At 48.0% G+C, this 576,716-nt stretch overlaps 4 protein-coding genes, 1 long non-coding RNA gene and 1 pseudogene across 16 annotated transcripts; 3 read left to right on the top strand and 3 right to left on the bottom strand.

The window, feature by feature from the left end:
• Nucleotides 1-62,809: 62,809 nt before the first annotated feature.
• Nucleotides 62,810-361,576, top strand: RBFOX2 (RNA binding fox-1 homolog 2). 12 transcript variants are annotated; one of them, XM_075550997.1, is made up of 15 exons: nt 62,810-63,372; nt 165,819-165,869; nt 297,802-298,026; nt 323,608-323,751; nt 327,265-327,318; nt 334,889-334,981; nt 337,774-337,834; nt 341,228-341,281; nt 341,620-341,712; nt 342,651-342,795; nt 346,328-346,367; nt 346,673-346,714; nt 354,856-354,944; nt 355,335-355,407; nt 356,673-361,576. In XM_075550997.1, exons 1-15 carry the CDS (start codon nt 63,190-63,192, stop codon nt 356,715-356,717), a joined length of 1,392 nt encoding a protein of 463 aa, XP_075407112.1. In that variant the 5' UTR covers nt 62,810-63,189; the 3' UTR covers nt 356,718-361,576. The 12 variants fall into 12 exon arrangements, with proteins under 12 accessions (XP_075407112.1, XP_075407114.1, XP_075407123.1 ...); XM_075550999.1 differs by having other exon boundaries at nt 342,663-342,795; XM_075551008.1 differs by lacking the exon at nt 346,673-346,714 and adding an exon at nt 351,561-351,592 and having other exon boundaries at nt 342,663-342,795.
• Nucleotides 361,577-386,578: 25,002 nt separating this feature from the next.
• Nucleotides 386,579-388,295, bottom strand: LOC142450665 (apolipoprotein L6-like). Its single transcript, XM_075552637.1, has 2 exons — nt 387,441-388,295; nt 386,579-386,656 (listed from the first exon to the last, which is right to left on the bottom strand). The coding sequence occupies exons 1-2, from the start codon at nt 388,239-388,241 to the stop codon at nt 386,579-386,581; spliced, it is 879 nt and encodes a 292-aa protein (XP_075408752.1). The 5' UTR covers nt 388,242-388,295.
• Nucleotides 388,296-393,058: 4,763 nt separating this feature from the next.
• On the bottom strand, nt 393,059-402,665 carry LOC142450720 (uncharacterized). Its single transcript, XR_012784952.1, has 3 exons — nt 402,530-402,665; nt 400,601-400,709; nt 393,059-395,738 (listed from the first exon to the last, which is right to left on the bottom strand). It is a non-coding gene; the product is annotated as an uncharacterized LOC142450720 (long non-coding RNA).
• On the top strand, nt 397,663-397,779 carry LOC142451979 (U2 spliceosomal RNA; annotated as a pseudogene).
• A 37,790-nt stretch (nt 402,666-440,455) lies between the features above and the next one.
• MB (myoglobin) lies at nt 440,456-448,666 on the top strand. Its single transcript, XM_075552693.1, has 3 exons — nt 440,456-440,553; nt 444,680-444,902; nt 448,199-448,666. Exons 1-3 carry the CDS (start codon nt 440,459-440,461, stop codon nt 448,343-448,345), a joined length of 465 nt encoding a protein of 154 aa, XP_075408808.1. The 5' UTR covers nt 440,456-440,458; the 3' UTR covers nt 448,346-448,666.
• A 58,669-nt stretch (nt 448,667-507,335) lies between these two features.
• Nucleotides 507,336-512,360, bottom strand: RASD2 (RASD family member 2). Its single transcript, XM_075552694.1, has 2 exons — nt 512,075-512,360; nt 507,336-508,094 (listed from the first exon to the last, which is right to left on the bottom strand). The coding sequence occupies exons 1-2, from the start codon at nt 512,343-512,345 to the stop codon at nt 507,565-507,567; spliced, it is 801 nt and encodes a 266-aa protein (XP_075408809.1). The 5' UTR covers nt 512,346-512,360; the 3' UTR covers nt 507,336-507,564.
• Nucleotides 512,361-576,716: the final 64,356 nt, after the last annotated feature.

Genomic DNA, 576,716 nt, shown 5'->3' on the forward strand with positions numbered 1-576,716 from the left:
CAGACAACGGGGTGACCATCCCCAAGAATGTTTGGCAGGGACGCAATTCAACCCGCCAGACCTGCGCTGACAAACGAGCACAAACCCTGGGCCATGAAACGGATCCCATCAGTCACGGCGACCTGCGGCCAGAGGAGAACCACCCTGTGGGCTCACAGACTGTAACCCCTTACACCCCAGAAGGCCAACGTGCACCCCACTACACCACCAGGGCTCTGGTCTGGCCCATGGTAGCCCTCTAGCCGGTTTCTGAGACTATAAATCTCCCAAGGAATAGCAGCTACGTTTGACGGAGGGTTTGAGTCACCAACCAACCTGGCAGCGAGTGGGACAGTGCTTCCCCTCGGTGCTACTAGGACTCCTTTGTAATCTATATTATTGGGGGCTCTTACAGCGCTGAATCATTCCATCCAGCCATTGCCTCGGGCACGTTTGTACACAGGGTGCCATCATCCTTTCTAAGACATTTTCTTTCCACTTGAGCCCTTGGTATCAGCTCCTCCTTTCCCCCTCCCTCTCTCACCCTTCTGCCCTCGTGAACCCTTGATAATTTATAAATTATTTTTATTTTCATATTTGACACCATCCATTGTCTCCCTTCACCCATATTTCTGCTGTTTGTCCTCCTGGTGCCTAGGGGTGGTGGTGGTGGTGGTACATCGATCATTGTGATTGGTTCCCCTTTCCCCTCCCCCCCCCCCCCGTTCTTCCTCCACCTTCCCCCTACCCTCATGGTATGGTTACTCTCATTGTTGGTCCTGAGGGGGTCATCTGTCCTGGATTCCCTGGGTTCCCAGCTCTGATCTGTACCCATGCCCATGTTCTGGTCTAGCCAGATAGAACTGGGTCATCATAGTGGTGGGGAGGAAGCATTAAAGAACTTGAGGAACCTTGTGTGTTCGGTCAGTGCTATAGTGCACCCTGGCTGCCTGGTCCCCGCTTTGCGACCCTTTTCTGAGGGGAGGTCTCCAGCTGGGCTTTGGGTCTCCACCACTAGGACTCCTTGAAGGAGCACAAAATCCCTGCGTCTTCCTTGACACCCATTGACCCAAACCCCAAACTCCCTGGGACTGCATTTTAGCAACCCAGATAGAACTGCCCCTAGGGGCTTCTGAGACGGCAACTCTTCATGGACATAGAAAGCCTCATCTGTCTCCCGGGAAATGGCTGGTGGTTTTGAACTACTAACCTTCAGTTAGCAGCCCGATTGGTAACCTCCGGGGCTCCTCCGGATACTCATGGAAAACTCCAGAGTCCAAACTCACTGCCATCAGGTTGGTTCTGGCTCACAGTGACCCCATGCCCCTGTGGCTTTCTGGGACTGTAACTCTTTATGGGAATAGAAAGCCCCGTCTTTCTCCTGAATACACTGCCAGGGCTCCCAATTCCCATGGGAGACCTGGGGCATTAAGAAGCTGTTGCCTCCGGGAAGGGAAATGGGGCTGGGCCGAAAAGCTGGGAGACATATTGGTCTGGATATTATGCATGTTTGATCTTTGTAACATGGTCTTGAGTCAATTGATCAAAAATAAGTACTGGCCAAGGTCACACAGTCCTACCCAGACAAGACTCAACCTCCTGGTGCTGGAGCACTTTGTCCAACAGCAGAGGTCCTAGAAAGCCAGGCTGAGCCCAGATCTGCCCGCCTGGGCCCTGCGGAGGCCAGGAGGAGAGCTGGAGGGCCTGACAAGGCACAGAGGCCACCTGCAGCCCTGAAGTGACATTCCTGGGCCTGGAGCAAGGGGGCTGGGCAGGGAGAGCGTCTGGGCCCACGTGGAGCAGCCATGTCCTCTGAGGTCATTCGGCCTCTCGGAGTCTGGATTTCAACCTCGGGATCCTCTGTCCTGTTGTCAGCACCGTTGGGCATCCGGGGAGATCTGAGGTCTCCGGGGAGCTCGCTGCGGGGCGGTGGCCAGTGGCTGGCTCCCTGGCTCTGCAGTGAAACACCAGCTCAGGTCAGGACTCTGCGTGTAGACGCCCTGTGGAGGAGGCTGTGCCCTTGGGTTCTCCTTTCTGCTCTATCAAATGAGGGAATCGGGCAGGGGTCCCTCAGACCCTGACGTCCTAGGGTCAGGGGTCGTTTATAGGCTGAGAAGGAGCTCGTGGTGGTGCTGTGGGGAAGCATGGGACAGCAGCTGGATCGAGAGCGAAAAGAGACCATCTGCTCTCATCAAGATTTACAGTCCCGGACACCTGGCTCTGAGTGGGAGTCCATCAATGGCAGTGGGTATATCAGCTGAGAGGCCCCTGGGTGACACAAACAGTTGCCCACAACTGCTAATGTCAAGGTTGATGTTTGCCCCGGTAGCATAGTGAGTGACTCGCTGAACTGCTAACCCCAAAGTCAGCAGTTCAAAACCACCAGCTGCTCTGTGGGACAAAGATGAGGCCTTCTGCTCCCTTACAGAATGATAGCCTCGGGAGCCCACAGGGCAGTTCTGCGCTGCCCTACAGCCTGGCAATGAGTTGGCATTGACCCGATGGCCGTGAGTTGGCTGGGAAGGGTGGCACCGTGGCTTCCATAAGAAATGACAGCCACAAAAACGCCACAGGGATCAGGTCCCTTCCAGACCACACAACCATCAACTCAAGGGTGACATGTTTGAGCTCACATGTTGGAAACCACCAGGTTGTCAATTCGAAACCACCAGCTGCTCCATAGGAGAAAGACTTTCTACTCCCGTAAAAAGTTATAGTCTCAGAAATTCACAGGGGCAGGTCGTCCGTGTCCTCAAGGGTCGTCTCTGTACTGGAGAGTTCTGGAGGGTCGCTGTGAGTCAGCATCAACTCGAGGGCAGTGGATTTGGTGTGGGGGTTATTCACATAGAGCACCCCCACCCCCACAAGAGTTGCCATGTAAGGAGCAAACCAGGCCCTCAGGAGAGGCAGTGGCCGGCCCTGTCCTGGTGATCCCAGAGGAGGGTCCCCGGGGAGGTCACAGAGCTGGGCGAGGGAGTCTGGGCACAACCATCTCCCCCCACCCCTCCTCCATCCCCCATTCCACCAAAGGCTATACCATCCATGCTTCTGGTCCGTTCCAGGAATGTGAAGAACTGGGAATTCTTAATGGGCCTGGTTCCAACCCTCCCCACCTATGCCCCATCCCCACAAGTAAAAGCAATTTCCCAACTTGGGCCACCTGCCTGGGCAGAGGTGGGCCGAGGGTGGGGAGAAGCAGGCAGAGAAGTATCCACAGGCTCTCCATCCTCACCCCTCCCTCAGGGCTGTCTTAGTAGCCTCTCCTCTCCTCTCCTACTTCTTTTCCTGCCTCTTACCCACAGCTCCTTGCTGGCAGCTCTGCCTCACCCCACCCCTACACACACACACACACACACACACACACACACACACACACATTCACACCACACATCTTGTCCGGGTTAGAGGTGTGGTACAAGCGGTTCACACACTCAGCTGCTAACTGAAAGGTTGGAGACCCCTCAGAAGAAAGGCCGGGAGACCTCCTTCCAGGAGATTAGTCATTAAAGACCCCACAGAGCACCGTGCTATTCTGACCCGCACAGGGGCGCCATGTATCAGGGTTGACACAAGGCCTCCTCATCAGATGGTGAGGGTCTCAAGGACTGAGTCTATCCATCTTGGCCTACCTCCACCCCCCAGGGCCAGGTATGGGCTGAATATTTAGGAAACACCAGTTCAAAGCACCTTCTGCAAGGTCAGGGTCAGAAGGAACATGGGGCAGGTACCGGGGAGCTGCTTGGCCGTCCCGGGGCTAGCCCAAGTCTTTGATCACAGTCTGCAGGGACACCAAGGTGTGTGCTGGGTGCTGCTTTCTGATTGCAACCGGTTTCCCGTCACACCGCCTGTCTCTCCAGCAGCCTCGCTGTGCTAGCACAGGCCTGCAGCCCCACAGTTACAGCCATCGGAGTGGGCCCCAGTGTCCTGCTTCAAGCCATTCTGGGAGGACCTCGCAGCCCTCTGTCCGCTCCTGCAGGGTCAGTGAAAGAAGAGCTGGAGCATCTTGACAAATATGCGATGCGATGGGCTGGAAATCGCTTCTGCGTCATGGAAAATCCAAGTTCTCCAAAGACCATTGTCCCGACTCTCCAGTCCCTTCCTTTCCGCCCCTCCCTCCTGCCTGGTCTCTGCTCCAAAGGTGGATTCTTGTGGGGTAAAGACACTCCACGGGACAGCAGTCATTGGACTCGGAGCAGGTGAGGGGAGGAAAGCCTGCCCTGGTGAAACCTTAACCACAAATACGATGGGTCTCCTTCCAGGAGAGAAACAGCAGCTATATGAATAGAAACAGCACGCTTTAGAACCACAGAAAATTGGTTCACAAATACTGGCTCCACACCGACTGGCATTTGGTGTCCCCACTTAGCACAGCACCTTGTGTTCCAGTTATTCATGCCGACGGCTGGGCAGCTCTGTGTTCCTGTGCCCACTCTGCTCTTTCTCAGCTGTGTGACCTTGGGAAGGGCACAGGAGCTCTCTGAGCATCGGGCCCCCATCTGTAAGCTGTCAAAGACTGATTCCAGAAAGACACCAGGCTTGCTGGTCAGATGGACACGGGCCCATCTTTCAGGTCTGCAACTGAACTCCTCTCCGTGTGAGAACCCCCAACTGAGTCCAACCAGAACAGCAGCATTGATCCAAGGACAAAGGACCGAGGGTTCGGAAAGATGGAGGAATGGAAACAGGAAACAGAAGGTGGACCTGAATAAAGCGACGGCAGTACATTGAGAGGGGTTACAATGGATGCAATCAATCAGGACGTGTATAAAATATTGAATGTAAAACTACTGTGTTGGTTTTTTTTTGTACCGACATGGCACCCATAAGAAGATATGGGTGGAGTTTAGCCTGTCATTCAGGTCACAGCTTGATGACCCCCTTTGGAGGTGCCACCGAAATAAATGGCTCATTGGAGATGGGCCGCTCACTCTCTCTGCCTGCACCTTCATGACGGCGAGCCATGCCAAGACCTGCCAGAGCCCTACGATGCTTCCACCGCCCTTGGATCCACAAGACTGTGAAACCACCAGCCTATGATCTTGCATTCTGCATCATTGCATGTGGCTGCGTGAGTCTGAAGAGGGATTTATGGACTCGTATCAGACTTACGGACTTGATCTGGATTGGACTGAGATGTTTGCTTGATATATAATCACTTCTCGATATAAAGCTCTCTCTTACACTTATATGAGTGTCTCTGGATTTGTTTCTCTAGTCAACCCGCCTAACACAACTATGATCTGCTAATTCACAATAAAATGTGGAAAAAAAACAACAACCCAAGGAGAATGATTCCTTTTAATGCGCTCTGAAAGTATTGCCATCAGAATCCAGTGACATCTAGCGTGAGCGTGCAGACATGAGCTCGGTCAACCGCACCCGTGCCACAGATGGTGATGCTGCCTCCCAGACAAACTTTCACGTCTCACCTCCTCTGATTCGGCTCTGTTGTTCTCCTCCCTGTCCAGTGAATACCTCTCCCTCATTGTTCATCTCAGCAGGGATGCTGTGGAAAGGCAGCTCACTGTAGTGGTTAGAAGCAAGAACGCCCCAATTAGAGCTCCAGCTCACTCCCCGCCTGCTGTGAGACCTTGAGAAGGTCGCATGCCTCGCTGCGCCTTGGTTTTCCCATGGGAAAAGTGAAGCTAACCATGACCCTTACCTCGTAGGACTTCTGCGCTGCTGGCCGGTGTGGTTGTAAGGTGTCTTCAAGTCGGTTCTGAGTCTAGTGCAGTGGTTCTCAACCTTCCTCCTCATGTGGCGGTGAACCCCAGCCATAAAATTATTTTTGCTATGGTTATGAATCGTCATGTATTTTCATTGTTACAAAGTGAACATGGTTAAACATAATTGAAGCATAGTGCTTGGTCACAAGACAATATGTAGTTATATATTGTGAAATATTTGTGTTTTTCGATGGTCTTAGGCAAAAAAAAAACAAAAAACTGTGTGTTTTCCGATGGTCACACACCAAAGGGGTGTGAAAGGGTCCTTCCACATCCAGAGGGGTCCCGACCCACAGGTTGAGAACCATTGCTCTAGCGACTGTGTACAAGAGAATGGAACACTGCCCGGCCCTGTGCCATCTGCATAATGATTCTGTGCTTGAGCCCATTGTTGCAGCCATGGTGCCCATCCATCGCCTCAGGGCCTTCTTTTTCACTGCCCCTCTACTTTACCAAGCAGCATGGCCTTCTCTAGAGACTGTCTCTCCTGTCTCTCCTCATGTCCGATGTATGTGAGATGAAGTCTCCCCAGCCTTAGTCTCCCCAGCACTCTGGCTGTCCTTCTCCCAAGGCAGAGCTGTTTGTTCTTTTGGAAGTCCCTGGTACTTTCAATATTCTTCGTCAACACCATAATCCAAATGCATCGATTCTCCTTTGGTCTTCCCTAGTCAATGTCCAACTTTCACATGCATAGGAGGCGAGGGGGAAGACCATGGTTTGGGTTGGGTGCACCTTAGTCCTCAATGGAACACCCTTGTCCTTCAACACTCTGAAGAGGACTTGTCCAGCACATTGACCCAATGCAACACGTCATTTGATCTCTTAACTGGTGCTTTCCCCAGCGGTGATGGTGGATCCAAGCAAGACCAAATTCCCGACAGCTTTGATCTTTTCTCCCTGTATCGAGTTGTTACTGCTGCGCCAATTGTGAGGATGTTGGTTTTCTTTACATTGAGTTGGGATCCACACTGAAGGCTGGGGTCCTTGATCTTCCTTGCCGGTGGGTGTGTACAACGTTGCAGTTTCTTACATTGAAAGACTCTTCTTCAAAAGATTAGACCTAACATCGGCGTATCGTTGTGTAAGCTGCTGCTGGGTCAGTCTCAGATTCATGGCAGCCCTGTGAACAATGGGATCCGATCATTTTGATCCATAGGGCTTTTAATGGCTGGTTTTCACAGAGATTGGCAGGCCTTTCTTCCTAGTCTGCCTTAGTCTGGAAGCTCTGCTGAAACCCATTTGGAGTCCTTGGAACACACTAACCTCCACTGACAGGTGAAAGGTTGCACATGATGTGCTCTGACCAGTCATCCGAGGGTCTTCCACATGGAAGGCAAGAATTCTGCGGCCCACCACTGCCCCCAGAATGACCACATGACTGGGAATTTCACTCGCAGGTGTATTCCCCAAAGCGGTAAAAATATAGGAGAAGGCTTCAGATGAAATTGTGAAATTTCTCCATGAACCTTTTGAAGCTGCCAGGGAGATCCAGACAAAAATGCTCGTAGCAACATGAATCATATTAGCAAAAAAGAAGACAACTCGAGTGCCCACGGACTAATGAATGGACAAACTGACTGCAGTGTATCTGTGGATGCAGAAGAAGGTTCCTTGGCAACATGAAGGAATAAAGCACTGACGCACACATGCTGCACCATGGAGGGTCCTGGAGAGTGCCCAGCCAAGGACAGAAGACAGTCTGTAAAGGCCAGGTATTGTTGGCTTCCATAGATATAGATTTTTTTTTTTACTTTAAAAAAGATACTTTATTTTAGGATATTTATTTTCTAAATCTAGAAAAATGAATTTTAATTCTTTTCTTAGCTATGTACTTTTTAAATTAAAAGATTTATTGGGGGCTCTTTCAGCTCTCATAACAATCCATACATCAATTATATCAAGCATATTCATACATATGTTGCCATCATGATTTTCTAGACATTTACTTTCTATGGAGCCTTGGTATCAGCTCCTCTTTCTGCCCCTCTTTCCTCTCCCCCACCCTCATGACTCCTTGATAAATTATACATTATTATTTTCATATCTTACACCGATCACTGTCTCCCTTCCCCCATGGTTTCTGTTGTTCTCCCCCACAGTTTCTGTTGTTTATCCTCCCCCCAGGGAGGGGAGGGAGTTATGTGTCAATCACGACAATCAGTTCCCCCTGCTTCCCCTCCTCTTCCCAGCTCGGTGGCTGTACTAAACACTACTGAACTGTACGCTGTAAAGGGACACATTTTTGGCTATTTGAAGGATCTGTCCATCAAGCTGTTACTTCTCTGGGTGCATCCTGATTCGGTTTACATGACTCCTGTAACTGTAGCAACCCATCGAAAGGAAATCAGGAATCCAGGAAGCTGAACCATTGACCATGAGCCGGAGAAGACATTCACTGTCCAACAGCTTCAAAATGTAATATCAAGTTACAACAGTCGTTTGTGTTCATTTAGAGTTAAAAATTATTTAGACACATACGTTAGAAGACACCACCGCACCCCTCGATTCTCAGGGGTAATCGGATGATGTCAGTCTTCAAGTCTAGACCGAGATGCTTTGTTTTCAAGCAAAGACACCAGGTCTGGCAAGTGGAAGTAAGGAAGACTGCTCCGTTCTCCCCATGGCTACCTGATCCCCAGGATGGGTTGTGACCAAACCATCATGTTTCCATGGACTGGAGAACAGACCACGGGGTTTCCATTAGCTAATTTTTGAAAGTAGCTCACCAAGCCTTTCTTCCTAGTCTGTCTTAGTCTGGAAGCTCCACTGGAGCCTGTTCAGGATCCTATCAACACACAAGCCTCTATGATGGATAGGTAAGTGGTGGCTGTACCTGAAGTGTATTAGCCAAGAATTCTACTACCACTGAGGCCCCGTGGCCCCCTCAAATCTAACCAGGCTTCCTGTATTTTACCTGACAGCCCCATAAAGCACCTCCTGGTCGTCCACAGGCCACTCAGGGGCCCCTTGGTGGAGATTCACCCCATCAGGATTCTGGGCTGCTTATTCAAAGACAGCTTGGCATCAGGTTCCTAGTCCAGTACCCGTCACATAGAGCAGGGACAGAGTACATTTACGAAGTGACACCAGCCCCAAGGTTACTGGGTACCCGGCCTTTTGGCCAGTAGGACATCAGTGTCTGAAGAGGGCAGAGTCAAGGTCTGTGATCGGGGCCGGCAGAGATGGCAGACCCTACGCTGGCTGTGTTCTGGGTACAAAGGTTGAGAAAGGTTTCTAAAGTAGGTGAGAGCTGACACACGGAATGAAAATGGAGACGCAGTTTAAGCAAAGGCAGGGAGGCCGGAGACAGCAATCACTGAGTCGCATACCGTGCGGGGAGGAGAGCCAGAGTATGGGGCAGGTACAAGAGAGTTGAAGCAGGAGAGCCCAGCAGAGGCCAGTCAGGCCAGGAGCAGGCGGGGAAAGGTATGTCTTTATGAGGTATGGAGCACCGACAGGCCTGGCGCGGCCGGAAAACAGAACGTGGGCCCATAAAAGTTAAAGCAGAAGAGGGAGAACTAACGGTTGTTTAACATAGGTGCTGTGACATTATTGTTTCCATCTTCACCCCTTCCCCCATGGAACTCTCAGAGATGAATGTACACACAGCTTTACTTTGTACCAAGAGGCAAATACCCAGGCTGGTGACCGCTGCCACCTGGTGGTGGTTCTGATAAAGACATTCTCAGGGAAACAACTCGGACCTGCGTTGGAATCACTCATTGTGTTCCTACCATGACCAGGAGCGTGACGGGAAGCAGACGCGGTTCCAGCCACCTTGCCCAGGGTCTCCCTAGTTGTCACTGATGCTTTCCCTCACCAAACACAATGTCCCTTTTAGGAACGGGCAATGGCATGTCCAAAGGATGTCTCACCATCCTGGCTGCTGCTGCTTTTTTTTATATATATATATATATAAGTCCTTTTATTGGGGGCTCGTACAACTCCTATCACAATCCATCCATCCATCCATTGTGTCAAGCACACTTGTTGCCATCATCATTCTTAAGACATTTTCTTTCTACTTGAGCTCTTGGTATCAGCTCCTCATTTTCGCCCTCCCTTCCCCACTCTCCCTCACGAACCCTTGATAATTTATAAATTATAGTTACTTTCTCATGTCTTACACTGCCTGACCTCTCCCTTCACCCACTTTTCTGTTGTCTGTACCCCAGGGAAGGGGTTATATGTAAATCATTGTGATCGGTGCCCCCTTTCTCTCATTATTAGTCCTGAGGGGTGTACCATCCTGGCTTCTAAGGGGCCTCTGACTGTTCCTTTTCTAAGATAGATCTATTCCTTCTGCGTCCCTATAGGACAGACTCTAACTGACCCACTGGGCTTCCAAAGCTGCAAATCTTCTTGGGAGTAGAAAGTCTCACCTTTCCCCCATGGAACAACTGGTGGTTTTGAACTGCAGACCTTGTGGATACCAATTGTTACCAATTGCGCCACGACGCTTCCATTCTTCTGGCCAGTCATGGTCTTTATTCAATATTATTCTCCAGCACCATAATTTTAAGGCACCAATTATTTCCCAAGCTGCACCGAAAGCATAAGTGGAAAACAAGACTCCAGGAATTGATGGAATTCTGATTGAAATGTTTCCTCAAGCTGATGAAGCACTGGGAGCGCTCACTCAGTTACACCAAGACATTTGGCAACCAGCTGTCCATGTGATTGGAAAAGATCCTTATGTACACCCATTCCAGAGGAAACTGACCCCACAAAATGCAGCAGTTAGTGAATAATACCAATAATATCATGTGCAAGTAAAATTTTGCTGAAGATAATTCAAAAAATGGTTGCATCCAGAGGAAGCTACGTGGGAATGGCACAGGACCGGCCGGCACTTCATTCCATCATGTGCAGAGTGTCCATGAGTCTGTGTCCATGTCCACTTCAATAAACACCACGGACCACTGATTACCCTGGCTGTCTATGGGCGGTCCTCAAGAATGATTCTCTGTTGGCTATTGTGCCATTTCCCGATGTTTCTACAGTGGCAAAGTATTTACGTCCATGTTTCCGGAACAAGAAATATTATCTTTAAAATCATGATGCATGTCAAGTAGCTTCTTGAGAAACTTGAACATTCAATGCCCACCTCCCTGTCCATCCTGGCATATCTCATTCCCTGCCCAACATCCTAGGAGAGAGGCATTGTGGTCAACCAGGATCAAACAGACAAGGGAGGGGGTTTGTAGGTCAGGGATGATGACTACCAGTTAAAGGATCAGAGGGGGTGGGGTGACACATAAGGGGTGGTAATTGTAGAGTCCCGGTGCTGAGAACCTCTATTCAGGGAAAGGTTTCTGTCCAAACACATGAAGACCTCCAAAGGATGCTAACACAAGCAAGGACCTTTCCCCAGAGCCAAGAGAGAGAGAGAGAGCCTTCCATTGCAGCCAGCGCTCTGAATTTGGACTTCAAGCTTCCTGAGCTGTGAGAGAATACATTTGTTTGTGAAAGGCATTGATTAGTGGCACTAGGTGACATCGAGTCCATTCTGACTGAAAGCGACCTTCTGTGCAGCAGGAAGAAACACTGCCTGGTCCTTCGCCTTCCCCACAGCTGTTGTGACCACAGCAAAAATCACTAAGCCAATAAACCAGGGAGCTTTTTGCACTTTGAAATGACCAGGTGAGAGAGAGAATCAAATCTGCCCTGTGTAGGACTGATTCTGAACTTCAGGACCCTATTGTAGGACATAGGCATACTCCCAAGCAGAAAGAAGGAGGCCCGCACAGCGGACAGCAAAGCAGATGGCGAGGACCTATTGAAAATGAGATGCTTCAAAAGACTTCATGAAGGAGACCCCACAGACGGAAGAACGATATTCAACAATGACACGACGGGTAAGGGACTCGTCTCCAAAGTCTGTAGTAAACAACACCTCAAGAAGAAGAGGGCAGTGATGATCATCCACTGAAAACTAGGCAAAGGACAGGAACAGACAGTTCATCAGGAACGACATTCAAAGGGCTACAAGCAATTTTCTTCAGAATAGGCATACACATAGATCTTTTTCCCAATCAGTTGGCCAGTTGGTTGCCAAGTGTCTTGGGGTAGCTGAGTGCTCCAAGTGCTTCATCAGCTTGGGGAAACATTTCCATTGGAAACATGAAAAAATGTTCATGATCCTGAGCCGTTCGGGAAATGCAAATCAAAAGAACAATGAGATATCACCTTACACTGACAATGGTAACACGATTCAAAACAGCAATCGCAAATGACAAACGCTGGAGAGGAGGTGAAGGGATTGGAACTCTCATATCTGCGAGTGGGCATGGGAATATATACAACCATGTGGAAAGCTATAAGACACCATTCAAACAACCGGGAATAGAAATCCCACACGGCCCAGCAATGCCTCAGAGGGGTGTGTTCCCCGAGGAAATGAGGCTTAACGTGAACAGACGTATGCACCCCATATTCATGGCAGCGCTGTTCACAATAGCAAGAAATTGGAAAAAGCTGAAAATCCCATCAGGAGAAGAGAGGGTATAGAAACGTGGGTGCATCCGCACGGGAATACGATGCATCGCATGGCATGGAGGGACCTGGAGAACATGGCGCTGAGTGCAGTTAGTCAATCACAAAAGGAGAAACAGTGTATGAGACGAAGGACAAGTCCTGTATACGGATCGGAACCGAGACAAAAACTGGCAACTCCAAAGAGCCAGGTCTGTGGAGGTCCCCAAGGGATGGAGGACAAGGACAGAAAGATGAATGGATAGACTACAAGGCTGACAGGTGTAGACCTGGCTGTAAGGAGAATGGTGGTGCATAAGAGGGAGGTGAGAGGTCGAGGGAAGGGGAGTGGGGTGGAGTACAGGGGTCGGGTGGGGGCTGCTGAGAGCCTTGAACAGTTGAATGCAGAGTTGATAGTCGGAAATGTAAGCCCCTCACCTAATTCCCAATAACAGAATCCATCCATTAAAGGGACAATAAGAGACTAGAGAAAGATCCCCTTGCCTCTCCTCCGAGCAGGAATTTAGGGTTTATCACCTTGACGCCACACAACAAGGACAAGAATAGCATCAAAGACTAGTAGATGGTGTCTTTTCTCTCGCTTGAATGTAGCTTTTTATTCTTCAAGATTGGGTATTACAGGAGCTGTGGAGACCAATGTCTCAAGGCTAGTTCACTGCTTTCTGTCTTTGTGTGCCACAGCACCGTTGGGTCAAAGTCAACTTCAAGGTTGTCTGCCACATTCTCCACATACTTATCACACATCCATGGCTGAGCTCAAACGTTTCTAAAGAGTTTTCTAATGACTTGGACATTTCTGTGACTGATAGTTAAGGTGATAGGACCGCACAAAGGTAGGCATATTCCTCAGTTCATATTTTGAGAGAGATGTATCTTGAAAGCATCCTAGTGATTTTCAGTTACTGCAATCATAGAAACCTGCAGGATAGCCTGAGAGACCACGGAATCCATAGACTGACTGGGGCATTACACCCGTGTTTAGAGCAACTAAGTCACTTGGACATCACTTCGGCCATCCCTCTTGCTTTCCAGATAAGGAAGCCTCAAGGTCATGGTCAAGGTCACCCAACCTAGAGCTGTGGCCAACTCTTGTCACAGCTCCAAGCTGCCTTGTGGTTTGGATACAAAACAACCGTGGATTTGCCCCCAGGGCCTAGAGCTTCCTTCTCCTGACTGAGTTCCTAGGCTCTGATGCACCCAGAGGGAGAGGCAAGGTGGAGTGGAACCTGAGGGAACACCTGTGATCCCTGCTGGAATGGACCTTTCCGTGAGCCCGTGGTGTCCAAGCCTGACATGTGTGGAAACCCTGGTTAGCGAGAGGGCTCATCATCTTTCCACAAGCTTTTGTTTCTCACATAAGGAGCTTAGTAGGTCTTGTCAGAAGTGTCGAAATAGTTACCGTATATACTCGAGTATAAATATCAGCCAAGGCACCTAATTGGACCACAAAAACTGCATTAAAATGTGCTGGAAATGTTTTGAGAATGATGAGGGCAATACATGTACAAATGCGCTTGACCCAATTGATGTATATATGGATTGTGATAAGATTTGTACGAACCCCCAATAAAATAATTTTATAATGTGCTGAAAAACTTGGCTTATACACAAGTATGTACAGTAGATTTCTTGTGCCAACATGGTACCTGTAAGAAAATGGGGTGGAGTTTAGACTGTCAGTCAGGTAGCAGCCAGATGACCTCCCTTGAAGGTGAAATTGAGATATATAGTTCTCTGAAGGCCTCTCTCTCTCTCTCTCTCTCTCTCTCTCTCTCTCTCTCTCTCACACACACACACACACACACACACACACACACACACGTGCATGCACACACATACCCCTTTCCTGCTTGCTGACTCTGAGCTGCTGGAGCCCTGGGATGTTTCCACCACCCTTGGAGCCTCGCGACTCTGTGCCCACCGGACTGTGAGCTTTCTGCATTCTGCATCATTGCATGTGGTTTATGAATCTCAAGAGGGACTTGTGGACTAGTATCGGACTTATGGACCTGAGTTGGAATGGGCTGGGCTGTTTTCTTGATATGTAATTACATCTTGATATAATTGACATATATGAGTGTCACAGGATTTTTTTCTCAACCTGGCCTTAAAGTGTGTAAGCCTTTTTTGGTCAATACTGTCATATTTTAGCTTATTCTTCTCAGAACCTCCCTGCCCTAAGCCCTGGCAGCAACTCCTGATGAAAATAAACCTATAAAGTACCAGTTAGGTCTCCAGAGCCAGACTCACGCTAGGACTAAAGTCAGATAAGCAGAGGGCGTCCTCCTTGGCTCAGCTTCTCCTTGGCTGGTGGCTTACAAGACACTTAAGAGTCTCAAGTCTTCAATGTTTTCACATGTAAAATAATGAATGTTATTGTGTTGGTCTGGGTTCACTAGAGAAACATTCATCGACACACATATATGTGTAAAAGAAAACTTTATATCAAAGATCAATTGTATCAAGTCCATACATCTGATACTAGCCCATATGTCTGACACCAGTCTGCAAATTCTGCTTCAGACTCAGGCAACACATGCAATGACGCTGAATACAGTAAGATTACAGGCCAATGGGTGGCAAGTCCTGTGGATCCAGTGGCGGTGGAAGCATCTCAGCCCTGGCGTGGGTCTCTACATGGCTCCTCCAGCTCCAGGGCTTGGCTCTACCAGTGCAGCTCCATGTGGCTTGTCAACAGGAATATTAAGCAGAGAGTGTCTCCCACCTCCAGGGAGAAAAAAACAGGAGTTCCCAGAATCCTCAGGAGAAAGCCATGCCCACACAGAGGCCTCATTGGCTATGGCCTGATTGACAGGCTAGACTCCACCCCTTTGCAAGTTGACAGGACCTAATGTAACTGCCAGTTATGTATTTACTTGTCCTCCAAAAAGATGCGTTGCCATCCTAACCCCCAGTATGTGTACATGTGATCTTGTGTGGAAATAGGGTAAGTCGACATGAGTTCAGACTGCAGTAGGATGGGTTCTGACCCCAGATGAGCAACATCCTTGTAAAGAAAAAAGGCACAGAGAGACAGAGAAAGGACAATCCTGTGAACACTCATCGACAAGTCAAGCAACCCCTCGAGCTACCAGAATCTGAAGTAACAAGAAAGCATCTTCCCTGGAATCCTCAGAGAGACTGTGGTCCTGCGTGGCCTCCTAGCCTACGGAGCAGTGAGGTTCTCTTAAGCCTCCCAATTTATGGCGTTTTTTTGTGGCAGCCCTAGGAAAATAATACAGTAGATTTACCTACCTCACCTAGCATCCAGGAATACAACTGGATAATATATACCACAAGCTTAACACAGTGTCTCATGTTATAAAGCACACAATAAGGGGTGAGTGGTGTGATGCTGTGGTGGTGATAGTGTGTTAGTGATCTTATCTATCTAGTTATGTCCATGAAAGACTGTGATAATCACCGAATCTGGTGTCAATTTAAGGATTAAGAGTGTAGGGGGTGGAGTCCAAGCTATCAATCTGGAGACAGCCAATACGACTTCTGTGGGCATAGCCTTTCTCTTGAGAATTCTGGGAAATCTGGTTCTCCCTTCTTGGAGGCAGAAGACACCTCTCTCTCTCTGCCACTTCCTGGAAGACATTGCAGAAGACAAGCCACAATGACGCAACCAGACCTCGGAAGCCAGAGAAACCACAGAGAGATCCCTGCCAGTGCTGAGATGCTTACACCACTGGACCCAAAGACTTGTCATCCTGCATTTGGCTTCACTGCATGTGTTTCGTGAGTCTGAAGAGGACTTTATAGATTAGTATTGGGCATATGGGCTAATATCAGACTTACGGCCTTGGACTGGACTGGACTGGGTTGGGATGTTTTCTTAATGTACAATTCCTCTTGCATCTAAAGCTCTCCCTTATATATATATGAATTTGTTTCTCAAGTCTACCCAGACGAACACAAAGACTCATCTCCTCAGTACCTTCCTCAAGTGGCAAGTAACATCCTCTCTCCAAACCCCAACTTCCTCCTCTTGGAAATAAGTCTAGGAATTCCCATCTCCTCGGCCAGATGGAAGGACACCGGGCCTGCAACAACAGGCTAGAAGATAACAACGGGCTCAAAGATAACAACAATCGTGAGAATGGCAAAGGACGGGGCAGTGTTCCATTCTGTTGTACATGGGGATCTCTGTACATCACAGCCTGTTGTGAGAACTGGGGGTTAACGATGTAAAGCAGGGCTTCAAGCTTGTTGAAACTGATTCAGTCATGGTCAGTGTGGAGAGGTCAGAACAGACCCAAATTTGTAAAATGTCAGTACCAAACGTAGGTGTCCCAGAATGGGGATTATCGTGGGTTGGAGCTCTGAAATGGAAGACTCGGGATAGCCAGGGTGGTGAGCCCTTTCTGGGGTCTGATGCAGGAGATTGGATTATTACCAAGACAGTGGAGAGGGAGACACAATCAAAGCATCACGGCCAGCTGCCATCTTTGAGGCAGGCACTGCTGTTATCAATTCTGACAGTCAAGAGGTCTGATTGCTGTGTCATGCGTACACTGGCCTTGTTTTCATGAAGTTTCCAGCAAGGTGTCAATCCATGCTGTCCATGCCGGTGATTAGTCCATGATACCCACGTGTAACAAATCTGAGTCCATCTCAGGGTCACTTCGCTGAGTAGGACTGAACCAGGACATACTGGCTGGAAGCTCTGATGTAAAGGGCCTGGTTTGTAGCCTGTAAGGGCGGTGCTACAGCTCCCTACACTGCACCCAGGGTAGACATGACCAATTGAGCTTAGATGTGGCCTCAGCATTCCAGGGCATGAATGAAGAGAAAATGAAAACACTTTAGCAGAAATAGCCTTGTAAGCTGTGTTAGCAGGAAATGAGAAACCGTTGTGAAAGGCCTGAGTTACCAAGGATTGAGGAGTAGCGGGAGAAAGGTGAGAAATACAATTTATTATGAAAAGAAAACTGGACTATAGATTTCTAGAACAAGGCTTCAGAACTGAGTTCAAATTCAAGCCAGGCCATTAACTGGCTGTGTGACTCATAACACTTTTGAGCCCAATTTCCTTTTCTATAGGCTAAGGCTGGGACTGAGGCTTTGGCTTTGGCTTTGGCTGAGACTGGGGCTGAGACTGGGGCTGGGGCTGGGGCTGGGGCTGGGGCTTTCGGGCTGGGCCCAGGCCTGAGTCTGGAGGGTGGCCTGGAGCTGGGGCTGAGGCTGATTTTCATTATGAAAGTTCCCTCTTCCTTTCAATTCCACTATCAAGTGAGAGAATGGCTAGGAAAGGCTTCTGAATATATTTCCCACCAAGGGAGTGAGTGGCTTATGATGAAGCCTCTTCTGAGCATAGAAATTCGACACGAACTAGCTGAAGCCGAAGCCCGCGTCATTAAAAAGCCAGAGATGACATGCCTTCAGGCTCAGCTGGATTCGGGAGATGAAGTCATCCTTTCCTGCCGTCTCTTTCCTGTCTGCTTCTAGGCCACTCTCGTTTCTCTAACTGCATCTGGCCACCCATCCCCCAGAATAAACATCCAGCCTGCTCCACAACCCCCAGTCCAAAGAGCTGCTTGCTCTTCCCTCCACGCAGGTTATCACCCGGGACCATTGTGATGACACCTTTGTTCAGGGTCCGCCTCTGGATCAGTTGTGGCGAGGAAATAAGGACAAGGTGGTTGGCTCAGTCTGGGTCTCTTGCCCACCCTGTCACTGGGAGGGAGGGGTGCTGCGTGACTGATCACCCCTCGGGTCTCCATAGGGGGTCATGCAGACACTGAGGTTTAGGCCAAGTGTGGGGAAGGTGCTGCCTGGCCCGTAAAAGGCCCTCAAAGCGAGCAACACCAGCGGACATCACCACTCACCAAAGAGAAGCAGGTCCAGCCATCACTTAGGGCAGCGGTTCTCAGCCTCCCTCATGCTGCGGCCCTTTCAGACAGTTCCTCATGTGGTGGTGACTCCCCAACCATAACATTATTTTTCATGGCTACTTCATCACTGTCATTTTGCTACTGTGATGAATCAGGGACCCCTACGAAAGGGTGGTTCAATCCCCCCAAAGTAGTCACAAAACCCACAGGTTAAGAACCGGCCTTAGGGTAAGTGAATGAAATGCTTGGCCAGTCCAGCCGAGAAGGATGTTAAACATATTCAAATCGCCCTTAGCAGGAAAGGGAACCCAGCCCCACCCTCTCACTGCCACCGAGTCAGTGCTGACTCATAGTGACACCCCACCCCCCGTGGGTTTCCAAGAAGCATAACTGTTTACGGGAGTAGAAAGCCCCATTTTTCTCCCGCAGAGCGGCTAGTGGTTTCAAACTGCCGGCCTTGCAGATCGCTGCCCAATGCTTAATTGTTTCACCACTACACCACCGGGGCTCCTGCCCAGGCAGGATTTCTGCTTTCGGAATGTCCAGATGCCTCAGGAGAGAGACAATGTCCAATGCACTAAGGCTTGGTCCTTCGGTTAAGGAATGAAAATGCATATATTTTATCTGTTCTCGGTCATGGTTCTCATGTGCTCAGAACATTTCCAACACCTTTGCGTATTTGAGAAACGCCCACTTTGCCCAGTCTTCAGTGGGTCCCCTGTGATACACAGACAGGTTGACTTCCCAGCATTCCCTGAAGCTAAGGCACAGGCATGTGACCTGGGTTTCACCAATCAGACACACCCAGTGAGACTTGGCAATGGAAGAGAGCGTGTGAGGTAGAGAGGAGTCTTTCTGTTTTCCGGTGACTGTAGTGACGGGATGGAATTCTCGGTGCAGTGATGCCCTAGAAAAGTCACTCTTTGCTCATCTCACTGTGGGACTGTTTGAAGGCAGGGGGTCCTGGAAGGTTTGTCTAGAGCTGGCCCCTCCCACCCATCCCAACAACGCTGTGAGTCAGGAGGCTGTTGAGGTCATTTCTGCTGGAGCAGCCCATGTGTTTCTGTTGCTTGTGATGAAAAGCGCTGATGAATGGTGGCACCTGGGCAGTTTCCAATGGAGCAGTCCCCTGGAGGCACAGTTTCCCCAGATCAGTCGAGAAGAGGGGTTAGCTCAGAGGGGTTTACGTGAGATCAAGAAAATGATGTTAAACTTCCAGGCCAGCTGCAGCCTCAACCGCAGCCGCAGCCTCAGTCCCAGCCCCAGGCCCAGGCCTAGGACTAACCTCAGACTCAGACCCAGACTCTGCCCAGCTCCAGTTCCAGCTCAGACAGCTTCAGCCCCAGCCTCAACCCACCTCCAGCCTCAGGCCCAGGCCCAGTCTCAGCCTCAGCTGCAGCCTCGGCGCCTTTCAAAGGCCCAGCCCCAATCTCAACCTCATCCTCAGCTCCTGCACCAGCCTCAGCCCCAGGCCCAGCCTCAGCCCAAACCCCAGCCTCAGCATCAGCCTCAGCCCAAGCCCAGCATCAGCCTCAGCCTCAGCTCCAACCTCAGCCTCAGCCCCAGGCCCACACCTATACCCACACCCAGCCTGAGTCTCAATTTAGCCTCAACCTCAGTTCCAGCTCCAGCCCCAACCCCAGCACTAGCCTCAGGCCCAGGCCCAGGTCCAGGCCCAACCTCAGCCTCAGCCTCAGCCTCAGTCCAAGCCGTCTCAGTCCAGCCCTAAGCCCAGCCACAGGCCTGCCTTAGCCTCAGCCCAAACTCTAGTTCCAGGTGCAGCCTCACCCCAGTTCCAGCCCAAGCCCTATGTCCAGCCTTGGCCTTAGCCCCAGGCCCACACCCATGCCCATCTTCAGCCTCAAACTTAGCTTCAACCTCAGCCCCAGCTCAAGTTCCAGCCCCAGCCTGAGCCTCAGCCCAACCCCAGGCCTAGCCTCAGCCCACCCCTAAGCCCAGACCTAGGCCCGCCTTACCCTGACCTGAGCCCCAACCCCAGCCAGAGCCAAAGCCTCATCCCAGCCCCAGCCCCAGCACCAGCCCCAGCCCCAGTTCCAGTTCCAGGCCCAGACTCAGACTCAGACTCAGACTCAGCCTCAGCCTCAGTCTCAGCTCCAGCTCCAGCTCCAACCCCAGCCCCAGCCATAGGCATAACCTCAGACTCAGACGCAGACTCTGCCCCAGCTCCAGCCTCAGACTTTGCTTCAACCCCTTCCTCAGCCCCAACTCCTGCCCCAGGCCTGCCTCCATGCCCACACCCAAGCCTAGACCTCAGTCTTAAGCCTAGCCTCAGCCTCAGCCTCAGCTCCAGCACCAGCCCCATGCCCAGCCTCAGCCTCAGCCTCAGCCCCACGCCATGCCCAAGCCCATGGCCAGCTCCAGCCTCAGCCTCAATCTCAGCCCCAGCTTGAGTTCCAGTCCCAACCTAAGCCTTAGCCCCTGCCCTAGCTTCAGCCTCAGCATCAGCCTTAGCCCCAGGCCCAGACCCAGTCTCAGCCCCAGCTCCAGGCCCAGCCTCATCCCAGCTTCAGCCCCAGACCCAGCTCCATCTTCAACCTCAGCCTCAACCCTAGCTCCAGCCCCATGCCCATCTCCAGCTCCAGCCCCATGCCCAGCCCCAGCCCCAGCCTCAGCCCCAGCTCAAGTTCCAGCCCAAGTTCCAGCCCAAGTTCCAGCCCCAGCCCCAGCCCCAGCCCCAGCCCCAGGCCCAGCCCCAGGCCCGCCTAGCCCTAAGTCCAGACCCAGGCCCGCTTTAGCCTCAGTCTCAGGCCCAGCTTCATCCCTAGCCCCAGCCCCAGCCCCAGCCCCTGCTTCAGCCTCTGCTTCAGCCTCAACCTCATTCACAGCCCCAGGCTTAGGCCCAGTCTCAGCCCCAGCTCCAAGCCCAGGCCCAGGCCCAGCTCAGCCCCAGCCCCAGCCACAGCCCAGCTTCAGTCCCAGCCTCAGCCCCAGCTCTATCTTCAACCTCAGCCTCAGCCCCAGCTCTATCTTCAACCTCAGCCTCAGCCCCAGCTCTATCTTCAACCTCAGCCCAGCCTCAGCCTCAGCCTTAGCCCCAGCTCTATCTTGAACCTCAGCCCAGCCTCAGCCTTAGCCCCAGCTCTATCTTCAACCTCAGCCTCAGGCCCAGACCTTGGCCCAGGTCCAGCCCCAAGCCCAGACCTAGACCCAGCCTCAGCCCCAGGCCCAGACCCTAGGTCTTATACCAAGTCCCTGGGGTAGAATGGTTGAAAAGATGAAAACAACTAGATCAGATAAAATGCAGTATTACAAATATTCCACACAGCACTATTATAAAGAAAATGAAAAGTGGTTTTCACACCAAACAACAAGAAGACTTTGGAGACTGTTAGGTGGCAGGGGCTAGGGGGAGGGAGAGACAGGACATTACGGAAGGAGGGAGTGAGGCAAGTGTGACGGGAAAGATAAAAGAACCACATTTAGGAGGGTTTAACAGGATACTGTCTCTGATTTAATGTGGTGAGATGGGCTACGCAACTACATAGAATATGTGTTTCTTTAAGACAGAGAGAAGGCTCACAGCCTTAAAATCCCTCCAGACTCTTCTCCCCTCGGATCTAAACACTGGCCTGAACGGCTGCGAAAGGAGGCAAAGTACAACCGGAGTGGACTGGGCTTCTTTAGAGACAGACAAGTTCTTTTCAGACAGATGCAAACACACACACAAGCAGTAAAGCTGATGTATATGGATGACTTAGCATTTGTTAGCACTACTGAGCCAGTAGGATCCCTGGATGGTACAAACAGTTGAGGTTGGCTATTAACCTAAAGGTTGGCTGTTCGGACCCACCTAGAGGCACTGAGGAGAAAGATCTGACAAACAGTTCTGTAAACAGTACAGCCAAGAATGCCGTATAGAATGGCTCTACTGTGTACGTACAGGGTACCATGAGTCAGAATTGACTTGTCAACAGGATTTTGTTTGGTTTGGTTATGGGGACTGAGTCAGTCACTGGGAGCATGCTTTTGCACTTGATCCTCAGCACAAAGCCATGGAGAAAATCTTGTTTATCCATACAACGAGCCTGAAGCTTCCAGAAGTTAAACTGTTGCTCAAAGTCGTGTGACTATTAAATTGTGGAGGTGGGATTTGAAAACACACTCATATACTCTCCACTCTCCCGTGGGCCCTCAGCTCTGTTTCATGGTCTCATAAAGATACTTTCCCCTGCTGCAGGACCATCAGGTAACAACCAAAAATAAAAATGTTTTTGGCTACAAATAATAGACCATCAAATTGTCTAAGTGGCTTAAGCAATAAAAAAATATTTAATTAGCTCATCTAACAGGAAGGCTTTAAGTAGGCAATGCCAGTCCTAAACTTTACTGGCTCTATTACATCATCAAGGACCCAGGTAATTCTTGTCCTTTCCATGTGACATCAGAACGTACTGCCTTTCCGTCTTCGGGCTTGTCACCTCATAGTGGCAAAGTGGCTGCCACTGCCCCAGGCATCCCACTTTCACCTGCAGTCCGAAAGACTTCAAGAGAGCTCCTCTTTTACTCTCTCCCCTTCTTGCCCCGCTTTCTTCCTCCTCCCCCTCTTCCTCCATCGCTGTTCCTTCCCTCTCCTCCTCGCCCTCTCTCTCCCCAGCTCTATTTAATAAAGAAAAATCCATCTTTCACAGATGTCCGCTAAAAGGACACCCAATTCAGCCACCCACAGCTCGCTGACCAGCACAGAGTCATATGTCCACCTGTAATGAGACAGAACGTCTCAGAGATTGAGGATCGGGTATTTGGACCTCTAGGATTCCAAGTGAAGGTCCCTGGGTGGTGGGAATGGTTTGCATTTGGCTACTAACCCAAAGGTCGGTGGTTCAAGCCCACCCAACAATGCCATGGAGGAAAAGCCCGGTGGTCTGCATCCACCAAGGTGATGACAAGCAGGAACAGCCTGGAACCAGCTCGACAGCAATGACTTTCATTAGTCCGTGCGGTCGTGAAGCAGCCTTTGCCAACAAGAAAGAAGATGGCGATGGCCATCAGGCAGCACTGTTGGACGTGCAGGAGTAAGACAGTGCTACCATTCAAACCATCCATTCTCCTTCCACTTCCCTTAGTCGTGGTCCAGCGTTCCGATGTGCATATGAGGCGATAGGAGATGCTACAGCTTGCATCGGACATGCCTGAGGCTTCAGAGAGGCATCTTGGCTCTTTAACACTTGAACGAGATCTTTAGACCTACCCAAGGCAATTGGGGGGACAGGGGAGTTCTTGACTGGTACTTTCCTGAGTATTGATTGTGGATCCAAGTAAAATGAACTCCTTGCCAATGTCCATCTTTGCTCCATTTGCCAGATTGTCTATGGGTCAAGTTGTGAGGATTTTCCTTTGACTTTATGTTGACAAGCAATCCACCTTGAAGGCTGAAGACTTTGACCTTCATCAGGAAGTGCTTTAGTCTTCCTCACTTTCAGTAAGTAGGGCTGTATCATCTGCACATCACTCACTCACTGCCACCGAGTTGGTGCCGACTCATAGTCACGCTATAGGACAGGGTAGAACTGCCCCTGTGGGTTTCCCAGACTCACCCTTCACTGCTAACAGGAGTAGAAAGCCTTGTCTTTCTCTCGAGGAGCAGCTTGTGGTTTCAAACTGCCGACCCTGTGGATCACAGCCCAACAGGTAACCACTAGACCCCCAGGGCTCCTCATCTGCACATTACAGGTTGCGAATACTCATTCTTCCAGTCCAGATGCCACATTCTTCATTTGGTCCAGCGTCTTGGATCATTTGCTCAGCATACAGATTGGTTAAGTATAATGACAGGGTGCAACCTTGATGCTTTCTTGATTTTAAATCACACAGTATCTATCCCCTCATTCCTTTGCTGTACATGGGGCTAAGGACCGCTCTTCCTCACAAGGTTGCTGGCAGGGTAAGAACAATATCTGCCACCTGATCCTCTCTTGCTGTACAATAGCTATTACTGGTAGTACTGTGACACGCCGATGTTACGTGTCACTCTTCTGCTGTCCCCTGAAGTAGGTGGCTATATTGCTATCATGAGTTGGTTTTGAGTCCGTTCTGACCCCATGGCAACATTGTGTTAACTTGGCTAGGCTATGATTGTCGGTGGGTTAGCTTCCATAAGGATTGTTCTTCCATAATGTAATACAATGTAATCATCCTCTGTTTTATGATCTGATAAGAGCAAGCAATCAGATTAAAAGCCAATCAGTTGAAAATCAATCCATTTCCTAGAGTGTAGCACACTAATATATATATATATATATATATATATATATATATATATATATATATATATATATATATATATATATATATATATATATTCTGGCAAAGCTCTTCTGACCTCTTGTTCTCGGAACACAAGCCAGAAGATCACAATCTGACTTACCAATTTAGGGTCATCGGCTCCTGCAACCACATGAGTCAGGAAAGTCTGACATCTGACCCTTGGGTTGGGGACTTGCCAGCTCCTCAACTACATGAGCTGTTTCCTTGAAATAAATCTCTTATATATAACTTATACAGATCTATCAGGACTGGAGAAAGGCTCATTAACAACCTACCATATGCAAAGGACACAACCTTATTTGCTGAAAGCAACGAGGACCTGACATACTTATTGATGAAGATCAAAGACTGCAGCCTTCAGTACAATTCAATGAAAAGCAAACCCAAATCCTCACGACTGGACCAATAAGCAACATCATGACAAATGGAGAAAAGATTGAAATTGTCAAGGATTTTACTTATGTAGCTCTACCACCGATATTGATGGAGGCAGCAGTCAAGAAATCAGATGTACTGGTTAGAGCCAACCAACTGCACAAGACTGCTCTACAGTGTTAAAGGCAAAGACATCACCTTGAAGACTACAGAATGCCTGCCCCGAGCCATGGAACCTTCAATCACCTCATATGCAGTTGAAAGCTGGACAGTGAATAAGGAAGACCAATGAAGGCAAAGGATATTAAAATTACTATGGACTTCCAAACAAATAAACAGATCAATCTTGGGAGAAGTACAACCAGAATGCTTTGAACATGTGAGCCCAAGGACTGGTCCCTGGAGAAGGCCATCATGCTTGGCAGGGTAGAAGGCCAGGATAAAGGAGGAAGACCCTCACCAAGACGGTTTGGCACAGGGGCTCCAACATAACCCCAGCGATGAGGCGGGCACAGGACCAGACAGTGCTGCATTCTGCTGTACAAAGGCTCCCTCTCAGATTGAGCCAACTTGACACCTATCGACAATAATCAACTTAGCTCTCTATGCTTCCTGGTTTACTCTTGTAGACAAACTAGCCTAAGGCCTCCAGCTTAGGTCACCTGAGCAAAACACTGCCTGTGCTGTACCATCTCCATGGTCAATGATCCGTTTGAGGCTACTGTTGCCCACTGTGCATACTGAGTTCTTTCCAAACTAGGGCCTCATCTTCCAGCATTATATTGCCAAACATTCCACTGCGATCCACGGGGTTTTCAGAAGCAGATCACCAGCCCTTTCTTCCTAGTCTGTTTAGTCTGGAAGTGCCCTGACCAACCTGGCTGACCATGCTGGTATCTAAAATACTGCGGGCACTGGGCCAGTGCCATAGCAAAACCTATCCCACCACAGTATGAAAAGGGAACAGATGGGGGGTGGGGCATATGGAACAAAGAGAGTTGGTGCCAGGAATTTGCTTATGTGATGGTGGGAGCCGATGAGCAAGTCTGACCCCCTTGGGACACATGGTGGTCTTATGTGTACAATGCAGAGCAGACTGGAACTCTGAGGCACATGTCTAAGCTGCAGGATGTCTTGTTTTTCAGGGTAGCCTCAGTTCTGCTTTCAGCTGAGTGAATCTGGTCCACCCAGAGCATCTAGGATGCTCTCTCTTACCTAAAGTACACTGACTGTAGACTTCAATTACACCTACAAAGTGCCTTCGAAGCAACAACACTTAGATTAGTGCTTGATTGAAGACTCGAGGGCTATAACCCCTGTCACCGTGCAGTCCATCTGACTCCTGGCAGCCCACATGTTTCAGAGAAGAACTGTGCCCCATAAGCATGGATTGCGAACTGCAAGGTCAGCAGTTCAAAACCATAAGTCACTCCACAGGAGAAACGTGAGGCTTTCCACTCCCGTCAAGAGTTACAGTCTCAAAAACCCACAGGCACAGCTCTGACCTGTCCTACAGGGTCACTAAGAGTTGGAATTGACTGGAATTGACCATTTGTTTGAGTTTTATCTGCTTTCAGAAGTAGATCACCGGGATTTCTTCTGTGCTGCCCCTGGGTGGATTCAAACCGCTAAACTCTCTATCAGTGTGACGTATGAATCTAGAGAAATTGGAAGTGATCAAAAATGAAATGGAACACATAAAGATCATTAGCCTCCTGTGACAGCAGTTGCTCTAACAGGAGGTTGACCAGTCCGATGCAGGATCCAGATTCAGCAGTAGAAATTACTCACTTCCACACACTGCCAGTCTATGGAGCAGAGCACACCCTGGATTGGAACCTCCCTCAATCTCTGATGGCTGAGACCAGATTAGGAGGGCTACTCCCCCCACCAAGTTGAAGAACATGCTCAGCCTTTCTTAAACTGAAACAACTCCAGAAAAAAATTAAAGCCTCCAATTGCAGGCTTGAAAGAGAGTCGCAGCCTTAGGAAGGTTGAGAACCACTGGTCTGGATGATTCCTTTAGACTTGTCTGTGATGCTGTGAGCCAATACATTTTATCTAATGACCAAAAGAAACAAAGAAAGAAAGAAAACCAAAATCCTGATAACTAGACTAATCGGTAACATGATGATAAAGGTTGAAGTTCTCAAGGATTTTGTCTTGCTTGGATCCACAATCAATGCTCATGGAAGCAGCAGTCAAGAGATCACAAGGTATGTTGCATTGGGAAAATCTGTACAAAACCCCATTATAGTATTGAAAAGCAAGGATATTACTTTGAAGACTAAGGTGCACCTGAGCCAAGCCATGGTATTTTCCATCGTCTCATATGCATGTGACAGTTGGGCATTGAATAAGGAAGACTGAAGAAAAAATCATTGCACTTGAATGTGGTGCTGGAGAAGAATATGGAAGTACCATGGGCTGCTAAAAGGACAAACCAACCTGTGTTGGAAGAAGTAAGGCCAGAGTGCTCCTTAGAGGCAAGGATGGCAGGACTTCATCTTTTATCCTTTGGACATGTTGCCAGGAGAGACTAGTCCCTGGGGGAGCACCTCACGTTTGGTAAAAGGACTGACCAAGAAGAAGGAGATGGATTGACGCAGTGGCTGCAACACTCTGTCCGGCACGGGAACAACGGTGAGGATGGAGGAGGCCCGGCCAGTGTTTGGTTCTGTTAGGTATTAGGTGACGATGGGCCGGAACTGATTGGGTAGCGCCTAACAAAAACATCACCGGAAAGAAGGCGCCCTGGTGGTTACAAGTTGAGCGCCTCGCCTCAAGGTCAGCAGTCTGAACCCACCAGCCACTCCTCAGGAGAAAGACAAGATTGAGTCCTCCTGTCAAGAGTTACAGTCTTAGAAACGCACAGGGGAAGGTCTCCCCTGGCCTGTAGGGTTGACTCGATGGAGGTGAGTTTGGTGTTTGATCACAGGAGGGGGCCTGCAGGCGGGGTGTAGCAGAAGTTCCCCACCCCAGCATCTGTGATTTCAACAAGAGCCACAGTGATGAGTCAAACATACCGATGATTGTGAGCATAGACAAACCAAACTCACTGCCCTCCAATTGCCTCTAGCATGCCCCCTGTGAGTTTCCAAGGTGGTAACACGTTCAGGAGAGTAGAAGGCACCCGCCGCCTTTTTCCTTCAGAGGGGCTGGTGGTTTAGAACTGCTGACTCTGTGGTTAGCAGCCCAGCTGGTAACCACTGCACCACCAGGGCTCCTGAGCCCAGGGTAAGAGCGGCCAATGTCAAGAAGCTAACTAAGCCAACTCCATGGCCGCCGTGATGGAGAAAGGTTAGTATCGTCTCCGCTGTGACTCTGTGAAGGAGAACAGTTTGGGGTCCTGGAAACGGTGCTGTCGTTGCAGGAGATAACACAAAGGGAAGGAGTTGTCTTTCTTTGCAAAAGAGATCCCTGGGCCCTTCCCACTCTCAACAGATGGCCCTGGGCACAGTTTTCCCTCCAGACAAAGGCGCCGGCGCGTACCGGTCGCCAGGGGGCACCGCCGAGCCGCCGCTCCGCTCGCGGGCAGGGAGCCCGCGGGCCACTGGCCAGTGCACACCCCTGGGCGTTCTTGGAAAATCCTAGGCAAACACTGGACTTCCTGTAATGACGTAGGTAGGCGCCACGAGCATTGGTAACTCGGGCTATTCAGGTGGCGAAGATTCCGGCCCCGTGGCCCCGGTCACGTGACCTGGTCTTGTTTCCCACTGGAGGGTGGGGGTGGGGACCGAGTCTTGTGGCGTCTCTTCTCCTGACTTGCACCCCGAACAAGCATGCCTTAGGGTGTGATTTCCGTCGTCTGCCTTCTCCGGGTGCAGCAGCGGGAACCCCTTATGAGCCTCTGACTGAAAAGCAGCCCTGGTTCGGGGTGGAAGGCCCAACCCGGACCAGACTCCCTGCCATCGGGGTCGATTCTGACCCTCGGTGACCTGGTAGCCCAGGAGGCTGCGCACCAGGCTGATGGGAATGGCCAGCTGCTCCGCAGAGAAGGAGGAGGCTTTCTACTCCACGGGGGCAGCTCACTCTGCCTTTGGGGTAGCCATGAGGTTGCAGGACAGCGGACCTAAATGACCGGAGGCTGTGTGTAGCCTTGCCTCTGATTTATGCCACGGTGCGGGCACTGACCAGAGCAGGCTCGAGGGGACAAGGATGATCTGGACACAAGTGATCCCTCCAAGGGCTTTGTTGGGAATTCTTTCTCTTGCCTAATTCCCAGCCTGGGATTTGGAACTTAGACTCTGGACTCCTGTCTGGGATCTCAGTGAGTCCCTTAAGACCTCATGGGGTGGCTCTGACCAACATCCCAGAAGCTGGGACCAGGGAAGATTTGGGAAACAAGCTGACATGTACACAAAACAAAACAACACCCTGCCCTTGAGTCAATGCAGGCTCATAGCAACTGGATAGGACAGGGTAGAAAGAGCCCTTGTAAGTTACTGAGACTTTTTATAGAAAGCCCTGTCTTTCACTTTCTGAGCAGCTGGTGGTTTTGAACATCAGACCTTGAGGTTAGCAGCCGGGCAAGTAACCACTATGGCACCACAAGTAGGGTTCAAATCCTGTTTGGGGCTAACATTCCCGTGACCCTGAGAAAGGTCTTAAATTCTGTGTGCTGCAGTGCTCACATCTATAACCTGGGCATGATGCCAGTGACAACGTAGGGACGAATTCAGTGAAGAGTCCCAGTGGGTACAGTGGGTGCTCACTCTTGAAAGCACACGGGACACTTCTCCGCTGTCCCACAGGGTCAGATGAGTCGGCATAGACTCGATGACAGTGAGTGCGTGAGCTCAGCTGAGCGAAGAATTTGGGTTTTAGGGTGTTCTGGGTTTTTTTTCTTTTTTAGAACTTAGCACATAGCAGATAACCGAAAATATGTCTTGATGAAATGGATTAGCTAACTAGTCAGTTAATGTTCTAGACAGGATCTCAGCGCTTATAGACTCATGGGAGTGCCTTGTTTTGGCCCAATGCCTTCCTAGTAGATGTGTAGCGTACTCCCAGATCCACTGTGCTAAGTGACGAAGGAGGAGGACTCAAGGGCCAACAAGCTGCTTTTGCTGTGCCATGCACGACGTGTCTGGCCTTCGGCAAGTTACTTAACCTCTCACTGCCTCAGTTTTCTCATTATCTACTTCATAGGCTCCCAGGAAGAGTAATACGGACTAATGCCTGGTGTTGGTTCAATGAATAACAACCCTACGTCCAACAGAAGGGGGACCTGATGGGACAGGAGGTTATGCGTTGGTCCTATCAAGATGCAGGGCCTCAGGAACCCACAGGGGCAGCTCCACCAGGCCCTACGGGGTCACTGTGAGTCAGAGGCAACTCGAGGACAGTGAGAGAGCGGCGCCTACAACAAAACGGAATGTAGCGCAGTCCTGGGCCTTCTGCACAATCGTGGCTTTGGTTGGGCCCATGGTTGCAGCCACTGTGTCAACCCATGGCGTTGAGGGTCTTCCCCTATTTTCAGATGCTCCCAAGCAAGCTCCCCTTCTCCACGGATTGACTCTTAGTGATAAATACGAGACACAGCGTGTGCCATTCATCACTTGTATCAAGCCTTCTGGCTGTGCTCTGGCTTCCGAGACAGCCTTGTTTGCTCTTCCGGCAGGCCACAGGCGCTTCAGCCTTCTTTGCCACCACCATAATTCACGGGAATCGAATCTTCTGTTTTCCTGAGTTGCTGTCCAGCTTTCCTGAGCATATGCGGCAAGTGAAAACATAGCTTGGGTCAGGCACACCTTAGTCCTCAAAGGGACGTCTTTGCTTTTGAGCACTTAGCGAGGTCTTGGGCAGCAGATTTGGACAGTGGAATATGTCGTTTGATTTCTTGACTTCAGCTGACATTGTCGATAGCGATTGTGGATCCGAGTAAAATGGAATTCTTAATAACTTCCGTCTTGTGAGTTCCGTCGTGAGGATTTGTGTTGAGGGGTGATGGCGGTGCAGGCTGTCGGCATCGATGTTCATCACTGTGAAGACAGGCAAGGCTGTGCCGTCTGCACAGCACGGTTGCCCACGGGTCTTGCTACAGCCCTGACCTTGCACACTTCTTCACAGAGTCCGGCTGCTTGGATTTGTCGTCAGGTCCCTCCGGTTTTCCCCTACGGTTTTCTAACACACAAAGTCTCTGCCCACGAATTTGTCTTTCCGAGGCACTCTCTGAAAGCTTCTGTTCAGCAATTTTACTTCATCTTTCCTTCCATTTGCTTTAGCCACTCCGCACTCCAGGTCAAGGCTGAGGCTCTTCTAACATCCATCTTTTTGGTCTTCTTTTTTAAATATGTCTTTTCCCTTCTTTTCTTTTTTTCAACAATAACATACTCAGTAACTATATGTGTGAACCTTGCCGGAGGGACTACACGGGGATTAAATCGACTACATCTTCAGGAAGCGGCCATCGGAAGCTCAGCGCCATCAGTCAGAACGAAGCCAGAGGCCAGCTGCAGAACAGACTTGCTCCTGTTCAAGTTCAAGTTGAAGCTGAAGAGCCAAAGTGCAACCGTCAGAACATCACACCTGACGGTAGAGACCATCTTAAGGATTGATTTTACACACTGAGCCCTAAGAACCCAAGGCCAGACACGTTGTGGGATGGCATCAAGAACATCCTACATGAAGAAAGCGAAAGATCGTTAAAAGGAGAGTTTCTAGTACATACTATAAATATGACTATAAAGGTAATATGACGGTGCAAAGGAATTCACCTGGATGGCTCCTAACAAATTATGGATAACGTTGAGAAGACTAAGAACTCCAGAACACCAATCTGTATGCTGAACAAACTATCTGAGACAGCCGGATTATATGAAAAAGAATGTGGCATCAGGATTGGAGGAAGGCTTAGTAACAACCTGTGATAGGCAGAAGACGCAACCTTGTTGGCTGAAAGTGAGGAGGACTGGAAGCACTTGCTGATGGAGCTCAAGGAGTGCAGCCTTCAGTGCGGATGATGTGGTCATTACATAATCTGGTATCAATTTGAGAGGATTACGAGTGAAGGGGTGAAGTCTACTCTGTCAACCAAGATATAACCAATGAGGCCTCCTCTATGTGGGCATGGCCTTCTCCTGAGAATTCTGGGATATTCGGTATTTCCTCCTTGGAGGCAGGAGACACCTCTCTCTCTCTCTGCTGACTCCCTTGGAGACTCTCTACTGACAAGGCTCACTTCCTGCAAGACATCACTGAGGAGAAGCCACATGGACCTACCTTGATGCAGCCCAGGAAACTGGAAGGGCCGCATGAAGACCCCTGCCAGCGCTGAGATGCTTACAACGTCACTGGATCCAAAGACTTTCTACCCACTGGCCTGTGATCATCCTTCACTCAGTGTCATTGCATATGTTTCATGAGTCGGAAGAGGGTTTCATAGATTGGTTTTGGACATGTGAACTAATATCGGACTTATGGGCTTGGACTGGACTAGGCTGGGATACTTTCTTAATGTACAATTACCCTTTATATAAAACTCGTATACACGTGAGTTTCTATGGATTTGGTTCTCTAGTCTACCTAGACGAACACAGATGACAACTCAAAGAAACCCAAAATCCTCACAAGTGGACCAATAGATAACATTACGGTAAATGGAGAAAAGATTGAAGTTGTCCAGGATTTCATCTTGGTTGGATCCACCATCCATGCTCATGGAAGCAGCAGTCAGGAGATCGAAGGAAGCATTGCCTCGGGTCAATCTGCTGCACAAAACCCCTTGAGAGTGTTGAAAAGCAAGGAGGCTACTTTGAAGGCTGAGGCATGCCTGACCCAAGCCTTGGTATTTTCAGTCACCTGATGAGCATGTGAAAGTTGGACATGGAATAAGGAAGAGCGAAGAATGCCAATGCATTTGAAAGGTGGCGCTGGCAAAGACGACTGAGAACACCAGGGCCTTCCAAAAGGACAGGCACATCTGTCTGGGAAGAAGTACAGCTAGGGTGCTCCTTAGAAGCCGGGATGGCGAGACTTCATCTCCTGAACTCTGGACCCGTCGCCAGGAGAGACCCGTCTCTGGTAAAGGGCATCCTGCTTGTAGAGTAGAGGACCAGTGGGAAAGAGAAGGCCCTCGATGAGCTGGCTGGACACAGTGGCTGCAACGATGGAGTCAGACATAAGAACGATTGTGAGGATGGCGCAGGAGGGGACAGTGTTTCATTCTGCTTTACATAGCGTCACAGTGAGTCTGAACCGGCTGGTTTGGTGAAAAGTGGGGATTCACTGTAATAGTTCTCAGGTGGAGCTGACAGATGTGTTCTGGATTTAAGGGCTAGGTCCAAGGTTTGAGGCCCACGCAACTGGGAGAACGGGGAGTTGTGTTTTCAGCTGCGGAAGACGACCCCCAAACTCTACTTCTATTGTTGGCAACAATCAATATTTAATGTTTAATGGTGGTACAGTGGTTACACGTTGGGCTGCTAAGTACAAGGTCAACAGTTTGCAACCACCAGCATTCATTCCATCTGGAGAAACAAAGTTCCGGCTCCCATGAAGAGCCTCCATCTCAGGAACCCAGAGGGGCAGTTCTCCGGTGTCCTCGAGGGTCATGGCACATCACACGCAACTTCAGAAGGGTGTCTTCCTCAAGCAGACCCCTCACCACACCATGTTCAAGACCAGCTCTGACAAATGCACACGCAGGAATATGCTTTTTTCCCGTGGATAAGTAATTCCCAGACCATACTTTTCAATGGTCCCAACAGTAAAAAGTGTCGAACAATCATCGTCACAGTACATTTTAGAATGTTTTCTTAATTCTTGGGCCCCTCATGATTAGCTCCTTGCTTCCCTGAAACTTCCCCCTGCCATAATCCTAAAAACAAAACCCCACCATGAATCCATTTACTGTCTCAGAATGGCCAGATGCTAGTGGTTATGGTTCTTTCAAGTAAAAAAAAAAAAGGTGTTTCCTGAAGAAAAAAATAAATAAATGACTCATTCCACCAGCAACTCAAGCAACCCCAGGAGCGCCTTCCTCTAGACCAGTGTGGGACTTCCGTACGCCGTAGAATCGCTGTATTCCCACAAGAGTATCCCACAAGAGTATTAAAATGGCATGTTCCCCAGGTCAGGGTTCAACGAAATGAACCATTTTACTGTTTCATCAAGGACCTGCTTGAGCAACAGAAGCTTCAAAAACAATGACAACTGTGAGAGACCAGTGGTAACCAATGCAGTGCTGACGAGCTTCGCTTCCTGCGAAGGGGCCCGCCCTTTCCTACACGTTGCTTTGGTGCCGTCATCACAAGAGTCAACACAGTGGGAAAAGAAAACAATGAGCTAGCTGTGTCACAACAGCAGTTTGTGCATTGTGGTAGTTACATCATCTGGTGTCGATTTGGGACTTGAGAGGATTCAGAGTGAAAATCCTGTCTTTCCTCCTTGGAGGCCGGAGACACTTCTCCCTCTTTGCTCACTCCCTGAGAGACACTACTGACAAGACACGTGGCTCTACACACTGGGAGCTGGAGAAGCCACATGGACCTATCCTGATGCAACCAGACCTCTGGAGCCGAAGAAGCCAAGTTGAGACCCCTGCCAGCGCTGAGATGCTTACAACGCCACTGGATCCACAAGACTCCAACCCACTGGCCTGGGATCCTCCTGCATTTGGCATCATTGCATGTGTTTCCTGAGTCTGAAGAGAATTTATAGATGGGTATTGGACAGATGGACTAATATTGGACTTAAGGACTTGATCTGGACTGGGCTGAGATATTTTCTCAATATACAATTGCTCTTGTATATAAAGCTCTTTCTTATACACATATGAGTGTCTATGAATTTGTTTCTCTAGTCTACCTGGCCTCACATAGATATCTTGGCTCCCTGAACAGATTTGGAGACCTCAGGGACTCAGGCTTTGCCCTTGGAGAACTGCCACCTTGCAGGGTGAGGTCTAAATCTCTCAGCGTGGCCCAGACAATCCTCCATGACTGACCCTGCCAATCATCCCTTCCCTGTGGAGCTTTGTGATCCTGCTGGAAAGAATGGGCTCCTCCTCTGGGGAAAGAGACTTGACTCTGGGAAGGAAAGCAAACCGCCTGGTTGCTCATCTTGTCCAGGAGCAGGACAAGAGATGACATTCCCACCTGCCTCGAACCTGTTAGCTTTTGCATGTACTGCTCACTGTGGCCTTGCCGGTGAGCGCCTGTTCATGTTTTTCAAGGTCTAGCTCGATGGTCACCCGCTCTGTGCAGCCTTGCCCTCTCCATCCGGTTGGTCCAAGCCTTCCTTTTAGAACTGAACACACGGTGCAGCTCTGCAGGCCCTCATCAGCGGCTCAGAAATCCGAATGTGAAAAAATGGACTTGGTGGGTGTGTTGATGAGTTTAGTTTGAAAACCTGCCCTGAATGAACATGAATGTGTCGTCGTTTTTCAGCTTATTTTATGTGACGAGTCACGCCTTTCGCGGTACTATCACTCACGATTAGTCATCAGATATTGACAGCCGACCACCCTGAGGTGCCGTGGGAGGGGCAGTAAATGGCCTGCTTGCCTTTCTAAAACCTAATAAATTCTCAAATCCCAAACCCATTCGACCCCAAGGCTTTGGGTAAGTGATGTCTCCATTGAGTATGATCATCTCTTCTGCTGAACCAGCAGCCCTGAGGATAAGCAGCATGGACTAGTCAAATCCGCATTACTAGCTGCCAACAGAATGCTTGGCATATGGTCCTACACCACAAAGTCTACAGAATTCGTTAAACTTAGGAATTCTCCCTATCTCTATGGAGGCCTTCACATTGAATTACAAGGAGCAGGCTGCATCTCAGCATTGTAGGGTAATGCGCAAGTGAGCCTTGGCGGTGCGGTGGTTAAGCAGTTGGCTGCTACCCAAGAGATAAGTGTTGTGAAGTCACCAGCCTCTTTGTGTGTGTGTGTGTGTGTGTGTTGGGACGGGGGGCGTCTGCTTCCATAAAAACTACAGCTTTGACTCTGGTGGTGCGGTGGTTAAGCAGTTGGCTGCTACCCAAGAGATAAGTGTTGTGAAGCCACCAGCCTCTTTGTGTGTGTGTGTGTTGGGGCGGGGGGCGTCTGCTTCCATAAAAATTACAGCTGTGACTCCCCATGGGGAAGTTCTCTGTCCTGTAGCGTCACTGTGGGTTGGAATCAACTCGGAGACAATGGGTTGGGTTCGGATTTTAGTTCCAGTTACAATGACATTGAAAATGTCCATCTCATTTTGCTTGTCTGCAACTCCGCCAAAACACCTGTTGTTGTTGTTGTTAGGTGCCATCAAGCTGGTTCCAGGTCACAGTGGCCCTACATCTAACAGAACGACGCTCTGTTCAGCCCAGCGCCATCTTTACAATGGTCAACTTGGCTTCAAACCACTGTTGCCACAACTGTGTCAGTCCATCTCTTTACTAAACATGATCTCTTTCTCTCTCTGGGGACTAGTCCCTCCCCATAGCATGTCTGTGTACATGAGATGAAGTATTTCTGTTAGAGAGATTTTTTTTTAATCTTCAATAGGTAGGGAATAAAAATAAAGACATAAACCTGCAATGTTGAGTAAAGCAGGGTGAGACACACCCCAGCCACAAGTGAAGCAGGACTGTGGTGAGTGTCCTGGCTGACATGAAAGCACAGAGTCTAAGGCAGCTGTGGGCAGATGAAGTCCCTTGGGATTTACACAACAGACTCTGCAAAAGACCACTGGGTTCCTGAAAAGGAGCAGGATTGGGGGAAGCTATCTGAGTAGCCCTGTATCTCCTCTCCTCCCATATGCCCCTAAACTTCCCTCCAGAAGAAGTCTAGAGGATTGTTCCAAATCAACGGTTCTCAACCTGTGGGTCACGACCCCTTTGGGGTTCGAGGGACCCTTTCACAGGAGTCGCCTAATACATCCTGCATATCAGATATTTACATTGTGATTCATCAGAGTAGCAAAATGACAGTTATAAAGTAGCAACGGAAATAATGTTATGGTTGGGAGTCATCACAACTAAAGGAACTGTATGAAAGGGTCGCGGCACGAGGAAGGTTGAGAACCACGGTTCTAAAGAAAAGATCAAAGAGAGCTTCTCTGACCTGGGGGATGCCAGGCACAGGTGAGGCCATGGGTATTGCACAGAAAACCAGACATGAAGGAGTCATCATATTCTAATGCTAACTGCAGGCATACTCGCGCACACCACCCTCACCTCTCCCTCTGCATGGTTCCTGGAACGCTGGCAAACAAACCCTACTATCCAAGGAGGGCTGACTAGAGAAAGGAATCCAGAAACACATATGTAGAAGAGAGAGCTTTAGATCAAGAAGTCATTGTTGATGGAGGAAAACATCCCAGCCCAGTCCAACTCAAGTCCATATATCCAATCCTAGTCCATCAGTCCCTCTTCGACTCATGCAGCCGCATGCAGTGATGCGGAATGCAGGAGAAATCACAGGCTGGCGAGTGCAAGTTGTGTGGCTCCATTGGCGATGGACGCAGGGTAGCCAGCGGGGTCAGCCAGCAGGAAGGTCAAGGCCCACGGGGAGTCGCCATCGGCCTGTGACCTGATTGACAGGCTAAACTCCACCCCTGTACTTGTATATATTTTCAAATTGGCATGAAATTACGTAACTACTACAGAGGGGCTTACTTGAAAGAGGACTACCGTATGTGGTCGAGTATAAGCCAACCCGAATATCAGCCGAAGCGTCTAACTTTACCGCAAAAACTGCATTAAAAGAATGTGCTGAAACACTCGGCTTATACACGAGTATATACAGTAACTTAAAAGAAAAATACCCCCCTCCCCAGGGGGATGAACAGCAGAAACCATGGGGGAAGGGAGACAGTGGTCAGTATAAGATATAAAAATAATAATTTATCAAGGGGTCACAAGGGGGGGGGGATAAGAGCTGATACCAAGGGCTCAAATAGAAAGTAAATGTTTAGAAAATAATGATGGCAACATATGTACAAATATGCCTGATGCAATTGATGTATGGATTGTGATAAGAGTTGTAAGAGCCCCCAATAAAATGATTTAAAATGCAAAAAATTAAAAAATATCCTGGAGAGTGTGAGAAAAAAATGTGAAACAAAACTCAAAATCATAAAAAAGAGAAAATCCAGGCTCACTTGTCAGACAAAGACTGGCAGAACCCCCAAGACTATGACCCATAGTTAACCGTTTAGGCCTGGAACTGAATTCGCCCCACTGGGGTCAAAAGGGCAGCATTTCCCCAAGGACAAAATTCAAAGGCGTTAAAGAAAAAGCATGAAATGGGAAACATAAGGAGGAAGCGGGAAGTGATGTGACACTGTGGGGATCACAATCAGTGACATGAAAAAAATATGTGCGAATTGTTGGATGGAAAACTGATGTGCTCTGCAAACCTTTTCCCAACTCACAATAAAAAAGGTTTTTCAAATGTACATCCATGTGGAAAGTGATATAGCACCACGTAGACATCTGGAAATGTAAGTTCCATATAAGGCAACAATACCTCTGCTGGGTACAGACCCTCTAGAAGGGTATATATACTGCACTCCCAAGGTCATTGCAGCACCGTGAATATACCAAGACATTGGAAAGAGCCCAAATGCCCATCGGTAGAATGGATAAAGAAGCCTTGGTACATATACACAATATGGAATGCTATGCATCGCTCAAAATACTGATGAACCCACAAAGCACCTATGACATGGCTGGACCTGGAGGACATCATGCTGAGGGAAGTAAGTCAATCACAAAAGGACAAATATTGTATGGACCACTGGTATAAAGATCAAGATCAAGACTCGCATACCAAAAGGAACAGACTTTGGAAGTTCTCCTGGGAGGGAGGACAAGGGGGGAAGATGCAGCCATGGACTAGAAGGTTGGCAGGGACTGACTTGGGTGAAAGAGAAATGGGGTCCCATAGAGGGAGAGGAGAAATAGATGGGGGGTGGGGGAGATAGAGTATGGAAGGAAGGGCTGGATGAGTGGTCTGAACTGTGGAGCGCAGAGGTGATGGTCTCAAATGTAAGCTCAACCTTGCCCCCCACCGACCTAATTCACAATTTAAAAATCCATTCCAAAGCATCTTTTAAAAAGTTGTTTTTCCTGTAAGGGAAACTAAAGGTATTATAGTTGAAAATTTAAAATGATCAATGAATGTTTTAGTAGATCAGGTGGTAGAAAGATCCTGAGAAAGTAGAGCAAAAAGACAAGGGATTGAAAAAAGAAATGAAGGGAGAAAAATGAGAAGACTAGTTGAGGGGATTCACCATTAGAAAAACATAAATTTTAGGAGAAAACAGAAGAGAAGTCATTAATGAAAAACTAAAAAAAAATTCTGCAGCATGCCATCTGCAAACTGCAAGGGTCCAGTGAGTACACAACATACTGGGTAAAAGTAAATCTGGGTTGTGAAGCATCAAGTCCAAAGGAAGAAGCACACTGCGGTGCGCTCATGAGGAGTCATAGGGACCGGGTAATAGGCATCAGCAGACACATAATAAACAAAAACATATTGTTGAGAATGAGGGGGGCTGGAGCAGAGACCCAAAGCCCATCTGTAGACAATGCAACAATCTCTTCACAGAGGGGCCACAGGGAAGGGATGAGTCACCAGGGTGCAGTAAAGCATCGATGAAACACACTGTATTTCTTTGGTTCCTTGAGGCTGCCTCACTCCCCACTACCATGACCCCAGTGCCGTTTCTCAATTCAGACTAGACCGGAACGTGTACACAGGTATAGGTAAGAGATGGGAGCTCACGACACAGTCCAGGAACAGGAGTGGGAATAGTGATACCAGAAGAGTAAGGGGAAGTGGGGGAGAAAGGGAGAACCGATCGCAATGATGGACACATAACCATACACCCTCTCCAGGGGAAAGAACAACGGAAAACATGGGGGAGGGGAGGCAGCAGTCGGTGTGAGAGATGAAAATAATAACAATGTATAATCTATCGGGGTTATGAGGGTGGGGGGCGAGGAAGGGGGAAAATAAAGGAGGAGGTGATCCCAAGGGCTCAATAGAAAGTGAGTGTCTAGAAAAGAATGAAGACAACATATGTACAAACAGCCTGATTCAATCGATGTGTGGGTCGTGAGAAGAGTTGTACGAGCCCCCAACAAAATGATTAAAAGTAAATCTAGATTAAGGTGCATCGCTGTGAAGTGAAAGAACATTGGGAAAACGGAAATACTCTACAAGTGTCCAAGGACAAAACACGGAATCAGAATACTGTAAGACCTTTCATTGCGACGGCGAGGCCTAGTAGAAGGCCCAGTGCCTTCAGACGCAAGAGTGAAAATTGTCTGTATTCTAGAATTCTATCAGCGAGCAACCAACTGAGGATGGAAGTTGGGTGAAAGTATCTTCACACATCCATGATTCCAAAACCATTGTGTAGTCTTTGATGACTGAGGTACACCTAGCTCAAACTATCACTGAAAATGGGAGACTGAAGAATTAGAATCGTGGGATTGTCAAAGACTACTGAATGGATTGTGGGCCGCCAGTAGAGCAAATAGGTCTGTCTTGGAGAAAGTACTGCCATAATGCGCCTTAGAACATCCTCAAGTCATTCTGGAGAAAGACATCAAGCTAAGTCACTGAGAAAGGGAAAGCCCTTCTAGAGAAAGATTGACACGGGGGCTGTGACAATGAGCTCAAACATGGCAACAATTATGAGGATGGCACAGGATCAGGCAATATTTCACACCGTTATCCATAAAGTTGTTCTGAGTTATTACCAACTGGATGGCACTCAACAAAAACCGGAAGCAACCTTTGGAAGGAAGCTCCTGGAAAGTGCGCCCCACCAAAGCCAAGAGCACAAATCAAGAAGGAGGAAGATGTGGGTTTAGTCAACTGGAGATTGGATAGGTGCGGGGGATGGCCGTGTCCCGGACCCAGAGGGCAACCAGTGCCGCTGTCCCAGAGTGAGGTCTTGGGGCGCAGCGTACAGAGATGTGTGTAGGGCATTATCAGAGAGATCGTCCTTAGAAAAGGAGAATGCCCAGGTGAGCAAAGCTCTGATTCTATTCTCGAATTGACCTAGAAGCAGAGCAAAAGAAAGCAAAACTCAGACAATCCACAACCTCCTCTGCCCCGTGAACATATTTCGGCCAGATTGCAGCACATTGCTTATCCTACAGCCGTACCAGGTGTCCTGACCATCACACAGACTGGTCAGCAAGGGACTCTGGGAATAGCTGAAACCAGGCACTATCTTGTTCCTTTTCTCCTGGGAGACTTCATCTATTAGTAGCAATATTGACCCTTCCTCACAATGGTTTGAGTGTGCTTCCCGGTTTTTCCAGAACTTGGTTGTTGTTGTTGTTGTTATGAAATGCCGTCAAGTTGCACCCAATATGCAGCAAAAGTACACGCTGCTCGCCCCTAAGCCATTCCCACAATCCTTGTTGTTTTTGAGCCCATTGATGCAGCCACTGTGTCAATCCATCTCCGGGAGGGACTTCCTCCTTCTTGCTGACCCTCCACTGGACCAAGCATAATGTCCCTTGCCAAAGACTGATCTCTCCAGAAAGCTTTTCCAAAGTCTCACCACCGTCATGTCGAAGGTGAATTCTGGGGGTACTTCTTCCAAGACAGATCTGTTTGCTCTCCTGTCAGTCCATTGCACTTCACTCTTCTTCGCCAACAACACAGTTCAAATGCATCCACTCTCCTCCAGTCTTACTTGATGTCCAACTTTCCCACGCACATGAGACCATTGGAAACACATTGGCTTGGGTTAGGTGCCCCTCCATCCTCAAAGTACCATCGCGACTCTTCAAAATGTGTTGTGCAGCAGATTTGCCCAATGCGACACATCCTTTGATTTCTTGACCGTTCCTTCCATGAGCATTGATGGTCGATCCAGGCAAGATGAAATCCTTGACAACTTCAATCTGTTTCTCTTTTATCACGATGTCACCTATTTGTCCAATATGATTGTTTTCTTTGCATTCAGTAATGTACACCGAAGGCTTCCATTTTTAATCTTCATCAGCAAGTGCTTCAATTCTTCTTCACTTTCAGCAAGCAAGGTTGTGTCCGCTGCATATCACAGGTGTCAATCAGCCTCCCTCCCGGATGCTGGGCTCTTTTTCATATAGTTCAGCTTCTTATATTAGTTACTCAAATTGTAAATATAGCAAAAGGAGACAACCCTCCCTGGATCTTAAACCATGCAGTGTTTCTTCGTTCTGTTCACACAACTGTTTTTTGATCCATGTCCAGGTTCCGCAGAAGCACAATGACTTTGTTCTGGATGCTATCTCAGTGAATTCTTCTCAATGTGATCCATGGTTTGTTACGGTTCGCACAATCAAATATCTTTGCATCATCAATAAAACATACATAAATGGGGGGAGGGGAAAAAAAGAGGACCTGATGCAGAGGGCTTAAGTGGAGAGCAAATGCTTTGAGAGTGATTAGGGCAAAGAATGTACGGATGTGCTTTATACAATTGATGTATGTATATATGTATGGATTGTGAAAAGAGTTGTATGAGCCCCTAATAAAATGTTTTTAAAAAAACATACATAAATATTTTTCTGGTATTCCCTTCTTTCAGTCAAAATCTATCTGATGTCAATGATGATATCCCGTGTTCTACATCCTCTTTCGAATCCAGCCTGAACCTCTGTCAATGTACTGCTGTAACCTTTGTTGGACCATCTTCCACAAAGTACGACTTGCATACGGCATTGTTGGATCATTTCTGCATTCTGTGGGGTTGCCATTTTTTGGAATGGATACAAATATGGATCTCTTTTCATTAGTTGGCCAGGTAGCATTCTTCCAAATGTCTTGGCTTCCTGTGCTTCCACAGCTTGTTGAAGCGTCTGCATTGGCATTCTGTCAGTTCCTGGAGGCTTGGTTTTGTTTTTGGTTTTCTGCTAAAGCCTTCGATGCAGCTTGAACTTGTTCCTTCAGTTGCATCATTCAGTATTTTCCCCGTAGAATCTTTCGAGAGTGTAATTTGTGTACATTTTTTCTTCTGTTCTTCCAGTTTGATATATGCTGAGTGTGTTCTTCCTCTAAAGATCCGTTGAAAGTGTTGATGAGCAAGGATGTCACTTTGAGAAAAGAGGGGTCCCTGACCCAAACAAACCACAGCATTTTCAATGGCCTCATATGCATGTGAAAGGTGGGCCCTCCATCAGGAAGACCACAGAAGAAGAATTGCCTGTGAATTATGGAGCCCGCAAGGAATGTTGAGAGTACTGGGCACTGCCAAAAGAACAAGCAGGTCTGTCTTGGAAGTACAACATGAGTGTTCCTTAGAAGCAAGGATGGCGAGACTCCATCTCACGGACTTTTGACATGTTATCGGGAAGGATGAGTCCCTGGAAAAGGAGGGGGAGCAATAAGGAGGAAGAGCTTTAAGGAGATGGATTGACACAGCGGCTTTCACGGTCGGATCAAGCATCACAACAATCGCGGGGAGGGTGCAGGACCAGGCAGTGCTTTGTTCTATTGTGCACGGGGTCACTATGAGTTGGATCCGACTCCACGGTACTTGATAACAACAACGTTGTTATGAAAATGTTCTTGACCTCAAGGATCCCCTAAAAGGGGTTCAGGTACCCCCAGAACACCTAGACCACACTTTGAGAACTGCTGGTTTAGAAAACAGCATGGCTCATCGTGGGTACTCAATATGTGTTTTCTACTCAACAGATAGGAATTAGGTGTCCACTGCTGTGTCCGTCTGGGTACATTAGAGAAACAAATCCACAGAAGCTCATACATATAAGAGAGAGTTTTATATAAAGGGTAAGTGTGTATCAAAGGGGAAGTGCGCATCAAGAAAACATCCCTACCCAGTGTTGCCCAAGCCCACAAGTCCAACATTAGTCCATATGTCCAATACCAATCCACAGAGGAGTCTTCCTCCATCTCACAAAACACACACAATGATGCTAACTGCAGGAGGAAAGCCAAATCAGTGAATGTGTCAGCACCTCAGTGCTGACAGGCATCTCCACACGGCTGCTCCAGCACCCAGGCCTGCATCGGGGTAGGTCTATGTGGCTTCTCCTCAGGGATGTCGTGCAGGAAGTGAGCCTTGCCAGCTGAAGCAGGGAACTGGCTAAGGCAGCTGCACCCTGGTCTGACCATCAGAAAGTAAGAGGCCCAATAACTAGAAATGTGAGGCTCTCTGAGCCATTCAATTAACCCACATGTGTTTATCAGCCAGGTTGGCACAATAATCTTTAACTATCTCAACTTCCAAGAAATTTAAGTTCTATACTCCAAAACCCCACTGCCATCATGTCGATTCTGATTCGTCAAGTCTGATGCAGGTTTCCTGAGGCTGTAAATCTTGACAGGTGCAGGTAGGGTCATCTTTTTTCTCACAGAACAGCTGCTGGGATTGAACCTTTTGCCTAGAAGTCCAGTGTTTATTCCACAGCAATACAAGGAGATACAAAATAGATGAATCTTGACCTAAAGGAGTGCAATTGTAGGACAGGACTTTAAATTCATATGGAAATCAGATGTACTAAATCCAGTAAAATGGAATCTATTATCTGGAAGTAGTCTTGACACTCTGAACCCAAGCCATCCCAAGAAAACATTATTAAACTAAACAACCGTTTGGTTCAATTTACAAGGAATGTTTGCCTTGAGCGCTGTGCTCCTTGAACCAGTGTCAGTACGAGTTCAAAGGCACCCTGGTGGCACAGTAAAGTGCTTGACTGCTAACCGAAAACTCACAATTTGGGTTCATCAGATCCTCTGTCGGGGAGAGATGGGGAAGTCCACTTCCACAAATATTTATGGCCTTGGTAAAACGAAGACTATTTCTTCGACATCACCATGCCCCTGGAAGGAATCGGTCAGTAGGCCTGGGGGATCGGGACCATATCCTTAGGGTACACCAGGGTCTACTGCAATACCATACTTCACAAAAATGTTCTACAGACCGTAAAAGCTCGTGAATAGTCATTTAGGGTACACCCATTGTCCTCTCCCCATCCAGGGGAACGAAGAGTGATGAAAATGGAAAGCCAGAGGAGACCAATCCCATGGGTCAACGGGCCACGAAAACAGCCGTCTCCCAGAGGGAGGAGAATTAGATGGTGCCCAGCTACCACAACCAATTGCTCCGAAGGGAGCACCTTATGGAGTCCTGGGTAGAGGGGGAGACCAGGGTGGAGCAAAACTCAAACTTTTAAAAGAGACTAGATTTATAGGTTGGGTAGAGACAAGTGCGTCCCCCAAGACCGTGTCCCTTACTCACCCTTCAGATCTGGAATTGAACTCACCCTGTGAGGGACCGATCACCACTTCGGATCAAAGGGGCGGCATTTTCCCAACAACAGGTTCAGGGTTGAGACAGCAGGAGAAATGAACACAGGAAACGGAGGGAAAGCAGACCAGGGGGGGCCACTGCGGGGAGTGCAATGACTGCGGTGAATCCAAATGTGCATGAACGCTTGAATGTCAGGCTGATGGTCCGCTCTGTAAACTTCACCTCATTCCTAATAAAAACAATGTTATTTTTAAAGATGTATGGTCTTGGAAACCCCTAATGAGCAATTCTACTTCCTTTGACGGGATCACTCACTATGAGTTGCAATTAATTGGTTAATAGTTTTAAATGGGAAAAAGGGGGAAGGCACATGAAAAATAATTATTATTTTTAAATTATCAAGGGTTCATGAGGGAGGGAAGGTGAGGAGGGAGTGGGGAAATGAGGAGCTGATACCAAGGGCTCAAATAGAAAAAAAATGTTTTGAAAATGATGATGGCAACAAACATACAAATGTGCTGGATACAATAGATGGATAAATGTATTGTGATAAGAGCTCAATAAAAAAAATTTTTTTTAATGGGAAGGCTCAATCTCTCCCCTTGAAGGAATCCCCGAGATGGCTTCTGAAAACCGGGTGGTAGAAGATTTGTCTCCAACCTAAGTCTGTTTCTGCAGAAATTCTTTCAGGACAGTGGTGCTGTTGGCACTTCAAGAAGGGTTTGCAGTTTGCTCCGTTCACCAATCTGGATGTGTCTCACAAATATTGGTCCCTGCCTTAGGCATGGTGGGGGAGGAGTACCTAGGAGGGGACTTCAAAGTGTTTGTGAAAAATGGAATTTCCCCATGAACTTTTGAAGCCCTCTCTTTGGGCTCCCTGTTGAGCCTGGCCAGAGAAAACAGAGAGAGGAGATTCAGCTCAAGGCTTGAGAACCATACGGCAGTTTGCAACTCGGCTTGCTCCTCTGGAAAATGGAGCCTCGGAACCAGAGTCTAGTTCCTGAGGGGTGCTTGGCATGATTCCAGTGTTAATGTTCCGCAGTTCTACACAGGGCAGTGCGACGCTCCCGGATTCTGAGGACGGAATTGTTTGGCTGATTAGTGTGTGAACCAGCTGAGCCGCCTGTGGAAGGGAGCCTGCTTCCGAAATGTCGAGCCGGCACCTACAATCCCAGGGTCACACGCGTCATTTAGGATGTGTTGTTGCTGTTAGGTATCACTGAATGGATTCTGACGCTAAGTGACCCTGTGTACAACGGACCAAATGTCGATCGACGGAGTACTAAGCCATCTTCACAATCTGCTATGTTTGAGCCCTTTGTTGGAGCCACGGTGTTAATCCATCTCAATCAGACCCTTCTTCTTCTTCCTTTTTCTTGGCTGACCCTTTCCTTCACCAAACACGATGCCCTTCTCGTGAGACCGTTCGATAACATGTCGAAAGCAGGAGACACCAGCTTTCACCATCCTGGTTTTTAAGGAGCATTCTGGCTATGCTTCCTCCGAGTCAGGATCCTTTGTTCCTCTGGTGATCCACGATACTTTTGCTATTCTTCCCCAACACCATAATTCAGAGGCATCGGTTCTTCTGCCATCTTCTTATTCAGTCCGGAGCTTTAGCATGCATATGCGGTGATTGGAAAGACCGCGGCTTGGGCCCGACCCATCTTACTACTCAAAATGACGTCTTTGCTTCTTAACACTTTAAATAGGTCTTGTGCAAGAAGAGAGAGGTGGGGCTCTCTGCTTGTGTAACAATGTGCGCTCTTGGAAACTCATAACGTCACTCTAAGTCGGAGTCATTTAGATGGCGATGAATTTGGCTTGGGGTTGATGTGGTAGGTATATTTTTATCTGTTTTAGGAAGCGTCATACTGTTTCCAGTACTACTTCTACCATCTTGCCTTCCCACCTACCATGAGTAAGGATGCCAATGTATCTACAGTCTTGCCAGCATTTGTTATTTTACAGATTCTAAAAACATGTTCGCCATTATAAATTCACTGCTGTCGAGTCGACCCCAACTCAGAGCAGCAATATAGGACAGGGTAGAACTTGGAACAGGAGAGTTCCAAGTCTGGTAATTCTTTACCACAGTAGAAAGCCAATCTTTTTGTCAAGGAGCAGCTGGTGGTTTTGCACTGCTGACCCTGTGATCTCAGCCCAGTGATTAACACTACACCTCGGGGCCCTATTGAGCCCCTGTGGTTTTGATTCGAAGGCCTCTGGTGGCTAATAGCACGGAGCATACTCCATGGTGGTCGTATGAATGTGCTCTTTGGTGACATCTCCATCCAGTCCTGAGTCCATTTTATGACTGGGTTGTTTGCCTTTTCATTGAACTTAAAACAAAATTACTAATCTTCAATTATCCGGAGAGACCATCTGAAAATCAAAAATGCCAGCATGACATGAAAATTCATTTGCCAACATCTCCCAGTTACCTTTACTTGACACGGTGAGAGGCCTTTCTTGCCTGGGAGGGGTTAAATTTGCTGCCCCTTGGACTTACACTTGGCAAAGAAGGTAGATAGTTCAATAACTAACTCGATTCTACATGTTCGATACTTTGCAGCAGTGGTCCTCAACCGTCCTCATGCCGCAACCCTTTCATACAGTTCCTCATGTGGTGGTGAACCCACCAATCATAAAATTATTTTTGTTGCTACTTCATCACTGTCATTTTGCTACTGTTATGAGTCAGGCGACCCCTGTGAAAGGGTCCTTAGACTCCCCCAAAAGGGGTCACGACCCACAGGTTGAGAACCACTGCTTTACAGTAACTGTTGGGAACTGCTATGGATGGAGGAAGTGGCCATCAGCAAACACGTCACAGAGGAGAAGTCAGGGATGAAACAGGTGCTGAAGGAGGACTTCTCAGCATGCCTTAACACACCTCTTGTAGCCTGCGTCATGCGAAACAACCCGAATCCAAACCCATCGCCATGATGGTGGATCGATGACAGCTCATCCGATGTGAGGTTGGAATCGCTCTCTGAAAGGTTTCTGATGGCGGATTTCAGTGGCAGACGGAGTTCTCCACATCTTTCTTCCAGGGCACCTCTGGGTGGATTTGAGCCCAAAGGCTAGTGCTTAACCCTTTGCATCCCCAGGGACTCCATAATCCCAAAGGCTAAAGATCAAGAAAGACTCCAGCCCCTGAGAACCAACTGTCCAGTGTCTAGTAGGGGAGGCGAAAAGTTAGCAGAGGCTCTCCATGCAATACCAGCTGGTGTGCTACCGAGTTGCCATCGGTCTTAAAGAGAGAGCTCATCTCCCTAAAGTATGAGCTGGGGGCAGATGCCACGAAACAGGAAGGTGGTAGGAAGGGTGGGGCGAGGCAGGTAGGTACCAGACACCAGAAGCGAAGAAGCTCCTGAGTGGGGCAAATGGTTTATGCCCAATGATGAGATACGTGAGAGGTTGGAGGTTTGAACTCACCCAGAGACACCTCGAAAGCAAGACAGATGTGGCGATCGCTTCTGAAGACCATGTGGAAGAGGTCTACTCTGCACACGAGGGATTGCCGTGAGCCGCAATCGACTTGATGGCAACTAACAACCATGTCAAGATCCGTCCTACGCAGGCATTGGAACCTTGCTTTTGTGTTTGTGAGCTCGTGCAGGGGAAACTGAAGGGTGCGCTGGCTGAGAAGCACACTTTTACATGGCAAGCGTAGAGATGGAAAACAGAGCTTCTGAAAAATTATCCCACCTTCCTTTTTCACCATTCTCCGCTACTTTATCTTTTTCTTCTATGCTTTTCTTGATCTCTACCTTGTGTGTTCTTCCCCACAAATGTTTAAATTGTGGATGACCTGTTACTTGAACAGAGTTGATTGGTGAATGGATCCTTCATTCCTGTGTTAGTTGGGTTGACTAGAGAAACAAATTCATAGAGACTCCTATGTGTACAAGAAAGAGCTTTATAGAAAAGAACAATTGCAGATTGAGAAAACATCTCAGCCCAGTCCAGATCAAGTACATAAGTGTGATATTAGCCCATATGTGTGATCTATAAATTCCTCTTCAGACTCATGCAAAACATGCAATGACGCCAACTGCAGGAAGGTCACAGGCCAGTGGGTGGGAAGTCTTGTGGATCCAGTGGCAACGGAGGCATCTCAGCACTGGCAGAGGTCTCCACATGGCCCCTCCAGCTCCAGGGCTCTAGCGTAGCTCCATGTGTCTTGTCAGCAGGAAGACAAAGCAGAGAGAGTGTGTATCTGGCCTCCAGTGAGCTATTTATCTCCGTGGCACCTCCAAATGATGTCATCAAGGTGCAACCGAATTGACATGCTAGACTCCACCCCTTTGCACTAGATTATGTAACTGCCACCCTTCCTTCCTTCCTTCCGTCCTTCCTTCCGTCCGTCCTTCCCACCTTACATTGAGCATCTCCATGTGCCAGCCATTGTGCCAGACTGCTGGAGAGGAGGGATTCGCTCTCGTTCTTTTGACCAGTACTCTCCTTCCAGCTTTGATATTGTCCAAAGAGCGCCTCTTTTCTGTAGAACTGATGTCACTTTATGAGGAAAAACTCCTTTGTGCTTGGAAGCTACTGAGACTTTGGGGCCACTTGTCCCTTCAACTTCCTAGCTTTTAATCAAAAAGATCAAGCTTCTCATTTCCCATCCTCTGACCTTTTATGCATTGATAATGAGGCAGAGCAATAGTTAGGTATTTTATTTGTCAAGGTAAAACAAAAGCAAAAGAATAGCTCACTGCCATCGAGTCAATATTGACTCACTGCAACCCTATAAGACAGGGTAGAACCGCCCTTGTGAGTTTCCAAGACTAACTTTTTATGGGAGTAGAAAGCCCCGTTTTCCAGGTAAGACAGGGCAAAGCTTCCTGGAGAAGCCTTGGATCTGGGATTGAAGAACAACCTAGCTGCCATCTATCTGGTGGATCAATAACTGATGATCAGACAGCATAGCTCAGAGGAGGGCAGCCTGGGCTAATAAATGCAACAGACTTGACTTGGATGGGATCACGATTTGTTTGTATCCCAAGAGGCATGCAGGATGCACGTGGCAGTCCTGTTTCAGAGAACACCAGTTAAAGTTGCTCAGTCCCATTTTTGCTCTGAGATCCGTACCTACTCACACTGAAACACAGTACACAAAGACAGGGCCAGCGAGGCAGTAGACATGGAGTAACGGGAGTTCAGCACCAAGCATCCTGCGTGACTTTGACCTTGTCTTTTCAGCCCTCTGGCTCTGTGTTCTCCCGTGTAAGGTGAGAGGTAATGGCACCTGCCTCCTGGGTGTGCTGTGAAGGCATCTAATGCAGGCCTGGGCCCTGGAGGAGCCCAGCGAATAGCCCTCCCGGCCTTCCTCTCCTGTGGTCATTTTCCATTTCAAAACACCATCCTTCTTTACAGGAAAGATGGGGGCACAGAGTTATATATACCGGTGGCTGGAAAAGAAAAGAAAACCTCCCCCATTGTGCAAGGAAGCAATAAAAACAAAACAGACAATGAAAACGCGCCTTGAGGAGAGGGGAGGGGATGGGTGGGCAGCAGGAGGGCGGGGACGGCACAAACTGAAAAACAACCACTCAATACCCTGCTATCATCCTTCATCAAACTACAGAAATAGAAACCAGACAAACACATTATGTGAAGGGCAAACTGGCTGGCAAGGCTCTGGCCTTATAGGAAAAACCCCAGTTCAATAATGCCAGGAACAGAGGGGGGCAAGGAAGTGAGGTCAAAGCCAATGGCGAGGTGTGTGTCAGCATGGCTGGCTGGACCATCCTAATGAGGCTCACACCTCACACGTTTCTCTTTTGCCCGGCTCTATTTCTCATTAGGCTGTGCGTCTGCCCCCAGATCGGCCAGCCACAGGCAGGAGTCCCTTCCACTTCCTCTTGCTGAGGAATTATCCAGGGTACTCACCACTATGTTTTAAAATAGGGAACTTTGAAGTAGGATATGGTCTCTGTCATTTAGATCGACTTCTCTCTCTGATTAGAGAGACGGTGTGTGTGTGTGTGTGTGTGTGTGTGTGTGTGTGTGTTGGGCAGGGGGGCAGGGGAAGAGGACTCTTGGCTCCGGAGCACTCTCTATTTAGGAGAGGGCATGGTTAAGTGTATGAAAACTCCTCTGGCTCCCACCATGGTCCGGCCAAGTGTTCAAAGACGAGCCCTCTTTCTGCAGCTGGTACAGGACCAGGACATGTTTTCTTCTGCCGTGCTCGGAACATCACGACTCACAGCCGACTGGCTGGGAACTGACCACACCATGATTAAGACAACGCACTGAAGCCATCTACTCTGCTCTGGAGTTTCGCTGTTCTTTCCAGGGGCGTTCGGTGCAGAATTGTGCTTTCTGCGAAGTAGATGTCTTATAACCACACGTGGAGCGTATCGGGTTCTCTATTAGAGGTAGTGGTACCTCGTTGGGCTGCCATCCGCATGGTTGGCAGTTCAAAACCACCAGCACCTCTGAGGGAGAAGGACTGGGCCTCACTGTTTACTGCCGTGAACATTGTTACAGCCTTGGAAACCCACCAGAGGTTGCTTTGAGTCAGTATCCACTCCCCGGCAACACAAAACCCACGGTTGACAAGTGGATTCCAACTCACGGCCGCCCCACATGCTGCCAGGTAGAGTTGCTCTGTGGGATTTTCTGGGCTGTCGTCTTTATGGGAGCCAATGGCCAGGCCTTTCTTTAAAGGCACTGCTGAGTGAGTTCCAACCACCAGCCTTTCAGATGGCAGATGAGGGTAAACCACTTTGGCAATCGATGACCCAGAGGAGAACTGTCCCTGGGGGTTTCTGAAGGCTGCGTGTCTTTCCAGGAGCAGGAAGCTTTGGAGGGCTGGGAAGTTTGAAATGCTGACCTTGAGGTTAGCAGTAAACCCACCAGGGTTCCTGCTTAGTGCTAAGGATGGGGAGAGAGAGAGAGAGAGAGAGCGAGAGAGAGAAATATTGATTCTGGGACCACTTGTGTTCTCAAAAAGCTTACAGATGAAGAGATTTGCACCCCCACTTAGTCCTGGGGCTGCCGGTAACCCAGGTGCTGGGTTCATCCTCCCTGCCATCTAGTCAATGCTGACTTATAGTGACCCCATAGGACAGGGCAAAATAGTCTCTGGGACAGGAATCCTCGTCTGATGGCTGAATGTTTTGAACTACCGACCTTCTAGTTAGCAGACCAACACCAGGACTCTTGCTGGGTTAATAATAACTGGTGTTTAAATAGATCTTTCAATCATCTATTGCAAGGGGCTTCGAACAGCCCCGTGGATAGGTTTTCTGGCCCTCAGTTTACAGACACACATTTCAATGGCAGCCCACTGACCACTCTCAAACTGGGTTTAGTTGAGACCCAGGAGTGGTCCTGTCTCTAGTCCAGCGCAGTCTCCTTTTGATCAGCTTTCTCCCAATAGCAGCCCAGTGGACAGCACTGAACACCTTAAAGCCCCTGCAGGCATTGGGGACGTTTATGGTTGCTGGGTGTCCTTGAATCATTTTGACTCACAGAGTCAAGACTGAGTCAACTGCTCCCTAGGGTCTTGTAGGCAATCAATCATCTGGGAGGAAGCAGAAGAGAGCCTCTCAGTGGGTTGGAACTACCAACCTTTCAGTTATCAGGACACCTTACCCAGGAATCGACTCACATTTTACACAGCCCGATCTTGGGAAGTGCCTCCTTACTCCTGAAGACCCAGCTCAAGTACAGCATTCTTAGTAAAACGTGTTTCTGCTCTCCAAGGCTGGGCGAGTCACATCTTTCCAGGCGGTGTAGCCGCTTTCTAGGTGGTGTACCCGTGTTGGGCTGCTAATCTCCAGGTCAGCGCTTTGAAACCGCAAGCCACTCTGTGGGAGAGACATGAGGCTTTCTACTCCCATGAAGAGTTGCAGTCTTGGAACCCCATCGTGGCAGCCCCCCCCCCCCCCTGCGTCCTGTAGGGTTGATCTGAGTTGGAATGGCCTTTTTGAGTTTTTTGAGGGAAGTGCACCTCTAGCTTTGGGCACATACCAGCTTCATCTTTATCAGGCTAAAGGGAAGAGCAGTGATAGTTAGGGGGGTCAAAGGGACCGTTTATTGAGTGCTTCTCTGAGCCAGGTGTCCTGCATGCATTACTGAGTGCTTAAGGAGGCCTCCGGAGAGGATCCTATTCCTACTCTCTGTTTACAGATTGTATCACTCGGCAGTTGAGTTGGGTGGCAAGTTGAAACATGTTTACAGAGGTTCAAAGCAAATGGTACTGCTGTTTTTTACCCCCCCCCCCCCCCAAGTAACAATCAACTAGAGGTAGGCATCTTAAGGCTGGTACGGTGGCTCCCAGGTACCATTCTTAGCATGTACTTTCAGCCCTGGTGGAAACAAGATATCTGCTGTGTTTCCAATTTGTGCTCTGGCCAGGAGGAAGGGCAGAGGGCAAGGAGTCCTTTCTTCCTGCAGTTTGGGTCTTATTTGTCAGGCGAGGAAGCCACCCCCAGGGAACAGCTACCTTCATCTTGTTGCCCCGGGCTGTGTTCCCTAGCTTCCCTTCGTTGCTAGGGAGCCTGGGCATTCTTTTTCTTCTTTTTTTAAAAAAAGCTGGGCAGATGGATGCTAGCTGGTGCTACTGTAACAGAAATATCACAATTGGGTGGCTTTGAAGATTATAAGTTCACATCTCACAGTTCCAGAGGCTAGAAATCCAAACTCCAGACACTGGCTCTAGCTCACAGATTCCTCTTTCTCCATTGTCATCAGAGAGGGGCTGTTATCCCCTTCTGGGCTGGCCTCTGCTCTTTTTACAGCTCCGAGGCTGTGAGGTTTATGACACATGCTGTACTCCTATCGCCTCCTTAGTCTCACAAAGAAAACTCTGTTCCCCAACACCGAATGACAGCCACAGATGTAGGGGCTAGGATTCCAACACACACACACACACACACACACACTGCCATTCATTAAGTCCATTCTGACTTATAGTGATCCTATGGGACGGAGTAGAATTGCCGCTTTTCGATTTCTGAGGCTAGACCTATTTGAGAGAGTGCAACACCTCATCTTTGTCCTGTGGAGTGGTTGGTAGTTTCAAACTGCTGACCTTTAGGTTGGAAGCCCAACACATAACGCACTATGCCATCAGGGCTTCATATAGATATTTGGTGGGAAACACAATTCAGTTCAGAACAGCACCACGGAACAACTTCCACATGCATACGAGGCCATGACTCGGGCCAGGTGCACTGTAGTCCTCAAAGTAACATCCCCGCTCTTCAACACTCTAAAGAGGTCTTGCGCAGCAGATTTACCTCAACACATGTCTTTTGATCTCTTCACTGTTGCTTCCATGAGCCTTGATTGCGGAGCCAAGCAAGAAACAATCCTGGGCAACTTCAACCTTTTCTCCGTTTATCATGATGTGACCACGCTGTGAGGATTTCGGTCTTCCTTACGTTGATTTGTACTCCACACTGAAGGACACAGCAGCCAGTACTTCAAATTCCTCCCCATTTTCAGCAAGCCAGGTTATGGCATCTGCATATTGTTGGTTGTTAATGAGCCTTCCTCCAATCCTGATGCCACACTCGTCTTCATATAATCCATTGTCTTTGATGATTTGCTCAGCCTACAGATTGAACAAGTATGATGAGAAGATACAACCCTGTCACACACCTTTCCTGATTTTAAACCATGCACTATTAAACATTTAAGAAAAATGCAATATTTTCTTGTTCTGTTCGCACAGCTGCCTTTTGACCCATGTCCACGTTCCTCATAAGCACAATAAAGTGTCTGGAATTCCCATTCTTCTCAAGGTGATCCACGGTTTATTATGGTCCATACAGCCGAATGCCTTTGCATAGCCAATGAAACACAAGCAAATATCTTTCTGATATTCTTTGCTTCGAGCCAAGATCTGTCTGACACCAGCAGTGATATCCCTTATCCCATCCACATCCTCTTCTGAATCTGGCCTGAACTTCTGGCAGTTCCCTGCCAATATACAGCTGCAACTGTGGTTGAATGATTTTAAGCAAAATTTTCCTTGCGTGCGATATCAAGAATATCATTCTATAGTTTGATTATTCATTTGGGTCACCTCTCTTTGGAATGACCACAAATATGGATCTCTGCCAGTCAGTTGGCCAAGTAGCTGTTTTCCAAATTTCCTGGCAGAGACAAGTGAGTGCTTCCAGCGCCTCTTCATCTTTCTGAAACATGTCAATTCCTGGAGCCCTGTTTTAGGCTCATTCATTCAGTGAAGCTTGAACTTCTGTCAGAAAAATAACAGTAGCAACGAAAATAATTGGATGGTTGGGGGCGGTCACCACCACATGAGGAAGTGTATGAAAGGGTCGCGGCCTGAGGAAGGTTGAGAACCGCTGCCCTGGAGGATCACCATGAGTTTAGTTGACTCCCCGGCAGTGGGTTTGGCTGGGTGATTGATTACACAGAAACCAGGAAACATTTTGATGTTTCTTCAGAGCTTGACATTGCTTGGTTGGAGGGTGTCATGGATGGATGTCAGCCCCAAATGCGTGTCAACTTGGTGAGATCATAATTCCTAGTATTGTGTGTTTGCCTTCCATTTTGTGTTGAGTTGTAAATCCTAACTTCATTTTATTATTCATGAGACTGGATTAGGTTATATTGAAGATGATTGGGTTATGTTCATTATGCTAATGGGCAGGATTGGGGTGCAATGTATCACCCTTCAGTGGTCACACAGCAGGTCACAGCCCTAGTCCAATGTTGTTGTTAGGTACCGTCGAGTTGGCTCCGACTCATGGGGACCCTATATACAACAGAGCGAAACACTGCCCAGTCCTGCACCAACCTCATAATTATTCTGATGCAGTTGAGTGTAAAACACTTTTGCCACTTAGGGACCCAGAGGAGAACTGCTGCCCCTGTGGGCTTCCAAGGCTGTAAGTCTTTCCAGGAGTAAAAAGTCTCGTCTTTCTGCTTCAGATCGGTTGGTAGGTTCGAGCTGCTGACCTTGAAATCAGCTCTAAAATAACCTCACTGCTATCCCATAGATTCTGACTCATAGTGACCCCATCAGACAGGGTAGAACTGCCCCTTTGGGTTTCTGAGACTAGAACGCTTTAAGGAAGTAGAAAGCCTTATGTCTCTCCCAAGGTCAAAGGCATTTTGGTACCGTAGTGCCTTGCTAGGTGCTGCTGTAGTTAGGTGCCATCACACTGGTTCCAAAGCATAGCAACCCTGTGTCCGACAGAAGGAAGCACCACCTGGGTCTGCCCCGGCCTCACATTGTTCTTGGGCCTGAGCCCATGGTTGCAGCCACTGTGCCAGTCCATTTTATTGAGGGCCTTGCATCTTCGTCCAATGTAGTGGGCATTTATCTCAGTTTTACCTAGTCTGCATCACTTTTTATTTTACAAGCCATAAAAGGAGAGAGGAGGGAGGGAGGGACTGCAGTACTGCCAAGAAGAACTGGAAGCAGTGTTCATGCTTTGTACCCAAGATCCTTGTACTAAAAACTTCCTGGGTCCAGGAGGAGACTGATAGCGAGACACTGGGAGCTCTCCAAGGACCACCAGGCCCACAGATGTTGAAAGGAGGTAAGGGCCCTCCTTCGGAGTCTACAGAGAGAGAAAGGCTTCTCCCAGAGCTGGTGCCCCAAACTGTGACTTGTAACCGCCTAAGCTGTGAGACACTAAACTTACGTCTGTTAAAGCCATCATTTGGGGCATGTCTGTTACAGTTGCGCTAGATAATGAAGAAGGTGGGCTCAAGCCCCATCTGCAGCGGGATCCTGCCAACAAGAGGCCTCAGACACAGGTTTAGGGGTTGTCTAATTCAGCTCACGAACAAGCGTGCAGACAATTGGGCTTCCAACTTGATGACCTGGATGTCAGTATTAAGAAATGTCCAGGCTTCATTTCCTAGCCTCACGAGCCTCTGCTTAGCAGCTTGCTAACACTAAGTAAGCTCCATAATAAGCAGTTAGCATTATGTGTAGGAGGTAGTTACTAGATGTTAGGGAATGTGATAGGTACTTTGCTTATTTTGTCTCAATGAATTCATAAAACAATACCATGACTATAATTATTGCCATCTTAAGATGAGGAATTTACGGCTTATTGACAACAAATAATTTGCCCAACAGAGTGTGACTTCAAGGTATGAGTTAGTTTCGACTCCAGGCTACCTCATACAGCAATAGTAATAATGATACTCTTTGATCTTGGCAATTGACTTCTTAAGAACTCTCATTTAAAGTGCAAATAAAATAATTGACCCATTTAAATTATGGTGTTGGCAGAGAATAGTGGAAGTACCAGGGACTGTCTTGGAAGAAGTACAGCCGTAGAACTCCTTCGAATCCAGGATGATAAGACTTGGTCTGGTGCACTTTGGACAGGTTTAGACATGTTATCAGGGTAGACCTTTCAGACTCTCTGCCATCAAGTCAATGCTGACTCATAGTGACTCCCTGTGGGTTTCCGAGACTGTAACTGTTTACTGGAGTAGAAGACCCAGGTCTTTCTCCAGAGGAGCTGCCGGTGGTTTTGAACTGCTGATCATGCGGATTGAAGCCCAACGTGTAACCATTACACTACCAGGGCTCCTATCAGGAGAGACCAGTCCCTGGAAAAACACACTATCCTTGCTAAAGTGGAGGCAGACCCTCAACAAGCTGTACTGTCACAGTGGGCTCAAGCATAACAATTATGAGGAAGGCACAGGACGAGGCCATGGTGACTCTGTTGCATCGGGGGTCGTCATGTGGTCGAGCTGATTGGATGGTCCCAAACAAGAATCACAACATGGTGTTAATTGTAAGTGCTCAGCTGCTAGCTTACAGACTGATGGTTTGAGCCCCCGCCCCCCCCCCCAGCTGCTCCACGGGATAATGATGTGACAGTCTGCGTCGTAAATATTTTAACACTAGAAATCCTACAGGTAGTTCTACCCTGTCCTATAGGATTGGTATAAATCAGGGGGAAAAAAGTTTTTTAAACATAGATTGAGTTCTTACCATAGGCCCTGCGCTTTTGTTGTTGTTGTTGTTAGGGGCTATTGAATTGGTTCCAACCCATAGCGATCCTATGTGTGTGTAACAGAATGAAACACCACCGGTCCTGCACCATCCTCAAAATTTTTCTTACGTCTGAGTCCGTTGTGGAAGCCACTGTGCCAATCCATCTCGCCAGGAGTCTTCCTCTTGTCTGAGGGGCCGGCCCCAATTCCAACTACTACATGGACACCTGCCCCTCCCCACAGAAGAATTTATTTCAAATGACAGCACTGAATCTGCTGCTCCGGGAGAGGGACATATCTGATGGGAGCACACGGGAGCAGATGAAGGGGGGAGAGGGGCAAGAGTGGAGCACATCCTGTGCCCCTGGCCTTGAGGACAATGTTTCCGATTAGAGCAGCCAGTCCACAGAAAGGACCACATGGCCGGCCCCACTATAAGACACGGCGTCCCTCACTGACCCATAGCCCTACAGGGGACAACACTGGAGACACAGTGCCCGGGAATTGTGCCCGATCTGATCTCATCACACCAAGGCAAAACACTAAGGGGGTACAAAAGAACAGCAAGGGAACTGAGCAGTGAGGTCCCCAGGGAATGCCAAAGGTGGACTTTGGGGCCAGGGCTTGGTTCCCCAACAGACTAGACTGATAAACACTCCTAAAGGTCAACAAACAGTCCTTGAACTAACTACAAGATTTTCTTTCTTGTTGTGCGTTTTTGTCATTGTTTTGTTGTATATTGTTGCTTGGTTTTTCTCGGTCTTGTTTTTGTACATGCTATTATCTCCTCAGGTCTGTCTAAATAAGACAGACTAGATGAAAATCTGGAGGAGAAAACTACGGGACTGACAGTTCTGGGGGACATGGGAGAGAGGGAGGTGGGGGAAAAGGTAGTGGTGTTAACAAACCCAGGGACAAGGGAACAACAAGTGATCCAAATTGTTGGTGAGGAGGGTGTAGGAGGTCTGGTGGGGCATGATCAAGGGTAATGTAACCAAGAGGAATTATTGAAACCCAAATGAAGACTGAGCATGATAGTGGGACAAGAGGACAGTAAAAAGAAATAGAGGAAAGAGCTAGGAGGCAAAGGGCATTTATAGAGGTCTAAATAAAGGCATATACATATGTAAACATATTTATATATGATGATGGGGAAAAGATATATGTGCATATATTTATAGGTTTAGTATTAAGGTAGAAGGACATTGGGCCTCCACTCAAGTACTCCCTCAATGCAAGAATACTTTCGTCTATTAAATTGGCATTCTATGATGCTCACTTTCCTGACACAACCACTAGAGACAAAGCTGATGGTGCCCGGCTATCAAAAGATATAGCGGTTGGGGTCTTAAAGGTTTGAAGGTAAACAAGCGCCCATCTAGCTCAGAAGCAGCAAAGCTCACATGGAAGAAGCACACCTGCCTGTGTGATCACAAGGTGTTGAAGAGATCAGGTATTAGGCAGCATCAGAACAAAAAATCATATCATTGTGAATGAGGCGGTGAATGCAGAGTGGAAACCCAAAGCCAATTTGCAGGTCCCTGGACATCCCCTTACAGAAGGGTCTCGGGGAGGAGACGAGCCAGTCAGGGTGCGATGTAGCAACGATGAAACCTACAACTTTCCTCTAGTTCCTAAATGCTTCCCCCCCACCAACCCCCTTACTATCAAGATCCCAACTGTACCTTACAAATCTGGCTAGACCAGAGGATGTACACTGGTACAGATTGGAACTGGAAACACAGGGAATCCAGGACAGATGATTCTTTCAGGACCAGTGCTGAGAGTGGTGATACTGGGAGGGTGGAGGGAGGGTGGGGTGAAAGGGGGAACCGATTACAAGGATGGAAATATAACCTCCTCCCTGGGGGATGGACAACAGAAAAGTGGGTGAAGGGAGACGTCGGACAGGGCAAGATATGACAAAATAATAATTTATAAATTATCAAGGGTTCATGAGGGAGGGGGGAGTGGGGAGGGAGGGGAAAAATGAGGAGCTGATGCCAGGGGCTTAGGTGGAGAGCAAATGTTTTGAGAATGATGAGGGCAATGAATGCACAAATGTGCTTTACACAGTTGATGTATGTATGGATTGTAATAAGAGTTGTATGAGCCTCTAAAAAATGCTTTTTTTTAAAAAAGGGTCTTCCTCTTCTGCTACCCCTCAGCACTGAACCGATGGCAGGGAGTTAGGTTTTATTGGTTTTCTACTTTAAATTTTTTTTCTTTTATTAAACCATTTTATTGGGGGCTCATACATCTCTTATCACAATGGTTTTCTACTTTAACAAGCATGATGTCCTTCTCCAGGAACTGGTCTCTCCTGATAATATGTACAAAGTCATCAGCGGAAGTCTCTCCATCTATGCTTCCCAAGTACATTTTGGCTGTACTTTTCCAAGACAGATTTGTTTGTTCTTTGCAGTCCATGGTACTTTTAGAAGTTCATTAATTCCCAATTTTCCTAATAACCCTTTCTGGAAGTTTTATGATTAGCTTAATTTTCAGACAATGGTATTGAAGCACAAAGAGGTAATGTAACCTTCCAGGCTAGTAAGAGCCAGAGCTAAGGCTTGGCTTCCGTTATTTATCTAGTGGACAGATTCACCATGCTGGGGCATGGGACAAAGAGGAAGACTCTCTATGAGATAGGTTGACTCATTGAATGGGGCCCTGGGCTCAAACATAACATTGTGAGGATGGCCTGGAACTAGCGGGTGTTTCGTTGTGTGGTAGGTAAGGTTGCTGCGAGTCACAACTGACTTTACAGTGCCTACCAACAATACAGCACAGGCTGAGTAACAACAATATGGCTTGCTATAAAAATTCAGCTTCAAAACAAATCTTCCATTTCTTCCTAATGAGGGGTCTTAACCCACTTCTATATAGAAGCTCTTACAGTCTGGGAAAACCCATAGGGGCAGTTTTACCATGTCCTTAAGGGTTACTATATGTCAGAATGGACTCAATGGTTGTGAGAAGTTACCTTTATTGCCAAGTCACAGGTGATGGGAAAGCCCGGGTTCAAACCTGGGATGGCCTGACGCTCGAACAGGAGTCTGTACTGTCTGACAACGGCTGGGCTCGGAAGCTCACAGGGATAGTTTACCCTGTGACCAGAAGTCCCGATTTTCAACAAATTTTCCCACGTCCCACAGTGTTTTCAAGAAGTCCCAACTTTTGGAAGAATGCAAGACAAACTAGGGTATATGGTTTTCGGCTGCCATGTGGCTGTTTTGCCAGGATATGAGTTTTATCAATGGTGTCCCGCTTTACCAATCTGGTCACCTTACGAGAGTCTGGGGTCACTATGAGTTGTAAGAGACTCAATGGCAGCAAGTTTGGTTTTGGTTTGTGGGTTAAACTTAGATTCAAAGACCAGATCATAGACTCATTTGGTAATGACCTTAGAAATTACTGAACCCAGTTTCTCAACCTTAGGACTATTGACATTTTGGACCAGTAACGACGCTTTGTTCTAAGGAGCCTTGGTGGCATAGTGCTTAGGCATTTGGCTGCTAACAGCAAGGTCAGCAGTTCGAAACCACCACTGACTAAGGGAGAAAGAAGAGGCTTTCTACTTCTATAAAGAGTTAGTCTTGGAAACCCACAGGGTAGTTCTGTCCTGTCTTATAGAGTTGCTATGAGTCAGAATCATCTTGCTGGCAGTGAGTGAATGCTTTTGGGGGGACTGTCCTGTGGATTGTACCCTATTAAGCTGCTTTCCCGGCCTCTAAGTCTCCAGATATTGACACATGTGGGGGGGGGGAGGTGGAAAATACCTCCTTCCCCCCTCTCCTCGGTTTGAGAACCAGGGACTCACATTATTATTTCATTTTACAATTGAGGGGGCAGGTGTGCTCATCTGGGCTAGTTATCAGGGGTGGGACTAGAATCCATGTGGCTCCTGCAACATCCTTGTACCCGTTAACACACAAGGCACAATATGGAAGGAAGCCTGAGCAAGCAGAAGTCCATTAGGAGAGAGAAACGATCGCAGATGTCGCCAGTGACACTAAGTCGATGAAAGTGCTACTCAGGAAGCCAGGTGTAGGAAATGAGAATAGGATGTTGAGCTCCTGAGGGCTGAATCTGCTACTTTTTAGCTGTAGGATTTGACCGAGCGTCAGGCTCAACGTCACTGGAGACCATGGCAACCACTCTCCCGGTGTCACAGTCTCAAAACAGGTCTGTGAATGCGTTGTGCAAACTGTAAAGGTCTTACGGCTTGTAGTATCTTACTTGCCGGTATTATTGCCAGGTAATGTGATGATTAGGAATGGGATGATAGCTATTAGCTCTCACAACCCATTTGGGGTGGCTTTATTCTTGGACGTGCCTTGAGCTCTCCATTCCCCTGCTGGCGAGGAAGAAAAAGCCCCCTCCCACAGAATGGCCTTCAATCCCGAGAACCAACGCTGCCAGATGGGTAAACTCAGGTCACAATTCCGTGCACAAGGAATCCTGCAAGTGGGCGTCGCTACTCGGGCCTCTCAGGCCACGCCCACCGCAGGCTGTGGGCCCGCCCTTAAGATGCAAGCCCCGCCCCACTCTCCACGCCACCCGGGAGTCCAGCCGCGCGGGACCTCCAGGACAATCCTTCCGTCGGGCCGGAAATTCCCGAACTTTCCCGACCTCTTCCCGACTTCCCTCGAGCGCCGGAGTGGAGGAGGCGGAGATTGCCGAGGGACGCCGGCCCCGCCCCTCGGGGAGCTCGGCCCTCGCCGCCGCCGCCGCCTCCCCCCTCGTCAGAGCCTCCCGCGCGGGCAGGAGTCCCACATCCCGGTCCCTCCCTCCTCCTTTCTCTCTCTCCCCGCCTTCCCGGCGCTGCCACAGTGGCGGGTCGGAGGATCCCGGCCAGTCAGCTCGTTCCTACCTCGAGCCCCTCCTCCCCCCAAATAAACACCCCTCCCCAGGCCTCGGGAGCCGGACCGCCCCCTTCCTCCCTCCGCGCGGCGTGTGAGGGAGCGTGTGAGCCAGCGGCGAGCGCGCCGGGCGGCCAGGTCCGGCAGAGGGAGAGGCGGGGCGCGCGGTCGGCGCTGGGCTGGGTGTGCGAGTCGCGGGACGAGCGAGGGCCCGTGGTGACCCGCCGGCGGCACCCAGCGCGGCGCGAGGAGCGGCGAGGAACCCGCGAGCGACCGGCGGCGACCGCCTAGCCGCCGAGGGGCGCCGGGCCCGCGCGCGCGCACGCACGCACGCACGCGGCGGGCGGGGGCAGGCGCGCGCCCGCCTGTCGCGACAGTCGGGGCCGAGGCCCAGGGGGAGGTGGCCTGTCGCGGGTCGCCCGGCTCCCGGAGGCGAGGGGGGCGCGGGCGGATGGCGGAAGGTGCCCAGCCTCAGCAGCCACCTCAGCTCGGGCCCGGCGCCGCTGCCCGGGGGATGAAGCGGGAGTCGGAGCTGGAGCCGCCGGTGCCCGGAGGGGGAGGAGACGGAGCCGAGCCCGGCCTGAGCAAGCGGCCGCGCACCGACGAGGCGGCGGCCGACGGCGGCGGGATGCAGGTGACCGCGCGGGACGGGCGCCCCGTTACCCGGGGGTGCGGGGTGGGCCGGGCCGGGCGGCCCCGGGCTGCTGGGCTTGGGAGCGGGGGGACGGCCGGGGGTCCCGCATCGGAGGCGGGAGGGGGCTGGTCGGGGCCTGCTTGGGTGGCGAGGCGGGCTCTGACTTGGCGGGCAGGGACGCAGGGGATGGGGGGGTGCCAAAGGGGCCCGATGCCGAGGGGCCAGGAGGCACGACGCGTGGGGAGGTTTATTGGGGGGAGGGGGCGGGTTGAACGTGGTTGAGATGGATTCCATTCCTTCCATCCCATTCTTGGTTCGTAGGGGTGGAGTGGGACCCGGGAAATCCCGGGTCTAGTGCTCCGAGGCGAGTCGCTGCACTGGGTCCAGAATGGGGGCGGCGGCGGTGGGAAAGCGCCCTAGAAGTGGGAGGGGGTGCTTTTCCAGCTGTCCTCGGCACTCGCTGAGATGGGCTAGGGGCGGCGCAATTGAAGGACGGGAGAAGAAGCAGCACAGTCCAGGGAGAGAGTCGAAAGGGGATGTGGCTTAGATTGTGGGTTCAATCAGTTACTCCAGGAGGTGAGGAGTCCAGGGACTTGGGGAGTGCTGACCGAGGTGCTCAGCCTTCTTAACTTTTTGAGGCTGAAGAACGAGACGAGAATTGTCGATGCTCCGCTTTGCCACCTGCGTCCTGCTGAGCCAGGGCACCCAATAGCTTTTTCATGCCCCGGCCGTAGAAGGACCCTTATGTAGGGCTATTGCAAGACCAGATTCACAGCTGGGGACACAAAGATAAGCTGGTTGATTTGGGGAGGGGATGGGAAATGAGGAAAAACGCCGGCCTGTCTGTCTAGTTAGAGGGAGAGTTTGGGTGTAAGATTTGACCTCTGCTCAGGAAACACTAGTTATGAAATAGAGGGACTCACCCACCCGCAGTTGACTGGGCATCTGCCTAATGCTCTGAGAATCAGAGCAGATTTCAAAGATAGAAGCGACCCAGAGGCATCATTGTTTCCAGGGCTCCCGAACATACATTGACTTGGAGGAGTCTTAGGAGAAACCGTTTGCGCTTTTTTTTGAAAAAAGAATTAATAGCTTAAAAAAAATCTTTTCTTTTAAGGAATTAAATTCCCACCATGTTTTAAACCACCTCCTTTTCTAGATGAGGAACCAGAAGTCCAGAGGTGACTACTACTGAGTTTCCTAAGATGGACCAAGGAGCTCTAGTAGTAAAACTTAGAGCGAACTGCCTGGCTTTCAACCCACCTGCCCATCCCCCCACCCTTTTCCCCCTTCCCCCTCCTGTGAGCTCCTCCATTCCACTCCTGGAAATCTGGGCAAAGCCAGAAGACTTCCTGTGTTGCACTCCCTGCTTTTCAGGGCCCTGCCTGACTTCCTGTGTTGGAGACGGGGCTGGGCTTCAGCCTGGCAAGTTTACTATATGCTTCTGGGTCTCCTTTGCAGAGGCCACTGGCTTCTGTTGGTTTGAGTAAAGCGACCCTCTTGTTTAATTTTGAGTCCTTTGGTTTGGTTTTCCTGCTCTGGCTCCCCGTTTGAATGCCAGGCCCCAGCAGGAGGAGTTAAAAGGTCAGGACCATAGGGAGTAGGGGGCCATTTAGAAACTTTCAGAAGTGGATTCACATCGGAAGCTGAATCTAGATGTGGGTGCTAGTGGGCATGTTCTTGCTGTGTGCATCTCTGTACGTATCTGTGTGTTGCTTCTGCCAGTTATAGAAAGACTTCCCTTTCCCTGTTCTCTTGGGGCCTATTATGTGCTGGCTGCCTTCTAATTGACTAAGGACAGTTGTACTTGGAAAGGGAGCCCTGCTGTGGGACTTTGGGGACATGCAGCAGCGGAAGGAGTGCATTAGGTCCTTTGGGTATAAATGGGCAACTTAGATCCATCCCACGAGGAATCCCTACCCCCCCCCCCTCTCCTCATTCAGTGTATTTCTGGTTATTCTTTATTTTTCGCTTTTATGCATTCTCACCCCTTGCACCATGTAATGCAGGTATTCAAAACCCCATTAATTTAGTACCTGGTTGTATGGGAAAATCTCTTCTCTTGGGGCCTCAGTTTCTTTAGTTGTAAAATACTGTATGCAGATAATTTCTTAAGTTACCTACCAGAAAATTTAAATCACTTTTCCTATTCTTACACTGCTTGTAGTCCAGACGGGGTGTGTCCTCTGTGTGTGTGCTTTTATTTAAGGAATTGAGAATACCACCGGGCAGATAGAGCAGCAGCCATCACATAATATCAAGCCAGCGTGGACAGAGGATTTGTGCCACTGGATCCAGAACAAGGAGATGGCCATTTGTGCTGAAAGACTCATAGAAAGCTTTGTGGGAGGGCTGGACGTGAAGGTGTAGCTAAGAGTTAAGAAGAAATCATGTTCATGAACGAGCTGTTATCATTCTGTTAATGCTGATGGGATACTGAAGAGTAATTCAGCTAATGTTTGTTGAGCAGCTGCTGTAGGCCAGGGAGGTGTTAGTCCCAGGGAACATAGCAGTGAACAAAACGACGTCACCGCTCGCTTGACAAATAAAAAAATTTGCTAGAGAGGAAGAAGATGGTTGGGGAAGGCCACTCTGGTAGGTGGCCTTTGGATGAATTCAAGAGAGATACTTGGAGGACTGGGCATTCAGATAGAGGTCCTGTGGCTATAGCAGCCTTGAGAAATAAGTGTGCCTGGTGAATTTGAGCATGAGAAGCCCCTGCAGCTGGAGCAGAAGGAGCAAGACATGGAGTGTTAGATGCTGTCAGTGGTGTAGAGATGCCTGTCAACATGTTATTGAGGCATTGCTTACTGACGGTGACACCCCTCCCTCCCCCCAGTGTATCAGAGTAGAGCTGAGCCCTGTATGCTTGCTCATGACTGTGACTTTAGATTGCCAGGCGTTTCTTCTGAGATGTCCTCTGGGTAGACATGAACTATCACCCTTTCAGTTCTGTAGCCAAGTGTTTAACAGTTGGTGCCGCTCGGGAAGCCTAGAGGTGCCTGTGTTGCAGCTTGTTGCTTTCGAGATGTTTCTGGTTTGTGGCACCCCTCTGTTACAGGGGAGAGTTGCTCCTTGGGGTCTCCTTGGCTGGGATCCCAGTAGAAGCAGATTGCCAGTGTACCACTGAATGTGAACAGTTAACCTACAGCTTAGCAGTTGAGCGCACACCATTTGCACCCTGGGACTTTATAGACACCTATAAAACCTGGGTAGATAGACTGTAAAGACATCTGTAGGACCTGAGTAGACTTTAAAAACCTTTGTGAAGCTAACCTTTTTGGTATATGGATTTGTCTCAGAACACGTGCTTTTGTATTTATATGAGGGGGTTTCAGAAAGTCCATGGAAAAATGGAATTTTTCCATGCATTCTTGGACGCCTCCTTGTACACTAGCATAAGTAGGATGTCTCCTGAGGCTGTAGCTTCTTTTGTAAAGCCTTCCCCAACAGCTTGTTGTTAGGTGCCTCATAGCGAGTCCAGGTGACATAGGTCCGTCCCATAGTGTTCCAAGTGTGTACTCTGTATGGGTGAAGATGGCTAGGTCTTTCTCCTGCAGAGCTGCTGGGTGGGTTTAATTGCCCATCATTCTGTGAGCACCTGGGCTCTAGCCATTGTGCAACAGGGGCCTCCTTCCCTGATGGCTTAGCTCACCTCAGTCAGAGGCTACCCAGCCTCTTGTTAATTGTTGCTTAACCATGCAGTCTTTTGTGTTGCCCCTTCACTGTTTATTATTCTTGTTTCCCTAGTAAGCTGTGAGGGCCAGAAGACAGGAACTTTCTTTCCTTTATACCTCACAATTTTGGGTACCTGGTAAGTTTGTTAGATGGAAGTGGAAGTTCACTTTTTACAAAGCATCGAAGGGATAGAAAAATGAATTTCCCTTTCTTTGAGTGTCCAAGGATTTACAGCAAACACCACCCGCCACTCCTCACCTCCCAGGAGAGCCTTATACTGGATAGTTACCCAAAGCTACTTACTGAATGGAACTCCGCGTCTAAGCCTCAGACTCCACAGCGGAGCCCTTTGGAGCTCCAGCCACTAAGCTTTTGGAGTAAGTCATTGCTTCCCCACGCAAGAAGCATTGGGGGCCAGAGCTTCGGGGCTGCTTTCCAGGGCAGTGTGAGGCTGTGTGCATGGAAGGTACAGTCAGCACAGCCCTGGAAATAGGATACACATAAAGGAACCTGAACCTGCAAAGGGAGGGAAGAGAGATACAATTTGACAGATGGAAATGTGGTTTGAGAAATGTGCTTAAAGGGATAAGCTAACCTGGTGGAAACCTAAATGAGTGAAATGTGTAGATAATTAGATTTAAGCAGAGCTGATAATACATATGAAACTGGGACGTTTGTAATTCTTTTGGCCAGCCTTTCTAGTGAATATAAACAGTTGGCTTAATAACTCAGTTTTGATACAGCTGTCTAGGAACTTAGCTGCTGTGGAAGGCAAGGCAAACATTAATTGTTACTTACAGCTTTCAGCAAAATTCTTGAGGGCATTGGAACGCTGGTATGTGATGCTTCTATGGCCAAGTAACTGCTGCAGCGGTGATTGCAGCAATAGACTTCAACAGAGCAATGAGTGCGCCTCGTCCTGGTGGGTCAGAATCTACATCTAACAACAACTGTGCTCACATATGGTCCTCAATCCTCAGTAGCCCGGTGGGGTAAGCTAGTGTTCCTCCTCCTGGCTGGCTCTAGGGGCCCTGATGACATAGTGGTTATGTGTTAGGTTGCTAACCATAAGGTCAGCAGTTTAAAACCACCAGCCACTCCAAGGGAGAAAGACAGGCTTTCTACTCCCATAAAGAGTTACAGCCTGGGGAACCCACAAGGACAGTTCTACCCATTGCTCTAGGGCAGCGGTTCTCTAACTGTGGGTCGCCTCCCCTTTGGGAGGGGGGTTGTCTGACGACCCTTTCACGGGGGTCGCCTAAGACCATCGAAAAACACATTTCCGATGGTCTTAGGAACTGAAACACCGCACCTCTGTCCGGCTCCAGGCGGGTCCGCCCACATGCAGATATGCCCACATAGGAGTACCTGGCGTGAGGACTGTTACCCATGTTACACCATGCTTCAAGACAAAATTTCATTTCTTTGTAATTAGAAATAAATATTTCACAATATATAATGACATACTGTTTTTGTGATTAATCACTATGCTTTGATTATGTTCAATTTGTCACAATGAAAATACATCCTGCATATCAGATATGTACACAACAGTCGCAAAATTACACTTAGGAGGTAGCAATGAAACTAATTGTATTGGTTGGGGGCTCACCACCACATGAGGAACTATGAAAGGGTCATGGCATTAGGAAGGTTGAGAACCACTGCTGTATGTTCACTATGAGCCAGAATCGACTCGATGACAGTGAGAGATAGTGGTTGGCTCTACTAGTAAGGCAGCTTTCCATGTGGTCTCAGGGTTCAAGGTAGGTTGCTATTGTTAGGCGGATGCTTAGTGGTCTTTGAATTAGTTTATCATCCCGTTTGCCTTTTTTGGGGTTTATTCCTCTTAGGTCAGTGGTTTTCAACCTTACTAATGCCATGATCCTCTCATAGTTCCTTATGTGTGGTGAGCCCCCAACCATAAAATTATTTTCGTTGATACTTCAGAGCTGTAATTTTGCTACTATTATGAATCAGGTGATCCCTGTGAAAGGGTTGTTGGCCCCCCACAGGGGTCAGGACCCACGGGTTGAGAACCGCTGTCTTAGGTGGCTGTCCATTGGACTCACTTGCAGTCTTGGTGCTGAAACTGACCAGGGGTGCGACCTCTTGAGTAGAGTGGCAAAAATGACCCATTTTCCTTTTCCTTCGAGGCAATGTCATGGTCAAATTATTAGAGTTTTTTTTATCCTGTGGAGTCAGTACACTGGGGATGGATAAATACTGTAGCCGAAGCAACTGAGGCCCAGCCCTGTACTTATGACCGATTTTGTTCAACCTCACAAGGAAGCCTGTGGGCGTAAAACAGCATGTCCCTGGGGAGGAGAAAACTTGAATTCAAAGTAGAATTTTCCTTCCAGGCGATTCCAGAGAATAGCAGGGGTTGAATTTGTCCCCCAGCTTGCTCTTCCATCTTCCAGCCCCCTTGGAATTTCTTTTCTTCTTTTTTTTTTTTTCGCTCTCTCCCACTGACATGTGAACCAAACAGAAGCTAACTAGAGATTTAATGTTCACTGTGTTTAAAAGCAGACTAGTGTGGGCAGGCCCCAAGCATCCAGGACTGTGGGGAAGGAGACACTTGCCCTACTCCTTAATGGTAACGGGGTGGGGGGTGGGGTGGGGACGTGTTTGCTAGTGAAACTCCCTTGACATCTCTCAGGCCTTCAGTTTGATGTTGGGCAGGAGTACTTTCTAGAAACAATAAAGACAGTTATCTTAGTGAGCAGGCTTATTTGCATTTTTATTTATGTATTTGGGAAATATCGTGAGCATCTTTATTCTGTGACGGCCATGCACTTCCCTCCAAGTCAGGAGGGAATAGCAGCAGAGATGAGGATGGCTAGGGAATGGCAGTAACTGGAGCTCGAGCAGACAGATGGAGCGAGGGATGGTGGGTGCATTTGGTGTTTTCGGTGGCCCTGGGAGGATTGAGTTTCTTATTCTTCTCCCCGACAGCCCCAGTATAAGCAGGCAGCTTACATGGCTAAGGTTTCAGATCTAATCCATCACAGATCAGCCTGACTAAACCCATTGGCTGCCGTTGATCTAGTTAGGAGGGTGATGCAAAGCGGCTTGAGCCAGGATTGGGACAAATCGCATCAGAACTGCCACGTGACCCTGGGCCATATTCCCCTAAATGAGGTGGGTAAAGTAGATTGGGAAGTCTGTTAAGGGAGGGAGGGAGCAGTCAGTCACATCAACTCCTGCTCTTCCATGTTGTCTTAGGGGATCTGAAGGGAAATATCTGGAGGATTTTGCATATTTCTCTGAAATATAGCTATGTTGCTTTGATTACTAGAGTGAACAATTTTTTGGCCACAGAAGGCCCAGAGAGACCCTTTTTAGCAGCTGCTGTAACAAATACCACAAGTGGATGGCCGTAACAAGCAGGAATTTATCTTCTCACAGTTAAGGCGGCCAGAAGCCCAATTCCGAAGGCAGGCGGAGCCAGTTTCTAGGGGAAGGCTGGTTGTGGCTCCGGGGGAAGGTCCTTGGCTCTCTGAAGTATCTGCTTCTGGGGAGCTTCATATGACTGGGCCTGCCTTCACCCCGTCTGGGCTTTGCTAGCTTGTTCAATCTCTCTCAGGTCTCTGGAGAGATGAACTTAAGGTATACCCTACCCGAATCCTGCCTCAATGATATAAAAGCAACTATCCCAATTGGGATTATGACCCCACACATAGAAGTTCGGTTTTATGATGCACTTTTTTTTTGGTGTGGATTGGTGGGGACCAGGGAACCATTCATTCTGTAACAGGAGCCTGTGGAGAGTCAGTTGTGATAACTTAATTACCGTTTCTGAGGCGATCCCTTAATCATAGGCAGTAAACTATGGGTCCCCATCTCAGTTTTTCCAATGCTTGAAGGGGAGACATTACTTCTTATTACCAACCTTAAATATATAATCATGTTTATTAGCTAGCTGTAGTGAAAGGACACTCCACAATCATTCATGTTTGAATCTGAATTCTGGCTTTTCTGCCTCCCCGCTGAATGAGCTTTCCCATTGCCAATGAGCTGACTTAGACTCAAGGGAGCTTAGGTTGTTGTTAGTTGCCATTGAGTCAGTTCTGACTCATAGCCACCCTGTGTGCAACAGAACGAAACACCATCTAGTCCTACGTCATCCTCACAACTGTTCTTGTGCTTGAGTCCATTGTTGCAGTCACCGTGTCGATCTGTCTTCTGTTCGCTGCCCTCTGCTTTACCAAGGAGATGCCCTTCTCCAGGACATCAGGTCTCTCCTGACAATATGTCCAAAGGATGAAAGATGAAGTCTTGCCATTCTTGCCTCGAAGGAGCAATTTGGCTGTACATTTTCCAAGACACATCTCTTTGTCCTTTTGGCAGTTCATGGCACCTTGAATATTCTTTGCCAGCACCATATCGACTCTTCTTCAGTCTTCCTTATTCGCTGTCCAGCTTTCATATGCATAAGAGGCTATTGAAAATACCATGGCTTGGGCCAGGCACACCTTAGTCCTCAAAGTGACAGCCTTGCAGTTCAACACTTTAAGAGGTCTCGCAGCAGTTGACTGTGCTTCCATGAGCATTGGATGGCGGATCCAAGCACAACAACTCTTGACAGTTTGAGTCTTTTTTCTCTTTATCATGGCGTTACCCATTAGTCCCCTTGTGAGGATTTGGATTTTCTTTACATTGAGTTGTCATCCAAACTGAAGGTTGTAATCCTTGGTCTTCAGCAGCAAGTGCTTAAATCCTCCTCTTTTCAGCAAGCAAGGTTGTGTCAGCTGCATCTTATAGGCTGTTAATAAGCCTTCTCTATGGGTGTGGTATCAGCTCTCCCCCTCGGAGAGGCTGGTGGGCTCAAGCCATTGACTTTAGCCACTGTGTCCCTGGGACTCCTGGAAGGATCTGTAACATTCCCGAGGCCCTGCTCCAACACTGGAGGCCTGGTGGGTCACATATTGGGCTGTTGAACACAAGGTCAGCTGCTCAAACCCACCAGTCGCTTCCATGGAAGACTTTTTTTTTTTCATTTTGCTCTGATAAAGATTTATGGCTTCAAACTCAGAGGGCAGGTCTTCACTGCCCTCCTTGTAGGGTTGCTATGAATCAGAATGAACTCAGTAGCAGTGAAATTCTTTTGTTTTTGTTGAGGGCCTACTGACACATCTGTGAGCCTGAGGAATTAATGCTTTCTCAAATGAGCTGCTCTGCTGAAGTACCAGATCACTTCAAGTCCTGTAAGGGGACCCACCAATGTATTTCTGGCCTTCTTTCCAGGCTGCTGTGCAGCACTCACTCAGTTCCTGATCAGCATGGAGTGGTCAACGGGCTCCCGATAGATTAAGTGCCACAGTGTATGGGGGACGAGCAGTGTGTCTCACTGGGAACTCGATTTGTTTGTCATCCAAGTGGGGAGGCAGGGACGAGCTTTGTAGTCCTAGTGATTGTGTTCCCTTGTTAGAGTAGTTACTTGCTAAGGACTAAAAGCACTACCGCGTGTGTGTGTGTGTGTGTGTGTGTGTCCGTCCCCAAATGGTTAAGCTCTCAACTAGCACAAGGTTGGTGGTTTGACACGCTCCCCCCTGCCCCCCACGGGGCCTCAGTAGGCAGGCTTCTGAAAGCTGTGTGGTGCCGTTCTGCTCTGCACAAACAGGGTTGCCATGGGTTGGAATCCACTTGATGGCTGCTACTGCTACCACCATCTCCACTGTACCTTCACTGGAGTTGCAGACATTGCCTAGCACCCTCAGGGGCTTCGTTGGAAGGATGGGGAGAGGGTTGTTTGCAGGCTCCCGGGGATACAGGTGCAGAGATGTCCTTTGAGTTTCAATTGCTAGAGGCTCCTGGGTAAAACAGAGGTTTGCATCAGGTAGCCGGGCCCCTTGTGTCCTTGGTTTGCTTTGTGGAAATTGAGCTGGGTTTCTCTGTAGTGTCTGTTGTGCTTCCTTCCAGTCTCCTCAAGCCTGCTGTCCAGGAGTCCCATTTGCTCATTTGGCCTGCCAGATCCTCTGGCTGGATGTCTGCCCACTTTGCTACACTGCACCCCTGATCCATGCCCCAGGGGCATGTGGTTCCCTCAATGAACTTAGCTCCTGGGCTAAGTCATACCCTTGTGCATTTGTGAGGGTCCTGGTTGGTGGCACAGTGGGCTAACCCTTGAGCGGCTAACTACAACTAGTGGTTGAAACTCAGCAGCTGCACAGCTGGAGAAAGAGGAGGCTGTGTGTGAGAGGTGATTTACGGTCTTGGGGACCCTCAGGGGCAGTTGGGGCTCTGCCCTGCAGGATGACTCGTTGGCATGGACTCACTGGCACAGGGTGGTTGCTACTGTTTCTGGGTCTTCTCTCGGAGGTTATGGCCTCGCGTGGCTCCCTAACTTCTAAGGCTCTGTGACCAAGCATCAACTCAGACACTGTTCCGTGGAGCCTTCTGTGACTGCTCCCATCCCCTCCTATTTTCCAAAACCTATGTCCATAGCCCTGCTCCAGGGTTTACTCCGTGGATTAAATGCCTGCCCCTCCACCAATACCCACCCTGAGAGTCTCAGGGGACCCACAGGGCGCCACAGGATTTAGCAGTGAGCCTGTCCCAGAGTAGTAGCCCAGAACACATCTTTCTTGTTGAATTGAACCTTGTCTCGCCGCCTGCACTTGGGGCCTGCAGATGCCTTTAATAGTTTCTCCAGATTTTCCCTGAGGGGTCTGGCCCTTGGTCTGCTCAGCAACGCCTGCAGAGACCGGGTCTTGTGTGCTATTTGAATGTTACCTGATCTTTCTATTGACATCAGGGTTAAGGGTGAGCGAGGGGGTCTTTGAAAACAGAAGCTGGCGTGGGGGTGGAGGGCAGATTTGACTGCCGAATGTGTTGGCTGAGCCTGGCAACCTGATATTTAGTTTCCTGTGCTCAGCTTTTAATTGCGTGCACGTGTGTATGTGTAAAAGGCGCCTTTGTGACATGTGGGCAAGGACGGGGCAGCCGTGAAAAAGGGCAATTAGAGCGAACCTGTTTTGCTTCAGTGGAGTTGCTCTTCCTCTAGAGGGGTGCCGAGGGATCTGGGGTGCCGCAGTTCCCATGTTCTGTACCCATTTGGGAGGAGAACCTCGTCTTTCTCTTCTCAACTTATGACTGACAGCTCTTATGGCTTGTTTGGGGGACGCCTCACAACATGTGTGCTGTTGCTCACCCTCTCTTTGCATGTTTGGAAACGAGACTGCTGCGCAGTCTTTCTGATGTGAAGCCGCCCCAACAGATGGACGGAGGAGAGCTGTCTTGTGGGACTTCCGAGGCCCTAAGTCTTTATAGAGGCCGGCGGTTGTTGTGTTAGAGCCACTGACCTTTAACCACCACACAAACAGGCCTCCTGAGCTTGATACTGAAGCCTCAAACCAAGCCCCTGCCCTTGAGTCTGCAAAGCAACCTTACAGGACAGAGCAGAACTGTTCGAGTTTCCGAGGTTGTAAGCCCTTTTTTTGGTAAATCTTTTTTTTAAAATAAATCCTTTTATTGGGGCTCATACAACTCTTATCACAATCCATACATACATCAATTGAGTAAAGCACCCTTATAAATTGGTTGCCCGACATCATTCTCAAAATTCGCCTTCCACTTGGATGGTAAATCTTTATAGAAGCTGATTGCTTTGTCTTTCTCCCCCTGTTGGGTTTGAGCCTTGTGGTCCAGTATTTAAGCCCCTGTGCCACCAGGGCTCCTTAAGCTTGATAGACTGATTTAGTAAATCTCAGCATTGGAGATGGATTCCTGAGCCTATTTCTCAAGAATCATCTCTTTTGGGTCCTTTGTCTCCCTCCCCTCGGTTTCTGGTTTGGGCTTCTCTATAATCCTCCGACAGAGAAAGATGAGTTACGCACGGTCTCAGAAACCCACAGGGCAGTTCTACCTTGTCCTAGTGCCTCTGTGAGTCAGAGTCGACTTGATGGCAGTGAGATCAAATCTCAAGGTGCCCAGGTAGCGTAGTGGTTGTGCATTGGACTGCTAGCCACAAAGTCTGTAGTTCAAAGCCACCAGCCTTTCTGCTGGAGAAAGGTGAGGTTTTCTACTTCTGTAAAGATTTGTAGTCTCTGAGACCCAAAAGGGGGAGGGGGTTCTACCCTTTCCTGTAGGGCAGTGGTTCTCATCCTGTGGGTCGTGACCCCTTTGGAAGTCGAACGACCCTTTCCCAGAGGTCACCCGATTTATAACAGTAGCAAAATTACAGTGATGAAGTAGCAAGGAAAATCATTTTATGGCTGGGGGACGCCAACACGTGAGGGACTGTGTGAAAGGGTCACAGCCAGAATTGCCTTACTGTGAGTGAGAGTCCTCATCACCCCTCCAGCCCGAGACCTCCTTTGCTGATGTAGTGGAGACCGAGTTACAGGTGACTGGGCATGCTTTGCAGTATTTTACCGTTTGGATTCTGAGAGAGTGAGCGAGCTCAAATCACTTCCTCCTGACGTGGCCTACACATAACGTGGCATTGAGTCGCAGCAGCGGAGGAGCCCAGGCCAGGGATACATTGTAAATACCACGTAGGAAGTCGCTGGCCTTCTTGAATTGCTATATGATAAGGGTTGAGTAACTGCTTAAAACCTCATTTCCCAAGGGTGGAAGCGGAGCGTCTGAAGTTAAGGCTTCATCATGGGTGTGTTCCACCACAATGCCTGTTTTCTTAAGGAGTCTGTCTCTCCAGAAAATTCTCTGGTATGTGGATTTCCCCCCTTGCCCAGGAACAGAGATTTCCGTGCTGGGCACTGGCAGTTTACTCCAGCCGTGTGGTTTTTGATGAGGCATGTTCAGTTTTCTTTCTGATGGCGTAGATGGGGTGTGCTCCTAATTGGCAATAGCACACAGAGCATGCTCTCTTGTCAGGGTTGCTGTGGGCTTCTCCCAGCGTGGGGGCCTTGAGGCTGGGATAGAAGCTGGAATCCTAGACCTAGAGGAACTGCAGGTGGGGCCCGGGGCCCTGTGGGGCTTGAGTGTAGGTTCCAGCTAGTGCTTGAGTTGGAACAGAGGCTCATGGGAACTTCTTCCTGTGGCTTTATTTTGAGCAGCTTTTGCTTCTGCAGATTGGCAGCTGTCCAGAGGAGGGCTGGAATGATTTCCTCAGTAGACTGGTGCGGATTCCATTGAGGGATTCATGACGGGTGTGTTGACTCCTCCCTGAGACAGGAGGGCTTTGGTTCCCTTTTCCTGGAAGTTGGTGAGGCATCTGGGTGGCCCTGCTGTGTTTATCTTGGATCATGTGGCAAGTAGAGAAGCAGCTGCAGGGAGGCCTGGCTACAACGAGCTTCGTTTCATAGATTGTTCTCTTGGGATTTTTATGCAGTTACGTTTTTCAGTCTTATATTTTCCTTTTCCATTTTTCTGTTCCCTTCTCCAGGTCAGCGCCTCACAGACATGCTGGGAAGGGTGGGTGATGACTTTGGGTAAGGGGCCAGAATTGCAGCTCTTTCCCTCTGCTCACCCACCCCCACCTTTGTAAATGAGGTCTCCTATCCCTTAATCCAGGCGTCCTCAAACTGCGGCCTGAGGACATTTATCTGGCCTGCCGGGTTTTTAGCCCTGTTTGTTTTTTTTACTTCAAAATAAGATATGTGCAGTGTGCATAGGAATTTGTTCATAGATTTTTTTTAAACTATAGTCTGGCCCTCCCAACGGTTCTGAGGGACAGTGAACTGGCCCCCTGTTTTTAAAAGTTTGAGGACCCCTGTCAATCTGGGTATGTGGCCTCTACAGTTTTTCACCTGCTGCCTCTTGGTTCAGGGGTGGGATAAGAGGGTTGTGGAATTTCAATACCAGAACTGGCAAAAAGGGAGACTTTGGTGGTGGCTCCCAGAGTCCACAAAGCTGAACTCATTGGTTTGCACCTCATACCAGTTTCCAGGAACACTGTCACTGTCTGTGGCTGGCACAATGGGCATGAGGACTTTGTTGGGATGTCAGGAAGTGTCTGCAGTGGCCGCCTCGCACAGTGGGCACATTGGCAGAGCTTACTGGGAGTTGGTAGTGCTTGCTTGTAAAAGTTCCTCCCTGCTCTTCATCTGTCTCTAAGAGAGGCAGCTCGTAAGGATGCAGAGGGCCTACAGCTGTCATTTTGGTGGCCCATTTCATATGTGACTTTTTTTATCCTCAGACATTTTTTCTACTTGTTTTGTTTATGATAGACTTGAAACTGTCATTAGATTTGTGACTTTTAATAATAGACTGGTAGCTTCTAAGGCCCTCAGGTAATGCTGCTCATATTTACAGAGGCAATGTCTATCTTGATGGGGAAATTTATATTTCTGTTGGCGACCTCTCCCCTCCCCAGCTGCTGCTGCTCAAGTATGATAGCCACATCTTTGGCCCCTTCCCTCCCTATGTTGTACGTCTGTAGCTGCCTGTGGTGAGGATGCTCAACATCTTTTGACTGCAACCTTTTGGTTGGGAGCTGGCTGTGTCATATGACGAGGGAGACCTGTCTCAATCTACCTATGAGCGTGTGGGTTTACCAGGTCCTGCTGGTGGTTCTTGTTAGCAGGATAAAACGCGTGACTCATGGAGACAGTTGTGTGTCTGAGTGTTCCTTTCCTTTGTGCTCACTGCAGTATTCTCCCTAGGAGCAGTTGCAGGAAACGCTACCCTGGACATTTTGCTCTTCAATATTGGGAAGCTTGTTTCAAGAACCCTTTTATGCTGGGGCTTCAAAAAGTACTTTGAAAAATTTCATTACTATTTTTTGGTGTTAATTTAAAAAAATTATTTTATGGGGGGGGCTCATACAACTCTTATCACAGTCCTTACATACATCCACGTGTGAAGCACATTTGTACATTTGTTGCCATCATCATTCTGAGAACATTTGCTTTCTACTTGAGCCCTTGGTATCAGCTCATTTTTCCCCTCCCTCCCAGCTCCCCCTCCCTCATGAACCCTTGATAATTTATAAATTATTATTTTGTTAAATCTTAGACTGTCTGACATCTCCCTTCAACCACTTTTCTGTTGTCCATCCCCCAGGGAGGAGGTTATATGTATATCCTTGTAGTCGGTTCCCCCTTTCTACCCCCCCTCCTGATATTGCCACTCTCACCACTGGTACTGAAGAGATCTTCTGTCCTGGATTCTCTGTGTTTCCAGTTGCTATAGGTACTAGTGTACATCCTCTGGTCTAGCCAGATTTGTAAGGTAGAATTGGGATCATGATAGTGGGCTGAGCGGGGGTGGGGGTGGTTGTGGGGGTGGGTGGAAGGAGGGCAGTGGGGAAGCATTTAGGAACTAGAGGAAAGTTGTATGTTTCATCATTGTTACATTGTAGCCTGACTGGCTCATCTCTCCGTTACCCTTCTATAAGGGTCTGTCCAGTTGCCTGTAGATGGGCTTTGGGTCCCCAATCTGCACTCCCCCTCATTCACAATGATATGATTTTTGTTCTTTGTTGCCTGGTACCTGATCCCTTTGACACCTTGTGATCACACAGGCTGGTGTGCTTCCGTGTGGGCTTTGTAGCTTCTGAGCTAGATGGTTGCTTGCTTACCTTCAAGCCGGGCAGCATCAGCTTTCTTCATATTTGCTTATGGAGCCACTTTGTCTTCAGCGATCCTGTCAGGAAGGTGAGCATCATGGAATGCCAGTTTAATAGAACAAAGTATTCTTGCATTGAGGGAGTACTTGAGTGGAGGCCCAATGTCCATCTGAGACCTTAATACTAAACCTATAAATATATGCACATAAATCTATTTCCCCATCCTCATATATCAATATATTTACATATGTACATGCCTGTATTTAGACCTCTATAAATGCCCTTTGCCTCCTAGTTCTTCTGTTTCCTTTTACTTTTCCTCTTGTCCCACTGTCATGCTCAGTCTTCATTTGGGTTTCAGTAATTCCTCTTGGTTACATTGCCCTTGATCAATCCCTACCAGGACTCTTACACTCTCCTCACCACTGATTTTGGATCACTTGTTGTTCCCTTGTCCCTGGGTTGGTTAATACCACTTCCTTTCCTACCCTCCCCTTCTCCCGTGTCCCCCCCAAACATTGGCCCCGTTGTTTTCTCCTCCAGATTGTTTATCCAGCCTATCTTATCTAGATAGACCTGCAGAGTCTATGCACAAAAAACAAGACAGAGCAAGACAAAGTGACAAAATAAAATAAAACTACAACAACAAAAAAACCCAATGACAAAAACAAAAGAAAAGCCTGTAGCTCAAGGTCTGTTTGTTGACCTTTAGGAGTGTTTTCTGGTCTGATGGGGTGCCACGCCCTGGCCCCAAAGCCTATTTTTGGTACTCCGTAGGGACTTCCTTGCTCTGCTCCCCTTGCTGTTCTGTTGCACGCCCTTAGTGTTCTGCCTAGGTGTGGTGGGGTCAGATCGGGTACAATTCCCACACTGTCTCCAGTGTTGTCCCCTGTAGGGCCATGGATCAGTGAGGGATGTCGTGTCTCATAGTGGGGCCGGCCATATGGTCCTCTCTGTCCATTGGCTCCTCGGAGCAAGGATATGGTCCTCAAGGCTTGGTGGGCCAGGATGTGCTCCACTCTTTCTTCCTCCCCCGTCATTTGCTCCCATGTGCTCTGATCAGATATGTCCTTTGCTCTGAGCTGTAGTTTCAGTGCTGTCCTCTGAAGTAAATTCTTCTGGGGGTTCATTTTCTTTTTTTTGGGGGGGGTTCATTTTCTTTTAATTCCATTTTCCCCACAAACTTTATGAAGCTTGGTGTGGGGATCATTTACATTCTCCACATTGTAGCTCAGAAATTCATAATGTATTTTTTTATACCATGTTAGTTTTAGGCTGGTAAATGCATTTTTTGGTTGAATACAATCCCAAGAGCTTGAAGAAAGCTATAAAATCTAATGGGTCCAGCACTTGTTTTAGGCCAAGGAATTGTCTAAATTGGTGTCTCCCTGGCTCTTCACCCTCCCCTTGAGAAATAATACAAGGGGTTCCCCCCCAAAAAAACCTGGATATTTCCCCCCAAAGCTATGTATTTTTTTCTTTTTAATCATATTTAATTTTTTTTACAAAACTTTATCACCTTCAAAGTACTCTCCATTCAAATATCTGATTCCAATTTTGGAAACATTTTTCAAACTCATCTAGTTGGATGGCTGACAGCACTGCCTTGTTTTTTGCTTCACTTCTAAGCCGATAAATCGCTGTCCTTTCATGTCCCTGTTCCTTCTTGGAAATAAATATAAATCACATGGAGTGAGGTCAGGTGAGTCAGGTGCATGAGGCAAGAGAGGCATGTTGTTTTTTTGCCAAAAACTGGTGCACTGAGATGACTGTGAGCAGGTGCATTGTCGTGGTGGCAAAACCAGTCTGACCCTCTCTGCTACAAATCAGGCCTTTTTCTTCACACACTGTTACATAATCTTTTCAGAACCTCTAAATAGAAACCTTGATGAACAGTCTGATCTGGTAGAGTGAAATCCAAATGCGCTATCCCCTTCATGATTCACTTGGCAAGCTTTTTTTGGGGTGAGGTGATGATGGCTCTTCCACTGGCTTGATTCATGTTTGCTTTTGGGTGTCATAAGAGTAGCACCTTGTCTGGACACTAGTAATGGCCTTGTAAAAAAAGTCTGGGTCACTTTGGAGCTGTTCTTTCAAAGCATGGCATGTTTCCATTCGATGCTCTTTTTCCTGGTCAGTAAGAACCGGAGGCGCAAAATTCACAGTGGTCCTTCTCATTCCCCAATCTTCCGTTAAAATTCGCTGAACTGAACTCCAGGATAGTCCAGGTAACTCCCCCTTCTCAATGGTGCGTCGTTGGTCTTCAAGCACAAGTGCATGGATTTTGTCGACATTGTCATTCATTCAGAGAGTTGATGGACATCCAGAATGAGGTTTGTCATCCATCGACATTTCACCTTTTTTGAAATAAGAAAACCAGTGTACACTTGAGTTTTTCCCGTAGTGCTATCCTTGTAAACTTTGTTCAATATCGCAACAGATTCTGTGGCTTTTTTCCCCGAGCAGGAAACAAAATTTCACAGCCATATGCTGTTCTCTTAAATTGGCCATCACAAAAGAAGAGTTTCGAGTGAAACTGTTTTTAAGAAAAAATTCACTGTGACCGGAGAGAATTTTCCCAGGCGATACCTCTGGGTGTTCTAACTCAGAGCGAGTTAGTTGCTTGATGCTCGGCTAGCAGGAAAAATGCGTACTACGAAAGCTCCATCTAGTGGAGGTTTTTTCCCCTTTTTTGGGGGTGGGGGGTGGGGTTATTCCCTTGTAGGTATAATTATATCAGGGGCAAAAGCTAAACTTATAAAGTAGAGTTATACGGAATTATATGCTTTTCTTAATTTTTTTATTGTGAATTGGGTGAAGGTTTATAGAGCAAATCAGTTTTCCATTCAGCAATTCATATACATTTTATATTCTCATTGGTTTCAATCCCCACCCTTAACATCACTTTTCCTACTTCCTCCACGTGTTTCCTACTCCCATTCCTTTGCCTTCCCTAGCCCTTCTAAGTTATGTCCTTGGATAAATGCTGTCCTTTGATCTCAGATGGCTGAATTTTCTAAGGCATGTGTATCTCCTTAGTGTTGCTATTCTTTGTATAGAACTGTCTCTTGTTCGACTGAGAAGGGAACTACCAGGGTGAGTTCGCTTCCAGATCCGCAGGGCGGCTCAAGACCGTCGTCTAAACTAGTGGTTTTCAGCCTTCCTCATGCCACGACCCTTTATTGTAGTTCCTCATGTGACCTCCCAACCATAAAATTATTTTCATTGCTACTTCATAACTGTAATTTTACTACTGTTATAAATCGGCCAACCCCGAAAGGGGCAGCCATTTGACCCCCAAAGGGGTGGGGATCCACAGGTTGAGAACCATTGTTCTAAACAGCAGTGAGCCAGGTCTCTCTTGGTTCTGAGTTTTGTTGCATGTTTTTCTCCCATATCATCCAGACTTTCCGAGCAGGTGGTATTGGTGTGGTAGCTGGTCACCATCTACTTCTAACCTCAGGGTTGTTGAGGTTGATGTTTGAATGGGCCATTAGGCCATTGGACTAATTGTTTCCGTACATCTTTGATTTTCAATATTCTTTTCTTCTGGGTTTTTTCTTAGCTATTACTATATTTCACTTTTAATGTTAGACAGATGGTGTAACTTTAAGAAGCTGTGCAGCATTTTCCAAATTTTCTTAATGAAACCAGTATTTATGCCCCAGTTTCTTACCTGTAAGTTGAGTCCCAACTCTCCATTCATAAAAGATTGTTCGTGAAATGATTTCTGATCTCCCACTAAGCAAACTAGCAACGACTCTGACTAGTTTCTTGTGTTCTTGAACCCTTCACTTTTGTGCTCAGTCACTGGTGTACTTTACATATGAGGTCTTCTATACCTTGCTCGCCCCCCCCTTTTTTTTTACAAGAAAGAAAAGCTTATAGTTAGTTCAAGGATTCTTTGTTGGCCTTTAGGAGTGTTTTCCAGCCCAGTCTGTTGGGGCACAACGCCCTGGTTCCAAAGTTCACCGTCAGCATTCCCTGGGGACCTCGCCACTCCATTCCCTTGCTGTTCTGTTGCACCCCCTTAGTGTTTTGCCTCGGTGTGGTGGAATCTGATCAGATGCAATTCCCACACTGTGTCTCTGGTGTTGTCCCCTGTAGGGCTATGGGTCAGTGAGGGGGCATCATGTCTCATAGTGGGGCTGGCCATGCAGTCCTCTCTGGACTGGCTGCTCTAATTGGGAACGTTGTCCTCACGGCCTGGTGGCCCCCGTTTTTTAATATAATAAGATTAGTATTTTACAGAATGGTTTCTGTTTTTCTGTGTCACGCATAGGAAATCATATTTTTTTGCGCAAGATTATAAAAATATTTGGTGGGTTTACAGAGCGTGTCCTTGAGTTGGAATCTCAGATTGCTCATGTCACAGCTGCTTCCCTAGCTTCAGTTGCTTAACCTTTCTAACCCTCAGCTTTTCCTTTTGTAAAATTGTTACACGGTTAGTGTGGGGATTAGAAAATAGATTGTAGGTGCTGCCTTTAGTTCATAGAACGGCTCATAGTAGGTGCTCAACCAACATAATCACCTGTTTGCAATTGTTGCCCAAACTCATTTTCTTTTACCCCAATGATTTTTGTACTCTTACATGATGGATCAGCCTTTCCTCATTTCCTTGGTGTCAGGGATACATTGTATGATAACACAAATTCAGTCCTTGTTTGTTTAAAAGAATACGTTAACCTTATGCAACCTATTTTTTTTTCTCCTTAAGTTCTTGTTAAGATTTTGTTTTTCTTGCCTTTTCTGTAACCCTCACCTCTGGTTTTGACACATGGTGATTAAAATTGCTCTGACTACTCAAGAATTACATTTATATTATGTTTCACAGTTTGTAAGGTAGAGCCCCCATTGTTTGCTCTCCTCAAGGACCCCACAGGATGAGTGTTATTTTCCAGTTTTCAGACATCTCAGAACCTCTCCGCACTTCATGACCAGGGGCTGGCAGAGATGATCCCTGGCCAGATTCTGTGGCTCTGCCCCATACATCCTCCGTTGCCTCTGGGCCCTCAAACCTAAGAGGTGTGGGGTGAATATGTACTCTTTGTGTTTGCATGCCATATTTTCACTATTGAACACCATTTTCCTATTGCCTGGAAATTTGAAGTCCACGTTGAACCTCAGTTTTTTTCTTCAGTGATTTAGATTTGACCTGTGGTTTGAATTGGGATTTTGCAAAAATTAATTTGCATGTTCATATGCTAAGGATTGTAGGAATATAATAGAGGCCTTCATGTGTCTTACTTTACTGGAGTTTAAATTTAAGGGTGGTTAAGTGAAATCACATGTCATCTCTGGTGGTCTCGTGGTTATGAGTTGAGCTATATCCTCATGATTGGCAGTTTGAAACCACTAGCGACTCTGAGGGAGAAACACTGAGCTTTCTACTCCTGTAAACAGTTACAGCCTTGGAAACCGACAGGGGTCGTTATGAATCAGCTTTGCTTCCATGACAGTGAATGGAATCACTGGTTGCTATTTGCATGATGTTATTATAATGACTATTATTTTTTGCCTTAGCCTTTCTCTGTTATTTTTGATCAAGTAAAGATAAAATGGTAGATAGTAAAATTGTCAGTGGTGAGAACATCTCGAAATTATCGGGACCAAGCCTCTATTCAGTGTGGTAATAAGATATCTTAGACTGGAGATGGGGGAAGGAGGTGAGGGGGAGAGAGAGAATATGAACATACCAAGCAGGGATAAAATTAAACCCCAGTCGGCTCCATCTTTTGGTTTTAGGGCTTAGCCAAGCCCTAAAGCATCAAGAGAAGATGGAAAGAATACATAGAGTCCCTGTACCAGAAAGCAGCAGTTGACAGTCTACCATTTCCGGAGGTAGCATATGAGCAAGAACCAATGGTGCTGAAGGAAGAAGTTCAAGCTGCACAGAATGCTTTAGCAAAAATCAAGACTCCAGGAATTGACAGAATACCCATTGAAATGTTTCAGAAAGCTACAGAAGCACTGGAAGCACTCCCTCATCTATGCCAGGAATTTTGGAAGACAGGTACCTGGCCCACTGACTGGAAGAGATCCATATTTGTGGCCATTCTAAAGACAGGTGATCCAACAAAATGCTCAAACTATAGAATGATACTGATATCGCATGCAAATAAAATTGTACTTAAGATCATCTAACAACTGTTACAGCAGCATTGACAGGGAACTGCCAGAAGTTCAGGCTGGATTCAGAAGAGGACGTGGAACAAGGACTATCCAAAGCAGAGAATACTGGAAAGATGTTTACTTGTGTTTCATTGCCTATGCAAAGGCATTTATGTTCTCACACTGTTCTGATGAGGACCTTTTACATGGATCAAGAGGCATTGTGTGATCAGAACAAAGGAATACTGCGTGGTTTTGAATCAAGAAAGGTGTGCTTCAGGGCTGTATCCTCTCACCGTACTTGTTCAGTCTGTATGCCGAGCAATCATCAGGGAAGCTAGATTATATGAAGAAGAGTGCGGCCTCGGGATTGGAGGAAGATTTATTAACAACCTGCAGTATGCAAATGACGCAACCTTTCTTGCTTAAAGTGAGGAGGAGTTGAAGCACTTGGTGATGAAGAACAAGGATTGTAGCCTTCAGTATGGATTAGAACTCAATGTAAGGAAGACCAAAATCCTCACACCTTGATCACTAGATAAAATCATGATAAATGCAGAAAAAGTTGAAGTTGTCAAAGATTTTGCCTAGCTTGGATCCACAATCGCTGCTCATGGAAGTAGCAGTCAAGAGATCAAAACACATGATGCATGTGGTCAATCTGCTGCTCAAGACCTCTTTAGTAAGTATTGGAGAGCCAGGATGTTACATTGAGGACGTGAGGTGTGCCTGACCCGAGGCTAGCCGAGCTATTCTCATTGCCTCATGTGCATGTGAAAGGAAGACTGGGCCAACTGATGGATTTGAATGTGCTGGAGAAGAACATGAAAGTGCCTTGGACTGCTAAAAGGACAAACACCTGTTTTGGAAGAAGTAAGGCCAGAGTGCTCCTTAGAGGCAAGGATGGGAAGATTTTGTCTTACATACTTTGGACATGTTAGGAGAGACCAGTCCCTAGAGAAGGACATCATGTTTGGTACAGAGGAAGGCCTTCGACAAGATGGACTGACACAGTGGCGCCATCTTTGGACTCTGGCATAGGAACAGTTGTGAGGATGGCTCAGGACTGCAGTGTTTAGTTCTGTTGTGCAGTGGGTTGCTATGGGTCAAAGTGGACTCTTGTGCAGTGGGTTGCTATGGGTCAAAGTGGACTCTTGTACAGTGGGTTGTTATGGGTCAAAGTGGACTCTTGTACAGTGGGTTGTTATGGGTCAAAGTGGACTCTTGTACAGTGGGTTGTTATGGGTCAAAGTGGACTCTTGTACAGTGGGTTGTTATGGGTCAAAGTGGACTCTTGTACAGTGGGTTGTTATGGGTCAAAGTGGACTCTTGTACAGTGGGTTGTTATGGGTCGAAGTGGACTCTTGTACAGTGGGTTGTTATGGGTCGAAGTGGACTCTTGTGCAGTGGGTTGCTATGGGTCGAAGTGGACTCTTGTGCAGTGGGTTGCTGTGGGTTGAAGTCGACTCAATGGTACCTAACAACGACAGAGCCCTTCATAAAGAGCCCTGGTAGTGTAGTGGGTTCCAAGTTGGGCTTGTAATCCTGAGGTCAGCAGTTTGAAAGCACCAGCTATCCATGGGAGAAAGATGAGGCTTTCTGCTCCTGGATAGTTAAAGTTGTGGGAACCAACAGGGGAAGTTCTACCCTGCCCTATAGGGTCACTGAGTCAGAATAGGGGGCAGAGAGTCTGGTTTGGAGAGTCTTTTATTATTTAGTGTGTATTACTGTGATGCCTTATGGATTCCCGAGTCTCTTGTATGGCATTCCCTACCCCTCTCTAAACATGTTTTTTTTTAATTTTTAAAAAACCTTTTTTTTGACATGGTTACACTGAATCAAAATATACAAAACACTTGAAGAATGAAAAGTCAGACTTTTCCCAGCTTCATTGATTTCCTCCATGGAGGGAACTCCCTCAGGAGTTCACCCCCTGTCTGTCAGTTTGTTGTGTTGTGGTGGCTCGAATGCTAATGTGATGTGCTTTGTGCAGAAATGTCGCTGTGAGGACTGAGGTGTGTCTGACCTACGCCAGGGTGTTTTCCGGCACCTCGTGCGTCTGAGAGCTGGACGATAAATAAGGAAGACCACAAGAGAACTGATGCGTTTGAATGGTGGTATTGGTGAGGAATATTGAAAGTGTCGTAGCCTGTCAGAAGATGGATTGCATCTGTCTTAGAAGGAAGAAGTGCAGCCAGAGTACTTCTTAAAAGTGAGGATGATGAGATGTTGTCCCACATACTTCATACCTTGTGACATGTTACCACACGAGGAGCACGTTGCCACTCTTGGTAAAGTAGAAGGTCGAGAGAAAGACCCTTGAAGAAATCGATTGACACAGTGACTGCACCAGTGGGCTCAAGACGTAACAATTGTGAAGCTGGTTGAGGCCCAGGCAGTGTTTTGTTCCACTGTCTGTGGGGGCACGTCGAGTCTGAGCCTGCTCCATGACCCATCGCAACAAGAGGGTTCGTGTGTGTTAATGTGATGCCTTTTGGATTCTCTGAGTCTCTTGCATGGCATTCCCTACCCTTCTTTCAACTTTTTTTCTTTTCCCAAGTCTATTTTGACATGGTTACGGAATTGAAATATACATAAACCTTGGAGTAAAAAGTCAGACTTTTCCCAGATTGCTGAGGATAGTTCATTCCTATGTCAGATTTTCCCTCTACCTGGTTAACATCTCAGATCGTAGTCGTGGAGATACTGTTGTGCACTTGGCTCCCTCCCTCCCCCAATATATTTACAGAGACCATATCAGTTTGTAGCTTTCTCCCCTTTGTTTGTTAGCTTTTTGGTATTCAGCCTATTCTGCTGTGATTAAAAACAAAAAAACCCCAACAAAACAAAAGCCTGTTGCTGTCAGCTTGAAGCCATGCTTATTGTCTCTGTTCTGATTGTGTGTGGTGGGTATCTGAGCTCTTCTGGAATCATGGGGCCACAAGTTCGGCATGTAGAGAGCTACTCTGGGTCTGCCTGTGTTCCCTGTGAATACCAGACCTGTTCTTGATGGGTGCTGCTCTTTTGAGATGTTTGAGTGAAAGATCGGCATCCTCGGTTTGCCACCTGCCCCAGTCAGCTGCCGCTGAGCCTGTTTTGTACTCCTGGGGCCCATTTTGGGTCAGACAGCCTATTTGTCACTGAGTTAGTAACGATCCTCAGCATCTGTCTGGAGTCGTTGCATGGGAGAGTCTGAACTGCAGTGTGATTTTATTCAGTATGACATCTCTTAAAGCAGGAGTACTCCTGATACTGAAGTTCATCTTATTGAATGTCAGTGCTGTCAGGAGGCTGTCCAATGAACCAGATAGCGTTGTTGGCTTGCGAGGAAGGGAGGGTGTAGTTCCTCATAGAAGTTTGCCTCTCGGTGGCCATAGTTGCCTTTGGCCTGTCTTAACGTCTATGCTGGGGAAGGCCCCAGTGGTGGGTGAGTTCTCTCCTTCCTGCACTGTTGCCTCTCTGGTGCTGAGACTTCGTGGGCAGTAAGTAAGTAGCTAGGGTTCAACAATCAGGGATTATTTTACTTGTTAGTAAAGGCTTCTATCTAAAGCATTAGTTGAAGGGTTTCAAGCTCAGCCTTCACTGTGTCCAGTTAACTTTATAGCCACTCACAGTGAAAGGAAAATGGTGCTCTCAAAGTTGGTTTCTGCAGGGGACTTTGCCTTCACAAGAGCAGTGTAGAGGAGCTAGCAGTCCAGCCACTGAGAATGGGCCGGAGGGTGTGTGTGTGTGGGGCTGGATGAATGGTGCCCTTCACTCCATCCTTAACCTCAGCAGACCCTTCATGGCCCCAGGGCTCCGTGTTGGGTGGAGCAGGCCCTCAGTCTCTGTGGCCTGAGTCACACAGCTTAGTGCTCCTTCTCGGAGGAGTGAGAGGGAGCAGGCCACCAGGTGCCGTGTTGTTTCCCCATTGCTGCTTCCTTTACACCCGGTGTAAGGTTTCTAGGCATTTGTGCAACCTGATAACAGAAAGCGCCTGTCGTAGCAGTTGAGAGATGGGCTGGCAGGTGGCTTACGTTACTCCACGATCCTGATAAGAGCCACTGATCCATGCTTGTGACTGCTGTGGTGTAGGAGGCGACCTGCCTTCGCCCTCCCCCATAGGAACTGTGGTCTCTGTGGTGTATCAGGACTCAGCATCTGGATCCAAGGCAATTTGTGAAGCTTGGCGAGGATGTCTCGGGAAACCACACTCTTGAGAGACACAGGTCTTGCCTTAGAGAAGGTAAGGCTTCTGAAATGTTGGCACATGGCTGCAAAAGGAGCACCAGCATACGCAACAGGTAAAGCCTGAAGACTAGACATGATAGTTCCTTATGCCACCTGCTAACCTAAAACCCAGTGAAAGGATTGGTTGAGCCCTTCAGTACTAGATGCTAGACACAGTGATGAGTAAGACTTGAGTTGTATTGGAAAAGTGCATGTGTCTACAGGTAATTCAGTATCCTGTGATAATAGCTTCGCTAATGGTAGGCACAGAGGATGTGTTAGTGTAGTGCTTCTGTAGCATACTTTGTATACTTCAACCTGAACAGCAATCACAAAGTGTTTGAAAATTTCCATTCTGGCTTCAGACTGCCTACATTCAAATTCTCTCTCTAGATATACATAGCTGTGTGTCTCTTGGGCAGGCTACTTCTGTTTCAGTTTTTCATTGGTTAAATAGGAGCCCATTGTTGCAGCTACCTTATCCCCTCTACACGCCTTCAGAAACTCTCACACCTGTGTTTAATGATCTATGCATAAGACTATTTTGCAGTATTATTTGAATTAGCAAAAGGTGGGAAACAAACAAAATGTACTTCAGTCATATCAAGAAGAGTTGTAGTTATTACCACAATCAGTTTTAGAGCATTTTCTTTTATTATTATTTGTATAATTATTTTTTAATTGTGGCAAAAAATATGCACAACAAAACATTATCCAGCTCAGCAACTTCTACATGTGTAACTCAGTGCCATTGATTCTACTCTTTCTGTTGTGCAACCATTATTGATATCCTTTTCTAAATTATTTGACCACCATTAATATAAACTCAATGCCTACTAAGCAAAACCCTTTTCTCCTTCACCCATGGAAGCCATTGGCCAAGTCTGATTTTTTTTAGTTGTTTTCTTGATATAACATTCACATATTATACACTTCTGTAGTTAAATTGCTTTTAAAATAGTTGTTTATTACATCATCACAATCAGTCCTAATGTGCCCCCCCCACCATTGAATCAGTTATTGTCTCTATGTATCCACTCCTTCTGTGCTTCATTCATAAACTGGTAAACCTAACAATAAAAAACAAAAGCAAAATGAAATAGGAAGAGGAAATAATGATTTAAATATTGAAAAAAGTAAGAGAGCAAAGACCACCAACAATGTTTAAAAAGCCAGAGAAGAAATTTATTTTGTGGAACAAGCAAGAAATATTTGAGTCTAGAGCAAATTCAGGTTGGGTCAAGAGGAAAGGCAACTGACCACATGTCTCATACATGGTTCAATCCTTCATAATCAAGTGTAGCGTACAATAATCTGTCTGATTGTAAAGCTGTCTGAGTCCCTCGGTGGCTAGAGGGGAATTGCTAGAGGCTCCATCTGACGAGAGGGTCTGCAGATAGAGTTTGAACTCCCATTGCCTTCCACAGCCTTCACAATGCAAGCTCTGATACTTTTCCTTCATTGTATTTGGATTTTGTTACCATCTTTGGGTCACACAGAATGGTGTGCTTCTTCAATGTGGACTTAGTTGATTCCTCACATAGATGGCTGCTTGTTTGAATACAGGCCTTTAAGAACCCAGACACTAATCCAGTTGATAGCCAGGCGCCATCAGCTTTCTTCACCACACATTGCTGTAGCACCCTTATCTTCAGTGATCTATTCATGAAGGCGCTAGAATGATGTGGAAACCCTGATCTTCTGCTTGTCAACGGGGTTTGAACAACTGTGGTTTACTTTGATGGTCATATTATGACCAAAACAAAACCCCAAACCAACAGAAAAACAGCAACAACAACAACAAAAAAACCAAACTCACAATAAACCAAAGAAACAAAAAAGAAATACATTGTCACCACCCCCACCCCACCACCCCCGGGGTATATAGCAATTGCTTTGATAACATCAATAACTTATCCAATGGCATAGCATTTTACTGTGCCGTTGATAAGAGGAGTTTATGCCAGTATAGCCCAACTGTGAGCTGCAGTCCATGAGTTGTTGTTTTGTACAGATTGATTTCTTTTTTTGAATCATTTTATTGGGGACTCATAAAATGCTTATCGCAATCCATACATAATCAATTGTGTAAAGCACATTTGTACATTTGTTGCCATCACCATTCTCAAAACATTTGCTCTCCACTTAAGCCCTTGGCATCAGCTCATCATTTTCCCCTCCCTCCCCGCTCCCCTCTTCCTCATGAACCCTTGATAATTTATAAACTATTATTTTGACACATCTTACACTTTCTGACATCTCCACCCACTTTTCTGTTGTCCATCCCCCAGGTCGGAGGTTATATGTAGATCCTTGTAATTGGTTCCCCCTTTCCACCCCACCCCACCCCACCCTCCCTCGACCCTCTCTCAGTATTGCCACTCTCAACACTGGTCCTGTCCTGCAGGGATCATCTGTCCTGGATTCCCTGTGTTTCCAGTTTCTAACTGTACCAGTGTACATCCTCTGGTCTAGCCGGATTTATAAGGTAGAATTGGGATCATGATAGTGGGTGCAGGAGGAAGCATTTAGGAAATAGAGTAAAGTTGTATGTTTCATCGTTGTTACACTGCACCCTGACTGGCTGTTCTAGACCTCTATAAATCCCCTTTGCCTCCTAGCTCTTTCTTTTATTTCCTTTTACTTTCTTCTTGTCCCACTCTCACGTTCAGCCTTCATTTGGGTTTCAGTAATTCCTCTTGGTTACATTACCCTTGATCACGCCCTACCAGGCCTCTTACACCCTCCTCACCACTGATTTGGATCACTTGTTGTTCCCTTGTCTCTGGGTTTGTTAACACCACTTCTTTTCCCCCCTCCTCCTCTTCTCCCATGTCCCCCGGAACTGTCGGGCCCCTTGTTTTCTCCTCTAGATTGTTCATCCAGCAGATTGATTTCTCAATAGATTGAGCTCTATTTCATTGAGTATGCTAATGGAAAATTTCCTATATAATTTCTTACAAGGACAGATCCATGCCTCTCAGATTAAAGCCTGACAAACTAATGCAAGCATTGAGGTGCTAACTATATGGTGGCTCTGGGTGCCCTGTCATTGTGTGCCCACTAAGCCAGGGGTCCCACCCAAGGTCCAGCAACCACCATTTCTACAGTCTTGGGGTGGCCGTCTTTTGCCTCCTCTCCCATTAGAGTATTTCAGTCCTAAGTCTAAGGGTGTAGACAATTTTGAGGTAGGGCTCAGTTCCTTCAATCGGGCTTCCATGTTGCATCCTTCTGGTGTGGCCCTTCAAATAGTTCCATAATGCTTTTACACATCTGCTAGGCTACAGTATTGTGCAAACTTAACTTTTTTATATGCTTAGGTACCATGTATCTCTTGTGATACTTGTGTTGTTGCTGTGGTCTGGAACCTAGTCTTTGTGACGTGTGCTTGTCCTTCAGACCCATGAACTGGCTACTTTTCAGGGCAATCAATAAAGGTATGTATGGAGCACAGATGTGCCAGTTTTATGTACTGCCAACAAAGCAGAAATAGTATATTGGCCATTTAAATTTTGCCCATCATGTTGTGGATTGGAATGTAAGATGTTTCTAGTGTTTGTTTAGTCATACTGGTGTCTTTCTCAATGAGCACACACCCTCTCCTGTTTGGGAATTTCAGTCTCAGAAACCCTGTGTTGGCATCGACTTGATGTCAGTGAATTTGTTTTATTTTGGTGAGGGATTGGTTCATTCATTTCAGAGTGAGGACAACTTTACAAAACAGTGGAAGAGGAAGTAAATCCGAAGTTCAGAACCTGGAACTGCCTGCCAGTGCTGCTGTGGGAACATAGTGGGGTGGATTCTGATCCCAGCGGGTGTGGGATGTGCCCCGGGAGAATGTACTGCAGAAGGTACTGCTAGGGATAGAGGGTGTGAACAGGGGCAGGCAATCAGAGAGGATGGAGCAAGCCACTCGGGCAGAAGAACAGTATGTACAAAGGCATGGTATGAAAGGAACGATAGGTGGCCCTTTGGGATTGGGATGGAGGGCATGAGGTAGGAGAATAGTAAGCGAGGACCTGGGGGGGATTATCCAAGTATCTTTGATAGTTTATCCACAGATCTCTATCCCTTTGTCATCGTGTGCCACTGTTAAGTTAATAAAGCCTATTGGGTGGTGGTGGCTGGATCACCCTGCCACTCAAGGCACCTTCCTCATAGTGGTAGGTAGAGTAATGCAGTGTCTTCCTGTAGTTTGTTGTGTTGTACATCCTGCCTTCTTGCCGAATTGCTTCTTTTTCTTTTTCTCAGCTTTCTGTATCCTGGAAGAGGCTTTCCCACAGTCTGAGTGCCTTATGGAAACATTTTTAACCTTATGTTCCCTTTCGTTACTCTTAGATTTATGATCAGCGCTTTCTACCAGACTGGTATACTTTTGCACTCTACTAGACTAGCTTGCACATTACAGCAGGGAATGCAGGCCGGGACAATAATGTTTGGTCCATGCAGCACTTTCCGTGCTTCATCTCCACAGTATGCCTGGGTAGGTGAGACAGGCAAGTGAGGTTCTCACATCTCTAGTGTCTTGGCAGGCCTAGTTGGTCATGCCTCTTAAGGAGAAAGTTTCTCCTCTAAAGCTCAACCGACCATTGCTTTGAATCCACTCAAAAGACTGAACTATTCTGGAAAGCTTGAACTAAACCTGCTCAGATGCTTCTGAGTTATGAGAGAGGGATGGAAATAAACTTTCAGCTAAAAATAATTTTGCTCACAAGTTACCAAAAATGGCTGACTAGAAATGCTTTTAAGAATACACGTCTAAGCTACCATAAGCTAAAGGTCAAGAAAAAGCTTTGAGCCCTTTGGAGAAAGGATTGGCGCAATTTCGCTAAAGCTCTTGGCAGGCTTCTTATTCCACAGTTGTCCTCGGAGACAAGCTGGAGGGGGTGGGAGAATCGTTTGGCCTTGGATTCAGGAGTCCCGACCCTGGGGCTTATGTGCTGCCTATCCCTTCTCACAAGTTTGTAGAAGGCCCGAGGCTAGGTGAAAATTGACCAGTCCATCTAAAGATAATATACCATTTATACCAGTGGATTATTGAAGACTCATCTGTTGCAGGGCAGGTTTTTCTCTGGGAGAGTATTTGTTGGCTGGGGCAGCAGAGTGGCGTGTGGGACTCACCATGCCGCAGTGCCGGCCTCTTGCACCCCATTGAATGGTGGCATCAATCACATTCATGGGCAGGACTTCCCCTTTGCGGCTCAAGCTGTTACTGTTGGGATTTTTGTGTGATGTTTCTGAAACTCGCTATATGTAATGGTCACTCATTGGCTTCCTTTGCAGCAGCATTCTGTGCCATCGGTTGTCCTTGGCGGCCATTGGTTAAAGAAGAAAGAGTTGCTTAGCATTACAGAAGAAAAGCTTGAATTAGAATGAAATTGAGATATGTGTTGTCACCTCATCCCTCCAACCCCCTTTCATAAAACCACTCTTGTAAATACAGGCGATGTTTAACAAGAAAGTTTTTCCTTCCTGAATTTAACAAGTATGTATCAGGCATCCAGTGTGTGGAAGCCTAACGCAGAGGACTCAGACTTCCTTCACTAAAGCGAAGAATGGTAGCTTGTCCTTAAGGGCGGTGTTGATGTCTGGAGGAAAATCAGAGAAGTTTTCCAAGTAGCTCCTATTCCATTGGAATGCACAGTCATCAAGAAGTGGATTAAAAGGACTGCCTCGTTAAGCGCCAGTTGAAATGGCCCTGATCGTCTCTTTACTCTAAGAGTACACAGCAGGCCAGGAGTGTAATGAGGTGCGAGGTGCACATCACCCAGAGCTGTTAACTGTGAGCTATGGTAAACTGGGAAGCACAGCTCAGGAGGACATACACTGTGAAACAAGGTTGAGATGGTGTCTACGGAATGGCTTCCCAGTGTGGGTGGTTGTGGGTGGGGAGAGAGCGCCCTGGAAATAGCAGGCCAGACAACTCGGAGGCTAGACTTTGGAAGGGCTGTCAGTTTGAGTGTTGAAATAATTGAAGCTTAGGCACTGACATTGAGAGAAAGTCATGAGGGTTAAGAAAGTAGGGACATGCACGCAGTGGTTCTTTTGTCCCCCAGGGGACCTGGGCAGTCAATGCCTGAAGACAGTTTTGATTGCTGTAAGTGGAGGTGCTCTTGGCATCGAGTGGGTGGAGGTCAGTGCTGCTAAACAGACAACTGCCCACAGCAAAGGCTTCTCTGGCCCCGAGTGGCAGCCGTGTGTGGTTGAGGAACTCTGCATTCACTTTTGCTGGGACACAATGTGTTCGGCTCTTTCTCCACCACTCTTTTCTGTAGAGCTCTGCCAATCAACTTGTTCTTTTTATTTGGGGGCTTTTGTGGAACTCTATTTATGTGGCAGAGACCATGTTAGGTAGGCATTAGAATATAGAGATGAGTTAGCCATCATCTTTTTAAAAAGTTTACGTTAAATTGCAAATTAGCCTGCAGACCTGTTCCTGCAAATTGAAGCAAAAGTAAACTAAAACAGAGGTAAAGGCACTTTGAGCATCCCACGGAATTGCAGTTCCTTCCCCAGCGGTACCAGGTACTGTCAGTGTGAGGGTTACCTCCCCAACTTTGAGTTTTTTCTTCTCTAGGCTTGGAGGTTTAATTTGTTAAAATTGTCCCAGATTACAGAGGCCAGGTGTTAGGCTTTTCTTTCTGGTTTCTATTATATGTGGGGCACAATTGTCACTTAAATGCTTGCTGAATAATGAATGAATGAGCGGAAAGGCAGTAATAAGGAGCGAAAAGCCTGCCAGCTCCTAGGAATGGCCTTCAGACTGTGGCAGGCTGTGAGGTATGCTTATTGAAAAAATGAATTGATGTCAAGATGTGGAAGAAGTATTGAAAGAAGGGAGGAAAAGGCCAGAGGTCTAGGGGTGCCTGCTCACCGTGGAAGGAGGGCTGCCCGAGAACCCAGCTGCCTGGGCTGGGAGACAACCCAGGAGTGCCGAGCTCCTTCTTGTATGTGACTGGAGAGCTGAAGGGGAGGTGGCGGGGTATGAGTCTTTGGAGAACGTGTTTGCCACTTAGTAATTATAGGAGCCCACTAGTGCAGGAGCTTTTTAGCACTAGCCAAGGACTGATGTTCCTTTGGGAATGTGGGTGTGATAGAAATCTTGCCAGTTTCTTGGATGATCTTGAGAGATTCTTGTCATGTATGAGGGGCTTCAAGAAGTTTAGGCAGTGGTTCTCAACTTTCCTAATGCTGTGACCCTTTAATACAGTTCCTCATGTTGTGGTGACCTCCCCCCCCCCCCAGCCATAAAATTATTTTCCTTGCTACTTCATAACTGTAATTTTGCTACTTTTAAGAATCGGTGACCCCTGTGAAAGGGTCATTTCACCCCCAAAAGCATGACCCCTGTGAAAGGGTCGTTTCACCCCCAAAAGGGTGACCCCTGTGAAAGGGTCGTTTCACCCCCAAAAGGGTGGCAACCCCACAGGTTGAGGCCTGCTGTTGAAGGAGACAACATTGAGCAGGCAGGTGAACAGTCTTGCCCTCTGTGAATGCACTGGAAAGGCCATATTGCCTGTACCCACCTGACCAGCTGTGGGAGGGGCAGTCTCCCTTGGGGGCTTGCCTTAATGGAGATCACTATGGGGGGGTGGGGGCATAGGGAGTGGGGGAGTGGGGTGGGGCCCTAACTGCCTTGGAGAGGCCCTGGGACAATGTAAGCATCTCTGTCTACTGCAGCCTAAGTGTCCCCATCATGACCTGGCTCCCACTCCGGTCTTCCCACCTGTAACTGATGTATTGATTTGCCTCCAATCATGCATTGGTGAAAGTTTTCCTTGACTTCCCATGTTCTTAGTGGTTTGGGTGGGAGTGGGGGTGGGGGAATGTAAAAAAAAATGGTTACCACCATACACACATTGGAGTTCACTGTACTCTGGCTAGCTGCTGGTATTTCCCTCACAAATCCCTACCTTTTCAACCTCCTGGATCTCCAGTGCTGTCCTGCAACATTCTGTTGGCTTCCTTTAAGCTCCCTTTGGAAACAGACAATTTAATAAAATCCTTGCTGGTTCCCATAGTAATAGCTGTCACTGTGGCCTGATTGGCATCAGAAAACATACCAAAGGAGAAGAGGGGACAAAAGGGCAGGTGGCTTGGGCTGCTCACCTTTGTTCCTGATAGATGGGCTGTCATGGGAGACAAAGGTATGATTTGATAAGCAGCTTTCCTCTTTCCCACATTCTGATGGTGGCTCTGTTAGGAAGAATGCCACCTTTGTTATCTCCTCATTTCCCATCCTCCTCCTCCATTCCCTTTATACCACATCAAGGCCCGCGGGAGGGATTGTTTGAAACTGCACTGTGTGAGGTGGGGTAGGTGGGAAGGTTCTGTATGGACTTGGATCTAGGTGGGTAGATGAGGTAGAGACTCAGACTGAGTTCAATACTAGCTGGTAGTGGAAATTATTGCCAAGTTTTAATTTTTTGACGAGAAAGGCCAGTTGTAGTACAAAATTATCACTGCTTTTTCTAGAGTTGCTATATGCTTGCAAGGGAGACCATAAAGAAGAAAAGAGGACTTGGAGACTAAGCTAAGACCACCGAGACCGCTTTCGTGTCTTAAGCATTCTTTTTAATGAAGCTGTTGTTAATTATTTTGACTGTGAAAGCGGTTACCATGGGAAATGTTTCTTGGGCCTTGCAAGTAGGCACAGACTCCCCTCTGCTGCTGCACCATCTCGGGTCCTTTCGCTGTTTACAGGATCTTCAGGGACTCTCTCTTGGAATTAACTGCAAGAATCCTGCATGTGATGTCATATCTTAAATGCTTTATGTTACTTGTGGGGGGGATCGATGAACTTCTGTAGTGAAAAGACAACCACGGGAGAAGGGATGTGGGGAGAGCTGTTGAACACTCAACTTCTTGGAGCAGCGTTGTGGCCGGCAGGCCGGCATCTGGGAGTGTTGACGGAGGCTTTCATGGACTCTTAACGATTTTCTGTGGACCTCTGCTCAAGGCACCGCTCCTTTCTCACTGGAAGAGTTTACACTGCTTCGCTCATCTGAGCGTCGGCCATGAGTGTGCGGATCAGTTACCTCGGAGAGTGGGTGGTAATGAAAACCGTTTGAGCTATAGGCCAGGAGTTTTGAAGAAAGGATGTCTGGATGTAGTTGACTGGGTACAAAAGAATGCTTATTAATTTTCTGTGTCATATAGTAACAGAGCCCATTAAATCCTTATTAGTGTGTTCAGACACCGTACTTCCCTTGCCTTTCCAGTCCTGAGCTGTTCTTGTTGAGGAAGTGTGGTCTCTCAGTTGCATGGTCCTTGTTTTGGTAGTCTGGGCCAGAACTTCAAGGATTGATGTGTGATCTTTTGGGCCAGGAGAAAAATGGAGTTTCCTCTGAGCCTGGAACTTAAACACTCTTCTGCCACTCCTCCCAATTCCTTCACCAGCAAAGTGTTTATAGCATCATTATCTTCTAAGGAACTAGGGGACCCCTCCTACCCAAGGACCATTTCTCTCTAGCACTCCGCAGCCTCATATTGTTCAAGTCAAAAGTGTCTTGCCTTGACAACAATCTTAAAACAATTTGTTCTTGCACCGCGCGGTGTGGGAGACACTTTGTGAGAATGGTGTCCTCCACGTTGGATAATAGTCTCCGGGGATCTTTAGGCTTGGCAGCGAATCTGCTCCTGCTGCTGCCTTCATTAGGAAAAGACTCTTACGTGAGAATGGAGAAGAAACTTTTAGTTTGGGAGAGAAAATGGAAAGCGGCTCTTCTGGGGCCAGAGTGGGCGTGTGTGCGATGGGGTTTGAATCCATCCTCTTCCTTCTTCCCTCCCAGTTGTAGTTGGTCTCACAGCAGCTGTTTCCAGCTGTCCTCGGGATTTTGCCCAGGCCCCTTGGGCTGGCTGCCTGTGGTGACTCACACAGCTGGGCGTTTTTCCATGCTGCTTCTCAAGATGTAGGACTAGGAGGAAAAGGCTGACTTGTTGCGCTGGAGTCCATTTCCTGAAGGCCTCTGGGTGTGATTTTTCTTTGAAAGCCATGGCCCTGGAAGATAACAGTGCTGGGGAAGGGGAGGCCCGCACACTCGCTCACTGCAGCGGAGACAGTGTTTTTCTACTAAGTGGAATGTTCCTTCACTCTGCTCTTTTGAAGAATGCCCCTCCCAAACCTTCCACTCAGAACAGAGGGCAACTTTCCTTTTCAAGCAGATGTAGGGCAGGCCCTGCAGTGGCTGGATGACTGTTGAAACATTAGGTAATGAAAATGTGGATGGCGTTCTCCTCTTAGAAGCCCTGAGGGCGTGGTGCTTAATTAACGCATTGGACTGCAAACAGATGGTTCCGCAGTTTGAAACCACCAGCTGCTCTGCAGGGGAAAGATGAGGCTTTCTACTCCCAGAAAGAGTGACCGTCTGGGAACCCCCCAGGAGCAGTTCTGCCCTGCCCTGTAGGGTCGCTATGAGTCTGTATTGACACTTTGGCAGTGAGTTTGAGTTCTTGGTTTTGGTGCTTTGTGAGAAGATTTAGTTTCTTCTCATTTTTTCAGTGTGGCCCCTCTGCTGCCTCCCAGGAAGCATTCATTGCCCTTGTCTCCTCTTTCCCGTTCAAGAAGGCCACCCATCAATGACCAGTTTGGGGATCTAGATGATTCTATCTTAGCTGACTGACTGGATCGTTTAGGTATTTGGACATTGTTTACTTTTCTCTTGGTAGGCGGGCTCTAGGCTCATGTTTCTAGAATAACAAGCTTCAGAAGATGTCCGCGCGGCCTGCACTTTTAACTGGGAGCCACACGCCGCATGTGACTGCCAAATTCTGGAAATGGCGCTGGTCCGATTAGGATGGGTTCTGTTGAATACCCACCAGATTTTCAAGACACTGTACCAAACAGAACAAAAGACGTTTTGTATGGTCTTGCTGAAATACCAATTTTTGCCTATATTGGATTCAATAAGCTATATTATGACAAGTAATCTCACTTGTTTTTCGTACCTTTTTTTATGTGGCCACTAGAAAAATGTAAAACTATGCACATAGCTCATATTTCTGACTCCTTGAATTTCTGCTGTTACTAGAAGGCACTGCACTATTGGTTTGCTCTTTATTGGTCAGTTCTTCTTCTATAACCTTGGCGCGCCCTTCAATGGTAGTTGGGTATTCACAGCCCTGGATACTGCTGTAGCATACTTTCTATACTAGTTGTCTGCTGCTCTGTGGGTGAGTCTGGGTGGACTAGAGAAACAAATTCATAGACACTCGTGTGTAAGAGAGAACTTTATATACAAGAAGAATTGAACATTGAGAAAACATCCCAGCCCAGTCCAAATCAAATCCCTAAGTCTGGTATTAGCCCATATGTCCGATGTCAATCTATAAATTCCTCTTCAGACTCACGCCGCACATGTAATGAATGATGCCGAATGCAGAATGATCACAGGCTGGTGGGTAGAAAGTCTTGTGGATCCAGTGGTGATAGAAGCATCTCAGTGCTGGCATGGGTGTCCATGTGGCTCTGGCTACACCAACGTAGCTTCATCAGGCTCATCATCAGTAATGTCTCCCCGGGAGCTGTTTATCTCCTTAGCACCTCCAAATAAGGTCATCAAGCTGCGACCTGATTGACAGGCTAACCTCCACCCCTTCACTCTTAAGAGTCTCAAATTGACAAGAGATTATGTAACTACCACACTCTGCAACAAATTAGTTGGAACTTTTGAGGCTTAGAACCACAAATACCCTTCTGATTTTCGAGACTTTAAATCTTAGCTGCTCAATGGGGACACAGTCCACGACACCACCCAGGTTCCTTTACATCAGTCAGGGCCTCTTATATCCTGTACCTTTTCTGCCCATCTCCATTGTTAACATACCTGTATTTTACTGATTGTCTCTGATGATAGTGAGAACATCATAATTTTACAGCAGGAGTATTCTGAAGAACTCTTCATTTCTGAAGGTAAAAACCCTGACGTAGAGCCAAAGTAGTCCCTCTTGTGGGGGCAACGGTGGATTTGGCTTTGCACTGGCATTGAACGCTGATGTACATTATGTTTAGAGCTCTTTTGCTTGTTCCTTCCTCACTTGATTCACAGTGGAAGAAGCCTTTGGGACATTGCATGGTTTACAGTGTATCTCTCTTAAGTACCATGCCAACCCCTTCAGGATCTCTACCTCTGAAAGGCTTAGAGTACAGAAGAGGATCCTGTCTTTTTACAAGTAGGGAAATGGAAGCGAGTTTATTTGCTAATAATAGGGCGCACTTGTTCCATGTGCGGTTGAGTGATGGGGTTAGGGATGTAGGAGCCGATGGGGCACAGAGAGCTAAGACAATATATGAATAAGTGTGTAAATCTGACCACTCAGTTTCCAAAGATGGGTTCACCTGTGAAGTGACTAATAGTCCTCATCACGTAGCGAGTGAGTAAAAGAACAGAAATACCGTAAATAATGCGCTCGGCACAGGCGATAGGTTTGTTAATAGTCTTGTTAAGTTTTAAAATTTATGATTATAGAGACATCAAAATGCTTGTATCTTGAGCCCATCCTTCTTTACTTGACATGCTTGATTGATGGATCGATTGCTTTTACTGGCTCTGGGTGCCTGTTGTCTGCTGGAATTGGTCCAAGTCGATATACTGACTCTACCCAAAGAGTTAGTTTCATGGTGGCTCCGGTAAAGCAGCTAAATGTTGGGCCTGGTTCCATTCTGGGGGAGACACCCCCTACCTCACACTGAACAGAGGCTGAGGTCGTTTTCAATGTGTGGTAGTCTGGGGGGCGGTTCAAATAGTCCTGTTTTGGTGAGCTGCTTGGACTGAGACTCCTCCCAAAGCTCACTCAGCCAGATTGATGCTGACTTCTAGGTTCAAGTCCTTCTGCCTTCCCCCTGCAGTCTTTTATTAGGGATTAATCTCTTTTAGAAACCTTGTAGTAGCCATACCCATCATCCCTTTCACCTCTGCTCCTTGGACAGCATCCAGAAGGCAGCGTCGCTGGCCATCTGTGTACTCTTGAGATCTCAGGTGTGAGTCTGCCTTTTTTCTCCTGACCGGTCCTTCCAGGGGTCCCTTCCCTTCTGGACAATCCCGCTTTGTCCGTTGGAGCCCTTTAGCAGCGTAAACACATTTCCCCAATCTCTGCCTGCCGTCTCTGTGCTTGTCTCCTGACTACATTTGGCTTCTTTCTGAGAGCGTGCCAGCCCATCTCCTAGTCAGCGTTTACTCCTTCTCCAGCGTTAGGAAAGCCAATGCTGTTCTTTTTCGCCCCTCGCCAATATCATGGAATCCACGGCTCCTCCACCCTCGGGTACAATTCCCTCCTCTGCAACGCTGGTGCAATCTGGCTACATTACGCTCTACATTGTTGTCATTTATCCATTGTTTTGTCTCCCCTTCATTAAAAAACTCAGAACTTTTGGCCCTTGGATTATGGACTGTCTCCTTACCCGAAGTACTGCCATTATCTCAGGAGAGTCCCTTGTCTGAGCTCAGTTCTGTAACCAACTCCACTGGCTTCATCTCATTGTCCCATCCTGGATCTCGTCACATTTGTGGCGGCTTCCTAGATGAAGATCTGGGCATCTCATTTTCTCTTGCAGCATTAAGACTCCTGCAGCTCTCACGTTCCGCTGCCCCCCTGCACTTGTCGGCGTGGGATCAGTGCACTGGTCCTCGCTGCCCTCTGCCCGCTCTCCAGTTTTCACAGGTCTTTGCTTCCTTCCCTACCTCATGGAGCTTTCACAGCCTTTTTCTTAAGCCATGCTTTGGTTAAAATTGTTATTTAAAAAAAATTCATTTTGACTTAACAAAAATAAAATTCATTTTATCCACCTGTCAAAAACCATCGGTGTAGATCCGTCCAGCTGCCTGTGTTCATGGTTTTTAACCTTTGCTGGATCCCGCCTGGCAGTCTATCTGCTTTTAAGTGATCCTTCTTGGGGATTTGCAACATCGGCTATTTCAAATGTTCCTCCTTGCCCTACATTCACTTTCTTTGCACTTAGAGTGAGAAATCCTGCCTCCTAATTTATAGATAAAATAGAAAGCATTAAGCTGAGACCTTTAGCTTCAGGCCACCAAATTTACAAACACTCTCTGTTATAGTGAAAGTTGTATGCATCTGCCTGCAATGAAGCCTTCTGGAATCCTTGCCCTAATTTTTTTTCTCTATATATAATTTCTTTCTTTTTTTAAAAATTAAATTCTTTTGCTCTTTAACATTTTTAATGAATCATATCAATCCATAATTCAGTTAGATCAAGCATAATTTTACTTCTTTCCTTTTTTGTTGCTGAAAATACACAATAGAAATTGAAATACACCATAGAAAACATACCAGTTCAACAATTTTTACATGTACAATTCAGAGATACTGATTACATTATTCAAGCTTCTCTTAGGTTTTTTTTTTTTTTTTTTGCTTGTTGTTTCTCCTAGATTTTTAATCTGCTGTTATATTGACTTTTTCCATCAACTTTACACGCACTTGCCTCATTAGAAAGGAACCCTGGGGCACTGTGGTTTAAATGTTGGGCTGCTGGTCTCAAGATCTGCGGTTCAAATCTCTCAGCTGTTCCCCAGAGAGAAGATGATGCCTGCTTTGCTAAGTGTTACGGCCTCAGAAACCCTAGCTACAGGGCACTGCGAGTTGGAATCTACTCAGTGGCAGTGATTAAGAGGGGACAAGGAAAGAGCAGCTTGAGACCTGCTGGTTTTGTGGTACCCCCGAAGGCTGCAGGCGCAGGCGCACACCCAGCAGTTGCAGGTGAAGTGCAGGAGAGACCTCGTGCAGTGAGCTTGGGTTTGTCTCTTTAGAGATGGTAGCTCGAGCACATTTAGTCTTAGTAATCCTCCAACTCCTGGTTACTTTTTCCATCTGCATTCTGAGTTCTCCCTCAACTACAACCTTGCCACAACTCAGTGTCACCTATGGTTAAATCCACTGAATATCTTTTTCGGTCTTCTTTGCCCTCGAAATGCCTCCCTTGCCATGTCTCCTCTGGCACCAACCTTTAAAAACTTTTTTTTCTCTCAGCCCACCACTTAAAAATCGATGCTTCTCAGGGTTGGGCTCTATGCCCTTTTCTCTCATACTATGCACGCGGCTCCTTGGGCAGGTGTGTCGTTCCCAAGGTCTGATTTGTCGCTGATATGCTGACAACTTCCAAATTGCTGTCTGTCGCCGAGGTCTCTGCTGCACTTCGTCTGCAACTGCTTAGTGTGTCCCTGCACCTGCAGTCTTCGTGGGCACCACAACCCAGCATGTCGAAAGCTGACCTTTCCTTGTCCCCTCTTAATGCAAAACTCTGCCATCTGTAACTCCATCGCCTCGGCTCACTTGTTGAAACTCCTGCGGTAGGCTCTTGGTCCTCTCGTTCAATTTCACCAAATCGCAGTGTTCTGTTAGAGCAGTCCTTCTGAAACTACTCTGATCATATCATATGTCATATATCCTATTCTGTCATATGTCATGTCATTCAGCTTTAGTGGCTTCCCATTAGATGATGTTGGTGATCTGGCTCCTGCAATATCTTCCAACCTTGGATCCACTCCTGTGGACACCATGCACCTCTAGCCTGTGTTCCCTTTGTAATGCTCCTCCATCCCTCTCCTACTGCATTCACACTAACCTTGGCCTGGGCCTCAGCCGGTTTACAGATCAGCTTTCTTTGGGAACCTTTCTGAATTTCTATGACTGGGTGAGGAATGCTGAAACGCTATCACTTGGAACCTTGTGTGTTTCCCTACCTATTTTTTCTCACTCCAATGCTAGTGCCTGCTTAATTTGTTTTTCTCCTTCCTAACTTTTAAGTGCCTTGAGGGAGGGACTGTTTTGTAAGCCATTAAAAAAAAATTCCCAACATGTCGCATAGTGTCTGACATATAGTAGTAGGCCTAGTAAATACATTCATTATCTGTAAAGGTTGTATAACATAGGATTTCAGAACAGAAATAACCTGTAGAGAATCTGTGCCCCAGATTTTCAGGATGAGCGGTCACTGCATGGTATTTGGGTCTTTTGCCAGAGGTCAGCATTTCAAACCAAGTCATTTTCAAAAGTTGAAGACTGTGCTGACTATTGTCCCCACTCTGAGTTCACTAGTTGAGCTGGCTGCCCTTGTTTGAAGGTCGGTAGACCATTGTTTCTCAGACCTAGTTATCCACCAGCCTTGTCTGGGGAACTTCAGAAAGAATTATGTTGCCTCAAATGCACCAAAATCACTTTTGTTTGTTCTGTTTTCCCAGCTTGTTAAAACTCTTACTGTTTTTTAAAGAAAGGAGGTGGCAGGTGTCTCATTGCAAGAAGCCCTCGCTTCTAGATAGGGAGAAATAAGGACCCCCTTTCTGTCTGATCCATGTGATGTGCCCCTGTGAGCCCTTTGAACAGAGCTGCACCACAGAATGCAAGCAGAGAGTTCCCAGCTGGTGTGGCTGCTGCCTCCCTCCCACAGGGTCTCTGGTTTGAGTCACTGCTGTCGTGTCACTTGGCTCCTCATGGCAAGCCAGATGAAATCCTCAGGGGCTGACCTGATGTCAATTGGAAAATGGGGCTGTTAGCATCCACAGGAGCAGGTTGTTTGTTATTTAATTACTTTTCAATGTCAGTGCTCGTTCCTCATTTTTTAGGGCTGAACATCTCTTGTTTAGCCATTTGAAAATTGAGAACATGTGTGTTGCTTTTGATAACTTTGAGGAATCGAGTGCGTTTTTAAAATGGTTTTTAAGAAGTGTGAGCTCACTGTGATTGCGTTCGTTTGTGGTACAAGATGTATCAGTCTGCTCAGTTAGTGTGCTGTTTAGAATCTCTTCATGGCACAGCACCCATATTTCGTCACGGCCTCAGGAGTGGGGAGTCGAGGAGCGCCCTTAATTTGTTTTTTCCTTGCTCTTTTGCCAATAGGACTTTTCAGAACCGTGGCTTTCAAAAGGGACTACATTCTTGGCGTGTTATTTACAAGTAACATTTCACAAATGCAAGACGGACAAGTGCTCATCATAGGGTGGAAAGATTTAAATGCTGAATGATTGCAGACTTTTACTCTTGTTAAAAAAACACAAAAATGGAACACAAATCACCAATTAGCATAGAGACACCCCAAAACACACCAAACTGTGTTCCTTTCTTTTTCTCCCTTAGGCTGTTTACGTAGAAAGGTTCTGGTTTGGATTTTTTGGTATTACTCTAGTGTCTAGTTTCCCCATGAACTGAGAATTTATCATGAATTGCTTAAAGTTTTGTCATAAATGACAGATCTGGATGTTTTTAATCAGGATGTATGTGTCTGATGATCACGTGGAGCTTGCTTGACACTGTTGGTGAGCACATCATTATTCGACCTTGGGGATAGGAGGCGGTATCAGTTGTGCATGTACATTGTTGTAAACCCTGGAAAGGTTCCTGGATGGTTGTAGCTGTTCGAGATGCTTCTTTCTTTTGTCTGTGCCATTACTGTGTCTTGCTAGTCCAAGAGAGGTCTTCTTAAAGAGGGTGGGCGTAAATAAAATGTGCTTGTTCTTTTTCCTTTTTTATTTAAATCATTTTTATCAGGGGCTCGTACAACTCTTACCACAATCCATCCATACATCCATGTGTCAAGCACATCTGTTCATTTGTTGCCATCATCATTCTCGAAACATTTGCTTTCTACTTGAGCCCTTGGTATCAGCTCCTCATTTTCCCCCTCCCCCTCCCTCCCCACTCCCCCTCCCATATGAACCTTTGATAATTTATAAATTATTATTAATTTGTCATGTCTTAACACTGTCCAATGTCTTGCTTCACCCACTTTTCTGTTGTCTGTTCCCCAGGGAGGGGGTTATATATAGATCCTTGTAGTCGGTTCCCCCTTTCCACCCCACCTTCCCTCCATCCTCCTGGTATCACCACTCTCACCATTGGGCCTGAAGGGTTCAACTGTCCTAAATTCCCTGTCTTTCCAGTTCCTATCTGTACCAGTGTATATCCCTCTGGTCTAGCTGCATTTGTAAGGTAGAATTGCGATCATGATAGTGGGGGGAGGAAGCATTTAAGACCTAGAGGAAGGTTTTATGTTTTATTATTGCTACACTGCACCCTGGCTGGCTTGTCTCCTCCCTGCTACCCAACTGGGGATGTCCAGTTGTTTATAGGTGGGCTTTGGGTCCCCACTCCACACTGCCCCTCATTCTCAATGATATGATTTTTTTGTTCTGATGATGCATGATCCCTTCAACACCTCGTGATCACACAGACTGGTGTGTTTCTTCCTTTTGGGCTTTGTTGCTTCTGAGCTAGATGACCGCTTGTTTACCTTCAAGCCTTTAAGATCCTAAACTCTTTATCTTTTGATAGCCAGGCACCATCAGCTTTCTTCACCACATTTACTTATGCACCCGTTTTGTCTTCAGTGATTGTGTCAGGAAGGTGAGCATCATCATGGAATGCCAGTTTAATAGAACAAAATATCTTTGCATTGAGGGAGTACTTGAGTAGAGGCCCAATGTCCACCTGCTACCTTAATACTAAACCTATACATACATGCACATAGATCTATTTTCCCATCATCATATATATATTTACATATACACATGCCTTTATTTAGACCTCTATAAATTCCCTTTGCCTCCTAGTTCTTTCCTCTATTTCCTCTTTCCTCTTATCCCACTGTCATGCTCAGCCTTCATTTGGGTTTCAGTAATTCATCTCAGTTCCGTTGCCCTTGATCAAGCCCTACCAGGCCTCTTACACCTTCCTCACCACTGATTTTGGATCACTTGTTGTTCCCTTGTCCCTGGGTTTGTTAACACCACTACCTTTCCCTCACCTCCCCCTCTCCCATGTTCCTCCGAAACTGTAGGTCCCGTTGTTTTCTCCTCTAGATGGTTTATCCAGCCTATCTTATCTAGATAGACCTGCGGAGATAATAACATGCACAAAAACAAGACAGAGCAAAACAAAGCAGTGAAAGAAAAAACAACAAAAAAGCAATGCCAGAAAAAGAGAAAAGCCTGTAAACAGTTCAAGGTCTGTTTGTTGACTTTTATGAGTGTTTTGCTGTCCATTCTGATAGGGTGCCACGCCCTGGCCCCAAAGTCTAATTTTGGTACTCCTTGGGGACTTTCTTGCTCCGCTCCCCTTGCTGTTCTGTTGCACTCCCTTAGTGTTTTGCCCTGGTGTGGTGGGATCAGATCAGGTGCAATTCCCACACTGTGTTTACACTGTTGTCCCCTGTAGGGCTATGAGTCAATGAGGGATGTCTTGTCTCGTAGTGGGGCCAGCCATATGGTCCTTCTGTGCATTGGCTGCTCTGAGCAGAAATATCGTCCTCAAGGCTTGGTGGGCCAGGATGTGCTCCACTCTCTTCCTCCCCCTTCATTTGCTCCTGTGTGCTCTGATCAGACATGGCCCTCTCCCTGAGCTGCAGCTTCAGTGCTGTCCTCTGAAGCAATTTTTTTTCTGGGGGGAGGGGTGCTTGTCCATGTAGTGGTTCTCAACCTTCCTAATGCCTCGACCCTTTCATACAGTTCCTCATGTTGTGGTGACCCCCAACCATAAAATTATTTTCGTTGCTACTTAATAACTGTCATTTTGCTACTGTGATGAATCGGGCAACCTTGCTTTAAAATGTGATCTTTTATGATGAGCTGGTGCCCAGACAAAGAGCTTGAGTTCTTTGTGCAAGGTTTCATTTCTTCCCTGTTCCACCTTCAGAGCCGGCTGGGCCAGCTCTCCATTTAGACAATGTGCTCTAGCTGATTTCCAGTGGAGATGTGCAGCCCACAAGCTGGGCCTCAGCTTGTGCTTGACAGGACTTTGTTAAGTGAGTCAGAGAGGCTGAATTATTCATTCTCCCTCATCATCCTGCTGCTGATATCAAATTCCCGCTGTGTCTTTGGGGCATGGTGCCAGTCTTCACTATAATCGATTTCCTTGCTCTGGGCTGTGCGTGTGCGTGCGCGTGCGTTCACAGGGAAGGAGCATTGTAGGTCTCTGGTTAAGCATTCCTGGTGGTTTAAGACCTCACCTGGAACTCCTTGAGCCTCCACAGGACAGAGTAGGACTGCTTTATTGGATTGCCAAGGCTGTAGTCCTTACAGAGAGATCTTCTCAATAGAGGTACGGTTCTGGAAACTCTCAGGGGCAGTTCACCCTGTCCCACAGGGTCGCATGGACTCGATGGCAGTGAGTTTGGTTTGGGGTTTCATCCTTACAACAGCAGTCTGCCATGTCTTTTTTCTCTAGGAGCCACTGGTGGGTTTGAACAGCCAATCTTCTCGTCAGCCGCAGAGTGCCTCACCACTGTACTACCAGTGCTCTTTCCAATTGTCCAGAGAGGGAAGTGTACTACGCATATGTAGGCACGCACAGACCAGTTAGTGCCAGATCACTGACGGGTAGTGGGTTTGCTGCTCTTATCGTCTGAAGGAAAAGTTGGAATCAGTCCTTTTATTGTCCGGGATACAGAATTTTCTTTCCAGAAACAAGGATTTGCTCCCTGATAAATTATGAGGAAGACTCTGTGATCAATTACTAGCACCCCTGGGGGAAAGAGACTGTGTCTGTCTCTCTTTGTGTTCTCTAATTCTGGTGCCTTCTCATCACTGTTTTTCTTTGAGAGGATAGTTCATTGTAGAGCCATAGATGGTTGGAAACAGGAGGCACTGAGAGACAATCTGGCCTGGAGGTTGCTCACTGTGGCCACTGCAGTGGCGGTGGGCAGGTAAACAGTATTTTCAAGTCATTTAAATCCACTATCTATTGCCATCAAGTTGATTCTGATTCGGAGCGACCCTCTATACGGAGTTTCCCAGACTTTAAATCTTTATGGGAGCTGCCAGCCTTATTTTTCTCCCATGGAGTGGCTGATGAGTTTGAACTGCCAACCTTGAGGCTTCAGCCCAGTGCCTATGCCACAGTACCACCAGGGCTCCTCTTAAAGACATTGGAACTAAGCACTTAGAAACTAGAGTGAGCGTTCACATAAGATCCCGATTTCTGCCTTCGTTTGACAATGCTGGGCCGCATTCCTGGGCGTCAGACTGTGGGAGCTGAAGTGTGGCTGTTCCTTTTAGGAGTGCCCACTTGAACCAGCCCTCTCCAACCTCCGCCCACTCTGGTACTCAGTGCAGCTTGCTTCACCGTCTAACCCACTCCGCTGATTTCATAGGAAAAGGGATTGGCCAGAGATCTTTACGGGAGCCACTTCCAGGCCAGCAAGTTGTCGGTCATAGGAATATCTTACCTGAGGATTCATCTGTGTTCTTTAGATTCTTTATTTATTCAACATACTTACTGTGTGTATATGTTGGGAGTGTTACAAGCAATATAACCAAGCCCCTTGATCTTGATTTGGTGTTGAGAGACCAGATGAACCTGCCTATGCGGCAGTTGCCACCCACCATTACTGTGTCACATCAGCCAAAAAATGATGCTGTCGTTTCTTCATGTCTCTTATACTGCCTGGAAGGGTTTTGTTTCCTTGTGTACTGTTTGGCCTTCTCAACTAGAATATAAGATTAGGGGTTGGATCTTGTTCACCATTTTTTTCTCCAGTGGTTAGAAAAGTCTCTAGCATTTAGTAGAATCACAATATTTTTTGAGTGATTGACTAAAAGAGGATTTCAACTTGACACTGAAAGATAAATAGGAGTTTTCCATATAGCTCTGGAAAGGGTGTTCCAGAAAGAGAGACTGGACTGAGCCAGAGGTATGTTATTTTTGTTGACTCTGAGCTGATTGCAACTCAGGATGCCCCCATGTGTGCAGAGTAGGACTACCCTATAGTGTTTACCTTTGGGAAGTAGATTACCCAGTCTGTCTTCTGAACTGCCGGCACCAGCAACCCACTACCATTGAGGTGATTCCAATTTACAGCTATCCCACGTAGAGTTTCTGAGGTTATAAATCTTTACTGAAGCAGATAACCTCAACTGTCTCCCACGTAGTGGCTGGTGGATTTGAACTGGTGGGGTTAGCAGAGCCACCAGTGCTTTGAGCAGGGGCTGAAGGTGGGAAAAACCATGAATAGTTTTGTGCCTCTTTGTGGTAGGGTTTGTTCAGGTGCTACAAAGACTGATTTGCTTTAGAAAGACCATAGATTAGATGAATTCTGGGTCTCTGGTAAAGAATCAGAAACTAAATGTGTTTGTGGGTTTAAGAAACTCCAGTATAGTTCCCTTCTGCCCCCCAAGTCTTTTAGTAGCATTCTGGCCATCTATTATTATTATTAGTGGTTTATAGAGCTTTACTGAAGTACTTGTCCAGGTATTACCATCCTATGACGGATGAAGCAAGGGTGTGGCTCTCGTGTGCCACAGTCCAGCCGTGCGCAGAGCCTGGGAGCAGAGCCGGCTAATAGTGTAAGGCAGTGCGACTGCCAGTAGTGCTTTTTAGAGTATGTAATGTACTGGTGGAGGCTCTCCAAGGGCAGAGGGCTGATGTTTTCAACCTTGGCCATGCATTATTGTTACCGTGGGGAGCTTTAAAAATGCTCAAAGCTTAGGCCACACCTTATCCAGAACAATTAAATCAGGACCTCTGGAGGTTGGGCCAGGAATCAGTACTTTCTAAAAGTCTCCAAAGTGATTCCAATATACAGTCAAGATGGGGAGCAACCGATGCTTTAGAGACATCAACCAGGGGAAGAAGACAGCCTGGCAGCTTGTTGTAAGTGGCTGATGGAGGGAAGAATTCCCAAGAGGACAGTCATTACGACTGGTTAATTGAAGGGAAGTGTTACTGTATCAGGGTGGAGAGCAGGGCTGGCTTCATGAAATCTGTGGAGCTGAGTGATTTGTAGAGCAGTTAGAACATAACAGAGTTCGAGGCTCTGGAAGATGTGGTAGAGATCAAGGGAGTGTGGTGGGTGTGAATCGGGAGTGCGCCCCAGTTCCATAGAGTCGGCTGTACACTTGAATTCTGCCATTCACGATGAGTACCCTGCCCCCAAGGAAAACACGGTGGGCCATAGTCCTGGGATTCCCCCTGATGAGCCAAGTGTCTTCAGTTCAGGGTAGCAACCATTTCTTGAATGCTGAGCACTGGGCCAGACAATTAGAGACAAGTTCCTTAAGACTTTTGCCATTTAGGAGTTGACAGTCTCGGAATTTCCTCCATGTAGCTGTCCGTTCCTTGGGCCTTTCTCAGGTTATTTCTGAGGTTGCGTTCAGCTTTGACCTCCCGCTACAGCCATTGCAAGTAAGACGGAATCGGAGTCAGCCCCTCTCTAACGTACAGGTGAATAAGAAAGTGTTGCTACGAGATCCTAGAAAGCACTATTACACAAGAACCTCAAGATGAGAAGCTGTTGTTTCTCAACACGCCCTCCACGGTCTGCGCACTCTCAAGTTCATCTCGCTACCCCTTCTCGGAAGAATTGTGCACTCTTTGATGTACCCTTGTAAAAAGGACTGTGTGGGTATTCTTGAGGAATCAAATCGTGTTCTTTTGAAATATTCTTTGAGTTTGGGGAACAGAAAACTCTGAAGGTGCTAGATCAAGGCTGTGGGTGGATGAGTGCGGTTTTCCTGTGCACTTCTGGTAGGATCATCCTTGCTGCTCTCGAACGAGCAGGGCTGTTAAGAGAAAAATGCCTCAGCCCAACTCCCGGGGCCTTTTTTTTATACGAATGAAGTTTTCAGTGTTCTTAAAACTTCTTCAGAGTAAGCCCTCACACTCCTCCACAAATACCTAATAAGATGATCTCTTGGGAATCCCCCAAACGGTTGCCATAATTTTACGGCCTACCTTCTGCCACGAATTGAAGTGGTCCAGCAGATCCTCTTAGGACAGCAGTTCTCAACCTGTGTGTTATGACCCCTCTGGGGGTTGAATGACGCTTTCACAGGGGTCACCTAACACCATCAGAAAATTAGGAACTGAGACACTGCTCCTCTATCTGTCTCTAGGTTGGTCCACCCACATGCAGATACGCCCACATACGAGTATCTGGCATGAAGTCTGTGTTACTCATGCTACACCATGCTTCAAGACAAAATGTCATTTACATGTAATTAGAAATATTTCACAATATATAGTTACATATTGTTTTGTGATTAATCATTATGCTTTAATGATGTTCTGTTTTAACAATTAAAATACATTCTGCATATCAGATATTTACATGACGATTCATAACAGTAGCAAAATAACAGTTCTGAAGTAGCAACGAAAATATTGTTATGGTTGGAGGTCACCACCTGAGGAACTGTATTCAATGGTCGCAGCATGAGGAAGGTTGAGAACCACTGCCTTGGAACCACTGACGTGAACTGACATTGCCCTGTGGTTTGTGTTGGTCAATCCCAAGACTCCTTCAGGATTACGATTTGGTGTCCTCCCTATGGTCCTCCCCCTGATCATGGATGGACCTTTGTATTGGCTGATGTTCCCAGAGCAATTTTTCTTTCTCAGTATCCTGTTTTTGAAGACAAGTGTGTTACTGTGAGAACTAGTACAACCATTCACCGAGCCACATGTATGCATTCAAACACGTGGTTTACTTTGAGATAAATACACGCATGTATAAACTGGAATCCCAGCAGCCATATTTTTTGACTTACATACCTCTAATTAGTGCAAAAAAATCCAAGAAAATGTATAGCCAAAAGGTTTGAAATGGAAAATGCCCCAGGGCTTTTTCAAATGCCCTTCTGTTTTGCCTTTTGAATCACATCATGTTCTTTTACTGACTTGGACAAGGGTCTTTAGTAACGATTCCAGGGGGGATGTCCGTCTGTCAGGGGAGGATGCTGTCAAAGAAGAGCCTGCTCAGAGTGTTCCAGTTGCAAAGCAGGGAAGGCAGGCTTGGAACAAGGTGTCACTAGCCTTGTTGTCTTCATCGTTCATTGTTTTCGGCACCTTGTTGAGGACACGTTGACTACATTCATCACACATGAAGACTACTATCATTGGAAACTAATTGCTTATCATGCCTGCAGCTCCGAGGATGGAGATGAAATATCTTTTTGAGGATTTTTTGGTGTGCATGTTATACTCTTTGTAGTGAATTAGTTTACAGCTGACAATTCATACACGTTTTGTTTCACGGTAGGCCCCTCAACGTACCATTACTTACCACACTGTCTTTCTATGTTGCTTATTCTTATCCCTCCATCTTTCCTAGCTCTACTTTTTTCTTTTTAGCTCTACTTTTTTCTTGGGTAAATTCCGCTCTTTTGATCTTGACTGGCTTGATTCTGTCTTGGTGGTGAATTCCGTTTCAGACCTGAAAGATGACCGAGGACCATATCTATCTGAATAGGAAGCCTGGTGATTTTAAACGGTTTTTGGGTTTGCAGAGACGGTTGTTTGAGTGGTCTGTTGGTCCATTGGAGTCATTGTGGTGGTTACATAATATGGGGCCCACTGGAAGATATTAAGAGTGAAGGGGTGCTGTCTAGCCTGTCAGTCAGCCTCCTTGTGGGCATGGGCTTCTCATAAGGATTCTGGGAACTTCCACTCTTCCTCCCTGGAGGCCAGACGCACTCTTTTTCTGCTACACCATCTGGTTGACAAGCCACATGGACTCAATGCTGGAGATGAATCCACCGCCAATGGATCCACAAGCCTTTTCACTCACCAGCCTGTGATCTTCCTGCATTTGGCATCATTATGAATGGCTGTGTGAGTCTTACGAGGAATTTATGGACTTGTATTGGACATATAGGCTACTATCGGACTTAGGGACTTGATGTGAACTGGACTGGGTTGTTTTCTCAGTATACAATTGCTCTTTGATATAGAGCTCTCTCTTACATATATATGAATATCTCTGGATTTGTTTCTGTAGTCAACCTGCCCTAACACACCCATTGTTTCCATTTGTCTTTAGATCAGTGGTTCTCAACCTTCCTAATGCCATGACCCTTTAATACAGTTCTTCATGTTATAGTGATCCTCCCCAACCATAAAATTATTTTCATTGCTATTTCATAACTGTAATTTTGCTGCTGTTAAATGAATCAGGTGACCCCTGTGTAAAGGGTTGTTTGGCTCTCAAAGGGGTCACGACCCACAGGTTGAGAACCACTGCTTGGATTTTCATCACTCTCTTCTTACATGTGGGTGAGACCAGTGGTTGCCCATTAGGTAGCTGCATTCAAACTTTTAAGACCCCAGTCGCTACTTACCAAAGTAGGACATAGAAAAGCATCTTCATGAATTTCTGTGGAATTTTATGTATTGTGTTCATGGAGGACAGAGAGGATAAAGGGGAGTAGTGGGAAGGGGGTGGGTATCCATGAAAAACTGTGTTGGGAATTTGTAGGGGGGCATCAGGTAGCATTGTAGGCTACATTCTGTTTTACTTTGGGGAGACAGCACTAAGAAATACAGTATTTTTTTGAATAAAGGATTTTGTTAGCTTCATCACTTGTTTTACTAAAACCACAATTCAGATCCACTGGCATTTGTAGCAACCCTTTCTAAGGTTTCTGAGGCTGTAGATCTTTTATTTTTTTATTTCACCACAATCAGTTCTTTTTTATTTTTGGTTCACAATCAATTCTGTTTCTTTTTTTTAAAAATTTTTTTAGGGACTCATACAACTCTTATCACAGTCCACACATACATCAATTGTGTAAAGCACATCTGTACATTCTTTGCCCTCATCATTTTCAAAGCATTTACTCTCAACTTAAGCCCTTTGCATCAGGTCCTTTTCTTTCCCTCTCCCACTCTACTTCCCCCTCCCTCATGAGCCCCTGATAATTTATAAATTATTATTTTGAGGCTGTAGATCTTTATGGGAGCAGACAAGCCTCGTTTTCCTCCAGAGCAGGTGGTGGGCTTGAACCACTGGCCTTGTGGCTAGCAGTCCAATACTTAGCCTGTTTGTTTCATACAAAAGTGACAGTCACTGTGAAGGCCTTAGCACAGTTTTCATTCAGATGTCCTGGAGTTTCAGACCTCACATTGCTGCCCGACCATACTCTTTTCCTTCTACATTTCTGTTTCCCTCACACACTGTGCTGCCTGTCAGTGGTGAGGAAGAAGGCAGACATAGGCCCCAACCTTGTTACCTGACAGCACAGGGTTGGGTTGGGTCGACCAGTACCCAACAGGCACAGTGTGTGAAAAGCCCAGACACAGAGGAACAGCTGGTGAAGTGAGGCAGAGGGCCCCTGGTCAAGCCGGGGAGAAGACCTGCTTGATGCAGCTGGAATGATACTCCTGTGGGCTGGACAGGGGAAGAAACAGAGATGCTAGCTGAATTGCTAGAATGCTGGGTGGGGAGTTAGGACCTGGCCTTTGTGAGGCTTTAGGCACCAAAGTGTACAGCATCTTTCTCTGCTTCCCACTCCTGGCAGCAGATCCTCTTCCTCTGGAATTATGTGGGCTGAAAAAGAATGCAAAGGAATTGGCCCACCTGCATGCGGGGTGGCGGCGGCGGCAGTGGCAGCATTAGGGGTGTGGGTGTTTAAAAGCTCTTGGCAGGACTGACTATTAGTACAGATGGCTATTTGTGTCCCTTTATGCTGCTGTTATGCCCGAGTTCCCTTTGGTGTGCCTCTCTCCAGGGATAATGGTGGGGTCCTAGCTTCGATCTCTCCCCGCTGCTCGATAAAATTATGCATTACAGAGTGTGCCATGGGTTCCGTGTGGGCCGCCTCAGGCATTTGGGGCCTCTGCAGCCCAAGAAAAGGGTTGCACTTTGGGTCTGAAATCCAGATGGTGCGAATATAAAAAGGAGCACACTAGATTTTATGAGGGCTTGAGCCACACACTAGCTGCTGAACGTTGGAATTCTGAAAGTGTGAAGAATGGGGATTGGTGGGAGCAGAGAAAACTGGGTAAAACCTTGGGGGTGGGGCGGAGGGAGACCAAGGGTTACAGCAGCCTGCCATCTTCAGGTGGTGTGACCCGGCTACTGTTCTTCACTTTGCTCCAGCCTCCCTTTCCTCATTGGTAGCATGGTGCTCACAATAACTAGCAAGAGCTGTTGTGAAGATGATTCCTTTGTTATTCCAGTAAGACAAGCCCTTCCTTGGCTCCTCCTCCATTGTTATGGCCTCTCCTCCCCTTTGCACATGTCGCTTCTAGTGTTGGCTTTTGCCCGCCACTCACTGAAGCCCCCACAGGTCAAACCTGCGTACAAACCTGGCCAGCCCCGCGGAGTGCTCTCTGGCTCCTTAGACCCAGGCTACCTGTCTTCCAAGCATGTAACCGGAGCCTTCCTCCTTCACTCAGGCCCGGTGCTCAAGCTGCGGGCAAAAACCCAGGGCAGTACCAGGAGGGCACAGCACCTCCACTGCCCACAGCTGATTTCTAGCCAGAAGAAAACCACGGAACTTGTACAGAATTGCTGGTAAAGTCTGCTTCCTGTAGGGGCGATTTTGGCTTTCAGAGTCACTGAAGCTGGGAGACGTGCATACCTGACTTGGTGCCGGGGCAGGGCTGCTGACTTTCATTCTCTGTGATACATGATGGTTCCCCCTTTGAGTGATTTCTCAGCAGCTGTAATCATTGGGTCAGACAACTGCAATCCTGCTGCAACCAGGACTTTTTAGAAAAGGACTCCTTTAAACAACAAAATACAGAGTGCCTTTGGGGTTGACGAAAACCTGAGAGAAAACTTGGGACCTCTCCATAGACTTACTAGCTCTCCCTCCCCCTTTTGTCCTTCAGGCATTGGAGAAGTGTGGGTGTGCTGATTACACAGGGCGGACCTTTCCCTCTCATGAACTGAGGGCATTCCATTGGCGCCATTGGGCTGCTGTTTGTCCCTCATGGGCCATACTGAATTTGCAGTAGGCTGATAGAACAGTATTCCTTGCTTGCGTAGTGAGTGCAGCGTACATTGACCCTACTTTTCTTTTAAAACAGTTTCAGTGACAGTCTACATATGATACAATTCAATAGTTCAGTCATATCAAGAAGAGTTGTATAGTCATGACCACAATCAATTTTAAAGCACTTTCTTTTTTTCCCCTTCATGGATAAATCACTTTTAAAATGAGTTGTGTAATCACCTTCAGTTCTAGTGCTCCCAACCCCCTCCTTCACTGGATTTCTTCATGCCTCTTTCTGTCCCCTTAGCCTGAATTCCTTCAGGGCAGGGGTGGTCTTAATCATTTAATCCCCAGAGATCCAGCTCGTGCTCCCTGCCAGTATGTCGATTCTGACAAATAGCAAGCCTACAGGATGGAGTAGAACTGCTCCTGTGGGTTTCTGAGACGGTCACTCTTTATGGGAGTAGAAAGCCTTGCCTTTCTCCTTGTGGTGGCTTCAAACTGCTGACCTTGTGGTTAGCAGCCCAGTGCATAGTCCACTCTTCTACCAGCCCTGCTAGATATCAGTATAGATGCTGTGTGCCTCTCAGTACACCGTGCGTGGTTATGTGTTTGTTGAAAGAGGCAGCCTGGTGCAATAGAAGACTGAAGCTTTGGGGTTTGACAGACCTGCGTTAGGGTGGGTCCATGTCCACCACTTGCTAGCTGGACTTGGGATAGTTTTGAACTTTCCTGAACTTTAGGATGAGCTTTTGCTAAGGAGGTGAAAGACACTTGACCTTGTACTCCTGACACTGTTGTTATTTTTAAAAGTTTATCTGGTTTGCCATAATTTCACAATTGGAGAGAACTTGCCAGAACAAGGATAATTCTAAGAAAAGAAGCAAAACAAAATTCCTGTATTGCCTTCACTTGCACTCCCTAGTTGCTGTTTTATTACATTTGCTCTATTGTTTACTTTGTGTGTGTGTACACATACATACCCTTGATCATTATTAGGCTTTCCTGACCTTTTAAGGCAAGGTGCAGGCAGATGCAATATCCCTTCATCACTTAACATTTCAATGTGTAGCCCCCCAAACAGGGGTGTTCCTACACGGCCAGCATATAACGCTTCAAACCGGGAAATCCTTTATTGGTGCAATGTTACCATCCAGCCAAAACGGCTCCCATGAACATTTTGCTTGCTGTCTCAACAGTGTTTTTTTTTTTTTCTTTTTGGTGTAGGAGTGCGAGCTGCATTTAGTTGTCCTCTCTTTTCTGATTCCTTTGTTCTGCAACATTCTTTGGGCTTTGCCTATTTTTTCATGCTCTTGTCCGTTTTTGAAGAGTTTACGTCTGAGTTCATCTGCCTGACAGCAGTCGTGTCTCAGAGACAGTGCTGTGCTTTCCCAGGGCTTCAGAGAAACTCCTGTCTAACCTACCCCACCCCCAGCGAGGTTAACCCTCATCACCTGGTTACGTCGATGTTTGCCAGGTGTCTCCCCATTGCAGAAAGATGTTTTACATCTCCATACATCCTCAACATACCTTTACTCAAACTCAGTTTCCCTTGGACTCCTTTGTGGTAGTTGCCCGGTGGTGATTGTTTATTTCTAGCGTCTGTCATGATCATTTTCTGTGAAGAATTCCTTTCCCTCCCATTTGTTTATTTCTATCAAGACAGACTCGAGTTCATGTAAGGGGTTGTGATAGATTGCTGTAATTACTTTGACTGTCACCGCTGAGTGATCAGCGGAGTCCACTCACGCTGGCTTCTGTGTTCTTTTGGCTGTTCATCATCATTCATTAGGCATTTCCTGACTTTTCTGAAAGTCAAGAAAGATGCTCTTGACTTGTTTTTTGAGCTTGTTCTTTGCCTGCCTCAACCTTGGTTTGATCTCTTGACTCTTGCTTCCATGAGCATTGATTGTGGATCTAAGCAAAACAAAAACCCTGGCGACTTTAGTCATTTCTCTGTGTATTGTGAAGTTGTTACCTCTTGGTCCAGTTGTGAGGATTTTGGTTTTTGTAGATTGAGTTATCCATGGTGAAGGCCACAATCCTTGATGTTCGTCAGCAAGTACTTCCGGATCCTCCTCACTGTCAGCAAGCAAGGGAGGGCCATCTGCATAGTGCCTTGGAATCAGTATTTCCAAGGAGTCCTGGTTCTTAGGGGAAAAAAGAAAAAAAAATTTTTTCCTCCTGGTTCTTTTAAATAGAGGAAGGTAGTTAGAAACCCAAATCAGGGTATTACGGATGCTGTTGGAGTGTCTTTGCCTCAAGACAAGCTCAGCAGGCAAAACCAGAGAATGCATGCAAAAACTATGGGGAAGTGGAATTGAAAGATAATGGAACTTCTCCGTGAACTTTTTTGAGGCCAATCTTACATATGGACACCTATACAAGTAGACACATTTACCACACACGTGTATCTGTAATCATTTCTACCGTGTGTACACGTGTGCATGTATATATGTATGATGTCTACTTGTGTGTTATGTGTTTTATATTGTAAAACTCTGAGCTTGAGTAACACTTCCATCTTCGTTCCAATATCTAGTTTTTGTTTATTGAGTTAGGATTTACATGCAGTAAAGTTTACATTTCCAGAAAGTTTGACAAGCTTAATAGAGTCATGTCACCACCACCAACCACATTGAAGGCAGTTCCACCACCACCCAAGTTCCCTGTGCCCCTTTTTAGTCACTCTCCTCATCCCGCCCTGGCAGCTACTGCTGCAGCATGATCTGTCTGTTGTAAAATGGTCATGTACATGGAATCATACAGTGAGTAGTTTTTTTGAGCTGGGCTTCTTTCCCTTAGCATGATCCTTTTGAGCACCATCCATGCCATTTTATGAATTAGTAATTAGTTATTTTTTAACGTTGAGTTCTTTTTTCATACTTGATTGTGCCAAAATGAATGTATTTACCAGAGGAACATTTCAGTGGTTTCTAGCTTTTGGAAGTTGAATAAATAAGCCTAAATTCTCTTGTAAGTACCTAGGAGTGGATTTAGTGATTGTACTCTAAATGCATCTTAATTTTATAAGAAACTGCCAAACTGTTTTCCAGAGTGTCATTTTAGGTTCCCCATTAGCCTCGTAGGGGAGAGTTCCAGTTGATCTGTGTGTTTGACACTCTGGTATTGCCAATTAAAAAAAAAAAAGTCATGACAGTTGGATCACTTTGTGGCTTCAATTTGTATTTTCTGAATAATGTATGAGGAGTCCTGGTGGCATAGTGGCTGCGTGTTGGGCTTCTAGTTACGCTGTAAACAGTTTGAAACCACTAACCGCTCCTCAGGAGAAAGAAGGGGCTTTCTACTCCTGTAAAGAGTTACAGCCTCAGAAACCCACAGGGACAGTTTCTACCCTGTCTTATAGGGGCGTTATGAGTCAGCTTCGACTGGATAGCAGTGAAGTGAGGGGATACTTTATGATGTTGTTTACAGTTGTGTATTTACTATCCACAGATCTTCAATGATGCTAGGTGCCATAAACTTTGAATTCGACTCCTACTGACTCCACATGGCAGAGGAGAACTACCTCCAAGGGGTGGTGGGCTTTGCGTTGGACTGCTACAGTCAAGGTCAGCAGTTTGAAATCACCAGCTGCTTGGAGGGGAACAAAGGAGAGACTTTTACAGCCCTGGAAACTCTAGAGTGGACATGAGTTGGAATCAACTTGGTGACAGTGAGGGCATGCGTGTGTGTGTCATGGGCTTGAGTACATGAGTGATGCATAATGCGTGTGTGTGTGGTGCACAGTGTGCGTGTGTGCAAGGTGTGTGTGTTCTACCTTACAAATATGGCTAGATATACACTGGTACAGATAGGAACTGGAAACACAGGGAATCCAGGACAGATGATCTCTTTAGGACCAATGCTGAGAGTGGTGATACCGGGAGGGTGGAGGGAAGTTGGGGTGGAAAGGGAGAACTGATTACAAGGATCTACATATAACCTCCCCCCTGGGGTATGGACAACAGAAATGTGGGTGAAGGGAGATGCTGGACAGTGTAAGGTATGACAAATAGTAATAATTTATGAATTATCAAGGGTTCATGAGGGAGGAGGAGGAAAATGAGCCGATACCAGGGGCTCAAATAGAAAGCAAATGTTTTGAGAATGATGAGGGCAACAAATGTACAAATGTGCTTGACACAATGGATGGATGGTTGGATTGTGTTAAGAGTTGTATGAGCCCCCAATAAAATGTTTAAAAGAAAAAAATACCACCTGGTCCTGCGCTAGACTCACAATTACTCACTGTTGTGGCAACTATGCTAATTAATCTGTCTTTCCAAGGATCTTCCTCTTTTTCATTGCCCCTCCACCTTAGCAAGCATGATGTCCTTCTCCAAGGGACTGGTCTCTCCTGACAACATGTCCAAAGTACATGAAATGAAGTTTTTCCAGCTTTGCTTCCAAGGAGCAATCTGGCTGTACGTCCAAAACAGATTTGCTTGTTCTTTAGGCATTCCATAGTTCTTTCCTTTCACCCCCTTCCTTCCTTCCTTTTCCATAGTACTGTCAATATTCTTCACCAGCACCGTAGTTCAAATGCATCAGTTCTTCTTTGGTCTTCATTATTCATTGCCCAACTTTCACATGCATGCGAGGCAACTGAAAATACCATGACTTGGATTGGGGGCACCTTAGTTCTCAAATTACATCCTTGCATTTCAACACTTTAAAGATTTACAGTATGCAATGCTTCATTATCTTTTGACTGGTATTTCTGTGAGGATTGATTGTGGGTCCAAGTAAGACAAGATTCTTGACAACTCCAGTCTTTCCCCCCATTTATCATGTTATCTTTTGGTCCAGTTGGGAGGATTTTGGTTTTCTTAAATTGAGTTGTCATCCATACTGAGGCCACAATCCTTGATCTTCATCAGTAAGTACTTCAAGTCCTCCTCACTTTCTACAAGTCAGGTTGTGTCATCTGCATATTGCAGTCTGTTAATAAGCCTTGCTCCAGACCTGATGTTGCATACTTCTTCATGTAATCTAGCTTTGTTGATTATTTGCTCAGCATGTAGATTGGGTAAGTATGGTGAGAGGCATGGAAGAAGCACACCAGCCTGTGTGATCATGAGGTGTCCATGGGATCAGGTATGAGGCATCAAAGACCCAGAGCAAAAAATCATAGTGTGAATGAGGGGGGCAGGGGGCCGGGGGGAGGGTGGTAGAGTGCGGAGTGGAGGCCCAAAACCAATGTGTAAGCAATTGGACATCCCCTTACAGAAGGGTCGTGGGGAGAAGACAGACCAGTCAGGGTGCGGTACAGCACTGAGGAAACATACAGCTTCCTCTGGTTCTTTAATGCTTCCTCCCCCCACTGTCATATGACCCTAATTCTACCTTAAAAATATGCCTAGACCAGAGCATGGACATGGGTACAGATAAGAGCTGGAAACACAGGGAATACAGGACAGATAAACTCCTCGGAATCAATATTAAGAGTAGCCATACCAGGAGGGTAAGGGGAAGGTAGTAGGAGAAAGGGGGAACCAATCACAATGGCCTATCTATAACCCCCTCCCAGGGGGATGAACAACAGACAAGGGGGTAAAGGGAGAGATCGGACAGTGCAAGACATGAAAAAATAATAATTTATAAATTATCAAGGGTTCATGAGGGAGGGAGGGGGAAGGAAGGGGGAAAAGGAGCTGATACCAAGAGCTCAAGTAGGAAGAAAATGCTTTGAAAATGATGATGACAACATATATACACATGTGCTTGACATAATGGATGTATTTATGGATTGTGATATAAGTTGCATGAACCCCCAATAAAATGATTTTTTTTAAAAAGTATGGTGAGAGGATCCAACCCTGATGCACACCTTTCTTGCTTTTAAACCATATTGTATTCTCATGTTCTGTTGCACAACTGCCTCTTGACCCATGTACAGGTTCTGCATAAGCACAATGAAGTGTTCTGCAGTTCTGTTCTCATCCAGGCTATCTGTAGTGTGTTGTGGTTCACACAGATTATGAAAACATGGAATTAAAGATAATAGAGTGGGGGAGGGTGGGGAGGGAGGGAGGGAAAAAATAAAGATAATAGAGTTTCCCCCAATTTTTTATGTTTGTAAAGGGAGGAATCTAGACTTGAGAGAGATCCTTAAGGATCAGATGGGATTGCTTCTCTCTGTAACTAACTAGTACCGACTGAAGGAAAAATGAGAGAGACTCGGCCAGAGTCAGGAAGCTTTGTTGGCGTAGTGGTTAAAGCCTGTGGCTGCTAACTGAAAGTTTAGTGGTGTGAACCTGTTGATTACTCTGTGAGATAAAGATGTGGCAGTCTGGTCTAAAGATTTACAGCTTGAGAAACCCTCTGGATTTCGTTCTCCGTGCGGTAAGGTCTCCATGAGTCCGGATGGACCCCCATGCCAATGGTGTGGGCCACACACAGTCTTTGGTGGGAGGATGCAGGGTAGAACCTTCCGGGATGGGACAGTGGCTGTTTGACATCCTAAAGTAAGCACAGAGGGGATGTGAGAGGAGTCTCGGGGTTTATTGTGGAACGTGTTGAAAAGCCTGGAGCTAGATCAAACTGGGAGCTGAAAAGAATGTTAAAAATCATGTTCTTCAACTCTTCATTTGGTATGTCAGAAACAGATCTGTAGTGTGGATGGACAGCTCTTCAACTTGTTGATGTTGGCAGTGTCTGAAAGACCAGTGTGAAGAAAGTCACCAGCAACTGATCCAAGAAAGTGTGAGAGTGTGTGGAGATGGAGGGAAAACGCAACCCCTTAGCTGGGGTAACATACACTTTTGTTGTCCTGTACATCCTCATGTAATTAGTAAATGCCCTTCTCATGTTATTTTAGTATTTAATGAAGCAGCAACAAAACATCAGGTGACAACAGAATTAGTGATTGAAGTGGTAGTTTGACTAGAAATCAAATTGGAATGGTTCTTAGGCCAAGCAGAAGGCAGTGGAAGTCAAATGCAATGCATTTTTTGGGCACAAGAAAGGCCCTTCCTGAAAGCAAGGAGAAAGAATGCACAAGACAATGAAGGTGTAGTTTTGCTTGTTAGCAATTACCTATGAAAACACGGTAACTCATGATTAGCACTGAAGGGAATTTGAATAACCTTTGAGTTCAATGAGAATGCCTGCAGAAACTTGATAGTAATAGCTATTTTACTGGGGTTCTAGTCTAACTCAAGCAGTGTGCTAGACTCCTGGCCGTTATATTTCCTCAGCCTTCTGTAAGTCAGCGGCGTCTGTGGTGCCCTGACATTCTCTTTGTCGAGATTCAGAGAAATTAAATGCTGTGTTCAAGGCCATACAACCAGTGAGTGATTGAGCTGCGTGACTCGCCCCTCAGATTGTGCCGCGTCAAAGCTTAATCTTTCTTCACTGTGCCATTGTTAGTCCGAGTCAAGTTTGTAGACTAATGTCAGTCCAGCACTGCTTATTACTGCTTCATTGTTATGGGGTAGCTCCAGGATTTGCTTTTAAGTATTTATAAACTTCCATAACATTTGGCAGAGTAATTAATTGGTTGAGTAATGAATATAAAAATAGAAAAACCTTGGGCTTGTATTTTGTATATCTTGGCTTTCTAAATTTCATTTTTCTCATAATTCATTTCATTGTATGTTACCAAAGTACCAATCCATGATGGATTGGAAAGAGGAAGAATAAAAAGGTTGCTCACTGCCCTTATTTTGAGAAACCCTACATTGCGTTGAGCTCCCTTAAGCACTTTGCTTTGGCATTCCAGCTGACTGAGTTCTGGATGGTGGGAGAGCACCAGGACCAGAGAAAAGGGGGCGTGACAGTAAGGAATGGTCAGGGTCCCCGGGAAGAGGCTTTGTGGCGTTTCTCCCCAGACTTTGCTAAGTGGTCAGACTGGAGGAGGGATGCCGGTGGGTTTATGAAATGAGAGGGATCTCTGCCTCCTTTGGACAGATGTACTGGGAGCACACTCCCTTTCTGTACAGACATCCCCCCCCACTTTATTTCTGCAGGGCTTGCCTTTGTTTGTTTTAAACAAAGCGGAGGGCTGTGGCAATCATGCGACAACGCTATTTTTCCAACAGTATGTGCTCCCTGGCGTCTCTGTGTCATGTATTGGTCAGACTCTTCCATAATATTATAGCATACTTAATAGACTACCAAACAAGAAACCCGAACTCCCTGCCATCAAGTCAATTCCGACTCATGGCGAACTACTGTAGGACACGCCCTCCGGGTGTCCAACTGGTTGCAGAAGTTGAAAGCCCTCTTTCTCGCTCGGAGCAACTGGTGTTTCACACTGCTGCCCTGGCAGAGCAGCGGCCCAGCCTGTAAGCACTCGGGCACCAGTATGTAACTTGTACTGGGAAGGCTGAAGATTTCTGTGACTCACTGGGACGCGGTGTTTATTGGGTGGCCTGGAACTGAACTCACACCTCCCTCAGGTAAGTCTACCTGTACTGCCTCTCCGGCTTGCTGTGACAGTCCACAGCCGGGCTCATGCTCCCACAGAGGGGGACAAACACGGGAAAATGAATGTCCAGGAAAAGAGTTAAGGGAAGGCAGGCATTAGGAACATTTTAAGACTTTCTTTCTCCCACAGATAATACACATGCACGAATATACACCTTGAAGTATTTTCCCTTTAAGGAAAAGGCTGTGATTTTTTGGCAGGTCTGAAAGTTTTCATTGGCCCAGTCTCCTGGTGTTTGCCACGAAGAATCCTGACCATTCCAGTTTTGTGCATAGCTGGTTTGGGAGTTGGCCAAACGGCCAGATTTTCCGTACCTAAGTGGGCCAGATTTTTTGTGTGCATCTCTTATAGCTCGGCTTTCCAGGTTCCATTAGGAAATGTGATCCTGCTATGTCTTAAACCCCCTGTCACAGGTTTTGCTTCTTCTCTGAATATGTTTGAAATCGTTCTTGCCTGTTAGGGAGGGGAGAAATTTAACTCACTGAAGAGAGCATGTTTTTAAGTTGCTATCGAAGGAAATCAGCTCTTAACCATATGCTGCCTCCCAGAATGGCTGAGTGGTCACCACTTCTTTTTGGCACAGTGATTCTGTGTATTTTTTCCATCTGCTTTTGATACTTTTTGTGTTGTTCAGTTTTTTTGCCCATAGGATCCTTCAATATTACAAGTAGAGCCTTGACTTTTTTCTTCACTTCTTTCAGCTTGAGAAATGCTACATGTGTTCCTCCCTTTTGGGTTTCTAATTCCAGTTCCAAAGAACATGAAATATATTGGTGAAAAACAAGGCCCTAGAAGTTAGAATACCAATTGAGATATTTCAACAAACACATGCCTTCTGGAAGCACTCACTCATCTATGCCAAGAGATTTGGAAGACAGGTCCTTGGGAAAGGTCCTCATGCTTTGGCAAAGTAGGTCAGAGAAACAAGAGGAAAAGCTTCAAAGAAATGGGTTGACATTGTGGCTTGTAGCAATGGGCTCAAACATTGGAAGGCAGTGTAGGACCAGGCAGTATTTTGTTCTGTTGTACGTAGGTTTATTGTGCCACTGATTACATGGGAAAGGAGTTACCTTCCTCAACCTTCAGGTTACCTAGGGTATGAACTTAAGGAAAGAGGTCTCAGGCTGTATAGGATTGTTTTTATTTCTTCCAGATTATACGTAGCAAACAGGCCCTCTAAGGGCTAGACCCTTGTTTTTGACCAGCTCTAGAGCTAGAATTTTGTTTGACCAACTTTAGTTGTAAGATAAAGTAGTTGTCACAGGGCTTTGAGATGGGCACTGATAATGACTAGAATGACTTAACTCTTGCCAAAAAACTTTACATGTGGTCTGCAGCAATCCCTGCTAGAGACAAGGCTGCCGGCCAATTCTAATCTCAATCCTTTAATTTACTTGATTGGTTTTTAATCCCTAGAACTGAGGCTAGGGTCAATAATTCATTACCATAGGTGCAATTTGTGTGACTGGATGCCCTTGCCCTGCTGACTAGGCAGTATACAATGCCAGCCTTCAAACATCAGGGTGAAGCATAATTCTCAGATTGGTTTTGTTGTTTGGTGCTATCAAATTGGTTCGGATTCATAGTAAACTGATAGACAATAGAATAAAACACTACCTTGTTTCTGTGTCATCCTCACAACTGTTGATCTGTTGGAGCCCATTATTGCAGCTACCATCAATCCATCTTGTCTTTCCTATTTTTTGCTTACCCTCTACTTTATCAAGCATGATGTCTTTCTTATGGAGTGTTTCTTCCTGATAGCATGTCCAGAGTGCATGAGACGGTCTCACTGTGTTCCCTTTTAAGGAACAATCTGGCTGTACTTCTTTCAAGGCAGTTTTTTTTGTTCTGCAGGCATTCCCTGGTATATGTAATTCTCTTCCCCAACACTAGAATTCAAATGCATCAATTCTTCTTTTGTCTTACTTAGTCTTTGCTTTGCTTTCTTATGAATATATAGCGACCAAAAATACCATGGCCTGGGTCAAGTTTTAGTCATCAAAGAAATAACTTTGCTTTTTATCACCTTAAAGAGGTCTTTGGCAGCAGATTTGCTCAATGCAATACATTGTATGATATCCTGACTGCTGCTACTGGGTGTTGATTGTAGATGCAGTAAAATAAAATTATTTTGTCATGATGCTATATATTGGTCCTGTTAAGAGCATTTTTATTTTCTTTACATTGAGTTGTAACCCATACTGAAAGCGCTAGTCTTTCATCTTCATCAGTGCTTCAAGTTCATGGTTTTATCAAGCAAGGCTGTGCTTGCTACCGGCTTATCCAAGCTTGTTTGTGAACCTTCCTGAAATCCTGACGCAGAGTCTTCTTCCTATAGTCCATAGTCTAGATTATTTGCTTAGCATACATATGGAATACAGATGCTGAAAGGATCCAGCCCTGATGCACCTTTCCTGATTTTAAACCACACAGTGTCCACTTGTTCTGTTTGAACGACTGCCTCTTGGTCTCTACAGGTTCCACATGAGCACCATGAAGTGTTCTGGCATTCCCATTCTCCATAGCGTTAGCCATAATTTATTATAGGCCATGCAGCGAAATGCCTTTGCATAGCCTTAGTGAGACACGGTATCTTTTTGGCATTCTGTATTTTCAGCCAAGTGTTAGCATGACTTCCCATGTTCCATGCCCTCTTCTGAATTCAGCTTAAATTTCTGAAAATTCTTTTGCCACTGCATGTTTACAACTGTGAATTATCTTCAGCAGTATCTTACTTGTTTCTAACAATTGTTGTATTGTTTGATAATTTCTGCAATGTTATGTTACTTTTCTTTGGATCTGGCACAAATACCTGGTTGGTTGACTAGGTAACTTTCTTAACAGTTTAACAGAAGGAAGATGAGAAAAAGCTCTAAAAGAGATTAAAAACAAGCAAACAAACAAACTTAGAAAGCCTTCCTGAACTAAGGGGCACTTAGGAAGCCGAAGTTAGGAGACTCTCCCGACATTTTGTAACTCCCTTGTCATTATTAAGTTTTGAATTAAAATTACCTTTGAATGACTGTGCCACGAAGATGAGTGGACTAACTAGATCAGTGAAACTGGAACAGTCAGGAAGGAAATGAGAGACTGTTCACACGTTCTGAAGGACACAGCCAATAGCATCGAGCACTTTGTGTATAACCGTAGCATGGGAGCATACGCAGCCATGTAAACCTTTACCGAAAACACAATCTAATATTGACTTAAAAAAATGTGTCTGCTCATCTCGGGGCTCTGCTCCTGCAGATCTCAAGCTCCCTGAGGATCGGACAGCTCCTTCTTGTGTTCCCAGCGGCTCTGGCTCTCATGGTAGATCCAGTGAATATTTGTTAAGATCCGTTCAGTTAATAAGTAGCTTGGAAACTGAGTACAAAGGCTGGAGTTCTGTTTCACCAGTTTCTTTGTGAATGTAATTCTCCAGGTCTTTGTGTTCTAGTCTGATGGGGTTGCTGGCCCCAGATGGCTAGCCTGATACTTTCCTTAAACACCCCCCCCCCTGCCCCCCATGTTACAAAGTCTCTTAACCTGAAGACAGAGAATGTGCCTTAAAAACAGTTGTGCAAGCTGCCTGGCTGTGCCCCTCTCCCCCACTTCCTGAAATCTCTCTGTCTCTGTGTCTCTCTCACACACACTTACCCTCCTTTCTGTAGGGTATTTGGGGGCTATAAGGACAGTGTTCAAAAGTGAAGCTCAGCCGGTGGTGAGCTGGGTGTGCCCTTCCGCATTAGGTAGAGTTCGGGTGTACTGGTGAGGTAAAGACTTCGTCTAGATGCTGCCTCACTGCTACATTTTACTGGTGAAAATTTACTGTTGTTGTGGTTGTGTGCTGTTGAGTCAATTCTAGTTTATAAAGACACCACAAGGGCATTTCCAAGACTACTAATCTATATGGGAAACAGGCTGCTCCTAGCCACATGACTAACTTACTGACCTTCCAGAAGGTTCTCCCGGAGTCCTCTGTGCTGTGCTGGTCCTAGGCATTTACCGCTTTACCAGAGAAGTAAATCCTTTTTGGGGTGGTGATTTGTTTTTATACAAAGTGTGTATAAAACTCAAATTTTGCAGAATTGCAGAAATGGCAATTTCACTTAGGAATTTGAGTGATAAGAACTTTGCCAACGTTTTCTTTTTTCCACTTTTTGTATACTTTAGGATCCAGAAGAGTGAACATTTTCATAAAGAATATACTGCCTTTACATCTTTAAAGAAAAAATGTAGGACACTCTGAGCTTCTAAAAATAGCTATTTAAAAGAAAAACCAAACAAGTCCAACTTGCTTAACAAGGGATTTTGGTTCCCTGAATGCTGTACATTTGGGGGCTTCCCAAGCTTTGAGAGATTTGCTCTGTTTTCTTTATGTTCTCATTCCACTCTTTTGTTTGCAGAGACCCCCGCAGGGGAGAGGGTGAAATGTGCCCTAAAGCCTGGGTGATGGGGGCAAGGGGTGGGGGAAGGGGGCTGGCAAGCGGAAAAGGCTCATTTCAGCGGAGTGGTTTGAGAGAGAGGCCTGCTGGAGGAGCCTGGTCCTAACTGACTCCAGATGGGCTTGCAGCAGCACAAAGGTTTGCAGTGTGTTTGGGATGGGGCTGCCCAAGTGGGCCCCTGAGCACTTCCTGTGTAGCCTGGAGTGTAGGCACCTAATCAGAAACAGTCTTTTCTGGGGAGCGGGAGCAGTGCTGGGAGCCTTGTAGGCCTCGCCTCCCCCTTAGCTCTGTGATCGCTCCTCCAGGCGGTCGTTTTCAGGAAACTCCTTAGATGTAGACGTGTGTTTTGTGTGTTCTGTGCTTTGTGGGATGGAGAGCAGAGAAGACGGAGGAAGGAGGGGGGACGGCTGCCAAATTTGAAGCAGATGTTGAATTTTAGGAAGCATTTTTTTATTTCCTTCCCTGGACCTGGGAGCTGATAGCTGGAAGTGGGTATTGCAAACCTGAAAATGTGAAGCGAACTTGGAAACACAACTCGCTGCCATCTAGTCAAGTCCGACTCATAATGACTCGGTAGGACAGGATAGAGCTGCCCCATGAACTTCTACAAGCCCCCATGACTTTCCCCCTCCCCTTTTGCGTTCACATCTGTTAGCTTTTATTTTAAGCTTCACTGAGTCCTGAGCCGTAAGTTTTGCGTCTTCAGCTTCTTCTGGGACATCGTCCTCGGTGCAAGCTCCTCTTCTGGTTTAGGAGCTGTGTGTTCCTCAGCGGAAAGTCAGGGTCATTTTCGTGTGGCCGGGGGAGCTCATGGACACGTTGATCTGACCGTGAGCTCTGCACACACAATGGCACATCGGCACGTGGTGGGGGCTTTTGTTCACCTGGCTGGCTGTGCTCAGTGACCAGAGGATCCGCGTTAAACCCCGAAGTTCCGCTTCGTCACTTTCTGCTGCGTGTGCAGCAAAAACTCAGCACTCTTTGGGGCCACCAACCTTGTGTCCAACCCCACTATTAGGCCCAGACACACCTACCCACTCCACCGTTGTAACATAGTTCCATAGGCGCACCCTGCTTCTGCAGTGGCCGTCGCACAGACCCTGATGGCCTGGGCAGTTTCACGGTGTTCCTGAAATGGGCTCGAAGATCTGACCCTCTTGAGTTGCAGGATTTTCTGGTTTTAGGAGGGCATGGGGGGGTGTGTGTCAAGTGAGTAGGGAACTCTTGGCAGATCGCTTCCTATAGGAGAAGAGAACTCACCTTGGGTTTTTGATTGAGGCAGCCATTCCAAAGGATTCGGGATATTGTGAGGACATGGCGGGTTTACACTGTAAACCAAGTATCCTCGGCCTGGCCGCCCTGCCCGTGGGTGAGTGAGTTGGACCATGACTTTAAAGACCACAGAGGCAGCCAGGGCAGTGTTGTGCACTCAGGCCTTGCTCAGCGTTGGTGCCAGGGGCGCTCAGCTATAGTGCTCCGATGGGGACCGGCATCTCAGCGCCTGCAGCACCTCGGCCACTGTGCGGAGGAAAATCTGATTTTTGTGGTGCACGTCAGCTGCAGGCACTATAAATAGTTCATCTGGGCCCTTGAGACCTCTTGTCACTGAGGGGGGCATCTCTCATATGGATAAACCTCGATTTTCTATTTTGATTCAGATGAAGCCTGTTAGACTGAGGGAATATGTGGTAATCGACTGTTTCTGGATCTCACTGATGATTGCAGCAACTCTGCCATCCGAGGGGTCCAGGTGGGTCTTTGCAACTTCATTCTAATCCATTTGGTTCTTGCGTTGCTGCCATTGCATACATGTGGAATTATTAGTATAGAATATATAACAATACTATGTGAGCATAAATGTATTCACAGCTTTGCCTTATTATCCTGGTTTGCCCATATTTTTCATGTCCCTTTGGTCCTCTTGGATGGAGCCCTAGTGGTTGAGTGTTGGCTGTTGACCACAAGGTTAGCAGTTTGAATCCAGTGGGCAGTTTGAGGTAGAAAGATGAAACTGTCAGTTCTGTAAAGATTTAGGGCCTTAGAAGCGCACTGGGAGCAGTTCTACTTTGTGCCGCAGGGCTGCTGTGAGTCAGGATGGGCTGGAGGTGTGGGGCTGGGGTGTGTTGTCCTTTTGTAGGCGTGACGATGTAAAGTGTTCTTGAAGCAAACATGGAATCTTTTGTTTGATAAAAACACTTTGTGCTGTTACTTGGTGAGATTGGGAGAGAGTTTGGAAGCAGAACGATATGACTTTGTAAAATATTGTGTGGTTAGTGGGAATAATGAGTCGGAGTGTTTGACACAGGCCACATGGTCCCCCTACTGATGCATGAGCGAGTCTCCGAGTAACACAGTGATGGGGCGAGGGGAGAGCAGTAGTGGTTGTTGTTGGCTGCTGTGGAGTTGGCCCTCGACTCCTGGTGGGAGGAAATGCTGCTGGGTCCTGTGCTGCCCTGTGTTGCTTCTGAGAGGGGCCCCATGGGGCAGCGCTGATGAGCCCCGATGGCCACTAGGAGCTGGGATTGCCCGGGCAGCAGCAGAGCTTAGGGCTTTGTTTAAAACAAAACAACAACTTTGGGGAGAATGTAGTGATTAAAAAAATATCGTTATTTTTATTGTCATCTGTTCCCTTTTAGACATGCTGACTCCATGCCTTTGGTACAGAGAAAGCTGATTCTGGAGAGAGGAAGGAGATGAGCCATTTTGTCATTGCAGACAGCCTTTGAGGCTCCAACAGCTGCCTTTCTTTTTAATTGATAATTTTATTGGGGTAATTTTAGATGCACAGGCAGTTTACAAAGGCTGCTTTTGAAATGGCATGGAGACAGCTGTTCTGATTTTGAGACAGATAGACAACCTTGCTGCATCCTCTAGGATAATGTGGGAACCCCACCCCCGCTTCAACACACACACACACACTCTCTCTCTCTCTCTCTCTCTCTCTCTCTCTCTCTCTCTCTCTCTCTCTCTCTTCACTGTATAGCAGCACTTGGCTGTGTATTTCCCATTTAGACTGCATCGTTGTCAGATACTCCAGTGCTGTGTTGCAAGAGACACCGTCCACCACCTGCAACTCCTACAGCTGGCCACCCTGTGACATTGAGCTGAGGTGTGTGAGCGCAGACAGTGTTCACACCGGAAGCGCAGGCCTACGGGGAGAGAGGAACCTTTGGAAGGAAGCAGGAAGGTTGATGAGCCCGAATCAGTGAGCTCTCTCTAGTGGGACTCACACTGAATATGCCTTCATTGTTTTGTTGCTGTTGTGTTGTCATTTTTGTTAACTTAAACCTCATCTTTCTAGAGTGGCTATCTTTTACCTAAAAATGGCCCACCCTGAATATCTTGGACACCTACCATAATAAGTACCTAAGTACTTTGACTTGGTGGAATGAGTTTTTTCCCTCCATTTGACTGAGCTGAGGGACTGTGTCTATTTTCACATTTTATACTTGGTGCCTAGCACCGTGGGAATGTATTGCTTTCTGTCTGCAAGGCTGCTTTCTGTTACTGGTGACTTAGTGCCTACCTAACAGAAGGGAATGCTGACTGGTCCTTTACTGCCCCATGACTGGCTGCAGATCAGACCTCGGCCATCCAAAGGATTTTCACTGGCTGATATTTGGTAGTCAGTCTCTGGGCTTTTCTTCCTAGCCTGTCTTAGTCTGGAAGCTCTGCTGAATGCATCACAGCAAGCACAAGCCTCTTGACAGAGGGTGGTGGCTGCACTTCCTCAGAATTAAACCTGGGTGCGCATTCAACCACCAGACCACCAGTGCCCCAAATAGGAACGTTGGGAACATCGTAACCGCATTATGAAGGTTTTTGGAATGAATGAATATCATGAGGATGTGTGGTTCTTGTTGAAGCGCTTAATCCTTCAGCATGGTCAAGCCCTAGTCTACTGGCTTCTTTTGGGTTAAAGACCAATTACACTAATTTCCTGATGGGAGATTCGTACTAATTTCCTGATGGAAGATTCTTTTTTTTTTTTTTAACATTTTATTGGGGCCTCTTACAACTCTTATCACAATCCAGACATCCATTGTGTCAAGCACATTTGTACATATGTTGCCATCATCCTTTTCAAAACATTTTTTTCTTCTTGAGCCCTTGGTATCAGCTTATTTTTTTTTTTCTCTCCTTCCCCCACCCGGAGAATCTTAATCTCCTGCATTTATATATTTCTTTGTGTTTATTACTTCAGTTGGAAGTTATCCTTTAAGCTCTGATGATGAATTCTTGCTTTACTTCACAAAATGTGCTGAAGGTCAAGCAGCCCGGGCTGTGAAGCATCTGGTCCACCTTGACCTCTAAATTTAGCCGACTGTTCTCTTACTGCTTGTTATGCATGTTTAGAAGAGGAACACGATTCTATTTTGAGCCTGTTAGAAAATAGGAGAATAAAGAAAACTCACTTGATGACTCTGTTTGCTTTAAAAACTCTCTGCTCAACTAAATCACATTTCATAGCTATTCTTTTCCTTTGAAACCCCGCCCCCCTCCATTACTGTTGAGTCAATTCCAACTCATGGTGACCCCATTAAACAGAGTAGCACTTACTCCAAGGGGGCTTGAAGACTGCTGTCATCTTTATGGGAATAGACTGCTACTTTTTCCTATGGAGTAACTAACTGGTGACTTCGAACCAGTGACCCTCTGGTTAGCAGCTGAGTGCTTATTCACTGTGCCATCAGGGAACCTCATTCTTTTCCTCCCTCAGCTCCTTATCCTAGGAATTGACTGTTTCCAAATTTATCTTTTATAAAGGTGATTATATATTTGCTTCCAAACTCATTGGAACCCTTTCTGAAGTATGGCTAGTCATTTTTTTTAAGTAACCTTTCTCCCTAAGGCATGAAAGAGATAGCTAAGCAGGCAGCTGCTGTCAAGTTGACTGACTCATAGCAACCTTATTCATATCAAATGAAATATTGCTCAATCCCATGCCTTCCTCTCAATTGCCAGCATGCTCCAGCCCATTGTTGTGGCTGATGGGCGAATTCATCTCTTCAAGGATCTTCCCACACATTCTCTGCCCCTCTGCCTCACCAAACACAATGTTCTCTAGCAGTTGTGCACACCAGGTGATGTGTCTAAAGCAAGTTTAGCCTGTGTTTTGTGGTGATCCATAGGTTTTTGTTGACCAATTTTTGGAAGTAGCTCATGAGGTTTTTCCTTGCCTGTCTCTGCTGCAACATGTCCGCCGCTATTAACCCAGTGGCGTAGCTTCCAGCATCACAGCAGTCTGCGGGCTGCCAGAGTTCCACACATTGCCAGTGGGACCAGGAAGAAGAGGATAAGCAGTATGGGGAAGAAAGCTGGGAAACATTAAGGGAGAAATTGTTGGGATGTATGAGTGGTGTACACGTGCTATGTGTATGAATGCATTTTCTTTCCTTGTTAAGAGTATTTTTTATTCTGAGAAGTAGTTGGGCCAGCAAGAATTGGATTTGTGTTTGCTGCTTCCTTAAGATGTTTGACATATTCTCATGAAGAGAGTAAAGGGTTTGTGTGTGTTAGAGGTGTATTAAAGAAGCCCCAGTCCTGTTTCTTATTGAAATGAAAATTCCTTGGAGGAACCATGGACAGTGGGAGATTTATTCTTTGTGGGCTCTGTTGTCAGTAAGTTTCATTTAGACACTAAACACAACTAATGCGTAGACACACTTGATGAGTTTGTGTGATCTTAATTCACAGATTGTGTTGGTTCATCTATTTGTCTGAAGAAAACCTCACTTGTGTATTTTATGTATACATACTTAACATTTTTAAGTACTACTTTATTAAAGCTTTTAGAATAAAATATAAAAGACTGTCTATGTGATATCAGAGTAGGACATACACAGTAATCATATAGGAAAGAGATGATAGATTGAGTACCTTAAAATTAGGAATATCTGCTTATAAAAAGACAACATTAAGAAACAGATAAGACAAGCCACAGTGCAGAAAGGATATTTGTGATAATAGATTTCTGGCAGTTATCCAGAATGTATAAATAACTCTTACAAATCAATATATAAAATGATTTCTATAAATCATTCTTTTAAACAACACATTAGGATTTTAAAAAGGCACTAGATTTGAACAAGGTATTCACTCACTCAAAAGAAGATATCCAAATGATCTCGAAATGGGCAACATAATTAGTTATTCGAGAAAAGCAAGTTAAAGCCCCGGTGAGATGCTAACAGACCAGCTCCAGATGATGGAAAGGGGGGAAGAGGCACAAGTGGACAGTAGTGGTTTGGGTGAGCATGGTCAGCATCGGGAACCCCACCATACTGCCAGTGAAAATGTGAATTCGGGCTTCTTTGGAATTGGGCCTCTTTGGGCATAAATCTATTCTGTGTGTATCCTAAGTGTACACCTACCAGAAATGTGTGTACATGTGTACCAAGAGACCTGGTAAGAGTTGCATCATAGCATTTCAGTAATTGCTTCAGTTTGGAAGCGATACAAGTGCCTCTGCACATTATTGAAACGTGGCACATATATTAAAAATACAAATTGGAGTACTTTACGGTAATGACAGTGAATGAAGTATTGCTTAAAAAGAAAGGAATAAAAGAGAACACGGGGTTCCATTGATCGAGAATTCTAAAACAGACAGACAAAAAGGAATCCACGGTCTTCGTGGGACAGGAGTGACTGCAAAGACTTCTAAAGGGGGGTGGACGGCTAGTGTACTAAATTTTTTTTTTATCCTAGGTATTAGGTATGTCGTGTGTTTGCTTAATGAGAATTCATTATATTTGCACACTTACAATTTCTCCTTTGTCAAAATTGGTATGATGTGGACATGCACATGCTTTTATGTTTATGTAAGGGATGGAGGTTGTTTGGGAATGAAAGTTTTTTTTCTTAATTCTACTTTGCTTATTAAATATTCTAGGAGTGGTACGGCCAGTTAATACACTTGATTGCTCACTCCAAAGTTGCTACTTTTGAGTCTGCCCTGAGACCCCTCGGGCAGCCTGGTGAGCACAGCCAAAACATTGCTTATTGATAACTGCGGAGCGCAGTTCCACTCTGGCCCCAGGGACTGTCAGGAGGCTGGGTCGACTCATTAGCAACTAATAATTGAAGTGAGTTCACCTTCATATTAAATTATTGGATTAGGACAAGTGTTCTTCCTAAAATGTTTTTCCTAATGATTGAATTATAAGAGCGATAATGTATGTTGGCCTTTAAAGTTATAAAATATTAGGATTAAAGCTATCCCTAGTGATATTCACCAACCTCATGTTTTAACGTGTGGTCAGTGTGCTTGCCTCACTGCTAGCTAAAAGGCTGGTGTTTTGAGCCTACCCAGAGGTACCGTGGCAGAAATGCCTAGCCACCTGTGTTAAGGAAAATTGGCCCTTGAAAACCAAGTGGAGAACAATTCTACTCTGACATACATGGGTGGTTAGGAGTTAGAGTCTACTTAGTGACACTTGGTTTAGAAGAATGGGAAATGGATTAGTCATTCCACTGACTACTTGTAAAAATCCTATTTGAAAATAATGAATCTTCCACTCTGCCTCTCAATGCAGCAAATGTATTTTAGTCAACGGACAGAAGAAATGAAGCTTGGCCCCTTTGTGGAAGGAGCTCAGCCTCTAAGGCGTAAGTTGTGAAGGATATACCTCATTTTGGCTTTGATTCTTATCACGGAGTCTTCACAGGGTAGAAATCTTCAGAGCGCAGTTCAACAAGTTTTCCCTCTTGGTTTGTGGAACTTTACTTAAAGGAAGGTCTTTCAGAAGACGCTCATCTGGATGTGATAGAAGATCCACCTGGATAGGGCTACCTCGCCTTCGACCAACTGGTTTCTCTCAGCCCTCAGTCTGGCCTTTGTGAAAGACTCTCTAAGTTTGCCATGTGGATTGTGAAATCTTTGCCCTTTCTCTACCGGAATGCTAGCTCCTGTCTCATTTATTGAACAGACACGTTCTCTGGGACATCTTCGGAGCGAGCCATTTTCTTTGTGTACTCTCTGTGACTTGGTGTCGACGTGCGTGTGCTAGCGCTCATCTCACGCCGCTGCACTCACTTGCCCTTCAGTCCCAGCACCTGAGGTCGTCACTTGACACATAGTAGGTGTTGGATAAATATTGAAAGAAACAATGAATGGCTACCCACGTTTTCTGAAAGACCAATAGCCATTTTCTAAAGAATAAAATCCAAATACAATATTTGGCTTCATTAAATAGATTTTAGGGTTTTTTCCCCCCTCCAGAGGAGACGCTGTATATTTGCAATAGAGTATATCTTGTGGCTGTAGCAGAGAGCGATGCTAACTGGTTCAGATGGGTTTCAGACATGTGACCTTGGCCTCTTTAGCATGGTCCTCTAATCAGGTGGTTTAATTTTAGTGGGATCCCGGGAGAAATACTTTGAAACACTCTGCTTCTATATGCAGAATGGAGAAATCTTAAATCTATAGATCCCGATTGCAGTAGGGTTGACAGAGTAGATCCGACCAGCGCAATAAGACTCTGTAGGCTTTGTGACCATGATACTTTTTACATCTCTAAAATTAAATTACAGAATGGTGTCTGAAGTTTTGTCATTTGACTTCAGCATGTAATTTCTCAAGCTGGCTTTAATTTTAAAAGATAGGAGTAGAAACCTTGCCATTTGTCCATAAGTTTTGACTGGTAGGAGTAGAATAATAATGATTGACTGCCTGCGTCAGGTTCACTGTTGCTAGGGATGCAGAAGTATAATATTAACCTTTGTGCCAAGCAACCTGTATATTTGGTGACATGAGAAAACATAGTTACAGAATGATTTCTAGATGCTTCGTTTTAGCCCTGACTGTATATGGAGGACCATAGACTTTGGACCCCAAACATTAGTGGTGTAGTTATACATTGAGCTGCTAACTACAAGGTCAGCAGTTCAAAACCATCAGCAACTTCTCTGGATGAAGATGAAGCTTTCTACTCTGTCCTATAAGGGGGTCACTGTGTGTCAGCATTAGCTCAATAGCATTGAGTATTTTGGGTGTGATAGGGGTGGGGGAGTCCAAACATCTTTGGACTATAGAATTCAGTCTTTTCCCCCCTTGTTTTCAAATGAATGAGTTGGGCAAATTTGGGTCACACTGGCATCTCTGGACTGGTTTCTCCATTTACAAAGTGGAGATAAGAGTAGACACGACATGCTTTTTGTTTTGTTTTGAGAATTATTGACAACACATCTAAAACACATGGTGCTTCCTATGTACAATTGAAGCACACTTGCCTGACAGCAGGCTCTGTGGAACTTGGCTTGAAGCAGTTCACTTAGCCCTTGCCATCACTGGCTCATTTCACAATGGTCAGTAATGGATTTGATGGGCCACCTTGGACACGGTTCCTCAGTTGTGCCTCCCTAGGAGGAGGTCTGTTGTTGGCCAGGGGTGTTTAGAAGCTGCTTTCAGGTAGAGCTCAGACGAAACCCAGCTGCTGAATGGTGTGACAGGAAAGATTTTACACAAGGACAGGTGGATCCAGAGCAAACAGAGTGAGATAAGAGAGCACCTATCTAAGAGATGGACCAAATCACACCAAGTGCCTCTACCCAAGACCCTGTTCCCACTGGACCTAGAGTTTCAGTTGGTTAGCACACAGAGTTGTCAAGTTCATTTTGGATTCCTGTGTGTTAACTAGTGGGTTGTGTTGACTTTGCTAAGTGTTCCCATCCCTTTCAATTCTGTTTGGTGCAGATAACTATTTCTTACTAAACTAAATAGTTTTCCTGTCATGTATCTTTTTCTTTTTCTCTTTGCTGGAGCGTTGGAGGCCTGGAGTTGACTCTGTCCAGCAAACTGAAAAACCACAATTTTCCTGGGTGTGTCGTATTTTAATCTACATCCTCTCATACTACGGGGCTCTGACCTGCTTGGAGGCCTTCCTAATTGGTTACAGTGGCTGCCTTGTCCTTTGAAGTCATAACAGGACACAGCTCGTGGGCCGATTCAGTGTTCAGCTGTCCACTACGGCTCTAAGAAAGAATTAATTTCCTAGAATGAGAAGTGGACCGCTGATCCGGGAAACCAAATCCTGGTCCATAGCTGGTCTTCATTTAGGGAATGTGATGGGCCATTTCAAAATCCGAGTTTAGAGTAAGCAAAGAAACGTGGGGCCAAAGACGATGAAGTGCTAGTCACAGATTGGCTAGTGTGAGGTAAGCATGCCTGGCTTTTACCAGAAGCAAGAAGCTTTTTATGAGCATGGCTGGCTATCGTTGATGCAAGTCTTGCCATGTGTCTATGATCAGAACGGGATAAATTTCTCGAAGTTCATATTAATTCTCTGGGGATTATTAATTTCTGCTAATAGCCAAGGGAATTTCACTAATAACAATGTCAGTTTATGGTCTATTCTCTTAGGCCTTTTGGCTTACTTTACATTGATTTTTTTTTCAAATAATTCTTACATTGCCCTTACGCGAGAACTGCCCTCGATGAGGTGTGTGAGCACTTGCTCCAGCGTATGTGGGAAGGGCAAACTGGACTCATGATTTGGGGTTCCAGGCTTAAAGCATCTGGCCATAGCAAGACGCAATCTCTTGAGCTTGCTTTCCTCCGCACATTTTCTTTTTATGATGGAGGAAATGATGTTGAGCAAATACCAAGGAGAGGGTCTTCTAAGAGGCTGCAGATCATCTTTAGGCCTGGCATTCCCAATTCTTGTCTAGGTATAGATGGAAGCGCTGAAGACTGATGTTTTCAGCACATGGAATGTCCCCGCTGTTTGCTTGACCTGTGTATACTTTTATTTTTTCTCATTGGGAGGGAGCTGCGGTGAGAATTCACTGTGCGCCAGTCTTATAAAGGGGGCCAGCCCGGCTGTGTTGAATGCCTAGCAGATATCACCACTTGCTTTTGCATTGGGGGCCAGAGAGGAGACTGTGAAACAACCACTTGGGGTGGGGTTGAGGAGGAGGGTGGAAGGGAGGAAGGAGGACATTTCTCTGTTTTCTTAGTCATAGGACTCTGAATCCCAAGTCGCTAAATTTAGCTCAGGTTCCTGTTGAAAGCATCTTTTTTTTTTTTTGTCCAGTGGTGGTGGTGGGGAGAACGGAAAACCTTTTTGTGTATCCTGCTCCATGAAGCCAATAGGGAAGCAGGAGGAGGTGAGGTTGCCATGGAGATGGTAGCTGTGTGCAAGGGGAGAGCAGCAGGGTTTAGAATTCCAGGAAGGAAGAGAGAGTGATGTCATCAGATTCCATGGACCAGCCCAGGAACCCCTGTGAGGTTGGTGGGGAGTTGGGTGTGCTGGGGGTGGTGGAGTGGGAGTTGGTGCAGGGGGCTGTGGCTTCAGGAAGGTGTGGGAGTCCAGTTCAAGCAGAGAGCTTGCTTGTGTGTAATTGTGCCGATCCGCGTTCTGATTTTTTTTATTAATCTATAAATCGTTCTGGATTTGCAGAATATTTTCTTTGTTGATAAAGGACATATTCATCTAACAAAGAAGCTCATCTCTTTGTAGAATTTGGGTACCTTTGTGTAGCCATCCCTGTAGTATTTGTGTGTGCCTTTATCCCCTGGATGTGAGGTTATTTGTGTGCATATTTTGGATATACAGTTGCCTTTGTACAGTACCTTTTATGGTGCTGCATGCAAATGCTTCTTTAATGCCTGAGGATGGTATTTATTTTGATATGAGGAGGGTGCATAATAAATAAAACCCACTTCTTATAACAAAACCATCTGAAAAGCAAATCACAGTAGTTGTGTTCGCAGCAGAAATCTAACCGAAAGGAAACCGCATGCTTCAAGACAGTCTCTGAATATATGCACGCTTCTATTGATAGCCAAGGGCAGATGCGCTTCTTTCTGGTATGTCTAAAAGGCTAATCTTTGTTAAAAGCAAAACAGCAAAACAAATCTAACAGAACCTCTGCATCCAAATGAGAATTGCCCTTCAAAGTAGTCACCTTGGGGAAAGCTATAGAACTGGCGATGGCTGATCCAGCCATTGCGCAAAACATAAAGAACTCTCGTTTGGAATCAGCTTCTGAGATGAAATACGAGGAAAATATTTTCGGTACTTAACATTGCATTTTTTTATTTGAAAACTATAATACCTAGCTTGATCGAACACTCTGGTTTTAGCATTTATATATGTATTTATGTATTTATTTATTTTTGAATGGGCTTTTCCTGGTTGTGCATTGTTGTCAACAATAAAATCTATATACTAAAAATGGGAAGTTTTCCTTTTTAATCGCAGTTAAAGATTGTTAAAGCTGTAAATTTCAGTTCTGTAGGTAATTTTGGAGGAGGAGCACCAAGATGATTTATTTTTAACAGCGACCATGTTTTTAATGATGGTAGCATCTGAGGAATAAGAGCAGAGTTTTCCCAGGGTGACAGCTTCTGAGGTGACCCATTTGGAATGATTTGTTCCAGTGTGACTGTTAAAATCAGTGCGAACAGACAGCACTGGTAGGTTGTGTATCTGACAATGCAAACTCCCAGGAATAATCAGGTGCGATGAGGTCTGAGCCCATAGTCCATGACTCACTGACTGGACTAACGGCCCCTTGGTTCATTGGTTTCCTCCTCTGTAAAATGGCACAGTGCTGAGTCCCAGATGCATTGTGTGGCTGTGAGGGTAGGTAGGTGAAAGTGTAAAGCATTTAGACTGCATCTGACAGGCAGAGACAGTAGCTTCTCCATCCTTCCGGTGGTCATTGTCATTAGTAATTGCATTCGTCACTGCTTTGAATGGCAGAATATGAGGTAGAGAGATCATGATCAGCCAGGGATGGGAGCCACAAAGTCGAATCTCTTTGACCCAAGAACCAGAAGCTTTGTGGTCTCCTGGAAGCTTGTTCGAAATGCATAATCTCAGATGCCTCTCCAGGCCCACTGAGTCAGAATTTCTGGTTTTACCAAGATGCCCAGTGACCTGTATGCACACTGAAGCTTAAGAAATGCTGCTTTTCTTCCATCAGTGGCAATTGTTTGGGCAGTGACTGCAGAAGAGACAGTCTGCTAAAGCTGGTATGTAGATGAGCGTGTGCATCTTTTCCCTATTGCTTGGCCTGCGGAGAAATGTTTTTCTGGCTAAGCTCTGGGTACCATGTAGTGAGAAGAGCAGAGCTATAATGATAGCTTAGACTGTACCATTTATACCATTTATTAGCTACTTGGTTGGGTCTGGTCATTTAACTTCTCCGAGTCTCAGTCCCCTCTACAAATGGAAATAATACCTTTTGGCTGTTTCTGCAGCCCAGTCGTCTCTAGTCTCACCTGTGTAACCAAAGGAAACACTGCCAGATCCTCTGCCATGTCTATGACTTTTAATGTTGGAGGCCCTGGCTGAGGCCCCTGTGCCAGCCCATCTCATTGCGGGCTTTCCTTGTTTTGCTGAAGCTTAACTTTATCAAATATGATTCTCTTCCCCCGCAATTGGTCTTTTCTGATGATGTGTTTAAAGTAAGTGAGGTGAAGTTTGAAGTTTTTTTGGGGGCGTTGGGAATGTTTTTATTGTTGCTATTGTTAGGTACCAGTGCATTTGTTCAGATTCATAACAGTTCGATGTAAAGTTTGAAGTTTTGCTGTCCTTTATTCAAAGGATCATTCTGACTGTGTTTTTGAAGACTGATTTTTATGTTCTGGCAAGCCCTGGGTACATAAACCAACACACCACAATTCAGCCGTACCATTTCATCTGTTTTCTTGTTCAGCTGTCCAGCTTTGGCGGGCACAGGAGGTATTTGACAATGAATTCTCCATCACTATACGCGCATACATTTGATGACTATAAGTAATTGAGTACATTGCAATACTTGTGTTGTTAATGTCTTTTCCTTTCTCCCCTCCAATTTGTAGAGTAGTTCTGGCTCCTGGAAAAGGATCACCAGTTAAATCGCAATTTTCTCCCATCTGGGTTAAGTTTCTGGCCTCTTGATTTTCTCTGAGCTTTCCCGAGCATCTGACTGTTCTTAAGGAAAACTGTATGTAGCACTTTCTCTGCCTCCTCCTTGCTACAAATTCTCTGTTTCTTGATGGAAACTATTGTCTATTCAAAGGAACCCTTGTGGTGCTGTGGGTTAGGTGGTAGGCTACTAACTGCAAGGTCAGTGGTTCAAACCACTAGCCACTCTGAGGGAGAAAGATGAGGCTATCTGCTTGTCTAAAGATTGTGCAGACTTGGAAATCCTTCGAAGTCAGAATGAACCCTATGGCAGTGGTGTAGGTTTTTAGTTTTTGTAATTAGCTATCCAAGAGACTGGAAGACTTCCTCCATATTGTAGCATGTTCTAGGACTTCATTTCTCTTTCTGGCTAAGTAATATTCTATTGTATGTAAGTACCCCATTTAGAAATGTGTTCATGGTGACCAGTTAGGCTGTTTCTTCCCTTTGACTCTTTGTGATTGAGTACAGTGACCAATGGTATTCCAATATCTTTTTAAGTATCTGCTTCCAAGTCTTTTGGGCATATACCTAGGAGTATGATTGTGGTAGGTCTATATTTAATTTTTTGAAGAATTGGCGTACCACTTTCTGCAAAGGCCGTATTTTCTTTCCTACCAGCAATGAGTATAGGTTCCAGTTTCCTCTGCCAACCTTTGTTATTTTGTTTTTCTTTTTCAACCTTAAGCTATCCTAGTGGAAGTAAAACAGTGTCTCATTGTGGTTTTGATTTTCACCTCACTCATGGTTAATGTTACCGAGCATCTTTTTGTATGTTTGGTGACCATTTTAATGTACCCTCTATGGAGCCCTGGTGATATAGTGATGATTACGCAATTGGGCTGCTAACTGCAAGGTCGGCGGTTTGAAACAACTAGCCAGCTCCTGGGGAAAAAGATTAGGCTTTCTACACCTGTAAGAAGTTACAGTTTTGGAAACCCACAGAGACAGTTCTACCCTGTCCTATAAAGTCACTATGAGACAGAAATTGACTTGAGGGCAGTGAGTTTTTCCATGGTAAAATATTTGTTCAAATCATTTTGTGATTGAGTTACTTGTTGAATTCTGTTTGCTTGTTATTTGATTTTTATTGGATATATGATTTCTGGAGATATTCTCCCAGTTGGTAGTTTAGCTTTTCACTTTCCTGGTAGTCTTTTGTTGAAAAATGGTTTTCAGTGTTTGAAGTCCCATTTACTTATTTTGTTGTTGTTTGTGCTTTTAAAAAATGGGATAATCTGTTAAAAGCTAGGGCTATCAGGATTGCCCTTTGAGGTCTTTTAAGGATTGTATGGTTTTTGCTCATTTAGTTTATACACAATCTATTTTCATTTGTGTGTGTGTGTACACATGATGGTAAGTATGGATATTATTTAATTTTCCTGAATGTGGAAATAAAATCTTTCCAACATCATTATTGTAAAGAATCTTCTCTCCCCATTGTATGGACTTGGCACCTTGGTGAAAAATCAATTGACAGTAAATGTATTGCTTTCTTTCTGGACTTTGAATTCTTTTGCAGGATGTTTTGATTTCTGTAGCTATATAGTATGCTTTAAGATCAGGAAATGTGATTCTCTCTACTTGGTTATTTTCTTTCAAAATTGCTTTAGCCATTTTGTGCCTCTTGCCATTCCATATGCAGTTGAGGATCGTGTTTCTCGCCAACACCCCCCCCCCCCAATTTTTTTGTCAAGAAGGCTGTTGAAATTTTGATTGGGAGTTTGGGATTACATTGCATCTATAGATAATTTTTAATAGTATTCACATTGTTAACAGTTATTTTTGGTTTGATATAGAAACAATCCAGGAGCATGGGCCATCTTTCCACTTCTTTATGACTTCTTTAAACTCTTCCCACAGTGTTTTACAGATGTTGTTTTATAAATCCTTCATGTTCCGTGGTTTGATATATTCCTAGGTATTTTATTCTTTTAGATGTTATTGTAAATGGATTTATCTCCCTAATTTCCTTTCAGATTTCTCATTGCTAGTGTATAGAAACCCGACTGATTTTTGTTTGTTGACCTTGTATTCTGCAACTTTGCTAAATTCTTCTCTAACTGTAGACATTTTCTTATGGACTCTATGGGATTTTCTATATAAATAATTAAAATTGTTATATCTATATTAATAAAGCTATTCAATAAAACTTTATTTTGAGGGTTTGTACTATAGCTAGTATCATTGTGGGAGGTACAAAGCTGTATATGATACTGTTTGAGAGAGCTTAGGCTATATTTGGAAATGAAAAGCATATAAGTCATATATTTATAAATAATTTTTGGTTTACAATTCAGTGGTTTAAATATATTTAAAGTATTTGTGACAATTTCAGAACATTTTCTTCATTCTTGTACCCATATAAATCATTGTCTTAAGGGAGAATAGACTTGAGTGCTTCAGTAAATGTTACAAGAGGTTTTAGAAAGGAGAGGTTGGTTGGGGCTAGAGGGTTGGTCTGCAAACTTTTGACCATAACACATGATAAGAGATTGATTTTATGTGACAACCAAGCATATAGTGAAGTACTTACTTGTATGTATTGACTAAAACAAAAGCTTCATGAACTATTTAAGTACACTAAAGATCATGCCTGTAATTTTCTTTTCTCTTAAAAAAATTCTTTTGTGTTCTAGAGAGGTGCCTTGGTGGCATAGTGTTTACATATTGGGCTGCTGCTATCTGTGAGGTTAGCAGTTCAAAACCACCAGCTCCTCTGAAGGAGAAAGATGAGGTATTCTACTCCTGTAATGAGTTACAAACTCAGAAACCCAAAGGACAGTTCTCCCATGTTCTATAGGGTTGCTATGAAACAGAAGTGATTAATTGGCAGTGAGAGAGATTTTAGTCTAGTGTGGCCATGGACCTGTGGCAGGGGGTCTGTGAGACACTGTTATAGTGTCTGCCAGGTTGAAAGCAAATCTGCTGGCACTCCAAAATGACTTAGGGTATTGACACCAAAATGTACTAAAACGAAAATAATAAACAAAACTTCAATGCCACCGAGTCAATGCTGACTCATTGGTATTCTATAGGACAATACAGAACTGCCCCTTTCAATTTCTGAAGCTGTAACTCTTTATGGAAGTAAAAGGCCCTACCTTCCTCCCACGGAGTATCTGGTGGTTTTAAACTGCTGACTTTGCAGTTAGCAGCCCAATGCAGGGCAATCATTATTTTCATTATTAGTACATAATTGCAGTTAGAGTAAGAAAAGACCAGTTTCATTCAGTAGTAATGCCTTTAATGAAGCAGCCAAAATTACTATTAAATTTGCATAGTTGGTTATTCCCTTTTAGTGTTCTGTGGGATAAAATGGATACTACGCACAAGACACCAGTGTGGCGTGCTCAATAAGGCTTTTAATGTCAAGGAAAAGCACTTGTGTGTTTCGTTGAGTTGCCAGCTAAACTAGCCACTTTGTCTTTTTTAAAAATGGAATACCGTTTTTGCCTGAAAGATCAACTGAGAAACAAACTGTAGCTATCCAGCCTTTGGTATTTGGCAGATGTTCTTAAAAATGAATGAGGTAACCTGCCATTTGAGGAAAACAATGGCAGCTTTTCCTGACAATGGTTAGACTTGATCTTTTGAACAGAAAGTAGAATTTTAGAAAATGCATATCCTGAACTATGAATTTGACAACTCTATAACATTTACAGGCTTTTCTGATCAGATCGATGGTGATATTAAGAGCGTGATTTGGCTATGCCTTGCCTGGCTTAGTGAACCAGTATTTTTTTTAATAGATATACAATGTATAATGTACAGAGGTGTGCATAGGTTAAAAAATAAAATCCATTCAAACCATAAGGGATACCAATGGATTTTAATAAAACAGTATGAAGAACATATTGATAAGTTTTCAGATGCCACTTTACAATTAACCTTTAAGAAACTTCCCCTTGACAAATACAGTATCAAAGAATAATATTCATGGATACCTGAAAAGACTAAAAAATAACTCCTACCTTTTCTAAATAGGTACCTGTGGGAACTCAGTGTTTCTTTGCGTACTTCTTCAGTAAGGGTCATGGTAGTGGACATAGCTGACCTCCTGGCTTCATTATTGCCATGAGCCCAGGGTCAGAAAAGCCTCTATGGTCCGTCCTTCTTTACGTACTCTGACACTTCACTGGTCCTTCCACACCACTCTTCATCTGTGCTGCGTTGGATAATTCATTGCAATGGCCACACAACTCACAAGCAATGCTCACAATTAAGGGGGTTTATTAGGGAAGTTTACTAGGTCAAGATCCGCAAACAGTGAGGATGCAGTCATTGGATTCCTTAGCCAACAGCCAAGTCTCTCTCCAGTTCTCAGTCTCTCAGCCCATGGCCCCTTGACCTTTGCCTCCATGGGCCAAGAAGGAAGGCAGCCCTTCTGTCATTCTGTCCACAGTTCCATAGCCTCAGGCTAGATGAGGAGAAGGTACCCCATTGTTTCAGTGCTGCTCCTCTGAGTCTCTGTGCCAGTCTCTGATGTGTCTAGTCTCTGTGGCCTCTGCCACTTCAGACAGAGATCTTGAATGTGCTCTTCCAAGGCCCTTGGAAGTTCAAGGTAGCTCAGTCTTATATTCAGGGAGGGTAGTAATGAAAACTGACCAATTGGGACAAACAAAAGAAATGTGGGTGAAGGGAGACAGAGGATGGTGAAAGATATGAAAAGGACTAATTTATAATTTATCAAAGCTTCACAAGGGTGGGAGGGTGGGAGAGGGAAGGAAAAAGGAGGAGCTGATATCAAGGGCTCAAGTAGAAAGAAAAGGCTTTGTAAATGATGATGGCAACATAAACACAAATTGATTGTTATAAGAGCTGTAGGAGCCCCAAATATAATTATATATTTAATTGACAAAAGAAAAAGAAAACGGATCAGTCTCCTTGATTAGTGCTACACATGATGTTTCCTTTTTTTAATCACTTTGTTGGGGGTTTGTACAGCTCTTATCACAATCCATACAAACATCCCTTGTGTCAAGCACATTTGTACACCTGTCCTGAGGCACAATTATAAAACCATTAGCATAATGGTGCCCACACTGTCTAACATTTAAGAAGCCTTAGTAGCATAGTGGATTATCAGTTGGGCTCTTAACCCCAAGGTCAGCAGTTTGAAACCACCAGCTGCTCTTCAGAAGAAAGATGAAGGTTTCTGCTCTTAAAAAAGATTTACAGTAAGTAAATAGTAGAAATAATAAGTATTTACAAATTAGAAAATGTAAGTAGGCAAAAGAAAGAAAATATATCACTCAAATATAAAACCTAACACCAAGACTTGTAATCACTATAAGTCTTTTGGGATACACCTTTCCAGATGTAAATATTGTTATTATATACCTGATCATAAGACTTTATGGTGGTTTTTGTGTTTTGGTTTTTTTTTTTTCACTGAAAGGCTAAATTAAATAGAACAACTTTAAGGATATGGAAACATTGACAAATGTCTATTTAAAACATATTTATATATATTTACTTTGGGAAAAGTAGGTTTTCTTAATTTGTATTAGAGTTTTTGTTTGGCTGTCGTTTCTGTTGAGGTGAAGTTTGCATAATGTAAATGTCAGCATTTTAAAGCAAACTATTCGGTGACACTAGATTCACAGTGTTCTCCAACCCCTACCTTTTCCTGGGCCTCACACAGTTTCATGTCCCCACCCCCCACACCCCTCATGCGCCTCAGGAAGCCCCTGTGCCCATCAAGCCTTTACTCTCCTTACCTAACTCTGTTTCTTGGAACCATCAAGCTACCCTTTCTCTCTCTGGATTGAGTTCCTATGGCTATTTCAGATATGTGGGATCACCTAGTAGGTAACCTTTCCGGTCCAGTTTCTTTTGCTCAGCCCAGTGTTTCCGAGGTTCTTCCTTACTGTGGCATGGCTCAGCCCTTCTTCCTTTTTATGGCTGAGCAGTACTCCATCGTGTGGATAACTCATATTTTTCTCATCATTTTATCCTTTGGCAGGCAGTTGAGTTCTCAGAACACAAGTGCACCTGTACTTGTTTGGGTCCCAGGGTTCAGTTATTTTGGTTATATGCAATCGGGGTCATAGGTAATGCTCACATCATTGAGGAACCGCCACCCCGTTCCCACAGCAGCTGCACGGTTTCCACATTCCCACCAGCAGTGTATGAGGGCGTGCCGATCTATTTTTCATGAGGAGAACACAATCAAGAAGGAAAAGTAAAGAGAAAATACGTGTAGCCTCTGAGTTTATTAGAGCTCTGTATGTCAGTCTTTGTCTGATGGACTTATTAAATATTTATTTAGTATCACCTCAGCACTGAGAATGAAATTTAACTCAGAAAATATATCACTACTTCATCAGCTGAACTGGCGAGCAGACTAAGTGAAGACCAGGGATTTGTATTGCAGTGGGTGGCAAGATGCATAGTATTTCAAGCACCAAGTTTCTGTACAATTGAATGAAATACTCTATCACTGGCTTTATTTCGGGAATAAAAGGCAATAATGTATATAAAACACGAAGTATAACCTCTGCCCCGTCTGTGGCAATTGATTGTTAAATTTTGTTTGAACTGCCTGTATAAGTCTAGGGTCCTCAAACTACGGCCTGCCGGCCACGTGTGGCCTGCCGAGGACATTTATTCGGCCCGCCGGGTGTTTTTGCCCCATTTGTTTTTTTAACTTCAAAATAAGATATGTGCAGTGTGCATAGAAATTTGTTCATAGGTTCTTTTAAACTGTAGTCTGGCCCTCCAACGGGTCTGAGGGTCAGTGAGCTGGCCCCTTGTTTGAAAAGTTTGAGGACCCCTGGTCTAGGCCTAAGCTGGAGAGGCAAAATATGAAGACTGACATAGGATATAGAATAATGAGGAATCGGTATGTAAGAAGTAAAGAGAAGAATATAGAAATAACAGATACACTAATATCATTGTATAGTTGCCTATAAAATAATTTAGTTACTGCATTTAACGTATATAAGCGCAACTACTCCCAGCACTGAGGCAAGTTGTCTCCCCGAGCCCTTGCAGGGCTGAGATCCAGACCTGGTTGGAGCTGAGAAGTCAGTCCATGGGGTGCTATGCTTGCAGAGTTTCCTGGAAACCTGCCCTTTTCAAATGACCAGAAACCCATCTTTAGAGGTGGCACGAAGAGTCAAGCGCTCAACTGCTGATGAAAGATTGGCCGTTTGAACCCAGTCAGAAGTACCTCAGAAGAGCCCTAGCCATCTGCTTCTGACAAATCTCAGCCTTGACATCCCTACTATGCACACATGGGGTTCCCCAGATGCTGGAATCAGCTCCACATCGCAGAACTGCACCAAGGTGGTGGGAACCAGAAGCACTCTGCTTTCGAACGCCGGAAGGTCGTCAGAGTGGACTGCTGGCTGCTCCTGGCACTCTGAGTGCTAAGGAAATGGCTAGTCCAGCAGGAGTCCATGAGAAAGCCCTATTGTCCAGCAGTATCTCTCCTGTGGCCCCCCCCACCCCCCACTGACAAAGTGCATACTGGCAAAGGAGAAACATTTAAAAGTCCCAGACCCATTTTTACAGAGCAGGCAAATAGGGTGCATGTAGAATAAAAGCAGTCAGTTGATAACCAAACACATGGGTGGAGTAGCTATATTTACTTTTTAACTCCTCAAATGGTCAGAAATCTAACCTCAAACCACACCCACTGCCCCGGAGTCCATCACACCTCATTGCGATCCATAGGGCAGAGTAGACGTGTCCCAGGGGGTTTCTAAGGCTGTCGTTTTCATTGAAAGGGTTTTCTCCTGTGGAGGAGTTGAGGGGCTGCAACAGCCTACCTGTTGCTTAGCAGCCAAGCGCAACACCACAGTCCCTGTAACCCCCCAAATAAGAGCAGAATCCACTGCTAAAGGAAATGGAAAGCACTAAGGTGGATAGGCAGCAGTGATTGATGTTGGCAGAGTGGGCTCCCTCGGGTGAAGCAGATGCTTGACGAGGCAAAGTGGCTTTGCTCACCTAAGGGGGGCACTCTTCATGGAAACGACTCAATTGGAAACAACACCGTTAGTTCTTACTGAGTGATTGGAGAGCAGCATGCTAGACATGAAGCATTCCAGGGTGGTTCTTTGGAAATGTGCTACTGCGTGGGACCTACTCCTGGACTGAAACAGCACAACCTGTGTGAGGCGGAAACCCTGTCAGGGAAGGAAGACTGGTGACTTCCGACTAACAGTCACAGAAAAGTGGTGAAACTGCACTATGTCAAAGACAGGATGCTGGGGGGACACCTGGTAGACCCAACAAGACAAGACCACCTGGCAAGTCCGGCTTCACAGGATACTTTCAAGTCTTTTTCAGCTGACAGGCAGCAAGTGGGACAGTCAGAGGAGCCGCCACTTACTGAACTGCTGTGTGCTAACTACTGTGCCATTGAAGCATCACCTGAGTGTTCCTGTGTCATCCCTACAACTTTAGGAGGGCAACACGATCTGTGACACATTTGGGAAAATTGAGGCACAGGGAGCTTGAGCTGACCCAGAGCCCTGTGGTTAAACGCGGCGCAGGCACTTTTTGAATGGGAACTCTGACTCCCAGAATTCACACTTTGCCACCGCTTCATGGCAGGAGTGAGTTAGATCCGCACTTTGCAGTGTCAGGAGTGATTCGTTTATGTTAGCCAGAGGGCCAGCAGTTGTAAGGTGTAGGTCCACTTCCATGTCTGTGGAGATCAGGGCTTGGTAAGCTGCGGCTTGCAAGCCATATGCGACTCATTCAGGATGCACGTGTGGTTTTGAACGGTGATTTCGTTTGTAAAAACACATTAGGGCTCATGGATAATTTTTGTTTTGTTGTGAGGGACAGGATTGGCTCTTCCATCTTAAGTCTGCATTTTCTCACATGTAAAGAAAAGGGGCTGATTCAGTGATATCTCTCAGGCATCTGTCATTATTGCTGAAAAGAGGAAATTTTGATGTATTCCAAATGTGGGTATGAGTATCCAGTTATTTCTTGTGTCAGATTTTAACACAATACATACTGCTTATACTAAGGTATTTTAAATTAGAAAAAAATTAAGACTATGTTTTGGGTAGATATGGTGGGGAAGTGGAATGAGCTTTATTTTGTTGACACCTGAAAGTTTAGTGTACCAGTTATTAATTGGATCTTATATTTCACGGTTAAATGATACCAATTCATATCCTTTCAGATCCATTGTCTTATCTCTGGGTACTTTGAACTCTGTGGTTGGAGGCAGAATGATGTTCTTTGGTTGCTTAGCAGTCTCCCTTGTTGCTAGGATTGGCATGAGTGGAATAGAATACCCTTTGTTTCTATGGTGTCCCTACCAACCAGAGAGAAAGTCAAGGAAAAAGACAGGCTTGTGCTAATTGCTTAAGTTGGGTGTGTAGAGGACAGGCTCATCTGTTTAGCTCCTTCTGCTTCCCGTTCTTGCCTTTCCAATATTGCAAGGTGGAAAGCATTTCTTTTTCCCAGTTTCAGTACCTTGCTCCCCTTCCAGTCTGTGGCACGGTCATGCTTTTCTTAGACAAGAAAGGTGACGGTGTTTGTGGACTTCATCGTGCATTTCCAGTTTTATGTGCCCTGCTACTAGCCCGACCCTTGGTGGTAGAAACCACTAAGAGATTATTTTGTCATAAGTCTCAAATAATACATGAGCCGGTGGGCAGGTGAACCTGGGACGGATGTCAGAGTGGTGTCTTATAGGCTCCATTTCAGGCCAGCTTCATCTTAGTTTATGTTTCACTGTCTCATTGCTGGGGTGTGACTGATCTTTTATTTCACAATGATAGTTCTGTCCTGGAAAGCTAATTGTGTTTTTTATTTTTTTTGAAACCTTCAGTGTTAAGTTGTCTCAGCACCTCTCTCTTAGCTATTTCAAGCATGTTTCAGAAAATAGTACCCTCCTTTTCCTCCTCAGGTGCAGTATTCTGGGTAATTTTAATTTGGGATGGATATACTAGGTAACTAGTCAGAATGAAAGTGACGATTTTTAGAATGCAGTTAAGAAATTGGCTTTAAAAAATGGCATTGTGTCTTTCAGCATTCTACAATCCCTCAGGCACTATGTCTCTGGAAGTACTAAGAGGCTGTATTTCCCATCTGTCCTCCCCATTCACCTTTAAAAAGAAAAAAAACCTTTCAGTAAGGTCTTCTGGAGCCCTGGACGTTCTTTTGCTAGACTGAACTTATGGTGTTCTCACCCTCTGCTGTGCATTAGGCCCGAGCTCCTCACGGCAAGGCCCAGGGCTGGGGGTGAATTGCTCATTCCACTCTGCCTAGAGTGTTCAGGCCCAGATGCTTAGGGGAGGGTGTCCCAGCAGTCAGCTGAGTGGTCAGAAGTCAGGTGATGTGCTGCTACTCCATTGCTGGGTGTTTAAGGGTTCTTCTGGTGCATGTTCATGTGCCCCCTGACTAGAAGCTTCTAAGTAGAAGGCTTAATTGCTGACCTCTGTAGTTCATACGGATTCTATGATTGACATTTTATTTCTGCAGTTTCTTTCAGCAGTTTCTGTGCTCAGGCCAAGTCAGTTGCTGCCTTTTAGTCTTACTAGGAAAATAACTTGCTTATAGGTGCATATCTACTAGGCCTTTGCACCTCAGAGTTTAACAAGTCTTATCTGCAGCCCATCTGTTCCATTAGCACTCCATGTAATTCCATCTCTGCTTTAAATGTCAGTTATGAATTTTACCCTGATTAAAAACACCAAGCTGCAGATCGTTAGACAATCATAATTGCCCTTGCTTAGACCAGGGGAGGTTTGTGGGCTTTTTCCTTTTAAATTAGGTAATTGCCGTGAAGTGGCAGAAATAGTGGGTAGAGTCTAGACCTAAGTCTGAAAGCAGTTTAGCCATTATCATTAGCTGTTTGGCTTGGAGCAAATCCTTAATCTTTATGAAATTTTGTTTTGCTGTCTATAAAATAGGGTAATAAAACTTTTTCATTTTCTTTTTTTATTCGGATGACTAAGTAAGATTGCTTGAAGGCATTTTCTGTAAGTTATAAGGCATGAAGACTAATATTAGTGACGTTTTGGTTGTGATACTCTAAGTTCTGTGAAATTTACAACCAATTCTGATCAAACAAAAGGCCCCTCATCCTTCCACAAATCTTACTTTCCTCCCCATGTCAACCATGTCAGACCCTTCTGAAAGCGTGGGTCTAGGCTATTGAAACAATACACTAATTGATAGCATTATTTCCCTATTTCCAACAGCACTACACTGAAAAAGTTACATCTGTTTCTGTGAGCACACACACAAGTAGTTCTCTAGAGCAGCCACAGAGATGTGAAAATACAAGACCCGCTTCATGGGGACCCTACTCCCTAATAGTGACCCATAGGGTTTCCCTTCACTGGATTTTGGAAGTCCATCGTCTGCCTTTCCTTTACAGCCTGTCTTAGTCTCTAAGCTCTGCTGAAACCTGTTTACCATCGTAGCAACACCTGGGCCTCCCGACAGATGTCTGCACTTTGCTGAGAGTGGAACTTGGGTCTACTGAAACATCACTGTCTCCATTATTGTAACATCAGAAACTAAAAAACTCACTGCCACAGAGATTCTGACTCTTGACAACCCTATGTGACAGTTGCAACTGTAAATTAAAAAATGTTTTTGTGTTTTTTTTAAAAAGAGGACATTTACTAGGTCTTAAAAGACACAAAGACCAGACCCATCGTTCGGATGAAGGAGACCACTAACATGTGGTTTAAATGGCGACTGAGACTGTAACTCTTTACAGGAGTAGAAAGTCCTTCTTCTGAGGAGGGCCCGGTGACTTCAACCTGCTAACCTTGCAGCTAACAGCCCAATATGTTACTATTAAATCCTTACTGGAAGCTTCCCAGATCGCTACTCCAAGTGCTTTCTAAAGCTGTGGGACTGAGTTACTTACACTCCTGGCCATGAGATGACCAACTCTAGATTCTCATGTTCATTTTTACCAGTCTGGAAATTAAAAAGCATATATTATGTAGGTCTGAAGAATATGGGAGCATAGTTTGGGAGTTCAAACAAGCAAAATGTATAATTGGAACAAATATCCATTAACAGGAAAATAGGATTGATAAATTGTCACATAAGGGGGTACCTCCCCCCAGCAGAACTTTTATAATACACATTTTTCCTGCTAGGTGAGCATCAAACAACTCGCTCTGAGATGGTGCACCGAGTGGCATCACCTGGAAAGGTTCTCTCTGGTCACAGTGACTTTTTGGTGAAAGCACTTGCACTTGAACCTTGTTTTTTGTGGTGACCGATTTAAGAGAACAGTGTATGGCTGTGAAATTTTGTAAGTCACTTGCCAGTCTCAGGTAGACAAGGAGTGAACTTGAGGATGGAGGAGAGAAGTCCGGAGAGGAATTAGTCTTGTCTCTTTTACCCATCTTGGCTATTTGCGTTTTTCTTTTTTTTTCTCTTAAATAACACTGGCTTGTAGTCACATTTTTTTCCTTAGAAAAAGTTGTCTGCATTGTTGAACTTCAGAATCTCATAGAATATACTCTATGCAGAATAGTCTCTGGAAATTGCTGCTCATATGCTTCTGGGACTTTTCTGTTATTTCTTAATCATACAGTCACTTTCTCAGGTGGTCGTAACATACTTACTGGTCATAGGGAATGCTTACTAGAGAAAGAACTTGGCGAAATGGAAAGAGCCAGGAACTCTGAATTAATTTGAAGTTTGCTTGTTTATGTAGGGAATTCAGAATAAACAAGGCACAAGAGACTATTCCTTTACCCCTCTTTCTGTTTTTAGTAGGGTGGTGGCTCGTTCGCTGCTCTAATTCTGGAGGGTGTCAACAGCATTTCACAGTACCAGCAGGTCATTCATGGTGACCAGGTTTCAGCAGAAATTCCATATTAAAACAGACTAGGCAAGAAAGACCTAGTGATGCACTTTTAAGAACAAGCCAAGAAAATCCTTATAATAACAGAACAGTATTAAATATGATACTGGAAGGTGCCCTCCTCGGGTTAAATCAACCCCACTCCTCACTACAAGTGGGGAAGTGCTAGCACCTCAGAGAACTGGCTGTGACGATACAGATGGAGTCAATCTTTGGGACCACCAGTTACGGTAGCACCATCGTCCAAAATGAAAACCGTTGCAACATCCATTAGTAACTGGAACATGAAGGAAGTATGAGTCAAGGGAAGCTAGAAGTCATCAAAGCGAAGGGGAATGCTTGAAATCTATGTCCTAGGTAGTTCACTAAAATGGACTGGTGTCAGTCATTTTCAACACAACAATTACGTATTCTCTTATGTAGGAACAACAAATTGAAGAGGAATGACATTGCATTCATTGTTCAGAAGACTGTATTGAGCTCTAGCCTGAAGAACAGTACAATCAAAAGACACCAGTTAATACTATTCAAATTTATATTAAAAATGGAAGATATTTATGACCTGCTGTGGCCTGAAATTAAATGAATGTGCAGCCAAGATACATTGATAATTCCCATTTGTTGGAATGCAAACATTGGAACCAAAGTAGGATTAGTAGTTAGAAAATGCAAACCTAGAGATAGAATCAGTGATAGAATTCTGCAAGACTAACGACTTATTCAGCAACATAATGGGTATACATGTCTAGACATCCTTATCAGGTGAATCACACAGTAATCAAATCTACCAGGTTTGTGGAAAGAGTAGATGGAGAAGCTGAAGATCATCACTCAAGACAAAGCTAGGAACCAACTGTGGATTACACCCAAAATTGCTTGTTTGCAAGTTCAAATTGAAGCTATAAAACCAAACCAGAACACCCCCACCCCCCAAACAAAACAAAACAAAGCCCACAGAAGCTATAGCATTACCTCGAGTACACCCCACCGGAATTTGGGTTCTCAACTCAAGAATAGATCGATGTACTGAACACTAAGGACTGCAGACTGGAGGAAATGTGGGAAGATGTCAGAGACATCAGACATGAAGGAAGTAAAAGGTCCTTAGAAAGACAGGAAAGAAGGGGGTGATCAAGATAAAATGTCAGAAGAGATTCTGAAACTTGCTGCTGGGAAGCAGAGAGTAGTTGAAGTGAATGGCAAGAATAGTAGGATAAAGGAACCAACCAGGCGTTCAAGAAGACAAGGTAAAATGTGACGATGAATGGGCAAAGGCCTAGAGTGAGAAAACCCAAACAAGAACATGCTTGGTATTCCTCAAACAGAAGAACTAAGGAAAAAATCCAAAGTCCTCAAGTTGTCTTACTAAAAATTTCTCTAGACAAAAAAAGTGAATGGTGCAGAAAGGATCCAAAGATACTGGAAGGCATATGCAGTCACTGTACCAGAAAGAATTGTTAATGTTTACCACCACTTCCGAGGTAGCATATGATCAAGAACCATTGGCATTTAAGAGAGAAGTCCAAGCTGCACTGACAGCATTGGCAGAAGTAGAAGTGGTGGAATACCAACTGAGATGTTTGAACAAGTGAATATAATGCAGAATGTTTACCCTGTTATAACAAAATACAGCGACCTGGTCACGTAGCTGGACGAGATCCATGTTTGTGCCTATTCCAAAGAAAAATGATCAAACCAAACGCATAAGTTATCAAGCAATGTCATTCATATCACTTGCTAGCAAAACTCTGCCGAAGATAATTTTTAAAAGGACCCCAGCTATCCATCAATAGGAAAATATGTGGAACCAGGGCTATAATTTGCTAAAGTCAGATGGATCTTGACTGAAAGTCATGAATACCAGAAAGAGTATGTGCTTTGTCAACTATGCAAGCCATTTTACCGTGGATCATAATAAATTCAAGAAATTCAAAGCCAGACTCACTGCCACTGAGTTGATTCCTTACCTGCCTAAGATGGTATTTGTACATATATACTCATAGGTACTATAAGTAGATCCATGTATATGAAAGGAAAAAGCGGGGTAAAGTTATGTAAACTTATTAGCCATAACCAAACACGTTGAAGGAATGAGTCTAGGCCGGGGGGCGCAGGACCATAGTCCCCAGGTCCATCCACGTCAGTTGGCATAATGTATTCTATGAAAACAGTGCTCTGCTCCTACTTTGATGAGTAGCAACTGGGCTCTTAACAGCTTGTGAGTGGCTCTTGAAGGGGTAACCGTCAATCTTCCCCCATCTGGAGCCAAGAGGAGTGAGGAAAATCAAAGACACTAGGAAACAACTCACCTGAAAGACTAACGGACTACAGGAGCCCAGTCACCATGATCGTAAAGCCTGACGGACTAGCGAGTGCCCAGCAGCCACCATGAAGAGCCTGGGTAGAGTGGGCAAAAACTGTTAAAACCATGGAAAAGACCAAGCTAGTGGTCAGAGATATGAAGAACCCCCGAAACTGGCCCTTAGTCCACACATCAAGCCTGGAGCTTGGTTAATCTTTTAGCCAAACAACAGACAAGCCTATCAGGTGAACAAGATGACACTAGAAAGATACACACACTTTTGAACAACCAACTATTAGAGATCAAAAGAGCATTTGCCCAGAGATAAAGTTCAGAAGGCAAGAAGGCATGCGGTGAATCGAAACGGTAAACAAAGAGAGTAAACGGGAGGAGAGCTGCTACATTTGGGAAACAGCAATAGTGGTTACAAGTCAGTCTGCTAACTAAAGTCCACAGTTTGAAACCACCAGCTACTCTGAGGGCTTTCTTCATTTTTTAAGTTAAAATCCCTTTTAATTACTCGTTCAATATATGGTAAAGTATACATTAAGACTATTTATATATGTTAATCTTCCAATATTTAGCTATGAATTTAGCAATAGAATCATTTATCATTCAACATTTTGTAGAAAAGGTATTTTCTTAATCCGCATTAGTCTTTTTTATTATTAAATACTTTTATTGGGGGCTCTTGCATCTCTTATCACAATCCCATCCATCCATTGTGTTAAGTACATTTGTATACGTATGTTGCCATCATCATTTTCAAACCATTTTCTTTCTACTTGAGCCCTTCCTATCAGCTCCTCATTTTGTCCCCTCTATCCCCCCTTCCCTCTCTCCTTTACCTTAGGAACCTTTGATAAATTACAGGTTATTATTTTCATATCTTACATCGTCTTCTGTCTCCCTTTACCCACTTTTCTGTTGCTTCTCCCCTTGGGAGGGGGTTATATGTAGATCCTTGTGGTCGATACTCCCTTTCTCTCCCCACCTTCCCTTTAATCTCCTGGTATTTCTATTCTCATTGTTGGTCCCTAGGGGTTTATCTATCCTGGATTCCCTGTGTTTTGGGGCTCTTATCTGTATCAGTGTACATGTTCTGGTTTAGTCCGATTTGTAAGGTAGAATCGAGGTCATGATGTTGGGGGTGGGTGGGAGAGGAAGCATTAAAGAAATAGAGGAAAGTTGGGTTTTTTTTAAAAAAACTTGTATGTTTTATTGGTGCTATACTACACCCTGGCTCCTCTCTTGTGGCCCTTCTGTCTGTAAGGGGATGTTCAGTTGTCTACAGATGGGCTTTGGACCTCTACTCCGCGCCTACTCTCCCCTTCCCCCATTCACATTAGTATGATTTTGTTCTGGGTCTTAGATGACTGATACCTGATCCATTCGACACCTCATGATCACACAGGCTGGTGTGCTTCTTCCATGTGGGCTTTGTTGCTTTTCAGCTAGATGGCTGCTTGTTTATCTTCAAGCCTTTAAGACCCCAGATGCTATATCTTTTGATAGCTGGGCACCATCAGCTTTCTTTACCATTTTTACTTATGTACCCATTTTGTCTTCAGTGATTGTGTCAGGAAGGTGAGCATCACAGAATGCCGGATTATTAGAGCATAGTGTTCTTGTGTTGAGGGAGTACTTGAGTCAAGGCTCAATGTCCATCTGCTACCTTAATTCTTAACATATAGATATAAGTACATAGATCTATTTCCCTATTGTTATATATAAATATATATACATGCCTGTATTTAGACCTCTATAAATGTCCTTTGCCTCCTAGTTCCTTCTTCTATTTCCTCGTCTCACTTTCATGTTCAGACTTTATTTGGATTTAGTAATTCCTTGCTGTTACATTGCCCTTGATTAAGCCCCACTAGGCATCTTAAACTCTTCTCTCCATTGATTTTAGTTCACTTGTTATTCCCTTGTATCTGGGTTGGTTGACCCCCCCTCCCTGCTTCTTTTCTCCTACCTCCCCTTCTCCTCTGTCCCCCTGGAACCGTTGGTCCGGTTGTTTTCATCTCTGAATTGTTTATCCTGCCTATCTTAACTAGATAGACTTGCAGAGACATTAATAAGTACAAAAATCAGGCAAATCTAAACAAAACAACAACAACAAGAAACAAAATAAGAACAACAAAAAGAAAACTCATGACAAAAAAAGGAAAAGCCTATAAATAGTTCCAGGTCTGTTTTTTGACCTTTAGAAGTGTTTTCCAGTTGAGTCTGATGGTGTGCCACACTCTGCCCCCAAAATCTATTTTTGGTATTCCTCGGGATTTCATCACTTGCTGCTCTGTTGCATGCCCTTAGTGTTTTGCCCCAGTGTGATAGGGTCAGCTTGGGCACAGTTCCTGCCCTGTGTCTCTAGTGCCGTCCCTCATAGTGCTGTGGTTTTGTGAGGGATGCTGTTTCGTGGTGGGGCTGGCCCGATGGTCCTCTCTGTGCATTGTCTGTTCTGAGCATGAATATCCTCCTCGGGGCTTGGTGGGCCAGGCTGTGTTCCCTAGGCTTTCTTCTATCAAAAAGAGTTACAGTCTTGGAAACTCACAGGGGCAGCTCTACCCCATCTTATAGAGTCACTGTGAGTCAGTGTCCACTTGATGGGGTTTTGGGGATGGCTTGGTTTTTTTAAAAAATCAGTGTCGCAAACTAAATTGTGTATGATTCGTTGATTAAAACCAGCTTGCTATTACAAAGTTTTAAAACCGTAAAAAGTAAAAACAAAACAAAATAACCCCACTCCTTTGCCTGCTTAAACTGACCACCTGAACCCCATACTGATGAAGATCCTAGACCTTCAGTATAAATTACTAAACATATCTAAACATGAAGACAAAAATCCTCACAGCTGATAAATGGCCAAAAAAAAAAATAGCTTGTCAATGATACCTCCTTGGAATCTCAACCAACTGCCTTCAAAGTAGCAATCAAGAAACCAAAGGACCATATTAGGAAAGTCTGTAAAATACCTCTTTAAAGTTTCAAAAAAAAGGAAGTCACTTTGATGACTAAAGTGCTTCTGACACGATGTATGATATTTTCATTCACCTCATGCATTTGAAAGCTGAGAAAGGAAGACAGAGTGCCTTTGAATTGTGGTATTGGTGAGGAATATAGAATATCCCATGGACTACCAGCAGAACAAATACACCAGTCTTAGAAGAAAGAGAGCCAGAATCCTTCTTAGATGCCAGGGTGGTATGTCATTTTCTCAGGAATTGTGACAGTGACTTACTTGGGACATGGCTCGGGAAAGAGCAGTTTCTGGAAGAGGAGACTGTGTATGGTAGTCTCTCTAGAAACGAGGGATGGAATAGCCCAGCAGTCACACCAGTAGACGCAGCGTTTCAGCAATCATGACCATGGCTCGGGACCTGGCAGTGTTTTGTTCTGATCAGCATAAGACCACCATGAGTCGGAGTCCCCTCGATGGCAACAGATTGTCTTATGGTTGTAATCTAAGCTGCATTATGTCTCTTTTGTAAAAATCACTGAGAAAAACAGCCATCATTACACACAGTTTGTAATTTTTAAAACAACAGGTATGTCATTGGGGTTTTGATTTGCGTTTCCTTAAGGAGCCCTGGTGGCGTGGCGAGTACTTATGCATTAGACTGCTAACCACAGACTGGCACTTTGAAATCACCAGCCACTCTGTGGGAGAAAAACTTATCTTTCTCCGTTGTGTCAGCTTCGACTCAATGGCAGTGAGTGAGTGTGTGAGTGAATGACTAATGAAAAGAGCCCTCACGGAGAAGTGAGTTACCCATTGGGCTGCTAACCACACCACAGTCACCAGTTCAAATCCACCACTTGCTTCTCAGGAGAAAGAGGAGGCTTTCTTTCTAGTCCCATAAAGATTTATAGTCTTAGAAACCCACAGGGGCAACTTTGCTCTCTCCTGTAGGTTTCTATGAGTCAGAACTCCATGCCAGCGAGTTTGTTTTTGGAAAGGACTAATCTGGGGGCCCTGGTGGCACAAGGGGTTAGGCATTGGACCGGTTACCAGCGGCTCACTGGGAAAAAGATGAAGCTGATTCCTTCTGTAGAGGTCATGACCTTGAACATCATGTGGAGAAGTTCTAGTGTGCCCTATTGGTTTGCCCTGAGTTAGAATCGACAACATGGTTTGCTAGTGACTAAGGAGTGGAGCCCTGGTGGCTTGGGTTGCAATAGAAGATGAGGCCATCTGCTTCCATAAGGATCATAAGCCTGGGAAACACCGGAGCAGTTCTACTCTGTCCCATGACATGCCTCTGAGTCTGGGTTGGCTCAGTGGCATTTACCTGTCACCCCCTGTCCCCTTTCCCCTTAATGCGGTACAGCACCTTTTTAGGCGCATAGTGACCATTTGTGTTTTTCCTTTGGAGAAATGTTCAAATCCTTTGCTAATTTAAAAACCAGGGTTGTTTGCCAAGAGTTCTTTAAAGATTTTGGGTATGGGTCCCTTAGAAGGTACCTGATTTAAAAAATAATGTCCCCATTGTATGGGTTGTCTTTTCATGTAGTTGATGGTGGCCTTTGAAGCATAAACATTGTTAGTTTTTATGAAGCCCAAGTTAACTGATTCGTTCTCCTTTTCTCCTTGTGCTTTTGGTGTTCAGACTAAAGAAATGAACCCCAAATCATGAAGATCTATACCACTGCTTTCTCCTAAGAGTTTTAGTTTTTGTGTATTTTATGAAGCAGGAATTGAACATCTTAATTGTATGTGGCTCTAGCACCAGTTATTGAAAAGAGCAGTTTTCCCAATTGATTTGTCTTGATATCCTTGTCAAAAACCGATTGACTGTAACTATAAAGACTTATTTCTAGACTGTCCATTCCCTCTGTATGTCTGTCCTTATGTCACTTCCACACTACCAAAGCTATTGTAGCTTTGGAGTAAAGTTGAAACTGAGATGTGGGAATCCTATAGTCATTCTCAAGATTGTTTTGGCATTTGATTTTTAAGGCAAAAAATTCAGTGTCTGAGTGTGCTTTCTTTGGGGAGACTAATATATAAATATTAAAATATTCAAAATAGGACTTGGTATTTGAAGAAAGGAACTTAGATGGTCTAGGAATGAATAGGTGACCAAATTCCTAAATTGTTGTGTGTGTGTGTGTGTGTGTGTGTGTGTGTGTTTAAAATTCCATTTATGTATTAATACCTTCCTTTGGGTGCTCAGCATGTATTAGACTTTGTGCTAGTTCTCCAGAAACTAATACAGTGCAGCGAGTTTTCATGTTTTTGAAAGAAATGTGGACGCTTGATCATCAAAGATATGGAAGTAATCAGAGTAAACATATGAATAGGGGAAAGTTTACTCTTGTCAGAGTTGAAAGCCCCGGCCCATCAGTGAAAATTCCTCAGCATACGATTTTGCTAGGAGGCGTGAAAGTACAAAAAGAGGAGCGTGGCTGTCTACAAGGTGGCTGTGTGGAGCACTTTGAGAAGGCCCAAAGAACCGTGTTCTCACTCAGCCTGCTGTGCACGCCCCTCCTCCTAGCGGACATCTCCATGAAGGCAAGGGCCCTGTTGCAATTGCCGTTTTTCTTCCTGTCCTTCCACGGCATTCTGAAAATACCAGTCAGTACGATGACGGAATGACTGGTGGGTTCAGCCATCGATGTGCGCTCATGTCATATGGCCTTATGTTAAATGAGGATTTGCTTACACTTTGTGCTCAAGGATCTTGTGGTTTAATGTGAATAAGAAGCAGTTCAATGTAATACACTTTGACAGAAGTAAGGTTAACTGAATAATAAATAATATGCAAAGCAAATGCATGATAAGTAACATTGGACATCCGTAAACATCTTGGAAGGAGTCACTCGAGACCATTGGATGTTCTTGGTTGGTAAGGGGAAGCCTTGAATGGAGGTAGGATTTTACCAAGGTTGAAAAGAACTGAAGGAAAAAGGAATTGAAAGACTGGATGAACCCTGTAGATTGATAGTGAGGCGAGAGGTTAAGTCCTTTACAGGTCAAGAGGTCATTCTCAACTGGACGGTAGTTCCTCTGTCCAGCAGTGGCTGTTGGAAATGTGCCGGAGGGAGGTTTTGGTTGCCCTTCTGTTTGAAAGTGCTGCGGGCTTCTTGTGGGCTGTGGCTGGGCATGCTTAAGTCCTGCCGTGTGAAGTTAGCAACCGCTCTGCCCCAGTAACCAGGGCCCAGCAGCCCACAGGTAAGCCAGAACTCCAAGGAAATAGATGGGGCTGCACAGGGGAGAAATTTTTAAGAGTAGTTCTAAACAGACACTTTTTTTTATTTGTTTGCTTTTGTTTTTGTCAGTGGAGAAGCTGAACTGGGAGATGTATGTAGTTAGAGAGGAATACAGCGGTGGGAGAAATTGGAACCAGGGCAAGAATCTAAGCTTGAGAATTGGATGCGTTACACTGTCTTTGCTCTTGTAGTTACAGTCTTTTGTTCTTTATTTTAGAACGAGCCTCTGACTCCAGGTTATCATGGATTCCCAGCACGGGATAGCCAGGTTGGTACCTGTATTTGTCATCCGTGTGTGTGTGTGTGTGTGTGTGTGTGTGTGTGTTTTAGCTAACGGTATTGTAACGGATAGCATTTTGAAGTTACTTATTTTAGAGAGCAATGTGACTTTTTCAGCGATAATATTGACTTCTAGAGATAAAAGTAAATATAATTTTCAGTTTAAAAAGTATTGCAATCATGCTGTTGAAATTGGGGATTGTAGGGAGGACGGCCGTGCTGTCACAGTCGGGATAACTTCTGTGTCTTCTTCCCCCAGGCTGCACAGTAATTTTAAAATAAGTTGTCTCAGTGCCGAAATTCTAAATGCCAAACTTGTCTCCCTATTCCCTGCTACATAGCCTTTGACTGTACAAGATTTTTGAGACCTGGCAATAATCTTCAACCAGAAAATTCCATTCTATTCCTTGGAGAAATTGAGCCTTATGGCTTTCATTAGGGAAGGCTGCCGTTCTTTGGTAGATGGCGGGAAGGGGGATGGTTGGAACAAGCCCAGGTGAGAGCAGAACTGCTTCCTGTAAGACACTCTCTGCCTGGTTTAGGTGCACGTAAAATGCCTTTTTTGTCTTTCTGCTGGTTGAAGCTCTGGACAGGTGAGGCTGTGGCAGCAGAGTTAGGGTAGAAGAGCAGGTAAGTTTGCATAAGCCTTGTCCAGGAGATTTGAAGGGTAGCCTTTGGGGCTGTCTGGGAGTCTTCACCATTCTTAGGTTTGTCGAAGGACTACAGGTCATGAGAATTTCAAACCCAAAGGGTCCACAGAGTTCCTCTTCTCGAGAAGCCACTTTAATCTCGCAAAAGCTCTTGACCCTGATCGAAAAGGTAAGGTCCCCACAGCCAGTCGTCTGTTTGTGAGCCTTCCAGTGTTGAGCTCATTTGCTCGGTCTTCTGGTGGTCTCAGGTGGGACAAGGAAAGGAAGGGATGGCCATAGTGTTCAGCTGGGGTGATCTTCACCCTTGGAATGTGTAATTGCAGATGAGTGTTTTTGAGAACGATGGGCACTTATGCCACATGTAAAGCGAATATAGACTTAGTTCTTTGTGGACTCTCCGCGTCTTCTGCCAGCTGTGCGATCAGGCACTCTGCAAGGCTAGGGGTTCCATGTGCTAGTCACATAGCACACAAGCCAAACCAAATGGCCCCTGGCTGACGAGCCGCCCTTGGAGCTTCTGACGGAGGGTAGGGTGCACCACTCAGTGCTGGCATCCCTTAGTGATGGCTGTGTCACCGTGAGAGCTGCAGCCCTGTGTTTGCCTTTGACAGGGGTGCCATTTTCTGTGTGGCAGCTGTGCTTTTCACTGAGGCTGCTTACGAGAACAGGCGCCATTGTTAATCTGGGCTTGCACACATGCGTGCAAGTGTTGGCTGACTTCCAGAATGGCGCTTCTTTTGAACGTGGGCAGGTGAAGCTCCCTGGAGCAAGACAAGGAACAGACTCGCTGCGTTTAAGAGGCTCTGAAAGGGTGCTGTGGGAAGCACAGCTGTAGCTCTGGGATTACAGATCAGTAAAGAGAACAGTGAAAGTCGTTGAGAGGAACCTGTGAAAGCGCAGCCCTAGACTCTGGGCCTGGAACCCCTGTATTTTCCCTTCCATTTGCTACAGGACCCACGCCTGTGACCTGCCCCTTCATTGACTCGTGCCATCTCTGCTGTAGGCCTGGCCGGCCCTTTGCTGCGGCCTCAAGCAGCTCATTTACTTTGAGGCCCATTCTAATGGTGGCAGGTTTACTTCAGTTTATTTTCTCGGGCTGTTTTTGTTCTCTGGCTGGTCTTTGAACGAGAGATCTTAGAATTGTGCAAATAGGCAAATATTGAATAGCTGCTTGTTGTATTTGATGACTACAGAATCCAAATGAGTCTGACTAATTAATGTGCCTAACCTTGTGAACTCGCCCTTGGTGCTTGGAGATTTGGGAGGCATTTATCAGTGGGAAACACTGGTCTCAACAGCTGGAGCTGGCTCTACAGTGTGGAGTCCAGGAGCCAGGGGGAGGGAGTCAAGGTGAATTTTAATTCAGTGTCTTTATTGCCCTGCCTTCTTCTTCTGCTGTTCCTTACTAAACAGATAGGTACTTTTTTGGGAGGGGTTGAGGGGGACACCTGATGGTAACTAAGAGCTAAGAATCAATCTTTTTTATGGTTAGGCATGATCTCATCTCACAACCACCTTTTGAAGTAGATGAGGCAAACACCTTTGAAAAGATATGGAAACTAAGGTACGCCCAGGTGAGGTCACTTGCCACAGTTGGCAATGCAAGGTAGTAGCTGAATGACAGCTGACATGCACCTTCTGTTTAGTCGTGGGTTCTTCCCTCTACTGGGACTTACTGAGTTCCTCAAGAATGAGGGCCCATGAGAGGGGTGGGGTGTGTGTGTGTGCTATGGAACATGTCTACTCACCCACATGATTTGTTTACAATTGGGGCACTTTCTATACTCCTCAAGGCTCAGGCATCAGTCTGGAAGTCTGGGTCTCCTCGTTAAAAAGGACTACAATCAAGTTTGTTAGCCTCAAAAGGACCAGGATTTCTTAGTTTTAGTCACTCTTTTTATCATGTCATATAAGTACCAGAAACTCATCTGAATTCAAAATCTGAAGGAAGGGAGGGAAGAAACAAAACACAGCACCATCACTTTGGAGAGGGCTGGCTTTCTTCCCTAGGGTCTCCTCAGCCTCCTCCCGCAATGCATTAGCAAGTGGTGTGGAGTGGCACGCCATCTGGCTAAGAGCCGACAAATGAGAGGCGATTTGTTTTTGGCATTGAGGCAGCTCCGACTGAGTTGAATGGTAAGGGATGTTGTTACTTGCTGCTGAGTTGATGCCAGCTCATGGCGACCCCACGTGTGCAGAGTAGAACTGCTTCATCATTTTCAAGGCTCTGCTTTTCAGAAGCAGGTCACTAGGCCTGACTTTTCAGGCATCTCTGAGCAGGCATAGATCTTTTTGGAAAATAGTTGAAGACTTCACTGTTTGGCAGTGGGATATTTTAAAAATAGGTATTAAAGGCATTGCTGATAGCAGTACGCTCACTGTACTCCATTTTTTTTATTGCTATGGAGTCTGTTCCAACTCATAGCGACCACATAGCCACAGAACAAAACACCACCTGATCTTGTGCCTTCCACACGATAATTGCCATGTGCCAAGCCATTGTTGCAGCCAATGGGCCAGTCTGCCTCATTGAGGGCCTTCCTCTTTTCAGCTAACCCTCCGTTTTACCAAGCATGATGCCTTTGTCCAGGGACTGTCCTTTTCTGATAACCTATCCTAAATGTGTACGGTGAAATCTCACCATCCTTGTTTCGAAGGAGCATTCCGGCAGTGCTTCCAGGACAGGTTTGTGTGTTCTTTGGGGCGCATCCAATATTCCTTACAAGCACCATAATTCAAAGGCATCAGTTCTTTTTCAATCTTTCTGAAATGCATTGTTCACCTTTCACATGCGTATTAGGTGATGCAAATAAAAATGTGCCATCTTCGCTTTTGAACGCTTACATTGTTTGAGAGCTGTGGACAGTAGCAAATGCATTTTCTGTCAGTAGCAAATGCATTTTCTGCCAAAGTAGTAATGATGGGGCTCTTCTTCTCTTGGGGAGAGTTGGTGGAGTGGAGGCCATGGTAAAGATGGTCAAGTGCTTTCAAGCTTCAAAGACTGCAGCTCCTCATAGGCAATGCCTTTCACATCATGCTCCAGTGCACATACATGACTGACGGAGACTTGATCTTACTCTGACCTTGCCCCATGTGCTGTCTGTTCATTTTCACCTCAGTTTAAAAATGGTTGGTTATGACCAACAGGTACTTGAGCAAAATAGATTTTTCTGGATTCACCAATAGATTGCAATTGTAGTTTGAAAAATACTATTCTAATAAGTAAGTATCATCTTTTTTTCTCAAAATTATTTTATTGGGAGCTAATACAGATATACCATTCCATAGTTCAAGCTCAGTGGAAAAGCTCTGTAGAAAGCAGAGCTTTTAAAAATGCCACTTTCGATTCTTTGGGTAGCAATGTTATTGTTTGCTAATATTAGAACTTAATTGCTGAATGTGAAAATTTAATCCTACTTGGAAACTAGGATGATGCAGAAGTAAAATGTTTAATCCCCCATCTATATTTCAGTCATAATTTTCTTTCTAGATCCTCCCCTCCCCCCCCCCCCCCGCCACAATATTTAAGTCTAGGAAGTTTAGAATCAATCCCCCTTTCCCTTATAAGCTTGTCCTGAAGGAGGCCTGTTGGTGTGAACCCACCAGTCCCTTCAGAAGAGAAAGACAAAGCTTTCTGCTCCTGTAAAAGTAGCCTCAGAAGGTCACCGGCAGTGTACTCTGTTCTGTAGGGGTCATTGTGGGGGAGAACTGCCTCTGGTAGGGAGAGGCCGTCCAGAACATCACTTTCAGCTTTTTGCAAGGTTTTCCAAATAGTTGCTTCCCCTCCAGTATGTGGACTTCAGGTCACGCCTCAATGGCTTAGGGCCTGTGGTGGTCCCCTTACACCCTCTAGTGGATGAAGGACCAGCGGATGCTTCTCAGCCTCGTGCTTTCTTTGTGGTTTAGAGAGTCTTAGGATGTCCTTCAGCGTCACCGCTGCGTTTTGGACCGTTTAGTTCTGCACATCATTCAGATGCTTCCCCTCGAGGGAAAAGCCGCTTAGTTCTTACCCCGTTTCCTCCTATGGATCTAGAAGTGATGCTTGTTATCATCTATTTTAGGCCTTATCCCTTGGCCTCTTGCTGGGTAAGACATGAACGTTTTTATGGGCCTTTAGTCTCCTTCCTTGAAATAGCTTTTTGTTGTTATTATTAAGTCAGTACTACTGATTTATGATTTCAAGTTACATCATTACGACTATGGAAACATTTCTTCCAGCTGAGTCGTAAAATACTGATCACATTCCTTTTCTTACGTACTTTTGCTCTGGAATGAATATGTGTGTGTGTGTTTGGTCACTGCTTTGGGGGCCAAAAAGCTCTACTGAGACGTAATTAACACACCATAAAATTTGCCCTCTGCAAGTGTACTATTCAATGATTTCAAGTTAATTTGTAAAGTTACACCACCATCACCACAACCCTGTTTTATGCTTTCATCATCCGCCTTTAAGTTTTCTTAAATCCGCTTTTGGTTTTCCTTCTTGTTCCCATTCCAAGCTGTCACTGATCTGCTTTCTGACTCTGTAACCTTATCTTTTCTTTGATATAGCGTATGAAAAGAATCATAGGACACGTAGGTCATCCAACTTGATTTTTTGAGGTTCACCCATGCTCTGGCATCTGTTGCTTAATAGTCTTCCCTTTGTATGGGGGTACTACATCCTTGTTTATGCATTCACCAACTGATGAGGGAATTGTTTCCAGTTATTGCCTATTATGAGCTGCTATGAATATTTGCATAACACACTTTTGTGGGGCTATACAAGTAAGCTTTAATTTCTCTTGGATAGATTTCTAGCTGTGCAATTGCTGCATTTATGGGAAATTCATACTTTTTAAGGAACTGCCAAATGTCCATAGTGATTGGTTTTAGCTGTCTTTGTAGTCAGTTTAGTGGATGTCTAGTGGTTTGAGTGTCTCTTGTGCTTTTAACTTTCATTTCCTTCAGGGTTAAAGATGTGGACCACCCTTTTCACGTGTTTATTAGCTGTTCACATTTTTCTTTGGTGAAATAGCTGTTGATCTTTTGCTCATGTTTTAAAATTTGGGTCATTTGTGGACTTATGCTAGATTGAGTTATAGGAATTCTTTATATATTCTGTATATAAGTTCTTTATCAGATTTACAATTTATAGGTATTTTCTCAGGAGATTTTGCAAAGCAAATATTTCCCCCTTCTTAAACCAATTCAAACCAGTGTTTTTATCTCCTATTTGCGAGGCTTGGATCAGACTGCATCACGACCTTAGTTAGGTGAGAGACTAAGACACAGGCATTTGACAACCGATGCTCAGGGCGATTGCTTCATGGAAAATGGGCAGCTTTACAGTGGTTTTATGCTTGGCTGATCTAGTCTTCTCCTTGTCCATCAGTGGCAGGTACGTTTGGCAAGAAAGCTTTTATCATAATGTAAAGAAAAACGATTCTGTTTTTTGTATGTCCTAGGGGATGTGGGCTCATAGAGGATCAGCCGGGCCCGTCGGCTTCTCTCCCAGACAGGGCAGCCTCTGTGTTAGGTGGTTTCCTCGACACTCATCTGCATACAAGCTTATGCACTCATACATTCTGACTGTGGTTTTAAATATCAACTTTGCCACCAGAGGCTCTATGACTTTGGGCCAAGTCTTTTCTTCCCCAGCCTCAATTTCTTCATCTGTGGGGTTGTTCTAAGTAGTAGATAACATTTGCAAATTTCCTGGAATCTGAGAGGGCTCTTAAATCACTTTTTCTTATTTATTTTAAGAAAAAGAGACCAGGAAAGGATGATTAGTTCTCATTCTTTCTGATTTAAGTCTCTTTTTGCATTTTCTTTTGATTTTTGGTTATTCACTGTGAAATGAATTATATCTGCAGATTTGAAATGGCTAGGTCAGGAACATAGCTTTGCCCTATCTTTACAAAAATCATTTTTCCGGAGAAAAATGAAATCTGTATAAGTTAATTTTCCCCTCTCAGATGCGAGTTTTGACCACATCAATAGGAAGTTTTCCAGACCTTTATAATTTGAATCTTCCATGACTTTTTATAGCAATCTAGTCCAAATTGAGCCAGGCATTGGAGGCTCTCTGCGGTTGGGTCCCAGTGTACCTCTTCAGCCCTATTGATCATGGTTACAGTGCGCATAGAAGGCATTGTGCTCTCCAGCCCTTCAGAGATGTCTGTTCTGGGCATTTACTTTATTTCTTGAGATGCTTCTTTTCCCACCAGAAACCTTCAAGATCCCTCCCTGGTCACATGGAATCTTTCCTACTTATCCAGGGTCTGTGTGAGCGTGGGAAACATTGTGAGACTGTGGGAATATTATTTGACTTCTCTAAGGCTCAGATTTCTCATCTGTGAAAGTTGGGCTGATGGTTCTCTTTTTGTAGAGTGGTTGTAAGAATTAAGGAGTCACCTATGGATTAATGTCATGAGTGGAATTTAGCATGAAACTCAGTATTTAGCTATTTATGCGATCTGGAAAGTCTCCTCTCTGCTCATGGCCTAAGTGTCTTCTCAGTTATCCTTTGTGCTTTTGATTGACCTTAACACTAAGATAACCCCCCCCTGGGGTTTTTAATCCCCTAACTTCTTCTTATCTCCTGAATCCAGCAGTGGATCTGCAGAGAGATGAGTAACTGGGGCCAAAAACATGGACAACAGACCTGGCTTTTATTCATATTTCTCTGTATCTGGTTTCTTGGGCAGATCCCCTTTGTTTTGCTGTGGGTGGCATACTTCCCCCCTACTCCCATTATGTTTTGCTGCTTTTTGTTCATTTTAAAGTTGCTGTAATTGTTGATTTTCAGAACAGTTTTACTGGACTCTGTTGACTCAGCTACTCCGTGTTTTGTGAATGGATGGATGGGTCATAATCTCATCACTTGGCTCTTTAAAGTAGCTTGATGCCTTCCTCTTTCTAGGCTGTTGATTTATATTTTAGTGGGGTCTAATATGACTATTAAAAGTGACTATGAAGTCCCAGTTACCAGAAAGGTAGTTGTTCAGACCCAGCAGTTTCTCCTTGGGAGCGAGATGTGGCAGTCTGAGTCGGTGAGACGTTCTGGGTCTTCCATTAGAATCCTTTGGGGACCGTCCTACTCGGCTTCGGAGGATCGCTGCGCCTTGCAGTGGACTTGATGGCAGTGGGTAATATGACTGTCAGAAATTTCCTGATTAAAGATTTATCACGAGTTATTTTTAGGCGCCCCGATGGCCTTCAGAACTGCCCCTATGAGGAGTTTCTGAGCCTGTTTAACCTTTGAAGGGGGTGGTTTCACAATGCTGACTTTGCAGGTCACAGCCCATCTTAACCACCAGCGGTCCTCCTCCGGCTTTACAAAGTCCGCGAAATAGTAGCTAACTTCACTCACCTCACCAAAGAGAAGCAGTTTCAGCCACCCCCGTAGGGATGAGTTAATTCAGTGTTTGACCAGTGTGACCTGAGCATGATGTTATCAACATCCAAATGGCCCTTGACAGAAAAAAAAAAGTGCCCTACTCCTGGTCTCAGCCTTCTCCGGTCTGTCCTGTATGGCACTGTGTGCTGTAGCCCCACTATGGGAAGGGCCAATATAACTTTGGAATCCACTGGAGCAGTCTTGCTCGGTCATATAGTGTCACTGTGAGTTGGAATCTACTCAGTGGCAGTGGGTTTGGGTTTTGGTGGACACTGTGTTATGGCGAATAGGTTGATGGCCCAGTTGAAACAAGTTATGCCTGGGCCAGGACCCTGCCATACACCTTGTTCTTGAATAACTTTAGCCAAGTAAGTGCACTTTGAATTTGGCAAAGGGGTGCATTGAGAAGTAAACTCAATTTCAACCTTGTTTTCAGATTTTTGCTAGGCTTTTATTGTCGTCCCAGAGCAATATGAAAAATTAATACTTAAGAAGCTAGATATCTGATCTTCAGCAAGAGAGTGCCTCTTACAAGTTTAATGGGTTTGGTCAAGTGGATATTAAACATCACCCTGTCATTTTATGGAGCCATAGCAGGCCCTTTAAACACTCAATGGATATCCTTATTGAATTAGTAGGACTTTTCTTTGCCAGGGGCCTGCTTGTGTATCTCCTATTATTAGAGTTTTTCTTTGTTCCTTAAGAGCACCTGTCATCTGTTCCTCGTAAGCTCTGTGGTGTAATGGCGCAGGGTTCCACCTAAAATGCAGGTACTCCCAACTTGATTTCAGTATTTCACCATCAGTACAGGAACCTATATACATTCATTCTAGCACACGTGTCTCAATTTCATAGTAATAGGAAAATAGGTGAGGTTTCCCATGAAAAGCTACCATGTATTGAGCACTACAATGAGCCAAACCTTGCTTAAAAACTCACTACCTTTGAGTCCATTCTGACTTCCTAGTGACCCTTTTAAGAGTTTCCAAGGCTGTAAGTCTTTACAGGAAGGAGCTGGCTGTCTCCTCTTTCGCCCGAAGGAAAGCAGGTGGGTTTGAAGTACTGATCTTATGGCTATAGTCCAGTGCTTGTGGGTGGGATGGCTTCCGCAGGACTCCTTACCTGGTTAAAACCATTGTTGTTTTTGTCGTTAGGCACCCTCCAGTTGGTCCTGACTCAGATAACAACTGTAGGACAGCATGAAAGGTGAAACCCCGCTCCCCGGCCCTCCTCAGCAAGTGTTATTTAATCCCACTTGCATTTGAAGAAACCTAGGCCACTGCTCAAAGAGATGAAATCATTGCCCAAGGCCATGCAGCTATTAATTAGTGAAGCTGAGTTTTATATCTAAATGTGTGAGGCTTCAAAGCCATGGAATTCCTACTGGGCACATGCCTTTTATTAATTTATTTTGACTGGAACGCTTATTTTTTTTTTTTTACATTTAACTTCCGTGTGTGATTTTCTCTAGTCACCAGCTGACATCGCTGTTTCCCTATTTGCTTTCCTCCCAGGCCCTTTACTAACCCTAAACCACTTGTGATTGAGTAGGTTCTGACTCATAGCAACCACATACATGGGCACTAGAATGTACTCTGTATGGTTTTCAAAGCTGTGGTTTCTTCTGGGGAACCTCTGGGTGCACTGGAACTGCCAGTCTTTTGGTTAGTAGTTAAGTTTGGTTGCTACTTAACCGTTAACTCCTGAGAGTCTTCGCTAAACCATCAAACAAAACAAAAACAAAACCACCAATCTTTTGCTAATCAATTCCACCCTAGAGTGACTTTGTCTGGTAGAGGACAGTAGATCTGCCCTGTAGGATGTCCGGGACTTGATGTGGTACTGTGGGTTAGACAGGGATTTGCTAGCAGTCAAACCCACCAGTTGCACTGAGGGAGAAAGAGGACGCTCTCTGCTCCCATAAAAGATTTTCAGCCTCGGAAACCCTGAGTAGGTTTGTTGTGAGCCGGAACCTCTATTGGAACAGATCTCTAGGGCTTTCTCTCATAAAGCAGGTTTGAACTGCCAGCCTTTTGGTAAGCTGCCAAGTGCTTAACCACTGAGCCCCCAGGGCTCCTCAACCCTTCTTCAGAGACTCATAAGTTTGCCCTCCCTGTCAGCAGACCTGTGTCATTTACATATTGCTTTCATATCCGGTGTCATTTGATCTTGATGAGATCCTTGAGTTCTGTGTGTGCAAGGGGCAGGGCTTTCATCTGCACGGCCAGGTAAGGAAATTGCAATTCCCAGTTTTGTGCAGGGTGTGCTTGCGGTGGTAATAAGTGGCATAGAATATTAAATTTGGTGAGTTGCAGTTGCCTTAAGATTCAACAAAAAAATACTTAAAAGTTTTGAGCAGTATGTTATCTTTTTTCAAACTAATGACACAGACCCAATTTATATATATATAAAAAAGCCCCCTCCCCTTTTTATATAGTGGTTATGAGTTGAGCTGTCCACCAGTTGCTCCCTGGGAGGAAGACAAGGCTTTGTACGTCCTTCAAGAGGTACAGTATCTTGAACTCACACACGCTGTCCTAGAGGACCTCTGTGAGTCGGCGTCATCTTGATGGTAGTGAGTTTGGTTTGGTTTGAGTTTTGTAGAAAAGAGGTGGGAAGCCTGTCACCTATGCCATTGGCCTTCCTTTTACCCATGAGGCCCAGGGCTGACGGGAACAGGGTTTGCAGACACTTCGGAGTCATCAGAGATCCTTGGTATCAGGCAGACCTGGGGTCAAATTCTCTACTTGTGAAGTGGGTCTACTTTTATAGGGATGTTGGTCTTAGCCAATGATTCCAATTCATGTAGCCCAGACCAGCTAGATTTCCCAGGCGAGATTGGTCAGGGTGGGTGGGGTGTGTGTGCGCGCCTCTCCTCCAGGGTAGGAGCTCCATGCTGAGGCCCAGGCCCCCAAAAGGACATCTAGCCCAGTCTATTTTGGACTTGACCAAAGGTTCAAAGGACCTCACTTTTATCAGTAGTTTAGAACATCAGGCAACTCTTCTGTAAAGGGTCAGAAAAACCTATTTTCAGTTTGGTACTGTATTGTCTGTTGCAGTGAGTCCACTTAGCCATGGTAGCAGAAAAGCAGCTACAGATGATGAACATTTAATTTGAGGTTGATTCTAATGGTGACAGGTTATTTTCTTGCGTTGCTTTTGTTCTCTGACTGATTCAGTCAAAAAGTTCTGCTATGGAAGAAAAACCCGAAACATCTTTATTCAACAGAATTCTGAAGCCTGGAGCTGTTGTTTCTTGACACTTCGGAAATGTTCTTTGGGATTTGGGGATCAAAAAGAAGATGGCCTGGGAAGATCAGGGCTGCAGGTGGATGAGGCCTGGTTTCCCAATGGAATCCCAGAGGACAGTCCTTACTGTTACACACTTGAGAGAGCAGGTGGGAAAAATAGTCCACTGCACAATTTACTTGGCTTTTTGCACCAACAAGGGCCCTGGTGGCATGTGGTGGGTTATGAGCTGGACTGGCAACCACAGGGTCAGCAGTTTGAACCCACTAGTCACTCCACAGGAGAAAGATGAGAGTCCACTCCCATGCGATCTCAGAAACCTACAGGGACAGCTCCACTCTTCTCTGTAGGGTCACTGTTAGTCAGAATTGACTTGATGCCAGTGATTTTTTTTAGTTCCTCACCAACGCAATATTCGCCTTCTTAAAATGTTTTCCTAATCAGCCTCTGTGTTTCTCTTGTGTTCCTCGAGAAGGTGTAGCAAGATTACCCCTCAGAATCCCCGGAACAACAGTCACTAACCTGCTGGGCCCATCTCTCTGCTCTACTCATCTTTGAGGTCTTGCTTGACAGTCCTTAAAATGCTGGGTCCACCCAAAAGCTGTTTTTTTACTAGAAGCAGCACTACTGTAAACTTGTTGCAAGGCTTCAATGATTTGAGAAGATGTCCACTTGAGGTTTGTTAAAAATTTGGTCTTAGCCCTGACCTCAAAAGGTTTGTTTTTCATGGCATAAAAAGCACCGCCTCCCCTCTCGGTGTAAGGCACTGTAATGAAACGAAAGCAGCTGTTTCACTAAGAGAATTTGCTTTTGGTCATCCAGTGACCGTGGAGACATGCTTAAACAAGTTTGCTTGGTATAAACCTGCACATGTGTGAACTGGAACCTCAATAGCAATGTTTTTTTGTTCACCTTTGTATAAATAATGTGGCCGTGTTCTGATAAGATTGTATTTGTGGGCCTGGTGTTTTAATTTCATGCAATTTTTGCATGCCACACTATTATTCCTTTGATATTTTTTCAACCATTAACATTTTTTACAAAATCTGTTGCCTTTGAGTTGCTTCCAACTAGAAACCCTACAGGACAGACTAGAACAAACCCATCGGGTTTTCAAGGTTGAGATCTTTACAGAAGCAGACTGCCACATCTTCCTTCCTCAGAGTGACTGGTACGTTTGAACTACTGACTGTCGGGTTCTCATTCAAACCCTTCACCACTGCACCACGAGGAGCCCTGACAAATAGAAAACTGGAATGCAGCTAACTGCTCTTGAGTCAATTCCAGCTCATACTGGTGGCCCCGTAGGATAGAGTAGAGCTGCACCTGTGGGTTTCTGAGACTGCAACTCTTTATGGACGTAGAAAGCCCCATATTACCACCCCACCCCCAATATATGTAAAAAGACCATGCCATTTTTAGCAACAGTTAGGACTGGGCCCACAGACCAGAAATTACTAACCCCTGGTGTAGATGTTTTGGTTGATGGTCAGTGTAGTTTTTGACTCTGAAAAGTAATTTAATTTAAAAAATGATTGCTGTTAGCAAAGTATTGGCATTCGGGAAGGTGTCATTTTCATGATAGGGATAGGTAGGGTTTTCCCCGTCCCCTGTCAGGAATGGGTCCCAGTCACCAGTGTCTTTACCCATCTCCAAAGTGGTCAAAATGAAGCTATCCTTGTCTTGATCACGGAGTAATTAAAAAGGTTCCCAAAGAATGGGTGGTACGTGGAAAGACTGATTCTTGGTTACACATCCGGTGACTTTGCATGTCCCGAATACACATGAAGATGTTGGAGAAGATCGTACTGGGGTCTTCTCCAGCTCTAACCTCACTCCTCATAGTGTCTGGATGGCTCTCGTCAACACTTGCTGTCGGTAGCAATGCCAAGTGCTTTGTAGTGTGTTACAGGGTTTCACCTTGGGCAGGGAGATGGTCTAAGAGAGCAGTCGCTTCCCCCTGAGCTGATGCGGAAGAGAAAGGGGATTTTGGGTTGAATTCCACACACTAGTAAGGTATCTACTGTTTGTTTCTTCTGCAACCCTGAAGCTGCTCCTCCGGTTGAAGTCAAGAGAGTGGACAGGTCTGGACAAGCTGGAGGAACAAGAGGTCTCTCCCGCCTGCAGATGGGTTTCAGAAACTGCCACCACCAGAGAGACCTTTCTTCAAGCCCAAGCCCCACTGGAAGGACTCTTGGCCCCCTTGGAGTGGGGGAGAAAAGGGAGGGAGCAATGCAGAAAGCTGCTATGTCAGATTTTGTCAACAGAGGGCACCCAGAGCAAACCTTGGCCTTGATGACACAGCAGTCCTCAATGGATGGCTTACCAGAGAGGCCTGCAGCAGCTGGCAGCACCTTGACAGGGTGCTGCCTCCGGCATGTTCTCTAATTGTGTCAGGGGTGTTAGAAGTTTTTATCCATGCTGAAGTCAGAAAAGTCTGGGGCTGTATTCCCCTGAGTTGTACAGTCTGGGGTTTGGGTGAAGTCGGCTCTATTTTCATGAAGCACTTAGTGAGCAAGTTCCTGATATGCTGACATGAAGGAGCACTTCATATCTGTGTAGCATATCGTAAGGAGATTTGTTCTGAGTACAGAGAACAGTGGTCCTCAAATTTGAGTCCCTGGGTCAAGAGTGTCAGCACTACCTGGGAACTTGAGCAAATTCAGTGGGTCCTAGCAGTCTGTGTCAGCAAGCTCTGCACTTCATGTTGATGTATGTTAAAGTTGAGGAGCACTGCCACAGAGGAAGGGCGTGGGGACTCAAGGACACACATCTTTACTGAAGACCACAGGCCACGCACTCTGGCAGGAGTTTCATCTCCATCTTCCATCTAGATGAGAACACCAAGGCTAGAAGGATGAAGTGATGTGCCCAAAGTCCTGTGTATACTAAGTGGCAGAGTAAGGGTTTGAACTCTTTCAGATCCATAGCACCTGCATACACAGGAATACCTAGGTATGTGCATATGGGTGTGTGTATATATATATATACATATGTATATATATACATATACATATATATATATATACACACACATACAAGTAAGACCAAACTCACTGCCATTGAGTCAATTCTGATAAATGGTGACCCCATAGGACAGGATAGAACTGACCCTGTTGGAAGCCTTATCGCTACCCTGTAGAGTGGTCGATAGTTTTGAACTGCTAACCCAGGGTGTAATCACTACATCATCAGGGATAGATATGTGTGTACATGCACGCATCCACGCACATTTGTGATGAAAATGCTCAGAAAGAAACACAGTTAAAATAAGAGCAGTGAGAGACCCAATGCCAACCTTTATAACCTAGTTGTTGTCTTGAGAGAGGTATCTGAGCTGGATACTGAAGTAGACAGGGATGTATAACAAAATGAGTAGTAGAGAGGAAAGAGCAAGGGCAGACATTTGGAGACAAGGGATGGCTAGTCAAATCTTGTTAAGCCAAACCCACTGCTATTGAGGACAGAATAGAACCACACATTAAGATAGTCATCCGTGCAGCCTAGTAGTCCTAGACTGTAAATCTTCAGGGCAGACAGCATCATCTTTTTCTTGCCGAGCAGCTGATGAATTTGAACTGCTGACCTTGCAGTTAGCAGCCCAGTGCTTATCCCACAGGGTGCGAGGGCTTCCCTCTCATCCCAAAGGAGGATGTAGTTCACTCATATTTTTAAACAGCTTTATTGTGATAGAATCCATATGCAATATGACTCACCCATTATACAGTGGCTTTTAATATAGTCATAGAACTGAGTAACCATCACCACAATCTATTTTAGAACATTTTCATTGTCTCAAAAAGAAACCCTTCCTTGCCAATCCGAATTCACCATCACTTCCTAATTCATCCATACGCCCCACCCCCAAGCTCCAGGCAATCACTAATCTACTTTCTTTCTCTACCGATTTGCTTCTAATTTCATATAAATGAACTCATACAATATTGTGGATCCTTGTGATTGACTTTTTTCACTTCCCACATAGTATTTTCCAAGGTCTAGCCATGTGGTAACATGAACCAACATTTTATCTTTTTACAAAGTTGCCAAATGGTATTCCATATTATAGATAGAATGTATTTTGTCCACTAAGGTATATTATATTGGTAGGAAAGAAAGTTGTAGGGAATGGGACAATAATAGAATTGTTCTTTCTACTGTAAAGTAGGGGGACTGGAAGACCACCGTGAAAGACACACCATGGGTCCTCCTGAGGCCTTGCAACTGAATGCCTAGGCAGATAGGCTGGGTGGCACCCGCTACTTCCTGTGTAGTTCGCGGAGGGCAGCGTCTCTTCTGACCTGGCACATGCACCATTCAGGGACTCATTGTGTAAATCTTGAGTGGTGGCCAGCACCCTTGCCCCCAACAGAACTCCTCCTGGAACCCGAGAGGCCTTTGCTGATCGAATCTGGATACACTTCCCTGTCTGCCATGGTTCTGAGTCCCCAGAGAGGCCCGTTTAAAGAGCCGCCAGTGTGTTCTGTGCTGGCTGTTGCAGGTTATTTCTGACCATACCATTTGTCCTGCGAAGATTACACTCATCTCTCAGGTCCTAATTGTTTGGCCAAAGATAACAGCTGCCATTTCCCTGCTTTTGGAAGAAATGTTAACTCTCAGGCTCCTGCTGCCGTATCTTTCTCCGCTGTCAGGAGGGCTGGAGGGCTCCTTCAGAAAGCAAACGCAGGGCCCTTCCATGTGCCAGGTGACGGACAGGGGTCCCGTTGCTTCCCTTGGCTTCCTTATTTCCTATCCAGGGAACAGAGAGTTCTGGCCTTCATACTAGGAAGACCCCAAACCTTTTTGATTGTACCCTGGGAATGTGGCTGCCTTTCTACTGTGCCTGAACCTGCCAAGTTTAGAGAGTGAATTGTAATCACTTGTCCTAATCACCTAACTGCCTTGTGACACCTCTGCCCTAACATGGAGACAAACAGCCTCTGTAGAGAGCACCAGTATGGCCCGCGGGTCCTCAATCATTGACTTTCAGAGCTGGGGTTATTCACATTGGGGGAAACTGAGTCCTAGAGTGCTTCCATGACCAGCTCACTCTGAAAGGCTTGCAGACTGTTTGTGTGAGAAATTGACAGGTGAGGTGCTGGTGATGAACATTTGTTCGGTGGGAGCAGAGCAAGGGCATCAGCTGGTGAGTTGAGTGCTGCTATTAGAACCCAGCTCACTCTGCCATCCACCCCCCTCCGAGGAGCCATTTCCAGTGAGGTGATAAGTTTTTGACGAGATGATTATCACTCCCTGGGAGCCCATGTGTGGCTGGACTAATCTACTGAGCCGAAATGTTAGAGTGCCTCTCTGAAAATTCTTGCTCACTGCTGCCTCAATGCCTGGTGTAATTTTTTCCTTATAATTATGAGAGAAGAGACTAAAATCCTTCTCCCTACCTCAGTGTATCCCATTCTCTCAATTTGTACCCGACTCACAATGACTCCATATAAGGTTTCTGAGACTGTAAATCTGGGAGAGCACACAGCCTCATCTTTCTCCTCTGGAGCATCTGGGGGTTTGAACTGCTTGTCTTGTGATTAGCAGTCTGATCCTTAATGTTACAGCTTCTTCTTAGTGAATAAAACCCCAGAACAGGGCTCTTTTCTTGAAAGCCCCCAACGGTGGTCACATAGTAAGTCTGCTCAATGTCCACCTTACTGCAGTGTTTGATCTGTACCTTCCTAGTGGAAAACAAATGGTGGCATAGTAGCTCCATCCAGAGATTTCTTTCTCTGCCCCCTCAGTGCTTCCTGCTCATGGCGTCCTCCCTGCCAGTTAGTGAGCTCCTTAAAGGCAGGGGTCCTTCTGTCACTCTTCTCCCCGGCATCTGGCGTGGTGGTCACAACATAGTCCTTAAACGACCATCGTGGGCATTTTCATGCTCTTCCCCACCCAGTGATGTGCTGGGGAAAGTACAGGAATGCTAGTCTAGCAGTTGGTATTTGAATAGTTTGCACCTGGCTCTGTTGGTCTTTTATAGGAGGTATTTTATAGTTCTTCATAAAAATTTGTGTAGTAATCGCTCCTGTTTATTGAATGCTTACAAAATACTAAGTATTTAGCACACACCCTCATTTCCGTATGATTTTTAACAGCAGCTCTCCATAAGGCAGGTGTGGAAACCAGGTATTACAGATGAAGGGACTTGAGCTTTAAAAAAATAGGTTAGGCTACCTAGCTCGAAAGCTGTGGTACAGGTATTGAAACCTAGACCTGCCTACCACTGATGCTGCTGGCCTCACCCCCAGGAGGAGCCTCCCTGAATGGTGGCTTTGTGGAACATTCCTGTGAGTCACTGATGTTCCCTGGGATTTAGAAATGAGATGTCTGTGTCAGCTCATGGCATTGGCAGCGTAGTTTGGATTGCATGGCGTTGGGATTAGAGAACTGAGACAGAAGGGAGGAGGCACAAGGTGCCCTGGCCACTGACTCTCTGAAGTGGGTTTGCTGTGACTCGGTGTTGAGCAGTCTTTGCTCTTTGGGTCCAGTGTGGTTTCAAGCCATTGCTAGTTCACAGTTCCTGAGCGATGGTTCTGCCTGCAAGTCCAGATTGTTGGGGAGAGGGGATGGTTTATATTAGATTAAGGAGCCCTGCTAATGTGTAAGAAACCCTGGTGGGTTATGCATGACGCTGCTAATCACGAGATCAACGGTTTGAAACCACCAGCTGCCTGCCCCAGAAGAGAAAGATGAGGTAGTTCTATTCTGTCCCATAGGGCCACCACCTGTTGGAATGGACTTGATGGCATTGAGGTTAGACGTTGCTATTTGGTAATGTAGTAGGCATTATGTTGGGCTGCTAATCACAAGGGCAGCAGTTCGAACCTATCAGCCACGCCACAGGAACAAGATGAGGCTGTCTGTGCCCATAAAGATTTTCAGGCTTAGAAACCCCAGGGAGTTCTTCTCTGCCCTCATGAGTCACCTCGGTGCCAGAGGGTTGGTTTTTTTGGTTAATAGTTAGGTCTGGTTCCTGGTTTGTCTACTCTGGTCCCAACCCAAACTCATCTCTCCACTGGCTTAGAGGCCTTCAGGCTATCGTGACTAAGCAGAGGTTCACTGGGCAGTTTCCCTGTAGTTCTTGACCCTGACTCTGGATGTAAACGACTGGGGCTGGTGGATTTCCTTGTGGCTGAACATAAGAACAAAGAGAACTCAGCGTTTCGGCAGCTTTTTTGGTGATCAGACATACGGTGTCCCTGGAGTGTATCCGAGGGAGGGCTGCCTCGCCAAGTCTCAGCTCCAAACTGAAATATTTTGGAGACACATTACTGTCTTTGGAATAGATGAGAGAAACCGCCGAGGGGGGTGGGGGGAGGAGCGGGAAGAGTCGCTGGAGGAGACAGACCCCTTCCTGCATCCTCCCGAGGGAGGAGTCTGGCGGGGCTGAAGGGCTAAGCGCTGTCAGTTAAGTGGCCCCAGGCTGGAGTCAAGCCTTGGGCAGACTGCCCATTGGATTTGGCAACAGATTGGGTTTCTCTCCCCACCCCCACCCTCCTAGCTGCTCGGCACATGTGTGCTAATACAATTACGGAGAGGTTGCATTTTGTAATGAGATAGCCTTGTAAATGCGGGATGGGGGTGGGGTTGGGGGAGCAGCCAGCGGCAGGGATGGTCTCCTTTCAGAGGATGGAGATGTGACCAGAGGAAAGGGGCTGTGCTGTCACCTCATGGTTTCCAAATGACAGTGTGAGACAAGAAGACTTCTGCCGCTGGGTTGGCAAGCGGAAGAACCATGGTGGCCTGGTGTCTCCTTTGCCCTGAATCTCGTCGCAGTACCCGCACTGCCTACTCGGATTGAACCACTCCTGTGCATTGTTTACCCAAGTAGTCTGACCAAGAATCATGAAAGAGCTGGCCAAAGGTTACAGTCTTCCCAGTGAAGGGTCAAGTGCTCAGAAATACCTTACAGAATTTTGTTAAAAACCTGAGCAAATGCCGCTGCTGTTGTTTACCGCGGGGAGGGGGGGCGGCCCTCGGGATCGGATGACATTCTTCTCCCTTCCCTTTGCCTCGTCCCCACCCCTTTGGCACCACCCAATCACACTGAGGGACGGATTTCCATGCCTCTGCAGCCTCCTCCCTGAAGGCCACTGCCCAACCACTGCTCTCTCAACAGTTTAACTCCTGGGGGCCCGGATCGCCGGAACCGCTGACCGTGCAGCTGTCTGATTTGCATCATCTCTTGCTCCCAGTGAGGCAAGTGGCGGCACATCGGCCTTGGAACGATAGTTTTAAAGCCCTAATTCTGCCCGCATTAGTGTAACCTTGAGAAAGTTAACGTTTCCTACCTGAATCCTTTCTGCAAAATGAGGAGGAAAGGAAAGGGCGAGAATGCATGTATGTGGTGCATCTATAGATGGCAGCCACCCGGCTGTTCTGCAGGGCTAGCCTGAGGTGTGGGGGATGGGCACTTATGCTGCATTGAGTGTCTCTTCTCAAGCAGTTGCTTTTTATCTGCTACCTCCGTTAAATGTTCACCGTCTGTATGGCAAATGCTGTTCTCTCAGTTTTATAGAGGAGAATAAAGGTCAGAGAGTCTATCTCACTTGCCCAAGGTCACCTAGCTAGCTAGGTCACACCCCTCTGGCTCTGTCCAGCTCATCTTCCAGTCCGGGCCTTCTTGCCTTTGCAGCTAAAACACGCTCTGGAAGCCTTAATTCCCCAACAGTGCTAGTCCTGCCCTATGGAAAGAGCGCATGTTGGGACCCTGATGATGGAGTAGGGGAGGACTTGGGCATTTCCCGCCTCCTGAAAGGAGCAAATTGACAATGGTGCAGCAATCTGTCTTCTCCCTGGGCAGAGAAGTTCTTTCCTTCATCACCACCACCCCTTCCTCTGGGGTGCCTCCCTCGCCCACGCCCAGATCTCTTTTTCTCTTTGCTTGTTTGTGATTCCTGGGCAACTGATGGGAAGGGTAGATTTTGAGGGGTGTTTACGTTAAATTCCTTTTTCAATCGATTTATGTGATACAGATATACCAACATTGAGTTGACCTCTACTGAGAAGTCTTGCTGATATATAGCTATATCTATACACACACATACACATATATACATTCTCTGTTATAAGCTCCCCCTTTTTAGGTAAACAGGTTTTATAAAAACCCCTTTTAGGGGCTTTTTTCTTTTCACGACAATCTCTTTCAGTTAGCCTAGCCATCTAGTTTAATAGGGCCACCTGCCCAGTGAAACACTTCGTGTTTTTCTTCTGCAGCTGTTGCTTAAGGGGGGGGGGGAGCTTTTTTGTTGCTTGAGAATATACACAGTAAAAACGTACGCCATTTCAGCTTGTTCTATATGCATAGTTCAGTCACTTTATATTTGAGTTCTGTAACATTCCCACCCTTGTTGTGAATCATTCTTCCTTCATTAACATGAACTCACTGTCCCTCTGAGGTTCCTATATCATCTCTGACTTGCTGTTGTCACTTTAATCTCATCTAAATAGTTCCTAAAAAAGCATAATGCTCAAGACAAGCTGCCCTCTCTCTCTTTTTTTTCTAATTAAGCTAAAGTATTGTTTAGTTTTTAGGAGATTTTGGGGAAGATGATACTACTTTTAAATAACTTTCAAACATGACAGTAGTAACCCTAAAGTATCAGATGCCAAGGAATCATTTTCTCTGTTGTGTGAACTGAGAAAGATCAGAGTGGCCAAATGCCTCATCATTGTCATTGATTGAGTCAGACAAGGGCCTCAGTGCTTTATGTTCATAACAGTCCTACATGCATTAATAGAGAGACAAAGGCTTGCTCAAGGTGACAGCTGGTGAGCAGTGAGTCAGCAATTTGAATCCAGATCTATTTCACCCCAAGCCCATGTTCTTCCTAAAGTACCTGTGCTGCCTCTGGACTATCATCTTGAGAGCCCCTTTAATCCCCATGCCCATGCAGGGCTCCTATCCCCCCCCCCCCCCCGAAACCTTTGTAGCTTGTTTTTAAAGGGGAAATCATGTCTTACATGATAAGCTTAAAGAGCTTTATATTTAAAAAACAACTGGGTGCTAACTTTTATAGTCAGATTCCTTAACTGATGTTTGATTTTAATTATTTGTTACTGGAATTTAGATCTGCCTCCTGTTCAAAGTAAAAATACTAAAGGGTTAATCACTCATCCTCTGGTACCTGGAGAGTTAACTAGTTCACAGGGGAGTGCGCAGTGCAGGAAGAGGTAGGCTTGGCAAGGGAATGTCACCGTATTTTGCCTCATTACTTGGTACCTTCTGTGCTCACCGTCTTTGAGCTCAGGAGAAGAGTGAGGAGGATCGGGTGATAGCCTTGCCATGTCCTCCTTTCAGGGACTGCTTACAGTTCAGCTCTGCGACTCTGCAGCCTTTCCCAGTCCTGCGCTCTTGAGAGAGGTCGGTAATATCCTGACCACAGTGCCTGCCATTCAGGTCAGAGCAGCAAGCACTTCAACACTGCTTACTCGTGTGCTTGTGATATGCCAGCCGTTAGGTTTGATACTGATGACACTGAGATCTATCAGGTGTGCTCATTGTCCTCCTGCCGTTTACAGTTGAGCGGGACCAAAGATATCGTGAACAAGCCAAGCTTAGATACTCAAGGGCGTAAAAAACAACACCCACCCCCCAACCCCTAAGTGGCCCAGGAACACCAAGTACCCCTGCATTTCCTGCCAGAGTGATACAGATGGGGTACTGCAAACCCCACGGTGGCCAGGCGAGGCAGGGCTGGGGTGAGGGAATGCCACTGCGAGTGAGGAGGCCGTGGAAAATGGCTCTCGGGTTTGGGGCCAGGAACGCATTGTTTAGAAGTGGGAGGAAGATTCCAGGATGAGCATTGTAAGTGGGGAGTGTAAAGATGGCAGCAGCTGGGGTGTCCAAACATAACCTCCGAGGAGATCATGGTTTCAGGGATTCAGTCCCCAGATTAGCTTTTGAGCGCAGTGTTCTATTTATTAGCAATGCTGTGAGTTTTTCTCATTGGGCTTTTGAAAGCTAGAGAGCCCTTCACCTAAGTTACACACACACGAAGACATTCATCGGCCTCCTTGTCATTCCCTTCTGCCATGAGCATCACTTGTATCGTCCCCGCCAGTCCAACCGTACGAACACCCATCACTTCCTAGTTTCCTGAGGTTTACACAAAATTCTCAGTTCTCCTGTGAGAGACATAGAGAAAGTTCTCCTGCAAGAGACATAGAGAAAGTTCTCCTGGGAGAGACATAGAGAAAGGCCCTTCTTTCCTTCTCTCTTCCCTTAGTCCCTTTAGTAGCTTAAGTACCCCATGGAGATAAAGACAAATGTGGGAAACCTCAGGATGAAAGGAGCAATAGAGCCCTGAGAAGTCAGGGGAGGTCATATCAGGCTTAAAGTGGAAACTATGTTACAACCTAAGCTAGGAGCAACTGATAGGACTATAAATAGGATTTTATCTCCTCACAGAAAATATTTGGCATGGTTGTAGCTTCCCATGTGGGAGGACTATTAGATTTACTAAAAATATACTGTGTTTCAGGAATAATGAAAGTAAATCCCATGAAATGAGTTTATTTTATCAAAAGTATAGTCATAGCCTGAAAATTAGTGTCTAGAATTTGGCTTGAGCTAACTAAGGGAAGTTTGATATTGGATCATTGGTTAGATCTGGCCAGGCCAAATCTAGTTTGAATTAGATAGATCATTTTCTCTGAAGATAATGTTATTTCAGTTGTTCTGCGAGTTCACAAACTCCTCCATGTGAACCTTGCCTTTTTCTGTTCAGGTCAGGCTCAAAAATCAGTACTACAAATATCAGGCGCCCTGTTGGTGCTGTGAATTAAGCATTGGACTGTTTAACAGTCGGCGGTTCAAACCTGCCAGCTGCTCTGAGGGAGAAAGCCTGGGCCAGGGGTCCTCAACTTTTTAAACAGGGGGCCAGTTCACTGTCCCTGAGACCCGTTGGAGGGCTGGACTATAGTTTTAAAAAAAACAACTATAAACAAATTCCTATGCAATGAACACTGCACATATCTTATTTTGAAGTAAAAAAAACAAAGGGGCAAAAACACCCTGCGGGCCGGATAAATGTCCTCCGTGGGCCCCATGTGGCCTGCGGGCTGTAGTTTGAGGACCCCCTGGACTAGGCTCTCTGCTCCTGTAACGATTTACAACCTCAGAAACCCTGTGGAGGATCCCTGTGGAGCTGGAATGGACTGGATGGTGGTAGGTTTTGTAAATCAAGGGTTGTTGTTAGCCCCTGCCCTGTTGGCTCAGTGATCCCATGCACAACAGAAAAAAATGCTGCCTGGTCTTGTGCCGTCCTTCCAACGGGTGGCTGACTGCACCATTGTGTTCGATAGGGTTTCCATGGCCTGAGTTTTAGCAGCAAATTGCCAGGTCTTTCTTCCTTGTCTTCTCATTGCCCAGAATTGCTGTTGGTACCTGTTCAGCATCAAAGGAACACACATGCCTCCACCGGCAGGAAGGTCGGCTAGTTGATTTTACCAGAAACCTCCCACATTCGAGCTGGTTTTTTAATTTGGCCATTTGGAGCTAAGGGTGTATATAAGCCAACAATATCTGTAGTTAACCTTTGGGGGAACAAAAGCCCTTATTCTGAGTGTCTCACACTCCCTTTATCCTGACTGTAGCTCTTTAAATTGTGCAGCACATTCTTGGCATCTCTTTGCCCGCCAGCTAATCGCTGACACCCTAGAAGAGCTTGTTGTCTTCCTATGAGTCTATGTGAAATTTTACAAAGTATCTATTAATTTTAGTGTCCCATTAGAAGACTATGAAAACCTGAAACTGGGTAAATAGCATTGCTAAAAGCATCTTTCTCTAAGAACAAGATTAAAGGGATTAATTTTTTTTAACAATTTATTGGGGCTGATACAATTCTTTTCACAGTTCGTACATATACATACATCAATTGTATAAAGCACATCTGTACAGTCTTTGCCCTAATCATTTTTTTCTCTTTTCTTCTTTTACATTTTATTAGGGACTCAAACAACTCTTACCACAATCCATACATATACATACATCAATTGTATAAAGCACATCCATACATTCCCTGCCCCAATCATTCTCAAGGCATTTGCTCTCCACTTAAGCCCCTTGCATCAGGTCCTCTTTCCACCCCCCCCCTCCCTCCCCATTACCCCCTCCCTCATATGCCCTTGGTAATTTATACCTCGTTATTTTGTCATATCTCGCCCTATCCAGAGTCTCCCTTCCCCCCTTCTCTGCTGTCCCTCTCCCAGGGAAGAGGTCACATGTGGATCCTTGTAATCAGTTCCCCCTTTCCAACCCACTCACCCTCCACTCTCCCAGCATCGTCCCTCACACCCTTGGTCCTGAAGGTATCATCCACCCTGGATTCCCTGTACCTCCAACCCTCATATGTACCAGTGTACAGCCTCTGTCCTATCCAGCCCTGCAAGGTAGAATTCGGATCATGGTAGTTGTGGGGAGGAAGCATCCAGGATCTGGGGGAAAGCTGTGTTCTTCATCGATACTACCTCACACCCTAATTAACCCATTCCTCTCCTAAACCCCTCTATGAGGGGATCTCCATTGGCCGACACTTGGGCCTTGGGTCTCCACTCTGCACTTCCCCCTTCATTTAATATGATATATATATACATATATACACATACATACACACACTTATATCTTTTTTTTTTGCATGATGCCTTATACCTGGTCCCTTGGGCACCTCGTGATCGCACTGGCCGGTGTGCTTCTTCCATGTGGGCTTATTTGCTTCTGAGCTAGATGGCCGCTTGTTCACCTTCAAGCCTTTAAGACCCCAGACACTATCTCTTTTGATAGCCGGGCACCATCAGCTTTCTTCACCACATTTGCTTATGCACCCATTTGTCTTCAGCGATCCTATCATGGAGGTGTGCAGTCAATGATATGATTTTTTGTTCTTTGATGCCTGGTAACTGATCCCTTTGGGACCACTCGATCACACAGGCTGGTGTGTTCTTCCATGTGGACTTTGTTGCTTCTGAGCTAGATGGCCGCTTGTTTATCTTCAAGCCTTTAAGACCCCAGTCACTATCTCTTTTGATAGCCGGGCACCATCAGCTTTCTTCACCACATTTACTTGTTCACCCACTTTGGCTCCAGCCGTTGTGTTGGGAGAGTGAGCATCATAGAGTTCCAATTTAATAAAAGAAGGTATTCATGCATTGAGGGAGTGTTTGAGTAGAGGCCCAAGGTCCTTCCACCACCTTAATACTTGACCTATAAATATAGACACATAGATCTATTTCCCCATCCTCCTATATATATTTGCATGTACATGTCTTTGTCTAGACCTCCATGAATGCCCTTTGACTCCTAGCTCTTTCCTCCATCTCAAAGGGATTAATTTTTAAGGTAAATTTTTAAATCAGATTACATTGTTGAAATGAAATAATCATAACATAGTTGCCAGTCATCAACCTAGACTACATAAGCACTGGCTGTGCTGTAGTGTGCGGAGTAAGCCTCGCCCTCCTGTATCAAGCACCTCACACAGTACATCGCCCTTGTTTCTCAAAGACGGCACCCTGCTTATTGATGGTACAGTGTATGGGCTTAGTATTTCTCTTGTGATAAATAGATTTTAGAAGAACAATACTCTGGGTTTCCCATTCTCCACTGACAATCATGGATTGTTACGATAGTTAATGCATTTCAAATCCATCATTTACTGCTTTAAATCTCTTACTCCTATTTTTCTTCTCTTTAAGCTACTCCACTCTCTTCTCCCCAGTGCTTTAGAGAAGGACACACACCTTCCTAGTGTAATCTTTTTCTGAGAGATAAAGAGTTGGGGGATTTGGTGAACAAGGTTTGACAAGCTTATAGAGTACCTCAGGCCTAACTTTCTGCCAATTTGCTGTTTAATTGTTTTTATTAGGATATTTTGTTTTCTGACTCATATGTACCCTTGAGTGCTCTAGTGGGTACTGTACTAGTGAGGATAGAATACAAGACTCGGTTTACAGAATGGTTTAACAGACTCTAAAACATCCTTGTAAGAAGCCCATCGTGCAGCCTTTCTCAATCTGTGGGTCATGACCCCGTTGGCAGTAGCAAATTTACAGTTAGGAAGTAGCAACAAAAATAATTTTATGGTTGCGGGTGGGGGCACCACAACATGAGGAACTGTATTAAAGGGTGACAGCATTCGGAAGGTTGAGAACCACTGGTCTAGTGGATTACCTGTTGGGCTGCTAACTGGAAGGTCAGCAGTTTGAAACCACCAGCAGTTCCATAGGAGCAAGATAGGGCTTTCTACACCCATAAAGACTCCCAGTCATGGAAGCCCACAGGGGCAGGCCTACCTGTCTTGTTGGCTTGCTAAGAGTCGGCATTGACTCGGGTGGCAGTGAGTGAGAAAGCTTCTCTGTATGTAGGCATTATTACTCCCATTGTGTAGGTGAATAAAATGAGACAATATTTTCTCATTAAAAAAAAGATAAAGAATAAACTGAAACCAGTGCCCATTGTGTCTCTTTAAATTCAGATTGACCCCGTAGGGCAGAGTAGCACTGCTCCCTGGGGCTTCCACAGCTGTCAGTCTTTACAGGAGGAGAGAGCTTCATTTTCTCCCAGGTGGTGAGTTTGAACTGCCGATCTCATGGTTGGCAGCACACACAGAACTCCTTATGCCACCACACTCCTCTAATTGTTAGACAGAAATGGTTGAGTTAAAATTGTCTTTGTCATTTTGGTGTGGGATGTTTAGATACAGCAGCAACAGGGAGAGTACCATATACACTCGAGTATAAGCCGACTGGGATATCAGCTGAGGTACCCAATTTTATCACAAGACTGCATTAAAAATGTGCCAAGAAACTCAGCTTATACACGAGTATATATGGTAGTTGATTTCTGGACTTTGAAGTATACTCCGATAATTTCAGACCCTCTGACAGCCTCTGAGCTATTTTTTAGACCTGCTCATCAATCATGTGTTTAGGACTCTCTCTTACTTTCAGATGCCATTGCATTTTGATTAGTGAATTATGGTAAAATAATTTGTTGTTGAAAGCATCCTTTAGGGTTAAGTTTAGTTTCATTTAGCACAGTAGCTCTCAACCTGTGTGTTGCGACCCCTTTGGGAGTCAAATTACCCTTTCACAGGGGTTGCCTAAGATCACGGGCCCACCCAGATACAGATACACCTTCGTCTGAGTACCCGGCATGATGACATTATTGCACCAACCCCGTCACATACAGCCCATACAAATACAGGTGTATGTGACAGGGTTGGTGCCATAATGTACTTATGCAGATCAGTCACACATGTAGAGAGCAGCTGTTGTGTAGAAAGCAGCTGCTGTCTGGAAAGCAACAATACTGGAGGTAAAACAACACTTCATGAATTATAATTACTGGGTAAATGTAAAATAATTACTGTAAAATCATCAACTACTGCCCCCCAAAATTATATATATGTATATATACATACATACCATGGGAACTTAGTTTGGATGCTGATTGGTCTTTTTATATTCAGCTGTGGTTATGTTCAATTTGTAACAATGAAAATATATCCTGCATGTTAGATATTTACATTTTGGTTCATAACAGCAACAAAATTACAGTTCTGAAGTAGCAAGGAAAATAATTTTATGGTTAGTGGGGGGAGTCACCACAACATGAGGAGCTGTATTAAAGGGTAACAGCAGTAAGAAGGTTGAGAACCATTGATTTAGTAGAAACACCCCAAAATGTGGCTTAAACGAGAGGTTTGCACAGGAAGGCCGTCTGCAAGCTCGGAACCCATGGCTGAGGTGGCTGATGCTCTGCAGTCACCAGAGATCCACAGTCCTCACTGCTCTTGGCTTCTCTCTCCCTAGCACGTGGCCCATATGAGTGTTGGCTCTCCGGCCATCTTTTTTGCACTTCCACAAATCAGGATGGAGGAAGAAGAAGAGAGGGATGCCTTTCCTCAACTTCAAGGGACAGGGCCTTGCCTCCCACGTGGTGCAGAAAATCATTCTTAGGCTTCCCTGTGAGGTTTTCAACCAATCTCTTCCTTACTGCCCAATACAAAGATTGCTTCCTGAAATGAATATACATATCTGTGCAGTGTTTTTTCAAAAAGTAATACCAGATAATGATAATGACCATTGCAGTTAACATTGTAAGTCTTAACTTTTGAGTTTTGGGGAATTATTTTGTGTATTGGGAGCTCAGAAAGCTTGGAACATGAAATTGACTCGATGGCAGAGAGCTCTGAAATCCATTGACAAGGGAAAAGGTGAAATTTTCAGCCTTTAATTTTTTTTGAAGCCTGGATGAACCTTTAGGTTACTTCTGAGGATGAGTCAAAAAGTATAGTTAATGGAATCAAATCTCAAAATGTGAAGCTCTTGTTTCTGCACGTACCATCATGTAGATCTGTACACCGAGGGCGTAGACATTCTCTAACCTCCTAAAGGCTTCCATGCATTTCAATTTGGGTCACATAAGAATGGCAGTTTGGGCCTCCTTAAGGGTGAAGCTCAAATTGTGTTCCTTGGATTTGGGGAAGAGAAGTCTGAGGGGAAAGGTTAGGGTTATAAGGAGATGGGCTAAGATTTCTCATGAAATCTCCTAGGACAACCTTGCTACCCTCGAAGAATGAGCAGGTGTGTTGTCATGATGGAAAAATACTTTGCTGGCCTGTTCTCGCCAGTGTCGTTTTCCATTTTCTTAAAACTTTCTCCTAAGCCCTCCTGATCATCCTGTGATCAAGGAAATCTATCAAGATTACGCCTTTTGTACCTTCTGAACTGTAGTTATTGTACCTTCTGAACTGACTGCTCTGTCTTGAATTGAACTGCCTCGGCAGATTCCTGTGGAGGCCACTATTGTGGTTGGACCTTCACTTGAAGGCACCGTAACAAGACTAAAACACACGAATCACCCAGCGAGCTTGCCTTCAGCCATCCACTGAAAGCAGGGACGTGGTTGACATATATTATTTGGAATAGGAGTATGTGTGCTCTGGGACCCTAGTAGCAGTAATTTTTTACTCATCCTTGAAGTTTTGGAGGCTGTAGATTTTGCATTCTTACATTAAAAATAATAAACTTAAGATTATTGTTGTGTGAATAAATAACACATTTATATGACTCAATTTGCAAAAGGGGTGTCATACAGTCAGAAGTTGCTCCTCCTCCAGTCCTGTCTCCCAATGTCTCTCTGAGAAGTGGTGGGCCTTTTTATCTTTGGGTTTATGAGGGGGCTTCCATTTAAAAAAAATCATTTTACTGGGGGATCTTATAGCTCTTATAATCCACACATCCATTGTGTCAAGCACATTTGTACATTTGTTGCCATCATCCCTTCCAAAACATTTTCTTTCTACTTGAGCCCTTGACATCAGCTCCTCATTTTCTTCCTCCCTTCCCCATGAACTTCCACCCTCATGAACCCTTGATAAATTATGTTATTATTATTTTCATATCTCACACTGTCCACTGTCTCCCTTCACCCATGTTTCTGTTGTTCGTCACCCTGGGTGCGGGTGGGGGTGGAGTGGAGGGTTTATATATCAATCATTGTGATCTGGTCCCCCTTCCGCATGGTATCATCACTCCCCCACCTCATGGTATCATCACTCCCATTATTGTACCTGACAGGTTTATCTGTCCTGGATTCTGTGTGTAGAGAGCTCTTATCTGTACCAGTGTACATGCTTAGGTCTAGCTGGATTTGTAAGGTAGAACTGGGGTCATGATAGTGGTGGGTGGGGAGGAAGCATTAAAGAACTAGAGGAATGTTGTATGTTTCATTGGTGCTATACTGCACCCTGTCTGGTTTGTCCTTCCTTGTGACCCTCTGTGAGGGGATATCCAATTGTCTACAGATGGGCTTTGGATTTCCTCTCTGCACCCCACCCCCCTTGTTTGCATCCATATGATTGTTTGTTTTGGGTCTTCTGATGCTTGATAGCTGATCCTGTCGATACCTCATGATCATACAGGCTGTTGTGTTTCTTCCATGTGGGCTTTGTTGCTTCTCAGCTAGATGACCACTTGTTTATCTTCAGATTCCAGAAGCTGTATCTTTTGATAGCTGGGTACCATCAGCTTCCTTAACCACTTTAGCTCATGCCCCCATTTTTTGTCTTTAGCATCATATTGGGAAGGTGAGCATCACAGAATGCTGGGTTATGAGGACAAAGTGTTCTTGCGTTGAGGGAATACTTGAGTACCGTCCCAATGTCCATCTGCTACCTTAATATTTAACATATAATTAAATATATGTACATAGACTTTTTCCAACAACATAAATTGTGACTACACATGTGAATTGCTTCCGATGGAATGCACAGAAATCAAACTGACTACATTTGTGGGGAGACACTACAGAGAAGCTCAATAACAGCAACTAAAACCAGGTCAGGAGTCAGCTGTGGAGCATACCATCAACTGGCTCATATGCAAGTGAAGATTGCAGTCGAAGAAGATGAGAACAAGTCCCAGAGAACCCAGATTCCTCAAGAGTGAAGGAAGACTTACTGATAGCCTGCAATATGCAGGTGACAAGCTTGCTTACTGAAGAAAGAGGACTTAAAACACTTCCCGATGCAGATTAAGGGTTGTAGCCTCGGATATTGCTTTACAAAGCCCAAGTCTTCACAACTGGACCAATAGGTAGCACCATGAGAAACAGAAAAGAGTGCAGTTGTTAAGGATCTCATCTTGTTTGGGTCCACAACCAACGCTCATAGAAGCAGCAGTCAACAGACGATATGACACATTGCATTGGGTGAATCTGCTGCATTCTTTATTGTGTTCTTTAAAGTGTTGGAAAGCAAGGATGTTAACTTTGAGGACTAAGGTGCACCTCACCCAAGCCATGGTACTTTTAATTGCCTGACATGAGTGTGAAAGTTGAACACTGAATAAGGAAGACTTAAGAAGAATTATGGTACTGACAATGAATACTGGAAGTACCATGTACCGCCAAAAGAACCAACAAATCTGTCTTGGAAGAAGTACAGGCAGAATGCACCTTGGAGATAAGGTTGGCCTCACGTACTTTGGACATGCTTTCCAAAAGACAAATTAATAGTGGATGCAGCAATGGGCTCAAACAGAACATGACCGGGCAGTGTTTCATTCTGTTGTATACAAGGTTGCTGATATAGGACCTAATTGTGGACACCTAACAACAGCATCTTCAGACAGAGTAGAACTGCCTCTTTGAGTTTCTAAGACTTTAAATCATTATGAGAGTAGACAGCCTTGTCTTTCTCCTGTGTAGTAGCTGGTGGTTTTGAACAACTGACCACAATCGTAACCTACCACACCTCACAAACTCCTTAATATCCTTAAGAGGTGGCTGTAATAAATGATTAACTTCTTAACATCCTTAATAAAAGGTGCTGCAATAAAAGCATGGTTTAAAACCCTGTCCCACTCATCTCCCTCATGGCTTCTTTAAAACTTTTTCCATTCATACCCCTTTTTGCCTAAGAAATTTGCCACATGGGCAAGTTTAGCCATAAACCTGTCACGTGTATCACATGCTTGGTTTTGAATTAATTTTTGGTCACTGCACATTCAGAAACCCTTCATTGTTTCCAAAGTGTTCTGGACCCCCACAATCCACAGATGTAGAAGCTCTGCTTAGATACCTACCAGTTCCTTGCTCACAGTTAAATTTCCTCAAACTAAAACCTGTCCCCCCCCCAAAAAAAGTTGTCTATATCTGTCTCCACTTTTTCACCTCTCACTTTGTCAATCTCAAAATACAGTTTCCAAGTCCTTTACATTAAGGCCCAATGCCTCCACGTTGTTTAACTCAATGGACCTCCACTGACCTGACTTCTTAGCAGGATTCAACAAAGTTAACAACCTTGTTAACACAGCCTTTTCTCCTACGTTCTAAGAAGCCATGACCCAGTTTATTCTCATGCATCACTGGTTACTCCTTCTCAATATCTTTTTCTTCCTTCTTCTTTAACAGATCTCTAAAACACAAGTATTTTCTGGGGCTCAAGCCTGGAACATCCTCTTCTCCGAATGCTTCATCTATTCCAACTGCTTCAAATACCATCAGCATGTCCATAATGACCACAGGTCTTTCTCTAGCATACAGCTATCTCCATGCTCCAGGATAATTACTCAGCTGTCTCACAAGCATGCCAAACGCAATATGCCCTTAACTGGGATCTTACCACTCCACCCCCACCACCCTTAGGTTCTGGTGTGCCTTAGGGTGCTCTACCACACGAAGTTGCCCACCTGGCAGTGAGAGGCTCCCCCTTCCCCCCACAACCTATGAACAAGTCCTGTGTGTCTGACTTCTCTCAATCTCCACTGCTGCCATCTTAACCCAAACAACTGTTCTTTCGTGGACCTCACAATCACCTCTCTACTTCTGTTCTTGCTCCCCTTTAATAAATCTATTGCATAGCAGTCAGAAGGGTTTCAGGGACTCCTCCTCCCTTGTATCACCTCCATTCTTTGGAAGGCTGACTCCTTGTTAACCACCACATCCCAGCTTAAACTCTGATTTACTTTATTCAAACAAAACTCTCCAGACCACAGTATAGCTCGAGCACTTCCTCCATGCCATAATCTTGATAGCTGTGACCTGTTTTTCTTCCTGGCAGTTAGCATAATTTATTGCTGAGTTATTTACAAATTTTCTTGTCTGTTACATATTCCCCCTTTAGAAAGTAATATTTTCTGTATATCAGATATTAGTGAGATCTTCCACTATGGAACATTTCATCTCTTGACTTTTTGTTAGGGAAGGTCAAAGTTATTTGTAGGCGTTCTTGTCACTCAGGCAACTGTCTAACCACGTCCTATAAATAAAGAGGGCTACTAATTTCACCCTAGTTACCAAAAGAACTCAAACCACAAATACACACTACCGTACATGACTGAAGATGCTACACTCTCAAATAATAATATTATTTTTAATCCAATTTAATAATTTATGCTAATTGGAGAATCACACTCCCACCACCTCCCTTCCAAAGATTTATTCTTCTAACCAGAATAAAATAAGAATCTCTCACTCCAGGTTCCAATATTATCAAGCTTAGTGGGTCTAAAACAATTATCTGGAGTCTGGAACTGAACCTCCAATCCTAGCAACCACTAGTCTTATATGTGGGGGCTTCCAAACGCTCAAGAAAAAAATGGAATTGGAAGATAACGGGAGTTTCCCATTGAATGTTCTTTAAGGTCAAATTCAAGAGTCCAAGTCAACAACCAGTGTAGACACGCTCTTACAAAGCAGGGAAAGAAAGAAAAGGAAAGTCTTCTGTTTAATGAATTGTGATTCATCCATCTAATGGCACACCATATAAAAGTGGTGCAAGAAGACTATTAAAACCCTGTATGAACTATTGTTATGGAACACCCTACGACAAGTGAGAATAGAAAGGAGAGTGAAGAACAATGTTCTGCACTATGCCATTTGTATTTTTAGTTTGGTTTGTTTTAAATAACGAACACTGGCAGGGGCTTAATAAAAATTAATAGGAAATCTCCGTTATCTTGTAAGCCCACTTGTCCACTTCCACCTTGTTCTGTTCAGAACACAAGGGAACAAACTAAGGGGGAAGGAAAGAACGAGGCAGTGGACCACGACCTGGACCACCAAGCCCCGAGAGGACTGTAGGGCCAGCTCCACCATAAGACACGGCATCCCCTCACTGACCCATAGTGTTATAGGGGACACCACTGGAGACACAGTGCGGGAATTGTGCATGCTCTGACCCCCCCCCCCCCCTCACCCTCACACCAGGTCAAAACATGAAGGGAGTGAAACAGCAACAAGGGGAGCAAAGCAATGAAGTCCCCGAGAAATCCCCAAAATAGACTTTGGGTGTAGGGTTTGTCACCTCATCTGACTCATTCGGAAAACATTCATAAAGGTCAACAGACAGACCTGGAACTATTTATAGGATTTTGTTTTCTTATATAGATAGACATGATAAACAATCCCAAGGAGAAAACAATGGAACTGACGGTTCCGGGGGACACAGGGGAGGGGAAGTTGTGGGAAAGGAAGCGGGGAACCAACAAATTACTCAGGGGCAAGGGAACAACAACTGATCTAAAATTGATGGCAAGTCAGATGTAGAATGCCGGGTGGGGTTTGATTAAGTGAAATGTAGCTGAGAGGAATTACTGAAAGCCGAATGAAGGTCGAATATGATAGTGGGGCAAGAGAAAAATAAAAGAAAATAGAGAAAAGAACTAGGAAGCTTAAAGTTAAATAATCGTATTTACTGGATTTTTTTGTATGCGGGTAGATATTCTATCACAGAAGACATTATATTTCAAGATAAATCTTTAAGTGCTCTTTATGACGATCAGTATGACTACATTTCCCTTGAATCTGTTATTTCCGGTATAGTAAACCAGATCCATTTCATGTTTGACAACTTTCATTTTACCTAGATTCCTACTTCATACGCTCCAAGTTCCAATGCTCATAGCAATTTCATTTTGAGTTATGCCCCATTAGCAAATGAAGGTCCCCAAAGCTTGATTCCATCCACATCATTGTCATTGACTCTACTTTGGGAAGGCAGCTCTTACTCAGTCTTATTTTGAGTGCCTTCTGACCCGAGGGGCTCATCTTCTAGCCCTGTGTCTAACAAGTTTCTACTGCCGTTCATGAGATTTTCAATAACTGACAATGTTTCGCTGCTATCCATCAAGTTTTCAGCGGCTAATTCCTCCATTGTGAGCAGCCTATTCCTTCTTTGCAGTCTATTCTTAATCTGGAAGCTCTGCTGAAACCTGTTCACTTTGGGTGACCTTGCTGGTTTTTGAAATGCCAGTGGCATAGCTTACAACATTCCAGCAACAGGAAAGTTTCCACAGTAGGACAACCTGACAGACAAGTGGGACTCCTAAAGGCCAACAAACAATCCTTGAACTAACTACAAGCTTTTCTTTCTTGTTGTGTTTTGTTTTTGTCATTGGTATATTGTTGTTGTTGTTTTGTTGTATATTGTTGCTTGGTTTTGCTGTCTTGTTTTTTGTACATGTTATTATCTCTGCAGGTCTGTCTAAATAAGATAAGTGGGATGAACAGTCTGGAGGAGAAAACAACAGGACTGACAGTTCTGGGGGACCTGAGAGAGGGGGGTGTGGGGAAAGAGGTAACGGTGTTAACAAACCCAGGGACAAGGGAACAACAATTGATCCAAATCAGTGGTTGAGAAGGGTGTGGGAGGCCTGGTACAGCATGATCAAGCGCAATGTAACCACGAGGAATTGCTGAAACCCTGGTGGGGACTGAGCATGATAGTGGCACAGGAGGAAAGTCAAGGGAAATTGAGGAAAGAGCTGGGAGGCAAAGGGCATTTATAGAGGTCTAGATAAAGACATGTACATATGCAAATATATTTATATATGAGGATGGGAAAATAGATCTGTTTGCATGTGTGTATAGATTTAGTATTAAGATAGCAGAAGGACATTGGGCCTCCACTCAAGTACTCCCTCAATGCAAGAATACTTTCTTCTATTAAGTTGGCATTCTATGATGCTCGCCTTCCTGACAACTGCTGAAGACAGCGTATGAATAAGCAAATGTGGTGAAGAATGCTGATGGTGCCCGGCTATCAAAAGATATAGCATCTGGGGTCTTAAAGGCTTGAAGGTAAACAAGCAGCCACCCAGCTCAGAAACAACAAAGCCCACATGGAAGAAGGACACCAGCCTGTGTGATCACGAGGTGCTGAAGGGATCACTTATCAGGCATCAAAGAACAAAAAATCATATCATTGTGTGCTCATCTCCATGATACAATTGCTGAAGACAAACGGGTACATAAGCAAATGTGAAGAAAGCTGATGGTGCCCGGCAATCAAAAGATATAGCATTTGGGGTCTTAAAGACTTGAAGTTAAACAAGCGGCCATCTAGCTCAGAAACAACAAAGCCCACATGGAAGAAACATACCAGCCTGTGCAATCACGAGGTGTCGAAGGATTCAGGTATCAGGCATCATCAGAACAAAAAAATCTTAACCATAGTGAATGGGGGGGGGGGGCGCGAAGTAGATACCCAAAGCCCATTTGGAGGCCACTGGATATCCCCTTACAGAAGGGTCTTGGAGAGGAGATGAGCCAGTCAGGATGTGATGTAGCAACAATGGAAAAGACATCTTTCCTCTAGTTCCTAAATGCTTCTCTTCTGCCCGCCCCCACCCCACCCTCACTATCATGATCCCAATTCTGCCTTGCAAGTATGGCTAGAACAGAGGATGTACAGTGGTACAGATAGGAACTGAAAACACAAGGAATCCAGGGCAGATGATCCCTTCAGGACCAGTGGTGTGAGTGGCGATACTGGGAGGGTAGAGGGAGGGTGGGTTGGAAAGGGGGAACTGATTACAAGGATCTACATGTGACCTCCTCCTTGGGGGACGGACAACAGAAAAGTGGGTGAAGGGAGACATCGGACAGGGCAAGATACGACAAAATAATAATTTATAAATGATCAAGTGTTCATGAGGGAGGGGGAGCGGGGCGGGAGGGGAAAAGTGAGGAGCTGATGCCAGGGGCTTAAGTGGAGACCAAATGTTTTTAGAATGATGAGGGTAATGTACAAATGTGCTTTACGCAATTGATGTATGTATGGATTGTGTTAAGAGTTGTATGAGCCCTAATAAAACTATTTTAAAAATAACTAAATAAAAGCTAAAACAAAGCAAAAAAGAGAGGTAGATAATTGCATTTAACCATGATTGGAGTTTTGGCACCGGGTATTTGGAGGGGAGGTATTACAATTATGGCTTGTAGAATCAAAAGATGGAGTACAAACCAGAATTGGAGTGGATGGTAACGGAACAGTGATTTGGCTAGGAGGATGTCAGGAGGTCTGAAACTTGTAGAGGAGGCCAGAAGAATGGGAGGAGAGCATGATGGAAGCAGTCGCTGCATTTCCCTGTTTAGAGAGGTGGCACCTCTCCAAAGAATTGATCACGCATGCGTCAGTTCTGTCTCACACGCCCCTCCCTATCCCTGTTTTAAGTCTTGATAAAGGGCAGAAGTAAGAGTGCAGGGCTGTATCCACAGTCACATTTCCACATTTGATTTTGATTTTTGAGTAAATGTGGAATAGAGACTTTGGAGTCTCACTACCTTTTGTTCAACTCTTGGCTCCCTTGTTCACTGGCTCTATGCCCATGGACGGATTACTTCACCACGTTGTGCCTTGGTGTCCTTGTATGTGCAAAAGCGGTAATAAAGAGGGCTGCCTCCCGGAGATGTGTGACTAGGCAGTGAGAGGGTCTGAGCATGTGCAGCCGGCACATGCTAAACTCTGAGTCAACATCCAAGTTGTTGTCAAAATTGGAATCAGCCGGCAGTGGGACACACACTAGCTAGCTTTCCCGAGTGGTTCAAATCTTGGAACTAGAAAGTGCGGGCCGTGCCTCCCTCTTCCTCCCCCGAGTCTTAGTTGATTCTTGTGCTCTCTCCAGATCACTTTCTCAGATTTTAATGTGCATGGGAATCATCTGGGGATTCCATTAAAAGTGATTGTTTTGATTCTGTAAGTCTAGGGCGGAGCCTGAGATGATTTATTTCTAAGAAGCTATTACTGATTCATGGACCACATGTTAGCTTACAAAGTTTTCTTAGAGAACTGTCCCTTAGGAATCCTGGCTATTTTTAAGCAGAGGAAAGGAGGCAAAAAGAGCTCCATCTTGTATTCCCCCCCCCCCCCCCGTTCCACCGACCCATGTGGCTGTTTATACTGCAGCCTCAACCCTGACCTGAAAGCCGGAGGGACAGCAGGACCTACACATAGAGGGTTGCCTGGGAGTGCTTTTGAAAATGTTTCACTGTCTGGGTTCTCAGGTACATTTTGCAGAAATGTGCTAGCTCCCAATATGGACAAGCCCACTGGCTTCTTCACCCACAGAGAAACTTGTATAAAACCCTCTCCTCTGTTAGTCTGTGAGGCAGAGACTCTTCGGATTACACAACTCAGCGCTTTCAGCACAGAAACTCTGGATGCATTATATCATAGCACGGTCTCAAACAACCTGGTTTTTCTTCCTTAGAAGCCAGCTTGCCAGAGACGTCCTCTCTGGGCCATCGCTGGAGAGCCCTTCTCTTCTGCTCAGTTGCACATGGCTTTCCCCCTAGCCCCTGTGGAGGCTGAGAAGCATCCGCGTCAAGTCAGGATGTCTGAGAAATGCTATCCTGACAGAACGGAGTGTGTGCACATCTTTGTCTCGGTGCTTTTAAGACCGTGAACGGCGGCTGCGTCGTGTGGTCACAGCGCGGCTTGCTTTCTGGGTCTCCAGAGCTGGAGAGCACAGGTTTCCTTATTTGACTTTGGTGGTTTGAAAGAGAAATTATGTTCTCCTAGCTCTTTGTTTCTTTGTTTCTCTCTTTCTCTTTTTTAAGGCGTGCAGGAGCATGAGTGAGAAAGGTCCACTTCACTTATGTGTGCTTAGTGGTTGTTCGTTCCTTTGTTTTTTCTCCTTTCTCCCTTTTTATGTGACCGAGTCACACAGACGAGTTTGACCACACACCCTGTTTAGCAAATGATGGTGAGCAAAAGGCAGTGACTTCAGACTCGTTTTCACAAACCCATCCAGTGGCTCTCAAGGCAGTTGTACGGACTCTTCTCCCCCGGGACATTGCCGAGGTGATGGCCAGAGCTTTTGTGGCCGGTTTAAACCCTTCGGCTTTTATTCCGAACATCACTTTTCTCTTGTCTAGCTTTATCACCTTAGTTGTTTTAGATGTGTTTTTAAGTTAATCTCACCCTATAATCGTTAGATAATTTTATGTCAACTTGAAGATGTATAGAAGTGTAGGGGTGGAGTCCACCCTGTCAATCAGATCCAAGTTTGATGCTGCTTCCTTGGAGGGATGACCTTCTTATAAGGCGGACTCTAGGGACACCCCCCCAACCCGCCCCCAACCCTGAAGCTGCTGGAGCCCCGCCATGTTTCCACAGACCTTTGGCCCACAGGACTCTGTGACCTTCCTGCATTCTGCTTTATTGCATGCCAATATCAGATTTGTGGACTTGAGTTGGACTGGGCTGGGATGCTTTCTTGACACATGACTACTTCTTCGTATAAAGTTCTTTCTTATACACATATGAGTGTTGCTGGATAAACCCACCTGGCAAAGCATACATCTCAAACCCAAGGACTTGACAACACCATAGAGCAAGCCATCTGGATATGTATTGTATCCTCTTTACTGCTTCTTGGTTAAGAATAAATGAGAGCATGACTAACCACATCTTCAAACAGTCAAAGAATCTATAACAACATGCTTTAACATAGCTGTTCCTAATGGAGAGTAAGGAGGGCTGATGACTGGAGATTTAGCTTTTAGGGACTGTGGGACTAAAGCACATAAAGTTGAGCGTGGCTATATAGCAGAGCCCTGGTGGTTCAACAAGTTAAATGTTGGACAGCCAGCCAACTACAAGGTTGGTGGTTTGAGCCCACTAGCCATTCCATGAGCGAATGAGGAGGCAGTTTGCAATATAAAAAATTTTAGCCTTTGAAACTCTATGGAAATAATTCTATCTGCTCTGTCAGCATCAACTCAGGAGCAGTGGTTTGACTTTTACATTTTAAAAAATAGATATGTAAGATATTGGCAAGGAATCCTAGTGGTACTGTAGTATAAACCCCGAACTTGCTAACCACAAGGTCGGCGGTTCAAGCGCACCAAATGATTTTTGGGAGAACACGAGGCTGTCTGGTCCTGTAAAGATGTACAGCTTTGAAAACCCTACTCAGGGTCCCTGTGAGTCAGAACCAACTTGATGGCAGTGGCAGGATATTGGCAGAGCATATACAAGCACCTTTAATATACGGCAGAGCCTGACAGTTCGCAGAAAGTTAAGATTTGTTTCCCGTCTCCTTCCCCTGCCGCTATCCAGTATCTCTTAGTTGCCTCAGTTTTAGGCTTGGATGCTCATACTCCTTGTTTGCACTGGAAATGAGATGATCCTACCTTCAGGGTAAGCAGAGAGGTTCTGCAAAAGAAAAAGGAAAGGCCCAGGTGAGGCCAAGACCTGCCCCACTTTTGCAAGTTAAAATGGGCTGGAGTTTAAGATGCGAGGAGAGAAGAAACGTTATAAACTCTGCTGGAAAAGGCACATATTTCTTGGGGAAGAAACGGAAAAGTGACTTGACTTGTACTCTGCTTTAGCTGGGGCCTAAGAAGACACGAGTGTGCAGAGTATTTGTCAGGGAAACGTGAGTACCTACTAGCAGCCCACACAGGGCTGGACTGGAGTGTGTGAGGCTTACAGGCCTCACTTGGAAACTCTAGAAGAAGGGGAGAGCTGTTTCAACATGTCAGAGGGAGCAGAGCCGAGCCCTGAGGCAGCTGGAAGGAGAGAGGCTCTTGTTCCCGTGTTGTTTTGTATGCCTTCAGTGAAGCAACCAAGTGAAAAAACCACACCTGTTGCCATTGCGATGATCCCGACTCATACCCAGAGCGACCCTTTTGGGCAGGGTAGAACTGTCCCCTTAAGGTTTCAGAAGTCTGTATGGGGGCAGATTCCAACATCTTCCTCCTGGTGTGTGGCCGCTGGGTTCTGATGACCAATGTTTCCATTAGCAGCTGAGTGCTTAAACACTGCGCCGCCAAGACTTTTTAAGGAAGCAAAGGATTGAAATATACCTAAAAAACATAACGTTTTTAGAATTTATTTATTGGTGACCCCCTATGTGCTAAATAGTGTATGAAAAATTTCCATGGCCCAAAACAGATGAACTCCAACTAGATCTTCATTCTCTAGCCTGAAAGCTGTGGTAAGATTGCCACTTGAATACTGACCACTTGTTCAGAAGTAGGCAGAGGGGCACCTCTGACCTCCTCTGACTTCACAAAGGAGAACAAAAATCCAACACATCTGCCCAGAGGTCAGACATACCTCATTGCTTCCAACCTTCGTCATTGCTGTACTAATGTCAGCTGTCTCTCCCATGATACTATTCTCGAGTTCTAGAATCTGTTGCAGTTGCCACACAAAACTCACAGACAATACTCATGGTTTTAGGGCTTATTGAAGATGCTAACAAATTACAAGTCAGAATCAGAAATGTTATGGATCCAGTTCTTTATTATGCTTGTTTTTAGCTGACCCAGCAGACACAACTGTCTTAGGTTCAGACTCTTAGCCACTTATCCTCTTGGCCTCTGTCCGGTTCAGGCAAGGAACCAAAAACTCTGTTAGTGCTGATTAGTGGCCCAGGGCCACCCCATTTTGCAAGCCAACCTCCTGCCCAAAGACTCAGCTTTATTCATTCCATGGGCCAGAAGTTTGCTGCTCTTTCTCATATTTTCTGTGCTGCTGCCTCTGGTGCGCTCGGCATCTTTCATGGCTCTTCTTTCTTGCTGGTTGTGAGGTTCTCCTCCTGCTTCTGAGATGGCTCACTTTATACTCAGCAGAATGGAAAAACTGTCCAACCCCCAAGTTAGAGACCTCTGCATCTTGTATGTTTACGCCCATCTAGGTCTTTGGTGGAAATTAGAGAGGCTGTGGCTAGAAGAACCATACCAAGACATTCAACTGTGCTACAGCTAGTATCTGGAGAGGTAGTGGATGCTACATTACAGGCACCCAGATGTGGCACTGCACTGGAAGGAGAGCTTGGTAAAAAACTCATGGCAACAGTATCGAGGGTTGCTGAGACGACACGTTTTTATGGTAGCAGCTAGCCTCCCCTTTCCCCCACAGAGTGGTTGCGGTTAACAGCCGGACACCCAGCCACCATGCCGTCAGGGCTCTTTTGACCATTACAGGAATCTACCGTAAAGGCTTGAACTGAACCTGAGAGTAGAAACTGTGGCCGCCAGGAGCACAGCAGCTTACACTTTCACAGTGTTGGTCCAATTACAACTCCACAAGGTGTGTGAGGCCATGTTTGGATGAGGAAACAGACCTCTACCACATCTCAGTGGGCTCAGTAACATTTTCCAGGCCACAGATAGTGACTCAAACCCAAGACCAAACTCGATGCCATTGAGTTGATTCTGACTTACAGTGACCCTGTAGGGTAGGGTAGGGTAGAACTGCCCATGTGGGCTACCCAGACTGTAACTGTTTACAGGAGTAGAAAGCCCGTCTGCCGCCTACTTTAGACCCAGAATTCAAAGCCAGGCCCCACTTCCATGTCTGGTTAGGGGTTCAAGGTCCACTAGACTCTAGAACCCTTGCTTCTTCATCCTGTCCATGTTAGCAGGAAGGCTCTGCTGATCTAAACAAAGGGAGTAGTAATACAAAGTGGAAATCCTATTTGAATGTACGTGTACTTTTCCTGGGGTTTAAAACCGTATTCGGTTGAGAATTGGCAGTGGTGAAGGTCTGGAGAAGGAGTGGCCTGCTGGCCTTGCTGGGAGGGGATGTAGGCTCTGAGCAGGTTCTGGGTACGGACTTGGCCTCTGCCAGGGGCTCCAGAAGAATGGGGGCAGAGGGGAAGCATGGCTCACTCTCCTTGATCTCCTTGGAGGGCAGAGTTGTCGGATTGCTTCATTCATGCTTAAAGAACATGTCTTAAACTAACTTAGGTTTAGCTGTAGAAACTGGTGCTGGTGGTTCAGAACCAACCCTACCCCTCCCTGCGTTTTGCAATAACCTTGTTGAGATGGCGATTGTGTTTCTAGAAGTAGAATGACAGATTCCCTTAAGGCAAATACGGAGAGATTGTGCTGTACACTCCAGTTCAGACACATGGGGCTGGGAACTCCCAGAGAGAGAGGGGGGGAGAGAGAGAGAGTGCGTGCGCTCAAGAGGGAGGGCGGGAGGGAGAGAGGGCCAGAGGGAGGAGAGAGAACAACAGAACAGTCAGCTGGAGAAGAGGGAAGAAGGGGGAGGAGACTGGTCTTTTTTTTTAAAGGATTTTTAGACTCAAGTAATTTTGGGGGGGCTCTTCCCCACCCCGAGCCCTTGCCCCCCACTCTGGCATCTGCTTTCCTGCAGTTCACTTGAAGTGCCTTCTTGTAGTCCAAGACCAACTGACCACTGAGTGTGAGCAGCCCTCTGACATGATGTACCTCTGGGTGAGTACAGAGTGCTGTGGGTGAGGGTTTGTGCTTGCACATATAAGGAATGGAAAGCTGCGAGCTTCTTCTCCTGCCCAAATGCCCTTCCCCACCGAGCGCAGGCAGCCACGGCCCCTGCCACTCACAGGTGTGTTAGGCTTTCAGACCCTGGCAGTGACATTGTTTGTTTTCTTTCTTTTCAACATTGTTTATCTTGGTAGACTTGGGCCCCAGGGCTGAGCTCGCAGCACTGTGCCATCCCCTGGGCCTGGTTGGTTTGGAGAAGGCAAATGGGGCAGGTGAGATGAGCTGGTGGCTTCAGGAGCCGCTGTCTTCCTGCTGGCTTACGATAGACCTGTGTTGGCATTGGGGGCACTGACCTTGATAGTCCTGCCATTTCTTTAGCTCTCGAGAGCCAGTAGGTGGCATGGTTCTCTATTAGGAATAAGCTTTTGTAAAATTTTAATCTAATAATTTCTATTGTCCTTCACAATAGTCTTGTGAAGTAGGTCACTGTTGTTATTGAAATTTTATAAGGGAAATAATTAACTCACAGAGCGACTTGCCCAAAGTTAGATGCCTCATTTGTAGCCGCTAGAATAATAATTAATAACCAGACATTAAAGAACATTTCTAGTTGCCAAGAATGTATACCTTATATTTGCTGCTTACTGAGTTATTGTTTATTAATTTATTGTTGATTGTGGCATTGTAATGTGGGATGCTGGGAAACTTACTGGAGTTAGGGAGGTTTTTGACACGTGTGAAATGTGATCACTTTGAGAAGCAGGAAAGTGATAAGGGGGAAGCACAACCCCAACACTGTTGTAAAAACGAGGACACCCAGAGCCCCTTGCAAAGATGGCGGTGTGTTCTCCTGAGCAGACAGCTGTGGTGTGTTGCTAAGGGAGCCTATTAGATGCGATGCCATTGGCTACTAGCCAGTTTTTGAAAGTTTCACTTTGCCCTTTGCCCTTCAGCCCAGATGTCTGGAATTTAGGAAACCTACTTGGCTCAGGCCAGCTAAATTTATAAATATTAGAAGGCAAAAATTTAACGAGAGAGTCACAGATGGAGTGTGTGTGCTGGGTTAAGGGCTGCTTTTCCTGCTCCTGCATTAGTACTTGAATATGACCTTGGGGTGTGATTTCCTCTCCTCCGTTGGTTGCTTTTTATGCTATTTCAGAGAAGTCAAAAACGTTCCTGACACTCTGATGTGCTTTAAAGCCATTCTCTCCTCCGTGTGAACTCACCAGTCATGAGTGTCTAGGCTCCTTGCAACCTTGTGAGTGGGACCCATCAGCACTGTCTTGTCTGTCACCCCGAGGGCTACTCTGCCTTGCAGTTTGTTTGGAAGAAGAGTTATACAAGGAGGCAAGTTGAATTAATCTTCTTTCCACTCATTCCTTTTGGGCGAACACACGCAGTGACATTCTGCTCAGTTATTCCCTTTGAGCTGTTACTGCAGTGATTTGTATTTGGTCCCAACTCCTTCTCCTTACTAGCTTGTAGGACAGAGCGTTGCAACCATCCAACCAGAGTGCTCCATGTTGGATTGGATTCCAGAACCTCTGCTCCTCAGTCTGGGAGCAGCTAAATAGGGTTCGGGACTCCCCTGGCCACTTTGACCGTGTGTAACATAGTTTCTCTTTGTGCCATAAAAGCATTACTGTTATTTTATTTTTTTTTTTTCGGTAACTGTATCCCATGACATCAGAAAGTTAGGGGAGCACTGTGGAGAAGGGTGAGAGCGTGTCTGCTCTCTCTTCGATAGATGCATTGCCTCGCCCAGTGCCCCCCCCCCCCCCCCAGTTACTGAATTGGATGAAGATGTTCACCATGAGCCCACGAACAGAGAAGACAGGAACAGGCGACCTAACTTCAGTCTAGGTTTAGCCAGTAACCAAACACCTGACCCCAGTGGGGGCGGTTATTAAACCTTTCTGAGCTTCCGTTTTCATATTGTAAGATAATGGTATTGATACAAATCTTTCCTACTTATAAAATTCTGTGATGAGGATTTTATATAGCAATAGAACGGCTAAAAAGATGCTCAGTTGTACAAGAATGTTTAGGCCTAGCGAACTTCTTACGTGACGATATAGGCTTTGAAGTGTATGATCTGCACTGCAAAACTTAATCACCTCTATTACCTACTTGGTTGGGTACCGACATTGAATGAGAAGCGCAGTGTCTGTTTGCTTTTTAAGGAAAAAATACTGCTCTCTCAGAGGTGAGAGCATTCAGAGGACTTGTAGAGCTGGAGAGAGAGGCCGGCTTGTCTGGCGGTAGATTATGTCGTCAGCTGCGATTCGTTCATTTGCTCTTGGATCTAGACATTGGAGATGGAATGCCATCTTGGGCTTTATGCATGTGCCACTCACTAGATACACAAGGACCTTAATGGAAAGATTAAAAATAAAAATACAAGCTTTATTTCTCAGCATAAGCTCCACTGAGGTCAAGCCGCTTTTGTATGTGATATCAACCATTTCATCCATCCAGAAAGAACGGAGTGGCTGAGAATTTAACCATGCCATTTATTAGCTGAAGAAAATTGTGTACCTGTTGAAGATTTTTTTTTGAGACTAGGAAAGGAAAAAGAAGTCAAAAGGAGCCAAACTGAATGGTTAGGTAGATAGATGCCCTGTGGTTTCTCAGCTTCTGGATACCGATCCTATTTTGTTTAAAATTTGCACTGAAAACGCTGTGCCTTTCTGCAACTGATCTGGGTGAATCCGTGTTGCCCTCTATTGAACAGAAAGTGTGGCAATTGGTGTTTAACTGGCACTGGTTGAGATATCTGTGGTGTTGGCTGTTGTTTCTACTGTGAGTTGTCAGCGCCCCCCTCTTTTTTTTTTAGAGGATGAGGGGTAGCATGGATAAGATGACTTCCTGTGAAGTAGCAGGCTTCATCTCACACCCATCTCGCCCTTCTGAGAACAAGTTACCCATTTGTAAGCTGTTGGTTTCTTTGGGGCATTGTCCCCACAAACTTTTAGTGAAGCATCAATAATTTTACCATGTTCCACCTAAATATCACCATAGATTTGGTATGTGTTCTTTTTTTGTTTGTTTTAATCATTTTATTAGGGGCTCATACAACTCTTAGCACAATCCATACATCCGTTGTGTAAAGCACATCTGTGCATTCATTGCCCTCATCATTCTCAAAACATTTGCTCTCCACTTAAGCCCTTGGCATCAGGTCCTCATTTTTACCCCTCCCTCACGAACCCTTGATAATTTATAAATTATATTTTGTCATATATTGCCTTGTCCTACGTCTCCCTTCACCCACTTTGTTGTTGTCCATCCCCCAGGGAGGAGGTCACATGTAGATCCTTATAATCGGTTCCCTCTTTCCAACCCACTCTCCCTCTACCCTCCCAGTATCGCCACTCACACCCCTGGTCCTGAAGGTATCATCCGCCCTGGATTCCTTGTGTTTCCAGTTCCTATCTGTACCAGTGTACATCCTCTGGTCTGTCCAGACTTGCAAGGTAGAATTTGTATCATGGTAGTGGGGGGCAGGGAGGAAGCATTTAGGAACTAGAGGAAAGTTGTATTTTTCATTGGTGCTACATCGCACCTTGACTGACTCGTCTCCTCCCCTAGACCCCTCTGCAAGGGGATCTCCAGTGACCGACAAATGGGCTTTGGGTCTCCACTCTGCACTCCCCCCTTCATTCACTATGGTAAGATTTTTTTTTTTGTTCTGATGATGCCTTATACCTGATCCCTTCGACACCTCGTGATCACACAGGCAGGTGTGCTTCTTCCATGTGGGCTTTGTTGCTTCTGAGCTAGATGAGCACTTGTTTGCCTTTAAGACCCAGACGCTATCTCTTTTGATAGCCGGGCACCATCAGCTTTCTTCACCACATTTGCTTATACACCCATTTGTCCTCAGCGATTATATCTTGGAGGTGTGCACCCAATGATATGATTTTTTTGTTCTTTGATGCCCAATAACTGATCCCTTTGGCACCTCGTGATCACACAGGCTGGTGTGTTTTTCCATGTGGGCTTTGTTGCTTCTGAGTTAGGTGGCTGCTTGTTTATCTTCAAGCCTTTAAGACCCCAGACGCTATATCTTTTGGTATGTGTTCTTGTTGTCAGGTAGCAGGATTCATAGTGCGCTGATAGGTGCTCTTTTCAAACTCCTATGTCTTATCCTTTCTAGTGCCTCAAACTGTTCTCTGTTCAGACTTGTCATAAGTTTGTATTGAAATCCATGCAGTTTTTCCACACTACACATTTTGTCATGAACTTTAGTGGATATCCCTTGTACATTAAACACACATCATAGGTTATCTAAAGGTTCACAACAATCTAGAGTAGGTAGGTATTGTTTTCCTTGTAGAATAAAGAAGAAACCATTAGTGTGCTTGAAGAGCTTGCTTATGGCCAGTAACCAGAAATGGCAGAGGTAGAGTTAGATCCAGTGACGTTTGCTTCTAAAACACAGAAACATTCTCAAGATATAGAGAAAACACTCAGGATGATGACCTGTCAGTAGATCTATGCAAATGTTCTTCCTTTCATCTTGAGGGTGTTTTGAATTCCTGTAAGGATTCAATTGATAAATACTAGTTTTCTGTGGAAACCCCCTCCCCCCTGAATTGGTATTTTTAGGTTGCCTGTGAATGGAGGAGTAGCCCCGACAGCACATTGGTGACGAGTTGGACTGCTAACCACAACCTCAGCAGTTTGAATCCACCAGCCAAACGGTAGGAGAAAGATGAGGCTTTCTGTTCCCATCAAGGGTGACAGTCACGGAAACCCACAGGGGCCGTTCTCTCCTGTCCTATAGGGTCCCTACCAGTCAGCATCAACTAGATGGCAATGAAAGCGAAAGAGACTAAACTTCTGTTTGGGGGATGGGGAGGTATAAGACTACTAAGCATTCATTATGTCATTTATTCTCCCCCTTCATTTCCCAAATCAAACGGGTGGAAGCTGGCAGCTAGACAGACATGATAATTGTATTGAAAGAATACACTTGTTTGATGCCTATGTACATAATTTATACCTAATAAACAAAACCTGAGGGAGCCCTGGTGGCACATTGCTTAAGCACTTGGCAGGAGGAAATGCCTGGAGCTCTGCTGCCATGACAGTGGCAGCCAAGCAAACCCAGGGGGCTGGGGCAGTGAGCAGTTCTGCTTGCACACATGGGGTCGATATGAAACAGTTGATTGAATGGCATCGAACAGCTCACAAAATGATAGGCCAGAAGGAAGAACATGCTCTGTCTGACACCAACTTCACTGCCATCAATGCCGACTCACAGCAACCCTGTGGGACAGCGTAGAACTGCCCCATGAGTTCACAAGACTGTACTCTTTAAAAAAATGTTTTTATCATTCTTGCTCATTTTATTAGAAATCTCCACATACACTTTGAAATTGACATTATACTAGCTCTTAACTAAGGTAAGGCCATTTCATAACCTTAATGTTGTCAATTAGTCTTCAATTAATAAATCAAAATCAAGCTCAAAGACTGTACTCTTGAAGGGAATAGAAAGCCCTGTCTTTCTTTCTTGGAATTGCTGGTGGTTTCAAACTGGCAACCTTTCAGATCACAGCCCAACACTTTAGTAGGTTTAATGCCAGGCATGCTCTTCCTATGTGAAAGATTTTTGGATTTCATTCACATGGACTCTTATTAGTCATAGTTCAATTCTGTCATTTAAATGATTCAATTTAGCCTGTGTATAATGAACGCCTAGAATAGGAAATTGTCTGGGCTAGCAGTTGTTAGAAATACAAAGATGATTACAGGCATCCGATGCCTTTCCAGAATGTGTAACAGTGGTGGAGTCGTGTACTTGGATGATAGCAATTTTGGGTATGACGCTGTTGAGTTTAAAAAGCACATACCGTATATACTTGAGTATAAGCCGACTCAAATGTCTGCCGAGGCACCTACTTTGACCACAAAAACTACGTTAAAAATGTGCTGAAAAACTTGGCTAATACTCGCCAAAGTCACGCAATTTAGAGTTGGCAGAGTTAGAATTTGAACCCTGGCCCCAAAGCTTACCACACTGGATTTGCCCCAGAATTTCCAGTTTATCACTACTACTGGTTGGTCTCATTCAGAGCCATAGTAGAGGAGGGAGCACAGTCAGACTGAATTCTGTTCTCGTTCCTTGAGACAACTTCTGAGTTGGATGTGCCTTTGTTGTCCAGATTGGGAAGGGATGTGATAGTGCTCAGAAATACCAGTGTGTTCATCGCAAACAAACGGACCACCGGTCATTTCACAAATACGGTGGGGAGGGAGGCAGTGACTGATGGCTTTGTCATAGGAACAGGGATTTATGGATGGTGAGTCAGAGACCTTGTTTTTTTGGTCTGGATTGTGCCATTTGTCAGCATTCCTGAGTTTTTAGTTTACTTGACTTTGGAATGGGACTGCTAGTACCTGACAGGCACTGCTGAGATAAGAGTCCTAACAGGTTTGTTTGCTTGTTTTTAATAAGTCATTTTATTGGGGGTTCTTAGAGGTCTTATCACAATCCATACATCAATTGTATCAAACAACATTTGTGGATATGTAGCTGTCATTATTTAAACATTTTCTTTCTGCTTGAGCCTTTGGTATTAGCTCCTCTTTTTTCCTCCCTCCAGCACCCTCCACCATCGTGGACCCCTGATATATGATAAATTATTATTTTCATATCTTACACCATCTATTGTCACCCTTTGCCCATGTTTCTCTTGTTTGCCCCCTTCCCCTCTGCACATGTGTGTGATACATTGATCATTGTAGTTGGTTCTCCATTTCTCCCCCTTCTCCCCCCAACCTTCCCCCTTCCCTATTGGTGTTGCCACTCTCATCACTGTTCCTAAGGGTATGTTTATCGTAACAGGTTTGGGGGAAGCAAAGCAGATGTAAGGTGCGGGGGGGGGGGGCGGCGGGTAGTAATAGTAGTAGTAGTAGTAATATTAAACGAACGCACTGCCATCCAGTTGAGGGTTCCAAGACTGACTCTCCCTGGGAGCAGAAGGCATCCGCTCTTTCCCATGGAGCCGCTGGTGGTTTCAGTTGTTGAGCTTGCAGTTAACAAGCCCACTCTAACTCCCCGTGACGCCAGAGCTCAGTAGTAACAACAACCACAGCCACGTGTTCTGTAGGCTGCAGTCAGGTTGATCTTTTAAGATCCCCTATTATCACTGTTGAAACTTCTAACTGGTCCAACCAATTAGAGACCTAGATTTGATGGACAATCTAGTTATCACAAGATGCAGAAACTTCTATCCAGCTAACTTTCGAAGCCAGAGACTTTGAATAAGTACTTGGCAGTAAGAAGCCATTAAAGGGTTTTAAGTAGGATTGGGAGTAAAGTAGATGGAGTTTATGATTAGATTTGTTTTGTCGTTGTTGTTTTTAAGATATCTACACAGTGTAGAGAAGATTAAACACAAGGGGGAGTTAGGTGATTACTGGTTAGTAATCTGAGTGACAGAGAATGACAGTGTCCTCATAGATCAGAAAGAATAGATAATTAGAAGATAAAATTTGACAGGATGCTGTCATGATTTGTAAGAGGACTTGATTCTGCCTAGCAGGGAAGATGAATTGATTGGGTATTTCTAATGTAACTTTCAGATGTTCAAGGGAACATACTGCTTAGAAAGCTGCCTGTATTATAGGTCTTAAAAAAAAAACAAGGAAAAATATAGGCTTAAAGTATATAAATTTTTAAGCCATTTTCATTTAATAGGAATTGCAGTCACAGGTAGGATGATGACTTAAAATGAGAATGGCCTAGAGAGAAAATGTAGAGGGAAAAATTGCTTAATGCCAAGTAGGGGATGATAAATCCTGACCAGAGGCAGAAAAGAAGGTTCTAGAGGATGGGATCGTCAGGTGGAAAGCAAGGACAGTAGGAAACCAAGGTGCGAGAGTGAGTCGACAAAGGAGAAATGAAAAAGAACCATGGGGTTCGCAGCATACAGGGAGGTCACTGGAGCCCTTAGCAAAGGCTGTTTTTATTTTGGTGAACTAATGAGGGCAGAAGCCTGAGTCCATGAAAGGCGAGGAGATAGAGATAGAGATAGAAATCATGGATGTAGGCAGTTGTTGGAAAAACTAGACTGAAGGAACGTAGAGAAAGGTATTTCGATAGCTAGAACAGAATATGGGGTAGAGGGGCTTGGCTTGCTTAAAATACCATGCATGGTTATGCGTAAACGTGAATGGACTGAATTCCTTTGAGGAACAATTGAATAAACGAGGGAAAGAGAAGGGATAATTGCTCCGAATGTTTTGAAAAGGTGGATTTGGCTTAGCCATGGAACTAGTTGCCAGTGAGCCCATTCCAGCTCTGAGTGACCCTCCAGGACGGAGGCGAGGATGACGGGATTTCATCTCACATACTTAGGACGTGTGTGGAGAGACCGGTCCTTGGAGAAGGACATGGCGTTTGGTAAAACAGACGGGTTGTGCAAAAGAGGAAGGCCCTCGGTGAGTGGATTAACACCATGGCGTCAGCAATGGGCTTGGGCGCAGGAACACGTGTGAGAATGGCACCACGCTCGGCACTGCTTCCTTCTGCCGTCCATAAGGTCATTTGGGGTTGGAGCCCACTCAATAGCTCCTGACGGCAGCAGCAACAGGACAGTGGAACTTCCCCATAGGGTTTCCAAGGCTGCGATCTTTACAGAAACCAGCTGCCTCTTCTCTCATAGGGGACTGCTAGCTGGTGGATTTAAACCAACAACCTTTCTCTAAGCAGCCAACACTAGCCACAGACGCCTTTGGACTGACTGGCTGTTGGAGGAGGGAGAGCAGGCAGAGAGGACAGATCGAGTAACTAACAGCATCAGGGACATCAAAAAAGTCTCTTACAGAGGCAGCTATAAATAAGCAGAGTTGGTGGGTTGAAGGGGTTGAAAGGGTCACTGGTTTTCAAGAACTCTCCATTGGTGAGCTAGTGTAGGGTAGTGGGGAACTGTGTTACTAGTCGGCATGAGATGCGGGGAGTGGTAGACAAAAATGGAAAATGACTGAAACCAGATTCTCTAAGAGTTTGGTGTTTTTGTTTGCTTCTTCCCAATAAGGAGCCCTGATGGATTTTGACACAGGACACTCTTAGAGGTGGTATTGTTGTTGGAAGGAGCCCCCTGTGGCACGGTGTGTAAGCACGGGGCTGCTAGCGGAATGGTCTGGGTTTAGAACACACCCACCCTGTGAGACAAGGATGTGGCACTCTGCTTCCATAAAAATTAAACGTTTTGGGAGCCCCATGGGGCATTTCTGTGTGGCATAGTGGTTACATGTTGGGCTGCGACCCACAAGGCCAGAAACTCAAAACCCCCAGCAGGCTCCTCAGGAGAAAGACAGGGCTTTCTACTCCCTTTAAGAGTTATGGTCTCAGAAACTCACAGAGGCAGTTGTACCTTGCCTTCCAGAGTCCCTATGAGTTGGCATCAGTCAGTTTGCTGTTTTGTACTTGTAGTGTCATTATGAATCAACACTGACTCAGGCAGTGCATTTGGTTTATGGTTTTTGATAATGACCGTGCCAGGACATGATGCTAAGAAGGTCACCTAGATGAAGAAGTAAACAAAATATAGTTGATGTTAGAGATTAACAAACAAAATACGAGACAAGCTGTTCAGTGAACCCTCTCTCTTGATGTTGACGTTATCAAGTGAGGGGCTGTGTGCTAAACTTCAGGCAGCAGGTGACGCCTGTTTCAAAGGGTCTGTGGTTTGAGAAGAGGGTAAAGCCAAACTCCGCCAACACTGACATGAAGTAATTTTAAACCCCAGGGAGCCTACAGGACAGAGTAGAGCTGCCTCTGTGGATCTCTGAGACTGTAAATCATTAGAGAAAGCCTCATCTGTCTCCCACAGAGCAGCTGGTGCATGTGAACTGCCAACCTTGTGCTTAGCAGCTCAAAGTGTAACCCACTTTGCCACCACAGCTCCTCTGAGAGGGGAGAAAGGAAGTGGTGTGGAAGTTGTACTGGCGGGCGTCTCCTGAATGGCAATGGAGAGCAGGGAGGGAGGAGGCTTGTTCCTCCTGAGGTTCATGATGGAGATGAAGAAAACTTTGGCTGCCGAAGAAGCAGCGTTCCCCAGGGCAGTCGGGTTTCATGTAGATAAAAAAGGTAAAGGAGAATCACAGAAAATAGGGCAAGGCTGAGAACAGCTCCTGACCGCCAGGCTTGGAAGAGCAAGAAAGAAGAGGGACCACAGGGTCGAAGTCCAGAGCTGCAGGGGCCATGGTAGCACTGGAGGTACTGGTGCCACGTCTTGAGAGAGAAGAACAGAGGAAGGAAAGTTTGGGGAATAATGTAGGGACTGGTTTCATTGGAATAAATAAAGCTCCTGAATACTAGATAATCATATTCTGTAGAATAATTTTTACTGAACCAGCAATGTTTATTTCACTTTCTGGAAATAAGGCTTTGTAGTAGAATTCTGCATCAAGGGCGGTTAGGAGCTATGAAGGCGTTGGCAGTGAAAATAAAATCTCAAGCTGTTAGAGATGACAATCTTAGGAATTCTAAAAGATGGTAAGCTTCCTGATATATAAAAGGAAAGTCACTTTAATGGTTTGTTTGTATAGCCTTTAAACTTAGAAACTTTTGTCATGCTTCAAACCAGAGTATGGATTGTTGTGGTTGTTGTAAGATTTATAAGTCAGAAAGTAAATTTGGAGCCAGGTACATGAAGACTCTTTTTCATAGAATATAAATTGTACCTTTGGACCGAAAGAAAACCAACATGATCATGGTGCACATACCATCATGAGGAGGGAAGACGGGAGGGATTGCAACTTCCAAGGTACATTCCCTTGGGTCATGTAGTTGGTTTTCCTCTGATAAACTAGACCAAACCAAAGCCACTGCCAGCGAGACATGTCCAACCCCAGCAGATAAACGGCCACTGCTCCAGAGGGTTTCTGAAGTGGTAAGTCTTGGCAGAAGCAGACCGCCACATCATTCTCCAGCAGAGCAAGCTGGAGGCCTTAAACCAGCCTGTCTTCTGGGTAACAACTCAATGCTCAGCCCTTTGTGCCACCAAGACACGTTTTCACGGACAACATGAATTGTAGGAGTTGTCGTCTCTTTTTACCAGCTACTTTCCCCCCTTGTTGGTTCTGGAAATCAATAGATGTTACTTTGAATCTTGAAGGATCCCTGGTAAGCTGGAATGATCTTGATGGCAGTGATCAAAATGCAGCATTCTTGTTCAGAATTGACATCCTTCTCTGAATGTGAGCTTGCTGTTCCTGGTCACAGATGCCTTTCTAATGCCTTGCATTATTACTACATGCGATAACATAAAACTCATAGTAGAAGGCGAGCATGAAAGGATAGCTACACTCCCCAACATTGCTTGGAAGCTTACTTAGATGTTATTAGTGTCATGAATTGCTCAGGTAGTAAAATACTGAGTTTTGATGTCATGTAATTCAAATCTGTAGGTCCTGTAATATCTGATTGGAGTATTAGTAATAACTGAAGATGTCTTGGTGGCACAAAGAGTTCAGCACTAGGCTGCTTACTCAAAGGCTGGTGCTTTGAACTCATAGGCTGCACGGTGGATGAGAAGAAGGTTCTAGTTGCCCACTGCCAAGAGTTCAGCCGAGAGCTCTGGTCAGCACCCCTCACTAGGCCCTAGGAATTGCTGGGAGTTGGAATCCGCGTGGCGGCACACAACAGCAGCCAGCATTGCTGTGTTCCAGTAACCATTTGGAGGAATTTTTCCTGAGTGTGAGATGAACACTTTATCCCGGGTCATTATTAACAACATTATTAACAGCTCTTTAGCCAGGTTCCCATTCCCCTGAAAACGAGCAATAACTGATTACAGTGTATTGCATCATGTGCTCACCTCATACCGTTCTGTTCTTGGTGCTGTGATTTCATACAGTCACCCGATCTTTATGTTCCCGTGTATCATTCGTAGATTGGGATTGCTGAATACTTTTCTGCCAATAAACCGACATCTACACTGAAATATTCTGTGTGTGTGATTTTATGTATTATAGAGAATGTACATAGCAAACCATATACCACTTCAACAGTTTCTGCATGTATAATGCAGGAACATGGATTGTATGTTTGGAGTTGTGTAGCCTTTCTCACCCTGCTCTTCCAAGGGATTCCTCCCATTCATAGAACTTCACTAGCCTCTCACACGACAGCAAGGTTCTTCTCTTTGGGGTTGTTATTGTCAGTTTGATTCCACACAGATAGTTCTTATAAGAGCTATTGCTCAGTTTAAGACTTCAGGGGGTAGTTTTAATTTAAGGCTTAAAGATTATCTAAGGGCACTTGTTTCAGAGCTTCATATGACTTTCATGACTCCAGGAAGCCTAGATGGAGTCCATTAGAATTTTAAATTGTGTCCCGCAGTTTCCCCCTTTTGGTCAAGATCGTTCAGTTGAATTTGTACTCAAAGTGCTCCTTAATGGGAGGTGAGCACCATCCAGTTATTTTGGTCTTATAAAGGAGACAGTTGTTCAGGGAATCAGTTGGCCTTGCTATTCCGGGGGAATAGAGACCAGGTGTGCTGTAGGCAGCTGCTTAGAGGCTTTTAAGACCTCAAGCTTTAAGCATCAAGCTAGGAGGTGGAATGGAGGCACTGAGCTAATTAGGCTAGTTAAAAGATAGCTCTTGAAACCCTGACCCTTGACCTCCAAACCAAGAAACCAAATCCCATGAGGTGTTTGACTGTACATAAGCAGCCCCAACAACTACTGCTATTTTAAAAAAATACCATATATACTTTAGTATAAGTCGACCCGAATATCAGCCGAGGCACCTAATTTTACCACAAAAACGGCATTAAAATGTGCTGGAAATCTCGGCTTATACACGAGTAGATATGGTAGCTATAGCACAATTGTTGCCAAGTTGACAGTAATTATAGTAATCTTCTGTGCAATCCCGCTCGTGATCCGTGCAGTATTTCTGTCACAGTTACCTCCCTTTCCCCTGCCCCACCCGTCCCTGGTAATCCCTAATAAACCTTGTTCTCTATACATTTGTCCTTTTATGTAAGTGAGGTCATACAGCTCTTTTCCTTTTGTAATGGATTGTCTCACTTAGCATACTGTAGCATGTATGGACTTCATTTCTTCTGGCTGAATAGTATTTCATTTTCTGTATGTGTACTACATTTTGTGTAGCCATTCTTCTGTTAATGAGGACATTGAGGCGGTTTCCATCTTCAGGCTATTAGGAATAGTTGCTGCAGTGACTATAGTGTTATGTAGGTTATTACACAGAGACATTCCTAATGGATTCTTTATCCCTGTTTTTTTGTACTTGTTTTCTAGGCTGGGTTCTCTAGAGAAGAAAAGCCTGACACACACACACACACACACACACACACACGATTACTCAGTTGTAGAAGCTTGCAAGTTCTTAGCATAACTTCCAAGTTGATGTGTCAGATGTTAGCCTGGAGGCTTCTCTGGATTCAAGTAACCCACCATAGAGACTGATGAATCCAGGATTGTAGGCAATATGGCAGACCACTGGCTCAAGTCCAAGGAACCAGAGATCAAAAGATGAGTCAGATCCAGGATTCAGACCCAGCCATAGTCAAGCAAAGCTTTTTTACAGTATCCATTTATGTGGGAAGCAGATTCTTCTCTGAGGAAACTCATCCGTTCGGTTGATTGCATCAGGTCCGTAATTTAAGATGGGTTTGCAGCCCACTCTAATTTTCTTTCAACTGATTCGCTGCTCATTATGGAGGTGATCACATGTGTTAGGTCACTTCTTTGGAGATTTCTAGTCCCTTAATTATCAAACCACCGAGAATCCTGGCCCAGCCAACCCCACACAAAACTCAATCACAACTTGTAATTGGCAACTAGGTTTTTAAAAAGCATAATGTGTGGTTTTTGGGGGGCTTTGCTTGGGGGCCATGCAAGATTAGATTGAAAGTACATTTCATTAATTGATAATGCTGATTTTGTTTTGTTTACTGTTATTAAATTTTATTCAAGTTTCCTGAGTAATGAGTCAAATAACATGTGGTTAGTAATTTTGTAAGAGTAGTTAGTATATTAATTAAACCTTTGAACAATACACTGCTCTTTTTCTACCAAAGGTACATTTGCTCAGTAGTATTTATGTTTAATAAATAAGACTTTGTTTGCAGATACCAGAGGCGTTTTCTGGTTCTACAGACAATGGAGGGTAGAAGGAAGAAGAAGCAGACGTTCCTAGTGCCAAATACTTTCACAGCTATTGCCTTATTTTATTTACAGTGGCACTTTTGGAATTTTTTGACCATGTCAGACAGCTGGAGGGAAATGATAAAGATTAGGATAGGTATTTGGGGGCTTTGAAGTCCTTTGCTTCCATTTGCATATGTTTAATTCTTGCCTCTACTTCCTTCAAAAACAAAGCCAAGGAATATAAACCGACAGACCTAGTTCTTGTCAGTGGATCCTCTCCAGACAGATTTCTCGGATTTTTAATTCACCAAAGACAACTCCTAATAGCTTGACTGTCTTTAGATCATATTCTGAGTCATTGTAAGCTATTTATAAGACATTAAATCAGAATGTCTAAAGCTCTTTATTGATGTGACTCTGATGACCGGCCTGGGGGAAGGGGGTGTTGCTCTGAGAACTGATTTGGGGAGCTAGAGAACTTTGTAATACTTGGCCCTGGGCTAGGGGCAGGCCCAAACACGGCCTGTGAGCCCGCTGGAGAAGCTGCCGCCTCAATGGTAGAACTGATCCTGAATTTGTAACCTGTTACTTTCTTATTCAATGCCCCAACTGTGAATATGGTCCCGGAGTTCTGTGTGACCTTTGCAACAAATTATGGAAGACAGCAGGGAAGTGTCATGGGAGAAGTGGCTGGTGTCATAATTGAGAGGTTAGAGTGTGGATATATGTGTGACATGAACTCCTCATAGGAATTAGCCATGGACTGTTGGTGGTTAATGATCCTACTTGACTCATAAGGTTAGCAGAGGAGGTCTGACACCTCCCTGCCATCATATCTCCACTACCTTTATTGCCCTTGTCCCCTAATTGCAGAGCATTCTTAACTTGTACATTTAGAAACATTATTTTAGAATCATCAATCTAAAAGAAAAAAAATTTGTTTCAGTTGCCCTTTCATATAGATAGATGTGTGTCCTTCACATTTGGAACTATATCAAGGAAATTTTGACCCACAGACATCAGAGCAGATGAAAGAATGCTGTCATCTGTTCTTTAGCAGAACTGGCTTCTGAGTTACAGTTGCAAATACCTTGTGAAAAAATCCTTTCTGTTGAATTGAATAAGACCATCATCCGTTTTTGTTCATACATGACTGTAGTGTTCACTTACCGGGTCTCGAATTGGAGACGCTTCTTCCTTAAGCTATCATCAGAAGGTTCGTGGTCTTGAGATTGTGTTTATGTGATCAAACCCCACCATCATCTTTAAAGTGTCGCAGGCCACTATGTGTGCCAGCATTCATCTTTGGATCCATCTAGTGATTCTGAAAGTTTTCCTATTCGTTTTCTTTCCCATTCCAGTGAAAAACAACAAAACTGAATTCTCAACAATGCCTAATGAAAGCTAAGAGCATACTACAAAGATGATACCTTTCTTTCAGTGCATTGAACATTGCATTAAGAACATTGAAGAATGAGATGTTAGTGCCATTCTTCTAAGTAGAGAGGGCATTTGGCATGTTATTTTATGATCACCTTTAAAAAACCACCAATGTGAGACTAATTGATGAATTAAGAGCCCTTGTGGCACTATAGCTAAGCCCTTGTTTGCTAATGAAAATTCCGGTAGTTTGAACCTACTCACTACCTGCTCTGTAAGAGAAAGATGTGACTGTGTGCTTCTGTAACGATTATAGCTTTAGGAATCCCACAGGGCAGCTCTACCCTCATCAGTAGACGTTGACGTTGACTCAGTGGCACACAACAACAACAGGATGTAACCCTTCCTTGGTTGGTGGCAGCATAATGCCCCCCCCCCAGCCTGTGTCGTCATGTGGTGCTCTTTGTGTTTCTCTGTGCCTCCTCTCCTCCTTTTACAAGGATGCCAGTCAAACTGGATTAGGTACCACTCTACTCTGGCATGGTTAACTTGAGTTATCACATGTGGCAAGATGATTTCCCTTACAAATCCAAGGAGGTAAGACTTGAAACTACATTTTTGGCGGGGACACAGTTCAACTCAAAACAACAACTTTCTCTTGGGTCCACCAACAATCCCTAGCACTGCTCCCACACAGCAGCCCTGGAGGTTTCGTTCACTTCCCAGCCCTGCCCACCAGCAAATCTTCCAGGCGCTCTTGTTTCCATCCTGGGTCAGCAGTCTCTCTCGTGTGGATTTTTGTTCCCGCATCCTTGTCTTCTCTGAGTCATTTATTCTGACATAATTCTTTCAAGGTATAAATCTGATCACACAGAGGAAAAACTAAAATCCCTACTAGGCTCTGGCTGAACTGGCATCTTAGGTGCCTCCCTGACCTCTGCCTCCTGTTCTTCCCATTTCTTACTTTAGTCACACTGATCCTCTTGCTGTTCTTCAACCTTGCCAGGACTTTGTAGGCACTAGCACTTTCTTGTCAATTCTTTTCTCCCAGATATCCCCGTTCCTCATTTCCTCATCTCTTTCAAGTTTTTGCTCATAAGTTATCTTTTCAGTAAGGCTTTTTAATAGCCATCATACTTTAAACTCTTCATAGTACCTACCATCTTCTAATATTTATAAAAACATTTATTTTTGTTGTCACTTGTCTCCTTATAGAGATGCCTCGTTTGTTCATTGCTGTATCCCAAGTGTCTAGAGTCATGAATGATGTTCAATAAATATTTGTTTAGCAGGTGCTAAATTTCAAGGGTTTTCTATTTGTTACTTTCCCTGAGCAAGGGAAAACTTCATAAAGTAAGAGTGGTGGAGTTCTTTTTTATTAGTATTTATTTTTTAGGTGTTTTTTTTCTTAAATTCTTTTTGTGGTTGTCATTTAGCCCTCTTTTCCAGGAACCAGTGCACACGCACACGTGTGTGTGTGACAGCGATCATTATGCCTGCACTCCAAACTTGGCTCTGCTGTAGTGTGTCTGACTGAATTAGGCAAATTGACATCTCATCCAGAAAATGAAAACAAAAATAGTGTCTACTGTCAAGGGTTGTTTGAGACATGCAAAGCTCTCAGAACAGTTCCTGATAGGAGGATTAGGAAAGAAGTATTGCTGTAAAATCATACAAACCTTTATTAAACAAATACATCAAACTGTGAAATGATTATTTCTCAGCATATCCCCTGCTTGGGTCTCTACACGTTTGAAGTTGACGTTCCCAACTCTCTAACCGGTCCCTGAGGAGTCTGCCCTCTTTGGTGGCACCACATCTAAACAGCAGTTGGGCTTACTGCTGGGACTCGTCAATGTTCCTGCGAAAAGAAGTGTGGACAGGGCACAGTCGGGCCTTCCCAGTGATATCCATGTCACAGCCCCATTGCTAGTCTCAAAGCAGGAGCACCTGCATTAGCAGCATAGAAAGAGTTCGTCATTATACTTTTTCTGGTCTTTTCTCATCAATGTAGTTTTCAGTCTTTTTAAAACAGCTTCCTAATAAGCCCCATTAAATGTGTCCTTCAAGAAAACCTATCAAACTGACCTCTTTTGGATCCCCAAACAGTTGCCATACCTTCTGAACCAGCTTTCTGCCTGGAATGTAAGTGGCCCAGCAACTCCCCACAGAAGCCATCATTTCGATTAACCCTTGCTCTCTGGATTGTTTGGTACATCCAAGCCTCTTCACAGGGTACGGTTGGATCCTATGGTCAAGTGACATTACGTGTTGTGGCTCTTCCATCCAACTTTGTCACTCCTACCAAATGCTCTGCTTCCATGGTGAGAGCATGCAAGTACGGTGCAGAAGACTCTGACCCGAAGATTGGTCAGTTTTGCCATTCCACTGGGTATAAGAGTGCACAGATAATCTGATGACTATCAAGAAAAAAGCACAACTCGTGAGGCACATGTGAAATCCCTGCCTGACTTGGCAGGGAATTGACAGCAGAAACACCAGAGACTCCGGGATGGAGCAGACAAGGACTGCATAGATAGTGAGGCAGAGGTGTAGGTGGGCTTTCTGGCGCAAAATATGAGGCAGAGGCCAATGGAACAGTGGCTAAGAGATCAAGGGCCAGAGGCATGCCTGCCAGCATGGCTGAAAAAAGACACTGTGGGCAAAAATAACTCTTATCTTTGACATAGTGTAACCTGTTTGCTACCCTCATAGACGCCATGGTTATGAGTCTTGTTTGTGAGTTCTGTGTGGCCACTGCAATGAATTATGGAACCCAGGAGTGTCATGGGATGGACAGCTGGTCCCAGAATAGGATAGTGAAGGAAGGAAGAAGATTGGGTACCGGCCACCTCATAGGAATCATCCTTGGGCAGATGGGGAATTCGGTTCTCCTTCATGTAGCCCAAGGAGATTAGATGTGGCCCCCCTGCTATTTCCTCAGTTGCATAAAATTACCTTCATTAGCTTCAGTCGTGCGTCAAAGACTGATGGAAAGATCAGGTATGTGGAGTAGCTGGTTTTCGGGAATACTCAGTACACAGTAAGATGAAAGCTTGCTGTGGGGTCAAGAAGTTTATTACTGAAAACGCCAAACCTTGTGAGGTCCACTTACATAACGGTCACACTGGTGGTCACCCCACTGTCATCTTCCTCCAGTTTCTGGACTTTACTCAGAGTTTCCATTCGTGGAGGTTGATGGCCTTCCATTTCTTGGCTTATCTTTGAAGTTTCTGCCAACTTTGCGAACACTGGATCCATCTAAGAGCCATTCTGGAGTGTGGGACAACCTTTCTATAAACTCGTTAAAGCATCCGTGCTTTGGAAGATGACCAGCTGAGTTTTGCTACTCTCATTATTGGTCTTGAGGGGTTTATCTGTCCTGAATTCCCTGTTTTTTGAGCTCTTATCTGTTCCCATGTATGTGCTCTGGTCTAGTCAGATTTGTAAAATAGAATTGGGGTCATGATGGGTGGGGGGAGAAGCATTAAAGAACTAGAGGAAAGTTGCATGTTTCCTCAGTGCTGTACGGCACCCTGACTGGCTCGCCTCTGCCTTGTGACATTCTATTAGGGGGTGTCCAGTTGTCTACAGATGGGCTTTGGGTCTCCAATGCACTCTCCCCCTCATTCACATTAATAATATATTTTGTTCTGGATCTCTGATGCCTGATACCTGATCCCATCGACACCTCATGATCATTACAGGCTGGTGTGCTCCTTCCATGTGGACTTTCTTGCTTCTCAGCTAGATGGCTGCTTGCTTACCTTTAAGACACCAGACGCTATATCTTTTGATAGCCTGCCACCATCAGCTTTCTTCACCATATTTGCTTATGCACCCGCTTTGTCTTTGGCGATCATGTCGGGAAGGTGAGCATCATGGAATGTGAGGTTATTTGAACAAAGTGTTCTTGCATTGAGGGAGTACTTGAATAGAGGCCCAATGTCCGTCTGCTACCTTGATTCTTTACATATATATTTTCCCTCCCTGGCATTATATATAAGGATATTTACATGTGTAATGCCTTGATTTAGATCTCTATAAATGCCCATTTGCCTCCTACTTCTTTCCTCTATTTCCTTTTACTTGCCTCTTGTCCCACTATCATGTTTGGCCTTCATTCAGGTTTCAGTCATTCCTGTCCTTTATATTGCCCTTGGTCATGCCCTACCAGGCATCCTATGCCCACCCTCCTCACCATCGATTTTGTATCACTTGTTGTTCCCTTGTCCCTGCATTTTGTTAACACCTACTTCCTCCCCCCCACCCCCACCTTCCTCCCTCTTTCCCGTGTGTCTCCCCATTCCCCCTCCCAAGCCAGAACCGCTGTTCCTGTTGTTTTCTCCTCTGAATTGTTTATCCCACCTATCTTGATAGACACGCAGAGATAACAGTAAGTGCAAAAACAAGACAGAGCAAAACAACAAAAGAAAACAAAACAACAATAACAAAAACCCAATGACAAAGAAAAACCTGTAAATAGTTCCAGGTCTGTTTGTTGACCTTTAGGAGTGTTTTCCAATTTTGGACATTCCCAGAGATTTCTTTGCTCTGCTCCCTTTGCTGCTCTGTTGCCCGTCCTTAGCATTTCGCCCCAGTGTGGTGTGGTCAGATCGGGCACTATGCCTCCAGTGTTGTCCCTCATAGCGCTCTGGGTCAGTCAGGGACGTTGTGTCTTGTGATGGGGCTGGCCCTATGGACCTCTCGGTGCATTGGCTACTCTGAGCAGGAATATTGTCCTTGGGACTTAGTGGACCAGGATGTGGTCCACTCTCTCTCCTTCCCTCTTTCCTCCTGTGTGCTCTGATCAGATATGCCCCCTTTCCGTGAGCTGTAGCTTCAGTGCTGTCCTCTGAAGTGCATTCTTCTGGGGGTAGGGTATGGGGTGTCCATGTAGTTGGGATTGGGGCCGGCCCAGAGATTCTCTTTTGGTTCCCTGCTACGTGCTGATAAGTTGCATTCACATCTTGGTGTACCAGGGTGAAGTATGGTCCTTCTCACCCTCCTACCCTTGGGTGGGTTAGTACCCTGTTCCACCGCTACCCATGTCTCTTCTCTTCTCTCTCTTTCATGTTTTCCCCTCCTTTTTAGTTGGCTGCCATATGTATCCCTGAATTGGGTCTGGTCCCTGCCATAATACCTGTTCCTCACCCCAGGAATGTATGTATACAGTAGCTTTTTCCCTACGTCCCTTTTGCATTTTTAAGCTTACTTCAGCAAACTAATGTTGTACTTGTCCGTTTGTGCTTGGCTTACTTCGCTTAGCATAATTACCTCCAATTCTTCCCAGGCAGTGATGTGCTTTATGCGATCATCACTATTTTTTACAGATACATAGTACTCCATTGTCTGCATATACCAGTTTTTAATCTATGCATCTACTGATGCAAATGGGTTGTTTCCAATTCCTTGTGATTATGAACTATGCCACAATGAACATTGGAGTAGGAGGATTGCTGGGTCGAATAGTAACTCGATTTCCATCTGTTTTAGATATCGCCAAATCAATTTTCCATAGTGGTTATACATACCTACAGGTCCACCAGCAGTGGATGAGAGTTCCTAATCTCACCACAGCCCCTCCAACACTTGTTACTTTCTGATTTTTTGAATTGGACTATCTTTGAGGGTGTTAGTTGGTATCTCATAGTTGTTTTAATTTGCATTTCTCTTATGGCTCATGATCGGGAACATTTTTTCATATGTTTGTTGGCCATTCAGATTTCTGCCCCTGTGAGACTTCAGTTTAGGTCCTTTGCCCACCTCCTCAGTGGGCAATTAGTTTTTTTCTTTTTGAAAGCTAGTAGAGTCCTGTGTATTTTAGTGATAATTCCTTTGTCTGATGTGTCATTGCTGAAAATGCTTTTCCAGTCTGTGGGCTCTCTTATTATTTCCTTGGCAAATTCTTTTGCTGTACACATGTGTTTATCTTCAGTGTATCCCACTTGTCTATTTGTGCCTCATCTCTATTTGTGTTCTTTCCTATTTCCGATAGCCTATGTATTCCCTGTGCCAAAGCTCTCAGGTTTGTCCCAATTCCCTCATTGATTGGTCTAATAGTTTGGGACTTTACCTTGAGGTCTGTGATCCACCTAGAGTTTATTCTTGTGCATAGAGTGAGGTAAGGATCTTGCTTCATTTTTATGCTGGTAGATAACCACTTTTTCCAGCACCACTTGTTGAAGAGGGCATCTGCTTCCCATTGGATATTTTGGGGGCCCTTATCAAAGATCAGTTGTCTGAATACTAATGATTTTTTTTCCTGTGTTTTCAGTTCTTTTCCATTGGTCTGAGTATCTGTCATTCCCAGCCCACGCTGTTTTGACCAGTGTGGCTGTATAATAAGTTCAGTAAGGCAAGCTCTCCCACTCTGTCCTTTTTCTTCAAGAGTTCTCTGCTAATTCTGGGCTTCTTCCCTCCCCATATGAAGTTGGCAATCAGTTTTTCCAATTCTTTGAAGAAAGATGATGGTACCCAAAATAATTTTTATTTAATTGATTATTGCTTTTATTTTCTCCAAAGATCTTATTTTCCATTTATCCTATAGTTTAGGTGCATTTCGGGTTCCATGGTCTCAAATACATCCTGGTGCTAACATTAGGAGAAACTTGTGGTCTGGTCTAGAACCCAGCCACCCTTCAAAAGTCTGTGTGCATGTACGCGGCCATATCAGTGCCTGTGAGTTGCTTTCACCGGGCAATGAGACCGTAATCCCAAACAGTTGGAATGAAAAGTCATCTTTAGAATCTGGTACATTTTGTAAATGTTAAACAGCTTGTAAAATGTGGTATCCTTTATAGAGTAGAGTAGCTGGGTCCGTCACGGGCGTCCATTTCAAGGGTTTTCCTCTCACTCTTTGAAGGGCCTGCATTTGTAAAATGAGCTGTGGCAGGGCCACTGTTAAAATGCACATTACCCACTGTCTGTGTCCTAATAGACAATACAAGGTGCACACCGGAGACACAGTGTGGGAATTGCACCTGACCTGATCCCACCACACCGAGGCAAATCACTGGGGGAGTGCAGCGGAACAGCAAGGGAATGGAGTGGCAAGGTCCCCAGGGAATGCTGAAAGTGGACTTTGGGGCCAGGGTGTGGTGCCCCAACAGACTGGACTGGAAAACGCTCCTAAGGGCCAGCAAACGATCCCTGAACTAACTACAAGCTTTTCTCTTGTGAAAAAAAAAATACAAGGTGCACAATATTCTTTTTGCTTCCTCTTCTTGACATAAGCTTCCCTCAGCCCCTCTCTAGACACATTTCATTAACAAATTTAAGATAATTAAAATACTAAAACGGTGGCTTCTTTTCCTGTTATATATTTAACCCATTCACTCATAAGTTATTGAGTCCGTGCTAATTGGAAGAGAATATTCTGGGAGTAGAAAGTACTCTAAGGAATAATTAAAAATGTTAGAGTTCTACTTTTACATATTGGTAATTTCATCTGCCTTTTTTAAAAACCCCTCAGTAACTTATTTTGAGAACTCAGCTACGCTTTCACTCTGATTTTTAAAATCTAGAATTGGGCAAGAAAACCATTATTTTTACTGTCTCATACACAAAGAAATAACTTTGGGAGAGTAAAAGAAATTTTTTTTTCCAGTAAAAGTATATCTTTGTGTTTCCAAGAAAGGGTAAAATTTAAAATACAAAGGCATAAACTCTTAAAAGGATAAAGAGGAACTAGGATTAAAAGGGAGTTTAGATTGGATTTGTGCAGCAGTGAGCACAGACATGGCAGAGTTTGGAAACCTGGCTGGGTTCTTTACATGACGGGCTCTACCACACACACTCACTCGCCCTCCTCTCTCTCTCACTGATGCTTTTGAACATTTAAAAAAATATGTAGTTAGTGATGTGGAAAGGTGTCAATACTTTTTTTTTTTTTTTTAACTTCTCTGGAAATTGGGGTATTTCCTGTGTGCTAACCACTTCCAGAGGTGTCTTGGTGGTATTATGAGGCTGCTAACCATAAAATCAGTGCTTCAATTCTACCAACTACTCCTTGGGAAAAAGATGAATCTGTCTGTTGCCATAAAGATTTATAGTCTTGGAAACCACATCTAGGGTTGCTATGAATCAGACTTGACTGATGACGGTGGGGTTTTGGTTTTTCTCCATCTTAATATAGAAACCGAGGAAGTTACTACTCAGCCGTCTAACAAAATCAAAAACCAAACCAAAACCTAAACCCATTGGTGTGGAGTTGTTTGTGACCCGTAGTGACCTAATGACAGACGAGAACTGCCAACACTGGGTTTCTAGGCCATGGATCCTCATGTAGGCTGTTGCATCTTTTTCCACAGAGTGGTCGGTGGGTTGGAACTGCCTACCTTTATTTAGTAGTCGATAGCCTAAGTAATTTGCCCCCTTACTCAACCTTGTCTCCATCATTGTTTCTTTATCAATAAATCAAAGGTGTTGAACCAATCGATAACTCTGATCCCTTCTAGTCAAATAGTCGTTTCATTTTCATTTCCCTCAGTTACCTCCTTGTCCATGATCATGATGTTTCTGCACAGTTTTATCCGTCTGTCCTCTTCTATGCCCTTGTTTCCTTGTTGTTTTAATGGCTTAGGTTTTTCCCTCTTTCTCTGTCTACCTCATCCCTGACCTGGGTATGTTTTCTAAGTATCTGTACGTTTACTATAGATTTTAGCTCATTAGAAGTTAGGTCTATCGGTGAGACACACAACCTTCCTCTGGTTCTTTAATGCTCTCTCCATCCCTCCTCCCCTCCCCCTCCCCTGTCCCACTACCACGACCCCATTTCTATGTTACAAATCTGGCTAGACCAGAACATGTATACTAGTACAGATAAGAGTTCACAACACAGGGAACTGAGAACAGATAAACCCCTCAGGACCAATATGGGGAGCAGTAAGAGGGGGGCGGGAAGTAAGGGGGAACTTATCATAATGATCAACGTATGTCCCCCCGCCCAGGTGGACAAACAGCAGAAAAGTGGATGAAATGAGACAGCAGTCGGTGTAAGACATGAAAAAAAAAGAAAAGGAATAATTTATAAATTACCAAGGGGTCATGGGGAGCGAGGGTGGGAGTGCGAGTGGAAAAACGAGGAGCTGATGCCAGGGGCTCAAGTAGAAAGAAAATGTTTTGAAAAAGATGACAATATATGTACAGAGGTGTTTGATAAAATGGATATATGTATGGATTGTGATAAGAGCTGTAAGAGCCCCCAATAAAATGATTTTTAAAAAGAAAGTTTAAGTTATCTGGATATAAGGAAGGTTTTTTGTTTGTTTTGTTTTATTAAAAATATTTCTGCCTTTTCAACTAGGTGGGGGGAAACCTTTAAACTACACTTGCTGTAAATTAAATAGTGCTTCAGTCGTGTCAGAATATGGTGCTTGGTTGGTTTCTTTCCCTCTGGTTAACTACACAGGCCTTTGCTTGGGACGCTGCCTCACGGCATTCTCTTCTCGTAGAATTTAGCCGGAGGAGCCATGGGAGAACGGTTTTTCCTGTAGGTTTTTACTACACCATCTAATGCATGAGGAGAGGTCAGTAAGTAGGAACTGGTGGTGCTGATGTTGGGTAGTTTTCACTCTTGAAGAAGGAAAGGCCCTGTGCTGTTTCTGCCCCTTTTTGAGCTGTGACATTTGGAAGGAGCTGCTCTGCGTCCTCGGTGGCTGTCCTTGTGTGACTATCAACAGTAAGCCATGAGGTCCACTTCACAGGCTCGACAGCACGTGGGCTACACGGGGTGCGAGACTGCGTAGGTGCTAGTGTGCATGCCCGATGGAGAAAGTTTGCTAGAAACAGTGTCTAAGACTACTGCTGGAAGTAGAGCCTGAGTGGAGAGGAGTCTTGTCCGAGATTAATTGGAAATCCTTTGTCTAATGGCCGCTGACTTTAGAAACCAACGGTTCCGAAAGCATTTTTTGCACTGTTTAAGATGCTTCTTTTAGAACTTTAAACAACTGTGATCCATGAAACACTGTGGTCATGGTGGCAGTACTACTAAAGATGTTGATTGTTCTTGTTGGTACTGACTCAGTGCAACCCCGTCCGCACCGCTGTTCTTTGGTGTGGGCCCAGTGCCTATCCTTCTTGTTGATGGGCTTCTTTTTTCACTCTGACTCTCTACCTTGTAGTTTCTCTTCCAGGATCCCTCTCAATACCATGCCCACTGGTCAGAATAGTCTTTAAGTGATCTAGTGTCTCATTAGTCATGCAGCAAGGTTGCAATAGAGCTGAACATTTACCTGCTATCTTCCCATCTGTCCTTTTTAGATGGTCTCACACACAGGCCTGGTCCTTCTGTCCTGTGTGGTGGCATCCAGAGGAGCCCTGGTAGCGTAGCAGTTGCATTTTGGTTTGCAGTTCAAAACCACTAGCTTCGCTGAGGGAGAAAGATGAGGTTTTCTACTTCCATAAAGAGTTACATACAGCCCCAGAAACCCACGAGGACAGCTCTGCCCTGCCCTGTGGGGTTGCTGTGAATTGGGATTGACTCATGGCAGTGAGTTAGTTTGTTTTGGGTGGCGATATTCTAGTTTCTATTATGAACTGAATGTAAATCTAATCTGAATCCCTAGTCCGTTTGCAAGCAACTTCCTCAACCATTTCTCCCCAGTCTCTTCTGTGGAGCATGTTGCATTTTAATTCTTTTATCTTGCTTTGAGTTTAGGGTCTTTTCTTTCTGTGTGTTTAGGAAAAGCACAGACTCAGGACAACATGTATTAGGCTAGACTAATCTTTAAGATTTGATCATTTGGATCTTGACCTGTTTTTGAGGAGGTAGCTGTCTTCTCTCCATTTCTCCCTGACCTACCCTTTTTTCAATTTCAAATAATTCCATGCTTTCTGGACATCATTCATTGTCTACTGTTGTACCATTTTCTACACTTTCTCTGTTTCTACTGTTGCATACTGCTATTGTATTCAATCTGAAGCTCATCTTAACTGTTGCTGTCCACTCACTGCTCTCCACACTAGACCCTCTTAATGTTTCCCTGCCTTGCTTATTCCCTTCCCATGTCGTCTCTCTCTCTTCGCCAAGCACACAACACACATGACTTGGCAAAACCCAGTTATATCAGAGCATGAATCTTGGTAATGAGTGGGCGCACTGCAACAGGTGAGTTTGCCTGCATCTCGTGCTCCCCAAGTACTCAGCACAAATGAAAATAGTGGTCTTTCATAATAGCTTTTGAGGGAGGTAGCCAGTGTACCAACTGCCCCAAGATGCTGTTGAGTGGAAGCCAACTGGCATGAAGAAACAAGATCAAGGAGAAGGAAATAGGCAAGTCAGGAGATGGAGGAAGTGGGCCTGATTCTAATCTGGAAAAGATTGAGAGAAAGGGAAAATCTGACATACATAGAACGTTCCAGAGTTTCTGTGAATTGCATATTCTCTATAGCCGTGTCTCTGTTACTGCGTTCACTGGTAAGCAGACACAAATTGTGTTCCTTGACCTATCTCCAAGTGAAGGGTTAAAAGAACATAGTTCATTGACCTTGTGCTGGAGACGGTGCCACACAAGCATACATTTCTAGTCGCTGTGTGCAGGGCCGTGCGCTCAACTAGAGGTGCTTGGGAAGGGTAACTCAGAATCACAGGGTTGGGCTGAGGCAGACCTCTGTAGTTGGAGCAGAGGAATGTCCAACCATCTGAGTAGCCACAGTAAATGTTTCAGGAAGTAGAACTGCACATGCTGTTCTTGGTTGATGGAAAGAAGATTGGGAAGATAGAAGTGAGAGAGTCTGGTAGAACAATAGCTTGTAAAATGACAAAGAAATACCGGTTAAAGTCTAATTTCTAATTTTCCCAGACCAAAGAGGTGTGGGATGAGCCCAGGAAAATTCAGGCATGACTTCAGAGGAAGAGAGACATTAGGTGAGCTGGATTGACAGGATGGCAGCTTCAATAGGCATAAACAAAGCTGGTTGTGAAGAAGCTGCAGGACCAGCAGCATTTTGTTCTGTAAGGAACAACGTATTCTTGAGCCTAAACTGTTCTTTGAGAATTTCAAGTATGATTGGTTTAAACACCTTTAAAAACAACAGCAGCAGCAAAAGCTCTCAGTGAACTTGGTAAAACACAATTGGAATGTTGGAGCTGGAATGCCTCAAGTCAGATGATCAGTCGCTGTTTTGAGTATCCTCCCTACCCCTTAGAAGAGGAGGGAATTGGGGTTTTTAGGAAAGGAGGTGAAGGTTAGAAATGAAAGTAAAGTCCCTGAGAAAGAAAAACTCAGATGAGGTTGGGTTGGTAGATGAGCTATGGAGCAATACTTAACATAGAAATGTTAGTGATTTGCCAAAGAAAGGTAGATGTACTTGAATGGAGTAGTTCCTTAAAGAAACACTTATCTCACAGCTTTGTTCATTTTCTGACCTTTTAGTTTTTAATATGTCTTTTGGAGTGGGCACCTCATTGAGAATCTAGTAAAAGCTCTGGACCAAGTCTCCGGAACAGAGTACATGCTTACAATATTGTGCACATGGGTTTGAAAGGGATGGTGTTGGGCCATATGAAGCCCACCCATATTAAGAACCTGTGGGTCGTGACCCCTTTGGGTCATCTATTACTGCCCAGATGTAGTCAAAACATAAGTCTAAGTCAGAAGTACTGTTGCTGGGTTCTAGTTCATGCAGACACGAACGCATCCCAAACAACACCTGTTTAAAATCATCTTTACAATCAATGGATCACGATCGACAAGGTGGTTTTTTTCAATTAATAGTGCATGTCATAATTTTCTTTTTTTAATTAATTAATTAATTAATTTTACATTTTATTAGGGCTCATACAACTCTTTTTCACAATCCATACATATACATACATCAATTGTATAAAGCACATCCATACATTCCTTGCCCTAATCATTTTCAAAGCATTTGCTCTCCACTTAAGCCCTTTGCATCAGGTCCTCTTTTTTTTCCTTTTTTCCCCGCCCTCCCCGTTCCCCCCCCCCCCATGAGCCCTTGATAATTTATAAATTGTTATTTTGTCATATCTTGCCCTATCTGGAGTCTCCCTCCCCCCCCTTCTCTGCCGTCCCTCTCCCAGGGAGGAGGTCACATGTGGATCCTTATAAGCAGTTCCCCCTTTCTAACCCACTCACCCTCTAGTCTCCCAGTATCGTCCCTCACACCCCTGGTCCTGAAGGTATCATCCACCCTGGATTCCCTGTGCCTCCAGCTCCCATATGCACCAGTGTACAACCTCTGCCCTATCCAACCCTGCAAGGTAGAATTCGGATCATGGTAGTTGGGGGGAGGAAGCATCCAGGATCTGGGGGAAAGCTGTGTTCTTCATCGGTACTACATAGCACCCTGACTGACCCATCTCCTCTCCTAAACCCCTCTATGAGGGGATCTCCAGTGGCCGACAAATGGGCTTTGGGTCTCCCCTCTGCACTTCCCCCTTCATTCACTATGGTGTGTGTATATATATATATATTTTTATTTGTTTGTTTGTTTGTTTTTTGCATGATGCCTTATACCTGGTCCCTTTGGCACCTCGTGATCGCACAGGCTGGTGTGTTTCTTCCATGTGGGCTTTATTGCTTCTGAGCTAGATGGCCGCTTGTTCACCTTCAAGCCTTTAAGACCCCAGACACTATCTCTTTCCATAGCCAGGCACCATCAGCTTTCTTCGCCACATTTGCTTATGTACCCTTTTGTCTTCGGTGATCGTATCATGGAGGTGTGCAGCCAATGATATGATTTTTTATTCTTTGATGCCTGATAACTGATCCCTTCGGGACCACTCGATCACACAGGCTGGTGTGTTCTTCCATGTGGACTTTGTTGCTTCTGAGCTAGATGGCCGCTTGTTTATCTTCAAGCCTTTAAGACCCCAGACACTATCTCTTTTGATAGCCGGGGCATGTCGTAATTTTCTTAGGGTGACTTTAAGCCCTCCCATTCCTGCTACACCTCACCCCCATGCCCACCCCACCCCTCGACAAAAGACCTATCAAAACAATGGCTTCCAAGGGGATTTCCTGGGCCAGTTAAATCAAGGCAGCAAGTTCAGCTCAGAAGGTTGTAGAGAAGCAGTTCTCAACCTGTGGGTCGTGACTCCTTTGTGGGGGGTCATATGACCCTTTCACAGAAGTCACCTGATTCATAACAGTAGCAAAATTACAGTTATGAAGTAGCAATGAAAATAATTTTATGGTTGGGGGTGGGGTCACCACAATATAAGGAACTGTATTAAAGGGTCGCAGAATTAGGAAAGTTCAGAACCACTGTTATAGAGACTTTATAGGGATTTCAAAGCAACCAACTTGGTAGATTTTTCTTCAAAGACACAGGATGATCTAGGGCTTATAATGAAGACATTTTAAGAGAATGGAAAAGTGCACAGGTGAGAAAAACGCCAGGAACTTTATGCTGAGGAATTCTCTTCCATGACAAGAGTGCCTCTGCTGGTTCTTCAAGGACACCAGGTTTGTCTGTGAGACTAAACCAGTGGTTCTCAACCTTCCTAATGCGGAGACCCTTTCATACAGTTCCTCAGGTGAGGTGACACCCCCCCCACCACCACCATAAAATAATTTTCGTTGCTACTTCATAACTGTCATTTTGCTACTGTTATGAATCGGCGACCCCTGTGAAAGGGTCATTTGACCCCGCCCCCCCCACAGATTGAGAACTGCTGCCATAAACCCTACAGCCTTGATAGGCCCCTTCATACTTCTTCAGTTCTCTAGCCTCAGAGGGCTTTGAAAAGGAACATGATTTGAGTCCCTCAAAGATGCTCAAGCAGCTGTTTTGACGTAGTAGAAGTCAAAATCCAAAAGCACAGGATTCCTTGGGAATAGGTCAGAGATGGAAGTACAGCCTTGAGATATGTAAAGACCAGCCTTTCCCAAAGTAGTTTGTACTGCCCTCTGAGGAGCACTGGAATAATAGCTATGCTGGAGCAGCTACCTACATCTTATCTTAGATTACGGTCAACAGAATAGGAACTCTGGTGGCCCAGTGGATACGAGCCACGCTACATGCAATCTGCAAGGTCAGCAGTTCAAAACCACCAGCGGCTCCAAAGGAGAAAGATGGGACTTTTTACTCCCCTAAAGTGTTAGAGTCTCATAAAAGGGAGACAATGTCAAGGAGTCCAAGAAGAAGAAAAAATGTCTAGAAACAGAATGTGGTAGCAATTATTCAGTTCTGCTTGACATGATTGGACTGTGGAATGATATATGTAGTAACTCTCAATAATAAATAAATTTTTAAAGGAGTTAAGTCTTGGAAGCCCATAGGCGCAGTTACACTGTGAGTCGGCATTGACCCTGTGGCTGTGAAGGTTTTTCCTTTAGTTTTTTCCAATTGAAGTACAGTATGAGTGGTGAAGTACAGTATGAGTGGTGAAGTACAGTATGAGTGGTGAAGTACAGTATGAGTGGCAAAGTACAGTATGAGTGGTGAAGTACAGTATGAGTGGCGAAGTACAGTATGAGTGGTGAAGTACAGTACGAGTATTCTATTTTTCTAAAGGCAGAAAAAAGTCAATGATATGTCAGTCACAGGCAAATGTGTATAAATATAAGTGTAAGAGATAAATGCTATTTGGAAATTAATTGATAAATATAGCTATCAATTTTAAAAATGGATTTATTAATATAAATGCCTTAAGAGAAATAAATAGGACATGTACTGTCTTCTAAATTACCCTTCTGTGATAATTATTTTTATTATAAATAAAACTCTAAGACAGGGCTCTGAAGGTTTTTAGGAATTTGATATTAAAGTATGTTGCTTACATTGTACTTTTATAGTATCTTCCCGACTTCCCACCCCAAGTTATTATTATTATCTATTGGTGGCAAATTTTAAAAACTTATCCTAAATTAAGGTTTATGTCCTTAAAATATCCTACTTTCCTGGCCATTATTAAAATGTAGTTCTCAATTAGTAATATTGTGTTAGGCCAGGGTGTCTAGAGCAACATATGCAGTGTCACTCACATAAGAAAGAGCTTTATATATCAAGAAGTAAATACATATCAGGAAGGCATCCCAGCCCAGTCCAACTCAAGTCCCCAAGTCTGATGCTTGTCCTTAAGTCCCTCTTCAGACTCATGTAGGCAGCAAGCTGGTGACGCTGGAAGGTGAACCAGGAAGCAGGAAGATCACAGGCCAGTGGGTGGAGGATCACGTGGATCCCAGGTTGGTGAGAGTTCATGGCAGGGTGCCAGCAGCTCTCAGGGTCAATCTACCCACGGGAGGTTGTTCTTGAGGCAGGCAAGGTTCCACTGGACAGCAAGGCAGAGGAGCAGAGAGAGGGCATCCTCTAATTTATCTGCAGGCCATGTCCATCTATAAACACTGGCTGCGGGCTGATGGCTAGTCTCTGAGTCCATGCTGTTTGGTGGCAGTGTAGTTTTCCTGACATACCATCCATTAGTCATGCCATGACTACCCTTTTTAGGTTCGAGAACCACACATTTGGAAAGGGAGTACAAGTTTGCATCCCTTTATCTGAAACTCTTGGGATTAGATAAATGTTATCATTTGGGGTCATTTACATTTTAGAAAGTACAAGCAGGGATCTGTATTTGGTAATACCCCATCAGAGTGCAGGGCAGCATCTCATAATCACACTCGCTCATATTGGCAGTTAAGTGGTTTAGAGTATTCACACCATAGTAGCCTATATCTACATCAATTTAGGTCATATTTTGTCACCAAGTGAGGCTTCCTGTCATCATTGCAAGGAGCCCTGGTGACATAGTCCTTAATTATTTGGTTAGTAACCTGATGATAGGGTGGTTCAAGTACAGTAGCTGCTCTGTGGGAGAAAGGAGTTGCAATTTGCTTTGGTTATATAGGGTTATAGCCTTGGAAATTCTATAGGGCAGTTTTACTCTATACTATATAGGTGACGGAATCAGAATTGACTCAGTGGTAGCGGGTTTGGGATTTGTTTTTTTGGTGGGTTACTTTGTGTGTGTGTGTGGGGGGATCACTACCACAAAAAGAGAAAGAGTTTTTAAATTTTTTGGACTTTGGATTTTAGGAACTGTGCAGGCAGGGCTTTCAATAAGCAAACCCAGAGTATGAGTAAAAGTCCTTTTGTTTAGCCCTGAGCTGCCCACTGTTAAATTGCAGAAGAGGGATGAAATGCTTGGATTTGCCACCTGTGGTTTTTCCAGTATTAAAAAAACAGCTTCTATGATTTAATCCCATTATATGGCGTTGATCTTAAACATCATTGAATTCATATTAGGATTTTGGGTTTAATCCTCTAGGGATCAGACCAACTTTTATCTTCTTTATCCTAAATCCCTCTTTAATCTTGTTAATTATGCCAGTCCATTTTCCCCCAAGAGCCAGGTTGTATATGTGATCCATATAGTTATTCTTCCGAAACAATCTATATCTAGGTCTCTCTTTGAAAGAGAAGATCCTTTCTCTTGAAGATCACTGTAGCCCCTCATACTTCTCCAGAATTGCATTACGGAGATGATACAAACTCTGCTTACGATAAAAGCCGGTCTTAGCAAGGCCACCTGAGAGGGAATCATTCTTAGTCTTGCATTTGATGAGACCCTAGTTGCCACTCTTCTAAGAGTTGGTTGTTGTTTGTGCTTAGAGATTCTCAGTTATCATTATGATTATTTGAGTTAATTGTAACTGAGATATTATTTCCAACAAAACCAAACCAAATTCACTGCCATTGAGTGGATGCTGCTTCATAGCGACTCTATGGGGCAGGGTAGAACTGCCCCTTTTGAGTTTCCGAGACTGTAACTATTTACAGGAGTAAAAAGGCCCTCCTTTCTCGCTGGTGATTGCTAACTGCCAACAGTAGAACTGTTGGCCTGTATACTGAAATGGTGCCGTGTACCGTAGCGTGTTTGAGAAGCCACACTGGTATTGGGTCTCTTTGACTCTACTTTGTAGACTATGATCGATTTTGGCCTTGCAGTCTCTGTTCTGCTCTATCTATCTATCTATCTATCTATCTATCTATCTATCTATCTATATCTATCTATCTATCTATCTATCTTAAATGATGGTTATCACTGGCCCATCATTTTTGAGCATTTTATATTCAGTTATCCTTAATATTTTCCAAATGTAATGGGTATAGAATTTTAATGCATGTTTATTTTAATGTTTGTTTGGCATATCTATTATTGAAAAGAAAATTAAGGTAACTTTTTGGCAAAGAAGAGTCTTCCTGATTGAGAATCCTGTATTGGTGACTCTGTGACTGAGAAGAGTTGCTCTGAGACCCAGTGGTACAATGAGAACAAGTTGGGGTCGCGGGGCTCACTTTCAGTGACGCAGTGGTTCTATGCTTGTGTGGGTGCTGGCTCTGCCCAAAGTGAGGCAGGGTAATGTCCCTTTCTAATCTGCTTGGCGGATGCTGCATATCGGGGCTCCACAGAAATCTTCAGTCAAGCAGCTCCTTTATCATAAAGGGGATTTTAATTAAAAATGTTCTTGCATCATGAGCAGCATACGCGACAGCCAGCTAGCACTGGGCATTTATCTCCTTCAAACCACATTACCAGTAATTGCTGCATTAAATCAAAGTCAGATGAGATTACAGGTCTGAGTTAAGCAAGGGGATTGTGCCAACCCTAGAGCTCTCTCGGAGCTGCTCTCGGAGCGCCATCCCTGTCCCCAGCAGAGATGAGTCAGGGGACGCTGTTAGAGGCCTGATGCTCATCTGTAAGGCAGGGGCCTGGCACACACATTCAAGACTGTGCGGCCTCGCCTTCTGTGTAGCTTTTTATTTGGGACACGCAATAGTTTCTCTTGTTCTTCATCTCTATGAGGCCAAAAGGAGAGTCTTTTTTTCTGCTTTGCATTTGAGAATTTCGTCTGGTATAAAAATCACTCACTCTCTCTGCTTCTTTACACGTTAGTATTATTTTCCTGGTCAAGCATGGACTTCCCATTTGATTTACTCAACAGACATTAATTGTCTGCGCTGGGTGTGTATAGGAGTTTCCACTGTCCTTTCCTCCCTTTCTGCCTCGTTTCTTTCTGAAATATTCCATAGCCTTTTATATTCCTTCTGTCTGTCGTTGAGGCAACTCTTTCCTTAAACTGTTGGAGATTGTGATAAGGACTGATAATAGCAGGTATAACTTAACATTTACACTACACCAGACCTGTTCGTGTACTGACTCACTGAATCATCACACCGTGATGAGGCAGATACTATTATTGTCTTCTTTTTCCAAATGAACAGCCCGAGGCGGAGAGAGATGTGAAATAGTGTTTTCGAGGTTAACACAGCCAGGGAGGGAGTGATGGAGCTGAGATTTTTAATGCATGGTGTCTGGCTTTAGGACCATGGACACTTTACCACATACCACAGTGCACATGGGCAGACAAGGTACTTCGCTGGGTGTTAAGTGTACCTTAAGGTGTAAGGACCATAAAGTCCATACTCTCTTGGTGGCAGAGACAGAAATAAAGGGTTAAAAAGTTTCAAGGCAATGTGCAGATGACGGGGAGGTACTGAGCAGGACCTAGTCCAGACTATTGGGAAGTATTTTCAGATAGCCACACCTCTACTCGGCTTGCATCTCTTAACTGCTTTGCTGCCTTATGCCTGCTTCTCCGTTTTCGTAAGACTTTTTCTGTACAGTTTTAGCTCAGAAAGTATAAACTTCCCACAACTGATATTAGTAAGTGGAACAGGAATTCATTGTTTAAAATGGTAACAACTCTGTTAATATAATTGACATGTGATAAGCGGCACATATGTAAAAGTTACCATTTTGATAAGCTTTGACATGCATATTCCCATGAAACCACCACAGCGACAAACATAATGAACGTAGTCATCATCAGAAAGTTTCCAGTCCTTTCTCATCCCCCCACCTCAGCAGGTCACCTGGAAACCCCTCACCTGCTTTCTGTCACTCTAGATTAGTGTGCATTTTCTGGTATTTTAAAAAATGGAATCACACAGTAAATACTTGCTTTACTTGGCTTCTCTCAGCAGCATTATCGTCAGGTACATTATTGTAAGATACAGTGGGAGGTGCCATTGTACATACTGGTAGTTCATTGCTCAGTACTACTGCATGGTGGCTAGCCCACCATTTGCTCATCATTCTTCTCTTCCTGGGCATTTGAATTGTTTCCAGCTTTAGCTCTAGGACAAATAAAGTTACTATGAATATTCATTACAAGGCTTCCTATGAATAATGTTTTCGTTTCTCTTGGGTAAACATGTGGAGGAATGCCTAGATCGTATGGTAAGTGGCTGTTAAACTTATTAAGGAGAGAGACTGAGCGGGTTCCACAGCTGCCACACTGCTATACCTTTCTACCAGCTCTTGCACTGTCTTCTCACTGCTTGGCATTGTTAGTCTTTTGCATCTCAGTCATTCTAGTACACTTGAGGCTATCTGCTCCTCTTAACGACTTACAGCCTTGGACACGCTATGTAGGGTCTCCAGGAGTCGGAATCAACTTGGCAGTGGTGGTGGGGGTGCCAGGAGAGCTAGCATAGGTGCAGTAGTAGTGGCGTTAAGGTTTTAAGTTTTAATTTCTGTAATGACCAAGGATGTTGAGCATCATTTCATGTGGTTATTTACTTTCTGTCCAGCCTACATGATGAAATGCCTGTTCAAAGCATTTTTCTACGTTTTAAAAATTGCACATTTAAAAAACAATTTAAAAATTGTTTCTTCCTGTTGAGTTTTGAGATGTTCTCATCATGAATACATGTCCTTGGTTAGACATACGCATTACAGATCTCTCTTGGGGGTGGCTTTTCTTTTTAATCTCCTTACAGTGTCTCTGAAGAGCAAAATATTTTTGTTTGTTTTTTTAAGAGCAAAAGTTTTATCATTTTAGTGAATTCTGTTTATTATTTTGATATGTTTATTATTTTGATCTTGTATAGATTATGTTTTGGGTGTCATATCTTAGGAATCTTTGTTTAATCCAAGGTCTATGGACTTTATGCTGTAGATGTATGGTGTATTTTGAAATATATATATATTTAATTATATTTTTATACGATAGAGAGCATAGGTTTATTCCTTTGCATATGGCTATCGAGTTGTTCCAGTATCTTTTGAAAAAATTGTTCTTTCCCCACTCAGTTGCTTGAAATTCACCTTTGCTTGAAAATCATTTGTCAGTGTCTACAATGAGACTTCAAAATATTCATAGAAAAATGGAATGAAAAGAAAATAGAATTTTTTTGTGAACTTTTCGAAGCTTCTGCTTATACAGATGTATTTCTTGATTTTCTCTTCTACTTTATTTATCTGTTTACCTTGATACTAATATCACATATAATGAACTAATGTAATACTAATATCACATCCAAAGAACAAGTCCTGTTAAGACATCGCCAGTACCGCATTTACACAAATCACTAGGCCAAGCACAGACAGAAAGGGTGGGGGAAATGTTGTACCCATGATGGGGACTCACTCACTCACTTCTGCTGTATCAATGCCGGTTCATAGGGACCTATAGGACAGGCTACTACTTCCTGCTCCTGTGAGTTTCCAAGATTAACAAAAGCCCCGTCTTTCTCCCTCCGAGCAGCTGGTGGTCTCAAACTGCAGTTTTTGTGGTTAGCAGCTTAATGGGCACTCACTATGCCACCAGAACTCCTTTCTGGATGAGGAGGGGCTGGGAAATACTGTGGCCATTTTGCAATCTGCTGGCAAGATCTTATGAGTTCATGGAAATAAACGTTTCTATGACGGGAAAGGGCTCTGATATTTAAACGGATATATGTAAAAATCATTTGTAAGCATATTCCCCTAAAACAGTGGTTCTCAACCTTCCTAATGCCACGACCCTTTAATACCAGTTCATGTGGTGGTGACTGCCTCCCCCCACAACCATAAAAGTATTATTGTTGCTACTTCATCACTGTCATTTTGCTACTGTTATGAATCCGGCAACCCCTGTGAAAGGGTAGTTCAACCCCCAAAGGGGTTGTGGCCCACAGGTTGAGAACCGCTGGTCTATTCACTTCTGACGGCAATATTCTGAAGGGTTACCAGGAGCCCTGGTGGCATAGTGGTTATGCATTGTGATGCTCACCACAATGTCAACAGTTCAAAACCACCCCCAGTCAATAGGTTCACAGGAGAAAGATAAGGCTTACCTAAGGAGTTATGTAACCCATAGGGGCAGTTCTACCCTGTCCTATAGGGTCTCCGTGAGTTGGCATCAGCTTGCTAGCAACAAGAGCTAACCCTTTCCCTAGGAGCTCGGGTGCATCGTAAGTGTGGGGTTGGTCGGACTGCTCACCGCAGTCAGCAGTTGCTCGGCAAGAGAAAGATGAGACTTTCTACTCGCATGAAGGGTTAGTGTTGCAGACGCACCGGGACAGGTCCACTCTTAGAGGGTTGCTATGAGTCTGAACGAGCTTGAAGGCCGTGAGTTTGGTTTTGTTTGTTTTAGTTTAACCCCTTCCTGAAAGATGCTGTGCCTTTCCATTTGTATCAAATGATAACAGCAGTTTTCGTGTCATTGAGATGGTTTTCCCTGTTCATCTTACCGTAAGTAAAATGTACTACAAACTGCAGTGCCTGTGATTAACTGTTCTCCGGGCGGTGTATTTTACAGCTGTTTCATTGGTGTAAGACATTTAAAAATTCTTGCAGTACCTTAGAACCAGGAGCACTCTCATCTGAATATATTTTTAATATGTCTTTTTCCTCTATTGTTTTTCTGTCCTTTTGTGACTGATTTAAAACATTTTGTTTTTTCAGTACCTTTCAGATTGTGAATTAGATGTGGGAGCAGTTTATATTTCTGACCATTAACTCTGCATTCATCAGTTCAAGCCACTGGTCAAACTTACCCCTCCTCCCTTGGGTCTCTTTTTCCCCTTCAGACCTCCACCCTCCCTCCTTGGAAACCTCCAAAGCTGCTCCCTTCAGTATGCAAGACGTCTTCTTGGTTTTTATCCTTATAGACAAGGTCTCATACAATATTTGCTCTTTTGTGATGGACTGGCTCACTCAACATAATGTTCTCGGGGTCAGTCCGTGTCATGAAGTATTTTGTGGTTTGGCGTTGCTTTTTAATGATGTATAGCATTCCAGTATGTGTATGTATCCAAGTTTCTTTAACCATTCTTTTCCCGATGAGCTTTTGAGCTGTTTCCAACTTCTTGCTCGTGTGAACAACACCTCAAGGTACTTGGCAGTGCGCAGGTCTTAGTGGGATGTCTCTGACTTCTTCAGGGCTAGGCCCAGCAGAGGTTCTGTTGGACCAAATGGCATCTCTATTCCCACTGCTTTGCGGCGGTGGTGCCATATTGCTTTCCACAGTGGTTGTTATAATCATGAATACTTTTGAATTGGCTTTTGATTTGGGGCCTGCATCCCACAGCCCTGTCTTTCCACAAGCACCGGAAGAATCTTGGTGCCTGCCACTCTTCAGTGCATTATGAAATGCTATTTCACTGCCATGGGGCTTCCATTCCCACAGCCCTCCCAGTCCGTGGGAGAAGCCCATTCATTCCCAGTATTAGTTGCTTGTGAACCGGTTCCTGCCTGCTTCGCTTTAGGAAATTAGGTCGTGATCCCGGTGACTGCAGCAGCCGTCATTGGTTTTGTTTATGTTCTGACACGCAACATTTTAAAATATAGAGCATTTATCAAGTAGTATGTTGGTATTTTTATTTTCTACTTTATTTCCCTTATTCTTGGAGCTTTCTGAGGGCTATTTTTATTTCTGGGACCTCACACCATGTTGGGTGTGTCTTGGCTGAATGCACTAGTGTTGATGGAAGGAATATATTAGGGATGGCCTCCCTTGCAGAAGGGACACAAGGAAGAGACAAGCCAGTCAGGGAACAGTATAGCGCCATGAAATGTACAACTTTCCTCTAGTTCTTTAATGCCCCCCCACTATCATGACCCAATTCCACTTTACAAATCTGGCTGGACCAGAGCATGTACATCGGTACAGATAAGAGCTGGAAACACAGGACAGATAAACTCCCCAGGACCAGTAATGAGAGTAGCAATACCAGGAAGGGAAGGGGAAAGTTGGGTGAGAAAGAGGGAACCAATCACAATGATCTACATTTAACCCCCTCTTGGGGACAGACAACAGAAAAGTGGTTAAAGGCAGACAGTGGTTGGTATAAGACATGAAAATTTAAAAAAATAAATTATAAAGGGTTCTTGCGGGAGGAGGGAAATGAGTTGATATCAAGGGTCTAAGTGGAAAGAACATATTTTGAAAATGATGATGGCAGCATATGTACAAATTTGTTTGACATGGATGGATGTACGGGTACTGATTGTGATAAGAACTGTCAGAGCCCCCAATAAAATGGCTTTAAAAAAATGTTTAGGGATGACCTGTGGGTGGGGATTAATTCACTTGCCTCTGATTGTAGTTTCAAGTCATTGCAGACCCTCTTTACTTCATATACTAACGAGCTCATACTGTACAAATGGTATTGCTTAATTCTTTGTGAGCAAAACAAAGAGGCATGGACAGGTCCTACCCTTAAAGTAACCATCTAATAATAATAATAGATAAACTCTTCAAGTGGTAAGTGCTGAAGTTCAGCTCGAGATAAAGTGCCTTGTACACCAGAGAAAGAGCAAGGACTTCCCACTGCAAGCCATCCGAAAGAACTCTGTGGAGCCGGTGGCATTTGTTAGAAGGGGCCTGTTTCCAGAGCCTGGAGTTTTAAGATGGGTTAAGACACGATAGGACAAGAAGCACAGAGACTAGAAACCAAACAAAGTAAACACCCATCGTGGTAAAAAGGCATCAGTAGGTAGTTGAGCATGTGATAATTGTTTCTGTACCCCAGTGTCAGTTGGAAGACAAAGAAAACTCCCAAGAGGGAAAGCTTTGTTAAAAATCATATGTGGCCATTGTGCTTATTTCTCATTCTGACAATGCATCCATCCATGCTGCCACCCTGTCGCTCCTGCAATTCATACAGCTCCCTCAAAAATTCCCATAGCCATCCGGTTTGTGAATGTCGGGCATCTTTCCTGAATTCTCATTCTTCTTAACCTTTGTTTATTTCTACTTGACATAGTTAATACTCATCCCTGGTATTAATTTATAAAATGCTATCCAAAGTAGAAGAGATAGAAGAAAACTACCATATCGGCATTTCTGCTTTCTGCAAGTTAGTATTTCCTAAAGCCGTGGTTCTCAATTTTCTTAATTCCACGACCCTTTCATACAGTTCCTCATGTTGTGGTGACCCCCCAACCATAAAATTATTTTTGTTGCTACTTCATAATTGTAATTCTGCAACTGTTATGAGTCATAATGTAAATATCTGATATGCAGGATTTATTTTCATTGCTACAAATTGAACATCATTAAAGCATAGTGATTAATCACAAAACAATATGTAATTATATTGTGAAATATTTATTTATAATTACAAATAAATGAAATTTTGCCTTGAAGCATTTTGCAGCATGGGTAACAGTCTTAATATAACAACAGTAAACTACATTGCTACATTTTGCAACAGTATGGGTAAAAAGCCAAGGTCTGTGCGAAGGTTGAGATAGCTTCTTTCTCACCAGATGAGAAATTCTCAGGGCAGTCTTTGCAAGAGTACAACGAACATCATCTTCCACAACAAGTCTACTTCTGTATTTAGACTTCATAATCAACAAGCTGATAAACCCTGTTTCACAAAGATATGTTGTTGGAAATGGGAGAAGAAGGTGCAACACAGTCTCAGAACAGGATATGACTACAAACACTTGATCCAAAATTTTGTAACTGGCATTGTAGAGAAATCAGTTCTCAATGCACCTCTGTTAATAAGTTCAGTGAACTCCTCTTGTGCTGTCTCAGGAACATCTTCAACTTTGACTGTGAATGAACTTCTGGCAAGTGCAAATGTGTCAGGTAGATTTGGAAAGTGCGATGATACTTGGTCTGCAAGCATGTGCAAGTGTTCTTTCACAGAAATTACCATCATAATCCTGTTGTCTGGTTCAATGTCACGTTCCTCAAAGAAAAGAGATAAGGTAGGCATGTAAATTTTATTTTCATCAAATTTTTTTTTTTTTGGCCAAAGCTGAAGTTTCATTTGGAATGATCAGATCTTTTCAGACAAATTGAGGCATGTTGTATTTGGTCCTTGCAGTGATAAATTGAACTCATTCAAGATGGCAAAGATGTCAGTCATATAAGCTATTTTCTGCAGTTTACTTTTATTGCTGAAAAGTGCTTCGAACCATGGCCTTGCTTTGATTAAAAAACGTTTTGAGTTCATCACGAAGTTCAAAAAACACGTTTTAAAACGTTTCCTCTCAAGAACCATCTCACTTCAGCGTGAAATAACAGAGCATTATTAAGCGCATCCAACTCCTTGCACAGTTGCAAAAACAGTTGACTGTCTAAAGTGCTCGCCTTTACAAAATTGACAGAACTTATGGCACTTTCATTAATTCTTATTTTAAAAATCATTTTATTGAGGACTCCTACAACTCTTATCACAGTCCATCCATCCATCCATTGTGTCAAGCACATTTGTTGCCATTATCATTCTCAAAACATTTGCTTTCTGCTTGAGCCCTTGATATCAGCTCTTCATTTCCCCCCCTCCCACCCCACTCACCCCTCCCTCCTGAACCCTTGATGATTTTTGTAAATTATTATTATTTTGTCTTACACTGTCCAATGTCCCCCTCCACCCGCTTTTCTGTTGTTTATCCCCCATGGAGGAGGTTATATGTAGATCACTGTGATCGGATCCCCCTTTGTAACTCACCTTCCCTCCACCCTCCCAGTATTGCCACTCTCATCCCTGGTTCTGAAGGGTTCATCTGTCCTGAATTCCCTGTGTTTCCAGTTCCTATCTGTACCAGTGTACATCCCCTGGTCTAGTCACATTTGTAAGGTAGAATTGGGATTGTGATAGTAGGGGAGGAAGCATTTAAGAACTAGAGGAAAGTTGTATGTTTTATCATTGCTACACTGCATCCTGACTGGCTCGTCTCCTCCCCACGAGGAGATGTCCAGTAAAGGGATGTCCAGTTGCCTACAGATGGTCTTTGGGACCCCAATCTGCTCTCCCCCTCTTTCACAATGATATTATTTTTTGTTCTTTGATGCCTGATACCTGATCCCTTCGACACCTCGTGGTCACACAGGCTAATATGTTTCTTCCATGTGGACTTTGTTGCTTCTGAGTTAGATGGCCACTTGTTTACCTTCAAGCTTTTAAGACCCCAGACTGCTATATATTTTGATAGCCGGGCACCTTCAGCTTTCTTCACCACATTTGCTATGCTTTTCATTACTTCTTGTAACTTTTTTGGCAGCGCCTTTCTTTGCTAATATTTGCCAATGAATCATACAGTGAGTTCTGATGACTTGGTGACTCACTCAGTACCAAACATTGAAATCCAGATCGACATCCTAGCATAGCTGGCACACCATCTGTGCACACACCACAAACCATTTCCCAAGAGCTCTTGTGCTCTTTCAGAAATGAACCAACTGTGTCAAATACATCACATGCAGTAGTTGTCATTTCAAGAGGTTTGCAAAAAAAGAAACTCATCTTTAAAGTCACCATCATTAATATACCTCACGTAAACCAGTAACTGAACAGTTTGCAGTGTCTGTAGATCCATCAAGCTGGATGCTAAATATTGGAAGTGAAGCAGATTTAATCTCCTTGGTTCCCTGATCAAGAATATCAGCAGACATGTTATCTATTCTTCTCCGGATAGTGTCATTAGATAAGGAAATTGCGCTCAATTTAATAACAAATTTGTCTCCAATCATAACTCGAATAATGTCTTTGGCCGCTGGCAACAGTAAATCATCAGCAATGGTGTGAGGTTTCAAAGTTCTGATGATTCTGAGTGCCACCAAATATGAAGCTTCAATGGCTGCTACGTTTTGTTTGTGATACTTGCTACCAGTGTTAAGTTTGGCTTTCTTGAGTCCATTAGCTTTGCTTCTGAAATAGTTGGTATCCTTGCTGGCAAAGCTTAGATGCTTGCTATCAAAATGGTGTTTTAGTTGGTTTGGCTTCATAGATTCAGCTGATAGAACTTCACAACAAAAACACATTGCAGTTTCTCAATTCCTGCTGTAATTATTGAGGTAAAACCAAACTCTAAAAAATCCTCACTATATTTTCCTTTCTTTACGTTCTTCTGTACAAGATCCATTGTCACGGGATGGTTTGCTAATGAAAGTAATAGATAACAATAACTTTAATAATACAAAAGATGATACATGGCATAGGTCAGTCAATACAGTTCATTAAAGTTTCCTTTGATTTACCATTCTGTGTTGTTTTTTGTAACATATCTGTTACTATCACAAGGGGGCAGTACTCACATCAACCACAGCTGAATATAAAAAACTGATCAGCATCCAGATTAAGTTCCTATGGTACAGATATATTTTTTGCAGTATTTGATGATTTTATAGTACACTATTTTACATTTACCTAGTAATTATAATTCATGAAGTGTCATTTCACCTCCACTATTGCTACTTTAAACACAGCAGCTGCTTTCTACACAGTAACTGCTCTCTATACATGTGTTACTGGTCCACGTAAGTATTATTATGGCGCCAACCCCGTCACATACACCTGTATTTATATAGGGTATATGTGATGGTGTTGGCACAATGATGTTATCATGCCGGGTACTCGTATGTGGGCGTATCTGCATGTGGGCGGACCTGCCTGGAGCAGGAAAGAAGAGTGGTGTCTCAGTTCCTAAGACCATCAGAAATATGTGTTTTCCGATGGTCTTAGGCAACCCCTATGAAAGGATTGTTTAACCCCCAAAGAGGTCAAGACCCACAGGTTGAGAACTGCTATCTTAAAGTTTTATTTTTGGTCTCTTTTGCCTTCTATTTATCTCTTCCTTTCCAACACTGCCCCCCTTCTAAATCTTACTGCCCCTAGTCCCCTTTGGTAATAGGTTGATGCTGAATAACTGTTGTGGACTCAGTCAGTGTGAAAGAGAAGTTTCAACCCCACCCTGGCCTTCACTGCATGTCTTGGGCTCCTCTTTGTTCTTCCTCTCTAGCTCTGGAGCCCCTTCCAGAGGTGCCACCTACATTTCCATCTCTAAAGACCTGTTAGGCATTTTTTCAACCAGATGCCCTACCATATTGTCAATCTGGTCCACACTCATCATCTCCCAGTGGTATCAGTGTTAGTCTTCTTGGGCCAGCCAGTGAGACTTTAGAACCCTTCCTCACATATCCCATATGTGGACAGTAGATGCTGTGTTTATAATGTCTCTTGCATCTCTGCCCTCTTTATTCTCTTTGCTAATATGTGATTTAGACATTAGTCTATAGAACATGGTGGAAAAAAACAAGATATAAACCACTGCCATAAAGTTGATTCTGACTCATGCCAACTCTGTGTGTATCAGAGTAGAACTGTCCTAGAAAAGATTTTCAATGACTGACTTTTCAGAAATTGATTGCCAGGCCTTTCTTCTGAGGGACCACTGAATGGGCTTGAAATGCCAACCCTTTGATGAGTAGCCAAGCCAGCGAACCTTTTGCACATCCCAAGCATATTGTCATAGGAGCCTCTAGTTTCATCTCCCTTTCTGGACTGTAGTCATGAAAGTGATTTCCACAAAGCATCTTTGTAGCAGGTTTTCCTTTTGAAAAACTCTTCAGAGGTTGCAGGCACAAAGCTTTGATGTCCCAGGTCCTCCATAATAATTCCAACCTACTTGTCATTTGCCAGGATTCACCCACAGTCAAGTGGACAGGTCACACCGATTCCTAATTGAAACTTGCACATTACCTACCTGCCTCTCATTCCCGTCACTCCCGTTGTCTAGCTGAAGCTCCTCTTTGTGACCTTCTCATTTAGCCCACATGCAGCAGTCTCTGGAACCGTCTCAGAATACTGCTACAAAAAGCAAACGTTAGACCTCAGTGCAAAACCTCAACAATCTTTCTGAAGCAGTCTACCTTCCAACCCAATAGTGTCCTTGAGCACACTTGGCAGGATTCTGAGAAGACAAGAATCTCAACTATTTTCTGGTTAATTTGATGGTCTAAACTCAGTCTTGCTAAATCTTGGATCATAAGGTGGTGTCAGCCACGATGTCTATAGCATGGGATTGATGTGGTAGATTGTCTGTTCTAGGCTAAACTTGAATTGGTTGTCTCAAGATAATTTCTAGATATCTTTATTCTTAAAACAATTAGATACATTTCTCTTTGGCATCCATGCATGTGCACAATTATCAGGCGTGTACTCGGTGTTCTGAGTATAGGAATTTATGTTGAAAATACGTGGTTTGCCCATCTGTTATAAGATATATGGGGATATGCACAAAGGCTGTTTTCTATATCCCTGTATATAATGGATCCATACCTCAGAACTTTCGTATTACGAAAGTACTCGGCGACGCAGAGTGTATACGTTTTCAAATGGTGTAAACTTTAATTGTCAGCTGATAACCTCTGAGGGTATTATGGGAAATTAGCGTTTTTTATTATTTGAGTGATTATGATAATACTTGACATTTAAAGGAAATACCTTAGCCTGCTTTGAAGGGGTAAGGGATCATTTCATAATATTTTCTCAGTGGAAACGTTTCATTTTTGGTTTGTTGTTTAAATCCCTTTGATAACAGGATGAAAAAGAAGCAACAATGTTGCATATCCTAGTCTCATACATGGGCCCGCTTTCTGTTAGTAACCACGAAGATTGTGTTTCTTCAGACAAACCTTTGCCAGGAAAGGAGAAAGGCTCTTCAAAGCCAACATTTAGAATTTGTTGGTTTATAGGGGATGAGTTGTTTTTGGTATGGGTTGTTTTTTTTGGGGGGGGGGGCGGGGAGCAAGAGTTGTTTTCTGTGAAAAAGATTGGCCTTTTCTTTGTACAAGTAACTTTTTACAGTTGAATATGGATTACATTATTGGTCCTTGAAGTATAACAAAGTCCTTTTTTTTTTTTTTTTCAGCTTGGGGTAGGTACAAAGGCCAGATGAAGTTCAGGGAGTTAGAGCTCAGCTGTGAAGTTTCACTGTCATTCTCCTGAGTATTTAAAGCAGACATGGGCCAAGTGTAGGCAGAATGTAGGTAGCTATCTAAATCAGATGGCATGTAATTTCCGTTCGCCCATGAGTTTATAGCTATACCATCCTGCCAGGTGAAGCAAATGTGATCATGTAAGTTGGAGACTCATAATTACTAGTTGAAGTAATTTTAGTACTAAAGTAAAACTTGCCTTGGTTTACTCCAACTTTTAGAAATTTAAATTGGAGAAGGTGCTAAATGTTGGTCCAAATGTTTTGACTAAAATAGAAATTTATCTCTAAAATAATAAATGAAAACCAACTACCTCCCATCCCACCTCCTACTTGTATATTGGTTTGTCCCATGTGGCCAGCTCCACCACGAGACATGACGTCCCTCACTGACCCATAGCGCTACCGGGGACAACACTGGAGACACAGTGTGGGAATTGTGCCCAATCTGACTCCACCACACTGGGGCAAAACACTAAGGCATGCAACAGAGCAGCAAGGGGAGCAAAGCAGTGATGTCCCTGAGGAATCCCAAAAATAGACTCTGGGGCCAGGGCGTGGCACCGATCATACTCTACCAGAAAACACCCCTAAAGGTCAACAAACAGACCTGGAACTATTTATAGGCTTTTTTTTTTTTTTGGTCGTTGGTTTTTTCATTTTCTTTTGTTGTTTTATTTTGCTCTGTCTTGTTTTTGTGCTTATTATTGTCTGTGCATGTCTATCTAGATAAGATTGGCGCGATAAACATTATGAAGGAGAAAACAATGGGACCAATGGTTCTGGGGGGCGGATACAGGAGAGAGAGTTGCTGGGGAAAGGAAGGGGGGTGTCAACCAACCCAGGACAGGGTAACAGCAAGTGATCTAAAATCGATGGCAAGGAGGGCATAGGATGTCTGGTGGGGTGTGATCAAGGGCAGTGTAGCCAAGAGGAATTACTGAAACCTGAATGAAGACTGAACATGATAGTGGGACAAGAGGAAAGTAAAAGAAAATAGAGGAAAGAACTAGGAGACAAAGGACATTTACAGAGGTCTAAATACAGGCATGTACATATGTAAGTATATGCATGTATAATGATAGGGGAATAGATCTATGTACATATATTTGTATGTTAAGCATTAAGGTAGCAGATGGAAATTTGGCCTCTACTCAAGTACTCCCTCAATGCAAGAATACTTTGTTCTAATAACTTTGTATTATTAATTACGATCATAATAGCTATGTAGAGAGCAGCTAGATGTTTATTTTTCTGGCCCTGAAAATGTGGGGGACCAGATCTAAAATGTTCTGAAGTTCTGAAAAACCCTTCAGAATTGACAGTGCAAGGGGCTCTTTGTTTAACTGATGTGCCAAGTGACATAAGATAGAAGTGTTCGTGAAGAGCAGCCTGTGAGCCTGGAGGGCTTAAGAGAACCCTGCTTTGTGCCGCAGCACTGCTCCAGGCCTGCAGATCAGGCCTTGGTACATGCACATAGTTCTCCCATCAGTTCTACAGTCTTCTCAACAGAACTCTGTCTGGTCATCTGTGTCTTTCTCCAAGGCCTATCCCTGTCACCTGTACACAACAGATGCTCAGTAAAAGTTTTTATTATATGGAACTATTTCCACTCGTGCCGTGAGGAGCCCCCAGTGGCATTGTCCAGTAAGCACTGGTCTGCTAACTGCAAGATCAGTGGTTTAAGCTCACGAGGGACTGTGAGGAAGAAAGATGACGGTGTCTGCTCCTATAAAGATTTACAGCCTCGGAAACTCGATACAGAGTTGGTGTGTTAGTCTGGGTAGACTAGAGAATCCATAGAAACTCATGTGTATAAGAGAGTGTTTTATATAAAGGGTAATTGTTCATTAAGAAAGCTTCTCAACCCAGTGCTGTCCAAGCCTGTGAGTCCAATATTAGCCCATATGTCTGATACCAATCTATAAAGTCCTCTTCAGACTCGGGGACACATGCAGTGATGCCAAATGCAGAACGATCACAGGCCAGTGGGAAGTAGAAAGTCTTTGAATCCAGTGGTGGTGGAAGCATCTCAGCGCTGGCAGGGGTCTCCACATGGCTTCTCCAGTTCCCAGGGCACTGGGTCTATCAGCATAGTGCCATGTGTCTTGTCAGTAGAGAGTCGCCAAGGGAGTGAGGAAGGAGAGAGAGAGAGAGAGAGAGAGAGAGAGAGAGAGAGACAGACAGACACTGCTGCCTCCAAGGAGGAACTCTAGGAATTCCCAGAATTCTCAGAAGGCCGTGCCCACACAGAGGCCTCATTGGCTGTGATCCGATTGACAGACTAGACTCCACCCCTTCCCTCTTAATCTTATCAAGTCCCAAACTGACACCAGATTATGTAACTATCACAGTTGGTAAGCGTCTGGATTTACTCAGGATGTAGAACTAGACAAGGGGCTTTCAGAGAGTTCATGAAATAAAAAGGTAATGGAATTTCCCCACAAACTTGTTGACTCTCCCTTGTGTATATAATAATTTCCAGCGATCTAAAAGTCATTTAGTACATCTGTGGTGGTCTTCATAGTCACTTAATAATGGCTTCAAAGTAAGTGTTTCATAGTTAGACGTGTATGTTGATTCTTACAAACAAATTATCCGGACAAGCCTAGAATAAGCTACAATGACCATAAAAGGCAAAAAAATGGCACTCAGTGGGGCCGTGGTGGTGTGGTGGGCACAGTAATACACAACCTCTGGCAAATGTCCTGAAAATTACAGTTAATCCTCATAGTTGACCCATACGGAAGTGAGTTACAATGCTACTGGCTCTCCAAGATCAGTGAGGTCATAGCTCCTAAAACTAATTGAGGATCATTTATCGTTTTGAACTCCTGACTACTTGCTCTAAGTCGGGCCTGGGTGTCTCTTACTGAGAGGTTTCACTCTCTGCTCACTCTGTGTCCTAGTCTCTAAGAGTTCTTCAGCACTTCTCTGCTTATAGATGGACCATTTGGTTTCTAAAAGCTACCCTTTAACCCACTAGGCTTTGTCAGACTTACTGAACACCTGTCCGTGTTTGTTACTGCTCTTAAGATCTATTCTAGAAATCAGTGTGCGCATGTGTGTTTGGTATATAATAGCAGGGTGTGTATAACAGCTTCCGAAAGGGGGGAGAGAAGCAACTGGCTCTTCTGAAGACACTGTCCCACCCCCACCTTTTTGCAGGCAGCCGAAGTTAATCCCCCCACTGCCTGGAACAGCTGAGTGCATACACTGCATATCTCCAGGCCTCCGGTGGACTCATGTTGCCTCTGAGTTGGGGCCGCCTTCCTCTCCTTCTGTGCTGATCCTACAGCTGTTCTCCCGTCTCTGTTAGAGCACAGCCAGGGAGGCGTTAAATGACACACAGACATACAGTGTCTTGAAAGGGAACCCTTGGCCGCATGTATCACTGTGACTTCTTTTCTCCCATTTCTTTCCCTGGCTGAAGGGTTTGATACTGTTAATCCTAACACCTGTCTCTCCTGGAGACAGTGAGAAGGCTGAGTGTATGTGTGTGTGTGTGCGCGCATGTGTGTGTGTGCGCACGCGTGCTCACACCCAGAAAGAAATAGCTAAATCATACCAGTCTCATCTGCCTTGCCGTGCCCTGGATTGGGGGAGTGCTCCCACTGACGCACTGACAGCCGGGAACATATATACCAGCAGGGCTCCTGGACGCGGCCTGCGTCCCTGAAGGCGCCTGCGCTCCCTTCCCTGGCTACCCTTCTCTGCTTCTTGAGTTTCTGGCAGGCTTGCCAATTTCAAACCAACCGTAAGAGCACATTTTAGGGTAGCTTTCAGCCAGTAAGTAACTGGGTTGGAGCAGTTTGCTTTTTTTGTGAACATTTCTTCTGTGGAGTGCCGAGGCCTATTGGGGTGGAGGCCTGGTCTGAGCTCAACTCTTATTCAGCCAACCTCCCTCCCTCTGCAGACTGGAAGTCCAAGCCAAGGAATCATTCTTTATTATTAATTGTTACTTTGTGCCATCAAGTTCCTTTGGAGAGGACAGCCAGATCAAACAAGGCAAACCTTGATCATTTTTGTACCTGCAGCATCTGAAGATTTTTCCCCTTTGCTATGTATGGTGTATATTGTATGGATTACCAATATCCAGTTGTCCAGGTAAGCTGAAGATTATAATGTGTTTTCCAATACTAATGGTGGAATGAAATGCTGCACACTTACTGTTAGTTTGGGATCATTCAGAGCATAGATTGCCCAGGGTTTTATATTTGGGAGGGGCGGGGTGTTGGGTAACTCGCTATAATTTTTTTTAAGTTTTGCAGTATTAAAGGGCCAAGCAAGAGTGGGTGGCCTTCAATTCTACAAGTTAAAATTTCAGAAAGGATGTGTGTGTGTGTGTGTGTGTGTGTGTGTGTGTGTGTGTGTTAAAAAGGTGGGGCAGGACAGTGTAAATGTAACTTAATAAAACCACCATATTATAATAAAGTGTAGGCTTTACTTTGTATCAGTAAGAGGAATTGTTATAAGTTATCACTTACTGCTGTATTTTCGGAATGATATTATGTAGTAGATGGCACTCTTTCTGCCCTTAACATTTTAGAATATTTTGTATTGGGATAAGTGTCATTTTCATTATTAAGTTGTTAGAAAGGAGAATCAGAAAATGCTAGGCCATTTAAAGATTATTCCTGAATAATTTACTTACACTTAAATTAGCAAGGCTTTCTGCCCCTTTAAAGATTTGCCATCTTGGAAACACACCGAGGCAGTTAGTTCTTCTCCGATAGGATCCCTCTGAGTCAGAATTGACTCAGTGGCGGCAAATTTGGTTTTTGTTTTTTAATTTATACTGAGTCCTTATGAACCACCTCCTTATTCATACTAAAAGAGCTTCCTGTTTGTTGACTCGAGCTTCCTTATCTATTAAATGAAAGGGACCAGAAGATTTCTCATACACTGAATTCTTCTGAAATATTAATTGAATGTGGTGAAAATCTAAAGTAGATTTTAAAAATGCTTACTATATTTGCTTCTGAATTCACAGCCCAACACCAAAAATTGATTTTTTTTTTTGATGTCTTGGTTTGTCGGCCTGCTCCTGGGGTTATTTGGGGCATGGATTCAGAAAATTGCATCTGACAGGTTGATTATTTTTCAACTACCAGGTGATGCCAATTTACTAACGTACCCTAGTTTTAAATATGAAATGAATTCAGATCTATAAATTACAAGACCAGTCCAAAAAAGATGCGAAGTATTTGAAAAAGGATTAGGCATTAGGGACTTCAAGGCAAGCTGTCTATGAGCTTGTGGTGGCTCGTTGTTTACACGTGGAGCTGCCAATCATGAAGTCAGTGGTTCAAACCCATCAGGCACTCTGCAGCCTTTAAAAGATTAAGGGTTGGGAAGCACGAAGGGACAATTGGTTAGATGGCGGGGGTGGGGGGTGTCTTTTTAGTGTGGGAGGCTGTGCAGTATTTATAGAGACGACAAGTTGGAGACTGCAAAGCCTGATCCCAGCATGAGAAGAGCAGAAAATAAAAAAGGAAATTGAAAAGGCACATATATAGAAAGCATGAGGGCATTTTAGAGTGTCAAATAAGACTTCATAGCAATTTTCATAAATATTTTGAAGATCTAAATTTTCCTTTAAATTAGGCAGTAAGCATTTCAGAACACATTTTAATATGTAGAAGTCAATTGATCATTCTTACTATACAGTAACTCTCATCTCTGACCCTCTTTTAAGATAAGAAATTGGAACTGCCTGTTTTCTGGTTCCTAATAAAGGTGAAGTGATACTTGAAGAAAATTCTAAGTTTATGGAATTTGTATTATTCAAATATGTTTTTGAATCAAAGGACACCATGTAAAGTATAACTTAATCCAAATATTTATTGCAACACAAACTACCTTGAATGAAAGCAATGTATTCTTTCTGTGTCTCAGGTAGCTGTTACTACATTAAAATACCCTGTGTGTTTGTATGGGTGAGCAGTGAAGAGTGGTCTGTGTCTCAGAAACTACACCTGATAGGGGGAAACTAGTGCTGTTTGTTGAATTAGCAGGTCAAATATACCTGGAAACAAGTCTAATGTTTGAGGCATCAAAGTGTGTTGGCCAGTGTTGGAAGATGGTTTTGCTGTGTTTTTGTTTCATCATGCCATTCTTTCTTTTCAAACAATCATTTCTCTAATCATCGTCACCTAAGCCATGGATGAGGAGCTCTGGTGGCATAGCGGTTACGTGTTGAGCTGCTGGCCGCATGCTGCTCTACCCTATAGCCGTGGTGACTCGACATCGGCACCAGCTGTGTGACTGACACTCATTTGGTTCGTTGCTGTATGAGTCATAGGTTGGGCAGGAATACATAGTTTAAAGGGAGTAAAGAAGTAACTGGGACATCTTACTAGTAATTTTGTACCTAAAAGCTAAACCAAACTATTTTGGTTGGGGCTGCGGGGTAGACTCCACAGAGTAAAGCCATAGGTCTCATTCAAGTAATAAGTTACTACCAGTATTGTTAGAATCCAGTGGGAGGGAATGGGTTATGTTTTCCTTTCACTGTATTTGAATATATTAGTTTAACATATGTTTACATTTTGGTAAAATTTACTCCATTATTTGGGATTATTCATATTAAGAGTATTTTGTGTTTCCCTTAATCAGGTTCATATATTTATGGGAATCGTTTCTCTCTGAACTATTTCTCTGCTATCATAAAGCAGTAGCTTGGCTTGCCTTAAGGCTGGAAGTATCATGAGGCCAGATGAGAAATAAAGATTCTTACAAGTAAATACCGGTGTGCTTTTGAAGGGAAACATCTTTTAAGATTGCATTTCTGAGTCCCAACTAGCAAAGTCTGGATACTTGGAGTAACTTAAGTAAAAGTGTCTGAGGAACAAAGCTGAGGCAGTAAAGGTGTTTACAACGAGGACTGGAGGTATTAGACACATTAAAAACAAACAGTGAATTCTGGGGGAATATAAACTTGACCTCTTCCCCTTCTCCCCAGTTGTGTGGCAGATTAAAAACTTTCTGTTAAGAGATTATGGAAAGGTTTGAGAAAGTCTTTCACCGTGACAGTTTTCACTCCAGAAAGGTATATTTGCTAGCAAAATCATTTTGATCCTTAATACTTAGAGTGATACATATGGTACCCGGTGCTTCAAGCTACCATGTCCTGGCACTGCTCTATTTAGTAGGTATGTTATACCCGAGATCAAGATAGGTCAGCAGGACAGGAAATAGAATGGTAACATTGAAGCGTGTACACTCCATTCTTCACACTAGGCAATCTAGTGAGGATGACAAGCAATTGTAAAATGAAGGAGCTAGAACTCTTTTTACAATTTTACTAAGTAATTCTGTTTGGTTACAATTTTCTTTCAAGGCATTTGTAAATTATTAATAGGTAGACATTTGCCATCTCAACTCTGATTTCTAAAATGTTTTCCTTAGTTTCTGTTATACACTTAAACCTAGTTAAACCAGAGTTCTTCGTTGCATATTCCTTATGGTGTGTACCAGTGCATATTGCAATCGGAAATTATTGAGGGCACGATTGAAAGTGATATTTTAATGAAAGAGTTTGCACTTATTTTTATTAAGTAGTTCTAGAATTGTTAGTGTTGAGATGATGAAACAAAGTGCGCTCTCATCAACAAAAGGCAATAACTTATTTTAAGAACTTGATCTTTCATGGTCTTATTGTTAATGAAATCGTGCCTGTCTCAAAGGTGTAAGGAGCGCTGAATTTCTGTGAATGGCCGTGGGAAAAAACATAACGTGGTAAATTTAATTAATGCCACTGAGGTGTTCACTTTCTTTTAATGGCTAAAATGGTGATTGTTTTCTCAAATGTTCGTGCCTTCTCCCTGCAACACACAAAATCAGATGTTTCTCCAGGTGAAAAACCCATTTAAAAAATGCTAATACTTAGGAGTGATCACTTGAAAAATTGATAATATCATAAATGTTATTTCAGGCATCTAGATAATTGTGGGACCAACGTAGATTATTTTTAGCACATATATATTACAGAACCAAATATGGATCGAACTGGTATAAGATAAAGGCAGAGTGAGTAGATAGAGGCTTTCCAAATGTGATTTAAGCAACAGTGAGCATGATCTCCCTGTCCTGAAAATTCTGTCTCAGGACATGTTCCTCAAATTACCCTTATCCACACTCCTGGATTAGACATTTGCCATCTCTGGTTGGATGGTTACAATGCAACTATTGTTGCAAATTAGAAGGATTATTACCTTTTATCAGGTTTCTCTTGAGCAGTTTTACTTTGCTTGTCACCCTCAGAACACATTGGCACTGATTATCATTTTGGTAGGGAATTGAGGCAAGAGGCAGAAGAGGAGACAAGTTTGAAATGTAGCTCAGGGTCCAAAGTTGATGGTTTAAAACAGCCAGGATACCTAGCATCCTCAAACTGTGGACACCTTGTCAAGGGAGACCGGCCCCTGGTGCAGGACATCCTACTTGGTAAAGTAGAAAGGCAGTCAGAAAGGGAGGCCCTCAAGGTGATGGATTGACAACAGTGGCTGCAACAGTGGCTCAAGGACAAAAACAGTTGTGAGGATGGCACAGGCCTGGGCAGTGTTTCATTTTGTTGTGTATCTGGAAGAGAGAGAGAGAGAGAAAGCTCTCCAGTACTTTTGCCTAGTGCGTAGTTTGCAAATTACCCTGTACAGCTAGCTATCCACTGTTTGTGGAAAGAGGACCTGCATGTAGTGGAGATATATATTAAAAAATATGTAACTTTACACAGACATACACACACAAACCCCAAAATGTAATTTCCCCCCAAAGCTATGTATTTAAATTTTTTAAACAAAATAACCTTAACCTTATCACCTTCAAAGTATTCTCCATTACAATTAATACATTTATCAAATCTGTGATTCCATTCTTAAAGACATTTTTCAAACTCATCTGTTTAGAGGGCTGACAGCACCTCCCTCATATTTTACTTCACCTCTTCTACATCCTCAAATCACTGTCCTTTCATGCCCCTCTTAATTCGCGGAAACAAAAAGAAGTCACATGGAGTGAGGTCAGGGTGTGTGGGGCAAGAGTGGCATGCTGTTTTGTTTTGGGTTTTTTTGCCCAAAACTGGTGTGCCGAGATTGCTGCATGAGCAGATGCATTGTTGTGTTATTAAAATAAGCTCCCCATCTGCCACAAATCAAGCCTTTTTTGTTGTACACCGTTACTCATCTTTTCAGACCCTCTAAACATAAAGCTTGATTAACAGTCTGACCTGGTGGAATGAACTTCAAATGCACTATGAATGGACATTTTCACCCATTCGGAAGTTGATGGATGTCCAGAATGAGATTTGTCATCCAACATTTCACCATTTTTGAAATGAGGAAACCACTCATACACCTGAGTTTTTCCCATAGTCCTTGTAAACTGTGTTCAGCATCACAACAGTTTGGGCAGCATTTTCCCCAGGGAAGAAGCAAAATTTTACAACTGCATGCTGTTTTTTTAAATTGGCCATCACAAAAAATGAGGTCCAAGTGAAACTACTTTGATGAAAAAATTCACTGTGACCAAAGAGAACCTTCCCAGGTGATGCCAGTGGGTGCACTAATTCAAGAGTGAGTTGCTCGATGCTTGCCTAGTGGAGAAAAATGTGTACTACAAAAGCTCTGCTCCACCCATTGCAATTCCAGGATTTCTGGGGTACCCTCTTATATATATATTTATAAGTTTTGTATTCTGAATTAGTTAATTGTGCACCACATATTTTGAGTACTAGCGTATGACAGGGACTCTGACTGCAGGCACAGGAATATCGTGGTACACAAGATAGCTGGGTCCTACAGTTTAATAGGTTTACTATCTCATCATACTGAGAAGCAGGACATTTCAGTTCTCACAGGTTAATCGTGTTCTTTTGTGGTGATAAGCTGGTTATTGAAAAAAGGTGGTTTGAATCCACCCAGAGGCACCTCAGAAGAAAGGCCTGGCAGTCAAGACCATGGCCATGAAGCCCCTCAGGACCACTTTTCTATTCTGATTTCAAAGTCTACTATCATCTCCGTAGAACGAGATCTGTATAACTGAACCCCTGCCTAAAGTTGATAAAAAGAAGCTAGGAAAGTAATAGAGGTAGCTATAATTTGGCTGCACTTATATTAAGGAAATGTTGAGACAGTAGATATTAAGGTGGCATTGTGTTCTCCATGCTTCTGGGAAGGTATTTAATATCTATTAGATGTAAATTGTTATTTACATTTAGTTGGGGTTATTAGACAGGAGCGCTGTGAAGAGCTTTTTTACTAACAAGGTTTTATTATTGCAGGAAATGCTTTCCTTTCATGTTGATTTTCACTTGGGTGTCAGAGGCAGCCTGGGAAAGTAGGAACAAGCCATGCCTTCTAGTCAGGGACTCTCGGACTTGCTTTTACAGCATGGCTGCAGCGTAGGCAGACAGCAGAGAAGTTGAGTCACAAGTCTGTAAAATTGTGAAGAGAATAACAAGTAAAGTTCTGAGGTGGCCTTGGTCTAGAGTCTGAACTGTTCCTAATAAAACTTTAAAAAGGGAAGCCTTCCTCCCACTCGCACCTTTTTGTACATTTTCCTCTTTGCTGAAAATATGAATATACTATAGTAAATTTATGCATTTGCTGGTATTTCTAAGTATGCTTCTAGAAAAAAATGAATGCTTTTATAATATTTTGATAGACACATGAATAGTCTTCATTATCCTTATGTGTCCATGTATTGATAAATGGCTAGAAATAGAAAATGAGGCATTATAGTTCAATTTCAGTGAGTAGTAGTATGTATCTCCTATACCCCCAGCCTCTGGGTGAGGAACTTGGGGCAGCTTAAGAAAAATTTCCGCCCTTAGACTTTCCTCTTGACTCACAGGACATAACAGTAATGCCAGGAGCTATGGACCGTGGATTGGGTGCTGAGGTAACATATTGACCGGGAGAAGGGGGTCCACATCCATCTCAGTGTTGCTGCTAACCAAAAGTTTAGTGGTTCAGGGTGTCTTGGGAGAACCTAGCAATGTGCGTATGAAAAAACAGCCATTGAATACCCTTTGGTGCACAGTTCTACTCTGGCAGGAGAGTGGAATCAAAGGCAGCTGCGGGGTGAACCGACCATGGGGGAAGGTGGGCTCAAGAAAGGCTTTCTGGAGCAGAGATCCCTGACGTGAGTTTGGAGGATGAATTAAACAACTAATAGAAGGTCATGTTCAAGGGACAAAACAGCAAAGAACAGAAACTTGATACCACTGGAAAACAAACGGATTGGTCCAATGATGCGGGACCAGCCTGTTGGAGCTCCAGTGCGGGTAAGAAATGACTCTGGGCTGCTCTGTGGAAGCCAGATGAAGTCTTAGGAGTTACTCTTTTTCCTTAGACTGTGAGGGACTGTCGAAGGTTTTCATTGGGGAAGTGGCAGTGGGTGATGATGTGGTTAGTGCTTAGAAATCTCACTCTGGCTGCCAGCAGTGAGCAATTTGGATGGGAAGAGTAATGTCAGACAAGGAAGTGAAACACGAAATGAAGAGGGTTAAAACGGAATTCTTGGTGGTGGGGTAAGAATGTAAAACCCACCCACTGCTATTGGGTCAGTTTCAATTCATAGAGAACCTATATGGGCTTTCTGAGACCTTATACATCTTTACAGAAGCTGACAGCCTCATCTTTCACCTGTAGAGCAGCTGATGGGTTTGAACCACCAAGAGTTTGGTTAGTAGTCCAGCAGAGGGGGCTTCTAGGGAGTCAAAGGGAGATGCAAATTTCAGAGAAGTCAAAGGGACTGGCTTCTGATTTGGTGTGGTGGTGAATGAGAAAGAGGAGCCTTGGAATGAGTCCAGGCACTCCCTTAATAATTCATAGGAATTGGATTTGGATTTGAATCTGGCTTCTGGATCTTGCTAGTTGAAGGACTTTAAGCGAGGTAGTTAGTCTGAGTTGCCCCATTGTTTGAAAGGAGATGAGTGGATCTCATTGTTCTCAGGAGGTTATATGTAGTTGCCTGATAACGTGCAAAACAATGGTAGATAGTTTACCTGTTGTGAATGTAACCTCCCACCAAGAAAACAAATATGGTAGAATGAGTACTAGAATCCATACTTCACACACAGGAAGTTTCTCTTCTTTGCCCATTAAGATTTTGACAGTGCCTAGCACGTGGATATTTGTTGAATGAACTAGTGATTTGATTTTGAAGTTAAATTCACATGGGACTCTTTAAACTAGAGGAATTTGCAGGTATCTCAATGGAGGTGACCATTGCCTGACAGTTGTACATTTGCACGTGAAGTCAGGAGAGATGTTGGGGTTGGAGATGGAATGTGGAGCCCTCAGAGTTATAGGTGGTCACCCAAGTGTGAATGGGTGAAGCCTATGGATTCTTCCCACACAGAAATGCACAGAAGAAAATAACATTGCCCCCAGAGTACTTATGTGAGGAACGGTGCCCTTGGGTTAAAATCCCAGATAGGAAGTTTAGAGTCTAGGGAGGCTTGCTGAAGCAGCACCAAGATTCCAAGGCTGGGCAGAGCCAGAAGAGCGAGACCTGGCTGAGGGTGGCCAGGGAAAGAGGAAAGGTGGGAAGGGCACGTGAGCTCTTAGCTCGGAGGGAGAATTCCTGAAGGAGGGGCTTACGCTCCGCAGCCAGCCCAGAAGATGTAAAATAGCCATCGGGTTTGGCACTCCTGGAGGCCTTTGAGGACTTTAGTAAGATAGATAGATGTCGGTTTGAGTTGTGTGGGTTCTGGAGGCCTTTGAGGGGACCATCGAGGAATTTAGACCACCAGGAAAAGAGTGACCCCTTTCCCTTCCTTTGTTTATTGAACAAATATTTACTGAGTACCTGCGGTGTACCCAAAACAAGGCCTTTTGTGTGTGTGTTGGGGGCAGGGTGGTGGTTGCTCAGTGCTAACTGAAAGGGTCGGTGAAGATAGCAGCCAGCCCACCAATGCGTGGCTTGTTCTAATAAAGGCCGAAACGCCTGGCGCGCACAAGGGGTCACTTCTCAGGTAACCAGAATTTCTCGTGAAACTTACAGCCTGGTTTCTTAGGCGGTCATATTTGTATGAGCCTTTTTTGGAACCCCTGGTTTTTCACTGTGTGTGTGCCTATTATGGTGGGGGTGGGGAATGACCTCTCCCTTTCGAAGTCCTCAGCAGCCATTAGGCTGATTAGGTCTTCCAGAACAGGCTAGTTCTTGCATGTCCCCATTCTTCAAAAGACTCTGTCTGTGGCCATGTGGTAGCTTACACCTTGAATCTTTCCATAAACCCACTCGGTTTCTAAAACTACACGAGTTTAAATTTTTTAAAATTTTATTTCATTTCTTATTCATTATTGGATATTCACAGCTGGAATCTTTTAAATCTGTATTAATCATGGTAAGCTGCTACGATTGATTCTAGTGCTATATAATTAATACCACCATCACAGATATTATTCACTCCTTGAAATATGCCTGCACATGGCGCCTGCCCCGCCCTCCCCCTCTTCCCTCCCTTTCCCTACACACACACACACACACACACACACACGCACACGCACGCGTGCGCACAGCCGCACACCAAACTGCCATTCTCCAGCAGGCCTGTTTCTGGAGCCGGGAGATGTCAGCTTGCCGGGAGGGGTAGGGGGAGGAGGAAGAGGTGGGGCTCCACTCTGATTAATTACCTTAGGCATTCAGGGGTGGGGCTTCCTTCAGCCATCTGCCTGAGATATGGGAGGGAGCTGGAGAAAGAAGGAGGGGGAGAGACTGCCAGAGAGGAAGAGAAAAGAAAGGAAGAAACACTAGAAAGAACAGGGAAGGAGACGATAAAGGGAGATACCTTATAGACCGGACGAGTTAGGTTGGGGGGGCGGGGGGCGCAGAAGGCCTCTGGAGGTGTGCCCCAGAGGACTGTTTGAAGGGCTCATCACTTACTCCGCATCTCGGTTTATGGAGAAGAAGAAAATGGTAACTCAGGTAAGGTCCGTGCTTCCTTGGCGTGGTATTTTTTGTTTGTGTTCTGGGATGATCCCCCCCCCACCCCACCCCGCGTCTCTAGGATCTACATAGAGGTTTGGGGCATGGTATAGCAAGCGGGGTTTTGTGATTTTTCTCTTCCTAGAAAAGGCTGGCTTTATTGTTAGCCACTACTAAGTGCGAGTCTGGGTCTGCATTGAGTCCGAGTGTGTGTGTGCGTGTGTGTCCGCGCGCGCGCGCACGCGCGTTCTCTATGTATCCATATCCTTTTTCTCCCCCTCCCTCCCTCAGCTCCATAGCTGATTCCTGTTTCCTGTACTGTGCAGCTGTAGCTCAGGAAAGGCCCTGTGGGGATTTGTCTACCTCTTTGTCTTGGTTCTGAGAAGAGGGAGGGGGAGAAAAGACTGCAGAGGTAGGAAGGGGTCCTTGCAGACTGCTCAGAAGAGGGGAGAAGGATCCACTCCCTCTGAGAATTGTCGAAGAGTGTGTGTTGGAGGGAAGTCGGCTTCCCATTCACGGTGGTTTCTCAGGGGTTGCACCTTGGCTGCCTTCTCTCCTCACGGCTTCTGAGAACTCCAAGGTTAGGAGGGAATGTTTCCTTTCGATGGCTTTGTTCCTGGGGAAGACAGTTTTCCGTAGGAGCGCTCAGAGCATCCAGGTGTGGCCAAGGCAGATAGAGCTGGCTGGAGAAGGAGCCTGCATGTGGAAATGACAACCACTCGGCCTTTAAACGGCATTTGGAGGAGCAGGAGTAGAAAATGGAAGGAGTCTCACAGTGCCTCTTTGGTTATGCTGGCCAACAAAATCTGCATTTTGGCAAGTCATTCCTGCCAAATGGAAAGGCGAATCTTCGGCCATGGGCTCCCAGGGCAGTGCTGGTTCTCCTGCTGGCACCCTTCTGTGAACTCCTCTTCCCTTTCTTCCTTCACCTCCAGGAGGAGGGCAGGATGAGGCTGTGATTTATCAATCCCTAGTCACCGGCATTACAGGACCTGCATGCCCTTTAGTCCCGAACTCAGCCAGGCCTGATTGCACTGGCGGCTTTTATCCTCAATAGGGAAATTTCATCACTGGACAGTGCTTTCCTTTTAAGGAGCTTGTCCTTCTTATTCTCCCTTCTCTTTCCCTCTCCCAGTCACCACCGGGGGGCGAGAGAGTGGGCTAGCTCCTAGGGTAGCGGCATCCTTGCAAGAGCGGCACCTGGGCTCCCTTAAATGTTATATAATGCCCCGCAGTGCTCTCTGGAGGGAGGGGAGCCTCGAGGGCATTCCCCCACCCAGACCCAAAGGAAAGGGGAGTTCTGAAGAAGATACTTTTCCAAAGTGATTCCTCCCTTCCCCCCACTTGCAGGTCTCAGTTGGGTGATTATCAAGAAACCCCTCTGTGGGAAAGTGGAGACAACCAGGCTTATTTCCTCTTCAATTTCTTACCCTCCCCTCATCAGTCTAATTAATCAACTCTTTTGAAAGATCGCTTCATTATTGTTTTTTCAAGTTCCAGAAAAGAAGAAACCAATCTCTGGACCCTCGTTGCTGCTTTAGCAATGACACTTGCTCATCCTGGAGCCCTCTGGGCAGCTGTCACTACCTGGCAGTCTTTGTGGTCAGCAGCGCTCCTCTCTCCCGCCTTTGACTGGTGGCTTGGCAGCTTCTGGACTTTTCCTTATATACGTGCATGCAGTTGAGCCAGGGAAAAGACTTGTCCACATAGGAATTTTTATAAATTCCCTTGGCAATATTTCCGCTTAGTGTCTAGAGGTGCTGGCAAGGCTGTAAGCATTAGTTAGGATGCACCTATTATGTGTGTACTCTTAATGTTGTGATCTTCATAATCAGTACTATATACCTCTAATTTTCTGAATGGAGCAGATGAGAAAAATGGAAAGAGATTTGGCAGATGGGGTGGGGTGTGTGTATCTAGGGATTCTAAGATAAAATTGCCCTGGATACGACTGAATTAATGAGAAAGAAGTAACTGGCTTTTCCCCCCTCTACCTGCGTTAACACAACTGGAAAGTTGAGAATATCAAAATTGTGAGTTTTCAGCATTGTAATATTTTTTTTTAGTGTGTAGACTGTATCTATGTAACATACACAATAGCAACTCATTAGATGAAATTTTTCGTTGGTTAAAAAATTTTTTTGAAGTATTTTAACCAGTCCCAGTATCTGACAGTGATCTGTCACTTAAGCTTTCTGAGTACAAAATGCCTGCACTGGCTAGAGTTGGATTATTGACGTTAAAATGCTGTATTGGGCAATTTCTTGCCTTGCCTGGCATATTAAGAATGTCTGTGCTCTCTCCATTGTGTGATGTCGTTTTCTTAGCATCTTTAGGCCTTACCTTTTCTCCACTCAGTCGATGCCAGAAGGGCTTGCAGTGGGTGACATTTTCATCGTGCAGCGTGAGGTCCTTGTCGGTACTTGCAGCCTGTGCACTCTTACACGTGCTCTAGTTTTATAAGGCCTGTTTTGTTTTGATTTAATTAGTAAACTGCGCTGTCACTTACAATGAGCAATCGGTGCTTAGCTCTCTCTCTCTCTTTTAAGGCAGATGGCAATTTAATAAAAATATTCGATTACCATAGATAAGCTTATGTAAGACGTTTATATACCTTCAGGTTTTTCTGTGTGCTGTAGGAATATTTCATAGGGAATGCGCTCGTATTTCTGAGACTATGATCCCAAGTATTGCATCTGCTCGGGCTTATGAAAATGACAAAGAAGAAAAAGCAGAGACATTCGTCTCAAAATTTTTGTAAAATCAGAAAGGCCAAAGGGCAAATGACTTATACTCTAATTAGTGAAAAATAGATTTCCTGTCGAAAAGGCCTGCAGAGGAAAAGAAGATGAAAAGGAGTGAGTGTGAAAGGAGATGTGTGTGCTCTGCTCTAGAGTAAGACAGCCTGGCTCTCTGGAACACAAAGCCCTCCCCTTGGACAGCTCAGTGCTTTGCTGGCATTTTCTCCAGAATCTGTTTTCCATCAAGCCCAAGGAGAGGGTAGGTGTTAGGGAAAGGGGAGGTTGGGAAGGGGGCTGCTGTTCCTTTAAACGTGCGGAGCCAGTGGGGCAGCAGGCTTGCAGCGTATTCTTCTGTAATGAGTCACCAGTCCCATTGTCTGCTCTCTGCCCTCTTCCCTCTTCCCTACCTGGAAGACTGACTTCTTCCACCTGAACTGCAGCCTCTGTGCTGATCTTTTCTGGGTGGCTGGGAGACTCCAGAGGGGGAGGGCATTGTAGGCTTTAATTTAAGACCCTCTAGCAAGCCAGGTAGGCTTTGCTTTGTTTCATCCTGTCCCCTCCCCCGTTGTGATGTTGTTTGGCATTGGTTTTTATTTTGAAATGAGTTGGCATAGAAGCTGGAGCCTGTGGTATTTGCTAAGCACGTCCCATTCTCTGCAACTGCGGAGAGCCCTCGGCGGCGGGGGCTTCGTCTCCATTTTGTGGCATTGCTCTAAAGTGATTCCATTTGGTGCTGCCAGTCACCGTCCCTCCCCACCCTGTGTCCCCGAAGCCTCAGCCCACACTGTATTCTGGCACACTTTCCACTTTATTTGGGCTGTGCAGGGCTTGGGGAAGTTGGAGGGGGGAGCCTGGAATTGTGGGTTGGAGATTTATATTCCTGTACAAAGAACCAAAAGCAGCTTCACTTTTTCCAGAGATTTGAGTGCTTTCTGAATTCTTCTGCAAGCTCCATGTCTTGGGTTGTAACCATTTCCTTGCCACAGCCAAGGCTGGCCCTTGAAAACATCAGTAGGCTAAAAATAGCTCTGCAGAAGAGAAACCCAGAATTTTCATAATGGAGCTGTGATTAAATCTGAGTGATTTTGACCCACAGAGTGGTTCTTCCCAGTCTCCTCCCAGCCAAGTGCCTCTTTTTGACCCTTGCCTCTGTTTTTCCCTTTGTTTCTGCAGTGGGACTAGCTAAGCTTAGTGCTTTGACAGTCTGCTCCTCAAGTCCACTTTGCCCCAGGGGGCACCTCTGTGGTGCAAGGTAGTTGACATTCCTCTCCCCTCTCAGTGACAGGGAGGAGAATAAGGTGAAAACCCTGGCCAGGTTCCTCCAGGTGTCCGTTTTTCCTTGAAAAACTCAAAAATCACAGCTACACAGACGGCCTGATGGGGATCATTCCATCTCTCGGACTTTTGGATCATGGGCCTCTCTTCTTGTCACACTTCTACCTTGGGTTGTGCCTTGGACATCTCTCTGTGATCTTCTGACACATTGTTACTGGGAGCCCCATTGCACTTCCAGGGACTCCTCCTCCCACGCCTAACCTTCCGCTTCTTCTGTGCCAAGGCCTCTCTTGAGTACCCAGCTCTGCATGTTCCAAACATTTCTGCCTGGATTTATTCCTGCTTTCTCATTCTTTTCTCTCAGTTTCCCCAACCACAGTCATCCTTAAAAATTGTATTATTTTTGTTGCTGTTGGGGATATACACAGCAAGACAGTCGTTTCCACATTTGCCATTTAGGGACCCTGACTGCCTTCTTCCAGGTGCGTCACCATTCTCAGCCTTTTTTTCCTGAGTTGTGCCTTCCTCATTAACAGAAGCTCATGGCCCACCTGGCTTTCTAGCTACTCCATTGAATTGCTCAGTTGTTGTCAGTTTGATCCCATGTAGCTAGTTCTTAAAAGAGCATCGTGCTTAAAACAGCTATTTTTTACCAGTTAGGCTCAACTGTTGTCTGTCTGGTCTTTAATTATGGTCTTTTTCTTCCTTTTTAAAAAAATTATGGTGTTTTTCAATGATCTCTTATGCACGTGAAAGCTGGGCGATGATTATAGAAGACTGAAGAATTCACTTGACCTCTGATTTAGTGTGTTGGGGAGAAGTATTAATGTGCCATCAACTCTAGAAGAATGAACAAACCTGTCACGGAGGAAGTATAGCCAAAATGCTCGTTAGAAGGAAGGAAGGAGAGCCTTCTTCTCACTTAATTTGGAAGTGTTATCAGGAGAAAGGACCATGCTTGGTAAATAGAACATCAGTGTATTATTTGAGAAAGACCCACAACAGCACGAATTGACTCAGTGGCTGCGATGGTGAGCTCAAAGGTCACAGTTGTGAATGTGGCACCCTACTGAACAGTGTGTTGTTTTGTTGTACATCGCGCCGCTCTAAGGTAAAGCCAATTCAATGGCACCTAACAACAGCCGCAGCACAACTTGAGGAGCCATTCCTGGTTGGAGGTTTAAAGTATCTCACGGTAACAGGTTCAGAAGCTTACCCCTTGTGATCTGAGGAAGTCTGGCTTCTATGAGTTGTTAGATATTTTTTGAACATTTCTTTGCAACACTTCATCAATGAACTTCAACAAGCACAAATAAAAAGCTCTCCTGCAGTAGTCAATGTTTCACTGTTCTGACTGTAGCCCCCAAATTACTCCAAGCAGTCAAAAATAGTGCAGTCCACCATCATGATGCATGGTTACCATGTTCTAGGCTTTAAAAATACTCCCGTTACGATTAATCTGGTTTAGAACCTTGCAGTCAAATAATTCAGTAGAGTTTGTTTCCTAAGTGGTGAACTAAAAAAACAGATCAGATTTGGTAGCTTCTTTGCTTAAAGCCTTCCAGTGTTGCCCTCCAGATTCTGAATCAAACCCAGTGTCTCTGCTGTAAGATCCTGTGTGACCAGGAACCTGCCTGTCCTTCCCACCCCCATCTCCTAGTGCCCTTCCCTGGTGTGTTTTCCTCCCCAAGGCCTTTCTCATGCTTTCTTCTCTGTCAGAAATGTTCACCCCCAGGCATTTACACAGCTTGATCGACTCAAATATTATTTCACAAGAGCTCTTCCCTTCTGCTTGCTTTCTTAACTAGCACTCCCTCATCATCCTGCCTTTTCTTCATTATTACTGATTGAAGCACTTACCATTGCTTGATATTGTCACATATTTGTTTATCTGGTGTTTACCTTTTTATCCTTCCCCAAAGAATATACTATCATTAGTCCACTGCGTGGAATAGTGCCTGACACAGACTCATCATAACATTAATAATAATAGCCAGTGCTTATATGCATCCCTTATTGCATGACTGCTGCTTCCATGAGCATTAATTACATTGCATGGGGAAATTTTGCTGTGAAGGACCTCTTTCAAGTGTCGAGGAGCAAGGATGTCTCTTTGAGGACCAAGGTGTAGCCGATGACCCAAACTCACACTCTCACTGCCATCGGATTGATGTTGACTCTTCAATCGCCTCAGGCATGTGAAATTTGGACACCAAGTAAGGAGGACAAAAGAAGACTCGATCCATTTGAATTGTGGTGCTAGTGAAGAATATTGCAACAATATGATTCTGTTGTGGAAGAAGTACAGCCAGAATGCTCCTTAGAAGAAGTGAGGATAGTGAGACTGTTATCAGGAGAGACTCGGGATGTCATTCTTGATAAAGTAGAGAGGCAAGCAGACGAGAGGATGACCCACAGAGACATGGGTTGACATGGTACAATGGCTGCAACACTGGGCTCAAACTGAAGAACAGTTGTAAGGATGGTGCAGGATTAGGCAAGGTCTCCTTCTGCTGTCCACAGGGCAGCTGTGAGTAGGAACTGATTTCAACCAACAATCCTTATCAGTGTTTATAATGTATTAATATCATGCACTGTTCTAAGCTCTTTACCCACATTAACTCATCGCAGCTGCTCAATATTCTGTAGTCATCTGCGCATTAAAGAAATAAACAAACAGTGATTAGGCAAGTTGCCCTACTTCATGCAGTTACTAGGAGATATTATGGAGATTCATAGTCAAGCTAACTGGCTTTGGAGTCCATCTTTTTAACTACTGTTTTAGTATCCCTTGAACATAGCTGGTGCTCAATAAATAGGTGTGACTATGTGAATAAATTAAGTTCAGATTCTCTGACTCTCTTTTGGGATGTTCATCTCTGACTTCTTTCAGTGTTTTGTTGGAACATTTGCAGCAATCAAGAATTCATTGCTGAATAAAATGAATTCATTAGAGTACTATAGAACCTGTCAACAATCATAAAGATGGCCCAGGACCAAATATCGTTTTGTCCTGCTTAGTGGATGTAAGGTTCTCAGCACTCAACAGCAACACTCTAGAGGGCACACTACGCACCAGCCTTGGTCTTCAGTGCTGCGACGACTATTCGGGCACACCTCACCTGACCTAAGGGGGACGAATGAGAGCCACCATTAGCCCCAAACTAGTTCCTGTCAGGTGGAGGGCAGGCTTAACCTCTGCTCGCCAACATTTTTTTTTTTTTGCCTCCCCCCTCCCTTCTTTTTCAAACCAATTCTGATGCCAGCACTCTCCTAAGACATTCACTACTTAGTAGTTTTCATAATTCTTTGCAGTGAACACACAGAACTCATAGACCATTATCATGATTTTGTGGTTTATTAGGGACATTACAACTCAGACAAGACACAGTTCTTCAATCAGGACAGCTTCCAGCCCAAACTGCTCTCCTCTCCTTCTCTCTCAGTCATGCCCACAGACACACCCTACTGCTGAGCCTCTTGCTGCTTTTCAGTCTTCATTGTTATTACACTCCTGGCTCCAGGAGGTCTGCAGCACGGTTACCCTGGATCCAAAGGATGCAACTTTTGGAATCCTTGTTATTTTTTATTGTAGTGAGGTTTTCCTCAACCCCTGAGGGATTAGGCCTGCTATAAACCTCCTCTTTCCACCAAAGCCATGAACTGACCCAGCTCCTGAGTAGGCCAGAGGCACATCCTTTGCATGGTAAGCTGTTCACTCCCTTTTGCAAGATTGTGGCCTGGCAGGTCCTCTTGCAAAACTACAAAACCAAGACCAGATTCCATGCTTAAAGTCAAGTTTTCTGTGAACTTTTTGAAGGCCCCTCGCATTATAAAAAGACACTGTTGTCCTACATAGATGGATCATTTAGTCTTCTCAACAACCTTATGAATAAGTACTAGTAATAATTGATCTTGTAGATATTTGGAAACAGGTACAGAGAGGTTGAGTTTGGCTATGAAATTCCTGCTTTTAACCACCATTAATAGTGACTGGTATACAGAAATAACTTGTTTTTGAAAAAAACAAACTTGGGTTTTTTTTTTTTCTTTTTTGCACACCTACTTTGCACCAATGTGTTTTATATACGTTCACATTGCATACTTAGATTCATATCTTACATCATCAGTCATCTGCAGAAGGCTGTAATGTTTTACCATTTCTCATTTTAGATCTTGAGATTTGAGACATCTAGCAACCTGGTGATAGCCTCTGGTTGTGGTCAGAGAGAGTGAGTTCAAACTTGAGATCTATTTAGCTTTAAATTCTCATGTTTTCTCTTACTCTACCAGCCTCATAACCTAATTAGTTCCATGGCTGGCCATTGAAAAGGAGAAGAGGTTTTCCTTATGAATAGCTAACTTTATTTCCATTATCATTGCCTTACTCTTTGTTTCTCTACCCCTTGGCATCAGAAACAAATGTGAAGGCACTACTAAATGACCCCGTTGCTCCTCAGCCCTGCTTCCTTGAATGATAACAGCATAGATAAGGAAGCATGTGGTTTCCAGAGTTCTTACTGTCCTAAACTAATTGAATTAATCTGTATGACTGATCTATTATTTATGCTAATTACTAGGTACCAGTGTCAATTATGAATATTACTGTATATGTGTGTGTATAAGCTTGAGTTTTTCAGCACGTTTAGGTGCCTCAGCTGATATTTGGGTCAACTTATACACGAGTTTATATGGTAAGGATCACATCTTTGTTATAAGTTTTGTTTTAGGACAGCGTGTTTGACTTGACTTTGTTGTCATAGCTTATTGATCATGTTGTGTTGTTAGCGATTTTACAACGTAAGGAGACAGTGGTATTTCCCTTAATTATTAAGCAGAATTCTGCTCTTCTATTATAAAACATACTGCCTGTCAGCTGGTTAACAGGAATCTGTCTTCTAATCTTTGGGTTGTCCCCTGATCCCTGGAAGGCTAATATTTTTACAAACTTATTTATTAGAGAGACTTTTGAGTTGCCAGTTTAATTGACAAATGATATATTGAAAACTAGCAAAAGTAAGTTTGATGCTGACCTTTGAGGGTATGGAACCAATGGAAAAAGAAAAAAAAATGTTGAAAGAACAAAATTGGGAATTAAGGCTTTTTAGATCAGTAGCAACAGTACCCATCATCTGATTTCCAACTGTAAATAGAAGAAAAACGACCCAAAAATCAAATTATGTCCTTGAAAAAGGCTCTGATTTAATATTACTCAATTATAAATTAAGTATCACGGAGATCTTCCTCAGTTTGTTTATTTTGGCCAAATTTTCCCTTCATCTTCCTCTTGAGTTTTTTTCCCAAAGGGTTGTTAGTTTCAGAATGTTCAAATGATAAACATTTCTTACTTAACTAATGGCTGCGATTAACACAAGGAAATACTGCTTTCTGGACACCCCCACCCCTTCTCCTTGGAATGTGAAATCATTTAGCTGGTGATCATGTTAAAATCTCAGAATTATAGGGGAAAGTTCTGTAACTCAGATTTTATGTTGTTTTATTTGTAAAGGGCTTCTTTAAGCAGAAAATGTAATAAAAATCAATTAGTACTTGATGAAATTACAAATTAAATACTTTTATATCGAAAAATTATGTAAATATGTTATTTTATCTAATGGTAATTATGAGGTTTCTTGTAAGACGTTTGGAAGAGACAAACGGAGACTGAAGTGAAAGAGATGAGATTTTGAAAGCCACTTACCTTGAGCAGCAGGCACCTGCAGCCTTTCCCTCTGAAAGGTGGGTGGGGCAAAAGTGTTGGGGCTCTCCAAGGCTGCGCGTTCTCTGTCACAGTTACTCAGCTCTGCAGTTCACCGCGCAGAAGCTCCCAGACAGTCTGAAGGGATTTCAGACACTTTGGAAGAATATATAATCAAAAGTTGAAATAAGAATTGTAATTTTGTATAATTTGTGCGTATTTTATGGTTGTAAATTATAAAATAGACAAATGTGTACGTGTTTTATGCATTCGTGACAGACCTAAGTTTTAATTTTTTCAATAATTCTGGGCCACACACTTCATTCATCTGTAAATTTTTCAAATATTACAGATCTCCAAAAAAATAATTTCCAGTATGTTTATTGATAAAGATGAGCACATAGTGGGCCTATGTCATTCAAGGGCACAGTGTCCATTTCTCCCACTAGACTTATCCATAGACTCCTGCAAGCCGGGTGTTGACAATTTAAGCTCTAATACCATTCCCTCATTCAGATTTGGATTGTATTCTTTACAGTCCTTAGATCACACAGTGATCATGATGTGCTTTTTCCACATGGACTTTAATTGATGCCTCGTTTAGATGGCTACTGGTTTGAAGAAGACAAGTCTTTAATAAGGTTTTGAAGTCCGTTGTCAACCCTTTCTTTCGGGGATCCTCTGGGTGGGCCACTTGAACCTCCAACATTTTCATTTGGCGGCCAAGTACATTCACCTTTTGCATCAACCAGGGACTCTGTTTAGTCCTCTAAGCAATCCTTATTGGGTAGCTACAAAGCTGCATTATTGTTGTTAGGTGTCATTGAGTCTTTGCCTATTTCTGCCTGTAGTGACCTCGTGTAACAGTAGAACTGCCTCACAGGATCTTCTTAGCTGTAATCTTCTAAAGGCAGAATGCCAGTTCTTTCTTCTGCAGAGCAACTGGGTGGGTTTGAAATACCAGCTTTTTGGTTAACTGCCAAGTACTTACCTAGGACTCCTTAAAAATTCATTTTAACCCAACCCAAATGAAACCAATTGCTATTGAGTCAATTCCAACTCACTGACCCTATAGAACAGAGTGTAACGGTTCCATGGGGTTGGAAGCAGACTACACATCTTTCTCTCACAGAGCAACTGATAGGTTTGACCCACCAACCTTTTGGTTAGCAGCTATGTGCTCAACAATCGTGCTGCCAGGGATTCCGGAAAGATGCATTCAACCTAGACATTACCTGCCTCAAAGAGTCCTTGTTCTGAGGAGGCCTTGGCAGGTAGCCAAGTGATCATAACAAGATACAGATGCGAGGTTCAGAGGGATAGGAGGTGGGAGTGTTTGGGGATTTCCCCCCCCCCCCACTCTCCTATTTGGATGGGAATGGGCTGCTTGTAGAGAGGTTTGCTGAGTGAATTACATATCAAGGCCAAGTTGGTAGAAAGGAGAAAGAAATAGGAGGGATAAAGAAAAGGGAGGGTAAGACAGCACAAGGTGTGTTCAGGATTTGATACTCATAAGGTGGTACAACCTGGGCTGAGCCACTGTCACCTTTCAGGTAGATTATTACAAAAGCTTCCTACCTACTACTGCCTTGGCCAATTCTGACCATTCCACTTCTGCTCAAAATTTTCAGGGACCTTCTGTTTCATTCAAAGCAAAGCCAAAATCCCTGCAGTGGCTGGAAGCATCGCACAACTGCTGCTCAACATCCCTCCCCCACTGCCAGCTCTCTCACTTCATCTCTAGCTCGAGGGCATTAGGAAGGTGGAGAACCACTGCTCTATAAGAACAGGGCCTTTGTCTTGTTTTTTTTAATTATAGTAAAATATATGAAACAAAATATTTGCCACATCGAGACCTTTGTTTTGTTTATTTGTATTTTTTAAATTACTGTTGCTTGACATATCATAAATATTTGATGGTAAGAATTGAAGGTGAAAGGTGACATATTCGAAAGGTAGTTGATGGAGGACATCACTTCCATACAAAGGGATTTGACCTGGCAACTGTGGGCAGTGGGCAGGCCAGAATTTTAAGAAGAGAATTAAGTCACTTCATCAGGTGTTGTTAGGTACCGTTGAGGTGCTTCAGACTCATGGGGGGGGGCCTATGTACACAAAAACGAAACACCACCCAGCCCTGCACCGTCCTCACAATTGTTCTGGTGTTTGAGCCCGTCGTTGACACCATTGTCAGTCCATCCTCTTTTCTCCCTGCCCCTCTGCTTTACCGCGCCCGATGTTGATCTCCAGGGACTGGGCTCTCCTGACAGTGTGTACCAAGTACGTGAGAGGACGTCTCACCACCCTTGCTTCTAAGGAGCATTCTGGCTGTACTTCTTCCCAGACAGATCTGTTTGTTCTTTTTGGCAGGCCATGGTTCTTTCAGAATTCTAGTGTTTTGTTTTAGAAAGATCGTTCTGGTAGCTGCTTGGAAGATAGGTCAGGTTGAGACTAAGTTAAAAGGGGAAGAAAACAAACAAACAGAAGTTCCCTGCCATCGCGTTGATTCTGACCCATGGTGACCCTATAGGACAGAGTAGAACTGCTCCTGGGGGTGTCCGAGGCTGCAAAGTCTCGGCACTTCCCCCTTGTTCCCCACAGTCCAGATCACATATCCATTTCGTTATTCAATGTATGAGAGTAAGTCAGAAGGCATTGCTACTAGGATTCCTGTTCACGCATGCACAGGTTTATTGCAAACAGAATGTGCCTACACATTTCTGCCATTATTGGATGGCTACAGACCGACAAGCATGTTCTCTCAGTAATGCACTTTCTTAACATGTTCTCTTCCCAAGAAAAGGTCAAGGCTGAGAGGTCAACTCACAAGGTTATGGTAACTGTTTCAGAGGCTCCCAAAGGGGTCATCCTGATAAATTTTCTCAAAGGACATAGGGTACTCACAAGGGCTTATTTTGAAGAGTATTGAAACTTGCATCGGTGAGAACAAGACCAGGAAAGTTGCCCCAAGGAGGAGTTTTTTTCCTTCACGGCAGCACACCTGCTTGTTCTTCAAGGGCAATGAGGGCTGACCTAGGAGAGTTTTGTTGGGAAAACTGATCTTGCCCCTTCAGACTTGGTTTTGTTGCCCAAACTCAAAGAACATTTAAATAGAACACGATTTCAGTCCCCTGAGAAGCTAACACAGCTGTTCTGATGTGGTGTAAATCAACCCAGAATCATCTGGGCTAGAGATGTGGAAGCACCGCCTTCAGAGGTGGGTAGACCTAGATGGAGGAGAGATTGAGAAATAGGAGCTTCACATTTTGGGTAATTTTGTTTAATAAAGTTTTCTCTTAATTCTGTAGCAAGACTTTTTACGTGCCCTCGTGTTTAATAGAGCTGTCATTTCTCACTGTTTGTGTTTGTGAGAGGTTTCGTATATTGTGGAGAGCTACCTTCAGAGTTGTAAAGCTATTGAGAAAGGAGTTGTTTGGGGTTTTTGCAGACATGTATTTCAGAAGGAGGTATGGCAACTAGGTTAATTTGATAGAAGATATTTTCTGAAGATCAATTCTGATGTGTTCATCATAACTCCATTTGGAGAGGAGGTTATAAATGAAGCTGTATGTTTCTCAGTCTCAAGACTTGTAGGACAATTAGAGCAAGTAGAATCCATGATATTACTGTGGTTCTTCACGAAAGGCCGTTTGGTTGTGGGAAGAGGAGAGGGCAGAGTTTTGTTTGTTGCTTTATGGACATGTGCATTGCAAAGAAACAGATTGCCATAGACCAGCCAACACCGAAACCTGGAAAGCACAATTACCTCACCCATGAGACACTAGAAATTCTTGTCAGTACTTCACTTTGAACCTCAGTCGAGACTGTTTCAGTTAACATATGGAAGGTGCGACCTTAATTGTCCATAAAGACAAAATCAAGAGTAAATTAAATCATGAAATGTTTGATTCAAAATAAAGAACAGTCATCCATGGCTCTGTGTAAATCACCAATTACATTGAATAGAACAGATAGCCAGCCATTAATTATGTGCAAGGGACTTCCGTTTCCAAGGAAGCAGATAACTGAACCAGAGTATCTCCTGTGGTCTCATCATGCCAGGGGAAGACATGATTCATGGATGTTTGAGGATCTAAATGCTGCTTTAAGGAGAAATAGAAGAAAGCTTTTAAGAGGTTGGAGATATTAAGACCATTACCGGGTTTCTCACTTTTAACCTAATAGCCTATGGGGTTGAATGACTGTGCTCTGAAATATTTATTTTCCTGTTTAAATATTCATTGCGGTGAGATGGCAGAACTTAGCCTCACGGAAGAGCTAGAACTGGCGTTTCTTTCTTGAGTAATTCAAAGTGCGTGTGCACAGTGAAGGTAGGTGATTTGGAGACAAGCTTGCTCTATGGGCCAACCGGCTCCCTGCCCTTAGACTTGCGTCTGCTGTCATCTGTAATCCACTTTTAATCTAAGGGTGGACGTAGAGTGCAGAGCATGCTGTGTTGTCTGTTTCCATTTCGTTCCTTTTCTGGCTGCAAGAGCTCCAGCTTCCAAGGGTCCCCCCTCCTGCACGTCATCGTTGTTTCACAGGACTGTAGGCACCCTTGCTCATTGGGTACTGGTGCCTTGATCCACACCCACTCTGTTTTAGAAGAAACTTTAGTGAGATCTGCATTTCAGCAAGTTCATGAGTTTGCTTGCCTGAAAAGGCAAAAAGAAAACTAAAACGTGGTGTTTATGCTCTTTCAGGATTCATAGAAGGTAATTTGATGGAACTAACTTACATGTTCAGCCACTCTCATGACTGGCACTCTTCCTCCATCTCTCCCCTCTTCTAGGGGTGTAGAATTGTGCTGCCACCACAATTCTCTCTCATTCTGCCCAACCCAAACCTCCAGACCAGGTTTCCCCCCACACCCCAAGGGTGATACGTAAACCACCAACATCAAAATGTGTCAGGCTCCTGCCAACTGAATCACAGTCAAGAGGCAATAGTCCTCGGGTCCATTGTGCATGATAAAATGTGGGGATCTTTGCTTAAAGAACCAGGTAGAAGGTGAATTGGTGTGTGTGAAGGGCTAGGTAAAGTAGAAGGTGGTCCTGAAATTAGAGGCACCCTGTTTGACTTCAAATAACACTTTCCCTTCAGTTTGATCTTTCAACTGGTAAGTAGATTTTAAAAAAGACGAAAATTGCTATTACTATAATCATTATCGCGTGGGCCTTAAATCTTATTTGTGAGCTCCTTCGAATCCAGCCAACCAAATGGAGAATGAACTCCTAGAATTCAAACTGGACGTCAGCATGGAGACACTGGAGGAGCCATGGAGGTTTGCCTCATCACCGCCGAACCCATTCTACCGGCACCTTGGATGACAGCTAGGTCCTTGTGCGTGTGTGGTGGGGAGGAGTTCATTCCTTAATTTGCTATCAGATATATTTTTTCAGGGCCTTTAACATGAATATTTCTGCTCTAGGCATTCAGATTATTAATTTTGTTGACGTTAAACAAGGAAATTACTCATTTTAAATTGTCCCCTCACTAGGTGCTTATGGTATTCTAATAGCTGCACAATCAGTAACTGGGTTGTTTTGAATACAGAATGTTTCCGATATCGAAGTGAGGCACTTTGGGCAGGAGCACTGTTACATGTGGAGATTTAGGTAAATTGCAATTGTGGCATGAATTGTGCCTGTGTCTAGTAACTGGGCATAGCTTTGGCCTTGTCACAGGACATTTTGTCCCTCAGGATTTTCTTTCTTCTTGGTCTGCCATTCTAAGGACTTTGTTTGCGTGTTTTATGTTGCAATTGATTCTAAGTGGTTTGACTTCAGTGTTCGCATTTTGTCGTCTTAAGATAATAGTTGAGTGTGGTATTCTGGCTCTGTCACACCATCTGGAGAGCATCGCTCCTCTTGGTATCACACCTGAGAAGAGCGATGGGCGCTTGACTGGGGCCCAACTGAGGGTTCCCTGCACTAAGGCAAGGTGGCCTAAGCAAATTACAGGGAATCAAATTTACTAAATTTATAACAGGCTTAAAGACCCCCCCAAAAAATTATTTCTATTAAAAACTAGAGAATTTATTTCCTTTCATGTACAGCATAAGAAAATGATCACTGACATTAGCGATGGTGATAAACTGGTAAAGATATTATCTCCTTAAATAATAAAATGATTCTTTTTATGGTGGTGAGAAATAAAGTTATTACTGATATGATTGTATTAATAATCCATTTCTGATCTTGTATGTATGTAATATAGAACTGGGAGACTTTTCTCTTAAAATAGGATTTGCAGTTGGAAAGGGGGAACCGATTACAAGGATCCACATGTGACCTCCTCCCTGGGAGACGGACGGCAGAGAAGGGGGCGAAGGGAGACTCCGGATAGGACAAGATATGACAAAATAGCAATCTATAAATTATCAAGGGCTCATGAGGGAGGGGGGAGCGGAGAGGGAGGGGAAAAAAGAAAACAGAGAGGACCTGATGCAAAGGGCTTAAGTGGAGAGCAAATGCTTTGAAAAGGTTTAGGGCAAAGAATGTACTGATGTGCTTTATACAATTGATGTATGTATATGTATGGATTGTGATAAGAGTTGTATGAACCCCTAATAAAATGTTAAAAAAAAAAAGGATTTGCAGCTTGTTGCTTAGAACCCAATGGCAGATTAGGTATACAGGTAAAAATCAGATATTAGAATAGAGTTGAAAATAAGATGATACACACACATATATATATATACATCATATGTGCTCAAGTATAAGCCAACCCGAATATCAGCCAAGGCACCTAATTTTACCACAAAAATTGCGTTAGAAATACGCTGAAAAACTCGGCTTATACACGAGTACATATGGTGTGTGTATATATTTTACATCCAAGAGTATACTGAGTTTAATTATCCTAGAAAATTAAGACAGTTGTGTAGTAGCTTTATAGCACAAATGACATTGTTGTCATTATTAGTTGACATGTCTGTCTCACCTTCTAAATTTAGTCATATAAAGGCAAGACTCTCTATCTCCACTTTATTTGTTACCGTCACCACTTCCCTGTGTTAAAAACTAGCATGTTACAGGTACTTATATGCCCCCAAGGAGTATCTTTTGTAAATAATGAGAAAGTGTGTCTTTATTTAGTTATTTGTGTTTTAATCATTTTATTGGGGGCTTGTCCAACTCTTATCCGAATCCATACATACGTACATTGTGTCAAGCTCCTTTGTACATCTGTTGCCATCATCATTCTCAAGACATTTTGCTTTCTTCTTGAGTCCTTGGTATCAGCTCCTCATTTGTCCCCTCCCTCCCTGTTTCCCCCTTCCTCATGAACCCTTGATAATTTATAAATTATTATTTTGTCATATCTTACACTGTCCGATGTCTCCCTTCACCCAGAAAGTGTGTCTTTAAAGTCTTGTTAAAGGTCATGGGGTGATACAATTGGCAAAGATTACCAATTGCCATTGAGTTGTCCCAGCCTCATGGTGACTTCATGTATGCCAAAGTAGAGCTGTGCCCACATAAGGGCGTTAGTGCAATTGCTAAGTACACATAGTAAATGAAAATATTAAAAGTACTCTTTGTGGAAGCAGCTTAGTACAATTTTTGTTGGAGTGTACAATGTAAATATGCATTAAAATAAAAAGAATGAGCATACCAAAAAGTCACTGAGTGAATAAGCCTTGAGTAGTGAGTGAGCCTAAATAATCTATTCTGCTTTGTTCCCTATATTTAATTAGATGCCAAATGCTTTCAATTCCACCACACAAATGCCTCTTGAATGCATTTCCTTTGCCCATAACACGTGTGCCCACCTGTGTTTTCCTTCCTGTACCAAAGCAGCCTTTTTTTGCCTCTTGATTGTTACTGTTATCCAGCCTAGGGTTCTGTTGTTCCTTCTTTTTGGTGATTGCTCATTGGCAGGAAATAGTAACTGGAATAGCAGCAGGGGGGGGGGGGGTGGAGAAGGTTTCGGGTAGGTTGAGGTGACTAAGAAGATACTTGACGCAATCCGCATCTCTAAGGAGAGAAAGTAGTAACTTGACTGTTGGACATACACTTGAGTGTGTAGTGGTAGTGGGATGAGTGGAAGCCTTCCTTCAGTGGGAGCTGGAAATGTGCACCTGGAAGAATCAGAAACAAAACCAGAGCCTCGTTGTAATCCTCACAACAGCCCCCTGCAGCCAACAGCCCCTTTTAGAGAACTAGAAAAGGTTACGTACATAGTCTATTGTAAGAGGTCTCTTGGAGATTCAAACTCAAGCCTGTCCTTCAGAACGCATGCTCGTTGCTTGGTTTTACTCTGCCTCCTGTGAAAGTTAGGAAAGAAGGACACAGTTTGATCTAGAAGATATTTGGGAGTCATTCATGGGTGAAGCTCTGAGATTTCTGTGTGGGGAAATAGGGTAGTAAAGGGGCTGAGACTTGGTCCTTAGGTTGTACATTTTCCCTGTGTGATGAGAAGGAATCACTTCGATATAGATGGCTGAATTTAAAATGAAAACCTCCAGTATATTTTACATGGTACACCGGAAAGTCATATGTGATATTGGGCTTTGGATTTTCTCTCTCCTGTCCCTTACTTTCTGTGCTTTAAGAGCCAAAGATCTCTTGCTTCACTCAGTCGTTGGTTCATGGTGCCATCTCGCTTTCACTCACACTAGGTGAATACTGCTAAATCCTGTGCCCGGAAGATTGAAGGAAATCAGATGCATAAAGCACCACAAGTGAATGTTGCCTCTTCTTTCTCAAGGCGCCTCAACCATCTTACTCCCTGCTCCCACGTTCTCCAGTTTGACCCCAGCCCAGGACGTCAGCACTGGCTGTGTTCCCCTCGCTGTGGAGGCTCCGGAGCCAAAGCCACTCGCTGCAGAGTTGTATCCACATGCCTTTCCAGCTCCACCTTCTTTTATTTCATAAACTCTTTTCTTTTTTCTTTCATAAACTTTCATTTAACACCTGATACTTTTAGGTGCCTTATGGGATTCTACACAATGTACAAGACAGCCCCCACCATAATGGAATTAAAATCTAATAGGGAAGCTAGAGCACATGCTCAGATGTATGAAGTATGGCACTTTGCATTTAAATGCCTGGAACGATGCGTGGTGCAAGCTAAATGCTACGGGGAGGAAGCAGTTACTCTACCTGCAGGCCAACAGGCAGTGCAAACGTTTGCTGAAGCTTTGCTATATTGGGCCCTGTACTTGTTTGTGCTGACCGAATGTTCCTGACTCATGCCCACTCTGTGCAGAGAGCAGAGAGAGCAGCCTGACAGGGTTGTCCGGGCTGTGGCCTTCGTAAGATCGTTAGCGGTACCCTCGGTAAGCACCCCTGCGCGGGTGTGAATTGCCAAACTGTTGATGACCAGTGCAGCACTTACACCATTTGTACCACCCAGGGACCCACTTTGGATTCTCTGTGTCATTTCAGGCAGGCAATAAAAGCCAGTTGGCATAGAGTCGACCCTGACTTCCTGGTACCTGGTGAGTCAGTGGAGCCCTGTGTCCTCAGGCTCAGGACATTCACTGGGCGGCTTTCACTTTCTTCCTGCTTTTGGTCTAGAAACCTCACTGAAGTCTGTTCAGTGCCCTAATTCCCACAGCCCCCAGGAGGGCAGTTTCTGGGGACTCTAACCCTGGTCACCTGCCGGACGGATGAAGAAAGATTCCACCACCAAATCCCCCTGCTAGTTCCAGAGGGAGAGAAAGGTGGTCTTTTGCTGTCAAAGATAGTGAGCCTTATTTTCTCGACCCTACACCATAGAACTGAAAGATTACCACATCAGGATGTGAACCGGGCATATTTAATCCTAAAACCTTGCCATCTTCCTTTCCACCTGGGTCATTAAGCTGTAGCCCTCAGCCTTAATCTGACCCTTGACCTGGATCAATAAGCTAAGAATGGTTTTTGCAGTTTTGAATTTTGGTTGAAAACAACTTTTTAAAAGAATATTTGAAATGTGAAAAATATATGAAACTTGTGCTTCCATGTTACGAAGTTTTACTGGTAAACGGTCATACATCTAACATGCATCGACAGAGCGGAGTAGAACAGTTGCCCCCGTGGTGACAGCTCACAGGGCCTGCCAGTCCTACACGTAGGCTGTCTGACTCTGCTGACCCTGCTTTCTCTCCACCTTCCTTTCTAGGAGTGGCTTGCCCTTCTTAGGAGCACAGTGCAAGACGACAAGTGGGTGGCATAAAATGTTTTTCCCAGCAGCTCTCGCTGCTAATTGCTGTGTTTGTTCAGTTGTCTGAGCCAGCTCTGTCAGGACTATGCCTGTGGGAGCTTTAATATGGTGCCCAGTGTCATTCCCAGCGGGTTGAGGTGGAAGATGAAGACTACAGTAGACAGAGATGGCCCGGAGCCAATTCAGAGGCTTAGAAAAAGTCCGCTTAGCTGTGTCAATCTAAACTTGGGAACAGGTTCTTTGGCCTTTACCAAGGATTTAGTTGTGAACTCCTATCAGATTTTGTTGATGCCTGTCCTTGGGGGGTAAAGCTGGAGAGTTCTCTAGTGCCCTTGTTCTAGGTAACCAGCCCACCTGAATTTGAAGGCTCCATCTTGCAAATGTGCCTCCAGGCCTGTACGTCCTGTCTGTGGTGGACCCCTTAATGTTTGCTCTCGGCACTGACAGACTGAAGGAGGAGAGCGAGAACCATTCCCCCTTTCAAGTCCATGTCTGTCTGTCTCTCTTTCTTACACACACACACACACACACGCACGCGTGCGCCCGTGTGCTAACATAGGAGAAATTAGACACAGTACTGGGACCTAGAGCAATGGAAGGATGTGAAAGACTACCTTGCATTGTGAGTTTCACAGAAATTCAAGACTACAGTTAGTCAAAATGTCTCTTTAATTTTACCCTAAAAAAACCATGGGCTAAAAGTGGGGGGGGGGTTCTGTAATATAATTTCTAAGAATTAGACAAAATAAAGGATTTTATGTAAAGTAATCCTTAGTACCAAGTGTAAATGCTTTGGGGGCAGAAGAGACAGCTGAATTTTGATGCTTCGTAACTTAAAAAGGACAAGTTAGGAATTTCTGCCTCGAGGTTTGTCTTGCAAGTAGCACAGTAAGCAGCTCAGTGGTTCAGTTTCATATCACTCACTCAAGACTCATTCCCATCGAGTTGCCGACTCACAGCCACCTTACAGGATGGGCCTGTAACTCATTACGGGAGTAGCAAGCCACGTGGTGGTTTTGAACTGCTGACTTTGCAGTTTACAGCCCAGTGCATAACCACTGTGCCACCAGAGCCGCTCGTCTGGCTTCCCCTTATTGGTCAGGGTTTCCTGTCGCTTTGTACACGAGTTTCTGCAGGTACCTTCGAAGGCTTTACTATTCGGGGATGGGGAAATGTGTGTGGCCTTTGGGCGGTCTGTTCACTCTCTTGATACAGTCATGAAGACATCAACCCCAGTAGACGTCCTAAATTGTTCTTTCTCCACGAGTGGATTGCCAGATGGTTTGTTGTTGTTTTGAATTTTAAATGGGGGTATGTGTGTCAAAACTTAACCAAATTACACACTGCAAACAAGCATGGTTTTGTTTCAATACGGTTGTTTAATTAATTAATGTATTTATTTGCAGACCTGCCGGCTACAGTGTTGCACTGATTGTGCTGATAATGTCCATGGCTTAGTGATGTTGAGCTTCTCCGTTGTGTTAGTTATTTGTATCTCATCTCCTGTCTTCACTAATAGCTTTACCTGCTTTCCCGTTGGGTGTGTATTTCTTACCGGTTTACCTTTACCCTCCTCTTGTTTACAGTAGTAATCCATCTCTCTTCTCCCAGTTGACTTTGAGGCTCTTCTCCACCCGTGCTTCCTCTTCCTCTCATCATGTCTCCCTGCTTTCCTTCTGAAGGTAGTCATACTGCCCATCTTCTGTCTTTTCTGGGTTTCAGGTTTTCTTCTTAGGAAGCAGGAATCTAATCAATCTAGAAGAGACAAAGGAGAAGCTCAATATTATTAGTCAGAAAAAGGCCAGAGGCAGACTATAGAACAATATCTCCAGCAGGCTCAAGTTGTAGCTGATAAATATTAAACCCACAAGAATCAAAAGTGCAGCCGGCGGTTAGCCCACCTGAATTAGAATAGATTTGATACATTAAGCACTAATGGCCAAAGACCAGAAAGGTTGTGGGTTATTGTAATAGTTGTTTTTAATGTCAACTTGGACAGGCATATGTTCCCATGATTTCATTTAACATAATGTGGTCAACTCCCTTGATGGGGTTTTCTGGGAAGCAGTTAATCTGTTCATATTCTTGATAAAATTGAGGGAGATTGCATTCATGAGATGGCCTACTCTTAGTGTAGACAGTGTGTGGAAACGAGCTCGCTTCTGCATGTTAGATTCATTAAGCCTATTCAGATTCATTCAGCTCTGCATCCACCAGTGTATGGTCTTACTTCTTCATCTTCCTGCTTCCTGTTCGATAGTCCCTGCAGCTACATGGGTCAAGAGAAGCTTTCTGCTTACATCTGACCCATGAACTTAAACCTGACTGGACTTCCTCACTTCTAAATCTTAGTGGGCCATTTCCTGATATAAATGGCTTTCTGTGTACATACACATACAAGAGTCACTGGTTTTGCTTCTCTAGTGAACCCTACCTAACATAGATACCACGAAGGACATCACACATGAAGAAAAAAGGTCATTAAAAAGGCAGTAAAGAAAGAAAAGGCCAAAATAATCGTCCGATGATATTCCGAAACTTACTCTGGCATGTAAAGTAGCTGAAGTGAATGGGAGAAATGGTGTAAAAGCTGAAGAGAAGGCTTCAGAGGACCAGCAGGAAGACAAAGATAAAGTATGAGAATGAGCGTCAAAAGACTGCAATTAGAAAGCCAAGAGAAGAATGCACTCAGCATCTTTCAAGCTAAAAGAACAAGAAAAATCTCAAGTCTAGAGTTGCTATACTGAAGGATTCTATCAGCAAAATACTGAACAACACAAGAAGGATCAGAAGGACATGGAAAGAGCACAGAGTATTGGCTGATGTTCACGCATTTCAGGAGGAGAAATATAATCAAGAACCAATAGTACTGAAGCAAGAGACCCCAAGCTGCACTGAAGATGGTGTTGGTGACAAACAAAGCTCAAGGAACTGAATTTTAAAAGTATTCGAAAGCAGAACTGTCACTTTGAGAGCTGAGGTGTTTAAGACTGTCAGTGAGATGGATTTGAGGCCGTTCAAGCATAGACTGTGAGGATGGTCCAGGACCTGGCAGTGTTTCACTCTGTTGCCCATGAGTCAGACCTGGCTCCTAACAACTAGCAGCCTATACTGAGCTCTTGTAGTTAACTGCGACTTCGTATTAAATCTTGACATGAGGTCGCATACTCACTCTAAAGGAGCCTGGGTGGTGCAGAGGTCAAGCTTTGAGCTGCCAGGCATAAGGTCAACAGTTCAAAACCACCACGATCTGCTTCCATAAAGATTTATAAAGCTTTGGATGTTCTTTGACAATGTTCTACTCTGTCCTGTGGGGTCACTGTGGGTTGGAAGTAACACCAAGGTTGGGTTGTCTTTAAATCCGTCTTCAAAATTGTTTTGTGTTTCCATATAAAATGTTAATATCAATGGTCAATTTCATTTCTGCCCAAGTGCCTGCTGGAATTTTATTGGGTTTGGGCTTTTATGTGAGCGATCATTTTAACAACGTTGCCCCTTCCAGACACCACTTGAATCTCTCCCTCTGTTTGAGTCGTCTTTAATTTGTCTTAGTCTGGTCCTGTAACTTTCCATGTAAAGATCACATACCTCTTTCATTAGATCTAAGGCTAGTTATTTCACATTCAGCTTTGATGCTCTTATACAATTATAACAGCATATATTTAAATTTTTCCACTTTTCAGCTATGTTGCCAACAGGTAGGAATATCATTGTTTTTGTTGTTGGTTTTGAATCCTGTGACCTTGCAGAATTTATTTTTATTTCTTGTGGACTCTAGAAAGCCCTTTGGGTGTATATATAGGTATGTAATTATTTTGTCTGTAAATAAAGACAGCTTCACGTCTTTTCTATTATTTATGCCTTTTTTCCTCTTTCTTAGTTTCATTGTTTAGGGCTTCAGTGTCATGTTGAAGGTTAGCTGGCACACATTTGAACAACCACCAGGACCTGGATGGAACATTTAAAAATATCTTCTTGACATTTATGCAATGAATATTCTTTTCAAGATAATCAATTACTGAGTCAGGTCTCTTTTTTGATGGCTTTATTGACATCATTCACACATTATACAATGCAATGACTTCAGCATATTTAGAAGAGTTAGGCAGTCACCGCCACAATCAATTTAGACCATTTTCTTCGTTCTTGTACTTGCTATTAGCTCCCCATTTCCCCCAAACTCCCCTGCCATAACCCATAGAAACTTCATCCAGTTCCTGTCTCTATAGATTTACCTATCCTAGACTTCATCTAAAGAAAAACATACTAAAAAACTAACAAAATGAGATAATCCAAAAGAAAAACTAGAACAATTTTTAAATGGGCCCAAAAGGAGAATAAATAATAGATGAGTTCATTTGAATACTTCGCCAGAAAGTCTTTGTCCATCTAGTTTGGCAGTATTTTTTTAATTTGATTTCTATGGGGGGGCGCTAATATATCTAGTTACAGTAATTCCTTTTTCCTGTTTTATGATTATTTAGCTAATGCCTTTAGTTGGACTCTTAATTCGGCCTTTATCATTCCTTTCCTACTGAAAGCCCACAGATACTGTTTCCTGTCTGCAGCTCTTGCTCTGCCCTCCAGGCTGTCTAAGAGGGACTGCTCGTTGCTTCTGGAGGTTGCGCATCATTTACTTTATGTTTTTTCTTAGATCCAGAATTTACTTAGAACTTTGTTTCTTAATTTCCCCATGATTTAAATTTGGGGTCTTTTGCTGTTGTTGTTACTGATTCTTAATATCACAAAGAATAGTGCACATGGTTTGTAAAAATACCTACTTGCAGGCATTTGCCAAGGCTTTCCTCTGGGGTCAGTTAGGTGGCTGGCTGTTCATGTATTTTCCCATGGGCATTCTCCCTGCCACGGAGTCAAAGCTGCCTCTCAGTGACTCCCTCGGAGCCTCCAAGACTACAACTGTTTACAGGAGTCGAAAGCACAGTCTTTCTCCTGCAGAGCTGCTGCTGGTTTTGAACTGCCAACCATGTGGATCGCAACAAACCCTTAACCACTACACCATATTAAGTATTAACCAATTCCTTTTAAGTATAGCATAACGTTTGTTCGGTTCTCTGCTAGTGTGTGTCTTTAGATTGACTCCGACTCGCTGACTCATGGGCTTCCCAAGCTGCCATCTTAATCGTGCGGTCACACCTCCAGGGCCATTCTTCCTCAGAGCAGCTGCTGGGGATAAATGGCCAGCTTCCGTTGGCATACAAGCACTAACTGTTGCATCACCAGGGCTGCTTAGCCCTTACTTCATTTCTTTACCTGCTGTACGAAGCTCCCAAACAGTAAACGGCTTGCTCAGAGTGGCGTGATCTGTGCACAGCAGAAGTGGGACTCGGAGTGAGGTCTGGCAGTTCTTCTCTCCCTTCTCTTTTACTAAGTCAAAGCTGAACAGAAAATCAAGAAAAATCAGGTTTTTCTCTAAGGCAGTGGTTCTCAACCTTTCTAATGCTTGTGACCCTTTAATACAGTTACTCATGCTGTGGTGACTCCCCAACCATATAATTATTTTCATTGCTACTTCATAACGGTAATTTTGCTACTGATATGAATCGGACAAGCCCTGTGAAAGGGTCATTCGACCCCACAGGGGTCACAACCCATAGGTTGAGGACCGCTGCTCTTAAGGTGACACAGTGACAAAAAGAGGTCATATGAAGACATCTTGATGAACCCTTTCTGACTAGACTACTACCCTCTGTTGTCGTTTATGGTCACCTGAGAAAATGCACATTTTTGTGGTCTTTGTTGGGTTGGTTGCCAAGGTAAATCACATAGAGCCATTATTGTCATAAGATGATGTGCTTTTTGGGTCTCTGTTTTCAGTACACATTAGGGAAGATAGGAATGCAAACAGTCTGGTGATAAAGTTAAAGAGATGAAATGTTTGAAACCCTTTTAAAGAAAATGAGATAATTTCAATGATGTGGGGCCACATTAAAGTAAAGTAAAATGTGAGTATTTATCTTACAAAATGTGCCTGGGCCTAAAATGAAAGGTTATTATAAGCACTGTCCATCTAGCTAAGTAGACAATGTTCTCTCAAGTCGTACATTTAATATAAAAGCAGGCTTTGTTTTAACACTGGCCTTTGATCCAAAACAGCCGAGATTTTGTGTTGGGGACCTGTGTCATGAAATGCCCTGTTTGTATTATAAGGAAGGGTGGGGGCATGCATTTGATGGGTTGGCAAGCCGTCTCAATTTAATCCAAAGTAGCATAGCCTACAAATAACATTTAATTAGAATTTATTTAGATAGAATTCAAAATGATGATACACCAGATGCAGAAATACACTCTGTTGGAATCAGAGGTTTCCTAGGTCCCTTGGAAAACAAGGAAACATCGTTTAAAGAGTTTCTTCGTTCCCAGTGAAATGCCATTTTATTTGGACCGTGGTGAGCTCACGTTGCTGAGTCTGAGTGGTTCAGAGTTGTGCAGGTGGGTTCTGATTACACTGGAGGAGTACAGAATTGTGGCCAGTAAGTGTTAAGGTTGAGAGACGGAAAACCTCAGGTGGTCATTACCTGCTCCTCCCAGAACATTGAGGAAATCAGGCCCAGTGGGCTGTGCTGCTTCACTCTCACCTTTATGATGAAAGCAGTCTTTGCCACCCACCACGTAGGGAAGATGATGATGATCCACTCGCTTGAAATCATTTTTTTGAAGTTTCAAGCCAGTTTGTAATCTGATCGTGTTCCCGGTGGTCCATGATTTCCCTTTGCGGAGAAGGGGTGGAGTCAGGAGAGAAACGGCAGGCCTCCTGTGGTTCATAAGGGCTGTGGTTAGACGAACTCGGCAGCCTTGTTTCCCCACCGAGCTTTTTAGCTTAGTTGTTCTAAGCGTCAGGGGGCACAGCAGAGTGAACCCTAGCCAGCGTAAAGATCTCCAGTGCGTTTGCACATGTGTTTGGGGTTTCATTTTATCCAGGTATGCTCTGTAACTGTTCTAGGTCTTCCTTTTATCTGTTGAGCTAAGAGACTTTATGCAGAATAACTGATAAAAATAGTGGTTGATCCTAAAAACCAAAAAGAAAGAAATGGTATCTCTATGCAGCACTGGGTTTCTTTATTTGAGGTCCTACTTAGTGGCTTCATGACTATCGAGCTAATGTTCAAAGTCTGACAAGATGTTGAGAAAGTACTCCTGAACTTTCCTGGGATTCCCTTGCAAAGTCAATGTCAAGGTTAATTGAGGCTGAGAAAGGGAAGACTGCATCCTTGTTTGAAAGCCGTGATGTTCTAAAGGCTTGATGTCTGGAACATTGGGGGTGGGGGATGGGGTATCTAAGTGTAAACATCGCCTCCACCCACACTCAGGACAATGTCTCCAGACTTGGCTGACTTGTATCTTCAGTAAAACGATGGCTTTGATTTGATGAAATAGGTGGGAGGTGAGTCGTTGAGAAGGGAAGGTGGTGGTTTCACAGTGTCTCTCGCCCCTGCTGTGTAACCCTCCTTTGAACCTGTACTTGAAGACAGAGGAAGAGAGGAGCTATAAAGCCTAACTAGCCTCAGATACTTTTCTATAGCTACTGTTTATTCTTTATTGATATTTCAAATACCACACTGGAACCCAGAGATGCACCTGGGAATGGAGGCAGGTCACAGGGAGTTTGAGCTGTGTTGATAGCCCTATCGTCTGATGGTAATCTCAGAAAATCTGTCTTCATTTCTTTCTTGGTTGGGGTTGGGGGACGTTTTTCCTCTATCTCTGATCTTTGCCATTTTCAAAGAGGTCTGGTTTTTGTTTTGCTTTATTAACCTAGTAAAGTAAGTTAAAGAAAGCGCTGCCTTGAAATCCAAAGATTAATTTTTCTCAAACCCTATGCTCTAAAAATCTACCAGTCCATGTTGTTTAGTTTTGAGAATCCCATTTATAAGTCATTGGAGTGGTTGCCATGACTTATAAGTTTAAGATTAACTCATTTCTATCAGTGCCCTACTGAGTGCTCTAAACAAAATAGTGGTAGCCAAAACTAGTTTGAACTCGACAGTGATTTTTATAGTATACTTTGCTTGAGAAATTTATTGACTGTTTTTTAAAAATTAAACTTGTTCTCCAGGAAAAGTTTTGACTCTCTGACATGTAGTCAACTGTAATAGGTATTGTGGGCCTGTCTAATAACCACAAATTGCCATAAATAGGGTGTGTGGAGGTGTGTGTCTGCATCTCTCTGTGTTTGTGTGTAACAAAATTTCCTCGATCCTAGGAGCAATATGGGATCTGGTTTACCTGAGCAGTGAGAGAAAGAATATTCAGAAAATTCTGTGTTTCACCTTAAAAATAACTCTGCCGTGGAAATTTGAAGTCCCCTTTTCTGTCTTTCTTGCTGTGTTCTAGGGTAACCAGGAGCCAACAACAACTCCTGATGCAATGGTTCAGCCTTTTACCACCATCCCATTCCCACCACCGCCACAGAATGGAATTCCCACAGAATATGGAGTGCCACACACTCAGGACTATGCCGGCCAGACCAGTGAGCATAACCTGACGCTCTACGGAAGCACGCAAGCCCACGCAGAGCAGAGCAGCAACTCCCCCAGCACACAGAACGGATCTCTGACGGTATGTGCGCGAGGAGGCCGTGGGGCAGCATGTGGAAACCTGTGTCTTATTCAGCAGACAGCACTTATGTAATTACAATTTGACGGCAAGCATTGTAATTAGAAGGCAGAGATTTAAAATGAAAGCTCACAGCCCTACCTAGGAGCTGAAAGCCTAGCCTGAGACGGACAGTGCATTACAGCACGGTGAACGCAGTGGGGGAGGAGCAGTCGGGAGGCGGCCAGTCCCTTTCGCAGCAGCAGCAGCACACCCGCTCACTGCTCCCAGAGAGTCCTCTGCTCTCCTGGTCCCCCGCGCGCCCTTTTCTCTGTGAGCCTCCTCTTGCTTACCTTGTGCGCATTGTTACGGTGCTGAGTCTTGTGCCCCCTTTGCCTCATGTTTTACCTCCTGTCAACAAAGAGGCTCTTGACTCAAGAAGCACATGCAGGTGAGTGACCCACAAACACATCTTTTCAGTCCACACTTTTTCCTGAAATATCAGACTCAGTGATCCAATCGACAATTTGACCTCTTCCCTCAGGTTGTCTAACAGGCATTTTAAACAGGCATTTAAAACCACCTTTAATTTTCTCCCCAAAATGTGTTTGTGCATTAATTTTCTCCCCATCTTTAGTAAATTAAACCAATAAAGTCACCCAGCTGCTTAAGGTAAACCTAGGAGAGTCACTCTTTCTTCATTTCCCTTATCACTACATGCAGCTCTGCTGCCAGATGGCTTGGGCCCGAGTCCAAGTTGGCCCCTATCAAAAAGATTAGTTATTTGGTCTTCCTCTTTCTTAGCTTTCTCATAAGTAAATGGTAATATTGCCTACCTCACAGGGTGGCTATGCAATTCAAAGGTGCTTGTCATCACCAAAAGAGCCCTGGTGGTACATCGGCTACAGCACTGGCCTGCTGCTGACCCAAAGGTTGGTGAGTCCAACCTGGCGCTTTATTCCTGAGAAGGTTACAGCTTAGAAACCCTGTAGGGCAGTTCTCCTTTGGTCACACGGGGTCACCATGAGTCACTCACCCCAACAGCGCACAACAGCTGTCACCCTGGGCAGATGGTGGGGCGTGCCAATCTGCCCCCTTTTCCCAACCCATCCCTCTGTTGTGGGGAGCACATGCGAAGTTCTGCCAAAACTAACATCTGCCTGGGGTTTCTCTCCTTCGCCATGTAGTTGGACAGTCAGACAGGAATGTGAGGAGAGCATGTCCCCTTCCCAGATTGCATACTGATTCACCACTCACCCCACTTTGACTACAACTTCAAGCCAGAGCTCTGTCTTCCTGAGTACGTTTCTATGAGGTTGCTACTTTGGAGCAGACCGGGCAGTGACTTTTCTGACATTCTCCCCATCACTCCAAGCGAGCTCCTTCTGGGGGGGTGGGGGGTGGGGTTTGGGAGCAGCCTCAAGCGAGCACTTTGCTTGTAGCTTCCTTATGCTTTTGACTTTTCCAAGAAATCTCACTACTTACCCAGCTTTGCTTGACTTCTAGTACCCTGAGATGGTTGCTTTGAGGATTTTGTCCAGTTGTCCTGTTGTCATTCTGTTCAGAGTTGAGCTTTCAATGGCCCTCTCGTGCCTGCATAGTCAGAAGGTCTTTCCCGAAATTACGCCATCGTCCTTTACACTGAGGCACTGTGTCTCTTCTCACCACTGCCCAACTCTACCTTCTCCATATTGGTGACTCATAGAATTTCATTTTTGCCCTCAGCTATTTTTTAGCACCAGGTCTTGCACAAGGCTAGAATGTTCTTTGAGTTAGCCAATAAACGAAGATAGCACCAACCAAACCCCACGGCTGAGTCCATTCCAAACCCCACGGCTGAGTCCATTCCAATTCTTAGCGACTTTGTAGGACAGAGTAGAACTGCCTCATTGGGTTTCCAAGGCAGAAAATCTTTAAGGAAACAGAAAGCCTCTCAGTCAGCAGCCCCACACATGACCCGCGATGCCAGCAGGGCTCTCTCTGTACAGCATCTGTGATTTTAGCAAGTCACTGGAAACCTGGGTGAGAGACACTCCATAAAAGCCTTTTACGTGCACATTTTAAATGTGTGTGTGAAGTGTCTGCTGCTCTGAACGTTTAACTGTGTGTGTGTAGAGATACTCTGAGCAGTAAATCACAAAACCCAGATTTGACAGCATTATAGATAAAATGTAATTTTAAAAGTTAATACTCTTTGTATGTCTCTTTAAAAGGTTCTGACACAGAAGCCAGGATAAATAAACCCCTCAGAAACAGTAATGGGAATATCAACATCATCAGGGTAAGGGGAGAAGGGGGAACCATTAGCAATGATGGGTATCGTCTCCTAGAGGGGACGAACAACAGAAACATGGGTGAGAGATACAGTGGACAGTATAAAATATGAAAATATATATATATATAATTTATCAAGGGCTCACAAGGGTGGGGGGGTAGAGGAGGGAGGGAAAAAGGGGGGAGCTGATAATAAAGGGCTCAAGTAGAAAGATAGTGTTATGAAAATGACTGTGGCAGCATATGTACAAGTTTGCTTGATATAATTGATTTATGGATTGTTGTTGTATCTGTAAGAGCCCCCAATAAAATAATTTAAAGTTTTTAAAAAGAGGTGGAGTCTGGTAATTCCTGTGGCCAATTCTCTTCAAAAGGTGGCTAGGGTACATTTGTATTTAGAAACTCACTACTGATATCTTAGAATTATGCAGCAGTTTCCAGTTTAAAAATTGTTTACTCGAGCAGTATTAGCAATTTGCTGATTACAGTTGGGGAATTGTAAATCCATACTTTCTACTCTGCCTCCCCTTCTACCTCCCAGCAGAAGCCTGTGTGCATAGTGATCGGTCCTCCTCGCAGACACTTGGACATCCTTTTGTCCACTCAGTCCAAGTGTCATCTCTTTCAGGAAGCTTTCTTTGGGTCCCTAGGCAAAGCAAAATTAAATACTGTAGATACTTGAGTATAAGCCGAGTTTTTTCAGCACACTTTTAATGCATTGGTGGCAAAACGTTGCCTCAGCTGATATTCGGGTCGGCTTATACTCGACTGTATACGGTATCCTTCATTAAGGCTCATGTAGAATCCTAAGCTGGGATGCCGTACTTACTCTAAGGCATGCCGTTCTTACTCACATGACTCCCCCTGGGTAAACTGTTCCACTTTGCATTCCATGACACTTCGTAGTGCCTGGCACTTAAAGGATACATTTGATAGATATTTCTCGGACGGGGAAATGGAACAAGGTACAGGTATACCAAGCGTGTTCTGAGGAAAAATGCTGAGGCTTAGTAGAGAGACTTTGATCTGGGTCTTAAGAGTGATTAGAATTTGAAGGTGCAGAGGTGCTACAGGAAGAGTGAAAGGTAGTTCTTAAAGCAAAGACGAGAGAGATGAGAAAGATCAAAATGTCTGAGCAAAAGTATGTTTTTCTCTCCGACTGAGCTTTGATGTGGTGGAGACGGGCGGGGAGTAAGGTGGGAGGTCAGCCGAGCCGAGCTGAGATGGGAAGAAGGAGATTGCATGCTGGGCTGGGTGGTGTGGACTTCATTGAAGGGTTTTGAGTAAGGAAATTATCGGAAAACTTCTCTTTTGTAGATGAGCAGAAACACAGGGAGACTGGTTAGGAAAAGAGCCTTCAAGCTTGGAGTTGACCCCGTGGGGCTTATCTGAGCAGCTATAAAGGCGGCTAATAGGGGAAGGGATGGGGATAGAGTATACAGGATCTGAGGGTTGATTGGATGAGTCAAAGAATACGGATCAAAGATGATGGCTCTATTCGTACTGTCTACCTGTTATCACCTAGTAAATGAGGTTCCCAGTGCCTCCCTGACTAGAGAGTTGTGGTGAAAGAAGAAATGCTTTGTAAACTACTTCCCTGAATAATTCTCTAAGATAATTGTTTTTTTTTAAACTGGCTTAAACCCCTCCTTCGTCCCACAATAAACCAAAACCAGGCCCACTGAGTTGATTCTGACTTGGTGTCAGAGGCTGTGCCTCTTTATGGGAATAGAGAGCCTCCACTTTCTCCCTCTAAGCGAGCAGTGGTTGGTGGGTTTAAATCATTGAGCTTGTGTTGGGGAGCCCAAACTCGGGGCTGTGGAGTTGCATCTGACTTAAAGTGACCCTGGAAGACAGAACTGCCTCTGTGGGTTTCTGAGGCTCTAAGTCTTTGTGAGCGGAAAGCCTCAGCTCTCCCTCATTTGAACTGCTGCCGGGGTTAGCCACACCACATAGGTCTTTTTAAATCCGTTGTCCTTATTGATGTCTTCTAACTGTGCCATTTATCACTGGGCGCTGCAGTCACATTTCAGCCTAGATCTTGTTACTGTCGGATCATCTTATCTTGATAGAACAAAAAGCCAGGGCTTCTCATACAAAAAAAATGGGAAATAAGTCGTGAAATATGGAGTTTGTATTTTTGAAATAGTTAAACTGGAATAGAAGCTGCTTCTGCTGTTAAGATGAGAGCTGGGTTTTGCCGTCACTTGGTCCCATACTGTGCATTAGCAAAAGAGGCAGCAGCTACGGTCTCCCCCCCCTGGGCCTGCAGAGGCTTCATGATGCTGAGCCTTCCTGCGGAGAAGAAAGGGCTTCTGAGCCTATAGGCTTAGCGAGCCTTCCAAATGCCCGCAGGCATAAATAGCCATGGTGTTTGAAGTATAGGCAAGCTTCCGTGAATAATTTTCAAATATGAGGCTTATTTTAACTTGTTGAGATTATTGAATTATACGTTTCTTGAGGGCAGGGACCCTTGCTGGTCCTCTTTATCACCCCACAGGTACATAAATGGAATGTTTTATAAGTGCTTTTGAAGGGGAAAGTGCGTAAAGGCCTAGTGAAGCATCTGTCACTGATTCCTAGCAGGATATCAGTCAGGAATTGAAGGGGATACACCCCAAAAGACCGATGTTTATTGGGTTGTTTTTTTTTTATTTTTTATGTGAGGGGGATAGTGCATTTGGAGTTCATTCCACCAGGTCAGACTGTTACAAGCTTTCTATTTAGAGATTCTGAAAAGATTGCAAAACAGTGTATGCCCCAAAACGGCCCAATTTGTGGCAGACCGGGTACTGGTTTTGCCACCGTGTCAATGCACCTGCTCAAGCAGCCATCTCAGTGTGCCAGTTTTGACCAGAAAACAGCATGCCTCTCTTGCCCCACACACCTTACTCACCTGACCTTGCTCAGTGTGACTTCTTTTTGTTTCCTCAAATGAAGAGGGACATGAAAGATTTGACAGTGTAGGTGCTGTCAGCCATCCCAACAGATGAGTTTAAGAAATGTTTCCAAGAATGAAATAGTAGATTTGACAAATATATTAAGTGTAATGGAGAGTACTTTGAAGTTGATAAGATTGTTTTGTAAAAAAAAAATTTTTTTTTAATACACAGCTTTGTAAAAACAAAACTCCATTTTGGGGGGGGGGGAGTGTACCCCCTCGGATACTGTTAAAAAATAACAATGGCAAACACCAACACAAGTAGCAGTTCCATGAATCCTGCATTCATTCCTCCACATAATTGTAAAGTTGTGCTTTCCAGGTTTGACTTAATTAGAATTCTTTGCCTAAAAGGTATAACACATTATTCTGTCCTTAAATGAAAGGTCTTCCTAATTTAATGGTTAGATAATACCTTATCACACAATTTAGGGCTTTTCTTTTAATGTGGTGGAAAATATGTACAACTGTTGCGCATGGAGTACTGAGTTAAACCCGTGTTTACCTTGACCCTGAGGAGAAAGGGATTCCAAGACCAGAATGTTAGAGAAGCAGTCCCTGGATAAGGACATCATACTTCTTAGTCAGCGAAGAAGAGGAAGACCCTCCACTAAATGGACTGATCCAATGGCTGACACCGTGAGCTTAAGCATAACACTTACGAGGATGACGAAGGATTAGGCGTTGTTTTGTTTATTTTACACAGGGTCGCTATGGGCCGCAGCTGACTCCAGGGCCGCTCGCAACAGCAGCATTCTAAGTAGGATAGACATAGAGTAAATGGAAAGTCCTGGGTGTAGTTAATTTAGGTGGGACAAAGGGCTCTTCCTTAATAATGTCCAGTAGGAGAATGGGAAAGGCTGACTTGTGGAGGACTTTGAATATAAAGTCAAAGAACTTGACTTTTTTTTGAAGTATTTGAATAGAGCTGTTGGGTCGAAAGCGGAGATTCGAGAGAATAGCTGACTGGCCCACCTTAGTTATCTAGTCTAGATCAAGTCCATCTCTGATCTTAGACCCATTCATGTTGGTGGCCTCTATGCGCACCTGGAAATGAAGGAAACACGGGTCCAGATTGTCCATCAGTTAAGGGGACACCCTTATCGGATAATACTTACTGGTGCCTTACATTTTGACAGCCCATTCAAAGTATATAGCACAAGAAGTTAAAGCCCTTAACAGGGCTATAAGACTTTTGAAACATAGGAAAAAATGAGGTCAAAATCCTTCTATCACAACATATATCTGTGGGTCAGCCGGAAACATAGGTATTATTAGCATGTTCTATTTCCAGGCCAGAAATAGAGGCCTTGAACTACAAAGGGTTCGTTCATTCAACCATCTGCTTTCCCAAGAAAGGCCCTCTTTTCCTGCTCAAAGAAGTAATAAAAGGGACAGGACATTGATCCGACCCAAAGTAACCATACTTTTATTTTTTTCATCAATTTACCCTTAACGATAACTACTTATCCTCTCTAGCTCAGAAGTTTTGATGTCCGTGAGTCTTCAAAGCTAAATCTATGAGGAATCTAGAACCTAGACTGGAAATGCAAGAGTTGCTACAGAAAACCACCTGGCAGCAGGCATGGGTATATGGGTCGATGCTGTGCGTCCCCGGCCATCCATTCAGCACAGGTTAATACGGTTAACCGTGGGACTTTCTTGCTGCTTTTGTTTCCCGTGGCTTCATTTATTTATTATTGCCCACCTGTGCCCAGCTCGCCCTCCCAATAAAGATGCCAGAAGTCCCTATTTTAAGGGACTGGAAAGCTGCGGACCTTACAGCTCTCAACATTTGAGGTGAGGCAGAGAAACATTAAGGATTGATTTGTGATCAAGTGCTATTTTCCTACTTCCCTGTGGAGATGATAAAAATTATAGACATCCACAGAGGTAGTCTACATTAACTTCCGTTTACTCTTCAGCGTTAAATCTAAGAACACCAGCTGGGACCTCCCAACAGCTTTCTCGTGTTCTGAAGTGGATGTTAAGATAATTTGCAGATAATTCAGCTATATAGTGCATATGAGTTTTATATACTTCTTACTCCTGGTTAGAAAGCAGCGTAAGTGATTTGCTGTGGTGTTTATTTCAGAGTACAATATTGGTAATTCAGCACCTGATCAAATTATATAAACCAATGTTGTCTTTCTTAATTCCTTTTTATAGCACTTTGATCCACTGAAAAACTCAGCCTTTATACTTTCAGAAGGAAATTTACTTGCTCATTGCAAAATAGCTTAGCTTATATTTAAATGCCCAAACAGAACTGGATTTGGGGAATTTAGCTTGTCATAGCAAGAGTCAATCACAAAAGAAATCCCTAAGTATACCTCTTGAAAATAACCCCCCCACTACCATGATCCGAGTTCTACCTTGCAAGTCTGGATAGAGCAGAGGTTGTACACTGGTGCAGATAGGAGCTGGAGGCACAGGGAATCCAGGGCGGATGATACCTTCAGGACCAGGGCTGTGAGGGGTGATACTGGGAGAGTAGAGGGTGAGTGGGTTGGAAAGAGGGAAACAATTACAAGGATCTACATATGACCTCCTCCCTGGGGGACAGACAACAGAAAAAAGGGGGTGAAGGGAGACGTCGGACAGGGCAAGATACTACAAAATAATAATTTATAAATTATCAAGGGCTCTTGAGGGAGGGGGTAGCGGGGAGGGAGGGAAAAAAGAGGACCTGATGCAAAGGGCTTAAGTGGAGAGCAAATGCTTTGAAAATGATGAGGGCAAAGCATGTACAGATGTGCTTTACACAATTGATGTATGTATGGATTGTGATAAGAGTTGTATGAGTCCCTAATAAAATGTTTAAAAAAATAATAATGTACAATTACCCTTTATATAAAATTCTCTCTAAAAAAAAAGAAAAAGAACTCAATATAAATAATTGAATCTAAAAGTCATTTTCCACAATTATGGAATTTCTCTAAATAAACCTAAACTTGGTTTTCTGTGTCTAAAACATAAAATTTTGAGTGTGGCATTAAACAAAAAATTTTTATATTCAGTGTGTCATAAGTGTTGTGATCTGTATGCTATTTTAGCACTATGAAATAGTCTGGTGGAGATTAGCATTTAGGATAAGATGTCATTTTTTAGACAAATGTGATGGAAGCCAAATTGAATTGGGTGCAGCTCCTAGCTTTATCCATTTACTAAATACACAACCATGAGAAAATTGGAACCTGAGGCTTAATTTTCCTCACCTGTAAAGCTGATGGTAGCAGTACGCTTTTCACAGAGTTAATTTTAGGACTAAATGAGAAAATGAATGCAAAGTACTTAATGCGCTGCGGAGCACCTAATTGGTGCTCGGTGAATATGATGGCACTGTTGGTTAAGCATAGTACTGCTAGCCACAAGGTCAGTTCAAACTTACCAGCCACTTCACAGGAGAAAGTTGAGGCTATCTACTCCTGGAAACATTTACAGCCTAAGAAACCTTATGTAAGAATTGCTGTAAGTTGGAATCCACTCAGTGGCAGTGGGTTTGGTTATAATTATTAGTAGTAAAAATTATTTCAATGTAATGAAAGTGACTATCAACTTGTAAGATGTTGTACACTGTGTTAGACAGGGTTCTCTAGAGAGACAAAACCAGATTGCTAGTGATTTTATATATATATATATATGTATATATATATATGTATGTATGTATGTATGTAAAGATATATAACACAAGAAATGAACTGTTAAATTATATACAGATGGATAATACAAGAAATGGCAGTTAAATTATAAAGGAGTACAAAGACCTAAGTGCAACTCACTCCCCTGAGAGAGTTGTAAGACACTAGCAGTCCTTGAAGTCTTGAGGGCCACCAGTTCCTCCTCTGTAGAGAGGGCTGGGCTGTATATATACCCAGGCAGCCAACAGCAAGGCAGGTCACCAACTGTCAGTCCCCAGCTCCAGAGATGTACATTCCAATCGTATGGTCTTAAAGGGACCTCAATTTACAGCGACACAGTCCACAAGCTAGGCATCCCACAGGTAGTGTACTCTTTAAATTGAGGCACAGAAGAAGCAAGGCAGCCACACACTTGTCCAATGATTAAAGAGCGCGAGACAAGAAAGGCAAGGCTCACTGAGCCATTTATCTCTCTGCCCTTCAATTAATCCCACATGTGTTTATCGGCCAAGCTGGCACAATAAACTATCACAATCTACCCCTTGCCAACTTGGCACCTGTACACAATTTTTTAGCCATATATACTTATATAATGTCCAGACATTGATGAAATCACACTTATACTTATCATCAATCATCTGTCATACATATAAATTCACACTGAGTCCAATTGTATCTGATAATCATACCTGAACAAAGGAAAGATATGCAATAAGCACATTATGAAGGGAGACGTCGGACAGGGCAGGATGTGACAAAATAATAATTTATAAATTATCAAGGGCTCATAAGGGAGGGGGAGCGGGGAGGGAGGGACTAAAAAAGAGGACATGATTCCAAGGGTTTAAGTGGAGAGCAAACGCTTTGAAAATGATGAGGGCAATGAATGTACAAGGGTGCTTTACACAGTTGATGTATGTATGGATTGTGGTAAGAGTTGTATGAGCTCTTAATAAAATGGTTTTTTTAAAAGAAAATACATTGACATTACAAACCTCACTTTTGCAATTGATCACGTGGTCATAACTGATAGGTAGAACTACCTTCTTCTACTACCCATTCTGTATTACCTTTGCCCTCAGCGAGCACCTCAGCTGGCTGTGGTTTTTTGCCTGGTAGGGTGACCAGGACCTTCATTCCTGAGGTCATTGTAAGTCCTGTCAGGATCGGGTTGCTGTAATTCACCATTTACTTTAATCCCAGGGCATGGTAGCACTAAGAGTCGGCCTATGGGATCTCCTGGATTCCAGACATATTCCTCTTTACCTCCATTACGTAACACCAGTCCAATTTCTCCTTGGTAATCAGGATCAATCACACCACTTAGTACAGTGACACCCTTCCTGACCTGGTGATACAAAGGCATGAGAAGCCCAAAGTGGCCAGGGGCCTTTCTCATCTGCCAGTTCAGTGGAATCCGTGCTGTGCTTTCAGATGGGAGAGTTTCTTCCTTTGGGACCAGGACCTCCAGGCCGGAGGAACACAGGGTTGCTGGGACAGGAAGCAAAAATACTGCAAGGGGATCACTAGGAGTAATAGTGAGTGGTGCCACTCCAGCTTCCACCCCTTGGTTCCTGGACCCATGAATTCTGGTTATTGGAGACACAGCACCATATATTGGCTGCTGGTTTACGGCGTATATAGCTTCCTGGAGAACATTGCCCCAGCCCCGCAAGTTGTTGCCACCTAGTCGGCACCGTAATTGTAACTTTAGGAGCCCATGCCATCGTTCTCTCAAGCCGGCAGCTTCAGGATGATGAGGAACATGATACGACCAGTGGATTCCATGGGAATGGGCCCATTGCCACACTGCATTTGCTGTAAAGTGAGTTCCTTGATCTGAAGCAATGCTATGTGGGATGCCATGCCAGTGGATGAGGCATTCTGTAAATCCACGAATAGTAGTTTTAGCAGAAGCATTGCATGCAGGGAAGGCAAATCCATATCCAGAGTAGGTGTCTATTCCAGTAAGAATAAAATGCTGTCCCCTCCATGATGGAAGTGGTCCTGTGTAATCAACATGCCACCAAGTTTCTGGTTGATCTCCCCGAGGAATGGTCCCATATCTTGAACTTAATGTTGGTTTCTGCTGCTGGAAAATGGGGGCACTCAGCAGTGGCGGTGGCCAAGTCAGCCTTGGTGAGTGGAAGTCCATGTTGCTGTGCCCATGCATAACCTCCATCCCTGCCGCCATGTCCACTTTGTACATGTGCCCATTGAGCAATAACAGGAGTGGCAGAGGAAAGAGGAGGACCATTCTCCACAGCGCGTGTCATCTTATCCACTTGATTATTGAAGTCCTCCTCTTCAGAGGTGATCCTTTGGTGAGCGTTCACGTGAGATACAATTACCTTTACTTCCTTGGCCCATTCAGAGAGGTCTATCCACATACCTCTTCCCCACACCTCCTTGTCACCAATTCTCCAATCATGGTCCTTCCAATTCCCTGACCATCCAGCCAAGCCATTAGCCACAGCCCATGATTCAGTATACAGTCTCACATCTGGCCATTTTCCTTATATGAAAACTGAACAGCCAGGTGCACTGCTTGAAGTTCTGCCCATTGGGAAGATTTCCCTTCACCACTGTCCTTTAGGGAGATCCCAGAAAGGGCTGTAGTGCTGCTGCTGTCCACTTACGAGTGGCACCTGCATATCGAGCAGAGCCATTCATAAACCAAGCATGACTTTTTTGGTCTTCAGTTAAAGTGTGGTAAGGAACTCCCCAGGAGGCCATAGGTGCAGACTGGGAGAAAGAAGGCAATGTGACAGGAATTGAGACTGTGGGCATTTGGGCCACATCTTCATGCAGCTTACTTGTTCCTTCAGATCCTGCTTTGACCCCGTCTCATATATACCACTTCCATTTAACAATGGAGTGTTGCTGCGCATGTCCAACTTTATGATTCCGTGGGTCAGACAATACCTCATTAATGATAGGTAGTTCAGGCTTTCTGGTGGCTTGGTGGCCCATCATGGGGCGTTCATTCTCCACCAAGGCCCAGTAACAGGCCAACAGCTGTTTTTCAAAGGGGGAGTAGTTGTTTGCAGAGGATGGCAGGACTTCACTCCAAAATCCCAACAGTCTACCCTGTGATTAACCAATAGGGGTCTGCCAAAGACTCCACACTGCATCTTTATCTACAACTGACACCTCTAGCACCATTGGGTCAGTTCCCAAGGCTGTACATCTTGATGGTAGCAGACAGCCTCATCTTTCTCCCGTGGAGCATCTGAAGGGGTCTGCTGGATCATATGGTCCCAGTAGCAAAGCAGCTTGCATGGCAGACTGAACCTGTTGAAGAACCTTTTCTTGCTCTGGGCCCCACTCAAAAATGGAGGCGTTTCATGTCACTTGATAAATAGGTCAAAGTAGAACACCCAAGTGAGGGATATGTTGCCTCCAAAATCCAAAGAGGCCCACTAGGCATTGTACCTCTTTTTTTACTCATTGGGGGTGCTAAATGCAATAGCTTATCCTTCACTTTAGTAGGAATATCTCGACATGCCCCACACCACTGGACCCCTAGACATTTTTCCAAGGTAGAGAGTGCCTGAATCTTTGTTGGGTCAATTTCTCAATCTCTTGTATGCAGATATTGTACCAATGAATCTGGAGTTTTTGATACATCCTCCTTAGTGGGTCCAATCAGCATAATGTCATCAATATAATGGACCAGTGTGACATTTTGTGGAATAGACAGGTGATTAAGGTCCCTTTGGACTAAATTATGGCACAGGGCAGAAGAGTTGATGTACCCCTGGGGGAGAGTTGTGAAAGTATATTGTTGCCTCTGCCAGGTGAAGGCAAACCTGCTTCTGGTGGTCCTTTGAGACTGGTATTGAGAAGAAGGCATTAGCCAGATCAATAGCTGCATACCGAATACCAGGAGAAGTATTAATTTGCTCAAGCAATGTAATCACATCTGGAACGGCAGCTGCAATTGGAGTCACCACCTGGTTAAGTTTACAATAATCCACTGTCATTCTCCAGGATCCATCTGTCTTCTTTACAGGCCAAATAGGTGAGTCAAACAAAGATGTGGTAGGAATCACCACCCCTGCATCTTTGATGGTGGCACTGATCTCTGCAATCCCTCCAGGAATGCGGTACTGCTTTTGGTTTACTATTTTCTTAGGTAATGGCAGTTCTAATGGTGTCCAGATGGCCTTTCCTACCACATTTCAGGGACCCCTTATTCCACATTTCAGGGATAGCCCTTATTCCACATTTCAGGCATCTAATATGGGTGTTCTGCCAGTTACTAAGTATGTCTATTCCAGTGATGCATTCTGAAACTGGGGAAATAACCACAGGATGGGTCCGGGGCCCTACTGGACCCACAGTGAGGCGTACATGAGCTAAAACTCCATTGATAACTTGACCTCCATAAGCCCCCACTCTGACTGGTGGGCCTTCGAAACACTTTGGGTCTCCTGGAATAGTGTCAGTTCTGAGCCAGTGTCCAGTAATCCCTAAAAAGTTTGATTATTTCCTTTTCCTCAATGAACAGTCACTCTTGTGAAAGGCCGCAGGTCCCTTTTGGGAAGGCTAGAAGAAAGACTAACAGTATAGACCTTCGGTGATGTAGCAGGGTCCTCCTTCAAAGGGATCCGGCCTTCTCTTCATTGAAGGGGTTGTGGGCCTGTAAACTGGCTCAGGTCTGGGAATTGATTGAGCGATCGTGACTGTCTATTCTGCTGTTCACCTGATCTACCATTCATTCACCTGTATAGATCATGTAAATATTTAGTAGATTTCCCATCTATTTCATTCCTAGGGACTCCATGGCTAAGTAGCCAATGCCATAATTCCACACAAGACAGGTTGCTTTGATTATTATTGAAACCTTGTTGTCTATTAATAGACTATCCAGTATGCTCTCTTTTTCTCTGTTGCCATTTCTTCCCACACACCCTCAGAGTTCCCACCCTGAGAGTTATTCTGATAGGAACAGTGGTTTTCAAAGTGAATTTTATATAGCCAGGGCTTCAAAACTGAATGAATGAATGAATTAACTGATACATAAATTAATGACACATAAAATATATGCTTGGAGAAAGCAGTTAGGTTCTCCCTCTGAAATTCATAGTGAGCATGTATTTTTGAAGTCTTTGAGCGGGCAGGAGTTCTGTAAGCCTCAGCGGCTAGCCCTGTGGAAGATGCAGTAGTAGGCTTCCTAATGATGGCAACCTGGGAAACCTTATGAGGCAGTTCTGCTCTGTCCTGTGGGGCTACTGTGAGTTGGGATTAATTCTACAGTACGCCACCCACGACGTTCATAAGTTCTTAGGGACTGTGAATTTCTTGACTATTAAATAGATCAGTTTTGTTTCGTGTAGACATGAATCATTAAGCTGTGGAATTGTGTGATATAAAAAACGATGTTTTACTTTCATGTAAATTTTGATCTGAAAAGTATCTGTAGTGAAAACTTATAATTGCCTAATTGCAGTGTTCCGTGAATTGCATGATGATTGTGTGTGGTTCATGGCGACTCCCCTTTTAGCAGTTGGTACATCCTTTGACACAGGCGTTATGGTGGGGCCGTGGGTTAGGCTCGGATGCTTATGACAAGGTTGGCAGTTTAAACTCACCAGTCGCTCTGTGGGAGAAAGATAAAAGTCTTTATCTGCTCCCATAAAGATTGACAGCCTCAAACCCCTGGATAGGGTCACTAGAATCAACATCAGCTCGATGACCCTAGGGATCCTTTCATCAGTCAGGTCTTTTCCAAAGTATATCTCTAACACTCACAAGGCCTGCCTCCGTACTACTGAGAAAATGCCCGATTCATCCTACAAAGAGGATTCAAACCCTGTGTGAAGTTCACCCCTGAAGACATTGAGTCCAAGGTGGCCTCCTTTCTGCTCTCCCTCGTGCCTTGAGGTCTCTGCAGCACATAACTGCAGGAGAGGACACGGCATGGTTGACCTTTTTTGTCTGAACAAGCGTTTTACAAGTTAAACCATATCTAATTTTGGAATAAATAATGACAATATTAGATTAAATGAGGGGTTTTTCCTTCCGTATGCCAATAATGTGAAATGAATGGACTTTTTCCCCACCTTCTGGCTTCTGTAAATGTTCTAACCTACATTTTGAATGCAAGTATAAGAATTTATTTATTATAGCACCCCTATATCATCATAAACCAACTAAACATTATTTGTTACCTTCTGTGTTAGTCCTCATAGATTAGAGATACAGATCCAGTGACATTCATATGTGTGTAAGAAAGAGTTTTATATACAACAGCAATTGAATCTTGTAAAAACATTCTAGCCCAGTCCCAATCAAGTCCTTAAGTCCGTTATTAGCCCATATGTCTGATACCAATCTATAAAGTCCTCCTCAGACTCACAAAACACATGCAATGATGGTGAATGCAGGAAGATTACAGGCTAGTGGATCTTGTGGATCCAGTGGCAGTGTAAGCATCTCAATGCTGGTGTGCGTTTCCACGTGGCTCCTCCAGCTCCGGGGCTCTAGCATAGCTCCATGTGTCTTGTTGTCAAGAATATGAAGCAGAGTGTCAGTGTCCCACACCCCAGGGAACTATTAATCCTGGTAGAACCTCCAAATGAGGTCATGAAGCAGCAACTTGATTGACAGGCTAAACCCCAACCCTTCACTCTTAATAGTCTCAGACTGGCACCAGATTATGTAACTACCACACCTTCTTCTCTAGGATTTAGAAGCTATAGAATCTGACATCCCAAAATACTTCCTTCTTTTTGTTTTTTAAACATGATAAAATTGGGGAAAAAATAGTACAGAAGATGCCTGGATATCTTTCACTCAGTTTCTCCGAATGTTAACATTTAACATAACTGAGGTAGAATTTTCAGAACTCTGAAATAAGAAGCTCTATTACAATACACTAGGTAAAACTCGCTTTTCACCAGTTTTTCATTAATCCCATTTTTGGGGTTCCAGAATCAAATCTTCAGTATCCTCCATCACAGTTACTATGTTATATCATTGTCCCAAAATATATTAAATCACCCTCAACTTCATCTAAAGTAGTTCTGTGCTCTAGAAAACAGATTTGGTGGTGGGACTTGGGTGGATGGGGGTGGGGGCCACAGTAATTCCTTTGTATGTTTAGATTTGCTCTTAAAATGTTGTCTCATTCTGAAGGGCTTCTGTTTATTCTCTCTCAGTTTTCTATGTTCGGATTAGAGAAGACCTTCCTTCATTTGAGACACAAAGATGCTTATTTTGAAAACAATCTTTCCAAAAAGAATTTATATAGATCAATGGAAAACAAGCAGATTTACTGTCTTAAACAATATACATACAGTTTTGAGAGATCTTATTAAGCTCACATTGTTGCGTCCAGATTACTTTTGAGTACACACATCTAAATCTTGCTTCCTCCTGAAAGCTCCCTAAAACTGTAATAGGTAACTTTTGTGGCTGTCATTTTTTAGGAATATAAACCTACAAAAATCAGAAGAGACTACAGTGTAAATTTGTAAGTGGAGCCAGGTGGCCAATTAGTAGCTAATTTAAGAGACGCAAGTGAGCTGATTCCTAAGCCCGTAGGAGGGAAAAGATGAGAAATGATTCTGCTCACACTGCAGAGGTCGGGCTTCTCAGAAACTGGTAACACCAGCTAGATGAAGACTCTTCTCAGGGGACCTGGTAAACAGACGAGGAACGAGTTCAGAGGGTTAACCCAGCTCTACCTGGAACTAATCACAAAGTCATCCTCGAAACAGCCAGGCGATTCCACACACTCAGAACTTCAGTCAGCTTTTAGCCATCCTTCCCCCTCCATTCGTAATCACGAACAGACAATTTGAGATTACAGGATACCTGGAAAAAAAGCCGACAACACAACCCAAAGGACATTTGGGGGGATGGTGGGAATTGTGCAGGAAATAGGAACCACCTTCTATGAGTTTCCTCAAACCACTGTAGAACTGCCCCTGTGAGTTTCCGAGACCATAGCCCTTTACAGGAATAGAAAGTCCAGTCTTTCTCCCATGGACTGGCTGCTCATTTCAAACTGCTGACATTGTGTACTACAGCCCAAAGTTAGGAAGAGGAGGGGTTCAGAATTCAGAGGCAAAACTGAGCCCTTGAAATTAAATACAGGACAACAGAATGAGAAATTTCATTGAAGGGATGGATGATAGGATTGAAGAAATAAAAATTTGCATTCTCTTACAATCCCCAAATTCACTAAGTTTTGCAATCCAATTGATTTTTCTGTTTGCAGCGCCTATCTGTAGTCATTTTGAATTCTTTTCTGAATATTTATAAAGATCTTACTAATATGTAAATCATAAGCATTTTTAAATCACTGCTTCAGGTTTCAAGGGAGGTATTCAATAAGTTACATGCCATATTGCCTTTCTGAAGTTCGAAAAAGCTTAAAATCTGCTGGACATTTAGTCCCAAAGTCTTAGATAAGGTTTCTGGGACCTATTTACCAGAAAATAGATTAAAAAAAAAAAAAAGAAGAAGAAGAAATACCAGAAAGAATCATCTGTTAAATAATTGAGGAAAATTTCCCAGGACTAGAAAATACTCATTTCGAAATGGCAAGAGACCACGAGATGTTCACAAAACAGATGAAAGTAAAATAAACCTACATAAGACATATCATTATGAAATCTTAAAACACAAGGTAATCACAGATCCTACAAGAATGCCTCTTGAAAGAGAGGATGCTGAGACTCTATCTTACATGCTTTGGCTACATTATCAGCCGGAAGCAGACCCTGGAGAAAGGCATCGTGTGTGGTAAAGGGTCATCACAGAAGAGGAAGACCCTCGAGGAGATACATGGTCTTGGTTGCTGCAGCAATGGGCTCAGACATAGCAAAGACAGTGAGGACTGTGCAGGACCAGGCATCTTTCATTGTGTTGTACAGAGACAGTAGGAGGCAAGACTAGCTCAACAGAACTTAAGTCAGAAAAAGAGTCACACACAAACTCACAGAAACCTTCATGGTTTTTAGTTTCATAGCAGCCACTCTAGGAGCTAGGAAAAAATATGAGGGCTGCCTTCAAAATTCCCTCCCCAAATTTTTTCAACCTAGACTCTATACCCAGCCCAACTAGCCTTAAAGTGATGGGACTTCAACTTGCTGCACTAGGTTGAATTTCCATTTTTTCCTTCCCCTTACAGTTCTCAGAAGTGAAAGCAAGAAATGTCTGCCACAAAGAGCAAGAGGAGAAATGGATAGTTCTATAAACCTAAGTCATCCTCAAATGCAAAGTTGGGGTCATATAACCCCCTACACTCACAGCATTTTTAACCCTCATTTTTAAGGAGGATTTGCAACCTGATGATTTGTTAAATATAAAAGGTCCCGTGCTCCTCTGTAATGCTGACAGCCAGTGATCCCTGGCTTTGGACGACGACTGTTTGAAAGGGGGACGTATTGACTTTAGTCATGATTGCATCAGAGTGCTGCTGCTGCCGGTCAGTGCTGTAACCCATCAGTAAACAGACCCCCGTCTCTTGTGTTTCATCCTCTGCCCAGCAGAGAAACTGGGCCGGGGAATGAGCACAGACGGGGAAAACAGATCCTTAGGAGGAGGCTTTTATAATCAGTAAAGTTGCTCAGCAGTTTACAGGAGAAAATAAAGTAAGCCAATGCTGGGTAGACTGATTTTTTTCCAAGAACAATTTGCTGTCCACTTTTCACAAACATAAAACTCTTTTTTGTTTGTTTCTCCCCCAGTTTGTCTCTTACAATCAATAGAAGTCTCTGTTAATTCAAAACCCATTGCCATCGAGTTAATTCCAACTCAAAGGGCAGGGTAGAACTAACCCAGTGGGTTACCGAGACTAACTCTATGGGAGTAGTCGCCTCATCTTTCTCCCCCAGAGCAGCTAGTGGTTTTGAACTGCTACCTTGTGGTTTGCAGTGCCACTTGTAACCCACCCTGCCACTAAGACTTCTGGTCATCTCTACTGGGATAAACTTAGAAGTAGATCATGTTGAATGGAAAATCCAATTTCATGTGATTTTTGTTTCTACCTCTATGCTGTCACTGATATTTGTCCTCACGTTGACCCAACTCCTGGCGGCCCTGGGTGTTCAAGCAGACTGTGCTTCCTGGGGTGTTTCAGGACTTTCAGGCCTACATCGCAGGGCCAGTCTTCCAAAGCACCTGTGGGTGGGTTTGAACTGCCAACCTTTCTGGCTACTCGTGAGTTTGGTGTGTGCACCCCTCAGGTTTTGTGCCACACCACTTTTTGGCTTCCTAAGTAATATTTATCTTGCCCTTGCTGGTGTTCCTTCCCTCCCCCACAGACCCTCCCCTTACTTCATAGCCTGATGCCCCCCTTCCTCTTTCAAGATACAGAACACATGTCTCCCCTCGTCTCACCCAGTCATGCATGCAGACAGGTCAGATCCAGGTCAGAAGATAAGAGCAAGTGGGGTCTGCACATTCCCCATCCTCCTGAGAAGAACAGATGAGAGGATGTGTGTGGGAGGAAACAGTGGAATGCCCAGTTTTGAATTTCTAACAAGCTGCTTACTTTGCGACCTTTGTTTCTTCTTCTGTCATTGAGAATGCAGGTACCTTCCTCAGCGTGTTAATGTGAGAATTAAAGAAAAGGATACATGCAAAGTGAAATACCTAGTACAATGGTTGAGAGTATACATTCTGCCAGGGGGTGGGGCAGTGACACAGTGTAAGAGGGGAGGTCAGAAAGTGCCTGGAAAACATAAGTTTTTCATTCCATTCTTCCATGAACTCTCTTTGAAGCTCCCCTGACCCCCTACCCCAGTATATCTGGTGGGAACACGACCAGGTGCTCCAGAGCCACCACATCACCTGGCTTCAAGTCCTTGCTCCGTCACCTTCAGGCTGTCCCTCTGCTCCCCAGGCTGCTGCTGCTGCAAATGGCATCCTGCTTATACCCCTCAACTGAGAAATGGGGGTAAACATAACGACTGCTTAGGACGCTTGAACTATTGAAAGAATTCACTAACTTTTGTAAAATTAGGTCAGGGCTTGGCAACTAGGAAACACTGTTTAAATATTAATCATTATTAAAAGACTTAGATCAGGGCCTGGCATAAAGTATGGATTTAATAAATGGTTGCTCTTTCCAGGAAATTCCCATTTCTCAACAAAAGTGTATAAGTGGAAGGAAGGACGGATCTGAGGTCTGAAGAGAATAAAGCAAGTTAGACCAAGAATTTGTGGAAAATGGGGACATCAGTTAACTGAGGAGGCTTAGGTTGGTCACCATCTGTGGGGTGGGTGGGGCGATTCAGTCACCCATGGAATTCTTTTCCTCTAGCAAGAGCTCCTGCCCAGGTGCAGGTTTACAGGCACACCTCAGCATTCCCTCAGGTTCAGTTGCAGACCACTGCCAGAAAGCCAAAGTCACCGTGAAACGAGCCATGGACATTTCTGGTTTCACAAGGCATGTAAAAGTACGGTTTGCACTATTGTTGTCTGTACGTGTGTGATCACGTTATTAAAGTGTTCAAAAGATTATAAGAATTACCAGTGTGGCTCAGAGACCCAAAATAAGCACATGCTGGTAGGAAAGTGGCGCTGGCAGACTTGCTCGATGCAGGGTTATTTGCTAAGCACAATAAGTGTGATAACACAGATATGCTGTTATGAAATTGGTGGTTGGGTGCATTCAGCATTACAGTGTTGATAGGCAGGTTCAACGTGGGGGAGTTCTTGCAAAGACTGGTTCTAAAACCCAGGTTGCCTAGAAAGATGTGAGGACTCAAGTGGAGAGCTGAAGGGTCGGCGCTCGTGGGTCTCACTGCAGTCAAATAAGTGGGGGTATTTGAGCATGCAAACGGAAAAGGGGCACATGGAGCGTTTGAATTAGCCCAGTTTGGTGGGAGAACAATTTCAGGTGATGACACCACCAAATGAAAATACTGATGTTCAAACTCTGAGGCCTTGACTAGAACACTTGTGCTGATTAAAAAAAAAATCTATGAAAGAATTCATCTAAAATTAACCAACAACAACTGCAAATCAATCATTCAAAAGCAAGCAGTCTTATTGTAAAATGGGCCAAGGATATGCACAGGCATTTCACAAAAGCAGATATCAAAATGTCCAATAAACACATCATAGATGAGCTTCATTAACCATCAAAACTAATGCCAAGGAGTCTATTTCAACTCGGCGATCATAAAATGACACAGAATAGCCCCATCGGGTCTCCAAGGCTGTAAAACCTTAGAGAAGCAGACTGCCACGTCTTTCTTTCACAGAGTAGTTGGTGGGTCTAAACCATCAACTTTTCAGAGGACAGTTGAGCCCATTCGTCACTGTGCTAACAGGATCCCTCATTCATGATCTGGACAATGCAGATTAAAATTATAATAAACCGCTACCCCCAACTTGTTTGTTTCCCTCCAGTCTGTGGGCAGAGTAGAAGTGCTCCAGGGCCGTCAAGGCTATGGCATGCGGAAAGTCCGTCACCAACCTTCCAGCTAGTGATCAGACGCTTAACCATTTGTGTCACCAGGGGCTCCTCCACGTCCATGAAATTGCATTTCTACAAAAATGACAATGCTGTGAGCACCTGGAACTCACACACAGGAGTTGATGGGAGTATAAGTTAGTACAGCATCTTGGGAAAATGGCAGTAATGATTTACTGAATATGCAAATTTCTGTGACTCAGTACATCCACCACTAGCAATTGGTAGTGGTGCTTCCAGAGGGATGCTTGTTATTGTTCACACCACCACCTGCAACAGGAATAGCCATAGGAATTTTTGTGGGAAAATTCCATTATATTTTTACTCCATTTGCCATGAGCTTTTAAAAGCCCTCTTGTATGATTATTCACAGCCAGAAACGACTTGAACAAGTTCTGCATATTTATACCAGGGAATAAGAATGGAGGGTTTGACAGTTATATAATCTGAATTTGAGGAAGGAGTGTAGTCAAGCCTCTCAACCAGGTCGCAGCTTGATGACCTCATTTGGAGGCACAACGGAGATAAATAGCTCACAGGTGGCTAGACACGCACTCTGCCTCACATGCCTGTTGACAAGCCACATGGGGCTACACTGATGGAACCAGAGCCTTGGAGCTGGAGGAGCCACGTGGAGACCCACACCGCCACTGGGTCCACAAGACTTTCCACCCACTGGCCTGTGATCTTTCTGCATTCAGTGTCATTGCATATGTTGCGTGAGTCTGAAGACATATAGGCTAACATCAGACTTATGGGCTTGATCTGGACTGCTGGGATGTTTTCTTAATATACAATTACTCTTTATAAGTATGAGTGTCAATGAATTTGTTTCTCTAGTCTACCTGGACTAACACAGATGGATTACTGTATGTATGCATGTATGTGAAAGTTAGACACTGGAGAAGGAAGAATCAATGTGTTTGAATTATGGTGCTGCTGAAAAATAATTGAAAGTACCATGGATTGGTAAAAGAACAGACATCTGTCTTTAAAAAGGTGCAGCCAGAATGTTCCCTGGGGCCAAGGTGGCAAAACTTTGCCATCTTACATCCTGTGAATATATTTTCAGGAGAGACCAGTCCCCAGAAAAGGCCATGATGCTTGGGAAAGTAGAGGGGCAGCAGAAAGGAGGCAGACCCTCGCCAAGATGGACTGACACCGTGGCTACAGCAGTAGACTCTAGCAGGACAACAATTGTGAGGGTTGCCCAGGACTAGGCAGTATTTCGTTCCCTTGTGCATGGAATCCCTATGAGGCAGCACTGAGCCCACGGCACCTAACAGCAACATGGTGTGCGTGGTACACAGAGAGTGCCCGGTGAAAGAAGTCAGGCCGGGAAGAATCCACCCTGGGATTCATTGCTAGTAAACTCAAAAATGGCAGAACGAATCCCTGGCCTTGGACTTGAGAATAATGGTGAGCCTTCAGTGAGGCCCGAGAGAGCTCCTGGAATTCTGTGTCTGGATCTAATTTGCTGGTTGTTGAGTACATTTACTTTGTGAAGGTCCATCCATCTGTATATGTGTGCTTTGTGTAGTTTGTTCCTAAGTTATACCTTCATTTAAAAAGTTTACGTTAAACCAGGAGGCTTGAGAATTTGGGAAGTAATAGCTCATATTTTTCATTTGCCAACTCTCCCTTAAACTAAAAATTTCAAGTTAGAAAACACAGATGCTCACTACAAGGATGGGAAATGAGCGAATCTGACCAGACCTCCTGAAACTTGCCTGCCTTCCAGACTGGAAAGAACTCCCAGCCACCAAGAAGTCCCTTGGGTAGCATATGTGAAGTCCTCATTAATGTTCATTTGCTTTTTCACCTCACATAGACAATTTCAGGTTCCATGAACCACTGGTAAATTAACAAAACCCAAAACCTCAGTGCAGTCTCAAGTTGATTCTGACTCCTAGCAACCCTGTAGGACAAGTTGGAATGCCCCCGGGCCTGCTGAGACTGCAACTCTCTGTAGGAGTAGAAAGCCTCCTCTCTCTCGGCTCCTCTTGCAGCCAGACAGATAACCACTCTGCCACCAGCACGCTCAAACCTTTTTCCTTTCCCTGGGGTGGCAGACTGTCATTGCACAGAACAGATGTGGCTTCTGACTTTACTGTAGAGCGTTTCCTGAGACCAGCCACAGATAAGCCGCATTTGAAGGCGTTAAGTGAGCACTGGTGGTAACTGGTGTTCATGGATTTGACTGCATGCTGTCCGTGTTGCTGCCTGAGGGACTTGACTGAGTTTCCTCTATGGATGGACTTTATCTTGTTCAGTCTGCATTGTCTTCAGGTAGATGATTGCAAACCTTACACTTCCGCAGAACATTGCTCTATAACTGGCCCCTTGTTTGCTGTCTTTATTTCACGTGTCATTGCACATTCCGGCCATCTGCAGGCCTGAATGGCACGAAATAGAATGCTGCCATCACTTGGATTGGCATTGAGAAGCTGGTAATCATTCAGAGTTTATTCGTGACTGTCCTTTATATTTAGAGGCTCAACTATCACTTCAAGATGGTTGCTTATGTCTCTGAGCCAGAAGTAGCTGATTCCATTTCTTTTGGCCAGAACTTTGGGTCAAGAATCTGTCAGGGACTCGATTCTCTCTTGGCTGAGATGCTAAGCGCAGCACAGCACGTTCCACTCATGTTTGAATAGGATGGTAGTTTCATCCATCCAGCAAGTCACCCCATTTGGCACGTGCTTTTTAGAGAATGGTGAAAGCATAAGGGTTTTAAATTGCCAGGTGAATATACTGCAAAGTAAATATCTTTTTGCGTGGCTAGAATACATCACACCTGTTAAGATTTTTTATCAGAAATGCCTCTCACACAACAACCTTTTTGAGGATGTAGGGGGAAATCAAACGGGCACATGCCTGGGATGCTATTAAAGAGATTCAGGGCTTAAATTGCATGCCCACATTCATGCTCTGTAGACACAGGCACGTCTAGCATTTACGTACTGGGCACTAGAATGAATAGTCAGGGTCCCTGAGAGCCTTTTATAGCTGTTAGGTTCTGGTGCAAAACAGGTGCTTTGGCCTGCAGGAGGATGGTTCCCTGTGCTGAAGTTAGCTGAGATTGCATAAAATATGGAGAGTATACATCGATTTCCTAGTACAAAGTTGCTTTAGTTTTCAAACAAACTGCCCATTTTCACCATATTTCTCTTCTTCATAAATAATAGCATCATCCTATTTTGACACCAGAGTAGTCATAAGTTCTGGAACTCTTAACAGATTGAATCTTATTCCCTTACTGCATTTTAAGAGGACCTGATATGATAGACCAAAAGTACACAACTAGGCACAACAGGCTTGTCATTTTTAAAATAAAAAGACCTTAGAAATAGACAGCACTATTAAGAGTCTAAGAATAAAGGTACTATTTTCATGTCTTCAATTACCCTGACATATTTCCCTGTGGTCTTAGGCATGTCACCATGTTGCCCCGTGTTTCTGTCTCGCTGATCTCCCATTTGCCACTATACCTTTTAAATATTCAAAAGACTTCCCTTTTTGCGTTAGTTCTTCTCAGGTGTCATCGCACTAGCTCTAGCAGGGAGCCTGTGTACAACAGAATGAAGTACTGCCCAGTCCTGTGCCTTCTAAACCATGTTTACATTTGAGCCCACTATTGTAGCCACTGTGTCAATCTATCAAACAAAATAAACATAAAAACAAAAGAATAAATTTTGTTTGTAGATTATAGAATTTTGAGCATGGGTGGTGTTAGGCTGGGTTTTCTAAAGAAACAAAACCAACGATACTCATATATATCCTAAAGAAACTTAGATCAAGAGAATTGCCGAGCAGCAGGCCCAGTGACCCTGGAAGCTGGGAGACAAACCAGGAGGCCAGAGAATGAAGCAGGAGGCAGGAAGGACTACAGGCTGATAGGGACAGAGTTGAGTGGATTCAATCTTGGCAGGAACGTGGCAGGCACTGGCTGCTTCCAGAGCAAGCAGACCAAATGGCAGGCCGCTGGCTTAAGTCCCAAGGAACCAGATGCAGGATCCAGGCCAGCAGGAGGAAGAAGAGATAGTGCTAGTTCTCCACAGTCCACTTAGAGACACAAAATAGGCCACACCCCCACCTGCACCTTATGGGGGAGGCCTTGCTGGCACACTGCTGAGCATCCTGGCCGACACTAGTTGCCACAGACCCATCACAGATGGCACCCTTGTTTGTGTTTTTCTTTGAACAACTAAAATTGTGCTTAAATCAGCCTTTTTGAGAATATTTGTTAAGTATAAATCTTGTGAATTGATTGTCTTAACTTTTTCCTTCAATTGTTAATCTCTTAGCAGACAGAAGGTGGAGCACAGACGGACGGCCAGCAGTCACAAACACAAAGTAGTGATAATTCAGAGAGTAAATCTACCCCTAAACGACTGCATGTCTCCAATATTCCTTTCCGCTTCCGGGACCCTGACCTCCGGCAAATGTTTGGGGTAAGTCTCCGAAGCTTTAAGGTTTTTCAGTTGAAATATAACTTAATGTATCCAATGTGTTAACAGTATATCAATATATTCTCATCAGTCTTTAGAACCCGTTTTCTGTCCTTCCATCTGTGCATCGACTGGCCTTTGAGTTTCTTACACATATAGGGTGGTCACGCATCCTTTCATTTCCTTGAGACTCACGACTTCCTTGGGATGTGGGACTTTCAGGGCTAAAAACAAATGTCTGACAAACTAGGGTGAATTGCTTACCCTCCACACCAAACTGAGTAAGTAAGTGCATTCATAATGCAACTTGTTTCACCTGAAAGAGTACAAATACTTAGTTTGGGTTTTTTTCTTTGTAGTAATGATTCCGAAATATATTTGCAACTTGAAATCTTCTCGAGCTGAAAAAATCCGATGCCTGTGCCCCACACCCAGGTGTTTTGACTTAATCGGGGTCCGGCTTGAACTTGGGTATTTTCACAAGATTCCCCAGATGATTCCTCTGTAGAGATAAGTGTGAGGACCGCTGGTGCTCACGCTGTCACATCTTGGTGGGTTCTTCATCCTCCATGGAAGCCCAGTGCAATACTGCCAATGCCCTTCACCTTGGGCAACATCTAAGAAGACTCCCAGTGTGGAGAATACAGCTTTTGAGATAGCCGGCCTGTTAAAGTGGAAAGTGTACTTGGGAAAGTCATTTGAACTCTTTGAACTTGAATTTCATTCCTATTAAATTTAAGAAAGGTTATCTCTGCCTTTCAGAGTGTTTTGAATTAAGGGCTATTCAGTTAGTTGCTCAAGTTTTGTTTTGTCTTTTGGGTTTTTACTGAGTAGCGCCAATGCCAGTATCCGCCAGATTGCTAAAAGGCTGGTTTGTGGAGGGCTTCCTACTAACTTCCCCCTTGAAATCACTGTCAGAAAAGCAGAAAGTACAGTGACAAGGATTTAAGTTTTTGAAAAAATGAACAACTTTAAGAAAAATGAATCTTAATTTTTTTCTTTTTAAATCATTTTGTTGTGGACTCTTATAGTTTTTAAACAGTTCATACAATAATTGTATCCATCACATTTGTGCATATGTTGTCATCATCCTCTTTTTTTTGAAGTTCAATTTTTTATGTAATTAGTTTTGAATCTTAATTTTTTTATGAACCTATGTGTCGTGACCTGTTTTAACTTGATCAAATTTTAAACTTGACCCTGGTCAAGAAACAATCATGAAGTTGTTTTAAAAAAAGACTAGGAAAACTGCCTGTGGTTTGTTAGAAAAACAAATACCTTTGTTAAAACCTTGATGGGTGGTGACAAGATACTGGAGCAAAATTCTGTCACCTAGAGCTGACTTCCTGTGTTTCCCACACCGAAGAGAAGGCCACAGGAGAAATTTAATGATGTTGTTCAGGAACTTGAAGAGCGTTTAGACAGAAAATGGTGCCCGGCTAGTCTTCATGTCTGCAGAAGAGAGAACAACCTGAAATATAAAGGGCAGAGTAAAGAACTTAGGGTATGTATAAGAAGAAACTTATTGGGAGCTTGAGTTATTATCAGAGATAATACGAGATTACCAGATTTCCATAAAGTGGAATCAGAGTCTCTGAGATCTGCGGAAATGGAAACTTTCGCATCTTACCATGATGGGCCTTCTCACGAGTCCTATGCCGAGCTGCCTCAAGCAGGTATCAGGTGGTTCCTTGGAATGCACTGAGTGCAAAGGAAGCATGTTTTCCTGGCAGAGACCCCCTGGTGACTATGTCTCTGCCATGTGAGCTGCCCCTTCAGTAGAGGGCAGCAGGGGCTTCCACACTTCTACAAATGTGACACCCAGTCTCCATCAGCCTCGCTTTCCTTAACTGGAAGGAAGGAAGTCACTTCATCAGAAGGATGCCATAGGAAACCTTGGAAAATGTCAAAGACAGTGTGAATCTGAGGTCTGTAGGATGGGCAGAGAAATAAGACAGCTTTCTTAGTCCTTGATTTCTCTAATTCGCTCTTAGATCATGAAACGACTCAAGCCCAGATGTTTTTCTCTAGGAAGCTGGAGCTCTCTCAATACATGCTTTAAAGTAAGGGTAGCAGTGAGTCACCCCGGGAGAGAGCACGGTTTCTCTTTTGTTCTTTTCTCTTATTCCACATTTCCCCACGTCTGGCATGAAATCCAAGAGAAACAGATAATTGGGGTTGAATCCAGTACTCAGAGGAAAGTGGGAGCCAGAAGGCATCTGGAGGTCCATTGTGCATCCTTTCCGTTCACTTAACCCATGTTGATTTAAGCCATTTTGTCATTTATAGATAGCTTCTCAGAGTAACTATTTTGTGTATGACCCTCTTATGAGCTGTTCACCTGCATAGAGTAGCTTAGAACATCCTTGTGTCTTAAGCATGAGTGTTCTTCCAAATAGTAAAATATCTTAGAAGATAACTAAGCAAAATTTTTCGTTGAAAACATTGTTCATGCTTGTTGCAGAAATAAATACTATATTTTTAACTAAAAGATTATTTTATTGGGGGTTCTTACAACTCTTATTACAATCCATACTTCAATTGTATCAGGCATATTTGTACATATTTGCCATCGTTGTCTTCTAGACATTTACTTTATTGAGCCCTTGGGATCAGCTCCTCTTTTTTCTACCCCACCCCCACCCTCCTGGCCCCTTCGTAGGTCATAAATTATTATTATTTTCATGTCTCACACTGACCGCTGTCTCCCTTCCCCCCTCCTCCTCTCCTCTCCTCCCCCTAAGCCTACCCTTCTGGTATCGCTGCTCTCATTCTTGTTCCTGGATTCCATGTCTCATAAGCTACATGCTCTGGTCTAGTCCAGAGTGAGAAGCCACGCTGGGGTCATGATAATGGGAGGTCAGGAAGCCGCAAGGAACCAGAGGAATATTGTGTGTTTCATCAGTGCTATACTGCACCCTGGTTGATTCACCCCTTCCCTGTGACCCCTCTGGGGGGGGGGGTACGTCCCATTGTGATGGAATCATTGTTAATGTCCCCAAATAATTTAAGTATGATAGTATGTAGCCTACGGAAATGCTAGTACAAATAGGTATATGTCTATTTACTGAGTTACAGTGCTGTTCTTGATAATATTAAGTTTAAAAAATAAAAGTAAGTTATGAAACAATATGCGGTGACTATTATCTGGTACATACGGAAATTTAGAAAGACTGGTTATGCTTTGGGCTACTAAACCACAAGGTGAGCACTTTGAATTCTCCACACTCTTGGAAACCCACAGGGCCAGTTCTACCCTGGCCTCTTGGGTTGCTATGAATCAGAGCCCACTCAGTGGCCGTGTGGTTAGTTTGGTGTTAAAATCTTAAGCTAACAGGAGGTACCTCAGGGGATGTTTATTCTCTGCACCATGTTTGTCTTGCTGTGTGCCTATCCTTTCTAAGTTTTTGTACAGTAAACATGTTGACTTGTGTAAATAAAAAGGAGTAGGGAAAACTGCCTTCCATGGTATATTTATATTGACCATAGATCGATGTTTTTGTTTTGTCTCTGCAGCAGTTCGGCAAAATCCTAGATGTAGAAATAATCTTTAATGAACGCGGCTCTAAGGTAAGCTCCACTTCCGTATCCAGTGTGCTTGTTTTCTTGTTAGTTACTTTTATCTTAAAAGTCAAAAATATTTTTAAAACATCGGCTGTTTTTAAAGCCTTCAGAAAAATTATTCCATGTGTCTGGCCTGGATTGGACCTGGGCAAGGCCCATCCTAATCTTAAATAATTGGGACAGCAAGGGAAGTTTTAGGGAGAGAACTTGGCGGTAAGGAAGATGGGATGCAGGTGGCGCTGGTCCTATATCAGACCTAAAGTTAGCCTAGTAAGCCTTCTTATTTTAAAGGAAAGTAGAAAAGAAAAGACTGGGGGGGGGGGCGGGGGCGGGGACGAAGATACTCTATCAGAACAATTCAGCTTCTTAAAAGTTGAACTTCAAAATGACATCCTTATAACAAATGTAGTGTTTCGGCCATTTGATTGACATGCTACCTCTTCTGTGTGACTCTTACCTGGGCTTGAGTGGAGAGAGTAGTGATTTTACCCAGAGAGAGAAGCTCCAGGGTGTGGAGTTGTTTAAATTGCAAATAACAGTGAGTTTCTGTTTTTGCATAAGAATGGAAGTCAAGCCGTCCAATTTGGAGTATGTGGGATCCTCTCCAGGTATTCTATAGAAAGGAGCATTTTGACTAAAAAGCATTTTCTCTACTAATTTGTTTTGCTATTTTAAATTCCCAATCTACAGGATTAAAATATAGGTATGTGTACTAACATGCCCTCAGCCCTGGTGGCATGGGTGGTGCACGAGGCTGCTGCCTACAAGGTAAGCAGTGCCATCCACCTGCTGCTCCTCCGACGGAAGAAGCAGCGATCTCCTCCCATAGACAGTAAAGCCCCAAGGGCTGGTGTCCCCGGTCGCCATGCGTCAGAATTGACTCAATGGCAGTGAGGTTTTGCGTTTTGGAACATAAACCACAGTATGGAAGCACACCTCACAAAACGCTCATTTAATCATACATCACCCATGAAAACAGTGCTTGGCTGTGATGAAGTTCCCTAAGAATGTCACTTGAGAAGAACTAGTCTGTGGATTGATGTTACCATGCATCGGCTTCTTACTCTGAGTTCACCATACTTTGGCACTTCCTAACGTACTTAGAGTGTCAGCATCCCTGCTGGGGCGGGGGCGGGGGCTGGCTGCTAAGTCAGCGGTCCCACATGTGCTGTTGTAATGCTCTTCACCATTATTCCCTGTCCTTATAAAATGTAGCGTTGCTAAAATGTTTCATTCTGACTATCCTAGTTATATGTTAACTAAGCCTTACACACAGGTAATTAATTATACACTAAGCTTCCACTTTTCAGTTAAAATAAAAATGAGTAATATGCCTATACAGAACTTTCTCCAGCACTTAACTTGGTAAGTATTTTAAAGTGAAATGTATACAAACTGCAAGCAGTAAGATGATGTTTAGTTATAATCCCTTTGTTGTTTAGTTTGCTTTGATTTTTGTGACCTTCTTAGCTACAAGTTGGAAAGATAACAGTGGGAACATGGTTTGACCATATGCTTTATCAAAAGTCATAGGATAAATTATCCATGGCCTGTGTATGCACTTTAAATACTTGGAACGAGACTTCTGACAAATGGAAGCCCAATACAATTCCATCAAGCATTGAGGACTGCTCTTTACCAAGAAAAATAACTAGATGGAATTCTTATGAAGCAGAGGAGATCAATCTTTATCAAGACTTCTTTCATTAACTTCTACAAAAAAGATTTTAAATTTCTCTAATCCAGTTCCCCCCTGAGTTTTAGTTTTAATTAGGGGCACCAGCTTGCCCCTTGGGGAATCCTTGGGGCACGGCCTCCTCTCCACTGGAGGCTGGGTCCTCAAGGCCCCTGTTTTTCCATGGCTGCACAGGCGATCTACTGATGGGTCATTGTTTTAAAAGCCACGCACAGAAGAAGCCCAAGTCACCCTAGCGCTGTCTCCAAGAACTGATCGAAAGCCTTGTCCTTGTCCTGTGCCCGTCATAACTGTTACCCAAAGCCCTTTGTTGGAATAGCTTCTGCTGGCACTCTTCGGAGGGCTGTTACTAGAGGTTTATTTTGGAGTCAAACCCATACAGGTCTTTTCTGGGATCCACCTAAGGTAAATTAATGAGGACTTGTCTTTTTGTGAATTAAATTTAGTTTCTCATTTCTTTTCTAGTTGAACATGACTGCAAAATTACAGCATGTCTCAAAAGGAACCAAAGAGAAGGAGACATGTGTGGTCCTGGTTAGTTAGGAGTTGTTCGTGCTTTGGAACAGAGTGCATCTCTGGACAGAAACAAACTTTATTGTGTTGTTGTTGTTATTATGGTAACTGAAATGGAAAAATTCATTGCAAAATTAATCCCAGCTAAGCAGTGATCCCGGTGCTTTTCCAGCCGACTTTGAGTTGTTAAGCTCTCGTTGTTTCTCTCAGGTGGATCTCTGAAATGATGGGGATCTGGGCTTCGTAAGTTCAGGTTGGCATTGCGGAAGATAAACCTCTAGTCCCCTTCTTCGAACACAAGTTGTTAGGTTGTTAGGTGCATGGCAACCCCAGTCTCGACAGAACGATAGACTGCCCGGCCCACACCATCTTCACAACCACCGCTGTGTTTGAGCCTGTTGTTGCAGCCTCTGTCGATCCATTTCCTTAAGGGTCTTCCTGTACCATGTCCAAAAGGTATGAGGTGAAGTCTTGCCATCTTTACTTCTAAAGAGCATTCTGGGCTGCACTTCTTCCAAGACAGACTCGTTCAATTTTCTGACCATCCATGGTTCTTTCAGTACCCTTCGCCAACAATTCAAAGACATCATTTCTTTCCCTGGACTCCCTTGGTCATACCCACCTTCGGCATGCACATGAGGGGATTGAAAATACCATGGCTTGGGTCAGACACACTTCAGTCCTCAAACTCACATGTGGGCTTTATAATAATTTAAAGTGTTTTCCACAGCAGATTTCCAATGCAAAGTGTCATTTGGGTTTGTTGTTGTGCTGTTGTTGTTTTGATTGCTGCTTCCGTGGGCGTTGGTCATGGAGCTGAGTAAAATGAAAGGGGCGTCCGTACTCCTGCCTGTTTCTTCTTGGAGGAAACCATTTACTGATTTAATGTGGTCAAAAGACTTAGCTGTGTGCAGTGGCACTAAGCAGCCTCTGAGTCTCAATAATATTTTATAGGTAATGCTGACCTGAAATGTGTTTCATGATGCTTAAAGCGGCATTAACAGTGCATGGATTTCCAAAGGGCGTAGTTTATTTTTCTTTCGTTACCACTTGATGGGTTTTCTTTTTCTTTTGTGTATTTTTAAATTTTATTTCTCTGTTCTGGCCATACTCAGCAGAACTGTCTGCTTTTGATTTCTCCCTTAAAAGTTACATGGTAAATTTTATTTCTCATTCTTCTGAGATGGAAAGATTCGAATTTTACACAAATGCCCCCAAATTTTTCCTTTGTTAAATTTTTTCACAATGCTCATTACTTATTGCAGTCTGAGGCCAGACTAAAAGGGAGACTGTTACTCAGTGCCTCTCTGCCCTTGATTATAAATGGATGTCAAGGTAGGAGACTGAATTACTGCTATCACAGCCCTGCGCATGCATACAAGATGAACCTGGCACCACCGCGTGACGGGGTGGGTCACTGGGCGAGCCCAGCCAGGCAGGGTGGCGAGTCCATGCAACGTGTGCTGGGGGTCAAGCGCCAAAGAAGACAGGACAAGACCCAGGACGCTGGAGCGTCTTGCTGACCATGTGCTTACACTGACGCCAGGTAGGCGTGCTGCCACGTCATCACAGTGATGAGATTAGGCAGCATGTTTTCAAATTAGTGTTACCTGTTTCTTTCTACTTTATGAAATGTAGAACACCAGACCAAGATTAATTATATACATGACTGTGTTTCTCTTGGGTGTAGACAAAAATGATAGCTTCTTTTGGGTGGTTTTTCTTGTTTGTTTGTTTGATTTCATTCATGAAAGTTGACATAACAAAAGGTGTCCATCCTTTTGTGCCACTTTTGGAGAGTTTGAGATAGCATCTCAGTGTGGCTTTTTGCCCATTCGAACTAGTATCATGCTTCCCTGGTTGATAGAGTGTGTGGTTACATTACTAATTTTCTTCCCCCAAAGCAAGATGCCAGAGTGCGTAAACTTGTCATGAGCTTGGGGCCTAAGAATGAAGGGTCATGAATTCATCATGTTCCTATTAGTAACTTTTGAAACTTGGATGACCTGTGTAAGGATCCTTAGCATAGTTCCTGGCATTTTAAATGGAAGGTTTTCTTGGCAAATCCACACATCCACAAAAAATTAAATCTCTTAGTATTCTTGAAGCTGAGCTTTCAACACGATAGAAGAGCAAGCAGGAAGTTGGGTTGTAGAAGATCATTTTTTAAACTTCCAGCATGAGAGAAAATGAAATTACAACAATACTCTGAAAACGCTGGTCTTACTTCTTGTCCTAATCATAGCCTGTAATTCTAAGGGGTCCGTACTTGTTTTTGAATAAATTGCCACCGATTTGATGGCTTAAAATAACACAGACTTAATATCTTATGGTTTGGAGGTGAGAAGTCTAGAAACTGAACCCAGCTCACTGCCAGCATGTGGATTCTGACTGATAACGACCCTGGGGGACAGAGGAGAACTGCCAGGAGACAGTGACTTTACTGGAGTGGAAAACCTCATCATGCTCCAAAGGAGAGGCTGGCCAGTGGTTCCAGACTGCTGACCTTGTGCTTAGCAGTTCACTTCATAGGCCAAAATCAAGGACTCAACTCACTGCTTCAAGGCCATGCTGACTCGTGGTGACCCTACAGGACAGGATCGAACTGCCCCTGTGGGTTTAACTGTTGAAGGGAGTAGAGAGCCCTGTCTCCCAAGGAACAGCTGGTGGTTTTGAACTGCTGACCTTGCGGATCACAGCTCAATGAGTAGCCACTGTGGCACCAGGGCTCCTAAATAAAGGAGCCCTTTATTTTGCTCGAAGGAATGATTGGTGCAGTCAGTTCTGTTGGGCTGGTGACTCGAATCCCCCGGATGCTTCATGGGCGAAAGACAAGGCTATCTTCACTCCAGTGACAGTGTAGTTTCAGAAACCTGCAAGGAACCGTTTTATTTACCATGTTCCATCAGGTTGCTGTGAGTGAGAATTGACTCGGTGAGAGATGATTTGGTTTAGTTTTGGAAGGGGTACTGGAGGAGCCCTGGTGTATATAGTTAACTGCTTAGCTGTTAACCAAAGGTGGCGGTTTGAACCCGCCCATGACCTCTGCGGAGGTGGGGAGACCTGGTAATCTGGTCCAGTAAAGATTGCCTAAAACCAAATTCTCAAGTCAATCCTGACTCATGACCCTATGTAGGCTGTAAGCCCATGGCCGCAGATTGCCTCATTTTGCTTCCCAGGAGCAGCTGGTGAGTTTGAACTATTGACCTTGAGGTTGCCAGTTCCGTGTTTAATGGGCAGCATCCTCCGGGCTCCTCAGTAAAGATTGAAAATTGAAAAATTCTGTGGGAATTGTTCTGCACTGTCCTGTAGAGTCACTATGAGTCAGAATATTTTATAGGCATATAACAACAGACATCCAGACTCACTGCCATCGGGTCATTACCAACTCATATCAACCTTATGGGACAGGGTAGAACTGCCCCCATGGGTTTCTGAGACTCATTATGGGAATATAAAAACCTCGTCTTTCTCCCATGGTGCAGTTGGTGGTTTTGAACTGCTAACCTTGCAGTTAGCAGCCAGACTCAGAACCACTAAGCCATCAGGATAACCCCAACAACAGCAGAGGCCCCCTTCCATCTTCAAAGCCAGCAATGGCTGGTCACATCCTGTTGAGGCTTTGTTGTATGGCTATGATCCTGCCTCTTGTGCCGCTCTTTCAGCACCCTTGTAATTACATTGGACCCACCCGGATAATCCAGGATAATCTTTCCATCTCAAAACCATTGATTTAATCACATCTGTAAAGTCCCTTTTGCTCCGTAAGGTAGCATATTCACAGGGCTCGGGAATTACGATGTGGATCATCTGGGAGGCCATTATTCAGCTACTTCTCTTCCTATTTCCTTTCAGGAAGGAAGCCCCAGGCTTGCTCTCTTCTTCCTATTAGCTCAGGCCGAGATGCTGGTAGAGATTATTTTAATTTCTCAGTTATCTTTGTTCACATGTTTATTGGACTAGGAGTGCCTTTCCTTACAAAACACTTGTAGAGCACTTGAAAATGAACTTCTCCCCCAGAATGTGAGCGTTACTGTCATTAGAAGACCTCGCATAAGCAGGCATTGGTGCTGAAGTGTTGGCATTGCATCTCGTACCATTTCTTCTGAGTGCAGTTTTGTATCACATGTCCCAGAAAGGAGGGTCATAGAAACATTTCAACCAGGTAGGAAAAAGAAAAGTAGGACTGGCGACTTTCGCATTGCTTTGCCATTAATTACACATCCTTGGGTACTCAACTTCAATTTGACTCCCTTTCCTTACCTTTTAGAGTGCAATGAACAGGTCCTGTCAAGCCTGTAGTTGCATTCAAAAGACAACCAGGTAAACGTGTGTACGTGTGGCTAGAGGGAGATTGTTGTTAGGTGCCTTCAAGTCAGCATAGCAGCCCCGTGCACAACAGCGAAGCTGCCTGGTCCTGCACCGTCCTAACAATTGCTGTCTTTGAGCCTTTGTTGCAACCGTGGTGTCATTCCATCTCATTGAGGGTCTTCCTGTTTACTGTTGACTCTCCCCTTGACCAGGTATGATGTCCTTTTCCAGGGACTGGTCTCTCCTGAGAACATGTCCAAAGATGTAGATTTAAAAGGAAAAAACAAGAACTCACTGCCTTCGAGGCGATGCTGAGCTCACGGTGACCCGATAGGACAGGGGAGACTGTCCCTATGAGCTTCTGAGGCCTTGGCTCTTTCCAGGAGTAGAAAGTTGGGTCTTTCTCCCTCAGACGGACCACTGCTTAGTCATCTGTTCATTTACGTAGACCATCAGAATGCGCTCGCCGTCCCCATGCTGTAACTGCAGAGTTATGCATCAACAGTGCACTGCATCGTACCAGTTCCAAAGGACTGAATAATGATGCAAGGAACGAGCAAGTACAAATTATCGGTACAAAGTAATTACGGTACACGTAAGCATCAGCTCGCGTGTGGAAATTACTGAGGGCTCATAAGCTTGGTCTGTTCAAGGACCAGAGTAACTCGTGCTTTAGCATAAGATAAAGGCACATGCACACGAACGGCATGCATTGAGGAAAGTAGGGCATGAAAAATGTTGAGATCTTAGCTGCCCTGTTAGGTTACCTGAGTGACTCTGGCCCATAATTTTGGTCTGGCCTCACATGCATTATTACTCTCTTGCTGTTACCATTGTTGTTACTTAGATTGTGATTACTATCTTTATTAGTTATGTTTTTGTTTTTTTTCATTGGGTTTCATTTCTCTTGACACACTGTGCATGGACCAGAAATGTGACTTTGGGGAGAGTATTGCTGATGTCAGTTTCATGCTGTGATACTGTTTCTCTATGTACAAGAGATGAGTATTTCAATGTAACCATGTGCATGTTTTCCCCCTTCTCCGCTGCATGCAGGGATTCGGGTTCGTAACTTTCGAGAATAGTGCTGATGCAGACAGGGCCAGGGAGAAATTACACGGCACCGTGGTAGAGGGCCGTAAAATCGAGGTGCATGTCTTCAATAATTCAATTTCTGCTTTATATTTTTATTTCTCGTGTGTGTGTGTGTGTGTGTGTGTGTGTGTGTGTGTGCTCATTTCACATCTGGAACCCTGACTCTACATCTGTATGTCTGTATGTGTGTGGGTGATTGTGAGTACGCACACATGTTGCTATTGTTTTTCACCTTCTTGCACTAAAATGTATGTAAAAGTAACTCGTCTGCCCTCCTCTCCTCATTTACAACTGGTTGGTGGAGGGTGTTGAATTTTTGTTTTGTGTGTGTGTGTGTGTGTGTGTGTGTGTACGTGTTTGTCATTTGCCTTTTCTTCCTCCAAAATATTCATCCTTCTGCTCTTTTGGTTTGGTTATTTTTGTTTGTTTTTTTCTTTTCCTTTGCTTCAGTTTACAACTCTCCAAAGTTCTGTGGTCAGGTCTAAACACAACTAACCGAACGGATGTCAAGAAACTGTCCAGTTACTTCATAAGCTTGGTGCCCTGTCATGAATGGGCGGGCCAGCCACCAGCTCTCTCTTCTTTCTCTGGGGAGGCCAGTCCCCCCACTGTGGTGGGCTTAGTAGACCAGGAGCAGAAGACGATAGTGGTTGTGGGGAGGGAGTGGAGAATTCAAGATTCCTGTTGTGTCTTGATATTCTGAGTATCAAAAGTCTCAGCAGGCAATTCTTGCAGTGTCAGGAGTAACATCCATCCGAGTTGAGTGGCTGGCTGGCGTACTGGGAATGTGACCGAGTCCCCGCCAGCCTTTTATCATGGTGCAGTGAAGGTTAATGGGCTCCTTCCTCCCCTGCCAAGTTTTGAAAGTATTAACTCTAAAAGCCACCATTTTGAGTAAGATGTCTACATTTTTGCTTTTTCCCCCCTTTCCCTTTCCAATGGTTTAGCATTTAGGGCCCTCCACTTGACTCCCTCTTTCCGTGGTAACTAAACACAGTGCCGGCGATGGTGCCCGTTGGCGGTAAGTGAAACGAAAACACTAGAGAAGAAGCTTTTTACAATGTAATCACAAAACAGTTCAGTAAGAAAGACCCAAGTCCACCTGCCACCTGACATTAACCCAACCAGATGTGATCTGACTTGTGGCCCCGCTCACGTTTATTCTGCTGCTCTTGGGTAATGCCGCCTGGACCGTGGATGTCCCTGCTGTCGTGCAGCCATCGGAGCGGTTTGGTTACGGATGTGATGGTGGCTTTCCCCTGGCACATCTTACTCAGAGTTACTCAGCTCCACTCTGGCTGGTCTTATTAATGCACTTCCTGACCCTAGCTCCTCCCCAACCTTTCCTCTGGCCCAAACCCTCTGTTTGTAGCTGTTTTTCCTTTGCTCTGGACAGCAATCTTGCCCGCTCGCCCGCCACGGCCCCTTGCTCTTTTCTTGTTTCTTACCCGACTTCATTTTTTGCTCTTGACCCTCTCTCCTGCCCCTCTCCTTCCCTAACCCCACTCACGTGACCTGCAGCTATTGGTCTCTTGCTGACTGGTGGTTTCTGATTGGTTCTGGCCATTTCCTTTTCACATGCTTGGTTGCCACCTGCCCTAGCAGCTGGTTTAAGCTCTTGCTCCCTTCTAATCAAAGTCTGGGCGAACCTCACTCCTCACCTCCTCCCTGCTTTCCAAAATGGATTGTGGTTTTGTTTTGTTTTTTCCTCTTTTCTATTATGTGTGTGTGTGTGTGTGTGTGAGAGAGAGAGAGAGAGAGTGTGTGTGTGTTTTAACTGCATGCAGTCTCATCATTGTTGTATCCCATACTTCTTTTTTAAATGTGAAATGTTGATATTACTTAGTGAGTCAAACTCGAGTAAATGGAGTTGCAAACATTTCCTCAGGGAGGTGGGTTATGCGTTGTCACTATAACGAGTCACTAAAAGACATCATGTGAAGACTTCTTTAGGGGAAAAAATCCAACTCTACCTAAAACTGGGCTTTCTAAATGTATCACTCTGGAAATCTAGCACAATCTGAACGGCAGGTGACAAAATCTGACATGTTTATGTTGTATACATATATGTTGGATTGCTTATTTTAAGGTGGTCTGCCTTCTGACCTGACAACGTAGCGTGTAATTGCGTTCTGTGGTGCGCTTCTCCCTCGTTACTCGAGCTCAGAGGAGTCCGGTTCGGTTCTGACACTGGCTGGGGGATCCTGGCTGTTCAGCTTCACTTCTCTTCTCCATCAGCAACTAGAATGCTGGAAATGACCCTTCCTTGCACAGCTCTGTGCTGAAGGTGGAGAGTACCACAAGACCAAAGAAACACGAGCTTTGTTTTCTCAGCACATTTAAGTGCCCCTTTTTAAAGGCCACCTGAAAACACTGCCCTTAAATGCCCTTAGGACGCTGCCAGACCACTCAGTCTAGAAAATTCAAGCTGGTCCTGGAGATGGCAGTCAGTCATCCTGCGTTCCTGTTTGTGTACTCGCCTCAGAGTTCATACACAAATCGAGCTGCTGCTCACTTACTTTGTCCCGTCTCGTTAACGGAGAGACTTCTGTTTGCTGAGACCTCCAAAGAACTTACAAATAATATTTTCACTTGGGAATACTGAATGGCACAATAGGCCCGCTTTTCCATGTGGAGACCACGAAACTACATTTTACTCGTGTTAGCCTCATTTAATAAGCACTTTAATTGAAGGACTGTGTGTTGTTATTTTACTGCTATTTGAATTGCCTAAGTCAGTGCTCTGAAGTTTGCATCCTAAACTAAGTATTGTGTCAGTAGATGAGCAACTCCATGGTCCCTAATTTGATCCTTTCCCCCTGCCCCTTCCTCTCCTTGACTTTTAGGTGAATAATGCTACCGCACGCGTAATGACCAATAAGAAGATGGTCACACCATATGCAAATGGTAAGAGATGACACATTGCTTTCAGCAGGTTGCTGAATTTACTCCAAAAGAGTCTTGTTACCAAGGAGATGTTTTCTCTGCGTGTGTAAGCTTTGTTCCTTAGAGCTCAGCTACGTTTTGTGGATAGTCAGGTATAGTACCTTCTCAATGAAATCTATCCTAGATACTCGTGCAAACATTTCACTAAAGGTCGCCTATTAGCCCCTGGTGGCACAGAGCTTGGGCACTCCCTGGCCTCTGCACGGCCGACAGTCCAGCTCATCTCTGCATGGGAGAAAGACGTGGCACCTGCTCCGGTATAGAAAGTCTAGAGGGTGGGTCTCGTCCAGCACACGGGCTTGCTACGAGTTGGGATTGTGTTGTGTGCAAGAACATTTACACCCAAGGTCTCACTTGGCTCCCCCCCCCCCACCCTTTCCCAGCTTCAGAGCTCTGTTACTTGTTCAGAGCTCTATTAGGCTTGTTCATAATAGCCCTGGAGACCCACCTGCTCTGGCCTTTACTGTTGGTTCCTACACATCTTAGCATGAGTGTAACATGTTGGAAGCATGCATATTATTTAATTGCTTTTAGAACCTGGACCTCTTGCTCTCATAGCAACCGTATTTTGTGTGTGTGTGTGTGTGTGTGTGTGTGTGTATGTGTGTGTGTGATCTCTTCACCAGTTATATATTATGTGGTAGTTATATAAATGAAAGGGAAATTTCCACGAGGATTTTGTGTACCAAAAGCAGAATTTGTCCGCCCTCAGATCTAATGAGATCTGTCTTCTCTCTGAGATAGTCTATCATCTTAATCTGTAATTCAGCACTGGTTTTGTGAAGTGTTTCCTCTAGGGCCATCTGAGAGGAACTGCAGAGGAGTGGCTGGGGTCCTCAAACCTCTTGCTCTCCTTGGACCTGAGCACCTCCACCCGCTCTGCTGTCCATTCCTTTGAGCAACGGGCAAGGGGTTCCTGCTGCTGGGAAAGTCGGGGACATTAGCGCTGCCTCACGTGACAGCACGACCTTCCACGTTGCCTCTTGCTCCACCTTCCACAGCTACTACAAAAACAGACATTTCTGCAATTTTGGTTTTAAAAACCCCGTGTTAACACAACATAGGAAGAGAGGCAAAGTGTGTTAAGTTTCCCTTACATCATGGGGGAAAGATGTGGCAGAAAGAGCTTCTAATAGCAATTGGGGAGCGAGAAATCTGAGTCTAGATTTGACACTTTGACTGTGATGAGAGACCAATTTATGCCCTGTTTTCGTGTCTGTAAGTTGTTAAGTCCAAGAATTTTAGCGCCAACCCTTCACAAGTCATGAAAATCCAGCCTTCTCAGCTTGTTAGGGAAACGAGGCTCTGATAAAGACAGGCCTTACCATGGTCGCCTAGATGGGCTCCACCTCTTGCTGGGTTAGGTGACTTCCTTAGGCCTCTGTGAAGCGCACACGACAGAGCTAAAGATACAGGTGGTATTATTAACACACCAACGTGTACCCCCTGTTGAGGTTTACAGAGAGGCTCAAGAAATAGTGCTACTGGTAGAAAAGAGATGATTTTTAAAAATATTATTCCAAATTAACATTCCAGTCTAAAGAAGCCCAACTCTGGAAACCTGCTATTGCCAAGTTTAAAGTTCTAAGAAGGGCATGCTGGCCCAGGGGCCTTCTGCGGACCTCCCTGTCAATATCGTTTGCTTAGGTTGAATCACTTGCTTTGTCTTTTCTTGTAGAATGTCTTTGCTCAGACAACGCAAGTAAGATTTGGACCCAGAATTTGCCAAACTTTTATGTAGAATAATGAAGACAGCACTATGATAAACATATAAAATAATTGGAAATTTAATTGGTTCAGAATGAAGGGGTTTGGTTTTGTTTTTACCCTGGGTTAGTTCCTTATACATTACTGTGAAAATCTAGTAATCCCCATAGAATTGACCTATTCCTTCCCCATTCCCGTGTAGCAGCGTGGCAGTACCACAAGCCCCGGGCCTCAGGAAAACAAGCAGGCTTATGCCCTGCTTCTGTGTGAAAACCAGGCAATAAAGCTTCACAGAATTCTACTTCGGAGCTCTTCGTAGGCTGGTGCACTTCTTAAAACTCTTGCCATAGTCCTAGATATACAACACGGGGACCAAGAAATGAAAACACTATCAAACGTATTTTAAATTCTTAAAAGCGATAAATGTTTAATCTCCGTTTCACAGCAGCCTCACATCTTTTGTTAGCTAAAGAGCCTGATTGATTCAAATATGTTCATTACAAATTAGAGCCTTGGAAGATGTGTTCTGGAGTAGGGCATTTATCTGAAATTTCATTTCTTACATGTCGTTCCATATTGACTTGGTGATTAAAAATGGAATGAAAGAGGATTTCTATTTACCCAGTGTTTCAGCTGGGTGTAACTGGACAGGAAGGCAAAGAGCTGGGCCAGATTGACCTCAGCCAGAGGGTGTCTGTGTGAAGTAGCTCAAGCAGTGAGCAGCATGGAGGTGGTCTCTAAGAACCTGCATGACAGTGTGGTGCAGCATGGCATAGTTTGCCCTTTTCCAAAGGAAGGCTAGGTCCCCTGAGTCAGTGCTGTGACAGCCACTATGCCCCGCCTACTCCTGTACAGGATGATTGCCTACCCACAGCTCCTGCTTACCCTAATGTTATGTAAACTTGCCCTCCTTTGAAAAGCTGGAACCCACCTTCCTTTCCAACAAAGGCTTCACAATCACTTGCTGCCTGTGCAGCATCTACAGTCATCAGGAGCCTTTTCTTGTCCTAAAGCAGTGGCTCTCAACCTGTGGGTCTCGGTCACGACCCCTTTAGGGGGTCCAATGACCCTTTCACAGGGTTTGCCCAATTCATCACAGTAGCAAAATTACAGTGTTGAAGTAGCAACGAAAATAATGTTATGGTTGGGGGGTCACCACCACATGAGGAACTATTCAAGGGTCAAGGCATTAGGAAGGTTGAGAGACCCACTGCCCTAAAGTAAGACCCACGTATGTGCACCTGTCTGATTCTGTAAGACACACTTGTAGAAATGGATCTGGTTCATAACCCAGGGACAGCCTACGTTTACTTAGGTGTCTTTGTTCTCTTCTCATTCCCTCTCCATTTTCCTGCTTCCTGGCCTCCAGGTTGGGTCCCCCCTTCCCTTCTGTTCCACCTGTCCCTCCTCTCCCCTCCGTTTCCAGCCCTTCTCCCTTTATCACTTGAGCCCTGCCAAGGACAGTGAGACCAGAAATGTCACAGCCCAGTCATATACTTAACCCCCAGCTGTCATTCCGAGGGCAGGGTGGCAGTGGGCCAGCGCAGACCCAGAGAGGCCTGGCGCCACCTTGTAGCCACGTGGTCGGCTGGCTCCCTGTCCTTTTTATGGTCATCCTAACGGTGTGCTGTCCTTGCTTTATTTCAGGGTGGAAGCTCAGCCCTGTCGTTGGAGCTGTCTATGGCCCTGAGTTATATGCAGGTAGTACTCAAGTTAATGTTTCCATCTGTGCTCTTGCACTGTGCTGTTTTAACAACTGCAGGAGCCTTGGTGGCATAGTGGTTCCACATTGGGCTGCTAACCACACAGTCAGCGGTTCCAAACCACCACGGGGGAGAGAGGAGGCTTTCTACTCCCGTAAAGAGTGACAGTCTCAGAAACCCACAGGGGCAGTTCTACCCTGTCCTCTAGGGTTGCTGAGTCGGCATCGACTCGAGTTTGAAATAACTATTGTCCCATGTTCCCAATTTGGTATTCTTTTGTGACCGATTTGCCTTTTAAACATGTTTTTGTTTGTGTTTTGTTTTCACTCCGAGCAGCATCCAGCTTTCAAGCAGATGTGTCTCTCGGCAATGATGCAGCAGTGCCCCTGTCAGGAAGAGGGGGTATTAACACGTACATCCCCCTCATCAGTAAGTAGCCTATGCCGACCTGGCCTGGAGGGTGCCTGCTCTGAGGGAGCAGGGAGGTACTCGGCTTCTTTTCCCAGAGCCAGCCGTCCTGCCAGTGAGGGCCACGGGACCAGGCTGCTTAGCCTGTGCCAGACCTTCTTGGCCACATATTAAGATTGCCACAAAGCAAAAATAGCTGGGAAGGTAGAGGGCATCTGAAGAGCGTGTTGCTCTGCGTACTTGGCCGTCAAGAACCGCAGAGTTGTTTCTCGTGGCATCTGTGTATCATCCATGTTCTGTGCAGGTCGGCACTGGCCCTCTAGTAGACAGCTCGCTATCACTGATTTGTCCTTCACCGCTTGGCCTGAGCTGTTCTGCTCCAGCCGGAGGTATAATGAGCCAGGGCTCAGCAGGCCTGCTTCCCCACGGGGGAGCACGTAAAACAGACCTGCACGCCCGAAAGGCTCCTCCTTCCCAATCAAGTTTCTAGATTAAAACTGCTCAGATGAAGGAGTGAAGGTGACTAAAGAAACTGGGTGCTTTGGGGCTGGGCACCATATAATAAAATACCAAAAGAGTATTCTGCCGAGAACTAACAGTAAGCACGTGTTCATGTTTATAACTAAGATTGCAGTCAAGGGCCAGCTAAAGAGGAGATGCCCCGCGGTTGTGCTCGTGACCAATTTCTCCCCGGCTGGTGGTGGGGTGCTTGGGTGGGCAAGGGCCAGAGATCTCATCCGGGATGAATGAGGCTGGGCAGTACTCTCCTTTGTGCACACCAGTGACTCTCCATTTTTAAATCTTACTCGGAGATCCAGAGTGGGCAATTCAGGCCACGTTGACTGACATACATGTCACTTTTCTGAAGAGATGCAGCATGTCTCTTTTCATTGTTTGAAAGCAAGCTGCAGCCGTCTGCCTGCTATTGGATGCAAGTTGAACTTCCTGTCATATTTTGGGTCTCCCTTTAGTTCCTGGCTTCCCTTACCCGACTGCGGCCACCACGGCAGCGGCTTTCAGAGGGGCCCATCTGAGGGGTAGAGGGCGGACGGTGTACGGTGCGGTTCGAGCGGTACCTCCAACAGCCATCCCCGCCTATCCAGGGTAAGCATTTGATTCCAGCCACGGAGCCGCAGTAAGCAACTGAACAAAAACAATGCCGTAGCCTCCCATCTGTACTGGCACGTTGCCGTGCCACGGAGTCGACGTCCATTGAATATTTGCAAAGTAATGGATTAGATGGCAAGAACCAAAATATGCCACCATTAGAATGCAACGGAATGCCAATTCGTTCCAGAAATCTTCATTTTGGCCGCCTTAAGCCGGTAGCCCGAGCCGTCCCGTGTTGACTAGCAGTGTGTTGGCATGGAGCTCACTCAGCATCGCACGAGTGTGGTTAACACCCCTGCAGAGAGCCAAACTCAGAGCTCGAAGTGGCGGTACAGGCTGCCTCTGCTGTGCCCACCCTTCTCACCACCTCCTGTTGGGGCCGAGGCCCTTGCGGGGGCCCCTCAGGTCTCGCCGCCTGGGTGGTGAGCAGCAGAGCTAGTTACCCACAATGGATTTGCTTTCTTTGTAGGAAACGGATTAAAAGAGGTTAATTCAAAGATGAACCAAGTCCAATTGACTCAAGGGAGAAAGGGAGAAGTAGAAGGAATTAAACTGCAGTTGGCTTCTGAATGATGGTAAAACGATGAATTCAGCTGAGCATCCTTCACCCTTTGATTTGGTCTGGAGGGTGTCTCATGCAGTGGAATGATTCCATAGCAACAAATAAATCCTTTGCTATTGAATGTGGGGGAGAAGGAGCAGCAGCTCTGCTTCTCAGTTGGTTCTCAGTGTCAGGGCCTGGAGGGTACATTTTTTTATAAAGAGTGGACTTTATACATCAGTTGTACCAAGGACTTTCTCTCTTCAGAGACGCGGCATCGGGTGCTCTTCAGCGTGTCTCTGTGTGGGACCAGCTGTGTCCCCGTCCTGAGAAACAAGCGTAGTGGCAAAGAAGCCTAGTAGCTGCTGCTTAGGTAAATTGTCAAGAGCCTTCTTTGTCGGTCCTTTTCTGGCCTGATCTTGAGGTGCGTTGATTGAGCACCTATTCAGATCCAAAATGGCCAGACTGTTCTGCGGTCCTCCACAAGGCCTACAGAAGGGAACTGCTTTAGGAATTAACTTTTGTTTGTAGTTTATGGATGTTTAAATCCCATGCATTTCATCATCTCCATCCTCTGCCATTACTGACTTTTAATTTAAAGCTTTTTTACCCCCTCTCAACTTAACCTTTGACCTTCAACCTCTGACATCCCCCTTTAAAGAAATGACTAACGAAGCAGTGTTGTATCATCAAGACCTAGTCAAGTAAAACATGCAAACAGGCCTTTTGGAAGTCCTACCACACTAGCAACGTTGCTCCTGAAGTGCCTTCGACCCCGACCCAAGGGAGCTGACCATCGTTTTTACAGAAAGAGCGTGCTCACCAAGAACATGGGATTTCTTTAGTTTGTAACATTCCTGCGTGACTGTATGAAGTTGTTGGATTCATTTCTGCCCCTTGCAGGTGATTTTAGCACTTTGACCAAACTTGAGAGCCCACACTCTACCAGGTCTGTCCGGTGTGTATTTATTTGAAGGTGTTGTTAGCTGTATGTCTAATCACATCGTTTCTGTGCAGTACATTAAACACATACTGTCCCGTGTTTGCCTTTTTGATTAGCGAAACCACTTTGTCACAAGGAAGATGGCAAGGAATAAGTCCAGTATGTTATGGGGAATGGCCTAGAATTGCTTTTCAGCTTAGTGAACTGATTTCATCCTTAACCATTGTGTGCCTAGCCTCTGTATGGCATTTGGCAGAGGGAATATTGGAATTCTTTCAGAATTCCTCTGACTATTCCCAGTGAAACATCCAACTTCGGGTAAGTTTTATTCATAATGTTAAAGCCACCCTCTTTCAATAGAGGCATGGTTTCTGTATCATCCCACTGAAGTGGTCGAAGCTTCATTAAGCACCACCGGGCCTCATTGTCTTTTCATCAGTGTCCTCATCACGGACAGCCGAAACTAAAAGGCAGTTGACAGACAAATAGCTTTTTCAAAGCTCTGGCTCTAGGAGACAATGAAAATGGGTAGACCCAAGCTGCCCGAACATCAGAGATGTAGTACAAGTTCCCTGTGGTGTGCGGAGGCCACTGCACCGTGGGGGCAGTGCCGTGTGTGGACCTACGACCATGTCAGCGCAGCAAAAGATCACTGGAAGTACAATTCAGAAACTTCGCCTACAAGTTATCTCAAGTTCAATTTAAAAATCTGATTTGACTGCAACCTCACCTGCTGGTTGCTTATTGTGCCAGAAAAGGTGATCGTACAATTCTTGAGCTTGTTTAGTTGAATAGCTCATAGAGACAGACCCACTAATTTAAATAGTCAAATCTTGATTCAGTAGACAGGAAGAAGAACACTTCTATTTCTACTCCTGTTCCATATCTTTTGATCCCAAGGCAGTGCTTTGGGGAAAGTTTACATGTGCAAAAATACCTCAAAAGTTTGAAATCTCTAGCACAGGATTGCTCGGATTTTTGTTTTTAAGTAAGCATGATGCTTTATTTGATAAACAATAATTTTCTAATTAGGGAAACATATCCTTCCATTCCTAACCAGCTACCTTTCAGTTTTCTTCTAAATAGGATAATCCTTGATCATGCACAGAATTTCAATGACCAATTACATTTTTTTTAGAATTCCATGAATACTCTTCTGATCAAAAAGAGCCCTTAAAATCTTCCAGTTACTCCTTCCCACTCTGGATTATATTGTTACTATCTGGGATCCCCACTGCACCTTTCAATTCTTGGACCTTGGACCAATCACCTTAACCTTTAGCTCATTATCTCTGCTTGTGAAAGCAATGCATTGTGGGTATTTTGGTTGTGTTTTTCTTTTTTTCTTTTTCTTTTGTTTTGTTTTGTTTTTTAATTACATTTCTCTGTTTACTTTGGTCAGAATTGATTGACTTGTTTTTCTGAGGTGTTGCATTGGTTCTTAAAATGCTGAATAATAATACTTTGCATGCTTGTGTGATCAGCCAATCTTATCGCATGTCTAATGTGCAGGGTAAAAACGCAGGTGATGTATGGATTTCAGGGGACGGTTACATCTCACCAGGAGACCCAACTTAAACCCTCCCTGGAAGTTTGGAACACACTTTGCAAACAGGCCCTGCCCTGCCAGAACGCTTTGGGCACGTTCATGTGAAGTCCCTCTCCCAGGTCGCACGTTTTTAGCTCCTTAAAGAACTCTCTCCCAGTGCTAGCTCATTGACGCATACTTCAGATTTGGAAAGTTGGTGTTTCCAACCCATTAGATTTGGAAGGGCTCTTTATATTGTTGGCATCTTAACTGGAATGGCCAAACGTCCACATGGTCCTGTGCAGGAGCACATGCCCACCCTGTCCCCGCCCAGTCCTCGAGCTGCGCCTTCACGCTCTCCAAGCCCCGACTCGCCACGGCCCGAAGCCCAGGTTGCGGATTCATACATCACCTGCCTGTGTAGAGCGCATGTGCATGCTGCCGTCCTCAATAACCGGAATGTGTTTCTGTTCTTTTGTTTTTTTGTTTTTGTTTTTGTGTGGATTTTCTGCAGTGTGGTTTACCAGGACGGATTTTACGGTGCTGACCTCTATGTAAGTACACACACCGGGGCCTTCTCAACCCCATCCCCTGACAAGCCAGCCTTTTTTTTCCTAGTTGTTTGGTTTGGTTTCTTCATTTTTTTTGTTGTTGTTTTTTGTTTTTTAATATAATTTATTTGACTTTAATTTTTTTCCTTGTGGATATATATATATATATATTTCTATATTTAAGAATGCAAGCATGCTTCTCTGCCACTGCGCTTGCCCCTGGGTGCAAAGACTAAGCCTTTGGGTGTCCTGGTCATCGCTAGGGCCAGGCTACTGGACATACTCTTTTCCCTTCCCTGTCCCCACAGATGAGCCCGGTACCACTCCCGCATTTACAAGGCAGTCCGCAGGTGTGAAGCCCTTCATGCTGCTCCCACCTTGTTTGCACACGTCGGCCAGACTGTCCAAGCCCCAACCAACTCTTCCCCTTTTCTGCTTGTCTTCTCTACTCACGTCCTTCTGTAGGTCATGGTAGCCTTGACTTGGGTGGAGGTGGGAAGACGCGCCCTGGACTTGTGTTTTCCTAGTGTCCATCTTTTGAGAGAGTGTTATCCTTGCAAGTGAAGCGAGGAGCTGATAGCAGATAAGGCGGAGGACGAGGAGGAGGACTGTGCCGTAAAGCCACAATCAGCAAGTGAGAGTCTCTCTTCTGAACAGCTCTCCAGGGGCAAAGAAGTCGCTTAGTTAGCAACCTAGATGACTCTCTTGACAAACATTGGGGTATGGTGCAAAATGTGTTCAGTCTCCCAGCCACGGGAACCTGTGCAACTTGATTTCAAACTCTAGCCCACGTGAGAGCCTGTGATTGGTGTGTCACGTATGATCCCAACTACGTGATCTGACAGCAAATGGAAGTTTGAATCTGGACATCCTTTGTTGGGACTTCTCAGCCTGGTCTTGCACTGAGCGCACGCTTGGCCTACCGCACCAGTCACCGGGGTCAGTTGTACAAGCACCAGCTTCCCAGCCTAAAATTATTCTGGAAATAGGTTAGAATTGTCTGGAAATGCTTTCACCCTCCCTTCCGGCCTCCGATCACTAAGGGGACCTTTTCAGTGAACTATTTTCAGAGCCTGCCAGAGAGGCACTGGCTGTCTAAAAAAAGCCAATGTATTCTTTTCAGAATGCATTTGGAGGCTCTGTGTATTGCAGGATTTAGAAATTGGTCCAGAAAAAAAAAAAAGAAAGAAAGAAACTGGCCCAGCGAACAGTACATGCCCATGCTATTTCAAGTAGGCCAGCGAACCTGTTGCCAGTAGGCTCCGTTTGACTCACGGAGACCCAGTATCACAGTGTGGAACTTCTCCTTGGGGTTTCCCTGACATTGTTCATGGTAGCAGGCAGCTTCATCTATCTCCCAAGGGGAAGCTGGTGGGTTTGAACTGCCAACTTTGCAGTTAGCAGTCTGATGCTTAACCCACTGTACCACTGGGTTCCTCGGGCCATCGACAAAAGTAAACCAGGCCCACTGTCATTGGGTCAATGCTGACTGATAGCAATCCTGCATAGAGTTTCTAAGACTCTAAATATTGACGGGAGCACCCTCATCTTTCTCCTGCAGAGCAACCGGTGACTTTGAACCACCAACATTGCAGTTAGCAGCCCACACCTAACCCACAGCACCACCAGGGCTCCTTGGGTCATCAAAGTTGGCCTTAACGTAAGAAATATTCACAGGAAAGTTTAGCTGTTTGAGGTCTAACCATCTTACTTCATAGGTGTGTTCTAGAGAGATAATGATTTACCCAGAAGAACATAAGTTACATAGCAAAGCGTACAACCCACCTAGTCCATATTCCATTACCTCTCCTTTGTACTTGAAAGTTCATCTCCGTCCTCGATTTGTCACCGTGCCTCTGGTGACACGTGATGGTTGGGAAAGTATATCCCCCCCTTTAATGCCAAATTACACCTTTCTAGAAATAGGTGTTTATAGATAATTTTAGCATGCACATTCTCCTAGATTAGTATTCATAATTCATGACATTCATCTCTTTTTTTATTTTCTTTAAAATTGATCTCTTAGAGCAGGCCTTTTCCATCAGAAGTCATCTTTTTTCATTTGTTTTTCTCTCTTTATTTGAGCTTTTTAAAAGTATGGTATACTTTCACTTGGCTAAATACCGTACAGCGCTCATCTCTTCCCGATTCGTAACATATGCCATTATTAAGAGAGAGGTGGTTTTTCTGTAGTGATCCAAAAAATACTTTTTATTTGATATTTTAAATCTCCTTTCCGACTACCTTACCCCAAACTAAATAGAATTAATTCGGTGACACTTTGTCTCTCCCTCCTCCCCCTTATTTTCCCTTCGCCTGTCTGACTAGTGATCCCCTGTCGATGAAAGGAATGGATAATGATTATTGTTTGTTCCTCTCTTGAAGTAATTTGGAGAGAAAAGTTTACCAGTATTGAAATAGTATCCGAGCCCACTGGTGAGAAGCAGCGCGACACCACGAGGCCGCTGGCCCCCGAGTCCTTGGAGGGGCAGCTTGTAAACTCCCTGTCGCCTGCTCCCGACCTGTGAGAGCGCGCATGGGTGCCTCACAAAGCAAGCGAGAAACAGGGCTGCCGCTGCCCGTTGAGTTGGTCTCCCTCCCCTCCCCACCCCCCCACTGCGCCAGACATCTGCGCATCTGCAGGCCTCCATCCCTCCAAGTTTAGTTCTTGTTTCCTTGAAATGCAGGGAGTGGCGGGTTTATCTCTTACAACAAGTACAGGGAACCCCAGAGCTTGAAGAGGATGCCAGAAGGGAATGATGGGAAGGTGCTGGTTTTATGGGCGCTCTTCCCATTGGGGCTGTGAACTCTGGCTATTTGGTTAACCCCTAGTCCTGAACTGGGCGTAGACCAGGGTTCCTGCTAGCCATTTTCTTCCCTTTCTGTTTCGTACATGACCCGCTCCTCTGGAGCCCTGATGGAGCCTATGGGTCCTCGTGTGTAAGGAGACCCACCAAAGCAGGACTAGGGAGTGTGGCTGAGACACCTTGTCCACCTTGCCTCCCCACGCCATCCAAACCAAAGCCCAGACCTGTTGACCGCCAAGCCAGTTCCACCTCATGGAAAAGGCACCTGACTGAAACCAAGCTCACCACCAGCGAGTGGATTCCGACTCACCATGACCCCATCGGCCGGGCACGGTCCACCCTGACCCACTCTGCCAGTGGGTGACAACTGCTTCACGCCTTCCTGTGAGAAGCATGCTTGCATCCGAGGGAAAGAAAAGGCTGGTGGGCCCCTAAGCGGGCTTGTTTGTATGATTGTTTCCTTCCACAGCTGTGTTTTTGAACTGCTCTTCCTGTGTTCTGTTATAGAATAGTCTTACAGGAACCAATCATTAGCGCTAAAATACCTCAGGTAGGAGTGCCAGTGTGACCTGCCAACCAATCAGATTGTGGATTGCAGTGAAACCAATGGAATTATACTAACCATTCCAGCTCCACGTTAGAGATGGGAACAGAGGCTTTTTTGGACAATCCAGACGTGTGCGTGTGGTCTAAGGCCTGCTACCTCCACAGCGCACACAGCCAAGTTTCCGACCCAGTGGCACTTCCTCCCAAATTCAGCGCTCCTGGCCCATTGCCACTTGGCCACACCAGGCGTGTCACATGCACTGTCCCATCACTGCTGCCTCTTTCAGTTTGTCGATCACTTTTCTCCACAGTGTTTAAGCTGGTCTTTTCTATTTGGCCATCTTAGCAGTTGGGGACATTTTTCCTTATGGTGGTAGAAATGTGCAAAGGACCAGAGTAGGACGCTGGCCACTTTGGGCCCTGCCTGAAACCACAGCAGTAATTGGGCTGTGCTGCTCCGGGCGTTTGAAGTTGCCTTCAGAGGCTAGACCGGTGGGCTGGGGTTCTAAAGCCGGGCTATGAGCTCACCCCGCCCTCTTGCCTTGCTCCTTGAAGGAAGGACAGTCGGGTCTCCTGGATAATCGTGAGCTGACGGGAAGTTTGCTGCTCCCTGGACGCTAGCTGAAGAAAGAACTTCTGCAGTCTAGTTCGTTTCTCATGTGGCTGCCCAATGAGAATTTGGAAAGGCACTAAATTTGGGGAAGTCCTGCTTGACTTGCTTCTTTCCCCTCCATCATGGAAACGCAGCCCAGTGCTCTCACCTGGGATGGGGAGGGAGCACGGGACTGGAGGAAGGTTAGACACCTCTCCCAGGCGAGAGACCCCCAGGCTGAGGGTGAAAGTCAGCTGGTGGGCCCCTGCGCTGCTTCAGTGACCAGAAGGCCAGCACCTGCCTCTCCGTCTCCCTCCCCTCTCTCACACCCACACCCCTGTCTCTCCGTCCCCTTCCCCCCTCCCCCCCCACACACACATGCCCCTTACGCTGGACCAGAGACCTGTGCACTGCCCAGGGGGACAAGCGTTCATTCTGTCTGCTGGTCTGGAAATACACAGCTCTCCTCAGTGTCCCATGATGTCGTTGTCTTATGGGTAGAAAGGAGGTGTCTTGGCATCACATGCTCACCAAAGTCCTGTTTTAATGTCACCCAAAATAAAACCATGGTCATAGTCAAGGCGAGGTTCTAGTCAGGATGAAGAATGAAGGGGATACCTGTGGGGACAGGCCAGACCCCGGAGTGGTGACATGTAGAGCCCCATCCTGTGATGGCCATGGGGGCCACAGTGCTGTGCAGAATAGGCATGGAGTCAGTGCGGCAGCACTGCAGTGCTCGCCAGCTGACAGCGGGCTGGAGAGTGGAGTAGAAATCCCTAGGAACCAGGGAAAACGGGTTCCGACACTGTCAGGAGTCACTATGGAAAAGGCTCTTAGAGGTGACATCACTTGCCTTTGAAAAAGCTGGGAATTTACAGCAGAGTTATGTTCCAGATCGTGCAAAGATGGAATTCTTAAACACGGGGGTTCTTGTCAGGATCCATGAGTGCTGCGGAGGGCAGGCCTCTGTCCCGGGGGAGGGCGGGGGGCCTGCAGGCAGGACTTTGCCACACTGGCTCGTCAAGGGGGCCGTGTAGCTTGGGGCTGCCCCAGTGTGAGCTAGCAGCTCAGGGTGAGTGACCCAGGGCTAGGGGCCTTCTCTCTAAAGGACACTGCATTTGGGTCAGCTTCGCCCACCACACTTCCCTCGCTGCCAGGGCTCCCAAGCTGTCTGCGTGTGCCCTCCTACGTCAGGGTGTGCTGTGGCCATGCTAATCCCCATTTTTTTGTTTTATTTCAAATCACACACAGATAGAATCTGCAAACTGCTTCAGATCAAACAGGTCTGATTGTGTGTAAATACATATGTCCTTTTTAATTTTTATTCTTAATGGTTGCTTCAGTTTTGCATCAGTGCATGGTTAAAAGCAGTACACATCAGCTGTTTCATGACTTCATATCTCCAAATGAATTATTTCTCCTCTTTTTTTGTTTGTTTGTTTGTTTGTGCAGTCAGCTGAAGAAATGTTAACATCTCACTCTAAATCTCTCAGTGACGTCTCTGTTCCCTTCTCTGATATAACAGATGGGTTACTGCTTGTTATAATTATTAACATCGTGGTGTGGGCCAGGGCGAGGGTGGGCCAGATTGATTCTTTCTCTGGGCTGGGGCGGGGCCCGTTGTCAGGGTCTGGAATGTTAACTCGAGTGGTGACTGACTGTCTCCGTAATGCCAGGTCGCCGTGGCTGCACGCTCTAGTAATTGAGGCTGTGTACTTCACCAAGCTTGTGGTAGAGCTAGGGCGAACCGCTGTCCCAAGAGAATGCTGGGATAGATAGAGTTAGCCAATACCAGTCTGAACGTGGTGATTTTGCTGGTTGTTTTAGCTCAGATGTTGGCATGCTTAGTTTTTAATTGTGATTAATAAACGTGGCGCCATCCCCCTCCCCACGCCTGAACCCTGTCTCCCACCCCTCCCCTGCCCCTGTTCTTTTCTTGTTTTGATTTGTTTTGTTTTTTAAGACATTTCAGAACCCGTAATGAAAACCTTCGTGTTTGAAACTGCACTTTGGTCTCATGTTCCTCCTGGGAAAGCCTTCGGGGTTCGCCAGTAGAAGTGAGTGGGGAGCAGAGCAGAATTTGGGGAGACCATTTCTCATCAACCTCCATGCACCCCCAAATTATTTTTTAAAACAGGAAGAGCCCGCTGCCTTTTCCTTTGCCTTGCATCTTGTGATCTGTTTTCCTGAATAACCACCTCTGGGAGTCGTAGGAATGCTGGGAATGAGAATATGACCTACGAGTGTCCACAGGCTCCCGTTGTGTTTCACTTTCCCATTCATGGATTACCTCAGTTTGCTAAGATCATGCCTGTCCATTAAACATTTAAAAAGAGAGAAAAGATATTTTCTTGCTATCAAGGCGATTCTGACCAGTTTGAGTGTAACTGCCTCACAGGTTTCCAGGACTATTCAGTCATGGCGAAGAGGGGCCACGGTCCTCCTCCTCCTGCTTCAGCATTGGTGGGGCATTAACCACTGCGCCCTCCCCCTTGGGGCTGCTCTTCTAAACGCAGCCCCACCCCCCACCGCTTGGCCTTCTGCAGCAGGAGAAGGAGGCGTGCCGGAGTAGATCACCTTTAAAAGAAAGAAAGGATGCACGCCACGTTTCTTCATGCTGACGACCTCCGGGAGCCTCCCGTCAGCATTGGTCTCCGAACCCCTAACCCGCGTGACCCAAAACGTCACCAAACACAAACTCCCCCATGACTGCCGCTGAGAGAAGAGACCCACTCCCAACATGTGTGCCCCAACTCCCCGCTGTTTGGAAGGAAGCCCAGTTTCCAGAGGCTGGTCATGTGGGGCTGTTGGGGTGAGCAGCGACATCAGCCCTGAAACCCCTTTAGGCAGGCTGAGGAGACCGTTCCCACCCCGGAACTGCTGGCGTGCAGAATTAGTGTGATGCACCCTACCCACTGAGAGACTGCACCCCAGCCCAGGCGCAACACGGAGATTGACCCTCCCCCACTGTGAGCCTTTTACCTTTCTGGGGATGCCCACCTGTGCCGTGTGGCAAGCCAATTATATTTCTAAGCAGAATACGGAAGTGCAGCTGCCCATGAGTCTGGGTGTCACTGCTTTGATTACCCTTGTTTACTTTTGAAGGCGAGGCTGGTACCATGGAGAGACGCACCGGCAGAAGGAAGGAGACTAGATGCAGCTCAGGGTGGGGGCATTCGCCCAATCTGTCTGCATCTACCCAAAGGATCCTCAGCTGTTTGTGGTTTGATTTGCTTGACTCTGAAGTGTATGCCGGGGGGGGGGGGGGGGAGACACGTGTTTTGGAGGTTTAGGTGTTTCCCCCTGGAGTTTTCAGCAGCATCAGTCCTCTGACTCTGTCGTGCCTGCTTTCAGAGTCAGGTGGCAAGCCGAGTTTGTTGGCTCAGAGTCCACAGGGTGCTGGCCCCTGGTCTACATTGCTTTTTCTTCCTCAATATTGCATTGGGCCTTGCCAGTGGAGCGCAGGTCTCTCTCACGGGTAGTCTCGGTAACAAATCGATGCGAAGAGGATCAGAGCCCCTAACGCTAGGGCTTAATATGTCGATAAAGAAAGAAGAGCGTAATGTGTGCTGACCTGCAGTCCACCCTTCTGGTCAGTCCACTAAGGAGCTCCGAGGGCACAGCGGGTTATGTTGGCCTGTTAACCACAAGGTTGCTGGTGTCAGCCCACCAATCACCCTGTGGGAGAAAAGTGAAGCGCTCTGCTCCCCTAAAGATGTACGGTCGCAGGACACCTTAGGGAGCAGTCTGCTCTGTCCTACAGGGTCGCTGCGAGTCAGGGTCAACTCAGTGGCAGTCAGGTTGAGCTCATAAAGATTTGCCAGATTTCCATAAATATCTACGCTCCTACAAGTTTTAGCAGAGACTTATAGAATGCTACAGTTCCAAAATCACATCTTTGTTTTGTAATTTGAGAGCAGATGGCATTATTGGTGGGTGATGCCAATTCGAGTCCCTGTGTTCAGTAGACAGCACTGCCCAGACCTTCGTCATCCTCACGACGTTTGCTGGCTAGCTTTGAGCCCGTTGTTGCAAGCAATCAGTCAGTCCGTCCCATAGAGGGAGCTCCCCTTTTTTGCTGGACTTCCTCTAGCACAGATGCGTTTGTTCTTGTGGCAGTCCTGGGCATATTCGATATTCCTCACCAGTGCCGCACCTCAGAGACATCAGTTCTTCGGGCTTCCTGATTCTTCAGCCAGCTTTTGCATGCATGGGTGATTGAAAACGCCGTGGCTTGCATCACATGCGTGTGCAGCAGGCTGATCCAATGAAGTAGTCATTCGAATTCTTGACTGAAATGAACCCTCCTCCATGTCAGTTCAGTCTGTAGTGCCAGTTTACTCAGTTTCTGGATATGGCTAACAATTCGCATGGAACTTAATTTTCTACCAGTAAAGCAACATGCAGACGGGTGCAGTTTGAAGCATTTTCTTCCCTTGTGTGTGTCAGTGTGTCTGTCTGTCCTTGTGTGTGTATGTGCGTGTGTGCGTGCACGTGTAGCGGGGGGGAGAGGTAGCTGTAAAGTCAGTTCTCTTCTCTCCTGTAGGGTGGATATGCAGCCTACAGATATGCACAGCCTGCCACTGCAACCGCAGCCACCGCTGCTGCAGCCGCTGCAGCCGCTTACAGCGACGGGTACGTAGACAGGCACTGCGACATCCCCCGGCACCGCTGGCCACCGCACCCCCCGTGCCATTTCCCAAAGGCACTGAGCACAGGGGGCGTCTGCAGGAGGTGCTTCCAGGGGCTTGGCTTCTGCACGCTTGTTCTTAATCGTCTTTGGCTGCCTCTTCCTCATCTCCCCCTCCCTTCATCCCCACCGTCTGGAAGCACTTAAGACCTTGTCGGCATCACACCGTTTGGGAAAAAAGCGATGTTTTTCCCGCCCTGCCGGTTTCCTATAGCACGCCTAGTCACCTCCAAACCCGCAGCTCAGCCCAGCTCACCCCAGTCCTCCTGCGGCGACTGTTGCTATTTGTAGACCACAGTCTTGCCTCACTCTCTGACTGTGTCTCTTCTTTCCAGTTATGGCAGGGTGTACACAGCAGACCCCTACCATGCCCTTGCCCCTGCCGCTAGCTATGGAGTTGGCGCTGTGGTGAGTACACAGACCTCTTTTCGTTAATCCACTTCCCCCGGCTGCCTCAGTGCCCACAGACTACAAAGGCTCTGGGCTGCGAAGGACCCAGCTTTCTTTCCTACGGAAGCCACGGAGGACGAGCTAGCCACTGGATGTCCCCTCTTTGTGTGGGGGTTGTAGTCTGAGCCTGGGTACTAGAGGCAGGAGGGAACGGCCAGTGGCCCTCAGCCCTGAGTAATGGCATCGTTTGCTAGAGGAGGGAAGGGAGTGGGTTGGCGTTCTATAGTGGCTGGGACCCACCAGCGTTCAGTGTGACTGGGTGCATGACAGGTGTCGTCCCGCTTTTTAGCTTTCACACTCTACTGTGCAGGACGCACCCTGTGTGTAAGTTTCAGGGGGAGGTGCCACAGGCTGTCACAGTTCCCTTAGGCCTCCTAGAAATAGCCAGGTGACTAATAACTGTACTCAAGGATGTTGTAGCAGCAGTACCGTCTGTGGCAGAATGCGGTATTTTCTTGAACCTGCAGCTCCTACACTCGGTGGCACTAAACTCTCCTAGGTGCTCCCAGCAGTGTGCTCATGTCCAGTCTCCTCTTGGTGACATGGAGGACTTCGAGGAAGCTGGCTGAGTGGCATGTTTCCCCCATTGGAGAAAAGTGCGAGCGAGGAGCTAGGGATGTGCAGTGCGAGGTCAGGACAGATATCCCTGGTCACAAGGTGTCACAGTGAGCTGAGACTCAGAGTAGCCCTGGAGAGGACATGTCCCTGAAGAGCTTGCTGTCGTCGAAAGACTGGAAAACAGTCGCAAAGGAAAGATAAAACTGTATATTAGGATTCGCCCCCTCCCAGAACACACACACACCAACATCTATTCAAGGGGTTTCCAAGAGGTTCATGGAGAGTGCTCGCTTCGGCAGCACATACACAGAAAGTTCATGGAGGAAGCGGACTTAGAAGATCATGTCATTTTCCCACAAACGTTTTGAAGTCACCTTGTATATAGACGAGAGTGTGTTCCAGAAAGCAACCTGGTATTTTATGGTTCACGAGGTAAATCACCCCCCCTAGTTGACAACTAGACTCTGGTTAATTAAGCGGAAGCCGCCCTCCTCCTCTCCCTGAGCCTCTCCAGCCTGTGGGACCATGGTAGGCTCCGGGTGGAGGGCAGCACCCCCACAGGCAGTGTCTGATGTGCCCCTCACAGCTTCAACGGCAGCTTTACTTCATCTGTGATGAGTCTCTCACCAGCCTGTCGTTCTTCTTTGTGTCTTTAATAACTGCAGGCAAGTTTATACCGAGGTGGCTACAGCCGATTTGCCCCCTACTGAAGTGACGTGAGACCGTGCACATGGGACAGCCCCCTGTTCATGAGGCCTGGCTATTGCAATATTTACTAGTAGAGGAACTCTGTAGCAAGATGAAGAGGAAAAACAAACAAACAAACAAAAAAAGAAAAACACAAAAAAAGAGAATACTTTTTTATACCTCACTATGTTCTTTGAATATGTATTTTTTTTTCTTTTAAATTTCTGCCTTTAATTCTTTTGTTCCAAAGATTGTGCTTTTTGGTTTTTTTGGTTGTTTTTTTGTTTTGTTTGGTTTTTTTTTCGTTTGTTTTGTTTTTTGGCTTTTTTCTTTCCTTTTTTTTAAACCGTGGTTAAAAAAAATGCATTTCCATGTCTGTCTGTCCATGCTTAGCTTCTTCTGTCTCTCACTGGAGAGGCAGCGAGTGAGGAAGGAGGAACCCTGGGGCTGGGAAAGGCATGAACTCAGCAGACAGATGACTCACATGTATCTGGTGCTGACTGGCAGGGACGGGGAAGAAGCAGGCATAGGAGAGGGATGGGGGCCTGTCTTCCTTCCTCTCTGCAGCAGGATGTTCTCAGTTCCTCGGTTTCTGGCCTTCAGCAGGCAGTTCTCATCGGCTGTGGCTGGAATCCACATGCTGACAGGTGATAGGAATTTGTGCTTGCAAAGCAGGAGAATTAAACAGCCGATGTTCCTCTCCTCTGTCCTCCCGTCTTCTCCATTCTATTGAACTATCATCTGGCAGGCCCGGCCTGGGCCGTTGGCGGCGGCAGCGGCAGCATCTTTGGAATTGGAATATGCATGTGTCCAGACGTGCTCTCTGACTGCAGGTCCTAAGCGCCCCGGGTTTGAGCTCTTTTTTGTGTGGAAAAGATGCTTCTTTGCTTTCATCAGCCAAACCTTCCAGCCGGGCTACCTCCCCTCGCCTGGAACCATCACCGGGCTCACCAGTCCTTCTGTTAGCACCCTGTCCCCAGGATGCAGCAATGTCGAACCCAGGGACAGCGGTCGCCCCGGGGTCTGGACACAGTCAGAGGAATCCAAGTGCAGGTGGTTGAGAGGCCAGCGCAGCCGGTGAGGACAACACCTGGCATGCGAGATGCCTGGCGGTTGCTCGGCTCGAGCCGGCCGTGCACTCGGGCATCTGTAAACGCAGTGTGAACACGGGGCTGGTGCAGCCCACGGCGGTGGTCAGCTGTCCTTGGGGAGTGGGTAGAGGGAGGAGGCAGAGGCACTCCGAGCGAGCTCCAAAGCCATAGGAACTTCCATCGTCCGGAACCTTTGCCAGCTTCCTCTCTTCAGTCTGGAGGCTTTCTGCTGCCCCACCCAGCTTCTCCTGAGCCCCGGTCCACTCCCTAGCCCGCAGGACACCAGGCGCAGACCTGGGCCGTGGCTCCCCTCTGACCTGGAAGGAGGGTCTAGAGAGGCAAGGATCTGACCTGTTGGTGGGGAGAGGTGCTGCTGCTGCATTGGGTGGGGGAGATGCGCCTTGCTGCTTTCCTTTCTACCGGAGGAGGGGGAGCACTGCCCTCGGTAGAGGTCCCCGTTAGTGCGGAGGAGATCCCTGGTCTCTTCACATTGGTACTAGGGTGACCTTTCACCCGAGGGAGGGCTGCTAGGGGGAGTAATTCAGAGACCTAGGCGTGTGGCTTGCTGTGAGCTTGGTTTTGGGTGGTTTTGTTGTTTTAACTCCTGCCTCCACGCTTGTTGCGGACGTAACTGGTTCACATCCCTGGATGAAAACAGCAGGCTCTCGACACTGTCGCAAGTCCCGTGGTAGATGAGTGGCCCCAGGGATGAGACTGCTGCTCCAGAGACACAGAGGAGGCCACGCCTGGCCCCGTGCAATCATTGTAAGGGCCCTTTCCCCACGCCCCGAGCCAAAGTGGTTTGTTGCTGTTAAGACAATTTTTGTTGTTTGTACATAAATATTTTAGTTAGGGGAGGGAGATAGAGTACAGGGCTGTCACAGTTCTAGGGGACGGGGGCGGAGTGGCCTGTGTGCTCTCCCTTTTGTTTGTGTGGCGAGAGAGGGCTCATACTGGCAAAGGTTGAGACGTGTTGTTCAAATAGGGGCCTTCCTCCCAAATCGGAAGCGAGGCCAAGTTCTGCACGGCTGTGCCCCACCATGGCCGAGGAGGCGGGTGGGCATCGGTCTGCTTTCTTCCAAGAAAGAGGCCGGGGGGGGGGGGTCATATAGAAGAGACAGGCGCGTTTGAACCCTTCAGACGGCTGCCTCTGGCTGAAGACTGGGCTGGCTCCGGATCCCTGGCTGGTGGCTTTCTGCTGCCCCTGCAGGGGGCCTTGCAAGCCCGCCTCCTACAGCTCCCTGTGCTAAGAAAGGCCCAGTGGTTCTCAAGGTGACGCAGCAACTGACCCTGCATTGTGGCCACTCTGAGCTCATATCAGAGGCAGGCCGCCATCTAGCAGACCCCTACTCCGGTTCTCGTTGCATGAGAAGCCAAGTCCAAAGAGCGCTTGGCTTCCTGTGGGCTTGATCGAGGACGTTGCTTGGGACATCCCAGGGGCCCACTGGTGCTGACTCGCCGTCCGAGTGAATTGAGAGCATCACTGCAGCCACAGCCGAGACTTTGATACTAAGCATCTTCCTCTTGGAGCCTGGCTCCTTCAGGGAGGCCTCTAGTGGAAACCCTTGATCTGCACCCTCTCTTTCAGCCCAGAGCGTTGCCCCTAGGTCTTTCCCGGAATCCCCTGTGGTACCTGGTTCAGCACCCGTCGGCCCTATTAAATAGTTGTGGTTCATCATTCTCATGGCTCTTGGGTGTCTCAGACCCCACCCCCCACCCTGTCCACCAGCTAGTCTGAATTGAGCCAACCTTTTTTTTTTCCTTTTGCTTGAAGAGACTCGGGCTGGGGAATCTTCTGGAGATGCATTAGTGGTCAGCAGCTCCTGGCTGCACGGCTCTCGGAGGTGAACCCCTCCTTTAGGGCAGACTTGCTCAAGCTGGAGACAGAAGCGAGCTCAGCCCCGCTGTCCTAGGGCTGGGCACACAGCTTCCATCCCAGAGGGAAGGCAGGCTCACTAGGGATGGACACAGTCCCAAGCACATGCAAGACAAGCCCTTCCCTCGGGCCGAGGGAAGTCTGGGGGCACTTAGACATGCAAGAAGGGGGAGAGGAGGCATCCAGTGGACGGCCCCTCCTTCCGCCAAGGCTCACCTCCAGAGTTGCCGGTTCCTGCTCACCCGCAGGACTCAACTTGGGGTGGCAAAGGGGTAATGGTGGTTCCAGAGCCTGTTACCTGTGTGCATACTTTGAAGAGAGGAAGAAAAAAACCCAATCGTGGCAAGGTGAACATGACCGCGTCAGTGTGTGTGCGTGTGTGTGTGTGTCGTGTTCCTGAACACTCTGACCATTTGTAGTACACACCGGTAACACTCTGTTGCATAAAACACTCAGTTTTCTCGGAGCTGTTCCTCCCAGAAGCCTCTTCTCTCCCCCCCCCTTCCCTCTCCCCACCTACTTCCCCCTCCTCGCTCTCCTGATGAGCAAGGCAGTAGCCATCAAAGAGCAAAGACCCGAGCAAGGCCTGTTCCCAGAATGTGCCCTCCAGTGCAGTGGGAGCAGGAGCAGACGGGGGAAGGGCAGTATGTGGGCGGTGGGGGTGAGCCCTGAAGTATTGCCATTGGCTGTAGCAGCGAGTTCTCACCTTCGTTACCGAAACTGTAGCCAGTTACAGTTCACTCAGGAAAACGGTCGATCAACACAGCCATGGTAGTGCTGGTTGGCAGGGATCGGTAACTGAGAACTGCTGTCAGCCACAACAGAGCTAGGGGGATCCCGCCTGCTCCCTTATCCCTTACACACCCCTGTTAACTGCCACCAGATTTCTGGGGAACCGTAAGTTTGGGAAGTCTTCAAAACAGTTTAGTTTTTTTTTTTTTTAAGTTTGTTTTTTCCGGGGTCTGATAAGCGCTTTAAAGCAGTGTCTAATTCCTCCCCCTTGCTTCCCTGCCCTGCCCCCCTACCCCCCCCCCAATCCCTAGCTTGTCGTTTTCTTGTATTTTTTTCTGTTCACAGTGTTTGTGTTGTGTGTGTGTGCGTGCGTGTGTGGGCCTGTTAAGGCAGCTCGTTTTGGCTGTATTATATATCGAGTGATGAATTGGCCTTTTTTTTTCCTTAAAGGATATGAATTGTTTTGTCGTCGTCGTTTTTAATCCCCTTTTTCTTGTGTTATCATTTTGCTTGTGAATAGCCGGAGCAGGCCTGGGCCGACTTGTAAGCTAGGTCTGCCAAGCTCGCCAAGAGCCGCTGCCGTCTGCCTGTCCCCAAAGGACAGACCGATGCCCTGTGCCTCTGAGCTTTCCAGTCCCAGTCTCGGCTACAAATGCCACAGACCCCCCCCATCCCCTGTCCCCATGGCAACATGCAGTCTCCTCCCTCCCCCTCCCATTGCCATGGCAAAGCAGGTACCTACGGGGCTTGGAGGGGGGCATCTTGTGGGATGCTTGTGTAATTGACCACCTAACCTTCTGCCCGATTCCCTCCCTGGGGCCCCCCGAGCTGTTTGCCCAGGGTCCTGTTTCCCTGTAACTCCAGAGAAGTGTCCCCAGGCGGCCGGCATTGTGACAGTCCCGAGCCCCGTCCCCCTCTCGTTAAGAAGCCTATTGTATAGTAGCTTTCAGACCATACAGTATTCATTGGGTTACTCCTATTACTATCAAGTAGCTGGAATTGTGAAGGTCGGAGTAGTTAGCTCTTTAGCTTTTCTTCCTTATTTTTTGTATTCCTCTCATGTGTATAAATTATTGATCATGTTGCTGGCTTTTATAAACTCTCAGCGGAGGAGGAGCCGCTCTGTCTCTGCCTTTGCAAATGGTGATGAAGCACTGTTTTTAAATAAAAGAGAGAAACACCACGCGCGGGCGTCTGTGTGTCCATCCTGTGGGCTGGGGCAGCCTCCGGTGACCCTCGACTGAGATGGGAAGGAAGGAAATCCCCACGCGGGAGAAACTGGGAGTCCTGGGCTGTGGGTTCCCTTTGGTGCCCCCACCTTGCAGCGATGTCCTCAGGGGTCCCGCTGGCTTTGCAGGCTGTAACTACCCCTGGCTGCTACATCATCACCTCTGCATTTGCCTTTGATGGGGGGGGGGGGGTGCTCCATGCACCCTGCCTTTGCAGCGAGCCTCGGCCAGGACCCACCTCACCCAGTGCTGGAACCTCCCCCCCCCCCCAGCCTCCCGTCCCCTCTTAGCTGAGTAGGGGAGGGGAAAGGCAGGCTGCTGTCAGATAGTCTGTAAACTTGGCTTCACTTCACACGGAGTCATGCCGACTCCCAGAGACCCTGTCACCCCACTCAAGGTCTCCACAGCTCAGTCCTTAGGGAGCAGACAGACTCTTTCTCCCAAGTAGCAGCTGATAGGTTTGAACTGCCATCCTGGAGGTTGGCAGCCAGCGCTTCCCGCCACCAGGGCCCCTTTTTTCAGGCAGAGGTGCTCCTTGTTGCCTGCCTCCACCCCACTGCCACCACCACCAGTGCCTGCTTTCCCGGAGCACGGTGACCTCCCCCTCAGGGAGGCCCTCACTTTTAAACACGCATCTTTTTACCCCCGAGAAAATCATCTTGCTGCATTCCCAGGCCTCCCCTTCAGGGGACCCTTCCCAAGAAGTGCATGTTCGCCGCCAGTGACTGCTGGCCCTCCGGCCCAGCATCAGCCACCTGGAGTTCAGCAGGGTCCCCTGCTGCCCAGTGCCAGCTGGTCCGGGCTCCATCTTATCACCAGCCTCATCCTGTTAACAGCATGAATAAATGTTTCTCGGGGCAAAACCCCCAATGGCTAACACACCCTAATCATGGTCTGGTAGGCTCTGTGTCACATGGCCCCCGCTGGTTTGCCCGTCTGTCAGAGAGAGTGAGCGCCCGGAGATTGAGATTGGCTCCATTCAGCGCTGTGTCCTCACTGCCCCCACAAAGGGAAACATTCAGTGAGGATCTGTCATTTCAGCAGTTTGTGTAACATCCATAGTTTGAAGCCTCACTTTCTGCACTATTTTTTTTTTTTGAAGTGTGGCTCGCAGTCTTTATTGATCGGTAATGGCGAGACAAGGGGGTATGACCGCTCCCGCTTCCGAGGCAGCGTCCAGAACCCAAGCGGCAGGCCCCCTTTCTGCCCTATTGCCACGCCTAAAAACAGGAGCCCTCGTGGCATCGGGAATTAGCCGTTGAGTGGCCAACAGAATTGGGTTCGTTCTAACCTTCCGGCTCCCTGGGGAGGAAGATGAGGCGCCTTCACCCATAAAGATTTAAAAGTTTTGGAAACCCACCAGGCGCTTCTACCCTGTCCTGTAGGATCGTGATGAGCCAGCACCGACGTGACGCAGGGGCCAGGCACAGCCGACATTGACCCGGTACTGGTGAGATCACCTCACGTACATTATTAATCTCCCAACCGACTGTGAGCTTGGGGCTTGGGCTCCACTCCATGGCTCTCCGGGCTCCTGCACTTGGTGGCTGGATGTGTCCGTGTGACTGCACCTTTCTGGGAGCTGTGTGAGCAGCAAGTGACCAGGAAGGATGTGCATGCATGCTTACTGCCTGCTAGGAAACGCATGAGTTGCCCCTAGCCCAGAGTTCCTCCGCTGATGCACACCCACTGTGCACAGCACCCAGCCTGGCCCCTACCCCATGGTGCTCCTACTGAGCTAGGAGCAATCAACTCCTGTGTCTCCAACCCATCCTCATGTTTCTGACAGCAGGTGGAGACTGATGGGGTAACTCTTTGACTTGTGCTGGGGTGGGTGGGGGAGATCAAGTGGCGGGACCAGGATTCAAACCCAGGTGGTCCAGCTCCCAAGTCTGTCTCGGCCCTTCTCTGTTGAACTATAGTGCGACTGATAGAAACTGGGCCGAAAATTCAATAGCTGGCACTGACACCAGTCTAATGCTTCTCAGAGCATCGTCCTCCCACCCCTTAACTCTTGGCATCCACCAAGGTCCCCCCTTGGGCCTCCCTCTTCCTACCCCCCAGCCCCCAAGGGGTCGGGAGCTCTTCTGGCCTCAACTCCTGCTAGAATGGTTTCCTGTTCGCTTCCCTGGGGTGAATTCCAACCCTGCAGAGTAGAGCTGCCCGGGGGCTTTCCAAATTCTTATTTGGAAGCAACCTGCCAGTCCTATCCCCCCCCATCACATCTGGGTGGCTTTAAGCTGCCAACCCTTTGGCTAGTGGTCCAGCACTTTGACCCTCTGTGCCACCCAGGGGCTCCTCCCTGTACGACACTGACTCTCAAATCCACCTGTGGGCAAACCAGCTTCGAGCCCTAGACTCTCATCCACCTGCAGTCCCATGGCTCCTCAAATTCCATCTGCTTGAAAGAAATCTTCCTGCCCCAAACCACGTGTGTTTCTGAGGTCAGACAAGGAAGAGGGCTCTGCCAGCCCCCCAGTCCAAACCTCCTCCAGTGTGTCCTGAGCGAGCAGCATCTCCGACCCCACCCACTTCCTCTCCCAGCTGACTCCCAGGCTCCCCTCCCTCTGCTCCCTTCACGTTCTTCCCTCTCACTTCCATATGAGGTCCTTTGCCCAAACTATTCCTTCTCCATGGGACCCTTCTGCCCGCTGCTCTCGTCCGCCTGGCCTCCTTGCCACCCTCACTGCCACCACCCCCTCCTGGCCCTTAACCATTCTGATCTTTGTCTAGGTTGGCCGAGTCCAGTGTTTGGCTTGCTTGCCCGACTGGCTTCCCATCCCCCAGTTCTCACAGAAGCCCATGAGAAAGTGGGTTAGGCCGAGCCTGAGCACACGTATGGATGCTCTCAACACAGTGGCTGTCAAGTGAAGAGCGGCCTGGCCTGCTTCTGGTCTGGTCTTTCTCTGGATTCTTCCCAAGTAAATACTGTATCGTCCTCAAAATGCTTACGAAGCCCCTATTTCACAGAATCTGTGGCACTCAGCTTGATTTCCGCCACCCTCTGCCCTGGCCAGGGCCTGCCCCTCTCCAAAACAAGCTGTGCTGCCTCACTTGGGCTGCTACTCCCCGCACTTCTTCCCCTTTGAAGAAACTGACCTTCAAGGCCCACTGTAGAGGTCACCTCTGGCCTAACTTCACACATACCTTTTTTTTTTAAACCAATTTCTGTCATCAACTTTACAAGGCTCTCTGTCTGATAACAAGGCGATGCACGTCCCTCAACTCTGGTTGGAGGGAATACACCAGAGGCTCAATCTAGGCCATTCTCTCTTCCAGAGGTGGGTTATGTTTACAATCCCTGGGCCACGCTGCCTGGTGTTCTTTGTCCATGTGGACTTGGATGACGCCTCACTTAATGACTGCTTGTTTGAAGACAAGCCTATAAGGCCCCAGATGCTAGTCTCTCTGATAGCCGAGCACCATCTAGTATCTTCCCCACACATTGGTGCGCCACGGCGCCCATTTCTTCAGTTATCAATCATCAGCTCCTTGGGACATAAAGTAATTCCACTCTGGGTGCCATTTGAGCCTTGCCCTTGAAACCAGCTGTCACCCATTCGGTTCGGACTGGACCCCGCACAGGGCAGTGTAGAGCTGGTTTTCAGAGGCTGGTGTTGCAGAAGTAGATCCCCAGACTGTGTCCCAAAGCATATTTGAGCAGTCTCTCACCTCTCCCCTGTGGGTTTGAGGCCAAATGTGTCGTCCAGGGACGTGCCCTCCAGCAGCCCGGGCCGCTCTAACCTCTGCTGCCCGAGTTGGTTGGCTGCTGGTCCCTGGACCAGCGGGATGGATTCAAACAGTCCCTGACAGCATGTTCTTCCTGCATCTTAGTTCATGGCTTGGGTAGCTCTTCCTGCTTCCACTGTGCTGTCTTCCATTGGTTCACACCCAGCCCTGCCCTGCAGCATCAGGGACTCAGCATGAGCATCAGTTAGTGGCGCACAGACATCTCTTGATGCCATTTGGAAACCAAACCTGGAGAGGACGGGCTTTCTGCTACGTAATTGGGTAAATCTGCTGCACAAGACCTTGTTGAAAGTGTTGAGAAACAAGGATGCGACTGAGGATGAACAGCCATGGTCTGTTCAGTCGTCCCCTATGCATGTGAAAGTTAGACGTTGAGTAAGGAGGCTGAAGGAGAATGGATGCATTAGAACGACGGGGCTGAAGATGCCAGTGACCGCTGAAAGAACAAACGTCTGTCTGGGAACAGGTGCAGCCAGCGTGCTCCTTTAGCGACCAGGATGTCGAGCCTTGGTCTCCCACACTTTGCACACGTCAGGAGGACAGAGGCCCTGGAAAAGGGACGGCGTGCTGGGCTCAGTGGAGGGGCAGCGGAAACAAGGAAGGCCTTCAACAAGATAAGTTGACACAAGTGGATGCATCAACGGGCTCAGACATAAGAGCAACGGTGACGACAGCACAGGACCAGGAAGTGTTTCCTGGTGTTGCATTCAGGGTGGCGATGCACCAGGACCAACTGGACAGCACCCAACAATTGTGTAGGTGTCCCACTGTCCACCCACCGCACTGAGTGCCAGCTTGCCCTAGAGGGCACAGGCGCAGGATTGTCATGTCTTTGTGCCCCGCTGGTAACTGGGTGCTAACTAAACAGTCGTGGTTCAAACCCACCAGCTGCTGGGGGGGGGGGCGGGGGGGAAGATGTGATAGACACGACAGGATAGATCTAGAGCATTGCCATGAGTCAGAATGGACCCGCAGCAGTGGGTTGGGTTGGGCGTGGTGGTGCCCCGGCTGCACAGTGGGTAATCACTTGGCCGTGAATTTAAAGATTGTCCAGAAGCGCTGCTAGGGAAAGAACCGGCGCTCTGCCTCTGGCGAGTGCTGCCTGGGAAACCCGCTGTCACATGACACGGAGTCACCGTGAAAGCTACCTTTTAGGACTCAACAACAGGGCTGCCTGCCAAACACATCTTACCAACTGGACAGAAGGGACACAAGCCAGTGGTGCACCAGGCTGGGTACAAGGTGCCTTTGACTCAGGAGGCCACACTGACCACCAGAGGTTCTCTTCAGGCTCTCAGGTTCCTCGGGAAGTGGCTGTCCCACTTGTAATATGTGCTGTCCTATATCACTACATAAATTGGAGGGGATGGGCCTTACCTCGCCAATCCTACCACCGAAGTCCACTCGGGACTTCAGTGTCCCACATAATTCTATGAAAACCCCTACTCCCTCAACAACAACCACCCCCCCCCCCTTGAGTTAAGCCTGCCTTCATGCCTGAAGGAGCCCCGGTGGCCTCGTGGTTATGCGTTGGACTGCTAACCTTAGGATTACCAGTTTGAAACTACCAGCCGCTCTTTGGGAGAAAGATGGGGCATTCTACTCCCAGAAATGAATTACCGTCTGGGAAATCCACAGGGGTGGTTCCACCCTGTCCGATAGGGTGCCTGTGAGTCAGCACTGTTTTTGGTTTTTTTTCCCATGACCAAGCTGAAAGCACATGCTAATAGCAAAATCTTCAAGGCAGAACATGGTTTGGCCATCAAAGGGCGGAAATGCAGACTGACTAGGACGTTTGTGATGAGGGCCAGAAAGGTGTCCCGCAGCCTCTGGCTTCCCGCTCCATGCCTCCCTTAGACAAGGTGGCAGAGTGGCCTCATGCCAGTGGCTGGTGGCCACTCAAAATGTGGCCTCAGTAAGAAAAGAGGGCTGGCTGTGAGCCACTGCTGCCCCACCTGCCTCTCCATTCCAGGCAAGTCCGTGCGCTGGCCCACAGCTGCCCACTGGAGGATGTCCCCGGTTGGTACTGTGGGAGGCCCTTCCCCATGCCACACTCTTCACCTGGGAATCCTCTCGAGGGGACATGCTGTGCTCGGCTGCCATCTGGCCGGCCCCGAACGCAAGCAACCCACACACGACAGAGCCGAGCTCTGCCAACCCCAGGGTCGGCTGCAGATCAGGCTGTTAAGACCCGCTGCTTGGCTTCCAGAGTGACATTGCCAGACTTTTCGTCCTTGTCCATCTTAATCCGGAAGCTCTGAAACCCCAAAAGTAGATCCAAACCAATGCTTGGTCCCAGGAATAAGGACTGCCAGGTGTCCCAGCACCCCCTTGGAGCAAAGTTCTTTCTACATCATGGCAACTCCACGCCACACTGGCTGAGCCAAGCGAGCCGCACAGGGCCCCACAGTGGCGTCTACGACCTTGACCAAGCAGCAGGCCCACCCAGTGACTCATCAGAAAATGATGCACCGAACCAGTTATAAGTCAAAGGTTAGAGGTTCGCGACCAAAAGTGCCAATCAGAATTGTCCAAAGAAAGCTTCCCAGAACATGGGCCGTCCACACCCACAGCCCCAACTGCATATGGGCAGGGTCTGGCAATCGCAAGTTTTGTCAACTGGATTTTGGTCTGTGCACACTCGTCAAGCCACCACACTATGTGACCTTGGAGTCAAAAACTAGAGACTTCCAAAGCCCTACTGAGAAAGAGGGACAGAAAGGCTCATAAAAGCCACAGGGCAAGTTGGTAGGGGTGCTGGGCCCGGGACCAGCTACCACAACGTCCATTAAACTTTTTTTTTAAAGAAGCAGTGAGCCATCGAGTCCACTCCCTGCCATGGAAACGGCATGTGTGGCGGGGTGGCACCGTGCTCTGCACACAGTTCCCAGGGGCTGCCAGTCTTCAGAGATGCTTCTGAGTGAATTCAAACTGTCAACCCTTTGGGTACCCACCAAGCCAAGCAGCCCGGCTCGGATCCACTGTGCCATCAGGGCTCCGCGCCACCACCCCCAGACCAGCTAAATCACAAGGCACGGCTTCGAGCCCCGGGAGCCGGGCTGAGGTAGTGGTTTTGCGTCCTGCTGCTCACTGCACAGTCAGCCCTTCAAAACCACCAGCATCCGCACGGGAAAAGGCCTGGCTTTCCACTTCCGTAACGAGTTCCAGTCTGGGAAACTCACAGGGACACCGGCCGGATGGTAGTGGGGTTTGTAGTTTTCATTTTTATAGGACAGTAGAACTCCCTGGAATGTCTAGGGCTGTAAGTCGTTAAGGCAACAGGAAGCCTCGTCTTTCTCCCAAAGAGCTGCTGATGGGTTCCAACTGCTGGCCTTGTGGTGTAACGACCCGACGTGTAAGAAGAGACTTGACAACGGACGTCAGTGCTGTCGAGAAGTTATGTCTCCCTGGTCACATCTGGGCCCGCCTGCCTTTGGAAGAAAGCTGTGGATAGAGCAGAAACCAGAGCCGGACTTGTGGCGTCCACAGGCATGTGGACTCTGATGCTCTTCTTACCGACCCGAGCCCTTGGCGTAACCGCACCAACCTTACCCTCCCTGCTGCCCACCTTCACCCTGGCCTGGATCCTGGGCGTGAGTGTGACCTCTGCCTGCCCTCCGCTTTCTCGCTGCCTGTGTGGAGTAACACTTGGCTGGGGCTGCCGGCCACTCGCATTGGGAGTCACACCTTACGGAGGAAGGCATTTTACTGCCGTTGCATTTGCGAATAGGGGGAATTCAGAACCCTGTCCCACCGGGTCGCTATGAGTCGGCCTCAACTCGATGGCAGTGAGTTTGGCTTGGAGTAGTTACTGTAGTTGTTTACTGAATAGTTATAGTTTTTGAATTTTTTAAATCGTGAATAAATAATGCTGGGATTTTCCCCCACCATCTATTTGATGCTCATTTCTCTTATTATGGGTCTGTGTCTTCGTGGGTTCGCATGAATTTTTAGATTCTGTTATGAGATTGACTTTTGACTTTCACCGTTCAGGGTTGGCAGTAGGTTTAGGTAAACCACTTGTCACCATGATGAGGCAGGATGCTTTCTCTCATCTGTAAGTATTCCCATGAGGAGGAGGTTCTTGATCGAGTGTCCTTTTTCCTTTATTCCATGAACGTGGTGAGGCATGAGTGGCTTTCCACGCCATGAATTGTCTTGTAGTCCATGAAAATTCCCGCTTTGGCACTGCAGGTTTGGGAACCCGGTGTTCTGTGGAGCTATGTATTCTCATGGATTCTGGGATCTTGTTCCGTGTCAACATGTGTGTTCTACGGACCAAAGAAGCCCCTGCTGCGGGGTTCACATAGGTGTTGCCAGCGCGGGACCTGTGGGGACTCCAGGGTTTTTCTCTCTGGGTGACAACGGCTCCTGGTAATGTGGAAAGCAGACTCTGCAGTCATTCCGAGCGACAACGGCTGGTTCTCCAGGCAGCGGTGAGGTCGAGCGACCAGAGGTTTGCCATCTTTTTAAATCCACAGACGATGGTGATCTTGGAGAGAGGAGCTGAGAAGAGGCGGCGGCCCCGGCGAAGTTGGCATTTGAGGATACTGGACAAGTCCTGAATGAAAGGGGCCCTCTCAGCAACACCAGCTACCATCACACCTTGCCAAAGAGAAGCCGCCCCAGCTAGCACGACCCCACAAGCTCACTGCCACTGAGACCCTGACCCCCAGTGACGCCATGGGGCAGTTGGACCCACTCCTGGGAGTCAACTCTACAGGAACGGGCAGCCTCCTCGGTCTCCCTGGAGCAGCTGGGGAGTTTGGGGAAGGAGACTGACCTGGCTCTCAGTGGCCCCAGGGTAATCCATCTCACCACCTGCCATTCACATCAGGGGTGAGTTAATGAAATACTTGACCCGTCTGGCCCAAAAATGATGTCATAAATCTCCAAATGGCTCTCGACAGAAAATAACTCCCTATCCCTGCTCTAGGCACTCCAAAGTTGTCGAAGAGATTGGAGAAATGGGGGCGGGGTGGGGGCACAAAAATCTGTTTCTTCCGGTGGCGTTTCTGTCTTCTCACAATTTTAATACAATGGGGGGGGCGGGGATGAAAGGACTTCTGGTTTGAAGATGAGTGGATCAAGTTGCCGCTTTCTTTTCTCTTCGAAATTATCCAAAAGCTACCGGGAAGGTGATGCCAAGGAAGGTGATGCCGTATGTATGCCAAGGAAGTGGATGACAGAGGAGGATTCTAAAAGCCAGGGAACAAGCCGGGCTATGAGGAAAAGATTGAGAGGATGGCAGGGACCACAGATTTCATAAACTCTAGGCGACGTGCACGTTTCCCACATGATGCGTGTCACCAGCATGCAACCTGGACATCCCGTAGTGAACACGGGAGGTTGGCAGTGTAGACATCTCTGCATTTGGATTGGTTCCCAGAAGCAGTAAAAGTCGGGCGCACGGAGAGCCCAGCCACAGCTGCAGGAGGCACCCGAGGCCGGAGGGAGGAAGACTGCAACACAATCGGAAAACCCGCCCACTTCCTACAGGCTTGGAGGTTTCTGCTAGGGGAGGCTGCTGTCCCGCTTGGATCTGTCAAAAATAGTTGGTTCGTGAAAGAAAAAACAAGCAAACAACACAAGGTTGATCGCCTCCATATGTGTGTGTGTGTGTGTGTGTGTGTATCTATAGAGAGAGTAACGATAATGAAAAACCAGGGGACAAAGGACATTCACCAGAAGAATGTTGTCAAAATTGTGGAAAACAGAGAGAGAGAGAGTTAATGAAGCAATCTCCAAACAGCAGAAGATCCTAAAGTGGAGACATGCCAGCTTGGGGAAGACGTGGGACAACAGCAGGAAGAGATGCAAGCAAGCTGATGAAACCTACCAAAAGCAGATGAAAAAACACCATCACAAACCCAAATGCATTTTGGAATGCATACATGAGCTAGACGAGAAACGTGAGCGGAATAATGTGGAAGCGACATGTTTCCCGGGTTTAGCAAAGGGTCTTGGAATGAGGACATGAGAGGCCATTGACCTACCATGGCCCACAAAGACAGGTCCCACATCACATCCCGCTGTGGTGACCAGTGACGGGGCTCACGAGCTTGTGCGTGGTCATGTACAATGCAGCTCCTGGTTTCTCCCCTTCCAGAAGAGAGTGAGAGGAACCGAAGGCAGTGGACCTAAGTAGTCCTTTGAGCTTTTTAGACAGTCAAGGGACTGAAGCATCACACAGACCTCAGCCTCTGTGACCTGTAGAACCAGTTGACCACTGCTGACCACTGAAAGGGATCGCAGTGGAAGGTCCTGGGTGGAGTGGGAGACAAAGACATGGAACAAAAACTCACAACCATTAAAACAGGCTTGTTGGTCTGATAGAAACCAGTGGAAGCTCTTGAGAGGCTGATCCTGCCTCTCTCCCAAGCTTAGGACTGAACTCACCCCTGCGGCGCACCATTCAGCCAGTCAACAGGACCTGCGCAGGGCCACACACCTATTACAGCAGTGGTTCTCCACCCCCTGAATGCCGCCGCCCTTTCACACAGTGCCTCATGTGGTGGTGACCCCCAACTATGCAATTATGTTTGTTGCTACTTCATCACTGTCATTTTGCTACTGTTATGAATCGTCATGTAAGTGTCTGATAGGCAGGATATATTTCCATTGCTACAAATGGAATATAATTAAAGCATAGTGATTCATCGCAAAAACAATGTAATTATATATTGTGAAATATTTCTAATGGCAAATAAATGTTGTCTGGAAGCATGCTTCAGCGTGGGTAGCAGTCTTCACGCCAGGTACTCGGAGGTGGGCGTATCTGCCTGTGGGTGGACCCGCCTGGAGACGGATAGGGCAGCGGTGTCTCAGTTCCTGAGACCATCAGAAATGTTTTCCGTGGTCTTAGGCGACCCCTGTGAAAGGGTTGTTCGACCCCTTGGGGGTTGAGAACCGCTGTCTTACAACAATCAACTGTCTGAGATCTGGAGGATGCCGTTTCCCCAGGGATAGAGCTGGGAGGCAGGACGGTAAGGGTGAAAGAGAGGGCATGCGTGGGAAGACTGCTGGTGCACTGTGGGGACTGTCCATGTCACAAAGCAAAGGGGGTGGGTGAATTGTTGGAAGGAAACTCGTTTGGTTTGTACTTTCACCCTAATCACAAGAAAGAGTGGTCTGTGGTCCCAGGTGACGACCAGGCCAAGGTGCAGCGCCGTGGCTGAGGCCTGGACTCGCCTGGACCACAAGTCTGACTGGATGTACGCCAAGTGTGCCTTTGTTCACTGGTCTGTGGGTGAGGGAGGGAGGAAGAAGAGTTCTCTGAGGCCCGTGAGGACGTGGCCGCCCTGGAGAAGGGCTCTGAGGCGGTGGGAGCACATAGAGAGGATGAGGGTGAAGTGTATTTTTTTTTCTCTTTTGGGCTCGTACATCTCTTATCATAATCCATCCATCCACCCATTGTATGTCAAGCACATTTGCTTTCTACTTGAGCCCTTGGTATCAGCTCCTCATTTTTCCCCTGCCTCCCCGCTCCCCCTTCCTCATGAACCCTTGATGATTTATAAATTATTGTTTTGTCATATCTTACACTGTCTGACGTCTTCCTTCACCCACTTTTCTGTTGTCCGTCCCCCAGGGGGGGGGGTGGTTATCTGTAGATCCTTGTGATCGGTTCCCCTTTTCTACCCCACCTTCCCTCCACCCTCCCGGTATCGCCACTCTGGAGGGTAAAGAGTATTAAGAAAAGGGAAATAATAAATGTTTAGCCAAAGTGTGGTGGACGTGGAATAAAAGGCAAACCCCAAACGTGTGCTCGTTGGAATACCCAATGGATACGTGGGGACAGAACAAATATTTCCAGACAAAATCCAAGAACTCTTTCTAGAAATGAGAGAGCACAGGATGTCCCCGGGAAAGCGGTCACAGGAGGGTGGCGCCAAGATCTCGTCTGGTGAAGCGGTGCTGAAGTGCCGCGGGGCCCAGGCCGGCGCCGTCCTCACCGTCGTTCCCGTGCTTGAGCCACCGTCGCAGCCAGGGCGCGGCTCCATCTCGAAGGGCTTTTCTCTCTCCTTTACCAAGCGTGGTGTGCTCCTGCACAGACCGGGCTCCTGACGATGCGCCCGAGTGCGTGAGACGAACCCTGGCCATCCTTGTCTCTAAAGGAGCGCGCTGGCTGGCTGCTTCCCAGACGCGTGCGCGCGCGCGTGTGTGTCTGACAGTCCCCGGTACTTTCAGGATCCTTCTCCAGCACCCTCATTCAAATGTATCGATTCTCCCGTGTTCAATGTCCAACTGTCACAAACGTGTGGGGCTTGGGTCAGGCACGCCTAGTCGATGACAGAGCTCCGAAGACAGGAAAAGATCCTGTGCGTGGCCACCCATTTGGGCTTCAGACTTCTCCAGAGTAACATCCCGCCAGGGGAGAGGAGCTGTAAGGGTTAAAACGCTCAGCTAAACGACATGTGATCTAAACTTGGTGTTTTTGCATCAGAGCATACTTTTCCGGCATGCTGTCCGTTCTTAGGAACATCGAGGAAAATGTGCATTAATAATCATATATGTTTACTTTTTAGAATTTATCTAGAAACATCAAGCTAGTTATCTTTGGAGCATTTTATTCAAAACCTACATGCCCATACTTTTGCATGTTCACTCTAGCAGAGACTAGGCTACTTCAGGCTTGAGAATCACCACCATGGCGCTCGATACGCTGCTGTTGGGGGTCATGGAGTCAGTCCTGACCCACAGCGACCCCGCACACAATAGCGTTAAACACCGCCTGGCCCTGCGCCATCCTCGCCATTGTGCCCAGGCCTGTGCCCGTTCTTGCAGCCACCGTGTCAATTCGCTGCCCCTCCACTTTACCAAACATGATGTCCTTCTCCAGGGACTGGTCTCTGACAACATGCCCAAGGGGTGTCAGACAAAATCTCACCATCCTGACCTCTCAGGAGCACTGGCCATGCTATAGGTGACATGGAAGCTACCGTGGCTCGGGTCAGGCGCACCTGAGTCCTCCGAGGACCACGCTTGCTTTTCGACACTCCAGCGTTGGAGAGAGCACCAGACGACGGACACGTACCTCGCCAGGCAGTCCTTGGCGGGGTGGAAGAACAGGAATGTAAAGCCCTTTCGGAAGTGAGATCCCAGCCAAAGTAGACATCTGTGTCCTGACTGTCCCCCACTTGTGTTAGTGTGCTGCTCTCCCATGCAGCCAAGGAAGCAGGAGTCTCCCCTCCCTAGTACTTCCTCAGGTCCTACTTCTGGGCACTCGCTGTAAAGATGCCGCTTTGCCGGTTCAAACCCTAATGTTTCCCAAAGTGAGCAACATCGCCCCATGGAGGCCCTGGAACCATCCAAACCCCAAACCAAACTCACTGCCATTAAGTCGGTGCCAACTCTCAGCAACACTGTAGGACAGGGCAGAGCTTTCCTGTGAGTTTCTGAGCAGGTAACTACGGGAGTAGAAAGCCGGTCTTTCTCCGAAAAAGCAGCTGGTGGCTTAGAACTGCTGACCTTATGGTTAGCAGCCCACTGCTGTGCCCCCAGGGCTCCTGTCGACCCATGCAGGGCACTGCCAAGGCAGATACCTACACTTGATCCTGAGTGACGGCATGGGTACAAAAGATCTCAATTGCCAGGAGGGCACTGAGTAACCCTTTCTCCTGAAAAGGGCGTGGGAAGCCACATAAAGGGACCCTGGTGGCATAGTGGGCTGTGCATGAAGCTGCTCACCACAAGGCCAGGGGTTCGAACCCACCGGCTGTTCTGCAGGAGAAAGACGAGGCTTTCTACTCCCGCGTAGATTTAAAGTCTCAGAAACTGACAAGGGGAGTTCGACCCTGTCCTACAGGGTGGCGGTGGCTAAGAGGTGGCATCGACTTGATGGCAGGGAGTGAGGTGAAGCCAGGCCGTTGCAGGGTGGGTGGGTGGTCTATCATCTCTGCGCTCTTCATCTCAGACGGGTGCGGGCAGACGGAAAGAGGTGGCTTTGAGCCGAGTTCTGAGGATGCTGGCCACCGAATCACTGTTGACTCTGCTGCCTCCTGTGTTCCCTGCTGCCAGCCTGGAGCTCGGTAAATAAATAGCCACTGGATCAGGGGGGTCCCATAAATATTGGGCTTTGTCGCCAGGCAAACAAGAGGGACGGTCCCAGTAGATTTACCTTGGATCCGCACCACAACCAGAGCGGTCCCCCCTCCCCTTTCTGCACAGAGGGTTCCTCCTGAAGGACACACGCGCTCTGAGGCTGCCTGGGGACCCTGCTTCTCAGACCTCAGTGTCTACAAAGGCCCCTGCGGAGCATCTCACACTGCAGATGATGTGTCAGGACGTCCCGCATTGCAAACTGGGCCCTGGTGAGGCCGGTGGTACCAGGGTGGTTGTACGAAGCCTTCCCTGCTCTCTGGCAGCCTGGGTTTCTGCCTGGAGCTTCTTTGGTAGGACCTGACCTGGCCCCAGCCTCTCTCCAGTCTCCTCTCCTTTGTCCTCGACACTGAACGGTGCCCTGGTCAATCAAGGTCTCCTGTCTGGGAGACAGGAATCCCTCGTACCAATGAACAAGCCAGAAGGACAAGCAGCCCCAGAGAAAAGCGGATGACAACCTGACCTGGGCTCCTCGCCAGCAAACGCAGGGGAGGGTGCGCAGTCTCACTTAGGAATTCGCTATCACACAAAGGAAAAGCACCGTGGTCACTGGAACGACAGGTCGACGGTGCCCAGCGCTGTTTGAGACGCAGAGCAAAGGGGGTTGACTCCGACGGTGTGTACACCCACTCTGAAAAGCACCTGGACTTCGATGGCTCTCAAAGTTGGACAAAGAGGTCTCCAGGAGGGGTCCGTTTTGGACGGTGAGTCGGTGCTGCTGGGTCCCTCAGCTGACTAGCAGCCTTTGACTTTTGACAGATGAAGTTATGGGAGTTGAGAGTCCACACATCAGGCGATGGACAAGGCCACAGAGAGCCCCCATGGGCTGTGTGTCACACCGGGGCCTGCCCAGACCGCTATCCCAGGGCAGCGGGGCCCCGGGGGGCATATTTTATACTTGACTCAACATACCGTGCTTTCTGAAATGCTGAACCGACCACTCAACGAGGCTGCCCATCACCGAATCCCCCTCCGTGCCCCCAAGATGGACACACGGGACAAACTAGCCCGTCCTCGTGACTGTCCTGAATGCAGTAGTTCAGTTCGGGCTTCATATGCTGACCAACTGGGCATGTCTTTGGGAATGCTGGGAGTGGGGGCGGGGGGTAGGTAGTAAGCCACTAAGACTATGACAGGAATGTCCAAGGAGAGACACAACCCAAACCAGGTCCCGCAGAACCTGCGCCCCACGACCTCACTGGGGAGATGAGGAAGCGACCGCCCTGCTCCCTGGGTTCCCAGGTGTACTGAAAATGTCAATCCAGACCCTGCTTACCTAAAACGTCTGGAAGCAGCAAATGCACAGAGGCTACACTTCATTAGCAGCCACCAGGGGCAGGAGACAGAAGAAAGGGGGGAAGCATTGCTTAGCTTAGGACGTGTTGTTTGTTTGTTTGTTTAGTTAATAAAAACGTCATTGTCTTGGGATGAAAGTGTCCACAGCCACACAGCCCCCCCCCCCCTCCGTCATTTCTACACGCAGTGTTGAGCACCTCGGTCCCACCTCCAGAGGGCGTCGCTGTTTGCGTTCTGCTTGTTTGACTTCCTGGGACTCCTACTCGGGTGTTTCTGGTAAAAGTGGGGGGAAGCTTTGAAGACAGGTTTCAGGGGCAGCGAATGGGTTGATTGTGACTCTTCCCGCCAGTCTCTTGCTCCCACCAAACGACCTTTCCCTGCAAGAGTCTGGTAAGAAGGTGGAGGAAGATGCTGATAGGATTCACCTGGGAGTAATTGTGAACAGGATTCTCTGGAGGGGCGTCCTGCTGCACATAAAATATGCCCACTGCGAAACAGGAAAGGGGGTTGCGTTACCAGCAAAATCCCAAGTTAGAGCTGGTCCTCTGGACCCAAGATCCCTGTGCAGGGAGACTCCTGGATCCAGAAGACAGCTACACCATCAGAGAAGCAGCAACAGAACCAGGAGCCAGCGCATGGGACAGAGCGCTGGACGTCCCAACCCACGGAGCAAGATGAAGGCTTCCGTGCAGGAGGCTGGCTTGTGGAGTGGGGGCCTCCGGGTGCTTCACTGGGGACGATGGACTTGCTGGCCCAAGGAAGTGGTGTAGCTGAGTGCCTTTGGGCCGAGTTTCCGGGGTGGGGTCCCTCTGGGCACTTAATGCAGGGAGCTGGGCGGGCTCAAGGTTGGAGCTGATGAAGCTCCTGGTTGAGCCTTCTAGCAGAGTGGCCTGCCCTCTGGGCATTGTCGGCAGATTTGAGAGAATGTGGTAACACTCCTGATAACAAAACCCCGAGGGACTTCTCTCTGGCCTCACAACCGGTGAACTTCCTTCATAAACCTTTCACAGTGAATTCTCTCTGTAAGTTCCACAGACCCATTGCAATGGTCTGAGATCAGATCCCTGAGGCGTAAAATGCAGGCCATTTGTTTAAACGGCACAGTGGTGATCATTGCAATCACGATGAATTGATGTCTCTGAATTGCACCCTTTAAAAGGTTGAAATGGGGAAAAATTGTTATACACTTGTTTTTACCTCAACAGCAGCCATCGCCTGGGGACACCTGGTGGTGCTGTCTCTACCCAGTGGGAAGTTCTGTCCTGAGAATGAAACCAGACTCCCCCAAACCACCCCCATCCCCCCACCCGCACAGACACACCGAGACACAGGTGAGCAAACCTGAGAGGAGATAAAGGCCTAGTCACACCAGTTGAACTCCTAGAACCAGTTCTCCCTGGAGCAGAGCCAGCTCGGCATGGTTGGTTCTACGAGGCAATACATTTCTCAGTCAGCATTCCTAACTTCTGACAATATCAATTACCTCAAGCGTATTTAACCAGGACCATAATTTGTTACGGAACAGTAGATCTCTCAGAGATGCGAGAGAGAGGGCGAAGCAAGCAGGAAAACCACCCTAACTCCTGCTGCACAGATGGCTCAGTGGGCAGCCGCCCTGGGCCCACATCACCTCACTGCCAACGCGGGCCTTGCAAACGATGTAGTGGCTGCCATTGTCACCAGGGTAGAGCCTGATGGCGCCCATGATTCCCGGTCTGCGTGTGGGCACGTGTGTGGGGTGGGGCAGACTGCATCCATAAGGGCCGAATTAGCCGCACTCTGGAAATGACCGGGCTCCCAAAGGAGAGACTCGTGCTGCAGTTGTCATGGCCACCAAGAGAGCCTGTCTCGCATGAAGCAGGGAATCATTGGAGAGCTCTGGGGGACTGGTCCCAACCCCAACGACGTGGACAGCTGCCCCTCCCCGCAGAAGAATTCACTTCAGAGGACAGCACTGAAGCTACAACTCAAGGAGAGGGACATGTCTGACCAGGCACACCGGAGTGAATGAAGGGGGAGGAAGAGAGAGTGGAGCACATCCTGGCCCACCAAGCCTTGAGGACCATATCCATGCTCAGAGGAGCCAATGCACAGACAGGACCATATGGCCAGCCCCACTATGAGACACGACATTGCTCACTGACCAATAGTCCTACATGGGAAAACACTGGAAACACAGTGTGGGAATTGCGCCCAATCTGATCCCACCACACCGAGGCAGAACACTAAGGGTGTGCAACAGAACAGCAAGGGGAGCAGAGCAAGGAAGTCCTGAGGGAATACCAAAAATAGGCTTTGGGGAAGGGGGGGTGGCACCCCATCAGATTGCAAAACACTCCTAAAGGTCAACAAACAGACCTTGAACTATTTACAGACTTTTCTTTTTTAGTCATTTTTTTTTGTTTTCTTTTGTCACTTTGTTTTGCTGTCTTGTTTTTTGTGCATATTATTATCTCTGCAGGTCTAGATATGATAGGCAGGATAAACAATCTGGAGGAGAAAACAATAGGACTGATGGTTGTGGGGAGGGGCATGGGAGAGGGGGAGGTGGAGAAAAGGAAGTGGAGTTAACCAACCCAGGGAGACGGGAACAACAAGTGATCCAGAATCAATGCCAGGAGGTGTAGGAGGCCTGATAGGGATTGATCAAGGGCAATGTAACCAAGTGGAATTACTGAAACTCAAATAAAGACTGAGCATAATATTGAGACAAGAGAAAAGTAAAAGGAAATAGAGGAAAGAACTAGGAGGCAAAGGGCACTTACAGAGGTCTAAATACAGGCATGTACATATGTAAATATATATGATAATGGGGAAATAGTTCTATGTGCATATATTTATAGGTTTAGTATTAAGATACTACCTTAATGCAAGAACACTTTATTCTAATAACCTGACATTCTGTGATACTCACTTTCCCAACACGGTCGCCAAAGACAAAGTGGGTGGATAAGCAAATGTGGTGAAGAAAGCTGATGGTGCCCAGCTATCAAAAGATAATCGCATCGGGGGTCTTAAAGGACTGAAGATAAATAAGCGGCCATCTAGTTGAGAAGCAACAAAGCACACATGGAAGAAGCACACCAGCTTGTGTGATCACCAGGTATCAGGCACCAAAGAACAAAAAATCATATCATTGTGAATGAGGGGGAGTGCAGAGTGGGGACCCAAAGCCCATGTGTAGGCAACTGGACATTCCCTTACAAAGGGCTCTCGGGGAGGAGACAGGCCAGTCAGGGTGAAGTATAGCAAGGAGGAAACACAACTTTACTCTAGTTCTCTCTCTAATGCTTCCTCCCCTCCCCCCCCCAGTATCATGATCCCAATTCTACCTTACAAATCTGGCTAGACCAGAGGATGTACACTGGTACAGATAAGAGCTAGAAACACAGGGAATCTAGGACAGATAAACCCCTCAGGACCAGGAGGGTAAGGAGAAGCTGGGAGAGAAAAGGGGAACTGATCACAATGATCTACATATAACCCCTTCCCTGGGGGACGGACAACAGAGAAGTGGATGAAGGGAGATGCTGGACAGTGTAAGACATGAAAAAAATAATCATTTATACATTATCAAGGGTTCAGGAGGGAGGGGGAAAATGAGAAGCTGATACCAAGGGCTCAAGTAGATAGTAAATGTTTGAGAATGATGATGGCAACAAATGTACAAATGTGCTTGACACGATGGATGGATGTATGGATTGTGATAAGAGTTGTATGAGTCCCTAATAAAATGTAAAAAAAGAAAAGAGGAGAAAAAAATGATTAGGGCAAAGAATGTACAGATGTGCTTTATACAATTGATGTATGTAATATGTATGAACTGTGATAAGAGTTGTATGAGCCCCTAATAAATTGTTAAAAATAAATAAATAAAGGAGTAAGAAAAGGGAAAAAAAAGAGTTGTATGAGCCCCCAATAAAATAATTTTAAAAAATACTGTGCAGAGTTTTATAAAATAAAATGAAAGAACATTCAGGCCAAGTTTTCAAGATTCTCCATGAATTCCTAGTCCAGAAAAAAAATTACACAGAGAAAAATCAGCAAACCTGACAAAATCAAAGAAAACTCTTAAAAGCAGCCAGGGGGTGGGAGAAAATAGTGGTCTTGCCTTAAAAGAGCTGTAATAAGGTAGCAGGCTGAGTTTTCCACCGAAATTACAGGCTCTGGAGACAAAGAAAGGGCATCTTTAAGGCGCTGAGAGACAGTAATTGCCAACCTACGGGCCCTCCTGAGTGAAGCTAGTGCCCCCCCACCCCCCTTTTTTTTTTAAACAAATGTGATGATTTATTTGAAAGCCATGTTGAAGGGAACAGCAGCCACCACTGGGTCGGGGCTGAGAGTCACACTGCAACAGAACAAGGTTCTTTTTCTTTATATTAGTGGGGATCGAATATATAGGATCATTCCGTACTTCAGTCGCATCGAGCAGAGGGGCCTCATTGCTCCTAGAATCTGGGAACTTTCTACATGGCCTCCTTGACCTCGTCTCCCTTTTACCCCACCCCCACCCCACCCCGGCTTTGTACTTGCTGTTCCGATAGGTTTATCAATAAAGGTAGCCTTAAAGTCTAAGCGAAAATACTCAAGTCAAAACTAGAGGATTTGTGGTAAAATGGCTACATGAGGTGCAATGTTAAAGGGAGTTTCCCGTCAGAAGAAAGAAATATTTCAGAGAGAAGCATGGAAAACCAGACGGGCAAGAAGATTCAGTTCCAGAGTCACTGCCACAGAGTCCTTCCCTGTCACAGCGACCCTGGAGGGCCGAGGAGAAGTGCCCCTCCGGGTGTCTGAGCCCGTCCATCTCGACGGGAGCTGCAGGTCTCATCTTCCTCCCAAGGATTGACTGGTGGTTCAAACTGCTGACCTTGCAATTAGCCGAAGGTCAACGCAGTAGAGCCTATTATGTCTAAGGGTATGCCGGTACGCTTGAAAAGGATGTGAAATTGACTAACCCCATGAAAAACCAAGGCATAACAAAACTAACACACACCAAGGCTCAGAATATCTCTTAAGAGCGGGGATTTTATTGTTCAAAGGTCCCGAGCTATATGTACAAAGACAGCCCAGGCCCACATGGCTTTCCTGCAGAAGAAATAACACAAAACGTGCACATGAAAATGCTCCTGAGACATTCCATGATGCACACCTTCCCGACACGATCGCTGAAGACAAATGGGTGCATAAACAAATGTGAAGAAAGCTGATGGTGCCCAGCTATCAAAAGATACAGCATCTGGGGTCTTAAAGGCTAGAAGATAAACAAGCAGCCATCTAGCTCAGAAGCAACAAAGCCCACATAGAAGAAGCACACCAGCCCGTGTGACCACGAGGTGTCGAAGGGATCAGGCATCAAAGAACAAAAAAATCATATCATTGTAAATTAGGGTGAGTGCAGAGTAGAGACTCAAAACCCTTCTGTAGGCAACTGGACATCCCCTTACTGAAGGGTTGTGGAGAGGAGATGAGCCAGTCAGGGTGCAGGGTAGCAATGATGAAACATATCACTTTCCTCTAGTTCTTAAGAGCTTCCTCCCCCCCCTCCCCCACTATCATGATCCCAATTCTACCTTACAAATCTGGCTAGATCAGAGGATGTACATTGATACAGATAGGAACTAGAAACACAGGGAATTCAGGACAGATGACCCCTTCAGGACCAGTGGTGAGAGTGGCGATGCCTGGAGGGTGGAGGGAATGTGGGGTGGAAAGGGGAAACTGATTACAAGAATCTACGTATAAGCTCCTCCTCCCTGGGGGATGGACAACAGAGAAGTGGACGAGGGGAGATGTCGGACAGTGTAAGATATGACAAAATAATAATTTATGAATTATGAAGGGTTCATGAGGGAGGGGGAGTAGCGAAGGGAGGGGAAAAACAAGCTGATACCAAGGGCTCAAGTGGAAAGCCAGTGTTTTGAGAATGATGATGGTAACAAATGTACAAATGTGCTTGACACAACGGATGGATGGATGGATTGTGATGAGTTGTACAAGCCCCTATAAAATGATTAAAGAAAATGCTCCCGAGAACTGGAGAGCTTGTCTGCCCATCTCCTTTTCCAAGGCCGCAGCAAGTGTGAGACCCTGACCTGTCGTACGCCGTGATCACGGGGGCTGATGGGCGGCAAGCGTGAGAGGTCATGCAAGATTTAAGTATCATTTCGCCACATGTATTGTTGAGAGAAGAAGCGACATTTGTGGGTCTCAAGGCAAGGGGACAGAGCAACGGATGAGACTCTGATCACACTGAGAGATAAGAAAACTCAGCAAACGGGAACCAGGAGCCCCGGTGGCCTAGTGGTTATGTGTTGGGCTGCTAACTTCAAGGTCAGCTTTGAAGCCCCCCCCATAAATGTAGTTTGCTTTTCTCCCCCCCCCTATCGTTTCCGGTCCCTTCTGTCTCCCTGACCCTGGGCTCCTCTTAGCCTTCAAAGTCTATCTTTCGTGTGAAAACTACTTTTCTTTTGTTTGTTTTTCTTTATAATAATGGTGTCATCAGATATTTATCTTTATAAGACTGACCAACTTGGTTGAGCATAATGTAGTCTAGTTGTGTCCTTACCTTGTGGTGTTTAAGAGAGTCCTCATTGAGAAGTAAAAGGAAATAGAGGAAAGAACTAGGGTGCAAAAGACATTTATAGAGGTATAGACCTAGGCATGTACATATGTAAATATATTAATATATAACGATAGGGATATAGGTACATATATTTATATGTTTAGTATTAAGGTGGCAGATGGACATTGGGCCTCTACTCAAGTCCTCCCTCAGTGCAAGAACACATTGTTCTAGTAACCTGGCATTCTCTGATGCTAACCTTTCTGACACCATTGCTGAAGACAAAATGAGTGTATAAGCTAATGTGGTGAAGAAAGCAGATGGTTTCTGGCTATCAAAAGTGTCTGGGTTCTTAGAGGCTTGAAGGTAAACAAATGGCCATCTAGCAGGAAAGCAACAAAACCCACATGGAAGAAACACACCACCCTGTGTGATCACTGGATGTTGATGGGAACAGGTATCAGGTATCAGGCATCAGAAGACCGCAAACAACCATTTCAATGTAAATGAGGGGGGTCAGAATGGAGACCCAAAACCCATCTGTAGACAATTGGACATCCCCTCACAGAAGGGTCCCAAGGAAGGGTGCAGTATAGCACCGATGAAATGCACATTTTCTAGCTCTTTAATGCCCCCCCCACTATCATGACCCCAGTTCTATCTTACAAATCTGGCTAGACCAGAGCATGTACACTGGTACAGATAAGAGCTCTCAACACACAGAACCCAGGACAGATAAACTTCTCAGGACCAATACTGTGAGTAGTGATTCTGTGAGGGTAGGGGGAAGATGGGAGGAGAAAGGGAAGAAAAGGGGAGCCAATCACAGTGACCGATGTACACCGCCCCAAACCTCAACAAGGGGGATGAACAGAAACGTGGGTGAAGGAAGACAGCAGACAGTGTAAAATATGAAAACAGAAATGATTTATAAATTGCCAAAGGTTCATGAGGGTGGGAGGGAAGAGGGGAGAAGGGGGGCGAAAAAGAGCTGATACCAAGGGCTCAAGTAGAAAGAAAATGTTTGGGGAATGATGATGGCAACATATGTACAAATGTGCTTGACACAATGGATGTGTGGATTGTACGGATTGTTCGAAGTGCTGTAAGAGCCCCCAATAAAATTATGTTAAAAAATCAAAATAAGAAAGTCCTCGTTCTTATTGATGTGTATTATTCCACTGTAAAAGTGTACCAGAGCTTGTTTGTGCATTCCTTTATAATCAGAGTTGTTGTGGTTTCCATGTTTACTATTGCGGAAATTGCTGTGCTAAACGTAGGCGTGTATATGTCTGTTCATCTTGTATTCTTTATTTCAGGACTCATTGTTCTCAGCTGAGAACAATGATTAAATGTGAGTTCAACATCTATCCATTTAGCTATGTCTGTATGTCCCTGGTTCTTCTTCTTCCTTTTTGAATTGGGCAACATTATAAATCGTACCCATGAAGCATATGGTAATTCTACTCACAGGATCATAGTTTAGCCGGTGTTATAGATTTCAAAAACTCGTTAGAAAACGAAAGTACGTGTGCTCAGACCCAAATACATGGATTGTTGACCTGCCCAGATCCCAGCCCCGTGAGACGAGACACTCCGTCAGCAGTGAGGGCTGGAGACAGCCACACGTCCAGTAGTGCCATTCACAAAGGCAGGGTCCTGCCTGCTAGAGCAAGGCAGGCCTCAGTAAAGCAAAGAGGGCGCGAAAATGCCAAATATGTGGAAGGCTGGCGCTGCCATAATTGGCCGGCATTTTGCCCGTGAAGGCTTTAGAAGTGTAACTTGCGGCTCGGGGGCTCCTTCCTTCGTTCGGTCAGCTGGAGAAAGGGCCGTAGGGGCCTCTTTCTTGGTTTTCTGGCTCCAGAACGCTTAGTATTTCATTATAATATTTTATTTGTGATGCTTCGTTTTATCTTCTCTGGTGGCTCGATGACATCTTCTGCTCTTGCAACACCAACCGAACTGTGACTTGTGGCGACCGTATTGAGGACCTCCGTTCTAGATCGTCTAGTGAAAAGAAAAGAAGGGTCCAGTCCCCGCCCAACGATAGCCTGTCCGTCCAATCGCCACTCTAAACATTTAAGGAGGAAATGAATATTAGGTGGGGGAACCTCTGATAGTCTCTTCTGGCACGCATTTGGGTCTTTCTAACTTTCCTGTCTTTTCTTTTATATATATATAATTCCCCCTGTCTTCTCAATGGCCTTTTCTTTCTTTGTGCACGGTGTTCTTGATATCATCATCGACATCCTCAAGAATGCCATGCATGTTCCAGCCTAGCAAAGCCAGGCCTCTGAACAGACAAGTCATGTGGCCGCAGGTGGGCAGCGTGGAAGAGCAGGTGGAGCGTGTAGATTTGTAGGTAAAATGAAGGGGTTGGGGATGAATTAGAAAGACTAGGTGGCCTGGTGGGTAATATCTCTTTTAAGTGCAACTTCGGGGAGGGATGTGGGGTCCCAGCGGGCAGTTGATTGACAAGCGACAAGAGCCAGAGTTTAGCAAAGGCTGGCAAGCACAGCACAGGGACACGGTGCCGGAGCCCCCCTGTGTCACCCTTGGTGTGGGTGTCACTTCTTGTCTTTGTTTTCTAAAAGCTTCCAAAATGATGTTTCATGTGCGTGCACTACTTTTAAAAATAGCCACTGGGATATCCCGCAAACAGAAAAAACAAAACAAAAACCAAAGCATTGTCAATCGGTCAGCCGGTGAGAAGTTTCCACAGGTTCCGATGTCCAGAAGTTCTTCCGAGGATCGGGTCATGCGGGGCACCCAGAGGGGTCCTGGACCTCTCCCTCTCCCTGGAATCTGCTTGACCAGGTCCCCCGTGATGCCCATTCACTGGCAGCCGAGGGAGAGGAAGAACACAGAAACAGGTAAGATGATGTGGAAATCTGAACACAAAACGCCCACCGTGGGGCTTCCTGACCTAGTGTAGGGGCTGGAATCAGACAGGACATACTTACTGTACACTAGCAGTGTCCCCGGGTGAGCAGGGCACCAAGGGGTGCAGTAAACCAAGTCACCGGTGCCCGGAGAAACGAGGGGGAGGGGAGGGGAAGGACACACGGATGAGGCCCTCACGGGCGGGCTCATGCCTTTCAATGCTGAGACCCACTGGTTGGTAAATCTCCAGGTCTCCTCTGCTAGCCTCACCCTGCTAAAGGCCGCTTGATTCTGCTTTGAGGCCCCAGGCCTGGACCCACGTACCTTTCTCCCTGCCTCTCATCTGGCATCCGAATTCCCCAAGTCAGGCTGAGGAGGGAGGCTGATCCCACACAGATCCCTCAGAAGGTGAGTCCACCAGGCTGTCCTCTTGCAAGCACTCCTGCAGGGAAGCAGAAGCAGGGAGCCCCAGGCAGGTGTGGCCATCACAGGCCAAGCTCTGGGGTCAGACTGCCCCACACTTACTTGGGCACATCAAATAAGCACCTTCGAGCTCTCTGCCCTCTCCTGTCAGGCTGGGAGGAACCTCTACCCAGCACAGGGACAGACCTCCAGGAGAAACCAACCCAAACTCACCTCACTGCCATGGAGTTGATGTCAACTCAGAGCGACCCTATAGGGCAAGGTAGAACTGCCCCTGTGAGTTCCTGAGACTTGTAACTATTTATGGGAGTAGAAAGCCCGGGCTTCCTCCCTTGGAGCAGCTGGTGGTTTCAAACAGTTGACCTGGAGGATCGCAGCTCAACCGGTCACCACTACTCCACCAAGGCTCCCTAGGAGCATGCAGGAGGAGGTCCAACCAAGTCCACGCAGGCCCCGTGGTCTTGACACCACAGCACCCTATGACAGGACTGGGTGTCCCATGTCCTTTGGGACATCCAGGCATACCAGAGCTCTTGACACCTTCCCCATGATCCTTGTCCCCATAACACACAGACAGACAGGCAGACAACCAAGCAGTCGCCATTGAGTCAAATGCGACTCATAAGCTTTCAGGTCTTTCTTCTGAGCCACCTGTGGGTGGGCGCCAGCTTCCAGCCTCTCATTTAGCGACGGAGCACTGCACAGATTGCACAGCTGTGGGGCTCCTGGCTGGCTTTCCATTGGCCCCAGCTGAAGTGTCCCCTCCCTCTCCCGCCCGGCCGAAAGGGGGAGTCACGGCTTACCTGCTGCTGCAGGTAGCCACAGAGCTCCGTAATTGCTGCTAGCAGCAATTCCAGTTCCTGCGCGTGGGCCCTCAGCTCTTTGGCCTTCTCCGTCCCTGCGCCCTCCTTCAGCTGCTTCCAGTCTGACAGAAGGGCAGCCAAGTCAGCACCAAAGAATAAACTGGCCTTCGCGATGCCCAGCACACGGGCTCTTTTGGCCATCACCAGTGCCGTGCCCTCAAGGCCTTGTTGCACCTGTTGGCTCCTTCGGGCTGGGAGCTGGCCAGTGGTCAGGAGCTGCTTGGTAGCCTCTGCCAAGTGAGGGTGGGCCCTGAGTCTCTTAAAGGCCTGCATGCTCTTCTCTGCTTCCTTCATGCTGTGTCTGTACTCGAGGGCAGCCTTGCCAACAGACACAACCATGGAAGCCACTGTTCCCACAACCACTTTGATACTGCTGGTCTGAGCTTGAACTTTCTTACTGTGAAGATGCTCAAAGATGCTGGTCAAGATGCTGGTGACCCCAGTGGCTGCCTGCAGACCTTTACTAGCCGCAGAAAGCACCAGGCTTCCTCCTAAGGTTACTCCAGGCAGGGCTAAGCCCAGGATCCTCATAACCCCAGAGGCAGCTGCGATGGAGTTGACCACCATATTGCTTTTGGTGAATGTTTTGTGGGTGGAGTCCAGATGGTCGGCCAGGGCACGGAGCTGGCGGATACGCCCTTCTAGATCGCATTTCAATTGGTGGAACTCGTCCAAAAACTGTCTTTCTTCAGCCGACAGAGGCACAGCTTCTGCCTCCCATAGGAGGCAGTCATCCTCCATTCTGTCGGCAAATAAAGGAAACACATGGGAATCAAACTCCCAGCTGGAATGCCAACTGCCTAGTCAGCCAAAGGTGGTTTCTGGATGTTCTCGCCTCTCCCATCTCCCTACACACACATCCCCACACACGCACACCCCACACTCCCCATTCCTCTGGCCTGTTTGTAAGGAGTCTGAGCATTCCATTGGGAAATTCGGTCTTCCCTAAGAGTTCCTAGTTTCATGAACAAAAGAGACAAGTAAGAGGGGTATCTGCCAAGGGGCAGAAACCTGGAGAACTGCCCACTGATCCTCTCATTTTCCTGAGCCCACTGCACCCCCCTCCTGGCCTGTATGACAAGACACCCAGGCAGCTCTTGCCAGGCACCACTCACTCTGCTCTGCCCAAGCCCACCAGAGGTCTGCCCACCACGCACGCCACCCATGCCTTATCTGTACAGAGTATCTAAGTCACGCTCTTTACCTGCTGGGTTAAGAAGAAACCACCCAACAACTGAAGAAGAGTCCACGCATTTGAATGGTGGTGTGGGAGAAGACTATTCAAAGTACCATAGACTGCTAAAAGGAGAAACAAATTTGTTTTGGAAGAAGTATAGCCAGAGTGCTTCTTAGAGGCAAGGATGGCGAGACTTGGTCTTACATACTTAGGACATGCTGTCAGGAGAGACCATTCCCTGGAGAAGGACATCATGCTTGGTAAAGTGGAGGGGCGGCAAAAAAGAGGAAGGCCCTCGGCGAGGTAGACTGACACAGTAGCTGCATCAATGGGCTCAGACATAGAAACAATTATGAGGCTGGCCCAGACCAGGCAGCGGTTCCTTCTATTGTGCACAGGGGTTACAATAGATTGGAACCAACGCAGTGGCACCTTCAGCAATAATAATAATACCCGACAACAACACAATACACATTTTTCTCTAATGCACATGGAACGGTTTCCAGAATAGACCACATTTTATGTCATAAGGCAATCATCAGTGAATTTTGGAAGACTAACATATTCAAAGTATCCTCTCTGATGAAATTGGGCTCCAGTAACAGTAATAACAAGGAAAATAAATGCATGGGGAAAATTTAACACATCGCCAGAAAGTGCATATATTTAGAAGAAAGAAAAATCGAAAACCAAAAACTTAATCCTACAACTTGTACAAGTAGAAAGAGGGAGAACAAAAGAAAATAAAAGCAACCAGAAAAGGGAAATAATAAATATGAAAATTAATGTAATTGAAAGCAGAGAAGTAATAGACTCAACAAGGAGCAATAACATTCATAGGAGCAATAACATTGATGAACGACTGGCCAAAATGACAAAGGACAAAAGGAGGAGTTGCAAATAACCAAAACCCGAAATTAAATTGGAGACATGACAGCAGCTCCTATGGAAGTCAAGAGAATCCTAGGCTATTGTGCAAAACTGCATTCCCATGAGCGTGAAACCTAGAGGAAACAGATGCATTTCTAGCAACACCCTGCTCACCTAAACAAACACGAAAATAGGTAGAAAGCCTAAACACACCCATCACAAATTCAACAACTCTCTCACTACCATCAAGTTGATTCCCACGCATTGGAACCCTACAGGTCTGAGCAGAATCGCCCGTTTCCAAACCTGCACCTCTACGGTGGTAGAAGACAAATCACTGCCTTGGGGTCAGTGCTGCCTCACAGTGCACCCCTGAGGGGCTCCGAGACTGTAACTGTTGATGGGAGTAGAAAACTCCGCCTTTCTCACGAGGAGCCGCTGGTGGTTTTGAACTGCCGACCATGCAGATCGCAACTCAGCTCGTAATCAGTGGGCCACCAGGACTTCTACACATAACAAACGAAGAGATGAAACATGCCATTAAAGCATGGCCACCGACATCCATGACCCAAGGCACCCCTCTCGGTCATCTTGTACTGTGGTGCCCGTGTGTGGCTGTGACGCTGGAAACTGGGCCACTGGTATTTCAAATATCTGCCGTCAGCCAACGTGAACAGGTTCCAGCAAAGCATCTCTGCTAAGAACAGACCGCGAAGAAGGAAGAGTCTACTTCTCAGGAATCAAGGAAGCATTGTCAAATACTGAGAAACGTGTGACCAGAGGCAGCGCTCTGTCAGAGAGACGGACGGAAAATGAGCCCCGCAGGTCAGAAGGTGTTCAAACGACGGCCGAGGAAAAGCTTCTCACAGCAGAGGCCACAGAGATGACATGAAGGGAGTAAAGCTGTCAGGAGAAAAGGCTTTGGGTCCTTCATTTGCTGACGGGCACAACTCGAAATGAGAAGAAATCAGTCACTGGGACTTGGCATGTCAGAAGTATGAATCTAGGAAAATTGGAAGTGGTAAAAAAATGAAAAAAATAAACAAGGGTTTCTGGGGGCAGGAGGGGAGAAGTAGGGGATAAATGGGAGCTGATCTCTAAGAGTTCAAGAAGAGAGAATATGTTTTGAAAATGGTGGTGGCAGCCATTGTACAAGTATGCTTGATCAAGTGGAACCACGGATGGTTGTAATATCTGTAAGAGCTCTCAATAAAATGTAAAAAAAGTGAAACGAAAGATGGAGGTCCAGGGCATTGGTCTTGCTGTTGTTAGGTGCCAGTGAGTCGGTTCTAATCCGCAGCATCCCTTTGTACAGCAGAACAAAGTACTGCCCGGTCCCCAAAACACCGCCCCCCACCCCATGCCGCCTGTCACTGAACCTGTGGTTGTGTTGGTGTCGGTCCATCGTGCTGAGGGCCTTTCTCGTTTTTGCCGCCCCTCTACTTTACCCAGCATCACTTCCTTCTTCAGGGACTGATCTCTCCTGACAACATGTACGAAGTAGGTGAGACAAAACCTCGCCAACGTTGTCTCTAAGGAATATTCTGGCCGTGCTTCTTACAAGACACCTTTGTTTGTTCGGCAGTCCATGGTACTTTGGATAGCCTTCACCAGCACCCTAATTCAAGTCCATCGGGGCTTCTTCGTTCTCCCTTGTTTAGTGTCCATGTTCACATGCAAATGAGGTGATTGAACAGGCCAGAGCTTGGGTCAGGGGCACCTCAGTCCTTAAAGCAACCTTCTTGCTCTTCAACACTGTAGAGAGGGCTTGTGCAGCAGAGGGCAATGCAGGCCCTGGGCCGTTGTTCCCAAGAGCATCGATCATGGATCCAAGCAAGACCAAATCCTTGACAACTTCAATTTTTTCTTTATTTATCATGATGCTTCCTACAGGTCCTGTTGTGAGGATTTGGGTCTTCTTGACCTGGAGTTGTCATCCACACTGAAGGCCGCAATCCCTGATCCTCCTCAGCAAGTGCCCCGAGTCCTCCGCAGGGTCTTAGCAAGCAAGGCTGGGTCGACTGCATGTTGTAGTTGTTAATAAGTCTTCCTCCAATTCTGGGGCCACGTTCCTCTTCGTACCACCCAGCTTCTCAGTGATTTCCTCGGCTCCCAGACTGAGTAAGTATGGTGAGAGGATAGAACTCAGTTGCCCGCCTTGCCTGATGTTAAACCATGCAGAACGATAGAACACAGTATCAGATATTGTCCCCCTGCTAGTCATTAGACTTTCCGTGGCTAATTTTTCAGACGTGGTCTGCCTGTTCCTTCTCTCTAGTCTGTCTTAGTGTGGAAGCTCAGCACAAACCTGTCCACCATGAGTGACCCTGCTAGGACGTGAAACATCGGTGACACCGCTTCTCGCAGGTCACCGCAGAAGCAAACCACCACAGTCTGACAGAGTGGCAGACAAGTGGTGCGACACAGAAACTGCCCAATGGGAACGCAATTTGGTGTATAAACTTTCATCAAAAGCACAATAAATAAAGTCAAAAGGCAGGGTATCTGGGAGGGCAGATGGAAGTAGTTCGGCCTTGGCCAAAACGATGGAGAGGGCAGGGCAGTCCTGAGGGATAATTTTTGAGTCTTGCACAGAGAAACGACAGATTTGTCTATGTAGATGGGACAGTGGGGGAATGCCAAGCCCCTACGGACTTAAAGAACCTGGGGACTAATAAAGGGAGAAATCTAGGGAGAGCAGGAGAAGCTGGAACCGCAGGTGTTGAGGGCAGAGTCCTGTGTACGTAGAGGTGAGCAGGAGGGAAGAGACACCGGGTCCTACAGTACATCCTCCATTGAGATGACCTCACAGTTGACTACTCTAGGTGTATCCTTGCTTCTATCAGGTGCCACATGTCAAGCGGATGAGCTTGCTCTTTCATGTAGGAAGTTAGGGACCCCGGGGTCCAGGTCTCTGTTGCCCCAGAATTTCTTGTGGGGAAGTGTGAAGGGACCTTTCTCAGCCCAGTTGGCTTTCAACGGAGAGCAGCATGAGAAAAGGATGTTTGGGGCCAAGCCACGCCCACTCCTTCTGGCTCTTTCCTCATGCCAAGTGCGATGGGTGCATTTTTTCCAGTGGGAGCTGAGGAACCTGAGGGTGACACAGGGTCTTGGTTCAAGAGAAACCCTAGAGGGGATCTAAACTGTGTTCCTTCATTTTGGATAAGAAAAGTGAGGCTCGGTAGAACTTCAGGTGACGGCTCAGAGCTTTCTACTGTCTCTTGCTCTTTCATCTATGAGTTGATGTCAGAAATGCATCATAAATATATATGCATTCTCTCTTATTCTCGGCAGCTATTAATATCAAAATGGGGTCATTCTGCTACTTGAATGTTCAGTAGAACTTACCCATAAAACTAGGTTTGAGTCAGAGGGGATTTTAATTATTGATTCAATATTTCTAATGATTATTCATTTAAGTGCTTTATTCTTGAGCCTATATCAGACAAAATGTATCTACAAAAGCAAAAATAAGCATATATATGCTTATATAGCTATCTTTTAACAAATCTCTCTCTCCACACACAAACTTTCCTCAAAGGAAAAGCTTAAATACTAAACACACTACCAAGGCCTTTAGTGCTGATGAATTAATGAGCTTAAGCCCCAACCAAACCCAGTGAAACTCATTGACATTGAGTCTATTTCAATTCATGGCGACCCTGTAAAACAGGATAGAACTGTCCCTGTGAGTTTCCGAGACTGTATTTCTTTATGGGGGTACAAAGCCTCACATTGCTCCTGCAGAGCACCTGGTGGTTTTGAACTGCTGACCCTGCAGTTAGCAGCCCAATGTATAACCACTATGCCGCCAAGTTCCCTGAGCTTAATCCCAAGGATTGGGTAAATAGCAGATGTAAGTCAATGTACAGAGCAGGCCACCAAGGGCTTCTACTGGGGAGGGAGTGGGATGAAGGCAAGGAGGGTGTCCCTGCTGGGGAGCCACACATTTCCAGATGTCACAGTCTAGCCCCGTCTGGTCCCTGTGTAGGAGCAAATTGTATCAGGACAGAGCGAAGCGGAGATAGAGCTGCAAAGACTGACAACACCTCTTGGCATTAACCATAAAGTTTTATTTTTACCCGGTGGACAAATAATGGAAGCCTGGGTTTTGGATGAAATGGTCTGCCTCTCTGAGCCCCAGTACGTGTTGGGATCTTAGCCCCTGTGTCTGTAGTGGAATAGAATCACCTCCCAAAGGAGTCCTGGTGGCATCATGGTTATGGCATTGGGCTGGGATCCACAAGGCAAGCCGTTCAAAACCAGCAGCCACTCCGCGGGAGGCAGACAGGGCTTTCCGCTCCGATAAAGAGCGAGTCTTGGAAACGCACAGGGGCAGGTCTGCAGGGTCGCTACGAAGCAGCATGAACTCGAGGGCAGTGAGCTTGGTTTGCTGAGATCATGTAAGTGAAAGTAACTCACCAATCTGTGCAGGCGGCTCTTGAACCTGGTCACTTTTGAGTCATATAAAGAGCAGACCGGAGACGAGGCAGACTGTACCCTCGGGGCCACTGAGGCTACATGTGAGGATCCTCTACAAGCCGGGGAACCACCAGCAGACCTCAGAAGCCAGGAGAGGGGCTCACAGAAGGGGACAGCACACCAATTCCCATGGCCAGCCTCCTGCACGCCTGTTCTTTATAACCACCCACTCGGGGTGTTTCTGCTGCAGTAGAAATCTAGGAATCAGACACTTGGTTCTTCATTCAACCAAGTGCCTCTGCAATGCATCCTGTTTGGGGCAGCGACCCCTCCTGGCTGTGTGCAATGTTGCAGCCAGTTCTCTCTATGACTTAGGTTCAGACTCACAGGGACCCAGTGCCCAACAAGAGACACCGCCTGGGCCTGCGCCGTCCTCTCAACTGTTCTTAGGTTTGACCCCATTGTTGCAGCCACTGTGTCCTTCCACCTCGTGGAGGGCCTTCCTCTTGTTCTCCGCCCTGGGCTTTCCCAAGCAGGGTGTCCTTCTCCAGGGACAACAGCTCCAAAGTAGTGTGAGACCAAGTCTCGGCTCTACGGAGCACTGTCTGTGCATCTTCAGAGACAGAGGGAGAGAGAGAGTGTGTGTGTTTTGGAAGTCCCTGGTACCTTCCACGTTCTTCTCCAGCGCAGAATGCACATGCTCAACCTTCATTCCGTGTCCAACTGTCACGTGCACACGAGGCGATTGACAATACCACGGCTTTCCTCAGGCCCACCTCGGTCCTCAGGGGAACCTCCTTGCTTCTCAACTCTTGACAGAGGTCTTGTGCCACAGACTGACCCGATGAGAGACCAGAGACACCAAACCCGAACCAAGTTCACGGTCACAGAATCCCTTTGGACTCGGACTGACCTGATGGGGCAGGTGGAACCGCCCCTCGGAGGTTTCTGGGACTGCCAGTCTTGTGGACACCTCACCCATGTGCTGAACTCGCTCAGCAAATGCTTGGGGATTGCTCGTGGCATGAAGGCACTCTGGTGGCACCGCAGTTAAGCACGTGGCTGGGAACAGAGAAGTGGTTGGAAGCATCAGCTGCTCTGTGGGAGAAAACTGCTCAGAGTCAGAATCCATGACAGTGGATTTGGCGTTGTGCTGTGAGTGGGCGAGGCTGTGTGGTCATGGTGTGTTGTTGGATCAATTCTAACACCTCATGGTCCTGCAGGACACAGCAGAGCTGCCCTGGTCCGGTTTCCAGCACTGTGTCTTTATGGGATCCTTTTTCCCGCAGAACAGATGGGGTTCAAACTGACGACCTTTCCATTCAACTGACAGCCGAGCGCTGCACCGTGGTGCCACCAGGGCGCCTGGCCATCAGCATCCCCAAGCACTGAGTCCCGGCACTCAGAGACCCAGTAGAAGTGAGGTCCCACAGGGAGAAGGTGTCTGTTTCCAGAATCTTAGTGCCCAATGGCATGCCCCTCTCTCTCAACATCTTCTCCAAAATACAAAGTTAGCCTCAGAAAACACTTTTTTCCTGGAAGCTTATCTAGTTACACATATAACTGGGGGAGCAGGGTCCACATCCTGAGGATCCGACAGCTTTTCCGGAGCTGTGACCCACACACCCAGTCTTGGGGTTACCTCTGCAAATCCACACCAGGCGCAGCTCCTCCCCAGTCCTGGTCGCCCAGCAGCCTGGGAGGCGCCAACTGCACGTCCATTTTGTCCTCGGCAGCATTCAAGCCATCTCCACACGCCGGATGGTTTTCTGGTTGGGGATGTGGAAGACAGGTTACTCCAGTTTCTCGCCAGACCTTACAGAACCCATTCACTGCTACTGGGTGCATTCCGACCCACGGCGACTGCGGCAGTTACATCATCTGGTGTCCACTTGGGACTTGAGAGGATTAAGAGTGAAGGGGTGGAGTCTAGTCTGTCAATCAGGTCATAGCCAATGAGGCCTCTGTGTGGGCATGGCCTTCCCCTGAGAATTCTGGGAATTCCTGGTATTTTCCTCCTTGGAGGCGGGAGAAACTTTCTCTCTCTACTTACTGCCTGTGAGACATCCCTGAGGAGAAGCCACAAGGACCTGCCCTGATGCAGCCCAGGGAACTGGAGGAGCCACATGAAGACCCCTGCTGGCACTGAGATGCTTACAACACCACTGGATCCAAAGATTTTCTACCCACTGGCCTGTGATCATCCTGCACTCAAGTGTCATTGCATGCGTTTCATGAGTCTGAAGAGGACTTTATATATTGGTATCCGACATATGGTCTAATATCTGACTTATGGGCTTGGACTGGCAAGGGGTTGGTAAGCTTTTTAATGTACAATTACCCTTTATATAAAACTCTCTCTTATACACATATGTGTGTCCATGAATTTGTTTCTGTACTACCCTGAACTAACACAGCAACCCTGTAGGACAAGGTAGAACTGCCTGTGTGGGTTTCCAACATTCTGGTTCGTTTGGGAGCAGAGAGCCTCACCTTTCTCTCTCAGAGTGGCTTGGTGGGTTTGAACAGCTCACCCTGTGGATCGCAACCCAATGGGTAACCACTATGCCACCAAGGTTCCAGACTAGAGGATTTATACATGTAGAATCAAACAAGAGTACAATACTTACAATGGAATCAATGGTCACAAGCTATTGCTTTCATGGTTTTTGTATAGAAATCATTTTATTAGGGACTCTTACAGCTCTGATGTACAATCAATACATCAATTGTATCAAGCACATTTTACATATGTCACCATCGTCATTTTCAAAACATTTTCTTTCTACTTGAGTCCTTGGTATCAGCTCTTCATTTTTTTACCTCCCTCCCTCCCTTGATGATTTATAAATTATTTTTATTTTCATATCGTGCACTGACCGCTATCTCCCTTCACCCACGTTTTTGTTCGTTGTCCCCCTTGGAATGGGGGGGCAGTTATACATCGATCATTGTGATCAGTTCCCACTTTCTTCCCCGTTTCCCCCTCCTCCCAACACTGTTCCTGAGGGGGTTCATCTGTCCTGGATTCTGTGTGTCAACAGCTCTTATTTGTACCAGTGTAGATGCTCTGGTTTAGCTAGATTTGTAAGGTAGAATTGGGGCTATGAGAGTGGGGGTGCGGGGTGGGGAAGCATGAAAGAACTGGAGGAATGCTTGTGTTTCGTCAGTGCTGTGCTGTCCCCTGGCTGGCTCGTCCCTCCCAGTGTAACTCACTTACAGCCTATCTTGACATGCTTTCACATATATGTCACGCTTGGGTCATCACCGCCCAGAGAAAGATAGAGAATGTGTTGCTTTGTGTCTCCCTGTAAACACCACGCCCATCCCCAGGCCCCTAGTCTTCCAAGGCCACTGCTTCCTTAGCTTGTTCTTGGAGTCATTTGGTTGGCTTCGTGCAATTAGTATAATGCTTGTGAAAGTCATTAAAGTTGTTGTGAGACCAAGTTTTTAGGAAAATAAGTCATCACTGCCATGTAGCATGGCCTGGCATTGGGCTGTGTTCCGTGCTACTGGACCTAGGGCTACTCTGAGTCGGAACTGACTCGCCGGCCCCGAGAAATGAGCAACATGTAGTATTCCGTTATAGAAACATATTACGATTTGTTTATCTATTCATGTATCAGTGGCTGTTTGGGTTGCTTCTGCTCATTGGCTTTTATGAATCAAACTTCTAGAGATGAGAATTGTATAATCGCTTCTCGGCCTTTTGTCTAAGATCATGTGTAGTATCTGTTCTTATCAGAGAATTGTACATGTCTTTGCTGGACATATCTACAGGCAGTCCCCAAGTTAAAGATGAGATCCATTCCCAAGTGTGTCTTGAAGAACTTGGAGGTACACCCGACAGGTACAAACAGTGTGTATATTTCTAGAGAGAGTTCGTAGTTAGCCTTGCTTTTCGTGCAGGATGAAGCTCCACAAAACCAAACCCAACTCGCTGTCATGCGACCATAGGTCAGGGAAGAACTGTCCACTGCGGGTGTCTGAGACTGTAGTTTTTTATAGGACTAGAGAGCCTCGTCTTTCTCCCGAGGAGCAACTGGTGGTTTCTAACTGCTGACCTTGCAGTTGGCAGCTACGCACCAGATCTCCGTAGGAAAAGGCTCGGAGCCCTCTCAATGACTTAGCAGCTGCGTACGCAGCGAGTGAAGGGTCATGAAGAATTGCCTGTGAGTAGGGGTGGTTCATTCACTTCAAAGTGAGGGGAAATTTACTGAAATTGAAATGAGGCTTCAAAGACGCCAACACTCTTCTCAAAGACAGCAGCTGACCGCACTGTTTTGAATGTTTGTGGCTTACACCAGTCCTACCAGTAATCTAATCTCACAGGCCAGGCTCCAGTAGGGCTCACTCTGCCTCTTCCATGTCTCCCACTCCAGGGCTCCAACCCATCAACTTTCCCTTGCTGGTAGCCAAGACCAATCACCCAAATTATAAAAACGTGGCTGTTTTGGTTTTGCTTCGTTGGCATGGATAGGGCCAGTTCAAAGCTCTGGTTAAAGAGCAAGTAGGAGTTGTGGAAGTCAGATGCCCCGGGCCCAGAGACTGCTGTACAGCCGCGCCCGTAGGAGTAGAATGGGGGGCAGGGGGGTTCCCAGGGCAAACACGGGTTTAGCTTTCGTGGCTGTGCCAAAGCAATTCCGCTGATGGACAATGCCAATAGTCGGGGAGCATTCCAGTCGCTCCACGGTCTCACCAGTGAGAACACTATCAATAGGACGGATGGAAAACGGAGACTGGCAGGAAGGGAAGCAGGCAGAGCAGTGAGCAAAGGGTTGAAGCCTATGGAGGAGGTGGGAGGGAGGCTTGGGGCAGAGAGCTGCAGGGTGGTGGGCAGGAGGCAGGATGGAAGGGGGCGGGGTCAAGGATGACTTTAAGGCTGGGCGTGAACAAGGTGACAGTGAAGATTCCATTTCTGACATGGGAAAATTTGCAGCTAAGGTTTTGGGAGGCAGGGTGTGTGTGTGTGGGGTGGGGCGGGGGTTCAATTCAGGGCATGCTAAGTTCGACATGCCCAGCAGTCAGCCAGGTGATGGTGAGTAAGCCATGGACCTATGAATCGGCCATGCAGTGAATTATTTAAGGTGACTCTCCCAGTCTGAATTACGCCCGCCAAACGATCTTCCTGCCCCTGGTGGAGCGGGATAAGGACGTGGAGGGAGATTATTGATTGGACTATACGACTCCGCGGTGAGTGACCGTGTACAGGAGTCATTGTGATTGCCAGCCTACTGGGTCTGCAAGGAGCCACCTCAGAAGCAGGAAGCGGGGATCCCACTAGTGGTGAGAGAGTGTGCCCTTTGGACCTCTAGATTTCTGAGTACAGAACCTCCTTGATCCAGGAGGTAGCTGTGACCCCTCAGGAGTGACAGGAGCAGCAGCAGCAGAACCAGGAGCCAGAGCAGGAGGCAGATCGGTGGGCGCCCCGTCCCCAGAGCAAGGAAAGCTGAGTGCTTTGGCCAGGAGGCTGGCCTAGGCGGTGAAGTACCTCTGAGCTCTTGATGAGTGGGGCCGGGTCTGCTGACCGTCGGAGCTAGAACGGAGTGCCTTTGAGTGTGGCTGCCATCGGCATGGTATGCTCTTTGGGCATTTACTGGAAGCCCCAATAGAACTTGGTGACGTCGCCTAAGCCAGGCAGAGCCGAGGTTGAAAGGCTGATGGCCTGCCTGTGGGCACAGCAAAGAAGAAACTGCCCTGACTGAACCAGTGTATCCTGAGCACTTGCCACCTGAATTGTAACTTCTTCAACAAACCCGGGGTCGTGAGCGCTGTCTGCGAGCTAGTTCTCTGTGGTCCCTGCATCGAAAGATGGAACCCAGCCACAGAAGCAGAGTGCCGCGCGAAGGACAGCTGGTGTCAGAAGTGGGTTTAAAGGGATGGAGGGTGGAGGCATGTCTGCTCTCTGCCTGTGGCAATCAGGACATTGGACTGAATCCAGGACCCCTCCAACATTTCGAACACAAGAAGATGAGGAAACCAGAGGTGGAGAAGACGGGGGCCAATGATCGCGGAAAGAAAGAACCAACAGCTGCATTCTGGAAGCCAAATGAGACGTTTGAGTGTGATTGACATGTCTTGTCTATCTTTGCGGTTTTGAACTCCCTGGGCCAGTCTGTGTCCCACCTGGCTCGTACCAGCAAGGATAGCAATGGCTTCTGCTTTGCCCTCTGTGGTAGTTCCATAATCTGGTGTCAATTTGAGAGGATTAAGAGTGAAGTTTAGCCTGTCAATCAGGTCCCAGCTTGATGACCTCATTTGGAAGCACTAAGGCGATAAATAGCTCGCTGGAGGCAGGAATCAGGTGGTTGAGAAGACACATGGAGGGAGACTGATGGAGCCACGTGGATACCCCTGCCAGTGCTGAGATGCTTGTGATCTTCTTGCATTCAACGTCATTGCATATGTTGTGTGAGTTTAAGAGGAATTTACAGACTGGTGTCGGACATGTGGGCTAATATTGGACTTATGGACTTGATCTGGGCTGGGCTGGGATGTCTTCTTAATGTACAGTTACTGTTTTTATAAAGCTTTCTTTTACACAGATGAGTGCGCCTATGAATTTGTTTCTCTAGTCTACCCGGACTCACCCACCCGCCAATGAAAGGGCTTGCAGCGGAAGGGACCATACCTCTGCAGGCTTGAGATGCTCCTGTTGCCATGATGCTCCCAGGAGTCGCTCGACCCGTCCCCTCTTGCAGGATGGCAGGCGTCTCGGTGGAGAAGAGATGCGGCTTTCTCTTTTTAGAGGAGAAAACAGAAAGTGAATCCACAGGATGATCAAGCTTTTTGAGCTCCAGAGAATTCATCCACCTCCGTGAGCATCCCCGTGAAGGAAGTCGGAGAATGCTTAACTGATAAACATCAAGGATCAGGAGTCTCTATGAGGTGCAAACGACTGACAGGCTGCTCGCTGCTGGCTGACGGTGGAAGGCTCCAGTTCACTCAGGGTGCCGTGGAAGAAAGGCCTGGTGATCTCCTTCTGAAGAATGATTGAAAGCCCTACGCAGGGCAGTTCCACTCCGATGTACATGAGTCAGAGGGAGTCAAGGATAACCGGCCTTGGTGGCAACGTGTGCCAGACATGTGTGTACAAACCCTGTTTATCTTCAGTTCTCTCCTGTGAGATGGCATCGGTGCAAGTGTCCTCCCCATTTTACAGAAGAGGAAACTGAGGCACGGGGAGGCCAGAAGCACAGGATGGCTCAGTGAGGGAATGAAGGTGTGATTCCAGCCACTGTACAGTGGTTTAAAATGAGGTAAGTTTGCTCACCTCTCCCCCAAGGAGACATTTGGCAGTGCCTGGGGACCATTTTGATGGTCACAACTGAGGGCAGGGGGCACTACCAGCATCTCCTGAGTAGAGGCCAGGGATGTTGCTCACCATCCGACCAGGCACAGGACCGCTTCCACACAGAGAATTATTCGGCCCAATGTGAATAACACCCAAGTGGAGACACCAGGGTCTAGAGCCCCACGAGAAGCCTGTGGAACGGAAGGCAGAGGCGACAGACAGCAGGGAGCTCCGGGCTCTGCTCAGGGCTCCCTCTCCTTGCTCTGGGGGTGCGAGGGAACAGTTAGGGTGGGAGCAGGGTAGGTTGATGGGGGATCCGAGAAGCTCTTTCAGGGTGGGGACTCTTAAGAGGTTGTGACCGTCCGTCTTTGGCTGTGTGCAGAGGTTTAGCTCCATCAAGTTCTGCGGGGGCTCCTTCTCCCAAAAGCCAATACCTCACGCACACAATCCAGCCAAGACCTCAATGACTGAGGCTGCAGCGCTGACAGAATCTCTTGATCTTTCTGAACCCCCACTCCCTTTCTCAATGACTCCTGACAAACGTACGACCCAGGACACATAAAGATGGTATAGTCCCCAACCGCGTCCCTTTCTGTTACCTTCTGTCTGTCCGATTCGGTCGGGTCCGAGTTAACAATGAGGGAACTCTTTCTTGGCAGTCTGGCGACAAGTCACCCACATCTCTCTCCTACCAAGATGTCACTCCCAAGTCACCCTTCGGTACAAATGCTGGGAAAATCCCCTTGGCCAATGGGCTTCCCGTATATTTTAAGGGCCAAGCCATCTCCATCTAGGACCCTTGGGGTCACCTTGGGAGCAAACCACGCAACTTGGTTAGCCCGTCTGCCAGGTGGCATGCTCAGCGACCCCCCCGTGACAGAACAGAACACAGCCGCCTCGGAGTGACCTAAACTGACTTTCGTTGGGACAGAGTGCCAGGGCGTTTGCCTACAGAGCTGCTGGGTGGGCCTGATCTCCCGATCTTTGGGTTCAAAGCCAGGTGCCTAACCGTTCCACTGCCAGGGTTAGACGTAACACACGCTCAATGCGGGTTTTCACTTTAACGTCAAGCAGCCCCGCCAGGGGCGATTCCCTCCCCGCTCCATCATGTAACGGAGTGCAGCCTCAGACTCTCCCAGGCTCACACGCTGGGAACGTGACAGACAGGGTGGGGAAGAACTCTGGTTGGAGAACCGGCTGCCGAAAATCCTGTGGAGCCCATTTCTACACTGACTCCCGTGGGGACCCCAGAAGCAGACTACCTACCTCCTCTCCGCGAAGCCCGCTCGCTCACTGGCAGCCGCGATCTTCCCCGCCCTGAGGCTTCTCAGGTCAGGCGAGGCTGTGACTCGGCGTCTGGATTGCAGATGGACAAACTTGAAGGGCGGCGTCTCTGTCCCCCCACCACCTCCCAGGCCAGAGGAAGATTCTGGAAGCTCTGCTGGTTGGCTGGCTCGGAGCAGGAATTGCGAAAGTGAGCCGAGGTGAATAGCTGTTGGCACAGAAAGGACACATGACCCAACTGGACTGAAGAGGCCAGCCTTTGGCGTAGAAAGGTCACATAGCAGCTCTCACCAGACCTGGGCTTGCTGAGAAGGGGTCCAGCCTTTTCCTAATTGTTGCCCGAATGCCAAACCAAGGACAGAAGGCCTGAATTCCAAGCCCCCTCCCCACCCCCTTCCTTCCGAGCGTTGTCCTGGACAGTATCACGAACGTCCAAGATTCAGAGAGTAAATCCACGAGGGGGGATTTCACAACGTTTGTGGAAACGTTGAATCAGAGCATAATGGGATTTTTCCATGAACTTTTTGAAGGCCCCTGGTCTAGGAGCCTAGAAGTAAGTTCTGGTTTCTTCTCCCTGCCCCTACCTGCAGCCTCACTGGGGACGCTTGCTTCACAGAATGTATGTCCCACCCAGCCAGGCTTGGCTCTGGGTTGGGAAGCAGGGAGGCAGGCTGATAGTCCCTGGGCTAACGAGCTGGGACCTCAAAGCCTGGGCGAGCTGAGGACCCCCATAGAATCCTTTCCAGCCCTGCCACCCCAGACTGCACCCTCAGCAGTTCTCAACCTGTGGGTCTTGACCCCTTTGAGGGTCCAACGACCTTTTCACAGGGTCGCCTAAGACTATTAGAAAACACATTTCCGATGGCCTTAGGTACTGAGACACCGCTCCTCTATCCGTCTCCAGGTGGGTCCGCCCACACGCAGATACGCTGATCTGGTGAGAAAGAAGCTAGCTCAACCTTGCACTGATGTTGACTTTTTATATACACTGTTGCAAAATGTAGCAGTGCCGTTTACTGTTGTTCTATTGGGACTGTTACCCATGCTACACCATGCTTCAGGACAAAATTTCACTTGTCATTAGAAGTAAATATTTCACAATATATAATGACATAATGTTTTGTGCTGACTCACTATGCTTTAATGATGTTCAATTTGTAACAATGAAAATACATCCTGCCTATCAGATAGTTACATGGTGATTCAACACAGAAGCAAAATGACAGTGATGAAGTAGAAACGAAAATAATTGTATGGTGGGGGTCCCCACCACATGAGGACCTGTAGGAAAGGGTCGCGGCACGAGGAGGGTGGAGAACCGCTGCTCTAGCGGCTGTCCTGGTGCAGTCGGCCAAATGGGGCAGTCACGCCATCCCAGCCTCCCTGCCATTTTCCAGCATCAGACGCCCAGACTGGGCCTGTCTCTCGGTCCCAGGGTTCTGAGGATTCCATGCAGCAAGGGCACAAGGAAGGGCGTCTGTCAGTGTCTCGCGTCGTCTCGCGAGGAGGAGAAACGCCTCAGGAACGTCCTGAGGTCCAAATGATGTCCTAGAACTCAGACAGCATCCCTTCCTAAAACCCACCGAAGCTTCCCAGAGGGGGCCCAACCCCGCAGAAAGCCGAACTAAACCCACACCAACCTGGCAGGTCCCTTGGTCTGCCCTGAGGACGGCGCAGCACCAGGTGGTGCCGCGTTCTATTGTACCTACAGTTGCTAGGAGTGGGGCCTCACGTGACAGCACCCAACAAAGTCTCCGTGGCTTCACACACATTCACCAGGCAGAGCCAGGCCTCCAGGGACAAACATTCTATGTCTTTCTTTCTCCTCTCAAAGGTTTGCCCCCAAAGGTGGGCATCTCGGTGTGGCTGTTTGTCTTGTGACTGGGTTGGGGGAACTTCAACAGCCACCATGAAGCTGTTCTTGGCTCCTGATGTTGAAGCCACCAACATCTCTCCACTGGCTTGGTGGCCCCTGGGCTCCCCTATGAGCCACAGATGTCCTCAACGTTGGCCGGGGCTCACCTGCTCCTCGGGGTTCAAGCTCTGTGCCAGCTACCTCTGCTGGGTGCAGGCCCCGTGCCCCACCATCCACAGTTCCATCTCGACTGCTGGCCGTTGCCTTTCAGTCACCTCTACACTTGACCTCCAGGCCGCTCCCCTGCCTCCATCAAGTGTGGGGGTGGGGGCAGATGGAGATGGGAGTTGGGGGATGATGCCTCAGCCCCATTTGTCTACCTCTGAGTTCCACCCTGTCTTCTCTGCTCCCTTGGGGCCACGTCTGGCTCGAGTTCCCACCGTGAGTTCAGAGCAAACCTTCCGCTCAGAGCTTTGCCTCTTAGCCCGCCGGGGGCTTTTCTACTCAGTTGGATCCAGAGGGGGGACCTGAAGTGGGGGTGGTGGCCTGGACTTTGGGCTCTTATCTTTCCCTCTGCCTCTGTCCCTCCCAATTTGGAAGGTCTTCCTCTGACTGTCTCTCTGGCAGGACCACCCCTGGGTCCGACTCTGTTCCCCTGCACTGTGGGCACAGAGGCCCTGGGCAGGAGCGATGGTTAAGCACTGGGTCGCTCACTGCAAGGTTGGTGGTTCAGGTCTACCCAGAGGCACCGTGGAAGAAAGTCCTGGCAATCGGCCAGCACAGTCCTGTCCAGACGCACACAGATCTTCCGGGAGACAGAGTCAACTCGACAGCCACTGGTTGGGGTGAACTGGTGCAGGCGCCCTGCTGAGGCCCTGAGTGAGACCTGCTGGACCAGCAGAGCCTGAATGGCAGAATAGGAGGCAAAGTGTACGTGAACATGAGTTTTCAGAGCGAGGCAGTCTCAGGGGTAAGTAGAAGTACTTCCGTAAGTAACTGTAAGGAGGGCCTCCACTCCATGTGTCCCTATCTGGGCTGGTTGATTCTAATTATGGGTAGTGGAAATGCCCCTCTCCCCACTGCTTCTGGGAAGCCCTGGTGACACACTGGTTAAAGCACTCCACTACTCAGCCGTTCAACCTTACCAGCTGCCCTGCGGGGGAAAGAGATACCGCAGTCGGCTTCCTGAGGTCTTATGGGCAGCTCTGCTCTAACCTATCGGATCAGTATGGTCAGGGTCGACTAGAAGGCTGGGGGTTTGGCTAGCTGTTGTTGGTTCAGAGTCTTGTCTCTCTCTCTCTGCTGTGATTGCAAGGATTTGAGGTGCTAGGGCCTGAGCCAGGACCCAGTCACCACCTTCAAAACTTGCCCTCAGGCCAGCATCCCAGGCTGGCGAGGCTGTGCGCAACGGGATCCCTGAGCCGCTGTGGATTGGAATGTAAAACAGTCATGTTCCCGGAGACAGCCGTGTGGTTTATGATGAAGCTAAACTTAGACTTGTCCCCTGACTCAGCCCTGTGTTCCCAGGGCCTGACTCTGGTGAGAGGAAAATGCATGTCCATAGCAATCTGCACACGATAGCAGCTCCACTTCGGACTGTCTGGAGCCAAGATCCCCTTCAGTCGATGAAAGGGTTAGACCAAGGTGTATGCACATAGGGTGTACTATCCAGCCACGGGAAGCCATGAGCTTCCAGGCTCTGAGGAAGCGGAACGGAACTACCCATTGTTTAGTGGAATAAACCATCTGAAGAAGAGGCCTACTGTGTAGCCCCCACCATATGACATTCTAGAAACGGAGACAACGAAAAGGCCAGTAGCTGTCGGGGGTCCTGTGGAGAAAGGAGGATTGGTCGGTGGAGCAAAGGGCATTTTGAGGGCCATGGGGCCATGCTGGTGAACAAGTAACTTTATGCGTTTGAAAAAACATTATTTTTGCTATATCTTACACCATCCAATGTATCCAACTCACTTACCATTCTGTTATTTGCCCCCCAGTGGGGTTATATAATCATCATTGCTATCAGTTCACCCTCTTCTTCCGCCCCTCTCTTTCCTTACCTTCTGGGAATCATTACTTTCGTTACTATTTCTAACGTTACTATTTCTAAAGAGTTTATCTTTCATGCATTGACCGATCTTAATTATACAAATGAACATACACAGGTTTCACATATTTAGTGAGGTAGAACTAAGACCATAATTGCAAGGAGAGGAAATATTACAGAACCAGAGGATAGTTACGTATCTGACAACGTTCCAGGGACTGTATACAGCACAGAGTGGATCCTAATAGGAACCATCAGGTTTTCGTTGTGAGGTTCCAACTCACAGCCACTGGACTGACAACCGAGCGAGACACTGACCAGTCCTGCGCTCTCCCCACAATTGCTCTGTCCATCCGTCTTAGTGAGAGCCTTGTTCTTTTTTTCACTGCCCCTCCACTTTACCAGGGACGATGTCCTTCTCCAGGGACTGGCCTTTCCTGATAACAGGTCCAAAGAATGTGAAATGAAGTCTTGCCCATCCTTGCCTCCAAAGAGCGTTATGGCTATATTTCATCCAGGACAGATTTGGTTGTTCCTTTGTCGGTCCATGACACTTCCAGTATTCGTGGCCAGCTCCATAATTGACACAAATTGATTCTTCTTTGGGCTTCTTTACGAACTACAGACTCTGGTTAAATAAGAATGTCTCAATATCGCTTTTTCAATCATAACGAATGCATGATGTTAATAATAGGAGGAACTGTGTTTAAGGGACTCTCCATGCTTCTGCGCACTCAAAAAACCCTTAAAAAAAATCAATACCTTGAAAAAAAATTCTCCTAGGCGCTTCCCGAAATGAGGCGCCCTTTGCTCTCCTGTCTTCCGTGCTGGGCCAGAGCTGGAACCACCCCGGGAGAGCTTGCTTGCGAAAGGAACATGGCCAGCTGTGGCCCTGTTCTCCAAGGAGCATGTGTGTCGACATGTCTGCATCCCATCAGACTGCTGAGAGCAGGACACTTCAGCCTCCCACTCAGACCAGGCAGACAAACTGAGCATCCCCCATCAGGTCGCTGCCCACTGGTGGCAGCCCCGGAGTGCCGAGTGGAGCTGTGCTCTGTTGGCTGGTTCGAGGCCAGGACCTTTGGAAAGCTGATCACCAGCCCTTTTTATCCCAGTTGCCTCAGAGCGTGTGCAACCCGCCAGCCCTGCTTGCATCACCCAGGGGCTCCTGAGGTTCTAAAGACACCCCACCCCAGTCACGGCTCTGTAATCCGTGGGGCCAGCAAAATGCCCTTTTTGGGACCTTTGGGCAGATCCACTGGCAGAAGCTGCTCAGGCAGTCAGGAGGGGTGACCAGGGGCCAGGAGGCTCATTCTGACCCTGACATGCCTAGATTCCAGGACTCTGCTCTCTCCGGCCTGCCCCCAGCATTGGGGGTTGGGGTTGAGCAGAATTCCGGAAGCTGCCAACTCAATTGCTTCTCAGTCTTTTGGCTACGATCAAGTGCAGACGCTGCCAACTCCAGCTAAGGTTCCATCCCTACTTCCTTGCAGTGCCTGGAAGCAGCCCCTGGGGTCCAGAGGCAGGAGCCAGAGCACGGCCAGGGGTGCAAGGCTCCCAGGGGAGAGGGGAGGGGCCTGAACTTGACACCAGGACCCCTGAGTTCTAGGCTGGGGGGTGTGGTGGGGGCCGGCTGCTGGCCCTTCAGCCACTCCTGAGCCCTCCAGTCGCTGCAGCTGGTGAAGCGGGGACAGCACTGTCTGCTCCACAGGGTTTTTATTAGGATCAAGTGTTTGTCTTGAACGTGATAAAGGTCAAAGCAAGTATCAGGTGCTCTTCGTCACGGGCATTTTCATGCGCGTAGGACTCACCTTTCCGTCGGTCATCAAGAGGGTGGAAGGATGGGAGCTTCCACAGGGGAAACACCACAGGCCAGGCCCTGGCCTGGGAGCCTTCCATATGCACGGACCTGCTTTACAGTTACCAAGACTGAGGCTCCGGAGCCACCCTTCAGGTCTGGAACTCACCTTGCTGAGGAAGCTGGAGACGTGGGTCCACTGGTCGGCGGCAATGGATGAGTCGCCACAAAGTATAGGAATTGTTGATTCCAAAGTGGGTGATGGGCTCTGTAAACCTTCATCTCATTCCCAATAACAAGCTATTAAAACGAAAGACCAAGACGAGACAGGCTTAAGCAACTGACCCAAGGTCACGGGGTGAGGGTGGGGTGGGGGGGAACCTGGGTACTCAGAGCTAGGTTACAACAAAGCCTGTAATGGGTAGATGAGTAAGTGGGCTTGAAAACTCTGCCAGCCCAACCAGACTTTGGGGTGGGGGGTGGCAGGGTGCTGGCATGGTCCTAAGTGGCTGACAATGGGGAGGTTGGTTAGGATGTTTTGTGGGACTACAAGTGACACCCCAGCCTGAACTGGTGTTGCTAAGGTTAGGGGCCGTCAAGTCAGTTCTGATTCACTGTGAACTTTAGAGCAAAACACTGCCCGCTCCACACCATCCTCCCAACCGCCGCTGTGAACAAGCCCATTGTTGCAGCCACTGTGTCAGGCCACCTCACTGTCCCGACTCGTCCAGCCAGCCGAGAAACTCTGCGGCAGCGGTTCTCAGCCTGTGGGCCGCAACCCCTTTGGGGGTCGAATGACCCTTTCACAGGGGTCGCCTGATTTATAACAGGAGCAAAATGAAGTAGCGATGAAAATAATCTTATGGTTGGGAGGGGTCACCACTACATGAGGACCTGTATGAAAGGGTCTCAGCATTAGGAAGGTTGAGAACCATGGCTCTAGGGTACCAGGCAACTCTGAGAACTTCAGGTCCTGGGACCAGGTACTGACTACAGACAGGCCAGTCTGTCTGCCTGCCTTCATGGGTATTTATTTGTCATCTATATCATCTATTGATGTATTATCTGTCCATCTATCCATCCATCCATCCATCCATCCATCCATCCATCCATCCATCCATCCATCCATATATCACCCACCCAGGAGCCCAAGATGCTCCCACCCCTTTCTCTGCTCTCCCTTCCCTTCCCAGGAGTTCTTTCCCTGCCTCAACAAAATCTTTCTCAGCTTCACATTCCTGGCTGAACTCTATCTCCGTCCTGTGTCTCCATTTTTCACCTCTCCTCTTGGTGCACAAAACACTGGAGGAGTAAGAGGGGTCTTGACATGGCCCTGCCCACCCTTGGGTGAGTGCGGCGCCCCTCTCTCCTCCCTCTCTCTGCGCCTGGACAGGGAACTCTCAGCTGACATCCGCCGCATCTACCAGTGAGTACCTGACAGTACCTGACGGAATTTTATTTCTGCTGTTTTGGCCACTGCCCCTTGCTGCTGGGTTCTTTAGAGGCTCTGTTTGTTCATTTCATTTCTGAATCGTGAGCCCACAACAGAGCCACATCCAAAGGACAGCACTTGGGGATGCCTGATTCTCTCTGCTCCTTTTCCGGGGGAGCTGGGAAGCCTTCCCCTTCCCTCTGTTCCAGAAGCCCATTTCGATACTCGGAATGCTGATTGTCTAGCTCAATCTCTTCCAGGACCCCTGAAGCATGGGAAACAAAAATTCCAAGCCGAACTCCTCCACACCTGTACGTTGCCCCCTGGCTAATCTCTCAACCCTTGGCTTAATGCCAGATCTCTGCCCCAAATGCCTTTTTTTTTTTTTTTACTGTAATTCGGTTTGGCCCCAATATAAACTAGATAATGGTCTCAATGGTCAGAAGACGGTACTTTTGATTTCAACATTTTGACTGATCTCAGTAACTTTTGCCAGTGAACTGGCAAATGGCCCGAGGTCCCCTACATCCAATCTTTCATCTACGCTGCTGTCCCTCTATGTACTACCTGTCACCTTGCTCAAGTTCTTTTAGCCCAATACTCTCCTAACCAGACACACTTGCCAGCTCAAATAGACCCACCGCTCCCCAATTGGGTGTCTGAGAGTACCTCCCTTATCTTACTCCAAACTCCCTGACTCCTTCTCTGAGACCCCAGTAAGGCCTCCTCCATATTCTGGGTGCCCATCACCTCCCTCTACTACCCCGTCAACTCCTAACCACCCCTCTGCCATTCCCCCCAGCCCTTTGTCTCTGTGTTTACTTTCTGAGATTTCTGCTGCAAACAGGACTCCTGGCACTGGGCCTGGCAGTCATTTAAACTTCTGAGTGGACTAGAGAGCAAAGAGTGTGTCTGAGCTTGTTCTACCTGTTTTTGTGTTTTGTGTTTGCAGCTCTGCGGTGCCTGCATCCAGAACTGCTCTGAAATCTACTTCCTCCTTTTCCCACTCTGAACAAAAGCCTATGACCGACCTCCATTTACCAGCCACAAGGCCCCTCCCCCTCCTTGGCTCCTGTTATGTCTCTCACTGATCCAAGGTCCCTGTCTTCCGGGTAAAGCCACAGGCCTGCGCCAGGGAAACTTCCTGTCCGGAGAGTCCAGGACTCTCCTCCTGGGTCTCTAACTCTGTGAGGGATGCCCTCAGGATTATTGGACCATTCCTGTCTGATGGGTGTGGATGGGGACCAGGGGATGCCATTCTCCTCTGTCCGTAGCCCCTGCAGTTCGAGACACTATGGGAAGCCACCTGTTTAGACCCCCTTAGGACTATCCTTTGGGGTGCTTACTGGCCAACCTCACCAAACTGGGCCTGGCTCAGGACATTCACCCTAAGCAGCCGGTCTTTTTCTGTAACCAAGTGTGGCCACAATCCCAATTGGACAATGAGTCGCGTTGGCGAAAAAATGGTACTTTCAATTCCAACATTCTCTGAGACCTCGACAGTTTTTGTCGCCAGACTCAAGAATGGTCTGAGGTTCCGTACATTCAGGCTTTACTTTTCCTCCACTCCTGTCCTTCCTTATGTGCCACCTGTTGCCCAGCCCAGGGTTTACTTGCTCCATCACCTGCGGCAGCTTCTGCTAAACTCCCGGTACTTTCCACTGCCTCTCAACCCGATCTCACTCCTTCTGACTGCTGGGAGTCATTGTCCTTCCCACCTACTGGTCCTCCACCTTACTCTCTTCCACCCCTTTGGGTCCAGAACCTATTCAGATGACTCCTCAATCTTCCCCTCCTCCTCAACCTCCTCAGCCTCAGCCCCCTCAACCTTTCCCGGCCCCTCTACCTTCCCCTGTTGCTTCTCAAGTAGGTCACATCACGTTTGTCCCCTCAGTGAGGTGGCTGGAGCTGAGGGCCCCATCGGGGTCCATGCACCATTTTCCCTCACAGACCTCTTCCAGATAGAAAAACGCTTAAGAACATTTTCTAATGATCCCACTACATACATTAAGGAGTTCCAATACCTCACCCAAGCTGATGACTTAATCTAGCACGATCTTTATATAAACCTGACTTCTACTCTCCCCGCTGATGAATAAGAATGGGCTTTTACAGCCACTCAGCAACATGCGCTCAGATCCATCTCACAGACACCACCATGGCCATGGGTCCTCAGGAAGTTCCTAGGGAAGAGCCAGCTTCGACTTATCAGACAGACACCCAGGCTAGATGAGAGGGCAGAGCTAACTGAAACCGCATAATACAGTGCTTGCTTGCTGGCTTACAAGCCATCTCTCACAGGCAGTAAAGTTTTACAATCTGCAAAAGGTTACCCAGCAAAAAAAAAGATTACCCAGCAGCCAAGTGAGAACCTAGCAGCTTTTCTTTCATGCCTAACTGAAGCCTTAACCCAGTACACTAGGTTAGACCCCGCCTCTCCAGCAGGAGCTGCTGCTGTTTTAGTCACTCATTTCATAACACACTCAGCTACCGATATTAAAAAGAAACTTTAGAAAGGCTGAGGATGGCCTCAAACTCCCATCTGTGACCTGGTAAACATGGCATTTAAAGGTTTAATGCCCGAGAAGAAAGGCTGAAGCAGCTTATGAATTCTGAGCCCTCGAGAAGGCAAGCTAGCAAGCCCAAGCCCTGGTTGGTACCCTAGGCCTGCAGAAAGGAGGGGTCAGAAAACTTCAGGAAGTAACCACCGTAACTATGCCTCTAACCGTCCACCGCCAGGACCTTGCTTCAAATGTGGCCAGGAGGGACATTAGGTTGAACATTGCCCGCAGCCCCGACCACCCAGTAAGCCTTACCCAGTGTGCAGCCAGCAGGGCCACTGGAAAAGCGACTACCCCTTGGTGCCTAGCTGCGGAGAGACTGTCCCTCCAAACCTTGACTTACTATTGGTGCTGCTGGGCCTGGCCACCAACGATGACTGAAAATCCCAGACTCAATGACCCCAGTGATCCCCGCACAGAGCCCAGGGTAACGCTCAAGGCAGCAGGTAAGCTTGTTTCCTTTTTAGTGGATGTGAAAAAAGCTGCCTTTTCAGTCCTCACCTCCTTCTCGCACCCAACTTTTCCTTCCCTGGTCTTGGTTATGAAAATTAATGGTCACCCCTCCAGGCCTTTAACCACCCCACCTTTATCTCTAATTATAAATGACTCCCCTTTCACCATCCACCTTAACCCAGTTTGTCAGCATTCATGTACCTTTACTTGCAGCCCCTCCTAAAACAGTTCTAAAGCAAACACAACCCGAATCCTTTCATCTTTCTCTCCCTCCAAAGCACACTTATTTGGTTCCACTGCTATCTCTTTAAGTCTGTGCCCCAACCCCACCACTCAGGGCTTAACTCTAAATAAACATCAGGCCATAAAAAGCCTCCAACCACCCATTTCAACTGAACAAATGCTTTACTTTCTTAACTGTGTAAATTTTCAAACATTAAATCCCTGATTTCTCCCTTATAACTAAACCATTAAACTCCCTACAAGTAGTCACAGCAGCTTTTATGCGATGCAGCAAAAAGACTCCCAACAGACCTTTAACACTTTGCTGACACTTAGTTAATACAATTTTCATATTCAGTAAAAAAAAAACAAAACCAAAAAACCACCAAGCTAATAGTTCTCCAGGAACACAGGGAAGCAGCAGAGCAGACAAGGTCGCCTGCAGCCTAACTAATTCAAACCAGCCTCACCCCTCACCCATCCCCTCCTTGTCACTGCCCAATGTCCAACCACAGCTAGTCTGTTACTTCACAAATCAGGATAAAAATGGCTTTTTCTGCATAAAGTTTGCAGACATAATAGAGCTGTTACTACACCAGCTGATTCTCACACTCATATATTCACTACAATCATGTCTCTATTCAAAGCAGCAGCTCATTCTCACGTTCACATTAATTCACACAATTCCAGACTTACTCACACATACTCACTATTCATACAGCATTCATTCATGTAGCTGTGTTCACACACAGTACCTGCTTATATCCACTCACACCCTGCACACAGGCCTGCACACACTCACACACCCATATACATGCTCACACTCATTAGTACAAACTCCCCCACTTACATACATAAATTCGCATGCCCACGTCTGCACACTCACCCATTAGGACACAGCATTCTCCAAACACAGAACTTTAACAAACAACTCCAGCTGGTCATGAACTCCACCTCAGAGTCTCTCACCTCCTTGCAGCAACAACTTACATCCCCAGCACAAGTAACCTTTCAGAACCGTCGTGCATTGACTCTGTTAACAGCTGACAAAAGAAGTATGTGCACTATATCAATAAATTGGAAGTAGCTAAATAAAATGTCAAAGTGCTCCACACCACAGTCGATGAAATTTAAAAGCACCAATGAAACACCACTAACTCTTCTTCATGATTTCAGAACCTCCATTGTAACCTGGATTATGCCCCTACTCAGGCTCCTGGTAATAATCTGTGTACTATTACTTCTGGCTCTGTGTGTGTTTAAATTTTTACAGGAACGAATGAAAAACATCTCCAACCTAACCATCAACCAGCTCTTACTTCACCCCTACAGTCCACTGCCAACCTGCCCAAACCACAAACCGTCCGATTCTTAGCCCCTCCCCTCATCACCCCATCTCAGCAGGACGTAGTTAAAGAAAAAAATTGGCATCCATTATCACTAAGAGTTTGCAATGTTTGGGCTGGGTCCAGAGCATGCAGCCCCTTCCCCCAGCTTCTCAGAAAGATGGATGATCTGATGGACTTTGAAGTCCCTGTCTCCAGCATCCCATGGAGCTTATCTATCCGGGCAGGGTCCACATAGCCCCTTCCCCCAGCATTCTGGGAAGCAGGTCTGCGGAAAAACAAGACGATTTATTCACAGACCACATCTTGCAGCTGCAGCATTAAAATACTACCTTCCCCTTATCAGTACATATGTACTTGACTCAGACCCTATATAAGTCCCACGACTCACTGCCAGGTGCGATTTTCCTGACCTAAAGTATTGGGTTGAGGAACCTTCTCAGGAGCTCAAGATGCTCCCATCCCTTTCTCTGCTCTCCCTTCCCCTCCTGGGAGTTCTTTACCTGCCTCAATAAAAATTTTCTTAACTTCATATTCCTGGATGAATTCTATCTCCACTCTGCATCTCTGTTTTTTGCCTCTCACTACTTACCTACTATCCATCCTTCCATTATCATATCTGCCTACCTATTGTCTGTCTGTCTGTCTCTCCGCCAAGCTGTGCTTCTCTCTTGTACCAGCTCCATTCCCTTTTGCTATAGGTGAGCTTTTCTGCACACGAGCGGACAGAGCCTCAAACCTCTTTGTGGCAGTTACATAATTTTGTGTCAAATTGAAGGGGTGGAGTCTAGCCTGTCGATCATGTTACAGTCTAATAGTGCCTCCTTGTGAGTGTGACCTCCTCCTAATGAGGGTCATGGGTACCTCCCCACTTCTCTCTGCCTTCACCTTGCTGCTGACCAGCCACAAGGAGATCTGCATCAGCCCCGTGATGCTTTCACCGCCGCCATTGGATCCACAAGACTTTGCACCTACCGGCCTGTGGTCTTCCTGCATTTTGCATCATTGCTTGTGGCTGTGTGAGTCTGAAAAGGGATGTATGGACTGGTTTTGGACTTATAGACTTGATCTAAACTAGGATGGGATGTTTTTTTTCTGATATACAATTAATTCTTGACATAAAGATCCTTTTTATATATGTATGAGTGTCACTGGATTTGCTTCTCTAGTCAACTGGCCTAACGTGCTCTTCCATTGCATGCCCTTCTGGTTCCTGAGTCATTGATGCAAGAACGTGCTTCCCACCAGTTCCAATCAGAAAAGCCCTTGAAGCTGTGTCTCACACCCCTCTGGTCCCTGGATCAATCCCTGTGGCCAGCATCACAGCCCCTCTCCGTAGTAAAGGGGGCAGAGCGTGATTTCTGGAAGTTCCGACAGGAGTCATGTGATGAAAGTGAGGCAGGAACAGGCCCCAGTAAAGGGGTTGCTCTACTGGGCATGGGAATGGATGAATGTTCTCAATGAAGGGGTCAGGTGTCAAAGAGCTGGCTGCTATCAGCTTGGCCCAGGAATGACCTAGATAGAATTTGGCCAAGTGGCTTCTTTGCTGAGCACCTTATCTCCTCCAAGGTAGGAGGCATCAGGGCATACAGGCAGGCCTGCGGAACCATGGCCGAGGTGCCCACTTTCCCCCCAAAGAAGAGTCTGTTTCAGCTCATCTGCTGACCTCTCTTGGCTTGGATCCATGGGCCTTGCAGAGGAGGAGGCTGGGGCAATGGAGGGGTGCTGCCTCTGGCTGCTGCCTCCCCTGGGGTCAGAGCCCTGCTGTCTGCTCAGTGGGGGGTTGTGCTTTGTCAGCCTTGAGACTTGGTACACATAATGTGGGAACTGCTGAAAACCATGCCTGTGGTTAAGGATGGAAGTCCACACACAGACCACCGAGCCTGGTAGTAAGCCAACAAGCTGGGCTCTGCTCTTTTCCTGTGGTTGTGGCCACACCATGTCGCCGCCTGGTTGGCCACTTCCTAAGACCGCGATTCTCAACCCCCTTTGGGGGTTGAACGACCTTTTCAATGATTCATAGCAGTAGCAAAATGACAGTGATGTAGTAGCAACGAAAATAATTTTATGGTTGGTGGGGGGGGGTCACCACATGAGGAACTGCATTAAAGGGTTGCAGCATGAGGAAGGTTGAGAACCATTGAATCCTGATCTGCACCAAAAAAGTACCCTCACCAGGGCTGATTGGTACCAGTGTGATCCGTGGGAGGAGACAACCTTCTAGCAAGGGAGAGCTCAGTACCAGGATCCCATGAACTCGATTAGAACAGATAATTGACATTATTTATAGCCTGAGCCTATCAGTCAGATAGGATCCACAGACTCCGCACCAGAGCAGTGACCCCCTCTGCCCAGGCTTCCAAGTGAGCTACTCACAGTGATGAGGGCAGCAGTGGTTCCGTGATAGAACTCTCACCTTCAACCTGGAGAGCCAGGTTCAATTCCTGGGTAGTCCATCTCTTGTGCAGCTGTCACCTATCCGTCAGCGGAGGCTATGATGTGGCTGTGACGTTGAGCAGGCGCCTGCACCATTTCTAGACTAAGATGGCCTGGGAAGCATGGCATGGTGATCTACTTAGGAAAATCAGCCAATGGGAACCCTCTGGCTGAGACCAATCTGCCCATGAAACCAACACAATCCAGGGGCTGATTCAGGAACAGTCTGGGGGACATTTGCTCTGTGTTTGTGAAGTTAGGGACCATGGTGTTGGCTCCAAGTCACAGGGACCCAGCATCTGAACAACAGACCCAAACTGTCATCCTCACAAGCGTGGCGAGGTTCGAGCCCCTTGTTGCGGTCGCTATGGCGATTCGTCTCATGGAGGGCCGTCCTCGTTTTCGTTGACCTAGCTTCACCAAGCATGATGCCCTTCTCTCAGGACTGGTCTCTCTTGATAATAGGTCCAGAGTTCTGAGATGATGGAGTCTCACCGTCTTCACTCTGAAGAACATCCTGGCCACACATCTTCCAGTACTGGTTTCTCTGTTCTTTTATTTTTAATTGATCACTTTATTGGGGGGCTCTTACAAATCTTATGACAACCCATTCTTCAACTGTATTAAACATTTTTGTACATATGTTGCCATCAACATTTCCAAAGTATTTGCTTTCTACTTGAGCCCTTAGTATCAGCTTCTCTTTTCCCCCCTCCCTCCCCACCCTCGTGAATCCTTGATCAATTATATATTATTGTTGTTATTTTGTGCCTTACACTGTCCGTTATCTCCCTTCCCCCACATTTGTGTTATTTGTTCCCCTGGGGGGTGGACTATATATCCAACCTTGTGATGGGGTCCCCCATGCTCTCCCACCCCTGCCACTCCCACCGTCCCCCTAACCTCAAGATGTCACTACTCCCACGACTGTTCCAGAAGGTTTATCTGTCCTCAATTTCATGTGTTGAGAGCTCTTACCTGTACCAATGTGTGTTCTCCTGTCTAGCTGGATTTTTAAGGTAGAACTGGGTCATGGTGGGGGTGGGGGTTGGGGGGATGAAGCATTCAGGAACTAGAGTAACGATGTGTGTTTGGTCGGTGCTATTCTACACTCTGGTTGAATCGTCCCTTCCTTGTGACCCCTCTGTGATTTCTTTGGCCTAACGGCAGGACATGTTATAATCCATATTCTCCGCCATCATTCCATCATTCGTCATCACCAATCCTTCTTCAGTCTTCCTTCTGCATCGCCCGCTTTGGTAGCCTTCCAAGGCGGTTGAAACTACCCTGACCTGGGCCAGGTGCACCTTAGTCCTCAATGTGACATCCTTGTTTTGAACGCTGTACAGAGGTCTTTGGATTTCTTCAAGGCAGGAAAGCATTTGCTTTCTGAATGACTGCTTCCAGGAGCAGTGACTGTGGACACCAGGACAAGGAAACCCTTGGCGACTCCATCTTTTCTCTGCTGATCAGACTGTAGCCGGCCGGTTCCGTTGTGAGGCATTCTCTTCTGCTGCTGAGGTGCAGTCCAGGCTGAAGGCTGTGGTGCTTGGTCTTTAGCAGCAAGTGCTTCCAGTCCTCTTGCTTTCAGTTGTGTCATCTGCATGTCCCAGGTGGTCAATGAGTCTTCTTCTAACCCCGATGCTGCTCAGTCCTTCGTATAATCCGGTCTCTCTCAGCTAAATGTGCTGAAAGGAAACAACCTGACACACGCTTTGCTGGTTTTAAACCGCGCAGACTCCCTGGGCCTGTTTGAACAGCCTCTTGGTCTATGTATCGGTTCTGCATGAGCACAAAATTAAGTGACCTGGAATCCCCGTTCTTCCGTTCTTTGCGGCGCTATTCACAATGAGCTATAATCCGAACAGCAGAATGCCTTTGCATGGGCAATAAAACATGGGCACGCCTCTTTCTGGCTTTCTCTGCTTTCAGCAAAATTCATCTGACCTCCTTCATGATTTCCCTTGTTCCAAATCCTTCTGACTCCAGCTCGCATTCCTGACAGCTCCCTGCCAGTGAACTGCTGCAACGGTCTTAACATTACCATTGGCAACATTTTACTTGCAGGTGAAATTAATGATGTTGCTCGTTCATGCCCACCTTCCATTGGATCTTTTTCTTGGAAGAATCATGAGCAGAGCACGGACCTCTCCCAGTCGGACAAACTGACAGACCAGCGGCAGTTATGTGCTTAGGCTAACACATTCATAAACTCTGTGATCTCCGTCTGGTTGTGTGTCCTTTGGTTTTGGTGTCAACGTGCCTGGGCCAGGATTCTCAGTGGGTTTGGCAGTTAAGACCCAGTAATATGCTGTGAAGTGAATGAACACAATGCAATCACCCCCAGAAGGGGATGTTCTACGAGCCGCCTGTCAGACAAAAGAGGATGAAGACACAATGCCCTCACTCGGGTCTCAGCCCTGCTGGAATCAATAGACATGACATTTCTTTGGAAGCTTGTGCCTGCTTCCAATACAAGTGGATGCTGTAGGAAACCTTACTTGCTTTTTGCTGGGCTCGACCTTGCAGCTGACTCCTCTAGCTCCAGGTTTTTGCACTTGAGCCAAAGGTCAGCCATATTGCCTGCTGGTCCTGGGAGGCATCAGTGGCCCACTACCTTGTCTACTGACTGAGGAGTCAGTCACCTCTGCAGCCACAAGCCTGTCCTGCTGACCGTGGACTCACTGGCCTCTGCAGGCACCAGCCAGTCATCTTTCTGCCAATCGTGAGTTCATCATCCCCTGCAGCTCACTAAACCCAGCTTGCTAAATCAGGCTAACATCTGACCCATAGATTTGGAATCTGCCTGGACTTGGGTTTTTCCACTTCTACAATCACGCGAGCGATTTTCTTGATATGAATTTCTAGCCTCCACTCAAAACCAAACCCACTGCCATGGAGTGGATCCGGATGCTCTGAGACCCTATAGGACAGGGTAGACCTGCCCCTGTCCGTTCCCAACACTAACTCTTCGCGGGAGTAGAAAGCCCCATCTTTCTCCCAAGGAGCTGCTGACCGTGTAATCAGTGGCCAAATTTGTAACCACTGTGCCACCAGAGCACGGGCAGAGTCCTCCCTCGGAGGAAAGGACAGACCCTGCTGCCTGCTTGTCTCCAGACCTCCAGAACCCAGAGACGATAAACACCTGGCGTTTACGTCACCAAGCCCACGGCCACCGAGCCATTTCCAACCTCTGACATCCCCATGTGTTCTGGTGGCATTTCTCTCCGTGTGGATGTGCAAGCTTCTCTGGTCTTGCTTCTTTTGTTAAGAACCCACCCTTGACACTTTGTACCCTAGCCACAAAGCCTAGCTCCCTGAGCCCTCAAGGTAGGAACCAGCAGTTTCAATCTGTGCAGTGTCCTCTGGGTCTCCCAGGCAGCAAGCAGTGCAGGAGTCAGGGGACCTCACCCTGTGCCCTTCCCTTTGTGACCAGGGCTGCCCGATGGTTTTCCACTAAGGACTTTCCCAGACCCCAGGAAGCCGGGCAGGGCGGGGGCTGGAGCAGAGCTCTGGCCCAGGTCAGGAGAGCAGGTTGGTGGGGGCTCCACTGCCCCTGTGCACTCTGGGACGGAGGGTAACTCTCAGGCCTGCTTTTCCCTTGGTTCAGTGGGTTGAAATGTGTCCCCCAAGAAATGTCCAAATCCTGACCCTGGGGTACCTGTGCTGCTGGCTTTCTTTGGAAATAGGGCCGTTGCAGAACCAGTTAAGATGATCCGGCCTTGAACTCTGACAGGGCCATTGTAAGAAGAGACAGGAAAGGGGGTGATAGAGAGATACCCAAAGGCAGAGGCTGGAGATGGGGTGCCCCCCAGCCCAATACCACCAGAGGAACTCAGAGGGAGACATGGGAAAGGTCCTCGCTCAGAGAAAAAAACCAACCCTGCTGACCCCTTGCCTTCAGGACTTCAGAGCCGAGAACTTGGAGAGAGTAAACGCCTGATGTTTGAAGTCACTTAGCCCACGGATAATCGAGCCGTGTCCCACCCGCAACAAGCCCCTCTGTCCGAGCAGAACCGTGGGTTCCCCAGAGCGTGCCCGTGGCTGGGTCACTAGGCCTTCTCCCCTAGGGGCCTCAGGGCAGACTCACACCCCAACCTTCCCACTAGCAGCTGAGCACCACTTGCACCGCCGCCGCCTGGGGACAGGACCGTGGCAGGGGCTGGAATCCCATCTGGGCCTGCATCTTTTCTGAGCCCTGGGGTGGTGGGGGGTCGAGGCCGGGGACTGGAGAGAGGGGCTTCCAGGCTGCAGGGTTCTCAGCCCAGGAGAGGGGGGCTGGTACAGAGCAGATGGTCTTACAGTCAGTGCAAGGGAGGCAGGTGACAAGTGCTATCACCTTGATGCCAGCTGGTGGCCACCCCGCCCTGCCTGACAGATGGGAACTTCTCCAAGCACTGGCTGCTGTGGTCTCCGCTGCATCCCTTCATTGTGCTGGACCACCGGGCCGCTCACCTGCTCATGAGAGGTCTGCAGATGGAACCGCCCCAGCAGCCGCAAGTAGTCAGGAAGGCCCGGGCTTTCCTTCCGTGGCACTGCGGGGCGGGTTCAGGCCAGCAAGGTCTAGGGGAGCTGGAGTTAGGGGGGGGGGAATGCAAACCCTTCTGGGTCCTGCCCCCCCCCCCCCGCGTCTCCACCCAGGGGCTGTGACACAGACCCTCAAGGCCATGCGTGTGGACTGTGGCTGGGTTTTCCCCCAGTGTAGGCATCTGTCGAGATTGGTTTGAGACACACCCACCACTCCCCAGGCCTCCTTAACACAACAGAGAAAGTCCTGTTCCTAATAGGACACCAACCTACACCCTAGACCAGTGGTTCTCAACCTTCCTCAGGCAGTGACCCCTTTCATACAGTTCCTTATGGGGTGGTGACCCCCCCCACCATAAGATTATTTTTGTTGTTACTTCATCACTGTCATTTTGCTACTGTGATGAATCGGGGGACCCCTGTGAAAGGGTCGTTTGACAACCCCCCTCCCAAAGGGGTCGCGACCCACAGTTACTGGGTGGCCTAGAGGGAAGACAGAGCCCTAGGGGGCACCGTGGTTTCCCCAAGGTCAGCAGTTTGAGACCACCGGGCACTATGTGGAAGGAAGAGGAGGCTTTCTGCTCCTGTCCCCAGGGGCAGTCCAAGAGGAAATCCAAGAGGAAGGCCTCAGGAGCAGCTGTACTCGGCCCTACAGGGCTGCTCTCAGGCGGCATCGGCTCGCCGGCAGGGAGCGAGTGAAGATGTACTCTCTGTGAAGGTAGCATTAACAGACCGTCCGGACCTGGAAGGGGCCTGAGACTCCTGCGTTTATGACCTTTCTGACCGGATGGTCACAGGACTGACGGACAGGTTTTTCTGGGAATCTGCTGGTAGAAATGACTTTCTAGCGCCGGTCTGTTGCCGAGTTCCTTGTAAAGATCAGTCAATAAGCTGCCTTGAGACCGTTGGGATGCACATTATCTAACGTATTTGCATCTGTTTGCATGGAGAGGAAAGTCCCTCTGGGGACAGATGGTGACGGACGACTGGCACCCGCCAGACTGCAGTGGAAGAGATGTCTGTCTCCCTGAGGGTCTGGGGCCAGGGCAGCATCCGGGTCACAGGAGCTGCTGTTGGAAAAGCCAGCTTTAAAATCCAGCACGGCTTCTCCACTCGTGTCAGGACTTTGAGATGGGATCCAGGCTCCTCTTTCTTTCTTTCTTTTTAAAAAATCATTTTATTGGGGGCTCATGAAAGTCTTATCACAATCCAAACATACATCACATTTGTACATTCTTTGCCATCAACATTCTCAAAACATTTGCTCTCCACTTAAGCCCCCGGCATCAGCTCCTCACTTTCTCCCTTCCCTCCCCATTGCCCCTCCCTCATGAACCCTTGATAATTTAGAAATTATTATTATTATTTCATCTTACACTGTCCGATGTCTCCCTTCACCCACTTTTCAGTTGTCTGTCCCCCAGGGAGGAGGTTATATGTACCTTGTAATCGGTTCCCCCTTTCTACCCCACCTTCCCCCCACCCTCCTGGTATCACCACTCTTACCACTGGTCCTGAAGGGATCATCCATCCTGGATTCCCTGTGTTTCCCGTTGCTATCTGTACCAATGCACATCCTCTGGTCTAACCAGATTTGGAAGGTAGAATTGGGATCATGATAGTGGGTGGGGAGAAAGCATTTAAGAACTAGAGGAAAGTTGTATGTGTTTCATCGTTGCTACCCTGCATCCTGACTGGCTCATCTGCTCCCTGAGACCCCTCTGTAAGGGGATGTCCAGTTGCCAGGCTCCTCTTTCACACACACCAAGTGCCTGGGATTCTAGACCCTCCCATTGGGGTCAGGACCCCAACACCTAATTTCTCAGACATGATTTAATCCATGACACCGAGATTATAATGATCTCAGGGATGAGCACGGGGAATGAATGGTTGGCACCCAGTGGACGTCTCCAGAGGTGCCTGAATTAGAGGCAGCTGTGGGGGTCCCGGCGGGTTAGTGGTTACTTGTGGGCTGGCTAACTGCAAGGTTAGCTGGAAACCAGCAGGCCCTCAGCAGGAGACCGACAGGGTGCCATGCTACTCCCGTAAAGAGTGACCATCTCAGAAACTCACTAGGGGCAGTTGTACCCTGTCCTATAGGGTCACTGTGAGTCAGCATCAACTGGATGGCAATGGGTTTGGGTGGAGGTTTTGAGTGATCAAAGCGGTCAGCCAACTGCTCCGTGGGGGGCGGTGGGGGGGGGGAACGTGTCTCTGGGCTTCCAGGATTTACAACCTCGGAAGCTCTATGGGACCAGGCTGCTAATGAGTGTGACAGTCCTGGTTGGGCATGTGTGTACGCACAGGAATTGGCGTTGAGTGTGTGAAGAGACACAAGCAAGTCAGAGGAGCTGGCCAGGTGCTGAGGGCCACTCCAGACCCGTGAGGTCAGCAAGGAGTGACCGGGGAGTTGGGCCAAACTGCACCCCGCACCACCCTGCTGCCCAACAGCCCAGAGCAGGGCTTCTTCTGGGGCAGTGCAGACAGAGCCCCCACTGCCCCTTGGTGCCAACGATTCTGCAGAGAAGCAAATCTTGGATGCCACCCAAACTTCACAGCCGGTTCCCCTGCCCGAGGCTCATTTTAATGATTCCTGGCTGGAACCCCTTCCCCGATCTCCTCCCCCCCCCCCCCCACCGAAGCTCTGCTCAGGGCCTGTGCAGTGCAAAGTTCTTCTTGACCTGCGTCCAAGCCTGCCTTCCAGCCTGAGCAATGCACTCCCCAAGCCTCAGACCCGGGCAAGAGGGTCTGCACTTGGTGACCCAAACACTCCATGGGCATCCCTCCACTGATTGCTCAAGTCTTCATTCAACCACTTTGGGAGCATCTCTTTATAATCAGTGTAGGAGGGGCTCTTCCCTTCTTCCAATCAGTCTCCCCATATCCCAACCCCTACGAGTAATAAAACACTTGAAGAATGATTTATACAGTCCTACAATGTGGAGTACCTACTGTGTGCGGAGTGCCAGATTCCAGGTACCGACTGTGTGCCGGGTGTTAAACAGAGACTGGGCACCTACTGTGCTGTGTGTCAGACCCCTGGGCACCTCGTGTGTTCTTCATGCCAGATTCTAAGCACCTACTGCACTTGGTGTCAAATCCTGAGCCCCTACTGTGTGCTCTGTGGCAGACCCAGGATACCTATTCTGCCCCCCCCCAGGGTACCTATTATGTGCTGGATGTCAAACCCTAAGCATCTAGCATCTGCTGCAAAACAAACATTGACTTGACTCCTGCACAAGGTAGGTTCACCTTGTGCGTCAGAGAAGAACTGCATTTCATAGGTGATGCCATTTTGATGGCTGATTTTTGGAAGTAGATCCCCAGGCCTTTCTTGCCACTCCCCTCTGGGTGCACTCCAATCTCGAAACTTCCGATGAACAGTGAAGGCACCTTTACACCATGCAGGGGTTCTGTATGGATGACCAAGCTGTATCGTTTATATGAATATTTTATTCCCAGCTCTCCTCTCATCTCATCTCAGATGCAAGAGTTCTTCCTTATCTGTGGCAGACACCAGGCTAGTTCATCAGATCCTGTTGCGCTTCCTCCTGGCACACAGAGAGCTCCTTTCCGTCCTTGGGGTGACCGGAGCATGGGGCTGTGAGCTGGCTGGTTGAGTGTGGACAGAAAGGAGGAGCCTGACTCTCAGCTGGCCCCTAAAAGCGGGATCTTTCACTCTACTGTCTTGACTCTTTCCTCCCTCTGGACTGCTGGATACAAAGGGATCAGAGGTCTTTGAAGTTCTTGGGAGGGAGCCTCGATCCCTGAAGCACTCTGTGGAGCCGAGGCGCCAACCTAACTAGCATTGGATTGTGGGGCAAATGAGAACCGTGCCCTTATGGCGTTAAGCTCCTGAGATGCTGGTGGGTGTTGGTTACAACGTGCCTTGGAATTGACTCGACTTCACAGGGCTTAGATTTAGGTTTGGGGTTTTGTTACATACAAGGTCTCTGAGTGGTGCCAAAGGCTTGTATGCCACTGCTAGCCGAAGGAGCCCTGGTGGCACCTGGGTATCAGTTGGGCTGCTCACCACAAGGTGAGAAGTGTGAAACCAGCTGATCTGCGGGAAAAAGATAATACTTTCTACTCCAGAGAAGAGTTACAGTCTCAGAAGGCCATAGGGGCAGTTCTGCCCTGTGCTCTATAGGGCTGCTATACATCAGCATCAACTGGATGGGAGTGAGTGTGAGGTTTTGCTGCTGTTGTTGCTACTAGCCTACAGGGTCCCTGATGGTGTTCTGGTTTTGCATTGGCTGCTGACTGTAAGGTAATTAGTTCAAAACCCCCGGTGGCTTTACTGCAGAAAGAGGTGGCTTCCTAATCCTATCAAGATTTACAGCCTCAGAATTTACAGAGCAATTCTATCCTGTCCTATAGGGTTGCTGTGAGTCAGAATTGACTGGATGATGTTGAGGGGTTTTTGTTTGTTTTGCGTGTTTGAGCCTAAAGGTTCAAACCCACCCAGTGGCACAGCTGAAGAAAGGCCTGGCAATCCGCTCCAGTAAAGTTTCCAGCCGAGAACCCCCTGGAAAGGCACAGGGATTGCATAGAAAGGAAGCCTTCCCTGCCTAGCCCGAATGCGTCTGACTTCAGACACGCTGGAGAAAGCCCACAGCAGCCTGGGGGAGCCCTAGCTCCTTTTGTTCTCTGTTGCCCCCACCCTCCCCAGGATGCCCCTTCCTGCAGCCCGTGGGCAGAACAAACAAACGCGCCCACTGCCATTGAGTGGATGCCACTCATCCCAACCCTGTAGGGCGAAGTAGACCTGCCCCTGGGGGTCTCCCAGCCTGTCACTCTTTCTCCCACAGAGCGGCTGGTGGCTTTGCAACGCTGGCCCTGCGGTCAGCAGCCCGCCGCGTAACCACGACGCCACCAGAGCGCTCCCTCGTGGTCCTTGGAAGCTCTTCAAAGGGGCAAAAATAGAAACCAAACCAAGTCCGACTCATGAGGACTGTGACGTGTCAGGGTGGGACTGTCCCCAAGGGATGTTTGGCGGCCGATTCCTTGGAAGCAGATTTCTAGGCCTGTTTTCTGAGATGCCCAAGAGGACTCAAACCATCCGCCCCACTCCCCTGTCGTCAGCAGACAAGCACTGGCGTTGGCCTTCCTTCCACCAGGACCTTCTCCCGCAGGTCACAGAGGTGTACTTGGAAAGGGCTGGGCAGGGTTCTGGGATGGGGGAGGCTGTTAGCAGGGAAAGAGGTAGGAAGCTCCAGACTCCTACTGTCCCGTCGGCCACTGGCCTCCTCTGCACCCCGAAGTCAGGAGATGCTCTCCCTCCTGTCCTGCAGAGCCAGGAGTCCCAGCCAGGCCATCTCCAAGGCCCCTCCTTGGAATTGGCATTCTCTGGGCAGCATGGGGTTCTTGGGAGGAGCAGGGCATGCCTTTCCTGGCCTCAAGGAGGAAGTGGGGGAGAGGGGGACCTGCTGCAAGGGATGGGTGCTGCAAGGGACCTGCCCTGAAGCTGAAACTGACCCTGGACCCCACTTCACCGGAGGGCAGTTCAGGTCCCCCATCTCCACCCTGGGACCTGTAGGCCCAGTCTGTGAGCCCCAGGGGACCCTCATTAGCAACATAATGTCCCAAGGAAACCTCCAGGCAAGTGTCCTGCAATGGTGCCACCATCTGCGAGTGTGGGGGTAACCCCGGGTCCTACGGGCCTGCTCTGCCCCCTAACTCTGGTGGATGGGGGACAGTCTGGTGTGCATTCTGGGGAGAAGCCCTGTAGGTGTGGCTCCTTATCGCCTTGCACCCCCTATCCTCCACCCCGGCCTCCCCCTCCAAGCAGACTCCCTCCCAGTCAGTTCCCCCACCTCCACCACCACCCCTAGCCCTAGACGTGGGCTCCAAGGAGCCTGAGCTGTCCCCTGTCCCCAGAGCCCGAGCCTGTGGGCTTGGCTGTGGCGCTGCCACGTGATACACTCTATGGCCGTGCCATGGAGAATGTAGGCTGGGTTACGGTTTCCCATGTATCCTTGCACCGATAAAATGAAATAGGATCAAAGATGTGATCTTTTGAAACATAGTAATTTAAATAGAACCAGACCAGTGGCTTGCCTCTGCTAGGTGGGGCCGGGACTGTGTAGTGAGGGACTATGGGAACTTCGTGTATTGAAGGTCATGTTCTTCTGTATAGTTTTGACTTCTGCAGAGGACTCCAAACCAAACTCTGTGAATGAGTCGAAGCCGACTCACAGAGACCTGATAGAGCAGGAGAGAACTGTCCCTAGGCAGTTCTGAGACGGTGACTCTTTATAGGAATAGAAAGCCCTGTCTTTTTCCCAAGCAGCAGTGGGCAGCTTTGAACCACTGACCTTGAGGCTGGTAGCCCAACACTACCCCATTCCATCCCTTTTCAGAAAAATAGTTCATCGTTGACCCCTGGCAATTAAAAACTTGTGTACGATAACCCATAATCTGTGAGGGAAGCCAGTCCCTGAGACTAATCACCAAACACAGTTGTATGGTTATATATATATTATAGTAAAGTCATAGAGAATAAGAGAGATAGAAGAGTCAAATAAAGGAGTCAGATGCATTTCATGGTAGCATGCTCACCTCCTGAATGGCTGTGATCTCAGCAGCCAGGTCCGTGCACAGCGCGGGCAGAGAGGGTAGGAGAGAGAGCGATTTATTTCTAACCAAGGCTTATATACCTTTTGGGGCGTGCAAGCCCCCTAATTGCAGAGAAAGACATACATCACAGGAAAGGTATGTACAATAGGTATGTGTCACAGGAAGGGGATGAGCCAGGGGTGTGCACATGATAGGAAGGGGAGGGACTAGGGATATAAATGTGACAAGATGGGGTGACCCTAGATTCATGATTGCGGCCTAACCTTGGTCACCCTTGAGTGGGCTTGGGCTCTCTCGGCTCTCCTTCGGGGAAACAATCTACTACTATCCTATCAGAAGGGAGTGGGCCCTACTTAGGGTGGGACAGATTACACAGTCTGCTTGTTCTAGGTCAGGGGTGTCAAACTGGCAGCCCGCAGGCCGAATGCAGCCCCGAGGTAATTTTTTTTTCTGAGGTAATTTTTGATGGCCCACAATGCTCTCAAATAAAGTGAACATAGAAAAAAAAGGTTATGGAGAAAATAGCGCTTAGCCTACGCCTGAGCTTTTCTTCATAGCAATTTTTTTCTATGTTCATTTTATTTCAGAGCATCGTGGGCCACCAAAAATTACCTCAGGGGCCGCATGTGGGCCGAGGGCCACCAGTTTGATACCCCTGCTCTGGATGGCTGATAACCCTTAGGGAGAATAACCTCTGACCTACTTTCGGTGAGCTCCAAGTGCACGGTTGGTTGCCATGTGTAGCAAGCAGCTAGGCTTGGCATATATTTGGGGAGACCACTTGTGAGAAATCATTCTGAATGCCACAATTCCCCCCTTCTGTTTTATGTACTAAGTCCAATAGAGCCGCAGGGGCGCCATGGCTATTTTCTGTACATTGAAAGTTGTCAAGGCAAATTTAAAGACAATATTAATGTTGCCAGGCTAATGGCAAACAGGCTTGAAGGCTAAAGTCCCCCTATGCCCATCTGGACGGTATGCGAGGGGCTGGATGCCGCGGAGGGAAGAGGTGGAGCCAATAGGAATGTCTGCTTCTCTAGGGAGACAGAATCAACCATGCGTCGGCTTTCAGGCAGCACAGCTTTAAGGGGCGAGTCTGTGGAAAAGGCAGCGCAGACAAATGTGCTTGGACTCTGTCTCTCACTTTCCACAGTGGCGGCTTTCCGACCGTGGAATACCACTTTTCCAGATTCCTTCTGTGCTAGTCAGGGAATAAGTCCCAGTCATCGTTCCCTCAGAGTTCGTTTCCCACAATATCCAGGCTAAAGCTTGAGACGTGGCCACTTTTTCAGCACACAGGGATCCCCCTGGCATGTCCCCCTCCCACCCTATTGCCCCCGTTAGGAAACACTGGGTTCCCCCCCGCCCCCCAGAGCCATTTCTGGTTAGTAGACTCCTCCTCCTAGAGAACCCAGCTACGTCAGGTCAGCGCAGAACTGTGTCCCAAGGGTATCCCAGAACAGATTGTCCTAATCTAGGTAGAACTGCATCCCGCAGGGTACTCCAGAGCAGATGGTCCAGATCTAGGTTGCCAGGGATTTCTTCCGATGAACCCCTGGGGAAACTCCAAAGGCCAAACTCTGGGCTAGCAGCCAAACTCAGCAACAGTTCTTTAGGGCTGCATTGTATTGGATGCACATGTTACACCCATGAAAACCCCATTGGATACAAACCAAAAGGGGGGAAATATAAAGAGATATAGAACTTGAGTTAATATGATCCATGCTGAGGGGACCGAGCAGGCCGTGAAGTGATGACCGAGCTTGACTTTGAAATACACAACAGGAATAAAGATTGAGAGGTGGTCCCCTGCTGAAATGAGTCCATTTCGACTCGTGGTGACGCTGGCTGAGAAAGCAGAGCTGCCCCTAGGACTGTCAGGCCTGGCCTCTTTTACTGAAGTCGTTTTCTCTCTTAGAGTGATCGGTGGGTTGAAAGGCCAGCCTCCTGCTTTAGCAGCAGAGTCCTTCACCGTGGCGCCACCAGGCCTCCTGAGAGAGAGGTGGCTGGGTGGTCCCATGTGTGACAAAGTGATTTCACGGTGGGTATCCGGTGCTGATTGCGGAGCTCATACGGCTTGGCTGAATGCAGGAGAATTTTCCTTGAGGGGTGCCGCCTGCCTGCCCCTGTTGGTCTGTTCTGTGTGCCCAGCCGCGGGGCCTGTGGCCTCTGCAGGACAGTGACATGCCGGATGTGTTTCTTCCAAGGCAGATTTGCTTGCTCTTCTGGCAGTCCGTGGTGGGTTCAGGAGTCTTCGCCAATCTCATACTTCACACACATCACTTCTTCCTTATTCACTGTCCAGTTTTCACCTGCATAGACGGCTATTGGGGAGGTGGGGCTCCCCCCCCAAAAAAAACCCGCCAAAACCATGGCTCGGGTCAGTCACCTCTTAGTCCTCAAAGTGACATCTTGCTCTTTAACACTTTAAAGACCCCAGACTCGCCCAATGCAATACGTCACTGATTTTGTGACTGCTGCTTCCAAGCGTGCTGGCTGTGGGTCAAGTGAAAAGAAAGCTTGGACAACGTCGGTCCTTCCGCGACTCATCACCATGACGCCGACTGGTCCACGGGTGAAGATGTGGACGCTCTGGACGTTGAGGTGTCGCCACATGGAAGACTTTGACCTTAACGGTGAGCACAGGAAGCCCTCTTCGAGTGCAGCGAGCATGGTTGTGTCGTGTGTGCGGGTTGCAGGTTGTGGATGAGCTGTCTCTCCTTCGGAGGGGGTTTGCTTCTTCCACCACCCAAGCTTCTCGCAGTCTTTGCTCAGCACACAGATCAAATACGGGTCATGAAAGAGGCAGCCCTGACCCGCACGTGTCCTGACTTCAACCCACGCGGTCTCCTTGAGTTCTGTTGTACAGACTCCCTCTTGGTCTTAGTCCTAGAAGGCACCCCCGCCCCCCCCACACACACACCTTTTAAAATCTAGGAATAAGGCTGTGTCGAAGTAGAGTCGGCTTCCCATATCCCTTGCAGTGTTGTGGTCAGATGCCAGTGAGTCAGCTCCGGCTCCCAGTGACACTGTGGGCAGCAGCAGGAATTCCCCCCCTCCGCCCCCGGCCCTGTGCCGTCCTCACCATCCTTGTTCTGGTGAACCCACTGTGGTAGCCGCTAGGTCCGTCTACCCTGTCAAGGGCCTTCCTCTTTCTTGCTAACCTTGGACTTGATCGAGCATGTTGCTCTTTCCCAGGGGCTGCTCTCTCCTGAGACCACGTCCAAAGTACATGAGCTGCCATCTTGGCATCCTTGAGTGTAAGGAGCATTCTGGCTGTACTTCTTCTAAGACAGACCCGTTTGCTCTTTGGACAGCGCACGGTACATTTCCATGCTCTTCTCCAGCGCCGTCGTTCGGATGCCTCCGTTCTCCCGTGGGCTCCCTCCTCACCGTCCCTCTTTCACGGGCATGTGGGCGATGGCAACCTCCAGGGCTCGGTCAGGTACCTGCACCAGAGCCCTCGAAGGGACAGCTTTGCTCCCCAACACCTTCGCGAGTCTCGTGCAGGAGATCGGTGCGTGCAATCTGCCAGTTAGATTACTTGACTGCTGCTTCGGGAGCAGGGCGTATGGATCGAAGCAAGATTAAGTCCCTGACAGCGTTAATCTTTCCTCCATTTATCATGATGTCACCTACTGGTCCAGGTGTGAGGACTTGGGTCTTCTCTCCCCGGAGTCATCATCCGGACTGAAGGCTGGCCTCCTGGATCTTCATCAGCAAGTGCGTCAAGTCCTCCTCACTTTCAGCAAGCAAGGCTGTGTCACTTGCCTACGGCAGGTTGTTGATAAGCCTTCCTCCCAATCCTGATGCCACACTCTTCTTGATCGAGTCTGGCTTCTCTGATGACTTGCTCAGCATATTGTAGTGAGGGGGGCGGGCATAAGATAGGCCGTCAAAGTTGGCCTTGGTTAGGACGTCTGGAAACTGTCCTTAAAAGTAGGGGCACAGCCCTTCTTCACCCCTGAATCTTCCTCTGAAAGAGCAAGGGCATAATGACTGGAGCTCAGGCAGTCCTTCAGGCCCAGAGCTAGAGGCTGCGTATGTTACATGGAGAGCGCTACAAGACACAGAGGCCGAGTCCTGCCCTAGAGCAAACACACACTCTGTAAAAGTAAAGCTGAGAGATTGAAAGTCCAGACTGGGAAGACATCCAAATTCACAGAGTGCGACAGGTAGGTTTATTGTGCCAACCTGGCCAGTAAGAACATGTGGGATCAATAAGGTTGCAGTTTGACTGAAAGGCAAAGAGATAAATGGCTTGGTGAGACTCACCTTTCCGTCTCTTGCTTTCTGGTGATCGGACCAGTGTGTGGCTGCCTTAGCTAGTCCCCTGCCTCAGCTTGTGAGCTACACTACCTGTGGGACATCCAGCCCATGGACCGTGTTGCTAGAGCTTGAGGTTCCTTCGAGAGCAGCTTGCCACACTGCTGGTGCATACATCGCTTGAGCTGGGGACTGTTGGGATCATGTCATCTGGCTCACTGTTGGTGACCCACCCTGCTGTTTGCTGCCCGTGGCTGGACTGTCTGCATCGCTCTACAGAAGACTCAGCTGCCTGCTTCCTTGACCTTGGACCCAGCAGCCCTCGTGAGTTGAAGGACTGCCAATATATTAAATGTTTCACAGAAGTGAGTTGAACTGAGCCCTTTGTGTTCCTGTGTGGACTAATTAGCTCTTATATTCTTTCGTGCTCTATCTATCTATCAGAATCATAAGTGTCCTGGTTTTGTTTTTCTAGAGAACCCTGTCTAGCACACAGAGTGGAGAGGACCACTCCATCAGACAACAAAGAAGCTAGCATTCTTACATCATTGTAGCAAGAACTAAAGTTAACAAATCACGATAGACTGAAAGACATTCAGGAGACTCAGAGATGGCTTGTCTAAGAGTGGGGATTTAGTAGGAGCTGGTGGATAACATGTATGTGGAACGACGAAACTCCAAGCCCACTACCACTGAGCTCATTCTGACTCATAGTGACCCTAGGACCTTACAGGAACAGACAGCCTCATCTTTCTCCTAAGGAGCGGCTGGGGGATATGAACCACCGACCTTGTGGTTAGCAGCACACCACCTCATCCGCAGCACCCTCAGGGCTCCCACGTGGGATTTCGGGGTTGGCTCAGGGTGTGTCCTTGTACGTGCTCTTCAGCTTATTACTGGGTGGTCGCAGGACGATGGCAGGGTGGGCTGTTCTGGGAACTGCTCTGAAACCTGCTTCTGGGGCTCCATTGCAAAGCTGGGTCTATGATGCTGTGAAGCAAGATATCTGCTTCAGGCCCATGCTGTTGCATCTTGCATCTCTGACCTGAGAGGAAAGTCCCTCTGGGGACCTCAGAGAAAAGGGACGTCTCCTTTCAGGTAGATGCTCAGGGCAGCACCAAGTTTAGAGGAACTGCCTAAAACCCAACGTGGCTTCCGATTTGCCCAAAGACTTTCAGATGGAGTTCAGGCTCAGCTCACACAGGGCTCTGTCCACACACTCCAGGGCCTCTGGTTTGACGTCCGCAGACAGACCTGTGCCCTATGGGTCCTGGGCCCCCTCCCCCTGGACCTCCACGTGGAAAGGGAAGAAAGACTCCATTGGTTAAGCCCCAGGCATTATGGGTTTTCCATCATCCACAATCCTCCCCCCCCCACACACACACACAGGCTAATTTCCATGTGCTTGCACCTGCGGGACCTGTGCTTGGAATGTCTTGGCCTCACACTGCCCCCTAGTAAATGCCTGTGAGCTCTTCACCCCCACCCCAGACGTGGGGGTCACGTTCCCCATCACAGCTCCCTTGGTGGAAGTCAGGACTGACGCCCCTCCCCAGTTCCCTGGGACCTTCTAGCACCATGAGCAAGCAGGGAGCACTTTCCACCCACCAGCACAGTGCCCCCAGCCCCCGTACATGCAGTGTCACAAGGACACGTGAGATAGAGACTTATTTTCAAAATGACCGTTTGGGATTTTAAAAAGACAAAACAACAGCAAAGGTCTTGGAAAGTTACGCCTCCCCCCTGGCTCCCCACAGCAGTGAGTGGCCGGAGTCAAGTGTGCATTCCAGGTCTGCCTGATACCAAATGCCTTTCATCCCAAGCAGGACTGCCTCTGGCACTCCCAGGGTCTCCCCAGGGACCACCACAAGGTGTGACACATATGAGGTGGGCTTCCGTGTTTGCGGAACTGAACCGTTGACTCTAGGTCCCCAACTCTTGGCTCCAGTCTCAGCTCCCCAAGTAGCCCTCCTGGTCCCTCCAGATTTACATGCACCATAAGGTCAATGGTTCTAACCCCCCAGCCGCTCTGAGGAAGGATGATGAGGCTGCCGGCTACCTCGAAAACCTTATACAGGGTCGTGGTGATTCGAAGTGGCCTCAATAGCAGTGGATGGGCAGAGGTTTCTGGTTGGTGCAAATGCTCTGTGCTGAACCACTGACCGAAAGGTTGACGGTTCAAACCCACTGGACAGTGCTGTGGGGAAAAGGCCTGGCCACCTATCTCTGTAAAGCTACTAGCAGAAAAGACCCAGACCCTCTGGAGCAGGGGTCCTCAAACTTTTTAAACAGGGGGCCAGTTCACTTTCCCTCAGACCCGTTGGAGGGCCGGACTATAGTTTAAAAAAAATTATGAACAAATTCCTATGCACAGTGCACAGATCTTATTTTGAAGTACAAAAACAAACTGGGCAAATACACCAAGCAAGTCGGATAAATATCCTCGGCGGGCCGCATGTGGCCCGTGGGCTGTAGTTTGAGAACGCCTGCTCTGGAGCACAGCACACAGCAAGCTGCCAGGACTCACAGTCAACTGGACCAAGAATGGGTTTGGATTTTTGTTGTCCTAGTAACCGTTGTTCCATTCCCTCGGCTTAGAACGCCGGGCAGAGCACTCTTCTTTAAGATCCAGCCCAGACGTCTCCAGCCAGTACATGCTGCGCCCCCTGGTGCTGTCTCCACCCAGACTAACCTCTTGCACCCCACATCTCTCCGGGTGTCTCCTGCCCTAGACTTGTAGTCCTGCGAAGCCAGGGACTGCCGATGATTCATGTCCGAATGATTTCTCAGACAGGCTCGAGCCTTCTAAGCGAGGTGCCACGAATACAGAAGAGGTGGCTGTAGTGCCCTGCCTGGCCAGCGGGGGCGAGGGCTGCACAGAGGCGAGTGGACGTCAGGAGCCCAGCTCGAGGTGGCTGCGTTTCTCCTGTGCACCACTAGATGGCAGCAGGACCCCCATTGTCAGCCTTGTGGGGAACGTTACCTGCGGTCTTGGCCTTTAGCTCTGGGCTCCAGGCAACCAAAGAGCTTTACCAGGGGTGGTCAGGAGGGTGAGCGGGAAGGAGCCCAGAGTCAGGCCAGCTCCCAGACCAGAAGAGTGTGTACCTGTGTGGAGCGCAGAGCCGGACTGGCCTGGATTAGTCTCTGTGTGGAGCGCAGAGCCGGACTGGCCTGGATTAGTCTCATGCCGGGCATTTCCTAGCTGTGTGTTCTTGGGTCAGTTGTTTAACCTCTCTGTGGCTTGGTTTCCTGGTGTTTTCTCTAGGCTTATAAGAAGCTGCTGGAGGAGGAGTGGTACCCACTGTGTAGGCGTTTGTGGTTGTTTTTTGTTTGTTTGTTTGTTTTTACCATTCCTGTCATCGAGAAACTTACAGGCTGACCATGGGGGAGACTGCCTTTCCCTCAAAGCAGAGAGGCACACCCATGAGGAGCTTGGGGAGGTGAGGCTGGGGCTCAGAAGGATGAGGGTGAGGGAGAGGGAGAGGACAGTGGAGGCAGTGGAGGTAGATGCCCGGCTGGGAAAGAGGAGTGGGAGAGGCTGGTGTCCTTAGCCACTTCTGGTGGCATGGATCTGGGGTCCTTCCTCCCTGCCAGCTCCCTTCCATGGCCCCGCAGGGTGGAAGAGTCTGTGTGTGTGGCCTACGCCTTGTTCCCTGTGCCTCTCCCCAGCTGCTGAGCCATGTCTCTCTGCTGTGCCCCTCCTCCAACCCCTTCCCCCTCCCTGCCACAGGCTGCTTGGCTGGAGGCTCCACGGGACAGCTGGAAGAAGGAGGGAAGCTGTGTCAGTGGTCAGTATGACAGTCGCCATGGGGCCTGGAGAGGAGCTGTCATGGGTGGTGGGCCCCAGAGGGTGTCTAGAGCAAGCTTAGGGGTCCTGCTGCCCTGTGGCTAGCTTTGGGCTGGTGCTGCCCACTCCAGCCCCCAGCCCTGCTCTGCACCCTGGCCTGGCACTGGTCCAGGAGGGGAGACTCAGCCAGGGCGGGTAAGCTGAGCTGGGGGAGATGCTGTGGGCACCATGGGGATGGGCACTGCCCAGCCCAGCCTCCACTTTGTGGGGTGGGGAGGGGCAGGGGGTGTCTGGAAATGTTCCTCCCAGATTCACTGGAGGGGCTGTTCCCTGCCCCAGGTCAGCTCCACTGGACTTGCAGCCCTGGGAAGAGGTGGCCTGCATGGGAGCTCGGGGCCTGCAAGGTGGGGGCTAGGGCCCCTCACTAGAGTCCCTTATGGTATGTAGAGATAGGAGGTTAGAGTCTCGGGGCCTGGAAGATGGGAGAGTGGGTCTTTCTGCACCACACCAGGCTCCTCACTTGGCTTGCCTGGGGCAGGGTTGGGGGTGGGGTGGGTGAGGTGCAGAGTCTGCACAAGAGGACTCTCAGGTGGGTTTGCATCTTCCCTTGTGAGGTGGACGGGCTGTGAGCATGGGAGAGAGGCCCAGCTGCTCCTCCATCAAGCCAAGGAGCCTGAAGAGTCGGGACACAGGTGTGAGCGTGGCCAGGAGGTGAACTTGGCTCAGCCCGAAGATGAATATTTGAAGCGTTAGGTAGTGAGCGTACCGCTCTTAGGAGTATTCAAGCAGAAGGTCGATGACTCGTAAGGAGAAGGCCTACATTCAGAGGAAAACACAGCACCCTCCCCTCAAAGGCCTCTTGGAGTCCAAACAGCAGGGCCCTGTCCTTCCGGACGGTCTCCCTGGCTCCACCTTCCTGCGAACCCTGCAGCCCAGCTTCCGAGTGTCCAGGCGGGTCCGCGTCAAAGACTGTGGTGCTCTGGAATTTTAATTCTGGGTTTCATGATTCTGGACAGGGTAGATGTGAGTTCAGATGCGCAGGATCCTCTCAGAACCTCACCAGGCAGTTCTACCCTGACCTGTGGGGTCGTTATGAGTCGCTATATGGGAGTGAGGTCGATGGGGGTCTTTTGGGTTTGTGATGGACGGGAAGGGAGAAGGAGGTACAGTCTGATGTGGTGGAGTCCAGGTTTGCTCCTCTGCGTGTAAACCTATCCTGCCGTGTGTGTGTGTGTGTGTGTGTGTGTGTGTGTGTGTGTGTGTGTGTGTGTGTGTAAGTTTTGCATTCTCTCCCTTCTCGCTCCTCTCTGTCTCTCCCACCTCCAGCTTCCCAGCCTGGGCAATTACAGCCCCCAAACAGAGCTAGCCACTCCAGGTCGCCATAGCAACCGTGATGTTGTAGGGAGGCGGGAGCACAAACAGAGGATGGCGCCTTCCCCATTAGCTTAAAGGGCCACACGGAAAAGGTTGGCTTCGTCAGTCTGAAAAACCCACAGGCTTCCACGGGCGTGCGAACTAATGGGGGCGCCTGCCAAGGGGCTGACAGCTTCCTATTAAACACTTTAGCGCCAGGAATGGGTTGACGAGATTTTAAGTACCCGGACTGTCTCCAGACAACACGGAGACAGCGGGTGGGAGGAGGCTGCTCTCCGCTCTCCCAGCCTTGGCAGGTAGGGCATCACCATACCGCTCCCCGTCTTTGCTCCAGCCTCTGGCAGGTGGCGGCACACTGGCAGGCCCAAGTGGTTCCAGGCTGTCCTAAGGGCGAGTGGGCCGTTCGAATCTGCCCAGAAATGCCTTGGAGCGAGATCTGGCAATCTGCTTCCTGAAGGTCAAGTTGACCTTGAAAGGGATGGTTTTCTTCCTCCCCTCACCTGCCCCGGGCTGCCAGGAGGGGGATGAGGTGGTGCGCTGACTCGCAGTGGTCTTTTTCATTGTTGTCGCCGCCCCCCCACAAAGGGTTATTCCGAGGTGCAGGGTAGAGGCAGGAGAGCAGTGAAACCTGCCTGCACACGTGTCCTGGATGTCAGTACTCAGGGCTGCTGTCAGGACACAGTGCTCCGGATTCTGACAGCCAGACCAAGGATGTCCTGGAGGTCACCGGGCCTGGCTGCCTCCTGCTCCTTCTGTCCACCTGGCTCTCCTGCCGGCCTGGGCCCATCCTCCAGCAAAGGGCCTCGGAGGGGTAGAGCCCTGGGTAGCCCTCAAAGCCCTGCGGGGCCCGGAGTAAGCATGCGGCGCAGCGTCGCTCTGAGAGCCGCTGACCAACCTGAGACAGCAACCAACCTCTTGCTGTCCAGTGGGTGCTGCCTTGGGGAGACCCAGGAGTGGCCGAGCCGAACGGAGCTTCACAGGGGTTTCGAAGCTGTGACCTTTACAGCCCTAGTCTCCAGGTTAGTGTTCACACTCCAACCCACTGTCATTGAGCTGGTGAGTCACCGAATGCCAGCCACCTGTGCGCACCCCACCCCACCCCTTGGATGATCGTCCCCCCGAACGGCCCCTATGGCGTTCCGAGCTGCTTATTTTCATGCCACCACATGAAAACACTCCCTTGGGGGTGGAGCGACCAGGCCTCCTGGCAGGCGCTGAGCCTCCTGGGCGGTTCCAGAGATTGCAGGGGAGGGCAGCAGACGGGCAGTCCGTGTGGCGCTGACCCTCTTGGCCAGGAGGGAGCAGCTGACTCGATAAATCGGGCTCACTGAAGGGGATACAAGGGGTCACAAAGAAGAGACAGCTGCAGAAATCTGTGCACTGTCACTGGGCGGGCTTCACAGAGGCCAGATGGCAAATCAACCCAGACTTAAGAGCCCACTCGGGAGCTCTGGATTTGGGGGAGTCTTACCCCCCTGCTCTCTCCCTATGAGCGTGAGCACTTGACCGATTCTGGTCAAACGTCTCTGCTCTCATGTTGAAGATCAGGGATCTGATGAGTGAAGTTACAGACATTGTCTGTCTGGACAAAGCCCTACCATTGGCTGCCATCGGGTCAGGTGCCAGCCCAGCCCAATCAGCCGTGGCTGGGGAGCATCATGGGGACCAGGTCAGCCTTCTTTAGAAAGGGTGATGCCCGTGAGGTGAGTCCAAACTGGCATGTTCAGTGCAGACATGGCACTGCCAGGGGCTGCTTGACCTTTCTGAGCCAAGTCTTCCACCCCTGTGAGGTTCACTCGCTGGCAGAGGGCTTGGGAAGAGTTGAACTGCCCCATTGGGTTATTCAGCCTTCCAGAAGCAAAATACCAGGCCTTTCTTACCAGGCACCTCTGGTGGGTTAGAATTGCCAAACTTTTGCTTAGTCGTTCGTTGCTTAACTGTTTGCACTACCAGGGCATCCATAAATATTTACTGGCTAGCTTCTGGGTGGGTGGCTGAGTGGATGGATGGCTGGGTGGATGAGTGAGTGAGTGGATGGATAGATGAGTGGGTGGGTAGGTGGATGGATAGATGGATGGGTGGATGGATGGATGGAAGGATGGACAGACTGTCTTATGGAAAAGAAAGCCAATTATCTTCCACTTGCCTTACTTGTAAAGGTGCCCCCACTTTTTTTTTTAATTCAATGCAATTTTAGTTTGTTCATGCTCGGTCAAGAAGAAAACAAAATTCTGCACTAGGTGAATAATAAGACAGGTCCTCTGCCTTCCTGAAAAACAAGGACTTCAGCAGGCAGGGTCATGACGATCCCCTGGCTCCAAGACCCAGCCCTGCCACCAGCTAGCTCACAAGTCCCCCTAGCCCCTCTCAATGACAGGGGATCGTGCCAGGATCTATGCCTTTCAGGGTTGTCAGTGGGGGTCAGGGTGGTGAAATGAGCCACCTGACGTGAATTGCTGGGAGTCTCGGCCACGTTGGCTGCTTTTGCAGCAGGATGGTGCAGCGAGGTCAGTGAGGCCCCCGGATAGACATGGGCACAGCCATGGAAGGAGGGAGCCACGAACTGCAGAAAGCAGTGAGCAGGGCCTTGGGGCCAGGCCATCCCCATACGGCGTGGAGAACCCCAGACTCCAGGTGGTGAGCTGGCCTGGGCTCACCAGCCACTCATGGGGTGCTGTCTTACTGCTACCCCTCCGGGCTGGGTGAGGGGCACCTGGAAGGCTGGGTGGAAGGTAAGAGACTAGAGCATGAGGGGCCAGGATGGCCTCTGGCCGGCCCAAGCGCCTGCAGTCCAAGCTTAGAAACATGAACCCCGCTAGGGTTGGCCGATGGCCTGGAGAGTTGGGTTTCAGGCTGCTGGCTGTGTCTGGGCGGCTGCCCTTTCTGTTGACCTCCGGGAGTCCAGACGGTGGCCAGCACCTCCCACCCTTTGCACAGACCGCCCCCCTGCAGTGGCCCAAGTTGTCCTGTCTCTTCACGATGGCAGTGGCCCAAAATAGCTTCCATGTGAGCGCTAGAGAAAGGAAAAGATTAGACCCGACCCGAGAGAGAGAGAGAGAGAGAGAGAGAGAGAGAGAGAGAGAGAGAGAGACTAAGAGCCATCAGGTGACCTGTGTCCAGGAAGGTATAAAACGCCTTTGGGGCCTGGCGGGCCTCAGACCCCAGCTGTCAGGTCCAGGACACCCACGGAGTTTGCATCTGCGCTCTTTGTCTTCTGCAGACTGCGCCATGGGTCTCAGCGACGGGGAATGGCAGTTGGCATTGAACATCTGGGGGAAGGTGGAGGCTGACATCCCAGGCCACGGCCAGGAAGTCCTCATCAGGTAAAAGGAAGAGCTCCCGTGGGCCCCCTCGCGGAGCCCGGAGTGGCCACTCAGCTGCCGAGCAGAGCAGTAGTGCCAAGGGCCCACCCGTGGGCTGCCGTGGGTGAGAAAGTGAGAGCAGACCTCAGGTGCCTAGACCCCCCCAGGAGGGTTCCTGGCATGATGGCTTGTCAGTTAGCCAGGGTCCTGAGAGGCCTCGCCCGGACACCTCACGGACAGGTGAAGACAAGAAGGCCATCCCTAGTCACAAGTCCTTTCACGTCTGTGGGCTGGGGACGCTCAGACGTGGCCTTTGAGGTAACACAAGAGTGGCTCTAGTCCCGGCTCCATCGCTGAGCAGCTGTGTGGCCACTGAGAAGCTAGAGCCTCAACCTCCTCCCCTGTACAGTGTCGGAGCCTGCACACCTTCCGCCTAGAGTGAGCATGGAAATGGAATGAGAGGGTGGGCGTCGAGGGCTCGGCCCCATTCCTGGGCTCGATACAGAGACTTCTGGAAGATGCAGCCCACCCTCGGGCTCTCTCGGCGGTGTCCTTATTAGAGAACAGAAGACAGTGGCCTCTGGCCTTGAGTAGGTCTTGAATTTGAAAGTTCTGGGAAGCGTGGTCCCCCAGCTCCAAGGGACTCCTCCAGTAAGACAGGAAGGAGAGAAGGTAGGAAGAGAAGGAGGGGTCGCAGTTTTGCAAGTGGAGAGCGGTTGAGGCTGAGCTTCATAGTCTGGGGCCTTCTACCCCACCTGCTGGTAGACGGTCTCCTCCCGGTCCCTTACCTCATGCTCTGGGTCAGCTCTGGCTAACAGTCTGATGGCCCACGGTCAGGGGACCTGGGAGGCTGGGAACCCGGGGCTGCCGCAGGAGGATAGGCTGTCCTTGGTGTCAGGCACAGGGGAATGCCCCCTTATTCAGGAGCCACGGCTGCCACTCCTGTCCCCTTCAGCTGCCCCCTTGGTCTCCCCTGGGGAGAAGGGCTGGTCATGGTATCTCCATTGTCTGAGTTTGGAGCTCTTGAGGTCAGTGCTAGAAACACTGAGGAAAGGCACTCCAGGTCTCTCTCTGGATGCCAACTGGCATCTTGGGATCCACTCCCCATGGGCTCCCCCTCTTGCATTACTGCCTCTTGCCCAGAGTCCCAAGGTCCCCTAAAGGCTCTCCCCCATTGATAGCAACTTCCCAGCCATTTGTTTGCAGTGTGACCTGGGACCAGTCACCATGTCTCTCTGGGTCCTCTGGGCCTCCCTCTGGGCTGTAGGCAGGACGAGCCACGTGATCTCCAATCCCTCCTCTGTCTGTGTGGGATGCTCTGGGACCGTGGTCCGCTCTCACTTTGGGAGTGGAGGTTGAAGGGGGAATGGAGTTTGCAGAGCAGGGAGGCGGGGGTGATCTGGAGTCTTCAAGGTGATCTGGAGGCTGTCCCGAAGCAGCGACGTGGTGTCTTGGGATGCTGTGTCATTGTGAAAACATTTCCTCCCTCTCCAGGGTGGCCTGCCAGGGGCCAGGAGCCAGGAAGGAGATGTGATACTGGAGACCTCAGGCCCTTGGAAGGCCCCTGAGTGTCCAATGCCCTGTCCATCTCAGCTGCTGATGGGCAGCGAGCAGGCCAGTGGTGGAGGAGGGGAGACAAAGCTAGCTCCCAGGGTTGCAGGTGTCGCAGTGGGACTGCCTACAGGTCCAGACCAAGACTGAGCCTGGCCTTTCGACTGCCCTTGACCTTGGGAAGATCTTGCCAACCTGATTATCAACAGTTAGCTCCCGCCAGCTGGCGGAGGCCAAGGCCTTTGTGGACCCACGGCGGCCCCACGGAAGCTGGAAGCCGGTTGCAGGTCCTGGCTCCCGAGGTGGATGTCCACCAGCTCTGAGGCCCCTATCCTGGCTTTTGTTTCCTTTCTCTTCCCTGCCTTTGTTTGAACATAGCACGCCTGGACCGTCAAAACTCAAAACGGCTGGTCATGGCCAGCACCTCTCACGTGACCAGGAGGAACCTGCAGAGGGTCTTCACCGGCCGGTGGTGTTTGTTACAGAACTCCAACTCACTCCCCACCCCCAGCCCCACCCAAATGTGAAGTTGATTCTGACTCACTGGGACCTGGGAGGGGGGAGCAGAGCCCCCCCATATACATGGGTTTCTGAGACTGCAAACAATTACAGGCATGGCTGCCCCGGTATTCCGTAGGCAAGCTTGTTAATATTGAGCTAATGGCCATCTCGCAGTGACCCCATAGGAAAGAGCCGAGTTGCCCCAGTGGGTTTCGGAGAGTGTGCATGGTTATGAGAGCTGAAAGGCTCGTCTTTCCCTACTCCCTGCCATCGAGGCGGTTCCGACTCAGCGACATCTCGTAGGAGGCAATCCTAAAACCAAACTCACGACCACCGAGTCAATTCCGGCTTGCGCCCGTCCTGTACAGCAGAGAAGAACTCCCCCTGTGGGTTTCCAAGACTCTTTACAGAAACAGAAAGCCTCATCTTTCTCCCACTGAGCAACTGGTGGGTTTAAACTACTGACCTTGCGGTTAGTGACTCAATGCATCCCACACTATGCCACCGGGGCTCCCTTCTATAGGCAGAAACTAAACTTCCTCGTCCTAGCGATGATGGTGAATACGGAGAGAGCTTGGTGACAGAGACAGTGGTGGTGGCGGCGGTACTAAGGGTGATCATGGTGGAATGTGTGGCAAGGACTTCATTCGATGAGGGAGATGTTATTGTTATCACCCGCACTTCACAGCGGTTGAGTAACTTGCCCGATGTCACACAACAAGGCAGCGGGGAGCTGGAATTCAAACCAGCAGCCCCGGGGGGCTTGCTGTACACACAGCCCCACGCTCTTGTTGCAGGAGGAATCCTGCGGGTCCAGAGCAGAGAAGGGCTTTCACAGGGGTCCCCAGCCTTCCGTGAGGGGTCTTGGTGGGCCTCAGGTCAGAGGTCAGCAAGGCTCTGGCCTCCACACCGCCTGACTTGCCTGGAGACCTGTTGGGTAAACTGGACAGGCTGACGACAGACAGGGGTGAAGGTGAAGTTGCTGGGCACACACTGGCTTCTGAAACGCAGGCAGCGTGGAACCATCCTTTGCTCTAGGGCGAGGAGTTACTGACTGTCCACTCCCTCGGTGGCTGTGTCTAGCAGTCCTGGGAGGCTGGCCTTCTCTGGCTGCTCTGGGAGTTCTCGCTGGAGGACTGGGGACCAGGGAAGATGTGTCAGACTAGGCGAGGGGACAATTTGGCCTAACTCCTCTGGGCTGTTTCAGAACAAGTCGGGCTCAGGCTCTGACTGGCGTCTGAGAGTGAAGGCTGGGCGGAGGGCAGGTCTTCAGACTTGGAGGCTGAGACATCATGTAAGTCAAGCCTTTGGCCTGAGGCCCAGAGAGGGCGACTGGTTTTTCCAGAGTCACACCGCCCAGGGAGGAGCAGACCGGCCTCCAGGACTTGTAGGCTGTGTCCTTCCCTTGGGGAATCCAGGGAGGAGCTCAAAGGCCCCAGACACCCAGCTGCTTGGCGACTCTGGGTTCTTCACCCTCCCCTGCCCCCGGCTTCCTGGCCTCAGGCCTTTGTCTGCAGTGCCAGGTCCCCCATCTGTCACGTAGGAGGACAAGGATCATTGTCACCAGATAAGAATAGTCCGGAGCCTGAGGACCCTTAGGAAAGGTGACCAAGACAAGCTGTCAATGACGCACATCATTTGGGACGTGCCCTGGAGTGAAGTGGTGACACTGGCCCTGACCTTGAGCAGACCAGGGCACTGTGGGGAAGTCCAAGGCACACGGCTGGAAGAAGGGCAGGTCTTGGTCCCAGTTTGTGAGTGTGCCCGAGTGTGCGTGCATGCGTGAATGGGCGTGCGCTCCGGAGACCTAGGAGTGCCTGTGTGTGTGTGTGTGTGTGTAGGTGTGTGTCCCTGTGTGTGTGCATGTGCAGATGGGTGCATGCTTGGAAGACATACATGAGTGCTACCTGTGCGTGCATGTGGCCATGTAGGTGCTTGGATAGATGAGTGTGTGTGTGTGTGTGTGTGTGTGCGCGCGCGCCTGTATATGTGGGTGCATGCTCAGGAGCATGTGTGAGACTGGTGCTCGGCGTACACAGAGTCCTTCATCCTCTGCCTCCCTCCCAGCCTCTGACCGCAGCCTCCTTACCCACAGGCTCTTCAAGGATCACCCTGAGACCCTGGAGAAGTTCGACAAGTTCAAGCACCTGAAGTCGGAGGATGAGATGAAGGCGTCTGAGGACCTGAAGAAGCATGGCACCACGGTGCTAACCGCGCTGGGGGGCATCCTCAAGAAGAAGGGGCAGCACGAGGCGGAGCTGAAGCCCCTGGCCCAGTCTCATGCCACCAAGCACAAGATCCCCGTCAAGTACCTGGAGGTAGGACGCCAGAGCCGGGCAGGCCTGAGAGGGGGTGGCGGGGGCGCATCTAGGTTTGAGCCCTAGCTCAGTTGCTACCTTGCTTTCCCTTCCTCTGAACCCCAGTTTCCTCATCTGTAAAGTGGGGCAATCACCCCACTCTGCTTTCCTCCTGGGACTCCTGGTGACCAAGGAAGAGGGGAGAGGGGCCATTTGGGCCACCTCCCCTCCCCTGGACAGATGAAGACACCGAGGCTCAGATCAGTGCTGTGACTTGTCCATGGTCTCAGGGAAGCCAAGGGCAGAGTTGGGGTGCCCGCTCAGGTCCCGTGACTCCAGAAGGCCAGCACCACAGCCCTGGGGGACTGGGAGTCTGAGACACTCAAGACACACACACGGCAGAGACGTCGTGACTCTTGCTCCGTTCTTCAGAGTGTGTGTGTGAGTATGTGTGTGTGTGTGTGTGTGTGTGTGTGTGTGTGTGAGAGAGAGAGAGAGAGAGAAAGATTGGTTCTAAGGGCTTCATATGTGAAGGACTAGCCCCCCCAGGCACATGAAATGGGCTGAAACCTCCTGAGTTGGGCCAAAAGCGGCGGTGAGGTGGGGGCGAGTGGGGAGGAGCCTAGAGGATCCTGACTTTAAGGTCCTGCTTCTTCTCTCTGTACTTATATAGCATGGTCATGCTCAAGGTTGCCTCGTGGCCCAAGATGGTCCTGGGAGCTCTTGCCGTCTGGTCCTATTTCCAACCAGGAAGCGGCGGGAGGAGAGGAAGGCACCCTTTATGGGATTGTGCCGCGTGCGTCACCCAGTTTGTTCTGTCTGCACCTCTGGGGCCAGCTCCTGTTACCAGGCTTTGTCTAACTGCGTGGGGAGCTGAGGAACGCAGTCCGTTGCCACCTGAAGACAGTCAGCATTCGGTTAACAACGGACAACAGAGACTCGGCAGGCAGGTCACAGTCTAGGCAGGTCCCATGGTGGTCCCCAAGGTGCAGGTTTGAACACGAGACCCTGAGAGGTTACCCAATGTGCACAAGGTCACAGAGCACCCACACCAAGAAGCAATCAGATCTACTGCCCGGGCCCCACGCCTCAGCATGCCCCATCTACCACCACTACCCTCTCCAGCCTCACTTCCCTGCAGGGCCTGCCCAGCCCACCCAGCGACACTGGACGTCCTGCTGTCCAGAGCCCAGCCTGCTGCTGCAGAGTCTGCAGCTGTGGTCCCTGGCCTACCCCCCCCCCCCTCTGACCTTCTCTGGTCCATCCTGTCCACCTCCAGCTCCCCCACGCTTCCCGCTCCAGGGCGCCGCCAGGGGGTCAGCCCTGCACCTGATGGTGCCCCTTAGTGCTGCCTGGTGGTATTGCAGTTTCTCTCTGCACAGCACCTCAAGAGCAGAAGCAGGCTCTCGTCCTTTCTGCACCTTCGTGGTATACCGCGGTGGCTGGTGGCCGGGGTCAGTACCCCTCAAGTCGACCCCCCACTCATGGCTACCCCAGGTGTGGGAGTGGAACCGCTCCTTTGGGTTTCCAAGGCTGTGGCCGTTCTTTTGAGGAGCAGGTTGCCAGGGCTGCCTTTCCTGGTGCCTCTTGGTGGGTTCAAACTCCCAACCTTCTGGCCATCCCTTGAGAACTTCCCCGCTGGGCCCTCCAGGGACAAAAGCAGCCCAGCAACCATTGACCCATGAGGTCTTCCCCTGGCCTCTATTTCCTAGCTCCATGTTCCTGGTGATGGGATTTGGGGCATCCCTGAGAGTCGGGTGGGGACACTGATGACAGGGGTCATCGGTCCTGGGGACCCATGCCTTGCCCCTCCCCTCTTCCTCTCCTTCCCTCCCACCAAGGTTTCTGAGCTGGGCCCAGACAATCCATGACCGCCCCAGAATAGGGCCTTCAGGGCAATCACCCAGCTATCCTTGAGGGGGCGGGGTAGGCGGGGGGAACCACTCTCTGCCAAAGTCCAGAGACAGGGAAGACGTCCAGGCTCAGTGTGAAGACGGCAGCACCTCCCGCTGGACAGCGAGGAGAAAACGGTTTTCAATCACTGGAGTGCGAACTGAAAGTTACAAACGTCTCATTGGCTGAAAGCCAGGCAGAGAGGGGAAGGCGGGCTCTCCACCAGGGATAGTGGGCACCCATAGGTGATAGATAACTCAGCAGGGACAGGTGGCTAACCGCAGTGGGATGGCATGACCACTCCTGAGCTTATGACCGGATGTTCACAGGATAGTGGCAGGACAGGCTTTTCTGGGAACCTGTTGTTAAAAATGACTTTGTAGATCCGGTCTGTCTCTGGGGTTCAGTGTAAAGATCGGTCAATAAGCAGCATCGTGACCGTTGGGGGGCACATTATCGTATCTTGTATGTTTGCCCAGAGAGGGAAGTCCCTCTGGGGACAGATGGTGACGTCCGGCACCCAGCAGACCGCAGTGGAAAACAACGTCTCCCTGAAGGTTTAGGGCCAGGGCAGCATCCGGGTCACAGGGGCCGCTGTTGGAAAAAACCTAACCAAATTCACTGCCACCGAGTCGACGCCGAATCCCAGCGGCCCTAGAGGCCACGGTGGGACTGTCCCCTGTGGGTTTCTGAGACGGTAACTCGCTACTCATCTTTCCCCGGCGGAGTGGCTGGTGGCTTCGAAATGCTGACGGTGGGGTTAGCAGCTTAGCACATAAGCATTACCCCACCGGGCTCCTTCAGCTGCGCAAAGCCAGCCTTAAAATGCAGCGCGGCTTCTAGACTCCCGTCAGGACTTTAAGACGGAGTTCAGACTCTCCCACCGTACCTAATCCTTCGTTACAACAAACTTCTTCAATAAATCATTTTATTGGGTGCTGTTATTGAGATCGTGGTGAAACTGAAACACACACAAATGGAAGTAGTCGTCTAGACTTTCCTTGGTAAAATCATGGCAGGTAAGCATTTCCCTGATTCTGCAAACCCCTCCCCCAATGCCTCCTGTCAGTAGTTCCCAAGCCTGGTTGCTGGTCCAGTCTACCTGCAGAGTGGGAGTAGGGGGTAGTGGGAAAGGTGTGGATGCTGGGTTCAAATCCCAGCCCTGCCCCTTTCTGGCTCCAAGGCCTTGGACTCACAGCTTAGCCACCTCGTGCCTCAGTTTCCCCATCCGTACACCAGGGTTGTAGTAGTGCCTGTCTCAGGGGCTTATGGGGTGAGAGAAGTTCATTATCTCATGGAGACCACTGAGAACCAGTTCTGGTGGGGGGTGAGGGCTCAAGTAAGGGCGGGGGGATGTGCCTGCCTGCCCGCCCGCTCCTGGCTTGGCCCACCCCAGTCACCTTCTCTTCCCCTGTCTTCCGCAGTTCATCTCTGAAGCCATCATCCAGGTTCTGCAGAGCAAGCATGGCGGGGACTTTGGCGCCGATGCCAAGGGAGCCATGGGCAAGGCCCTGGAACTGTTCCGGAATGATATTGCGGCCAAGTACAAGGAGCTGGGCTTCCAGGGCTAGGCCCCAGCCCCACCCCGGGCCACCCAGTGCCACCCAGGGCTTGGGACCCAGAGGAGGGCTGCCGGAGCCTCCTGTAGCAATGTAGCCTTTGTTTGGAGTGTCTGCTTTGGTGATGAGAGGTGGGCAGGAGAGGCAGGACCTGGGGGCGCATTCTCTTCAGCTGGGGGAAGTTTGGGTCATCTGAGAGCCTCCTCACACCTAACCCCCAACCTGGTGTCTCCTCCCCTCCAAACTGACCCAGGCTCCTTCCCTCCCCACCCCATGTTCCCCAGCCCCATCCCTGCCCAGAAGAGTGCCCGTGCAGGGAGGCAAGGGGGGCGGGAGGAGCTTGGGCATTTCTGGAACACCCTGACTGGGGTGGCTCACTTGGCATCAATAAAAGGCTTTGCAGCATCTCAGTCTCCACCTGAAGCGTCTTGCACCCTAGAGCAGGTGGGAGGCACCCTGGGGTGCAGCTGTGAAGCGCTGAAAGAAGGGGGGTTGGAAGCCGTGGAACTCTGGGACCCCATGGGGGGCAGTGCCGCTCTGGCCTCCATAGGATGGAAGTCAGTGGGTGATGTTGGGATTGGGAATGTGTGTTGTTCTCATGCTGCCTGGGAGAGGGGGTTGGGGGTGTGGGTGGAGCAGCGGAGTGAGAGAGGAGAAAGGGAGGGGAGAGGTCTGTCAGGAGGAGCAAAATCAAGAAGAAGTGGCCACTGCCCACCTGCCCACAGTCACCCAGGAAGCAACCACCAAGCTGGATTCAAGGCTGGTCAGAGATCAGCAGAGACCCCAGAACTGGACAGCTGGGGAGACTGCTAACAGTCAGCGTGCTGCTGGCCAGCACTGACCGTCTGACCACAGAGCAAGGGCAGACAGGCGGAGGACAGCTCTCACTCACAGTCCCCATCTCCAGATGGCGCCCCCCAGGGCAGAATCGCATACTTGGTGCAGGGGTTCCAGACGGAAGCGTTGGCTTGGGACACAGCACCCAGAAGACACTGGGGTGAGGCCCTCAGGACCCTGACGCCCACCACCTTGAGACTCTGGGTCTGTCTCTGGGGGGGCCCCAAGCCCTCCACACTCTAAGTCTCCGGGGTCCTGCAGAACAAGTGATGAGGTCCCTCTCTGGGCTCAGCCCTCCCTGAACAAGATAAACCAACCCCAGCTTCCCGGCTTCGCTGTCCCCCTCCCCCCGCCAGGAGGAAACCTGAGCTCGCTGCAGGCTGCGCACGTGCCTCCAATCCTAACGGGCTCATTTCTCAGACGTGCTGCTGCCCCCAGAGTGGAGGTCTGTTCCCAGCCAGCCCCCGCAGCTTTGGGGAGCTTTCCACTCTAGGAGAAGGTGGGAGAGAGGGAGCACAGGGCGGGCCCCCGGTGGTCGGGATGGAGGGGGCTTTTTGATTCGGGAGCTCGAGGACAAATTGCATGTCTTCCTAGAGTTAATTCCTCTCAACATGCAGCCGGTGAACAGCCCTGCTTAGGAGGCGTGCGTGGGCTTTAAAGCAGAATGAGCCGGGTCCCTGGCCCAGAGCCATTGACAATCTAGTCAGGGAGTCAGGCACACTCCCAGAATGAACTCAGGCCAGGGACCCTTCAGACGCACACAAGCCCAGGGACCTGGGATTTGGTGCGATTCCTTCAGCAAATAGTCATGGAGCTCGGCAGGTTCAAAACAGATGTTATTTTATGACCAGCTTGTTGATAGGTGCGGTCAAGTTTGTTCTCACGTCCAGAGACATCCCCCCGCCCCCCAACCCCGGACAGAAGAACCCAACACACCATCACAATGGCCGCCGTGCCTGAGCCCAGTATTGCAGCCACTGTGCCGCTCCATCTCCTTGAAAGCCTTCTTCTTGCTCACTGTGACCATCCCCAGGGACTGGTCCTTCTGATAACAGGTCAAGGGCGCACAAGACGAAGCCATTACCACCAGCCTCACCGTTGTTGTTTTTTTTTTTTTGTTAAGATGAAACACTTTAATTGCCGCCCTCATTTTTAACGCGCTCCGGTGCTTCCCACACGGTTGTCTGTGCCTTTGGCAGTCCGCGGTAGAGCTCCGATTCCTTGGCACCTTTTCCGGCATCAGCGTGCGTTCTTGTCTAGTCTACTCACCGCGATGGTCGCGTTCCCAGGGACATTGTTAATGAGGTTATCAGATCCAGCTTCCCCTGCTGTGGGGTTCCTAAGCTTGTCCCAAATCTCGATATGGGACGGGTTACATAGAAACACCTGTTCGTAAGGCAGGAGCCGAGGGGCATGGTGGGTTATGCTGCTAAACACGAGGTTAGCAGTTCGAAACTATCGCCAGCCGTTCCCCTGGAGAAAGAGAAGGCTTTCTACTCCACAGAGAGTTGCCGTCTCAGAAACCTAGCGGGCAGTTGTACCCTGTCCTGCAGGGTTACTATGAGTCAGCAGTGACTCCAGGGCAGTGACTTTGGGGGTTGCTTTATTCCTCCAGGAAAGAAAAATATACAAACAATGACGAGACCCCCCCCTCCCCAAATAACAAAACAGAGGGGAATAAACCTTAATTGATAACTGCAGAAAAAAGGAAGAGACGAGCCAGTCAGGGTGGAGTATAAATCCGAGGAGACATACAACTTTCCTCTAGTTCTTTAATGCTCCCCCACCCCCCACTATCATGACCTCAATTCTACCTCACAAATCTGGCTAGACCAGAGCATGTGCACTGGTACAGATAAGAGCTGGAAACCCAGGACAGATAAACCCCTCAGGGTCAAGAATGAGAGTAGTGATACCAGGAGGGGAAGGGGAAGGTGGGGGGGAGGAAGGGGGAACTGATCACAATTCTACATATAACTCCCCCACCCTAGGGGGACGGATGACAGAGAAGTGGGTGAAGGAAGACATCAGTCAGTTTAAGACATGAAAAAATAATAATAACTTATAAATTATCAAGTGTTCATGAGGGAGGGAGGGTGGGAAAGGGAAGGGGGAAATGAGGAAATGATACCAAGGCTCAAGTAGAAAGAAAATGTTTTGAAAGGGATGAGGGCGACAAATGCACAAATGGGCTTGACACATGGATGGATGCATGAATTGTGATAAGAACTGTGCGAGCCCCCAATAAAATGATTAAAAAAGAAAACAATGCAGAAAGTAATAAACACTAGAACCAATTAAAAATGGGTCAAAGGGGTGAGCCAATGATAAAGGGTTGGATTTTAACTTAACTATATCAGCACAGTCCCCTTTCCCATGCACGCTGCTCTCAATGGTCTTCGCATCCCTGGTCACTGGCAGAGATGTCCACAGAGGCTTAATCTGCATGGGTTCCCTGCAAATGAATTTGGGCTGTCATTGTCATCCAGGTCTTTGGCCAACCAGGTGCTCAGAACTTAAGCTTTAATACTGGGTCCCCCTCCTGTCTTGGATTTTATTTACACACCATGGATCACACAGGCTGGTGTTTTTCCATATGGGCTTAGCTGCCACCTCACTTAGATGGCTGTTTGTTTGAAGACACGCCTTTACGACCCCTGATGCTATTCTTTCTGATAGCCAGGCACCATCTTTTTTCGTCACCACACTTTGCTGTGGAGCACCCTTATCCTCAGGGATCTCTTCGTGCGGACAGATCGTGTAGGACCCTACTCGAGGAAATAATTGCTATTAGATTCGGCTTATAATTAAGCGGGAGCTCAATATTCGGTAGAGCATTTTAAAAATTAAGTCACCTTGGAATGAACAGGAGGACACTGATTCTGAACATCTGGCTTCTGAAGTTGCATTTGCTGTGTGTGTGTGTGTGTGTGTGTGTGTGTGGTATTTCTGTGAGGAGGCCTGGTGTATGTGAATCTATGAATGTCTGTTTAACTCTTCCACTGGGAGGTCTGCTCCGTTTCCACCTGTTGCTCTAAAATCTACCTGAGTCTTGCCCCAAGGACAGCGGAGGTGACCACACCCTCATTGACATGGTCTAATGGCTCTGCCTGAGCCTGTGGTCTTTTGGGGAAAGCCAAGCGGACAAGCTGGAGAAGGCATAAAGGAAGCAGGGCTTGGGACTGTGTGGGAGAACATAAGAGACACGTTACGGAGGACTGCTGGTGAGACTGCTCCTCTGAGCCCCCAACGTGGCCAACCTGTAGCTAATCGGCGCCCGGAGCATGGCTGCCACCAACAAAACCCTGCTGCTCTCGCGCTCGTGCCAATGCTAGGGACCCTGTAGGACAGGCTTCTAAGAGTTTCTGAGGCTGTAACTCTTTACAGGAACAAACAGCCTCATCTTGCTCCCGAGGAGTAGCTGGCGGCTTCAAACTGTTGACCTTTTAGTTAGCAGCCCAATCATTGGATCACAACACCCAAAACAACAAGAGCAAACAAATAAACACACAACAATAAACAACCTCACTGCCATAGAGTTGGTTCCAACTCATGGCCACCCTATGGGACAGGGCAGAACTGCCCCTGGGTTTCTGAGACTAACTCTTTAGGGGCATAGCAAGCCTCATCTCTCTCCCTCAGAGCAGCTGGTGGTTTCGAACAGATGGCTTTCTATATTGCAGCCCAAGTCATAACCGCTACACCACCAGGTTCCTCTTGTCATCTTTTAAGTTATATCTTGGTTTTGTGTGTGTGTGTTTGTCTTTTTGCTCTCTCTGCCTCTCAGTCTCTCTTGCTCTCTCAGTTTGTCAGTCTCTGTCTCTCTGTTTTGCCCTGTCTCAATCCATTTCTTAAGGGGGAAAGAAAAAGAGAAGCCACATTCCTTCCTTCCCATTGACCCCGCCACATCTGTTGCTTTTACCTGACCACGTATCAGTCAGAGAAAAATTCCTTCCACGCTGGCGTTTTCCACAGAAACGGAAACCCCGTCTTTCCCCGGGGTTGACACGTTCCCGAGAGCCAGCGCTTGGCTGAAAACCTCTCCCCTCATCAGAAGAGATTGGTTCTTCCAGGAAAGTGACCACCATGTCCAGGGCAAGGGGCTCCTCTTGAAGAGACTCTGGTGGGGTGGCCAGAGGAGGGGAGCCTTTCCCCTTGGTGCTGTGTGTCTGTTTTAAGCGCCCCGTCCAGGTCTCACCCACCACGTCACCCATTTAAAGCATTCAGCGGGCAGCATAGTGAGACGCCCTCACCTGCCTTGGAGAGCAGCCGTGGGAGAGGATTACACAGCAGTGGGCATGTAGACAGCACTTACCACCAGCCAGAGCGCCCCAGCCTGGTAGCAGCCCAGTCCTGCACCATCCTCACAATTACGGACGTGTCCACGTCCGTGCCACGTGGCTATTGTGACAACCTCTCTCACCAAGGAGCTCCCCTCACCCTCCCCTTGCTGGCCCTCAACTTCACAAACACGATTTTCTCTTCCGATCATGGTTCCCTCCTGGATACATGTGCTAGATAGGCTGGGTTGACTAGAGAAACAAATCCCTGGATAGTCGTATACGTATAAGTAAGAGCTTTATATCAAAGAGTAATTGTATATTAAGAAGAACACATCTCAGCTCAGTCCAGATCAAGTCCCTAAGTCTGATATTAACCGCCAGTCCTATATGAGTCCATAAATGACTCTTCAGGCTCACGTAGCCACACGCAATCATGCAGAATGCAGGAAGATCATGGACTGGTGGGTGCAAAGTCTTGTGGATCCAATGGCGGCCGATGCATCTTCAGAACTCGGGCTGCCATCAGCTTGGCTCCATGTGACTTGTCAACAGGAAGGCCAAGGCAGAGACAGAGAGTGGCCCACCTCTTCCAGAATCAAGAGAGAGGAAGTTCCCAGGATCCTCATGAGACGGTCACGCCCACAAGGAGGCATCATCAGGCTGTGACCTGATTGACAGGCCAGACTCCACCCATAGACCTATTTATCAAGATGACCTGAAAGTATGTAACGACTATACTACGTATCCAAAGCAAGAGGGTGGGACAATGTTCTGTGTGAGCCATCAGGTTCCCGCTGGCTAATTTTCAGAGGCTGAACAGCGGTTTTTTTATTCCTAGTCTCTCCTACTCTGGAAGCTCTGCGGAAACCTGTCCACCACGGGTGCCTAGCTGGAATTGGAAAATACCAGCGGCTTGGCTTCCAGCATCACGGTCACACCAAGCTGCCACGGTACGACATCCTTGACCACGGGCCAAGTATGATTTCAGGGTCTCGCATATTATAACAGCCCTAAGAAGCAGGTTGCTTGTAGCCGGGTGAACAGAACAAGGGCATACTGCCTGGTTTAACACCAGGAAAGGTGTGCGTCAGGGCTGTATCTCCTCAACATCCTTGTTCAATCTGTATGCTGAGCACACGATCAGAGAACCTGGATCAGATGGAAGAGTGCGACATCAGGATTGGAGGGAGGCTTATTAATGATCTGCGACAGGCAGCTGACACACCTTGTTTGCTGAGAGCGAGGAGGAATTTCAGCACTTGCTGATGAAGATGGAGGATTTTGAGCCTTTGGGATGGGTTACAATTCAATGTAAGGAAGACCCCAATCCTCACAACTGGACCAATAGGCAGCGTCTTGATCAATGGAGAAAAGGCTGAAGTTGTCAAGAGTTTTGCTGGATTGAGGTCCACTGCTCATGGAAAGAGCAGTCTGGAGATCAAACACTGCACTGCATTGGGTGCATCTGCTGCACAAGACCTCGTTAGAGTGTTGAGGAACAGGATCTTCTTCTGAGGACTATGGTGCACCTAACCCAAGCCACGGTATTTTCCCTTGTGTCGTGTGGATGTGAAAATTGGACATTGAACAAGGAAGACAGTAGAGTTAATGTATTTGAATTGTGTTGCTGGTGAAGAAGGTTGAAAGTACCATAGACTGCTCAAAGGACAAAGAAATCGGTACTGGAAGAAGTAAGGGCACAGTCCTCCTTAGAGGCAAGGGCGATAAGACTTTGTCTTACATGCTGTGATAGTTCCATAATCTGGTGTCAATTTGGGACTTGAAAGGATTAAGAGTGAAGGGGTGGAGTCTAGTCTGTCCATCAGGTCAGAGCCAATGAGGCCTCTGTGTGGGCATGGCCTTCTCCTGAGGATTCTGGGAATTCCTGAATTTCCTCCTTGGAGGCGGAAGACACACTCTTTCAGCTCACTCTCTTGGAGACTCTACTGACAAGGCTCACACCCTGGGAGACATTGCAGCTGGCGAGACACATGGAGCTACACTAGTGCCCTGAACTGGAGGACCCACATAGATGCTTCCACCACCACTGGATCCACAAGACTTTGCACCCACTGGCCTGTGATCTGCCAGCATTCGGTGTCATTGCATGTGTTTTGTGAGTCTGAAGAGGACTTTATAGATTGGTATCAGACATATGGGCTTATATCGGACTTATGGACTTGATCTGGACTGGGCTGGAATGTTTTCTCAATATTAAATTGCTCTTGTATATAAAGTTCTCTGTTATATGTACACGAGTCTCCCTGGGTTTGTTTCTCCAGTCTGCCTGGACTAACACACATACGTTGGACACATCAGGAGAGACCAGTCCCTGGAGAAGGACATCGTGTGTGGTAAAGTGGAGGGGTGACAAGGAAGAGGAAGGCCCTGGACAAGCTGGATCGACACAGTGTCTGTATCAATGGACTCAGGCATAGGAACCGTGTGAGGGCGGGGCAGGACCATGCGGCATTTCATTCTGTTGTGCACAGGGTCCCTATGGGTCGGAGCTGACTCGATGGCACTAACCACAAACAGCACGAAGAAGCAGGCTCTGTCATCACCATGAACCTTATTCTACAGATGAGGAAGTTGAGGCAGACAGGTTCAACAGCGTGCCCAGTCTCCCCCAGCGAGGGAGTCATGGAGTGGGGGCTTGGACTCAGGGTTTGTACTCTTACCTGCTTCTTCGACTCTGCTTCGTGGGACACACACACTGAGATGACTAGCACAATATGGCTCACAACCTTGGGACAGATGCTTCCAACTTCTGCATGTCCCAAAGTCCCGACTCGCAGCTGAGCAGGGAGTCTAGACTCTCTTTATAAGGACCAGCCTCTGCTTCCTCATTTGTCTGAGCATCCTGGCCCGAGTCATTTGCAAATGTGTGGATGGAAGTATCAGAGAGACCTTGATCTGCCCACCTGTGGGCCTGCTTCCGCTGCTGGTGCTGCCGTCACCACCCACACGCTGTGCTCGCCATAGCTGCCCTGTGCAGCCTGGCGCTTCCGTGTCCTGCACCCGGGACCCGTGTCCTGGTACAGCCCTTTGTCTGCTGGAGCGGCAGGGGGTGGAGGGTGCAGCAAGCTTGGGCTTCACTGCGGAGTGGTTGTAGCCCACGGGCGTGGCTGCAGTGGGGGTGGTTAGTTGGTTTTTAAGAGCTGCCGCCATTAGACGCATCCACGCGTGTCCATCTGGTGGCTGTGACCGCAGGTCCCCTGGAGTAGTTCCTCTCTGCTCTTGGCAAGTCCCTCCGTAGGCTCCCACAGATACTGACATACAAGGAGAGCAGCGACAAAGGAGTGATGCTGGCCAACCAGTAATCCTCGGAATGTCACCAAAGGCTTGAAATTCTTGCTAGGGCAGCATGTGGGTACCTGGCTGAAAATGTGGCTTCAGCCAGTTAGCAGAGTCTCGCCCCAAGGATACCCTCCAATGTCATGGCCTCTGCTTCGAGGGGCCTCTGAAGCAGAAAGCAAGGCCTCATTGCTGTCCTGAAGCAGGCGGCACGACCACGTCCTCTCTGTTCACGGGGCTACAAAGGCTGAGCAGATGCCGCCCACCTGGACGGGGCGCTGCCGCAGTGTCTGAGGGGGTCGATCTTGCTGGCAGCCCCTGTGCAGGAACAGCTGGTGAGGAAGGGGAGCTTCACAAGGGCTGCTGGGAGAACTGACCTTCCCCAGCGAGTATGCGGGCAGGGAGCCTGAGAGCTTTCCAGCTGGTGGCTGAAGCTGGGCGCCCCCCTGAGATCGCACCTGGGTGTGCTACCATCTTGAGGATCTTCATCCTTCTCACTGACCCTCCCCTTTACCAAGATGAGGTCCTTTTCTAGGAGCCGGTCTCTCCAGGTCATACGTCCAAAGCATGCGAGACGGAGTCGCACCCCTCTCGCTTCTGAAGAGCATTCTTGCGATACTGCTTCCAAGACATATTTGTTTGCTCTTTGGGCATTCCATGGTACTTTTTAAAAATAAATCATCTCATCAGGGACTCTTACACCTCTTATAACAATCCATCCATCACTTGTGTCAAGCACATGTGTACGTATGTTGTCATCATCATTTCCAGAACATTTTCTTTCTACTTGAGCCCCTGGGATCAGCTCCTCTTCCCCCCGACCCCCGCCTCCTTCCCCCACCTTCTCACCCACGTGAACACTTGATAATTTATAAATTAATTTTATTTTCATATTTTACACAGTCTGCTGTCTCCCTTCACCTGTTTCCATTGTTCACCCCCCCTTGGGTTGGGGGGGGAGTATTGTATGTCAATCATTTCTATCAGTTCCCCTTTTCTCCCCCTTCCCCCCCCCCCCCCACCTTTCCCCTACCCTCATGGTATCTCTACTCTCATTATTGGCCCTGAGGGGTTTATCTGTCCTGGATTCTGTGTGTTGAGGGCTCTTATCTGCACCAGTGTACATGCTCTGGTCTGGGGTCATGATAGTGGTGGTGGGGGTGGGGTGGGGAGGAAGTATTAAAGAACTAGAGAAATGTTGTATGTTTCGTCAGTGCTATACTACACCCTGGCTGGGTCGTGCTTTTCCCTGTGACCCTTCTGTGAGGGGATGTCCAGTTGTCTACGGATGGGTTTGGGGTCTCCATTCTGACCTCCCTTGTTTGCATCAAAATGGTTGTTGGGGTCTTCTGATGCCTGATACCATCGACACCTCGTGATCACACAGGCTGGTGTACTTCTTCCATATGGGCTTTGTTGCTTCCCTGCAAAATGGCTGTTTGTTTACCTTCAAGCCTTTAAGATCCCAAATGCTACATCTTATAATAGCCAGGCACCATCAGTTTTCTTCACCACCTTTGCTTATGTACCCATTTTGTTTTCAGTGATGGTGTAGAGAAGGTGATCATCACAGAATGCCAGGTTATAAGAACACAGTGTTCTTGCATTGAGGGAGGACTTGAGGCCCAATGTTCCTCTGCTATCTTAATACTTAACTTATAAATATATGTACATAGACTTATATCCCTATTGTTATATATGAATCTGTTTACATATATACATGCCTATGTTTTTACTTCTATAAATATTTTTTGCCTACTAGTTATTTCTGCTATTTGGGTCTACTTTCCTTCTGTCCCACTATCAAGTTCAACCTTCATTCAGCTCTCTGTATTTCTTCTTGGCTATATTGCATTTGATCGAACCCCGCCAGACATTCTATGCTCTCCTCACCATCGATTTTAGGTCTCTTGTTGTTCCCTTGTCCAGGGTTTGTTGGCTACCCGGTCACTTTCCCCTACCTCCTCCTCTCACCTGTGCCCCAGAACCATTGGTCCTGTTGTTTTATCCCCAGGATTGTTTAATCCTGCCTATCTTATATAGACCCAAGAAAAATAAAACAAAAAATACCCTATGAATAATTCCAGATCTGTCTGCTGACCCTTATGAATATTTTCCAATTATGTCTGATGGGGGTGTCAAGCCCTGCACCCTGCCACCCCCACTCCTCACCCCTCGGGTCTGAAGCCTACTTTCAGAATTCCTTGGGGACTTTGTTGCTTTGCTCCCTTTGCTGCTCTGTTGCATTCCCTTCATGTTACACCCTGGGGTGTGTGTGTGTGTGTGTGTGTGTGTGTGTGTGTGTGTGTTTCAGACCAGGCACAATTCCCACACTGCGTCTCTGGTGCTGCCACCTGTAGCACCATGGATTGGTAAAGGGACATTGTGTCTCCTGGTGAAGCCGACCCCAAAGTCCTCTCTGTGCATTGGCTGCTCTGAGCGGGAATGTCGTCCTCGAAGCTTGCATTGAATTACTAGAGTGCTTTCAATACGGACATTTTCGCTTTATTAAATCTTCCTATCCATGAGCATGGGACATCTTTCCATTTGTATAAGTCTCTTTTGGTTTCTTGTAAAAGCTTCTTATAGTTTTCTTTGTATAAGTCTTTTGTTTCCCTGGTTAGATGTATTCCTAAATATTTTATCTTTGGGGTAGTTATTGCAATTGGTATTGTCCTTTTAATCTCCTTTCCTGAATTTTCTTCTTAATATACAATAATCCAATTGATTTTTGTATGTTGATCTTATAGCCTACTGTGTTGCTAAATTTTTCAATTAGTCCCAGTAATTTTTAACTGAATCTTTGGGGTCTTGTTTTCTATACATAAGATTATGTCATCTGCAAATAAGGTTTTACCTTTTCTGCAACAATTTGGATGCCTTTAACATCTTTTTGATGTCTTATATCATTGGCTAAGATTCCCAGGACTGTATTAAATAAGAATGGTGATAAAGGGCAACCCTGTCTGGCTCCCACTAAGAGAAAAAAATTCATTTTTTCTCCATTTTAAATGAGATGCTATTCATTGCTTTTGCATATATGGCCTTTATTATTTGAGGAATGTCCCTTCTGTTCCTATTCTATGAAGTGTTATTTATCTATCTATCCATCTAGAATGAATGCTGAATTTTATCAGATGCCTTTTCGGCATCAATTGATATAATCATGTGGTTCTTTATTTGTTCATGTCATTTGATGTCTGGACTGCTACTTCCATAAGCATTGATTGTGGATCCCATATAATTAAATTGTTAACAACTTCAACCTTTTTCTGTTTATCATGATACTGCCTATTGGCCTACTTGTGAGGGTTTTTGTTTTCTTCACACTGAGTCGCAATCCATAATACAAATGAGGTGCCTGGAACTCCAATGAGGGGATTGGCTAGTTTAGTGTCGACTAGGTTACAAAGAGCAATTTTCAGAGAGAGAGAGAGAGCGAGAGGAGAGGCTTGCTTATCTGAAATGCAGGGAGGTGTGTGCACTTCCAATCCAATGACTGGTACCCACTGACCTATACCATAGAGACTAGCAGTGAACTGGGTAAACTGCTGCAAGTTCATGGCTTGTTGACTGGACTTTGATAATGGATGCAGATGCTCAAAGTTCCAACCAGAAGAGAAGATCCTCCAGGTCAAGAAACATGCTTACCTCCTCAAAGTATTGGTTCACTAGGGATGAACAATTTGGGGCTATGTGAGATGGTGTGTGGGGTGGGGAGGAAGATAAAGGCATGATACCCCTGGATCATACGCTTTAGTGGGTGCACTTACACTTAAAATGAGGGGGACAAGGGACTATCCTCACTGAATAATTTGACTTTTCTTAGGTCTGAAGAAGAAAGGGTGGGGTGGGTGCTGACAGGATTGATTATGCGTCAGTTGTGAGCGTTGAGGTGGTGACCTATAGACTGGAGTGGTAGAAGCTGTAAGTATGAAGGAGTGGACTAAGGAAGAGGCAGTGCTGGATCGATGGACAGTGACCAACCTGAAGACCCTTAGAGACTTTGCTCTGCTGCTACCTCATGCAGCTTCAAGCAAGGGCTCCATCTCCTCTCGGTTCCGTTCCATCAGATACCAGGAAGGGTGATGAGAGACGATTTTCGGAGGATCTGCAGTAGACCTGAATGGCTGAATCCCAAGTACCTGCCCCCTGAGGACTCTCCCCTACTGCAGAACTGATGGTGAATGGCTGTTGGGGACTGAAACACTAATGAGGAGGGGGAAATTATCCCCCATGTGTGAAAGAACCACAGCTAGAAAAGTTGAGTGGCCTGGGTGATGGATGGTCCCATGCTGAGGGTGAGTCTTTCTCCCCCTCATGAGGTTCAGGGAGGTCCAATGCCCCCACGCTACTGTCTTTCTAGTTTCCAATTCCTATGGCTTCATGACGAATCACTCCAAATGCGGTGGCTTCAACCAAAGTGCCATTGAGTTGGTTCTGACTCATAGTGACAACTCGGGTGAGAGGAGAGCTGCCCTCTAGGGTTGTCATGGCTCTCGTTTCAAGGAAACAGATTCCCTGGTCTTTCTCCCACAGAGTTCTGGGGGCATCACAGGTAGTAGCCTGACGTGTACTCACCACACCCCCAGGACTACCACGGAGATGAAATACCTGGGCACAAATGATGGCTTTATCAATTCCTGACGGATGAGCTGCTCACTGTTGGTGTGCCTCGGTGTTCCCTTCAGTGAAATGAGCTCCCTCACAGTATCCCACCCCTTCCCCCACCCTGGGCATGACGAGGAGTGCTTTTGTGAGGATGCTTCCCCCTCACATGACAGAAGACGCAAATCCGCTTAAACAAGAAGCACCCCGGCGCTCTCCCTGTGAGCGTTAAGGAGCCCTGATGGTACAGTGGGTTGTGTGTTGCACTGCTTCGCTGCAAGGTCAGCGGTTTGAAACCACCCGCTGCACCGAGGGAGAAAGGCGGGGCTTTCTACTACTGCACAGAGTTGCAGTCTCCGGAACCCACGGAGGCGGTTCTACTCCGCCCTGTGGGCTCACCATGGACCTGTGTCGATGGGATGACAGCGGGTCTTTAGAACTCTCCCCGCACCGCCCTCCTCTTCCCATGTTCCCATGTCCTCCCTCATGCTTCTCTCCCAGTGCTTGGCTTCTTGTTTTATTTTATGTTGACACTCCCCTGTGTTTGATCACATGGCTCTCTTTCTGCTACAGCGGCCTCTGACTGCATCTCTTCCTGCATCTCTCAGCCTCTCTCTCTGTCTCCTTGCCTGTGTTTCTCTGTCTCTCTCTGCCCGGCTCTGTCTCTCTGTGACTATGTCTCAATCTCTCTCTGTTTCTTTCTGTCTCTCTGTGTAGCTCTGTCCCAGTCTCTCTGTGTGTTCCCTTGTGTCTCTCCATCTCTCTCTGACCCTGTATCTCCATCTCTGTCTCTCTCTGTCTCTGCTGGTCTCTGAAGCAGGAGTCCGGACTGTGTTGGTTTTTACTTCCTGAATGGCACCCTTTAATTTTCTTCCGTTCCTCTTTCTCCTCACCCTGTTCCCATAATTTCCCCCCATCCTGTAAACAGCTTAAAATGAAAACAAAGCTGATATGGAGGTGTGACTGAGTTGGTGATCTCTGTGGAGCAGGGAGACTGCAGTCCCTTATAAAGTGGGTCCCGAAATGGACCCTGGGCGCTTTCAGGACAGAACTAGGGGGTGGGTGACCTCGGAGCCCCATGCTCACCAGAGACTCGGAGCCTCTGCCCAGTGGCCTGGTAAAAATAGAGCCAGACAAGCAGACGACTGCCCTCCCAGGTCCCCAGAGAGTCAGCCAGTGACGTCTCTGTGCAGAGTGGTCAGGTGACCTGCCCAAGGTCACAGAGCAGGCAGGCAGCAGAAGCCTGGGCCTCACTCCCAGCAGACCCCTCTGCCATGCCATGAGCCCCTCTGCTCCAGAACACCCAGTGGGACCAGGTGCCTGGCTCCTGCGGCAGCCCCTGCTAAGTTCAAACTGCCTCCCAGCCTTCTGTATCAGGTGGGGCTGGGCTCTGACCGCGGGTGCACTCACCAGGAAGACTAAGAGTACGTCATGCTGATCCAGCCTCAGCACGTGCCAGGCACCACCCAGGGCGCTTATGATCTCACTTCATCTGCAGCAGGCGCTGCCACCAGCATACCCACTTCCCAGGAGAGGAGATCGAGGCTCCGAGAGGTTAACTGACTTGCCTGGCTCTGCAGGAAACTACGGACGAGAAAGGGCATGCAGGTTTGGTACGCAGGGCCATCTGCAGGTGCTCCTACCACAGAGCACCCCCTTCTGCCTGGGCACAATTCCACATGCAAAATTCCACCTCCAGGCACGGGCTTCTGGGAGCCCCGGTATGTTCCAGGACTGTGCCTTTGGAGTCCAGCGACCTTGAGAAAGTCCCTTCCCCCACTGTGCCTCAGTTTCCTCATCCATCCAAGGGGAAACCCATCCAGAAAACAAAACCCAAACCAAACTCACTGCCATCGAATCGATATGGACTTACGGCGAACCTACAGGACCGCGCAGAATGGCCCCTGTGAGTTTCTGAGACTGTGACTCTTTATAGGAGTAGAAAGCCCCATCTTTCTCCCTCAGGGTAGCTGGTGGTTTCGAACTGCTGACTGCAATTAGCTGCCCAACTGGAAGCCACTACACCACGAGCACTCAGGGTCCATCAGTTGGAGGATTCCCAAAGGGGTGGGTGCAGGGGGTCACACGGAGGCAGGGGGTCACACCGAGGGCCCAACTCGGAGCGTGGCAAAAGACCCCATTCTAAGATGTGGTTTCTTTGGGCCCACACACGGGACCTGTTTAAAAAGATAAAGAACAACTTGCTTTGATAGCTAGAGCAGGCTCAAAGGGGGAACATGACGTGACCCCTGGACAGACAAGGCCTGCAGATTGGTGAAACATTCCATGTTTGGGTGACGAAGGTCATCGGTGTCACTACACTGTGCTCCAGAAGATGGTTGCAACAATAACCGTTGGGTTATATTTGACCATAACCAAATCTTACAAAAAGACAGAGAAGATGGCAAGAAGAGGGAGATACAAACCCAAACCAGGATGAGAAACCTCCTGGGCTCACCTCTGTGGGGACAAGTGTGGTCACAAAGCCTGGGAAAGAGCCAGTGATGGCGGGGACGGGGAGAAACTCGAACCCTCGTGTCAGAGTAAACCAGCCTCTGACCACCGCGGTGCAATTGTACGGTTGTAATATATAAAAATCATAGAAGACGGGATGATGGCAGCCTAACCTTGGTCCTCCTTGAGTTGACGTGACCTGGTCTGCGGGCTCTCCTTCAGGGAAGCAGTCCATTATCCGTATCAGCAGGGAGTGGGCCCTCTTAGGGTGAGGCAGACTATAGAGTCTGGTTGCTCTAGCTGGCTGGTGCCCTCAGGAAAATTGTTAGGCAGCTTAGCCTAGGGACTGGGGTGTCCACTGACGCATGCCCAGGAGAGCCAGCATAGGACAAAGCTGGATCTTCCCGCCAGTGGGCACGGATGGGTGTTAAACCTAGACCAGCCCACCTGGGCCAGGTGATTGCAATTCAGCCAATGGGACCGACCTGGGGTCGTTCACCACACCTCCCCCAGGAATCCTTGAAAAGGCAGGAACAGAGAGAGAGCGAGATAGAGAGATAGAGATAGATAGATAGATAGAGAGAGAGAGAGAGAGAGAGAGAGAGAGAGAGAGAGAGAGAGAGAGAGAGAGAGAGAAGAGAGATCTTATCTGGTTGTTTCTGTGGGAGAAGAACTTGGGAGAGAGATCTTTGCGTGACCCTGAGCAGCCTCTGCCAGGCCACATGGTCAAAGGAATCCTATGGGTGCCGCGTAAAACCTGATGCTTCTTTTACCTCTCATTAAATTCACTTGGATCACGAGCCTGGCTTCAGCGTGAATTCTTTCTCGTGTGGAGCCAAGGACTGAGGTTTAAATCTAGCCTGGAGAGAGAGACCTTACAAAATAACCTCTAAGCAGCTTGTGTTGACCTCTGAGTGGACAGTTATTTACCATGTGAAACAAGCAGCGCCCTAGGTTTGGCACATATTTGGGGAACAACCTGGGGGGAACCTTTCTGTCTCCCACACCCTCGTCCACGGCTGGTGTGGACGGGACGTGGCACAGGCACTGAGGACAGACAACAGTGTGGGAAAACGGAAATTAGACCCCCTCGGCGCTCGATTGGGTTGGGGCACTGGGTGGCCAGCAGCATTGATGGCAGGGGTGCAAATACCTGGGGAGGGATCCCCTAGGTTCATGGGGACACGGAGCTGAACGACAAAGGCACTCTTTCCACAAACGCTCTGAAGCCCCCTGGCTCCTCGCAGTACCGTTCACAGTAGCCAAAAAGTGGATCCAGCTCCAGTGGCCACCGGGAGACGTGCCCTCGGGTGCTGGCTGAGAGACATCCGGCACAGCCGCCCTGGTGTTGGCAACACTTACATCCTGGGGGGGCTGCAGCCAGAGAGGGACAGGTGTTGGGGGTGGGGGTTGGCAGAGGGGACAGCAGCTCCAGGCTTAGCTGAGTCATTTTGGGAGGCCCAGGCTGTGGGAGGGCCAGGGGAGAGGGCTCTTGTCTTGAGGGGGAGGTGGGAGGAGGGGTGGGTGGGGCCTGTTCTGAAGTAACTGGACCAATGGGATGAGTCCAGGGAGTCTACCCCTGAGCTGGGCCCTGGGCTAAATTTAGCGGCCTCCCTCCCTTGACCACCTAAGACCTTCCATGGTCCTCCGGCTCTGGTACACAGCATCCACAGACTCCCCTCCCCCTTTGCCTTCCTCCCACCTTCAAATCCCGAAAGGGATGATGTAACTCCCGGCTCTAAGTCTAAGAAGGGTCCCCGAGGCAAGCAGACCCAGGCCCACGTCTCACCCACCCACCATTCCCCACTGAGTGATCTTGGCTGAGTGGCGACCACCGTGACTGCCTCCTGGTTTACACAGTTCAGAGAACATCACCTTCCTGCGAGGGCCATGCTAATGCTTCCAAGAAAAGTTAAAATAAAACTCACTGCCATCCTGTCAGTACAGAGTGGAGCTGCCGCTGAGCGTTTCTGAGACGGCAACCGTTGGTACAGAGAGTAGAAAGCCCTGTCTTCCTCCCGAGGAGCTGCTGGTGGTTTCAAACTGCCGACCTTGCGGATGGCAGTCCAGCACACAGGCTCCACGCCACCTGGACTCCTAAGACTTCAGCGTGGAGGCTGCAGACAGCCCACCCTGTAGGACTCCCATGACCGCAAAGCCTGGAATAAGCATGTCCGTGGTGGCCGGGGGGGCGGGTGGGGGGGAGTGCGAGGGGTCGGAGGTGTGATAATAGGTTTCTTTTTTTTGGGGGGGGTGGCCAAAATATTCTAAAATTAGACCATTGGTGATCACATAACATTATGAATATACTTAATTCCACTGATCTACTGGTAGTCTTTAAATGGGAAAACTGTATGGGTATGTAAACTCTTTTTCAATACTGCTTAAAATAGAGAGGGAGAGGGAGGGAGAGAGGGAATACCTCCCGAGGGACAGATACTCCCCGATCCGCTTCTTTGAAATACCTGACTGATGTGTACGGGCGGCTCCCAGGGCCGGGGCCAGGGGCAGGCAGGGGCTCAGAGATCTCGGAGGCAAGGTGGGAGGTGTGTCATAGCATGATCCGCGCAGTCAATGTCACTGAATCACTCACTTAGAAAGCGTTCAACTGACAATGGTGGAGAGGAGCTGTTGGGTGGCTGGCAGAGTGAACACTCAGGGTACCCATCCTGCCAGCTGCTCTGTGCCTGCCCTTATCCCCGCATGAGCACGGGCCCGAGCCTGAGTCACTTTGCAGAGTGTGGCAGCTGAGACAGAGCAGCTCTTGTCCTGAAGGTCAAGTGAGATGGCCCATCCGCCTTCGGCAAGGGATGTCAGGCTGGGCTTCTGAGGAAGTAGCTCCTCCTTCAGGTGTGCACTTGGATGCCAGAGGCAGAGGGCGTGGTGCAAAGGCTCAGAGACACACAGCCATGACCTGAGTTAGAGACCCGCCTCCTAAACTCGCAGCTGTGTGTCCCCAGGCAAGTTACTTGGCCTCTCTGGTCCCATTATTCCCATCTGAAGAAACGGAGCACTCTCTCAACACTCACGCCTCCGCGGAAAGACTGGTGAGGGCTACCCATGAGGTGCACGGTCTGGGAAGCCGACCTGGGTCTCCATGGTGGAGATCAATGCTTCTATCACGGCCAGAGGGGTGGCAGTGGAAACGCAGGCCCCAGCAAGGCCAGGGGTCAAGGGCGAGCTCTCGGGGCAAGCCGGCCCAGGGACTATTCTCTCCTGATAACTACTGAAAGACTATAAGATGAAGTGTCTCCATCCTTTCCTTTAAGAGGCACTCTGGCCGTACTACTTCCAAGACAGATGGGTTTTTCCTGTAGGCAGTCTGCAGTATTTTCCATATTCTTCCCCAGCATCATAATTCAAATTCATCAGTTTTTCTTCTTCGGGGTCTTTAGACAATTCAATAAGGTCTTCCTTATTCAAGGTCCAACTTTCACATGCGTATGAGGTGCTTGAAAATACTGTGGCTTTGGTGAGGCCCATCTGAGTCCTCAAAGGAATCTCCTTGCTTTTCAACACTTTAAAGAGGTCTTGTGCTCACTGCATTGAACCAAACAATAGACATGTCTGTGGGTGGTGGGGAAGTGGAGGGGCAGGGGAGGCACGGGTGGTGGTGGACAATAATACTAGTGGGGTACACCCACCTTAGAATCAACCATTTGAGAACATTTGCTCAAGGACAAGGTTCAGAGGGTAGGGAGGAGGAGGAGGAGAGGGGATGGGGGACACAGTGGACTGAATGATGCCACCTTGAAGGCCATGGATGAGACCCAGAGAAATGTGCAAGATGGTTGAGTGTAAGACAGACGAGCTACCCTGTAAGCCGTCACCCACCACGCAAGAACAAGTTCTTATTGAGTGCTAGCTGAAAGAAGTAGTTATTAAGTGTGAGATATACCCTACACTGATAGAGTCTCATCAGCATAACAAAGAAAACCCTATTCCCCAATGGGATGATGTCATAGGTATAGGGGTGAGGATCCCAGCAGATTTTTGGGCGGACACAATCCAGCCCACGATATGCTGTGATAAGGTGGTTGAGACAATTTACTCTGAACTAACGCAAGTGCCCGGTTCAGAAAAAGGGACAGAAGGGGGGTGAGCTGTCCTGTCATTAAAATCCATCTACCTACCTATCCATACCATCATTTACTACATGGTGACTTGGTTATCTATTGCTTCATTGAAAAATGGTTCTAAATGGGATTGGCTGAAAACATTAAATGAGGGTTAGCTCATGGTTCTGAGTTGGGGTTTGGGAGTGGCTTAGCTGGGTTAGCAGCAGGCTTGCCGCAAAGATAAACTGAGGCCCGGCCAGAGAGAAATAAAAGCAGTTTATTCTGCGCCCCTAGGAGAGATTCACGGGTTCCAGCAAGGAGCCAGTAAGTCGTGCTGCCCGGGAGAGAGGGGAGAGCAGAGAGAGGCAGAAGCCCCGAGCTCCGCCCACAGGCCCCAGCTGGGGGCTTGAGAAGTCTCACCTGTCTGTGGTGGAGAGCCAGTGTTTAAGCTGGCCGGGAGGGTAAACAAGAAGGGAGGGGGTGGGGGCTGTAGCTGCAAGGGCTTAAGCCGGCTCCATCCGTGAAATTCCGAGGTAGGGTGGCGCCTTGAGCGGTCCACCTGATTGATACCCAGGAGATGGCTCATTGTCTAGAGGCCTTTTGAAGCCAGCTATCTCTAAGGGCAGGTCAGGCTGTTTCTCCCACGGGTGCCTGACCCAATCAGTTAGGGTTAAGCTTAGGGTTAGAGCCCTGGTGAAGAAGTGGGTTACAAGTTGGGCTGCTAACGGATAGGTCAGCGGTTCAAAGCTCCCAGCCACTCCTTGGGAGAAAGCGGGAGCTTTCTATTCCCATGAACAGTTCTAGTCTCAGAAGCTCACAGGGTGGGGGTGGGGTAGTTCTGTCCTATCGGGCTGCTAGGACTCGACGTTGACTTGGTGGCAATGAGTTTGGTTTTGAGAGGAGCGCTGACAGCCTAGTGGGTTACACACTGGGTTGCCAACTGCAAAGCCAGCAGTTCAAAACCACCAGCCACTCCGAAGGAGAAAGATGAGGCTTTCTACTCCTGGGAAGAGTTATGGTGTCAGAGACCGTTCTACTTTGTCTTCCTGGGTTGCTGTGAGTCGGGACTGACCCCGTGGCAGTGAGTGAGCAGGGGGGCAGGGGGTGCTCTGGCTGAGAGTCGCTCGCAAGGCTGCAGTCATCTACAAGCCGGGCTGGAGCCGGAGGGTCCTCCACCAGGCTGGTTCACTCACATGGCTGCAAGCGCACGCTGGCTGCTGGCAGGAGGCCTCAGTGCCTCCCTGGGTGGACCTCTTCCACAGGGCTGTGTGAGCATGCTCTCAACGTGGCCACTCGCTGGCACCTCCCAGAGCGAGTCATGAGTAGCCCAGAGAGCAGGGGAAGGAAGCTACCAGGTCTCTCGTGGCCTCGCCAACACCAACATCCTTTGGGTGGCTCAGGCCGCCCTCTGCCATGTGGGAGAGGTGACTCCTGGGAGGTGAGAAGCAGTGAGCACAGCCAGTTTCTGCTTTCGCAGTGGAGAATGTGTGTGTGTGTGTGTGTGTGTACAGCGAGGCACCATCGAAGCAAACCCTTGGGGTCTATTCTATGGAGAGAGGAGAGGTGTCAGCGTGGTGTGGACGCCAGGGCGGGACTCTACCTGACCAGGGTGGGAGGAGTCCTCTTCCCTGGGGACCTTTGGGGTGAGTGGGGTGTCCCAGCCATGCCAAAGAAGAGGGGCGCTTGTTTGGCGACTCGAGTGGGACCCGACCCATCTCCGACCTCGCTTCCCCATCCCTAAAAGGGGACAAGAACAATCCCTATCTCCTGAGACCACCACGAGCCTGTCAGTTTGTGACTTGACAAAGGTGGACTCACGCAGCGGCTGCCACCACAGCCCCAGACATAACAACCTCTGTGAGGTCGGCCCTGGACCGGTAGGGGCCGTGTTTCCTTCTGCTGTGCGCAGTCTGCTGAGAGCGGGAAGGGACAAAGGCCAGCTCTTCACAACAACAACACAACATCCTCCAAAGAGGCTGAGCAGGGACCCTGGGTGTCAAACACCATTTAGCGCCTGGCCGCTAGCTGAAAGGTTGGTGGTTCAAACCCAGCCCGAGGCCCCTCAGGGGCCAACCTGGTGACCCACAGCCTCGAAGCCCCTCTGGAGCAGCCTTGCTCTGCACAAGTGGGGTTCCCAGGTGGGAGAGATGCAAGGAGGGGCGGGGGTGAGGTCACTGTTCTCAGGCATCCCAGTGCAGTGACCCCACCCCTCATGCAAGGCTGACCCGTGCTCTATGGGTGGAGACATGCTTATAGGTGCTTCTTCAAGGGCATCTCGCTGACATGAATGTGATCATCCTGAGAGGAAGACAGACTCAAGCCAAACATGGGCACATCATGTGTCCTGGGGTCCCTGGGCACAGCAAACCGGGGTGGGGGTGGGGGCAGACACTTGGGAGAGGAGCGTATCCCTGAATCTGTGAATGGAGTGTGGAAAGATGAAGCGGGGTTCTGGAGGAAGAGGGGGTGATGGACAGGGGCAAGCAGAGAGAGCCCGGTGGGGCGGGCAGAGTAGGGTGTGGGTGACCCTCAGGCCAGTGTGAGCCCAGAATCCAGTTCCTACAGCCACAGCCTCCTCCCAGTCCTGGGGTACAGGTCTTCCAGGCCAATTCAGGCTAGCATGTCATTGTGCCCTGTCTCCCCTGGCCTTAGACGCATGGGCCTGAAGCCTCTGTGGCTGCAGGATCAAGACCATCTGGGGTCCCAGCTCCGCCTCTGGCTGGTCTCTCCCTGCTGGGCATGGTGTCTGCACATTCTGTAAAGGCACTGAGGAGGCAGTCCCGCTTGCTGGCCTCTCAGGGGCTGGGCAGTGCCCTCTCTGGGCCTCAGTGCCCTCTCTGGGCCTCAGTTCCCTCAACTCTAAAATGAGAAACCAACCCACAGCCACTAGCTGACTCTGACTCACGGCCACCCAGGCCGGCAGGGTGGACGTGCTCCCTAGACCCCCGGAGGACTGGTCTCTCCTGACAACAGGTCCAAAGCATGTAAGATGAAATCTCGCCATCCTCGCCTCTCAGGAGCGCTCTGGCTGAACTTCTTCCAAGACAGACCTGTGCATCCTTGGTACTTTCTTTTGTTTTGTGTTTTGAATTTTATTTTTATTTAAAAATAATTTGGTGGGGGGGAGGCTTGTACAACTCATCACAACCCATCCGTCCATCCATTGTATCAAGTACATTTGTTGCCATCATCATTCTCAAAACATTTTCTTTCTGCTTGAGCCTTGGTATCAGCTCTTCCTTTCCCCTCCCTGCACCTCCATGAGCCCTTGATAATTTATACATTATTATTATTTGTTCATAGCTTACAACATCTGATGTCTCCCTTCACCCACTTTTCTGTTGTCCGTTCCCCAGAAAGGGGGTTATATGTAGATCCTTGTGATCAGTTCCCCCTTTCTCTCCCACTTTCCCCTTACCCTCCTGGTATTGCTACTCCCATTATTGGTCCTGAGGGGTTTATCTGTCCTGGATTCCCTGTGTTTCCAGTTCCTATCTATACCAGTGTATATGCTCTGGTCTAGCCAGATGTGTAAGGTAAAATTGGGATCATGATAGTGGGGAGGAGGAAGCATTAAAGAAGTAGAGGAAAGTTGCATGTGTTTCATCGGTGCTATACTGCACCGACTCACTCATCCCTTCCCCACGACCCTTCTGTAAGGGGATGTCCAGTTGCCTACAGATGGGCGTTGGGTCTCCACTCTGCATTCCCCCTCCACAATAACACGATACTTTCAACGTTCTCCCCCAGCATCCCCATTCACATGCGCCCACTCTTCTGCGGTCTTCCTTACTCAGTGTCCAGCTTTCAAGTACAGGTGAGGCGCTGGGGAATGCCATGCCCGGGTCAGGCACGCCTTGCATTTGGTCCTTGACAAATAAATCCGATGGAGCCGCATTTCCTGTCAGTTCTACTCTGACCACTCGAGGTCATCCATCCTGAAGCAGATTCCTCTCCCGGCTCAGGCTACCCAGGGAATCAGCCTATCTCCTGGGAGCCGCTAGATGGCGCCGGCAGGTTGTCCTGTGGCTCCCCCAAACTACCACCTGGGCTTACATCCGCAGGTCCACAGGCAACTGCCTCCTCCCACCAGGGCTGCAAAGGGATGGGCTTGGGCGTCAGGCAAACCTGAATTTGGGGAATCCAAGCAAGGACCTCCCCTTCTCCATGCCCTTTCTGGGAGATCCTGAGCATGTCATAGGACCCTTGAGATGTCAGAGTCCTGGTGTGTGACATGGGGTCACAGCTTTTGTCAGGGGTGTCAGGGACCCTGGGAGCTGGCTGTCTAGGGTCCTTACCTCCTCCTGGCTCTGGGTGCGCCCCCCATAAGCACTGCCATGACTCTACCTCAGGGCCTCTCCCCTGGGCAGAACATGGGCCTCTGGGCCACTCCGTGTGACCTTGGCCGAGTCACTTCCTGTCTTTGGGACTCTGCTTCTGCCTCAGGAAGCTCTGCTTCCACTGGCCTGGAGAGGCTGAGTCCTGGGAAAAGGGAGCTCTGGGGCTCAGTGAGCAGGGTGGGAATCCCGCCCACTTCTTCCCTCCTTGGGAATGACCTAGTTATCCCATGAGCCTCTGTTCTGACCCTGGCTTCTTGGCACTGCTGTAAGCTCCAAGAGGGCCAGGATCCTGTGGGCTCAATACACAGCTCATCATTCATCCGGCACCAAGTCAGTCCTCGGTGAGTCCCTGAGCAGTGCACACGGTTAACACGCTCAGCCGCTGGGAGGCTGGAGGTTCGCGTGTGGCCGGAAGTGCCGCAGAAGAAAGGTCTGGTGATCTGCTTCCCAAAAATCAGCCTCCCAAGACTCTGGGGCACCAGGACGGCACACAGTCAGCTAGCAACAGCCCCAGGCCCTTTGTCCACATCAGCTCTGCCCACAATTACCTCTGTTTCACAAGGGAGGAGGGGACTGAGGCCCAACCTGGTTGGGTCCATGCCCAAGGTCACCTAGCTGGGGATGAGGCTGGGAGACGCTGGGATGTGGGACTGGGATGTAGACAGACAGGAAACAAGGTGTGAAAAACACCAGGGGCATACAGCTGGCGCTCACTAAATGCCCTTCCCCTCCTAGCCCAAACCCTCTTTCTTTATCAGCACGTGCAGTGGTGGTGGTGGAGCAGGACGTTTCTGGAATCTTCCAGCTCCATCCGTTTTACGGATGTGCAGCCTGAGCGAGGGCAGACGTAGGGTGCTCTGATCCCAGCTTTGTGGTGGGGTGGGGAGCCCTCTCCTGAGCTGGCCCGCCTCCTGCCAGCACTGGGCAGCCTTGGCTAAGTCACTGAGTCCACAGCTGTGGGGCAGGTGGGGACAGTGAGGCGTGGGACTGCCCAGGAGGGCCGTAGCGACCTCCGTCCGTCTGCTGGCCCTAGCTGACAGGGCCTGCCCTCCCCCAGTGAGTCTTCTTCTCTGCCCTCTGCCCCCGCCCCTCCCCCCTCTCCCCGTTGATCCCAGCAGACAGGGGCCAGCAGGGTCTGGGAAAGCCGTGTCCGGAGCGGGCCAGCTGTGGTGAAGAATGCAAGCACAGCTCCTTGGTGGCCTCCAGCCTGGGAAAAGCTCCCAGGCCTTCCTGTCCCGGCCCCGCCCCTCCTGGGCGGCCCTGTGCAGCAGCAGCTTCGGAAACGCTCCCCGGGGAGCTGGGAGGAGGGGCTTGTTGTCTGATCCAGCGCGGGTAGTGGGTTAGTGGCATTATCTTGGCTTCTTCTAGAACTGAGTCTGGGCCCTGGACTTGTCTGGGAGGGCAGGAAGCGATGGGGTGAGTGGGGGTGGGGGTGGGTGCTGGTCCTGGAAGACCCTGTGACACCCGTGGACACAGACGCGGCTCTTTCTTTTCTTTCCAGGCACTTTTCTTGGCACCTCATGGACACATCGCACGATTCAACCGTTCCCACTGTATCAAGAAGAGATGTACAGTCTTTGGCTCAGTCTGTTTGCCAGCATTTTCTCCATCCTTGTCCTGGGTGCCGTCGCCCCTCTGTCCTCAGGGCACTCCCTCCCTCGCTAGCAGTGGTCCTCTCTGTGCTCACAAGCCCTGTCGCAGCAAGGCTGTGGCTGCCCATTTGACAGACGAAGAAGTTAAGGCTGCTCGAAGGCCAGGCACTTTCCCGGGGGGCCAGGGCCGCAGGGTGGCTCAAATCCCCACCGAGGAAGCCCGTGCTGGAGAGGGCCAGGGCTTTGTCCATAGCCACTCAGCATGGACAAGCACAAGCCTGGGGTCCTTCACCCCAGGGCAGGCCGGTTCCCACCATGAGCCCTGGGTGAATGGGATCTTCTGTTCCTCTGGTCAAGCCCCAAGGAGTTCCCAGGGACACACACTGGCCTTGCAGCTAAGAGTCCCTGCTCTGCTGGGGCACGGATGGATACCATGTGGATCTGGCAGTCAAACTAGTCAATTCACCCCTCCCCCCGAGGCAGCCCTCCCACCCAGACTCTGTCCTCTGGAGAGCAGGTGTGTGAAGGGCGGGCCCTGCGCCTGTCCCCCGGCCCTGACTCTTGCTCATGGAGACTCCATTCCAAGCAGAGATGTTGGGATACAGTAAGCACCTGCCCATTGCCTCCCTTCCTGGGTTGACCCCTTTCTCTCTCCCATCCTGGATGCCCACACCACTTGCAGCTCCTCGGCTTTAGTGCAAGTAGAAGACACATCAACCTCTCTCTCATCCTCCTCTTTGGTCCATGCCTTTATTTTCCTATCTACCTACCCAATTATCGCACCCACATATTCATCCATCCATCCATCCATCCTCCCACCAATCTGATCAGCCACCAATCTTTCTGTCTGTTATTAGTCTGTCTTTCCATCCATCCATCCATCCATCCATCCATCCATCCATCCATCCAATCAACCATCTGTTCTTCTGAATATTCCATGTGCTCTCTCTTCCAAGTATTGGTCTGCCCAACACCTCTTTCTGATGGCCCTTGGCCTATGTATCCATCTATTCACCTGTCTTCTCCTCAGCTTCTTTCGCCCATCCATCCATCTTCCTAACCTTCCTCCCATCCCCACATCCACCCACCCACTGCACTTCCCACAGGTCTATTGGGCCAGTTACCCAGTCAACAGGCATGGGGCTCTCTCCCGTGGAAGGGCTGTAATAACCGCCCCTGTAATCATGGCTTCCACTTACAGGCACTTTTTCTATGCCAGGCATATGACCCACCCTTGGCTCTTTCAATCCACCTTCTAATCAGAAGAGCCAGACACAGGAGGGGGACATGCTAGACAACTCCCAACAGACAATCATCAAAGCACTTCCTTCTAAGTGCCACCTTCCAGGGAAGACAGGCTCACTCTTTGGGACACGTAGCCACTGGGGCCACTGGGTTTGCCTACGGCCCCAACTTAACAATGACTGAGGGTAGCGTCAGGCTGGGCAGCCTTGTGATGTCATACAGAAGGTCACTAGGGTCAGACCCTAACCACCACAGCAACTGGGACATGGTCATGAGGTTCTGACTTGGAGTTCAGGCTCCTTCCTCTGGTCACAGTGGCCTGAAGTCTGGCCGGGGCAACAAGAGGCCTGATTTTCAGACCTGGCTCCCAACAGACTGGCGATGCCCTGCCAGGTGGAGAGACTGGGGTTTTCTTGCCTGTAAGCAGAGTTGACATCCTCAGACTTCTCCCGCTCTTCTCATGAAGAACCATGAGAGCCCAGGAGAGACACTGAGGCCCGAGGTCCTTGACCTTGGACGTGGCTGGAATCACTTCTTGGCTGCATTTCCCTCACTCAACAAATGCCTCTCACTTCAGGGTCCGCCCACAGGTGACTTGTGACTCACAGTCAGACTGGCAGCTCCCAGTGAAAATCTGGACTCTGTTACTCCCCTCACCATTCTGGGCCTCAGTGTCCTCCACTCCACAGCAGGATGGTGTGGAGATCTGCTTTGTGGGGTTTCTTGGAGGATTCGATACAGGGACAAAGCTTAGAGCCACGCTGTCACCAAGAGAGTGCTCAGCCAATATCCCCTGGACATTCAGGGATTGTCTGAGATCAACCAGGCAGGTGAGAGTCCGCACTGTAACCCCAGGATAGAGCCAGATGAAGGCATGTGAGGGTCATGGATGATGCCCCCCTGCTTCCTCGCACATGTCAATGATGCTCTCAGAACAGATCGGAAACCCGTTAGAATCCATTCTTGCTGGATGCTCACATTGGATCCAGTTGCAAGAGTTAGACTCAGCAGGCCACTCCCCACTACCTGCTTGTTAGAAAGAAATGGGGCACACCTACTGTTCACTTAGCAGCAAGCTTGTCACCCGAATTTTGCATCTGTGATGGTACTCGAGAATCCGCCATCCAGGGATTTGTTGCATGGGCAGCACACCTGTGGCAGGAATGGATGCCAAGGTAGGAGGCAAGGGAGATGCTGGCCCTCGTGAGTGAGGTCACGTGTCAGCCTGGCTGAGCCACGACGCTCAGCGGTTTGCCAGGTATGTTATGATATAATCACGCTCCAGGTGATCTGATTCGATCACCCTTCGCTTCTATAGAGTGCCTGGGCCTTTGGAACCCAAGCGTACCGTACATGAGGAGTGGGTGGGCTCCCAAGAGACCCACCGAGGTAAGGGGTCTCAAAGGAGGGGACCAAAGGAGACAGGTTTCCATGAAAGTGTCGAATGGTACGGACCTGGTAGCTGAAGCACTCTTGTGTGCGAGGGCCCTCCAGACCCTGCGTGAGTCCATTGGGCTCCAGCTGGTTCCCCTCCTGCGTCCTGTCTGCATGGCATCGATGGGCCTTTTGCTTTGGACAACGGATGCTTCTGATTTGCTGGCGCCCTGAGCATGGACTCGCCTTGCTGATGGGGACCCCTGCCCTGCCTGGGTCCTCTGATATTGGTGCTCCTAGGTCAAGCAGATGTTTGTCTTATGTTCTGAGCAGGGCCCTGACCTCACCTGGCCCTCACAGCGCTGACAGACAGGTTCTTTAATTTTATTCCTGAAATGAGCCAGGTAAGTAAGGCGGGTGCGGAGCAGGCTGGCCTGGTCTGGCCCCCCAGGTTCCCTGCTCTTTCCAACATGTACAGCTTCTCCTGCCAGTCCCCAGCTGGGGAGTTGGTGATCCCGCAGGCTAACAGCACCAGGAGGAGCTTCCAGAAGGAGCCAGGGAGCTCACGTGTGCACCTGAGCAAGGGCACGTTCCACCACTGCCCCCTCCCCAGCCACCCACAGGTGCCACTCCCTGAACAGCCTCCCCGGGGTGCCCTGCCAGCTCTGCTCTCCCCTGGTGCCGTGTGACACTGGCAGGTGGCGTGGGAGGAAGGAGGAGATGAGCTCCGGCTGACTGACGGCTCTCCCCACTCCGGGCAGGGAGCTCCAGGCTGCAGCCTGAGGCCCGAGCAGCTCCTTCTGAACAGACTGTGTTGGTGTTGTCAGCCAGCAGCTCCCACCCATAGCAGCCCGAGCACAGCAGAAACACCATCGCCCGGTCCCACGCCATCCTCACCATCATTCCCATGCCTGAGCAGACACAGTGTCCGTCCATCTCCTGGAGGGCCTTCCTCTCGTTCCCTGCCCCTGCACTTTACCAAACACGATGCCCTTCTCCAGGGGACTGCTCTCCCCTGACAACAGGTCCAGAGTATGTCAGGCGAAGTCTCGCCGTCCTGGCCTCTCAGGAGCACTCTGGTCGGACTTCTCCCACAACAGAGGTGTTGTCCTGTTAGCCGTGTGCGGTGCTTTCCATATGTTCTTGGCTGGCTTGGGGTGCCCTGGACCAGCCCCTCCAGTGTCCGGACCTCGCCTTATGCATCCACAAATTGGGAAACACTGCGCCCGGCCCATGAGGCTGCCGTGAGAGTGATACCAGAAGGTGGCCACATCACTCAGGCTCCAGCCAGTTCCACATACTGTCAGGTCCTCCTGCCCTGCTTCCCTGAGAAGGGACTCAGGTGCCAGCCAGGAAGTGGTATGTAGCATCTTTCAGCATCTTGCCATGGGGACTGGGCCTGGCTGGAGCTCTGGCAGAGAGAGGCCCAGGATGGGCTGGGGTGGCCTGAACCGTGGAAGAAGCCCAGGTTCGTAACATCAAGAAAATGGCTCGGATAACTGGACCTGTGGTCTCAGAGGGCTGAGAGAAAGAGCCCCATGCCCTGCTGCATGGGTCCCCAAGAAACCCACTTGCTTTAGTACCGTGTGAGCTGAGTGTCTCAAGGCCCACAGGACCAAGGGGTAAATGGCCAAACTGGAGTTCGAGTGGGCAGAGGGGGGGAGACCTCTCCCCCTGTGCACATCTGTCCATGAGCTGGCTCGTTCAGCCAGGCCCCTGCTGAGCTCCTGCTGGGCGCCGGCTTCCAGGTGCTCAGGACACAGCTGCGAACAGAGCGCACCTGGATGGTGTCTGTGTCGCCTGGCCCTGCGCCATCCTCCCTGGGGACTGCCTTTGCAGCTGTTGGGTTAGTTCATCTCAGGGGAGGGTCCCCTCATTCTCCTTCACCACACACAACGTTCTCTCCGGAAGACCATTCCCTTGGGAAGCCACGAAGGGCAGCCAGACTCTGCCGGGAAGGGAGTCTGAGGAAGGCATGTCACATGGCGTGATAGGCTGCCTACTCGGTATGAGGGATCCCAGAAGGCCTCTTCCAGGAGGACACATTGGATCGGGACCCTGGAACAGTGCAGGTGGATCCTTGTAGGCACCTGGAGTGAGTGCTGGGCGAGTCCGGGTAGATTAGAGAAACAAACCCCGGGAGACTCCTATGTGTGTAGGAAAGAGCTTTCTATCCAAGAGCAATTGAATATTGAGAAAACCTCCCAGCCCAGTCCCGAGCAAGTCCATAAGCCCGATATTAGCCCATATGTCTAATACCAGTCTATAAAATCCTCTTCAGACTCACCAAACACATGCAATGATGCCAAGTGCAGGAAGATCACAGGCCGGTGGGTATAAAGTCTTGTGGATCCAGTGCCAGTGGAAGCATCTCAATGCTGGCGCGGGTCTCCACGTGTCTCCTCCAGCTCTCTGAGGGTCTCAACAGCAGGAAAGGGAAGGCAGAGAGTGTGAGCTATTTATCTCCATCGAGCCTCCAAATGAGGTCATCAAACTGTGATCTGATTGACAGGTTAAATTCCACCCCTTCACTTTTTTATTTAAATAATTTTATTGAGGGCTCGTATAACTCTTATCACAATCCATCCATCCATCCATCCATCCATCCATCCATCCATCCATCCATCCATCCATTGTGTCAAGCACATTTGTACATTTGTTGTCACCATCATTCTCAAAACATTTGCTTTCTACTTGAGCCTTTGGTATCAGCTCCTCATTTTCCCCCTCCGTCCCCGCTCCCCCCTCCCTTATGAACCCCTGATAATTTATAAATTATTATTATTTTGTGTCATGTCCAATATCTCCTTCATCCACTAATCTCAAATTGACCCCAGATTATGTAATCATCACAAGTGCATTCCAGCAAAGTCAAAATCCCAAAGCTGCAACCTGCGTGGCTTGTTGACGGGTCCGTGAGAAAGGGCTGGGTGCAGTGAGCAGGGGTGGGGGTGGGCGGTGGGGGAGATGAGGTCAGGGCAGCAAAGTGAGGGTCAGGGAGGTGATGACCAACCTGGTGGAGTTCCTGAACCTGGGGGGAGCGGTCTGGGCAGAGGCCATGGCTTTGAGGGTCCCTCCCCTCAAGTTCCCTGTCTCTAAGGGCAGCAAGCCACTTGGACTCACCAAGAACATGCTCTTTAAAATCCTGAGCTGACTCTCGGAGCTGTAAAGCCATAGGAGAACATCTGTTGTGGCTGCCTCTGTTCACACACAAACCCGCATTGCAGATGAAGGAATGGACCCTCCTCAGGACACTCCCCGACCTCCCAAGTCAGCTGGGATCCCAAGGCGCCCTTTCCCCATTCTGGTGCACAACAGCTCGCCCTCAAAACCATGTTTGTGAAAATTAGTCACAGGAAAGGCAACTGGAAAGATGGGCTGGGGATATTTTTAGCTGCTGGAAGCCAGCTGAAAGGTTCTGTTGGGAAAATGCTCTTCTTGCGTCTGCGGCAAGCGCCCATCAATCTCAGAGATGATCCAGAAATGATGCCTGGCTTTTTGCATCTGAGATGGGGAGGGAGAGAGATCTGTTTTTCCTTCTGTGTTGTCAATGGTGTTTGACTCCTGTCAGAAGCCCCTCCTGCCCCGAGGGCAGTGTCTTACATGCTGCCCCCGTGGGTTTCTGATACGATAACTCTTTAGGGGAGTAGACAGTCTCGTTTCAACCCTCTGAAAATATTTATTGAATGAATGAATCGGGCGCCAAGCAGATTATCAAAACACAGAACGAGGAAGGACGGCCTGGGCATCTACTTGCTTACAGCAGCCAGGGCAACACCTTGCCAGTCTGACTTGCAGGAGGAGGGCCGGGCTTTGCTCCGGGTGGGGGGGTGGGGTGTCACAGAGCGAAGGAGTTTCCACCAAGGCCAACGCAGCAGAGGTGTCTCCAATGTGAGAACCCAAGCCGCAGCCCCCAGAGGGTCCCCCTGGTGACACCCCAAGGAAGTGTCTGAATGGCCCTGTCTCCCGGTAGTCACACCCTGGTAGTCCCTTCCCACACTGAATCGCCACCGGGAAATTTTAGAACTGTGAGCAGGACCTCTGAGGCCAGGTCCCTGAAGATACTGTAGCTTCTGCTGTGTTCCCTGGAGAAGAACATCATGGTAAAGCAGGGGACAGCGAATAAGAGGAGGGCCCGCCACAAGCTGGATGGACACAGTGGCTCCCACAATGGGTTCAATCAGGAAGATCATGGTCAGGGTGGAGCAGGACAGGGCAGTGTTTCGTTCTGTTGTATGTCGGCTCTCTAGGCGTTGGACCCAACTGGAGGGTACCTAACAACTGCTCACAGTGGGAGCAGCAACTGCCGTGCTGTGGGGACCCTCGAGGAGGCTCCCGTGGGGAGGAATCGAGGCTGCCCACCCACCAACAGCCGAGTGAATGGCAGTGGATCCTCCAGACCCGCTCAAGCCTTCGATGACCTTGCAGCCCTGGCTGACGTTAGATGGCAACAACACGAGAACCTAGAACCAGAACTGCCAGCCACGCCACCCTGCATGCCTGGGACACAGACACGGTGTGACATCAGTGTTGTGCGGCTTTAAGCTACTCCCTTCTGAGGTCATTTGCCACATGACTGATGATACCACTATCTACCCCATCCAGCCACAGCTGGCTGCCAATGGCCTTTGGTTGCTTCTGTCAATCAGATCGGTCCCCAAAGACTTGCCCTCATCATGGCTTTGGGAAGGGATGTCTCGTCACACCAGGTTGAGCCGCTGGCTCCCCTGGGAGTCTGGAGTTTATAATGAGACCCTGAGGAGAGGGGCTGAGTAAGCCCGAAGGTGAGCAGGTCAGATGGATGGGGCTGATGTCGTCAGTGGGGGGATGCGGAGGTCCAGATGTGAGGGGGAGGGTCTCTGTCGCTGGTTTGCCACATGGCTCACCACATGCGACTGTGGTTCCGTCAGGCTCAGGGCCATCGTTTGTCTAATATCCCGGCTGCCTGTGTGCTTGTCAAGTTGGACAGTCTTTCCCTCAACAGCCGCCAGAAAGATCTTTGGAAACTGCAAATCCAATCATGTTACCTCCTCCTTAAGAGCTCCCAGGGCCTCACAGTGCTTGGATGAAGCTGAGCCCCCGCTGGCTGGCCAGCACCGTCTCCTGTGGGGAGGGAGTGGCCTTACCTCATCACCCACTCTCATCCTCACTGGCTGTGTTAGTCTGGGTATCCTAGAGAAACAAATCCATATGTCTATAAGAAAGAGATTTATATACAAGAGCAGTTGAATATTGAGAAAGCATCCCAGCCCAGTCCAGATCAAGTCCATAAGTCTGATACATTAGCTTACATGTCTGATACCAATCTATAAAGTCCTCTTCAGACTCATGAAACACAGGCAAGGATGCCGAATGGAGGAAGATCACCGGCCAGTGGGGGGGAAGTCTTGTGGATTCAGTAGTGGTGGAAGCATTTCAGTGCATGCGTAGGTCTCCATGTGGCTTCTCCAGTCCCAAGGCTCTGGCTGCCTCAGTGGCTGCATGCGGCTTGTCACAGGAAGACAAAGTAGAGAGTGTATCTGGCCTCCAGTGAGCTATTATCTCCTCATCTCTAAATGAGGTCATCAAGTTATGACCTGATTGACAGGCTAGACTCCACCTCTTCGCAAGTTGACAGGAGATGATGTAACTGCCGCAGATGCCTAGTTTCTTGTGGAGTTCGACGAACCAGTTGTTAAAACGGTACTTGTAATCAGAGTTCACCCTAAGGTGGGCAGCCGCCCGATGTGGAAATCACAAATTTACATTCCTTACTCTTTTTTAACGTTCACCTGTGCAACAGGTATTCTAAGCACTGTAGTAATGCTCAGTCGGTCCATAAGTATAAAAAGTGGGGTGGCACTATGCTTGTCGTCTTTATTTATTCAGTTTGATGAAATACACATTTTTATTCCCCTGCATTTGTTACGTTAGCACACAAACATAGACCGTGAGGAGAACAAGTGCCGAACAGCCGAGGGGGACACGCTGCCGCCCTTCGTGTCAGCATTGTGTAACCCCCAAATTCCCACAAGACACTATGAGCGACAATTCCTAAACGTGTTCAAGGAGCTAAAATTGTTGGAACAATTGCTGTAAGTTCAGCAGAAGTGGAAAAGTTTTTTCAAAGATGAACATAAAATGTTCGGAGACGAGAACTCACCTAACAGTTGCCAATATAGCCAAGACAGGCATGAGGTCCTACTCCTACAATGGAAAGACAGTTGTGTTGATCTGGGTAGGCTTAGAGAAACAAAATTCATAAACACTCATGTTTTATATAAAGGGTAATTGTACATTAAGCATCCCAACCCAGTCCAGTCCAAGCCCATAAGTCCGACGTTAGCCCATCTGTCTGACATCAATCTACAAAGTCCTCCTCCGTTTCACAAAACACACACAATGGTGCCGACTGCAGGAGGAAAGCCGAATCAGTGAGCGTGTCAGTATCTCAGAGCTGGCAGGGGTCTCCACTCGGCTGCTCCAGCACCCAGGGCTGCATCGGGGTAGGTCCATGTGGCTTCTCCTCAGGGATGTCTCACAGGAAGTGAGCCTTGCCAGCTGAAGCAGAGAATAAGCTAAGGCAGCTGCACCCTGGTCCTACCCTCAGAGAACAAGAGACCAGACAGGAGAGCCTCACTGAACCATTTCTCTCTCTGCCCTTCAATTAATCCCACATGTGTTTATCAGCCAGGTTGGCACAATAAACCTTAACAATCACAGCAGTTAAAGATAAATCACACAGCTGATGATGCTCAGGTAAAAGCGAAGAATGTTGCAAGTGAGGATACCAATCAAGAAGCAATATAGAAATACCTTAAAAGTTTCATTATTTTTGTCAGGTATTATTTAATATTTTCATGAATATTTCAAAACTATATATATATGTGTGTGCTTAAAATGAGCATCAGGCCAGTGAACCACTTGTTAAATTATCTGAATCCCAACACCCTCCACATTAAGAAAACCCAAATCTTCACAAATGGACCACAAGGCAACATCATGATTAATGGGAAAGAGACTGAAGTTGTCAAGGGTTTCGTTTTGGCTGGATCCACAGTCAGTGCTTGTGAAAGCGGCAGTTGAGAGATCAAATAATGCTCTGTATTGGACAGGTTTATGGCGCGAGATCTAGTTAAAGTGTTAAAGAGCAAAGATGCCACTCTGAGGACTAAGGTACATCTGACCGAAGTCACACGATTCTCAACGACCTCATAGGCATGTGAACCTGAACAACGCATGAGGGAGACTGGGGAAGGACTGATGCACTTGAACTGCGGTGTTGGCCAAGAATATCGAACGCACCCTGGTCTGCCAGAAGACGCAATGCCCCTACTTTGGAAGAAGTACGGTCAGAATGCCCCTCAGAAGGGAGGAGGGAGACTTCATCTCACGTTCTTCAGACATGTTATCACCGGAAAACAAGGGCCAGACCCCAGTGCCATCTCGTCACTTCTGACTCACAGGGGCCCTCCCTGCTCAGGCGATTGGCCTGTATGGGAACATATAGTCTCGTCTTTCTCCTGGGAAGCGGCTGGTAGGTTTGAACTTCCACCTTGCAGCCAGCAGCCCAATGCTTACCCACCCGACAGAGCCACGAGGGCTGCGGGCCCTGGAAAAAGGCATCCCTCCTGGTGAAGCGGAGATTAAGTGGAACGGCTGCAACATCGGGCTCAGACATGACCGCTGTGAGGATGGAAGCAGGACCGGGCGGGGCTGGGGTCTATTGTGCAAAGGGTCGCTACGAGCCCGAGTCAACTTGATGGCCCCCAAGAACAACAATCAGATGCAGCTGCCGGCACGCTGGTGCCGGAAGCCCGCGTGGGTCAGGGTGGAACTGCAGGCTCCGTCAGGTTTTTAGAAGCTGATTTTTCGGAAGTAGATCACCAGGCCCTTCTGGGCGGACTCGAACCTTTGACTTTTGGGTTAGCAGTCGAGCATGATCGCCACTGCGCCTCCCAGGGACTCCTAGTGGGTGCCTGGGGTACGCCGTCCCATCAATTCTGACTCATAATGACCCCGTAGGCCAGAGTGGAACTGCCCCAGGACGGTTTCCTGGACGATCATCCTCATGGGAGCAGACGGCCGGGGCTTCTCTCCCTGGGTAAGATGGTGGGTTCAAACCAGCAACCATTCAGTTAGTAGCCAACCACTTAACCATTGGGGTGCCAGGCCTTCTTTAAGGGGACCTCAAACTCCAAAACCCAACTTGCTGCCATCGAGTCGATTCTGACTTACCCTATAGGACAGGGTAGAACTGCCCCTGTGAGTCGTTAAGACTGTAACCCTACGGGAATAGACAGCCTCATCTTTCTCTTGATGAGTGGCTGGTGGTTTTGAGCTGCTGACCTTGCGGCCAACAGCCAAGTGTGTAGCCCAATACACGGCCAGGGCCCGGGACTGCACAAACCTGAGTGAGTGGTCCTCTCCTGCTCTCGTCCACTCCACGCTGCCCTCAGGGCCGCCTCCTGGAGCTCGGGACTCAGGCTGAGAACTTGCAGGGGCAAACGCTCCAGAGTCCAGCCGTTGGAACGTCTATGGAAGTTCTCAGAGATCCCAGGACAGGTCTGGAAGGCATCGGGCACGGCACTGATTCACAGCCTCCAAGGCCGGGCCTCAGAGCCAGTGCCTAGCCTAGCCGAGCCCCTGATAACCTGGAGACCCAGACTGGCCCACCATGTGGACGTTGGGGCTATGAAAGGTGAGTCTGCTGTGTGCCAGGCACTGTGGCCAGGGTGCGCCTTCACAAGCTCACGTCACCCCAGGACAGCTCTGAAAGGTGACAGGATCACCATTCCCATTTCACAGGGGATGAGATGGAGGTACAGAGCCATCGGTGCCTTGAACAAACCCAACCCAACTCCCTGCCATCGAGTCGATGCTGACAGATCCTGGCCCTAGAGGACAGGGTAGAACTGCCCTTGTGGGTTTCTGTGGCTGTAACTCTTGATGAGAGCAGAAAGCCTCCCTTTTCTCCTGAAGAGTGACCAGTGGTTTCAAACTGCTGACCTTGTGGTTAGCAGCCCACCGCATAGCCATACAAACGAAACAAAACCGTTCGCATGGAGTCCATTCTGACTCAGGGCAGCACTGCTAACCACGCGGTCAGAGCCCTGTGTGCTCACGGGGGGTCCCCTGGCTGTGACCTTTTGGAAGGGGATTGCCAGGTCTTTCTTTGGAAGCACTCTGGGTGGGCTCAAACTGCCCGGCAGGTACTAGCTGCTTCCCGGTTGGTGCCACCCAGGGAAGACACAGTGGCCTGGCCACTAGGTGGCAGAGCTTGGATTTGAACTCAGGTGGCCTGGCTCCAGTGTCCAGGCTGTCCGATGCCAGTGACCCTGGAGAGGTACCCACTGGCTGTCCAGAACCTAAGGCCGAGCCCGGGAACCCCTGCCTCTGTGGGTCGGCTGGATGCTGCCTCTCTGGCGTCCCCATTCCTCGCAGGAAGGACGCATTCCAGCCTCTGACAGGCACCTCAGAGTGAATTAGACAGGCGCAGCCTGACCCGTGCTAGCTGGCTTTCAGACACCCCAGACCAGCCTCTCCCCTGACACAGCCCCTTTGTCAGCTGCAGAAAGAGACAGGTCGTTATGGAAACCACGGGACTCCGCAGGCATCTAGGAATCCTTGGCTGGCTTCCCGTCTGGGGCCTCTGGCTAATTGGGACCCCTGTTTGGCCAGGCTGTCAGGTCAACCTTCCTGTGCAGCAGCAGCAGCAGCAGCAGCAGCAGCAGCAGCAGCAGCAGCAGCAGCAGCAGCAGCAGCAGCAGCAGCAGCAGCAGCAGCAGCAGCAGCAGCAGCAACGTGCCCCACTCCCCGCCCCGTGCTGTCTGCCCACAGAGGTGCTGCTCCGCTCCCAGTCCCCGGAGGAGGGTGCATTGGTGGGGGAGGTCTGCAGGTGATTGAAGTGTGGGGGCGAATCCTTAATTAAAACATACAGTGAGTGTCAATCCAGGAAAGGAAGTTCAACTGGGAGCCAGGCCTTTGTCCTGAGTGGCACTGCAGAGTGCTCTCCTGAGGTGGAGGCCGGAGTTTGTCTATTTGCCCGGTTCTGCGTCTGATGCATGGTGTCCGCCCGCAGGCAGACTCAGTAGCTGGGTCGCACACTGACAGTCAGGCAGGGGTGACCTTGGGTAACCACCAGGCCCCCAGGGTCCCATCAGCATCGCCTGGACCCCAAACCCAAGTCCCTTAGAACAGAGTAGATTCTATTTCACAGCCACCTCGCCTGGCACAGAGGGGAGCTGCTCCCTAGGGATGCTTCGGCTGTAATCCGTACAGACACAGGTCGCCAGGATTTTCTTCCGTGGCGCTGCTGGGCAATTTCAATCCAGGTAAAGAGCAGAGCACAAGCTGTCAGAGTCACCCTGGCAGGCCTCCGTCCAGGGACATAAAAACCTCGGAGGGTGACCCAGACGGGGCACCTCCTCCGAGTCTGCGTGTGGATCTGATTGCAGCTAGGGCTGAGAGCAAGCCCAACTCCAGCTTGTAAACTGAGGCTCAGAGAGGAGAGAGGGCTTGCTGAGGCCCACTGCGCCTCTCCTTAGGAAGGAATTTGGAGTCTTGTGGGCTGCAGCTCTTCCCACGGCTCCAGAGGTGGGTCTGGGAATGGGGAGTTGGCTGGGGAAAGGAAGGTGGGTGGTACTTTGTGGAGGGGGGGCCCCAGTGTCAAAGAGAAATGAGGGGCACTGAGAAGGACGAGGAGAGCATCACTGGCCCAGGCAGCAGCGAGGCTCCGTGTGTGTGTGAGGGGGCGGGGGGGGGGCACCCCACCTGTTAGGAAAGCATGGAAGAGTGTGGGGTCTTACAATTAGAGCTGGGAACCAGACCCGCCTTCAGCCTCAGCATTGCTCAGGGCCACCGGGGCCTGCTGAATCAGCCTGCGTCTTGCTCTGCTCCGGTGTGCACCCAGGTTAGGGAGGAGCTGCTGCCATACGTTCTGGGTTGCAAGCTCCAGCCCTTGGGCTCCAGTGCTGTTACCTTAGGAGAGTTCTCTTTGCTTCTTTGGGTCACAGACTCTGTGTGTGTGTGTGTGTGTGTGTGTGTGTGTGTGTGTGTGAGAGAGAGATATGGAGGAGGAGGGGGATTTGAACCATAAGACATCAGCGCAGGAAGGGCCAGAGAGGGAGGGAGAGTGGCTTGGCTAAGTTCACACAGCGGAAGTGAGGCAGAGCTGCAGGGAGATGCAAGATGCGTGACTTCAGCCAGTGCGCTCTCTCCTGGGGGCATGCGGACAAGCGTCCAAGAGGCCTCCAGTTCTTTGGACGTGCCATTTGCTCCAGCAGAGAGGCATGGCTAGAGACCGCATCTCCCGTCTGGACAATCCAGGGACTTGTTTCTGGTCCCAGGTCTTTACAATCTGAAAAATCATCATCCTAAAAAAAGACACCAAAGGGAAGCTGGAGACGTTGCTCGGATGAGGAGGGAGAAGAGTGATCTTGTTTCCTATCCCCCTTCCTCCTCCTAGTTTATTCTTGGCAGAGTGAGTATGTGCCTGAACCTGCATGCATGCTGTGTGTCCATGTGCGCATGTAGGTCTATGTGTGCACATGCCTGAGTCCTTGGATCTAAACCCATGTCCGTGCATGTACATGCATGTGGATAGCCTGTGTGCCCTGTGTCTGAGTGCCTGCGTGAGCCTAGGTCTGTGTGTGCATATGTGAGTGTGTAAACCTGTGCATGAGCCTGTGTTTGTATGCACGCGTCTGCACAGGCCTCTGTGTGTCTCTGTGTGCACTAATGGGTGCGCATGCGTGTGTGTACATGCACACCTGTGTCTACACGTGTGTATGCAGTAGGTGACCGATGACCCAGAAGCCCTTGGCTTGTTCACATGCTATTTGACCCCTTTCAAAGGAACTCACAGTCCAACCTGTCAGTGTGTAGTCGAAACAGTGAGTGAGCCTAGCTGACTGCCCAGAGAGAAACGATCCCCAGAGAAGTCCAAGGCTAATGTGCCAGGTGCAGGGTGGGCTGCAGATGTGAGAGGAGGCACCGGAAAGGCAGGCATCGGGAGAGGAGCATTCCACTGGCTGAGACCCCATCGGACTCATGGGTGGGGCCTTGGATGATCCTCCGTAACAGCTGCTCAGTGGCACTCTCTGTGGTACTCAGCGCCACGCCATAGCTTAACATTTCAGCACCCATTGTAGGGTGGATTCATCTGTCTCCAGCACCCAGTGCCACACCATAGCTTAACATTTCAGCGCCCATTGTAGGGTGGATTCATCTGTCTCCAGCACCCAGCGCCACGCCATAGCTTAACATTTCAGCACCCATTGTAGGGTGGATTCATCTGTCTCCAGCACCCAGCACCACGCCATAGCTTAACATTTCAGCACCCATTGTAGGGTGGATTCATCTGTCTCCAGCACCCAGCGCCACGCCATAGCTTAACATTTCAGCGCCCATTGTAGGGTGGATTCATCTGTCTCCAGCACCCAGCGCCACGCCATAGCTTAACATTTCAGCACCCATTGTAGGGTGGATTCATCTGTCTCCAGCACCCAGCGCCACGCCATAGCTTAACATTTCAACACCCATTGTAGGGTGGATTCACCGCTCTCCAGAACCCAGCCCTGGGAGGCACACTAACTGCACTTGGCCACTAACCATAAGGTTGGAGGTTCAAATCCATCCAGGGTGCCTCAGAAGAAACGCCTGGCAATCTGCTTCCAAAAAGTCACAGCCAAGAAAATCCCCGGAAATCAGTTCTCCCCTGCACCTCAAGGGGGTGCCGTGAGTTGGGGTCTGGTGTTGGTTCATTGGTTGGTTGGTTGGCTGGCTTTATTGGCGAATGGAGCGTGCATCTCCAGCGAGGGATCTGCCAAGCTCTCTCACCTTACTTATGGCTCCACCGCAGTACCAAGGGCTCACAGCAAAGGAAAGTATCAGAAAGAAGGTGAGGGAGTTGGGTGGAGTCTAACTTATAACTGGATGAAAATGATTGACAGCCACGGTTGAAGGACTCTTCTGTACCCAACGCTGATGGCACGCCAGGAGCAAAGCACTTTGTATTGCAGAATAATTACACGCATGTTAAGCAGAATCCTATGATCCCCACCTCCAGCAAGTTCTTCCTGAGAAGATCCAACAGATCCTGAAGAGGCAGCGAGGACTGATCACCTCCTCCTTTGCCACCAGGTGAGCAATAACTCCCTGAGTCACGGGACCTGCAGGTCCCCCACCCCCGAGCCTCCCCAAGAACCGCATCCACCTGTCTCTAGCCCCGGCACGGAATGAACACCAAATGGCCGTGGGCTTCCCATTGTCTCCGTGAGTTCTACCCCCACCCCGCCCGGAAGGCGTGCAGCGAGCCGCTCTGTTCATTTCACCACGCGGAGGAACTTGACTCAGGCTTTTCATCGTTTTCAGCTTCAGCTTTAATTTCGTGCGAAAGCGCTGGCAGGCAGAGAATGTGCTCTGGGGGGGCGGCCTTCCTTCCCAGCAGGCAGCTCCCATTGGGAAGCCTGGTGCTTGGAAAGGCAGGACAAAGGTTTCTGCTGAACCCATTTTGCCTCTCTGGGGGAGCTCATGGCTGCACCAGGGCGCTCCCCTGCCCGCCACAACCCCGACCCCTGCCTTCTCGCCCGCACCACCCACCTGCTCCAGCGCTTTCCCCTACGTCTCATCTTTCATTCCGTTAACAGTTTTATTGGCATATAATTCACACACCGTACAGTTCAATAGTCCAACCGCATCCGGAGGACTTGTACAACCGCCGCCACGATCCGCTGTAGAGCAGTTCTTCATTCCTGTGCTCATCATGAGGAGCGCCCCCACTTCCCCCAACCGCCCCTGCAAGGGACCAATAATCCAGCTACGGACTCTATAGATTTTCCTAGCCTGGATTTCATCTGCAGAAAAACATTACTACAACAACAACAACAACAAAGAGAGAGAACAAGAGAGAGAGAGAGTGACTTAATTTTAAAAAGGCGGAAAATATGAAAAGCTAGAGCACATTTAGAATGGATCCAAAGGGAGATCAAAGGATACGGCGTTCAAGGTTCACCTCGCTGCGCCTGCAACTAGACGCTTTCCAGTGCACCTGCAGGTAGCCCAGCCAGGCACATCCCTGGTCCATGGTCAGAGGGGATTCCGGAGGCTTAATCCCCTTCACTTTAAAAACGAATGGAAACAACTTTAAGATGGACCAAAGGCTCAGATACTCCATTTAAACAGTGAGGTGCAGGGACGCCCGAGATTCCGGGGCAGCAGGGGCTCCCGGTGTCACAGTCATGGTCAAGCTTTTTTAAACTTAATACTGAAGCGAAAGCCATGCCCTGCCCCTCAGCACCTGCCCCCAGTGAAGGGCAGTGAGATCTGTCCTCTGTCTTCTGTCCAGGAATGTAGCTCCCATCCCCAATGACCTCCATGGCGACCTCTGCCCAGGGCAACTCTGGGGGCTGATCTTCAGCCCCGGTCTTGGCAGCTTTGGATCCCAGAGACCGTTGGGTCCTTCTGGAATCTTCCTGTTCCCTGGTCTTCTGTGCCCCCGTCCCCACCCTCCCACTCTCCTGGCTTCCTTCTGACCTTTCATTTCCCCCTTCTCCCCTTCTCCCCGTCCACCTTTTCCTACCCACAGCTACCTTCTCATGGGTGGCTTGGCCCCCAGGACTCCTGTCCACACTTCAATCCCAAGCTTCAGACCCTCACCCCCACCCCCACCCCCACCCCCCAGCTGCCCTGGAGGGCCCTGTGGGCACCTCAAGGTCCACAGGACCCAACAGGGTTTCTGCCCTGCTGGCTAAGTGAATGAACAAGGGACTCTGTGAGAACTGGCTTGCTAAACACCTTCACCTTGAAGCCAGCCCTTGGTGAATATCCTGACACAAGACTGAACCCAGGACTGGAGCTGAGCTCAAATTAAGTGACTCAAGGACTAATTGAACAACTGACTAGAAAGTTGCTACACCATCTACTGAGCTGTAACCTCCTCCCCATTGAAAGTGCCATTTAAAAACCAGAAGGGTTCCCCTAGGCATGCCCCTTCTCCACTTGCAAGGGCGGGACCCAGTTTAATAAAACTGTGGTTTAACTCTTTGCTGCTGCTGCTGTATCTTATCTCTGAATGCTTACAAACCTCATGGGTCTAGAACTGAACTTGACACTCACCTCATCTCCCCCTCTGGTTCTCTGCTCCACAGGATTTTCCAAGCTCTCCCACCCACCCACCAAAGCTCTCCCACCCACCCACCCTGGATCCCCACCCCCATTTTGGTAACTGGCACCAAAGCCTCCCAAATAGCAACCCTGAGCAAAGTCCTTTCTGGGATCTACAAAAGACTTTCCCCCAGCTTTGTTTCTCCCAAAGATATGCCAAACATTAGAGGCTGTTTGCCAGCACATGGTGGGAGGTCAGACGCTTAGAGATATTCTCCCTGAAGGCATCTGGTCCACTGTAGGTGGGGCTCACAGCCTACTGATAAATATAGTCATTGTTTCCATGGAAAAGCCAGAGAACAGGTCAAACCTGCTCAGTGACATCCACAGTTAGGCTGCCATCCTGAGTCTAGGATCTGCCCATCTTGTCACATCCCTCCCCTTCCTATTGCGTGTATACCCTAGATGGTCCCCTCTTATTACTGTATTGCCTATAGTGCAACCCCTTCCTGTGATGTATGTCTTTACCTGTAATTAGGGGGCTTGCACGCCCCCCCAAAGGTATATAAGCCTTGGTTAGAAATAAAGAGCTCTCTCTCCTCTGTCCCCTCTTCCCCTGTCCTCCTTCCCCTTCCCCTCGCTCCTGCCCTCTCTCTCCTGCCCTGTACCATCAAGAGGAGCTGAGGTGAGCATGCTACCATGAAATGTGTCTGACTCCATTATTTCAATATCTTTTTATCTCTCCTATTCTCTATGACTTTACTATAGTCTTTACTTATTGTCACTGTACAATTGTGCCTACCTGGTCTGTGATGATGTGTTAAGAGTTGGCTCCCCTGACCGTCCATGACTCCCCACCCAGTGCCACACCCACACCTGGTCAATGCCCAGGCAGGTCATCAGGTCTCTGCTGCCAACCATCTTCAGTTCCACCTGGGTACCTCCTCTCTCCCAGCCTCCTCTCCTTCCCTTGCCCACCCAGGCCACACACACAGCCCAGGCGGTCTGTTGAAGGTGTCAGATCACCCTCTCTCTTCCTCCATCCACGAGCAGACCTACTATGTGCCGGGCACCATGTTGTCTGTGTTGGAAGACTGCGTGCTCTGGTCTCATGCAGCCGACTCTCTAGTGGAGGAGATGCACAGAAAGCACTTTGAGATTTTGTAAGAAGTCAGGTGGTGAGGAATGGTATCAAGGAAACCAACACTGAGGAGCAGGAGAGAGAAGTGAGGGGGAGAGGAAGGTCAGCGAGGCTTCTCCGAGGAGGTGATAGATCGCTAAGCCGGTCTGAGAGAGAGAAGTGACCAGAAGGTATTTGGAGGAAGCACACACGGAACCAAAATGAACCGGTTCACATAATTCAATGCATAAGAAAACCGGAACTCAGCTCACACCCTGGAGCCAGGGGCAGAACGAGGGTGAGGCAAAAAGTGTAAGAAGGTTCAGGTTAATTACAACAATGCAGTAATTAAGTGACATGTCAGCATACCACAATATCTTTTTAAATGAATGCCGAAAAGTCCACAGCGAACAAAATATGAAAATGGAAAAAAGTACAGAAACCGCTCGTGCGGTTTTCAACTGGATCCCTGCTGTGACTTGCCCTCCCCCAAACATGTATGCCTATCCCTCGTACCTGTTAGGTGTGATTCTGTTTGGAAAAGAAGTTTTCTTTGTTATGTTCGTTAGTTCTTACCCCGTAGGGGGGTCCATAGAAAGCATGAACAGTTAAGCACTGACCTACTGACCGAAAGGTTGGCAGTTCAAATCAACACAGAGATGCCACAGAAGTAGGTGCTAGTAAGGCACATCTGAAAGGCCAGCGTGTCGAACATGCTCTGGAATGGGTGCATGGCGTGGCTGGGAGTCCTCAACAATAACCCCAGTAGAGAAGTGTGGCAGTTACGTAATCTGTTGTCAGTTTGAGATTTAACAGTGGAGGGGTGGAGTCTAGCCTGTCAATCAGGTCGCTTGATAACCTCATTTGGAGGCAGTAAGGAGATAATATAGCTCACTGGAGGCCGGATACTAACACTCCCTGGGAGACATTCCAGCTAAGACACATGGAGCTAGGCTGGAGCCCTGGAGCTGGAGGAGCCACTTGGAGACGCCTGCCAGCGCTGAGATGCTTCCACCACCACTGGATCCACAAGACTTTCCACCCACTGGCCCGTGATTTTATGGACTTGATCTGGACTGAGTTGGGATGTTTTCTTAATGTACAAGTGCCCTTTGATATGAAACTCTCTCGTACACCTTCCTGTGTGTGTCTCTGGTTTTGTTTCTCTAGTCGATCCAGATGAACACAAGAAGGTTCTCAATCTCTTCCTTACGGAGTGATAAAGAGAACGGGGTCGACCGAGATGCACAGAGGGAGGTGAGGAAGGCAGAAGATGGAGACAGAGACAGCTACAAGGATGACTGGCAGCGACTAGATCGGGAAGGATCTCCCGCTGAAGCCAAGCCCTGAATCTGGAGGCTCAAAGAAAACGTGTAAGACCTGGAACAGCAAAGTGGTGCCGTCGAGTCCCGGATCTCCCAAGTTTTTAAGGGAAATGCAGTCCCTCGTCGTTAGTTGTTTTTGTTGTTAGGGGTTGTGGTGTCAGCTCTGGCTCAGAGAAACCTCAGACTCAACAGAAAGTAGCACTGCCCCATCCTGCACTCACTGCTGAGCCGCACCCGTTGTGCTGCCAATCCATCTCATGGAGGGGCATCCTCTTCTTCCCTGACCCTGAACCTTACCAAGCACCCCACCTTGTTTCTTCCGAGTCGTGCCACGTCAGCTAATGAGCTCAGTAAAAACTGGGCGCCACCCGCCTCCTTGGAGCACACTCTGGAGGAGACAGATTTTCCTGAGTCCTATTGTATGTGCGTCTGTAAAATCATAATCTGTTGTGTTTTTTTTGTTTTTTACATTTTATTAGGGGCTCATACAGCTCTTATCACAATCCATACCTATACATACATCAATTGTATAAAGCACATCCGTACATTCTTTGCCCTAATCATTTTCAAAACATTTGCTCTCCACTTAAGCCCTTTGCATCAGGTTCTCTTTTTCCCCCTCCCTCCCCGCTCCCCCCTCCCTCATGAGCCCTTGATAATTTATAGTTTGCTATTTTGTCATATCTTGCCCTATCCGGCGTCTCCCTTCCCCCCCCTTCTCTGCCGTCCGTCTCCCAGGTCTGTTGTGTTTTTTATCTTAAGCCTTCTCACTCACAGCCACCAAGTCGAGTCCAGCGCATAGCGACCCTCCAGGACAGAGTAGAACTGCCCCCTTGGGCCTCTGAGACGGGCACTCTGCCTCCCGGGGAGCGGCTAGTGGTTTCAAACTGTTGACCTTGCCGTTGGCGGCCCAACGCACATCCCACTGTGCCATTATGATCACAGACTTAGCAAATTTGTGCCCATAAAATTTATCTCCTCTACCGTCTTCTTCCTAATGAGTTGTCAAGAGCACCAGTCACCTATCTACAGTAGTTCAGCCGTTTTATAGCCCTCCGAATAGCCGTCTGAAAGCTAGTCCTGGATTCCAACCCGAGCCTGAGTCAAGAACGTAAGTGCAAGTTCGGCTTGCGGCTACAGCTCATGGGGCTGATGTTTCAAAGCACCTGTCCTTAGGGAAGAACAAAGTCATTGCCAGCGAGTTGGTTCCGACCCCAGTGACCCCATTGGTCTAGGTAGACTTGCCCCCTGTGGGTTTGCAGGACTGTAACTGTTGATGGGAATAGAAAGCCTCATCTTTCTCCTGCGGGTGGTTTTGAACTGCTGACCTGGCCAGGCAGCAGCCAAACCTATGCCCAGGATGCCAGCAGAGCTTCATAAAATGTGACAAGCACGGAGTATTCTTCATTTGCTATGATACCCAACCCACACTGAAATGCTCTTTGTTAATTAAAAGACAACGTTTCAGAGACAGGGAATTCTCATTAGACTAACCTCATTAAGAGTAAAAAGACAAAATGGTCATTGGTAGCTGACATTCAGCCCTTGCATCTAAACAGGCTGATGGATACCAAGGAAAATCACTGTCTGGCTGTCCCAGGAGGCAGAGGGGGGAGAGAAGCCCCGGTATTCAAACAGATTCATGTCATCAGCTGCACGGATACAAATATAAACCCGCCTTCCTGCAGATTGTGCGATGGTGGGCACCATCGTTGTGGGAAACCGAACATTCCTGATCCATCCTAGCCTCAAGTCCAATCACGTCTTCAAGAAAAGCAGTGGAAACCCTTGCCGAACAGAAATTTCCATCAAAATCTTCCAACTTTGATCACCGTCATTTACCGGTGGCCAGTCTGTTATTTAAAACATGCCGTCAGTCCTTCATGATCTTATTTCTGGGGTATGAGGTCAACGTCAATATGTTGTTGTCCATATAGAGTGTCACCAGGGCGTTCATGACTCACAGTGACCTTATGAGGGGGTACCCCGAAAACTGGAGTTGTGCTGGGTGGAGCAGAGCTTCATGATATGTACCTTTTCCCTGTCAGGTGAGCATTAAGCAACTTGCTCTGAGTTAATGCATATGCAGTGGTGTTGCCTGGGAAGATTCTCAGGTCACAGTGCTTTTTTTTTTTTAAAGCAATCAAAGAACAAAAATTCATATCTTTGTGTGTTCACCTCCCCGATATGATCACTGAAGACAAATGGGTGCATAAGCAAATGTAGTGATGAAAGCTTATGGTGCCCGGCTATCAAAAGATATAGCGTCTGGGGTCTTAAAGGCTTGAACGTAAACAAGCGGCCATCTAGCTCAGAAGCAACAAAGCCCACATGGAAGAAGCACACTAGCTTGTGTGATCACGAGGTGTTGAAGGGATCAGGTATCAGGCACCAAAGAACAAAAAATCATATCATTTTGAATGAGGGAGAGTGCGGAGTAGGGACCCAAGACCCTCTGTAGGAAACTGGACATCCCTTTAGGGAAGGGTTGTGGGGAGGAGACGAGCCAGTCACGGTGCAGTGTAGCCACGATGAAACATATAACTTTCCTCTAGTTCCTAAATTCCCTCCCTGCCCCCCCCCCCACTATCATGATCCCAAATCTTGCTAGACCAGAGAATGTACACTGGTACAGATAGGAACTGGAAACACAGTGAATCCAGGGTGGGTGATCCCTCCAGGATAGTAGTGAAAGTGGCGATACTGGGAGGGTCGAGGGAAGGTGGGGTGGAAAGGGGGAACTGATTACAGGGATCTACATATAACCTCCTCCCTGGGGATGGACAACAGAAAAGTGGGTGAAGAGAGACATTAGACAGTGTAAGATATGACAAAATAGTAATTTATAAATTATCAAGTGTTCATGAGGGAGAGGGGAGCAGGGAGGGAAGGGGAAAATGAGGAGCTGATGCCAGGGGCTTAAGTGAAGAGCAAATGTTTTGAGAATGATGAGGGCAATGAATGTACAAATGTGCTTGACACAATTGATGTATGTATGAATTGTGATAAGAGTTGTATGAGCCCCCAGTCAAATGATTTTTTTAAAGCGATTTAGCTGGAACCTCAGCGAGTGGCTGTAACATTTTGCTTCCTGCTCAGGAAAGATAGCACAGAACTGTGTGATGTTGATCACAGCTTGCAAGGACAGGGCTGTGGGGGAAACTCAAGTGTATGAGTGGTTTTCTCCTTTCAGAAAAGGAGAACTATCTATGGATGACAAACGTTGTTCGAGATGTCCGTCTACTTCCCAAACGGATGAAAATGTCGACTCATCGTGTCTTTGGAGTTTGCTCCAACAGGTCCGACTGTGACTCAAGCTTTTTGTTTAGAGGTTCTGAAAAGAGAGAACCTGATTGATGTGCTGGACACAATGGATGGATGGATGGATGGATGGATGGATGGATGGATGGATGGATGGATGGGTGGGTGGGTGGGTGGGTGGATGGATGGATGGATGGATGGATGGGTGGATGGATGGATGGATGGATTGTGATGAGAGTTGTACAAGCCCCCAATAAAATGATCTTTTTAAAAAGGGCCTGATTTGTGGCAGACGGGGGACTGGTTTTGCCACCACGACACTGCACCTGCTCATGAAGCCACCGTGGGACTTCTTTTTGTTTCTGTGATTGCAGAGGGACACGGAAGGACATTGACTTGACGGTGCAGAAGAGGCGAAGAGAAAAAGGAGGGAGGTGCTGTCAGCCATCCAAACAGATGGGTTTGAAAACTGTTTCCAAGAGAGAAATCGCAGATTTGACCAATGCGTTAAGTGTAACGGAGGGCCTTTCGAAGGTGATACGGTTGTTTTGTAAAAAGGATTTAAACGCAGAGCTTTGGAAACAAATCTGGATTTGTTTTTGTTTTCTTTCTCGTACCCCCTCGTATGTAACGTCAGAATGAACGCCACCGGCCCTGCTCCGTCCTCACCGTGGTTATTACACTTGAGCCCTTGTGGTAGCCCCTGTGTCCATCCGTCCATCTCATCCAAGTTCCTCCGCTCTTTTGAGGACCTTTCACTTTAAAGACGGTGCATGTCTTGTTTCTTAAGTCACAAGGCATTTTATATTTTATAATAAATAAAACCATAGCCAGCTAGTCCTCGTTCGTAGCTTTCTTGAGATTAGTTGGCAAGCCCGCCCTTTCTGCCTTCTCCTTGAGGCCAGGGAGGATCTTTTTGGCTCCAGGCTGGGTCTCCTTGGGATTCTGCAACTACTCCCTCAGTGTGTCCTCTCCCAGGTGGCACCTTTGCTGGTCCTGCACCTACTTCGGGGGTGAACCCAGCTCCTCGAGCGGTCTTCCACCTGGACGCACCAGGCCGATTTGGCCCGGTCTTGTGTTTGCCTCCATTTTCCACAGCGCAGCCCAGGGCCGCCTCTGAACAAGAGTCTTCCTGCCCTTCCTGACATCACCATGTTGAACACTCTCCGGTTGCCTGCTGCAAGACGGTAACCACAGTAACTGCTCAGGAGCCCCCCTCCCACCCGCTTGCTCTCCCTTGTCCTCTTCATGGGAGTGCCTCTGCCCGAGGGACCCCTCTCCAGGCACTGTGTCAGATACTGTCCCGATGCTCTTCGGGAGCGAGAGCATGGCTGGGGCCACGGGAATTTGAGCCCGTCGTGTGTAAGTCTAACCCACGGACCTTAGCATTCCCTGTAGCTCATCATTGTCTTCTCAGACGTACGTGTAAGGTAGATTTGGGGATGTAAAGAAAGGAGGCAAAGCCAGAAAACCGTTTCAAAGGTTTGTTTCAGAGTTCCCGGGAGAGCTTCACGGGTCCCTAATTGGGGCCAGAGAAGCCCCACTATCCGGATGAGAGGCGGAAAGTTTTATAGCCCGGGCCTGGGGGAGGGAGTAGCTGGGGGATTTTCTATTGTGACTTTACTGTCTGCCAATCCGAGGCTGAGCAACCATGTTCAATGCTATCGGCAGTGGTCAGCCTCCTTCCCTGAGCTACCGATCAAGGGTTTGGGATGCTGAGCTCTGCTTGAGGTCGGTTTGGCCCCTCCAGCTTCCCTGGTTGTTGGATACGCTCTGATAAGAGGGGTTCATTTGGAAAGTGGATGTCAGGATGGTGAGTTGTAGAGTTCTATGTGGGTCTCATCTGTCACATACCCTCAGAATGATAGCCCACCTGCATGGAATATGGAGCTCTGGTGGCATAAGGGTTACCCATGGAACTGTGAGGTCAACAGTTTGAAACCACCAGCCGCTCGGCAGGAGAAAAATGAGGCTTTCTATTCCCGTAGAGTGGCAGTCTCAGAAATCTACAAGGGCAGTTCTATCCAGTCCTATAGGGTCACTACGAGTCAAAATGAACTCATTCACAATGAGTTGGGTGTTTGGTGTGTAATATGCAACCAATATTGTTACCCCACAAAACAGTCCAAGTCTAAATAGTCTGTGAACTGAAATGAGTTGAGTGCCCACCAAGGAGCCTTTGTCGACTGGCCGGTAGCCCGACTTCCTCATAAACAGCTCTTCTCTCTCTCTCTGTTCCACTTGGGGCGGCTATCAGTTGATTCAATCAACTGGGCACTGACCCATGAGGTTTCCAGGGGCTGATCCCTCAGAAGTGGACAGCCTCCTCCTTCCTCCTCGGCTGCTCTCAGCCTGTAAGCTCCTCAGAAACTGGACTGACCCTGTAGCATTTGAAATAGTGGTGGCATCGCTTCCAGTGTCGCAGGCTGCCACAGAGGACAAACTGAGGGGCGGGTGGGGCTCGCACGTGAGGAGGTGAGAAGGCTGAATTAAGGGTCTGAGGGAAGACTGTGGGAGAAGGTCGTGGCCTCCGCCTGCCCCCATGGCCGTGATGTTCCTGGCAGATCCTCCCGTGGCCTCCATGTCCCCCTGTTTGTGCCCTTTTTGCCTCTGAGTCGATGCCATGCCTTATAACAAGTGACAAGGCGCAGGCTACAGCTGCACTGAAAGAGCCAAGTCACTTAACAAAGGGTATCCTGTTTCCAAATAGGATGACATCCCCAAAGATAGGGGTTAAAAAAAACAAAAAAGCCAAACTCACTGCTATTGAATCGATGCCCATTCATAGAAACCCGACAGGACAGGATAGAACTGGCCCTGCGAGTTTCCAAGACTCTCATTCTTTACGGCTAGAAAGCCCCATCTTTTCCCCTCGGATTGAGTGGCTGGTAGTCTTGAACTGCTGGCCTTGTGGTTAGCAGCCCAGTGTATAACCACTATACCACCAGGGCTTCTTATAGGGCCTATAGGGATTCTCAGGAACCAAACTCACTACCATGGAGTTGATGCCAATTCAGAGTGATTCCATAGGGCAGGGGAGAATTGTCCCTGTGAGTTTCTGAGATTGTAATTCTTCACAGGAGTAGAAAGCCTCCTCTTTCTCCCTCGGAGAGGCTGGTGGTTTCAAACTGCCCATCTTGTGGATCACAGCCTGATGCATAATCACTAAGACACCAGAGCTCCACAGGGAGTAGAGGCTGCAGTGTCATCCCTGACACATGCTGAAGGACCCAGTGAGCTGGGGTCCACTTATCTACTCTGAGAAGTGAGGTCCACGTGGCCCAGACTTGGGACAGCCACAGGGGAGGTCAGCTGGTGCAGGGTGCCTCAGGCCCTGTCCAGGGAGACAGGGTGGTAGTTACATAATCTGTTGTCAATCTGAGACTTACGAGTGAAGGGGTGGAGTCTAGCCTGTCAATCAGGTCGAAGCTTGATGACCTCAATTTGGAGGTATGAAGGAGATAAATAGCTCACTGGACGCCAGATACATTCACTGCCTGTGAGACATTCCTGTGGACAAGACACATGGAGCTACGCTAGAGCCCTGGAGCTGAAGGAGCCATGTGGAGACCCCTGCCAGTGCTGAGATGCTTACACCGCCCCTGGACCCACAAGACTTCCCACCCATTGGCCTGTGATCTTCCTGCATTCGGCATCATTGCCTGTGTGTCATGAGTCTGAAGAGGACTTTATAGATTGATGTCGAACATATGGGCTAATATCGAACTTATGGACTTGCTCTGGACTGGGCTGGGGTGTTTTCTCAATGTTCAATTGCTCTTGGATAGAGACCTCCTTCTTATTCACACATGAGCGTCGCTCGGGATTTGTTTCTCTAGTCCACCCGGACTCACACGGACATCGATCAGGGAGACTCTGGAGGCGCCTGAGGATTCCCAGGGGCTACAGAGGGACTGAGCCGCCAAGCCAAACAGAGATGCACGGCGCCGTACCACATCAGACTGGAGGTTCCTGGTGGATTGGGATGGTCTCCGAAGAAACTACACGATGGCCCCAAAGAGAGTCTAATGCTGTCAGTCTCGATCAGGCTCAGAGCACGATGCCCATCTTCCCAGAAGGTCCAGGAGAGCCTTGTACCCTAGCCCTAGTCAGCAAGAGTTTCCTTGCTCTCCTGGCCACTGCTCCCTCCTCCCTCTACCGTCACCCCCAAGACCTGTGGGGGGGGAAAGCCGAGGGTGGTGGTGGGGACAATGGAGAGCTAAGAGAGCCTGACCAAGCTGCACCTTCCCAGTCACAGGCAGCTTGTACTGCGTAGGACACAATGTCTAGAGCAGCGGTTCTCAACTTTCCTCGTGCCGCGACCCTTTCATACACTTCCTCATGTGGTGGTGACCCCCCAACCATAACATTATTTTCATTTCTACTTCATCACTGCCATTTTGCTACTGTTATGAGTAGTCATGGAAATATCTGATATGCAGGACATATTTTCATTGTTACAAATCGAACATAATTAAACATCATTAAAGCATAGTGATTAATCACAAAACAATATGTCATTATATATTGTGAAATATTTATGTGTTTTCCGACGGTCTTAGGTGACTCCTGTGAAAGGGCTGTTCGACCCCCCCCCAAAGGGGTCGCGACCCACAGGTTGAGAACCACTGGTCTAGAGGCTGCTGGTGGCTCCTCCTTCCTTCCATTTGGTGACCTGTGCACCTCCAGGGCACCCACCTTTCATCTGTAGGTGGAAAGCCTGCGCTGATGTACTGCTGAGCAGGGTTCAGCGGAGCTTCCAGGAGAAGGTGCCTCGGAAGAAAGGCCTGGTGGTGGGCATCCGGCCCCAGCCAAAGGAAACCTTAAGAAATCACAAAAGCCCAATCCCGCTGTGCGTGGCAAGTTGGGGAGGGGAGGGGACACCCATCTGGAGGAAGACCATGTCTGGAGGATGGAGGGAGCCGCTCTGAACAGAGAGTGCACTGCCAATCCGCGCGTGGGCAAAACCACATAAACAAAACCCACCAAACTCATTGGTGTCGGGCCAATTCCCACTCACAGCGACCCTGGGACAGCACGGAACTGCGCCCATGGGTTCTGGAGGCTCTCGCTGTCTATGGGAGCAGAAAGCTTCACGCTTCGCCAGAGGAGCGACTGACAGTTTCGACCTGCCGACCTTCCAGTTAGCAGCCCAATAGGTAACCTGCCTGCCACCAGGGCCTCTTGGAGAGCCTATGTGGAGGCTTTAAGGAGTTTGTGGAAAAACAGAGAAGATGATGGGGTTTCCAGGAACATTTTGAAGGCCTCTCATGCAGCGGTTCCAAGGTTCTGAGAGCGGTTTTAAAGCAAACAAACAGACTCACGGAATGTTCCGAGCAGGGGAAATCGGACCCTTGGGGGTCCACTGAGAGCAGCCAGGCTAGATTTGCTTTTGGATGATGTCTATTGAGCTGCCTGCTTGATGACCAGGTTGCACATGGTACCCGGAAGCTAGGAAGCTCGGGACCCCACTGTTTTCTACAGAGAGGAGCTGTCACTGGGCCGGGGACCTACGAGCCAGGGACTACACTTCCTAGCCCTTCTCCTTGTCAATGACAGACGCAGGCCAGGTTCTCATTGGTGGAAACTGAGCAGGGGCGATGTGGTCCCGGGCCCTCTGGATGGCCGGTGACCACCCTCCTCCTTCTCTGTCCATCCGTCAGCAGAGCCCAAGTGTGCTGGCGGTGAGGTTATAACCTTGCAGACGGAGACTAGCTCTAAACACGGAGCGCCCTGAAGCTGGCAGAGACGACACCTGCATGACCAGGAGGAGCCGAGTCTGGCCCTGGCCTCTCGGACTTCCCCATGAGAAGTAAGTCTAGATCTTCTCTCGTGACAGTGGCTTCATCTTCTTCTAAGGGCATTCCACTCACGAGGAAATATGCCAACCTGGGCTCTCTTAAAGGAGTCTGAGTGGCATAGTGGTTACAAGTTGGGCTGCTAACTGCAAAGTCAGCCGTTTGACACCAACAGCCGCTCCTCGGGAGAAAGATGAGGCTTTCTGTAGCGAGGTACATACAATCCTACGAACCAGCAGGGGCAGTTCTACCATGTCCTGCAGGGGCTGTAGGAGTTGGGAACAACTCTGTGGCAGTGGAGTTTGAGTTTTTTGCTTTGTTTTACTTTGGGGGTTCTGAGGTAGTGTAACCGGTAAACGAATGCATTTAATCAAAAGGCTACAGGTTCAAGCCCACCCAGAGGCATCTCGGAAGACAGGCATGCTGATTAAACTTCGGTGAAAGGAGCCATCGGAAGCCCGTGGAGCCCAGGGCTGCTCTGACACCTGTGGGGTCGCTGTGAGCCTGAACTGACCGCACTCACACATTGCACTCTGGCCCGCTGGGTGGGCCTGGCAGAGAGCACCCTCTTGGCCAGCCCAACTGTGAGGACCCTGCCGAGAAAATGGGCATGGATTTTAGCCCGACTGCCCCTTTGGAGCCACACAGGTGACTGTCCATCTGAGTCTCAGCATCCTCACCTGGGAAAGGCCTCCCTCACACATGCTTACCAAGGACCAGCAGGAGGATGCAGGTGCGAGACCAGCATTGTGCTTGCTGAGCAAGACCTTGGCCTTCACAGCTCCTGTCAGGGCTTCAAACCAGTTCATTAGGACCCCTGATGAAAATCTGCACTCCCACCCCAGATACACCGAACCCGAAAAACGCCCCAACATTTCAGTAGAAGAATCCTCTGGGGAATCTGGTTCAAGTGTAGATCTGAATTAATGACCACTGCAGGTGGGACGGCAAATTCTCAGCAAGGAGTCAACCTGGAAGGACCCTTTTGGGGGCACGGAGTATTTCAAAGCCCTGGTTGTCACTCCCTCCCCCGGTCCCAGCAGCCTTTGCTGCAGAGGCCCTGGCAGGCCTCCTACCAGCCCCCACCAAGCCATGACGCAGACTCAAGTTGTGCTTTTCAGTAAGTGACAGGTTCAGGGAAGCGGAACAGAACAAGCACTGAGAGTTCACAGTGAAGAATTCTCTGAAAGCGGATTCCCAAGGCTCCCTTTCCCAGGAGCGGGTCCAGAGCTGGCTCTCCTGGGTTCATCCCAGTGTGCTCCCACCCTGAAGGGGAATTTCCCAACAGTCTCATTGGGCCCTCCCTCCGACCCAGGCAAAGGAGAGGTGGTGCCTGGGGAGTGGGATGGAGGGAGGGCCGGGGCCTGAGCACACGTGTTCTGCTTAGTAACGCTCGACACGCGGGGGTTGTGTAACAGAAATATTAATTCCTGCGGGCGGAGAGAGTCAGGGTGATGGGCTGTTGGTGTGTTATCTGGCCCAGCTGCCTGACATGCCCACCACCGCCCGATTCCCAGCAGCAGCTTGCCTGGCCTTTATTCTTAGGCACCTCTGGGTGAGTGGGCCGGTCGTCAGGCACGAAATGGTTTTCGCCACCCATTTACAGATGAGGTGTCGGGGGGCATGGAGTCCCATGTGGAGGGAGAGAGTAGGCTCTTCCTGGTGTTGACAGGGAAAGCTGACCTCTGAGTCCACACTTACAAACAGGGCCCAGAAAGCCGCAGGCCACCCTGCTGTCCACACAGGCCCCTGGCGGCCAGACGAGGAGGAGGATGGAGGGCCGCCAGCCTCCCAGGCAGGCAGAGCCTGCAGTCCCCCATTCCCAGCTGCCCTGATGCATGCTCTTTCTCTCCAGCACAGACTCGTGGCCAGCAGCATCTGCCCAGTGATGCAAAGATCCCCCGCCTCTCAAATGCAAATCCTCCTCCTCACCCACAAAGGGAACACAACCGAGAAGCAGCCGTGCCAGCTCGTGCGAGCCTGACTCACCCAAGGTGGGCGGACCGACCACAGCCAACTTGGGGTGCTAGGGGGAAGGTGGCCCAAGATGTGAGGTGCAACCACACAATAGGTGCTGGGCTGGCACCCATCTCTTCCCTCTACCCCAAGTGGGGGTGGGGGTGGTGGGCAGTCGGCTCAGCCCATTCTGTTTGCAGACAGCATCTCATGCCCCTCGTCCAATCCTGCTGCCCAGCTCACTGGATGTCTGATGCGGTTTGGGGGAAGCTCCCTTTGCTTCTACCCTCCCGGCCACCCCCACCCCTGCCCAGCACAGGAGGGCGCACCAGGGTTGTCCAGTGTCTACTGAGAACCTTCTTGAAAGCCGTAGATATATCAAGCACACACAGCTCAGGCCATGCCCTAGCCTCCAGGCTCAACCGTCTGAAGCTGCTTACTGGTGACACTTAGTGTCCCCGAGCTGTGGGCCCATCCAGAGCATTGGGGGCTGCTTGCTAGCATCTCTGGCTAGTTTCCACCTGATGCTGGAGACATCCAACCATGTCTCCAGAGACCCCGGGGAGCAGGCTCTCTGTTCCACAGGAATCAAGTAGAATGTGGGCATGGGGTACCCCAGTGGACTGACCGCCATGCAGCCCCTCCTGTGTGATGTGATGTGATCCGGTCAGCACAGGCCACTCGGGACCCTGCCCTGGCCCCAACACCCCCAAGGGCCTTCCCTCGCCTACCTGCACCCATGCGCTGAGCCGCTCAGTGGGCTCTGCAGTGACAGGGCAGGGCGAGGGCATTGGGAGGGGCAAGGTGGAGCAGGAAGGCCAGCCTTGGGTGGGAGGTAGCTGGCCCGCTAGTGGACATACAGACAGCAGACGAAGTCGTACACGCAGCTTAGAAACAAACCCACTTTAATTGCGAGTATACACGGAGGGGCTGGGGTGGGCAGGACGAGGCCACACCAGAAGGAACCTGGACTGGTTGGGTGGGGTTTAGGCTGGGGGTAGGGCAGAAGCAGGGTGGCAGACGTGGGGTGAGTTTAGCACTGCGGTGGCGGGTCCAGAGCTGGGGCATGTGTCTGCATGTTCACTTTGCGTGTGCACATAGATACATGACACAAGTCACATGCTAGCTATAGGAGCCCTCACAGGCCCGGCCAGGGAGGGGGCTGGGGAGAAGCCTGAACCCGATGGTCCCAGGGGCTGAGGATGCCTGGGAGAGGCACGCCCTGGGGTGGCCGGAATGCCCAGTCTGGCCACACTCCTCCACTTGGACATGCTGTATGAACTAGGGAATGTGACTTGCCCTCTCTGGGCCTTTCCAAGGTTGCCTGGAATGCCAGGAAGTCTCAAGAGTGAAATACAAAATGTGTCTGTCACCAGTGGAGGGTGAGGGCCTTTGGGGTCAAGGTTCAAGCCCCACCCAGCCGGGGCCCCTGCAAGCCTAAACTAAAGGCAACCCACCTGCAGCATCTGTGCTAGACTCTCCCCAGGCTCAGTACCTGAACCTAGCTGCCCCCTCATCCTGCCCACAGTGGTGTGTGCAGAAGTCAGTGGGGGGCAGCACAGAGGGAGAGGCTGGGTGTGGTTGAAGGGGGATGGGCCAAGGGCAAGGGCTCTGCCCTGGACCAGCTGGGTGCCAAGGGAGGGCCCTGAGGCATATAACTCCCCATCCCCAGCCTCAGCTTCCTCCTGTGGGAAATGGGCCCCAGGACCCCTGCCTGCTCTGTGCTTGCCTGAGGGCTTGGTAAACCAGGATGCTCAGCTCAGGGCTGATGTATTGAGCTGCAGACAGGGACGGGGGCCCCTCTCTGGGAGTAGGGAGGAAGGTGTCCCCAGGGGAGCAGTGGGGCCTGGTGGGGAACAGGGTGAAGGGGTTTTTACAGTACAATGATTTCCATTCTACCTGACACACCAGAACAGCTGCATCAATAAAACACAACCATCAGAGGGTGGGGGTGGGGCTTCCAGGGGCTGGGTGTGCAGTCTGGGACACAGATGTGACCTGGGATGCAGACACATCTGGAACAGGAGTGTGGCCCGGGACAGACGTGTGCCCGGGCGGTGGGCATGGTCTTAGAGATGGATGTGGACCAGGAGATGGATGGAAGGTGGCCATCTCTACTCCAAACAGAGACCGCTGGCTCGACGTCAGGGTGGGAAAGGAGTGATTCTGGGGGCAGCAGGAACAGCCAGCCAGAGGACAGGCATTTCAGGAAAGGGGCCTCAGGCAAAGGGGTCTCTCCTAGTTGGGCCCCACCCTCCAGGAGCCCTCTATCCCATGGCCTATCCCGGAAGTCCTGGCCCCTCTGCTGTGAGACTTAGTTCTGGCTCAAGAACAGGAACACACCATCCAGGCCAGGGCTCCACCGTCTGCCAGTCTGGCATCCTGCTCCAAGGTCCACCGGGGAGTAGGCGCAGCGGGGAAGCCACGGGAGCCAGGGCTCCTGGAAGGGGCGAGGAGGCTGGAGAACATACAGTGGTTGAGTGGCCCTGGCCCCCTCCAGCCAGTGCTCAAGGTCCCAGGACGAGATGGCCGGTGGCAGGCGTCTGGGTCTAACTAACTCCCTTAAGGCAGTGCCCGAGGCGCCCGTCCCAGCGTGCCACTACTGAATGGTGCACTTGTCCCGCTCCCGGGCCTGGCCCTCCCGCAGGACCTTGGCCTTGATGTACTTGAGGTCGCTGTTGACGCTGGGCCGGCGGGCGAAGGGAGAGACCATGCCGTAGGCGTCCATCTCCTTGACGCGGCGCATGCAGAAGGGTCGGGGGTGGAAGGCGTCGCCGTACTGCACGGAGATCTTGCGGTGCAGGGCGGGGCTCATCTCGTGGGGCAGCTTGGCCATGCTGAAGAGCACGTAGAACATCTCGTCCACGTTGGTGTTCTTCTTGGCCGACACCTCGAAGTAGGCGCAGTTCTCGTCGCCGGACACCAGCAGCTCGGCCTCGGTGCTGGGCACCTGGCGGCACAGCTCCCCGTGGTCGTTCTTGTTGCCGCAGATGACCATGGGCAGCTCAGCCGCCTCCTTGGTCTTGTTCTTCAGGCACGACTTGACCTCCAGGATCTGCTTCTGGAGACGCTTGACCTCGTCGAAGGATTCCCGGCTATCCAGGCTGAAGACCAGGATGAAGACGTCGCCTGCGGGCGGGAGGGGGGACACGAACCCAGAGGAGGTGAGTCACAGGCCTCTCCTGACATTGCCGCCCAACCCTGCCTCTGCCAGGCTGGAGACAAGAGAGAAGGATTTCTGGGATGGCCGGGCTGCGTTAGAAGGAGGCCTTGCTCATGTCCCACTAGAGTCGGTTGTGGCCCCAGAGGACCACCACCCATCTGAGGCTGCCCATCTTTCCGGGAGCTGAGAGACAACTCATCTCTCTCCTAGGGAGCTGGTGGGTTTGACCCACTGACCTTGCGGTTAGCAGCCCAGCGTGTAACCCCCACACCCCCAGGGCTCTTCCAGAACAATCTGTGTCATTTCCATGCAAAGTGTGGGGCAGCAGGGTGGTGGTGGTGAAAAAGCTTCTTCAGTACATGTCTCCCAGGACTAGGACTGTGCCGGACACATTGTGGGATCTCAGGGCAACTTCGCTCAACCTCTGTGTCCCCATCAGGGCTCTAGGTGATGGCTGGCTGGTGGGATGATGTGGCAGTTACACAGACATGGACTGGAGAGGATCTGGGAATAGCAGGTAGCACCTGCTCAGGTGTTGAAGGTTGGGCGATTAAGGTCAAGGTCAGCGCAGGATCTGGGGCATCCTACCTGCTGCCCTCACTGACTGCACCCAAACCTCTGAGGCATGACTGCCTCCGTGCTACAGATGAGCAGACTGAGGCTGTGAAGGGCCAGCAAGGTGTTCAATGCAGTGACTGGATTTTGCCCTCTCCGAGCCCATGCCTGAGACTTCTCAAAAAACTATGGGAAGAAGAGATGACTCTTGACCTCCCAGATCTATGTTCCTGCTACTGTCTGCTTGCTATGCTGCCCGAGCAAGGGGCTAAAATCTACAGGAGGGTCTGGTACGGAGGCGGCGGCAGTGGGGCCGAGGGTGGAGGTGGACACAAGAACAGAGGGCTCGGGGCTAGACTCTATTGCAATGCCCACAACTTGCTCCTCAAAGGCCCATTTGTCGGATGAGGAAAACTGAGGCTCAGGGGGAGGCAGTCAACCACTGGACCAAGCTCTCGTGGCAGGGGGTGTGGAGGGGGGTGCCTCGGAACTATATAAGTTCAACATCTCACAGAACGGGCTACCTCCCTCCTCTGGACCCTCAGGGCTGGCCTCTGTCTGTGCCCCGCCCCCCAACTCCCTGCCAATAACAATACATGCCACACTCAGATCCCCATTCCAGGCAGTGTCCTGAGGCAAGGGTAGACTCAGCCCCCGTGCCCCGGGACCCAGCACGTGGTGGCCGTGCAGCCACGCTGGGTGAATTGGACGGGACAGAGTGGCATGAATGACAGTGCGGGCTGTTTTGAGAAGTGTCTGCCAGGCAACATCAGCCTGGCAACTGTTCCCGCTGCGGCTGCCAAGGCCTGTCCCATCAGGCTAATCCCGGGCCCCAGAGGACTCAGCCATCCCGACATATTCAAATGCAAGACCAGGCCCAGCTCCTGGGGCTGGCAGCTGGGTGGAGAACTGGCAGCGGAATTAATGGCTTTCAGAATTGCCCGCACACGAGCACCAGGTTGGGAGAGGAGGCACGGGTGGGTGCGTGAGGACAGCCAGAGGCAGAGCCAGGTGCTCAGCATGGGAGGTGTACCTATGGCAGACAGACAGAGAGACAGGAACGGCCCATTCCCAGGACGTGGGGAAGAACACCACGGTGGGCACGGGCCATCTGTGGCACTAACAGAGGGCCCGGCCACCTCTGGGTCTCTGGCGCCTTGGCCAATGGGGCTCGAGCCTTATCTGTAAGGCTTAAAGGGGGAACGTGGGCTATTTGTAAGGACCGAATTAATTCTGAAGATGTGGGCGTGGTCCCTCTCTGCACCTGCTCTCCCCCGCCCTCTGCCATTCGCTGTACCTATCTCAGGGGTGCGTGCCCACCCCCAACACACACACCCAAAGAGCAGCCACTCATGTCACACCCACGGTGGGCGGGAAACTCCCCACCCAGGCTCTTTGATTTGGCACGGCCCACTGCCTCTCCCTAGAGACTGAGTCAGAGACGACCTAACCTGGCTAGCCCCCCACCTCCCCCCAGGTAGTGGAGCCAGAATTCGAACCCAGCCCAGCTCGGGGCTCATTCTCCCTATATGCTCCCTCTCTGAGTGCAAGTGGACCAGAGAGTCATTAAGGGCAGCCTGGCTGAGTACGCCATCTGCCCAGGGCACCCAGGGAGAGGCCCACCCATTGGCTCAACCTTGGCTGGAGTGCAGACAGAAGGGCTGGGTGTAGTCATGGGTCTCTTGTATAGAAGAATCTCGAAGGGGGGGGGGGAGGTGGTATTCAGTAGTGACCTAGAGGAGTCCTGCTGGCATAGGGGTTATGCATTGGGCTGCTAACCAGAGGATCAGCAGTTCGAATCCATCAGCTGCGCTGTAGGAAAAAGAGCAGGCTTTCTCCTTCCATGAAGAGTGATAGTCTCAGAAACCCAGAGGGGCAGTTCTACCGGGTCCTCTAGGGTCTTGATGAGTGAGTGGGAGGGTTACTTGGCCCGCCCTCCATCTCTTCTTCACTGCCCAGCAGTGGGCGGGGCCAGGTTTGGGAAAGGACCCTGAGCAGCACACAGTGGTGCCCTGGGGAGGCTGACCTGATTAAAAACCAACACAGCACTTTCCTGAACACAGCACTTCCTAGCTCCCCATCAAGCACGTGGCTGTCTGTTAGCACTTCATTCTTGCAGGGACCTCTGCTGCAGGAGCTCCGAAGCATGCGTTTATAGGTGAAGCAACGGAGGCACAAAGAGGAGGCGATGCTTGGAGGCAGTCACGCCAGGGAGCGGCAGAAGCTGGGTCTGGAGCCAGGCAGACAGACCCCCACTCGGCCGGCCCTTTTAGAGACCACGTGGTCCGAAACCCCCACATCCACAATCCCTAGCCCCCCAAGGCCTGCTCCTCACTGCTCCCAGCAGGGACTAGACTAACAGTTCTCAGCCTGTGGGTTGGGACCCCTTTGGGGGGGGGGGGTCAAATGACACTTTCACAGGGGTTGCCCGATTCATAACAGTAGCAAGATTACAGTGACAAAGTAGCAATGAAAATAATTCTATGGTTGGGGGGTCACAACATGAGGAACTGAAACATGAAAGGGTTGTGGCATTGGGAAGGTTGAGAACCACTGACCTAGAGGCTGCAGGATGGCTGAGGGACAAAGTCTGAAGCTAGACTGACAGTCAACCCTGCCGGGCCTCAGTTTCCCTACTTGCAAAATAGAAGCCAATACCTACCTCCGAGGTGTTTACATGCGAGTCCCTAGGCAGTGCAAACAGACAATACACTTGGCTGCTAGCTAAAAAGCTGAAGTGATGAGTCTACCCTGGGGTGCCTCGGAAGAGAGGCCTGGCAATCTCTGTCCCCCAAAAGCAGCCACTGGAAGCTCTGTGGATGTACAGTTCGCCTCTGACACACGGGGTCCCCTCGAGGGTGGGGGTGAGGGGGTCAACTTGACGGCAATGGGTCTTAGGTATTCACATCACTGATTCCTAGGTAAAAACATGCCAAGGGCTGAGGAGGGGGCAGACAAACAGACCATGCTAATGCGAGTCAGTTCTGACTCACAGCGCCCCTATAGGGCAGGGGCAAACGGCCCTTGACTGTGTTGCTTCCTTTATTACCAAGCCCCTTGTTCGGGCAGAGCCCCCTTCCCCTGACACTCCTTTGGCTGATGGCTCCCCAAGTCACTGCCCAAGGTCTGAGCAGGGGCCAGCAAGTGAGCTCAGCACCAGGATCAGGGAGGCAGCAGCTCGGCAGTGTTCTGTTCCCGGGAGCAAGACCCCCACTGCCCGGCTATCTGCCCAAGTTCTGCCCTGGAAGGGAACCGCAGTCAAGAGTAATCACTCCAGGGACAAGCAGGGCGGAGCAAGGGCTCCCTCTCTAAGCCTGCTTTCTGGCTGCGACCTTCCTTGCATTCTGCACCGTGAGGGGCAGGGCCCAGCCCGGGCCCGTGGACACCTCACCTGTGAGGATGGAGAGCCTGCGCATGGCTGGGAAGGGGTGGTTGCCGGACGTGTCCAAGATGTCGAGCTGGTACATGTCACCGCGGATGTTGTAGACCTTGCGGTGGAAGTCCTCGATGGTGGGCGTGTATTGGTCCTCGAAGCGGCCGTTGAGGAAGCGGGAGACAATGGAGCTCTTGCCCACCCGAGAGGCCCCCAGCACCACCATGCGGTACGAGTTCTTGGCGGGCACGCTCAGTGTGCAGTTTCCGCTGGACAGGGTCTTCATCATGGCTCGGGGCTGCGGCAGAGAGCAGGGGGAGGGGGAGTCAGGGGGCCCTCGGCTGACGCTGTGACCTCCTTCCCACCCACTGCCCCTTTCCAGGTCTCAGTTTCCCAGCTGTTGACCGGGCGTGCTGAGGCCCTTGCTGCATAGGGGACCTTGCGGCTTTACCCACTCAGCCCTTCATGACCTCTTCTTTATCTGCCCCTTCGTTCGTCCGCCCCCTCCCTCGCTCAATCATGTACTCCCTCAAGTCAGTTAGAAGGCTGCAGGGCGGTGCGAATGGACTACACCTGGTTAATGGGCTGGTGCTTTGAAACCACCCAGGGTGCTGCAGCAGGAAGGCCTGGCGGTCAGCTTCCATAAAGACTGCAGCCAAGAAACCCCCAGAGGACATACAGGTCAACCTCGTGGCGTGGCCCACGAGGTTGTCAGTGTGTTAAAATGATGCAACAGCACAAGGCAACACTGCCACCACCTTAGGGAATGGGCAACCAGAGTTCCCATCCTTGCTGGGATTGAGCTCTGCCAAGTAGCTTCCTCTTTCTGGGACTCACTTTTCCCCATCTGCACAGTGGGTCCCCAAAAGAGGCCACCACTCCTGGTGAAGTACAAGGTTGTCGAAGAGAGGGAGGCCCTCCGTGAGGTGCCCTGCCATGGTGGCTGCAGCCGGGGCCCTCAAACAGAACGCCCATGAGGGGAGTGCACGGCCGGGCGGGATTTTGTTCTGTTGCCCGCCAGGCTCTGCCATTCTGCCACGACGAATTGGAACCGAACCGCTGCCCCCACCAACGATCCAACTGATGGAGCCGCTGTGAACAGCACATGCCAACGAACTTGAGAATCTGCTCTGTCCCCAGTTCCCCCAACCCTTCTGACTTGGCCTCCCTGGACACTGCCCAAGGAAGGGAGCAATGGGCATTTCTGAAACACAAGGGCCACGGCCCCTCCGCCCTCCCAGGAAGCGGGGAAAGACTGTGTCGGGCGCACATCTGCCAAGCTCCAAGGTCAGCGCTGGCATGGTTCCTGGAGCTGCCTCGGGAACCTTTGCCTTTGGGGGCTCCCTCCACCTGCAGGGCAGCCCCTCCGGCCCAGATATTTTTACCCCACAGGCTTTGAGTCTGTCCACCTCCAGGAGACCCAGAGGCCTGGGTGGGGGTGCAGCTCCCAGGAGAGGCCTGAGCCAGGGGCTCAGTTCTATGAGGAGGAGAGACCTGAGCCAGAAAGTAGGTGGACGCAGCTCTAAGGAAAAACAGACCTGGGTCAGGGGTGCAGCTAAAAGGAAGGATGTCTCTCCAGTGAGGCTGTTGGTTTCATGGGCCAGAGGCTCAAACTGGGCTTCACACCCTCTCCTCCACATAGTTTAGAAGCACCAGGCTGGGGGCCAGGCTGTAAGGACCAGGAGCTGACCCATGGGTGGCCCCAGGTTCCCTCACCATCCTAAGAACAGGGGTCCTGGGGCAATCCAGAATGTTCCCTAGACATCCTCTGGCCTCAAGGAAGAGACTGAGATGATCCAGGTTTTCCAAACTCCACAAGGTCTTAAGACCCGCTCCACACGCCTCCCTCAGGTCCCCTGAGAGGCCTGCCCAATGCCTTCCCAGTCTGAGCTCCCACCCAAGTCTGCCCCCACTTCACGGGAACGCCGAGCACCGTCACTGGTTAGTCTGAGCTTGCCCGAGGACTGCCTTCTGGCTCCTCTCCCTCAGAACATGCCCCCCTGCCCCCTCTTTTTAGCATCAGGGCCTGGTCTAAATGCCACCTCTTCTCGCCCACTCCCCTGGCCCCTCACCCCAGCAGGGGTTTTCGGGAGGCAAGCTTCTTGGGTAAAGAGCTGAAAAGACTGCAGGCCAGCCATATAAGGCGGGGCAGGCTGCACACTGCACAAGAACACCAAGCTGGGTGGGCCAGGGAGGGCCACACCGGTCAAGGGCAGGATGTCTGTCTGTTCAGCATATAAAGTCAGAGACGGCACTTTTATTCAATTTGCACCACCGGGCAGGGACGTCCTAACTGTACTCTGGGTGAATGCCCCAAATCCACGGCCCTGTTTCCCCAAGGCACTCACCAACATACTAGTTTTCTGTGGCAGCCACAATACCTGCAGAGTGGGGCAGCCAATGAAAGGAGAGAGGGCTCTCAGCACACGGGTGTTCTGGCAGCTCCTGTCCTAGGTACAAAGCACCCACATCCACTCACGTGCCTGACCGAGGCCCTGAGCAGAGTCTCACTAGTAAACCAGCTCTTAAAAGATCACCTGATTCATAACAGCAATTGTCAGTATCTGGGGTCCGCACATCCCCACCAGGGCCAAGTGCCCGGGACCAATATGAATGATCTCAGAGATCATGGGTCACGGTGACCCATGACCCGGCAGCCACCAGAGCAATGGCCGGGGCCAGCTGCCCAAACCCAACCAAGCTCACTGCCCTCAAGTCACTACCGACTCACAGCAGCCCCATAGGACAGGGTAGAACTGCCCCTGTGGGTTTCTGAGACTGTAAGTCTTTATGGGAGTAGAAAGGCCAGTCTTCCTGCCGAGGAGCTGCTGGTGGTTTTGAACTGCCAACCAGGCAGCGTTTCATGCTGTAGTCTGTAGGGCCCTCAGGGCAACACAGGGAACGGTAATCATCGCTGGAAGGTATTCTGTAATTAACGTATGCCAGGGAATGTTCTAGGGGCTGCATGCAGATTAACCTGCACAGAGAGGTCAAGGAGCTGACTGAGGAGGCACCTGACCCCAGCCAGTCAGCCCCACGCTGTGGCCCCGTCTCCTCACCTCCTCCCTCTGAGGGTCACACTGAAGGACGTTCCCCTCGGTTCAGGAGCTAGGGTGATGTTCCAAGCACTAAGATCATACCCTACCATTCATGCCTGACGCCATCTTTGAATCTCTCTCTCCCACAGCACTGAGGGCGGTGTCATGGACACAGTAGGTGCTCAGTAAACGAGCCCCGCATGGTTTCTATTCTTGACTCACCCAGAGCCTGACTCTGGGGTTTCCCCTGTCCCCCTGTGCCCCCACCTGACCTGCCTGGCTAGCCCAGGGGCTGCACTCATGGAGGTGTTTCCCCCCAAGGGCAGCCCTGCTGAGGACCCACCCCCACCCCCCATGACCCAGCCCCAGGCCTCAGGGAGCTGCCCTGGGAATGCCTGTGGGTGCGCAGTGGGGAGGGGGCCACTGCAACGGATTCTTCTCAGCCACCTTCCCGGCTGAGCCAGCTTGCTAGGCCTTCAGTGGAGGGGGGATACGGAGGCCCTATGCCGAGGCAATTCCCTCCCCAAGTTCATGTACAAGGAGCCGACTCTATGGGCGAAGAGAGAGGAACAAAGGAGAGAGAGGAGCCCCAGCGACGGTGTCTGTCTCCATCATGCCTTGCTCCTGCCCCTAGCCAGACTGATAGAGTCACACTAACAGCAGTGACTGTGTAAGCCCGAGGGGCCACAGGGAGTCCGAGAACAGAGGCAGGGAGTCTGAGGGAGAAGCCGGAGTGTCCAAGAGGTGAGACATGGAGTCAGAAGTGGTCAGCAGGGGCAGGGGTCAGAGAGAGGAGGCAGGGGGTCAGTGGAGGTACTCTATCAGAAAGGAAGCAGGGAGTCAGAGAGGCACAGAGAAGGACAAACACCCACGGCATTCTTCTCTCTGATTAGACTGTGTGTCTTCACATGGCCCCAGCCGCGTGGAGCGGCGTGACACACGCAGACATCTGGACAGCAGGTGACAGTGCCTCCATGGGCCCCACCCCTGCCCTTTTCTCCCCTCTCCCCTCCCAGAGGAGGCTCTCGGGGCAGTCCGGGGGACACAGCTTTCTCCTCTTTCGCTCCCTGTAGGAGAACCAGGCAGTGAGGAACACACAGGGCAGAGGTGGAAGACAAGATTGGCAGAGACCAACGGGATTGGGCAGCTGGGGACTGTTTCCCCAGGGACCACCAGCAGCAGGATGCTAGAATGCTCACCCCGGCACGGGGCCATTCTAGGGGAGGGGGAAAAAATTAAAAGCCCCCAAGTAGAGCTGGGAGACGCGGTCTCCGTGGACTCTTCACGGATAAGAGGGCCACAGTGATGACTGATGGGTCACTGAGGTTCAGAGAGGGTGTGTCACTTGCCCCAGCTCACACAGCAAATGACTGGCTCTGAAGTCTGTGCTCCTAACTCTAACAACACCCCGCCCCCCCACTCCACAGGGAAACTGGAAAACAGGAACCCTTTTCAAAACAAGGTCTGACTCAGGGCAGCCTCAGCCGGTGGCCACAGGGAGAGAATGATACCTGTGTATCGTCTAGTCTCATGTCCTCTCCCTGCAGGCAGCTGGGGGTGGACACCCTACCTGGACTCTCCCTGAATTTGCCCGGATAGCTCCTCGCTCCCCGCCCCCCATGTGCATCTGTGAAGTCACCTCCTCTGTACCCTGAGCCCCTCCCCCAGAGCCTGCCTGGGAAATGGAGGGATCAGATGGAACCAGGAAAGCAGGGCCGTCTGGGGTGCCCCTCCCACAGCATGAGCCCCTGAGCTTGTTTCCGTTACACCCTGACCCTCACCCCTCAGATATCCCCCATGAATGAGCACTCCAGTCACCCTGGGCACGCATGCTGTACTTGCTGACCCCCATGCCCCACAATGCGTGGAGACCTAGGGGCATTACAAAGGCCCCCTCCCCTCCCCTGGTAGTCCAACACATTAGAGAGCAGCCAGGCAGATTCCAGCAGCCAGCCTTCCCTCTCACCAGCCTGCCAACCTTGGACAAGGGACCTGGCCTCTATGGTAGCCATCTGTGGAGTGGGTCTGCCAGACCCAAGCCCACCCTGTTCCCCTAGAGTCCATCAGGAGGGAGGCTGGCACAGCTCTGGGCACACGGCAAGGGACCCACGGGGGACTCTGTTCTTTGTGGCACTCTTGGCAATCAAAGGGCTTCCTAGGGAAGCCAGGGTGAAGGGCCAGGAATGCAGACAGAGATCATGGGGGCCTGGAGGACTCAACGCCCCACCTTGTTGATCTGATGTTAGGGGATGAAGTCTGAGTCAGGCATCTGAACTAACTGCCTCTTTGAGCCCAGCCTCCTACTGGACATTGTCTCTTATCACCCTTCCAGAGGGGGTGGGGGAGTGGCCCCCAGAGAAGCCCCCAGAGCTGCCTGGGTGTAGGAGGTTGGGGGTTCCAGCCAGCTGAGAACAGAAAAGAATTCGCAGGAAACTCACTCCTTGACCCAGACAAAAAGCTATGGACAAGGAGGAGCTGGCTCAGAGGGTCCCTCCCAAGAACAGGATCCCAGGGTCCCAGAAGCCAGCACCTGGCTTGGGCCCAGGTGAGCGCGATGGTGGAAATTAAGTGACATTCCCTGGGCTTCCGTTTCCTCATATTTAAGTGGGCTATTTGTTGATCTAGCTCTTTTGACCAGCAAGCTAGAAAATAGTCGGTGTTCTGTACATCTTTCCCAGGATAGGAGAAGGACCTAACACCCAGCCTGGCACACCGGAGGGGCTCAACTAATTCAGCAGGCAAAGTTGCTGGCACCACCGCCGCCTAGGTGCTCGGTTTAACTTTGCCCTGCTGCACAGTCACCTAGCTTCCCTCCCTCGGGCCGATGGGCCTTTAACCTTTCTTCCCCGCCGCCCCACTCGCTCCAGCTGCCCGGTTCTGTTGGGATATCTCTCTCCTACCTGGGAATGGCGGGCCGGGCCGCGGGCGCGGCTCGGAGGGCTGCCAGGAAGCGCCTGGAGGTGCGGGGAACCGCCTGCCGCTCCGGCTGCGGCTCCGGCTCCCGCCGCCGAGCTGCCCTGAGTCTGCGGCGGCTCCCTGGTCACTGCGCCGGGCTCCTCCTCTGTGCGGCTCGGGGAGCCGGGCTGGGCGCGATCGGGCGAGGGGGTGCGGGGAGCCGGTACCCCATGGGTGGGCTCCGAGGGCTCGGCGGGCTCCGGGCGCTGGGCGGGCTCCGGCTCACAGCCGCCGGCCCGGCCCGGCCCCGACCCGGGAGACTCCTGCTGAGCCAGGTGCCCGGAGGCGCGGGAGACGTTGGATTCTGGGGGTCCCCGCCTCGGGGTCCGGGGTTAGGGTCAGGGCGAGAGGGGAGCACCTGGGGGTTCTCAAGGGAAGCTCCCCTAGAGACTCCGAGGGCCCCGTGCGGAGGTGACTGTGGGCGCTTGCGAATGTCCCGGGTAGGTGACCTGCCCTGGCCGCCTAAGCCACCTTCTTCGCCTGCCCCGAAGGGGTGGTCGCGGCCTCCTCTCCGCAGCTCTGCCCCGCGGGAGGGACGGCTCCTTTCTCCAGCGAGGCTACGCCAGCAGCCGGAGGAGGAGTGCTCGGGGGCCTTGAACGCAGCTCCAAGGCTTCGCAGTGCCAAGTTCGCCTGCACAGCGGCTCCGCCTCCCGCTTCGCCGCCTCCTGCCCCGGGAGGCGAACTTTCCGCCGGGCGGAGGCGCCTTCCCCCTGCCCCCGCCTGCAGGCGAACGGCCCTCCGTCTCGCGCAGGGTGAGGTCGCTGGTCCCTCCGAAAAGTGCCCGAAGCCCGGCCACCTGATGGCGATCGTGGTGGCAGGTGAACTCAGGCCCGCGTGCTTCTTTCCCCCGGCTCCGCAGCGCGGCGCCCACCTGCCCTGCTGGCGCCCGCTGCACCCTGTCCCGCCGCTGGCACCCGCCTGTGTCCCCCGGAGCCCGCTCCCCAGCCGGCGCCCTGCCCCACCCCTGCGCCGCGCCCAGCCAATGGGCGCCGGGTCCCGCGGCTGGCCCCGCCCCCGCCCGCCGCGGTCAGGACGCCACAGTCTGGCGGCTCCGCGTGCCGGGGCGCGTGGGGCCGGGGCCGCTGCGGGGCGGGGGGTGGCCCGTGGCGGCAGGCGCGCGCACCGTGACCGGAAGGCGGCACGGCTTGGGAGACTGACGTCTGCGCACGCACTCACACGCACACCGCCCCGGCTGCAGGTGACCCGCGAAGGTCCCGCTGTCACCCAGTCCGGACTGCTCACGCCGGGTCCTGCGGCAGCCCGCACGGTCCAGCGCCTCCTTCCTCTCGGTCCCTCACGGTCACCCTCCTTCCTCTCGGAGAGCCCCAAATGCCCTGTCAGGTGCCTGACCTGCCCGCCCCGCGCAATTAATTCCCTCCAACCTTAGGGCTCAGGGCAATGGGACTCTGCTGGCTGACACATGGGCCGTGCACGTGGCGAGGCCGCGGGCCATGGAAGACTGACCTGGGCACTGCAGAGAGAGCCCTGCGGGAACCCACCGTGTCCTCTCGGGCAGCGTATCGCTCACCGCCGAACCAGGTCTTAAAGAGAGGCTAGAAATGATGTCAGACATCAGCCTTTCTTGTAACGCGATTTATCTAGAGGCCACTTATTGCTATTTTCTGTAAATCCAAGATCCACTCCCCACCCCTCACTCTCGTTTTAGGAGACTCCATATACCACGGCCGTAAGTGGGAAGCCACCATTCCTTGCCGGACATAGAAAGTCCGAGTGAAAATCGGCACAAAACGAAGTGAAGGTATTAGATTCTGGCGGGTCCTGCCAGGGGTAAAGGAAGGCGGGCAAGGTTTGGCGAGGCGATAAGAACCTGTTAGCACCCCCACAGACCTTCTCCTTTGTGTTTTCTAGAGGTTTCCTAGAGAACTTGAGAGCCACTGTCTTCATTGAGTGATACAACGAAGGGATAGAATGCTCCCTGTCACCCATGTGCCTTGTCTTGTATCACCCAGGACAGTGTTCTGCTACTCACAGAGTTTTCAGTGGTCAACCTCTCTCTCGAATTAACCACATCGTCCCACTTGCTTTGGACATGTTATCAGAGACATCTGCTTGGCAGCATAGAGGGTCAGCAAAAGAGAGAGAGAGAGAGAGAGAGAGAGAGAGAGAGAGAGAGAGAGAGAGAGAGAGAGAGAGAGAGAGAGAGAGAGAGAGAGAGAGAGAACGACCTTCAGTGAGGTGGATGGACACGGTGGCCGCAACACTAGGCTCAAACTAAGAACAGTCCTGAGGATGGTATTGGGCCAGGCGGTATTGCCATCTGTTGCGCATAGACGGGGTCACTAAGTCAGAACCCACTACGGTATCTAAGGAAAACAATCGCATCGTGCAAGGACCTTCCCTCCCACCAGGAACTCGGGGTCTGGGTTTCTGCCAGTCCTGCCTCCCTGGAGACTTTATCTCCCACCCGCTCTATGATAGACTTCAAGAGCTGAGTTTGAGCCTGGCCCAGTCGTGGCAAGTCTCAGACTTGGTTGTGCTGTCTATAAAATGGGTATGATTCTGCTAGGTCCACAGAGAGATGAAAGTACTGAAATGACCTTGGACTTTCACAATGAAAAGTGACTTGCCCTGCTTGTCCCATGCTGCTTTAAGATTCCCCCAGGGAATATCTTTTGAGAAGAGAGGGCCAGGTAGTGGGAGGAGGGGGGTGTGAGTGCTATATTAACCAGGTGGGAGATGAATTCAACATGGTTTGTGGGTCCTTAGGCAAGGTAGCCTCTCTGGCTAAATCCTTAATGTTAGAAGGGGCTGCCTTGAGCGGTAGTAAGGTCCCCATCACTGGAAGTATGCAAAGAGACTAGCGATTACTGAGTGGCGGTGCCGCTGAGGGGATGTTGGCTTTGGGAGGAAGTTAAACGAGCTGGCATCTCAGACTTTTCCTGGCCCCAACATTCCTGACTCAATGATTCCGTGGCGAAATTGCCAGCATCCATTGACCATCTCTCCCGGTGGCCGGGCTTGGGTTTTGCCATGTATTACCCGGCTGATCCCCTGCGCAGCCTCTGAGGGAGGTTCTTCTCTGATGAAGGGCCTGTATTCAAAGACTCCCTCTTAGCTGTGTGGTCTTGGGTGGCTTACTCAGCCTCTCTGTGAAAACACATGGTTTTGAGGATTGAGTGAGTGAATGCTTGCCAAGAACCAAGCACAGTGTCCACCTGCAGTACACCAGCAGGGGAGGGGTGGCCCATATGTGACCTGCTCTGCTTATCTGTTGCCACAAGCAGGGGTCAGACAGACCTCCACCCTGCATCTTTCTCTACCCATTCTGACATGTTCTTCCCACAGCACGCTGCTTCTCTGCTGGGTTTGAGATCTCATTGCAATGGCCACCCAGAACGCACACGCAAAACTCAGAATTACAAGAGGCTGTTAGGGAAGTTAATAGATTGTCACAAGTCGGGATCAGGAAACAGGAAAGATGCAGTCAATGGTCCACAGCAATTCTTCTCCTCAGCTAGCGGTCAAGTCTTTCTCTAGTCAGACCTCAGCTGCGTGGTCCTTTGGCTTCTGCCTTCGTGGACCAGGACGCCCGTCTAGCTCTGTCTCCATGCCATAGTCTTGGTACTACATCTCTGTTCTGTCTTATGGTTTCCATACCACAGCCTCTGGTCTCAGCCTGGCTCCTTTGCTCTGTCTCCTGGTCTCTGTGTCCTAGTCCCTCTGGTGCCTCTGGTCTCGGCCTCCGCCACTGTAGACAGAGATCTCCAACGTACTTTTCTTCCGATGGTGCGCATATTTCTGTCTGTATCTGGGATGCTCGTATACAGAGGAATGGTTTTGTTGGAGGTATGGTTTTGTCTTTCAGCAGACCGTACCCCCAAGGAAACAAAGAGTGGGACTTGGCCTCCACCCTTTACTAAAGTCAGGACTTCATTCTACTTTGATCACAGCGGAGAACTCCCTCCAACATGGGACGGCAGCCATGGGCACAGAATGTAGACCGATACATAGGCCTATATCACATAAGGCCTGATGGCTAGAGGAGCCATATGAATTGACTGCATCTCACTGGTACATACTAAGTACTAAAAATATAGCACGATCAGCCCAGTAAGCTTAAGTCTATTGTCAAGGTCTCACAGCTAGTCAGTGGCGGAGCAGGAGTTGTAATTCAGCTCCACTTCCAGCCTCATTCCTGCTTTCAGAGGTCATCCGGGGCTTGCACCTACTGACCTGAAGGCACTGACTTCCCAGCGCTCCAGGATGTGGGATGAGAGACCTGGGCTCAGTGTGTGTGTGTGGGGGGGAATGTGTGTTAATGGACATGTTCAAGGTCGGTCACTCGGTCAGCAAATGGCCAGGGCCAGGTCCAGTGCTCTCTTCCACACCCAGACTTGGCATTGTCTTCTATCCGTGAGCCGTGGAGGATGGAAGCCCAGAGTTGGCTGTAAACTTGGTAGTGGGAGGCCGGCAGGATGGCATGCTTCACCTGGAAGGTTCCGGTCAGAGGGGTCAGGCCACTGGCCCAGCAGCCCCTCCCCTCCCCCTGCCCTCCCCTCCATGCCCAGCATCAGGCAGGTGGCCATCCCAGAAACCCATTATATGCTGTTTAGCTGGATCCTCCACCAGGAGTGGTCATGCCCCACTGACCACATCCCCACTGTGAGAGGAACTGCACGTGGAATCACGGGGCCCCAGGAGATCCACCTGTCTCCACTTCCCCGGTGCAGTGTCAATAACAGGTGCACACAGAGATCAATGCCCATGTCAGCTTCCCGGGGAGCTGCGCACCTCTGACATGCACCCACTCTCCCAACCCTCACTGTGCCCAGTTTCCCTAGCTCTGCCGTGTCCGCCGGCCCTCATGGGGACGCCTGCCTCTCCTACTGTTACCCTCTCTCCCCCACAATCCATGACCGCTTTAGTCTTTTTCTAAAAATGCCACCCCTCCTCAAGAATCATCAATGGTCCCCCACTGCTTAAAATCTAAACTTCCCAGCCTGGCATGCAACATCTGCACCACAAGCTGATTTTCATCTGCCCACCCCCCCGCCGCCCAGCCTGCATTCTGGCCTCATCAGACCACTTCCCTGTCCCTAAAGAAGCTATGCGTTCCTCTCCAGGCCCTTACGTATATGCTGCTCTCTCTAGCTATGGCTTTAACTAACTCCTACACATCATTCAAAGTACAATGTCCATACCTCTCTTCCCCCAAAGCTTTCTCCAGCCTTTGAAGAGCATGCAACTCAGTTTTCTACGGACTCCCGGGCACCCAAACCTGTCTCTCTCTAACTGTGGACACCTGCTCACCTCAGCTGCCCCCCTCCAGCACATGTCCCATCCTGAGTCGTCACCCCATTAACATTGAAGTGGGGGCCCAGTCATCTTCCTGTTCCCACATCAAAGGCAGCATCTTGCACATTGTAAGTTTTAATCCATGCTTTTTGGGTGGTGCTTAGCTGAGCTGCCTCGGAGCATGGGAACTGCACAGATGTCCTCCTTGGGGACAAAGGGAAGGGGAGGACAGACACGGTCATAGATTTTCATTTAATCCTCCGACCAGCCCCATTCGGATAGTGGCACAAGGAGTTGGCATTCTACTGTCAGAAGGGTGGAGGTTCAAGCCTCCCGGCAACAGCGTGAAAGAAAGCCCTGGAGACCTACTTCTGTAAGATTCAAAGCAAACCAAAGGCCATTCTGCCTCACGCGGTCCCATTAGAGCCACTGAAATCCTACGGAGCAATTCTGCTCTGAGACAGACGGAGTCAACAGCAAGGGGTCTAGTTTGGGGTTTTAGCAGCCCCGTAGCAGAAGAAGAAACTGAGGCTCTGGGTAGAGGAGTAATGCCTTCATAGCTAGGTAGCTACCAAGAAGCTGAGCTCTAGAAGGAATTTCCTTAAAAGGAGCTAAGGAACCTGCCCAATGTCCTGTCAGAATTTCAAGCCAGTTCTTCGGGTCCACCCATGGCCAATGAAATGAAACAAGAACAGACCCAAATCCATAGGATCTGGAACAATAACCAGAACCGAAAAAAATGTACATGGGTGAACATCCTGCTAGAAACCTAATCTCCCACCTAGAAACCCAGGGGGTGGGGGTGAGTATATGTTACCTAGCAACCAAATCTCTTGATTGCCCCAGTCAGAAACAACAGTGCCTGGCTGAAAGGCTACAGCGGACCACCATCCTTGGAAAGTCTGCTTCCCCCTGCAGTTCTGGCAATCATCCAGTCTCCCACACCAGGTTCCTGAAAGGGCTCACAACACTCTTCCAGGCTTCAACGGGCCATTTCCCCCTTTCCCTTTCTGGTACACCCACAAGCGAAATTGTTCACTACGGCTTGATAGGAACAAGCAAGCCCATGCTTACCTCCCTGGCTGGGCACTCCATCTCTGTCCATGGTGGATTTGAGAGGAAGAAAGAGAGAAGGCTTTGATTCTGTAGGAAGATGCTGTGAGGTTGGGGGAGTGACAGATGCCCGCCAGATCTGGAAGCAGAATGTCTGCTTCGGTGGGGAAATGTGAAATTATTCACTACAGTGTGAAATTGTTCACTGCAGACAGTGCAAGTAAGCCTGTGCTGCCCTTGCTTCCTAGGTCATCGGACGCTGCTGTGCACCCCATTTTACCATCAGGGGTCTGTTCCATTCTTCCTGCATCAGTCATGACTAACTGGATCAAAAGCCCTGGTCCGGTCACCTCTGCTTTTCCAGAATAATCACTCCCAGCATGGGAGATGTGCTGGGATTACCTAGGGAGCACTTAAAAGACAGCCACGCCCAGGCTCCCTCCTCAGAGGTGCTGATTCCATCGCTCTGGGGTTAGGCCTGAGACCCGCAGGTTTCAAACTCTCCCACATGTTTCTAATGGTGTGGGAGCAGGGGTGATAGCTGGGGATTGGCCAGAAAGACAGGTCTGGGAATCTGAAACACTGGGGGCGGAGTTCATCATCTGTGCTTGACCTCACCCTCTCAGTGAGTCTGGGAGCAGGTGGGAGGCCAGACCCAGGACTCTGGTCCTCCACTGGGTCTCTGGTCATTTGAGTCAACCTTGAACTTGGGCTGAGGGCAGTGGGTCACGAGTTTCACAATCCCAGCTGGATCAGGGACATGGGGTCAGGGACCAGCAGCTTCGAGGACAGCTGGCTGCAACAGCATGGCGTAACTGGGCAGCACAGAGCCGCACCAAGTGCCCCTGGAAGTGGAGTGTGGGGATGGGCATGGCCAGACAGCCAGACGGCCAGCAGGAGAACCCTGTCCTTCCCCTCCTCTCCCTTCTGCCTCCTGCTGCTTTCCCTGGGATCCTCTGGTCCACGCTCCACACCCTGAGCCTCAGGCTGGAGCTGAGTTCGAATCCCAGCTAGCTGTCCAGAAACTTGCTGTGTGACCCTTGCGTGGTCCACGTAACCTCTCTGCTCCTCACTTCCCAGCTCTCTTCCTCCTCACTTTTCCTACTCCAGCTGAGATGACAAGATGACAGAGTGGGGGCTCACAGAGCTTGCCAAGTTCTGCCCACCTCTAGCCCTCAGGCAAACACTTCTGTGGGGTTCACAGCGGTGGGAGATGTAGCACACACCAGCTATCTTCACCTGAGGGGCCCTGAGCAGTAAGCAGCCTGGGCAACCACACAGGACCGTCTCGTGTGACCTCATCTGGGCCTTGAAGACTGCACCAGGGGGCAGGTAACCAGGCTGATGTGGTGGTGATAGCCCTTTGGGTCAGGCTGAGGCAGGGGTGACCCAAAGGCTTCTAATGATAACAGGGACCATTCCTACAGCCCCCACATTCCACACAATGTATCTACACAAGCCTGTTTTAGCTGCACCCCAACCCTATGTGGAGACAGTAGTGGCCTGGGTCACAGATGAGAAAACTTAGGTGAGAGAGACCTAACTGGCCAAAGGTCAAGGGGACACAGAAGCTCAGAGCTCATGGCGACCCTAGAGGCCAGAGTAGAACAGCCCAGTAGGTTTCCAAGGCTGGAAATCTTTCTTGGCAGCAGCCCGCAGCGCGCTCGCCCATGGGGCGCCTAGTGGATTCGAACTGCCAACCTTTCAGCTACCTGCGAGTGTTTTCCCCATGTTCTTTCCATAGGCACTCAGTGAGCGTGGTTGCCCTTCCACTGAGACCAGAGCAGCGTCCTAAGCCCCAGGTGCAGGCTGGCCTGAACCCGGGTGCCAGTGTCACGTGGTTCAGTGGGCTCATTACCTCGGAGTGCTGGGCTGGGGCAGCAGGGAGAGGCTTTTGCCAACTACCTTGGCTCTGCCAGAAATAGAAGCCAATGTTCCCGGATGCTAATGACTGTGGCCTTGCTGGATCTCTCCTGCCTTTGAGTGGTCCCCAGAGGATGGAGCTGGAAGAGGGGGAGGGCAGGGCAGGAAGAGCGGCTGAGCTGGTCACACCGAGGGCCAGCACTGGGATACTGCACCCGCTCTGCGCTCCATGTGTACTGCCCTAGCGTGGGGGTGGAAGAGCTAAGTCATGTGTGTCTCTCCCATCTTATTCTCCATCAGGCCCATGACCTCGGTCCACTTCCTGTGGCGCCCCCACAATTCCTTCCCTCAGGAGGAAGCAGGGGTGATTTTGTGACGTGACCATAGAAGCGTCCACTTTCCCTCTACAATCCTGCCATCACACTGGCAGGAAGTCCACGAGACCCTAGAGAGGAAGAGACCGCACAGAGGGGCTCTGGAGGGTACGACTCCAAATGAGGAAGGAAGCCACTGGAGCCGATAGCCTTCTGGAACCTTCCACCCACCAGCTAAATGCATCTCCACCCATCAGCACAGGGAGCAGGATCTCTGCTCAGCCTACCCACAGGTCATTATTCTTTTAAGCCACTACATTTTGGGAGTGGTGGCGACTTTGTGGGTTAAGTGTTGTGCTATGACACTCAGAAGCGGCAGTTCAAACCCACCAGCCGCTCCATGGGAGTAAGATGAGGCAGTCTGCTCCCCCAAAACATTTACAGTCTCGAAAACCTTCGGGAGTGCTTCTACTCTGTCCCACAGGGATGCTATGAGTCAGAATCGGCTGGATGACACTGGGTAAGTGTCAGGGTGGTTTGTGACACAACAGAGGGCAACAGAGTACCTCTCGGCTTTGCCCATAGTTGGCAAGGACAGGCAGGAAGTTGGCTTTGCCTGTAGTCTTCAAGGGCAGGCAAGAAGTTGGCTTCCTTGGAAACATCTCGTGCACCCCAGAAATGTTGTAGGTGGGTCCCATCAAGTCTGCTCCAACCCGTAGCAATCTATACACAACAGAAGGAAACGCTGCTCAGTCCTGCACCATCCTCACAATTGGCCCCCTCCCCAGCCACCCACAGGTGCTGCTCTCTGCACAGCCTCCCCAGGGTGCCCCTGCCAGCTCCGCTCTCCCCTGGTGCCGCGTGACGCTGGCAGGTGGCGTGGGAGGAGGGAGGAGGGAGGAGATTAGCTCTGGCTGACTGACAGCTCTCCCCGCTCCCGGCAGGGAGCTCCAGGCTGCAGCCCCAGGCCAGAGTTCCTTCTGAACAAAATTGTGTTGTGAGCCAGTCGGCTCCCACCCATAGCAGCCCGTGCACAGCCGAAGGAGCATCACCCGGTCCCGCATCATCTTCACCGAAGGAGCATCACCCGGTCCCGCATCATCTTCACCATTGTCCCTCTGCCTGAGCCCACGGCTGCAGACACAGTGTCCGTCCATCTCCTGGAGGGCCTTCCTCTCTTTCGCCGCCCCTGCATTTTATCAAACATGATGTCCTTCTCCAGGGGCTGGTCTCCCCTGACAACAGGTCCAGAGTATGTCAGACGAAGTCTCGCCGTCCTCGCCTCTCAGGAGCGCTCTGACCTTAACTTCTTCCAGTACAGGCCGATGTGTCCCAGAAATGGTGGGCATATTCCATGACTCTTCTCACTGGGTAACTTCTGTGCTAGATCAAGTTTGTCTCAGAAGGGCACCGTGTTGCGGAGATGTGTCCAGCCATCAACACCAGGAAAAGAGGCACCAGGCTAGCTCCCATCCCAGCAATGGGTCAAGCCAGGCAGGGATGCCTTCAACTCACCGCCATCGAGGCAATGCCAACTCATGGTGATCCTATGGAACAGCGCCGCACTGCCCCTGTGAGTCTCCAAGACTGTGATTCTTTACAGGAGTAGAAAGCCTCCCCTTTCTTCCATGGAGCAGCTGGTGGTTTCAAACTGCTGACCTTGCAGGTAGTAGCCCAATGTGGAATCCACTACACCTAGGCCAAATGGTGACTCCCAGGCATGACCTACTGGGCCTCTTCCAATATGGTTCCCGGGTAAGGAGTCCCGCTCAGAAGCCATGATGTTGGGACAGTGCGGGCCAGGAGAGGTCCAGTTCATGGTCTGGATGGTTGCAAAGGCTTCTGCAAGGAGGTGAGAGGTCACAGAGGACGGCATTCCAGGTGCGAAAACTTGCGGCAGACCTAGGCCAAGTGCGGTCGGCACCAGGCCTGGTTTGGGTGTCAGACGCATCACCCACTTAGCAGCTGGTCTTGTTGTGGTGGCTTGCATGGATGGTGGTGCTGGGCGCTATGTCACCTGCCTTTTAAAATCAGCAAGGTTCCTCAGGTGGGCAGGTTTTAGGGGAGCTTCCAGGTCAAGTAAGATGGAACAAAAGGGACATGGTTCCCAAAGAAGCCTGTCAAAACTCAGGGACACTGTGAGTGGGTCCTCTGCACGTGTCACTGAGGGGACTGGTGACTAGGGAAGGGTGCCATTGTTGGGTCAAGCATGACAAAGGTGAGGGAAAGCCTCCTCCATGAGACGGCTAGACCCCATGGCCAGCGCTGGCAGGCGGTGCGGGACTGGGCAGCGTGTCAGTCTGTTCTCTGTGGGGCTGTCAGGAGTTGGGCCACGGGCAACCACCGCTATCGGGTAATCTGAGCATGAGCAAGTTGCAGCGCCTCCAGAGCCTCAGTTTCCCCACCTGGCCCGCAGGGCTGTTGAGGAAATTAGAGAGAGTGCAGCTATCAGGTGTCCTGCCCAGGGCTCCACCCACAGCTGGCTTCAGATACCTTGGCTACGCCGTGTCATGTTCTGTCACCGTTTCCTGCTCTCAGCTGTGGAATCGTGGGTCATATGTCCGCACCCCGGAAAGCCACCTTCTCCCCAGAATCTCGGAGCCAGTCCCAGACCTGGTTTCTCCCTCCATCTTGCCTGATCAGTCCCCAGAATCACGCCTACTTTGCCTGCTTGGTTTTTCGTCCTCAGTTTCCCCCAGAGAGGCCCTGCATTCCTGCCTCTGTAGCACACACACAAAGCGAGCGTTTCCGCGGCTGCCTGGGAGCGGTGTGGGTAAGGGTCTGAGAGCGGCACTTCCAGGAAGGCCTGAGGAAGCGGCCACCTGCCATGAGGGCCATCTCGGGGCCGCTCAGCCACTCTCCCCTGCTCAGGCGGGGGAGCCTAATGCAGCTCCATTGCCCGGTGGCCCTGGCCTTGCGTGGTCCTGCTGGGAGCCAAGGCTCACTCTCCCCCCAGGCCCGGGGTCCTCCAACCGGGGTCCCAATAGTGGAAGAGGAGGGCCCATGTCAGAGGAGTAGGAGGCAGTGCAGCCTACTGGTTACTCTGCCGGGGGCTGGTGACAAGCAGCTCACACTCTACCTCCCGTCTGCATAGCCATAAGCTCCTAGACCAGCAGTTCTCAGCCTGTGGGTTGAGACCCCTTTCACAGGGGTCGCCTGATTCATCACAGTAGCAAAATGACAGTGATGAAGTAGCAACGAAAATCATTTTATGGTTGGGGGGGGGTCACCACAACATGAGGACCTGTATGAAAGGGTCACGCATGAGGGAGTTGAGAGCCACTGTTTTAGACCTCTCTGCACCTTCATTTCTGCATCTGAAAAATGGGGGTCCTAACGACACCCACTTTACAGGCTTCCAGTTCATGGAGCTTCTGTCTGCAAAGGCCTGCTTGGAACAGAGTACGACCCGCTGTCATCCAGTTGGTTCCAACCCATAACAACTCGTTAGAGGGTTTCCGAGACAGTAACGCTTTGCAGGAGCAAAGGGTCTCATCTTTCTCCCTTGGACCGGCTGGTGGATTTGAACTGTCGGTCTTGAGGTTGGCACCTCACTACCTGAACCAGGTTCTACCAGGGCTCCTTGGGATAGAGCAGTGCTCCTCCAAGAGAGCAATATCGCCCCTCTCTGGGGGTTCTGGGGCAATCAGTGGGGGGGGGCAGCCTGCAAAAGCAGAGACCTATGCTTACTCCTAGATATTGGCAGGCTGGGGTACAAATGTCTTTAATTGCCAGGGGACGCTGAGTAATCTTTTTTTTTTCTATTAAGGGGCTGGTAGGCCAAATACATTTGGGATCCTATGGATAGAGCATGTGCTTGAAGATGAAACGTTTTAGCAAAGATTATTGTCATGAGAAGCCCTGCGTGGCCCCACGGGGGGACGAGCTGGCACAGGAGGTGGGGAGGGGGCCAGGGAGGGAGGCCTGGCTGGACGCCGACATGGTCATTCTGGACACCCCTCCAAAGAGCATGGGCCCAAACGAGAACCAGCTTCGGTTTGTTGTAACCAGCGCTCTAAGGCCAGGCTTGGATGGCTAATCTCACCACCGCCTCTCTCTCCTGGGTCCCCATTCGAGCTGGAGCCGAATCAAGCTGTTTACCCATGAGAAGATGGGGGTGCCGTCGTGAGCGGCCATCCGGCTGGCCGCACTTCTTCTGAGACAGACTTGCATGTCCTTCGGGCAGTCCGTGGCACGTTCCATATTCTTGGTCGGAGCCATAATTTAAAGTGCATCGACTCTTCGTCGGTCTTCCTCGGTCACAATCCAACTTTCACAGGCACAAGACCATTGAAAAGACCATGGCCTGAGGCTGGCACACCTCAGTCCTCAGAGTAGCACAGCATCGTAGCAACATGCAAACCATGGCTAAGGGCAGGGTGGTGGCTGCCCACCAAATGCCTTGGCCAGGATTTAAACCTAGGTCCCCCAGGTATAAAGTGGGATTCTGCCCCTGAGCTATCGCTGCTGGAGCCTGGCATTATATGAACCAGGGTAAAAGGACCAGTAGTAGGATCACTTGAAGAAGCAGCCTCTCAGCCCACTTATACTGTGAACTGTCACCGAGTTCCAACTTCTCCTGGCTCTGACACTAATCCCCAGGAGGGGCCACCTGGCACCTCCACCTCTTAGGACGGCACGGAGCCCACCGCAGGGCAGATCATGCGAGACTTCTGTAAACGTACAGTGTGTCCTGCACATGTGTGCTGTTTTCCCTACTTGGCGCGTTAACGAGGTCTGGGTGAGCATGCGCCTAAGCCTGGGCTGCTTTCGGAAAGCCGGGCCTGGCTTCTGGTTCACAAGGACCCACAGCCTGTGTGCGTGCGTGCACGCACGAGCATGCCCAACGCCCACACGGAATACGAGGGGCTGTGGGTGTTGCGGGGGTGGTTCTTTCTGAGGTTACTGGGAGAAGGCGTGACGTCACAGCGTGGTGAGCCAGCACGGGGTCGGTGTCCCCGTGCAGCAGCCAGGCGACCCGGACATATCCACGAGCCGAGCCGCTGCGGCCTCCAACCTCGCGCGAAGGCAGGTGGCTGCTCGCTCTGGTTGGCCTCCGCCCCCTGCCCTCCCTGGCTCACTGGGAGAAATCAGGCGTCTGCCCCAGCTGAGCCCTGGGGAGGGGCCAAGCCAGCCGGCCAGGGCTGGCCAGGTGACAGGTGGCTGGTGCTGCTGAATAAGTCATGGGGGCGGGGGATGCAATTTCCCCTCCTCCTCAGCGGGCTCTCTCAGTCTCCCCGATGCTATCTGCCCCAGGCAGCCAGGTGGCTCCGACCTAGCCTCAGCAGATGGCGGGCAGGTGAGCTTCTACCTGGGCAGCTTATGTTTCCAGTCCGCAGGGAGTGGACCACATGGCGCAGGCACGCCGCCCCTGCCTACACTGCTTCTTGGGGGCTCCCACGACCACGGAAGGCCATTCAAGCGCCTGGGCTGGGTGCTCAAGGCCCTCCCACGAGCTCTCGCCTCCACCCCCATCCCCTGTCTTCTCACAGCGCCCTCACACCCGAATATATCCCCCTTCCAGGTTTGGCGGAAGTCAACTGCTCCTGGCAAATAGTCCCTCACCCGGCGTCTGAAGCCCATTCTGCAGGTTGGCACCCCCAGGGCTGGCTCCCAGCTGACCTCAGCGTGTTTGTAGTGAGCTCCAACGCACTGCCTCCCTCTCTAGGGTGGTGCCCACGTGTCCTGAGTGCTTCATACGGCGCTCCTCCACCCACCCACCCCACCCACAGGGCCCCTCATGTCCCATCACAGCGCTTCCCCACCCAGTAGCACCACCACCTTCCCCTCCATCCAGCCGCCAGGAGTCAAGTCCACGTGTGCCAGGGTAGAACTCTGTCCCCATCTCACTTTCGTGGACTGCTTTTTGCAAAGCAGGTTGCCAGGCCTTGCTTCCACGGCACTGCAGAGTGGACTCAAAAGGCCAACCTTTCCATTAGTAGGCAAGGACTCAACTGTGTGCTCCAGCCAGGGGCTGGCTCCCTCCTCTAGCTTAACTGCTGGCTGACTGCTCTTGGCCCCAGAGCTCCAGAAAGGCAGGATTGACATCTGCCTGGTCCCTCAGCACCTAATTTCCCCTCCTCAGTGTCCCAGGGTGGTACAGATGTTCAGGCACCCCAGAAGAAGAGACTGACCATCCAGACGATCAGCCACGGAGAAGAAACCTGGGTGGGGGGTGCTGCCCAAGTGCTGCTCGGCCACCACTGGGGCCTCTAGGATTCAGAGCCAACCAAGGGGCCAGCTGGTGCCCATTCCCCAGGCCTCGTCCATCGTCCGTGAAGGAGAAAGAGAAAGGGCCCCTGTTTTGTCCAGTCGGGATGAAAGACGTTTCTCTCCAGCCTCCTCACTTCATCGCCTCTCTATTTAAGAAGCCCCCACAAGATATGACAAAATAACAATCTGTGGATTATCAAGGGCTCATGAGGGAGGGGGGAGCGGGGAGGGAAGGGGGAAAAAAAGAGGACCTGATGCAGAGGGCTTAAGTGGAGAGCAAATGCTTTGAGAGTGATCAGGGCAAAGAATGTACGGATGTGCTTTATACAATTGATGTATGTATATGTATGGATTGTGATAAGAGTTGTATGAGCCCCTAATAAAATGTAAAAAAAGAAAAGGAAAAAAGAAAATGATTCGGGCAAAGAATGTACAGATGTGCTTTATACAATTGATGTATGTATATGTATGGATTGTGATAAGAGTTGTATGAGCCCCTAATAAAATGTTAAAAAAAAAAAAAAAGAAGCCCCTGAGCCAGCTCATCCTCCCTTTATCGCTTATTCCGCCCTTTATAGCCAGGTGTTTCCCTCCAATGCCTCAGGAGCCGCTTTCTCTCCATTCCTGGCGTGGAGGGGGATTGTTTCCCTGATCTGTTTTTTCCCGGGTCTCAGGCTGGCGCAGCCATCAAGCTGACGTGGGGTCACATTGATCCAGTCGCTCTCACATGGTGGCCTTTCTGTCTGCTCCCTCTTTCCCTGCGCTGAAATGCAGCTAAGCTCACCAGTGTCCTCAGGGGAACATGTATCTCTGAATATTCTTCAGCCCGAAAGTGACAGAAGAAAGAGGTCCCTTCTGGGACGGATGACTTGTCCTCCTGGTAACCGGAGGCTGTCTTGGAGAGGGATTCTTTTTCTAGGAAAGGTGTAATCTCTGAAGAGAGGGAGGATGAGGGCCAGACAGTCACAGGGAGAGAGGGAGAGACCGGCAGGTGCAGACACAGAGAGAGACAGAGGAGGCATGATGTGGAAGGTGGCTCAGACGCCCTCATCGGTGGGAACCTTGGCTTCCCTGACCCGGCGAGCAGCGAGGACCGCAGCCACTGCAACATGACTGCTTACCTGTGCCCCGTGGACACTGGGCTTTCACCTTCCCGAGGGTTTCCTTGTTCCTCACCTCATACCATCACCCAGCCTCAGGGCTGTAAGAGACAGGTCATAGGGCCCACCTTGAACCTCAGCGTCTTCTCCAAGGCTCTCCCTGCCTTGTGCTAACCATGGCTGGGGACCAGCGGCCGATTCCTGTGTCCGAGGCTGTCCATCCCAGGTAGAAGGGGTGATGGGTAGAAAGCAGGCCCAAGGCATTTAGAGTCACAACTGGGTTCTGCCACAGGACAGCCCTGGGGCTTTGAGCCAGGCTCTTGCTCTCTCTGGCCTGTCCCCTCAGGTGGAGGACATGGTGGCGTCCCCATCAGGGGGATGAAGGTGAGCGCTGCCAGTGATCCAAAGTGCAGGATTCAGAGCCGGTCAGGGCAAGTCTCACACTCAAATACTGCCACTTAAAAGGCAGGTGGTGTTGGGACCAGCCTCAGTTTCCCTATCTGGATAATGGGGACAAGAACAGAACTCATGCCTCCTCCAAGATCATCTCAGCCGGTATTTCCATAGCACTTAGCACTTAGGACTTGCTAGGCTCTTCCTCTGGTGGAGCAAATGGTTAAGCATTTGCCAACAAACCTACATCCGTTCCAACCTATCCGCTGACATCACAGAAGAGAGGGCAGGAGATCTGCTTCCAGAAAGACTGCAGCCAAGAAAACCTTATGGAGTAGCCCTGCTCTGTACGGTGTGAGATCACCATGAGGTGGGATCAACTCAGCGATTCCAGTGGTTTAGGAGAGATGTGTGTCTGTCTGTCTGTCTGTCTGTCTGTCGACACGTGGCTCATTCTCACGGCAACTTTGGAGGGAGCTCGGACAAGGAAACGGGACCACGGGGAAGCGCAGGAATTCTCTCAGGCAGGACCACACACAACTGGTTAGCAGCAGAGCTGAGATTTGAACTCTAATCATGATCTCTCAAGCAGGGTTCTGTTAACAACCAGCTATTTCTGTTCAATCCCCTTGCACACTGCAGATGCTGAAGTCAAGCTGAATGCTCCCCTGCAGACCCCTGTGGCCCTCGCATGAAGCTGCGCCTAAGAGGGTCTACTTGTTTGTCCCCAGACTGTCACAAACCATCTCTGTCCTCTCGCTTGCCGAGGCTATTCTGCTGCGTGAAGATCAATTAACCTGTTTCCCAGAGGCCCCTACTCCAGGCTAGACTTGCCCAAACAGTGCCCACCGATCCATCTGTCATAAGAGAGCCGACAGCTCCCTTGTGCCAGACATCCGGCTGGGCACAAAGCAACACAGAGTCGGCTCTCTGATGCTCCCCAGCCCCTGGGTGGGCAAGAGGTGCCTGCCTCATTCGGTCTCTCTCCGTAGGACCCTCACCAATGTTATCATGTCCCTCTAAACCATGGTTCTCAACCTTTCTAAGGCCGCGACCCTTTCATACAGTCTTCATGTTTTGTTGACCCCCAACCATAAAATTATTTTTGTTGCTTCTTCCTTACTGTAATTTTGCTAGTGTTATGAATCAGATGACCCTGTGAAAGGGTCGTTCAACCCTTAAATGGGTCTCGACCCACAGGTTAAGAACCGCTGCTCTGAATGCTGGGAGGAGCCCTGGTGACGGCGTGGTTACCCATTGGGCTGCTAACCTCACCCTCAGCAGTTCGAAATCATCAGCCCGCTCTTCAGAAGAAACACAAGACTTTCTAGTCTCATAGAGTCACAGTCCCGGAAACTCACGGGAGCCGCTCTAGGCTATCTTACAGGGTCACTATGAGTCAGAATTGATTTGATGGCAGTGAGTTTGGTTCCTAAACTCAGATGCCAGAAGTGGCCCAGCGCTGGGGGAAGGGGCGATAGATGGGGCAACTGAGGTTCAGAGAGGGAAAGTCACTTGCCCAAGGCCACACAGCAAGGCCATGTGGCCTGGGCATGCCTGAGTTTCATAGACTCACCCCTTTGGCTTCAGCCTCTTGGCTCTCAGGGAGACACTTGCCTTGATTTGAGTGTCGGGGGAGGAGGGAGCAGGGGAGAAGGTGAGTACCAGCATTCCCCACCCCCTGGGATTGGCCAGGCCTGCCCAGCAGAGGGAAAGCTGCCCGTTTCCCCCTGACTCAGCGGACCGACGCCTGACAGCCTCTCCCCAGCATGAATAACATTAAATCTAAAGAAAAATGGAGGAGTTAAAATTAGTTTTCTACTTTCTTCGGCCCCAGAAAGAGCTCACCGCCTCATCTGGAAGGCAGTCTTTCCTTGATGGGAGCAGAGAGGGGAGCCTGCGGGGGTTGTCTAAGAGGGGGCTTAGAGACTTGTTTTTCTCCCCCAGAGCAAGTGCAGCACTTTGTTCTATTTTCATATGGAGTGCGAAAGGAGACGTGATCTGCTCAGCCCTCGCACCCCCAAACCCCCGCCCCTTAATGACAGTGTCAAGACACCTTAAGGGTTAAGTCGAGGCTCAGAGCCAGTAGCCAGTGGGTCCAACTATCCGACACTGAAGGCCAGCTGCAGGCAGGGATAGCGCTATTGGGGAAGCTTTGGACTGCAAGGCTGGCAGTTCAAACCTACGAGCGGTTCTTAGGGAGAAAGAAGAGGCCGCCTGCTGCCCTGAAGATCTCAGCCTCAGAAACCCTCTATCGGCCATCCATGCTCACAGAAGCAGCTGTCAAGAAAGCCCACGCTGTCCTGCGCTGAGCCAGTGAGCGGCACAAGATTTCTTTACAGTGCCGACAAGCAAGGGGGCTGCTGGAAGGGTTAAGGAACGCCTGAAGTGAGCCATGGCGATGTGACAGCTGGACATTGAACACAGAAGACCAGAGAAGAATCGGTGCATTTGCATGCTGGTGCCGGCGCAGAATATCAGAAGGACCAGGGACTGCCTAAAGCACAAACTTAGAAGTAAGTACAGCCTGAATGCTCCGGAGAATCCAGGAGAGTCACGCTCCATCTCCCGTGTACTTTGGATATGTTATCAGGAGAGCCCAGACCCTGGAGAAGGATTTCAGGCTTGGCAAAGTAGAGGGCCTGCGGAAAAGAGTGGAAGGCCTTCAAGGAGACGGGCTGGCACCGTGGCTACAACAAGGGGCTCACACGTAAGCCACGAGTGTGAGGACGGACAGGGACCAGGCAGGGTGTCCTTCTGTTGTCCGTGACGGCTGTATGCGTTGGAGCCAACTCGATGGCACCGAACTGTACATTGGAATGGACTCGGTGGAAGTGGGCTGGTTTTTTGTTTTAGGCATTGATGGCTGGAGAGAGAGCAGCAGTCGGGAAGGGGAAAGAGCTCAGAGCTCCTGGGACCAGTCCCCAGCCGTGCCCTGACTCCCTGGAGAACGGTGAGCCTCTCCATTCCCCTGCCTGGGCCTCAGTCTCCTCATCTGTCCAATGTCTGACACTGCCTACCAGGGAAGAAGGAGGGGATGGGATTGCAGCTAGCAGGATGCAGCAGAGGCTATAAGGTCATGGTCCTCACGGTACCCTACAGCCATTCTCTGAGGCTCCACCACCGGCTATTTTCACAACTGGTCTGGACTCAAGAGGAGTCACCAAGCTCCTAGGCGGCCCCACTGCCTGCCCGCAAGTCAGAAGCCCAGGAGAGCCTGGCGGAGCCATGCCCTCCCCTATGTCCTCTGCCCGGAGACTGTGCGGCAGGGCCACTCCTGTGCACTCATGTTCGCACACACACACGCACACATACACATGCACGTGCTCACCTCACACACAGGAACTTCCCACAGAGACTGACAGAGGGAACAGGGGATGGCAGTTTCCATAGCAACGCCGGGGTTCTCATTCCCGGCACATAAAATGCCAAATCAGGGTTGGAGAGGAGTGATCACTTCGATCCTGACCCGACCCTCCTCCCCTGCCCTCACTACTTCACCTTTGCGCGCGCACACACACACACACACACACACACACACACACACACACACACACACCATCCAGAGAAGGAGGGAAGTTTGGTGGAGGGCTCCTGAGGGTCCTTAACCTGACTCAGGGACCCCAGACCGACCAGGGACTGAGCCCGGTCTGAGGGGGTCCTCACCCCCCAGTGGGGGGGTGGGATCCTGATTTCTGCAGGGGGTGGGCAGCTGGGGCCAGACAGACCTAAGGCCCGTGTTGGAATCGGACGTCACGTATCCCACTTCCTCTGTTCTGCCCTCTGTTTCTGCCCTTCCTTCTTCCTCAACCCTGGCGCTGGTTCGCTGGTCTCTGAGGACCAGCATATCCATCTGGAAACTGGGAGAAATAAAAGAATCCACCCCACAAACCATATCTAGGAGAGCGACAAAAATCGGGCCATGTAAGATTAATGGAACAGTGGGATTTTTAATAAGAGCCAAGCCAAACTCACAGCCAGCGAGTCTCATAGACGCCTAGGACAAGGTAGACCTGCCCCTGGGGGTTCCCAAGACTGTCACACGTCCCGGGAGTAGAAAGCCTCGTCTTTCTCCCATGAAGCTAGCTGGGGGTTTTGAACTTCTGACCTCGAAATTAGCAGTCCATTGGGTTACAGTCAGTAACTACCTGGGCTCCTAGGATTGATAACAACATTGGAGTCCAAATCCCTTGGCGTGACAGGGACTCTTCCATCCCTTTCTGTCCTGTTCTGGCTACCTCGGCACCCAGCCCCCTGCTCCACAAACCCCTGCCCTGGTCAGCCGGACAGCTCGGCTTCCTCCTGTCGCATGTGTGGTTGAATCAGAGAGGTGTGGTGGCCCCTGAGCAGCCAGCTTTGTGCACAGAGCACAGCCCCACCTCGCAGCCTCTGCCCCTGGGCCTCGCCTGCCTGATGCTCCTGCTGTGTGTTTCCAGGCTCCAATCCTTCCTGTTTATACAGCCCGGCCCAAGGATCCCTCCCTCAGGAAGTCTTTCCAGCCCACGGGATCCTCAACTGCTCTACCTGGACCCCCGACTGGACCAATGGCAATACCCTTCATAAGAAAGAACCCACCCTCCCTAGCTCTTTTTACCGCTCACAATGGAACAACCCTTATCTCACTTCCTCTCTATGAGTCCGGTCCCCATTGCTAACCCTCCTGAACTTTGTCCTGGGTCACCTTTGCCCTTTGGATCTCAATGGGTTGACAATTCAGAGGTGTGTGTCCCTCGCTAGTGTTACCGCACTCCTTATAGACCTGTTTGTGTGCATTAGGGTTGAATCCTTTCACTGTATTTGTTCAGTCTGTATGCTGAGCAAATAACCCCAGGCCTCTCTACTGTTTGGCTGAAAACTGAGTCACGGGAGTGAGTTTATTTCTACCAGTCTCTATCGGACCTATGACCCTGGTCTTTTGTGTGAATGTGAGCTCGGGTCCACGTTTACCTCCCACTCTGTCCAGGCCTTTGTAATGTGCTCCCTTTCACAGCAGTTAGCCGGGCACCACCTAGTTCTTCTGGTCTCCGGATCACGAAGGCTGATGGTCACAGTTTGTTGTACCACTTGTTTCCACGCTCTTCAGACTCCCTGACCCTTCTTTTCTTGGGGCAGGAAGAGACCAATAGGTGCATCTTAGGTGGCCTGGAAGATGCCAGGGCCTTCTCACCAAAGTAAATGCAGAGCATTGTCTCTGTGGGCTACGTTATGCCAATTAAGCCAGAGTTCTCTCTTGATGCACCGTCAATAACATCGGTGGACATACGAGAAAAGACCCAAGACGCTGCCGACATGAATGTAAGTAAGTAAACATTATCACATCACGATCCATTATCACATCACGATCCATGCTTTGCATACTCTGCCTGAATCCTAGCGACCGTAGGAAATTGGCACCCTACAGGTACCCTAATCGGTGCCCTGAAGGATAATACTCCCATTTCACAGATAAGGAAAGGAAACTTCGGGAGGTGACGGACCTGCTTAAGGTCACAGGGCTAGAATATAGCCGAGCAGACAAGTGCTTTGCGATTCCACGGACACAAGCTACGAAGAGATGCAAGTGTGTCCAGACCGTCCTAAGTTCTTTATACCCACGTTGACCAGGAGCCGGGGGAGAGTGGGAAGGGGGACTATGGGTGTTATACAATCTGGTGTCCATTTACAAAGGGGTGGAGTCTAGCCTGTCAGTCAGGTTGCAACTTGATGACCTCATTTGGAGGCACCACGGAGGTAAATAGCTCACTGGAGGTCAGATACACAGACTCTCTGCTTCGTCTTCCTGCTGACAAGATACATGGAACTGTGCTAGAGCCCTGGAGCTGGAGGAGCCACGTGGAGACCCATGTCAGCGCTGAGATGCTTCCACTGCCTCTGGATCCACAAGACTTTCCACCCACTGGCCTGTGATCCTCCTGCATTCAGTGTCATTGCATGTGCTGCGTGAGTCTGAAGAGGAATTTATAGATTGGTCTTGGACATATGGGCTAATATCAGACTTAGGGAGTTGATCAGGCCTGGGCTGGGGTGTTCTCTCAATATACAATTGCTCTTTGATATAAAAGTCTTTCTTATACACATCTGAGTTTCTATGAATTTGTTTCTCTAATTAGCCCTAACAGGGACTCCCTGCTGAGGGGGCTCTAAGCGTCGGCTAAGGGTGATGGGGGAGTTTGGAACGGGATTGTGCAATTGCTGCACAGGATGATGAACACAATCCACGTCAAAGCCTGAGCACACGAAGGATGTTTAAAATGACAATTAATCGGTTGCGTGCACGTTGAACACAAGAAAAACAGAAAACAAAACCAGACAATGCCACCAGGCTTCAAACCTGAGTCACTTGGCAGAAGTAATAAGGGAAAATGGCATTCACAGCTGCCCCCAAATCCTTCTTGGGGAGGAGATGCCCTTTGTTTGAAAAAGACACAGACAATTCTCTTGGTCAGAGAGAGACACGTGAGCCCAAGAACAGAGTGCCTGTGTCATCTAGTTCTGCCATCACAGCAGTACGAGCAAAAGTGTCCCTCTGACCGGGTACCAGGCGAGGAGTCTGGACTCACGCTTTCTGTGGGTGTCAGCTCTGGGGGAAGGTCTTGGTCTCTTCCTCTGGTTTCCTGGCTCCTTGGCCATCTCCATGCGGCCTGGCGGCCTGCTTCCCCATCTCAGCTTGCTTCATCAACTCCTCATCTGTTTAGTAAGAGATGGACTGAATTCACTTCCTACCTGAATTCTTTCCCATGAAGAAAACAAAGACAACCCAGTCCCAAATGGGATTATAACCCTTGGCAGCAAGGTTAGAATTTACAACACATAATTTTGAGGGACCCAGTTCAGTTCATGGACTTCCCAAAGAACGGACAAGACTGCCTTGGAAGAAGTGAGATATAGAGATAGATAGATAGATAGATAGATAGATAGATAGATAGATAGATAGATAGATAGATAGATAGCTCTATCTCTATGATGATAGATAGATAGATCTCTATGATAGATGATAGATAGATAGCTCTATGATAGATATATAGATAGCTCTATCTCTATGATGATAGATAGATAGATAGATAGATAGATAGATAGATAGATAGATAGATACTTACTTCAAGGAAATGGTTCACATCACATAGTGGTGAAGGTTGGCAAGACCCAAGTCCATGATCAGGTGTCAGGCTGGGGGCTTCTCCTGACTCATAAGGTTTCAGGGGCTGATGAACTCAAAAATGGCAGGTCAGAGGTCAGGCTGCTGGTTCATATCCCAAGCGCAGGAGGTCAGACAATGACTGGTCAGATGTAGGATTGACAGAGCATCCACATACACTGGATGCGGGCCACATCTCCAAGGATTGGCTTCTCACGTCAGTGATTAGCTGGAGGATGAGGATGACTCCATGATACGATGTATGAAAGTGTAATCCGCCCAGTGTCTGCCAAGTCACTGCAAACCACAGCCCAGTCTAGTTGATACATAATGTAAAGCATCGCAGTCCACCCTTGCCAACTTGGCATCTGTACAACGCTCATTGAAGCATTCATAACCTCGTTTTAAAATAAAAGACAATTATACAGTCATACCTAATATGGCACAACTAACGTTCATACAACCAGACATTTACCAAACCCATCTGTAGCTTGTGTTTTTTAAGGGAGGGAAGAAAATTAAAATATTCTCTATATCTGAGGGACCTCAAAAGGTCCATGTAAAAATAGCATTATCTTTTCTTAATTTAAAGATCATTTTATTGGGCGCTCTTACAGCTCTTATCACAATCCATACATCGATTGTATCAAGCACATCTGTACATATGTTGCCATCATTATTTTCTAGACATATACTTTCTATTGAGTCCTTGGTATCAGTTCCTCTTTAGTCCCTCCCTCACGTCTCCCACCCTCAACATTATCTTTTAATTCCAGTTTTGCATAAATCGTTTAAGCCCATATATATGTAACAAGGAAGAAATGCTCTAAACAGTTATAATCCTCATTTCTGCAACTGGCCACAGGGTTGTAGTTAGTGCTTAGAATTACTACCCATCCCATATTACTGTTTCCCTTAGCAATCACCTCAGCTGGCCATGGTTGCTGGCCAGGAAGGGGTAACACAAAGCTTCATTCCTGAAAAGCCTAGTTCATTGATAGTCATGTACGAATTGTAAAGTACGTTCCACCAACTTTAATGACAGACATAGCAGTACTAAGAGATGTTCTAAGGAATCGTGTGGATTCCAGACAGTCTTCTTTGCCTCCGTTATGTAAGACCAACTCAACTTTCCCTTTTGAATCATGCCAGAAAGTATGGCAACTACTCTCTGTGCCTGTGGATCTGGAAGCAGGAAGGACCCAAAGCGACTTGGTGGCATTCTTAACTTCTAGTGCAGTGTGGTGTCTCCGAGTGGGATTCTTCCTCCCTTTGGAACTAAGACCTCGACACTCGCAGAGCGTGGGATCACTGGGGCAGGAAATAAAAACATTGTGAGTGGGTCACTGGGAGTGATGATGGGGGAGTTCACTCCACTTCCACCCCTTGGTTCCCAGACTTGGGAGCACTTGTTTAGAGAATGCCCAGCCCCCTGAAAAGCATTTCCACAACCCAGCAAGTATTGTTACTGTATTGGAGCTGAATCTCTAGGAATTCATGGTATCAGTCTATCCAGCCACCTGGTTCAGGATGCCGGACAACATGGAAAGACCAGTGAATTCCGTGAGCATGGGCCCATAGACACACTTCATTTGCTGTAAAGTGAGTTCCCTGGTCCAGAACAATGTTGTGTGGGATGTCATGATGTTGGAGAGGCCTTCTGTCAGCCCAGTCCACACATGGTAGTTTGGAAATAATGGCAAACAGGGGAAGCAAATCTGTATCCAGAGTAAGGTTCTATCCTTATAACAAAATGCTGTTCCTTCTGTGATGGAGGTGGTCTGATGTCATTGACCTGCCACCAGGCTGGTGGCTGATCTCCCTGCAGAGTGGTCCTCTGTTTCAGACTCGGTGGTGCTCTCTGCTGCTGGCAGATTGAGCATCAGCAGGGGCTGTCGTCAGGTCAGCTTTGTTGAGTGGAAGTCCGTGTTACTGAACCCATGCATAACCTCCACATTCCCACTCTTGTCCAGTGGGCCATAGCAATGTCTTGCGTCGCCTGGAATTCATGTCACTTTAGAGACCATGTCCAGTAAGCCTCCCAATTCTGCTTCTTTCCTTTTCCCCAGTGAACATCATTTTATGGGAATCACTTGGAGAAGGCCGGGAGAGGGATTAACTATAAAAGTGTGGAATGGAGTGGTTCCCCAAGGAGACTCGCCTCCCCTTGACGCAAGGCATTGTGGGTCTCTAACGTGGTTCAAGCCTGGGAAGTGACGGAGGGACAGTGACTCTGTCTTTCAGCAATGCCAAGTTAGACAGCCATTCGCTTGACCTAGAAGTCTCCCGCCTGGACAAATCAAGTAAATATTTAATACATTTCCTATTTGTTTCCCTCTTAGGGACACCATGACTAAGTCACCAATGTTATAAATCCAATGACTCAGATGATTCTGATTACTGCTTTGGCTCTTCTGGCTATTAAAAAAACCACGCCGATCTTGTCCTTGGTGACTAAGTGCCACCACTTGGTCCCTACCATCGTTATAGTGAGGTGTCTTCCTTCAGTTAGGGCAGTTCCCACGGTCAAATCTGATTTACTAAAAAAAATAATAATAACATTCATCGCAGGCTTGAAGATGCCGGGGTTCCCTTAATGTAGTTGTTCCTCGCCGTTATGGGAAAAGATGTGCTCTCTGGGCGTTCATGGATGGATTGGAGGGCTACCATGATAGATCCATTCTAGTGTGCCAAATTCCCTAAACCTTCGGATACTTTCTTCTACAGTGTACCAAGGCATGGCTGGCATGTCCACTTGATTTTCTGTAATCCACCACTTAATCCATGCTTCCGTGAAACCCACCAAATAAACTATTAGACCCTTGCCTAACTGCTCAAGCTGGGACGCTGAAGGCAGAATCCATTCTCGGTGGGCCTGTGTCAATAAACTCAGACTGCTCCGATGTTACGGTCCTTCCGTCGTTGTCCCGCAGCCTTAGAGCCATTGTCACACCTATTCTCCAGGCCCCCGTTTGTATAAATTTGAAAATCTGAGTAGTTGTGTTAGTCTGGGTACTTCAGAGAAACAAATTCACAGAAGTTCGTGTATAAGAGAGAGTTTTATATATACGTTAAGTGTGCATCAAGAAAATATCCCAACCCAGTTGTGCCCAAACCCACACAAGTCCAGCATTAACCCATTAACCTAAATGTCCAACACCAGTCCACAAAGTCCTCCTCCATCTCACAAAGCAGACACAACGATGCTAACTGCAGGAGGAAAGCCAAGTCAGTGAACATGTAAGCATCTCGGCGCTGGCAGGGGTCTCCACACGGCTGCTCCAGCACCCAGGCCTGCATCGGGGCAGGTCCATGTGGCTTCTCCTTGAGGATGTCTTACAGGAAGTGAGCCTTGCCAGCTGAAGCAGGGAACTGCTAAGGCAGCTGCACCCTGGTGCGACCATCACAAAGCAAGAGACCCGAGAACTAGAAAGGCGAGACTCACCAAGCCATTTATCCCTCCGCCCTTTAGTTAACCCCACATGTGTTTATCGGCCAGGTTGGCACAATAAACTACCTCAATCCATCTCTTGCCAACCTGGCACCTGTACATAATTCTTTAGCTTCACAATTGCAATTAAGTAACACCTACACCTTAACCCTATAGTCCTGTGAATTTTCCCCCCAACCTATGAAATTTTGTAAGCCAACCGCCTCATGCCTTTATTTTGGGTATCCAATTTATATACTGCCCACTTACATCAATCCAGTTCTCTGAGAAGACAATCATATTTTTCTACATAAAAAGCCTTCAGTCCAGTTGGAACCTTATGAAGTCTGCATCCATAAGCAAAGTCATATCCGGACAGGCCATCCACAAAGTCAGCAACAATATGCACCAGTTCACAGGCTCAAAAATCTCCATCTGGTCAGGTTCTGGTCAACTCAATGTGGGCTGCCTCATTCAGCCTCCACAGGGTGCCCATTGGTCGCCTTGCCTTTAGACCATGGGCTCTCACCAATACTCAACAAGCCTAGCTCTCTTGTGCTAGATCATGAACCTTAGACCAGTCAACCTGCTCTCGGCTTCTCTTTTTCCTGTAAATCAAGTCCACAGGTGTCAGTAGCCAAACTCAACCTCTTTATTGCCGCATCTCTCTGACTTCCACTCAACAAGTAGATCCAGGTGGTCACCTAGCAAGCATTTCAGCCTGCTCTCAGGCTCCCTTTAACATTCAGTCCCAGAGGGGAGTGTTCTTCATGGTTCTAGATTTTCTCCAGCTTCTGACAAAGACCATTGGTGCCTGAGTTCTCCAAAGCACTGGGCAGGACATATCTTTTCAAAGCCTACTTTGCCGGCATGGCCTAAACGCATCTAAAGATCACATTTTCATGCCTGAAGCAAGTGGATGTACAGACTTTCTATTTTTCTACTTCCCATATTTTCCCCAGAACAGAACTGAGTAAACGGTGTGGCTTTATCTGACCTCTGGCTCGACAAGAGAAACTGCCACGAGGGAGAAGCCAGACAAACATCTACTCTCCATCTTATGATTTGCTTCTCCAGTACCCCACTCTCAGTACCATAATGTGTTAGTCTGGGGACTTTAGAGAAACAAATCCACAGAAACTCATGTATAAGAGAGAGTTTTATATAAAGGTTAAGTGCACATCAAGAAAACATCCCAACCCAGTGCTGCCCAAGCCCACAAGTCCAACACTAACCCATGAACCCATATGTCCAACACCAGTCCACAAAGTCCTTCTCCATCTCACAAAGCAGACACAATAATGCCGACTGCAGGAGGAAAGCCAAGTCAGTGAATGTGTAAGCATCTCAGCGCTGGCAGAGGTCTCCACATGAGTGTTCCAGCACCCGGGGCTGCATCGGAGAAGATGCATGTGGCTTCTTCTTGGGGATGTCTTACAGGAAGTGAGCCTTGCAAACTGAAGCAGGGAACTGCTGAGTCAGCTGCACCCTGGTGCGACCATCACAAAGCAAGAGACTTGAGCACTCAAAAGGCGAGGCTCACCGAGCCATTTATCCCTCCGCCCTTCAATTAATCCCACATGTGTTTATCGACCAGGTTGGCACAATCAACTAACTCAGTAGTTCTTTTTTGTTTTTGCAATCCCTGTGTCTGTCTCATGTATTTCTTTTCCGAGTAGTTCTTTTGGAGAGTAACATACCTGCTCCTGGGCCACACTTTGTTCTTCACCTGGTGGGGCTTGCTGGGATTGAAATCCAGCTAGGTGTCACTCTAGAAGCAAAAGTACGTAATGGGAGTGAGTCCTGGAGACAGCCAGCAAGATCTTGTAAGGCATGTGCCTCAGGCAAGGTCCCAGGTGGTACCTCGGACAAGGACTCTTCTCCACAGCCAGCTTCGCCCGTGACTGGGGCCGGTGACTTCCTAGATGGATCTGGAGTGCTGTCTTCAGAGAGGAATAAGTGGGTTGGTTCGGTGGGTGCAGGAGGGATTCTGCAGAATTTAGGGATTCAGTGTTCATGATGCCTCGATCCACTTCCCTGTCTGTCCCCAGCCCGCATTTCAGGATCTCCCTTCTTCCTGTTAGTGCCCTCACTTCCACTTCAGACCCATTGGAGGCTGCCAATCCAGTTGGCATTGTAATTCAGCCACACATAGACCAAGACTCTGGGTTTGCTTTCTTTTTGCAACATCAGCTCCGTGACTGAGAGAACGCAGGCATTCTTTCAGGTCATTTATACCTCACGTGAACGGTGCCTCTGACACCCTGCGCTCATCTCATTCCGTCATGAGTTTCACAGAACTACAGAAAGGCATAAAGAATCTTGTTTCTCACAAATAGTTGACCCAATGGTAATAATATTTTATGTATTTATATCACGACTAAAAGAGCTCTGGGGTGTAGTGGTTCCACTCCAGGTGCTAACCACAAGTCAAAAGTTTGAAATACCCCCAACTCCAAGGGAGAAAGATGAGACTTTCTACACCTGTAATGAGTGACACACAAGTGCAGTTCTACACCGCTGCGTAGGTCAGTAGGCTTTGGAACGGACTGACGGCAATGGGCTTCGCCAGGACATCCATTTATATTGGAAATAGGCCATGCCCCTAAGGAAACTGATTGGCTACAATGGATTGGCTTTTCACTGGATTGGCTGCCCATATCAGATCACAAAAAGGATCATGATGACATTATGGAAGAGCAATCTATCCAGTGTCTGCCAAACCGTGAGAATCAGAGCCTGGCCAAGTCGACACACGCCATTACTTTTCACAGGAGCCCATTCCACATCAAAAACAACAACAACATCAATTCAGTTAATCCCAACGACCCTATGAGAAAGTAGTTGCAGGTGAAGAAACTAAGGGATACGAAGTTATAAAACTTTCCCACCCAGTGTGCCAAGACGTGAATGCAACATACCAGCATGAAGCAGGGAACCAATAGAGAGGTCTGCGGGGCCGGCCCCAATCCCAACTATGTGGACACCTCCCTTCCCCCCAGAAGAATGCACTTCAGAGGATAGCACTGAAGCAACAGCTCAGGGAGAGGGGCACATCTGATCAGAGCACACAGGAGCAAATGAAGAGGGTAAGAGGGAGAACACATCCTGGCCCACCAAGCCCAGAGGATGATATTCCTGCTCAGAGCAGTCAATGCACAGAGAGAACCATAGGACCGGCCTTACCACGAGACTGACTGGCCCATAGCACTATAGGGGACAACACTGGAGACACAGTGTGGGAATTGTGCCCAATCTGACCCCACCACACTGGATTGAAACACTAAGGCATGCAACAGAGCAGCAAGGGGAGCAAAGCAATGAAGTCCCCAGGGAACATCAAAAATAGACTTTGGGACCAAAGCAGAGCATCCCATCAGACTTGACGGGAAAACAGTCCTAGAGGTCAACAAACAGACCTAGAACTATTTATAGGCTTGTTTTTTGTAGTTGTTTTTGTTCTTGTTGTTGTTTTATTTGGGGTGTTTGTTTGTTTGTTTTTGTTGTTGTTGTTGCTTTGTTTTGCTCTGCCTTGTTTTTGTGCTCATTATTGTCTCTGCATGTCTATCTAGATAAGATAGGTGGGATAAACAATCCAGAGGGGAAAACAACAGGACCAATGGTTCCAGGGGAACACAGGAGAAGGGCAGGTAGGGGAAAGGCAGGGGTGTGTCAACCAACCCAGGGACAAGGGAACAAGTGATCTAAAATCGATGGCAAGGAGGGCGGAGGATACCTGGTGGAGCTTAATCAAGGGCAATGTAGCAAAGAGGAATTACTAAAACCTGAATGAAGGCCGAACATGATAGTGGGACGAGAGGAAAGTAAAAGGAAATAGAGGAAAGAACTAATAGACAAAGGATGTTTATAGAAGTCTAAATACAGGCATGTACATATGTAACTATATTTTTATATAATGATAAGGAGATAGATCTATGTACATATGTTTATATGTTAAGTATTAAGGTAGCAGATGGACATTGGGCCTCTACTCGTGTACTCTGTCAACTCAAGAGCACTTTGTTCTAATAACCTGGCATTCTGTGCTGCTCACCTTCCCAACACAATCGCTGAAGATAAAATGGGTGCAGAAGCAAATGTGGTGAAGAAAACTGGTGGTGTCCAGCTATCAAAAGATATAGCATCTGGGGTCTTAAAGGCGTGAAGGTAAATAAGTGGCCATCTAGGTCAGAAGCAACAAAGCCCACATGGTAGAAGCACACCAGCCTGTGTGATCATGAGGTGTCGATGGGGTCAGGTATCCGGCATTAGAGACCCAGAACAAAAAATCATATCAATGTGAATGGGGGGAGCACAAAGTGGAAACCCAAAGTCCATCTGCAGACAATTGGACATCCCCTCACAGAAAGGTTGCGGGGAGGAGATGAGCCAGTCAGGGTGCAGTGTAGCACTGACAAAACATACATTTTTCCTCTAGTTCTTTAATGCTTTCTCCTCCTCACTGTCATGACCCCAATTCTACCTTACAAACCTGGCTAGACCAGAGCATGTACACTAGCACAGATAAGAGCTGGAAACACAGGATATACAGGGCAAATAAATCCATCAGGACCAATAATGATACCAGAAGGGGAAGGCGAAGGTGGGGGAGAAAGTGGGAACCAATCATAATTATTGACATATAACCCCCTCCCAGGGGGACAGACAACAGAAAAGTGAGTGAAGGAAAACATCAGTCTGCGTAAGACATGAAAAAATAATAGTGCTTTATAAATTAATAAGGGTTCATGAGGAAGAGAGGGAGGGGGGAGGAAAAAATGAGGAGCTGATACCCAGGGCTCAAGTAGAAAGCAAATGTTTTGAGAATGATGATAGCAACAAATGTACAAATGTGCTTGACACAATGGATGGATGGATGGATGGATGGATGGATGGATGGATGGATGGATGGATGGATGGATGGATGGATGGATGGATGGATTGTGATAAGAGACGTACGAGCCCCCAGTAAAATGATTTTTTTTAACGAAAACTTCCCCAGGGTACACAGCTGTAAAACGAAGGAAAGATTCGAACCGGGGCTGAGTGGACTCCACGCCTATGCTTTTAACCCCTCTGTGAGTCTGTTGGACTGTTTTGCCTAAAATCAGCATCAGAATGTGTGGTTTCCCTCCTGCAAGGAGGCAAGGGGAGACACTCAGTATCGGTGTCGATGGGTCATAGAAGCCACCAGCGTGGATCAAACCAGGCAACATGGAATGAACAGCAGGGAGAAGAACCCTGCTCCCCACCGGTGGAGAAGGGCTGAGAGGGTCCGTTGATCCACCCGTGCCTGATGTGCATTTTGAAGTTGTCTGTAATGGAAACCCTTGCTCGCCCCCCGCCCCCCTCCCCCCCCCCCCACACACCCCTGCTCGGCCCAGCCAGCCAGCCCAAACCTTCTGTAAACCTCACTACACTGGTGAGGATTTGTGAGTGGGACAGGAGAAGGGGGAAGCGGAATGCACAAAGAACATTATCTTTAGTGGGGGTGGGGGTGGGGGTGGGGGTGGGGGTGGGGGTGAGAGCAGAAGATAGGCCTGGCCATGGGCTTCTATTTAGACTACGGCCAAGAAAGCCCTAGGGAGCAGTACTGCTTGGTAACACGAGGTGCGATGAGACAGCAACTAGCAACAACCACCATGACAATCAGACCCGGGGATAGGCTGCAGTGACTGCGGCTCGCCTGGATCACACCAACCTCCCCCTTCTCTCCAACACAGGTGCTGTTTGGCTGCCCCGTCCAGGCTTTGGTGCTGCTGTGCCCGCAGAACGATCAGAAACAAAGAGGCAGAGCTACAAGACTGAGTGGGAAGCCGGAAGACCTGGGAGAGAGCTTGGAAGAATTGGCACATAGGAATACAGAAAGAGAATGGGCGAGGTCGAGAGAGCTTTGAGAAATGAAACGAAGCAGGACGATGGAGAGCCTCTTCAGAGTTGTGTACAAGACTGGACCCATTTCTGCACTGTTCTGGTTGAAGGACCCGCATCCTGACATTCAGAATACAGCTCCATCCCAAGAATGAGCCACATGGGGCGCTAGCTTCTAATCAAGTTGCCGTAGGAAATAAAGGAAGGAAATGAGCTTCAAGTCGCATCAATCTGGGGAAGCAAGAGCCCGGCAACAGAAGTGACCCTGAGAAAAGGGGCCCCTACCTGCCCCCCAAGTCCACATACATTTTTATTTAGTCTTCCACAGGGCACAGAATTGGGGTTCACAGTGATATTATCGAGGAGCTCACAATGGCAAGAAGATTGCAGCTGGCCTTTGGGTTACAAAGGAATAATTGGCAACCAGAAAAAATGCCAAAAAGAGCTTAGCTCTCCCACCCCCTCCCCTGCCAGTTGGCAACCAGTAAATCGTCCAAACTAAAACACTGCTTCTAGCTGCCACACCACGTGTGTTTACTAAGCTGTTGGCATGGGCCGTGCCTGTGATCTATAACCAGTTGCGTAGATGCTGAGTGACTTCGGGAAGACTACACAGAAGTCCTCGGTGGTGTTGTTTTGTTGCTTCTCAGCTCATTTCTTTGAGTTTTTCCAAATGCTAATGAGGTCTTAAGCCAAACCAGTCTAACCAGTGGAGTCCACGATGCCAAGACAGCTTCTCCCATGACAGCTGTCACAGAAATGGAGTCCAGAAAGAGAGGTCTCTGATCACATGAATAGACAGAACGTGGCCCAAACAGGGACTGGCCCCACACTGGGGAACAATTTTACCCAGGTTTCCATACATGTTGCTCGTCTCAGAAGGCTGGGAGAGCTTGAGGACAGGGACCACCATGGCTTGGTCATCCCTTCCCGCCACTGTCTTCCAGAGATCCAGACCTAACACTAAAGCACTGCTAACTCGCCACCATGAGCTGGCTGACCGAACTAAACCACTCCGATGTGTTCTGGACTCCAATCTTGTTCTCACTGCACGCATTCAAGTGGTCGGCAAAACCCACGGGCTCTACTGGACCCTGGTAGACTCCACTGGTCAGCACCTCCATGACTCCTAGTGTGGCCTCAAAAAAAAACCACCCAACTCATTGCCATTGAGTCAACTCTAGCTCATGGTGACCCTACAGGACAGGGTAGAACTGCCCCTGTGGGTTTCCAAGACTGAAACTCTGTATGGGAAGAGAGTCTTCATCTTCCTCCCACAGCGCATCCGGTACCTGCAACCTGCTGACCTTGCAGTTGGCAGCCCAACACGTAACTCACTGCTCCATCCGGGCTCCTAGCTGCCACCGCGTCCTGCCGGAGTGATGATTGTTGGGAGTTGCTGTCTCGTTCCCTCCAACTCTTGGCAATCTTACCAGCAACAGAAGGAAATGGAGCCACATCCTGCACCTTCTTGACTTATCGGTGGTATGTGTGAGTCAAGGTCACTAGGGTGTCCTTCCGTCTCTGAGTGTGTCCCTCATTTTCACGTGCCCGTTACTTTAACAACCATGATGGAAGATTCTAGCGATTGCTCTTGCCTGAAGATGGATCCAAAGGAAGCATGCAGGCCAGATGACTCTTGATCCTCTTCGTCTTCATTCTAAGGAGCGATCTGATTGTATTTCTTCTAAGACTGACTTGTGGGTTCTGCTGGCAGCACTGGGTGTCTAGCCAGCATTCTCCTCCAGATAAGACACCTCTCTGGTTGGCAGTGGAAACCTACTCCCTGGCCTCCCTGCCTCCATTCCTGGCCCCTGCATTTCATTTCCCCCCAGCACCAGTGCTCCTTTGCAAACATAGACCGGATCATGTCCTGCCATCCAAAGACTCCCCTTTGCACCCTTCAAATACAGCGCCAAACCCTGACTGTACCCTAGAAGACCCTGCATAATCTGGCCCTTGCCCACCTTTCTGAGTTCTCCCCCTGCCTCTCTTCCCCTTGCTTTCTCGGCTCCAGCCCTCCCTGCCTCCTTGCTGGTCTCTGACCACATCACAATGTCCCTCTCCCCAGGACCTTTGCACCTGCCTTTCCCTCTGCTGGAATATTCTTCCACCAGAGTGTCACTTCTTCCTGAAGTCCCTTCCTGATCATCCTCACTGGCATAGCCTCCCTGACTCCTCTCTCTCCCCGAACCGTGTTTTATATGTCTCCACACATTAACCCTTAAGAGCCCTGCCAATACAACACTTAAGCACTGGACCACTGAACCAAAGGTTGGCGGTTTGGACCCACCCAATGGCTCTGTGGGAGCAAGAGTTGTTGATCTGCTTTGATAAAGAAAACCCAGTAGGGGCAGTTCTACTCTGCCGCACGGGGTCATTGGGGGTGGAAGTCAACTCAACAGCCTGCATCAATAACCACTCCCTGTCGTTGTACTGGAGACCTTGGGTGGAACAAATGCATACCCCACTCGGAAGCTCACCGGAAGATTGGAGGCTCAGGTCCGTCCAGCAGAGGTTCCTAGAAAGTAAAGTTCTGGCCGAGGGACTTCTCCAAAAGGAGCCACTGTGAACACGGTGGAGCACACTTCCTTTCGGACACACCTGGAGGAGTTGGTCTTGTTGGTGAGATCAATTTTCCATCAGTTCCTTGTTATTGTGATAGGCTTTCTGTCCACTCGGGCAGGCCAGGATGCCCCCAGGATGTGACCTAACTGCGGGTGGTCAGCTCCATGATGGAGGGATCTCTGGGAAGCATCAAGCAGTTCTGGGGGATGTGCTTGTGAGGTGCCATTGAGTCCATGCAGACTCAGAGCAACTGCATGTGCAACAGAGAGAAACGCTCCCCGGTCCTGCTCCGTCCTCACGATGGTTCTTAGGGCCGAGCCCATTCCTGCAGCTGCTGTGTCCACCCACCTCGCCGAGGACCTTCCTCTTCTTCCCTGCTCCACGACTTTACTACAAGTGAGGACTTTCTCCGGGATGAGCCTCTCCTGACAGCATGGCCAAAGCACATGAGACGAAGTTTCACCATTGTGACCTCTAAGGAGCATTCTGGCTGTCCTTCTCCCAAGTTCGTTTGCTCTTCTGGCCGTCCACGGTCCTTTCAATATTCTTTGCCAGCTCCGTCATTCAAATGCATTGATTCTTCTTGGGCTTCCTTATTCAATGTTCCCGTGCGTTTGAGAGAGACCAGATCTCCTTAATCTGGCCACAGTGCTTGATAGGATTGAGGTGGTTGGATGCGGGGTGTGGCCTAGTCTTAGTATAGTTTAGCAGTGTGTGGGAAAAGCTGGCTCATTTCTACGGCTGCATCTGGATTCTTCATCTGCTTTGTCAATGGCCTGTTCTGTCAGCTGCCTGTCCCAGGAGCCACCGGAGAACTGCCAACTCAGATTCATTCAGCTTGCATGCACCAGCCTGTGGGCTTTCTGCTCCATCTTCCTGCTCCCTGTCTCTCAGCCCCCGCAGCTACACACGTCAGGAGAAGCTTCCAGCTTACATCTGACCCACGGACTTGAACTGGACCCACTTCTCCACCTGTGTGAACCTTCTCTTTATTTAAATCTCTGTCTATGTACACGTACACACGTACAAGCATCCCAGCCTTTGTTTCTCTAGAGAGCGCAGCTGAACACATGGACCCATAATTAAGTGTCCAATGAGCAAATGAACTGTATTTGGGAACAAATATGAATGAGGGGGACTTTGAAAAGTTCATGGAAGAATGGCATGAACAGATCATGGAATTTTCCACAAGCTTTTGGAATGACCACCCCCCCACCCCCCGCGCATACATCATCAGGACCAGGAGGTTTGGGTTTGAAGTACTGACAGGAAGAGGATCTTATGAAGAGGAAAATGTGATGGTAGCCAGACGCTGTCATCCCCAGGCCAGCAGCATCGGCACAAGCATCACTCCAAACTTGTTAGAAATACAAATCCATGGACCTTCCCCCACCACACACCCCACAGCCCTAGTGAGTCAGAACTCTGGGGGCTGGCCCAGCAGTCTGCATTTAACCAGCTCTCCCTGTGGTTCAGATGCTCAACCATCAGCCAGGGGAGCTGCTCTCCAACTCAGGCTGGAAGGAGGTCGCCTGCAAGCCGTACACATCCTGCTGTCTCCTTGGAACGGGCTGCTGATATTTGGGGAGGAGATGGGAGATATTCATTTTGATCCCAAACTCAAGGGCAGAAAGGCGTTTCGGCGTTAGACATCACGCAGGGAGCCAAAGGACGAAGCAGAACGCGTATGGAGTCGGGCGAAGCGATGTGTCAAGCTTTCTTCAAGCTGCTCCACCGTTGTCTGGGGAGACAAAGAACTTTCCAAGTCACAGTATTAGAAGGAACCGCACAAGCCGTTAAGCGTGGATTGGCCTTGAGATGAGACAATGCATGTTTCTCTTTATTGTGTGGGGGAGAGACAGCAGAGAACCCCAAGTCAGGGTTAGCGCATCCCTAAAGTCTATGGGCAGAGAGAGAGGTTCAGGGATGCTGAAGTAACACTCATCACTTAGTGCGAGGAATATACATCCCACCCAAACCCAGCCCTGTTCTCAAGAATTCAAGGAGGAAGCACTTGGTGGCCACCCAAGTCTTGGGAACGTAGGATCAATCTGAGGGTGCCTACAACCCAGGGGGGTTCCCCACCCCTAGTCCTTGGAGACTCCCTCACTCCATCCACACCCCCACAGGTCTCCAGGTATGGGGCAAGCATCTGTGTCCAGGCCACGGAGGTGAAGAGGAAAGGGGATTTTGCTCATGGCAGCCACGTTCACACCAGCCACGGAACAAGTGAGCTAAGGGGATGCCCTTCTGACTATGAAGAGAGACCAATGATGTCTCCCACCCCCTCCCTCAACCCCAGCTCTGGGGCTCATTGCATTAGAGCTGGAAATGGCCTAAAGACCACCCCACTTACATATGTAAATATATTTGTATATAGCAATGGCAAATAAGTCTATGTGCATATATTTATATGGCAAGTATTAAGGTAGCAGACGTACATTGGGCCCTACTCAAGTACTCCCTCAACTCAAGAACACGTTGTACTATTAACCTGGCATTCTGTGATCAGACTCACCTTCCCGACATAACCGCTGAAGATAAAGTGGGTGCATAAGCACATGTGAACAAAGCTGGTGGTGTCCGGCTATCAAAAGATACAGCGTCTGTGTCTTAAAGGCTTGAAGGTAAACAAGCGGCCATCTAGCTCAGAAGCAACAAAGCCCACATGGAAGAATCACACGAGCCTGCGTGATCATGAGGTGTTGAAGGGTTCAGGGTTCAGGCATAAAAGACCCAGAACAAAATATTATATCAATATGTCGAGGGGAAGGGCAGAGTGGAGATCCAAAACCCATCTGCAGATAATTGGACATCCCCTCACAGAAGGGTTACAGGGAGGAGCCAAGCCAGTCAGGGTGCAGTATAGCACCGACAAAACATATAACTTCCCTTTCGTTCTTTATTGCTTCCTCTCCCCATCCCCCCAATATAATGACCCCAATTCTACCTTATAAATCTGACTAGAGCAGAGCATGTACATGGGTACAGATAAGAGCTGGAAATACAGGAAATCCAGGACAGATAACTCCCTCAGGACAAATAATAAAAGTAATGATACCAGGAGGGGAAGGGGAAGTTGGGGGGAGAAAGGGGGAATTGATCACAATGATCGACATATAACCCCCTCCCAGGGGGATGAACAACAGAAAAGTGCATGAAGGGTGACAGTGGTCGGTGTAAGACATGAAAATAATAATTTATAAATCATCAAGGGTTCATGAGGGAGGGAGGGTAGGAGAGGGGGTGAAATGAGCTGATAACAAGGGCTCAAGTAGAAAGAAAATGTTTTGAAAATGATGATGGCAACATCTATACAAATGTGCTTGACACAATGGATGGATGGATTGTGATCAGAGCTATAAGAGCCCCCAATAAAATGTTTGAAAATAATAATTAGAGTGGGGGTACACACACATAAATAATAATGATAATAATTTAATTTTGAAAAATACCATCCCAGGCCCAGTCCATCATCAGGGTGGTCTGCACGCTTGATTTTCAGTCAGTACCCTCGGGCGATTTCTGTCTCACCAAGGTTGAGTGAAGGACCCACGGAATTAAGTTACTGTGTATATCAGCCAGAGGATTTACAATCCCCATCGCGCCCCCTGCTCCCCTCCCCCCCCCCTGCCCCAGTGCTCTGCTGGGCTTATCAAGGTGATCAGCCAAGTGCAAGCTCCATCCAGCACCTAATTTCAAAGGCAGAGAGTTTGGAGGGCCAGGTCTGCTTCCCTCCCTGGGCAGGAATGCCTTGAAGGCCTTGAACCTGGTCCCCAGCCAAAGGCGCTCACGTCATCCAGGCTACCTGAGGGTTTTTTTGCGGGTTGTTTGCTCTGCTTTGTTTTTGGCAAAAGTCAACCATTCCTTCGTTATCGCACGGGCCTGAGCAGTCTGCCTCTCTGAGCGGCGGCGGCTGGGGGGCATGTCCACCTTCACCTGCACTCCCCCCTCCTGTTCCCCCACCCCCTCTCCATCCCGCCAAGCGGAGAAGCCCTAGGGAATTATATCATGCAGAGGCATTCACGTTACTTCCACTAAAAATACATCCTGGAACTGGGGCACGCTGAAGGATTGCTGACAAACGGGAAGGCCAAGTGGAGAAAGATGTTGCTGCCAGGGCCACCTGACTCCCCGCTGAGTCACCTCCAGCCGCCACCAACTGAGCCTGGACCCTCCCCACGCACAAGGCTCTGGGGGCTTGTGAGCCCACAGGCTGTGCCTCTGCACTTCACCAGGGAGGCTGAGAGTCTGAAGAGAGGGAGAGGGGAAATGGCTTTGCCTGGGGTCTGGCCCAGAGCCCACGGCAACTGCTCAGGATCAGAGTTCCCCCACTCTCCCACTGCCTCCCCCCCCCCCCAGCCTGCCATTCCTGGGGATTTTGCCAAGGAGGCAGGTCGGAGGAGTTGGCGAAGGCCTCCTGCCCATACCTAGAGAGAACGGTTTCATTCTGTATTGTCCCAGATGGACGGCAGCTGTGAGGACCCCCCACAGACCAAGCCAGTCACCAGAGAGTCGACTCCTACTCCTGTCTCAGAGGAAAGCTGGGCTCCACCTCTGGTTTTTCAGTGGATCACCAGGCCTTTCTTCAGAGGAGCCTCTGGGTGGAGCCCAGCCTTCCCTCTGGATTACTGTGTTCACCCTGGGTACCACCCAGGGGCTCCGGGAGGAATGAGTGTCTAAGGAGACGTCTGGAGAGAGGGAGTCCCAAGGCTGGCCCAATGACTTAGTAATGTCAAGAAGGGGCCCCGCCCTCTCCCCCTGTCTCACATCCTCAGCATTTTCACTCTTCCATCTTCAGCTTCTTGCCTCCTGTCTCAGACTGGCTGTCATCAGTCTTCGAAAAGAGTATCTGGAGTCAGACGGTGTGAAGCGACCAGACCTTCATCACAAGGTGTGGTGACTTGATCTCACCAGCCACTTACGGTGGGAGGAAGATGAAGATTTTGGGTTTGGAAGTCCTGTGTGCAATGGGACCCACTATTCAGGATGATCGTGTGCCTCTTTGAGATAGATACAATACCCTGTCTGCCGAGAGACAGGAATATTGTTCTCGCAATCCTGAGAAGGCCAAAAGTCTATAAAAATAGACTTTTGATGAATAGGGAACAACTTGCCATGAAGAAATGAGCTACGAGGTGTTGATCGGAGGCATTTGCACTGAGCCCGAGGCGAGCCTTCTTTGGCAGAATAAAGCAGGGAGGGAGGCTCGGAGTGGCCCACTGCGACTGGAAAGTAGAGCTGCCTTTGAAAAGGGCAAGAGTCATGTGAAGCATGAAAAAGATGGGGCGGGGGGTGGAATGGATGGGCTGTGCCCAAGGCTCTGGCTGGGGAGGGGTGGCGTGATGCAGAAGGGTGTCTGGGACAAGAGGGAAGAGCCGGGGGAGCGGGGCAGGGTTAAGAGCTGACTTTCTGGGAGGAGGTGCCCATGGAAAGTGTTGGGTGAACCAGTCCGGGAAGGAGACCATCTAGCCCACGGGGCCCAGACTGAGCGGAGTGGCCACTGGGGGTTTCTTGTTGGGAAGTACCTGGCTGGGAGGCCAGGCAGAGGAGCTCGGAGACCCCAGCCTCAAAGTCAAGGCACCTGGCCTGGTCTCTCCCTTCCCCCTCTGCCTCGATGAATGGCCAGCCAGATTGGGCCCCTCCTTTGTGGGGGTCTCAGCTTTCCTGTCTGTAAAATGGCACTTGGATTGACTTTGATTTCCATTTCCTCTTTCATTCATTCACCACCCATTTCTCAGACGGACTGGCCATGGAGCAGAGGCAGCGTGTCCTGGTGTGCAGGGATCTAGGGCCTGCTCCCTTCCTTCTGGGAGCCTCAGTGGCCTCGTCTGTAGTTTTCTTGTGGATTGAAGTAAGTATTTCACAGCAGTGCCTGGCCCCCAGAAAACACTCACTCCGTGCCAGCTATGGAGCAAGACATGGGTCTATCAGGGTGGCAGATGAAATGGGAAGGGGGCGCCCAGCCTCTTGGAGAATGAGACATTCACCTAATACTCGCCAACAAGGAGAGCCAGAGATGTGAAGCCAAGTCCCCAAGAACTGTGACCACAGGTCCTGCCCGGGGACAGGGGTCCTGGGAAGCACGTGGCAGGAAGCTGTCATCAGGTGGGGCTCTTGAGGATGAGGGGGCTGTCCTCGTGGGGGACCTGTGAGACAGTTCAAGGGAGCAGGGTGCTCAGGAGAACCCAAAGGAAAGTGCTAGGGATTGAATCGGCTCTCCCCAAACTAAATGTTTATCAATCTATGTGTACCTGAGCCCTGGTGACGTAGTGAGTTACAGCTTGGGCCACCAACCATGAGGCCAGCAGTTTGAAACCACCAGCCGCTCTCCAGGAGAACAATGATGTCCCTACTCCCGTAAAGAGTGATCATCCTGGAATCCCAGAGAGGCAGTTCTACCTGCTCTATAGGGTCTCGATGAGTCGGAATCAACGGGATGGCAGTGATGTTGTATTGTTTTTGGTTGGTTGGTTGGTTTTGAGTGTAATCTCCTTTAGAAATAGTTTTCTTTGGTATGTTAAATGGGGCGGGCTGCATATATCTGAAAACAATCTCTTTTGAGGTGTGAAAGAGCAGATTAAGTAAGAAGCCAGTAGAGACAGCAGAAGAGAGATTCTAAGCCGTATGCATCTCTAAAAGCTCACTCCCTGCCACCAAGTCGATCCTGATTCACCGCGACTCTTTCTGAGATCACCACACGGGATATTACCAAGGGACCACGAAGAGAGATGAGACCCTTCCCCCAGAGCCGGCAGAGAGAGCAAACCCTTTCCTAGAGCCGGGCAGTGAGTTTGAGTTTGCGGTGGCTTCTGTGCTGCTGGAAGCGGTGTCCCTGGTATTTCGAATGCCAGCAGGGTCACCCAAAGAGAACAGGTTTCCGCGGAGCTTCCAGACGAGGAACAGACAATGAAGGACTCAGCTCCCCACTTCAGAAGAAGAAGCCACTGAAAACCTTAGGCACAGCATGGAAACATCCTCAGATATGCACCGCCTAAACCAAGGAAGCCGGAGAGAGAGCAGGGGGAGGAGCCCGCTCGAACTGAGACTCAGGAGAGACTGCTTTCAAGGAACGGAGTCGACCGGGGTGCCGTGAGTTGGGTAAAGCCTGTGGGAGAACAGCCTTTGGGGTCTTCATCTTCTGATGGGGCATGACTCAAGGCAAGGAGACATGGCTACAAAGATCTACTAGTGACCAGTACTCAGAATGTGCAAAGTATGAATGCAGGAAAATTGGAAAACAAAGTGGAACGCATAAAAATCGATGTCTTAGGCATTGGTGAGCTGAAGTGGATTGGTATTGGCCATTTTGAATCAGAAAATCCTATGACTTAACAACACAATCCAGAGGAATGGTGTGGCATTCATTGTCGGAAAGGCTCTTCCTAAAGCCATCATTGGGTACAATGCTTTGTGAGACCGGATGCTAGCTATCCAGCTTCAAAGAGATGCAATCGATACAACTATTATTCAACCGGATGCACCAGCCACAAAAGTTGGTGATGACGTAATTGAAAAATTCTACCAACGACTTTAGTCAGAAACCGATCAAACATGTAAACAAGACGCACTGATAATTACTGGTGATTGGAATCCAAAAGTCGAAAACAACGAGGAAGGAAGAGCAGTTGAAACATAGGCACTTGCTGATCGAAGTGAACCTGGAGATTGCGTGATAGAATTTTGCAAGACCAACGATGATATTTTCAACCACACAAAAGGCGACTATACACGTGGACAACCCCAGATGGAATACACAGAAGTCAAATTGACTACAACCGGGGGGCCACATGATGAAGAAACTCCAAAACAGCAGCTAAAACCAGACCAGGGGCCGACTGTGGAACAGACCATCTGTTACTCATATGCAAGGTCAAGTTGAAGCTGTAGAAAACTAAGACAAATCCACAGAAGCCAAAGCACGGCTTTGTGTCTATCACTCCTGGATTCTGAGGACATCTCCGGGACAGATTTGCCCCATTGAACACGAGTGACAGGAAACCTGATGAGCTGTGGGGGGGACCATCAAGACCCTCATTCATGAAAACAGCAGAAAGTTGTGACAGAGACAGGAATGGAAGAAAAGACCAAAGCAGTTGTCAGGAAGACCCTGCGGAGGCGCTAAAGCCAAGGGGAGAGAGGAGGAGGTCAAGGAGCCGACCAGAACATTCCAAAGGACCGCTCAAGAAGACAAAGCCAACTCTTATAAAGCACTGTGTAAGGGCCTAGAAAACCAACGGGGAAGAAAATGCTCAGCATCCGTGACACTTAAAGAAACGCCAAAAAAAAAAAAATCACACCTCGAACTGCAATCTTGATGAAGAAAGGAGGCATCAAGAGAAGATGGAAAGAACAGGAGCAAGGACCAAGGGTGCTGCGGGAAGAAGTTCCAACTGCACCGAATCCATTGGCCAAAAATAAGGCCACCGGAATTGATGGAGCACCCATTGAAATGTGTCAACAATCAGCGGTCTATGCCAGGAAATTTGGAAGACAGCTACTTCGCCAACTGAGTGGAAGAGATCCATCTTTATCCACTTTCTAAAGAAAGATGAATCCCCCCCCCCGAATGCTCGAACTGTAGACTCGATGTTGTACGCAAGTAAAATCTTGCTTAAGATTATCTAGCAGTGGTTGTGGTCGGTACATCAACAGGGAAATGCATCGATTCTTCTTCTCCCTGTCTTACTCATTGTTCAGCTTGCATGTGGTTATGAGGCACACTATAGATGTACCCCAACCAATCCTTAAAGTCACATCTTTAGAAAACAAACAAACACTTGAAAGTCTTGTATAGCAGATTCGCCCCGTGAAATTTGCCATTTGTGACTGCTGCTGCCGGGAGGGTTGAGTGTGGATCCAAGTCAAATGAAATCCCGGCCAATGTCAGCCTTTGCTCTATGCTCCACGAGACTGCGCATTGGCCAAGTTGAGAGGAGTTGTGTTGCCTTTGCATTGCACTCTAACACGTACTGACGACAGGTTTTGGTCCTCAGCAGTAAATGCTCTTCATTTTCGGCAAGCAAGCATAGCGTGTCATCTGTAGGTCACTAACTGTTCACAAGGCGTCCTCTGATCCGGAGGCTGCATTTTTCTTAGCAAATAACCTCCAGCTTCTCAGATTCTTTGCTGACTGTCTAGAATGAGCCATTACGGTGAAAGGTTACAAACCTGATGCAAACCCCCTTTTCCCAGTTTTTGAACTATACCGTGTTCTCCTGTTCTGTTTGAACCTTTCGTTCTGTGCACAGGCTCCACACGGACACAGGTAAGTGTGCTGAAATTGTCATTTACTTCAACGCTGTCCATAATGGACTGTGAGCCACCCAGTGGGTGCCTTTGCACAGGCAATAGAGCACAGGTAAACAGCTTCCTGGGGCTCTCTGGCATCAGTGGGGTCTGTACACATAGATGGGACGTGGACACCATTCAACTCACAGCAAGAGTATTTGAGGATCCATTCACTTGCCGTTCCATGACTTGGCATCCCACACAGCTATTTCCTTCCCTAAGACAAGCCTTTTCCTCTTGCTATTTATAGGAAACATTCCCACATGGAGGACGAGACCAAGCGCTGACGTAAAGTTTCTGAGGAGCATTTGCTGAATGATTGAATGGCGAGTGTCCCTAAGAGAGTGCTCATAGGAAGCGATCATTGATTCACCAAAGTATAACGCACCTCTTACCAAGCTGCGAGCTACACGTCCAGATGCACGATGTCCCCATTATAGTCAAAGAAAGGAACATAGCTCACCAAACGAAAATCAACCCCGCCCGGCTGTTTGCTATGATGCGGGACACACACTCATCCCCAGACGCAACAACCCCACTCTGGGTTCTTGACACAAGAGAAATGGAAAGGGATGTCCAAGCAGATTGTTTCAGGAAGGTTTGTGGCAACTTCCAACCTGGAAACAAGCCAAGAGCCCGTCAACAGACAAACCATGATGCTTCCACTTAGTAAATTCCTGCTCGGCTGTACATGAGAACAGGAATGATTCTTACAGCACCACGGAGGGTGGAAAAGTGGGGGTGGGGTGGGGTGGACAGCACTAAGTGACACTGTCACCTGGCGTGACCCCAAAAATGACTATCCAGAAGATCTTTCTGCGGTGTTTCAACAGAAACCTACTCTTCTCTATGAAAATGTCCCCGTACGGAGTTACAACAGCAAAAACAACCTATTGCAAGTCAAACTTATTTGCTTCAACATACCCACAAAGCTAAAAGCCTGTAATAATTTAATTTTTTGAACCTTCGAATGTGCTCTGTTCAGAGTTGTCATTGGTACTCGATTACTATGATGCTGCAGATCACACGGTGCGTCTGCAGCCGCTATGATCACCTGAAGGTGTGATCTTGATCGTGGATACCTGTGTCCTTCAGTACTGTCGTCATTACAGGAAGCCCTGGCGGTGCAGGGGGGAAAGCGGTTCAGGGCCATCACCCGCCCTGCAGGAGAAGGATGCAGCTGTCTGCTTCCGTAGAGATTGACAGCCTTCCTCTCTGTTTCTCCATCACCTCCAGTGCAGATGTCTTCCATCTTCACAATGGCCTCTCTGAAGACTTTTCGGGGTGAAGAGCGTCCTGGCCAGGAAACAAAAGCACCATCGGCCCAATCCTCAATGGATTTGAATGAAATCTGGTCACCAGATCAGGTACAACTCCAAGAGCAGATGTGGGAGGAGAACCAGGCTGGGTCTGTTAGGAGCCCTCCTGCCCTCCCCTCCCCCTGACCCCTGTGTGATGACACACCCGCTGCATCTGCCTACACTCACTAGTGTCCTGTCATGCTGGGTTTAAGACTTTGCCACCGTCCGATCCACTGAACATGTATTGGCAAACATTTGGTTTTTAGGCTTCCACAGTAAGAAGTTAATGATTAATAAATAATGTGAGGTCTTTGGTTTGAAAACATGTTTATAGCCTTGGAAACTCTATGGGGAAGTTCCACTCTGTCCTATGGGGCCATCGGGTTGCTATGAGTCAGAATCAACTCAACACAAGTGGGTTTGATTTTTTTTAACCTGTCATTACATTCTGTGAGAAGAGGGAATTATATGCACAAAACTCATTACTAAAACATCTGTGTGATCTGGCAGGGAAGGAAGTCCATGGGGTGGGGGCTGATACCATGAGTACTGCACTGGGGGACACCAACCCTGGAGCCATCAAGGACTCCAGACAGTGTCCTGAAGAAAGAAGCCAGACACAAAAGTCTACTTGCTGTCAGATGACACGCTTGTGACACCCAGAAGAGGCAAAGCTTTAGGAACAAGAATCAGATCAAATTCCATTGATCTAATCGGTGAACAAGGAGCCCTGGTAGTCTAGTGGGTAACTCGTAGGGCTGCTAACCTTAAGGTCATCAGTTTGAAACCACCAGCCGCTTTGCAGGAGAAAGAGGAGGCTTTCGGTCCCCATAAAGAGTTACAGTCTTGGAAACCCATGGGCAGTCCTACCTTATCTGATAGGGTCGTTATGAGTAGGAATTGACTAATGCCAGTGAGTTTGGGTGTTTGGCTAATCAGTGTGCAGTGGGAGGTGGGGTGGGGTGATAGCTGATTTTAGGTCAACTTGAATTTTTATGCAAGTGGAGTTCAATCTGTTAGGTCACAGCCTGATGATGTCCCTTTGGGACTGTGACCTTCTTAGAAGAAGAAACTGGGAATCTCTCTCTCTCTCTCTCTCTCTCTCTCTCTCTCTCTCTCTCTCTCTCTGTCCCTTTGCCTTCTTGGCCGCTGGGATTCTGCCTGCTTGAAGGTGCAGCCTCCTGTGGCTGAGAGCTGGCGAAAACCTGCCATGTTCCACTGATCTTGGATCCATGAGACTGCACCCACCACCCTGCGATCTTCGTGAACCCTGCTTCACTCTTCTGCATCACCAGCTGCAGCTACGTGAATCTAAGGACCCTGGTTTGCATTGAATGTGTGGGCTTGAGTTGGACTGAGCTAACATGCCTTCTTTTAGCATAAGCTTATTCCCTGACGTAAAGCTCTTTCTTATACATATATGAGTGTCGCTGGATTTGTTTCTCTAGGCAACCTGTCCTAACACAGGTGCCGAGGGGCCAGACGCAGGGATTGACTGCACAGAAGCGTGAGGGCTTTTTAAGAGATGAGAATTCCTCGTGTCTCATGTGTCCAGCTGGTTACGTGACTGCATACATTTCTCAGAACTCACTGGACTCACGAGCTACTCTTTAACAAGGTGTATTTTGCCGTGTGGCATTCACACCGTGAGGGCAATGGTGGGTCACGCGTGGAAGCCTCGCTTTCCATACAGAGACTCAGGAACAAGCCTCAGCCAATGTCCCTCAGGCACAGCCTGTCCATTGAGGCCCCTGTGACACTGAATACATGTCAGGGGCACTTCCCTGGTGGCATGGTGGTTATGTGTTGGGCTGCTAACTCTAAGACCAGCAGCTCGTAACCACCAGCCACTCTGAATGAGAAAGAGGAGGCTTTCTAGTCCTGTGAAGAGTTACAGACTTGGAAACTCACCGGGGCAGGCTACCCTGTCTGATAAGGCTGCCATGAGTCCGAATCGACTCGGTGGCAATTAAGGAGGCTTTCTGGTTTGGTTTGGTTTTTTCCAGAGTAATAGGGCCATTGGAACCAGGATCTTGGCCATCTCCTTTTGAAAATCAGCCAGTAAAAAACCCCGTGGGTGGCCGCAAACCAATCCCCTGGTGCATGGGGACACTGAGCCCAGGGTCAACCTGACAGAAGCAGCTACAGCAGCCGATGCACCAATGAACCCAGCTGGAGAGGTAAATTAATAACCACTTCATTCCGGCACTTGTTTCTCCCAAACTCGGCGACATGGACCTGTAATCTCTGGCCACCCTTTCAGATCCCTTTCCTCTCCCAACTGCTGCGCCCTCACCACTCACCATCCTTCAAAAAGAGAAATGCCTCCCCACCCCAGCCCCACCCCCAGAGCCCCTTCCCCCGTGGATTCTACCTCCACCTCCCACTCGTGCATCTCCAGACCCTGCAGCACCCAATGCCCACAGGCTCCATCTGGGTGGAAGGCTGGGAAGCAACCCTCGTCCACCATCTTGGACCAGCCATAGTGCGGGAGACTCCCCCAAACGGCACTGAGGTAGTTAGTTGATTGTGCCAACCTGGCCGATAAACACATGTGGGGTTAATTGAAGGGCAGAGGGATAAATGGCTCCGTGAGCCTCACCTTTGTAGTTCTCGGGTCTCTTGCTTTCTGATGGGCAGACAAGGGTGCAGCTGCCTCAGCCAGTTCCCTGATTCAGCTGGCAAGGCTCACTTCCTGAAAGACATCCCTGAGGAGAAGCCACATAGACCTACACCGATGCAGCCCTGGGTGCTGGAGCAGCCGTGTGGACACCCATGCTAGCGCTGAGATGTGGACACAGTCACTGACGCAGATTTCCTCCTGCAGTCGGCATCATTATGTGTGTTTTGTGAGATGGAGGAGGACTTTGTGGATTGGTGTCGGACATATAGGTTAATGTTGGACTTGTGGGCTTGGGCAGCACTGGGTTGGGATGTTTTCTTGATGTGCACTTAACCTTTATATTAAACTCTCTCTTATTCATGACTTTCCGTGGATCTGTTTCTCTAAAGCACCAAGATTAATACAAACACGGAGGGTCCTGGGACTCTAAGGGGTGTCTGGAGGCCACTTAGGGTGGAGGGAGGAGTTGAGTGGACAGACCTCTAGTTCTCAAGTCCCCAAAAAGGTCCCCTAGTGATCTGCTCATGCAGCTGAACTTCTGCTTAACCTTCTGAAGGTTGGGGTACCACTTAGCTAAAAAGAAAGTTTGAAATTCACTCGTCCTGAAATTCCTGACGGTCCGCTGTGGAGCTGTCATTCTATCATGCAGTGTCAGGCTGGGGGGTCAGGGGGGTGGACGACCAATGCCAAACAACAAACCCATTGCTGTTTAACTCATTTAACAACTCAGGGCAGCCCCATCTATGACAGCGCCAACTGCTCCGTAGGGTTTCCTTTAAAGATGATGATTTTGGCAGAATCTTCTACAAAGTTTATAATCTTTTACAACACCCCCCCCCCCCGACACACACACCTCCAGGCCCTCTTCTACAATCCTACCTGGGTGAATTTGAACAGCTAGCCTTGAGATTAGTCATCAAGGGTCAACTACTAGTTCCACCCACAGGAAGCAGCGGAAGGGACCAAAGATGTCTTTCTAATTGTATTCTTCAAATGAATGCTCCCGCTGCCCTGTGGGGTTATTGTAAGGAGTCGGGCTCGGGGAGCTAAAGCGGCCTGTCCAAGACACATGGACGTGAACTCTGGCCAGCGTGTCCACTCCACTGTCCAAGCCAAGACACCCTGGGCAACGTGCTTCGGGAGAGGCACAGATGAGCTAGAGAAAATGAAACCCTGGGCCTGGAGCTCAGGACCATGATCTCATCGTGGGCTTTGGTGGCAGGGGGCACACCAAGGTCAAGTGGCCTAACATCGTTCAAATTGATGATGTTTTACATCCCACTTTAGTGAGTAGAAACTGGGGTGTTAGTAGCTCATGAGCCATCGTCTGTGACACAATGACTGGTCTTTCCAGGTCAAAGGAGAACAAGATGACGAAAACTCAAACCCTCTGGGAACGATTAGTCCACTGGAATACGGGGTCACATGAACCCCAGTCTCTGACCCTGAGACCCGAAGAACCACCTGGTGCCCGACCACCACGACAAAGTGCTCCGAAAGGGGTCATGTAAGAAGGTCCTAGACAGAGCGAGAGGAGATGAGGACTAAGGCTCCGAACTCATTCAAACCACCAGGCTTCCTGGTCAGGTAGAGGCTGGTAGCACCCTCGAGTCGTCGTGGCCCTTAGTCACCCTTCAGGTGGCTCAATTTCCAGGCAGCCCACAGACATGTCTAGGAGGGAGGCAACACACTAGAGGGTACGCACACCTGGAGTCCCCTAGGACAGAGCATCAGAGGGGCTAAGGAGAAAGGGAGGATAGGAAACAGGTAACACAGCGAGGCAGCGGGGGCTGCAATTGAGGACACGAAACAAGAGGTGGACGAATTGCTAACGAAAAATGGATGTGCAAAAGCAAAAAAAGGAAGAAAGAAAGAAAAACAGATCTGCTTTGTACACTGTCACCCAATTCACCAATTTTGTTTTGTTTTGTTTTTAATGTCTACAGGGAGGGGGCAGGGACAAGGAAAAGAGCGGCAAGTTAAGTAGTAAAGAGCGAAGGGGGAAGGATTGCTACCTGGAAGCATTAGTGAAGCCTACAAGGTAGAAACCTCTTGGAACAGAGGCCTGGGAGCTGGGCAGAAAGCTGCCAGGCGCAGGGCCAGGTGTGAGCAGAAGCGCAGGAGAGGAGAAAGCCGCCCGCAGACAGAGCACTGACGGCGCACAGCAGCTGGAGGGGGATGTTGCAGGCCTGGCCAGGGAGCGGAGCCTGGCATGGCTGGTTGGTAAGGGGCTGGCTGTACCCGCTCACTGCTCCTGGCAGCGAGCTTCGGTGGATGCTCAGGGCGGGCACAGGGAGGGGGGGAGCTCCTGGGCTTGAATGCAGAGTGCTGGGCTCAGGGAGCCAAGACAGACTTTGCCTCCCTCTCCGATTCGCCCCAAGCCAAACGGCAGGATGCAAGAATGAATCCAGGAAGGAATGCCACCAGTATTTTTCACCACTGCTCAGTTCCAGAGCCGGCGACAGCTGCTTTCCTGAGCGTTGACTTTGTTAATCTCATAATCAGCACTGAAGAGAAGTGTTATTACACCCAAATCCTCACTTGATGAACACAGAGTGGGTTTATGATTATTACGAACGGGCTCACGCTGCGTCCTGGAGATGCAGAGATGCACAAGATAACCAACCAAATGTCCAGTCCGGGGTTTGATTCCGGGTTTTGCGAGCAGGAGGCCATTGGTCCTTGGGTCCTGCAAACAGTCTGCACTCGATTACTAACCAAATGGGAGCCCTGGACAGGCACAGTGGGTTCCACACTGGGCTCATGGACTGCAAGGTCAAAAGTTTGAAATCACAAGCAGCTCCCTGGGAGAAAAATAAGACTTTCTACTCCTGTAAGAAAGTACAGTCTCAGAAACCATCTGACTACAAGTACAGGGTTGCCGTGAGTCAAAATCAACTTTAATGGTAGAGGTTGGGGAATGTTATACACATGGACCTTGCTGGATGGAATACACAGGGATCCGGACAACTACATCTGTGAAGAGAGATGATGGAGAAGCTCGATGTTATCCATCAGGACAAAGCCAGGGTCCAGCTGTGGAACAGATTACCCATTGCTCATCGGCAAGTTCAAGTTGAAGTTGAAGACCTTGAAAACAAGACCAGAGAGCCAAAGTCAACCTTGTGTGTATTCCACCTGAATGTACAGGCCACCTCGGGGGTCAATTTGATGCACTGACCGCTCGTGAACAAAGGCCAGGCAAGCTGGAGGATGACATCAAGGACACCAGAGAACAAGAAACCAAAAGATCATGAACAAGACAAGAAAGAAAGAAAAGACCAAAATTCATGCCAGAAAAGATGCAGCAACTTGCTCTTAAACATAGAATAGTTAAAGCCCACGGGGGACACGATGAAGTAAAATAGTTGAACAGAAGATTTCAGGGGGCAGCTCAAGAAGGCAAAGTAAAGCATTGTCATGAAATATGCAAGCACACTGAGTTAGGCAAGGAGACAAGAAGAACACATTGAGCATCTCTCATGCTGAAAGACATGAAGGAAAAAACTCAGGACTTGAGTCACAATACTGCAAAAATTCTATGGGCATAATATTTTATGACACAGAAGCATCGAAAGACTAGAGCAGGTACAGAGTCACTGTACCAACCGGAATTGGTTGACCTTCAGCCATTTCAGGAGGTCGCATATGATCAACACTCAACGGTACTGAATGAAGACGTTCAAGCAGCACTAACGGCCTTTGCCAAAGACAAGAGTCCAAGAATTGACAAAATACCAATTAAGAGGCTACAACAAACGGAAGCAAACATAAAAATGGTCACTCAGATATGCCAAGAAATTTGGAAGACGGCTCTCAGCCAACTGACTGGAAAAGACCCATATTTTTACCCATGATCCAACAGAATGTGAAAATAGCAGACATTGTAATTAATATTAAATGCAAGAAACACTTTTCTAAGCTTGTACAAAAATCAAGAAGCAACAAGGATCCACATGTGACCTCTTCCCTGGGAGAGGGACAGCAGAGAAGGGGGGAAGGGAGACTCCGGATAGGGCAAGATATGACAAAATAACGAGGTATAAATTACCAATGGCACATGAGGGAGGGGGGGAAAGGGAAGGGAGGGGAAAAAAAAAAGGAGGACCTGATGCAAGGGGCTTAAGTGGAGAGCAAATGCCTTGAGAATGATTGGGGCAGGGAATGTATGGATGTGCTTTATACAATTGATGTATGTATATGTATGGATGGTGATAAGAGTTGTATGAGTCCCTAATAAAATGTAAAAAAAGAAAAGAGGAGAAAAAAATGATTAGGGCAAAGACTGTACAGATGTGCTTTATACAATTGATGTATGTATATGTATGAACTGTGATAAGAATTGTATGAGCGCCTAATAAATTGCTAAAATAAATAAATAATAAAATTGTATATGAATTTAATAGAATTTTGTATCTCTAATATTGAAACACAATTAAAACAATAAAATTCAGAACTGTCTTAAAAAAAATCAAGAAGCAGCTGTTAGAACAAAACAAGGTGCTACTGCATGATTTAAAACCAGGAAAGGTTTATGTATCCTCTCACCATGTTCATTCAATCTGTGTGCTGAGCAATTCGGCTGAGAAGCTGGACTCCATGAATGCAAACATGGCACGAAGATTGGAGGACGACTCATTGACAACCTGCGATGTGCAGATGACACAACTTTGCTTGCTGAATGTGAAGTGGACTTGAAGCGCTTAGTGTTAAAGGTCAAAGACTACAGCTTTTGGTAGAGATGACACCTGAACTTTCAGAAAACAAAAATCCTCACAATTGGACCAATAAACAACATCTTGATAAACAGAGAAAATTTGAGTTGTCAAGGATCTTACTTGCTTCCATCTATAGTGAACACCCATAGAAACAGTAGGCTACTATAAGGCAAGGTTAAAACTTCTGATATAAAGATGAAAGCCCAACTTTCTCAACTGTTGATGATTGACCTTGAGGTTAGCCACCCAGTGTGTAATGACTACAACTATGCTTCATTAGGGTTCCCAAAGCCAGTCCCTGCTTATGTTCATAATCTGTCTTTTAGCATTCTGTACTGTTGATGTATGTACCCACACTTAAAGGTGTTAACATGCAAAAAAAAAAAAAAAAGAAACAGTAGGCTAAAAAACCAAATGACATTGGGCACATCTGCTATAAAATACCTCTTTAAAGTCTTTTTAAAAAACCAAGGTGTCACTTTGAGAACAAAGGTGTATGTGGTAGTTGCGTAATCTCCTGTCAACTTGCAAAGGGGTGGAGCCTAGCCTGTCAATCAGGTCTCAGCTTGATGACCTCATTTGGAGGCACAACAAAGATAAAAAGCTCCCTGGAGGTGGGACAGACACACTCTGCTTCCTCTTCCTGATGACAAGATACACGGAGCTATGCTAGAGCCCTGGAGCTGGAGAAGCCACGTGGAGACTCACGCCAGCACTGAGATGCTTCCACTACCACTGGATCCACAAGACTTTCCACCCACTGGCCTGTGATCTTTTTTACTGCATTCAGCGTTATTGCAGATGCTGTGTGAGTCTGAATAAGAATTTATAGACTGGTAATGGACAGATGGGCTAATATCAGATTTATGGACTTGATCTGGACTGGACTGGGATGTTTTCTCTATATACAACTGCTCTCTTATCTAAAGCTCTTTCTTTGTTTCTCTAGTCTACCCAGACTAACACAAGAACTTACTCATCCCATTTTACAGATGAGGAAACTGAGGACCATAGATCAGAGTGACAGTGATCAGAGAGCCAGAACAAGGCTGGATGCAGACTGGATTTCATGACTGGGTCCAGAGGACTCTGCTCTCTCTCCCTCGCACTTTGTTCCCACCCTCAGGCTTCTGGTTTCAAATGGCTCGCTGGGTGTTCCGAAGAAACGCTTGTTCGCTTTGCAGTTGAATCAAAATAAAAAGCCCACATAGCCCCATCGTCTTTGAGATTCGCTCTGGGCTGGCAACATGGCACAGTGTTCCAGCCTTTATGTAGGAGATGGTGGAGATCCAGGCCCTGTGTGCAAAACAGGCTCGGCTGCATCCCAATTCTCCGTGCCAAAGGAGAACCACTGTCGAATGAGTAATTCGGAAAGAAAAGATGAAAAAAGGCAGCCTCCGAGCTCTGCCAGCCTTCCTCCAGGATGCAGCGGGGGCTTTTCCAGCCCAGTGAGCCTTTTCAAATCCCTGAAAACCAGCTTCCCTAGGTATTCCATGAAGTGGGTGCGAAGGAGTTTCTAGGTGTGACCTCCAGGCTCTCAAAACGGGGGTGGAGCTCCCTGCTGTTGCAATGTAGAGCCAATGAGACACCAGGCTGCCCCAAAGCCATCCAGTGTCATTCCTCATTCATGTGTATGCGTTCGGCCTTTACTGGGCACCTACCATGTGCTAGGGGCCGCACGCTGGGGATGTAACGCAGCCGGCGCTCTTAGATGTGCAAGGCCACTGCAAATCTTCATTCAGTGATTCGGGTAAACATGAGACTGCAAAGGTGCTGAGTGGAAGGAAGGAAGGAAGAGTCCAGGTGAGGAGAGGATTGATTATAAGGGAGAAGTGGGGTTTTGATGGATAGTAAGAGGATAAGGGCAGGCTATACTGCGAAAGAGGGGTGACTCTGTTGATCCTTGACCCCATATTCTCACATCTCCACCCCACCCCTACCTGACTCTGACACGCCCCACCCTGAGTTTACATTGGCCTGGAGCACTTGTTTCTAACAGACCATGCCACTGACCATGCCACTCCCCTGTTTATAAGTCACCCAAAATCAAGCTCACTGCCACTGGCTCCATCCTGACTCATGGGAATCCTAGAGCACAGGCTCTCTGAGACTGTAACTCTTGACGGGCCTGGAAAGCCCGTGATTTTGAACTGCCAGCCTGGCGATTAGCAGCCCGACTGGTAACCACTGCACAGCCAGGGCTCCGCTGATGAGTCACAGGCGCTCCCATTAGCTTCCAAGCTGAGGAAGTGGCTGTGCAAAGCCTTGGTGCATGAAAGCCAGGGAGGGTGGGGGGACCTTCGAGAAAGTTCCAGCAGAGGTGAGGGTCCTCTCTGACTCCTCCCTCTCTCGGCACCACTTCCAGCCCATCTCGAGATCCATCAGGGCCACCCCGGCCCAAACATTTCACGAATCCACTCACTTCCCTCCACCCCGTGGCCGCCATCTTGGTTCATGCCCGAAGACGCTTGGTGTAGGTCACCTTGGGAGCAGCCTGCTTGCCCACCTCTCGGCCTCGGTCTCTGGCCTTCTTCCCCCTCATTGACTAGCCTTACAGTGGCCAGCATACGCTCAAATCCACCAATGCCTTGTGGTTGCACCTGTCCCCGACTCAAAGCCCCGTGGAGGCTGCCCATCACCACCTTCAACACCCCTACACCTGGTCAGCCTCCTCTCTGGGTCTGGATCTTAACTGGAGTCATAGGACTCCTCGCAGTGGCCCTGGGGAGCCACGCGCACATGTGTGTGTGGGGGGGGCGGGGGTCCTTTGCTCTTCACTCTGCTTGGATGCCCTTCTTTTCTTTGCATGTCTCCACTGGGCACCCAGACCAGGGCTTTTCCTCTCTGGACACCCAGGCTGGGCCAGGGGCCTCGGCTCTGCTCCTGCAGCCCTCTCGGCCCCTCACGACATTGATCACAAGTTGTCATCACCCAGATGTGTGCCGGTCTCTCCCACAGCACGACAACATGTGTGAGGGCAGGAGCCAGGCCAGCCCTGTGGCCACAGCGGTTAGTGCCAAATCTGGGGGCCATGCGGCGGCCATCACGGAAGCACAGATGGTGCAGAGGACAGCTGACAACTGTGTGGGTAGACGGGCAAACGGGTCTACGGCTGGACGGACACACAGATGCTCACATAGGTGAGAAAATGGACCGAAACAACGAGGAAACCAGCAGGCTTGGAATTGATCCCCAACTCTCCCTCTTTCTGGCTAGTCGTGTGACTTCCGTCAAGGTGCTTAACATCTCGGTGCCCCATTTGGAATAATCTGTGAATGGCCAAAGAAAAGAATAAACCAGTCTTATAAGAAATACCATCCGAATGCTATTGGAAAGTAGGGTGATAAGACTTCAGCTTCTGTCATGTGTGTATTCATTTTACCTTGTTGCTTTGAAGGCTGAAGGGTGGCCTTGCAAATCGGTCCTCCATTCAACAATCCACCCAGACTTTGTTTCTTCCCATTGATCGAATCCTCGCAGTGCGACCGGATTTCTCTCACTGTCCTTCCTGGGTCTTCTGTTTCCCTTGTGAGCATTGTCCTTAGGTCAATGCTGCCCTTTTGATCTCAAATGTTTCATTATTCTAAGCTGGGCAGGCCACCCTGGAGCTAGCTAGTATTTCCCCCTATTGACCTGTCTGTCGTTTTTGATGAAAATGAACCTTGGTACAAGTTCATGTCCAGGCCTAAAGGATAACTAAGGTTTCTCTCCCACATGATCTTACGTGACTCTTTTCAGAGGAGTAGGTAGCGGTGGCCGGGCACCTAGTTCTTCCAGTCTCATGGACATGGAGTCTGTTGTCCCTGTGGTCCATCATTCCCTGCATCTTCCATGCTCATCATTCTTTCCTCTGGACACAGAGAGATCAGTCATTGCACCTCGGATGGCTACTCGTGCGCTTTTAAGACCACGCTCACAGCTCACCCCAGCAGGACGGAGAACTCAGGCTGTGTCGCCTATGTTATGCTACTTGGCTTTGGGGTCCCCGGGAGCTAGGCTCCATGTCTCATTCCCTGAAGGTGCTAGATTATGTCTAAGACGATTTCATAACTTTGCCCCTGTGTGCATTTGGATGCATTTGCAGTAAAATGAAGATGAACCAAAACCAAACCCGCTGCCATCTAGTTAATGTGGACTCCTAAAACCGCCCCTGTGAGCCCCCCAGATTGTAGCTCTTTACAGGAGTAGACAGCCCCATCTTACTGCCAAGGAGCTGGCTGGTGGCTTCGAACTGTGGACCTTGAGATTAGCAGCCCAACTCTTAACCACTATGTCACCAGGGTTTCTCAGTGGTGGATACACATGTCGAGACGATTCAGACTCATAGTGACCTTACAGGACAGGGCATAACTGTGCCATGTGGGTTTCGGAGACTGGCCAATGGACAGATCGTCGTGGTTGGTGAAGTCAAGGGTCAGCGAAAGTAAGGAAAACTCTCAATGAGATGGACTACGGATTCAAAGACACCAACGCGCATGGAGGACCAAGCGGCGGTTGGTCTCATGATGCAGGGGACGTTGGAAAGTTCCTGGAAGGTGAAATGAAAAGATGGTTGGAGCCCCCTCATAAGGGGGCTATTAGTTGAAGCCGACTCAGTGTTAGCTAACAAGAACAATATGCCTCTTTTTGACATTAGAAAAACGGAGCTGATAGTAACACCTTCTGGATAGGGTTCCCTCTAGGCAGAATTCCTAGGAGCCCTGGTCGCGTAGTGGTTACAAGCTGGGCTGGTAACCACAAGGTCAGCGGTTCAAAGCCACCGACCACCCCAAGAGAGAAAAATGAGACTTCCTACTCACATAAAAGTTCCAGTCTTGGAAACTCACAGGAGCTGTCCCACCCTGTCCTACACGTTTATTGTGAGTTGGAATCTACTCGATGGAAGTGAGGTTGAGGATGTTGTTGTTTTGAGATGTCCTGGAGAAGGACATCATCCTGCTTGGAAAAGGAGAGGGCAACAAGAAAGAGGAAGGCCCTTGAGAAGATGGGTTGGCGCAGTGGCTGCAGCCATGCGCTCAAACCTAAGAACCGTTGTGAGGATGGTGCGGGCCAGGCAGGGCTTCTCTCTATTGTTTGTGGGGTCGTGGAGTCGGAATGGACCCGTGGCACCTAACAACAATGGGCATGGGTGCTGTAAGAGTGGAGTGAGCTCACCCCAGCCCTGTGGGCAGGGCCCAGTGCATGGCTCATGCCACCTAAGGGTGAGCTACAGTTGTAATGGTGGAGGGTGGGTGGTGAAGGGGTGTTCTGGCAGGTGGATGGAGCGAGGTGATGGCTTGGAGCTCCAGCATGGATCGCCTGAACCTGGAGAGCTTGAGATGGGGCAGGGAAGGCCAGTGGAGGTGGGTCCTACAGGCGGGCCCAGGAATAGCCAGTAGGGACTGGCCAGGAGAATGGTGGCCTGAGGCCGAGCAGTGGCAGGCAGGAGTGGCCCAGAGTGGGAGGTGCTGTGCCGGGCACTGCTCTCAGCAGGGTTGTCCTCCTGGGTCTCACTCATGGGGCAGTGACCCTCCTGGTTCTGCAGTTGACCAGAGCAT

The sequence above is a fragment of the Tenrec ecaudatus genome, chromosome 6 (assembly GCF_050624435.1).
Source record: "Tenrec ecaudatus isolate mTenEca1 chromosome 6, mTenEca1.hap1, whole genome shotgun sequence".
Lineage (NCBI taxonomy): Eukaryota > Metazoa > Chordata > Mammalia > Afrosoricida > Tenrecidae > Tenrec > Tenrec ecaudatus.

Bases quoted from the DNA above. Each gene is read 5' to 3' on its own strand.
- LOC142450665 (XM_075552637.1), bottom strand. From the start codon at position 388,241: ATGGAGGATGACTGCCTCCTATGGGAGGCAGAAGCTGTGCCTCTGTCG. The intron at 386,657-387,440 runs GTAAGCCGTGAC...GCTTCCCTGCAG, and splicing joins GTGGCTACCTGCAGCAGCAG to GAGTGCTTGCAAGAGGACAG.
- RBFOX2 (XM_075550995.1), top strand. From the start codon at position 63,190: ATGGCGGAAGGTGCCCAGCCTCAGCAGCCACCTCAGCTCGGGCCCGGC. The intron at 165,870-297,801 runs GTTGGTACCTGT...GCTGTGTTCTAG, and splicing joins TCCCAGCACGGGATAGCCAG to GGTAACCAGGAGCCAACAAC. The intron at 341,282-341,619 runs GTAGTACTCAAG...CACTCCGAGCAG, and splicing joins TGGCCCTGAGTTATATGCAG to CATCCAGCTTTCAAGCAGAT.
- RASD2 (XM_075552694.1), bottom strand. From the start codon at position 512,345: ATGATGAAGACCCTGTCCAGCGGAAACTGCACACTGAGCGTGCCCGCC. The intron at 508,095-512,074 runs GTGAGGTGTCCA...TCCCGCCCGCAG, and splicing joins CAGGCTCTCCATCCTCACAG to GCGACGTCTTCATCCTGGTC.
- MB (XM_075552693.1), top strand. From the start codon at position 440,459: ATGGGTCTCAGCGACGGGGAATGGCAGTTGGCATTGAACATCTGGGGG. The intron at 440,554-444,679 runs GTAAAAGGAAGA...CCTTACCCACAG, and splicing joins GGCCAGGAAGTCCTCATCAG to GCTCTTCAAGGATCACCCTG. The intron at 444,903-448,198 runs GTAGGACGCCAG...TGTCTTCCGCAG, and splicing joins TCCCCGTCAAGTACCTGGAG to TTCATCTCTGAAGCCATCAT.